The 576716-nt window shown below is 37.5% G+C and overlaps 1 long non-coding RNA gene, 1 other non-coding gene and 1 pseudogene across 2 annotated transcripts; 2 read left to right on the top strand and 1 right to left on the bottom strand.

The window, feature by feature from the left end:
- The first annotated feature begins 50324 nt into the window (after positions 1-50324).
- Positions 50325-50452, top strand: LOC123595585 (annotated as a pseudogene).
- Positions 50453-115435: 64983 nt separating this feature from the next.
- On the bottom strand, positions 115436-518092 carry LOC123594532. The gene is made up of 3 exons (XR_006710769.1): positions 517952-518092; positions 275958-276075; positions 115436-115931 (listed from the first exon to the last, which is right to left on the bottom strand). It is a non-coding gene; the product is annotated as an uncharacterized LOC123594532 (long non-coding RNA).
- Positions 518093-523498: 5406 nt separating this feature from the next.
- On the top strand, positions 523499-523583 carry TRNAL-UAG. The gene has a single exon. It is a non-coding gene; the product is annotated as a tRNA-Leu (tRNA).
- Positions 523584-576716: the final 53133 nt, after the last annotated feature.

The raw sequence follows: 576716 nt of genomic DNA, 5'->3' as shown, positions 1-576716 counted from the left end.
CTGTTCTGGATCTTTCTTTGAAGGTTCATTGAAGAGTGAGTTGAAGGGTTAAGAAGACCACTTGAGGGGAGCCTGGGTGGCGCAGTCGGTTAAGCGTCCGACTTCAGCCAGGTCACGATCTCGCGGTCCGTGAGTTCGAGCCCCGCGTCAGGCTCTGGGCTGATGGCTCAGAGCCTGGAGCCTGTTTCCGATTCTGTGTCTCCCTCTCTCTCTGCCCCTCCCCCGTTCATGCTCTGTCTCTCTCTGTCCCAAAAATAAATAAACGTTGAAAAAAAATTAAAAAAAAAAAAAAAAGAAGACCACTTGACGCCCTCTCTGAGGAGCAGAAAATCAGCTAGCCAGCTCACATACATCAAGCATTTATGCGACAAGCAGTGTGCTGGGTGCCTTGCATCCACTATCTCATTAAAAGTTCTCAGTAGTCTTGTGGAGATAGCTTTCTCATTGGACCTCTGCTGTCACATCCAAGGCATGGCCATTCAACTGCAGATTTATAGGCTCAACACGTGGTGAGAATCATTCTCAGGGGGTTGGCATTGCAAACTAGACCTAAGGAAGAATGGCACCTTTGCAATGTATGTTCAGGCTGAGGAACAGCGAGAGCGGAGGCCAGAAAGGTAAAATGGCACAGAATAGAGAGTTCCAGTTTGCCTGGGTTTCGGTTATTTCTGTTCGCTTTTCCCTGGTGTTCAGTAATGCACTGTGTATTTAACTGGGGATCGGTCAGCATGGTTGGCATATTAGGACTCTGGTCGTAATTCATTTATTTTTCTCAGGGAGGAGGAGAAAGATTTATTTCCCCGTATTGGATTCTGCACATTTGGGCAAAATTGGGGAGTGGAAGATGAGGCTAGGAAGCTCTTGAAGATCTTGATGAGAATGTTTATTAATAGTTTTGCCAATATTCATTCTTTTATTCATTTATTCTGTCACTTAAAAATTGTATTAGCTGAGCGCCTATCATGTGCTAGGCATTATGTAAGTTGCCAGGTTTGTGACAAAGTTCCAGACACAGTCCCTGACCCAAAGGATCTCTGAGATCAATAATACAGTAAGGTAAATACTTCGATGAGCAAAAGAAGGAATGGGAGACAGAAGGGTTCAACCCAGTTCTGAGCATCTCAACCTCACAAATAACAATCCTAATGAGAAAATATGAGCTCAATTTAATTTTCTGTCATACCCTATTTCCTTTCTCAGCACTCCATCTCCCCAGGCAATATGACCTGAAAGTCGAAGATATTTCAAGAGCAAGGGGATTTGCTGGCCCTTATGTGCCAGAGGGTCAGTCAGTAGCAGCAGAGGGAAGACCTTTAAGAAGGCTAAGTGCTCCATGTGCAAAGATAATGTTAAAAGAATTCTCAGCTCATCTTCAGAGATCAATGCCCAAGAGCAGCCAAAAAAGAATATTAAATCCTAGAGGTAACTTCCTATGGATGACGGATGTAGTGGCAGATTGCATCCCATTAGGAAAACCAGCATCAGCTAGTCAGAAGAGAGAGACTTTAAGATTTGGGATATCATTTTGGTGTATCGCATAAGGTAGACGATTCAGGCCTCAACTGCCTTCTCTGTATTGTAAGTCTCGTGCTCGTAATGGGCACAAGCCCTAACTCAAACATCGTGGTCAAGGAAAGGAAGGAAATCAACATGTACTGATTGCCTACCTGGAACCCAGCACTGTTGCTCTTGCATGCAAAGTCAGAACCATCCTGGGGGGGTGGGAAATCGACAGGCCAATTTTAAGAGACAAGAACATGAGCCTCAGGTTAAGTACCTCACTCAGGGTCACCTATCAGGCAGCAGAACCAAGATTCAAATTCAGCTCCAAATTCTAACTGGCAGCAATAAAGCCATATTCAAAGGCGAGCAAGTGTGTTTGGAGGGTGGACACATTTACATGCAGAAAATGTTTGATTCCATTCTTCTGCTTTCCTTGGCTCTGAAGAAGTTGTGCCCTGGGTAACAGCTTGTGGGTGCTTAGGGTTAATCACTGTATTACACAGCCGTAAATTCCCTTTACAAAGAGCTGTCTCCGTGCATTTGCCACTCTTGAAAATCCCTTCTAGGCACTAGCTAATCGGGTCAGGAACACAGTAGCCGACACCAGAGCCAAACAGAAACTTGTCAAACTGTTTTGACTGTCTTAACATGACTGAAGCACTTTCGCAGTGAGAACATTTGGAAAATATTCACAAGTGTTGAAGCAAAGGTTCAGTGTGGTTTCCATCCTTCCTTTCTCCCCAGACCCACCCCTATGCTTTCAATGCATTTGGCGGCTGCTGTAGAGAGGCCATGTTACCGAAGTAGAAAAGGTTTTAAAGAAAAGTCTGTGCATAAAAGTGACTCACTGACAGCCAATTAGGAGGCTTCCGCTGGGAGTCTACCTTGGAGTGACAGGAGAGTTACAAATCCAGAGTAACCTGGCCAGGGTGAAACATTCCCCGACATGGCCCTTGAAATGAGGTTTTGGATGGAAAAGCCCAAACTGTGATATGTAGAAAGGTCAGTTGGGAGTTTTTGCTTGCAGTAGAAAAGAAGGGGCAGTGAATAGAGGATTTCGTGATTTCTTGCTTCTGTTTCCATCATTCTCTTTCCAAATGGAATATTTATTTGCTCTTGTATAAAGAGAGACCACATCTCCAGGATGCCTCCATATACCTGTACAGCCATATTTAGGGCTCCTTCATACGGTGACAGATGAACGCTCAGTCCAAACACGTGCTTATTTTATGAGTGACAGCATCAAGAATTAGTCACAGCTATAATGGCTTCTGATTAAGATTGATTGTCTCCTCTATATTATAAATCGTATTCCCATGACATTCATCCTGGTCATGGGCAGGAGTAGGGCAAGATATTTGGGAGAAGACAAGTGACTCAGAACAAGAAATCCTTTCTATGCTTTAATTATATGCTTTAATAATAGAAATAGTACTGGGGGGGGGCAAGATGACCTAGTAGGAGGACCCTAAGCTCACCTTGTCCCACAGACACAACTACATAACACTCACATCCGTGTAAACAACCCAGAAAACAACCTGAAGCCTGGTAGAACAAACTCTACAACTGAGAGAAGACACCACCTTGAAGAGAGTAGGAAAGGGGGAGATGTGTCCAACGGGGTAGGGAGGGAGCTGCGGGTGCTGAGCAGGGCAAGAACCAGACTATCACATGGGGTGGGGGAAGGAGTGGAGTCGGGGTGTGTGGAGGGGAACCCACACAGGGAAGACAAATCCCCATAACATTTGGCTTTGAAAGCCAGAGGGGCCAAATTTCTTGAGTTCCTGCAACCAGTGAGACTTAAAGCCTAGAATTTTAAAAATCAGTGGGCTCAGCTCTGGGAGAGCCCAGAGGGTGTTAGGAAGCTGAGTTGCTGCCCTTAAAGACACAGCACGACAAGCAGCCCACGGAGATACAACATAGAAGCAGCAGTTTGGAAAATGCCTGGGGCTTACAGGCGGGAGAGTTAGTTACTAATCTCAGAGCAAATCCTGGAGGGGCAATGTTCGCAGACGGACTTCTCCAGAAACAAAGGAGCTGGCAGGCATCATTTCCCTCCCCTACCCCCCAGCATAAACACGTGCCACCTGCGGGAGTGGGGCCTTACCCACCCACACGACCTAACTTGCTCACACCAAGCTGGTCGCCCATGCTTTGGTGGATCAGCCTTTCCCAGTCACATTTGCCTCAGTCAGGGCACTGCCGGTCCCCGCCCCCAGAAGATGGGTACAACCCGTGCCAACACTGTGTCTGCCGATCTGTGGGTTTCACGTGGCCTCGGTCTGGTGGTGGCAGTGGCCCTGTGGAAGCCCAAGGCACTCCTTGTTAAAATTACTCACCGTGCCCACGTAACCCCAGTCCTGGCTGGGGCGGCAGCATGGCTCATTTCGCAAGATCAGCCCATATCTTGTTAAAACTGTGCACTCCACCCTGGCTGCAGACCAAACACTGCCCACAACAGGCAAAGGGAGCCTCTGCAGATGACCGGAGTAAAGGCAAAAGCGGCCAGGACACCACAGCTAGTGCACGCCACACACATAGGAGACACCCCTGACATGCCAGGTTCTCTTCTTCATAAGGTCATTATTTTCAAGAGCAGGACACATAGCTGACTTCCCTAATGCACAGACAGACACATAGAGTTAGACAAAATGATGAGACAGAGAAATTTATCTCAAATGAAAGAACAGGACAAGGCCACAGCCAGAGATCTAAATTAAACAGATGTAAGGAACATGTCTGATGGAGTATTTAAAACAATCATCATAAAGATATTCACTGGACTTGAGAAAAGAATGGAGGACATCAGTAAGACCCTTAATAAAGAGATTAAAAGAACCAATCAGAGATGAAGAGGGCAATAAACAAGATTAGGAACAGTAAAAATATATTTGATGCAATGAAAGAGAAAGGAACCCAAGTATATCACTAAAGAAACCCAGCAAACTGGGAGAGAAGAGAGCAAGAGAAGAAAGGAACAGAGGAGAACTACAAAAACAACCATAAGTCAAATAACAATATGGCAATAAGTACATATCTATCAATAGTTACCTCAAATGTAAATGGACTAAATGCTCCAATGAAAAGACATAAATGGATAAACAAACAACTGGTGACATAAATGGTGACAAAATGGATAAACAAAACCCATCTATATGCTGCCTACAAGAGACTCATTTTAACCTAAAGACACCTTTAGCAGATTGAAAGTGAGGGGATGAAGAAACATTTATCAGGCAAGTGGAAGCGAGAAGAAAGCCAGGGTAACAATGCTTATATAGAACAGAATAGACTTTAAAACAAAGACTGTAACAAGAGACAAAGAAGGACACTATATAAGGGTGCCTGGGTGGCTCAGTTCGTTGAGCATCTAACTCTTGATTTGGGCTCAAGTCATGACCCCAGGGTTGTAGGATCAAGCCTTGCATCAGGCCTACTTAATATTCTCCCTTTCTCTCCCTCTAACCCTGCCCCACTCATGCATGTGTTCTCTCTTTCTCTCTCTCAGAGATGCCCCACTTACAGCAATGGACACATTATTCAAGCAGAAAATCAAAAAGGAAACAATGACTTTGAATGACATACTAGACCAGATGGATTTAACATATATTTAGAACATTCCATCCTAAAATAGCAGAATACATATTCTTTTCAAATGCACATAAAACATTCTCTAGAATAGATCACATATTAGGTGACAAAACAAGTCTCAACAGATTCAAAAAGATTGCATTCGTACCATCTTTTCTGAACATGATGCTATGAAACCAGAAATCAACCACAAAAAAATAAATCTGGGTAGAGCACAAAGATGTGGAGTTTAAATAACATGATACTAAACAACAAATGGGTCAACCAAGAAATCAAAGAGGAAATGTAAAAAATGGGATAAAGGAAAATGAAAACACAATGGTACAAAATCTCTGGGATGCAGCAGAAGTGGTTCTGTGAGGGAAGCTTATAGCAATACAAGCCTACCTCAAGAAGCAAGAAAAATCTCAAATTAACAACCTAACCTAAAGGAGATTAGAGCAAAAGGAGCTAGAAAACGAACAAGCAAAAGCTAAAACCAGCAGAAAGAAGGAAATAATAAATATTAGAGCAGAAATAAATGATACAGAAACTGATAAAAAATCAAAAACCAAAAAAACAATAGAAAAGATCAATGAAACCAGGAGCTGGTCCTTTGAAAATATCAACAAAATTGATAAATCTCAAGCCAGACTCCTAAGGAGAAAGAGAAGCAGCAGCAGCAGGAGGAGGAGATGTGTGGAGAAAGGACTCAAAAAAAATCACAAATGAAAGAGAAAAGAAACCAAATCACAAATGAAAGAGGAGAAATAGCAACCAACACTAAAGAAATACATACAACTATAAGAGAATATTACAAAAAAATTACAAACCAATAAATTGGGCAACCTAGAAGAAATGGATAAATTCCTAGAAACATATAACCTCCACAAACTGAATCAGGAAGAAATAGAAAACTTGAACAGACTGATTACCAGCGACAAAATTGAATCAGTAACAAAAAAACTTCCAACAAACAAAAGTCCAGGACCAGGTCGCTTCACAGGTAAATTTTACCAAACATTTAAAGAAGAGTTAATATCTATTCTTAAACTATTCCAAAAAATACAAGAGGAATAAAAACTTCCATATTCATTCCATGAGGTCAGCATCACCCTAATACCAAAACCAGATAAAGATACCACTAAAAAGGAGAACTAAAGGGCAATATCTCTGATGAACATAGATCCAAAAATCCTCAACAAAATATTGGCAAACCAAATCCAACAATTCATTAGAAAAAATTGTTCACCACGATAAACTGGGATTTATTCTTGGGATGCAAAGTGGTTCAATATTCACCAACGAATCAACATGATACATCACATCAGTAAGAGAAAGGATAAAAACCATATGATCATTTCAATAGATGCAGAAAAAGCCTTTGACATAGTACAATATCCATTCATGATAAAAACCCTCAACAAAGTAGGTTTAGAGGGAACATACCTCAACATAATAAAGGCCATATAAAAAAAAAAAACCACCATCATCAATGGGGGGAAATGAGAGCTTCTCCCCTAAGGTCAGGAACAAGACAAGGATGTCCACTCTCACCACTTTTATTTAACATAGTACTGGAAGTCTTGGCCACAGCAATCAGAGAAGAAAAAGAAATAAAAGGCATTCAAATCAGTAAGGAAGGAGTCAAACTTCCATTATTTGCAGATGACACGATGCTATATATAGAAAACCCTAAAGCCTTTACAAAAAACTATATTAGAACTGATACATGAATTCAGTAAAGTCACTGGGTACAAAATCAATGAACAGAAATCCATAGCATTTCTCTACACTAACAATGAAGCAGCAGAAAGATAAATTAAGAAAACAATTCCATTTACAATTTCACCAAAAAATAAAATACCTAGGAATAAACTTAACCAAAGAGGTGAAAGACCTGTACTCTGAAAACTATAAAATATTGAATAAAGAAACTGAAGACGACAAAAGGAGATAGAAAGACATTCCATGCTCATGGATTAGAAAAACAAATACTGTTACAATGTCTACACTACCCAAAGCAGTCTACACATTTATATTTTTAAAATTTTTAAATGTTTATTTATTTTGAGAGAGAGACAAAGAGCATGAGTTGGGGAGGAGCAGAGAGAGGGGGAGACACAGAATTCTAAGCAGGCCCCAGGCTCTGAGCTGTCAGCACAGAGCCCATCACAGGGCTCTAACTCACAAACCATGAGATAATGGCCTGAGCCGAAGTCAGATGCTCAACCAACTGAGCCACCCAGGTGCCCCAGCAGTCTACACATTTAAAGCAATCCCTGTCAGAATACCAACAGCATTTTTCACAGAACTAGAACAATCTTAAAATATGTATAGAACCACAAAAGACTCCAAATACCCACAACAATATTGAAAAAAGAAAAACAAAACTGGAGGTATCACAATTCCAGACTTCAAGTTATATTACAAAGCTGTAGTAATAAAAATAGTATGGTACTGGTACAAAAATGGAGACATAGCTCAATGAAACAGAATAGAAAGCCCAGAAACAAACCCACAATTATATGGTCAATTAATCTTTGATAGAGGAGACAAAAATATCCAATGGGCAAAAGACTGTCTCTTGAAAAAATGGTGTTGGGAAAACTGGACAGCTACATGCAAAATAAAGAAACTGGACCACTTTCTTACACCATATACAAAAATAAACTCAAATTGGTTTAAGACCTAAATATGAGACCTGAAACCATAAAAATCCTAGAAGAGAGGAGGACATCAGTCTTCACAACATTTTTCTAGATATGTCTCCTGAAGCAAGAGAAACAAAAGCAAAAATAAACTATTGGGACTACATCAAAACAAAAAGCTTCTGCACAGCAAAGGAAACAACTGACAAAACTAAAAGACAACCTACTGAATAGGAGACATATTTGCAAATGACATATCTGATAATGGGTTAGTATCCAAACTATATAGAGAACTTATAAAATGCAACACTCACAAAACAAATAATCCAGTTAAAAATGGTCAGAAGACATGAACAAACATTTCTCCAAAGAAGAGACATCAAGATGGCCAATAGACACATGAAAAGATACTGAACATCACTCCTCATCAGAGAAATGCAAATCAAAACCACAATGAGATAACACCCCACACCCATCAGAATGGCTAAAATCAACAACACAAGAAACAACAAATGTTGGCAAGGATGTGGAGGAAAAGGAACACTTGTGCGTTGTTGGTGGGAATGCAAACTGGTGCAGCCACTGTGGAAAATAGCATGGAGGTTCCTCAGAAAGTTAAAAAATAAAACTACCTTAGATCCAGCAGTCACACTACTGGGTATTCACCCAAAGAATACAAAAACACTAATTCAAAGGGATACATGCACCCCTATGTTTATAAAAGCATTATTTACAATAGCCAAACTATGGAAGCATCCCAAGTGTCCACTGTTACATGAATGGATACAGAAGAAGTGGTATATATACACAAAGGAATAGTATTCAGCCATAAAAAGAATGAAATTTTGTCATTTGCAACAGCATGGATTGATCTAGAGAGTCTAAAGCTAAGAGAAGTAAGCCAGTTAGAAAAGACAAATACCATATGATTTCATTGATTTGTGGAATTTAAGAAATGAAACAGTGAACAAAGGGGAAAAAAGAGAGAGACAAAGCCAAAACCAGACTCAACTGTACAAAACAAATAGATGGTCAGAAGGGCAATGGATAAAATAGGTGAAGGGGATTAAAGAATACACTTATCTTTTTAAATTAGTTAATTAATTAATATTTTAGAGTGTGAGTAGGGGAGAGGGGCAAAGTAGAGAGAATCTTAAGCAGGCTCCACACTTAGTGTGGAGTCTGATGTTAAGACTCGATCCCGCAACCTTGGGGTCATGATTCAAGCCAAAATCAAGAGCTGGACTCTCAACTGACTGAGCCACCCAGGCACCCTAAGAGTACACTTATCTGGATGAGCATTGAGTAATATATGCAAGTGTCGAATCACTATATTGTACGCTTGAAAGTAATACAATACTGTATGTTAACTATACTGAAATTTAAATAAAACTTTAACTTAATTTAATTTTAAAAATAGAATTACTACTGATGACGGTGATGATGATAATGCCTTTAACTCTCTAGCCCCAATATAACTCAGGCTGACATTTCTTTAGAAAAGTTCATTTAGAGAAGAAACTCCACAGCAGTTTGTCAATTATTATCTTGTACATTGAAGACTGAATAATATTATTTTCACGTACAGTAAAAGGAAAGAACTTCTCACTGCCAGAGCTGAACAGTTCAGGGTTCTGGCTGCCCCATGCCCCTCCCGGTCTCCTGAATGTTAGGGGTGGTCTTAACGCACCTGTAACCCTTGTACACGGGTTAAAAATTCTCTCATCTAGATGAGAACTGACGAAGATCATCTTCCGGATTCAGACCCACATAGTAGTTTTCCTAGGCATCTCAAATTGTCATACACCTTAAAATCTCTTAGATCTAATTTTTAGTAAGTTGAAAATGTCTTCAGTTTACTAAGTTTAGCTGAAGTGACTTTGTCTTTTGTTCCCATTAAATGCTATGTTTATTGGTATCTTGAAGGTCTTTGAGAGCCCGATGGAAATGATTTGTTATCCTAATTACATAGAGATAATGCTGCAAACTCCCCCACTCTATCAGAAGGATAGATCTCTGAGTTATTCTCAGAGGGACAGGATGAGTTTTCTCTGATCCAGCTGTTCTCTCTCTCTATCTAAGGGACCCATGAGATACTGGTTGAGACTGGGACCCAGTCTATTAAAACAGAAAAATCAGCTAGTCTTTTCTCATGCTGTCTCCTCTGGGAAAAGCCTCTTTTCTCCATCCTAGAAATAGCTATTCTAAACTTAGGCCCAACCTCCTCCAAGAAACCTTCTCTAAGATCTACTGTACTATGTATGTTCTGTGGTAGCATTTATCACATCATGTAGCAGACATCTTTCACTAATGCCCTCTACACTATGATCTGAAAAGGGGCAGGGACCCCTAGGGCTGGCTCCCCAGTGCCTGGCTCAGGGGAAAAGTTTGTTGAATAAAATCATGAATATATGAACTGACCCATATGGAGATCAGAGTTCACAAGTTTGGGCTTATTTATACCATGTACCAACTCAAAGTGAGAAGACTAACAGCTGTAGAGTGAGTTCTTCTTGTGTTTCAGGTGCTTTATACATATTATCTCACATAATCTTTCCAACAAGATGAGTGTCATTAACTCCATCTTGCAAGAAGCTTAACAGAAGGTATGTTAAGTGACTTGCCAAAAGGAAGTGACCAAGCCAAGGGCTGAAACCCAGCTTTGACAGACTCCAAATCTATTGCTTTTTTCCACTGAATCTCAGTATTTTTTCCAAATTTTCTATTCCTAAATAATCCATTGGTACAGAGCAGACCCTTCTAACAACAACAATAAAGGAATTCCATACATTGTAGTTTGGTATTTGGGGGCCACTAACATTTTCTGAGGCTCTATGATTTTTAGAAACTATTTGGACTGTAGCCATTCTATGACTTCAGCATTACCAAGTGAGTTCAGTTCATGTCTGTACTTTTGAAAACGAGATTCCATAAGTGATGTTACTCAGAGGCTCAAAAAAGAAAAGATACACACAACCAACTTCAAGCTAGAGCTCTAAACTATTAATACTATGAATTGTTATTACTGGAATATTTCCATTTCCAACTCTACTCAAGAAACTGCCTTAAGCGCAATATTCAGGATGTGTTACTGAAATATGGGTAGTAGTTTTTAAACAGTACCTGCTGTTATCACTATTATTATGCTGGGAGTTATTAATGCTTATCATAATGGTATCACTTTAAATCTGAAGGGTGAATTAGTAAACCCATGATGGGAGGCTGCCCACCATATGCTTTACATACAGACAATGTTAATACATTTATGTAAGGCTTCAGTGAGATTCCTAAGATTTTCTCAGCTGGTGGCTTCTCCAAATTGTCAAATTATGTGGCCGAACTAGTTTCTGGTTACAGGCTGCTGATAGTGAGGTAGAGGCTTACGAGTTCAGTCCCCTACCCAGGCCATTTGCTTCACTGGGTTCTGGAGCTCAGGGAAGGCTTCTAAAGTCCATCCACCCAGGGAGCACACAGGACTCCATGGACTTCTTTGATGAGGATTGCAGAGATCATAACATAAAGCTCAGTTCCATGAAAACCTGCGCGCGCACGCACACACACACACACACACACCCCTCCTGAGTTCCTACCATATGTAAAGCCGTTTGTTTGATTCTGTGGGCAATTTATGAATAAAAACATATAGGGTCTTTCTTGTCCTCAAATAGCTTATAATCCAGTCCATGAGGAAGATCTAGATTTAAATAATTGTAACATAAGATGAACCATGGAAAGCTCTATAACAGAGGTAAAAAATTAGGTGCCATGGGATTGTAAGGGAAAGAGAGAGAAATTTGCACTGAGGCATTTTAAGATGGCTATGTGGTTGAGGTGGGATTTTATGTCAGCTTAAAGGATGAGTGTGCATTTGAAATGTGTCTTTGAAGAAAGGGAGACTTACTTACACAGGATAGACTAAACAGAAAGAACAACATAAACGTATGAAATCCTGTGGGAAAGGTTAGGTCAGCTTTCGAAAATACCAAGGGGAATGGTATAGTTTAGAAGGGGGTTGAATTGGTAAAGGACTTTGAAGGCAAGATTGCTGGGTGAGGGGGGTTGAAATTTTCAGTCTGGCACAGTTGAGTCTATGCATACTTCTAGACTGGGGAGGGGCTCTGTTAGGTCTATGGTGTTGTAACCAGGTAGAGGGCAGGATAGAGCAGGTGGAGGCTGGTCAGTGAGCCTTACTTGGTAACTACTAGTCTAGTTTGGACAAGAAATAATAAGGGCTACAGCTGAAAGGGATTAGTACAGTTTCAAGTTCTGCTGGCTTGGGAGGGTGGTGAGACCATAACTGAAAACAAGAAACATGGGAGGGCCTGCTGATTAAAAGAGAAGGGAAAGTGAGATCACCAAGCTTGACATCTAGCAACAAACAGAAATTCAAGACTCAGGCTCAGTTGAGGTTAAGGTCAGAGTCATAAATTTGGGGCTTATCCACACAGAGCGAGCTCTCGTGGCTGCAGTAGCAGATGTTGGTAAGTCTACAGCTGGATTCCTAGTGAAGGAAGAGAAACGGGGTGAAGAGGGAGGCAATGGGTAAGATGGCTTATTGGAGGCATACTTCCTCTGCCTCCTTCAGGGCTTGCAACAATCCCAGGAAATATGTAGTAGGATCCCAGTTTTTCAAAAAAGAAAACGAGGGGCACCTGGGTGGCTCAGTTGGTTCAGCGTCAGGTCATGATCTCATGGTTCGTGAGTTTGAGCCCCACATGGAGCTCACTGCTGTCAGTGCAGGGCCTGCTTGGGATCTTCTGCCCCGCCCCTCCCCCCCGCAAATAAGTAAATCTTTTAAAAAGAGAGAGAGAAAATGAATCTCACAGATAACACTTCCCAACGTTGGTTGACCATTCCCTCTGTGCCAGGCACTGCACTAAGCATTTTACCTAGTTTCTCACATTTGGTGTGCAGAGCATTCTTTGAGATAGATACTGTCACTATCTCTTTACAGAGTAGAAGCAAATTTAGAGAGTTTAAGTGTTTTAAGAACCCTCTGTTAGCAAATGTTAGAGCTAGTACTTAAACCCAGTTTTGCCTAGTGCCAGAGCCCAAGATAATTTACCCAGGGTACAATGATAGTCTGACCCAACTACAGGTCTCCTCGTGTAGAACTTAGCATGGCAGTTTTTCAGAACAACCAAAATGTATTAGGCCCAGGGTAGGGTTGTGTTACTCAAGGAGAACACAGTCTAGCCTAAGAGGGATTTTAGGGTCTAGACAGAGGAAACTACGGTGGCTCTTAAGTTCTCAGCATTTTATACTGGGACGAAAATCAATAAAGGGGTTTGTACTTTATGGTTTACCCAGGTGATCAGGAGCACAGACATTGAACCCACACCGTTTGGGTACAAATCCCAGCTCCAACACTTCCTGGCTGAATGATGTTGGGTTAGTCATTGAACCTCTCTCTTTCTATGCTTCAGTTTCCTTATGTGTTAAATGGGGATAATAATGACAGTTATCTCACTCAATTGTTGTGAGGGTTAAGTGAATCAATAAATATAAAATCACTTATGACAGTGCCTGGTACATAGCAAGTGCTAATTAAGTGCTATGGATGTTTTGTGGGTCAATGGAGTCCTAAATTTTAGCTTCTTGTAATGCTTCCGTCAGACTACTTCTGGATCTCTTCCTCTGAGGAGAAAGGGAGATGGATTTTTCAGCCCTAATTTCATTTGTACATTCACTAACTTCTTCAACAAATACCCACTGAGCACCTCATTTGTACTGGCCACTCTTTTAGACATTACAAATGTAAGAGTGAACACAAGTATGGTCCCTTCCTTCTCTTATGGAGCTTGCAGTCTTGATGGAAGAGACAGGCAGGTAACCAATTGCAAGGCAGCGGGGTCAGCACAGGGCTCTGAGGAAGCACACAAGATGGACACCAAGTTTGAGCTTGGTGGTGTGGAAAAACTTCCCCGAAGAGGTGACATCTAAACTGAGATCTGACCTCCAGGTTCTTCCCGGTGGCAATAAGATTGCTGACAGGTGCCATTCTTTAATCCTCTGGGATTGACTCCATAGTGTCATTTTTTTCTTTCACCCAGTTTGTCCTTGTAGTTGCTGAGTCCAGAGAAATCCTATGCATTCAAAAGAGACTTCAGAGACTGCCCATGGCCTCCCAGCAGTTCTGGCTTGGCCCTGTCCTTCATTAGGGGATGTTAGGGAAATTTTTTTTGTGGAAGTAGCCTGAAGCCAGAGATACAGTCCTTAGCTCTCACGACACGAAACCAGACTGGGCAGTGAATCAAGACTTGTGTACTGCGACCTTGTCCTAAAGGAGGCACCATCTATAATGGGCAATGGAACCTCAGCTCACTCACAGTGATTAAAGATTCCTTTGATGTTTTCTTGGCAAAAATCACATCAGCAAATTACATCCTGTCTGTCTGGCCTGCATATAGTGGCTTGGAATGGGAAACTGTGTTTTTCTTGTCTGGTTCATGATATTTAAAATTCCTACCATCAGTCGTAAGAGGCCTTGGACTAATGGGGACTAGGCTTTGAATCTTAGATCAAGATTTTACTATTAGACCTTGGGCAAGTCACTGATTTTCTCTGAGGATCAGTTTCCTCATCGCCAATTGCAAATAATAATATCCCTTATGTCACAGTACTGTTGTAGAATTGAAAGGAGATAACTTTGTGCCTGAAACACATTGATACTCAATAAATAATGGCTTACTTTCTACTTGCATTCCTTTGTGTCATTGATGGCCACATTCTTGTATATGTACGTTACATGTAAGAGTGAACATATGGTCGTTTTCAGCCACAGACACATTAGCTCAGAGTAGGTGCTCAATTAATACTTGTCCTTTTCTTATTCACCTTGATTTAATTGATCCAATTTTCTGACAAAGAGAAGAGCATTGGAACATAAGGTACCAGTCTTGTTCGCTCTGGCCCTTCCCTTCTATTTTTAACCCCATTTTACAGTGTCTGGCAAATTTTAAGTGCTCAGTACGTATTTGTTGAGTGAATGAATGAATGAATGAATGGGCCATCAACTGTCAGGCAAGCTATGATGAGAGTGGGAGCTGGCTGGAATGGGAATGGCATGGCTGTACTAGCGGTAAGACATCAAATCACTGGGAGCTGCAAATGCAGAGGGAGGGGTGGAACTTACCAAAGGTGGATGTCACGTGACTCCCCACTTTGCTCTGAGATTGGCTGAACTGATGAGTAGGAGCTTGATACGATCCATTTGGGTCTCCAAGTGTACCCCCCAGCCAATCGAACTGACTTCCTTGGGACCACATTTAAATTTTTTTTCAGTATTACAGGAACTGAAGGAATAAGTAATGTTGCTGTAACAAAGGTATAACTTTTTGAGAAAAAAGAAACACTTTTGGAAAATATGCAGTGGAAGCCCTCTTACACTGCTGGTGGGCATGTAAATCGGTACAATTGTTCTGGAAAACAACTTGGCATTATTTGGTAAAGCTAGAGATGTGTGTATACCCTGCAGCCCGGAAATTCTGTGCCCAGGTATATACCCTAGAGAAACTCTTGAACATGAATGTCAGGAAACATGCTCACAGTAGCATTATTTGTAATAGTAGAAAGGTAGAAGCAACCTGAATGTGTGTGTATGGTGAGAAGCTATAAATTTGTGGTGTAGGAATATGAGACAGTACATACAGAAATACAAATGCACATCCACATGGATGAATCTCAAAAACCCCAATGTTGACTGAGTAAAAGAATGTAATTTATGGAAAAATACATACAGTGTGACACCATAAAACACAAAACAATATTATGTGGTTGTTTATGGGTATGTATGTATAAAGAACAGTATAAAACACGCATGGAAATAGCAAATACCAAATTTACAACAGTGTTTACTTCTGGGGAGGGAGGAAGGGGATGGGAAAAGGAAGAGAAGCACATCTGTGATGTTTTATTTCATAAACTGAACGGTAAATAGGAGAGTGTTTGAATTATTTGCTTTGCCTCTGGCAGTTCTTAAATACGGAAACATCCATTTAAAAACTGTATACCCAGGGCATTCTCTGGCAATCCGGGAACTAGCATTTCTGTGCACGGCCTGTTTTCATTGTGTTGTGCTTGATTCCATGCCTTCAAAATACCAAGCAAAAGTGGGAGGTCCTACTGACCTTAGAATATTTTACAGTGCACAGAGCCAGGTGCTTTTGTGATGAAGTCTGAAGCAGAAAAATAGCTCTACTCTTCAGCAAGATTGTTTTGGACAGCAAGGACTCCAATTATCCAGCCCATTTTTAAATGGACCTTGCATGGTTCTAAGTACATTTCTATTGCATTTGATTTGTGGGCATCCGGAAATTGCCCTATTTTCTTTTCTCACTGACGGCAAATGTGAGAATAAATGAACGATTTGCAAAATTAAATTTTCATCTAACGGGTTTCCATCAAGCGTGGTACCACTTGTACCAAGATAAAATTGATTTCTGAGAAAAGCGAAGTTCACTTGGGGTATTTCAACATTGTCTTAGAACCTCAGTTCTTCTGAGAAGTAAGTGCATTATGGGAAAGACCAGGGTCCCATTCCTGGGGGCCTAGGGACTCCTACGTTTCTGTCTTAAGACAGCTTTGCCAGTGCTGAGAAGATCTTAATGCTCTTGGCTTGAAGGACTCATTCTTTGGTAGAACAAGATAAAGGGGACCCTTTTTAACTCCATAAGAAGTTCATATAAAGAATTTGCAACTATTTCTAAGCTTGGCTTTTGCTCTATTGATCACTTTGGCTGAACACCTAATGTTTGCAACCACTGTTATTAATTTATTATAATTAGTTCCACCAAAGCAGCTTTCCATCATTAGAAATAACTTGCACATGAACATGGCCTAAATAAATATCTAAATTGCCTTCCAATTAAAATGCACATTACGCATATTATGTCATTGGAGACTTTTTTTTTTCTTTCGAGCTATGCATACAATAAACCATTAGAAAAATTCCTATAGTGCCGAGGTGGAACCTGGTGATTAATTACCTATTGACAATGAAAGATGCAAACAAGAGGAAATGATGGAGTTTTTTGCTCTTGGAAAATTTGTCTGGTCATCCTACTTATTCTGGATTGGACTGGACATTCTGAATGGTTTGTGAGCTCGATTACAGAGGGGAGTTGCTGACTTGAAGGCTGGTCTGACATCCCACTCATTTTATTTTCCTGACTTACAGATTGTTGTCGAATATCTCACTCGATGAGCCCAATTAACTTGGTCATTAGTTCTTCCATTCTTAAATAGAACCAAATCTGTAGCTACTTTGACACTTCGGAGCACAGTTTTCAGTGAAATGAGAATAATTATTTTCCCTTAGTACTAATAACTTAGTGTGTGGGTGCTCATCACTTTTATTCCTGATGTTATTGGTAGCACAAAATTCACTTTCTTTGTGAGGGAATCACTGTGGAAGCCAGTAAATTAGTAATATATGATCTCTGAAATCATTTTTTAGAAGGATAGAAAGAACAGGCAAAGGCCTGGGAATCTTGCAGAAAGTTTTCTTGTTGAGCCCCAACCCTTGAGTGGAAGGTAAATTTCTCGAGGTTATAGATTTGTTTTATTCACCACTGTAACTCCTGTACCTAGTAGAGTACACACAGGAAGTGTTCAATAAATGTTTTTAAAAGAAGGAAAGAAGGAAGGGAAGGAGGAAGGAAGGAAGGAAGGGAGGAAGGAAGGAAGGAAGGAAGGGAAATGACCAAATGAGCAGACTTAGCTGAATGGTTTTGGGTCCAATAAACCCAGCATTTTCATTTACAAAATGTGTGGGATATACCTTACTGCATAGGGTGCTGGGATGAACACTGTTATAATCCTTACAAGCTGGGCTACAAAACCCACTAGGATTTTAGAAGGCCAGTGGGAGAGGAAAATAATCCAGGAGAGAACATGGTCAGGGCCGTGGAACTAAATCAGTTTAGCAATAGTTTTGAAAGGAGCAAGCTAGTGGTTAATGTCATGGTGTCCATAGCAGTAGAGCAAGTTCAGACCGAGGTGGCATAAATTCCCAAAGAAGAGGGGTGGTCTAACACGATGGGATGGAAAACAGAAGTTTCCGAAGAACACTTAGGTTTGTGTGCAGAAATATGGCAGCAGTGTGGTTCTATAAGGTCCATTTGATTGAAAGCAAGAAATGAGGGTAATGTTCCCATCAGTAGGGGTAATCACATAGTCAGAGATTCAGGCTCTAGAGCCACCAGAGAAACTGCAGTGCAATCTGAAAACAGAGGCAGAATCCCAGTTATATATATACCAGCTAAACCTACCAGGAAGCAGTAGGGAGGTTGAGACTAATGGAATATGCGGTAACATTGTGCAGGTATCAGGCTTAGGACAGATAAAATCATTCAAAATCCTGTCCACTGGCAGTGAGGCTCAAGGACTCAGTGGACTTAAGTCTGCAATTATAAAGGTTTCAGCTGGTACAGCAGGGAGGCATGGAGAAAGCAGAGGCTGAAGGGTCTTACAGGGACTAAATCAGTGAACATCAGTCTGTGGCTGCTGAAGCAATGTTCCAACATAAGCATTCATTTCCTAAAGGGGAAAATATAAATAATAACAACAGCAGTAATGGTAACAATAATAGTAACAACGTAGCAACCATAGTAATAGCAGGATCTGCTTCTATTTAATGAGTAATTACCATGCTCCAGGCCTGTACTCGGCACTTTATATAGATTTAGTATCTCATTTAATTCTTACACTAACCCTATGAGATAGATCCCAAGGTTAGCTTCATTTTAGGAGGTCAGAGAGATCAACCGACACGCCCAAATTCACGTAGCTAGGGAATGGCAGAGCTGGGATTGAATCCAGACAGTCTGATTCCTAAGCCCATGAATACATATAACGCACATATAATGATGCAATGCTGAATAATTTTGAGACAAACTTTATTATCAATTTTACTTACAAGAGAACCAAAGGAAGTGGATTTCAGCAAACATGTACTGTATGTACACTTCCTATGTGTCAGGCATTGTGTCATGTGCTGGGGACACAGCAATGAAGAAAGTATGCACAGCTGCTGTCCTCAAGGAGCTTACTTTCTAGTGTGGGGTCCTGGGGGTAGTTATAGGCTGCATTTGATCAACCAGAATTGAAGGAAGTCAGCTAGATTATTCCACTCTTAGATCCTTTGGAAAACTCCATGGAAGGAAACTCTTCTATGGACGCATAAATAGCTGGTGTTTAAGTGCATGGACTCTGGGACTAGACTGAATTCAAAGCTTTATCTGTTAGTGTCTTGCCAAGAAAATGGAAACTGCTAGATCTTTCAGCTAGAGGGAATTTAATACAGAGGAGGTGTTAAATGAGCAAGACTTATTGAGAAATCAAGCAAGGAATGATGAGGGCACCAAGAGATTACAGGAAGCTGCTTTCACTTCTAGGGCTGGATGGGCAATGGGAGGGAGGTGGTGTTAGCAAAACCTGGAAGCCAGGTGATGTGGTTGAAGCTAAAACCCAGGCAGGGGCTTCCCAGATAGACTGTGGGCTATGGTAGGAGAGGCATCTACCTGTAGTTGGTGGAGACGCAGCTTGTTCCAGAGATGCTATAGGAAGGAGAGAGAGAGAGAGAGAGAGAGAGAGAGAGAGGCCTTTCTCCAATTCTTATTCTACAATTTTCTTTTTACCAGTGCCTCCCATTGATAAAACCTACTCAAAGCCAGAGGACAGGGGAACCTGAGAACATAGTTGCTGTCATGAAGAGCAGAGCAGGGGAGGGGAAGAAAAAGGGTGACTATGAAGCTGTTAACAGCTACGAGAGCCAAGCTTGGTCATTTATTAACTGCCATTGTGGGTAAATATCCCTGTGCGACAGTTTCTCCATCTGTGAAGTTGGGCTTTCAAAACAGCACCCCCATAGGGCATTTGTGACAATTAAATGTCCATACATGTGAAGTGTTTGCAACAGTGTCTGGCAAATAGCAAGCACACTAGAACTTACTGAACTAAGATATAATATAATAAGGTACTAATAAGACCTACTGTTATTATTTCTATCATATACAATATTACCAGTTCACTGCGCTTAATAAAGGCCTCATAGTTACAGGAGCTCATAGTTCAAGTGTCTCGGCCAACGGTAACTGTAAATGAATGAATCTGACGATCGTGATCCATGCCATCCCTCTGTAAAAGCCATTCTCATAAACCTAAGCAGTGCTCAGGCTGGAATTTAGGGAAGCCCATGAATCACTTGATAAGCCTGGCCCCTGCCAGCACACTCAGCAAGAAGCACTCCACAATAACCTGCTGTGTTGAGGGAGAAAGGCTCCAACAGATTGAAAAGAAGAAACGTAAGAAAACATTATTTTGAATTGACCGCACAAACAAGTGCCCTGTGGCCTTTTGGACAAATATATACATTCGTCCTCAATCCTCCTGTACAAGTGCCGTCATCCAAGTTCTGGAATCAGAAACAAAAGCTGGTGGTAAAAGGGAGAATGCAAACAGGATGGAGATAGGAACAAACCCAGTAATTCATAGAAATGAGAGAGAGAGAGAGAGAGAGTTCACTAGGTTTATAGATATGTAAAAAATTATGGCAGATCATTTAAGGGTAAAAAGGACATAAAATGTTCAATCAGTGAAGACAGTCATTAGATTGATGTGTCCTTCTGTATAAAAATGAATAAACGTATCAGGTGGCATATGAATGACAAGAAGGAAGAAAAAAACCTCCAGGCGGCAGAGTACTGTTTAATGCTTTAATGCTGCGAGGGACTCAGTGCTTCTGTTGCTTTTTGGCACTGGCTGGGAGACAGATTGGTAGTAGTCTAGCAGGTATTTTATATCTCTAATTTCCTTATGGTGCACCCATTGGATTGCTAAACTTGGAGGAAATTCCAATATCTTTGAAATAAACAATTGTTCATCAGGACCTGGCAGGTAGATTTCTGTAAATACGTTTTTACATGTTTGCTCTTTACCATGAGTGAAGATAAAATTGTGGCACTGGTAAGGATGTTAGATGTTTTTGTTAGTCTTTGCAACTGTGTGGCATGGGTAAAAGCCGCCCTTTGCCGACAACGTAAACCAGAGCGCTGGGCCCATCGTCCCATCAGGTCAAGCCCATGGCTCTATTTTGGCATTACTGATTCAGATATTTCAGACGGAGACTTTTGGGGGCATGAATTATGCAGGTAAATATCCCCTGCTCTGGGTCATTCTGCATGTCCAGACTTGACTGAAATGTTTGTTAGATTGTATTTTGTATATCAATTTTTCCCAAACCAGGCTCGAGCATCATGACAGCAGGGACTGACCTGTCCTTTGGACTGTTATATTCCTGGTGTCCGGATAGTGCCTGGTAAATGCTAGGCTCTCCAGGATTATTTGTTGGATGAACGAATGGAAGTTTCTAGTGACTAGTAGACATTTCTGTATGCACTACTGAAAAACAACATAAAAAATCTGCCAGACATTTTCAAGGATATCTTTTGTCTCAAGAAGTTGGCGAATATTATATTCCCAGTGGGAGGTCGACTTTAGAGAACGCTGATTGTTTTAGGTCATATTTGTTGTATGACAAATGATGTCAGAATAGTACTGCTTTGGCCAATGTCACTATGTAGATGACTCTTTCCTTAGGTCTTGTTGAATGAAAGTTCTTGCTTCAACATTCTTAATAGCCAAATCGGATCAAGAGTTAAGCAATAGGATCTACCACTTAGTATTTCATCGCATGTGAACTTTGAAATTGACAGTTAACAAATTCGGAGTTGTGGTTCATTCATGCGTTTTGGAGGCTGATGACATTCTACCTTGGTATAGTGTAGTTTTCCAAAGTGTGTTATACAGAGCACTAGTTCCACAAGATACTTTATAAGAGAAAGAAAACGGTTCTACGATCAAACAACTTTGCGTAATGTTGTATGGTACAGTCCTATTTTGGAAATTCATGATGTACATTAATTAACATAGTAAAAGCTCTGAGAAGTTATACAGTTAAAGAAACCTATTTCTTTCTAACTCTGAGTTTCTCAAATTGAGTTAATTACAGAAGCTTCCCCCCCCCCCCATAACATTCCTACAAGATTATTATTCTATCGAACAGGCAGTGGAGAAGTTTAGTAGAATAAAAACTCCCTATTAAAAGAATCAATATCCTCTCTGAATCTCCTACTTAATAATATGTGACATGGTGTTAATCTACTAGGCCTCATTTTTCCGTTTCAAAAGGGGATCATACAACATGTCTTAAGGTCTAAGACAATAGTTTTGTTTTCAGGGGTTTCTGGCTGGCTCAGTCAGTAGAGCATGTGACTCTTGATCTCAGGGTCATGAGTTCAACCTCCACACTGGGCATGGAGCCTATTTTTTAAAAAAGTTTTGTTTTCATACTTTAAAGTTCTTGAAATTGGAATAAGTCTTATGATCCATTTACAAGACATTTATTTTTCTGAGAAAAGTTAAAATTAAATTGATAGTTCATCTTATAATTTATGGCATCTTAGAGACAAAGAAATATGATAGAACCTCCCTGACAGCTTCTCAGGATTATTGTGAAAATCAAATAAGTCAATGCATAAGAAAGCAGCATGTACAAATTCATAATAATGGATTACTTTTATTATGTCGTGTTTATTTGGCTTAAGCAGGAGGGGTAAGCTACCAGGCTGCCTTTTTTTCTTTTTAAGTTTTTTTCTTAATGTTTATTTATTATTGAGAGAGAGAGAGAGAGAGAGAGAGAGATACAGAGTGCAAGTTGGGAGAAGGGGCGGAGAGAGAGGGAGACACAGAATCCAAAGCAGGCTCCAGGCTCTGAGCTGTCAGCACAGATCCCAACACGGGGCTCAAATTCATGAAACATGAAATCATGACCTGAGCTGAAATCAGATGCTTAACCCATTGAGTCACCCAGGCGCCCCCCCCAGGCTGCCTTTTAATGCCTCAAGTGGACAGAAACACAGCAAATCCAGGTGTCCTAACTGATTTATTTCCATTTGTATTTGGTGGCTTGACTTGATAGTTTTGCTTTATGTACATAGTCACGGCCTCAATTACAAAAACAAAAATAAAATCATTTTTAACATTCAATAACAATTTCTGGCAAAAGAAATAATTTGAAAATGTGTGATAACTTTATTTGCTGTTGAAGGGAATTTGGAATGAAGTGGGTGCTTCTTGGAACCCATCAGGGGAATTAATTCGTCAGCAAGCATTTGCTGAACTTATGTGCCCACTTCTGCATTAAGAGCTGTGAAAAATACAGTTAGTAGGCACTAAGTGGATGTTTTTAGAATGACTTTTGGTTTGGCTCTTGATAGATACTGACTATAATAAGGATGAACGAAGGCAGATCACTGCCCTGGAGCAACTCATAGACTAATGAGGGATACAGACCGGTAACCAGATAAGTGCCATGATATATAAGTATTTACAAAACAGTTGAAGGGCCAAATAAATGGTTACTGTGACCTAACTCAGCTTTGTGGGGTTTGAATGAGACTTGAAGCTTCACAAGGTGAATGAATATGGTCTGGGTATTGAGGGAAGGATCAGTCAGAGCTGGGCAGAAAGCACAGGAAAACAGTGAAGCCATAGAAACGTCACATGTGTAGAAACTCAGATGAAATTGCATGTGTGCCTCATGATCTCTGCAGAATGCTGAGTTTATTGGGTATGAACATTTCGGGGAGTCATAGTGAAAGATGAGCCTGGAGGTGAGCCAGGTGACTGTGAAGGACCACTGCGTGCCCTGGCGACAGTTTTGGCCTGTGTAGTGAAATGAGCAGCCATTTAAAGGTTTCAAGTTGGTGAGAAATATGATCGGTTTTGCATTAAAAAATAATTACTCTGGTAGCAGTCTGGAGCATGGATTAAAAAGCAGAAAGACTGCTTAGGAGACTGTTGTAATAAGTAATAATCTGATCAAGAGATGATAGTGGGGATGGGAAGATAATAATATATTTGAGAGATAATTCTAAGGCAGAAGCTGCAGAATTTAGAGATTAGCAAACATGAGTGGGGTGGAAGGAGAGGGAAGAATCAAGGAGTAAAGTCTGTGTTTTTGACTTTGAGATATTGAGTAGATGTTGATGTCATCATTTATAACAGGGAATGGGAAGGAGGAATCTGCTTAGAGAAAAGATAATGACTTTAGTGCCAGTGGTATTTTCAACAGACAATAGGATGTATGGAAAAAAGATAATAGTTCTGCCTTTCTAGAGCTTATTCTTTGTTTCACATGACAGAATTACACATATCCTTCAAGTGGCTCCTTCTGTGGTCACGAAGTCTGTGCTGAGCCTGAGGAGAGAATTCCAGCAAGACTCTCCAGCATTTTCTGTGTCAGGGGAGGCTTAATAAAAGAGGTGACATTTAAGGTGGATCTGGAAGAATGAGTAAGGATTCATACGATTCGTAAGAAAGATTCATAAGAAAGCCAGTCCATGCAAGGGAAACAGCGTGAACAAAAGCAGGGAGCTGTGAAAGATCATAGAATGTCTGGGGATTGTAAGAAGCTCAAAATAAAGTGTGTGTGGTGAATTTGGTGGGAGAAGAGATCTAAAATTAAATTTTCACCAGGACCAAAGTCAGAGACTTTACACTTTACTCTGTAGGAACCAATGGGAGTGTCAAGCAGAGGAGTCGCATCCACAGATCTGTATATATCATTGGTGATGAGGCATGGAGTTCAAAAGAGATCAGAAGGGAAGTCTATGATTCCCTTTGTAGCACCAGGTTAAGCTGTGAACCTTAATGACTCCTCTTTAAGGGCACCCATTAATCCTGCATCCCAGGAGCATTGGCTCCATTCGGGATCTTCCCGCTATTATTTGAAGTTGGCCAGCCATTTCTTTTTGACACAGAAACAGCTTCTGCCACTGAAATATGGCATCAAGCAGTCTTGAATTGATTCTGCTTAGCTCAGCATACCACACATTGAGATTTCTCTTGGAAAAATGATCACTAAGAGTCCCACATTGTGTCTGATAGTGCCTTATATTTTATTAACGGAAATGGTTCTAAGAAACTCCAGTGAGTGCCTGGTAGATATCAAATATCTGGTTAAGAAGGCAATTGGGAATCTATCCAATCTATCTGGCTATTTGAAGGTATAAAAATTATGTTTGTTTTGTGTGTGTGTGTGTGTGTGTGTGTGTACAGAGTAATAGGCTATTTTTTTCTATACAGAGTCATATTTTTAAGACTATTTCCTTTAATTCAGTACTTCTACAGCAATGATCCTTGTTCAAAATGTGGATTCATGACACCCATTCCAAACCTACTGAGCCAAAATGTATAGGTTTACAGCCTGATGATATGCATTTTAAAAAGGTCTCCACATAGTTCCAATGCCGTTTAAAGTTTGAGAACCACCAAAATATGGATTCTACAGATTAATAAGATCACAAGGATATATTCAACTTACAGGTATCCCAGACTCTATGCTGCATGTTGTGATTTTTTAAGTACAACACAATAGGCTTCCTTCAAAATAACCCCTGGCACTCTCAGGCAGGAGAACAGGGCAGTGCATTAGAAAGAGGACTCTAGCTGTCAGATGTCAGGATGGTCAATTAGGACAATGAAACAAACTGAAAGCCATAATCAAGCCTTTATTTACTTACTGTGATACTGCAAGCAAGAAGCAAAATTGTGGCCAACTCTCTAGTGTTCCATTTTCCCCCATGGAATGGCACCGGGCAAAGGTCAGATGGACGCAGTGCCCATGGGGGTAGTCATCCTGCTACTGAGGAGAGCCTAACAAAAGGCTCCTTCCTTTTCATGGACCTATGGCCTGGAGATAAGAGGAGGGACAAGGGCCAGTAGTGGAAAGGTACTGAGACAAAGCAGACAAGAGCACTTCAGCTGAGGCCCCCTTACAAGGAGATCACGCTGGAAATTTGGGAAAGATGCCTCAGCTGAAGCTCCTGATAAGGAGGCCTCCAAATTTGGGTGCTTGGGCCGTGAATGCAGAGATACAAATGAGCATGGCCAGCCCGGAGTGTGGGCAGTCTGAGTCCGTGACTGCAACTCCCTCCAAAAAATTGCAATGTAATGGCTGTGTACCAAATCTAGTGTGGGGAGAGCAGTTTTGACTCATGAGGCCTGCCAAGGAAAACCTTGTAATTGCCTGTGGCCAGGCTGGAAAGATCAACGTGGGATTTTAGTCTGGAGCTGGACTCCTCAAGAACTTCACTAGGAACCAGGAGATCAGAGTTCTAGACCTGATTTTGCCAGTGATTCACTGGGTGAAGTCAACTTTTCTCTTTGGGCCTCTGTTTCCTCATTTGTCAGAATGAGGAAGTTCTAGTTTAATATCCTCGTGCTCAGCCTATAAGAGTTCTTTCATCTCTTCTGTTTTGTAGTTTCATTCCCGAAAGAAGAAGGAGGCTTGTGTCCAAAGGTGACTGTGCCTAGACTATACCTCCTGCCACAAGAGCAGCTCTCGTGTCAACTGGGGGAAATAGTTAATGACCACTGGGCAGCATCGTAGTGCTCAGCCTGAGTAGAGTAGCATCTTCCTCAACTTAGGAAACTGGAGAGGCTTTTGAGCAGCTTTTTGTTTTCTGAGGATTCTCTTTAGCAAATACTAGGTAAAGGTCAAAGACAGTAGCAGTTCTATTAAAGGTGACTCTCGGCAAGAGGCTTCTCTCTCCCATCTGGCTCCGCCATTTATGATCTGAAGGCATGAGGCCAATTTGTGATGGTGGGACGGGCCAGTAGAACACAACGAAACCATCTATAGACGAGGACTTACATTTAACAGGTCTTCACAGCAGCAAGTTTCAGATGGTTTTAGCAATCTGAGGTGAGAGCATATAGATGATTAACTGCTCCAGAGCGGGTCTGTGGCTTATCCTACCTTGGATCCCCAGCCCAGAGAAGGTAGTGTATAGGGAAATATCTTGTTATAAGTGGTATCAGCATTATCAATAGCCGGCGATCAGTGAGTGCTTACTCCATTTCAGGCACTTTGGTTTTTTAAAATATAATTACTTGTCAAGTTGGCTAACATACAGTGTGTACAGGGTGCTCTTGGTTTTGGGGGTAGGCTCCCGTGATTCATCGCTTACATACAACACCCAGTGCTCATCCCACCAAGTGCCTTCCTCGATGCCTATCTCCCATTTTCTCCCCTCCGTCGCCCCCCATCAACCCTCAGTTTGTTCTCTGTATTTAAGAGGCTTTTATGTTTTGCCTCCTTCCCTCTCTGTAACTGTTTTTTCCCCATCCCTTCCCGCAGGTCTTCTGTTAAGTTTCTCAAGTTCCACATATGAGTGAAAACATATGATATCTGCCCTTTTCTGACTGACTTATTTCACTTAGCATAATACCTTCCAGTTCCATCCACATTGCTGCAAATGGCAGGATTTCATTCTTTCTCATTGCCGAGTAGTATTCCATTGTATATATAAACCATATCTTTATCTATTCATCAGTTGGTGGGCATTTAGGCCCTCTCCATAATTTCGCTGTTGTTGAAAGCGCTGTTATAAACATCAGGGTATATGTGGCCCTATGCATCGGCACTCCTGTATCCTTTGGATAAATTTTTAGTAGTGCTATTGCTGGGGTCATAGGGTAGCTCTATTTTTAATTTTTTGAGGAACCTCCATACTGTTTTCCAGAGCAGCTGCACCAGTTTGCATTCCCACCAACAGTGCAGGAGGGTTCCCGTTTCTCCACATCTCTCAGGCACTTTAAATGCACTTGTTTAATTTAATCCTCACAAGCCACCTTCTGACGTGAACACTATTATTATTATCCCCATTTACAAGTGAGACGACTGACCTCAGAAAGACCACAAAGCCTACTCAGGGTTATATAGTTAGCAACTGGCTGAGCCAGGATTTGAATCTAAGTGTGCCTGTCTTTGGAAACTATATTCCCAGCCACTATTTTATGCTGCCTCTTTTTTTGTTAGGTTAATTCAACCAGGGCTAGCCACATCGTTGGGTAAAGTAGATAATTTACCTAGGTGCTATGATTCGAGGATTGCTAAAATAGTCAAGTCAACCATTAGCCTTCCTTTCTATGTTGGACTTCCAAGGTGGATTCGTAAATAGTGTGATAAACATAGGTAATTCTCCGGAGAGACAAATCACCAAGGCCAATGTGACTCCTTACTTTCTATGCCTTTCGCTTTAATGTAACTTTTCTCCAGCAAAGATCAATGCTACTGGACCGTCCAGGCTCAAAGAGACAATCTTAATAGGTCCAGAATGTAAGATTCAGAGAGGAATTTGGCATCTGACCATTGAAAGACCTAAATAATACCCAAGGGTGCCATACTAGAGGAGTCGGCTACCTTTGCTTCAGAAAGACATGAATGGTAATGTGTCTTACAAATGAATGTGACTGTCAGGGTCAGGGATCTGTATTCTCTGGCACTGTTACTGGGGCAGAGCAGCCAACCACGTGTGCACCATGGAACAGGAGCAGAGTAGATAAACTTGTACTTCCTCTGCTCCGTGTCTCTTGGTTTGTGTCTGTTCTCAGTCACAGAGGGGAAGCTCAGGTAGCTTAGAAAATTCTCCATCCTTGGGCTAAGACATGGTATCTTTGGAGGCTTATCGTTAAAATGTCAGTACTATTTGGGAGAGGCATTCGATGACAATCAGTTCCTTAACTGTAGTTTATTCACTAACGTGAGGTCTGAGGAAGTTGGGGGTTACTTAATGTTATTCAAGGGTTAGATGTGAAATGTGAGCTAGGAGAGTGAGAGAGTTAGTTATTTATTTATGTTTATTTATTTATTTTGAGAGAGAGTGAGCGAAACAGAGCAGGGGAGGGGCAGAGGGAGAGAGAGAGAGAACCCCAAGCAGGCCCTGCACTGTCAGCACGGAGCACCACATGGGGCTTGATCCCACAAACTGCGAGATCATGACCCGAGCTGAGATCAAGAGTCGGATGCTTAACCGACAACGCCCTGAGAGACCTTTTAGATGTGTGTTTTGGCCAGTGGTGAGATGGCAGAGGTGGGAGGCGAGGTAAACACGTGGGCTTTGGGTGACTGGGGTGATGGCACCTCCGTGTCCAGAGGCAGAGGCAGAGGCAGGCAAGAGGGCCAAAGACTGGCATTACTTCCCTTTTACCTCCCTTTGCTCCATGGCCCGACTCTGAGTACCTCCATCTCGACAGGGACAGAATTGCTGAGCAGCTAACTGGTGGTGTTTCTTTAGCATTGATTATTTGTGCCCCCAGCTCGCTGATGCTTGCACCGTAAGCAGTGAGACAAAGGGCCACAACCGACTGCTCAGCAGCCTGAACAAAGTCCCGAAAAAGTTCACTGAACACACCTAAAACCTTGTAGTGGAAAGACAGCACACTTCTGAGTGTCTTTCTAACTTGCGAAACACAGAATGGCACTTGGCTCACACTGGGAACTAATCGGTTGATGAATTCAGTTTACAAAAGTTCCATCCAGGTGTTCTCCAAGAAGCACTCTGGCCATGCAAAAATCTGAGTGCCTCCAGAAAATGGAAAGACACCGTGGTGCAGGGGAAAGAGCATGAGCTTCGGAAACAGTCCCGGGCGAGTTACTTAACCTCTCCATGACTTACTTTCAGTTTTGTCATCTGTAAAATGGGGAGAAGGACACTACTTGCCTGCCTCATAGAGGTCGCTTGAGGCTTCAGTATGATTCCATATGTGAGTACCTCGTACAGTTCCTGGCATATAGCAGATGCTGGAAAGTGCTAGCTCCATTCCTTCCCCTCAGTGGAAGAGCTACGCCGAGGTAGAAAAGGAAGACCGAAATGTAGAGGGACGGGAGCCACGGCTCATGCAAATCAGTCCTCATGAAGATGAAGCAGCACTGAAAGCATGATGTAAGTGTGGAGACAAAGATAATACAATCTCTAAATATGGTTTATGCTACGCTGTCTCGGGGAGCAAGCTGACTGCGGGGACTGGAAGAAAGAGATAGTCACCGAAAGACGATGGCAGCATGGGACACCTAATCCAGTTGGCACTGACATTCTGGTCACTAGCAAATATAGCAAGAGGCCCTCCAGCACATGCCTACTGTACCAGAGCCATCCCTGTGTACCAAGAAAGGAAGTGCTTACTTGGGCAAGATTTTCAATGTGGGTTGTCACTAGCAATCAGGGAAAAATTCCCATTCAAACACCACCATATCATTGTAGCTATTCAAACGGACAAAAATAAACAGTCTTTAGTGTGGAGAGGATGCAGGGAAAATGCACTCACATACGTTGCTGGTGGGAAGGAAAATAGGCACAGCCCTCTGGAAGACGGTTTGGTAGCCTCTCTAAAATATTAAAACGGGCCTTTACATCAGCCCAGCAGTTCCACATCTATGTATACATCCCAGAGAACTACCCCCATGTGCATTTGGAGATACATACAAAGGATGATTATTGTAGATTTCGTTGCAATAGCCTGACTGCTCATTAGTTGGAGTGGTTAAACATTAGGGCACATTCACGTAATGAAATATTAGGCAGCCATTTAAAAATGAGATGTACTAGATGCAGAGACATGGGAGTATTCTTATGCTTCATTGCTGGGATTTAAAAGCAAGTTTCAGCACAGTGTTTGTAGCACGATATCAAATTTATTTTGTAAGAATTTCAGGAAATGGTATATACTTGTATTTGCATAGAAAAAAGTCTGGAAGGATAAGAGTTACCCCTGGGGAATGGGGATGAGAGTGCTGTTGATGGGGGGGATCCTTTTCTCAAGTGTTTGTTTTGAGAAAGAAAGAGTACACCATTGTGTGCGTGTGTGTGTGTGTGTGCACGCGCGTGTGCGCGCACCTATGTGTGCACATGAGGAAGGAGGGGAAGGGTGAGAGAGAGGGAGAGAGAGAATTCCAAGCAGGCTGTGTGCTGTCAGCACAGAGCCCGATGCAAGGCTGGAGCCCATGAACTGTGAGATCATGACCTGAGCCGATATCAAGAGTCTGATGGCCAATCAGCTGAGTTACCCAGGCACCCCAGGCAGGGTGTGGGGAATCTTGAAGAGTCACTTTCCCTATTTACTTTGTAGATGTCTGCATTATTCGAAATTCTTTAGATGAACATGTTCTGCTGTTCCAATCCTTAAGTAAATAATGAAACACATGTATAGGATAGATGGGCCTAGTCACTTCTGGCCCCTGCTTGCTCTGCATTTTCTCAGTTTTCAGATAATCATAATCATGATAATAACAAACATTTATTGTTTCCTAATGTGCCAAGCGATGTTCCAAGCGCCTTGCATATATTAACTCATATAATCTTCACAAGATCCTCATGAGGTTGTCTTAGTCTGTTCAGGCTGCTGTAACAAAAATGTCATATACTGGGTGGCTTATAAAAAACAGAAATTTATTTCTCACTGTTCTGGAGGCTAAGAAGTCCAAGAGGCACCAGCAGATTTGGTGTCTAGTGAGGGCCCACTTCCTGGTTCACAGACTGCTGTTTTCTCGCTATGTCCTCACATGATGAAAGGGGTGAGGAAGCTCTCTGGGGTCTCTTTTAAAGGACACCAGCCCCAGTCCTGAGGGTTTCACTCTCATGACCTAATCGCTTCCCAAAGGCCCTACCTCCAAATACCACATTAGGGATTAAGATTTTAACATCTGAATTTCAGGGCGGACATAAACATTCAGTCCGTAGCAAAGTCAAAAATCATTAGCATCCCCATTCTACAGATCAGAAAACTGAGGCCCAGAGAGGTTGGAATACTTGTTAAATTTCACACCTCTTATAAGTGATGAGGCTGGGATTTGCAGCCAGAGATCCTTGCTCTTGAAGAGTTTAGAGACTGACTGGGGAGATGCATACTCTCTTTCTCTCTCTCTGTCTCTCTTCCTGTCCCCCCACCCCACATTCAGGAATGCGCATGGAAACATGCAGTATAGAAGAGTGCTACAGAGAATGAGTGCTACAGAAAGCATCTGGGAGAAAGAGGGCTCGTTGTAGGCTCAAGGACGCAGAGACCAATGCTTACAGTTGGACCCACAGCCCCCTTCTCCCCCGACTCTTCTGTGGCCAGGAATATGCTTAGTGGGGCATCTGGTAGGGATATCTTAACAGCTTATGGCTAAAGAATAAAACAAAGCCTACAAACCCGCCCAGACCTCTGCACGTACGTTGTTCTGAGTCAGGCTTGGGCACTGCAGCAGCGCTGAAGCCAGCTGTGGTAACGAACGCAGCTCTGGGCCCCGGCCTCATGTGTCACTAACACGGAGTAACTCCAATCTGAGGTCATATGAAATCACTGCTGGAAGGGCCTTTTGGTGCTCAATCTTTACTCTTTTTATGGATGAAGAAACTGAAGCTCAGAAAACGGAATTAACTTGATCAAGGTCACACTGCTATTTTGGTGGCCAAAATACTGCATATATGGCAGGATTCACTTTCCTTGGAAGTAAAATACATTACCTGGCTAAAGGACTTCCTCTGCCTTATGATTTAGGTAAAGGATTTAGGGGCTTTCATATACGGTTTGCTTTCTCCCTTCCATTCTCTCTCTCTTTACACACATACACAGACACAGACACACACACTCACGTACATGTTTGACAGTTTCACTTCCTGATGCTTTTGTTCGTGTTTTTCTCCATCAATTATCACTTACCCTCCATATATATAAAGTATTGGTGGAATTTGGTCAGCCTTTTTCCTCCCTGAATATGGGTGGAGAGGGAAAAATGTCTGATCTGCCCAGACACGACTTTTCAAAGGGCATCATTATTATGGCCAGAGGATGAATGATGGGCCTCCAAAGAGAATCTTGAGAACGGCCCCAGTTTTCAGGGATGACATTTCACGTGCTTGCTTGGAGGATGGTGAGTTAGTACGTCTGTGACATGATCAATTATATAGGGCCAGGGTTAGGGTTACATAACAGGCCTGCCTGCAGGAAAAATCTTCTAAAACAGAGGGGTGGAAAAAAATGTGCTGTGCAATTACATAATAATCTTGTGAAAAACAAAATGCCTTACTCATTTTAATAAAAACACCGGGAAAAAATGATGAGTCCTCACTCTGTCTAATCAATTGCAGGGCTTCATAATAAAAGCGAAGCTGCTTTTTTTCCCCACAAATAAGCACAAAATCAATCTTCAAAAGCAACATATTTTATTGCACCTCTTCTTGGCTCTTCAGCTCCTCAATTTGTAAATGGTTATTTATTTATTTTCTTTTCCGTACGTTGGGTGAAGATGGGCGGGGAAGAGCAGAGCAGGACTCATAGATGTCTCTAGTTTTCGGAACCATTTGTCATGGGGCTGTTTTCAAAGTCATTGGCATTTCAATAGGAGCAATCAGTTAATTTGAGGGATAATTTGGGGGCTGGGCATGCAGAGTAGAAGCACACAAAAAGGTGTGCAGAGAAGAGTCTTGATCTAGCTCTGCTCTTGAGAAGCTCAAGCATTAAACAGAGTGGTGAGATCCATGCCTTCTAGGCCCATCCAGACCCATTATTTCTTAATCGCCTCCCGGATTATTTCAGACCAGCCTGCACTCAAAAGTCTGGTGCTCAAACTCCCTTTCCCATCCCTATCCAAACATCCAAACAATACCCTGCCTCTTCTTTTTCTTTTATGCTGAAAGGGGCTCCTACCTTTGGCCTATTCCTCTGATTCTAAAGGTTTTAAAAGGCGATTCCTCCCAGGAAACATTTCTTCGCTCTCTCCCACACTCCCTGCCTTCCAATATAGATTTAGCTACTTCTCTTCTGTGTTACCTTAATACACCTTGCTTTCTCTGTCACTGTGTACAGGGCTTTCTTGCCCCATTCATAGAACGCTCAAGGATAGGGATCAGGTATGCTTTGGGTCTGTACTTGTATCAGGCAGGACCACGCTCAACGCAGAGAAAGGGCTCGGCCTCTTTTTCTGGAATCGAATGAAATGCTGAGGGGAACTTGATATCATGAGATGAGACAGGGGCAGTGATGGGTTTATCAAGTGAATGTCCCCATTAGAGTGGATTTTGAGAACTCGCAGTATTTAAAGAGCCTAAAAGCAGGAAATATGGAGGCTGTCAGCTGTAGCAGCACTGCAAACAGGGACATAGAGCTGGAATCTGTGGCTTGGACGTGTTTGCCTTCAGTCTGTGTCCTTGGAGTTACTGACTGCCAGGATTTGCTCCTCGGAGACATGTCTTCATTGAGTCATATTTATAATCTATTTCCCCAAGTTGAATTGGATTTCATGGGTGGTTTACCTAGTCCAGGGACTCTCAGTAACATTCAGGGAACACTCTGTGCCCATGGTGAGCACTAAGGTGCACCTGTCTCAATTGATACAGCTGCTCATTTGCTGAGCAGGGAGGCAGGTGGTTCCAGGCCAGCACGTACTGGCGTTATCACAGTGAAATAAATAGTTTTGTTTCGGTAGAAACTCCACTAGTCAAAGCGTTGTTAAAAAATAAGGGCATTCTAAGATAAAGGACACCAGGGCAAGTGGAGAAGAGGGATACGAATGTGTGTGTGTGTGAAAGAGAGAGACAGACAGACAGAGACAGAAGGGAGGAACTACTTGATTCCTATCATTTAGACTCATGTTTGAAAATAAAAGCATTTACAGTGCTTACTCTATGCCAAGCACTGGCCTCAGCACCTTACAATGAGTATCTTACTGAATTCTTACAATGTTTTTGAGGTAGTTCTATTGTGAACCTTGTTTTATATATGAAAATAGTAAGTCTTGGGCAAGTGAAATAAGTTGTCAAATGTCACAGAATTGATAGATGGCAGGGCTGGGAATTTCAACTTCATCTGTTTGATTCTAAAGCTCACACTCTTCCCTCTACTTAAAGGTGTAGTTTACATGCAGTAAATGACATAAATCTGAAAGATACAACTGAATAATATTTTACATAGTATATACCTACATGATCACCACCAGGTCATGATGTAGAACATTTGCATCCTCCCAGGAAGTTCTTTTGTGCCCCTTTCCAGTCGACGCCAACACCCCCCCCCCCCCCCCCCGCCACACACCACCACTACCCCAAGGTAGCCTCTGTTCTGATTTCTATCGCCTTATATCAGTGGTTTTCAAAGTGTGGACCTGGGACCGATAGCATCAGCATCACAGGGGAACTTGTTAGAGATGCAAATTCTCGGGCCCCACCCCAGCCTAACTGAATTCGAAACCCTGAGAGTGGGGCCTAGAAAACTATGTTTTAACAAGCTCTCCAGGTGATTCTGTTGTACAACCAAGTTAGAGAACAGCTGCACAGAGTTTTGTGTGCTTTAGAATCATATAGTATGTATTCTTTTGTGTCTGGCCTTTTTTTTTTTTCTCAGCAAAGTATCTTTGAAATGTATCCCTATTGTTGCATGTATCAGTAATTCCTTTACTTTAAATTGCTGATTAGTATTCCATTGTTTAAATACACAATGTTATCTCTTTGATAGGTTGTTAGCAGAGCTTTTATTAACACAAGTTTACTAAGGGAAATCTTACATTTGTCTAAGGCAAATACATTTGTAGAATCACAAAAATGAAGGAGCAACTTAAGCAAGAGTGAAGGAGGTTGTTGTATCATATGACACAATTTTTTAAAGTTCATTTATTTATTTATTTTGAGAGAGAGAGACCACAAGTGGGTGAGGGGCAGAGAGAGGGAGACAGAATACCAAGCAGGCTCTGCTCTGTCCATGCAGAGGTGATGTGGGGCTCGAGCTCATGAACCATGAGATCATGAACTGAGCTGAGATCAAGAGCTTACCCGACTGCACCACCCAGGCGCCCCTCATATGACACAATTTCATAAAGTCAGTGCTGTCCTCCCAACCAAGTATCTCCATTCCTTGCTTCCCAATGCTGGAAATTTACTTCATAGGAAGCTAAGACTTTTATTCCACAATAAATACTAAAACATAAAAGGCATGTGTGTACTCCAAAAATTAAAAAAAAAGGGAAGAAAATAGAGTAAAAGTCATACTGATGTGTTAATGATCTATCCTTTCTTGCCAGTGAAGAGCATGGATGCCAAATATATAGAATGCATGCTATCACTTACTAATCTAAGCCCTTAATAGGCATTACTAATCAATCATGCTACTTTTAAATGTTGATTCCCAATGCAATTTCAGGATCTTTCTCAACAAATTATCTCAGGTCATGCCAACTCTGGCCTAATGTGTGTGTGTGTGTGTGTGTGTGTGTGTGTGTGTGTGTGAGAGAGAGAGAGAGAGAGAGGGAGAGGGAGAGGGAGGGAGAGGGAGAGGGAGAGGGAGAGAGATTGTAATAATGTTTAGAACTGAAGAGGGGAAGAAGACACCATGGAGGAGATATGGCTCAGGAAGAGAACCAAAGTCATATTTTGTTTTCTGTGACCTGTTTTCTTTTGTGTTTACAGTGGAAAGCCCATTAAGTATGGGTGGCCGGGATATAGTAAATTCTTAGTTAACTGAATTTGGGGGAAATCAGCATAACAGCACCAAAACCAATAATAACAACAACAACTACTAGTTTTACTGAGAGCTATGTATTGGGCCTTATGGTAATTGATTTATGTGCATTGTCTCATTTCATTCTCGGAACCCTGGTAGGCTCGTATTATTATCTCCATTTTATTTTTTTTTTAATTTTTTTTTTGAACGTTTATTTATTTTTGGGACAGAGAGAGACAGAGCATGAACGGGGGAGGGTCAGAGAGACAGAGAGGGAGACACAGAATCGGAAACAGGCTCCAGGCTCTGAGCCATCATGAGCCATCAGCCCAGAGCCTGACGCGGGGCTCGAACTCACGGACCGTGAGATCGTGACCTGGCTGAAGTCGGACGCTTAACCGACTGTGCCACCCAGGCGCCCCATTATCTCCATTTTAAACATAAAGGCTTAGAGAAGTGCCCAAATGCACGTGACAGAGCTGAGATTTAAATATAGGCTCTCTCACTCTATATCCCATGTTCTTTGGAAACCACTATTTCACACTGATTCTGACATAATTGGATTTAAGATGACGTAGAACTCCCTGCTATTCCCAACTCTTGTTAGAACTGAGTCCACTTTCCTGCCTTAAGAAAAATATAGTGATCATCATTGAAGATCTCAGGGTTATCATCCCGAGAATGAATGCCGGGCACTGTACTGAGCTCCAGCATATGAACTTGACTTCTAATTTTGGTCATTTACCTCAAAGGGAGGAGTTCGTGTGGGGATTCTATTAGTTGGCTCAAAGTTATGTGCTTCTGACTCTTAGACTTCTGGAATTTGTCCATATACAAAGTGTATGGAAAATACAAAGTTTGGTCTTCTCAGGTTATATCTGCTATGTTTCCCCAATAACTTCATGGTTAAGATTTTATTTCCATAAAAAAGGTGAGATCTTGCCATAAGAGGGTATTATGCTAAGTGAAATAGGTCAGAATGAGAAAGACAAATATCATCTGATTTTACTCCCGTGTGGACTCTAAAAAAACAAAGCAAATAAACAGAATCAGACTTATAAATACAGAGAACAAACTGATGGTTTGAGGGAAGAGGGGAATGGGCAAAATGGGTGAAGGGGAGAGGAGGACACAGGCCTCTGGTTATGGAATGACTAAGTCACATAAATAAAAGGCAAGCATAGGGAATATAGCTGGTGATCTTGTATGGCGACAGATGGTAGCGACACTTGAAGTGACCACAGCATAATGTATAAGGATGTTGAAACACTATGTTGTGCACCTGAAACTAATGTGACATTGCGTGTCCACTGTACTCAAATAATAAAAAAAAAAAGTTAACTTGAAAAAAATGTTATTTCCAACAGACAGAAGCTGGCCTTTTTAAAAGATAAAGCTTAATGTATTGACACTGGCAGGAGAATGTAAACATCGTGTCCGTAGCGACTTTTACATTGGATGCTACATTTTAAAAAATGCAACATAATGAAAGAAGGAAGAGAACGCCTCACCATGCTTTTCACAGTTAAAATGCATTACGTGGTGAGGTAGTCTTTTTCAAAAACAAGTCAGTGTGGGTTCCGTATGGAGCAAAATGCTTCAGTGGCTTTTGTAAAATTGAAAGTAGCACATTCCTAATCTAGTGAAAGTGATCATTCCACAGGGTCTCATTTTCTTCTGAAATTATGCACACGACCTGTGGCAAGCAACTCAGCCAGGCACGTTTCCGCGAAGCTCAGATACCTTGCATATCTGTCTTACACCAAAGCTGTACGAACGGCATCCTTGCAGAGTTGAGGTGGTGCCCATATCGCCTCAGCATTAAATGCGATTGGATTCCGATGAGCAAGAACCAGGAGGCTCACACTGTCCATAAGAACAGTGCCAGCCAGTCACTCAGTTGGTGCCACCTCTTAGACACACGTGGGTAAAGCAGGCCACTTTTCCTTAGAGGGTAAAGAAACCCGATGACCACCTTTTTTTGCTATTTTTGCAGCCCCAGAATGAAAATCGTCCACGAGGAAGGTCAAAAATATCAATACAAACTTCTCTTTTGGGCCCATATAGCCATCAGACAACGTTCTAAGAGATGTTATGAGTGACAACAGTCAAGGGCTTGTATTCCAGAGTGGCACTATGTTATCTGGAAGAGGACTTCCGGCTTTGTTTTTGTTTTTGCTTTTTTATGGGCAACAGCCGCTATGGCGCCAAACTATGGAGATACTTGGTGATACCCGCCCTAAAGCTGACTTTTTGGAGGATGATGATAGGACACTTCATTGTCTTCACCAAATTCAGATATATTAGTTTCTTGTGGTTGCTGTAACAAATCACCACAAACTTAGTGGCTTCAAACAACACAAATGTATTCTGTTACATTCTGGAGTAAGAAGTCTTAAAATCAAGGTGTCTGTAGGGCTGCGTTCCTTTGGCAGGCTCTAGGGGAGAATCCATTTCCTTGCTTTTTCCAGCTTCTAGAAGCTGCACTCCTTGGCTTATGCCCCCTTCCCTACCTTCGACCTCAGCTTCCATTATTATTTCTCCTTTGTCTGCCTTTGACCCTCATGCATCCCTCTTAAAAGGACTCCTGTATTTAAATGTCTATTTATTTATTTTGAGAGAGAGAGAGAGAGAGAGAGGGAGAGCGAGAAAGCATACAAGCAGGGGAGGGGCAGAGAGAGAGGGAGAGAGAGAATCCCAAGCAGGCTCATCACTGTCAGCATAAGAGCCCAACCCAGGGCTCTGTCTCACGAAACTGCAAGATCATGACCTGCGCTGAAATCAAGAGTCAGATGCTTAAAACCAACTGAGCAATCCAGGCACCCCAGGACCCCTGTATTTACATTGAGCCCACCTAAATAATGTAGTATAATCTCCCCATCTCAAGATCTTTAACTTAGTCACGTCTGAAAAAAATCCCCTGTGCCACGTAAGGTAACATATTCAACGGTTCTAGATATTAGGACACGGACAGCCTTACGGAGCATTATTCTGTCTACCATACCAATCTGGCTGGAACGATAACAATGCTTTGCTTACTTGGTTAGGGTACCTAAGTTCATGAAGCCAATATTGCTGGTCTGATGCTCTTATATAAGTACCACACTGATGATGATGGACTATGTAATATAATCCTTATAACAACTATTATGAGGTAAGTATTATTACAATCTCATTTTGAAGATGCAGAAGTGGAGCTCATCGAAGTTAGTAAATGTGCCCAAGTTCACACAGCTAGGAAGTGGTAAAGCCAGAGCTGAAATCCAGGTATATCTTATTGTAATACCCTTGAAATTTCTAGTTCTCCACTCTGCCTCATTCATTTTGTCAGGTTTATTTACTTCATTTTTTGGCCACTGTGTGTACCTAAACCTTGACCAGAAATATCACAGCGGGGTTCCTTGGCCACATGTAGCTAGATATGGACAAATTCGTCACCACCAGGACACGAGTAATTCTGGTTAACTCCAGAAACATTTAGTAAGCATCAGTGTATGCCCCACCCTATGCAAAGTCCATGCCTCACTGATGGTGATGACTCATTTGGGCCATCAGAGATATTATCATAGAATTAGATTGTAGCCATATCATTTCACAGTTATCTCTCAGGATAAAAGAGAGCAGATACCTCTTGAGCACTTCAGTGACAAGGCCATGCCTTGCCACTGGGAAACTGCCTAGTTTCCTAAGATCTTTTAACTTGGAAACCCATCGGCCTCCAGTAGATAAGAGATAGTTTCATGCATTTTTTAACTGTTCGAAGATAGTCCATGAGATAGGCAGTGTCCCTGGGTCTATGGAGTGGGAAGGACAATTGTGGTCCCTAGAAGGCTTAGTCTACAAGTTAGCGTGATTACATTTGAAATGTCTCTTTCTCCGTTTCCTTTAATGATATGTAACTTGATCTTTTCAGGGACAATGGTAGGTCAAACCTAAAGCTGATAGTCATGGTGACATTAACCTGATTGTTTTCTTGGCTAGGAAATACTTTACTCATTTAGATCCCCCTGCTGCTTTTTAAGTATCCCATCTCAGGTTCCCTGACCCCTCCATTTCATACAGGTCACCAGATTCTCTGTTTTTATCTACATTCTAATCTCAAACTGGTTGCTCCTGTGTCCCATTCCCCAATGGGACTCTATTCCTTACCGTTTTTTATAATAACTGTGTACAAAGTTATTAAAATATATTGCTTTGTTATTCCTCCTAAGTAGTAACTTCCTATTGAGACAGGGCAGGAAGGAGAGAGGGAAGAAGAGGGAGAGGAAAAGGACAGAGAAGAGGATGGGGGGGGGAGGAGGGAGAGAGAGAGATTTTCAAAGCTCTCGCACCTGGAAATTTCCCTATCCTCCCACCCAGGTCTGATCCTCTTCCAGAATTCTTTTTGTCATATTGTCTTGGTCTTTTAAGTACCAAGTAGCCTCAAGTTACTTCTTTCCCCATTCATCAAAAGCTACCTAGTCCTATTGATTCTTCAGTTCAGTTTTACACTTTTAGAAACTTTAATATGTGTCAGGCACTGTGCTAGGTTCTAGAGAAACAAACAACATCACACAAACCTCATAACCTGGAGGAGGTTTTAAGTTAAGAAGAAATACATGTGTTAACAGAACATTTTAGCGTACTATAGTGTGGACAAATGCACACAAAGCTGTGGGAAAACACAGTTCTTGAAGAGCTAACTCTTCATTAAAATCTTTTTAATGTTTTTATTTTATTTTTGAGAGAAAGAGTATGAGCAGGGGAGGGGAAGAGAGAGAGAGAGAGAGAGAGAGAGAGAGACACAGAATCTGAAGTGGGTTCCAGGCTCTGAGCTGTCAACACAGAGCCCAATGTGGGGCTCAAACTCACGAGCTGTGAGATCATGACCTGAGCCGAAGTCAGACTCTTAGCCGACTGAGCCATCTAGGAGCCCCACTAACTCTTCCTTTTGATGGATGAATAGAAGTTATTTGGGCAAAATAATTGAGAGGCTTCATTTCTTTAATAATGTCTTTCGTTTACAGCCTTTTCTCTCTAGGTTCATGGCCCCACCTTGATCCAGACCTAGGTCAACTTAATCTCAGGCTGTTTATCAAAATAGTCTCTCAGCCAGTCTTCAAACTACCTTTCCGGTGTCTTAGCTTCCCTGCTATCCATTGGCCCCCGCCCATATTCCACCTTGTTAATAGATTAATCTTCATAAAATATTTCTTTGTATAAATCATTATTTCCCTACCACCTCCCCAGCTCTGGAATCTTCATTGACTTCCTATTGCTTTCAAGATAAAACCTTGAGTCCTTCATCTGGCATTCAGTGCTCTTCACAATCCAGTCCTCACCTATGGGCCTAGCTTCATCTCCTATAATTTCCAACACGTAACCTACTCCTTACTCATACTAGATGTGTGTGTAATTTCTCAAGCTTCCAGATATGTTCTTGCCTCCATAGATCTTGTTCAGAATGACTTCCTCTATCTAATCCCCAGCCAGATGTAAGTTCTACTCTTCCTTCAAGAACTACCTTGGGGCGCCTGGGTGGCGCAGTCGGTTAAGCGTCCGACTTCAGCCAGGTCACGATCTTGCGGTCCGTGAGTTCGAGCCCCGCGTCAGGCTCTGGGCTGATGGCTCGGAGCCTGGAGCCTGTTTCAGATTCTGTGTCTCCCTCTCTCTCTGCCCCACCCCCGTTCATGCTCTGTCTCTCTCTGTCCCAAAAATAAATAAACGTTGAAAAAAAAAAATTTAAAAAAAAAAAAAAAAAAAAAAAAAAAAGAACTACCTCAAGCCCCATACCCTCTATAGAACCTACCTGGTCTACCGTGGTCACTGCTTTCTCTAGTCATCTAGCATTTGTCATATGCAATCTTCTACTGCCTTATTTTTCACACAAAATCCCAGTCTCTCTCACTGGGCAGTAATCTCCTGAAGACAGAGACTGTATCTTGTGTCCCTTAGTGTCTCTAGTGTTTAAGGAGCTCAAAAGATTTTTATGATGATGGTAATGAATCAGTCATGTAGTACATATATGGGAGACATGTGGAAAAGAACTCTTGGGATCCCTCATTTCACACCCTGTAGGGAGGGACACCCAAATTGCTTACATGAAGGGCCAGGGTGAGAGCTTTCTTGAGGATAAAATTAAGCCAGAGGCATAAGCTTAAATGCTTACAGGGACCAAGGAGGGAACATAATTCGGCTAGAGGTAAGCTAATAGCTAATATTTTATTTAACAAATCTTTACACAGTGCTTACTGTGTGTTGGGCATTATTCTAAATGCTTTATAAGTATTAATTCCCCTAATTTTCACTATAACCCTACTATTACTATTCCCATTCTATAGATGAGACAAGGCACAAAGAGGTTAAATAATTTTCCAAAGATCACATGATTAGTAAGTGACAGATCTTGAGTTTCAACTCAAGTACTCTACTTGTGTCTCTATTCTTAATCATTGAGAGGTGTTGATTTTCCAAAAGGGACTGATGAGTCCAGTGGTGATCTGGAATGAGTATGATAAACCTAAGGACTCTTAAATTTATTGTTGTTATTTTTTAATTTATTTATTTTAAGAGAGAGAGAGGGGGGCAGGGACAGAGGGAGGGAGAGAATCCCAAGAAGGCTCTGAGCCGTCAGTGTGGAGTCTGACACGGGGCTTGATCTCACAAAGCATGAGATCATGACCTGAGCCAAAATCAAGAGTCAGACAATGGGGTGCCTGGGTGGGTCAGTCAGTTAAGCATCCGACTTTGGCTCAGGTCATGATCTCATCATCCCTGAGTTTGAGCCCCCATCAGGCTCAGTGCCAACAGTTCAGAGTCTAGAGCCTGCTTCGTATTCTGTGTCTCCCCCTCTCCCTGCCCCTTCCCCGCTCACACTCTGTCTGTTTCTCTCTCTCAAAAATAAAATAAAAAAATAAAAATGTTTACTCAAAAAAAAAAAAAAAAAAAGAGTCGGACACTTAACTGACTGAGCCACCCAGTCGCCCCTTAAATCTATTTTAAAGAAAATTGTGTGCTAGAATAAACATGTCTGTGGGCCGGGTCAGCCAGGGTGCTAAGCATTTGCAACCCCTGAACTGACTCTAACAACAGGGAAAATGTATCCTTTGTAAGACCACATATATTCCAAGCCAGCAAGAAGCATCCTCGATTATGTCCCCTCTACCTTAACATTAGCTCACATGCCTATTATGGGGATTTGTCAAAGAAAAGGAACTATCCGTGTTCACTGTCATCACTTTATATGTTTAGGTTTGCAGATTCAACTTGCAAGAGATTTATGAACCTCTCAAAGGAACTAATGACTCCCCTGCATTTGCTCCCATAGCACTTCGTTTATACCTTTACCAAGTTGTTTATCAAATGTCACTCTTTTTCCTATTTGAAATGAAGAATTTTTCACTTTCTCTTAGAACAAAAGACTCCAGACACTTACTTACGGATTTCAACAACTTCTAATGGTTTTAATGTGTGCTGACTTAAGAAACAAACAGATGAACATAGGGGAAGGGGGGAAAAAAAGAGAGGGAGGCAAACCATAAGAGACTCTTAACTGTAGAGAACAAACTGAGGGTTGCTGGAGGGGAAGTAGGTGGGGGGTGGGCTAGATGGGGGATGGGCATTAAGGAGGGCACTTGTTGGGATGAGCACTGGGGGTTATATGTAAGTGTTGAATCACTAAATTCTACTCCTGCAACCAGTATTACTCTATATGTTAACTAGAATTTAAATAAAAATTTGAAGAAAAAAAATAAAACATGTTCAGCAAGTCCCTATCAGCTTCTAACTTTTGCACTCTGCATGCTGACAGCAGGACACCCTCTAGATGTAAATTCAGACTTCTACCAGCCCAGAACTTTAAAAACTGACATAAAGTAATCTGCGTCTTTGAAAACGTTGATAGCTTTATGTTAATGTTTGTTTTGTTTAGGTTTGAAAGGAGAAGTGCAAATATGCAGTACATTTGGAAAATTCCAGAAAGTTTCAAGAAATATAGAAGCAGAAAACTTCAAAATCACAACTCAAATGTACAAGACAGCAACGTTCTTTATTTCCAGACAACTGAAATTCACCTAGCTTTTCAACTTGCATTTCAATTTTCTGCAGTAAACTTAGTTCTACAATATATCTTAGGGATTTCTGAGGTTGTTTTTTGAAGTTCATTTCTTTATTTTGGGAGAGACCGAGACAGCACAAGTAGGAGAGGGGTAGAGAGAGACAGGGAGACAGAGAATTCCAAGCAGGTTCCATGCTGTCAGCACAGAGCCCGACGCGGGGCTTGAACCCAGGATACCGCGAGATCATGACCTGAGCCAAAACCAAGAGTCGGACGCTTAACCAACTGAGCCACCCAGGAGCCCTAAGTACTTCTGATATTAAGCTCAGTCCTTTTTGAAGAATTCAACTGCTTCTTCCTTCTTTCTGGGTGTTCTAATCTCTTTTGGGTGTGAGAACATCAACCCTCTATGCTGACTGACCTCCACTGAGGTGTGCGTAGCTTGTTGAGCCCAGGCTTGTGTATCAGCTCCTCAGTATTCAATGCTGATGTGCTTACTTGTGTACTTCTCTTGGTGTGGGTAACGCACAGTAATGAATTGAGGGTAGGGTGAGTGGAGGAATGGGAAGCCTGGCAGCAATCTCAGGCTAATTGAACCCCCTTTTCAGCTCATACAGATAAACTGTGTTGTTGAGACTCAGTCAAGTTCACTGTGGCTGTCCAGTCTGTGTCTTCTGCTACTCTGTTCTTTGTCACTGGGCTATGATAACCCCCTGGCAGTCACACTATTTCTCAGTTCTTGGTAATTTTCCTTGCTCCCTTCAGACACATGGGGATTTTTCAGATGGTCTACAAAGTCCTTGAAAACCAGGGGAGATTCAGGAAAAGATGGCAATATATCATATTCCAGACATGCTACGCTGCCATTTTGACTCCAACACAGCTACTCCACTGTCACGGGGCACAATCTTAGAGGCCGCCTCCTCCAAAAGATGCAGTTGAGAAATGCGGCACATTGAGAATTCTCAAATCGATCTGATATTTGTTTTTAACTTTTCATCCCCGTGTCAGTGGCTTTTGACCTGGGTAGAGGGCATCTGTAGTCTCTCAAACCTCTCCAAACATCTAAGAGTACAGAAGGGATTCTTCTCTCTTTTTATGGCTGGAAAACCACTCCTATAGCATTACAAATTCTTCTCTACTAAATAAATGAGTTATGATATAAATCCTGGGTCCACCAGTCTTCGTGAACAGCAAGTTTTTAGAATTGCATAATGTTATTTTTCTCTCTTGGGTGCCTCACTCTAGCAAATCAAAGTTTCTTTGGCTTTCAGACTCTCATCCTAGCTAAGGACTTTACAGTTTTAGTTTGAAACTCAACTGTAAAAATTTTGACTCATTGTTTTGCTGGGTTATTTCTTGTTCTCCCTTCCCTGGGGCAATAAACTTCAGTGCTAGTGTCTAATTTTAATTGTGGGCTGTACTGCAGGGCAGCAAGGATTATCAAGAAAGAAAACAAGCATCAATTAATATTTTAAAATGCTGTGCTATAGAAGAAAATAAAAATCACTTGTAATTTCAAACCCTGGGAAAAACACTAATATTTTAGTTGTCTCTCCCTTTGCTCTTTTTCTATGCCTACAAATATGATATATTTTATGTGTATACAGGATGCAAGGTAGGCTTCTTATTTTTTGACCTATTGATTTATCTTTAGATATTCTTGGTGGAGCTGGTGATCAAGGGCAAATGTTTTGGCTCAGTTATCAACTTCTGGGCATATCTTCCTAAAGCCCTGTAGACCATTCTTTGCCCTTCTGTGGGAGTGGGAATGGATATTTTCCTCCTCATAGCAGTTACTATCTTATGACCCTCACAAATGAACGTCACAGAAATTTGCAAGAAAAGAGCTCAAACTACTCTTTCCTCGGGGCCTCTGGTGACCTGTTTCTTCTGGGTCTGTTATTTGCAAGTTCTAGGCTAATGCCAATCTCTCTCTCTCTCTCTCTCTCTCTCTCTCTCTCTCGCTCTCGCTCTCTCCTGGGAAAATGTTGGTCTCCAACATGGGTTGTCTGTTGCAGCTGTTCTGCCAGATAGAGGGACAGTGGTGAGGTGTGAATCCCATAAATGGAGGAGGGAATGGCAGAGGGAGGAAGAATGTCAGGGTGATCCTATGTTCCAGCTTGCAGTCTGCTTTTTGATATTTTTATGTTCTTGGGAAGAACAAAATAAAAAAAAAATTTAAAGGCACATCTCACAGGGAGAATTTCTTTCCTGCCCGAATCCTTCCCTGGGTCTACAAAGGAGATGGATGGCTCCCTCGTCAGCATAACTATGGTCTTATTATAACAAAGACCATTCATTTGTCCCCTTCTCAACTTGGATTACATTTCAAAGCTTTTTCATTAGCTTGACACCGAATGGCATCCCTGAGCTATCCTTTCTTTTTTCATACAGTCATACAGTAAGCATTTTCTTGCGTGATAATTTTTAAAAACATATTTTTAAACATCGGCATACCACCTCTTTATGTTTTTGCACAATAGTGCATTTAATTATTCCTCTAATGCTTAATATTTAGACTGTGTCTATGTTTCAGCATTGTAAAACTGACAAGGGTCATCTGGCATATTAAGTTTTGTGCACACATCTAATTATTTCCCTAGGATGGTGTCTTTAGAAGTGGAATTAGAGGCTAAAAGATACAACTTGTTGTTTTCTTACTGAAATGTTTTAAAGTAAAAAGTAATTATGAGTTTAAATTATAAAAGCAAAATATACCAGATGCTAAAAAAACAAAGAAGTATACAGCATAGGAAATGTAAGTCATTTCTGCTTTCTCACCCCTCAGAGATCATAATTTTTATTAGGTTAATGTCTATTTTTAATAAGAACAATTATAATGGTCCTTTTAGCGTTGTCCATTGCTGTCCCCAAAGATCGGTCCTTTTAATTCCCACTAGCAGTTGATAAAAGTGCCGATCTCACTGCATACTCATCAACCTTAAGTATTCTTGTTTATTAATATTCACATTTGATGAACAAATTGATATTGAGTGCCTTTTTACATTAATGCTGATTTTGTATATATGTATATATAATTTATACATATTATAAACATTTTATTCACTCTTGTAATTAAAACTTTTGAAGTGCTGGGGTGCCTGGGTGGCTCAGTCAGTTAAGCATCAGATTCTGGGTTTCAGCTCAGGTCATGACCTCACAGGTTTGTGGGTTGGAGCCCCATGTTGGGCTCTGCGTGGACAGTGAGGAGCCTGCTTGGGATTCTCTCTTTCTCTCCCTCTCTCTCTGCCCCTCCTGACGCTCATGCTGTCTCTGTCTCTCTCAAAATAAAGAAATAAAAAAAAACTTTTGAAGTGTTTTTACTCAGGGTTTTTACATTTTTATGTAGTCACATTTATCAACCTTTTCCTTTCTGATTTATTTTTTTTTATATTTAAAAGGCCTTCCCTTTTCCCATGAGCAGATAAATATTCACCCATATTTTCTCACGGTCATTTAAGGTTTAAAAGTTTTCTTAATGTAATTTAAATCATGATATATTTCAAGCATAAGAGAAGTATATAAATTTAATATAACAAGCACCCATTAATCAAACATTCCGATTTAACAGATGCTAACAGTTTGCCATATTTACTTAAGTTTTTTTTTCATAAAAAATACAGCTATAGCTGTAGCTAAAGACCTATCTCCATCCCTTTCCCTACCTATGCTAAAATTTGTGTATGTAATTTACCTGCATGTTTCTATATTATTTATATATGTTTACAACCATATGCATTATGAAGTATTGTTTTGCGAGCTTTAAAATTTTTACCTAAGTAGAATCCTTTCCAACTGACTTTTGTCATTCAATATTGTACTTTCAGGATTTATCCTGATAGACATCCATAATTTCGAGTTTATACATTTTTACTACTTTATCACATACAATTGGATGAATTGGAGTGCTCTTTGTGAATTGTCTGTTCACATCACTTGTTCATTTTTTATTGCGTTGTTGGCTTTCTGTGAATTCTGGATTGTTGGAATTATTTATTCTTGACTCAAATCCCTGTGTGCTATATATGTAGCAACATCACTCATCATCAGGGAAATACAAATCAAAACCACAATGAGATACCACCTCACATGGGTCAGAATGGCTAAAATTAACAGCTCAGGAAACAACAGATGTTGGTGAGGATATGGAGAAAGGGGAACCCTTTTACACTGCTGGTGGGAATGCCAACTGGTACAACCACTCTGCAAAACAGTGTGGAGGTTCCTCAAAAAATTCAAAATAAAACTACCTACGATCTAGCAATTGCACTACTAGGAATTTATCCAAAGGATACAAAAATGCTGATTCAAAGGGGCATAGCATGTGCTCCTGTTTATAGCAGTGCTATCAGCAATAGCCAAATTACGAAAAGAGCCCAAATACCCATTAACTGATGAACGGATAAAGAAGATATGGTATATGTATATAATGGAATACTACTTGAAGATGAAAAAGAAAGAAATCTTGCCATTTGCAACAACATGGATAAAACTAGAGGGTATTATGCTAAGCGAAATAAGTCAGTCAGAGAAAGACAGATATCATATGATTGCACTCATTTGTGGAATTTGAGAAACTCAACAGATGAACATCGGGGAAGGGAAGGAAAATAAGATAAAAACAGGGAGACAAACCAGAAGAGACTCTTACAGAGAACAAACAGAGGGTTTATGGAGGGTAGGTGTTTGGGAGATGTGCTAAAGGGGTGATGGGCATTAAGGAAGGCAGTTTTGGGGATGAGCACTGGGTATTATATGTATGACATGAATCACTGGGTTCTCCTGAAGACAAGACTACACTCTATGTTAACTAACTTGAATTTAAATAAAATATAAAATAAAATAAAATAAAATAAAATAAAATAAAACAAAATAAAATAAAATTCTATCCTCAAGTAAAAAAAAAAAAGCAAATACCTGTTCCAAGTCTATGACTTGTCTTTTTAGTTTATGATATTTTATGATATACACAAGTTTTTAATTTTAATGTCGTACATTTATCAACTATTGCCTTATGACTTATATTATTTTGTCTTATTAAAAAATTGTATCTTAATTCAATGATGTGAAAATATTCCATGCTCTAAAAATTTTTAAGTTTCTATTGTCAAATTTAGGTATTTGATTCACATGGAATTATTATTCTATGTGATGTGGGGTAGGGTTTTCATGTTCTTTTTCCAAATAAATAGCAAACTGCCACAGCACTATTTATTGAGTAGTACATTTTGCCCACACGGAGTAATCATGCTATCTCTATCATATATCAAGTTGCCATAAAATATCGGTCTTTTTCTGGGCTTTCTATTCTGTTCCATTGTTATATTTGTTGAGCCCTGATTCAACAGCCACTGTTAATTACTATAGCTTTATGATGAATCTCAATATCTGGTAGGGAAAGTTCTCCCTTTTTTTTTAAATAATTCTTTGACACTTTCTTGATTATTTTTTGATCTTTCATGTCTCCTAGTGAATTCCAGGGTCAGTTTGTCCCTTTCTGTGAAATGCCCATTTAGAACTTAAATTGGAATTCCCTCGAATTTATTGATTAACTTGGAAACAATTGTGACCTTTCAAATATTTTTTCCTGATCAACAAGCATGATACAAATCCCTATATTGGTCATCTCTTATAGCACTGTCATTTGTGAGTGATCACAGCTGTGGCTCTTTGTATTCAATTGTGCACTTTATTTTCCTGGTCTCTTTGCACCAGCTAGGAGCTCTACTATATGCTTAATAATAGTAACAATAGTGTCATTCTTGTCATTTTCTCAACTTTAAAAGAAATACTGTATTTTGAATACTTTCCCAGTAAGTAAGGTGTCTGCTGTTGGTTTGGGGGTTGATAGCTCTTTTTTTTTTTTAATGTTTATTTATTTTTGAGAGAATGTGCAACGGGTTGATGGGGGTGGGACAAAGGATCTGAAGTGGGCTCTGTTCTGAGAGCAGAGAGCCCAATGCCCATGCAGGGCTCAAACTCATGAACTGCGAGGTCATGATCTGAGTGCAAGGTGGACAGTTAACCAACTGAGCCACCCAGGCACCCCAGGCGTTGATAGCTTTTATCAGGTTAAGGAAGATCCCAAATCTTTGTAGTTTGCTAAAAGTTAATTCATTCTTGAGTAGGCTTTGGATTTTCTCCAAAAAAATTTGTAGCCACAATATGATAAGATTTCCCCCTTTAATCTGTTAAAACAATGATTTGTAGTAATAAATATGTTAATATTAAAAGACCTTTGTATTACGTCTCAGCTTTTTGGCTAAAATCAAGTGTAGTATCTGTTCTTATCAGCTTAAAAGATCTTTGCATTCCTAGGTTAAGCCACGCATGGTCATCATGTGTTTTTTTAATGCATGTTTGATTTTTCTACTATTTTATTCAGAATTTTGCAATTATATATAAATGAGATTAATCTATGATATTTTCCTTGTATTTTTTGAGTTGGGATTTTGTATTAAGTATTTGTATTTGCCTCAAAAAGTGAGCTTTACCTATTTATTATTTTATTCACTCGTTCACTGATTCCCAGATGAGCATTTGGATTACTTGGGGTAATTTTTGTTTTTTGATTTTTGTTTGTTTATAAAATAATGCTCAGGGTTTTTTGGCCCATACCAAATAAATCAGAATCTCTCGAGGTGGATCCAAGCATCAATATTTTAAAATGCTCCCCAGGTGACTATAATGTAAAGCCAGGTTAGAGAACCACTGCTCTAGAACAGTTTGTGTAGGATACAGCTTGTCTGTTCTTCAAGAGCATAAGAAAGAAAATATTTGTTCTGTGAAATTTGGGTAGAATTTGTCTGTGAAATTGTCTGGCCTGGTGATTTTGTATGTAGATTCTAAAATGTTTATTCAGTTTCTTTATTGGTTATATAGATATATTCAAGGTTTTTTTCTGTTATTTCTTAAGCCAGTTTTAGTAATTATTTCTTAGAAAATTCATTTCTTATGTTTTCAGATTTATTGGCATGAAGTTGGTCATGATATTTCCATATGAATTTTTAGTCTCCTCTGTATCTCTAATTATATCCCTGCTTTTCATTCCTTATATTTTTAACATGCTTTTTCTTTCTTTTTTTATAAATATATCCACTATGTGGTTTCCATATTTTACTAGTCTTTTCAAAAGACCAGGATTTGGTTTGTTGATGCTCTGTATTATTTTCTATCTCATTAATTTCCTTTGTATTATGATTTTATTTTTTCTAATTTTCTTAGGTTTGCTCTTCATTTTCTAACTTCTTCCAATTTTTAATGCTTAATATTTTCTAAGGCCTACTTATCAGCCTATAAATGTATTAGTTATGTACTGCTGTATCTGCATCTCTTGAGTTAACGATTCATGTTTTCATTGGTTTTAAATTTTAAATTTTTTCAAATTGCCATTACAATGTTTTCTTTGAACTATTCATATATATATATACACATATGAACTCATCTCTTTCTCTCTCCTATATATATATATATATATATATATGCCCTCTTTTTTTAATGCTTTCTATGGGTATTGCATTGTGGTCATAGAAACTGTTCTGTGTGATATCTGCTTTTTTGTATGTTTGGGTTTTTTTTGTTTTGTATTTTGGTATTTATAGAGATGAGGCTCAATCTAGTCATGTTCACTGTTTATATATTACCCAATAAACTTGAGAAGACTATATTTTCTGATGGCTTTGTGTGAGGTAATATATATGCCAGTTAGACCAAATTCTTGTTAATTGTGTAGTTCAATTTTTTTTGTAGCCTTACTATTTTTGTCTCCTTGATTGATCAGTTATTGAGAGAGCAATATTAAAATCTCCCATTATAATTGTGGATTTGTCCATTTTTCTTTCCACTTCCATCAATTTTTTCTTCTTATTTATTTGAGACTATGTTTTTTGGTTCATGAAACTTAATGATTATTTTATATTCTAGTCAACTGATCATTTTGCTATTATGTAACTAATACTTTTTATATCTTTTAATGCTATTTACTTTTTTGTAAGTTTTTCTTTTAATTCCAGTTAGTTAACAGTATTATATTAGTTTCAAGTATAAATATAGTGATTCAACGATTCCATACCCCACCTAGTACTCATCACAACAAGTGCATTCCTTAATCCCCATCACCTATTTAACCCATCCCTGCCTACCCCTCCACCCTGGTAACCATCAGTTTGTTCTCTATAGTTAAGAGTCTGTTTCTTGGTTTCTCTCTCTCTCTACCTCTTTTTCCCTTTATTCATTTGTTTTGCTTCTTAAATTACACATATGAATGAAATCATTTTGTATTTGTCTTTTTCTGATTGACTTATTTCACTTAGCATTGTACTCCCTGTGTCCTTCCATGTTGTTGTAAATGGCAAGATTTCATTCTTTTTTATAGCTGAATAATATTCCATTGCATATAATATGACTTCTTTTTTGTCCATTCATCAATCAATAGAAACATGTGCTGCTTCCATATCTTGGCTATTGTAAAAAAGGCTGCTGTGAACATAGGGGTGCATGTATCCCTTTGAATTAGTGTTTTTGTATTCCTTGGGTAAATACCCCATAGTGTGATTAGTGGGTCTAGGGTGATTCTATTTGAGGAACCTCCATACTGTTTTCCATAGAGGCGGCACCAGTTTGCATGCCTGCTGACAGTGCACAAGTGTCCCCTTTTCTCCACATATTTTCCAGCTCTTGTTGTTTCTTGTGTTGTTGATTTTAGTCATTCTGACAGGTGTGAGGTGATTTCTCATTGTAGTTTTGATTTGCATTTCCCTTAAGTGATGATGAACATCTTTTCATGTCTGTTGGCCATCTGGATGTCTTCTTTGGAGAAATGTCTGTTCATGTCTTCTGCCCATTTTTAATTGGATTATTTGGGTTTTGGGTATTGAGTTTTATCAGTTCTTTATATATGTTGGATACTAGCTCTTTATCAGATATGTCATTTGCAAATATCATCTCCAGTTCCATAGGTTGCTTATTAGTTTTGTTGATTGCTGGGATAAAGAGTCTGGTACTCTTTATCTCCCCTTCTGTTCTGAATGACAGCCTTGCTGGATAGAGTATTCTTGGCTGCAGATTTTTCCCATTCAGCACTTTGAATATATCATGCCACTGCCTCTGGCTTGCTAAGTTTCTGTTGAAAAGTCTCCTGTTAGACTTATGGGTTTTCCATTGTAAGTTACTGTCTTCTTCTGTCTTGCTGCTTTTAAGATTTTTTATCACTGTATTTTGCAAATTTAATGACAATATATCTTGCTGCTTGCCTGCTTTTGTTGATTTTGATGGGAGTTCTCTGTGGCTTCTAGATTTGGACATCTGTGTCCATCCCCAGACGAGGGATGTTTTCAGATATTATTTCTTCAAATAAATAACCTGCCCCCTTTTCTCTCTCTTCCTCTTATGGGACTCCTATAATATGAATGTTTTTATGGTTGATAGAGTCACTGAGTTTCCTAAGTCTATTCTTGTTCTGTGTAACTATTTTTTCTCTTTTGTTCAGCTTGATTACTCTCCATTACTCTGTTTTCTATGTCACTAATTTGTTCCTCTGCTTTTTCCAGCCTGCTGTTCATTTCATTTAGCTTTTTTCTCATTTTGTTCATTGAGCCCTTTATCTCTGCTATGTTATTCCTTACCTCTCTGTTAAGGGTCTCACTCAAGTCTTCCACTCTTTTTTTCAAGTCCAGTGAGTACCCTCATGATCACTGCTTTAAATATTCCATCAGACATGTTACTTATATCTGTTTTGCTCAGATCTCTGGTGATGGCCTTCTCCTGTTCTTTCATTTTGGATAAACTTCATTTTCTCCTCATTTTATCTGTCTCTGGGTGTCTGTTTCTGTGTGTTCACAAAGCAAGCTATGTCTTCAGCTCTTGAAAGTAGTGATTTTATCAAGAGGAGATCATGGAGTGCCCTGCAGGGCGGTGTCCCCTGTTCACCAGCACCTGGCACTTCAGAAGAGTATCCTATGTGTGCTGCTTATGCCTTGCTATTGTATCTGAGTCACTTTTCCTTTCAGTGCAGTTGTCTGCACTTACTCTCTGCGAGCTATGGGCTGTGCTTGCTCTGTGTGGTGTCAATGGGGCTCAGACAGGCCAGCTCTGAGTAGGCATGCCCCTAGGGAACTTGGGAGTGGGGCAGCAGTGTTAGCACAATTTGCACTGGGTGGCTAGTCCTATACCAGATCCACTGAAGCACTTCAGTGGCTGGGGGCTGCACACAGGAGTGGCCAGGGGCATGAGGCTGGGCCTGGTGCAAGATAGCAACTGGGTGGGATGTGCATAAGGCTTTAAAATAATTTGTCCTGAGTCCAGGACTGAGGCTAGCAGGCTTGGAGGGGGTGACTTCTCAGAAAAACTTGAGGACACAGTGCACTGCTAGCAGGTTAGAGAGCAAGTGTCTGTGTAGAGCTGCCTTCTCCAGGTGGCTCTGTGTTTATGCTGCGGCATGGGGGAGGAAAATGGCACCTGTCGGCTCCCTCATTTTCAGAGAAGTCCCACAACTTGTTCTGAAATCAGTATGAACAGATCTGTTTCCTGTTTGCCCCCCGGTGTTGTGTAAACTGCCTTTTTTATGTTGCCTCTCCATGTGGGGTGGCAACCCAGCTATCACTCATCTTCCTGGCTTGTCCAGTGGCGAGTCAGCTGATGTTGAAAGCTACAGGCCCCAAAGACCACTGGTTTTACAAACTCGCAGAATCCAGCCACTCTGGTTTTTAAAGCCAGACTTTATGGGGATAAGTCTTTCCTGTGTGAGCTCCCTGATATGAGGGCCCATTTCTCTGCCTTCACATGCAGCTCTCTCCCTCCTAGGGGCAACCTCCCTTCACCTTTCTGACCTTCCTAACCTTCTGGATGCAGCTTCTTCTTTATATTTAGTTGTGGAGTTTGTTCTGGTCTTCAGATTTCTCTCAAGTTTATCGACCTGGATAGGGATGATATCTATTGTAAACATGGACAGAGTGAGCTCAGCATCCTCCTACTCCATCATCTTCCCAAGCTCCTCCAATGCTGTTTACTTTCAAGTTAACTTTTCTGATATACACAGAGGTGACCCATGTTTGATTTTGTGAGTCATCTATTTTTATCCATCCTTGACATTCAGTCATTTTATTGCCCAAAGTTTTAGGCAGGCCTCTTGTAAATAACATATAGCTGACTTAAAAAAAATTCCTTTTTATGAGTATCTGTCTTTCAACCTGATAGTTTAGTCAATTAATATTTATTGTGATTACTGACATACTTGAATTTATGTTTGCCATCTTATTTTACCTTTTCTATTGACCACGTTTTAATTTGGTCTTTTCCATTTCATGTCTTCTATTGGATTGCTTAAATTTTCTTCATTCTCAAAGATTCTTGATAGTCAGCTTGTGAGCTTATTGCCTACTTCTCCTTGCTTCTGTCACCTACTACTTCCGCTTTCTTTGAGAGTACAAGCATGAATTCAAAAAAAAAATTCTTGTTTTTATTTTGTCACTGAAATTGGTGCATCATTTTGCTAGAAGTTGAAGTCTGTAATTAATATTTCGAATCCACTTGTAATTATTCTTGGTGGATGGTACAAACTAAGAAACCTATTTTTTTTAATTTTCCAAATTGCCAACCAACCGTTCCAGCATCAGCATTGAAAAGTTCCTTTTTCCTCATTGATTTGACATGGTGTTTTGTCATATACCCCATTTTTCTATAGATTAAGATCTATTTCTGAGACATTTATAATGTATAGGTATGTATGTCTATTCTTGTATTTATATCTTATTGTCCTAATTATTAGAGTTTTAGAATATACATTAATGCCAGGTGATTTAACAGCCTCTTCATTACTCACCCTTTGCAAAATTTTATTGACTATTTTTATGTTTATTTTTCCTGATGAATTTTGAAAACTCTTTGTAAATTTAAAAGAAAAATATATTTCAAGTTTTGCTGTGGGATAATTAATTTCTTTCTAAGTCATCTTATCATGTGTGAATATATTCTCGTATGTACTTCAGTAAGGTCACACATTTGTTATATATATTCTGAATTCATGTTTATTACTACTCATTTTTGATTACTATTTTCTAGGTTAAAAATAACTTAAGCAAAGTAAGATATTCACATAGCAAAGCACATTAACAGTACAGAAAAATGTACAATGGAAGTATATCTTCCTCATAATATCATATCTCTAGTCCCCCAGGATGATTTTAGAATGCATTTGTCTATGAATAATGGAATGTCCTACTAATAGTGGATTAAATAGACAGTGGCTTGTTCATTCTATACAGTAAGAACTCCAGTAGTAGGCAATCTGGAGCTAGTATGGCTCAGAGAAGCCATCAGGGACCCAGCCGTCTTTCATATCTTTTTACCCTGTTTCCTATAGCATGTAGCATGTAGCATTCACCTTCATGCTTGTCAACTCATGGTATTAAACCACCAGCCTCAAGTTTATGTTATAGGGAGGACCAAGGAGTAAAGGGCATGTTAGCCAACTGAGTCTGTCCCATTAAGCTTTCCTGGAACCATCATCTAGAAACATATCTAATTGACCAGAATTTGATCATATGTCCAGCCAAGATGGAAGGAAAGTCTGAGAAAGTGAATACTTTTAACTGGATGCACTGCTTTCCCAAATAAAAGTGGAGTTTTGCTAATAAGAAAGGAATGGAGAATAGATATTGATAGGCAACTAGCAGTGCTTGCTTCCTCCTATCATCTGTCACTGTTAACAGTTTCTGTCTTTTGTTTTTTATACTAATTTTTCTATATGTATATAAGCATATACTTTTGTGTGTTCTATAATTCCAATCATTGTTTAATAGTAGTTCTGTATTTAACAGATTTAAGGCTCACTATCAATCCCTTTACATTTTTTCCATCCTTCTCTAGTTTGCCTTGATTTTGACTTCAAATATTTTTCAGGATTGCTCATGTCTACTCTATTTCTTGTGTTTTTACATATTAGAGATGGTTCTCAATTACCTTTATGTTTGAAAGTTTGCATGGGCATACCATTCTTGAGTCACATTATCTTTCCCTGAAGATCTTCTTAACATTATTCTACAAAATTTTAGCAGGAAGCTTGAGACCTTATTTCCATTTATAAGTTCTTATTTCCATTATAAGTGATCATTTTGCATGAATGTCAATAGAATTCTTTGTTTGATTTTGAAGTTAGGTAATTTTACAAAGATTTGTTCTGTTAATATTTCTATATCAATCTTTCTTTGGAACACCATGGGCCCCTTCAATGTGTATACTCAGGTCTTCTTTTAATAACTTAATTATCAAATGGGCTGGACTTAACGAATATAATAATCAATTTTATTTATCTTTCACCACTGTCTTCAAGGATGCTTTATTGGACATTTATTTCTTGCCCCTGGGTGACATATTGGGTAGCTATAATAGCTTTTTGGTCACTCTAGGGTATTAATAAAAACATCTAATTTGTATATATCAGAGACTCAATATAATCTAAATAAAATTTCTTACATCCAACTTTAAACTTTTTTTCTTCAGCTCAGGCCCTGACTAGGCTTGGAAATTTGCATTAGGAAAGGGGTCACTCTACTGCTTCTGGTGGGGCAGAGAGAACGAATGAAAGGTTAATATATATATATATATATATATATATATATATATATTCACACTTACTAAATGCCAGCAACACCCCCACCTCAGTCATCGTGACACTCTGAAACACCCCCACACATTTACAAAAGTCCTCTGGCAGTGAGTATTTTCAACCCAGATGGTTTTGGTTTTGTTCTCTAAGAGACATTTGGCAGTATCTAGAAATGTTGTTTATTGTTCCAACTGGGGAGGTCAAGGATAATGCTAAACATCCTACAGTGCACAGGATACCACCCACAACAAGGAATTATGTGGTACAAAGATATCAGTAGCATCGAGATCAAGACACCTTGCCCTGGGGAGTGGAAGGTTGTACTACACTCAGTTGAGAATCCCTAGAGTACTGACTTGTTGGCAATAAAGCCTGTGTTACAGGTTTTCCGTGTAATTATATCAGAGCTGACTGCCAGTAACCTTTATTCCCCCATCTCACCTGTGTCTGTATATTCCCTCATTCAGCCGTTATTCCTCTGCCATTCCACAGGTTTAACAGAGCTCAGAACACATTGACTATTTTTAAGAGACTATTGGTTTGGACTGTAAGGAGGTGCATCCCTTTTTATAGAATCTTCCATGTTACCAGAGATCCACTGAGACTTGTGTTCTATTCTCGGTTTTCTCATTCAAACAGTTCAAATTTTCTCTGCATTGGACAACCTTATTCATAGATTGTGATTTGAGGTTTGTGTGTATCTTACTTTCAATGAGAATCTGATTTTTTCTCTATTTTTCACTTTCCTCATTGGTTTCAGCTGGTTTCAGAGAAGAGCATCTGACCAAGTTATCTTTGCTTTGACATCTGCAACCTGAAGTTATTTATACTTGATTGCTAAGTATTTTTTCTTACTATTTGAAATAAATATTTTCTATAGTCTACTTTATAACTGGTTATTTCTGGTGGAAAAATATTTGATTTATATATTTAGTGTGAACCTAGTTACCTTATTAAGCCATTTAAGGGTTCTATTAATTTTTCTGTGGGAACTCACTGTTTTTCTAAATAGGCAGTGAGTCAATAAAAATTTTTTCAGCTCTTTTGCCATCATTAAAGCCCTTGTTTCTTTTATTGTGTCTTCTTGAGTTGGCCAAAAATTTTAGAGGTATATTAAAATTTGTGGTAATACAGGACACCATTTTCTTAATATTGAGAATTCCATTAAAGTCCTATTATTAGTCATTCATTCCTTCATTAACTATTTTTAATTACCTACCATGTAATAGCACTGTACTAGGTGTTAGACATACAGTGATGAACAAAAAGTATTCCTTGCCCTCATGGAATGAGCAATTTCAAGGTTATGTGTATGTTAAATAAACAATTATGAAAATAAATTGATAGTAACAAATTCTGAGATGATCTAATTTAAACTAGATATCAGGAAAATCTACCCTGAATAACAAACATTTGAGTCTTAATATGCAGGAGTTATTTAGGAAAAAAGATTTCAAACATAAGAACAGTATGCACCAAAGTCTTAACATATATTGTTTGAAGAACAAAAAGGAAGCTAGTAGGGCTAGATCTTAGTGAGTAGGAAACAGTGCTGACCAGAGATGTGGCTGGAGAGGTTATCAGAGGTTGGTAATTCAGGGCCTTGTTTTCTTTTAAGTTAATGAGAGGCAGGTGGTATTATTTACAGAGACCAGGAACATTGGAAAAGGGGCAGATCTCTTTTGGTGGGATAAAAAGATTAAGTCCCATTTTAGACATGTCGAGTTTGATATGCCTGTAAGAAATCAAATGCCAAGTAAGCATATAAATATTCAGTACACATTTGGAGCTCAAAGCAGAGGTGGTAACAACAGGTAAAAAACCAACCAACCAACCAAACAAACAAAAAACCCAAAACCTGAGAAGGGAGAACCACAAAGAAGGAAAACTAGGGAGTTTCAAATGCACAGAGTGGTCAACTCAGTCAAATATCAATGTCAAAACATCGAGAAAGATGAGAAATGAAAAGCATCTACTAGATTTAGCAACATGGAAGTCAATAGGGACTGCTTAAGCAAGAGATATTTCAGGGCAGTGATGAGGATTGAAGCCATGGAAAACTGAATGGGAAGTGCGAAAGTGGAGTTAGTGTATAGATAGCTCTTTGGGGAAGCTTGACTTTGTTTAGAATAGACACAGATCAATAACAGGATGGAAGATGGGAGCAAAAGAAGTATTTTAGATGGGCGTTAATAAATATCTTTGAACACTTATAATAAAGGTCCTGTAAGAGGCGGGGTGAGGTGGGAAGCAGAGCACATGCAGAAGATCTGGGCTTTGTTAGCATGAGGGCTACTTTTCCATTGTAGTCAAAGGGGAGAGGAAGAAGATAATCACAGATGCAAGATGGGGTAATGCCTGTCTGAGGGCTATTTTTGATATATCAGGCAAGATCATCCTCAAGAGAAGGAAGTTAAGCAGTGAGGGAAGGTAAGTTTGGTGAGTTAGAAGAAAGGAAAAAAAAAATAAAACTAGTTCTTGCAGAAAGAGAGCAAACAACCAGAGAAACATAATAAGACTTTTGCAGTGTTTAATGCCAAGTTGATAATTTGTCATAAATGTATAAGCATTGCCCAACTTTTATGGCTCTGGAATTTTCTCTATCAACCTTTCAATTGCAATCACAGATGATGGGAGTGGTAGGTTTCATCCAGTGTTGTATTTTAGTGGTGTAAAAACGAAGGAAAATAAAAGAGCATTAACAGCATTTTCAGCATTTTCAAAAGGTCAGTAGTAATGATGAACCATCAGATATATTATGAGTAAGGAGAAAGTGAGGTAGGAGGGAACTGAGGGATAGAAAATGAAGATGTCAATGGAGATCTTTTTTAAAAAATTTTTTTTAAACGTTTATTCATTTTTGAGAGACAGAGAGAGACAGAGTATGAGTGGGGAAGGGGCAGAGAGAGAGGGAGACCCAGAATCCGAAGCAAGCTCCAGGCTCTGAGCTGTCAGCACAGAGCCCGACGCGGGGCTCGAACTCACGAACTGCGAGATCATGACCTGAGCAGAAGTCGGATGCTCAACCGACTGAGCCACGCAGGCGCCCCTCCTTTTTTTTTTTTTTTTTTTAACGTGTCAATGGAGATCTTAATGAAGACCTGTCTCAGCGAAACTATGTGAGCAAGTGAACTGGAAGAACAGGAAGTTGTGTTGGAGAGTGGGATATCTAAATTAGTGATTTCAAAGAGGATGCAGATTCTTATGACAACAAGGTGGTCCTAACATGTGACTGGGAATGGGTGGCTGAAATAGAATGGAGAGCAGTAGGTTTCTTGTTCTCTAGCAAGCGGAAAATCGGAGCCCCCAAAATGTCCCCTTCTGCGTAGTGAAAGATGCCCTTGGCAACTTACATTTTGCCTGCCAGTCATTTTACATTTGCTCTGGGTGGCAGCAAGTATCTTCGTTCCTAGGTGTCTGGGCCCGGTACCTTCTGCAGCATACTTCGGCTTATGCAGAAAATTGTTCCAATTCATAATTTCCTATGAAAACCCTAATATGATGAATCATCTGCCTGATTTCCTACTTTGGGTCCTTTGAAATCTGTGTTCCAAATCTTTCTGTTCCTTCATGACTGACTTGTTGCTCTTTCATTCCCCAAATTGACCTGTTTTGCAGAAATTGAAAAACGGTGGCACAAATTCCTGTTCTTTTTAAAAATTTATCACAACATGTAAAATTTCAGTATTAAAATGGTTCCTGCAGAATTTCCGGGAGTTCATTTTCTTCCTTTGCTTAGCATAAACCAAACCCACTGCAGACTGGTGGGCGTTCTGGCAATAAAGTATGGGATTCGGCATTCAGAGACATTTCTCTGAGCCAGCAGAGAAAGTCACAGAATTTGAACTCTTCCCGAAATCTTCTTGTTTCACAAGCCCACAAGTGCCAATGCCCTGGCTTACCATTTAATTAATTTTACTAATTTTCCCTTGACGCTAAAACTCGTTTCCCCATTTGAGGCCATAATAAAATCTTTCCCTATTTCTTCCTGAAAGTAGTCTTAAATATGTCAGTAGGATTCAGGGTGTCTGAGTGCCGTCGCTTCGGTAAGCCCCGAGTCAGGTCTCTACCTCAATCTACTTTCTTCTCTTGTGATTCTGCCCACATTCATGGATTCTCCTTTAGTCCCCTATCTGCTCTTTCTGATACTTAATTCCACTACTACATTTATGTATACATTCGGCATCTTGACGCAGTTGCTCTCATATAATCCTTAAGTGGCTAGTTTAGGTGGTTTCATGTCAGACCAATTTCTCTAGCTCAGCTGGAATTCTCCCCCAAGGCAGGGTCCATGTTGTCCATATTTTGCATCACCATACACAATGCAAACTGGAGTCAAACTGAATAGGACCTTTATTATCTCTCTTATAAATGTGCCCTCTGCCTTGAGGAAAAAGAATCATATTTACTAAAACTAGTTCACACTAGGGATTTAGACAAACTCACAAATGTGAAACCCTCCGTCTCTGTTTTAGGCTCAATTCATAGTAAACCCAATTTGACACCTTGTTCCTTTTCCTTTCCCGCATCAATAGTAATTAATAGAGAATGTAGTCGATTTCCTACTTGGGAAACTAACGCTTACTTTGGCTTCATTACTGGCCCTTTGTTTTACCCCTTTGTGCTGTCCAGTCACACTAGCCTGGGGCTTAAAAATGGAGAGGAAGCTTCTGGGTTTCATGAGGCAGAAGCTAGAAAATTCTGTGGCTGTACACAATATCCCTATCTGCTCTTGCAACTTTTTTGAAGACTATTATAATGCATAAATAATACCATCATCTTTAAGCTTGTCTAGATAGAGGAGAAGGACTGCTGGCCTCATCTTTCTATACCCTACAGACCACCTAGAAGGGCCTCAATAAATTCAAATTCACTTCAACCCATATTTATTGAATACCCACTAGATGTTAGGTACAGTTTTAAGGCTTAATTTTTTTTTGCAGTTTTAAGGCTTTAGACACAAGAATGAGTAATAGAAGTGTCTTGCCTTCACTAAGTTCACAGTCTAATGAGAGACGGGTAAGCAATATGGGAAGTACTCTGATAACGCAAACCACAGAGCGCCTTGGGAACACAGAAGACAGGCATCTGATCTAGTCAGGGAGAGGCGGTGGGTTACGGAAATCTTTCAGTAAGAAATGGTATAAAATCTATGACTCTGTACCAACCTAACTCAGGCTCCACCAATAAAATTGTGTGACCTTAAGGACATCATGTAACCTCTGTGGGTATCAGTTCTCTCATTGGTAAAATCAGGCCAATAATATTCTCTCTGAATGAATCAAGTGAAAGAAGGGATATGAAAATGCTTTGGAAAATTAATGCCAATTTATTTTCTGTTATTACTAAAGGTACTTACCTAAACTGGTAGGAACATAATGAATGCATCTCAGGATCAGTAGTCAGATATTTATGGATTCAAGGCCTAGTTCTGCCAATGGGCAGAATCTGGGCAAGTTACTTAATCTCTCTAAGCCTCATTTTCCTTTTTTTTTTTTTAAATTGTTAATGTTTATTTATTTTTGAGAGAGAGAGAGAGAGACAGAGCATGAGCAGGAGAGGGGCAGAGAGAGAGGGAGACACAGAATCCGAAGCAGGCTCCGGGCTCTGAGCTGTCAGCACAGAGCCTGACACGGGGCTTGAACTCACAAAACGTGAGATCATGACCTGAGCTGAAGTTGGATGCTTAGCCTACTGAGCCACCCAGGTGCCACTCATTTTCCTTATTTACAAAATAGGACCTTATAGGATTGTTGTGAGGATTAAATGAAATAATGTGTGCAAGTTGCCACATACTAATCATTCAATGACTGTTGGATAATATTGATGATGATGATGCTTACGATGGGGATGATTATAATGATAGAGTCATAAGTGTAGTGTTTGGCACATAGAAGTAATTATAATTATCAATGTTGGTGAGATGGGATCCTGGATATTACTCTGGTAGTTTTATTCTGCCTGTGGCCAGAGGCTGCATCCTTAACCCTAGCTGTCCATCGTTTAATATTTTCTCATAGCCAGTAAAGAGACAGGAATCTTCCAGAATTCTACCCTTTATTATTCTCTTAGTATACCTGCTAAGCAATTACCAACACTCTTATAGCTTCCATCATCATCTTTCTGTATATTAGTTGTGAGTTTTTATCTTGAACTATTTCTCTGCCTATCTCAGTGTTCCCCAAAGTTGGTACCCATTAAAATCACCTAGAGGTGTTATAAAACTTTCAATGCCAAGATTGCACACAATACTGGTTAAATAATAATAACCAAACATCATTATTTTAAAAGATGCCCCAAGTGATTCCAGCGTGGCAAATTTTGGGAACCACTGACTTAGGTCCAGGTACCTCCTTACAACTTTCTGTTAGAAATCTGGATATCTCTTCAAATTAAACTTTCCCAAGGTTCATCTCATTGCCTCTCCCCCAACAATCTGGTATTTCTCTCAAGTTCCATATTTCTATATGTTACCCAGGCCTCAAACTTAAAAGTTATCAATCAGCTGAACAACTACTATAGATAATATTTGTGATGTAGAAATCATTTCGATCTCTCTTTTTCTACTCCCTTTACCACCAGGTTCACCCAGGCTCCCATAACCCCATTACATATCATTTAGGTAATCACAAGATGCTGGAATCACAAAGTTTATAGAGTTTAGGGTATAAAAGTCAGTGCATAAGACAATCACTTGAAAACTATTTTAAGAACACATCACTTTGGAAACAGACATCATGTCACAAATGACCCAGTGCAGCCAATGGTTGCTTTAGGATTGGACTGGCTCACTCCTCTTTTGAGCACTAGATAAAGCAATTGTCTCAGCTGAGGAGCAATGTTACACCAAAACAAAATGCATATGTTTTAATTCTAGAATCATGCTCAGCATGGTGAGATACTCACAATACGAGGGTCCCAGAAGAACTGAGAGACCTGCCGAGGAAACATGCTCCCCTCTCACGCTCACTGCAGGGTATACATTTCTTGAGTCAAATGGCGTACAAAAAATATCACAATGTTTTCAAAATGTTATTTTCCTTTTTCTATTTTTACATAATTAAATATGTATAAGTTAAAGGTAGGCACACACACACACACACACACACACACACACACTAAAAAGTGCCTCCACTTTAGTTTGCAGTGATTTCTCCCCTCCCCCACATATTTCTGCTCAACTCTAATCCTTTATATACACTGCTGCCAGGTTAACCATCCAAAAGCAGTCACATCATATGACTTTCCAGTTCAAAAATCATCAGTGGCACACCATAACTTACTGTAGTGAGTCAAAATTCTTCAGTCTGTCACTCAGGAAATTCTGTGATCTGGTTTTGAGTCTGCCCTTGTAGTCTTACCAGCTACTACTCTTCTTCATGCATCATGGGCCCCAGCCAACCTGAAGTATTTACTTTCATTTGCCACCTTGATTCTTTCCTTTGTGCTATTTATTCCCTTTGCCTAAAATATTTCCCCACTGTCCTATCTAGACCAGAAGAAATACTATTTTTCCTTCAAGACTTAGTTTGAATGGAAATTTGGAAACTTTTCTGAATTCTTTCCTGTCATTTCAATACATGTGTATACCCCCACATTGTGTATATATATATGTATATATATATGTGTGTGTGTGTGTGTGTGTGTGTGTGTGTACACTCTTTTCCTGGAGAACTATGAGTGTACTTACTTCATATGACTCCATATCACTGACTATGCCTAGAACTGTGTCACACGTAATAGGCATCCAGTGAATAAATAAGAAATGAAAGCATTATAATTAACAAAAATAATTTCACGATTCCTCCTCCTCTTTTTCCCTGACCTCTGCCAGTTATTCATTATACAGTGTCTTTCAGTGTTATTTTAACAACCATGTTAGTAGTCCCTTTATGAGATGACTCATAGCAATTATATGAAGCATTGAGGATGGGGGTGGGGTAGAATAGAAACTAATTAAAGTTAATTTAATTATAGTATAAGAAAGAACACGACTTAAATACCACCATTAGGCCCAAATATGCTGAAATCATTTTGAAGGAAGTCTGAGCATTGAACACCCTTCCTTTGCTTTGCTTAAGGGGGATGGTCATGTTCATGTAGGTAAAGGGCTGTATAATAAATGGGCCAATTTACTCCTGAGAGTAAATGGGAGAAAAAAGAAATGCATGCTGGCACAGTCATCTTCCAGTTTGGGACTCTGAGAAACTTTTACATGACATTTGCAAATGTGTGTTGGAATTTCTTTACCAAAACTGCCTCGTGCACAAATACTGCTGGGACAGGGTCTAATATCCAGCTATCTGAGAAACCTCTAGATGCCCTGATGGAAGTAAAATGCTCAATGATTATCTTATCCGTGTCTCATTAGTAGAATTTGCTGCATTGATGTCAGTGCTGAGTAGAAGTAGAAAAGTAAAGAACAGGCCTGAGAGAGACAGAGAAACAAAAGCTGGCATATGAAGAAAAAGTAAATTCAGGGGTTTGGTCAGAATCATATACCTCAATAGGAACAGAAACCATCAAGGCTGAGTTGGCAAAGTCCATGTAAATACACAGGTGTTGCAAGGAGGTGAATCCAAACCAGACGTTTGAGAGATGTGTTTCTCTGCTCTGAGTACATCTCCAGAAAGCCTTGAAGGCATGCCTCTCGATCCTTGGAAGTGTGTTTTCTCTCAATAGAAGGAAAAAGGAGAATGATGTAAAGGAACTCAGTGGGGTAATAACTATAGCATCTCTGTAATCTGACTAACAGTGTCTTTGAACATCTTGAATCTTGACTAATAAAGATGTTCTAAATGTTCTCATGAGGGAAGTAGTCTTAAAAAGGCATAGCCTAGGGCCACCTGGGTGGCAGTCAGTTAAGTGTCCGACTCTTGATTTTGGCTCAGGTCATGATCTCGCCATTCATGAGATCAAGCCCCATGTTTGGCTCTGTGCTGATGGCATGGAACTTGCTTGGTATTTGTTCTCTCCCTCTCTCTTTGTCCCCCTCTCTCTCTCTGCCTCTACCCAACTTGCACTCTCTCTCAAAAAATACATAAATAAACATTTAAAAAGGCATAGACAATTACAACGCCAAAAAACCAGAGGTTTTTAATGGATAGACGAATGAACCAGTGATGGAGTTGTTTTCTTTATCACTGTATTGAAGTGCTGGCATTGGGTGCAACTATTGCAACCACAGCACAGCCGTTTTATCAGTCAGTCTACAGTTTGACTGAGGCTTATTATCTTAATTATTAGAGTATGATGATAATGAGATCAAGAATACATATCTCCACATATGATTTACTTTTTACTCTGGTTACAGATTTCAGCCCTAATCTTGACCAGTCTCTGGAAGAATATACTGACAATCATCATGGAGAATAGTTGAGATAACGTGAGATGTTTCACAATGGCACATTCTTACAATGTCAGAAATATCTTAAGATATATGACTTGCAGAGGGGAGTGCCTATATGAGTCAGGATAGGCTAAGTACGTTGCAGTGACAAACAAGATCGCAAATATCAGTGGCTTTAATACAACAAAAGTTTACTTCTTATTTAGACAGAGTCCACTACGGGTCCTAGATGACTCCTAAAGGTATTTGTCCCCCATATGATGACTCTGCAGTTCAGGTGATTTGGTCTTTTGGCCTTGCCTTCTCAAGGCCTCCTTCATGAGTGCTATGGCAGGGAAGAAGAGGTACTGGAGAATTACACATGATTTTTAACTGTTTCAGACCAGAAGTGATAGGGTATTACTGCTCATATTTTATTTTCACATGGCTCTACCTTATTACATAAAAGCTGAGAAGCGCAGTCTTTCCCTTCTCTATTCAGAAAGAGAAGATAATTGATAGTGGTGCGCAGTAAGATAGCAGACACTTGCATTGTCCCATGTAACATTCTCACAGCCCATATGATTTCAGCACAGCTATAATAGTTTATCTCACCCCCAAGCACTCTATAGAGCGTCTCTACTTGGCACCTCAGAGCTATCTCCAAAATGTTGGAAGGCTACTCAACTCACACAAAGGTATAGCCTGGGAAGGTGATGAAGTTAAAGTGCTTGAGGCTAACCCTTAGGAGGATAGCCTAAGGAGGCTAGGAGGTCAGTGGACAAAAGTTCCAACCATCCAATCCTTCAGAGTGAAATTTCTGAGGTGCTTTCTAAATGGTTTCTTTCAAGGTCTCCAAAGGGATTGATTCCATCTTGTTCAGAGGGGAACCAACTCAACAGCATACGCTTTATTGGCTTCTCTCATTTCTCTGTCTTATTTACTTACACTTCTTAGGATCACTTCTCACATGAAGTATCTGTATCCCTGCTCTTGCTTCAGGCTCTTCTATCAGGATAGCCCACATTAAGACAGTTAGTGATGTCTACCCCAGAGCTAGTGCCTCATGGAATGGACTGGGAGCCAGGAGGTTTGTGTTCCAACCTGAGTCCATCATTCACTAACTTCATGACCTTGGGGATGTTAATTCTCATGACATGTTTGTTTTTTTCCCCATCTTTATAATGAATTCTTCAGACTAGCAAATATGTAATACCATTTCCAAATCTGATACCCATAATTTTTTGATTAAATTCTGGCACTGTGAAAGATTATTAAAACAATCACGGAGATCAGTGATTCTTCATCATCAAAGAATAAAGAAGAGGAAATTATTTTAAATATTAGCCAGAGGGTTTCCAATTAGATCCAAGAAAGGGCTGCTTGAAAATAGAATTCTTTACTACTGATTTTTAAGATCAAGGTGACTACATATCTGAAAGTTTCTAACTAGGTGACTCTTAAGTGCTCTCTTATTTTGGTTCTATGAAGCTATTTGGGGCTGTGGTAAAAATCATTCACTGACAAATTTAATGATTTGGTTGCCTTGTAATGGCCTCTCCATCCCTCTGTTTTGAGGAAGTCAAAGAGGCAAATACCAATAAATAAGTTCATATCTAGGACTTGGTTGAAATGACATTCCAGGGGATATCCATGCTTAGCTCCTGTTCTTATATTAATAAAATTACCTGACATCCAGTAAACATTTACTGTATGGCAGATATTGGGCTAAGCACTTAATATCAATTATATTATTTAATGTTCACAAGGATAAATGAAATTAACACTAATATAAGATATATACTTTACTGGTGAGGAAACTAAGGCCCAGCAAGGTTAAGTTTATCTTCCCAGGATCCCATAGCTAGTGAATGGCATTGCAAGAACTCAAAACAATGTGTCTCTAATTTTATTGCTTGAGCATCTAACTATATTGCCACATCATCTTGCCACTATAATCACTGATGCTACCAGTATACAACTTAAGGTCTTATATGAGCATCAACAACAATAAAGAAAGAAAAAAAGAAAAAGCAATCGCTTCTTTTGATCTCTACTTATTGAGGCAGGAATGTGCAGCTATGAATTTGGAATTTTCTAAATTCCAAATGAGGAGAAATGAGGGTAATTTCTATTTTCTACTCACAGCCTTCTGACTATTTGTACGATCACTCTACTGATGTGAAACTACTTCAAAATTCTAAGGACTTGGAGTTGGGGTTAACTTTGGAAAAAAATTTCCAAAGCTTTCAAGAAAACATTCTTCAAGTTCATACAATTATTTAGTCTTTCGATACATTTACATTTATGTTCAAATTCTCAGACCTACTTATTAGATTTCACAAATATTGAAAAGTAAAAGGATTATTCTTTGTTTACTTAAGAGATCTAAAAATATAAATAAACAAAGAAAGAGAAATTCACTGAGTGTATTTGCTTTCAGGTTTTACATCATACAACTATAGCATGGGCTGATGCTCTTACCATCTTTGGATCCATATTCTGGAAAGAAGGCATCATGTGCTGATCAGGTTGTCTGAGGAAAGAGTGGTTGGATGAGGCTACTTAGAAGCCTACTTTTTCTGGTCTCACAGAGACCTATCTGCATAGAAAACCACCCTTTTATGAATTCTCTGTAAAGGAGTGTGAATGTCTTATTTCTAAACTAGAAGCAGGCTGGTTGTGCGTGTCCTTGGTTTGAAGACTGTTGAGAAGGCATTGCATTTTGAGCCTGTCTAGTGTCCACAAGAGAGAGTTGGTTGAGATGTTTGTGCAAATACTTTGAAAGTGTAAATTTACACGTATAAATGTTAGCCATGGTTATTCCTTCTTTTGGTAAGAACAATTTTCCCTCTCTTTTGACATATTATGAACATAAGAAAAGTCCCAGATTTTGGTGGAATGGTAAATGTCCCTTCAACTTTTAAAGAGCATCTTCTTTAGGAAAGTATTGAATCAGTAGCACTGTAGAAATAATTTTTTTTTAAAGGCATAGCAAAGACAGACATCTTTCATGGCCAGTAAAATTGGAGTCTTTTATCTTTTTATGGTCAATTTACATTTAAATAGAGAGACCCTTTAGTGCTGATGTAGGTGATGGGGGAAATGGTGTCTGCATCCTGAATAATAAACATCAGGGGGAAATGTCAGTTTTTCAGCCCACTGGCACATTTTGTTGCTATGACAACAGAATGCAAAGTGTTCTCTTAAAGGGAAACAGGACAATTTGTTGGAGATTAAAGCAAAACTCACCCAACATAATATATTTAAATATAATCTTAGCTTCATAAATACCAAGGATATACTGAAAAGGACTTATAGTTCTTTGATCATTGAGGAGATGTAATTATGAGAAGAGCCATACTGAGGGTAGTGAGGAGAAGCATTAAGAACTTCTCTGTCTCCATTTCCTCTTAGAACCCACAGAACCACAGCCATTAGTAGGCCCATCTGGTGTGGAACCAGAAATTGGCACCAAATGGAAGTAGACATTTAAGCAGGCTGTGTTTTAACATTCTCACTGCATACATCATTTTTTATCTGAGCCCATGTTAATTATTTTTTAAACCATTACACTCAACTAAACTGAAAATTAAAATTTCCATGTTACAAAGTGGCACCTGCTTACCTGTTTAAAGACATAATGCTGAATGACAGTTATGGAGATTCCCCATTTACAATTCTGTAAATGTAAAGGATAAGAATTTCCCAGTGGTGGAGAATATATTCTATTGATTTATTTTAGCTCAGGTGGGGTTCAGATGTTTGATCTTAACACTATCAGTTCAAAATTGTCCTTGGAGAGCTTTTGCTTCCATAACCAGATAAGATGTTTGTAGCCCATGGCAGATATCACTTAATTGATCCTGGCACTCTTTTATCCAAGCCTGGAAGCAGTTTCAGCATCCTCCTCAACACAGTGCTCTAGGCAGCAGCAGCCACTATCTATTTTGCGGAATTAGCACAAGATGAAACCAATTTGCTAACTCTGCTTGATCCTATGAAACAACTATAACTTCTGTATCTCATTCTGGGCTTGGAGACTCAAAAAGTCAGCTCAAGTCTTCCCTCTTCCAGTAAGTTTTCTTGATTGTTCCAGTCTACACTCATTTTTCTTCATTGGACAATCTTATTATCTTTATGGTTAGTATCACATATTTTAGCCCTTAGTTATACCATGGATTTAATTCTCTCCACAAATATATATTTGGGAGGCTTTCCAAATGACAACTAGGGCAGAGCTTTTATCAACAGTGTGACCTTCTACATTGGTCATGAAACTGGAATGTCAAGATTGCTGATTTTCTATCCACAGTCATAGAGGTCACTGGCTATTCGAGAAGGGGAAAAAGAAAGGGTTGAGGGAGGCAATTTTTGTTTGGCTTAGTGCCTGTGGTCAAATTAAGAAGTAGTTAAAGTTTTTCTTTCGTGTTCTACAACAACCCATTATCCCATTTCCATATATGGGACCCCATTCCTCTTATCACAGGAGAAAAGTATCTCATAAATAAATTGTGATACAGAATTTCATGTTACTCTTCTGGAGGTATTTTCATTTCTAAATGGATGTCTTGAGGAAGCAATACTTAACCCAAAGAATATATCTTCAGTGAAAGATTTCTAGGCACTATGATTTCTTGGGGGTATAGAGGAGACAATATTCGGGGGCAGGATGGCCCAAATGATGACATTTGAATAATCACCTACTCTAACTATATATAAAGCTAATACTGGCAAATGAATGGCAGCTCTACTCATTCAGTTTGGTCTAGGCTGGCATAATTCCATCAGCATGCTCTGTGGCTTGGCCACCTGCATTTGGTCAGCTGTTGTCATGTGCCGAACCAATGGAGAAAGTTGCTATTGAATTGTCACTGGTCACACTGAAGTGGCCATGGAAACAGATTCATGACCCCAGTTTGCAACTGGTCATCATATATTAGTCTAGAAAGATAAAACTATATGCTGGGTGATCAGACCTCAAAAGTACTGCTTCCTTGGTATGTCTCCAAGTACAGCCAACCCTATACAAAATTATAAAGTAGATGGTTTGTCAGAGAAAGCTCTAGATTCCCTAAACTCTTCCGCTTTTGGAGACATCTCCGTGGCTCTCAGGGGCTTGAGCACTTGCCCCTCTTTTCCTTAGCAAACCTGCTTCTCTTCCTTCACCCTAGGTGTCAAGTCACTGAAACAACACAGACGGGTATTTCTCAAGCTGGTGTTCTGTGGAACAAATTTGCTAAAGTTCCTGTGGAAAGATACATTTAGGAAACCTGTGTTTCCATAGTACCTCTTGGAACTTTGCCATGCATTTTAACACATTAAAAGCTTGGAAAAGTTCAACACAGAAGAAATCTGTTTAGCTTTGTTTCACCCAGCATCTTGCCAAACTAATTTAACCCTTCTGTCAGATAACAATCCTTTAAAAATTCCTTCAGTATTAATGTTCTATGGACTAAAATTTGGAGAATTTTGGCCCACCTAGTGTGTTATTCAGTGTTTCTTTTTTTTTCCTTTGTGACTGATTATAAAGCATTAAAAGAAAACAAATTCATAAGGGTAGATTTTTAGCAGTTCTCCGGGCATTGAAGTAATATTCTTATCTTTTATCCTTTTTAAAATGTATTCTTTTTTTAACCATCAAAACTTTCCCAATGGCCATTAATCTTCGATAATATAAGATTACAATGCTTGAGGAATAGCATGATATAATAGAAGTTATACAGGCTTTGGAATTAGACAAACTTACTTTAAGTACAGTTAATTCACTAATTGTGTTATCTTTTGCAACTAAATTAGTGTTTTTATCACCTCATTGTCTTTACCTGTGAAATGGGTTTTTGTTTGTTTTGAGGATTAAATGATAGAAGACACATAAACTTCTTAGCACAGTGAATATGTAAATTCCATCCCCCTCTCTTCCCATCTTCATCACATGAGTAAGTGTAACCCTTTCCACAAGCATGCTCTGCCAGAAAGGAGTATCCCGTAAACTGTGTATTTTCACTAACACATTGCTAATTTTTAAAATGAAGTTTTTACCTTTTTGCCAAACTAAAAGGGCAAAATTTGCCATGTGTTGTTATGTGTATGTAAAGAGCCATCCTTTTTGTGTTTGTACTATTAAATTCCAAGCCTCGAAAGCTAGTAAGTTGTGATGACCTTGCCAGCAATAGCTCAAGCTCTTGCTATTAAATGTGGGATGCCTCACATACCATCCCAAAATATTGGCTTTAGCAATGAATGAATTATTAAACGTCAAATTGTTATTTCCCGTGACAGTTTCCAAATGGACTGGGTCTGCACTAACAAGTAGTGAAATGTGCCTCCAGCCGCCTCGCAGCTGTGGAAGAAACGGATCGCAACTCCAGTGGACTCATTTTACCTGGCAGCAGAGCACTGGAAGGCTCGCCCATCTGTCAGCACACATTTCTCTTCCAATCTCCTCGAGCCCCTTCTTGAATTCTTTCTTGTTTAAAGAGAAAATCAAGAGCTACTCAAAGTAGTAGCTTTTTATAAGGACATTCCAAGTACAGTCGACTCCAGATAGTTTAGTTATAGGGTGTCCATGCTGTCAATTAAAATCATTTGATTCTATTCTCTTAACCTGCCAGCATTATTTTTCCTGTTTCACCATCCAAATGAGCATATTGAAAAATAACAGACTCATTACTTAAATTAGTTATAAGCCAAACAGCATCTAATATTTCCAAGCAAAGAACCAGCCAATTTCTGTTTGTATTTCAAATAAGAAGGAAAATAATTTCTTAGATCAAGTTAAATCCTTCTGATATGTGTTGATGAGAAAGTTTTACTGGGGTGTAGGCCCTCCCTCTGAAATGTGTGACATTATCACTTACTCATGGCTTTCAAATGGTATGAATAATGGCTGACGTTTTATTAAATACGAGCAAATGATTGCCCAGATTATTCTTGTTAATTAGGACCACCTGTGATGAAATTGTCAATTGTTAACCGTTATAAACATCAGCCCTGTAAAATTCCCTGTATCTGTAGGGCAGAAATATTTAATAGGTGATTACTGAAATATATCCTTATTAATGCAATCTTCCCACTGCTCTTTCTGAGTAGGGAGTGAACTAGGAGGTTTAATTCAAGCACCATTTGGTGGTAATATATCATTGTGGGCATTTTAAGATTACTTCCATTGGTGGGGTGGAGGTGTTTAGCTTATTCAATATCATTGCAGCTTCTCAGCTATCATCCAAGAACTTTGGAAAGACAGAAAGACCAGAAGGAAGGATGGATGGAAGGAAGGAAGGGAGGAAGGAAGGAAACAGGAAGGCAGGGAGGCAGAAAGAAAATGAGCGGCCAAGAGTATTGTATTGTGCATTTGCTTGCTAAGATTTCGAGTCCTTGAGTAGCTATAGATCACCTGCTAACAGCATGTTCAAAGTTATACCACTATGCAGAAGAAGCTCAGAGAAAGGAAGCACATGTGAATGCTGTTAATCATCTTGAATGTTCAAAGGGAGAGCTAGCAAAGTCATTTTTTAAAAATCTGAATATAGTTGACACACAATGTTACATTAGTTTCAGATGTACAGCATAGTGATATAACAAGTTTATACATTATGCTATGCTCACCACAAGTGTAGCCACCATCTGTCACCATACAATGCTATTACAATACCACTGACTATATTCTCTATCTTAGCAAAATTATTTTGTCAATAGATCTATCATTCTGTTACCAACAACGTCCACGTGGATTGTTTCTTACCTTCCTCTGGTAACTTTTATGATGGATGTCTTTTGGCAGTAAGTGCTTTGGGAAGCATTAAAATATACAGACGTCCAAACTTCTGTAGGATCAAGAGGTACTCAGCAATTTGTTACTTTACTTTCATCACCCATCTTTCTTTCTTTAGCTACATCTAGTTGCTGGCCTTTCAGTTAACAAAGCATACAATAAATAGTGAAGAAAGCAAGCTAGTACTTCTAGCTTTGCTAGCCGACATAGCCTGGAATACTTACAAAGACTACAGGACCTGAAGTCACAATAAATGCAAAAAAATGAGTGGGGCTTTATAAAAGCTGCATATATCTCCGTCAAGGATATAGGGGTTTCTAATATCTAAATCTTCACTGATGTCAGCAAGAGTAGTGGAGTGATGACCTCCAAAAATTCTCTCCTCTATAAAATCAATAAGAACACTGACAAACATTGTCAGAATCAACTTTTGCTGAACTCAGAATTAACCAAAGGCGTGCAGTAATCCAGGGGGCATTTACTCAGGAAAATGGCTTAATCTCCACCAGAACAATGCGCTTTGTGGCATTTTAATATGCCCTACTCCCATCCTATCCTCTCCAAGTCTGTGGTAGCCTTGAAGACAAATGGCAGCTTAGTTGCCACTTGAGGGAACAGAATAGGATTAGAGCTTCTCCAGAGCCTCATTTCCAAAAATTTAATATGATTTCAATTGTCTGGAGATTCCCTGGAAGATTACACTCACAAGGCTGACTTTATTTGACCCGACTCAGACCTTTCCCAATAAAAACAGTCTTTTTACCCCGGGCATGTTGGCGGAAAACAATCAGAAGCAATTAATGAACATCATGGTTTCCTGAAGCAGTGGTAACAGTTGGGTCAAACAATAGGCTAATCAAAAAGCTTAAAAGGAAAAGCTGGGAATGAGATGTTTATAAGAATCTTTAAAAATCCCTAACATATTCCTGGAAGTCTAGAAGGTCACAAGCATGTGTAGGGCTGTGAATATGCCTACGACAAAACCAAAAAGGCTCTAAGCTCTCACCTCTGGCTAATCATGTGGCTTTGTATAAACAGGAAGTGAAGAGAAAGGTGGAGATGGACACCGCCTGGGGGTGTGTTGAAAATAAGCTCAATTATGTGCATAGAGTCCCTCAGCAAAGACTGGGAGACATATTATTAGTTCCAGGCTTTTGAGGAAATTTTTGTATAATCATTATTTGATCACTTAGCTAACTAAGCAGAAGCATCAGCAACTACATATGACAAAGACTACAGAATTTACAGAATTAGTTCAGAAAAGTCAAAAGAAAACAAACAATGACAAAACAGCTACAAAACCAAAACCCTTGGGAGGGGACAATCTAACATCTAGAGTTGCCATATTACAATATTCAAAGTGTCTAGTTTTCAACAGAACATCACAAGACATGCAAAGAAACAAGAAAGAATGGTCTATACACAGGGGAAGAAACCAGTCAACAGAATTTGTTCCAGATCTTAGGATTATGACACAAACACTTTAAATCAACAATTTTAAATATGTTCAAAGAATTACAGGAAGTCATGTTTAAAGAACTAAAGGAAAATTTGAGCACAATGTCTCACCAAACAGAGAATACCAAAAGGCAGATGTAAATAAAGAAAAAATGACCTGATAGAATTTTCAGAGTTGAAAAGTAACAATAGCTGAAATAAAAAATTCACTAGAGAAGCTTAACAGCATATTTGAGAAGACAGAACCATCAGAAAAGCTGAGATAAATCAGCTGAGGTTGCCCTGTCCGAAAAACAGAAAGAAAAAAGAATGAATAAAGATGAATAGTGCCTAAGTGGCCTGTGAGACACTGTAAAGTATAACAACATAGCCATAATGTAAGTCCAAATGGAGATGAGAGAATGAAAGGGGAAAAAACATTTGAAGGAAAAATGGATGAAAACTTCCCAAATGTGCTTAATCTATACATCCAAGAAGCTCAATGAATTTACAAAAGAGTAAACTCAAAGAGATCCATACCTATACGCGTCACAATCATATTGTTAAAAGACAAATACAGAGAATCTTGATAGCATCAAGAGATAAAGAATTCGTTCCATAACAAGGACCCTCAATATATTCACAACTGATTTCTCATCATAAACCATGTAGGCCAAAAGACAGTGGGATGATATATTTTCAAAGGGCTCAAAGAAAAAGACTAACCAGGAGTTTTATGCTCAGCAACACTATCCTTCAAAAGTAAAAGAGAAATTAAGACATTCTCATGTGAACAAACCTGAGAGAGTTTGTGGCTACAAAACCTAACCTACCCTATGAGAAATACTAAATTCTTCAGGCTGAAATGAAAGAGCACTAGTGAGTAAAATCTACATGAAGAAATAAATATCACCAGTAGAGGTAACTACATGGGTAAATATAAATTATAGAATAATGCATTTTTGAGAACTCATTTTTCTTCGAATTTAAAACACAGCTACGTAAAGCAACAATTATAAATCTGTATTGATGGGCAAACAGTGCATAAAGATATAATTTGTATGACAATAACAGCACAAAGGATAGAAGTAAAGTTTTTTTCTTTCTTTTTTAAACTTTTAATTCCAGTGTAGCTAATACTGTGCTGTATTAGTTTCAGATGTATAATATAGGAATCCAATAATTCCATACATTACTCAGCATTCAAGACAAGTGCACTGCTAATTGCCTTCATCTATTTCACCCATTCTCCCACCTACTTCCCCTCTGCTAACCATCCGTTTATTCTCTATAGCTAAGAGTCTGTTTTTCAATTTAAAGTTTTTATATACAATTAATATTAATTGGTATTAATCTGAAGTAGGTTGGTATTATTGACATAGTAATTATAATCCCCAAGGTAACCACTAAGAAAGGAATTTATATATATAAACTTGTATATATAAACTTTTACAAAATGGTATTATAAACTTATATATATATATAGTATATAAGTTATACTCGTATATATAAGTATATATATATATATAGTATTGGTATATATTAACACACACACACATATATATATGTTATACTATATATAGTATATAAGTTATACTTGTATATATAAGTATATATATAGTATTGGTATATATAAACATATATATATATATATATATATAAGTTGTATATATATGTATAAGAAACAACATGGGAATTAAAATGGCACACTAGAAAATATCTATTTATCATAAAAGTGGCAATAATAGAAGAGAAATAAAAGAGTATATAAAACTAGCAGAAAACAAACAGCAAAATGGCAGATGTAAATCCTCACTCATCAATAATTACATTATATGAATATGAATTAAAACTCCAATTAAAAGGCAGACATTGGCATAATGGGCAAGAAACGTGATTCAACGATGTGTGGTCTATGAGAGGGAAGGAGGAAGAGAAAGAAGTAAAAGGGAAGGAGAGGCAGGGCAGGGCAGGGCAGGGCAGGGCAGGGCAGGGAAGGGAAGGGAAGGAAGGCAAAGCCAGGCAAGGCAAGGAAGGGAAAGAAATGCTCACATAGTCTTTGCATCAGGTTAGTTCTGTGTTGGGCCCTCCAAAGCTTATCCAGGTCATTTATATCAATGCTTTTAGCCTTCCCTTTCTGGTTTCACTGAGTTGAAAGCACAGGCTCTTATCAGGTCTTTTCCCAACTTCCATCTTGTCCTGGCTATGCATCTGGCTTTCTAGACGCCCTAGTATATGTAAAAGGTTTTCAAAAGTTATCCCCTAAAGCATCTCTCTCCAGGTTTCCTTCCCAGGTTGTGTGGGAAGAATTATTTTCTCCAACCGTAATATTTTGTCCCAGGCCTCCACAGAGTAAAAATGAAATAAAATTCCACAATAAAACATATTAGACGCTTCCTATTTCATTTGCTTATGTAGCCAAATGACCATTCTCAGGGGTCTCTGACAGTTTCTATAGTATTGGAAAACTGCAGGAAAGGGAGAAACCTGGGGAAAAGAAAAGTTGTGAAGAAGGTGATAACTCTTGAGGACTATTCTTTTAGGTGGGAAGTGGCAGTAGTTCATTCTTTTGCCCTTCAAAGTTTTCAAGGAATACCCTCTGCTTTGCCACTTTCCCCCCCGAGAAAGTTCTGAATCAGATAAAACAAAGGCAAATGCCTTGCGTCAGTCCTTCAGAGAGCCCTGAGACAGGTCAAAACAGAAATACACAATTATAGCAAGGTCTACTCTGTTCCCTCCAGAGACACACACTGGGAATTTGGGATGCTATCTTCAGGACCATCATCAAACTGGAAAAGGATGTGGGGTGAGGGTACGTTAAAAAGCCACAATGCTCTCCTACCATGTTTAAGTCATCTTTTTTTCTTGATTCAGGATTTGCTTGGTTTCTGTAACCTTTAACTACTTCCCAGAATTCCCAGAAAAGTTCATTTTGAGAGTTCTTTTGCTCATTTTCACTGTTTCTGTAGAAGGGTAGGCCCTTAGAGTTCCCTACTCTACATTTTCGCTGATACATGGAGTTGATTTTGTAAGTCTTTAGTAGATTAATTCTTCACAATCAGAAAAGGATAAATGGCTGTTGCCCACCAACCATGTAAAATTCTCCTTATCCATGTGGAGTAGTAAAGGAAGTGACACGGGAGAGGGGACAGAGGAATTACTCTTGTGGTGATCTCACCACATGGAAATAGGAAAAATGGAGAATAGTATCCTCTTCTAACATTGGGGAAATAGAACATATTTTGATGAAAACTTCATCACATAGGCTTCTAGATCTTCTCTTCTATCCTAAATGCCAACTTCTATTATTAGGTGTCTGGTAGAAAGGTGTTGATAGATCTCTGCTCTGAAGAAAAAGAATTCTGATGATCTTTATGATGCACAAATTAGAAACTTGTGAATCAGAGAGGTTTAGTGAGTCACTCAAGCTTACCAAGTTAAGAAACTATAGATCTATGAATTTAACTCAGGTTTCTGACCTTAAGAAATTTCACTGTCATATACTGCCTTAATGATATTTTGAAAAAGTTAAATACTTAGTCATGTATGGGCTTAAAGAAAAATAACTAAGTATTTCCTTTTGATTACAAAGAATGAGAAATTAATTGATGAATTTGCAAATTATATGACATTGTTGAAGACATCAGACAAATTCGAGCAAGAGCTGTAACCGTAGTAGGTGTTGATAATTGCCTACCTAGCATCTGCACTCATTTTCCCTTGTTTACTGTGTCTGCATTTTCATCCATCATCCTTTCTCTGTGATGTACTCTGGGGAGGAGTTGACCCCCGGCACTAGGAGTAGCTTAAGCCAATTGACACATTTCATTATCCTGACTTGGCCAAATCATTGGTTCTGGGTTTGGCATGTCTTCTAAGTGGGTCGTTCAGGATGAATTTCAACATTCTTCCTTGAAATTTTAAGTAGGAATACCTTTTTCACTTGAGTGGTGCTGTATGTGGATTTAAAGTCTCAGCTAGTACAGCAGTATTACACCCATGATAGAAACCAGATTTAGCATCATACTAAGACTATGGCAGGATGGAGAGGTGGAAAGAAACCAGATGCTTCACATTATTGAGACACTAAATCAGACAATCCTGTTGTCTCTGTCTTTCCTCTGGACTTACAAACCCATCATTAGCCAATAAATCATTTAAATGGTTTACACCACCTTGGGTTTTCAGTTACCTCTAACAGAATGCATAAACTGATGCATAAATTTCCAGAAAATAAATGGGGTAAACTGATGATTTTTGTACATAGGACTGAAAATTAGAAATATACTAGTTGATATGTGGCCTACTTGTGGCCTAAGGAACCTTATGATTTTTCATGCTACAGAACACATGTCTAATATCCAATACATCTTTACTGAATTCTCTGAGAACATTCTAAAGAGAGTTTCCATCATAACACCCAGTAAAACTTTAAAAAATCCTCCTCAGGCATCTATGCACAAAAACCCCATTTAGCAAAGCAGATGACCATAATCCTTCCACTTTTCTTCATAAATACCTTCAATTTTTTCTCAAAACCAGTAGCTGGCATTAGTCTTTTCCATAATATCTCACTCTGTGTTCCCCTTTTCCATTTATACTTTTCTCTTCCCTAAGAAACTCTCAGCTCATTGAACAATTTGGTAAGTTAATCAGCTTGGTTTTAGTCTTTTCTTTCATCAATTAACCTGCCCCGCACCACAATGGCTTAGGAATCTAGCTAGCAAAGAAATAATATTCTTTCTTTGTAAGAAGTCTCAAGTATTCCATTGTTATTCTTCTTCCCTGTTATATTCATATTTACGATATGCAAGTCTTAAAATTTTAGAACGTTAAATCTAACGGGGGCCTTAAAACTTGACAAAGTAATTCTGGCAGGTTTGTATTCATAGAGTAAAAGTGAAACAAGGGGCCATGATAAACAATTAAACTTTTTACTTGTTTAGGATACTAAATGACCATTTCCAGGAATGCCTTGGACATTTTCTGTAGTACTGGAAGGTTGTGGAAAAGGAGCAAAGCCGCTGAAAAGAAAAATTATGAAGTAGGTGATAACTCTTGATGACTCCACTCTATTCCTCTTCCAGTGATTTTTATGGACCCTACTCCTAATATCATCTGTCATCCCCCCTTCATATCATTTAGCACATCCCCCTACCCACCACCCCTCCAACAAACCTCTTTGTTCTATTAAGAGTCTTCTATGGTTTGCCTCCCTCTCTGTTTTTATCTTATTTTTCCTTTCCTTTCCCTATGTTCGTCTGTTGTGTTTCTTAAATTACACATATGAGTGAAATCATATGATATCTGTCTTTCTCTGACTCATTTTGCTTAGCATAATACGTTCTAGTTCCATCCATGTTGTTGCAAATGGCAAGATTTCATTCTATTTCATCGCTGAGTAATATTCCATTGTATACCACATCTTCTTTATCCATTCATCAGTCGATGGACATTTAGGCTCTTTCCATAATTTGACTATTGCTGTAAGCACTGCTGTAAACATTGGGGTGCATGTGCCCCTTCAGATCAGCATTTTTGTATCCTTTGCATAAATTCCTAGTAGAACAATTCCTGGGTGGTAAGGTAGCTCTATTTTTAATTTTTTGAGGAACCTCCATATTGTTTTCCAGAGTGACTGCAGTAGTTTGCATTCCCACCAATAGTGCAAAAGTTTCCCCTTTGTCCGCATCCTCTCCAACATCTGTTGTTTCCTGAGTTGTTAATTTTTGCCATTCTGACAGGTGTGACATGGTATCTTATTGTGGTTTTGATTTGTATTTCTCTGATGATGAGTATGTTGAGTATCTTTTCACGTGTCTGTTAGCCATTTGGATGTCTTCTTTGGAACAGTGTCTATTCCTGTCTTCTGCCCATTTCTTCACTGGATTGTTTTTTGGGTGTTGAGTTTGAAAATTTCTTTATAGATTTTGGATACTAATCCTTTATCTGATATGTCATTTGCAAATATCCTCTCCCATTCCATTGGTTCCTTTTCATTTTGCTGATTGTTTTCTTCTCTGTGCAGAAGCTTCTTATCTTGACGAGGCCCCAATAGTTCATTTTTACTTTTATTTCCCTTGCCCCCAGAGACATGTCTAGTAAGAAGTTGCTTTGGCTGAGGTCCAAGTGGTTGCTGCCTGTTTTCTCCTGTAGGATTTTGATGGTTTCCTGTCTCACATTTAGGTCTTTCATCCATTTTGAATTTATTTTTGTGTATGTTGTAAGAAAGTGGTCCAGTTTCATTCTTCTGCCTGTCATTGTCCATTTTTTTTTTTCTCTCCAGAGAGTCCCCCTTGAAATTTCTTGAAGGGCTGGTTTAGTGGTCATGAATTCCTTTAGTTTTTGTCTGGGAAAGTCTTTATCTCTCCTTCTATTCTGAATGACAGTTTTGCTGGATAAAGGATTCTTGGCTGCATATTTTTCCTATTCATCACATTGAATATTTCCTGCCATTCCCTTCTGGCCTGCCAAGTTTCTGTGGATAGGCCTGTTACTAACCTTATGTGTCTACCCTTGTACTTTAAGGACCCTTTGTGTCCCTAGCTGCTTTCAGAGTTCTCTTCTTATCTTTGTATTTTGCAAGTTTCACTATGATATGTCATGGTATTGACTTGTTTTTGTTGATTTTGAAGGGAGTTCTCTGTGCCTCTTGGACTTGGATGCCTGTTTCCTTCCCCAGATTAGTGGAATTCTCAGCTATAATTTGTTCAAATAAACCTTCTGCCTCATTTCCCCCTCTCTTTTTCTAAGACTCCTATGATATGGATATTGTTTGGTTTCGTGGTATCATTTAGTTCTCTAAGTCTTTCCTGGTGATCTAACAATTTCCTTTCCCTCTTTTTTTCAGCTTCATTATTTTCCATAATTTTATCTTCTATTTCACCTATTTTCTCCTCTGCTTATTCAATCTTTTTTGTCACTGTATCCACTTTGTTTTGCATCTCAGTTATAGTATTTTTTAATTCATCTTGACCAGTTTTGAGGAAGTCCCTGGCTGTGATTTCTTCTTGACCTTTCTTTTGGGGAAAATTCTCCATCTTGTCATTTTGGCTAAGTTTCTGTCCTTTGTATGTTTTAAAAGCTTCTTATGTTTCCTGCACCTGAAAGTACTACTATATTAAAAAAGGATCAAACACTGTCCGGGGCCTGGCACTTCAGGAAGTATTTCTGATGTATGCTGTGTGCACTCTGCTGTTGCACTTTGCACTTTCCCACTGGTCAGTCCTCTGCAGAGCTTTTTCTTACAGTGGTGGAGTGTTTGGACCTTTAATTAGGTGTGCTTTGATCTGTTTGTTGAAGCAACTCTGGAAAAAAAAGGAGGTGGGGGGAAAGCCAGATCCTAGAAAAAGGGAAAAGGAAAGGGAACAAAAAAAAACCCAAACAGTGAATCAAAAAACTATAAGGCCAATTCCAAAGAAAAAGAAAGGAAAAGAAAAGGGGAGGGGGGGGGGAAGCAGAGGAAAAGAAAAAAGGAAAAAGAAAATCATAAAAAAGCCCAATCACCCCCAAAGGAGAAAAGGAAATGAAAAAAATAAATAAAAGAAACTATGAGCCTGATTCCAAAAGAAAGAAAGAAGAGAGAAATAATAATAACAAAAAAAAAGAGCTGTCTGTTGGTGCCTGGGAGGTGGTGGCTGTGCTAGTCTGGAGGCAGGGCTGGCTCTTTTGGCTCAGAGTCAGTCTTGCCCTAGTAAATAAGCAGTTGACAGGCATGAAGGGACAGGATTTGGGTTACGTGGGTCCTGCCTCCATTGGGGTCCACTGTGTTGCTCTCTGAGGTCCCACTGTGTTAATGTTGGGGTGAAAATGGCACCACCCCAATCTCTCATCCCCAGACTAGGGATCTCATTCCCTGCTGTTCAGAATAGTGAGGGCAGTCAGCTTGTCCTGCAACACAACTCTCCCGCACTTTTTCTTTGGCACATGGCTGGGATTCAAAACCCAAAGTTTTAAAGCACCCGCAAAATGTGGATTCACTCCTCTCTTCCAGAGTAGATCCTCTCCACCCTGCTGATGAAAGGCCTTTGGCTGGCACCTGCAGGGTCTTTTGTCCTTGGCAGGGCAATAAAGCATCTTCCAAATGCTTTGGAAGAGACTGTTCTCTCCCAGTGCACTCTGGAGATTTCTACACCATGCTATGCACTCTGAGGCCAGCTCCCTCCTACCCAAGAGCACACACCACAGCTCCACTTCAGAGAAAACCTCAGAATTTGAGCTCCAAAATCTGCAAAAAAGAACTGAGACACTCAGTACTTCTCACTCCCAGTCGGTGATCCAGAGAAGTTTTCCTCTTGTGTGAACTTGATGACTCACTTTCTCGACCCCTCTCTCTTTCTTTCCCTTTTGTCTCTCCATGGAAAGGGTTTCATCCCCTCCATGGCACTGCCATTTTTCTCTCCCCCTATCCACTTCCACCATTTTGCATCTGCCAAACTGTCTCCCTCCCACTGTGGAGATCCTTCTGCCAGTCCTCAGACAGATTTCCTCAGTGTTACAAGTAATCAGACCTAAATACAGCTGTTTTTGAGGGACAAGGAAAGCCCAAGGTCCCCCTACTTCTGTGCCATCTTAACTCCTCCCAATAATGAACAACTTTAAAAGGAAATTAAAAAAATAACTCCATTTATAGCAGCATCAAAAGGAATAAAATACTTAAGAATAAACATCGCTGAGGAGGTAAAAAGCTTGTTCACTGACTACTATAAAACATTTGTTGGAAGAAATTAAAGAAGACATAAACACATGGAAAGACATCCCATGTTCATGGAATCAAAGAATATTGTTAAGATGTCAATAGTACCAAATACAATCTATAGTTTCAGTGCAATTCCTTTCAAAAATCATTTCAAAATCTACAATTTTTTTTTGTAGAAATAGAAAACCCCACCCTACAGTTAGTATACAATCTCGAGGGACTCCAAATAGTCAAAACAATCTTGAAAAAGAACCAAGTTTGAGGCCTCGCCTCTCCCTGATTTTAAAAGGTACTACAAAATATAGTAATTAAAACAGGGTGGTACTGATGTATTATATATACCAATATAATATAATGTAGACCCTAGAAATAAACCATCACATATATATTCAGATTATTTTCAACAGGAATGTTAAGACTATTCAATAGGAAAAGGATAGTCTTCAACAAATGCTGTTGGGAGAACTTGATATCAATATGCAAAAGAATGAAATTGGACCTTTACCTTAGACTGTATACAAAAATGAACTCAAATTGGATCAAAGACCCTAACATAAAAGCTAAAACTATAAAACTCTTGGGAAAAAAAAACACAGGAGGAAAGTTTCAAGCATTGGATTTGCAGTGATTTCTTGGATACGATACCAAAAGCACAGGCAACAAAAGAGAAATACATAAATTGTACTTAATCAAAATGTAAAAATTTGTGCATCAAAACACTGCCAACAGAGTGAAAAGGCAACACATAAGATGGAAGCAAATATCAGCAAATCCAACATCTGATAAGGGATTAATATCCCGAATATATAAAGAATTCCTACACCTGAAATAATAAACCTGATTTTAAAAATGGACGAAGGGCTTAAATAGATATTTATTGAAGGAGAATACACAAATGGCCAATAAACCTGTGAAAAGATGTTCAAAATCTCTAGCCATTAGGGAGATTCAAATCCAACCACAAGATACCAGCTCACGTCTGTTAGAACGGCTATTATTAAAAACCAAACAAAGGGTGCCTGGGTGGCTTACTTGGGTAAGCGTCTGACTTTGGCTCAGGTCATGATCTCATGGTCTGTGAGTTCAAGCCCCACATCAAGCTCTGTGCTAACAGCTCAGAGCCTAAAGCCTGCTTCAGATTCTGTGTCTACCTCTCTCTCTTTCTGCCCCTCCCCAACTTGTGCTGTCTCTCTCAAAAATAAACATTAAAAAATAAAAACAATAAAGAAACAAACAAAACAGAAACTATTAAGTGTTGGTGAGGATGTGAAAAAATTAGGACCCTGTGTATCGCTTCTGGAAATGTAAAGTGGTGCAGCTACTATGGAAAACAGTATGGTGATTCCTCAAAAATTAAACATAGAATTCCATATGATATATACTGCTGGATATATATCAAAAAGAATTGAGAGCAGGTTCTTGAACAGACATTTTTACACCCATATTCATAGCAGCATTATTCACAATGCCAAAAGGTGGAAGCAATCTGTTTGGTGATGGATGAATGGAACGGATGGTATATACCATGGGTATATACATATAATGGAATGTTATTTAGCATTAAAAGGGAAGGAAATTATGACACATGCTATAACATAGATGAAACTTGAAAATATTATGCTACGTGAAATAAGCCAGTCACAAAAGGGCAAACATTGTATGATTCCTTTTATATGAGGGACCTGGAGTAGTCAAATTCATAGATATAGAAAGTAGAATTGTTCTTGCTGGGGTGGGGGGAGACAGGAATAGGGGGATTATTTTTTAATAGGTATGAAGACTGGGGAGATGAAAAAATTCTGGAGAATGGTGTTGTTGATAGTTGCACAACATGTGAATACACTTAATGTCTCCAAATTGTACACTTACAATGATTAAAATGATTAAAAAGTTTTATTTTATATATATTTAGCATGATAAAAAGGAATAAATTCTAATATATGTTACAAAATGGATGAATCTTGAAAACATTTTGCTAAGTGAAATAAGCCAGACACAAAAGGGCAAATATTAGATAATTCCACTTATGTGTGGTACCTAGATTAGTAAAATTCATAAAGAGAGTAAGTAGACTAGTGGTTATTAGGGCCTGAGTGGAGGGAGGATGGAAAATTATTGTTTAATGGATATGGAGCTGCAGTTTGGAATGATGAAAAAGCTCTGGACATGGATTGTGGTGATAGTTTCAGAGCAATATAAATATACTTAATGTCACTAAATTGTACATTCAAAAAGGGTTGAAATGGTAAATTACATGTTATTTATATTTCACCACAATAAAATACTATCTAGGCAAGGTTAGTTCTATCTGTCATCTGAAATTTCTTAAAGGGAAGGCCTCTAACTGGCATTGTGTTGGCCACCCCTTGGACCAGAACCTATAGCCAAGGGAAAGGGAAATTGTGATTGGCCCAGCGTGGGTCACAGACTACCTCTGTGGCCATGTGGAATGGGGTGGATAATATGATTAGATCAAAAGTACCACAAGAAATTGGGGAAAGACAATTCCCCTAAGGAAGATGGTATTAGGCTACCAGAATCTGAGAAGGGATACTTAGAAAGAAAAAATGATCTTATCTTTTCTGTTGTTTTTTTTTTTTTTTTTTTTTCTGCCTCTGATTTCTGGCTTCTGTCAAGATTTTTTTTTTCTATATCTTGCATTTCTTTCTTAAGCCAGCTCCACTCTGGCTCAGATTTGAAGTTCAGTTCCTTTTCCTTGATGTCTCAACAGACAACATTCACATAAAGTCTTTGTAGCAAAATTTTCTGAAGGATTATAGGGATGAAAGAGTGTTATCATTTCAGTAGTGCAAGGGATGTTTTTTCTTTCTCCAAATCTTTAAATTCTAGTTAATTGACATACAGAGTAATATTACTTTCAGGTGTAAAATTTAGTGATTTATCACTTACATAAAACACCCAGTGCTCATCACAAGTGCCGTCCTTAATATCCATCACCTATTTAACCAATCCCCCTGCCCACCTCCCCTCCAGTAACCCTCAGTTTGTTCTCGTAACCCTTAGTTAAGAGTCTGCTTCCCGGTTTGCCTCTTTTTCTTTCTCCCCTAGGTTCATTTATTTTGTTTCTTAGATTCCACATATGAGTAGAATTATATGGTACTTGTCTTTCTCTGACTTGCTTAGCCTAATACTCTCTACCTCCATCCACATCATTGCAAATGGAAAGATTTCATTGTTTTTTTATGGCTGAGTAAATATTCCATTATATATATATATATATATATATATATATATATATATATATATATATATCTCCATTATATCACATCTTCTTTATGCATTCACCAGTTGATGGACATTTGGGCTTTTTCCATAATTTGGCTATTGTTGATAATGCTGCTATAAACATTGGGGTGCATGTATCCCTTCAAATAAGTATTTTTATATCCTTTGGGTAAATACCTAGTAATGAAATTGTTGGATTGTAGGGTAGTTCTATTTTTAACTCTTTGAGGAACCTCAATACTGTTTTCCAAAGTGGCTGTACCAGTTAGCAATGCAAGGGATTTTTAAATTGAGTAATTAAGAACCTTAAAAAAAAAAGTTTCTTGGGTTTTTCAAATCGCTCTGGCTTCAGCTTCCTACCTTGTTTGTTGTTTCTCCTACTTCCTCTGCTCTCGCAAGATTGTTCATTGTTTCCACTCAAGAGTAAATACACAGACAATATTTCCCATTGTCTCATTCAAAACAAATACTATCACTAGGTACAGGGCCTATTTCAGTCTTATCCTTTCAAACCCAAATGGACTTTTCAAGGTATTTTATCTCTGGCTTAGAATCATGTTTTTAAAAATCTGTTACTTATCAATATGGTGATTAGTAAACACTAACAATATGGTAATAAATGCTATTATTTGCTATGAAAACTATGAAAAAGGTTGTATCTATTATAGAAAAAGGATTATTGGGCAGAGTATTATAAAATGATCTGTCACACATTCATCTTTTCCCCAGCCATTGGGACACCTTATCCTTAGCTATCCATGGGAAGGCCATGAACTCCTCTGGTACCAATCTCTGCCTGGTAGCACTTTCCTAGACAATGTGCATGGTAGTTACAGAGAAATTCCCTCAGAAGTTCTAGATCTATAAATCCAAACCTGTAAAAGGAAAACAAATAAGAAATTCTGTGAGGGCCTCTGAAATTCTCTAAAACTGCATTGCTGTTATGTTGCTAACGTCCTGTGCTCTCACTTTGGGGATATACACCTCAGCATATATTCTTGGAACTGGCTAATGTCCAAATGCAATCAGAAGAGTAATTGAGCATACCTATCTTCATCGTTCTGTACTCAAATAAAATGGCTTGTCTGAATTAGTGCCTGTTAGCTCATCACGGAAGCACAGATTAGACTCACAGAATATTATAACTGACGAGGACATTAGAGATTATCAATACTACTGTCCTCAGTTTCATCTGGAGAGACTGAGGCCCAGAGAATTTTGATGACTCCTTACACATTATGTTCATACCGAATTGGATCTGAAATCAAGGTCTCCTGACTTTTAGTCTATTGCTTTTCTAGTTATATCAGCCAAGAGACTGCTTCCTCTAAAGCTAGGTTTGCCCAGAGTCTGAACTCAAATATGTTAGACACCTTAGGACATTGTTCTTCATTGTGGCAACCAACACATTTTCAAGGGCAATAAGATATTTTTTTATATCAGTAGAACCTGAATATACTATGAAAAGGTTAACAGTATTACAGTCTGTCATTTTGCTATTTTGTATTTAAGTAAGTAGGAGAGCCTGTGGGAGCAACTTGGGGTAATAAAGGTTAATCACTGGGAGCTTAAGGGTGCTTATTCTTAATTGGTGGGCGATTAAAGATGCTCAAGGTTAATAGCTGTGTTTTCAAAGCCAGTAATTCCCTTTACAGAAAGCTTCCCCTGTGGCTTTGGCATACCTATCAATCAGTTCCAGCCCCTAGCCAATAAGATAGCAAATTTAGGAGCATAACCCTAAGGGGATTTAGGGGTGAGGATGACTATCTTAACTATGGTTGTAACTTTGATTTTCTTTTAAAACAGTTTGGTCATCTTCAAAGTGCTCCACTCTTTTCCTCTTTTATACCCAAATGGTTTTCATTTTGTCATATAGATGCAACCCCAAATAGTACTTTTTCTAAGGCCCAAAAAGCTTGATAAAATAAATTAAGTTTATGACTTAGTTTCAAGGCTAGTTGCTAATTTTCAAAACTATTTGGTTTGGCATTTCAAAGATTAGTCAGTACAATCAAGACATGTTCAGATATAAGATATAAGATATGAGAATAGATAAGACCTTAAATAAATCTTCAAACTGGAAGGCACCTTAGGACTCTCACTCATTTTAAAGCTAGTGAACAGATAGGATCTGGAGACTGAATAACCTGGTCTTTTCATGTCTAGCAACTATTTACCTAAGGCTAACCCGTGGGTTTTTTTCTGAGCCAAATATTACAGTTTCAACGTAACACATGTGTTAAAAAAATTCATATAGGGGATGGCCAGTAAATCAGGCTTGTGTTTCATTTGGCAAGCTTGTGGGGAGCCTGGGTGGCACAGTCGGTCAAGCATTTGGCAAGCTTGTGTTTTGAAAGTCTACAAAGAAGAAAAAGACTTAAAACAAAAAAAAAATGCCATTAGTGTGAGGAGTGTAAAAAATCTACCCATGCACTAAAATTAGCTATCCTTGTTATCAAATCCCAATTGCTTTGTTATTCTTTACTAATGAATTAATCTCTGGCTAATCCTTCTATAGAAATCAGACATTAGTGACTTCATAGATTACCATACAGCTGAATATAGAAATTGTTTATATTACTCACTGACAAATTTTGAAAATTTTGTCACTGAAAGTAGTTTGGGGTGTGGGTGCAATTGTCATTTATTTCCTTTTGTCAATAATAACTTGTTCACACGGTAAATGAAAATTGAATCCAAAGACTGATTTATTTAAAATCACTCAGTGGAGAAATTCATTCTCATATGCCAATTCCCTCTGTTTAATTCTCTTACCTTGTTGTGTCTTGTAAAAGAAAGAGAGGGAAAATATATTGCATTCCTAATGCAACATTTAGGTAATATGTTTAATTAATGGAAACAGATTCGTCATTTTATTCTGATTATCCAGAAGGTTTAAGCAACATGAGATTTATGCAGAGCATGAAATTGGTGGCATGGCCCAAAGAGGTCTATTGGAAAATACTGTCAGCAGCTCTTGGCAGGATGCTTTGTGGGAAGCTCAGGGTTCTCAGTATATGGATGTATGTAAGCATTTCCAGTAGGCTGAAGCCATAACTCACAGGTATGCTTTCATAGTAATCCTTATTATTAAGTAGGAAATTACAGAAGAAAAACCCAAGTGCTACTTAAAAACCAAATCCATTAGTTTTTGGTTAATAAGGATGAAATAATAATCACTGTGAGCAATTTCCCATTTCCTAATCTCAGCAGTCTTGCTCAATCCTCAGATTTGTTCATGGAGGAATAATTATCACCACTTGTAACCCGGTGAAAAATCAGAAACTGTTAATAGCTTCAGATTTCAAACTACTGAATTTTTCCGTTTTGATTGTCTGATTATTTGATTTGCATTTGACTCAAACTCATTCTGCTCTCTAAGAAACTCATTGAGAAAAGCTATCTTTCTATACTTTGAAAATTAATCACAGAGAAACTCAAAATGGGAGAGGAGTACTCTGGTATAAATGTGATTCTGGCTACTACTTCTACTCAGGTTAATGTCATGCTTATGTAAAAATATGGGAGTGTAAACTCTCATATGAAAAATTTTTTAAAAATAAGGCTAGTTTTCTGTTTTCCCCAAATTTTGAAATTGAATGAGTGAATGTAACATAGAGACAGCTGTATTTTGGCTCAAGAAAGAGAAAATTACTTGATGATTAGAATTGAGAACAATGAAATGTGGGTACTTCTTGAAGCAGCAGGCTTTCTGCCCCTGGAGGTATTAAAGCAGAAGCTGGAGGCTTTATGGTCTCACGTTAGGTATGCTGTAGAGGACAATATACCTGCATTATGGGGCTAGCCTAGATGCCTTTTATGGTTTGTCTTGAGTGTAAGATTCTAGATTTAAATTCTTTATTTTTTTGGGGCACCTGGGTGGCACAGTCGGTTAAGCGTCTGACTTCAGCCAGGTCACGATCTCGCGGTCTGTGAGTTCGAGCCCCGCATCGGGCTCTGGGCTGATGGCTCGGAGCCTGAAGCCTGTTTCCGATTCTGTGTCTCCCTCTCTCTCTGCCCCTGCCCCGTTCATGCTCTGTCTCTCTCTGTCCCAAAAATAAATAAACGTTGAAAAAAAAATTAAAAAAAATAAAATCTTTATTTTTTTTAGCTTTTCCATAATTCATATAAAAATTGCTATCCAACAGGTCTTAGGGTCAATTTAGGATGTATGATTCTAAAAGGGTACCCATTGATTCCTAACCTCATTAGGTTTACATTTTGAATATAACTTCTATGTTTTAATCTAAAAGAAAAACTGTAATGCAGAATTATATTATAGCAGGCTGTTGGAAGTCATATTTTGGATAGGTCTTGTACTGGGGCTTCCCTGCAGCACCTGGAAAATTATATCCCTGGATCAGAAATCCAAGAATCTTAAATTTTTCCATTTTTTTTATATGAAACTTCCTTCTGTCCAAAACTTGATACAAAATGAAACAGTGACATATGGTGAATATATGTTTGGGTGTTAAGCAATGCATTAAATAAAGTTAAGTCATAAATCAGGTGTTTAAAGAACAATGAAAAGAATTTACCTTTTGTCCTTTTGAAATATCTCATAAAGTTGATGTATTCAATAATTAAATACATATTGGAAGAGGCCTTTATTTCATTAGTGCCCCATGGGATTTTCTGTTTGAACCAAAGATCCTAATTACATAAAAGAGGTAACCTTCGGCTTCTCTGATAACTCTCACTAAAAACAAAAAACAGCACTGGCTCTCCCAACCATTTTAGCTTACAGGTTCCTCCTATAATCTCAATGTGCAGGAAGAGAATAAAAACTCGTATGAAATTTCCTCATGAAATCTGAGAACCTTCATCTACAAGTGAAAGGGTAAAATAGATGTCCTCATGGTAGTAATGGGGACCAGGAAGATTGTATCATTAAACATAGCACAATGGTTTTAACCACTTTTCTATTTTTCTTGAAAAATGTAACCCTCCTGATCAATCTTTTATCTCCTACCTTTGTTATAAACTGGTGTAGGTAAATAATTCTCAGATATTAGAAAAATCAGCAGTGAAATTATAATGATAAATGGCATTTGACACTGGGCCTTATTAATAAAAATAGTAAGAAATGGTGGGGACTCAAGTAGAATGGAGAGCTCACATTCCATCTAAAGGTGGCAGCTAGCTAGTATTCAGCTAAGCAGGAATATGAGAACAGTGATATCAGATCTTCCATATTTTCAAGAGAACTGGAAACCCAGATTTTATATGACATCTCCTGATTTTAAAATATTGTTACTTTATTATTGTTGGTTAATAAAAAAATATTTTTTAAAGTTCATTTATTTATTTTTGAGAGACAGAGCACAAGCAGGGAAGGGGCAGAGAGAGAAGGAGAGAGAATCCCAAGCAGGCTCTGTGCAGTCAGCTTAGAGCCCGATATGGAGCTTGATCCAATGAACCACAAGATCGTGACCTGAGCTGAAATCAAGAGCCGAATGCTCAATCGATTGAGCCACCCAGGTGCCCCTGGCTCATAAAAAATATTAAAAAAAAACAACAACATTGTGTAGCCCCCCAAAAAACTCTTCTGTGTGTCAGTTTTGTTTTGTGTTTTCTTTAAGCATTCTGAATGAGTATACCACATTAAGTTTGAGGGCATGTATTAGGAGCACATAAGGATTGCAAGCAAACCATATCAGTTTTAATCCCTAGTGGCTGGTCTTGCTTCTATCCAGTGCCTGGGCCTGAGACTCTTTGAAATGTGTTCTTGAAAGAAAGGAAAGGGCACGTTTTTGAAAAGCAAAAAGAGGGCCTGGGGAGACTTCTATTCATTAACTCTAGTCACCATGGTAATTGCTATTTGTTGAGCATGTATTGTGGCCAGGACATTATTTGTTCCTCACAGAAACTTTTCAGTGTAAATATTATAATTTCTATTTGTTGTGGCACTTTACAGATAAAGGGTAGAACCTCATCCAAAATTCTGTCCAGAGGTAGACACACACACACACACACAGGCACACACCAAGAAGTTACGAAGAAGCTAATTAGTTACATAATGAGGATTCTAAGGACAGCAGGGAAGGTTTCTCAAGCTGGTCTGAAAATCACTTGAGAGACCGGAGAAAGGACATTGGTTTGAATTTTTATTGTGGTTAGGGGTGGGCTTGTGTCAGAGTTCCTATTCATGGTCAGGGAGCTTGCATAGTTTCACTCTCCCATGGCCACCAAAGGAGGGAGCACTTTTCTTATTAGCTTTCCCATATATGGGGCAGAAGGGGAAGAAAGAAGGATGAGATTTAAAGGTATCAGTGCCCAAACATCAAAAAAATGAAGTCAGACTCTTTATTAAAATATTTTATAGATGAGGATTCTGAAACTCAAAGTTATGGATTTGTCCAGGATTGTATGGTAGAGTAAGGATTCAAACTCAGGTACGAAGCCACTACTCCCTTTCAGTACAAAACTGGCAGACTGATTTAAAATGTAAAGAATTAGTTGCTTACAATTAAAGTTAATATTTTACACAAAGAAATATGATCTATATTCCCATATATATAACCAGCTGGTGCTGAACAGGACCTACTCTTCTAGACAACACATGTATTCTCCAGCTCACCACAGTCCCCACTACTTATTATTTCTTGACTCTGCAGAAGATCACTTGAAATTTATAATCACATCTGTGTCATTGTTTTTCAAAATTTTGTTTGAGATTTCATATAGCTTCTTGCACCTGAAAGCTTATGTATTTTGCCAAATTCAGGAAGTTTTCAGCTCATTATTTCTTTGAATACTGTTTTTAGCTCTACTCTTCCCTCTCCTTCTGGAACTCTGATAATAGGAACTTTAAATCTTCTCTCATTGTCTGTCAGACCCGGAGAATCTTTTTATTCCCCCCTGCTCCAGTTTATTTTCTCTGTTCAGATTTGACACATTTGACTACAAGTTCAATGACTGTATCCTGGGTCATCTTCACTCTATTATTGACCCACTCCGATGAGTTTTTTCTTCCAGTTATTGTATTTTTTTTTCAGTTTTGGTATAATTTCCATTTTGAAAAAGAAATTCCATCTGTTGGGTGAGATTTTCTATATAAACATTTGTTTCTTTTTTTTTTTTCATTTTAAAGATTTTTTGTTTAATGTTTATTTGTGAGAGATAGAGATAGCACACATGAGGGAGGGGCAGAGAGAGAGAGGGAGACACAGAATCTGAAACAGGCTCCAGGCTCTGAGCTGTCACCACAGAGCCCAATGTGGGGCTCAAACTCAGGAAAGGCGAAATCATGACCTAGGCCAAAGTCGGACACTCAACTGACTAAGCCACCCAGGTGCACCCATATTAAAATTTGTTTCAAGAGGATTTGTGATTGCTTTTGAAGCACTTTTATGATGGCTGCTTTAAAATCCTTGCCAGATAATTCCAGCATCTGGTTCATCTTGGGTGTGTTATCAGTTCATTTCCTTTTCTCACTCAATTTGTGACTTACCTGGTTTTGGGTATGATGGCTCATTTTCTATTGTATCCTAAGCATTTTGACTATTTATGTTAGAAGACTCAGGGAACCTTTTAAATCTTTTATTGTAGCAAGCAGCCACTCTGTTTATATTTAGCACACAGGTCCTGGCTTACTTTTGTGGTCTGTAGTTCTAATGATAATTTAATTTTTTGAGCCTTGGTAATGCTATTTTGGTTTGCTTGGTTTGTCTGAAGGGAATGTCCAGACTGCAGAGATAAAGACAACTTCCCTGCCAGTATCACTCAGAGTCTCTGGGTGGGGGAGGATAGTCTCAGGGCCAGCAGGTACAGGGACAGCTTCACGGATTGGACCACTTATTATTGTGGGATCCCCACTGCCAGTGTCACTCAGGTGTCCAGTGTTTTTCAGTAGAAGAAGGAATTCTCTGGTTTATTTAAAGACCACTGCCTACCTGGGTGCTGTTGTCACAGGTTTCCCCTAGCTAGTGCTATCCAGCTTCCAGGTGTCTCTGTGTAAGAGAGGGGGATATCTGGCCCAGTAGGGTAGGAGAGTGCTTCCCCTGGATGCTTCTTATCAGTGGGGTTCTTGATCTATCCTCTTTTCTGGTGCCAATGGGAGTGCCTGCTATTGTTAGGACCACTGTTCCATCATGCAGAGGAGGAATGTGCTTACTTGAACTACTTGTTGTTTCTAGGTTAAGGGTTGGAGGAGGCTGGACCTGGATTGCCCTGTTGTGTTGAGTGGTGTCTTAAGACACTTTGCTGCTATTTGTTTCTTCAATCTTGGTGTCCCCAACCAGTCCACCCTCCTCTTTCCACATTTCAGATTTCTCTTTGGGTTTTATCTTACATTGTTTCCAAGGTTTATAGCTATACTTAGTATAGATCCTGTCCAAGGTATATGGATGGAAAAACAGGGAGGGATGAGTCTATACACATGTTTTCTGGACTGCACACTGCTTTTCTTATATCTGATCCACTTTACTTATATATGTTAAGCTTCCCTGTGCGTTATGGTTATTCTAATTTTTATCTTATGTACTAAACTCTATCCAAAAGACAAAATCTGTACACTAAAGTGCTTCCTATGCTGAGAAGCATATCCCCCAACCCTCCCTTCTCCAGCCTTATCCCGATATTGGTTTTGTGATTTCCTTGAGAACAGAGTTCTTGAGAACAATGTCTTCTATCACTGGTGATATGGTATTGTGCCATGTAGCAAAGCACTTCCAAAGATTTAGAATTTATGTGTAAAACAATGTTTGGGATTTTTCCCTACTTTCTTTTCTTAGTCAATTGTATTAATAAATAACCTCAAGAAAACTCCCCAACACCTCACCTCAAAAAGCCTACAGCCAGATAATCTAAAAATCCTTATCTAGAAAATCTCCTAAAAATCCTTTGCCAGAAAACCATGGGCAAAAATACCACTAACTTTCCCTCACATCCTATGGGTTTTTACAAGCTTCCTCTCAAATATTTACTCCCCAGAATTCCCACTATAATCTGGATCCAGCCTACATTTCCAGCTTTGTTGCTCACCACTGACCTCTTTTGTATATTCAGTTACTCACATCCATCATACTCTTACTTGCCTCCAGGCCTTCATATATGCTGCTCTTTATAACATTTTCCACCCACTATACCACTTCATCTAAAAAAAAATGACTTACTCTTCATATCATAGCTTAGATGTCAGTTCTTCTGTTGAGTCTTCCCTGACCCTTTCTTCCATTCAAGACATTGGGTAAACCTGTTATATACATCTTGCTACAGCACCGTACTGTCCTCTTTATGTCTCATCCTATTTTTAAATTTTAAACCTAGAGAAAATTTGCAATGATTCACACTTTATCCATATTGGCCGATTAATTTCCATTTTGCCCTATTTATTTTACCATTCTCTCTCCTTCTACTATTTGAGACTAAGTTGTAGACATTATTCCCCTTTACCCATAAATACTTCAGTATATATTTCTAAAGAATGATACCTTATTTTACATAAATATAGTATAGTTATAAATGACAGGAAATTTAATTTTGATAAAGTTCTATTATCTAATTCATAGTCCATAATCAAATTTTGTCGATAATTTAAATAATGTCCTTATAGTTATTTTTACCAGTCCAGGATCCATTCCAAGATTACATATTGCATTGAGTTGTCATATCTCTTTAGACTGCTTTAATTTGGAACAGTTTCTAAGCCTTTGTCTTTACTGATCTAATATTTTTTAAGAGTGCAGGCCAGTTACATTGTATAATGGGCATCTATTTGGTTTTCTTGACGTTTTCTCACTATTAAAATCCAGTTATACATACATAATTGTTGCCACTTTCATGTCCCCCTACTATTCCTGGGAAGAATTTACTCATCACCTCTTGCAAGAACAAGCCATATCTCCTTTATTGTTGAAAGCCCTCCACCTCTTTCTTTAAAACAGTGGTCCATTAACAACATTAACAATTGAAAGAGTCAGTGCGAGGTTCTTGGAAATTCTCTCTGTCAAATCTTTTCTAACTCCTTTGTGCTATGCTAGAAGGTTGAATGTGTATATGAAGAAACTTTCATTTAGCATCTACTGTGAATCTTCACATCAGCCATGTGAGGTAAGAATGACTACCCCATTTTACATGCGAGAAAGTGAAGATTTCAGAGGTGGAATGGGTATTTAAAGTCAAGTCTTTATTTAAGCACTTATTCCTTTCAGCAGAGGTTGGATTCTTGTATATATCTCTTTTAATCTTGAGTCACTTAAGTGTAACTGAACTCATTCCAGCTCCCTCTGCTCTGCCTCCCCACAACCCAGTGGGATACCACTGCAAATTTAGGCCTTCATATGTGCACCTCAGAAAGGTTGTAAAAATGCTTTGTGCTCATGGCTCAATTTGCATAAGAATGTGTTTCTATATAGAGATCGTTGTTCCATTGCTCATTCTCAAAGAAGGTACTAGTTAGCCTGAGAAGATACTAGCTAGTTGGCATATTTTATACAAAGGATTCTGTCTCTGAACAATCAACTGTTCTCATGTTTTTTAAATTTTCAACACTACAGAGAAACTGAATATTAAGTTTAGTACTGGCTTTGGTCAAAGAAAGTTGAGCACTCAGAGTCAGGGAACTCCTCTGCTTCAGTGAAATGAATACCAGCTCACTTTAATAGGAGGTCACCATCTTTATGGTGGGGAGATGGTGGTGGAGTAGGAGGACCCTAGGCTTGCCTCACACGATGTATACAACTATCACGATGAAGATAACTATCAAATAATCCTAAATACTCCAGAAATTGACCTGAAGACTTGTAGAACAAACTCCATAATGAGAGGTAGAGAAGAGGCCACCTCAAAGAAAGTAGGTAGTGTGGAGACATGGTTTAGGAGGGAAATGGATCATGGCCTTTGTGGTGAGGAAGGAGCCATGATCACAAAGAAAGATGAGAGAAAGATTAGCACACAGGGGAGCACATGGGGGAAATGAATCACTATAGCAATTTTCTTGGAAAGCAAGAGGGTTCAAGCTTCATGAGTTCTTACAAACAGCCTGGAGATTTAAAGGTCAGTGGGCATGACTGGGATAGAACCCAGAGAGCATTGCATTACTCTTGGAGGGAGGGCAGGCCAACAACCCATGGACATACAGCGTGGAAACAGCTATCTGAGGACTGTCTGGGGCACACAGTGGGGAGATTATTCATTCATCTCAGAGCATATACCAGAAAGACAACATTCATGAAGAGACCCTCCAGGAACAAAGGAACTGGCCAGTGCCATTTGCCTCCCACACCCCTCAACATAAGCACAGGGCTACCTGCAAGAATCAGCTCAGCACCCATGTTTGCAACCTAACTTGCTTACACCAAGCCCCACCCCCTTATGATCTGGTAGAATTGCCCCTCCAGTCACTCTTGCCTCAGTCCCAGCAAGGCAGACCCCCACCCACAGAAGAATGGTCCAAACCCTTGCCCACACTGTGTCTCCCAAGTCAGGAGTTTTTGAGAGCATTGGCTCCAGCAGTGGTGGTGATAGGTCTTATTTCACAAGTAGACTAGAGTACACCTAGTGAAAATGTGCCACATTCAGGCCAGGGACTAAACACTGCCCACAGCAGGCAAGGAGAGCCTCTGCAGATGACTGGCCTGAAGGATAAAGCAGCCAGGACAAAACAGCAGAGCACAACACATTGCAGACATTCCTGGAAGGGCCAGGCTGTGGGGGAGAGGTGACAATATGGTAGGGCTCTACAGGAACTCTTTTTCATAAATCCATTACCCATAAACAACAGGAGTCATAGCTGACTTTCCTAACACACAGAAACAGGCACAAAGACTTAGACAAAATGATAACAGAGAAATGTATCCCAAAAGAAAGAACAGAACAAAGCCACAGCCAGAGATCTAAGCAAAAAAGTTATAAGTGACATCTCTGATAAAGAATTTAAAGTAATGATCATAAGGATACTCACTGAACATGAGAAAAGACTGGAAGACTGAGACCCATAACACAGAGATAAGGAATAACATAAAAGAGATAAAAACCTCAGTAAATGAAATGAGAAACATAACTGATAGAATAAACAGCAGCCTGGAAGATGCAGAGGAAGGAAATAATGACCTAGAGGGCTAGAAGGCAGAGTAATGGAAAACAATCAAGCTGAATAAAAGAGAGAAAAAAAGAATTATGTAAAATGAGAATAGACTTAGGGAACACAGTGGTTCCATCAAATGTAATAACATTCATATTATAGGAGTCCCAGAAGAAGAAGGGAGATAAAAGGGTGCAAGAAATTTATTTGAAGAAATAATAGCAAAAATGTACCTAATCTGGGGATGTAAATAGATATCCACATCCAGGAGGCATAGAGAACCCCCATAAAAATCAACAAAAGCAGATCCACACCAAGATATATTGTAACTAAATTGCAAAATATAGTGATAAAGAAAAAAAGGTTTTAAAGCAGCAAGACAAAATAAGACAGTAACTTACAATGGAAAACCCATAAAGCTAGCAGGAGATTTTTCAACAGAAACTTATCAAGCTAGAAGGAAGTGGCATGATATATTCAAAATGCTAAATGGGAAAAATCTGCAGCCAAGAATATTCTATCCAGCAAGGCTATCATTCAGAATAGGAGAGACAGTTTCCCAGACAAACAAAAACTAAAGGTGTTTGTGACCACTAAACCAGCCTGCAAGAAATGTTCAAGGGGACTCTTTGATTTGAAAAGAGACCAAAAGTGACAATATAAAGGTAGGAAATATAAAAGGTGGAAAAAGTGAATATTTCTGTAAAACATGAGTCAAGGAACTCACAATATAAAAGAATGTAAAATATGACAGCATATACGTAAATGTGAGGGGGAGAAAAGTAAAGAATGGGTACAAATGAAAATGACCATCAACTTAATACAGATTGTTATATGCTGTAGAGGTTATATACAAACCTAATGGTAACCATAAAAGGGAACTTTCTTGCACTGTTGGTGGGAATGTGAACTGATGCAGCCGATCTGGAAAACAGTGTGGAGGTTCCTCAAAAAATTCAAAATAGAACTACCCTACAACCGAGTAATAGCACTACTAGGAATTTATCCAAAGGATACAGGAGTGCTGATTCATAGGGCATATGTACCCCAATGTTTATAGCAGCACTTTCAACATTAGCCAAATTATGGGAAGAGCCTAAATATCCATCAACTGATGAATGGATAAAGAAGTTGTGGTTTATATATACAATGGAATACTACTTGGCAATGAGAAAGAATGAAATCATGCCATTTGCAGCAACATGGATGGAACTGGAAGGTATTATATTAAGTGAAATAAATCAGTCAGAGAAAGACAGATATCATATGTTTTCACTCACATGTGGATCTTGAGAAACTTAAAAACACCATGGGGGGAAGGGAAGGGGAAAAATAGTTATAAACAGAGAGGGATGGAGGCAAACCATAAGAGATTCTTAAATACAGAGAACAATCTAAGGGTTGATGGGGGGGTAGGGGAGAGGGGAAATGGGTGATGGGCATTGAGGAGGGTAGTTGGGATGAGCACTGGGTGTTGAATGGAAGCGATGAACCACAGGAATCTACCCCCAAACCAAGAGCACTCTTTACACACTGTATGTTAGCCAATTTGACAATACATTATATTAAAAACAAAACAAAATAAAATAACTTATTAAACAAATGGAAAAAAAACTTAAGAATAAAAAAGCCACTAATATATATGCAAAGAATAAAGGGAAAGAAATCCACATATATCACTAAAGAAAAGCAGCAAACTATGAAAGAGAGAAAGACAAGAAAGGATCAGAGAAAATCTTCAGGAACAACCACAAAACAAATAGTAAAATGACAAAAATATATATATCTATCAATAATTTGAATGTAAATGGACTAAAAACTCCAATCTAAAGACACAGGGTGACAGAATGGATAAAAAAACAAGACCCATCTCTATGCTGCACACAAGAGATTCATTTTAGACCTCAAGACTTGTGCAGATTGAAAGTGAGGGGATGCAGAAACATGTATGATACAAATGGATGACAAAAGTAAGCTTAAGTAGCAATACTTATATAGGATAAAATAGACTTTAACACAAAGACTGTAACGAGAAAAAGAAGGACACTATATAATAATAAGGGGAGCAATCCAACAAGAATACATAACAATTGTAAATATATATGCACTCGAGATGGGAGCACTCAATAAATAAAACAGTTAATAGCAAACATAAAGGAACTAATCAATAAAATACAATAATAGTAGAGGGTTTTAACACCCTGTCTACATCAATGGACACATCATCTAAACAGAACATCAAGGAAAGAATGGCTTTGAATGACACACTATAGCAGATAGACTTAACAGATATATTCAGAACATTCCATCCTAAAATAGCAGAATACACATTCTTTTCATGTGCAAATGGAACATTCTCTGGAATGGATCACATATTAGTCCACAAACCAACCTCAACAAATTCAAAAAGTTTGAAGTCTTACCATACATCTTTTCTGACCTCAATGCTATGAAACTGGAAGTCAACCAAAAGAAAAAATCCAGAAAGACCACAAATACATGGAGGCTAAATAACATGCTGTTAAACAATGAATTTGTCAACCAGGAAATTAAATTAAAAAGTACATGGAAACAAAAATGAAAACACAATTGTCCAAAACCTTCGGGATGTAGCAAATGCAGTTCTAAGACAGAAGTTTATAGCAATACAGGCCTACCTCAAGAAGCAAGAAAAAATTCAAATAAACAACCTAACCTTACACCTAAAGATGCTAGAAAAAGAACAACAAACAAAACCTAAAACCAGCAGAAGGAAAGAAATAAAGATTAGAGCAGAAATAAATAATATAGACACTAAAGAAACAGTAGAACAGATCAATGAAACCAGAAGCTGTTTTTTTGTATAAATCAATAAAATTGATAAACCTTTAGCCAGACTTATCAAGAAAAAAGAGAGATGACTCAAGTAACAAAATCACAAAGGAGAGAGGCGAAAATAACAACCAACACCACAGAAATACAATTATAAGAGAGTAGTATGAAAAACTATATGCCAAAAAATTGGATGACCTAGAAGAAAGGATAAATTTCTAGAAACAAAGAAACTACGAAAACAGAAAGAGGACAATATAGAAAATTTGAAAAGACTGATAACCAGCAAAGAAATTGCATCAGTAATCAAAAAATTCCCAACAAACAAAATCCCAGGTCAATTCTACCAAACATTTAAAGAAGAGTCAATACCTATTCTTCTCAAACTATTCCAAAAATTGAAAAGGAAGGAAAACCTCCAATTCATTCTATGAGGCCAGCATTGCTCTGATACCCAAACCAGATAAAGACACCACTAAAAAAGAGAACTACCGGCCAATACCCCTAATGAACAGAGATGCAAAAATCCTCACCAAAATACTAGCAAAATGAAACCAGCAATACATTAAATAATCATTCACTACAATCAAGTGGGATTTATTTCTGGGTTGCAAGTGTGGTTCAATATTTGCAAATGAATCAACGTGATACATCCCATCAATAAAAGAAAGAATAAAGACCATATGATTATTTCAATAGATGTAGACAAAGCACTTGGCAAAGTATAACATCTATTTATGATCAAAACCCTCAACAAAGTAGGTTTAGAGGGAACATACCTCAATATAATAAAGGCCATAGATGAAAAACCCACAGCTAACATCATCCTTCATGGGGAAAAACTGAGAGCATTCCCCCTAAGGTCAGGAACAAGACAAGAATGTCCACTCTCACCACTTCTATTCAACATAGTACTGGAAGTCCTAGGCACAGCTATCAGACAACAAAAGGAAATAAAAGGCATCCAAATCTGTAAGGAAAAAGTAAATCTTTCACTATTTACAGATTATGTGATACTTTATATAGAAAACTCAAAAGACTCCAGCAAGAAACTGCTAGAACTGGTAAACAAATTCAGTAAAGTCATAGGATACAAAATCAATGTACAGAAATCAGTTGCATTTCTATACACCAATAATGAAGCAACAGAAAGATAAATTAAGAAAACACTTCCATTTACAATTATACCAAGACTAGTAAGATGTCTAGGCATAAAACTAACCAAAGAGGTAAAAGACCTGTACTCTGAAAACTATAAACCACTGATAAAATAAATTGAAGAAGACACAAAGAAATGGAAGCACATTGCATGCTCATGGATTAGAAAAAAAATTGTTAAAATGTCTACATTATTCAAAGCAATTCATACTTAATGCAGTCCCTATCAAAATACTAACAGCTTTTTTCACAGAACTAGAACAAACAATCCTAAAATTTGCATGGAGCCACAAGTAAAGCTGGAGACATCACAATTCAGACTTCAAGTTATATTATTAAGCTGTAGTGATAAAAACAGTATGGCACTGGCACAAAAACAGACACATAGATCAGTAGAACAGCATAGAAAACCCAGAAGTATATGATCAGTTAAGCTTTGAGAAAGCAGGAAAGAATATCCAATGGGAAAAAGACAGTTTCTTCAACAAATGGTGTTAGGAAAACTGGACAGCAATATACAAAAGAAAGAAACTGGACCACTTGCTTTTACCATACACAAAGATAAATTCAAAATGGATTAAAAACCTAAATGTGGGACCTGAAACCATAGAAATCCTAGTAGAGAACACAGGCAGTAACTTCTTTGACATTGGTCATAGCACCGTTTTTCTAGATATGTCTCCTGAGGCAAGGGAAACAAAAACAAAAATAAACTATTGGGACAACATCAAAATAAAAAGCTTCTGCACAGCAAATGAAACAATCAACAAAACTAAAAGGCATCTTACAGGATGGGAGAAGATATTTCCAAATGACATATCTGATAAAGGGTTAGATTCCAAAATATATAAAGAACTTATAAAACTCAACACCCAAAAAGCAAATAATCCAATTTAAAAATGGGCAGGGGTGCCTGGGTGGCTCAGTCAGTTAGGCAAGAAACAGACACTTGCGGTGCCTGAGTGGCTCATTTGTTTAAGCGCCTCAGTCTTGATTTCAGCTCAGGTCAGGATCTCTGGTTCGTGAGTTGGAGTCCTGCATCAGAGTCTACTCTCTGTTTCAGTCTTCCCTCTTTCTGTTCCTCCCCTACTCATGCTGTCTCTCTTTCTCTCTCTCTCTTTCAAAATAAATGAACTTCAAAAAAAAAAAAGAAAGAAACAGGCTCTTAATTATAGAAAACAAATTGATGGCGATCAGAGGGGAGGGGTTGGGGGATGGGTTAAATAGGTGATGAGGATTAAGGAGTTCACTTGTGTTCATGAGCACTGAGTGATGCACAGAACTATTGAATCACTATATTGTACACATTAAACTAATATAACACTGTGTTAAATATACTGGAATTAAAATAAAACCTTAAGAAGCCAAAAAAAAAAAAAAGAGGAGGTCACCAGGCAATAGAATACCAATCAAGCAATTTAATGAAGACATTTCTCAATAGATTACAGTGGGCATTGTTACCAGCGCCACTCTTTGTTTGGCAGTCATTAATTGTTATTATTAATAATAATATTACTTATTACTGTATTTTTAAACTCAAACCAAGCAATGTATTCTCTTAATGAACTAAAACAAAATGTTTTGAAAGTCATTTTACAGACGAGAAAACTGAGAACCAGAGTAGCTGAATTACTTCCAAAGATTATTTAGGAAACTTAGAATTTATCCTTAACTAAGACTTAAACTTCTGGACTCTTCCCATTTAGAACCCTTTATATTGCCCTCCACATCAGATCACAATACTTTGGAAATGTCACCCTGGATCATGCTCTATCTCAGATGGAGAAAACATTATATATGCTGCCACTGATTTGACAAGTGCTGGATGTCCCTTGATCATTCCAGTCTCTTCCCTTAGTAGTAAAATACATGTTAAAATAATATGGTTCTGTCAACCAAGCATGATGCTATTTTTATTTTACCTGTCCTACCTCTAGAGAGAAGTATGCTTATTATACATTGTGAAATTTAGAATTCCTTGAGTTTTTCACCCATCTTTCTTGAAAACCTTGAAGATCATTTCCCACATATCCAAACTTGTGCTTAGCATTGCACATGGAAATGACACATAAGTATTCATCACTTTGAGTCATATCATATTTGACCCATAATCTCTGATGTTTGTTAACAGATATTCACTGGTGGACATTCCTTCCTTCTTTTCTTCTTTTCTACTGCCACTGCCGCTGTCTACCATGTTCAGGTATTTATGTATCTGCTATTTATGTACCTGGTTTAATTGGTGAGATTCTCAAAAGAGCAGCTTAAAATCCCAGCCAAATGCATCAACCCATTTATATTTATATTTATATTTATATTTATATTTATATTTATTTATATTTATTTTTCTTTACAGCTGCGTTGTTGTTAGCAGTGTTTTTTTTTTTATTTTTTAAGGTTTATTTATTTTTTGAGAGAAAGAGACAGAATGTGAGGGGGAGAGGGGCAGAGAGAGAGGGAAGACACTGAATCAGAAGCAGGCTCCAGGCTCTGAACTGTCAGAGAAGAGCCCGACATGAGGCTTGAACCCACGAACCACGAGATCATGACCTAAACTGAAGTCGGATGCTTAACTAACCCAGGTGCCCCTATGTTTAATTTAAATCTTCTGTTCTTGGTTTCAAAGAGTGAAGTTCCCTCTGCAAGAAGTGAAGCCCTGATTTTTTCACTTTACATATCCACAAATAATTCTGGTGAGTTTGATTGTTTTTAATTTCAATTTGTTTGAAAGAAAGATAGAATGTAAGAGTTTGAAGGAGCATCCAAAATTATATAACCTAGTCTCAAAATTTACAGATGATACAACTGAGACCCAGAGAAGTAGTGATTTTCCAAGGTCACAGTTAGTGCCAGAGATGCCTAAATAAATGTTAGCCCACTGTGCTCAACAACATTTTGTGGGACTTGCATGTGTAGCCCACTAACGGAAAAGAAGCAACATTACTACTAGATCATCATAAATACAAAATGGCAGCTGGACAACGGTGAATATTCCTTTTTTTATTTCCATCTGGTCAACTTCTAGCTCTATATGAGTCCTGAGAGCTACTTCTCTCTCTAGTCTCCCTTCTCCCTTTTTTTCTTCTGCCCCTCTGCCCTTCCCATCTAGGTCAAGAATAAGAAGTACATTATTGATGACTCCATTATGGAATGGCCCCTACTTAGTGTGGGAAGTGTTTGGATCTCTCAGATTATTCTGAGTGGATCATCTACAAGACAAGTAAGTCCTTATCTTGCTAATACAGCTTTCTTTCTACGTGGGAAAACCTGAATGCTTTATTATATTAAAAGGCTCTTTTAAATATCTCTGTATAGTATTGTGGAATTATTTCCATGATGCAATGTTAAATGAAAAACAGCAAAGTGGAGAAAGTATCTGAACACTGACAGAATATTTGATAAAATTTAAAATTTATGGCTTATTTCATTTTTTTAAAGTAGGCTCCACATCCAGTATGGAGCCCAATGCAGAGCTTGAACTCACAACCCTGAGATCAAGACCTGAGCTGAGATCAAGAGTCCCACACTTAGCCAACTGAATTATGGTTTATTTCTTTAGGCATGATAATAGTATTGTAGTTATTATTTTTTAATCTGTATTTTTGGACCTAAATACTAAATATTAACTAATCAAATTATCTGATGCCTATGGGGCACCTGGTGGCTCAGTCGGTTAAGTGTCCGACTTCAGCTCAGGTCATGATCTCACAGCTCATGAGTTTGAGCCCCGTGTCGGGCTCTGTGCTGACAGCTCAGAGCCTGGAGCTTGCTTCGGATTCTGTGACTTCCTCTCTCTCTCTCTCTATCCCTCCCCTGCTCATGCTCTGTCTCTCTCAGTCTCTCAAAAAATAAATAAACGTTTAAAAAAATTTAAAAAACCCAAATTATCTGATGCCTATGATATGCCACAAATAATCCAAGGTATGGGGTCAAGAATCAGGTGAGGTATAGTTTAAATGAGATTGTCCATGAATTGAGAATTGTTGAAAGTGGGTGATAAAAGAATGGAGGTTTGTTATAGTACTCTATTTTTGCAATGTTTGATATTTTCTATAATAAAAAGTTGAAGAACTCTTATTAAGACAGTTAATGGGAAAAGCAGAAACTCACATTTCTTGAGTACTCAGGGCTTAAAGAAGAAAAAGTAAAAGAATGAGGGGAATTCCATTCTGTGATATCATAAATATTTCTATGTATTTATTTACCTATTTATTTATGTTTTATTTAAATGTAATTGACATATAACATTACATTAGTTTCAAGTATACAACATAATGATTCGATATTTGTATATATTATGAAATGATCATCACAATGTCTAGTTAACATCCATTACCACATATAGTTCTATTGTTTTTCTTGTGATGAGAACTTTTAAATATACAATACACTATTGCTAAGTATGGTCACCATGTTTTACATTGCATACTTATAACTTATTTATTTTATAACTGGAAGTTTATACCTTTTGACCCCTTCACCAGTTTTGCCCACCCCCTACCCCTACCTCTGGCAACAGTCAATCTGTTCTCTGTATTTGTGACCTTGTTTTTGTTTTTCTTTTTAAGATTGCACATACAAGTGAGACCATATGGTATTGGTCTTTCTCTGTCTGACTTCCTTCACTTAGCATAATGCCCTCAAGATCCATCCATGTTGTCAAAAATTCCACCCTTTTTAATTCACAGGTTTTTTTTACCTTGACTTCTGCCTTCCTTTACCTTGATAAGGTGAGCCTCACCTTAAGGACAGCCCAAGTGCTCTCTTGTATTATTTCTCCTGGAATGAAAGTGAGACACAATCAGCCTTCCTACCCCCATATCATCTCTGGGGCCTACTCAGATATCACTTAACAAATGTCTCCAGAATTATTCATCCAAACATTACTGCTTATCATGCTGTCCACCAGTGTTTCCTCTCTGATACTCTCATGGTTCTCACCACCAGATATACTGATGTTCTTCCCAGAGTACAATGAGAACCTACATCTGCTTCCTTATCTGCCCTCAGGGTTGGGTATTGTTCCACTCCCCCATGATCATCTCTAGCCTATTTTATCCACATCGTCAAAATAATAATAGCTTATATTTAGTGGGTGCTTATTATGTACCCAAAAGTTTGTTGAGTGCTTTATAAACATTATCTGGCTTACCCTTTAGAATAACTCAAAATAGGCATTATGATTAGTTCCATGTTACATACACGGAAGCTGTCTCAGAGAAGTCAAGCAACTGGTTCGAGGCCATATAATTAGTATCACACCTAAGATTTGGACACTATATACTGCCTCCCCTTTACTTGCAGCCTTTCCTATCAGTGAGGCCCTAACCCTGAGATGCAGAGACCATGCATTACTATTTTCAATGTTTGAATGAGATGGTGATTTTCCCTGTTAGCTAAATAGAACAGTAGGCCAAATCAACAGTCCCTGTGTCAGAAGAGGTATTTTTAAGCTTTCAAAGTGCTTAGTGGAATTTATATAAAGTCCCTGTTACATTGAGTCTGCTCCACAAATGGCTATGATTGCTATTGCTTTTTAAAATAACAGTCATAAGGATAGAGAAGCACTAAATGCAATGGATGATTAAAAAAAATCAAAGGCATTATTTGATATGGCTTCCGGAAAGGTGAGCCAAGAGACCAAGGCCTGACTAAGATACGCAAGGGTTTTTTTTTTTTTTTTTTTTTAACAGTATTTTTTTGTTGATTTCCACTGAGAGCGAGGGGTGTAGCAAGATAGATAGTGTTGATGCCGCTCTGGGAGTCTCTCTAAACAGAAATGCTCAGCACTCAACAGTGAGAAGTCCCAGGTGTCAGGGTCACTTGGCCCTGGGCTACAGATGGCCGGCTCGATATAGTTTCACAAGTATACTTGATGGACCCATTCTGAAATGACAACGAATATGCTCTGGGGCATATACACTATTCACACCCATCACTTTGCCTGAATTTAGTCAACTCTTCCCCTCAATGGACTGGATTTTATAAAAAATAAAGAAATTGGGGGGCCTACATAGGACAAATAACTACCTTTTATGCTTTTCTCTTTTCTGTAGATTTTAGCAAACATGTAAGTGCTTCTTCTGTGCCAAACCTCATTTTGTGGAGCTACTAATAAGGCTCTGGAGTTATTGCTGCCATAAACAAGAAAAGCTCTTCACATGTCTCAAGCTGCTCCTCCCATGAGGATAGGATACCTACAACCAGAATTCCCACCATTAAGATTAACCGGTTGAGTTTAATGAACACTTATGGATTGTCGATCAGTATTAAAGACTCTGTGGTAAATGCTAAAGTAAAGACAAGAATATGACATTGCTCTGTCCTCCTGGAGTTCACGGCCTGATGGAAAAGGCATGCATGTCCAATTAAGGACATCACAACATACTCATTATGCACGGTGTGTACTAAGTGTGGCAGCACAAGAGGAGGAGCCCAAGCCACTCAGCCTGGGAAAGTTAAATGAAGGAAATGTTAAATGTCAAATGTCATTTGAGCAGGAGTAGGAAAGGTAAGTGAATATGTATTAGTAGGGTGGAAATAACAAAGAGGGAAGAGTAAAGGAAACAGAATGGAAAAGGCAAGTGAATGTTAATTCAATAAATAGCTCTGTCTGGGTGTGAAAGGCATTGCTTAGTATGCCAAGGAGTAGAGTGATTAGAAGGGAGGGATTGGGAACACTGGATTATTTATTGAGTGCTGCTTATGTGTGAGGCATTGTGCTAAATGTTTTCTACATGTTTTATCCTAATAGCTATACAAGAGAGAAATTATTGTTGCTTCATATGGCAATGGCTGAATTGCTCACCAAATATTAATATACTCCACTAGCCTCCCTTTCAGTGGAGTTGGGTTATAAGACTGAGTTTTGGCCAGTGGATATGGGCTAAAAATATGTAAGCTACTTCCTGTACTAATGGGATCCTTCAGGCTTCTCTTTCCCTCTGTGTCATCTTGGAGGCCACCTGTTCCATTGATAGTATGTACAAGATGGGGTAAGATATCCTCATCCATCATGTGTACAATATGAGCAAGAAATAAACTTTGTGTTCAATCCCTAAGATTAGAGAGTTAATTTGTTACCACAGGATAGGCTATGCCAGTGGTGCCAAATTACAGCCAGTGGGTCAAAAATGACCTGCCACCTGTTTTTGTAAACAAAGTTTGATTGGAACACAGCGCCACCCAAACATTCACATCATGTCCCTATGATTACTTTCATGCTACAATTGCAGAGTTAAATAGTTGCTACAGAGACGTCGTGGCCTGCAAAACCTGAAATATTTGTTACTTGGCCTTTTACCAAAACAAAACAAAAACTTTGCTGACCCCTTCCTACTTCATGAGTAAGGAAGGGGAAAAACGCTCATCGGTAGTGTTGCTGGGATTTGAATCCAGTTGTGTTTTTGACGTTATTCTTTGTTTCTTGCTTTTATTGCCACTGGTTCTTTGACCTCCATTTGATACTGTACTCCAGCTACTATAGTTCTCCTGTTCATTTACCCACACCACACACCATGTGGATGGACCACCCATTCTGGAATCATTTTTCTTCCTCAATATTGGCATGTCTTTGGGTAATAACTTATATTACTTGTCCCCTAATACCTAATTTCTCCAGCTAGTTTCACCTTAGCCCTAAGGGACTGGAAATGAGCAAAGGAAGAATCAAATATAACTTTAAAGACTTATTTTGTACTACTGGATGGATGCAGGGATGGGATAAGGATTGGAATGGGAGAGAGGTTTAATTCTAGGCATGTTGAGTTTAAGGTTTCCTTGGGAAAATCCAGGTGGAAGTTAAAGAGGCAGGTAGGGAGACAGGCATGAAGCTCAGAAAAGAGATCTGGATTAAAGATATAGTAGAATAAAACATACTGGATCATGCATCCTCTCTCTCATAAATCTTGCTGTGATTAGTGATAGAGCTGTAAGGTGACCGAGGCCAGGGCTCAGTCTGAAGGCCGGTTTGTATTCATTCTATGATTACATTAAAAAAGTGAGTGGACACACCTGGGATAATATCTGTGACCTTGATCCTGTAAGCAACAGACCTATTTTTCCCTCTAACACACTATGCTGTGTCTTCATGACAGGACCAGACTGCTTCATGTTTCCAGGTCATATGGGACTCTATTTGGGACTGGGGAGCTTCCTCTCAGAAAGATAACCAAAGTCTTTACCGTCTCTACCAAGATTTCACAGGAACCAGTAGCAGGCTTAGTATCTCAAGGCCTTTATTTTTTCCCTGAGAGAAACAATGGTATGAATTATTCAGTATGCCACAGGAAGGCCATAAATTATTTGAGCATTGCACAGTTTAACTGTAGTTGAATCTAGGATTGCTAATGCAGTACAGTGATTAATCCTCAAGATGTGCAAAACGGAGCTTGTCCCTCTTCCTCTCAGGAGGGGCCGTGGGCCATGTACCTGAGTTCAAGCTTAACTCCTGTCAGACATATTTGATTTTCTCACTACGGTCTTCATAAAAATCCCATCTAGGGAATGAAGAACAACAATAACAAAAAACCCAAATAAAATATTCAAAATCCAATGAGGACAACACGATGTGGGTTGTTTTGTTTGGTTGGTTGGTTTGGTTTTGTTTGCTTCATAGTTTGCTCCCTCTCACGGCCCTTCCACACTGTCATTCATGGCAAATAGATGATCTGAGGAAAAATACGTGCCCGATAGATGGACTTGTTTGGAGGCATCTCCTTTAGAACCCATAAGGTGCACCAGAATCTGCTTCATGGGCCTGGGTCTTACACTGTCCAACAGGGCTTTATGCTCAGAAGAATCCCACTGTTGGCTTAATGCTCTGCTGTCTTGAGATTCTTAATAACTTTTGAACCAGGGTCTCACATTTTAATTTGCCATGGGGACTCACAAATTACGTGGCTGTTTTGTCTTATGCTTGACTTTGGTTTCCTACTGTCTGACCTTGGCCATACCTGAGCTCTTTTAAGTGTATTCAGGCCCCAAATGCCATGAAGATACTTGAAGAAATGTTGTGCTTCAGTGTGTATTATAATAAGCGGAGTTCTGTTGTTAATAGGCTCATTGTAGATATCTGGCCTGTTTCTGAATTTTCCTATTTTGAACCATGGCAAGATGGTGCTTGGCTGATTTCTGAGACTTTGGTAGGGCATAGCAGCAAAGGGAAGGTTGCCCAAACCTGGATGGATATCCGTGTGTGCATAGGTGTTCAGTCCCTCTCAATAATATGGACCACAGAGAGGCCAGAGATTCTGTATAGATGGCTGGTTGCTGCTGAACTTATTTAAAGCCACACTGCTGAGTGTGTCTTCTTACCTTTAGTCTCTTTTGGACATTCCTGAGTGATTCCTCTCTCTCTCTCCCACCTGTAGGCACTATTACCTCCTTTGTAGGAAGGTTTGCAGTTAAGAATAAAAGATGCAAGGTGGAAGCCTTTGAAAGAATTCAAGCCCATGTGTTTTGCATCACTCTGGATTTGCATGCTGCATCCATGAAAGACCCTCCTGTATTATTTCAGCTTGCAGGTATCTGTGTAAATGTACGATTCCTACTTGACCATCCAAACCATATGCCCCAAAAGCCTAGTGCCACTAGGGCCCTAAAGGAACTCTGTTTGTCACTGAATTTTCGCTACCTTTGGCTCCTTTTCTGAATTCAATTTCCTTTTTCCCTCTTAGTGACCTTTTTGTAACCTTCTTTTGATGTCACAGATAGCCAAATTCTAGATATGGGACAAGCTAATGGTAGAGATATTCACTGTGACTTGGCAAACTTTCTCCTTGTCGGTTGGTGACTCAGGCAGGAGGGACAGGAAATGTGCTGTCAGTGGCAGAATCGCTCCCTGCAATAAGGCATTAGTTTGAATCCCAAATTAAAATGTAAAAGGGATGGGGAGGAGGAGGAGGCCCATCCATACCCTCAGTCTTTATTCACCTGGTTAATGACTCAGGCTGTTCATTAGGCACCAAAGAAGCAAGCTTTATCGTTTCCCCAGCTTCAAAAACTGAAACGCCTGCATTCAAATTACACCAACATGCTCCAAAGCCTCGTTAATTGAAAGTATGTGATGGGATCTAATGTAACATTTATCTTGCTGCAATTGACATGAGAGGCAGAGGTGAGGGGTTTAAGGAGTATTTTATTTAAAGACAGACTTGAACAGGCTGTGGGAGTGATTGCCAGCTTGTCAGGTGACTCACTGACACCTGGAGAGAACTTTGTGTCATTAGCCAGTCTGAATCCCAAATATGGCCCAGGACAATATACTGAAGACTTTGGGCCTCCTTTATCCCCACCTCCCTACCCTACACCCTTTCCTCCTGGCAGTTTTTATCTCCACTAATAAATAAAAATTAGTACTCGGCACATACTGGAAACATTGACTACAAAACTGATCCAATACAAGGCCTGCACGGGGGCTTGTATGTCAACAGACATGCCTTTCCATCCCACACACAAGTAATGCATTTGGGTTTTCAGGAATCGGTGGGCTTGGGGGTGCAAAGCATTGGAGTTAAAAAAGAAGCCACCAGGAATGTAGGGGAAGCATCCTGTTTAGCTGGATTTACCCATGCATAGTTCACTGTTTTGGGAAAAATAGTTTTGTACAGCAACCTCATCTTTAAATGGGAGAGGATATCCTACTTATTGCCAAGAGAGGCTCTAGGGGGTACTGGTGGGGTCATCTGCGGTACAGAAAGGATTTGGGGAAATCCTTTCAAGTTAACTCTACTTATGGGTAGGTGTATACACAGAAGTCTCTTCATACATCCCAGCTATCGTGAAAGGATATGGCATCATAATACACTAGAGCACAGTAATTTCTTAAGTGGGTTTGGCCATGGAGGGAAGGGAATGAGGGGCTAGTGCATGCATGGGAACAACCCATGTTCTGTTTCTGTCATGGGCCCCCAAAACAGATTTCTATCTTCTTCTTCTTTTTTTTTTTTTTGTTTTTTTGTTTTTTGAGAGAGAGTGTGTGTGCACGTGTGTGCACACATGCATACACGAGTAGGGGAAGGGCAGAAGGGGGGAGAGAGAGAGAGAGAGAGAGAGAGAGAGAGAATCTTAAGCAGGTTCCATGCCCAGCGTGCAGCCCGAGGCAAGGCTCAGTCTCCCAGCTATGAGAACATGACCTGAGCTGAAATCAAGAGTCAAACGCTTAACCCACTGAGCCACCCAGGTGTTCCCATCCTGTCTTATAAGTAAGCAGAAGTTTAGATAATAGTCAGTATCTATAAATAATCTCTGTGATTATCAGAAGTCCCCTACCACACTTACTTACTTCTTGAGCTAAGAATTGGAAAAAAAAAACCCTATTATGCCATTCATTTTCTGGATCATGTACAGTACTTCCCTCTTACCCACAGGGGATACATTCTGAGACCCCCAGTGGGATGCCTGATACTGTGGGTAGGACCGAACCCTATTATACTGTTTTTTCCTTACACATACATACCTTGGATGAAGTTTAATTTATAAATTAGGCACAGTAAAAGATTAAGAACAATAACTAGTAATGGATAGAATAATTATAACAATATACTGTAATAAAAGTTATGTGAATGTGGTCTCTTTCTCTCAAAATCTTATTGTACTGCACTCACCTTTCTTCTTGGGATGATGTGAAATAATAAAATGCCTACCTGATGAGGTGAAGTGAGGTGAATGATGTAAGCAGGATGATGTAGTTTTCGGGTACTATCGACTTTCCGACCATATGTCAGTAGGAGGATCATCTGCTTCCAGACTGTGGTTGACAGCCGGTAACTGAAACAGTATAAAGCAAAACCAAGGATAAGTGGGAGACTACTGTGCAGAGATTGAAAACAGTCCCAGTGTGGTCGATTTGTAAATTCTGTCACCGTCTAGGTTAGGATTTTCCTTCTTTCTCATTTCCCAAATCCTATAGGTTTCTTCAGGTTCGCTCACATTTGCTCACCATGGATTTTTTTTAAGTTTCTACTTTGAAATATTTATAGATTTGTAGGAATTTGCAAAAAAAAATGTACAGAGAGGTCACATGTACTTTTCATCCAGTTTCCCCCAAATGTAGATCAAGTTTGTCCTGATGTTAGTCATATTTATTTGATACAAGGCCTCTTGACTGCCTCATTCCCCTAACACACCCTGCACAGGGCATTTGGGAACACTTACATGACACAGGGCATCCCAAGATCTTAGTGTATAAGTAACTGGCTAATATTTCATTAATATTACCCACCATATATCTTTAAAGTATCTTATGACTTTGGTTCATGAAGAACAACACAGAAAAATGGAAGAGCTACCTTGAAAGGTGAGCATTTTCAAAGATGATTATGTTCCATGAAATCTTAACTTATACCTCATGTGAGTGGCTTACACATCATTGTGACTTATGTAAGGCATAACCGAAATAAGTTTTGAAACTCAGGGTGATACAGACTCTTAAGGTAGGAAATCCTATTAATGTACCCTCCCACTGTTATGTAATACAAAATTCCTTTCCTTGGTAACGGTCTTAGCCTTCTCCAATTTCTTATTTATGTTTGTGCATCTCCTCTAATTCCATATTGTGGAGTTTGACAGTCAAGGTCATTCTCCCTATCTCCTTTAATGAATATAGGACTATCTACCACTTCACTCTCTCAGTCCTTGTTTTTCTAGATTAGAGGGTTCACCTTATTAACCAGCCTTGGTGAATAGGCTCCTTCTTGGTCAACTTAGATATATTTCTCTAGGCCTACTCCAACCAATTTATAACCACCCCTGCTTCCAAAAAAGAAATAGATGTATTGTACATTTGCTCCTTGGCTCCAAATCTGTGAGTGAAGAAATGTTCTGAATATGAGCAGAAGTATGTGTGGTGTGTGTATGTGTGTGTGTGTGCACGCGCATGCACATGCACATGTATATGTATGTGGGAGGGAGTTAGGGTGGTGGGGGACTTAATTTAATGTCACCATTTAAATAAAACATTCTGGTGACTCAGGGGAAAATACAAAAAAGTAGAAAAATTGCTTTGGATTCTCTGCTATTCTGCTGAAAATAATACTATTTCATTGGAATTATTCAAATACCTTAAAAAATTTTCACTGTACATATTTAATTTTCACTCATGAATTTGAAGGTGTGCATACATTTGTATTCATGACAAATTAGGAGGCTTTGCATGAGTGCACACATGGGTGAGTCAGTCATTCAGTGGTAGGCATTACTTCCTGTGATTCCATAATATCAAATACTGAGGAGATAAGGTAGGAATATGCAAAACAATATTTTCTCTTGAAAGTTACCATAGATATGCCTGCAAGAAAAAAAAAAGAGGAAAAACACTATTTGCTATTTCATTGAGATTTCAGGCTTAATTAGACTTTGTTTAAAGCTTTTTAAAAAATGCTTATTTATTTTTGAGAGAGAGACAGAGTATAAGCGGGGGAGGGACAGAGAGAGAGAGAGGGAGACACAGAATCGGAAGCAGGCTCCAGGCTCCGAGCTGTCAGCACAGAGCTCCACGCGGGGGCTCGAACCCATGAACTGCAAGATCATGACCTGAGCTGAAGACAGATGCTTAACTGACTGAGCCACCCAGGTGCCCCCTTTTAAAGCTTTGAATAAAAATAAAAATAAAATAAGAAAGAAAAGAATTCATTAATGAAGCTGGTTAGGCAGCAAATATGAAGATCTCTCACCCCCTTTTAACTTCCCTTTATTAGCACGTGTTCCTGAACCATCTCCATCCACCTCTGTAGTTTTCAAGGTTGAGCGTTAGAGAGATTCCCTGCACACTCACCTGCAGCAGTGTTTCTCCTGTGAATAGCTGTCTTCTCATCAAGAATGAAAAATAATAAATTGGAGGCCTGGGCTTTAAATTTGGAACATGTTTTTTCTCCCACCAGGCAAACATTGGATAAATAAGAACTCCTAGGATGCTCTAGAGGTCTTAAAAATTTACCTTCCTGCTCCTTCACATCCAAACCTCCAGCCCTCAGACATAATCACTCTCGCCCCACCTTGGTTCTCTTTCTTTCCTCTTTCTTTCTCTCTTTTCCAGTCTCCTGACTATGGCTTATAAGAGAAATGACTACAAACATTTTTTTGATTCCTTTGGTGTCTCCAAAGAAGTAATTGTGTCTTGGCAAAAATCATGTCAGGAAGAATCTGGAGACTCCCTGAAAGAAAAGTTTAGGGCTCTGATTCAATATATGGCAGGTCGTTAACTTTCTGGAAAATTGGCTAATGAGTTTAACCATAATGCTATTGAGACTAACGGGATTGGAGATATTTTAAATTGTAAGAGACCCTAGACACTGATTAGTCACTGCATCATAGACTCCCAGAGCAGGAGTCTTAAATGTTACCTAGTCCATTTTGCCCAATGGATGTTTTGATCCCTCTATAACTTCCCAGCCAAGAGGTTACCAAGCTCTTGTGTAAATACCTTTAGTGATAAGGCACTCATTACTTAATGAAGTTGTCTATACCTTCTCTGGATTGCCCTTGCTTATTCTTATAAAATTTTGCTCATACTGATCCAAAATCTGTAGATTCTCTCTGTTATTTCTAGTTCTACCCTCTTGACGATACGCAGAACACACTGTTCTCTCATCTTCATGATGGCCCTTCAACAATTTGATGACAACTTCCATCTTTTTCTTGGGTCACATCTTCTTTAGACTTTATGTTTCTTATATGGCATTGGTTTATGTCTCTCTGATACTTGTGGTTATTCCCTTTTGAAAGCACAGGGCCTGGTATTCCATTCTATATAAAGTGGAAGGTAAAGGTACCACCCAAACTGTAAAGGTTAAGAAAATAAATTTAAGTACAGTAGACACAGTTATCTCTAAAAATAAAAATGTGAATAGCAGGGTTTGGGGGGATGATTAGGGAAGAAGTGGGAGAGGAGAATGAACTCACTCTTTATTGGCAGGAAGCTACTATGTTATTTTAAAAGTTTATAAATCCAGAAGATGTATAAGTACATGTTTTGTGCTGTGGTTACAACCAGCAGGAAACTTCTAAAGAGAAATAATGAAGAGTAGTTGACTGCTCTGAGACTGAGACGAGGGATGAAGAGGGAGAGCTCTTTTCTCCTTTTGTGCTCTTCTGGATTGTTTGAATCTTTATTATTAAGGGCATATACACTTCCACGATGCCTTATATGTAATTCAGAAGCCCAAAAAACTCTGAGAGAGAAAAGTTTTTTCATATCATTTGGCCATTAAGCTTCACTTAATCTGAATAACTTGGTAATTATTCAGAAAACCTGAACTGATGTAGAGCTGTTTATAATCTTCGTTATTGCAATATTGTATGTATATTCATTGATTTTTTTCCAAAAATATTAATGTGTTTGATTTGGGGGTGCTATTCCAGACCCTACTGGGCATGCTAAATCATATACAGCATATAGCACTGTATTATCTTTTTAAATCCTGAAAACTTTTGAGTTTTTGAAACATATCTGGCTGTAAGTATTTTAGATATGGTATTGTAAGCTTATAATACTTTATTGTAATAATAAAAAAGAATGACAAAATAAGCTTATAATACTTTATTGTAATAATAAAAAAGAATGGCAAAGCCCAGAAACCGTAGATAATACTTGAGCATGTTCTGATCACAGCACGGCCCAATTAGTCACCTCCCCCAGTCTAGATATTATACTTTTAGTAACACAACCTAAGAATAACCACTTTACTTGTTTCGGTGTTTGTATCACATTTACTGAATCATTCTGAGCTTACTGTCTATTAAATCCAAGTCTCCTTTACAAGAGCTATTCTTGCTAAGCCATGTTCCCAAAAGTAATATAGAAGATGAACATGTATTCACTACAGGGCTGTTATAAATAACAAGCTCCCTGATGCATTTAAAATATCATTCAATATACCAAGATATGATATCCATACAAGTTTTCAATAATATGGTTACTGCACTGTTACTACCTCAATATAGTGCATTATGCATAGTGCATTATCAAATTAAATATACTTGATTTTGAATCCTGAATCTGGTATTTCCTAGGTATGTGACTTTGGGAAAGTCATTAACTACTCTGAGCTCATTTTGCCTATAAGATAGGCTTTATAATTCTAAGCATAACATAAAGAGTTCTGTATTCTCAGCCAGAAATAGATGCACACAAAAAAATATGTATTACTATTATTCTAAATAATAATAGCAACATAAAACAGTGGTTCCCAAATTTTGTTTCCCATGAGAATCATAGGGGGAGCTTTTAAAATTCGTGATGCCCAAGTTGTATCCCAAATTAATTAATTTAATTAATTAGAATACCTCAGAATAGCCTGAGGTAGAAGCTAGGTGATTCCAATGTGTAGCAAAGTTTGGGAAGCACTGACCTAAAGTAAAAAATGTTTTTTTTTTTTTAAATTTAATGTTTATTTTTGAGAGAGGGAGAGAGAGAGAGAGACAGAGCATGAGCCGGGGAAGGGCAGAGAGAGAGGGAGACACAGAATCCGAAGCAGGCTCCAGGCTCTGTAGGCTCTGAGCTGTCAGCACAGAGCCCGATGCGGGGCTTGAACCCATGAAACGTGAGATCATGACCTGAGCTGAAGTTGGACCCTTAACCGACCCTTAACCCAGGTGCCCCTAAAGTAAAAAATCTTAATACTTGCCATCAGAAGATGGACTTGTTGTTGGCATATTAATTTACTTGCACCTGAAGCTACTAGACTCTCTTAATAGCTTTTCCCAATCCCAGTAGAGCAAGTTTTTGTTTGTTTGTTGTATAATTACATGTTTTTGGAAATTCATTTAGTCTCGGGAAGCTGATCCTTGCAAAAATGGTGAGCCCATTTTGATTATAAAGTGGGCCTCATATAAAATTTCTTCACGTGTGTTGTAATTTTTTGTGGAAATCTGAATATTTTAGGCAATATATCTAGCAACTCTGGCTGATGATTTTTTTCTCCTTACTTTTGGAGGCTTGTGTTTGCTGTTGCTTTATTCTTTGCTTAGTTACTTGGATATTTGAGTAAAGTCTAATTCCCCAGCAATGTGAAGCCTTTGATGTGGTTTCTCAGAAGGTGCAGCTTTGGGCATGCACACATTCACCTGTCTTTTACCCATGGCAACCACTAATATATTTTTCATTTCTATAATTTTGTCATATGAAGAATGTTATATAAATTAAATCATATGCAATATAGCTTTTTATGATCTCTCCCATCCCCCACATTACTCTCTTAAGAGTAATCCAGGTGTGAATAGACATTTTTACAAATAAGACACACAGATGGCCAATAGGCACACAAAATGATGCTCAACATCACTAGCCATGAAGGAAATGCAAATCAAAACCGCAATGAGATATCACCTCACAACTGTCAGATTGACTTTTATCAAAATGAAAAAAAAAAACCAACAGTGTTGGCGATGATGTGGGAGGAGGGGAATCCTTATGCACTGTTGCTGGGAATGTCAACTGGTGCAGCCATTATGTAAAACAGTATGGAGATTCCTCAAAAATTAAAAATAGAACCACCATACAGTCCAGCAATTCTACTTCTGGGTATTTATCTGAAGAAAATAAAAAACACCAATTAAAGAAGATATATGCACCACTACGTTCATTGCAGCATTATCTACAATAGCCAAGATATGAAAGCAACCTAAGTGTCAATCAATAGATGCAAGGATAAAGAAGACATGATATATATATATATATATATATATATACACACAACGGAATATTACTCAGCTATAAAAAGAATGGAATCTTGTCATTTGCAACAATATGGATGGATCTAAAGGGTATTATGCTAAGTACAATGAATCACAGAAAGGCAAATACTGTATGGTTTCATTTCTTTGTGAAATCTAAAAAACAAAACAAACAAAACAAAACAGAAACAGACTCACGGATACACAAAACAAACTGATGGTTACCAGTGGTGGGGGGATGAAGGCGAAATAGATGAAGGGGATTAAGAAGTACAGACTTCCAGTTATAAAATAAGTAAGTCATGGCGATACAATGTACAGCATAGGGAATATAGTCAATAATACTGTAATAACTTTGTATGGGGACAGTAGCTAGACTAACAATAGAGATCACTTCATAATATATAAAAATACTGAATCACTATGATATACGCCTGAAACTAATAGGATATTACATGTTAATGATACTTCAATAAAAAAGAATATTCCCTTTCAAATTGGGAATCAGGAAAAAAGAGAATAATCCAGGTTGTTGTGTGTGTCAATAGTTTATTCATTTTTACCATAGAGCAGTATTCTGAATGTACACAGTTTGTTTAACCATTCACCAACTGGATGTCATCTAGGTTATTTTCAGTTTGAGGCTATTATGAATAAAGATGCTATAAGCATCTGTGTGCAAGTTTCTGCATAAACATAAGTCTTCCTTTCTCTGGGATAAATGTCCAGGAGTGAAATTCATGGGTTGTATGTTAGTTGTGTATTTTGTTTTTTCAGAAACTGAAAGTTTTTTTCTAGAGTGACTGTGCCATTCTATGTTTCCACTGGAAATGAATCCAGTTTTTCTATACCCTTGCCAGTATTTTGTGTTGTAACTATTTTTTATTGTGTGTATTCTGTATATGCATGTTGTGATCTTCTTGTAGCTTTAATTTCCATTTCCCTGTTGGCTAATGATCCTGAACATCTTTCCATGTGCTTATTTGTCCTGTGTCTATCCATCCTCTGTGGTGAAATGTCCATGTATGTCTTTTCCCCATTTTCTAATTGTATTGTTTGCTTTTTTTTATTGTTGACTTTTGAGTGTTCTTTATATATTTTGGATACTAGTCCTTTATCTGATATGTGGTTTGATAATATACTCTCCACATTTGTGGCTTATATTTTCATCCTGTTAACAGGGTCTTTCACAGGGCAAAAGTTTTAAATTTTTATAAAACCCAATTTATCCATTTTTCCTTTAACGAATTATGCTTTAGGTGAAAAATCTAAGAACTTTTTGCCTAGCCCTAGATCCTTAAGATTTTCTTCTTCTACTGAGATTTTTATTTCAATTATTGTATTTTTTAGTTCTAAAATTTTCATTAGGTTCGTCTTTATATTTTGTATTTTTTTTACTGATACTTTCTTTACTAAAAGTCTTCATCTTTCATCTGTTTCAAACAAATTCATAATTGTTTGATGAAGCATTTTTATTAGGACTGCCTTAGAATCTTTGTCAGATAATTCTAACATTTCTGTCATTTCAATATTTGTATCTATTAATGATCTTTTTTCACTTATCTCAGTATTCCCAGTTCTTTTTATTATGGGTGACTTTTTATTGAAATCTGGATAGTTTGGGTATTATGTTTTGAGACTAACATTCTTTAATTTTTCTTTACTTATTTTACTTTTTTTTTTACAGTGCTCTGTCATGGGACAGGTGGGTACCACCTTATTATGGTCAGAAGAAGGTATAAATCTAGATTCCCCCACGTGGTTTCTGTTGACACTCAAGGGTGTGGGGTCTCCCTTGGTTTCTACTGATACCATGGGGGATGAAAGTCTAGGCTCTCTAGTTGACCTTCTTTGATATCACTCCAACAGGGGTGTTTGGGCACCTTATTACATCCCAGCAAAGGTAAAAATCTAGGCTTCCCACTCAAATTTTGCTGATGTCAGTAGAGGTGGGGCCACAGTGTTCTGTGTGGTACTGGCTGGATTAGAGTGGCTATTGTCTAATAATTTTCCATCTAGGTTGTTCCTTTCCTAGTCCTTTGTTTAGAGAAAGCAGGCTTTTGGTGGAGAGGGGAGATATTTTTTTAATTTGTACCTGCTGGTGTTAACATATTGCCAGTTTCTTTAGCTCCAATTCAGGATATATGAAGCAAAAAGAAAATCTAGGGAACTTACCACTATGTTATTCCTTGTGACCTGAGATAAGTAGCTAGTTTTTGTTCTTCTGTCTTCTTAAGCTTGTTTTATATATAATTAATGTCCAAAGTTTTTAGTTGTGCTTGGTGGGAAAAATAGGGGAAAGTATACCTATTCCATATTTCTGGACATGGAGTTGACCCAACAATTCTACTTCTAGGTATTTGCTTATGATAAAAGAAAACACGTCTACACAAAGACTTATGCATGAATCTTCATAGCAGCTTTATTCATAAGAGGCAAGAAGCTCCCTACAACCTACCAAATTCCCGTCAATGTGAAGGGCTAGTTATATATTAATAATGTTGAATATTGTTTAAAATTAAAAGATCTGCCCAGTAACATCAAATGTGAGAAAAAGTTGAGGGAAAAAAGAACATTTAGACACACTGGTAGGAATGTAAATTGTTATAATTGCTTGGGAAACAAATGGAATAAAGTTAAATTTGAGTAAAATTGAAAATGTGCATTTTTACTTCTAGATGCCCTAGAAAGTGTCTTGTAAATGTATACAAGGAGATGTGTACAAGGATGCTTAATATGGCACTGTTTGTAACAAACAGAAATTGGAAAAAAACTAAAATGTCCATCAATAAGGGATTAGATGAATCATAATATATTGGGTAATTACATCCAATTAGCCTATAAATTGAAATTGAAATAAAAAACTTGTTTACTGAAAAAAGGTTAGTCGCAAAGTTATATATGCAAATTATACTACTTTTATAAATTTTAAATCATACAAAAGAATTCTATAGCTAGTTTCATGGACACAAATGTACGCAATGTGTGTATAAAGTGGAGGATGAGAAAATATATCTATAATTTACATAAGTGACTGCCTGTGGTGTGAGAGGAACAGCTTAAGGAACTTAAACACAAGGGATCTCTTCTTTTTAACGTTTTTTTACAGGTTTTAGATTCATGGACATTTTCTGTGTTACTCTCTATAATCCGTTTTTATTTTTCATAATTAAAAAGGAAAGCAGTTAGGAAATTATAGCTAGACCTGGCTTTCCAAAAAGGGGAAAACACATGTGCAAAAATGATGAAACACACTTAGGAAACTGTAAGAACCTTGTTCAGACCTGGTGAAGGGCACATAAGCCTTGAGTCATAGATAAAGGGCAGATCATGAAGGGCCTTGTAATGTCACGTTGAGGGACATGTGGATTTTTCTTGGAAGGCAATGGAAATCCAATGAAGGCTTTGAAGAAAGAATGGTAGTTACAGGAATGCATGCATGAGATATGTGCATATTTAAGTCCAATGGTATTAGGGTTGTGGAAAGGAAAAGGAGTCACAGAGAAGTGGCAACACAACCTATGGTCACAAAAAACAGGAAGTGCTAAAAGTAAAGTTTTGTTGGCATGCAGGCTCTGTGAGGGCAGGAAGCATGTCAGCCCCTTGTGCTGCAGAGCAGACTAATGTGGATGCACAGACACACCGTAGTTACAGTGGCTGCCTACTGGGAGAATTCGCGATTGAGCTCTTATTGTGGGAAATTCTATTTCAGAGGCATGATTTTCTTGGTGGTAGGTTTAGATTTGTGGAGTGCAAGCTAGGCAGTAGATATGGATTTTTTATTTGCTGTCTGACAGCCCGAATGTCCACCCAGTTGACTGAATTTATTGTGATCGATTTAGTTAAAAAACAATTTCTTACATTAGAATAGCAGGCAGATCATTTGTTGGATTAAATGAATTTATATTTTGACAAATATTTGAGCCAAATTGACAATCACAAGCGTCCTGGTTGCATGAATTGAAACAAAGATCCACTGGGTAAACACTAAGAAACAATATTTTATTTTACTCATATCTAGAAAGATGTAGAAGTTCAACTCTGAGAGATTGGGGTCAAACAATTTGAAATCCTACTCTATTATCATTCCCATTCATATTACATTTGCTTCACATAATTCTACAATTTTAAAACTTATCCTTCAAAATAGAAGAAAATCTCACTCAGTGAAATTTATAATTGTTACAAGTATATGGAGTAGGTATAGGCTAGGTTACATTATTACAAGTTTCAAAGAACATTTGGAAATGGATTAGCTCATTTCTATCATCAGCTGTCAATGCATGTCCAATTTGGAGCTAGACTCTAAAAATTAGTATATGAAATCTGAGACTCAGTCCCTGTTCCTGTCATTTAACTTCTTGACATATGTAAAATTGGGATAATGGTTCTTGATTTGCAAGGTTATTATGTAATTTAATTTACATACATATGTGTGTATAAATATATATATATATATATATATACACAGATATCCACATGTGCATGTATATATATGTGTGTGTATATGTGTATATGTTATATATATATATATATATGCATATGTATATATATATATTTGCCTAATACATAGGAGGCATCTAATTAATGTTTATTCTTTTCTCTTTCCCACCCTCAATGAGAATTTGGCACACACTTGAAGAGACAGAGTGAAACAACCAGATGATTCCTCCATGCAGAGAAATTTTTTAAATACAGATTATAATTTTTTAAAGTTTGGGGCTCTTGAGTGGCTCGGTTGGTTAAGCATCGGACTCTTGATTTCGGCTCAGGTCATGATCTCATGGTCGTTAGACCAAGCCCCATGTGGGGCTCCATGCTGACTGTGGAGCCTGCTTAAGATCCTCTCTCTGTCCCTCTGCCCCTCTCAGACTTGTGAGTGTGCTCTCTCTCAAAAAAAAATTAAAACTAAAAAAAATTAAAAAAAAAATTTAAAGTCATAATCCACCCATTCAGATATAGTTATGCTAATGACTTTGTGTATCTCTTCCAAATTAAACACATTTTGTTTAAATGTGTGTGTTAGTCTGTGTATGTACATGTGGGAAAGATCACACTGTGCATACTATTTTATCGCCTGCTTTGTCTTACTTAATTACCCATTGTTCTTATCTTTTTATATCATTAAATATTCTTTCTCAATAGATAGATCATTTCCCATTCCTCCACAGACTTTTTGCATAATGCCTTGTATTCCATTGTTTGACAGTATGAATACACTTTTCCCACATTTTAACATTCCCTTTATGTAACTACCATTCATTTTGCTTTTGATTTGCTAAATGAACTTTCCCAAAGAAGTAAAAAAATTCTACTGCAACTATGTCCTTCTCTAATACTGAATCACAGTATTGGAGACATTTTATATAGACACGTTGCTTTTAATGTGTGCAGTGACTCTGGCCACATTCAGGAAGTTGGTATTTAATATTAACAACACTCAGACTATTTAACACTAATAAATAATATATATTGTTCATATTGTTGAGTACCTACTATGTGCCAGGTAGTGTGCTAAGTGTTTTACATAGATTTAATCCTTGTAACCTTACTACACATACTATGTGTATCCCTATTTTAAAGATGAGAAAACTGAGATCACGAAGTTAAATAACTTACCTGAGTTTACAATAGCTAGTAAGCAAGGTGTAAGTAAGGATTCCAATGTTGGCCACCTGTAGTCTTAACTACTACGCTATATCACAAGCTGCTTAGTGAAGAGGAAGTCAGAGAACAGGTATGCTACTGAGAGCCGACAGATTCCATAATTACTCCATGTTTCCCCTCCTGTCGAGCCACGCACACCCCATGTTTCAGCACTTGCCATGTTGCAGGCACGTTCTTAAATGGTAGTGAAATCTAAGTGAATTTCTAAGTCCGCTGTGACGTGTGCGTATTTGTGCGTCTGTGTGTGGTTCTGCTCCGCTCTGACATTCTTTAATTCTAAGAGGGCATCTACAGCAACTCCCGAAAAGGTGTCTACGAATGGAGGGTTTGTAAATCATTTCGCATTCCTCCACGTGCTCATAATTGCAGAGTTGCTTACTTTTTATTTACATCATTCTGTCATGACATAGTTCCTAAAGCTGCAACTTAAGTAATTTTGCTCTTTCCTCTCGGTTGGCTACCATCTCCCCAAGTCCTCTCTTTCAGTCAGTGATCTGTGAGTGAACACTTCAATTCACTGGGAGAGATTGCTATTAAACGTTATCTTATGGTTAATCTTTTTGTCAAGACAGAATCATGTAAAGGGAAGAATCACTCCAAAATTGATGTTTTGGAAGTTTGGATTTGTTTGGTATATTATTGTCTTAGAGTGGCCCCATCTGCAGCATGTGTTGAAGGCCCAGCTGTCAGCCATAGAAAAGACAAAGGCAAGCTGGAAATGGAGGTGAATGCATTCGGGCCCGAGTGCTTCCACCGGGGCAGAAGCAGTGCCTGCTCACATTCCTCCTAGCCACATCATTGGAAGAAAATGAATATTCTCCTGGCACTTGAGGAAGATAGAATTGTGTTGACTCCCAATGTGAGTCTGAAATCAGCTCTCCTGTAGTAAAAGCAATGGTTTGTTTTACTTGAGTATAAAATGTATTTTCTAAGATTTTTTTTTTTTTTTTTTTGCTTTGCAGATCTCCAAGAAAGGAAGGCATAAATCTTTCACACAGAACACGAGGGAAGGAAAATAATAGAGCTCAGCACCCATTCTCTCTAGGTCAATGTATTTGGCTAATTTTTATAGCAGCTGGCTAAAGTAGGCCTCATTATCATCAGGGAAGTTAGGCAAGTTGCCCAAGGTCACAGTACCATTAAGTGGCAAAGATAGAACAGTACATAGAAGAGAATCGGAATATGTAATAATAATAATACTAGCAAACAATCATTGAAAGCTAACCAGGTACTACATACTAGATACTGTGGCAGTTTTTCATAAAAAGATAGAAACCAGGTGATGAAAATGAGTTGAAAACGAAGCTCAACCAATAGAATATATGCAGTGGCTGAGAATGCCCCCCTACTCCAATAATAATGATAAAAGCTAAAATCAATTCAGCACTTACTAAGTGCCAGGCTCTGAATAAAGTATTTTATATTCATTATCTCATTCAATCTTCACAGCAATTCTTTGAAAGAACGTACAGTCTGGTGGGAGAAGCAGATAATAATCAAATAATCTCATAAATAAATTAAAATTGCAACTGTGAAAAGTCTTAAAAATGGCTACAAGAATGTATAATTAGGGGGATTGCCCTAGTCATAAAGATTGAGGAAGACTTCCCCAAGGGAGAGAGAGTGGGAAATAGCATGTGCAAAAGCTTGTAGGGGAGGGGGCGTGGGGCTTTTGGAAAACTGAAAGTAGAGGGGAGGGGGCACAGGGCTTTTGGAAAACTGAAAGTAGGCCAGTGTGGCAGGAGCAGAAAGAATAAGCCTGAGCTTGTTGTATATGGAGGCCGGAAAGTTAGGGAAGGGCCAGATCATGTGCCAAGTGTGTTGAGGATTTGAGGCCATAAGAGGCCAGTGAAATATTCTAGAGGAGAATGACCTGTTCAAATGCATGTTTTAAAGCAATCATTCTGGCTGAATGGAGAATACATTAGGGGAGGAAGAGAGTAGCTGCAGGAAGACCATTTAGGAGATGATTATATTCATTCAGGCCAAAGGTGACCATGAGAGTTTGGATGAACTGGTTGTGGCAGATGCGGAGTGGATTTGATTCAGGTACATTTAATTCATTATAAAGGACAGGCCTTGGTGATACATTAAATTCATGGAATAAATGTTAATAATTACTTGGTTATGAACTAAATTATGTCTCCCCAAATCCATAGGTTGAAGCCCTTACCCCCAGTGTGACTATATTTGCAGATGGGATCTTTGAAGAGGTAATTAAGGGTACATGAAGTCATAAGGGTGGGTTCTAATCCAACAGGGACTAGCGTCCTTCTAAGAAGAGGGATGTGTGTGCACAGAGTGACAACCACGTGAGGACACAGACAGAAGGCAATCATTTGGAAGGCAAGGAAAGAGGCCTCAGGAGGAACCAAAGCTGCCAGCACCTTGATCTCAGATTTGTAGCCTCCAGAACTGTGAAAAACAAATATTTCAACCACATGGTCTGTAACGTCTTGGTATGTTAACCTCAGAGAATACATACCATGGGTTTCTGGTTTCAGCAACTGATTAGTTACATGATGGTCCAGGTTCACAAGAAAAGATGAAGAAAATGAGGCAAAGAATTTTAAATAAGTTGTGCATGTTCTCCAAACCAAAGCCTGATTCCAAACCCCATGTTCTTAACCAACATTCTAGTATAGGGTAAGTAGGGCAGAAAATAATTCAGTCCACTCTGAACCCTAGAGCTAAATCATAATTTTAATTTTTAAAAGCACGTTCCCAGTTTAATTATATAATGGGAAAAAAAAAACGTCATCTGGACAAGTAAGTGATGCTGCCTTTGGTATCACTGCCCTAGAAACATGAACTCGGGCTTGTCTAGCTTTAGAGGATAGCCCAGAAGGTAAACTTGACTGTGTTTTTTACGGAACTGGGGGACTCTGCCTTCTGGTTAATCATGTTCTCAGTGCTGCTGCTAACCATTGTTAACGTGCTTGTGACTTCCTTTGAAGCTTCTAACCCCTGAAGTCTGTACTCCAAAAACACAGCTGCCAGATATTATGAACCAGATTGACCGTATGCCCAAGCAAGTGTGGGAGAAGCCATGGCTAATGCTGGATAATATAGATGAGCAGCTGTGTTAGTTTTGACCTCTGTCTACTTTTTCAACCAACTCCCTCTATCACACACACATCATACATAGAGCGTTATCTGTTTCAAAACTCACAACCTGTGGAGGAGAAAACATTTTGACATTGGGTGTCTGACTTTCCCTCTTTGTGTCCTCGTGTCTCTGATGCCTGGAACTCTCAAGGCAGCTCTTCCACACCAGGATCTGTATATCCCAGGCTGTGCCCCAAATTGTAACCCTTCTATTTTATTTTATTCTACAGCAAAATACCCTCTCCTCTCTATGGCCCAAAGTTGCCTACCAGTAGACAACAGGAGCCACTCTGATACTATCACCAATATCAACAGTAGTGGCTAAGGAGAACTTTCTATGTTCTGCCATGCATGGAACATAGTTACATCTTGTTATAAGATCTTCACTACCTTCATAAAAAAAAGTGACCGTAATGGTAGCAATTCCCAGGGCTTTTGGCTGCTGTTTCAAGCCATCTCCAAAACTGCTTAGGTGTAACATTTGCCCTACTGGAGTATATTGTTATAAATTCCAAAGTACCTGGAAACACAATTTTGGAGGGAAAGAAAGAAATAGGACATACGATCCATCGGTTGGTACCATCTCTCAGCTACAAAGTGTTCACATCTCTAATTATGCTTGTGCCTCACAACATAGAAAGATGGCAGGCTTTTTGAGATATCTCTGGTATAAAATGGAAAGAAAAAATACACAAAATACCTGAGACACAGGCTGCCACAACCCATTTTCACACCAGTGGTAGAAAATGCTTTATCAATCATGACATTCTGTACCACTGAACCTAGGCAGGGCCTCAGAACTCTAACTGCACCACAGACAGCCAGGATCGATAGAACGAAGTTGGCCCTTGGGATGAAACCTATACCATTTCTAGTCCAGATGGTCTCTGACAACTCTTCCAGCTGTTTCCTGATAACTGCTTTTCAATTTTTGGTTGAAACTAATGAACATAATTTTACAACTGAAGAACGCAAAGACCGGAAAAAAGAAGAGAACCTCTTCAGGGAGGTAGAGAAAATGAAGGAGAGGGCCCAGGAGTACTTACTCTTTGCATATAACAATCAGGCAATTTCCCGAGTTCTGTATTGTGCTTAACACAGGCACCTATAGTCACTGATTTGAGTTAAGACACAGAAGACCCTAGGAAAAGGGAAATATGTTTTGGAGATCGTGGATATGGAGGGATAGTTGGTATTGCCCATCAGATTAGCCCTATGAGACAAAGAAGAGAGGAGAAAAGTGAAGGAATGGTCTGGAATGTGGAGTAAGTGGGAAGGGAAGGCCTAGAGAAAAGTTCTCTCAATGGGCAGCCAAGGACAGTATTTGGTCATGCAACCTTTTTGAGAGGGTGGGGCAAAGGAGGCAGGGATGGACAAGGAGGTGTCCTCAATCAAAGATAAGCCTCTTTATTCACCTAACCATCCTATCTCCTCGTGCTGCTGCTGAATGACTGGGAAGGGGTCCTTTAGTGCATATATTCCCTCATTGGATAGGAAATAGGGAGCCTCAGAATGCGATTTACAAGGGTTGCATTGGCTGACATTGTATTTTATTGGCCCTAAGCCACAAGACCTTTTAGTTTACAACTTCACTAAATGCCAGCCCTTACCCCAAGGAGGCTGTGTCCATGTGAACTAGGGCAGAATGGGAAAGTAGCTGTGCTTGCACACTTTTCACAGAGAGAGCCAAACCTGGGTGTCAGAGTCCATTTACATTTCAAGAACATGTCACCAAAGGAAGTAAACGTAATCACCGTAATTTAGAGAGGGCCTAATTAACACATTTGTTAGATAACTATGGCAACTTTACAATTCCATCCTAATTAATGAATAATATCCTGTGTATTCATAGGGAGAATGTGACTGAAATTAAGTTGCTAATGAAAAAACAGGGCTCCAATTGCACCTGATACTTGCCAATAAACTAACAGCCTGCCCCATACACCAGGGGGTAAAGCTACTGTGGTTTTTTCAGCTCATATCTTCTTATTAAATGTCTTCCTCTTAGCCTAGAGAATAATATCTATTTTCATACTTACCCCATGCCAAAGCAACAATATTATGTGTGTTATTAACAATACTTACTATGGCAGTTTAAACAGCCATAACTACATTAAAATATAAGGAAGTCAGAAACTTTATACCCATAAAGGCCACAATTGGGTTTTCCTTAAAAACTAATATTGTCTGGTATCTGAACATACTTATTATTTGAGGATAGACTATTTTTATTATGATTGTCTACTGGGAAATGACCCATTTTTTTCAGCTAAAGTACAGAATGGAACTGGAATAAATGTATCAAGAGAATGCAATATATCTGGCTCAATTCATTTGAGGAGTACCATATTTAAATAGAAAGATCAAATGATTGCCTATTTGGGGAAGGAAGGAGAATCTAAAAGAAGGGTTAATGTTTTATAGAACCCGTAATAGTAACATGTTAAAAGTTTTTGTCTCTGAGGTGTCCAAATAAGTTTCAGAGCCTCTAAAATGTTTTACGGCATCTTAATGAGCACAATACCATGTCTATGTATTAGGCAGTGGAGAGGGAAAAGCAGAGAACCGTACTTTAATTCCCATTTTCTAGAAGAGGAAGCTGAGGAACAAAAAAAGCAAAGGGATTATTGTAGAAGCACAGGAAAGCAGCACAACAGGCCAAGATTTAATACTATATAATGTGTAAAGGGTTTCCCACAAGTCCCAGAACACCCACCATATTTCCCTATTCTCCTCCTTCAAAGATAGTTGTCGTGGAAATGTGATGTGATGGGGACTTGCCAAGAGGGGAGGACTCCCCAAGTAATCACAGATAATGGTGGAAGGAAACAAATGTGAAAAGGGAATTAACAAATTCAACCTATTTTTATCTGAGACTTTCATGAGGGCAGGGCACACCCGTGCATGTAGGCATCCACGCATGGGCACCTATGCCTGATTAGGTTGACCAATGGAGTCTGAGTGGCATTGTTCCCAAGCTGAAACACATAAGTGGTTTGAATTTCAAGGACAGCTTGCCAGGAGCCTGCAGGGTTCTTTAATGAGCTGCCCAGCCAGGGCCCATCCCATAGATTCAGCTGTCAGGGAGTGGCAGCTATGTCCATGTATTACGACTAGTCTGAAGTACTTCTTTGTTAGAAGTTGCAAACCGAGGGGCTCCTGGGTGGCTCAGTCTGTTAAGTCTGACTTTGGCTTAGGTCATGATCTCACAGTGCATGGGATCGAGCCCCACATTAGGCTCCACGCTGATGGTGTGGAGCCTGCCTGGGATTCTTTCTCCCTCTCTCTCTGCCCCTCCCCTTCTCTCTCTCTCTCTCTCTCTCTCTCTCTCTAAAATAAATAAACCATTTAAAAAGTTGCAGACTGAAACAGGTAACTAGCCTGACAGATCCAGCCTAGGAATGAAAAGGGTTATCGACATGATTTTGCAACTAGAGTGAGCCCGGCTCCTGGTCGACATATATTGGCTTATCTTATGACCTCCTATAGAAGGAGAGCTTAAGCCTCACAGTTTATCTTCCCTCTTTTCAACTACTGTAAACTATTTTAAGGATGAGATTGGGTCATTTGTTTTCATGTTTTCATGCCTCTGCTCCTGCTCTTCCCCTTTTCTCCTTTTTCCACCTGATAAATTTCTTATTTACCCTCTAAGATATGGCTAACATGAAACTTCTCTTTGAAGACTTACATGACTGTCCCATGCAATTAGTCACCCCTTTTCCTAAACCATGTTGTGTATTCCATGTTGTGTATTAACTTGACTGACTATAAGACAGTTATCTGTTCTTATGTGGCTTTCTCACTTATTAGGTAGTGAATTCCTGAAGGGCAAAGGTCATGCCTCGTTTACCTCTGCATCCCATTTGTCATAGTTCCGTTCACTTAGTGACTTCTTATGTCTATACACTGGGCATTTTCCTGGAGATTCAGCCAAGTCCCTGCCATCAAGTTTATATCCTAGCAGAGAAGGACAGATGATAAGTATGTAAAACAAACTGAAATTCAGAGAGTAATAAGTGTTAGAAAATAAACAAAACATGTTTGAAACTGTGGAAGTAGATGTGTTTCTAGGAAACCACATAGTATGTGAAGACTGCTAGGCCCAGGATAGAATCCTTGCTGATGCCAACCTGTCAAGGCCAGTCAACAAATGAGGAGTGATGATGGTTGGAGAAGCAAGGGAGGAACAGATAAGAGTGGGTAGTCCTTCCCTTTTTTCCTCTTTCCTCTTCCTCAAATCACTGCACTGACTCTTGCTCCTCTAAGGTTGGAGGTGTAGAGGAAAGCACACACAAAGGACCAGAAAGGACTTACTTGACCAGTACTGATGTCATCTGATATTAATGCCCTCCGCGTATGGCCAATATCCCAAATGCTAATTCTTTCTTTTCTTGGGTGCTTATTTATTTATTTATTTATTTATTTATTTTTAGAGAGTGAGAGCTAGCAGGGGAGGGACACAGAGAGGGGGAGAGAGAATCCGAAGTGGGCTCTGAGCTGTCAGCACAGAACTCGACACGGGGCTTGAATTCACAAACCACGACATCGTGACCTGAGTGGAAATCAAGAGTCAGATGCTTAACTGACTGAGCCACCCAGGCACCACATTTTCTTGGGTATATTTGATATTCTCCAGCTGGGGAGATCAAGTTAACAGTTTCCCGCAGGATACATCCAGCATCCTGTCTGAGGTCATCTGGCAGGAAGCCTTGTTTAGTAGTCTCCTTTATAGTATGGTTCACAACTGGTCACTTTTTGTGGGGTTCACATATGTCCCGTGAGAAAATGCAACTTTTCCCTGCCATTGGTGAAAATACAAATTGCCCTCAATGCAGTACTGTCACCAGCTAGACCCCAAGAGCTCACTTTTACTGCTCACCTGTTTGTACTCACCCAAACTTTGTCCCGCATTTTTCCTTAAGGCCTTCTTTCCAGCTTATCTCTTAACTCAGGCAAAAGACCTGGCCTGCCTATCATGCAGCGATGGAAACCAAAACTACCTCTCAAGCAATAACAACTGCCTGGACAAAGAGCTCTGGCAGCCCAGATGACCCAGACTAGTTTGAGCTTAGCCCCCCAACTCATGCCTGTGCAGATGGACCATGGAGTCACCTATGGAGCGACCAATAGTCACCTTAACCTCACTGTGACTCTAAAATCACCTAAGGAGGAATGCAAGCTTCATTTACATAACATATAATGTACGTATAGGCATGTTTTCTTAAGGTGCTAGTGTGCCCACCTCTACACATGATGACAGGACTCCCCTTTCTAAATATTCACCCTAACCCTAAATAAAAGGAACCCATTCACCTTTGCCTGGGGAGTCATGGCTTTGGAAATTATTTTTTGAGATCTCCTTATCTGCTGCAAATAAAGTTTCCTTTGTGTAACAACTCTACCTGGTAGAGTTTCTATTTGTGACTCACCAAGGAGTAACTCACGTTAGTTGGGTTCCAGGACTTTCTCTTTGTGTTCTACCAACACTAAGCCTCTCTAGCCACACAATATTTTGACTTTAGATATTTTTTAGGCACATGACCGGTAACAGTCCTTACGATGCTCAAATTCAAGGTGATATGTGTTAAGGGGAGATCACTGCTCTCTCCTCCATAATGTAAAAATTCTTGGGTTCTTACCTTTGGCTGAAAGCTTATGTTTAAATATAAAATTTATTTGGAAAGAGTAATAGATCACATTGTCAGCCATTAACACCCTAGTGAGAGTAAGAAAAATAGATGATTCTTGATCACCTATAAAGGTCTTAAATAAATGAGCCACAAATTAAGTACCTATTTGTTAGGGGAAAGTATAGAAAAAGGACATGGTCCCGAGTGTGGGAAGAAGGGCCTTGTGGAAGAGGACAGTACTGAAAGGATAGAGAGGATCAGAAACACGGAAAGAATTCTAATTCTCTGCATTTCCAGATTTGCCTGATATAATTTCCTAACAGACATTTCTCTCTTTCTCTTTTAAATATATAATTTCCTTTTTGAATACATATTACAAAGAGTGCTGCTAGAAATATACTTTTCCATAGTTAATTGTGTTCACATATGAGCATATCTGCAGGATAAATATTTAGAAATTGAATTGGTGAGTCAAAAATACATGTGTGGTGGTTAATTTTATATGTCAACTTGGCTGGGCAAAGGGATGCCCAGATATGTGGTTAACATTACTTCTGGGTGGGTCTGTGAGGGTGTTTACAGAATAGATTAGCATTTGAATTGGCAAACTAAAAAAAGTTGATCACCCTCCCCAGTGTGGGGTGGGCATCATCGAATCCATTGAGGGCCTGAACAGAACAAAAGATCGAGGGCTGAATTCTCAATCTCTGCAAGACTACTCTGCTCTTGGACTGGGATTTATACCATCAGCTTTCCTAGTTTCCTGGGTCTCCAGCTTACAGATGACAGATCATGGGAGTTCTCAACCTCCATAATAGCATGAACCAGTTTATCAGAATAAATCCCATTTTATATATATATATATATATATATACACATAATTATGCAATATAATCTCCTATTGGTTCTATTTCTCTAGAGAACCTTGACTAATGTATATTTGTAAGTTTTGTGGTTATATCCTACTTGCCCTTCTTAGACTTTGCACCAATTTATACTCCCACCAACAGTGTATAAGGGTGTTTTGCCAAACCCTCACTAGTATAATATATCTTAACACTTTTTAATCTCTGCCAGTCTTTGAAGTAAAACATATTATCTCATTGTAGTTTTAATTTACATATATTTTCAATTAAGAATGAGATTGAAAGACTTTCACATATTTAATAGCTATTTGTATTTTCATTTCTGTGCAATGCTTAGTCATATATTTTTTACCATTTTCCGTTGGGTTATCATTTATTTCCTTATTGATTTTGAGGATTTCTTTATTTAATAAGGGAATTAGTACTTTAATTGTGATATGAGTTGTAAATGTTTCCCTAGTTTATTATTGTCATTTGACTTTAATGTGTAGTTTTTAGATTTATTTAGTGGTAACTATCAGTTATTAAAATTTTGGCTTTTAAATTATGTCTTCTGGGTCTTGTAGCAACCTCAGAAAGGCCTTACTACTTTATGTTTAGAAAGAGTCCCCCCGTGTTTTTCCCTCGTAATTGTATTATTTAATTTCATAAATTTAAATATGTGATCCACCTGCAATTTATCATGTGGTGGTATATGAAGTAGGGATCCAAGTTTCACTTATTTCTAGATAGCTACCAGTTGCTTCAACGACATTTGTTGAATCTTTTCTCCGCTTGTTTGGAACAATTTTTAACAGATCTGTCCAACAGTCTTTCCATGTATATAGTAACAAGCATTTACTTAGCTGAGTCACTGCTACCACAGCCTCTTCTTCATCCTTAGCAGAATGTCACTTGTACGTAAAGTACTGCCTAGGGACTAGGAAGACCTCTGTAATAGCAAAGAACAACAGAGAAAGATGGGATCTTAGAGTTCATCTAGTCCAACTCCATTTACAGATAAGGAAACTGAGTTACAAATAAGAGAACTTAATTTTCCGTAGGTTAAAAAGAGTTGTTACTCATCTAATAATGGTGTTTGTCATTTGTCATCACTTATATTAAGATGATTCATTTTACATAAAGGTTCTAATCTCTAGAGAAACCCCAAACTAAAAACAAATTAGGCATAGAAGGGACAATTTGAATTTGAAATGGAATGGGTCTCCATATATACATGAAATCAACAATTCAAAGTGATCAGGGCAAAATGATGTTCTCACTGAACAGAGAAAATCTTTGAGAGAGTTTATAAAAACCAGATGCATTTAGAGTATACATAGTGTCTGTGTACATATGGACATCCTTGGCAATTGTTTACTGATTCCATACTCCAGATTTGATGGTAGATCCAGTAATCTAGGCTAGAGAGGAAAAAAAAAAACTTTCAAAAAATTAGTTTGACTGTCTCTGTGTGATTTGAAAAAAAAAAAAAGAAAGAAAGCAAAACAATACCAAACACAAATAAAATAAATAGTAGCGGCATTCAACTAAAGCAAAAATATGTATTTATTCAACAAATAGTTAAGTACCTACTATGTGTCCAACAATAGACTCTGGGCATATAGCAGCTAACCAGAAAGACAGTGCTCCTACTCTGTGGCATGTAGAAAAAAAAATAGGTTATAGGTTAATGGATCAAAAAGGAAAGAGAAAGGATCTACTTTAGATTGAATAAAAGAGGAAAGATCTACTTGAGACTGAGTGGCCAGAGTAAGTTTATACGGGAGGGTAACATTTAAGCTGAGACTGGAATGGCCACAAAGAACCATCTCTGTGTCCGTATGGGGCAGATGATTACAGGCAGAGGGAAACACAAGTGCAGAGGCTATGTGGTTGTAATATGCATGGCCATTTGAAAAAAATACAAAGAAGGCCATGGTAGTTGCAGTGCAGTGAATGAGGGGAGAGTGTTACAAAATGAGGTTGAAGAAGTAGGCAGTAATTCGATCTGTAGGGCCTTAAGTGATAGGAAGCTTGACTTTATTCTATGTACAGTGATAATTGGAAGTCATTGGTATGTTTTGAGTAGCAGAGTGCTATGTGAATTACGTTTTTAAAATATTACTATTTTACTCTAAAGAAATTAGAATAGAGGGAATAAAAAATAGAAGCAGAGAAAACATTTATGGTTCAGTTGCAGTACTCCAAGTGAGAAATGATGGTGGCTTGGATTGGATGGCAGACATCAAGATGAATGGTCAGACTCAATCCAACTTCTGGAGTAAGTAAGCAGGACTTGGTGAATTCAATAGTGAAATGTGTGAGGGGAGAGTAAAATCAGTAATAAAATCTAGGTTTTGCTTGAGCTAACGATACCATTTACTTATATGAAGAAGAATGGTGGAGGGTGCTTTTTTTGGAAAGGGGAAAAATCAAGTGTTCAGTTTTGGAAATGTTAAATTTTAAGTGCCTATTAGAAAAGTATATTAAATTTGAACACCAATTACTGTGCATATCCCCCTCACCCTGGAGGTACTTTGAAGCACTTTTGGACTGCTATGTAGGCATTACTTTTAGTATCATTCTTTTTAATATGTATATATTTTTTATTAAGTAAACTCTGCATCCAACATGGGGCTTGAACTCACAACTCTGGAATCAAGCGTCACATGCTCTACTGACCGAGCTAACCAGGTGCCCCAGTAACTAGCATTCTTGCATACTCAGAATCTTGGGTTTTCAAATGAAATGAAGTTCAGTACCTGGAAATTTAACATGTTTTCTGCTAACATGACTACGGTTTTATAAAGTCAAATTCAGATCTTTAAAGGGATGTGGATTTGTCAAATGGAAAAGAGATTTATCAGTGTAAATACAATAATAACTATTGTATTTATGTAAAGTTAACTTTTGTTGCTGGGATTGTTTTTGCTTGGTTAACTCTTCAGTGTTTTACTTTTTTTAAAGTTTTTATTTTAATTCCAGTTAGTTAACATACAGTGTTATATTAGTTTCAGATGTAACAATATAGGAATTTAACACTTCAATACATCACCCTATGGTCATTGCAAGCGCACTCCTTAATCCCCATCACCCATTTCACCCATCCCCCCACCCATGTCCCCTCTGGTAAGTATCAGTTTGCTCTCTATAGTTATGACTCTGTTTCTTGATTTGCTTCTCTCTCTCTCTTTTTCCTCCTTTGCTCATTTGTTTTGTTTCTTAAATTAAACATGAGTGAAATCATATGGTGTTTGTCTTTTTCTGACTGACTTATTTTGCTTAGCATAGTACTCTCTAGCTCCATCCATGTTGTTGCAAATGGCAAGAGGTAATTATTTTTGTGGCTAAATAATATTCCATTGTGTATATATGCCACTTCTTCTTTATCCATTATCAGTCAGTGGACACTTGGGCTGTTTCCACACTTTGGCTATTATAGATAATGCTGTTATAAATATTGGGGTGCATGTATCCCTTTGAATTAGTATTTTTGTATTTTGGGGGTAAATACCTAGTGGTGTGATTGCTGGATCATAGGGTAGTTCTATTTTTAACTTTTTGAGGAATCTCTTTTGAGATTTTCATTTCCACTTTGAGGAATACTCTTTTCCAGGGTGGCTGTACCAGTTTGCATTCCCACCAGCAGTGCAAGAGGGTTTTTGTTGTTTCTTGTGTTGTTGATTTTAGCCATTCTGACAGGTGTGAGGTGATTTCTCATTGTAGTTTTGATTTATATTTCCTTGATGATGAGTGATGTTGAGCATCTATTTATGTGTCTGTTGGCCATGTGTATATCTTCTTTGGAACAATGTATGTTCATTGTCTTCTGCCCATTTTTATTTGGATTATTCATTTTTTTCAGTGTTGAGTTGGATAAGTTCTTTATAGATTTTGGATACTAACCCTTTATCAGATATATCATTTGCAAATATCTTCTCCCATCCCGTAAGATGTCTTTTAGTTTTGTTGATTGTTTCCTTTGTTGTATAGAAGCTTTTTATTTTGATGTAGTCCCAATAGTTTGTTTTTTCTTTGCTTCCTTTGCCTCAACTCTTCAGTGTTTGGAAGTCTCTACTCACAAACTATTGATTAACCAAACAACATGTCCCTTTCCTTATCAAAAACCATCAATATACATTTTCAACTAAATACTCCTGAGTTGGTATTGCTTTAGCAAAAAGACTAATAATTTTTATAAATACCCAATGTGTCCACAAAGTAGGCCCAGTTGTCTTCTGTTATATATAGATAACATTGGCAATAGGCAATCTCTAAGGCCATACCTTTTATAATAATAAATACTTTTACTATCTTTGCTTACTGGTCATTTGGTCTGAAACCCACTGCTTTTTTTTTTCTCTTTATGATCTCTGTGGAACCATTCATAAAACCTTACATGTTCCCCAAGTACTATTTTCTGTAAGTCTTTTAAGAAGAATGCTGAAGGCCTTGGAGTATCAAATTATCAAAAATTCAAATTTTTTAGTTAAAATAGGATATAGGGTGGAGAAAAAATTAGGTCTTAGCCTCTGTGAGTGACTAAAGAAGAATAGGAAATAAATGAGGTAATACTGTAGATGAGTTTTAAGCATGCTTTTCCATTGGATGTTACATTGTAGGTTTTTATTTCTTTTTTTTTTTTTTTGTCTTTCATTAGTTTGAAGCCACATTAGAAAATGTTTAAAATCTATGTTGCATACTGCATACTGATAATCTTAGGAATAGACTGACAGTGCATCTTGATTCAACTTTCAGAGCTAAATCTCCTTCTTAGATTGTGTAGCTTTCTCAAAATCTCTTATGATTCTCCATAGAAGATCCAGAGAAGCCCATGGAAACACCCCATTCCCAACAAGGTTGGGGGTACCTCACTTGGTAAGCTTTGGGAAGTATTGTAGGCACACCCACCCTTTCAGTGAGAAATCTTTCAGGCTCATGTATTCCCCCAGACTACAGGCAAGGGGAAACTCTCAGAGAGCTATATCAAGAAAGGTACAAGAATGGAACTATTAACAAGCAGTTGACACGTGTCTGTAAATAAAAGTTGATCATTTTACATTTGGTCTTGGCTTGTGAAGGATGTAATTTGGGATTAAAAATAAACATACTGGAACATACATCCTGATCAGAAACATTCATATGCACAGCTGGAAACAGACACTGCAATTTGAAAGTGTAATTAAGATTTACCATCTCTATTTATAGAGTCCAAACATAGCAAATTCATTGTCTTTAAATGTGAAGGTTCAGAAAGTGTTAGGGGTAGAAGAAATATTAGCTATGAGCAAAATGGCATATAGCATATCAAACAGTCATTTCTGAATTTAGGGTTAAAGAAAACAACATAGGGGAACTGAAGTGCAAATGAAAATCACATACACAAAGGGAAAAAATGATATTCCCATGAAAGCCAAGAAAAGATTCCTTAATCCTTTAAGACAACTATTGTTTCCTTGAGTTAAGTAAACATGTCTGCTGAGATACAGAGCATTAATGGGTAGGTATTTAAGACAAAACAGCTGTGGAAATAGAGCAGACAATGTTTTCCTGCAAGTGAATGATTTGCAATGGTAATGAAGCCCCTCTTCCCTGACAAACCAAGTTACTTAGTAGTCATTAAATGAAGGGTTCTTCCAAATACACACAGACAGGCCAATCGGAGTTGTTGATAGGAAAAGCCTTGCAAATGAACACTTTGCCCCTCTCGAGGAGAGTTAAAAGAATTGTAATTTTTCATATTCTTAAGCCCTTTATTGCAATATTAATAATAATCAGTTAAAGTAAACTTAAATGATTCACCAAATCAATTTACATTTCAAAATGCAGAAATTGTATGACTGAGCTACGTGGATCAGATAGTGTCGGGATTAGTACTTTGGAACATCCCTGGAGAGGATGGTGCTGTGATTTCTTGTGTTTTGTGCATGGTTTATAAATTTTTTTACATTCTGTCAGTAGGCTAGCCTTGTAGTCAGGTTCTGTAGTCAGTTCATAAAAACTAGAGGAAAAAATCAATTACAGAGGTATTTCAGAAGGGATAGATTAGAGGCTTTCTTGGTTGTTTCTTCTTCGACAAATGGATTTACAAAGGGGCTTTTAGTGCCATCACTAGTCCTTTTCCAGGGTGGGCTCCTGAGCTTTGAATTTTTTTTTTTTATAAAGAAGGTAGTTATTTCTGTTCAGGTTCATGGGAAATGTCAAACAATGTGTATCTCCTTCCTACACTTTTGATGGGACAGGATTTCAGCTCCAAGACAGTTCCTTCTCTTATTAACAAGCTTAGTTTGCCGAGTACTATATACAGAGGCTTTATTTGAAAGTGTCTTTTTCTACACCCACATAAGCACTGTTTCAAGAGTTGTATGAAATAAGAAGCTACTGACATAGTCATTTACAGTTAAATACATTCTTAGAGCCCTTCATAATTTGAGTACTTTCAGATAATTTTATATTTAATCAATGTTCAATGTTTGCCTCGCAAATGCAGTGGCATTATGGGAAATGGAACTCGGCAGAGTTCTATCAGTTGCATTTACTCCTGATGCATAAAGATCATCGTGTGTGTGAAGAGTCAGTGAGCGCAAAGGGCATTAGATGCCGGCAGAGGCTGCACAGGACATGACTTTAGGATGCGCCCAACCCGAAAGCCTGCGGTAGATAGAATTGTCTCCAAGAAGATTCCACTCAATAATCCCCAGGACTGTGTATATACCTGACAGGCTATCCTATATGGCAAAATGAACTTTGCCACGGTTAGGTTATTAATCAGTCGATTTTTTTTAATAGTTTTTTTTTTTCAACGTTTATTTTTGGGACAGAGAGAGACAGAGCATGAACGGGGGAGGGGCAGAGAGAGAGGGAGACACAGAATCTGAAGCAGGCTCCAGGCTCTGAGCCATCAGCCCAGAGCCCGACGCGGGGCTCGAACTCACGGACCGCGAGATCGTGACCTGGCTGAAGTCGGACGCTTAACCGACTGTGCCACCCAGGTGCCCCTCAGTCGATTTTAAAATAGGGAGATTATCCTAGATTATCTGGAGTAGATGAGATGGAACAATGTGATCACATGAGCCTTTAAAAGCAGAAGATGAATGCATAAAGGGAAGTCAGAAATATCTGAAGCATAAGAAGTTTTCCAGACACCACACCATTGCTGGTTTTGAAGATGAAAGGAGCCATGAGCCAAGGAATATGGACAGACTCTAGAAGCTGAGAACAATCTCCAGCTGAGAACTTACAAAGAAACAGGAGGTCAGCCTGACAGCTGCATGGAACTGAATTCTGCCAACAATCTGAATGATCTCGGAAGCAGAGTCTCCTCCAGAGCTTACAGAGAAGCCATTGGCTGACACCTTGACTTTGGTCTTGTGAGACCCTAAGCACAATACTCAGCAAGCCCATCTGGCCTCTTGTCCTAGAACACCATCAGATAATAAATGATTGTCATTTTAAGCCACTATTTGTGGTACTTTGTTACAGTAGTAATAGAAAAGTAATTCAAAGCCATAAATAGATGCTAGTAACATACAGACTGCTTATCAGTAGCCATAGGATCTACCCCTGTGTCTGACTTCTTTTGTCTGATATCTGTCACACCTTCTCCATGAGTCCCAAATTATGGCATTCTTACTTGCTTTGATACTTGGTGACAATTTATATGGACAACTGTTATTTTACTATTCCTTACCATGTACTCTAACTACATACCAGGTCTGCTCCCAGACCGTTTCTGCTCACTAGTCTGGGCCATAGCAAATAAAATCATTTTCCCATACAATTTAGACTGACATCTAGAACTTAATAAAGAGAGCCTAGTCTATTTGTTTTCTTTTGGGTTTCCTCTTTTCATTCGGAAATATTAGTAGGTTTATAGAAATGTTGCAAAGATAGTATCATTCAAAGATTTTTTGAAATGGATTTTGAAAGCCAGTTAGGAGTTTGAGGATGGCAGGCAGATCTGTTATGCTCATATCACATAATCTGTGGACCAGGGGTATCAATAAGCTTTAAGTTGGCCTAGACATGGCTGGATGGAAGAGCATTGTTTCACTTCACTAAGTCAGGATATGTGGCAAGAGCAGTGGCAAACTCACTTGCACTCTGCCATCTAGTGAGAAAGAGCATGAAAGAATGGATCCTGGGAAGGGAAATAAAATATTCCTAAATTGCTTAAAATGCCAATGAAAAGGAAAAACATCTAAAGGACATAAACACACAGACTCAATTCTCTTTAAGTGTGTGGCAAATCTCTTTATGGAAGGGATAGAAACTGTTTGCTCATGTTTCTTTAATAGTTTTCGAGCTGCCATTTCATAATATACGAGTTTCCATCATCTTAGCACACTGACAAATTGCACTAAATTCCATCTGGTTAGATATGGAGATGCTAATGTCCAACAAAGGAAAACAGAGGCCACACTTAGGTACTTCTACACTAACAATGAACATTGGACACCCCCCCTTTCTTTTTTTAACTTCAAAAACACTCCTGCTGCCTCTGGAGCCTTCTTTGTAGGCAAAGCCAAAAAGGCATTGGTCGCAGCCCCTCAATGGGAACATTTCTTCTCATCTTCACGATTCAGAGTAGGGATGTAAAGTTGGCAGATAGATGGTTTTGGCTCTGGCATGAGGAAAAGAAAGCAAAAAAGTTGGGAGCGTGGATGTGGAAAGGTGATGGAGGGAGTGCAGTGGTAACAAGGGAAGAGATTAGCTGTGTCCTTAAAGGGAGTTGGCTGCCGAATGAGCCAGAAAGACCTGTTTGACTGTTTTTAATCTGGTGGTTTTCACTGAAAAGCTATCCTGGCTCAAAGATGAACTTGACTAATGCCCAAGAACAGGGGACAACTATTAGCAAATTTAGGGTCAATTAGGGTCTTGTTTATAGTACTTTTGTGTGGCATAGCCATCTCTATAAACTTTACTCATACTATATACCCTCTTATTAAGGCTTATTATACTGTGAAAATACTGACTGAAGTTCGATGTTCCTCAGGAAATGGAAGTATGCAATTCGCTTATGGTGGTAAAACCTACTCTTTTTAAACAGATGGTCATGACTGGCTGTAATAAAGGAAAAGGGGCATAAATTCAAGCAAACACATCATTACACTAGGTGATAGAAATGTAAACAGGACTCCAATGAATCCATCTCTTAATAGGTTTGTCTTCCTTATTGATTTTTCTCAAGTCCTACCTCGATCTAGGATAGCTCTGTATCTGGATACACCAGATTGCAAACTCTCAGTCTAACCCATTACTTTCCTGAAGATTTGAAAGCAGTTCCTTCACCTAGTCTCTTTAACCCCCTACTTGTTAACTCAGTTTCACCAAGTCAGATCCATGGGTGAGGGAGGAAGGAGAAATTTGCAGATCTAAGAGTATAGAGCACGCTTTTCTTTCTTTGTTTGAATTATACCTTAAATAGAAGTGCATTGAGAGATATTGGGGGGAAGCCTGTAAGGGTGGTTTAAGAAAAAAGATTTGTCTGTGTGACAAGAGCCACAGTTGCTTAAAAGTTGACTGTCTTGTTTACTTCTCTCCTGGAGGTGCTTTATTTACAATAGCATATCACTGGTGTGAATTTTCAGAGATTCTCAGACAGGCTACCTAAATACCTAACATGTGTGAGGTACTTCTTAAGTACCTCAGTGAGTCCACCGTCCAGTTTTTAGGGCTCTAGAATTTTCAGAAATATTTCAGTTTCTTGGATGCTGCATTCCTGAGTCACTTCCTTGCTCTGGCACCTTCTCCACTGTAAACCTATTTAGTATGGGTAACTTTGCAATTTTCTGTCTGGCTATAACCATGATGTCACAAATCAGCCTACACGTCTAGAATGTAAGAAGGGAGAAGCGGACCTTAACTCTAATGGACAGAAAAAGAAATGTAAATTAAATACCTTCCTCAGTGGTAAGGGAGCTGATGGCAAAGCAGATGAAACAGTGACAGAACAAAACAAAAACCAAGGCAGATTGTCCATATGCTGCATTTAAATAGTACCCTCTGCCCCTGTATGATGCTGTTTTTTTCCTAATGTCTACTTGATAGAGATGTACAGTTATCACCAGCAGTGTAGGCGTTGGGAGAGAATCAGGTCAATGGCAGAGCAGGGGAGGGACAGAACATGCTATGTAATAAAAAGGTGAAAAGAAGTTTTATACGGTTCAAAAAGAAAAAGAAATCAAGTCAACAAGCAAAGCAAAGAAACTCAGAACATTGCACATAGTGCTATGGATATTAAAATAATGAGATTTAGAATAAGCTTTCATAGGTTGGGAAATAAATATAAACCTAGGGCAAAAAGCACAAGCAAATTCAATGTACCTTGAGGCAACTAGACAAAGTGCCAGAGACTAGAGCCTTTGACAGGACTGGCCTGAGGCCAAGCCATGTTTGAGCTGTTTTCTTTTGTTCTCTTTCCTTCTTGAACTTTCTTGTCCTCTGTCTCATCCTCAGGGGCCCTCTCTCTTACTGATGATAGCTAGCTAATCTGGTAAACAAATTCATAACGAAGGATTAAAGATGTAGTGAAAAGAACAGAGGCTTTGGTGTCAGACAGACCTGGGCTCAGATCCCAATTCTGCCTCTTTCTTAATCTATTTCTTAGATGTGTGGTCTTCGGTGGCTTTCTTAAAATATTTTAGTTGATGTGTTTTTAAAATGGGAATAATCATGTCCACCACACCCCATTGCTGTGAAGATAAAAGTAATGTCTATGAGGCACCTAGAAGAATACCCTGGATATAGTAGATACTTAATAAATGGAGCAGCTCTTTCACACTCAATATATTCTTCTTCTCAAGAATATATTTATAATTTCATATGAATCTTCATTATATCAAAAGAATATTAAGAATATTATACTAGGGACGCCTGGGTGGCTCAGTAAGTTAAACATCCACCTCTTGATTTCAGCTCAGGTCATGATCTCAGGGTTGTGAGATCGAGCCATTAGTAGGGCTCTTGTGCAGGATGTGGAGCCTGCTTGGGTTTTTCTCTCTCTGTCTCTCTCTCTTCCTCTCCCTCTACCCCTCCCCTGCTCACATGCATGTGCTCTCTCTCTCTCTCTCTCAAAAAAAATCATACAAAAAGAATATTAGATTTCAAGGTCCAGGAATGAATCTTTTAGGCCATTATCATTGCTAACACTTGCTAAGTTTGTAGAATGTGCTGGTTCTCTGGTTAAGGGCTATAATAAACAATTTCATCTAATCTGCATAACAACCCTATGAACTAGATACCATTACTATTCCATTTTATGAAAGAGGAAACTAAGGCACAAAGAGGTTAGAGGTAACTTGACCAAGGTCATAGAGCTAGAAACTTAACAGCCAGGGCTCTACTAATGTTCTATTTAAATATGGTGACATAAAAGACTTTCTATGCTACCTATATGGAAAGACTGTGCTGCAAAATCTCACTAAGGTGCTAAGTGTTTACATTTGGCAAATGACTACAGTACTCTTGCTCAAGTGATCCAGCCAACAAATTGAAATGTCAAGGTTAAAGCCCACCATGATAAAAATAGCTACCTTTTGTTGAGTACCTACCATATGCCAGGCACCATGTTATGCACACTATATACATAATCATATTTCCATATCATTTACAAATAGCAATTGTGTAGTGTGATGTTCATCTTATTCCCATTTCACAGAGGAAAACACAGAGGGTTAGAGAATGCAAGTAACTTGCTCAGGTGTACAGGATTAAGAAGTTATAGCACTAGGATGAACCCCTGGCTGTCTTCTACTAGGCTGTGTCAAAGACTGTATATCTTTCCCATATATGACTGTTCAGGGGAGAACAGTTCTGCTCACTCCTCCCCTGAGCACTACTGGCTCAGCTGGGAAGTTCAAATCCAACCTTCAAAGCTACTTTCCATCAGGGCGAACTTGTACTAATCAGTGGGGGTATTCACTTGAAAGTAGCACTTTGGAAGTAATACCTTTAATGTTTTCAAAGGCAGAAAGGAATTTTGTGAGGCTTTCTTCCTTCCTTCCTTTCTTTCTTTCTTTCTTTCTTTCTTTCTTTCTGCCTTTTATTTTGGTATGAGTCATACTGCTGGCTAGTTTCACTGAGAACCAACTATAATCTGACTCCATCCCCAAAGATAATAAAATATCTAGTACAATGATTTACAAGAGCAGATTTGGGTTCTACATTTCTGTTTGATTTTAGAAATTTGTTTATTAAAGTTTTGAATATAATTTTCACTAACCGTAATAAACACATGTACAAAGTTAGAGTTCTTCGTCTCATGAGCCCATACAACTCATACAGATTAAAGAACTACATGGTGCCTGAACGTGTGCTAGGCTTTAAGAATTCAATTATGAGAGGGACGCCTGGGTGGCTCAGTTGGCTGTGCATCTGACTCTTGATTTCGGCTCAGGCCATGATCCCAGGGCTGTGGGGCTGAGCCCCACATTGTGCTCCACACTGAGCATGGAGCCTGCTTAAGATTCTTTCTCTCTCTCCCTCCCTCCCCCTCTGCCCCTCTTCCCTGCTTGTGCTGTCTCTCTCTTCTTCTCTCTCTAAAATAGAAAAAAAGAATTCAATTATGAGAAGGATAAGTTGTGTTCTTACCCTCACAGAGCTTACTGCTTAGCAATAAGACTTACCTGATTGTACTCCTTATTCACTCATTCATTCACTCATCTGACATTTACTGAGCATGTGCTATGTGTCAGACATCGTGTTTAGGCATTGTGTGTGGATAAAAACAAATAGCGACTAATATGGATTAAGCACTTAATGTGTGCCTAGCGCCGTTTTAAGTACATTACATGTGTTAACTCGTGTAATCCTCCTAGTAACCATATGAGATAGGTTCCATTATTATCTCACTTTGTAAATGAGAAAATGGAAACTGGCAGGTCAAATAATCTGCCCAGGGCCAATGTGATGGAGCCAGGAAGTTATTCCAGAGCCTGCACTCTTAGCTACTATGTTAAACTGTTTACAATAGTGAATGAGAAAGTCTCTGACTTAAAGGACTTCATAGCCCAGCAAAATAGACTAAAAATTTAAATCAAGCAGTTGTAATACACTGTGATCTATGATATGGGATTTATAGGATGTCATGAGAGTATGTTACAGGGCTACCTAACATGATCTAGAAAGTCTAGAAGTGAACATCTGAGCTGAGACTTGAAGGATGAGAGTGAGCTATCAAGACAAAGAGACAAATAGGAGGGGAGTGTGGGTGGAGAGAGAGTGGAAACTCACTAAGGAGTGTGTTTCAAGCAGAGGGAACAACATGTACAAACAGAAGTTAATTAATTATAACTGAGATATTTAGTATTGTTGGGGTGTATTGATTGAAGCTAGAGAATTAGTCAGGTTTTAGATCATGCAGGTTTATTTAGGTCATGTTAAGACATTTGGACTTTATCCAAAATTCAACATGAATCCACTGAATAGATCTAAACAAGAGAGTGACAGTAATTTACATATTTTCAAATTTGCATTTTAAAATGATTGCTCCAGTAATAGTGTGGAGAATTGAATGAAGGGGCAGGAGGGCCAGTTTTCACAAATCAATAGAAAAAAATTAGTTTCACAAATCAATAGCTGAATATGTGATGCATACCTGAAAAGTTCCAATTTCCTTCTTGGAAATTTTCTGTGATGATAGTTACCTAAACTTTCTGGTTTCTGTGGCCCTGACTTTTGCTATCATCCCAAAGTACAAGCAACCAGAATCATAGATACATTTTTGGCTAAAGATCTAATTCTACTCATTGCTTCCGAAGGGAAGAATAACCAGTCATTTCATCTTTGTGGTTATTTCTATTTATGTTTTCAGTGTAGAGAAAATAATTTGCCAATCGAATAAAATAACTTATGTTTGTTTCGGTATGATACAGTTAGGTACTTTTTTGGGGGCATTAGTTTCATTATACAGATGAAGTTCCTGAAGCATAACTGAGTATAAGACAGCTTACTATAAGACAGAGGTATTCAAGTTTTGTTATCTCTTTGATTTATCCCACTGCCTTTAGATAAGATGTGTGTTGATTACTTTTGTTCACAGATGAAAATGCTGAATAAGCCAAAGGCATTGTAGGGAAAGGCAAAATATAGAATTCATATAACTGTGAAAGATAATTGCTTGAACTTCATAGCTCATGCCAAATATTGTACCTTGAATAAATATATAATATAGCTCAACAATGGGATCTGTGATATGTCCCCGAAAGGTGTCTGAAACTTCTAGAATCTAGATAATAGGTGAAAAAAGGATAATTGTGCTGCATTAAATCCACTTGACTGAATAGAGGTCTATAGAGACCTTAACCACTGTTTACACTGTTCATGTCTTACCAAGTTATTGAAGGTTCTATGCTGAAAGAGTGTTTTGAACAACATACTGCTGGAAAGACTTTATACCTGAACTCAAACTCTACCAGAGTTTACCATCACTATTACAATACACACAGACATACAGACGTACTTTACATCTCAAATTTGCTGCCTCTTGTGTTAACAGTAAAATGTCTGAGAAAAAGAAGGAAAATGTAAGTGAGGGAATATGGTATATTCCTTCTGATCTTGGAATTAAGAGAGCAAAGCCTCACATGAAGCAGAGACAGCTAGTCTAACGCTTCTTACTTACCAACAGTGACCTACAAAACATGGCTTTGACCACTGCTTGTGCCTGGCAAATGGCAATGCTGAAACTGCATGGGGATAAGGTCTCCTTTAAGGACCAATGAACTCACCCTTGCTGTTTTGTGTCTAAACCAGTCTTTGTATCGTTTGTGCCCTCGGCAACTTATCAGCACCGCACTAGCTATCGGAAGAGTAGTGACAACATGTAGAAGTAGACTGTAATTCCAGAGGATAAGCAATTTCACTGTGAGTCACCTTGTTCCCTGCACAACCCTTCTTTCTCCCCCTTTGCGCCCCACAAACTTAACAACTTAGCACTTCTTTTTTTCTGAGGTATGTGTAGGAAGCAATGAGGCATAATGGAAAGAGCATAGGAGTCCTTCCTCTGCTGTGTGTATGACATTTGGAAGTCACTCAACCTTTCAGAGCCCCTGTGTCCAGGTTCCTTATATGTAAAATGAGGATAATAATTATTGTCCCACAGAGATATTAAAGCATGAAGATATTTGCGAAAGCACTTTGCAAATGCTAAGTAGCTACGGTCACTCAGATTCTCTGGACTCAGTTTCCCCTTCTAGAAAAATGAATGTGTTGGAAAAGGAGAATTCTAAATGTGCTTACAACTCTCACATGTAATCATCCAAAATATCAAAATTATTTTGTTTTATAAAAATATTTACTCAGATTATTTTATACTCAAAATTGAATACTCAAGAAAGTAATAATATGGTCCAATGCTCTAGGGGAAAGTAGAACACAGAAAATAGAGTGATCAAATGCCAAAAAAAAAAAAACCCACCCCAAAACCTGTAAGAAAAACCTGTAAGGAGATGCAGACAACTGACTTACCGATTTCAGCACAATAGGAACAGAGGTAATGAAACTGAAAATCAAGAAATGAAACAGAAATCTCCTTCCTTCCAAGAATTTGCTGTAAAAACTAATCAGGTGAATCTCAGGAAGGAAGAAAAACCTGCAATGTCAGGCAGATGATAGTTATTTATCAGCCCCTACTACAGCAACAGAGGCTTAAATAGGCTGGCAGGATATTGAATAGAAGTCAGTAGAGATGGATTCTGCCAGGCCAAGGGGCCCTGAGGACAGACCTTTCCGCCACAGCCTGAGTAGCACAACAGTGCAGCTGTGTGATGGACGGCAATTCCAGTGGCATGGGAATTAGCTGTTTTAAGCCACCTTGGTGAGTGGCTAGTTTTCCACACAGGTGACAGACAAAGAAGGGGATGGCTTCTTGCCTTGCCATTTGCTACAAGGATTTGTGGATAGTGGGAAAAGGTCTGCTTGATTCTGGTTGAAAGAATTTATGAGAGCAATGATTGAAAATGCATCCATCTAACTCATATTTATTGTAAACCCACTATGGGCTTGTGCTTGGTGTTGGGAGTATAGCACTGAACAAGAGTCCTGCTCTCATTCTAGTGTGTGGAACATAACAAAGTAAGTAGGAAGTAAAACATATAGTACATTAGTTGGTGATAAGTGATATGGAGGAAAATAAAGCAGAGAGGGGATAGAGTGTGTGGGGGACTGTTGGGGGAATTTACAATTTTCAAAGGGTGGTGGGGATTGGTTTAACTGAGGAGGCTGAATTTGAGTAAAGACCTAAAGAAGGTGGGGATATTAACTGTTCTAATATCTTGGGAACAAGAATTGTAGGCAACGGGAATAAGAAATACAATGGGACTTGCAGTAGGAGTGTAACTGAACTGATACATTCAGGGAATAATGAGGAGGTCAGTGTGGTTATAGAAGAGCAAGGAAGGCAGACAATAGTAGGAAAAAAGATCAAAGGTCAGATTAAATAGCCTCATAAGCCATTGAAAGGATGTTGGCTCTTAACATGGGAGAGATGGGAGGGTATTGAAGGTTTCTAAACAAAGAAGTGATATTATGTAATTCATATTTTAAGAGCTCACCCTGTTGTGTGATGAATAGAGTGGAGGGAAGTGAGAAAGAAAACTGTGAGAATAGTTAGGAGACTGCTGCAGTAACGCAAATAAGAGATGAGGATTTGGGGACTAAGGTAGTAATGATGGAGGTGGTGAGAAGTGACTGAATTCTGAATATATTTTGAAGGCAGAACCATCAGGAGTTTCAGACAAATGTGATGTGAAGATGTCAAAAAAGAAATGAGTCAACTCCAAGGATTTTGGCCTTATTAATAGAAGGAGGCAGTAGGCAAAAATTGGGCTGGGAAGGAGTGTGAGGAACAAATTTTAGGGGGATAATCATGGGTTCAGGTTTTGGGCATATTAAGTTTTAAATTTATTTAGAAGTATCAGGTAAACAATTGTTTATAAAGGTCTGATTTTATAGGAGAGGTCCAGGCTAGAGATGTAAATTTGTGAATCATTTGTATACAGTCTGGATGAGATCACCAAAGGAGGTAAGAGGTGCATGGACTAATGCCCGAAGCAATGTAACATTAAGGAGTCAGAAAAATAAAGCACACATTAGTTAAATAAATATTAGTTGTTGTAAAAAGCAATTGTTAAATGCTATTTTTTTAAAGTAGGCTCCACACCCAGCATGGGGCCTGAACTCAGGGCCCTGAGATCAAGAGTCACATGCTTTACCAACTGAGCCAGCCAGGTGCCCTTAGATGTGTTTTTTGTTTTTTTTTTTTTTAAAAAAGAAGTTCATTATCTGTCTTATGCAAATTCCAAAATGAGTGCTACTCATAGAGTGGGGGCTTTTCCCCAGTGACCTAACTTGTGTTTCTGCTATCCTTAATTACCAGGTTTCCCAGGTCAAAATCACAAATTTAAACTTCATCATAGTGCATCAGGCTGGTAGAAGAATGAATTTGGAGGATTGTGAGTGGGAGTACTTTATGGGCCAACCTTGAAATATGAGCACATAACTCATACTCATTTTCCATTAGTAAAAACTTGTTTATGTGGATACAGTGAACTTCAGGGAAACTGGGAAATGTAGTTGAAGTGTGTGCCAAGAAAGAAGAGGAAATGGGTTTAATGAACACCTAGCCAGTCTCTGCCACAAAGAAACACTAGCAAAGGAGATGAAGATGAGTGGTCTATGAAATAAGACAGCATGGTGTCAGAGATGAAGAAAAAAATTTTTCCTGGAAGGGGAGAGTGACATCATATATAAAAATTATTGAATTTAACAAGGCATGGGTCATGGAGAACCTTATCAAGAGCAGTTTTGGCAGGGGAGGGATGGAGAAAGTCCAACTGGAATAGATTCTAGAGAGAATGAAAAGAGAGTGATTGGAGACTGTATATGGACAATTATTTTGCAAAGTCTCTTAGGTACTTTCAACCAGCAGTGTTATTCTGCATCTTGGAATTGTACATAAAAAACTCTACAGAAGAAAATATGTTTCTGAGCTTTACATAGTGAAGATGAAGATTATGGACAATTTTACTGGCTTTACCTGGACAAGATGGTTCCAGCTAGACCTTCAAATATGAATTAAAACTAGTGCCAAGAGAGTGATGTTACCAACGTGATGGAGTAGGACACCCTAGCCTCCATCATTGGAGTTCAGGAAGGAGAAGAAAGGGAGAAAGAGAGAATACTTATTTAAATAAATAATTGCTGAGAACTCCTGAGGAAGATGGCAGAGTAGGAGGATCCTAAGCTCACCTCATCCCATGGATACAACTAGATAATACTGACATCAGTGTAAATAACCCAGAAAATAAACCGAAGACTGGCAGAATAGACACACCACAACTAAAATGTAGACAAGAGGCCACATTGAAGAGGGTAGGAGGGGTGGAGACAAAGTCAGGAGCCAAATGGACCCAAGAGACTTTCCATGGGAAGGAGGGATGTCATGGGCATAGAGAAGAGAGAGGAGCACATCCCCAAGCCAGACACCCCAGGCATGAGGGACCCACACAGGAAAGATGAATTCCCATAACATTTGGCTTTGTAAACCAGAGAGACTCAACACTCTGTGGGGCTTAACACGTGGAACTTTAAAAACCAGTAGGCTTGGTTCTGGGAGAGCCTGAGGGCAACAAGACATTGAGACCCGACCCTTAAAGAGACAGTACAACATACAACCCCGTAGAGATATAACATAGAAGCAGTAGTTTGAAAAAACACCTGGATATGTGGGGAAAAGATTTACTTAGTAATCTCAGAGAGTGTGCTGGAGGGGCAGGGATCTGTGGGAGACCTCTCCAAGAACAAAAGAGCTGATGGGCACCATTTCCCTCTAGGACCCCAAGCCTAGATGCAGGAATAGCTGTGGGAACCATCCAAGCACAACACTTTCCACCTAGCTTGCTAACAATGGGATCCACCCTGTGTCCTGTGGATCAGCCCCCACCAATACGCCTTTGGCCAGAGCCCATCCAAAGTGGTGCCACAAGCCTGGCAGCGTGCAACCAGCCCTGACAGGGGCCAGCACCACTCCAAAGTGACTCCAGACCCAAGGAGAGGGGAAGATAACCACACATGCCAGTCCAACCGTGTCCCCAGCAGTGGGCTTGTGGCAGATATCTGTTCTGACTACAGGTCCTGACCACCAATGAAAGCTTCTCAGGGGACAACATAGGGAAATTCCTGTGCAGCTTGATGCTAATGCATCTCTGGCAAATGCCTGGTCTGATTCAACTCAAGCCTAAGGGGGTCCCAGACCGGCCCACTAACAACACAGAGACCAAACTCTGCCCACAACCAACAAAAAGAGCCATTGCAGACATCTAGACTGAAGGCAAACTTGGCTCAGCCATAAACAGTAGGGCACACACAACACAGATAGGAGACACTCCTGAAATGCCAGGTTCTGGCAAACAGGGGACATTGCACTGCAGGGAACTATGCGACCTCTTCTTCATAAAGCCACTCCTTTCAAGAGTAGGAGATGTAGCTGACATTACCAACACATAGAAATAGACACAGAGAATTCGACAAAGGGGAGACAGGAATATGTCCCAAATGAAAGAACAGGACAAAATCATAGCAAGAGAGCTAAACAAAATGGAGATTAAGTTATATGCATAATAGAGAATTTAAAGTAAATGGTCATAAAATACTCACTGGACTTGAGAAAAGATGGAGGACCTCAATGAGACCCTCAACAAAGAGATAGAAAACACAAAAAAGAACCAATTAGAGATAAAGAACTCAATAACTGAAATTAAACATACACTAGAAGGAATAAATGGTAGACTACAGGAAGCAGAACAGATCAGTGACCTGAGGGTTGGAGTAATGAAAAGCAATCAAAGTGAACAGGAAACAGAAAAAAAAATAATAAATTAAAATAAACCAAGGGAATTCAATGAAAACGTCACAAGCATAATAGCATTTGCATTATAGGAATCCCAGAAGGAGAAGAGAGAAAAGGGGGGAAAAATGTATTTGAAGAAATAATACCTGAAAACTTCCCAAATCTGGGGAAGAAAACAGAAATACAGATGCAGGAGTCACAGACAGCCCCCAACAAAATCAACCCAAAGGAGGTCCACACCAATACACATAGTAATTAAATGGCAAAAATTAGTGATAGAGAATATTAAAAGCAACAATAGAAAAGAATACAGTTACATACAAGGGAAACCCCAAAAGGCTATCAGATGATTTTTCAATATGCATCCAACGTGGGAGCACCCAAATACATAAAGCAGCTAAAACAAACATAAAGGTAGTAGTCAGTAGTAATACAATAATAGTAGGGAACTTTAACACCCTATTTACATCAATGGATGTAAAATCAAACCAGAAAACCAACAAGAAAAAGGTGGCTTTGAATGACACATTGGACCAGATCGATTTAACAAATATATTCAGAACATTCCATCCTAAAATAGTTGAATTCACATTCTTTTCAAATGCACATGGAACATTCTCCAGAATACATCACATATTAGGCCCAGAATAAATCTCAACAAATTGAAAAATATTGAAGACATATCATGCATCTTTCCTAAACACAATGCTATGAAACTAGAAATCAGTCACAAGAAAAAATCTGGAAAGAACACAACCACATGGAGATAAAATAGCATGCTACTAAACAATGAATGGGTGAACCAAAACATCAAAGAGGAAATAAAAAATCTATGGAAACAAATGAAAATGAAAACACAACAGTGCAAAATATTTCGGATGCAGCAAAAGCTGTTCTAAGAGGGAGGTGTACAGTAATACAGGACTACCTCAAGAAGCAAGGAAATTCTCAAATAAACAACCTACCTTACACCTAAAGGAGCTGGAAAGAGACAAGAAACAAAATCCAAAACCAGTAGAAGAACATAATAAAGCTTAGAGCAGAAATAAGCAAAATAGAAACTAAAACAAACAAAAAACAACAGAAGAGATCAACGAAAACAGGAGCTGGTTCTTTGAAAAGAGTAACAAAATTAACAAACCTTTAGCCAGACTCATCAAAAAGAAAAAGAGAGAGAGAACTCAAACAAAATTACAAACGAAAGAAGAGAAATAACAATCAACATCACAGAAATACAAAAGACTGTAAGAGAATATTATGAAAAATTACATGCCAACAAATTGGACAACCTACAAGAAATGAATAAATTCCTAGAAACATAAACCTCCACAAACTGAATCAGGAAAAAGTTGAAAACTTAAACAGACGAATTACCAGCAATGAAGTTGAATCAGTAATCAAAAAACTTCCAAAAAACAAAAGTACAGGACAAGATGGGTTCACAAGTGAATTTTTGCAGACATTTAAAGAAGAGTTCATACCTATTCTTCTCAAACTATTCCAAAAAATAAAAGAGGAAGGAAAGCTTCCAAATTCATTCTATGAGGCCAGTATTACCCTAATACTAAAACCAAAGGCATTACACAAAAAGAGAACTACAGACCAATATCTGTGATGAACACATATGCACAAATCCTCAACAAAATTAGCAAACTGAATCCAACAACACATTAAAAAATATTTCACCACTGTCAAGTGAAATTTATTCCTGGGATGCAAACAAAGGTAGTATTTTATATTTGCAAATCAATCAATGAGATACATCACATCACTAAGACAAAGGATAAAAGCCATATAATCATTTCACAAGATGTAGAAAAAGCATTTGAAAATGTAGAACATCCATTCATGATAAAAACCCTCATTAAAGTAGACTTAGAACGTATCTCAAAAAAATAAAGGCCATATATGAAAAACCCACACCTAACATCATAGTCAATATGGGAAAACAGAGCATTTCCCTCTAAGATCAGAAATAAGACAAGGATGTCCACTCTCATCACTTTTTTCCAACATAGTGCTGGAAGTTCTAGGCACAGCAATTGGACAACAAAAAGAAATAAAGGGCATACAAATTGTCAAGGAAGAAGTAAAACTTTCACTGTTTGCAGATGCCATGACATGATATATAGAAAACCCTCAAGACTCCACCAAAAACCTACTAGAACTGATGAGTGAATTCAGTAAGGTTGTAGGATACAAAATCAATGTACAGAAACCCATTGCATTTCTATACACTAATATTGAAGTAGCAGAAAGAGAAGTGAAAAAAGCAATCACATGTATAATTGCTCCAAAAATAATAAAATACTTAGAAACAAACTTAACCAGGGAGGTGAAAGACCAGTACTCTAAAAACTATAAAACATTGATGACAGTAATTGAAGACAACACAAACAAATGGGAAGATATTCTATGCTCATGGATTAGGAGAACAAATATTGCTAAAATGTCCATACTATCCAAACCAATCTACAGATTTAAAGCAATCCCTATCAAAATACCAATACCATTTTTCACAGCACTGGAACAAGTAATCTTAAAATTTGTATGGAACCACAAAAGACCTCAAATAGCCAAAAAAATCTTGGAAAAGAAGAAAACTGAAGGTATCACAATCTCAGATATCAAGTTATACTACAAAGCTGTAGCAATCAAAACAGTATGGCACTGGTACAAAAATAGACACACAGATCACTAGAATAAAACAGAGAGCCCAGAAGTAAACCTATGGTTATATGGTCAATTAATCTTCAACAAAGGAGGCAAGAGTATGCAATGGGAAAAACAGTCTCTTCAACAAATGGTTTTGGGAAAACTATACATTTACATGGAAAAGAATGAAACTAGACCATTTTCTCACACTATACACAAAAATAAACTCAAAATGGATTAAAGACCTAAATGTGAGACCTGAAAGCATAAAAATCCTGGAAGAGAGCACAGGCAGTAATGTCTCTGACATTGGCCATAGCAACATTTTCTAGATATGTCTTTGAGGCAAGGAGAAAAAAATCAAAAATAAACTATTGTGACTATATGAGTATAAAAAGTTTCTGTGCAACAAAGGAAACAGTCAACAAAACTAAAAGACTACTGAAAGGGAGAAAATATTTGCAAATGACATATTCAAGAAAGGGTTAGTATCCAAAATATATAAAGAACTGATACAACTCAACACACAAAAAACAAATAATCCACTTAAAAATGGGCAGAAGACATGAGCAGACATTTCTTGAAAGAAGACATATAGATAGATGGTCAATGGAGACATGAAAAAATGCTTAACATCACTCCTCATCAGGGAAAATGAAAATCAAAAACACAATATCACCTCATACCTATCAGAATGACTAAAATCAAAAACTCAAGAAACAAGTGTTGGTGAAGATGTGAACAAGGAGCCCTTGTGAACTGTTGGTAGAAATGCAAACTGGTGCAGCCATTGTGGAAAACAGTATGCAGGTTCCTCAATAAAATTGAAGATAGAATTACCATATGATCCAGTAATTTTACTACTGGATATTTACCCAAAGAATATGAAAACAGTAATTCTAAAAGATATATGCACCCATATGTTTATTCAGTATTATTTATAATAGCCGAATGGATAAAGAAGATGTGTGTGTGTGTGTGTGTGTGTGTGTGTGTGTGTGTGTGAGATGGAATATTACTCAGCCATAAAAAAGAAATCTTGCCATTGCAGCATGGATAGATCTAGAGGGTATAATGCTAAGTGAAATAAGTCAGTCAGAGAAAGACAAATACTGTCTTTCTAAATTCACACGTGTAATTTAAGAAACAAAACAAATGAACAAAGAAAAAAGACAAACCAAGAAACAGTTTTTTTAATTTTAAGAAATAGACTCTTACCTATAGCTAACTGATGGTTAACAGAGGTGAGTAGGTGGAGGAATGGGTGAAATAGGTAAAAGGGATTAAGCATATACTTATTATGATGAGCACTGAATAATGTGTAGAATTTTTGAATGACTATATTTTATACCTGAAACTAAGATAACTCTGTATGTTAACTTAGTTAAAATCTAAAAATTAAAAAAAAAAAGAAATTGTGGCTGAGATCATCCCAAAACTGGGGGCAGATTTAATCACTTAAGTTTATATAGCCAATAGGTCACCCCAAATTTCTTTTTTTTAAAGTTTATTTATTTTTGAGAGAGAGGGAGAGAGAGAGCACATACTCAAGTGAGGGTGGGGTGAAGAGAGAGATGGAGAGAGAGAGAATCCCAAGCAGGCTCTGCAGCACAGAGCCCAACGTGGGGCTCAAACCTATGAACAATGAGATTATGGCTTGAGCGGAAACCAAGAATGAGATGCTTAACTGACTGAGCCACCCAGGCACCCCGGTCATCCCAAATTTCAATCCCAAAATATCTTCTCTAAGACACACTATAATAAAAGTATTTAAAATCAAAGATAAATAATTTTAAAATCAACAAAGGAAAAAAATTATTTTATACAAGGGAAGCCCCATAAGGTCATCAGTGGTTTTCTTAGTGAGATCTGCAGTACAGAGAAGAATGGGATGATCTATTCAAAGTGTTAAAAGAAAGAAACTGCCAACCAAGAATACTTTGCCCAGCAAAGTTGTCCTTCAGAAATGAAGGTCAGAAAAAGATTTTCCCACTCAAACAAAAGCCAAGGGAGTTTATCACCAGTAGATATGCCTTTAAAAAATGCTGAAAGGAATTCTTTAAGCTGAAACTAAAAAACACTAAGCTGAAACTAAAAAACATTAGTAACTGAAAATAAACTGAAAAACTGAAAATAAACAACACACTCTTAAAGTAAGTATATAGTCAGATTCAGAATAATCTAATACTGTAATATGGTGATATCTTAACCACCACTTAATTCTATTATAACCACCACTACTATAAAAATGGAAGGAAAAATATAAAAAATAGCTATATCTGTAATGTGTTAATAGATACACAATATAAAAAGATGTAAATTGTGACATCAAAAACATAAAATGTGGGGGTAGGGAATAAAGGGAAATTTTGTATGAAATTGAAGTTAAGTTTTCATCAGGTTAAAATAGACTTTATATCTATAAGATATTTCAGATCAGATTCTGTGTAACCACAAAACAAAAGTCTATAATAGATATGCACAAGATAAAGAAAACAAAATCAAAATGTACCACTACGGGTAATAATCAATTCACAAAGGAAGACAGCAGGAGAGACAGAAAGGAAGAAAGAACAAAACAGCCAGAAAACAATTAACAAGATCACAGTAGTAAATCCTTGCCTATTAATAATAACTTTAAATGTAAATGGATTATATTTACTATTTAAAAGCCATAGAATGGCTGAATGGATTAAAAAAAACAGGACCCTACTAAATGTTCCCTACAAGAGATGCACTTCAGCATCAAGGACACATATAGGCTCAAAGTAAAGGGATGGAAAAATATATTTCAATGGAAATAAAAAGAGAGCAGGAATATCTATACTTTTATCAGGCAAAATAGACTTTAGGTCAAAAAGTATAACATGAGACAAAGGAGCTCATTATATAATGATAAAGGGGTTAACTCATCAAGAGGATGTAACAATTGTAAATATATATGCACTCAACATTGAAGCACCTAAATATATGAAGCAAATACTAAAAGATTTGAAGGGAGTAATATATATCATTACTAGTAGGAAACTTTAATAACCCACTTTCAACAATGGATAGATCAAACAGAAAATTAATATGGAGACACTAGACTTTATACTTTTGAACAAATCTAGCTAATAGACACATACAGAATGTTTCATCAAATAGCAGCATAATACACATTCCTCTCAAGTTCACAGGAATATTCTCCAGTATAGGTTATATTTCAGGTCACAAAACAAGTCTCAGAAAATTTTTAAAAATTGAAATCATACCAAGTATCTTTTCTGACCTCAATGGTATAAAACTGGAAATCAATAACAGAAAGAAGACCAGAAAATCTGTAAGTATGTGGAAATTAAGCAACATGCTCCTGAACAGCCAGTGGGTCAAATATGAAATTAAAAAGGAAAATTTATAAGACACAAGAAAAATTTCAAATAAACAACGTAATTTTACACCTCGAGAAATTAGAAAAATAAGAACAAACTAGCCCAAAGTTAGCAGAAAGGAGATAACAAAGATCAAAGCAGAAATAAATGAAAGAAAGAATAGAAAACAATAGAAAAGGTCAATAAAGGGGCACCTGGGTGGATCAGTTAGTTAAGTGTCCCACTTAACCCATGCATATATTGTCAACTAATATTTAACAAGGGAGTCAAGAATGGGGAAAAGATAGTCTCTTTGGTAATTGGTGTTGAGAAAACTGGACATTCACATGCAAAAGAATGAAATTGAACCCTTATAGCACTTATAAAAATTAACTAAGATTAAATGCAAGATTTGAAATTGTAAAACTTCTAGAAGAAAACACATGGAGAAAGCTCTTTGACTTCAGTCTTGGCAATTTTTTTTTATTATGACACCAAAATCACAAGCAACAGTTGCACAAATCAAAAAGTGGGACTATATATAGCAAACTAAAAAGCTTCTGCACAGCAAAAGCAACAATTAACAAAATGAAAAGACAACTTATGTAATGGGAGAATATTTGCAAACCATATATCTGTTAAGGAGTTAATGTCCAAAAAATATAAGGTACTCATGCAACTCATAGCCAAAAAACAAACTACCCAATTAAAAAATGGACAGAGGACTTGAATAGACATTTTTCCAATGAAGACATACAAATGACCAACAAGTCCATGAAAAGATGCTCAATATCACTCATCATCAGGGAAATGCAAATGAAAAACACAATTAGATATCATACCAGACCTGTTTGAATGGCTAGTATCAAAAAGGCAAGAGATAACAAATGCTGGCAGGATTGTGGAGAGAAAAGGGAATCCTGGGGTACTGCTGGTAGGAATGTAGGTTGATACAGATAGTGACATTACAGGGGTTCCTCAAAAAATTAAAAATAGAACTATCATGTGATCTAGCAAAGACATGGAAACCATCTAAGTGTCCATCGATAGATGAATGGATAAAGAAAATGTGATATGTGTACATATATAATGAATATTTATCAGTGAATAAATTCAATGAATGAATATTATTCATTAAAAAGAATCCTGCCGTTTGTGGCAACATGGAGGAGACCTTGAGGATATTATGCTAAGTGAAAGAAAGACAAACACTGTATGATCTCACTTATGTGTGGAATCTAAAAACACCAAATTTAGAGAAACAGGAGCATGGTGGCTGCCAGGGACTAAGACTGAAATGGGCAGATGATAATGATGCCATTAACAATGAAATGGTGAATGTACTTGAAAACTGTTCCTTTAAGGATTAAAAACAATGAAAAATGGTAATTTTCCTTTAAGGGACGAGTTGGGAAGAACCATTGCAAAAAAGCATGTTTGGCTAAAAAAGAGGATTTTCTTTGTAGATGAAGCTCTCATTAAACAGGACAGGAGAATAAAGAAATTCTGGGACTGGGTTTGTTGAAGAAGAGTGGGTAGAAGTTAAACCATATCAGTAATTTAGTTACCTGGGTAACCAGAACCATGTTGGAGGGTGAGAGTGATAAGGTTGTGAGAAGCCTGAGGAGAAAGAGAATCATTGTGATGATTCCCCTTCTTTTTGTGTTCTCAGCCTAGAAAGGGGCAGACTAAAGAATGGAGGAAATAGGGGAAAACATTGTAAGATTTTACTGAAAGTTACCATAGTGAGAGGTATGTCTAAGTGAGAGGTACGTCTAAGGACAAGGTGAGGAGCCAAGCAAGCCAGAGGGTACCCAATTAATACTTGCAGTGGAAGACAGCGCGTGTGGAGTTTTAGCATCAAAATTTATACCGCTTGCTTTTGCTCCACAGAAGCGACTAGGCCCAGAAGCCTCTTTACAGAGCCTAGAAACACATTAAGAGAAATAATTTAGCACATTTTTTTTAGTCCAAACAAAAACTGAAGTTAAGGATATCAAAGTAGCTTATTTTAATAAGACTAATGAATTGCCTCGCACATAGATTTTCTATTTCTTTGAATCTTGCTCCAGTCATATTTTTCCTTAAGGGTTATGAAACCTAGATATCAAATTATGTTACGTTTTTATATAATGGAACAATGATTTCTCCTCCACACCTCTCACTTATACACCTCTGAGAAGAGTCCAAGAGTAGACTACATTAATTACTCCAACAGAAATTATCACTACCCACTGGCAGAAGACACCCAAATTTTAGTCATCAGGCTTAAGAAAATAAAAAAAGTCTCTAGAGATGAGATGGAAAATATTTGACACTTGTAATACCACTTCCCTTCTTCAGCCATGGACATGACAAAATTAATCATGGGATTCTTTCTGGCTGAGCCTGGAAACAGCCTTAGAATTCTTCTCAGCAGTACCCCAGGCAGCCGCCACGAATCAGCTGGAACTAGTATATGAAAAGAAACCTATGTGCCATCCCAGTTTTAGAAGATGTCCTCTGTGGAAAAACCATCAACCTCACTATATCATGAGAAACTTCATAGAAGTTATTTCTGTTTGAAACTAACAAAAAATGTCTTCGAAAAGTTCTAGTTTCAAAGACATTTGGATGTGATGAATAAGAGGGTCTTGTGATTAGTGCGATTAGTGATACCATTTCTCTTAACATACTCTCCTGATTCATTGGTAAATACATTTGATTTCAGAATAGAATTCCATAGGTATCACAAGAGCAGAGCTAAAAGATGACACAGGAAAAATGTGTTACTCAAGATGTTCTAAAAACGTTTCTTTAAAGGAATATCCGTGAACAGTTCTTGTTTCCTTTTTACTTCACTCACAGTAATTATTGACCAAATGATGGTTCCTACCATGGAACATTTAAAGAATTAAGATAACAACTGCCTGATAGATTCTTTTTATCATTTGTAACCGTAGAGGTTTTTAGTGCTTTCTTACAAACTCCTTACTATTTTCATATACATATATATGTATCTGTATCTTTTCAAAACACTTTAATTCAGGACTGAATTCTTTTCTGTGGTATTTACAAACAACATTTTGTCTTTGCATACTCATTTTAATTTGTCTTGCATCAGATTACAACTTGTTTTTCCATCAAAGCTAGCCCAAAGGAAAATCACTCAGTCATGGTTTGAACTCCTGGACCCTTTTCCTTTCTGCCGTACATGTTCCTCACTCCCCCGACACATTCTGCCTTTCCTACTCCAGGAATTGTGTGTTCCCATAGTGTCTTCTGGATACCTAGGCTATTTGTCTGGGATTCTTTATTCAAAGCTGTTCTGTCTCTCCCCCTTTCTCCCACTGAAATATATCCGTCTAGTGGCCTGTTCTTTAAGATATTGCTGCACTACTGAAGCCAACTGGTCATACTGATTTACTATATGGAGTTATTGTCTATTTCACATGGTTCTCCTCCAATGGCCTAACTGAATAAGGAAACATAAGGTCTCAGGTCAAACTGGTGGAAGCAAAAATTTGGGGCAGGGGGCAATGTAGTACTCTTCTTATCATTCCAGTTAACAGTGTTCCTATGTTGCTTCTGTTGAGCAAACTTTGGTAGCATTTTATGGCTATCAAACTTCAATGTGCCTCGAGCCAGTGTATAACTCATGCGAAGATTTTTTTCCACAGTTAGCTTTCTGCCCATCATGGGACTTGGATTCATGACTGAGATCAAGAGTCATTTGCTCTACTGACTGAGCCAGTCAGGCATTCCAAAGCCTTCCAGTTCCTTTTTTTAAAATTTTATTGTTTGTTTATTTGTTTATTTATTTATTAAAAAAAATTTTTTAATGTTTATTTTTGAGAGAGACAGAGACAGAATGCGAGCGGGTTAGGGGCAGAGAGAGAGGGAGACACAGAATCCGAAGCAGGCTCCAGTCTCTGAGCTGTCAGCACAGAGCCCGACGTGGGGCTCGAACTCACGTGCGGTGAGATCATGACCTGAGCCGAAGTCAGACGCTCAACCAACCGAGCCACCCAGGTACCCCTTTATTTATTTATTTTTAAGTAATCTCTGCACCCAACGTGAGGGTTGAAGAAAAAGGGGGGCGCCTGGCTGGCTCTGTTGGTAGAGCATGCGACTCTTGATCTCAGGGTTATAAGCTTGAGCCCCAACCTGGGTGTAGAGATTCGTTAAAAAACCACATCTTTAAAAAATAATCATTGCAAAGATCCCACAGAAGAATTACCAGGAATGTTGTATGGTACGGAGATAGGAACACTGGGCTGGGATTAGAAGACCTAGGTACTAGCTCGGGCTGTGCCGCTTACTAGTCATCACACTCGGGGACTTGGTTTCTTTGCTTGCATTCCTCAAACAGCTGTTAAAAGCTTAAACTAAGGTATTATAGATAAAAGCACTTTAAAAATTGTCAAGGGCAGGAGCAATAAACATACAATTATTATTAATGTGCGCAACGGTCATCCTATGACCCTCAATGCTTTTGATAAAGCTCCAGGCACCAATAAGTTCACATCTTCTCCCTAGAGTCTATGGGTGGCTTGTCTGGATTAGATAATTTCTCACCTGTTTTCTTTCTCAAGCAAATATTATTGTCAACAGGCACACGGACCGCTACAAGTGTTCTGTTCAGTGAGGTGACAGCTTGACACGAGGATTTGAAATTTATGGCCCAAACTCGGTGCTTTCTGGGGCTGTTTGTGTTCCAATTCCCAGGATATGCAAAAGCTCTCTGGTATGCCAAGCTTCAGATAAGCACTGAAATCACATGGGGCCAGTCGGCTGGTCAGGCCCCTACGCACTGCATGCTCCCAGCACTTGTGCCCTTTCCCCAGGCTAGCTTGTCAGCATTCAGCATCATTTGTTGAAACCGAAGAACGTCCTGCTTGGAATCCCATCACCTACTGGACTGGTAATCAGTAGACAGGGAGAGACTTTCCTGGATAGTGACATATATACAAAGTCAACTATTCCCATAAAACAGGGCAAGAAAGAAGAGAGAACGGACAAGCAAATTGAAGTTCAGATTAGAACTAAGAAGGCAGTATTTTATGGTAGCTAAGCGCATGGGCTTTGGGGTCAGGCATACTTGGATTTTAATGAATCCTAGGTGTGCTACCAGTAGCTCTGTGGCCTTGCACAAATTACTTAACCTCTCAAGTTTCTCCTCCAGGAGTAAGATAACTTCCTAGTGCCATTTTTGTATGTGTAAGAATTAAGTGAGATAACAAATGCAAAGTACTTAGCACAGTGCCTGTCACATAAACACAGGTGGCATTTTTTTTTTCAACGTTTATTTATTTTTGGGACAGAGAGAGACAGAGCATGAACGGGGGAGGGGCAGAGAGAGAGGGAGACACAGAATCGGAAACAGGCTCCAGGCTCTGAGCCATCAGCCCAGAGCCCGACGCGGGGCTCGAACTCACGGACCACGAGATCGTGACCTGGCTGCAGTCGGACGCTTAACCGACTGCGCCACCCAGGCGCCCCCACAGGTGGCATTTTTAAGTGCTCATTCAGCCAATGTGTTCAACGAATATTTCTTGCATGTCTAGTATATTCCAGACCTTGTTTTAGGCATTAAGATACATTAATGAAGGAAAGTCAAACCAAAACAGGACAAAAACACTCAAGTCCCTGACCTTATGGCACTTACATTCCAGTGGGCGGAGACAGAAAGATGGCAAAAGTGCAACGGAGACCAATACAGCAGGCTGAAGAAATGTAGGGATGGGAAGGGGTGGGTGGCTGTTGTATTTTTATAGAGACCAAGAAAGACCTCTCTAAGTGACACGTGAATAGAAATCCTTGCGAAGTAAGCACACTATCTGGAGAAAGGGCATTCCAGACACAGGAAACAACAAATGACAGGTCCCGAGGAGCCAAGACGGTTGGTGCAGTTCAAGTAACAGCACAGAAGCCGGTGGGCCTGGAGCGGCGACTGAGGTGGAGAAGCAGCAGGAGATGAGGCGGAGAGATAACAGGGAAGATTATGCAGTGGGTGCTGACAGCCCCTGGGATGAGTTCGGAGTGTTTGAAGTTGGAACGTGACATGATCTGACTCACACTTTAACAGAATCACTGGTCGTTTTCAAGAATAGATTATCGAAAGCAAGAGCGAAAGCAGGGAGACCCATTAAGAGGCCATTGTACTAACTCCAGTGGGAGGTGAGGTGGCTTCGAATAGGGTGGTAGCAGTGGAGGTGTTAGGAAGTGATCAAATTCTATAGACCAGGACACACCGTCTGATGTAGTCAAAAGCATTCTATGTGGTCTAGCCCAACTCAGAATTTTCTGCAGCGGGACTTGTGACCAAAGTCCCAGAAAATGCTACTTTGCTTTTCATTGTCACCATTCCCCGTTGCATGTGACTATTATAGGGAGGGGTTCAAAGTTCTGCTGTTCTTAGGTTCTTTCACTGCAATATCACTAAGTACTACACTGAGGGGCACCTGGGTGGCTCAGTCGGTTAGCGACCGACTTCGGCTCAGGTCATGATCTCACTGCTCTTGAGTTCAAGCCCCGTGTCAGGCTCTGTGCCGAGAGCTCGCAGCTTGAAGCCTGGAGGCTGCTTCAGATTCTGTCTCTGTCTCTCTGCCTCTCCCCTGCTCAAGCTCTCTCTCTCAAATATAAATAAACATTAATTTTTTAAAAAAAAAAGTTTAACGTTTATTCATTTTTGAGAGACACAGAGAGGCAGAGCATGAACGGGGTAAGGGCAGAGAGAGAGGGAGACCCAGAATCCAAAGCAGGCTCCAGGCTCCGAGCTGTCAGCACAGAGCCCAATGCGGAGCTCGAACTCACGGACTGTGAGGTCATGATCTGAGCGGGGCTCGAACTCACCAACCATGAGATGATGACCTGAGCTGATGTCGGATGCTTAACTGACTGAGCCACCCAAGCACCCCAACATTAATTTTTTTTTAAAAAAGTAGCACACTGAGTGTCAGCATGATCTCTAATTGCTAGCACTGTTTTCTGTTGTCCAGGCTCAGGAATGTTGTGCTCTTTACCTTACTCTTCTCCTGCCAAGTTTGTCTGACCTGTCCCTTTTCTAAATAACGTGAAGCCAAGTGGTCAGTAGGAGTGGGAGTCAAACTGAGTGGCAGGTGGTTCTCAGTGGAAAATTGACATTGGGCAAGTCATTTTCCCTCTATGGGCTCAAATTTTTCATCTCTACACTTGATCTTAGCCAAAAGGCCGAGAAGCGATTCAAATTTTTCATCTCTAAAAGGAGTGGGTTGAATTGATGAACATGAAGATCTCTTCCAGCTCTCAAGTTCTAGGATTCATTCAATGATTCATTCATACCCAGACCCTCATCAGCACGTTGTATAAATACATATTTAACATTTTAATATTTATCACCTCATCTTTAAATCATTTTAAAATTTCATACGTGAAGGAAAAGAGGTCGATCGAGATTTTGAGAAACTTCCCCAAGGTCACTTAATGAGGTACTGGAAGAACAGGTTCCAGGTACCAGTTTTGCCACGACATCTCAAAGTGGCACCAGTCCAGTAACTTTTAAGCACTTAATTTTCATTTACTGCTTGTTTGAAGCTCTCTGTTAGAAGATGGAGATTTGGGGCACCTGGTGGCCCAGTCGGTTGAGCAACCTGCTCTCGATATCAGCTCAGGTCATGATCTCATGGTTTGTGGGATTGAGCCCCACATGGGGCTCTGCGCTGACACAGTGGAGCCTGCTTGGGATTCATTCTCTCTCTCTCTCTCTCTCTCTCTCTCTCTCTCTCTCTGTCTCTCTGTCTCTCTCTCCAATGAATAAAGATCAAAAAAAGAAGATGGAGATCTTTTCCTTAAAATATATGTGAATGAATGGCAGCAAGCTATGGCAAGCAATATCATAAAATATATTTATGCCACAGTCTTCCTTAGCTAATTTAGATAGAAAACGCTCTCATTCAAATTATTAATCTGCAATTTCCCTGAACACTGGCACACATTTCTCCAAAATCAGGGGCACCATTAGTACATTTGAAAGCTGAGCTCTCTTCTTTATTCTTATAATTGGTAACCCTCTGAAGTTTTTATAGCTCTTACAGATGGAGATCAGAATTAAATATTAGTGCAGGCGGTATTATTTTCAGCCTGACTAGTGCCCAAAGTCTGTGTCAATGGCTGAGAGGGGGCTAGCAGAGGTTTGGTCCCTGATTATACCCTGCTGATTGCTAATTAGATGTAAAGGTTGGAGAATAAACACATACTTTAAACGCCTATGCCCTAACGGGGCTCTACTCTGTCTCATGGGATGTATTTCAACCCTGAATGGGAGAGACTACACTTTTGCTAAGAGTGGCTGGCTTTGTAGGTAACTAACCCAATGTGTAACTGAGAAAGCAGCTAATGGGGACAGTGTAACTCTAAAGCTGAGCCAAGCCGACATTATGAGTGGTCTTCTCTTTGATATCAAGCTGTATTCGTGTAGAGGCAATAAAGATGTCGGGTAAAGTTCTCACTTATGAGTCCTGCTTGATTGCTCACTATCAGGACTCAAAGTGGGGAAGGTGACACAGACAGAGGGGATATACCATTGAGAGGGATGAGTTCTACTGTAAAAATGTGAGCCCACGGGGGCGCCTGGTTGGCGCAGTCGGTTGGGCGTCCGACTTCAGCCAGGTCACGATCTCATGGTCCGTGAGTTCGAGCCCCGCATCGGGCTCTGGGCTGATGGCTCGGAGCCTGGAGCCTGTTTCCGATTCTGTGTCTCCCTCTCTCTCTGCCCCTCCCCCGTTCATGCTCTGTCTCTCTCTGTCTCAAAAATAAATAAACGTTTAAAAAAAAAAATGTGAGCCCACGTATTCCAAAGTCCCAAGATGAATAGAATTTGTCATTACCCAATTCTGGTTAGCATCCAGTGTACCTGACCTACACCTGCTGTCCCTAATACCGTTCCCACTCCTTTAGTGATTAGCTCCTGGCTAAAAATCACTCATGCTAATATGGAGGCCCTTTCAGATAATACAATGCTGTGAACCCGATTCTAATGCATTCTCCTATTTAAAATCCTTCAGTGACCATAGATCATTTTAGAGAGAGTCAAAACTCCTTAGCATGGTCCACAAGGCCCTCTATAACTTGACCTCTGTTTTCCTTTCTATCTTTATCTGTCTCTATTCCATTATATCATGCTTTCCATTAGCTGTGCTGAACTACTTTCAGCTCCTCAATGAACCGTGTGTGCTCTAATGTGTCTGATCCTTTACAAGTTTCTTCTGCAAAGGACGCCTCCCTCAACTTTCCCCATTTTACCTGCTTTAAAATATATATTAGATGTCACTTCCTCCAGGAAGCCTTCCTTGAGTATCCCCTGCTGACTTAGGTATCTTAACTGTGCATTCTCATGGGATCGATTTCTCTATTACAACTTTTGATGGTCTTTTTACTTGCTTTTCTTCACAGATGTTATATCAGCTCCTCAAGGGAAGAGCCAGGGTATGCTCATCTCTGAATCCCCATATCTTATGAGTACTTCCTATCATATGGTTTGCTCTTTTTTAAAAAAAAAAATTAATATTTATTTATTTTTGAGAGAAGACAGAGACAGAGTGTGAGTGGGGGAAGGGCAGAGAAAGGGGGAGAATCTGAAGCAGGCCCAGGCTCTGAGCTGTCAGCACAGAACCCGATGAGGGGCTCGAACTTGCAAACTGTGAGATCGTGGCCTGAGCTGAAGTCAGGCGCTTAACTGACTGAGCCACCCAGGTGCCCCTCATATGGTTTGTTCTTAACAAACTTCTTATAGATGATTGTTTGAATATTGCATCTGTGGCTCTATAGGTAGGGCAGGATGCAAGTTTCAGGCGCCGTGGCAGAATGATGAAGACGATCTTTGTAGTCAGGGTTTTGGGAGTGCGGGGGTACAATTCCACCAGCCGGAGCCACATGAGTTTTATATCTATTCCTAGGCTGGCTATCATACATGTTGCTGAAACAATCAGTTGAAGATTGAAAAATCCTTACGTATTGGTATTCAACTATTGCCTTTTAATTGTAGTTTGTTTGAAGTAGGTCAGATAATTTGGGTAGTTGGACACAGCCTTCCTGTCTGGGGTGTCCACATTAGACAATTAAAATATCTTGAACTCGGGGAGCCTGGTTGGCTCAGTGGTTTGAGTGGCTGACTCTTGGTTTTGGCTCAGGTCATGATCTCAGGTTCGTGGGTTTGAGCCTGGAGTCGGGCTCTGCACTGGTGGTGTGGAGCCTGCTTGGGATCCTCTCCCTCTGCCCCTCTCCCCAGCTTGTGCTCTCTCTCTCTCTCTCTCTCAAAATAAATAAATAAAACTTAAAACTAACTAACTAAATAAAAACTTGAACTAAATATATAAACAAGAGCAATAAAATCAGATCTGAAGTCACTCCAGACTCGGGCTTCTTTTCCAAACCTTGTTTCACTCTCAGTGCTGGAGCCGATGCCCTGCTCTCCTGTTGTATCCAGGCATCATTCCCCACAGCATCACTGACTTGGCTGCTCAGATTGTTCCTCTTGCTTGAAGAGGAAAGCAGAGGTCTAGAGCCATCTGGTAATTGGGAGGATTTGTGCCACCTCCAGTTACAGGGTCGGTGCCTCCCCTCACCATCTCCTTATCCCTTACCCTCCATGACACTAAATGGACATTTTTTTAGTGTTTTTTTTTTCCTGAGGGGGGGAGGGGTAGAGAGAGAGAGAGGGATAGAGGATCTGATGCTCTGCACTGACAGTGCAGTGAGTGAGGCTCGAACTCATGAAGGGCGAGATCATGACCTGAACCGAAATCAAGAGTCGGATGCTTAAGTGACTGAGCCACCCAGGCGCCCCTAAATGTCCATGTAAAGGATGGGGATGAATTAAGCAAAACCCCATACAAACCCTGAGAATCAGATCATGTCTAATTAATCAAACAAATACTCAAATGAATATCCTGGTTTGGCTAAGTCTTCCTAATGCCAAATCTGATTTGGAATCCAAAAGATGCCTTTAGCTTATGCTGCAACTCTGTCAGGCAGGTGATAATAATAATAATAATAATAATGATAATAATAATAAAGGTCTTTATATCACTGACATTTCTGGTTGAAAGTGCATCTTACCCAGGTCCTTGTGACAAATTACCAGCCAAATGCCCCCAAAGTAGTCTCAATAGACAGAGATGCTATGAGCTGCTTCAGGTAACAGGTGGTGCTGGTCAGGAAGAAACAATCAGGTGTCATTCGTGACTATAGCCCAGATGATTTCCCTCCTACTTCAGTTCCAGTTACATAAAGGAAAACTGCCGACTGCATCGTGTGCTCATCCCAAATCTCTCTGAAACTTTAAGGTAGCTTGCTAAGTGGGAAAAGCCAGTCAGGTTCAGGTTCTAGGACGTGTATGAGAAGCGGCATGGCAGAGGGGAAAGAGCACTGGGTCCAGAGTCAAGAGTCCAAGTCTGTGTTCGCAACTTTCTGTTTGTGGTGCCTCCAACTAATTACCAAATTTCTCTCCTCGTTTTTTTTTTTTTTTTCATCTTTTGTAATGAACATCAGAAAAGTTGCTTTCCACCTTTTCCAGTTGTAAGAACCAAAGTGAAATAACGTATAGGAAATGGACTTTAAAAATAATCTTTGTGAAGTACTGTACAAGTGTACCCTGAGTTATGGATTAATAAAACACTTCCTGTTGGTCTCAAACAATCCACAAGCCCAATTCCACTGGAGTCCATAGTCAATTGATTTAAAACAATCTGGCTATCAGCCCAGAGTAAAAACAAAATGATCACACCAGAGGTTTACTCCGGGCTTTCCCCTAGATCGTGTTTTAGGAGATTGATTTCTCTAAGGAGGACTTCATCCCAAAAAGGTGAGGATGATTAATGTTCCTGTGCCATTGCCCCCCTCACTCCCCTCACTGTGTCTGTTTCCCCACTAGGCACTTACCCTCAGTGTATCCACAAAAAAGGTTTCATAAGAACTGTGAATTCTTGAATTTATCCTGGATTATCTTTCCTATCCCCAAATTATCAATCAAGGCAGAGTTCTATTTTTGCTCAGTTAATGCCGCTGTGGGAATGGTCACTCTCAGATCCATCTTGCCTTCTATGGCATTTTAATTAGAAAGCTAACATTCTTTATTTCGGTTTGCAAAGCTCAAAGCACATTCTGTCAGATGTAGTCCCTTGCAAGGTGCCCTTCCCCTTCTACCAGTAACCACGTGATGTACTCCACATGGCCTTAAAGCCAGCTTCCTTTTCACATCTGGGTTGCTCTAGAAGTAGTCTGCTGAACTGCTGTGACTACTGTATTTACATACCCTGTCTCCCCCGACCTCTGCCTTAAAGTCACTGGATTCTGCTCCGGTCTCACCTCAGCAGTGGATTTGATTCATTTCCCCTGCCTCAGGTCTTCAGCAGTACCCACTCTGTAGTATCTAAACTCCCGCTGACCCTAGGGGAATCCAACAGAGTTTCTGCTTTTCGGTGATCGTGTTACATCAGAGGTAGCCTTCTGGAACCCAGCAAGCTGTTTGTTTTGTCCTCGCAGCTGAGCCCACAGTGTGTTTTTTAAATAAACTTTTTATTTTAGAATAGCTTTAGAGAAAAGTTGTAAAGATAGAACACAGAGTTTTCACATACCCCACACTCAGTCTCCCTTACAGTCAACATCTTACTGTTTGTGTAGTACTTTTCTCATAACTACTGAACTGATACTAATACATTATTATTAGCTAAAGTCCTTACTTCATTCAGGATTTCTTAGTATTTACCTATGTTCCTTTGTCTAATGCAGGCTCCTATCCAGGATTCCACACTACATGTAGTCATGTCTCCTTAGGCTCCTCTTGTTTGTGACAGTTTCTCTCAGACTTTCCTATTTTGATGACCTTGTCAGTTTTGAGAAAGGCTGGTCAGGTATTTTGCAGAATTGTAGCAACCAGGATCTGTCCAATGTTTTTCTTATGGTTATACTGGGATGATATAGTTTGGGGATAAAAACCAGAGAGGTAAAGTGCCATCACATCCTCTTAAGGGTACCTATTATCAACATTATTTACGATTCTTGATGTTGACCTTGATCAGCTGGCTGAGGTAGTATTTGTCAGGTTTCTCCATTGTAAAGTCCTTCCCTCCACCCCTTTTCATACTATGCTCTTTGGAAGGAAGTCACTATGTGTAGCACACCCTTGAGGAGCGGGGAATTATAGCTCCACCTCCTCGGGAGAGGGTATCTACATAAATCATAGAAGGGTTGTTTATTCTCCCCACTTATTAAATTGACTAAATATTCAATGATTGCTTTATATCAGTATAGACTCATGAGTATCTATTTGATACTCTGAGTTATAATCCAGTACTTGTTTTTTGAATCAAATATTTATTTTGTGGCTCAAGTTGTTTCAACTTTAACAACTGGAAGTTCCTACTGTTGGCTCCTCTGTCCCTTTGACATACTACCATCATTATGAGGTTGTTGTTGTTGTTATCATCCCCCACTCTCCAGCACTAAAATATGCTCCAGGATCATTTTGTATATTTCTTGTCCCACTCCTATAATCAGTCATTTGTGCACAAAGCTCTAGTTCTTTTTATTACAGAATGGTATTAAAAATGGCAGATTTCATATACAATGAGATGATAGCCAGACCACATATAAAAATGGAAATCTGCCCCACCGTCTGTAGCAACCAGCCCAGAAAACCAACTCATTGTCTATAGGAAGCATCCCAGGAAGGCAGCTTACTAAGAGTCAGACTTCTAGGAAGTCAGACCATTATTCCTGGCAATCAGCTTAGAAAGTCAAATAATAACCCCTGTAACAACTGGTCCCAAATGGCCAAGACTTAATTGTTGTCAGGACTGACAACTTCCCTACTTTTTGTCCCTGCTTCCAGCTTAGACCCATCCAGAGAAAGCTAATTATGACTAGGAACCCCTAACTAACCACACAAGATACCCCACTTAGTTAGCCTGCCTATGTGTAGCGTTCCCACGCCAACTGCCTCCAATCAGGACACAGCTGAAGCTTTCCATTTTTTCTTTTTTGTTTTTTTTTTAATTTTTAATGTTTATTTATTGTTGAGAGAGAGAGGGAGAGACAGAACTTGAGTGGGGGAGGGGCAGAGAGAGAGAAGGAGACACCGAATTCAAAGCAGGCTCCAGGCTCCGAGCTGTCAGCACAGGGCCCAATGCCGAGTTCAAACTCACGGACTGTGAGGTCATGACCTGAGCGGAAGTCAGCCGCTTAACTGACTGAGCCACCTAGGCACCGCTCCCTTTTTTCTACTGTAAAGCTTTCCTACTTCTCTGCCTGCCTGTGAATCAAAATGGGCGTGATGGAAGCTGACTCCCTAGCAAGCTTTGAACAAATAACCTTCCCCAGTTCTCATTTGGTTCATCTTTACTATTTCCACAGAAACCAAAGTCTTGATGCTAGGCATGCTCATTGCTACTGGAGTTAATTACTTATAGGTCCCCCTAGCTAACAGTGCAAAAAAAAAAAAATGTGTGTATACTATGTTGTATATATGTATACACATGACCATAAATATTTCTATGTGTAACCATATTTATATTAAACTAAACATGATTTCATATTGGTGTTTCCAACTCTAATCTATTACTACATGCATCATTCTAGCTTTCTCCTAGTGCTTACCTGTAAACTCACCACAACACTGAGAACCCGGCTCCCGCTATCCACCATCCATTCACTTAATTGTTCAATCCCAGCGCATACATATGGCACTATCAGAATTGCTAATCCTTACTCACATAGGACAAAATTTGACTAACTAGAGTACAGTTCCTTTGGGTTTCAGTCTTGGAGATTTCACTCATTTTCAAAGTTGCTTGGGTCAGCACTTTCCTCCCCACCCCTACTTCAGCGAAGTGGCCATATTTGTAATACAGCTAGATTTTCTTAACATAGCGTGCGCTTGTTCCTTATATCCCTTGACCTCTTCAAGTGTTTTTTAAACTTGTATACATTCAAGTTCACTCTGTGATGCAAAGTTGGATGGGTTTTGACAAATACATCATGTCATATAGCCATCATTACAGTGTCATACAGAATAGTTTTACCACTTTGAAAAGTCTCTTGTGCTTCAAGTATTTAACCCCCTCTTTGGTATAAACCCCTCATGACCACTGATCTGCTTATTTTCCAGAAGGTCATGTATGGGGACTTTTCTGACTGGCTTCTTTCACTTAGCGATATACATTTAGGATTCATCCATATTGTTGTGAGGATCCACAGTGCACTGCTTATCACTACGTAGTGTTCCATTGTATGGATATGCCACAGTTTGCTTATCCGTTCACCTATTGAAACACATCCTGGTTTCGTTCAGGTTTTGGTGATTATTATTAAATCTGCTATAAACATTCAAGTAGAGGTTTTCTGTGGACATAAGTTTTCAAATCAGTTGAGTAAACATCTAGGAGTGTGATTACTAAATCAGATGTTAAGTCTATGTTTAGCTTTGTGGAAAACTCCCAAGCTGTTTTCCAAAGTCACTGTATTATTTCCCATTCTCATCAGCAACGGATGAGAGTGTAAAGGTGCTACTCCCTCAGTTATGTCACATTACATGGCAAAAGGGAGCTGATCTGGACATGGCTATTCTAATCACATGATTCTTTCCCTTTAAAAGCAAAGTTCTCTCCGGCTGGTAGCCAAAGAACAAGTCAGAAACTTTCCAGGTACATGCTGCTGCTGGCTTCAAAGTGGAGGGGACCATGTTGAAGGATTGTAGAGAGCTGGGAGTGGACCCCAACCAACAGTCTTCAAGGAAATGGGAACCTCACTCCTACAACCACAAGGAACTGAATTCTGCGAATAAGCTAAATGACATTCAAAGTCAGTTTTTCCCCATATGCTCCAGATAAGAGCCCATTCTGACCAACACAACTTGATTACAGCCTTATGAGACCCAGAAGAGAACTCAGTCATGCCTGCCTGGATTTCTGAACTTTAGAACTGTAAGCTAATAAATGGATGTGGTTTTAAGCCTGTAAATTTGTAGGACTTTGTAACGCAGCAATAGAAAATGAATGCAGAAGATTGTCATTGGATGGCCCCGTTTAATAAAGAAGGAAATGAATCACAAGCAAGGAATGTATTGGTGCCGAGCTCTGAAGAAAAAAAGATGAGAGCAAGAGCAGCTGTGGCTAATTTGACTCCAGCCCTTGTCTCCTCTTCATCACGGAGTGAAATGTGGTTGCTTAAACCTTAAGTGCTGGCATTTGAGTCTCACACTAACCTACCTTCTTGTCCTTTCCTCCAGTCAGGCGTCATCAGTCTAAGACATTGGCTTATTCCCTAAGAGAGATACACTTACATGTCATATGTAGCTTGCTGTAGGTTTTGTTTTATCCTACAGTGATGACTTTGAGGAAGGAATCTAAAGCTATCCTGGTGAAAAAAATCATTGGGGAGAAGAAGAGACAAATGAGAAACCCCTGAAACATCACATCATGTGGATAGCCATCTATTCCATTTATTCTAGTCCTGCCGAGTTGGCAGAGTCAAAGAAACCCATTTCCCCTGGCTGGCATCACTAAACCAGTTTGAGCTCCTAAAATCAAACGAGAAGAAAGGCACAGAGAGAGCCAGAATGAGCCATTCAAACAAGCTAAGCTGATTTTGACAGGTTCCCTGGTAACAAACCCAACTATGGTTATAAATGGGTCACTATAGCCTCCAGCTGTATTTCTTGTTACGTAAGCTTCCTGGAAAAGAGGATTAAACCATATTTAAGATAAACATTGGCTTTTCTATAGTAAATTTAGCACTGTTGTTTAAAGTGCTGTGGAATTCAATTGTGCAGGTGCTAAAATTCTAATTGCCTGTTTTTCCGGACATTCATCTTAGAATTGCTCAAAGAAAGACATTCTCTTTGACTCTTTCACATAATACATAATGATCACAGTAAAAGGAACAGAATGGATAGGAAAGAACCCAAAGTAAAATAAAGTCCTTTAAAAAAAATAAAAGAAAGGCCTTTTAGAAGTCACAGACTCAAGCCATCTATTGGTGAGGATGATACATCATTTCTCAAAGTAATCCACTTTAAGTTGTTAATGATCTGGGGGGAAAACCTGTACTTGGTTTATAGTAAGAGGAAAAGAAGGCAAGAACATCTACTTTTGTGGAGTGTCCAAAATCCAGTGTTTCAGTTGAAGATGTCGATTTGGGGCCATCTATATAGCTGCAAAACCTGAATGTTTTTAGGGAAACAAAAGTTCCTAGAAGTCAACCACAACACTAAAAATGCTTGATTCTGACTTCGCATTTCTTTAGACGCTGAGAATGTTACAAAAGCTGTAGAAACAATGCGTGTGTGTGTTTCTTTTTTTATTTAATTTAAAACCTGCACAATTGCTTAATTAACCTGTGACCTGAGGCTAAGGAAAAGTACAAGCAAATACTCAAAAGGATTTGAGTGTCTTCATAATCCCCAAGGCTCTGCTCTTAGTTGGAATAATAGGAACATTGGTGAATTTCATCAAGGCTTTTAATTTAGCTGACAGGAGCTCTATACCATTGTTTGGATCATTAAAATATCCACTGATATGCCCCTTCTCTGATCGCATTCTCAAGCTGCCTGGGCTGTCGTGCACAAACATGACATGAATTACATAAATGACAGATTGATTTTGGCAAAGCAGAGGCCTGAGGTGATAAAAGTGCCGCTATTTACCTTGATAGTATTATTCATTTAACAACTACCTACATGAAGGGGGATGGGGAAAGGAGCAGAGGACTCTCCCTCCAGAACCTAATGGCAAAGATCACGCTTCCACTGGCATCCATCTCGAAGGGGGAGACTGAGTTTCAGAGTCTCTAGCACAAGCAGGACAGAGAAGAGGGCTACAGTCCAAAAGGAGCTTAACATATTGTTAGAAATGTGACATGAATTTAGAAGATAGAAATAAAGCACACGAATCTCCACACAGTTAAGTGCCACAGTGTGTGTACGTTAGAATGGTCTGGAACGACAAAGGATGACTAAGACCAAGGGTGGGAACACTTCATGACTGAGCTGAAGTAGAAGTCATGAAGGATTTGGGAGTTTCTATGTTCTGCAACATAATAGATATTGGCCTTTTGATTTGATTCCAGCTATTTAGAAGTGGTTCATGTTTCTGGGCAGGTTCCTGTATTATTGAGGATATTTCTGGCTACAAATAATAGCAAAACAGACTAACAGTGACTTAAACCATAAGAACATTTAGTGTTCTCTAAAGGAAAAATCTGGAGGTAGGATTAATTCAACAGAATGATGATGCCAGGGACCTGGATAGGCATCTCGGGAATTATTTTTGCCCTCTCTTGTGGTCACTAGGTGACTGAAATAGCTGCAAGCATCATGTCCTCATATGAGAATGTTCAAAGCAGGAAGGAACACAGGAAAACAAAAGCCTGGATTTTGTTAAAGCTAAAATATGCCCAGTACCAGGAGATGAATCATGATAGATATGAGCTTGCTGGGAGGTTCTAGGGGAAGAAAATCTTTTCCAGAAGCTCCCAGCAGACTTCTTTTTGAATTCTATTAGCCAGAATTGCATCATATATTTCTGACCAGCCCATTCACTGGGAAAGGGGGACTGGATTGCCATAATTGGCTTAGACCGACCATGATTTATTTCCTGGGCCTAGGCACATTTTAACAAACAGAATCTTTTAGGAAGGGAGTAGAGTAAGTGGCAATGGAGTAAATCAAAAAACAATATTTACCACAGTCCCCAAAGCTGAATACGATGTTGGACATGCTTTGCAATAGAACCTAATATATGGATGATAGTCTTTGCTTCCCTCTCTCTGTCTCTCTCCATCTCTCCGTCTGTGTCTCTCCATTTATTCACACACATAGACACACGATCATAAACATCTCACCCTTAAACACGTTGAAAAACTTGGATTTAAATGAGGAACCACGGGAGTGGGGCAGCCGAAGTCTACATTTCTTTGGCTCCCTTCCCATATGCCTTTGTATGTCAGATAGTATTCACATTATATGAAATTGCCCAATTAGAATCTTCTGTCATTTACAAATTTCAACCTGAGATCCTTTCAAATGAAAGGTATTGAGTAGTGGTAACTACTTCTAATCAATCATAAATCAAATGCAGACAGATGGAGTTATTCTTTCTATCCATGGAGCCCTAATCTTCATCTTATTCCCATCGGATATTAGGTCAGTGGTTAACAAAACATTGTGGCTTAATATTTTTACCACCGAGAAAGCAGTGTGATTTAGGTTTACTGTGGGTATGAAGCTACAAAAGAAGTCACGTTAAATCATACTTTAAGGCATCTGGCTATAAATCTGGCCATAAATTATTTTTTTCTTTCTGAAGAGCTTTGTCCCTAGAAGCTTAGAGTCTAAATGCTCAGACAAGATAAGTGTAGATAAACAGCCAAAATCAACACAGGGAGGTTTAGATGAAATGCTTTTCTTGAATCGAAAGGCTGAGGAAAGGTAAAAGACTAGAGTGCGCATTGCATTCGAATGTTTTATTCATGAAGAGTTCTCAGCTCAAACCTCTGAGACATGCAGAGATACTCTACTTTCTATACTATAACCTCATTTACTCAAGATGTAAGTGTGGATTCCTGATCACATTTCTGGCCTTTTTAACGGCTGGATTTGTTTTGGTGATATTATAACAAGATATTTTCTTCTTCGAGTTAGGAAAACTTAACCATTCACACTGATTCCTGTATTAACTTGCAAGACAAAATTGTCTGTGAGTGCTAAAACACTAAATTTAGCTTAACACATATATTTAAATCTATTGAGCCAGATTTTTCCTTTCGTTGGTTTAATTGCAGATCCTTAAGCAACTGTCTCTTTTATTTTGGGGTAATAATTTTGATATTCAATTCAGAGAATATCAGAGTTAAAAGGAACCTTAGAGATCACCTAGTCCAATTCCCTCATCTCTTAGATGAGACCAAAACAAAACAAAAAAACAAAAAACATCTGAGGCTAAAACAAGTTAAATGACTTGCCTACTGTCACATAGCTAATTAGTGGCAAAATTAGAGACTGTAAACCAGCTTGTCTGACTTCAAAGTCCCTAATTTTTATTCCATACAGTGATGCCTCACCTATAGTAAATTTTACCTGTAGTGTTAAATACATTGGAATCACATAACCCTGTTAAGATCCTGCTTTCCCGAGTTCTGATTAGATACAGGGAGTAAATCTGTCCACCTGAGCCCTCAGCCAGCCCAGAGAAACGCAAGACCACATAGCATGGCAATTATGAATATGGGCACTGGAATAAAGCCAGATCAGGGTTGAGATTCTGGCTCTGTGACTTACTACAACTTACTGCAACTGACAAGTTGCTTAACCTTGCTATGTTTCACTTTCCTTGTTTGTAAAATGGGAATAAAATTCCCTTAGTGGGATTGTTGCTTGAAGAAGTAAATCCAAACATTTGAAGTCTGGAAAGCTCTCAATAGATGCTAATTCATTACTTTTTTTAAAAGTTAATTTATCTATTTCAAGAGAGAGAGAGAGAGCACAAGCAGGGAAGGAACAGAGAGAGAGAGAGAGAGAGAGAATCCCAAGCAGGCTCCACACTGCAGTGCAGAGCCCGATGCGGGGCTCAAACTCACAAATCGTGAGATCATGACCTGAGCCGATATCAAGAGTCAGACGCTTAACCAACTATATATGTTTAAAGTGCTACAATCTGTGCAAAGTGCTACAGGACACTTGGGCTGCTTCTCTAACTTGGCTATTATAAATCACGCTGCAATAAACATTGGGGTGCATATATTTTTTCAAATTAGTGTTTTCATTTTCTCTGAGTAAATTCTTAGTAGTGGAATTACTGGATCATATAGTATTTCTGTTTAACTTTTGAGGCCCTAGAGGGCATTACATTAAGTAAAAGAAGCTAGACAAGAAAGACAAGTACCATACGATTTCACTTATATGTGGAATCTAAAAAAAAATAAAACAAATAAACACAGACTCTTGTTTTTTTTTTTTTTTTTTTTTTAAATTTTTTTTTCAACGTTTATTTATTTTTGGGACAGAGAGAGACAGAGCATGAACGGGGGAGGGGCAGAGAGAGAGGGAGACACAGAATCGGAAACAGGCTCCAGGCTCTGAGCCATCAGCCCAGAGCCTGACGCGGGGCTTGAACTCACGGACCGTGAGATCGTGACCTGGCTGAAGTCGGACGCTTAACCGACTGAGCCACCCAGGCGCCCCCAGACTCTTGTTTTTAAGTTTACTGATTTTTCTTGTTCAGTAGTCTCTACACCCAACATGGGGCTCAAACTCACGACCCCAAGATCAAGAGCTGCATGCTCTTCTGACTGAGCCAGCCAGGTGACTCTTAAATACAGAGAACAAATGGGTGGTTGCCAGAGGTGAGGTGGGTGGTGGGATGGGTGAAATAGATAACGGGGATTAAGAGGCACAAACTTCCAGTTATAAAATAAGTAAGTCACGGAGGTGAAAATTACAGCAAAGGGAACATAGTCAATAATATTGCAGTAACATTCTATGGTGACAGATGGTGACTACCCTGACTGAGGTGAGCACTGACTAATGTCTAGAATTGTCAAATCACTACACTGTACACCTGAAACTAATATAATATTGTATGTTAACTGTACTTCAATAATAAAGATAAGTACATAAATAAATAAATGAATAAAATGCTGTGGGAAATACTGAAGCATTGAATATAAAATTGCCCTCCAGGGGCGTCTGGGGGGCTCAGCTGGTTAAGCAACTCTTAACTTCGGCTCCGGTCATGATCTCACAGTTCATGGCTTTGATCCCTGCACTGGGTTCTGTGCTGACAGCACGGATCCTGCTTGGGATTCTACCTCCCTCTCTTTCTCTGCCCCACCCCAGCTTGCTCTCTCTCTCTCTCTCTCTCTCTCAAAATAATTAAAAATAAACTTAGAAAAAAATAAAATACAATTGCCCTCCAGAACCTATAATTCGCCAGGAAGACCAGAATTTTATATATAGAAAACATTACCACCGGTGACATATATACTTGGTTTTAAAAAAAAAAAAATTAAAAAAAAAAAAAAAACACTTGACTTAGTGACTCATTTACACTCATTTATTAGATCAACTCCGGGGAGATTAAGATCAATGTGCCAGAGTGTGCTAGAACCAGCAGAAGAGGCTTAATTAGTGAGTTAGAAGCTGAGCCGGGTGTTGAAAGCTGAGTAGAACTTGAAGAGGCAGGGAGGAGGAGGGAGTGCATCGCAGGGGGAGGAAATCGCCTAAGTAACATGATGGAGAAGGAATTTATAGTGTACATTGGCAGCAGTGAGGAAAGGAGTGGGAGGGAAGTAGGATGAGGATAAATTATTAATGGAACCGCAAGGCTCCCAGTGCCTGTACCTGGCGAGAGGTTAACAGAGACTGGTCTAGCCCATGTTACTAGGGCAGGAAGAGAGGCAAAGAGAAGATGCTCCACTTAGTGGAAGGGTGACAGAGTTGTCTAGAACTCTTCCTGGGCCATGATTCTGGAGGTGTAGCATAGACAGTGAGTGGCGGGATTACAGAGGTTTGCTGTACCGACGGAGAGGTTCAAGTTTCAGTGTTGTGGCTTCCAACATTTACAATGATATTTGATATATTTTCTTCCTGAGCAAGAAAGGGAGAAAATGTACCTTTCCAAATACCTGCTGAAAAGTAGGATCTGGTCCAGCCTCAAGGGAAAAGTAGCCCTGAAAGCTGAGAGCCTTGTTGACTACCTACAATACAGCTCTTTTTCCCTCTCAGCTTTACTGAGATATAATAGACATATATCGCTGTGTAAGCTGAAGTGTACTATGTGATGATTTGACACGTGTATATATTGTGAAATCGTTACCACAATAATGTTAGTTAACACATTCTTTTTTTTTTAAGTTTGTTTATTTTGAGAGAGAGAAGGAAAGAGAGAGAAAGAGAGAGCAGGGGAGGGGCAGACAGAGAGGGAGAGAGAATCTCAAGAAGGTTCTGTGCTGTCCACACAGAGCTGGACGCAGGGCTCGAACTCACAAACTCTGAGATCATGACCTGAGCCGAAATCAAGAGTCAAATGCAAAAAGGACTGAGCCACATAGGCCCCCATATTCTTCTTAATGATGCTTTCAAAGATGGAGGAGGGGCTGTCTGTGTTGTGGACAGCGTAAGGGTGCAATGGGAAGATTCATGGATGGCCAACATCATTTGCTGCCACCTCTACTCCTCTCAGCCTGTGTAGTAGAGCTGTTGTCAACAGAGATGCTGCATGATGGCACTGACTATGGACAGTGGTGGAGTCGATACAGTCCCTATGGTTCTACCAAAGAAGGGCACTATCCCTTTACTGTAGCCTTTTCTCCCCCTCCACATTCACACAGGGAGATCCAATTGGCCACTTAATGTACCAGTTTCCTACTTTGGGGGTAAAAAAAACCCCAAATCAAGTCAGTAAGTATTTTTTTTTTCTCAGTTAAGCACCAGCAATTCAGAATCTGTCACAACACATCTTGGGAAGGGAACGCTGACGTTAGACTGAAATCCTCAACTTCCCATCCAGCCCGGAGTAATCATTTACTGCTTTGGCCCGCAGGTCCTTGCTGAAAGTATGTAAGAACCTCACAGAAAAGCCAAACCCTCACTTCTCTATCAGGTTCCCTCTTCAGTGCTTGCACCGCTGCTGCCCCAGATTCAGTACCTGTTTCCCACTCCGACCTCTGTTGTCAGGACAGCCGGATGTGACTTCTTGGCGCCCAGGGTCCTGACACCAGCAAATTTCTCACAGCTATCCCACTGCCAATGCTAACACCACCTTTTCTAAACACTTGCAGAGCACTTATCATGTGTCAGGCACAGTGCTTTCTTTATGAGGATTATGAAATTTAATCCTCACAAAAGCTTTGTGGGATAGATACTGATATTACAACCCCCACTTTTTTTTTTTTAACAGAGAAACTGATGCATAGAGAAGAGAGAACCTTGCCCAGGGTTGGACAGTGAGTGTAGGAGCATGCATTCCACTTGAGACAGTCTGATTCCAGAGGCCACACTAATAACAACTAGAGTATAAGAATTGGCAGCTTAAGGGAGTTCTGTATATTCCATCACTTCAGAGCTTCTAGAAGAGAGTAGTAAAAGAACTTCTGTGGGTCAGTTGACCAGAGGCCTATCAAAGATAGGCTAGATTATTTTTTTAGGCCCATTTCTGTGAGTTTCTTCAATGGCTCACATTATACTAGTTTAAAGGAAATGTTAGCCAGAGGTTTGATTTGTGGACTATAGTCAGGAGGGGCTGGAGAAGGACGAATCTGACAGAGGGTGGAGGGAGCTGTACTTCACTCTTCCCAGAGGGAAGTGGTTGTTCCAGCAACAATGGGCAAATGGAGGTTGTTCAAAACAAGTGCATTCCATGGTCTTTTCCCTTAGGACTAATGTAGTATTGATTGGTTGCTTCAAATTCATCATTTGGTGAGTCAATAATATCGATTGATCTGTGGCTGGGTGCAACACATTATGCTAAGTAATGTGGGGATACATAAAGACATCAGGAGTACAGATTGGCTCTCCTTGGGCTGCTAATAAAGAGCATAAATTGGGGATAACACACAGGTGGAAAATAACAGAGCACATACAAGGACATAAGCACATGACCAGAAGACACCGGGTGTAAGGCAAAAGTTCTCAAGGTCATGCATCAAGAGGGCTCAGAATCACCACCAACACCTACCTTGTAGTGAGTTGTTTTGAATTTTAGTCAATATTTTCAGGAGAAGGTTTGAGGTACGCCCATTGAACTTTCACTGAGTGATATCTCTAAAGAAAAGGTTCTCAAATCTGACTCTGCACCAGATTAATGTGTTGAAATATTGTCAGGTACAAAAGACCAGGATCCTACTCAGATCTACCGAATTGAAAATCTTCAGGTATTTGGCGCCTAGAAATCTCTGTTCTTAACAAGAGTCATTTAGAAAAAAATTAATGCTAATACTGTTTATCTTAGTCCATTTGGAGTGCTATAACAAAACTACTGTAGACTAGGTGGTTTAAACAGCAAATATTTATTCCTCACAGGTCCAGAGCCTGGGAACTTCACGATCGAGTCACTGGTAGATTTGGTGTCTGGTGGGGACCTACTTCTTGATCCATATACACCATTTTCTTGCTGTGTCCTCACAGCAGAAGGGACAAGAAAGCTCTCTGGGGTCTCTGGGCATTAATCCCATTCATAAGGACTCTACTCTCATAACCGAATTACCTCCCAAAGGCCTTACCTCCTAATACTACCACATTGGGGTTAGGATTTCAAAGTATGAATTTTTTGATGACACATTCAGTCCATAAACACTGTTGATTTCATTTACACCAGGGTGACGGCATGGGGAATCAAATAAGACTAAAAATGTGAAATTGACAAACTATAGTTACATTCATTTAGGGTCTTTTGTGTGCCAGGCATCATTCTAGGTGTTTTTATTATATTATTCAATTACTTATATTCTGCTGTGTTCATGTAATTTTCAGCCTCGGCTTCTTCATTAAAGCTATATGGTTTTGAAGAGTATCTCCAAAATGTTAATAGTAACTACCTTCAGGTGATGGGTTATGGGTGATCTTTATTTTTTCTTCCTTATGCTTTCTGCATTCCGCCATGCTTTTTCATTTGCAAGGATCATGTGTTACTTCTGTAATCAGAAAAATCTCCAAGTCCACAAAAATTGCTGCAAATTTCTCAATGACACATGGGCGGTCCACATTCACAGTACTAGTGAATCTGTAAAACATTATTTGGGGAAAGTGTTCCAAGATTAAGAAATAGTTGAAGATGATCGGGCTAGATATTAAATATCCTTATCAAAATGTTGCCATAGCAACATTCCTCCATTTTCTTGGAGGATCCCAAGAGAATGAAATCTGGATGGCAATGTTTGTCAGGGAAGAAAGAGATGAGGAAAATTCAATAGTGTGTGAATACTTAGTTCTAAGATGGTACCGCAGAAAGAAGTCCCAGTTATTGTGAGGCCTTTTGCATACCACGAAAGAGGATGGATATATGGAAGCAAAGATGGCGGACTCTGCAATTATATGTTACTGATTTCACAATCTGGCTTTAGGCTGGCTGGATTCGGTCGGTCCCCAACTCCAAATTACTAATGTGAGATGGTCACTAGTTGGGTGTATATTCTAAATGTGGAAGATGCTCTAATTCCTGCCAGAAGCCTCTAATGCATCCACAATGCATCACACCTTTTGGAGACCTGGAACTTGTCCTACATTTGCCACTGTACCCCCTCAGGGCATAGTAATTCAATAGTGGCAACATTAGCAGAAGCAGAAGTGGCAGCCGGTACGGTGCCTTGCTTACCGTCAATATAATGGGTCACATAGCCTGAATGACACTTACAAGTCTACTTTCCTGCTTTCTGTCTTCACCTCTACTGTTGCTTAAGATGACAGATTTTTATCTGTTATTTTCTACTGCTTCCAAATCACCATGGAAATGAGTGAATGGTCAAAATCAAATGCAAACTAAGGTGGCTAATGATTCAGAAAAGGCATCTGAAAGGAAACCAGTTCAAGCCCTAGTTTACTTTTAAATTGTAGTTTAAGAAAATAATGACAGTCTGGAGGAGGAAAATATAGTTAAGAGGCAAAAATGAGCTTAGTATTTGTTTTATTTGTATTAAACAGTTCAACTCCTCAAATGAAAGCTGCAGCCTCTGTGCAATACCCTAAAAATTCAATGCCTGAAATTCTGAATCCCTTTTTCTTGAGAAGCCATGGAAATAGAGTGCACATTTGTTGTAGACACCCCTCAGCCACTTAGAACTCATTCATCCTTTTTATTTTTTTATTTTTATTTTTTTATGTTTATTTATTTTTGAGAGGGGGGGCAGGGGCAGAGAGAGAGGGAGACACAGAATCCGAAGCAGGCTTCGGGCTCTGTAATCAGGGGCAGTGAGATCATGACCTGAGCCCAAGTCGGACGCTTAACAAACTGAGCCACCCAGGCGCCCCCATTCATTCTTTTTAATAACAATTTGTTTTCCACTCGGAAAATGGCCTGCCTCTCATTGTATGTAATATGGCTCAAGTGGTCAATGAAATTATTGTGCCCACCATAGGATTCTGAGGAATGCTGGGGAAAGCAATGTCTAAGAGAACAAAAGAACCGATGGAAATTTGTGATATGAGATCCAGACTTGTATTGCTTTGAATATCAGAAGAGACGTGGCTTTAGTTTGTACTTCAAATCAGATGACACAGTGCATATTCGTAACTGGGAATAAAAAGAATGGAAGGAAATACATCAATTGTTAATAGTGCTCATCCCTGGATCACAAGATGATTAATGTCTAGCGTTTTCTTTGTTATAAAAGAAGAAAGGGTCATGCTCATTATATAATATTTAAAATCACGTAAAACAGCCTGATACATTTGTTAGAAAAATACCCCAGTACATGTGCTGTCCTAGTTTGGGAAGCCAGACAAGCCTTCATCTGGTGAGATGGCGCACTTCCTCCCACAGTCATCCCCAAGCAGCCAGAAGCCTTAGAGAATAGGTTCCTTTTCTTGTTTCAGGATCATAAACGAATCCGTTGTTCTTACCCACTAAGATTTGATGTTTTCAGCACACAGAATTCACGTGAATACACAATACAGCATAGATACCTCATGAGAAACCTGAATATATGTTGAGTCGGGTCACAAGAAAAATCTCATGATACTCAACTTTCTTAATGCAAGTGTGCAGCCTCTCCCATCATCATTGCCTTTGTCAGCCAAAGTCTGCGCCTAGGAATCTCTCTCTCTCTCTCTCTCTCTCTCTCTCTCTCATCTTTTCTGCCCTTGTCTTGGGTCTTTGCTTCGGGCTGAGGCCAAAAGAGAGGCAAAAATGGGCTTAATATTTTGTTTTCATTGTATTAAATAGTTCAGCTCTTCAAATGAAAGCTGCAGCCTCTGTCTTCTACCCCCACAATACAATGCCTGACATTCAGAGTCCCTTTTTCTTGATCAAAAACGGCTTATTCTATTGCTTCTATGGTCTTTCTTGCCTGATCAGATTTATAAAAAGTTCTCTTAGCTGTTTACAACTCTGTCTCCTGTTGTAAGCAGCCCACACAATCCAACTGATAACTCATTCCCTGTGCATACGCAGCATATGTCTTTTGCACAGACTGGTGCTAACCACAGGACTGGTTTGCATGTTAATGACAACATCATTTTCTCCCTGAAAGTTTCATGGCCCTTTCTCACAAATTAGAATATACTTAAGATCACATCTTAATTGTAACATATTGGAGCCTGACGTTATCCGGGGTCAGTCCCTAGTTCACAGGTGCTTCTGGGAGTCTGCTGGGAAGAAGAAAATTTACATTTCAAGCGGTTCTTTCTTGTGAATTGGTAAAGCTCAGAATACAAGTACCTAAGTTGTGATTTTTTTTCTGAAAACATAGAACGGCACTGAGTAGAAACATTATATGGCAAGAATCAAAAGTTGGGAGGTTTTAATTTGAGTTCTTTTTACAGAGTAAATTTTGTCCACATACAAAATAATGATTCCACACATGTATATTTCACTTTTTAACTTTCATATTTGTCTTGGCTCTCTGACAATGAAGACACTTAATCTACCTCCTCTGTAATATCTACCCTCAGGACTCCTGGCTATACTAATCTCAGTCTTTTCTGACATTATCACTTTCAGTACATTTTAAACAGTCAGTACCTAACTGAGGACTGTATTGCATGACTCTTAATGTGCTTCATGTCTCCCTAAATAGGTTTTAAAAGTCCTGAAGGAAGAATTGGACTGAGTCTTTGGGTCTAGGTTCGAATCCCAACTATACTATAAGGAATACCACAGTGGGCACAATAGAGAACATTCCTGCTTTCACGGACCTTACATCTAGTGGGGTGGGAGGAGGAAATAAACAGAAAGCAATTTGATAATCAAGAGAATTTCAGTAGGCGGTGAGTGCTACGAGGAAAATAAAAGGGATTATGATAGAGATTGATTTGTGGAGTAGAGAAGAGGAAACAAAGCGCATAGGCCCTGTAGTGGTGTATATAAGGAATCCATACGGAGCAGAGTGTGCAAGGGGGCGGGGTGAGAAACAAAGTTAGGAGGTAGGCAAGGGTAGATCGCGAGGGCTCTTCTTTTGTACATTGTTAAGAATTTGAACTTCATTCAAATTGTGACGGGAAGCCACTTAATCAGTATTATGCAAGGACGCAGTTTGATCTGTTTCGTGAATATTACTCTGACTGCTGTGTAAGAAAGAACATAAAGACACAGGAGTAGAATTGGGGAAGCTTGTTATGGGCTAGTGAGTGCCAGTATCTTAAGTGAGAAGGCTTGGATTAGAACTGTAGAAATTGAGACAGGGGAGAAAGGTCCGATTTTGGATATATTTTGCAGGGAGAATTTTCAGGACTTTCCGATGGATTTTATCTGGCAGTGATTATGGCCTGAGAAGTTCAAAGGAAGACATGATTGGAAGATGGATTTCTTTAAGTTTATATTATAAGATTCTGGATAATAAATCATACATGACCAGAAAACAAATTATTGCTTCACATTTTGCTGCATACTCTGGGCAAGCCTTGCATTTGTGGTCACCATCAACGGAGCACAGTAATGACTTAAAAGAGAGTCACCAGAAACAAGTATTCAAAAGAGGCAGGATGGATAATGTAGTGTCATGAGTGATGGCATGACCAGCATTAAATAAATGGTATTAGGGAACTGCAGAGGCAAGATCTACATTATTTCATAACCAACTGGTTGTAAAGAGCCATGGTATTATGAATAATACCAGTATTGCTATGTTTTTTTTTTAAGTTGAGAGATATGAAATTAGCCAGGAATGGCACATTTGACAATCAAATACACAAAGAGATGGCTTCTAGACCTGAACAGAAAGAAATAGTACCCAGACATGACTAAGATTCTTCACCTGTATTTTTTGTTTAATAAACAAATGTAAATGTACCTCCTCTCTATCCATTAGTCAAAATCTTCATCTATCTAGTATTCTAAATATTCATCCATAAATCACTATACTTCATATGGGCCCATTGATTTTCTAGTATGTTTTAAAATTAAGTTGTGTTTATAGTCAGAGATCCCACATAAATTACTTACCCAGGCTCCTCCACTCTACAACCTAGAAATGGCCCTACTTCCATTTATCCAAGCACCCAAGTTCTATTTCTTTCCCTGTACTATGGATTTGCATTTCCTCTCTCATACACATATACACATGGTAATTTTCTTTTAATCTAGCATCATCAATGGAGATATTCTAAAAAATGTTTTCAGAAAATACTTAAACTTGCCTCTTTAAGAACTGAAATGTTTAGAAAGGCAGCAAGAAATGGATTATATTTTATATAAATTCATATCCAAGATGATAAAAAATAGACTATGAAAACATTTCACGTGATGATTCAAGAAACAGATCAATATGACCATCAAATATCAGACCATGCAACACATTATCATGTCCTTGGTGTTTATTGAGATATGTTATCAATATCTTCAAATAGCCCCAAATTTCAGTGCTTTTAACTGCTTGAGCATAGTCTTAGAAGTTTTACCCTCTAGATTGCTACAAGAATGTCTGTCATTTTTCACTGTGGTATGTCAGCCTGAAATGACAACTTTTTTAATTTGCTTGTAGTTTATAATTTGCTGCTTCTAATCTTCTATAGATTGGAAAATGAAATAAGTAAGTTTATTTTGCTTGTGTACAAAGATATATAGATGTCTACGTATTGATAAAGATATATCAATATGTGAATCTGAGCAAGGAGTGAAATACATGTATGCAATACAATACAAAAATACTTGGGCTTTAGTTCATGGGAGTTTTGAGAACTCCCTCAGGTTGATTTTTTCGTTTGTCTGTTTTTAGGATCCAAGTGGAAGTTGCTGGAATTCTAATTAATACTGTTGTGTGTGTCTGTATTGTATGTGTGTGTTGAGATTACATTTTATATTTTGTATACACCTATCTTATTACATGATAAACACCAGATTTGACTTAATATCCTAAACCAGAGGGAATGCTTATTAAAATCATTATTTAAAGCCATGTTCATACCTCTGATGTTGACATTCTTGACATTTATTTGAACTGGTGGTCCTCTTAGTCCAGTAGTCTTTAGTGTTCATCAATAAAAGAAAAACAGTGCTTGCGGTGCCTGGGTGGCTCAGTTGGTCAAGCGGCTGACTTCGGCTCTGGTCATGGTCTTGCGGTCTGAGTTTGAGCCCCGCATCCGGCTCTGTGCTGGCAGCTCAGAGCTTGGCCTACTTCCGATTCTGTGTCTCCCTCTCTCTCTGCCCCTCCCCTGCTTGCTTCCTGTCTCTCTCTCAAAAATAATAAACATTAAAAAAATTAAAAAAAAAAAAAGCAAAACAGTGCTTAAATTTTGCTAATGTATATGAACTACATAGCCTAGCAGGGTCCGAATCCAAGCCAACAGTTTAATTGAGTGAAGGGTTCTCTGGAAGACTCGTGGTTTTATGTAAAAGCAGTAGAATTTTAAATATATTTATTGAACGTATTTACTAATAGCAATCATTCATTTTGCAATAAGCTCAGTCAATCTTGTGTAGTGCACACTTGTACCTTGACACCCTAGGGCTCCCTCCTTATTAAACCCCCAGAGTCACAAACAGTGTCTATTCTATTCTTTTGGCTTTCTCATTCTACTGGCACCATGCAACAGTAGCATAACAATCCTCTAATCTCCTTTAAAATAATAATGAAGCTTCCCTTTTTTGATTGAAAAATTTGAGGTCAGGAGAGCCTCACTCTTTCCTCTGGACTCTCACCTGTGTCCCCTGTTCCATGAGTTATTCACTGTGACAGATACAGACGAACTACAAATCTTTGAGAAATAGCAGCAATCTTACCTTTCTTTAATTACCTTTCTTTTATAAAAATGACCTTCGGTGCCTTTCTAGCCTATAGGAGAATACCTATCAAAGGAGGCCCTAGGAGTCTTTTAAGCTTTCAGGTCAGCATTATGCTTTTGAAGAAGGGAACTCTGCTAGGATTCAGAAGACCTGGATTATTCTTTGTGTTTCCTTGGTAACTCATTTCTTGACCTTGAGTAAGTCACTAAAGGCCTCCCTCGGCCTCAAATTCTTCACTTCAAAAAATGGGTATATCTCTTGATTAAGGTATGCTGTCTAATTTTATCTCTCCAATAATGTTGACATTTACTCATGGGAAGAATCTCTCCTTTGGCTCATGGCTTATGTATTATGTAGTGATTAGGTCATGAGAGTGGAGCCCTCAAGAATGGGATTAAAGCCCTGATAAAAAAAAGACCCCAGAGAGCTCCCCATTCCTTCTGCCTGGTGAGGATACAGTGAGGAGATGGGTATCTATGAACCAGGAAGCAGATTCTCACCAGACACAGAATCTACCAGTGCCCTGATCTTGGACTTCCCAGCCTCCAGTACTGTAAGAAATAAATTTTTGTTGTTTATAAGCCACCCAGTCTATAATATTTTTGTTATAGCAGCCCAAACAAAGATACCACAGATGCATACGTAGCAATCCCCTACCTTGCAAAGCTTGAGATACACAGTGGCCGCCATTGAACCCTCAGCTTATGAACATGATTACTACCCTGCTAAAGTTGGTGCTCAATCTCTTCCTTTATCTTTGTTTCTCCATCTCAGTCTCTGTGTTGGCAAGGGTAAATTGCCCTTGAGTTCAGGAAATGTTGGGGAGGACAGGATATGTGTTGATTCTACATTTAAGAGGCAGTGGTTCCCTTCTGGCTTTTCCCTGAGTCTGTCACTAGCTAAGTTTCTATTATGGACTAAATGTACGCCCCCACAAAATCCATATGTTGAAGCCCTCACCCCCAACATGATGGTATTTGGAGATGGGGCCTTTGGGAAGTAATTAGGCTTTAATGAAGTCATGAGGGTGGAGCCCCCATAATGGGATCAGTGTCCTCATAAGAGGAAGAGACACCAGAGCTCCCTCTTTCCAAATGCATGACCAAGGAAAGGCCATGTGAGCTCCTGTGAGAAGGTAGCTGTCTGTAAGTCAGGAAGAGGGCCCTCACCACTATCCAACCAATCTGGCACCCTAATGGCAGACTTTCAGCCTCCAGAACCGTGAGAAAATAAATGTCTGTCATTTAAGCTACCCAGTAATGGTATTTTATTATAGCAGTGGAAACTAAGATAGTTGGAGCAAAAATTCATAAAAATGGGTAAAACCGTCTATGTTATCTTGTTTCACCTATCACTGAAGATTTCCAAGTCTCACTATTTGATTTTCATTTGATAAAAAAATCCACTTTGGCCAGTCACATGAGCCTATGATCTGAAAGCCTCAGCACCACAGCCTTGTGCCCAAGAACATGTATGGCTGAAATCAATCCCTGTGATGGTCAAAAAGACAAGACTAGGGGAAATGCAATCATTTTAGAGAGGAAATGAGGACCTGCATACTACCCTGCGGATGTGCTGTGAACTTTTCAGTGAAATCCTCCTTCTTTTATGCATACTATTTAATCCCAGTAACATAGCTCCCTTCTTCCAAGCATCCCCTCCCCCTATATCCCCACGCTGCCTCACTCCCAAAAGCTTCCTGCAGCTTACAGAGCTGGTGTCATCTGCTTTAAAACATCTGAATAACGTGCCCTGCTGTTGAATAAATTTGTTCGCCATCTAGATCCCACACTCTCTACAACCTGAGTCATAGTGCTTACTTTGTTAGTAATCTTTATTAATATTTCATCAGTCATTTTCTTTCCAAAAGCATGAGGTTTGCACTTTTCCTGCCATGCTGAGAGGGCGCGATAGAGGCAGAAAAGCTTACCGATTTACATAAAGATTGCAAACTATTATTCTCCTAGTAATTTTAAAGTGCATACACTGCATACCACTTTCTGATGTAATCATATCCCTGCCTATTGAGTCTGACATGCATGAAATCCATCATTGGAGTTGGCTTTCTAAAGAGCGAAATCGCTTCTTACAGGAGAAGTAAGGAGTGCTATCTTTTAAGACTGCTTTTCAAGGGGAGCCAATGGGAGTCAATGGAGTCAGCCTTAAAAAATTCCTTTCAGATATCCATTCCACTAAAATAAGCATAGATTCAGGTCAGGCATACTTCCTCAGGCTCCCTCTCACATCCAATTCACATCTACCTTCCACTTTTAATTACAGATTTCTTGCAGCTTCTACCTCCTCTTTACCTTGATGTCTATGCCTAGTCAAAAGTTTTTCATCTGCCCAAACTGCAAACCTTACTTTCTCGATCATTACAGTTCATTCTCAGAACTTTTTTTTTTTTTCCAACTCCTGTCATTTCATGTTTGGTTGTATGCCACTTGGTACACTGAAAATTTTTGACGTGCCAACTCCATCAAGCTACATACAGACTGGACTTTTAAAAATCTAGAATACCCATACATCTCAGTTTTCTCAGGACAGTCCTTGTTTATTACTTATTGTTCCATTTTAACTTCATAGTGACCCTCTTTTTTCTCAAAAGCATTCTGGTTTCAACAATAAATTATAGGTCACTTTATCTAGTTCCCTTTTGGCTGTACCCCACAATCTATGCTAAACAAGAAGCAAAGTGCTCAAGATGTATCTGTTAAAGGTAATCAATCTGCTTCTTGCCTTGCAATTATATTACTCTTATTTACCGCCTATGCTGTCTTTGTCAGTGATGCGTCACGGCCTTTATATATATTACTAATTCAATTCTGCCATCCCTGGTGAGGAGCCTTATTGACATATGTCAAATGCAGAAATTGACTATGTGTGTGATAACTGACGTTGAGTTACATTTCAGCCTTATTTTCATTCCTGGATCGAAATGTAGGCAGCTGTCAGCTACTTATATTCATTAAGGGGAACAAACATGGATAACATGACAAAGCACATTATTCAAAACCATACAGTAAATCATTTCATTTGGCTGAAGATTTCCCTTTCTGCCTATAATATTTAATCTGATGTTGCTGTTCTTTTCTTCTCCCTGAGCTCAGACATCCTATGCCACTCAATAACCATTGTATGTAGCAATGTAAGTAAAAGTGAAATGGGGTCTGGAGAGAAAAGAACCAGATTTCTCCTCAGCACAGAGCTTCAGGTACACTCTGATTAGTTCCTGAGCTCCCTCAAAAATCAAGGCTATACTTGGACAGATGCTGCAGTCCAATTAGAAGTGCTTGGGAGCCGATGAAAGAGGAACATTTGCCCATCTCCCTCTCCTGTCAGGCATCCAGTGAAGCCATTTCCAGGAGTTGAGGCATCTTGGTGTCTTTAGTTTCCCAATCCCTAGAAGCTTCTCAGTACCAAGCAATTTCCAATTTGTTTAGCAACACACTCTAGGCTCCCTCCCCCAGTGTCTGCTCTCAACTTATCTTTCCAGTCTTATCTTTCAGTACATTGCTTACTGCCATTCCCTTCACGGTTACAGCACTACTTATGGTTAGGAAATATGCTTTCTACTTCTCAGCACTTGTGTGTGTGTGTGTGTGTGTGTGTGTGTGTGTGCCATCTTCCGTCTCCTAAAATATTCTCCTCAATTGTCCTCCTCTCTCCATGTCCAAATCCTAAATATCTTTTTTTAGGCTTAAGTCAAATACCATTTCTTCCATATTCCTCCTATTCAAAAGCAACATTTCTCTCCTCTGAATTAGCAAAACACTTTAATTTCCCCTTCTTTTATGGTTTGTATCACCTTGTACCCTGCATTATTTATTTGTGCATAAATCTTACAAGGTTGATTAAACTGTAAGGTACTTAATAGCACTACCATCTTTAAGGTCTAGATGGGAAATATTAAGAACTTAGTTAATGATTAATGAATCAATTAACGTGTCAAAATGAGCCCAGTCAGGACATCGGAGCTCCTGTTTTCACAATGGGCGACCTGGCTAGATCAACTACCCTGTGATTGCCCTGATATCCATTGGTATTCAGTAATGCTTAGAGGTAGTTCAAGCGAAGTGACTCCAAATGAACCTGTCATCTGGGCTATGCATTGACAAAACAGACACAGTTCTGATCTGAGCACAGAAGTTTTATGCCAAATTGATAAATAACTCAAGTTCTCATTGGTAGAACCCTTGTTTTGCCCTATATTCTCTAATGTCGTTAGATTGAATGCCTTTCAAAAAGTGTAATTACACATCTTTCATCATAATAAAAAGGTTTGAGTGACATTTAATTCTTAAATCATAATGATATTTTCTCCCTATGAATTATGAGAGCAATGATGGCCTTTGATACCATGATGATGCTATTGTACTAGAATTTTGTCTATAATTCATATTTTCTGTCATGTATAAAGCATTATTAGTATCATGTGAACAGTATCATAATAAATATCTCTTATACTAATTGAAATACCATTATTTGAATGACTCTTCAGAGCTTTTCATTATTAAATTTAGAAACTTAACTTTTGCTTTTGTTGGAAATTCTTTTGTAGCATCAGTATACACATTTTCATCATAAGGACATTACAATTCGTAGCCCCAAACAGATTTAAGTGCCCCGTGAATAAGTGAGTCAAAGTTGAATCTGTCATGTTCTGGATGATAGTAAATGGTATAGAAAAGTGTATTTTCTGAAGCAAAGGTGATCAGTAATCTAAGAGTCAGAGAATCTCAAGGTTGAAAGAAACATTTTGGTTCATCCAATATACCTTGCCACTTAAAGCAGGAATCTTTCTGTAGCGATCCTGACAGGTGATCAACTTGTTTCTGTCTGAACTACTATGTGAAATTCATTTCTCTAACTTTGGTTTCAGTTCTGTCTTTTTTTGTTTGTTTGGGGTGATAGAAAACTGCTTCTTGTGTAAGACAGTCTTCAAATATTTGAAAATCATTTCCTTCTTAGTCTTGTCCTGATTGGCATCCTTGGTTCTTTTAACCATTCTCCATACTAAAAAATAAAAAATAAAAAAATAATTGAATCTTAACTACTCCATTAAACCTTTTCTGGATGTTTTCCAGTTTGTCAATTCTCTTTAAAATACAAAACCTAGAACCGAATGCAGTATAATCTTTGTTGACTGGCCATCACAGAAATGTGTCAGACTATTGTTACCCATGACTTGGACACTATATTTCTGTTGATATAGATGTCTGGATAGCTAGTGAACAAGAATAATTCTTTTATATTAATCTTGTGTCAATTAAGACTCCAAGAATCTTTTTCACATGAGTCCCTGCCCAGTTTGAATTCCTTTCGGCTGTCACTAGAATATTGATTTTTCTAAATACCTAAAAGCAATGTAAATAATGCATACTATTAAATACAACTTGTAAAATGCATAACATATACAAAAGAAAATACATAATCCAATCATATATACACTATATATTAATATATAATATAATAATATATCATAATCATTGATACTTTGGTATATTTCCTTCCACTTTTGATATTTAGGTAACAGAAGCTATACTGTATTGCTATGGTTTGAATGTTTGTGTCTCCCCAAAATTCACATGTCTAAATCCTAACATCCAATGTGATGGTATTAAGAGATGGGGCCTTTGGAGGTGCTTAGGTCATGACAGTAGAGACCTCATGAATGGGTCTAATGTTCATACATAAGACATCCCAGAGAGATCCCTTGCCTTTTCTTCCAGGCGAGGATACAATGAGAAGTCTGCAACCTGAAAGCAGGCCTTAATCTGACCACATGGATACCCTGATCTTGGACTTCCAGCCTTCGGAACGGTAAGAAATAAATTTATGTTGTTTGTAAGCTATCCAGTTTGTATATTTTGTCATAGCAGCCTGAATGGACTATGACATGTATGAATATTTTTACGTTATGATTTTTTAAGTTTATTTCTTTATTTTGAGAGAGAGAGAGCAGGGGAGGGGCAGAGAGAGAGAATCCCAAGCAGGCTCTGCACTGATAGTGCAGAGAGAAGGAGGCACAGAATCCGAAGCAGGCTCCAGGCTCCGAGCTGTCAGCACAGAACCTGACGCGCAGCTCCCACTCACAAACCGTGAGATCATGACCTGAGCTGAAGACGGATGCTTAACCAACTGAGCCACCCAGGCACCCCTCAATTTTACTGTTTCAAAAGGTTAAATAATGTTGGCACTGTGACAGGTAATGCACTGAGGCAATGGATTATCTATTTGAAAAAAGTACAATTATACCTTTTTCTCACAGGACACAACAAAATAAATTTCATAAGAATTAAAGAGTTCTATAATAAGAAATGCCAGTGGGAAAGTTTTTACCTGATGGGAAAGAACTTATATAAGAAAGCATAAAAGGAAAAATCAATACATTTGATTATGTGAAAGTTAGAAATTCTAAATATCAAAAAACATCATATCTGAAAAGAAACAGTATATCGCATTTTGTGAAAAAAAAAAAAACATTTTAAATGATGATCTGGGGGTGCCTGGGTGGCTCAGTCGGTTAAGCATCTGACTTCGGCTTGGGTCATGATCTCGGTTTGCGAGTTCGAGCCCTGCGTCAGGCTCTGTGCTGACAGCTCAGAGCCTGGAACCTGCTTCAGATTCCGGGTGTCCTTCTCTCTGTGCCCCTCCCATGCTCATGCTCTGTCTCTCAATAATAAATAAATGTTAAAAAAATTTTTAAAATGATGATCTGAATTCATAAGGTATAAAACAACCATACAAATAAATATTAAAAACATTAAAGCCCTAGTGGTGTAATGTGTAAGAAACATTAAGGGTTAGTTTGCCAAAAAAATATGGTTCACTAGCAGCTATAATATAAACTGTCCTTTCTTACTAGTTATTGTGAAAGCAGTATTAAAACAAAAGTCAGATATTTTGTACTGTATATGAACTGGTACAACCTGTCTGGAGATTTATCTTGTAATATATATCAAATACCTTAAACAAGAGCACAATGCTTAATATAAGAATTTCTCCTCTAAGAGTATATCCTAAGATAATAAAGATATGGACATATATGCATGAATAAGAGTATTTGTTACCTAATCTAAATGCTTAACACTAAGGAAATATGGAAATACAATTACAGTATGCAATAAGGTTCTTCCAAACATAGTTTTAATAATTGTCTATTTAATGTAATGGGGAGACGCTAACAATGCCATTTGAGAAAAGCAGAATATACTATGTACGTGTAATTACAGTTTTGCAAGAAAAAAACTATAGTAATAAAAATGAAAGGCAATACATCAATGTGAACATTGGTGGTTTCTACATGGAATATTTGTGGATGGTATTTAATTGTTCCTCTGTACCTTTCAACATTCCTTAAATCTGTTGTTTAAAAATTAGGATAAAAATTATTTGCATATTTAAATAGTATTGTGATAAACATCTTTGTACATAAAACTTACTGACTATGTGCTTCTTAATTCTGATTATTTTCAAGAGAGAGTCTTAAAAGTCGAATGGAGTAGGATGTAATAATTTTATCAGTCTCTCTCAAATTGCGCTATTTTGGTTCTGGCTGAGCATTTTCACATGTTGGGGAAATTACAGATCTCATACATCATTCAGTGTATAGTAGGATTCTATCTATTCGATCTGTGAGTTTGATCAGCATGATAAACCAAAATCTCATGTAATCACTGTTTACAAAGCAGAAGTTTGACTAGGACAGTTGAGAGGATGGAATTTCATACACAGGGCCCTGTGGGAAGGACATGATGGCCCATGAATAGTCCTGGAAGTGGAGTGGTTTACGTCCAAAAAATGAGAGGATTTACTCTTGCCATGGAAATGAAATATCGTGAACAAATTAACTAGTTCTGATCATCAAGCACCCACTTATTAAGAGTCCTAGTATCTGATCAGTCTTGTGGTAGGCAGAGGAGACCTCGTTACAGTGCTTTAGGAAGGTAGAATCTAGCTGTGGAGTTATGATTCATGGCCAGGAAATATTAGAAGCAGTTTGTCCTAAACTTGGGTGATCACCCAAGTCATGCAGATAGATACTTAAAAATACAGATCTCAAGTTTCTATGTCTAATGATCATTGTTCAATACCTTTGGAGTGAAGTATTTTTTAAAAGTTCCTTCAATGACCCTGACAACCAGCCAGGTTTGACAATACCTTAGGTAGACAAATCAAGCTACTATGAAGAGGTATGGGCAAAAGCAGAATCAGGATGGGATGGGAATAGTCAAGTAAGGCTTATTATAGGAGATGAAACAGGCAAATTTGCCAAAGTGGTTTATTTACCATCTTCATTATGTATTAAGACCCAGACTCTTTCTCAAAAGGCATTTGAGTTTCCATATATATATATATATATATATATAATCTCCAACAGCCATATATGTTACATGCTTTACTTACTTAACAAGATAAACCAAGTTGCAATAAAAATTCTGGGCCATGAGCGGCTCCTGGATGGCTCAATCAGTTGAGTCTGACTCTTGGTTTCAGCTCAGGTCACGATCTCATGGTTTCATGACAGTTTCTAACAGTGCAGAGCCTGCTTGGGATTCTCTCCCTCTCTCTCTCTCTCTCTCTCTCTCTCTTTCTCTCCCCTGCCCCCCACTCATGTTATCTCTATGTCTATCAAAATAAATAAATAAACTTAACAAAAAAATTCCAGGCCATGAAAATGAGAAGAAGGCAATCATTCTCTTATAACTAGTACAATTATTTATTTTCATTTCTGTAACACTCATTCATTTAATAAATGCCTCAGCCTACTGTGCACTGAACTCCCACTCTCTTATGTGCTTGGGATAAACCACTAGACAAACCAGGCAAAGATCTCTGCCTTTGTGATGTTCACATTCTATCAGGGGAAGACACACAAGAATAAACAAAATGAGTAAATTACTGAGTATGTGAGAAGATGACAAGTGTCTGGAATATTTGGAAAGGAGGAGTCAGTATTAAACCGGGTGATCAGGGTAGGCCTCCTGGAGAAGGTGAGATTTGAGGCTGGAGAGGGATTAAACTAACCGGGTATCTTGGAAAAGAATATTCTAGGCATAGACTATAACCAGTGCAAAAGCCCTACAATGGCAGTGTGCCTAGTGTGTTTGAAGAAAAGCCAGGAATCCAGAGTGGCTGAGATGGAGTGAGTGATCAGAGAGGAACAGGAAATGAGGTCAGAGAGGTAATGGAGGTGTCAAATTGCATAGGCCTTTGTAGGCCACTGGAAGGCTTTGAAGTGAAACCAGGAGCCTCACTCCTGGTCCCTGGAAAACATTGATCTGATTTCTGTCTTTGTAATTCTGCCTTTTCCAGAATGGCATCATATGTATGGATATATATATATATATATATATATATATATTTGTATATGTAATTTTGTGTCTATCTCCTTATAATTAGAATAATATTTCTGAGACTCTTCTATGCTGTTGTGTATTAGTAGTTCATTCCTTTTTATTGCTAAATAATTATCATTGTGTAACTATATCAGTTTGTTTAGCCATTCACCAGTTGATGAGGATTTGGATTGTTTCCAGTTTGGGGCTATTATGAGGCTATTATGAAGCTGCTATGAACATTTGTGTAGAGGTCTTTGTGTGGACATATGTTTTCATTTCTCTTGGGCAAATTACTAGAATTGAAGCAATGGGGTCATATGATAAGTGTATGTTTAGTTTCAGATGAAACTAAACTCTTTTCTAAAATGCCTGCATAATTTCAATGTATGAGAGTCGATTTGTTCTTCATTCTTGCTAGAACATGATATTTACAGTTTTTAAAAATTAGATAATCTAGTAAATGTGTAGTGGTCATTTTAGTTTACATTTTCCTAACGGTTTATGATACTGACCAACCTTTCATGCGTTCATCTGCCATCTGTATCTAGTCTTTGATGAGTTATGTTTATTTTATTTATTTATTTATTTATTTATTTATATTATTATTTTTTAATATCAAATTTATTGTCAAATTGGTTTCCATACAACACCCAGTGCTCATCCCAAAAGGTGTCCTCCTCAATGCCCATCACCCACCCTCCCCGATGAGTTATGTTTAAATCTTTGCTCATTTTAAATTTTGGTGTTTGTCTTACTATTATTGAATTGTAGGTATTCTTTTTATATTCTGGATACAAGAGCTTTATCTGATAAGTATTTGGCAACTATTTTCTCTTTGTGGCCACCTTTTCACTTTTGTAAAGTTGTCTTTTGAGGAGTAGGAGTTTTTAATTTTTATTACGCCTAACTTACCAATTTTTTTCTTTCATGGTTTGTATTCTCATGCATGATCTGTGAAATATTTGTATTGTCAAAGTCAGAAATATTTTTTCCTAGGGTTTCTTTTAGACATTTTATAGTTTTATGTTTTATATTTAGACTATAATATATTTTATTTAATTTTTGTAGATACAGTGATATATGGGCCAAGCTTCTTCAAGGTATAGATGATTGATATATAGATAGTTAGATAGATAAATTTTCCAGCACCATTTTTGAAGGCTATTTTTCAAAGACTATATATATATTTGTATATATATAAACACATGCATTTCATACATATCTTTTCTATATAAAGTTTTTCATTAGAGGGGAATTGACATCTTCACATATTGTTTTCTAATCTTATGATAACAGTATGCCTGTCTCCACTTACTTAGGTCTTTCTAAATTTCTCACAAAAATGTTTTGTACCTTTTGTCACACAAACATTGCACTTATTTTGTTAATTTATTCCCATTATGAGTATTTCATATTTTGATGCTGTTATAAATGGTACTGTTTTCTTTGTTTTAATTTGCAACTTGTATTGCTGGTATAGGGGATTTCAACTAATTTTAGTATGCTGACCTTGTATCTTGAGTGTTCAAAATCTCGATTCTTGGGTATAATAGCTTTTTTGGGAAGACTCTTTGTAATTTTCTAAATAGACAATCATGTCATTTGAGAATAAAGACAGTTTAATTTCTTCTTTCAAATCTAGTTGCCTTTTATATCAGCTTTTGTGTACCTGATGGCATTGGTTAGGAGCTACAGTAAAATATTAAGTATAAGTGGTGAGCGTGAATATCTTTGTCTAATTCCTGATCTGAAGAGGAAAACATTCAGTGAAGGCCAATGTCGGCTGTTGATATTTCACACATGCCTTTCATGAGGTTGGGGAAATCTCCTTACATTCCTAGTTGCTGAGAATTTTTGAATAGATGTTCAAATTGTCAAATTCCTTTTCTACATCTATAGTGATACTCATATATACTTTTCATTTTTTGCTTGCTGATATCATGAATCACATTGATTGATTTTCCAGTGTTGCTTTGACCTGGTAGTCTTGTAATAAACTCTTACTTGGTCATTTACATATCATTATGACTACTTGGCCATATATGACAATATCCCTCTTATACATTGCTGGATTTGATTTGCTAATATATTGTTAAGGATTTTTGTGTCAAAGTTCATGAAGGATAATGGTCTTTAATTACCTTTTCTTAAAATATCTTTGTCCTATTTGGTCTCAGAGTAATTTTGACTTCATAAAATGACTTGGGAGTGTCCCTTCTTTTTTATTTTCCAGAAGATTTCTTGTAGCATCAGTGTTAGTTATGCCTTAAATGTCTAACAGACATCACCAATGAAGTAATTTAGGCCTGGACTTTTCTGTGTGCAAAAAATTGTAACTAAAAATTCCCTTGTACTATAAACCCATTTTTTTAGGTTATCAATTCTTTCTTCAATGACTTTTGGTAATTTGTGACTTTCAAGGATTTTGTACAGTTTAAGTTATGAAGGGCCTGGCTGGCTCAGTCGGAAGAGTATGCAACTCTTGATCTCGAGGGTGTGAATTTGAGCCCCATGTTGGGTATAGAGATTACTTAAAAATAAGTTATGAAATTCATTGGCATAGAATTTTTCTTAATATTTTCTTATTATGTTTTTGATTCCTGGAGCATGTATAGTGATGCCTGCTCTTTCATTTCTGATATTGGTAATTTATTTTTGCCCTTTCTTTGGTCTTCATTAATTTGTTTAGAGGTATACCTTTTTTTTTTTTTTTTTTTTTTACCATTCAGAACAATCGACATTTAGTTTCATTGATTTTATCCATTTTAAATTTTATTGATTTCTGCTCTTACCTTTATTATTGTCTTCATTCTACATTTCTTTTTTCTTTTTTTTTTTAATTTTTTTTTTCAACGTTTATTTATTTTTGGGACAGAGAGAGACAGAGCATGAACGGGGGAGGGGCAGAGAGAGAGGGAGACACAGAATCGGAAACAGGCTCCAGGCTCTGAGCCATCAGCCCAGAGCCTGACGCGGGGCTCGAACTCCTGGACCGGACCGCGAGATCGTGACCTGGCTGAAGTCGGACGCTTAACCGACTGCGCCACCCAGGCGCCCCTACATTTCTTTTTTCAAATATTTATTTATTTAAGTAATCTCTACACTCAGTGTGGGGCTCAAATTCACAATGCCGAGATCAAGAGTCTCACACTCTTGGGGCGCCAGGGTGGCTCAGTCAGTTAAGCATCCGACTTCAGCTTGGGTCATGATCTCAGGGTTCATGAGTTTGAGCCCCACATCAGGCTTCACGCTGGCAGTCTGAAGCCTGCTTGGGATTTTCTCTCTCTCTCTCAGATAAGTAAACTTAAAAAAAAAAAATGGTCTCACGCTCTTCTGATTTAGCCAGTCAGGTGCCCCTTCTTTTGCTAGTTTCCTCAGGGACAATTTTAACTTATTCATTTTATATCTTTCTTTTTTACTAATATAAACGTTTAATTTTATATGCTTCATTCTCAGCACTGCTTCAGATGTGTCCCACAAATTTTTATATATTGTGATTTTGTTTTCATTTAATTCCAAATATATTCTAGCATCTCTTTGACTATGAATTAGTTTTTCTCTGTCGTTCATACTACAGGTTTGTCAATTTTATTGATATTTTCAAAGAAAGAATGAGCTTTTTGTCTCATTGACTTTCTCTATTGCCTTTCTCTTTTAAATTTCATTGATTCTACTCTTTATCATTTCCTTCATTCTGATTGCTTTAATATTATTAATTATGCTCTCCCTTTTCTAGATTTTTCAGGTGGGATTATTATATTACTATAGTATTGATTTGAGATGTTTCCTTTCTCTAATGTACAAATTTGGTGCTATAAATTTTCCTGTCAGCCTCTCAGCCCACAAAATTTGCTATGTTGTGTATTATTTCCATTCAGTTCAATTTCTTTTAACTTCCCTTGAGACTTCTTTTTGACCCTTGGGCTATTTGGAAGTGTGTAGTTTAGTTTCCACATGTTTGGGAACTTTCCTGCTATCTTCCAAAATTTTTTATCTTCCCAAACGGGAAAACTCATTAAGCAGTAACTATTCCCCCCACCTTCCCCCAAGCTCCTGGTAAATTCGAATCTATTTTCTGTCTCTATGAATTTGCTAAACCTAGACATTTCATAAAAGTGCAGTCCTACAATATTTTTCCTTTTATGTCTGATATTTCACTAGCATAATGTTTTCAAGGTTCAACCATGGTATGTAGTCTGTGTTAGAACTTCATTTTTTTTTTAAAGACAAATAAAAAATATGGCCTTTTTTACATATACCATTGTATACATGTGTTTTTGTTTATCCATTCATCTGTTGCTGGACATTTGGATTCTTTCTACCTTTTTGCTATCGTGAATAATACTCCAGTGCACATTGGCATAAAAATATCAGTTTGATTCCCTGTTTGAATTCTTTTGGGTACATACTAAGGAATGGAAATGCTGGGTCATATGATAAGTTTGTATTTAACTTTTGGAGGAGCCACCAAACTATTTTTCACATTTTCTTTTTATATATACTCCAGTAGTATACAAGGGTTGAATTTCTCCACATCCTGACCAACACTTGTTATTTTGTTTTCTACTTGTTTTCTTTTATGTATATATTATTATATATACTTATATATATAATAATATATATATTTCTTTTATATATATATTATTATATATTATATATATATAACATATATATTTTGTTTTCTTTTATATATATAAATAAACTGGCAGGCTCCATGCCATCAGTGCAGAGACTGACACAGGGCTCAAATCCATGAACTGTGAGATCATGACCTGAGCCAAAAACCAAGAGTTGGACGCCAAACCAACTGAGCCACCCAGGCGCCTCTGTTTTCTTTTTATTATAGCCATCCTATTAGGTGTGTTGTGGTATCTCATTATGGTTTTTATTTTAATTTACTTGATGGCTAATGATGTTGTGCAGCTTTTCATGTACTTATTTTTCATTTGGATGCCTTTTCTGGAGAAATGTCTATTGAACTCCTTGACCATTTTTTTTTTTAATTGGGTTGTCAATTTGTTGTTGAGTTTCAGTAGCTCTTCATATACTCTGGATATTAAACAGTTAATAAATACAGGATTTGCAAATGTTTTATGCTATAGGTTATATTTTTACTTTCTTGATGATGTCCTTTGATATACAGAAGTATTCAATTTTTATTAAACCTAATCTATCTCTTTTGTTTGTTACTTGTGCTTTTAGTATCATGGTGAAGAATCCAAGGTCATGAAGATTTACTTCTGTGTTTTCTCTAAGAGTTTTATTTAGCACTTATATTTATGAATTTTAGTCCATTTTGAGTTAACTTTTCTTATTGTGTGAGATAAGGGCCCAAATTTACATTTTTGCTTGTGAAAGTCCAGTTGTCCCAAAACTATCTGTTGAAGAGACTATTCTTTCCTCACTGAATGAACTTGGCACCCTTATTAAAAATCAACTGGGGGGGCACCTGGGTGGCTCAGTCAGTTAAGCATCTGACTTCAGCTCAGGTCACGATCTCACAGTTCATGGATTTGAACTCCACATTGGTCTCTACACTCACGGTGTAGAGCCTGCCTGGGATTCTCTCTCTCCCTTTCTCTCTTCCCCTTCCTGATTCTCTCTAAACAAACAAACAAACAAACAAAAAATCAATTGGCCAGAGGTATATGGATTTATTTATTAACTCTCAACTCTATTCCATGTCTATCCTTATGTCAATATGACATCATTTTGATTGCTGAAGCTTTGCAATAAATGTTTAAATCAGGAAATGTGAGCCCTCCAATTTTGTTCTTTTTCCAGATTGTTCTGGTTATTAGGGCTCCTTGAAACTCCATATGAATTTTAGGATTACACTTTCCTTTTCTACAAAAAAATGCCTGTTAGAACTTTGATAGGGATAGTGTTTAGTCTGTAGATTAGTTTGGATATTATTGAAATCTTATCAACATTAAGTTTTCTAATCCATGAACACAGGATGTCTCTTCATTTAACTAGTTTCAATGGACATGTCTTTCACTTTCTTAAATATGTTTCTAGGCTTTTTCTTCTTTTAGATGCTATTTAAAATGTAATAGCCTTTTAAGATTGTTCAATGATAGTGTATAGAAACAAAACCGACTTGAGGGTGTTGATTTTGGAGACCGCAATTTTGCACAATGTTTATCAGCTCTTTTTTGTGTGTGTGGATTATCTAGGAATATAGTTTTACTCCTTTCCACTCTGGAAGACTTTTATTATTTTTTTCCACGGCTAATTGCTCTATTTTTTTTAAAAAAATTTTTTTTTTTCAACGTTTATTTATTTTTGGAACAGAAAGAGACAGAGCATGAACGGGGGAGGGGCAGAGAGAGAGGGAGACACAGAACCGGAAACAGGCTCCAGGCTCTGAGCCATCAGCCCAGAGCCTGACGCGGGGCTCGAACTACCGGACCGCGAGATCGTGACCTGGCTGAAGTCGGACGCTTAACCGACTGCGCCACCCAGGCACCCCAACGGCTAATTGCTCTAAAACTTCCAGTACAATGATGGATAGCAGTGATCAAAGTGGGCATCCATATCTTGTTCCTGATCTTAGAAAACTTTTAGTCTTTCACCATTGAATATGTTGCTATCTGTGGTTTTCCCACAAATGTCATTTATCGTGTTGAATAAATCCCATATTACTAGTTTTTTGAGTTCTATTACCATGAAAAACAATGTTGGATTTTGCCAAATGCCTTTGCTGTATCAACTAAGATGGTAAATTTTTACCCTTCAGTCTGTTATTTGGTGTATTATATTAATTGATTTCCTTCAGTTGAACCATTCTTGCATTCCTGGAATAAATCCTACTTGCTCATGGTTGGTTTGCTAGTATTTTGTTGAGGATTTTTTTCATCTATATTCATAAACGATTTTGGTCTGTAATTTTCTTTTCTTGTGATATCTTTATTTGGTTTTTGATAACAGGACAATAATGGCCTCATAGAAAGAATTAGGAAGCATTTCTTCCTCTTCTATCTTTTTAAAGAATTTGAGTAGGATTAGTAGTAGTGGCAGTAGTAGTAGATTCTCTAAAAGTTTGGTAGAATTCACCAGTGAAGCCATCTGGTCCAGGGCTTTCTTTATTGGGAGATTTTTTTTTAATGTTTATTTATTTCTGAGACAGAGACAGACAGAGCATGAGTGGGGGAGGGGTAATGTGAGTGTTTCTCAGGATTTGTCCATTTCATCTATATTACATAATTTGTGACATACATTTGTTCTTAGTATTCTTTTTTTCTTTTTTCTTTTTTTACTTAGGGGCAGCCAGAGGGAGATCTGCCCACAGCAAGGTCTGGGGAGGGGGTGCAGAGCTTCCATGCCACCCGAGGGCCCACTATCCCCAAATCTCTTCTTTTATATTCTTTTATAACTTTTTTTATTTCCATAAGGTTGGTACTAATGTTCCCAATTTCATTTTTTATTTTACTTATAGTTGAACCTTGTACAACATGGGTTTGAACTGTGCAGGCCCACTTATGTGTGATGTTTTTAAAAATAAGTATGGTACAGAACTGTAAATGTATTTTCCCTTCCTTGGGATTTTCTTAATAACATTTTCTTTTCTCTAGATTACATTATTGTAAGAATATAGTATATAATACATATAACATACAAGATATGTGTTAATCAACTGTTTTATGTTTTCAGTAAGGCTTCTGGTCAACAGCAAACTATAGTATTAAGTTTTTAGGAAGTCAAAAGTTGCAGGAGGTGGGGGTTGGCACCCTTAACTCCAGTGTTGTTCAAGGGCCACCTGTATATGTCTGTTCTAATTGGTTTGTAGTGTAGTACTGTTCAAGTTCTTTATTTCTTTGAGAATGGAGTGTTGAAATCTCCAACTGTCATTGTAGAACTGTATATTTTCCTTCAATTCTGTTAGTTTTTGGTGTCATTTTTTTAAATGTTTATTTATTTTGGGGGAGAGGAGCAGAGAGAGAGGGAGAGAGAATCCCAAGCAGGCTCTGTACTGTCAGCACACAGCCCCATGGGGGGCTTGAACTTAGGAACCATGAGCTCATGACTTGAGCAGAAATTGAGAGCAGAATGCTTAACCAACTACACCACCCAGGTGCCCCTGGTGTCATTTTTTAAATCCTTTCTTCTTTGATGCACATGTTTATAATTGCCATATTTTCTTGGTGAATTGAACCTTTTATCAACGTATAATATATTTTTTTGTCTCTTGTAACAGTTTGGTTTAAAATCTATTTTGTCTGATATTAATAAAGCCACCCCAGCTCTCTTTTGGTTATTTTTGTATGGTGTATCTTTTTTCCCTCCTTTCACTTTTAGTCTTCTTATGTCTTCAGGTCTAAAGTGAATCTCTTGTATCGAGCATATGGTTGGATCATCTTTTTCATTCATTCTGCCAATCTCTGCCTTTTAAGTGGAGTGTTTCATCCTTTTGCATTCAAAGTAATTACTAATAAGGAAAGACTTCTGCAGTTTTGCTATTTCTTTTCTATATGCCATACACCTTTATTGTGTTATTCAGTTCTTTCATTCCTGACTTACTTTGTGACTAACAATTTTTTTTAGTGGATTCTTGATTTCATCTAGCTTCTTTTTCTGTAATTATTTTTTCCTTAGTGGCTACCTCGTGTATTACAATTAACATCTTAAATTTATAACAGTGAAGTTTGAACTGATACCAACTTTGATTCAATAGTATACAATATCTGCTGCATTACACTCCCTTACCTTGTTTTGTAAAATTGTCACAAATTATATCTTTATACATTGCATGCTTATTACTATAGCTTTATAATTACTATTTTATGCTTTTGCCTTTTAAATCATGTAGGAAAATATAAAGAGCAATTACCAACTAAATATGTGATATTACTGGCTTTTATATTTAACTGCACAACTACCTTTACTATTGTTCTTTTTTTTTTTTTTTTCATGTGTCTTTGTGTTAATGTCTAGCGTCCTTTCATATAAGCCTAGAAGTCTCCTTTTAGCATTTATTTTAGGGCAGGGCTACTAGTGATAAACTCCTCACCTTTTCTTTATCTGACAATGTCTTAATTTCTATTTCATTTATGACAGTTTTTATTTATTGTTATTTTTTAATTTTGTTAGTTTATTTATTTATTTTGAGAGAGAGAGAGAGAGAACAAACAGGGGAAGAGCAGAGAGAGAGAGAGAGAGAGAGAATCCCAAGCAGGCTCTGCCCTGTCAGCACAGAGCCTGATACAGGGCTCGAACCCACAAACTGTTAGATCAAGACCTGAGCCGAAACCAAGACTTGGAGGCTTAACCAACTAAGCCACCAGGCACCCTGAAGACAGTTTTGAAAAAGTGAATTGTCCTGATGGCTCCAATTTTTGTGTCTAAATCACATTCTATTGGTTTGCATTATCTCAACCATAGGTTAGGGTTTTTTTCTTGATTTTTAATGTATCATATTTTTTTATTTAATTCTGGACATTGTATTTAGAAACAGTAAAAAGTGATATAAATAGCATTTATACCCAGAAATGAATATGTTTCTCTTCCTATTAGGCTGTTAGGGTGGGGTGTATAGGGAAAGAGCTGTGTGTCAGTGCCCTGATGACTTTCCACTTACTCACAGAGGCCACATAGCCAAGGCTTCACTGCAGTTGTTCTAGTTCTTTGCAGAATGCCCTATGATACTTCCAGAAAATGAGAGCATAAGATACTTGTGAGAATCTCCTAGTAGGCCATTTCTCACTTGCTTCCCTATCTTCCTAGGAGGCTGTCAGGAAATGGCTTCTTATTGCCTCCCAGGTTCTGATGAGGTATGAAAATTTTTTTATTGTTCTCTTTAGGGTAGAGCTACAGGATTTAAAACTAAGATTTTTTTAATGTTTATTTATTTTTGAGAGAAAGAGAGAGAGACAGAGACAGAGACAGAGACAGAGACACTGAGTGGAAGCAGGGGAGGGGCAGAGAGAGAAGGAGACACAGAATCTGAAGCAGGCTCCAGGCTCTGAGCTGTCAGCACAGAGCCTGACGTGGGGCTCGAACCCACAAACTGTGAGATCATGGCCTGAGCTGAAGTCGGATGCTTAACCGACTAAGACATTCAGACACCCCAAAACTAATTTAAATGCTATGGCACAGCCTGCTGCATCTCACCACTTTTGGTGCAGCCATCTGAACTTTTTTTCTGCCATTATTGTCCTATTGGACAAGGGAAACAGGGATTCCCTATATGGGAAACTCTTGGGTTTGGCTGCTCTTGTAGTTGCTATATGTAAGTAATACTATCTGTGTTTAATAAGGGTTCATTGTTTCTTTAAAAAAAATTTTCTTTAGAGAGAGAGAGAGTGCAAGTTGGGAGAGGGGCAAAGAAAGAGAGACACAATCTTAAGCAGACTCTATGCGGAGCTTGATCCCATAACCCTGGGATCATGACCTGAGCCCAAACCAAGAGTCAGATGCTCAACCAACTGAGCCATCCAGGTGCCCCAGGGCTCATTGTTTCTTTACTGGACAAATGATCAACTTTTCTGTTTTTTTTTTTAAGTTTATTTATTTATTTTGAAAGAGAGAGCTCGTGAGCAGGGGAGGGTCAGAGAAGGAAAGCGAGAGAACAAGCAGGCTCCGAGCTGTTAGCACAGAGCCCAGTATGGGGCTCAATCCCACGAACTGTGAGATCATGACCTAAGCCAAAGTCAAGAGTCAAATGCTTAACCAACTGAGCCACCCAGGTGCCCCAACATTTCTGGACAGAATGTTTGGTCAATCTAGTCAGGGATTGAGCTGGGTTTTGTTTACTTCTTTCTATCTTTACCTTCAGCAAACCACAGGCAGCAAACAGTAGTGTATTGCTTTTACTTTTTTTAGAAATGAGGACTGGACTTTTACTTTATTTAGAATGAGGACTGGACTTCTGGAAGGTTTTTCTCAATGTTTGTGCCCCACCTTCTGCTCTACAGAAGAGATCTCTCTCCAAGAAACAGGAAGACTTCTGCTGCTTGTCAGTCATTTCTACGCTTGTCATGGGGTTGAGGGTTTCTCTAAGTTCTCCTCGTCTAGCGTCAGTCTTTAGCATGACCTGCACATCTGGACTTTGGGGATCAGTCTTTCTCAGCAGCATTACTTCCCACTTCCGGTGTCAGCCAAACTCTCCCTCATATTTGTGGAAGGTTTTAGGTGGGAAAGGGTTTCTTCCCTTCTTCCATGTATTTGTATAGGATCCTGAACCCAAGAGGGTTTCCTGTCCCTCCTTCAGGAGCATAGAACTTTTGTTTCTTCTATTCTCCTGAAATAGCATATGATTTCTTGTCTTCTTTAAGTAGGGGTGTTTCCTATCCCTTTCTCAGAGAAAGAATTGTTAGCTCCTACCCTTCCTCCGACGCAGATGATCTTTGCTTAAATCCTGGGGACTGGAGTGTTTTCTGCCCGTCCCAAGTGGCTTAGAGACTTTGCTTCATATGAGAGAAGGCCCAAGAAAGGAGATGCTGTTTTATCTGTCTCCAGATGGAATCCAATTATCTTTTTATGCCTTTACCACAGAGGTGGTGTTCTCTCAAGTTTCCTGCATTGAAACCTCAACTTTCTGATGGGCTCAAGAAATATTATTTTGTAATTATTCAGTCTTTTCTCAGTATTAGGTGGGATTAACGTTACCTTGAGGGTTTTTTTTTTTTTTTTTTTTTTTGCACACTAAGCACAAGTGGAGCCTCCACTGGAGTGCTTTGAACAGAGAGGTGATGTGATCTGAGCTATATTTAAAAAACATAGCTCTGGGGTGCCTGGGTGGCTCAGTCGGTTAAGCCTCTGACTTGAATTCAGCTCAGGTCATGATCTCATGGTCTGTGGGACTGAGCTGCATGTCAGGCTCTGTGCTGACAGCTTGGAGCCTGCTTGGTATTCTCTCTCTCCTTCTCTCTCTGCCCCTCCCTCTGCTCACACTTTCTTTCTCTCAAAATAAGTAAATAAATCTTTAAAAAATATATATCTGGGGCGCCTGGGCGGCGCAGTCGGTTGAGCGTCCGACTTCAGCCAGGTCACGATCTCGCAGTCCGGGAGTTCGAGCCCCGCGTCGGGCTCTGGGCTGATGGCTCAGAGCCTGGAGCCTGTTTCCGATTCTGTGTCTCCCTCTCTCTCTGCCCCTCCCCCGTTCATGCTCTGTCTCTCTCTGTCCCAAAAATAAATAAACGTTGGAAAAAAAAAATTAAAAAAAATATATATATATCTAAAAAGATAGCTCTGACTGCTGTGTTGAGTATAAGTTAAAGTGGATCAAGATTGGAAGTAGAGAACCCTGTCAAGATGCTATAAAATTACTCGTATTTGGCTCAAATCTTCTTAATATTCACTACACAAAGAGAAATCTGTTGAATGACATAGTTCATATTATGAGACAAGAGATTACACAGTAATCCCTCAAGAAAGATATGGATTACTGTGCTGTTAAATTCTAAAAGAACCTTCTTCTGTGGTATCTAATATAAAGAAGACTGAAAATAAAATAAGCAATATCTTTGGGGGACATTTTTACAGCAAATATAGGAGGATCTTCATATTACAATTGAAAAAATAAAAACCCCTGATAAAAACTGTGCTCATAACATTAAAATTTATCTCAGTGAAGGTGACCATGTATGAGCAAAGCTTGTGTGGTTACTATGCTTCTGTTTTCAGTTTTTTCCATAATTCACCTTAGAGTACTGTTTCAGTTCATTTACTTTCAGTTGGAAGTCACAAGAATGGCATAGTTCTCATTGGTTTAAAAATAAAGGCACATTATTGGCACATATAACTTAAATTCTAGAGGTAGGTTATGCTTCAGGCAAGGATTGATCTAGTAGGTCAACAACAAAGGAATATCCCTTCTATTTCTGACTCTCTACTTTTCTTTCCATGATGTCAGCTTCATTCTAAAACTGACTCATTCTAAATCTAAAGATGGCTGCCTGTAGCTCCTGGGTTTATAAACTTCTTTGTTCATATTTAGTGTGTGTGAGAGAACATCTTTTTATGTATCTTCCATTGAAGTGAGAGGAAATTTTCTTCCTCAGGAACTCTCAGCAAGTGTTTCTCCAAATATAAATAGTTCAATTTTTTCATATATTCATCTCTGGGCCAAAAATAGTGTCTCCATAGGAAGAGGATACACCAATTAGCTTAAGCCAATTAAGGTCCTTTTGGAGATATAACTGGAAGTGGGTAGAGCCAATCCCACCCAAGTCTCATGCCTGAGAGATTCAAGTCCTGTTAGGATGGGGGAATGGAAGCTAGGGAGCAAATAGGAAATGACTACAGTGAGTAGAGGAGAAGAGAGAATGAACGGCACTTCTCTGTAACTTTCCTGAACATCACTTCTCTCACAAAATTTGGAGGTCATACTTTCTTTTTTCAAAAACAAAGACTGGCAGGCTATTATTCTATATTGTTGACTGGAAATAGATCTGTTTACTTTAGGGACAAAAGGATCAGGGGCACTTGGCTGGCTCAGTCAGCTGAGCGTCTGACTTTGGCTCAGGTCATGATCTCATGTTTCATGAGTTCGTGCCCCACATTGGACTCACCTTTGTCAGCACAGATCTCACTTCGGATAGTCGGTCCCCCTCTCTCTCCGCCCCTCCCCCACTGGTGCTCTTTTTCTCAAAAATAAACAATACATTTAAAACAAAACAAAACAAAAGGAACAGGTAAGAGCACTGACTTTGCATCATGACAAATAAAAGCATATATGGAATTTTCTCCTTCCAGGTGGAAGAGCACCCGATCTCTGTAGAGAAATTATCCTCCATAACCATACCATATCTAGGCTATCTGCTCCTTCTAGACAAGAAAATAAAGTTCCAAATATGTGCACTGTTTGCAAGATGTGGGTCAAGATGAGGAGAAGCAATGGGACAGATGGTAGCTGTACTTATGGTGAGCATAGCATCATGTAGACATTTGTCAAATCACTAAATTGTACACCTAAACCTAATGTAACATCGTGTGTCAACTTCACTTTAAACAATGTTCTATAAAAATATGAGAGGAGGAAGGAGGAGTAAAGAGTGCAGTGGGCAAGTAAAGAAATTATTGTTGATACACTTGGGAAATCTGGAAAAATGATGATTTAAAAGCAGGTTCACACCTGCGAACTTCCCTTTTTGTATTCACATTGCACTCCATCTTGTCATATCCTTTTTGAGTGGCAGGTTCCCCAAGATAGATAAATGGAAAGAATCAACTATGCTTAACTCAAACAACTGAACAGATGACATATCGTTACTACCTACACTAAAATTAACATGCTAGTGTTTTAGGGCAGAGAGAAGTTGACTTTTAAAATTATCTACATAATGCAACTAATGGACCTGTTTTTCATAGAAACTACAGCTATGTTCTTTCTTTTTCTTCTTCTTCTTCCTTTTTTTTTTTTTTTTCTAGAAGGGGGTTGAAGTTAAAAACCTCTGGAATCTATATCCTAGAGCTATTTGTTGCTGTCTAGGAATCAAAATAGAAAATTGAACAGGAGGAAAAGCAAAAGCATCTGGGATCCCTCCATTTTATAAATTCTATAGAAAAGAAATCAGGGAGAAATAGTGTATGTAGTGGAAAATCAATCAAAGGCTTAGTCCCATTATATACCCCAGTCCACACTCTATAATTCAGCTTGGCAAATAGAATTTATCATGGACTTGTCATTTTCAGAAACTATTTGGCCTGCAACAAAGCTGCTATTACATACAGGCAGAGTAAGAACTGAATATGAAGAGTGGCAGGAAATCTTTCCCCAACCCCCGCCCCCCAAGTCCACACATCAATATATGAAATACCACCTTTAGAGATTTACAACTGCACAATTTGTTTTGCAAATTCAAGCATAAAATAGTTATTTCAGATTAGTGAGTGATACCAAGTCCTTTTCTCTTTTGTACCTTAAACAAGAGCCTAGATGACAGGACAATTTTTATTTGGAGAGAGGAATGTATGTATGCTACAGTGGGGAGAAGAATGGGAGGAAAAAACAATATGAGAGTTTGAGGCAGTGTCCCATGGGACATGTCATGTGCAGCATAAAGGTATTGTCTGCTAGAAAGGGAAGGGGGAAGTGCTTTTGAAATCCCAAATACCAACATTCAAGCTGGCCAAAGAAACAATCTGAAGACATAGATTTGTTTTCATGTAATCGCATCACATGGAAATCTAGGATTTCTTCTAATAACTTCTTTGCTGCATTTAACAAAACATTAAGTGCTTGAGGTTGGGGCACAGAACAGCATGGAGATCCTTCAGAGATGATAAGAATAGCAGAATAAGCTGATAGGAGAAGAAAATTGAACCCAGCATTTCAAGGCAATGATATCCATTCATCAATAGGGTGTCTAATGGAAACTGACCCCAAAATAACCTGGGAAGAAAACAAAGAAGAAACCTCTCTTTTTTTTCTAGCCTGATGTCTTTTCCAGCCAGATTGCTTTCTAGGTTGTGGTCATTGGGACCCACGAATCCCTTCACCACCCAGGGGCCCCAAACTAAGATTTATTTTGTAAATGAGGCTTGTGTCTACGGTCTTTTGAATAGTATATGTTCTTTAACAGATGGATCTATTAAAGAGACATCAGTTTGTGCCCAAGACACGGAAGTTAAGCATTTGGTTACTTCCTATAATTATGAGCTGAAGAGAATTTGGTATCTGTTTCAAAGTACAGGGTATGGGAGACAAGCGCAAACACCTAAGAAGGGCTGCCCAGGGGTTCTTTCAAGGGCTCAGGCAAATGATTAGCATGTATCTGAAGTCCCTTCTCCGGGGGAGCTACAAGTTTTCATCTGAATATAGCAGGTCAATTTCATACTAATAAATGTACACCTACAAGCGGTAGTTTTGATAATCTTCCTTCCTGCCTAGACTCAAATAATGTCATTTTACGTTTTGGTCGATTTTCTATAGACCAGAAGAAAATTGAAATGCTTTGCCTCTTATTTTCAGAGCACTCCCATTTTCATACTGCAGTTTAAATCTTCTCTTTCTTTTCTCTCCCTCCAACAACCTTTCTTTGTTAAGGAACTCTTTCTTTGAGCTCTCCCTTCACCCCATCCCCCCTCCCTCTTCTTCAGTAGAAAGCTAAATGAAGATATTTAAAAATGGTCACTAAAGAGGCAGGAAATGGGTTATCGCTGAATGAGGGAATTAATCCAGAGTAGAGCAGACAGGCATTCGAAATGCATGCTGTAGTCCACAGCACGCAGTGTTACTTAAATAAAATGGTTATCTAAAATAACACGGAGGAAATACAATGCCAAAAAATGGACCGTGAAAAAATTTGAAATGGGCTTTCCAAAAACATAAGAACACTTCGTTTTCTGTAACGTAACCCTGATTGGCTACCATAGCAGCTCCGGAAGTTAAGCAATTAGGACACTCCCGGCTAATGTTCTTGGGGCTGGGTAACCAAAGTGGAGGAGAAACAATGTAGCGCTGTTTGAAAACAGCTTAGCTATCTGAGGTGCCTGAAATGTCAAAAGATTCTCGACCTACTACAAACTTCTGAAGACTGACTGCTAATATTTAGGCATTCTACAACCAAATGATTGAGTGCATATTGTCGCTGTTAGAGCCATTCCTGAAAAAATACGTTTAAAAGCCACATATGACTTTTTTAAACCATGCATTCAAAACTACTGATGTTTTACAGTGCCAGAATGAACCTGAATGCTGTCATTTAAATTCAAGGCAAATCTTCCCAACCTCCACAACAAGTGACTTCCTATTTCGATAGCTGAAAGTACCGGAGAGCAAAGCACTTCAAACTAGATTTTTTAATAGCTCTTGAAGAAGTCTGGCCACCAGGGTTCTCATCTTCATTGATAGATGACTTCCACTTTTCTCTTCCTTTTGAAAGACTCTCATCGAAAACAGTGCTCATGTGGCCCCACAGACCATTTTGCTGAGCGGAGATACTAGGGAAATATCCTCAAAAAGGCAGAAGTAATAGGTCTGGCAATCAGCCAGACCAGACAACCTTGGGGGATGAGGGACGGGGTGGGGCAGGGGTAACGGGTAGGGTTTTTCTTTCCCCTCCCATCCTCCTAACCGAAAGCGAAAAGGTAAAGCAACAGAGGTAGGCATCTGCCTCAGCATAGGATTAGGAATTGAATCTATGATAGTTCCAGGAGAAACTGAGACCATCATTTCCAGCCTCATCAATTTTCAGGCAGGAAAACTGAGATCTAGAGAGAGAAGGTAACTTGTCCAAGGTTGTCCGGCTAGCCAGCATCGGATCCAGGGGTAGGATTTATGTCCACACACCCCCTCCAAGGCTTAGCACCTGGTAGAGTCTGTGAAATGGGACTCAGTCCTTCCTAGGTAAAGATGTAGGTCCTGGGTGTGAAAAATCGCCCAGCCATTCCAAAATAGATATTGATTTCATTCTGTTGGGGTTGGCATTCTTTGTAGTTTTGCATTGGGTCACCAAAGCCATCTCTTGGGTCTCAAAGGCCACGCCATTAAAGTAAACCTGTTTTTCTATGGAAAGGCCAGCTCCAGTGTCAAGAACTCTGGGATGGCTGCAGGGATGAATCGGTTTGTCTGTTCAGATGGCAAAATGGGCATTCACCCTCATGAAGGACAATGTGATAAAGTGGCAAGTGGAAAAGTTGTCTTCCTAAGTTGCTGTCACAGTCCCTGCAGACTCAAAATGAGTAGTTTAAATACAGCAACAATATGGCACTATTGTACGGTAAAAATCATCTTAGTAGGAGATGCAAGCCCTATTTTAAAATACACCCTAAATAGTCCATTTACTCCAACAAATGGCAGCTGATTGGGCTGTACTGTAATTGGGTACAGCATTGAAGAGCTGCTTTGCCTATTATTTAAATTTCCAGTGAAGAAATAGCTAGTTCCTTCATCTTCACTCGACTCGTTTTCCTTTCAGGGCCACAGATGTGTTTTGGCCATAGCGCAGTTCCAGAGAAGGAAATAAGTGAGGGAGTTTAGGAGAGGCGGCTCTGCCGCAGCACAACACGCAGTCATGACAACCAAGCCGCCTCTGCAAATGGTGTAGGCCCACCTTCTCTCCAGGCATCTGCTGAGCAGCTCAAGGAATTGCGCTGACAGCAGGGATAATTTGCAGACTCCAGCCCTGCTCTGTCAGGCTAGATGAACACTCCCTTTCTTCCCATTCCCCTTGCCCAGGTGGCTGTTGCCGGTGGCTCGGGGTACGGTGTATGCAAATCAAATCCACAACTATATTTGAGCACCTGCAGAGACTCTAATCCTGTAATTCCATGGGGTAAAGTTAGAAGGGAAGAAGTGTAACTCACTTCAAATAGCATGTAACTGTTCTCGCTGTTCTATTTCACCAGCATCAGATTCAATATATCCCAGATGATCTTCCTATCCAAACCTGCTCTTCCACCTGCCTTCAGGGGAGGAGACAGGGCCCTGCCATCCACGTGCTTCCCAAATAAGAAACCTACAAAGGACCTATGACTTGTCCCCTTTTCTCATCTGCCACAGCCAACTTCCTTACATGGAGCTTCAGTTATTTCTCCGTCCTCAATATCACCTAAATCTATGCCTTCTCCTCCGTTCCTAATAGCACAGTTTCTGGTATTAATCATGTTCCAACAAGAATACGGCTGCAGCCTCCTAATTACCAATGCTGCGACTTGCTCTTTCTTCTCCGATCTATCCTTCTCACTGCTCCCAAACTGAGCTCTACGTGAAACATGATCTCCAATTTGATGTCATTTCTCTGCTAAAACTCCGTCAGTGATTATACTTTTCAGGAAGGGTATAAGCTCTGAGTATGGCATACAAGTCACACTGCGATCTGGCTTCTGCCCGCCTTATTCAAATACCAGTAATGTTTGATGTGTTAACAAAAATAATTCATATCTATCGAAAAACATATCTAATCAATGTACTGTAGACCCTAAAAGGAACAAAATATATATTTGAAAAGAGTCTGGACTCGCGGCACTTTACTGATACACATAGGCCTTCCTTTCTGAATTGCTGAATTCTTTGTAGCTCCTGAATTTGGGTAAACAGTGACCAGACTTGATTCAGTACTTAATGCTCACCAAGAAATCCATTGCCCTGTGCTTAAGGACCCTTGAGGCTGTCAAAATCTTATTTTAGAGAAACAGACCTCTATCCTCAGCTGTGTCTATGCTTTAGACCTGCTGTTTCTTGAGCTTTTGTTCTTGTTGAGAGTCACTGTGGCTGAGAAGAATAAGGGGCATTAGAGAATAAATAAATGTGTTATAAATATATTAATTAGATAGGTTTTAATCCTGTCTTCTCATAAAGACTTAGTTGTGTATCCTCAGCTTTATTTCCCTCAAAGTAACAGTATAGCAGGCCTAAAAGATCACTGGTACTAAAAGCAGTTGATGAGTAGGATGTGTCCTCTTGGAGGAGAGAATTCTAGAAGCTCAGATGGATGACTTCACAGAGGTTACCTGTCTGGACCTTCTATTCCCCTCTCCCTTGCCTCCAGCCTTACCACATTTTTCCTGTGGTAGAATGAACATACTGGCAGTGTATTTATTTCAAAAATATTTCTTGAAGACCTACCAGGTTCTAGGCCCTCAGATAAAAAACTGTGGATATAATGGTGAACCAGTGACTCATGTGTGTGGAGGGGAGGAGAGGGGCATTGATCAATTTACCACACAAGTAAGTATGAATTAAAAAATGTTCATTTATTTTGAGGGAGCGAGCTGCGGAAGGGTAGAGAGAGGGAGAGAGAGAATGCCAAGCAGGCTCCACGCCATCAGTGCAGAGCCTGATGCAGGGCTCGAGCTCATGAACCTTGAGATCATGACCTGAGCCGAAATCAAGAGTTGGACACTTAACCGATTGAACCACCCAGGCGCCCCAAATGTGAGTTTTTAATAGTGATAAGTGACATGTGCTTCAAAGGAAATTATCAATGGCAGAGAATGCTAAATAATCAAGGAAGTCTCCGAGAAGGTGATCTATAAACTGAGACCAGATAGATTACACGGAGCTAATAATGCCAAGAGTTGAGAGATGGACATGCCAGTCAGATAGAAGAGAATTACAACTCCCTAAAACACAATGGATGCTCGTCCTAAGAACGGCAGGGATGTTAATATGACCAGAGCATAGCAAGTGCCAGGATGAGAGGCTGAGCAGTTTAGTAAGTGGGAGAGGTGAGATGCGTGTGGAGAGGCATATAGGGCCCTGAAGATGAAGATGAGAGGTTTAGGTTTCATTATACTGATCACCAAATGATTTTAATCATGAGAAGAAAATGATGTAACCTCAAAAAACATCACCGACTACTACAGATCGTGCAGAGTGGTACAACTGGAACAATGAGACCTTTTAGGAGGCTATCATCATAGTTGCCATGGAACATCACAGTGATCCAGCCTAGGATGGTAGTGGTGGAGGTGGAGGGAAATGGCTGCATTCTGGATATATTTTGAAATAACATCTCCTTGACTGACTAACGGATTAGATGTTGGGGGGTAGTCTGTGACACCCAGATTTCTGGTATCGGCAACTGTACAGTGGTGGCATTACCTGCAATGGGGAAGACTGGGGAAGGGTCGGGTTGGAGGGAGGTAAAAATCAAGAGTGCTGGGGGCTCCTGGCTGGCTCAGTCCACACAGCATGCAACTCTTGATCTCTCAGTCGTGAGTTCAAAACCCGCTTTGGGGGTAGAGTTTACTTTAAAAAAAAATTGAGAGTACCGCTTTGAACTTGTTTCTACTAGAGATCCAGAGAGATGTCCTAACTGTGGTTAATGCTGTGAGAAGAATGGTCTGTAGGGACCAAGACAAATAACAGTGAGTTCAGGCAGGAAGCTGTGACAGTAGCTTCAGTGAGAGGGAAGGCTTGCCTTGGGTCCGTGTAATAGCAGCAGTGATGGATTTGAAAATAACTTTAAATGGAAAGTGAAAGTTGAAAGTAACTTTAATTTCCTATGTCTTCTATTGTTGCTACCATCCCTGGTGGCAATCAGATATTTGACTTGAGGCCTTTGAATTCCCTGGCCCTTTCTCTCCCGTTTGTACCTGGATAGGAAGCCTTGGTAATTTGACTTGGTGATGGGGCACTATCAGGGATCATTACTATGTGTCCACAATAGTATCTCAGTGTTGCAAAGTCCTTGCCCCTCTATCTAGTCAAATCTTCCATCAGACACCATCCTTTAGGAATCCCTGAATTCCTAGCTGAAAACAAAATCATGCGTATGTCTAGAGAAAAAAAATTTTCAAAATGAATCAAGCTGGTGAGAAAAGCAGCATCCAGGAAACAACAACAACAACACCTACACTTAACGGCAAGTTGTAAAGAAGTAGTTGAGTCAGAAATGTTTCCGCATTGACATTGGCGAGGCTTAAGCGAAAAGTACTTACTGAGTGTTACTGTGTGACTTGATGTCCCCTGCTTGAAGAGTGGATTGGAACCATTTCCCAGAACCAGGGAAATCGGGACTTCTCTAAGTTATTATAGCTTCAGACTCTGAGCTATAAACAGAAAACTAGAACCATCTAAGGAATTGGAAGAAATATTTAAAAGATCATAAATTTAAGCTCCAAGCAACCTGAAGAAATCATCAGGTCCAGCTTACTTCTGTTAGGTAGGCAGACGGGCACAGAAGCAGCCTCTGGTGATGTGAAAGGGTAAGGACTTTGGAGTCAAACACACAGGTGGAATCCTGAATCCATCACTTGCTAGCTAGGTATCCTTAGGCAAGTTATTTAATGTTTCTAGGCCTCAATCTCTTTGTCTGTGAAACTGGAGTTATAAACCCTACCCATAAATTGGTTATGACTCAACATATGCAAAGCACTTAGTATATGATAAATAATAAATAGTGGCCATAATGTTTACACAATAGATTTTTAAATAACAGCTTTATTGACAAAGAATTCATATGTCATAAAATTCACCTATTTGAATTGTACAATTCGGTGGTTTCTATAGGACGGAAGAGATTTTAAGACAGACTTTGGTAGTAATTAGATCCGGAAAAAACTGGACTAGTTTTCAAACGACTGATAAACTCTTTATTGGGTGCACAAAGTAGGTTACTCAAATACCAGTGGATAAAATTAGGTTGACCTGAACATGTCTGTGACCATGCAAGCACTTATCTATTTTTTGTTTTTTACTGAAAGTGTTGTCTGCATCTGTCCACACAAAAGCAATATATTCAAAAGGAATATAGGGAAGTAAATGACATTGTAGAATCAGTAGGTGGTTTTATGGCATTGCTTCTCTGAATCTATGTACGTATATATGAGACCTTGTGGCCTCCTTCACACACACACACACACACACACACACGCACGCACGCACACTCCATATATGAAAGTCTGGTTTTCTCCTTATGTTGTATATTTTTTCATTTTCTTACAATGACTTTGAGGCTTACTCAGGGCATGACCTGAAGAACAATAATACTGGATAATCTTTTCCCTAGATCTTTATGCAAACTACCACTTTTGAATAAAATAAAAGCAGTATAGGGAAAAAAAATTAAGGTGAAGGTAGAGGAAGAGAGAAATTTAGTACTAACATATATAATCAGTTGACAGCCTCTAAGAAAAATATGGTCCAGTGATTTTCCAAGAGAAACCAGACTATGTAGAGAGATGAGCTCTATATGATAATCTTCCAAGCCTACTTCTTAATCTTATGGAAGATTTTTTTTGATCATCATATGAGACTTTTTATGAGATTATTTTATAGGTGAACTGTGTGTGTTCATGTATGTGTACGTGTTTTATGAAAGACATCTTGCCTGATATTTTTGCCAAGTCACTTTTCCAGATGATATATCAGCTATTTTGTCACCAGCTAGACAGTAATTTGATGGTGTCTTGGAAAGACAAGTGAATTCATTTCAAGTTGATAATGTTGCCTTTCCACAATTTTCTCACTAGTTCAAATGCCAATTGTGAATTATCTCATCAAGCTTTTGGACTTTAACAACCCAATTTTACTGCTTGTTCACACTTCAATACCCAAGTGTCACCAGTTATATTATTATATTGAGTATTTATTAAATTATCTTTTACATCACATTGAATAATTCCCTTATGAACTTCCTCTGAACATTTTTTAATATTTATATATTTTTTTATTTTTAGACAGAGCATGAGCGGGGGAGAGGGGCAGAGGGAGAGAAAGAGTCTTAAGCAGGCTCCACACTCAGTGAAGAGCCCAACACGGGGCTCGATCCTGTGACCCTGGGATCATGACCTGAGCCAAAATCAAGGGCTGGACGCTCAACTGACTGAACCATCCAGGTGCCCTTCCTCTGAATATTTTTAACTCTTTTATTTGAGATTCATAATTTTTACCAATCAATGAACAATTTCGATAGATGAATCAATAGGTGATCAATATTGATCAGTGATCAATAAATGAATAATCTCTCTTTTCTATTTAGAAGAATTTAAATTAAAAAAGAATTTAAATGTATAGAAATGGAAGGATACATTAGCAAGCAGTAACCTTTATTCAGTAGTGACCATTCTATACATGAGAAAGGGAGACACAGAATCTGAAGCAGGTTCCAGGTACCAAGCTGTCAGCATAGAGCCTTACAAGGGGCTCAGACCCACAAACTGTGTGATCATGACCTGAGCCGAAGTCAGATGCTCAACCGACTGAGCCACCCAGGCGTCCCTCTTTTACCTTATTTCTTTTTTTTTTTTTTTTTCAACGTTTATTTATTTTTGGGACAGAGAGAGACAGAGCATGAACAGGGGAGGGGCAGAGAAAGAGGGAGACACAGAATCGGAAACAGGCTCCAGGCTCTGAGCCATCAGCCCAGAGCCTGATGCGGGGCTCGAACCCACGGACCGCGAGATCGTGACCTGGCTGAAGTCGGACGCTTAACTGACTGCGCCACCCAGGCGCCCCTATACCTTATTTCTGAAGGAAAATTATCAACTATGTTCTTCATTTAGCTAAATAATGGAAAATATTTAGAGAGGCAGATATTTTGCTTACCTGGCATCTAACATCTATCTATCTATCTATCTATCTATCTAGAAATGTCAGGATACAGGAAAATCTCAGTTAAACAGATTACATAAAAAGAGTGGTTCTGGTTAGCTGATTATTCTAGTGACCTGAGGGTTAAAAATAGCAACAAAAATGTGTTTGTTTTACTCTTTGGTTAGTGACTATTTTTCCAAATGGTCAAAGTATTTCATCCCCTTAGTAAAGTCTAGTAACAACTAAATCTTTGTTGACTAAGAATCTTGCAGAACAAGAGGCTAGTTTTCTAGAAATTTTTGTTTAAACAATGCCTACAACATGAGCTTTAATTTTACAATGTGTTCCTTTCTTGTAAAAGAAGAGACATTTACCTAAGGGCTTCAGTTGGTAGAGTTCTGATTAATTGTAATCTTACTACAATTAAATGTATTAGTCAACTCTAGGGGTTAAGAATGTGGATTCTTAACTAGGCTCAATCTTCATCTTTTTTTTTTTTTAATTTTTTTAACGTTTTATTTATTTTTGAGACAGAGAGAGACAGAGCATGAACGGGGGAGGGGCAGAGAGAGAGGGAGACACAGAATCGGAAGCAGGCTCCAGGCTCTGAGCCATCAGCCCAGAGCCCGACGCGGGGCTCGAACTCACGGACCGCAGATCGTGACCTGAGCCGAAGTCGGACGCTTAACCGACTGAGCCACCCAGGTGCCCCTCAGTCTTCATCTTAATAATGTGATGGATATGTATCTTCACCGTTGTGATCCTCAGTTTCCATTTTCTCTTCTGTTATTTTTTTAAATGTTTATTTATTTTTGAGAGACAGAGAAAGAACACGAACAATGGAAGGGCAGAGAGAGAGGGGGAGACACAAAACTCAAAGTAGCCTCTAGGCTCTGAGCTATCAGCACAGAACCCGATGCGGGCCTCGAACCCATGAACTGTGATATGACCTGAGCTGAAGTCGGACGCTTAACTGACTGAGTCACCCAAGCACCCCTCTCTTCTGTTAAATGAGAATGATAACAGTACCTAATGCAGAATGTTGTTGGGATCAAGTGGGTCATTACATGTAAAGTGCTTAGGACAGGTAAATAGTAAATGGTCAGATAATTTTAGTTATTATTGTTCCAGCTGTTTGTCATGGTATGGGTTTAAACATAGTTTTAGGATTGGGAGAATGGCTGAAGGATCCTTTTACCCACTCATTTTTTTCTAATTTTTAAAAAGAAGTCACTTTGGACTTTTCATACTACTCCAAATGTTATCTCTTGAATTTGTGGTGAACAGAAAAAATTCCTTCCCCCTTCCTTCCTTCCTCCCTTCCTCCCTTCCTCCCTTCCTTCCTTTTTTTCTTCTTCCAGATAAAGTGAAGGGATAAACTCTTAAGGACTAGAACACCTGTATGTGTCAGGAAATTCAACATTAGGCTTATGAAAAGTCATCATTTTGCAGTGGAAATAGCATAGCAAATACGTTTCTATTCAAGCATAATGATACTCAGGTTTGGGCTGTATGAATAGGAGAAAAGGAAGTGTTTGGGGGCGAAGGGTAATAGGGCAAGTGGCAGGACCTTGAGCATGAGACATTTGCAGATATCAAATCCAGCTTTAAGCATAGACAGAATGGACATCTGTCTACATGGAATAAGTTGAGTAGAAAAAAAAATGTTGCCATCTATGTCCCCACCCCTCTACCCCCATATATACAAAATCCTGCTATAATATTTCATTTTCCCACTCGATAATTCTGAACAAACATTCCATTCTTTGGGAAAAGTTATTGAAATATTAGGCACTTGTTGATTAATCTATATCACTCACAGTCTTATAAGAGGACCAAGTCCAGAAGAGACGAAACACTGGATGGGAAGATTTTCATGAGGAAGTTGTGTATAGTGGGACCCAGAGAGGAAGAAAATTAGCACTTGTTGGATGTTTACTACAGCTCAGGTATTACAAGCCTCAATTCATGAACTTCACACACAACCCTAGAAATAGGTATTATGAAGTCCACATTATAATGAAGAAACTGAGACTCAGAAAAGTCAAGTAAATTTCTCAAGACCACGTCAGTATTGTCAGAAAAGAGAGTCGAACCTATGATAATCTGGAATTTTTCTATGTCTAAATTTGGAAGTGAGTGAGAGCACTGCCGGTGGGAAAATGAGGCAAATAACAGAGCAGAAATAAACTGAGGGAAGAAAAGATGTCCTCCGGTTTTATATCCATAGCTTCACTACCATTAGAATGAGTTATGGATGTCATTCAATGTGACACATAAGAGGAGACAGAGTAGCAGAGCTTCTAGTCCATTCAACTAACATCATTGAATTTCTGCTGTGTGCTAGGCTCTGTGCTTGAAGCTAGGAGTCAAGATCTAAAACAAACCCAGTCCATGCCTTTGAGGAAGTCACTTTCTGATATGACAGGACAGTTTTGTGAGACGATGGATCTCAAATGGATATATGAGCAGCATTACGATGGGAACATAAAATCAAAGGCTAAATGCAGAAAAAGATTTTGAACATCAATTTTATGCAGTGGCAAACAGCTTAAAATAATATGTTAATTATTAGAATGAACTGACCTAAAATGGAATACTATGCACCATTTGTATGATGTTTTTCAAAGCTTTCTTGAAGTAAACTGCACATATTAAAAATGCATAATTCAGTAAGTTTGACACATTTATACACCTATGAAACTGTTGCCACAATCAAGATAATGAATATATCCATCACTCCAAAAGTTTTCATGTACCTCTTCTGTCCGCTGCTTCCCTGCCCAAGCAAAAAACAAAACTTTTTTCTGTTACTATAGATCAATTTTCATTTTCTAGAATTTTACATAAATGAGTATGAACTCTTTTTTGTCTGGGTTATTTTACTCTGCAAAATTATTGACATTTGTCCATGTTATTATGTGTACTAATGGTTCACTTCTTTTTATTGATGAGTAGTATTCCATTCTATGGAGATAACAAAAATTCATCCAATCACCTGTTGATGGACATGTGGGTTGTTTCTAGTCTTTGGCTGTCATACACATAGCTACTGTGAACGTTCATGAACAAGTGGTTTTGTGGACACATACTTTGATTTGTCTTGGGTAAACACCAAGGAGTAAAATGGTTAAATAATATGATATATATATATATATATATATATATATATATATATATATATATCTTTTTAGAATACTACCAAAGTGGTTGTGCCATTTTACACTTTCACCACCAGTATATGAGAGTTCTAGCTCCATCATATACTCACCAACCCTTGGAATGGGTACACTTTATAAATTTTTGCTACTCTAATTGGTGTGTATTAGAATCTCACTGTGGTTTTGATTTGCATACACTCAATGGCTTATATGTTGAGCATCTTTGTATGTTTTTTTTAAGTTAATTTATCTTGAAAGGAAGAGAGAGAGTGTAAGCAAGAGAGGGGCAGAGAAAGAGAGAGAATCCTAAGCAAGCTCCATGCGCAGCACGGAGCCCCACATGGTGTTCCATCTCAGGACAGTAAGAGCATGACCTGAGCCGAAATCAAGAGTCAGATGCTTAACTGACTGAGACACCCAGGTGCCCCTTTACAGTTTTAATTACATCTTCTTTGGTGTTGTATCTGTTCAAATCTTTTGTCTATTGCTTATTGCTTATTTATTTTCTTATTAGGTTTTGAGAATTCTTTACATATTTTAGATACATATTCTTTATCAGTTATATGAATTGAAAATGGTTTCTTCCAGTCAGTGGCTTGTCATTTATTTATTTGTCTTATCTGGGTCTTTCAAAGAACATAAATTCCTAATTCTGATGAAGCCTAATTTATCAATTTTATTTTATGGAGAGTGCTTTCGGTGTTGTGTTTAAGAAACCATTGCCTAATCCAAGGTCATGAAGGTTTACTTTTAAGAAGTTTATAGTTTTAGCACTTACATTAGGTCTATGATCATTTTGAGTTAATTTTTGCATACAGTGTATGGTATTGATTGAGGTTTGCCCCCCTCTTTCTCCTTTTATACAGATTATCTCATTGTTCCAAGCACAATTTTTTTGAAAAGACTATCCCTTCTCCTCTGACCTGTCTTTGAATCTTTGTCAAAATTCAATTGACCATAAATATGTAGGTCTATTTGTATACTTTATTTTGTTTCATTGATACAATAGTTCTATCTCCTTGCTGATATCACACAACCTTGATTGCTGCAGATTTATTAAAGGTCTTGAAATTGGGTAGTGTAATCTCTCCAATTTTGTTCTTTTTCAAATTGTTTTGGCTATTCTATATCTCTCACATTTTCCATATTAAGTTTAGAATCAGCTTGTCAGTTTCTACAAAAAAAAGCATTCTGGGATTTTGATTTGGACTGCATTAAATTTATACATCAACTTGAGGAGAATTGACATTTTAACAATATTAAGTCTTTCAAACCATAAACATGTGTATCTCTCCCACTCATTCAAGTCTCCTTTAATTTATCTTGACAATGTTTTGTACTTTTAAGTGTACAGGAATTATACATTTTCAAAGCTATGCCTACTTGCTTCATATGCATAATGTTACTATAAATAACATGTTTTAAATTCCAATTTCCTATTTTTTGTTGCAGGTATAAAGAAATACAGTTGATTTTTTAAACATCGATCTTGTATCCTACAAACATGCTAAATTCACTTATTAGTTCTAGAAGCTTTTTTGTAAGACACATAGGTTGTCTACCTCAATGATCATGTTATATGAGAATAAGGACAATTTTACTTCTTTCTTTCCAGTCTAAAAGCTTTTCATTTCTTTTTCTTGTCTCATTATACTGGCTACAACATTCAGTATAACGGTGAATACAAGTGTTGTAAGCAAACATAATTGCTTTATTCTTTTTAAAATTTATTTTTACTTAAAAAACTTTTTTATTTGAGTATAATCGACACAAAAGCTTACATTAGTTTCAAGTATACAATATAGTGATCCAACTTCTATATATGTTATGCTATGCTCACAAGTGTAGCTACCATCCGTCACCATACAGTGCTATTACAATATCATCGATTAGATTCCTTATGCTGTGCCTTTTATTTCTTTGACTTATTCATTATACAACTGGAAACCTGTGTCTCCCACTCCCCTAAGCCCATTTTACCCATCCCCTTACTCCCTTCCCTCTGGCAACAATCAGTTTGTTCTCTGTATTTATAATCTTAGATGAAAAGCATTTAGTCTTTCACCAGTAAGTATAATAGATGTTGGCTGCATGTTTTTCATAGGTGATTCTTTATCAGGTTGAGGAAATTCCCTTTTATTCCTAGCTCTGTTGAGAGTTTTTTTAACAGGAATAGATGTCGGTTTTGACAAATTCTCTTTATGCATATATTGAGATGATTTTTTTTAATCTGTTAATATAGTGAATTACATTGATTTTGAATGTTAAGCCAATCTGGCATTGCTGGACTAAACTCCATTGGACTATGATATATTATTATTTTAAAATATTATTTGATGCAATTTACTAAAATTTTTAAAGAATTATTTTTGCACCTATATTCATGAAAATTATTGGTTTGTAAAACTTTTCATGTAATGTTTTCACCTGGTTTTGGTCTTAGGGTAATGCTGCCATCATAGAATGGGTTCAGAGATAATTTACCTTCTTTGATTTCCTAGAAGAGTTTTTAGAGAACTGGTATTATATCTTTTAAAAATATTTCATAGAATCCACCAGCGAAGCCATATGGAGCTTGGAATTTTTTTGTCAGAAGATCTCTATAAATTCAATTTTGTTAATAGATATGAGGCTATTTAGGTTTTCTATTTTCTCATGAGTCATCTTTACTAGCTTAGGTTATTTCAAGGAATCCATTTATTTTATCTAAGTTTTAAAATTTATTGTCGGGGTGCCTGGGTGGCTCAATCAGTTGAGTGTCCAACTTTAGCTCAGGTCATGATCTCACCGTTTGTGAGTTCGAGCACTGTATTGGGCTTGCTGCTATCAGCACAGAGCCTGCTTTGGATCCTCTGTCCCCCTCTCTGTCAGCCCCTCCACTGCTCACATTCTCTCTTCCAAAAATAAATAGACCTTTAAAAAAATAAAACAATATTTGTTGTCATAAAGTTTTTCATATTTTTTTTATTTTAACATCAGTAAAATCTGTAGCCATGTCACCTCTCTCATTACTGATATTGATAATTTGTGTTCATTTTTTTCTGAATATTTTGGCTAAATGTTTATCAATTTTATTGATCTCAAAAAAACCCAGTTCAGTTTCATTGATTTTCTCCATTTCTGTTTTCTGTTTCATTGATTTCTTCTCTAATATTTATCATTTGTTTTCTTCTGTTTACTTTGGGTTTAATTTGTCCTTTTTTTTTTTAGTTTAAGGTGGAAGCTGATGTCACTGACGAGATCTTTTGTTTCTAATATATGTGTTTAATGCTGTAAATTTTCTTCTCAGTATTGTGTTGTCTTTTACAGAATATTTGTATTTTGTACAAATATTGTTTTGTGATTGGTTGATGATCCAAAAAGTTACTTCTCAAACTGAATGCATAAAGTAGTTTTATAAAGGGAACACAAAACCACAGACTGAATATTAAAAATACTTTTAAGTTTCAATTTCATTAATGACAATTTGAAATAACATTATAAATTTATAATAAACTGCTATTTAACAGAATAGCATAAAACATTTGCATATATTTTTATAAGATAAAACACTAGATTTCCAGAAATTTCATACTGGTGTGAAGTCACCTTGCTCTAATTCATCCAGATTCTTTGGAGGTTCAATTTTATTCTCATTTACTAACAAAAATCCTCTATTGTAAATTTGTGATAAGCACTGAGCTATATAATATAATATAACATAGGTATACACAGTTTTTTAGAGCCCAGCAGAGGAAGCAGGCATGCATGGAACAACCAGGGAAGACTTCACAGGGTGATAATATGAGAAGTGTATTGGAGAAATAATAGGAGTTAACTGTGGCTAAGTAGGGGAGGTGGCAGTAATATTACAGATGTGCTGGGGCACCTGAGTGGCTCGGTTGGTTAGGCGTCCAACTTCGGCTCAGGTCGTGATCTCACGGTTCGTGGGTTCAAGCCCTGCGTCAGGCTCTGTGCTAACATCTCAGAGCCTGGAGCCTGCTTCAGAGTCTGTGTCTTTCCCGCTCTCTGCCCCTCCCCCACTCATGCTCTGTGTGTGTCTCTCTCCACCCGCCTCTCAAAAATAAACATTAAAGGGGCGCCTGGGTGGCGCAGTCGGTTAAGCGTCCGACTTCAGCCAGGTCACGATCTCGCGGTCCGTGAGTTCGAGCCCCGCGTCGGGTTCTGGGCTGATGGCTCAGAGCCTGGAGCCTGTTTCCGATTCTGTGTCTCCCTCTCTCTCTGCCCCTCCCCCGTTCATGCTCTGTCTCTCTCTGTCCCAAAAATAAATAAACGTTGAAAAAAAAAAATAAAATAAACATTAAAAAAAATTCACAGATGTGCTTTGCTGGAAAAGCTTTCAGGAAGTTTTTATCACATTCAGGACATCACTGAAACCTGTGGGAGAATTTAGGTTTATCGGGTTAATGTAGATTAAGACTAATGAGGCAAAATAATCCTTGCTCTAAGCATGGGAATATGGACTGTAAGTCATTGTTGAAATCCTTTACTTAAACCTTGTACCTCAGTACTTATACATGGTTCCTTATTTGTGAAGCATTTCATTGTGTCTGATTCTTTTGGATAGTGCGGTGCTGAACTTGACTGAAATGGTGCTGGCTGTAAAAGATCAAGAGTAGAAAAGATGATAAAGAAAACAGTTGTAAAATGCTATATCGGCACTTTAACAAAAAACACTGATATCCACTCAAATGGGGCACATTGTATACTTTTTAAAAGACTGTGTGGATTCAAGCTTGGTTTATTGTGTATTTTTAAAAGATTGTCTAAATTTTTCCCTCACAAAATTGTGAAAAACTGCACGTATGTGTGGTAACACACAAATGCATTTGAAAAGGGAGGTGAGTGAGAAAAATTGGGGCTGACAGTACCATTTTCTTTAACCTTGAACTGGACTGAAAACTTGCAATAAAAGTAAAACCTTGTAATATATGATGATTTCTTTAAGAGACAGGGAAGGACTTAGGTAACCTTTTTAATCAGTTACAGAGGTAAGGCTAAGAATGTAAGAGGACACAGATCAGGAATAGTGAGTGATCCACCAGAATGTCTCGTGGATTCTTTTCTTTTCAGTTTTATAAATCAGCTTTATGGAAGATGGAAGAGATCCAATCCTTTTACCCCAAGGCTTTACTAGCAAGTTTAGCAACTGGAACTTGATGTAATAGGTGCTGTTTTAATGGATTATGGCCTGTGAAGTTTCTAAAGTTTGAGCAACTATATAAAATGAAAAGGTTCAGCAATGAAGCTTTTCTTTTATTTCTTTTTTTCGTAGTGGCTGAATATCGAAAGAGCTTCTGGGTTTTTTCAAAGTGCCTCAGTCCCTGCCCTGCTAGCATTAGCTACTGCTTTTTCAGAATAGCTTTGAGCTTCCTTCACAAGGTCTCCATTGGGACCTGTATTAAAATCATCTCCATGCATTGTAAATTACTCAGCAACGTCAAGAAGTGACACTGTTGTGATTCCTATTCTAGAATATGCACCATCCAAATTTATTGTGGCAGAGAATTCTATGTGAAAGATTTATTTTGATAGGTGATGGCTGTGAGATACTCAATAATAAATGTCATTGTTCCCCCAAATGACCTCCAACCAGCTGGATAACAACTTGCTTTCTATGTTGCTAGACCCTGAGGTCTATACTCTCACTGGGAAGAAGTCAAATAAAAAAATAAAATAGAGGGGGCATCTGGTTGGTTCAGATGGTGGAGCATCTGACTCTTGGTTTCATCTCAGTCATGATCTCACAGTTCATGAGTTCAAGACCCAAGACGGACTCTGCACTGACAGCACAGAGCCAACTTGGGATTCTCTCTCTTCCTCTCTCTCTCTGCCCCTCCCTCACTTAAGCTCTCTCACTCTTTCTCAAAATAAATAAATAAATAACCAAAAATTTTTTAAGGAAAAAATAAAATAGAATAAATAAAATAAAATAAAATACCACAGTTTTCTGAGGTAAGTTGGAAAGTTAACACAATACTCAATGTAGAAGATTTTTCTGGTTCTACATGGAATACTGTCTATCTGAGTATGTCACTCTTGGTTTTCTCTAGCTTTGTATCTCGGACTGTGAGGAAAGAGAATAGAAGTTGATGACAAATGATTTGTCTGTAGACTTCAAGCCATTCTGAGGAACTCTTTTCAAGTAAGTCATTTCTGAAGTTCAGTTTCAAAGATAACTGACTTCCTTTCTCTGTTAATATGCTTTGGCTTACTTTGTGTTCTGCTTTGTTATTTTTTTTTTTTAATTTTTTTTTCAACGTTTATTTATTTTTGGGACAGAGAGAGACAGAGCATGAATGGGGGAGGGGCAGAGAGAGAGGGAGACACAGAATCGGAAACAGGCTCCAGGCTCTGAGCCATCAGCCCAGAGCCTGACGCGGGGCTCGAACTCACGGACCGTGAGATCGTGACCTGGCTGAAGTCGGACGCTCAAACGACTGCGCCACCCAGGTGCCCCCTGCTTTGTTATTTTGAACGGAAAATGTCCTACTGGTGTAGAGTTCCTTTTACTGTGCTAGCTTCTGAAGTTTGAAGAAGGGTTTATTGCTTTTTCTAGAGCACAGTAAAATTCTACTATCTTGTTTCTACCTGCAAAAGAGCAGAAAAAAATCACTACACATACACATTCAGGCTATGAAAGTCAGCCAGCCTTTAACAAGAAATATATGCCCATCAGGACAACCCATTGGTTTTTCAAGACAAGGAGATTCACTCACTCTCAACCTCTTTTGAAGGGGGGAAAGAAAATAATTCACTTGGTCAGTTTTGCACACAAAGGAGAAAACTTTCTGCCAACCCAATCACTTTAGCATGAGAAATGACTCTTGCTGTCTATGGATGACAAATGTCAAATTCAGAAGAAAGTTAAGAGAACACTAAGGTCTCTGGGACTGGCATTTTAGGGGAATGCACAAGTCTAGGAATGGAAGGAAGGCGCAAAAAAGAAAAATACAGAAGAAACAATTGTTGAATGTATGTGAAAGTTCATGTAAACGTGTCTACTAAAAACAGGACACAAAATAGACTAATGGCTATTTGGGGGGCAAGATAGAGATTTGGGAAACTTGCATTACTATGGATGCACAGAAATTAGTATCATGATCTCTTAAAAATGGATTTTTGATTTAGCAAGTGGCCTTGTATTTGAATAATAACACGTATACATAATAAATAATAGAGTGAGGACTTAAGGGCCTCCCTTCTATGAGTATAGGTGATTTCCTCCCTTGTCATTTTTGCCATATTTGATTCAGGGAAAGAGAATTGAATTCAGTTGCACAATAAGAGATAATTTTGATGGGTACTTGGAAATTATTTTTCAACTATCTTAGAGACAGCCTTTGAGGAGAGTAACATCTAGCAGTGAAAATAGGAAAACAAATTCCAAATTATAATTTCCTTTTTACCACTAACTAGCTAACCCTTTCTTTGTCAACTTTCCAGGTATCATTTTTCCCATCTGTAAAAAAAGAAATTCCAAAATCTAATTTCACTTTCTATTGTTATGTTTCATTGCCCACTACAAACATTTATTGAACACTTGCTAATCCTTGGAGGCAGACTGTCTGAATTTGAATCCTGCTTGCCACAGATAAGTTGTGCGACCTCTGTGCCTTGGTTTTCTCATCTATAATAACAGTAACTACATGATAGAGTTACTATGAAGATTAGATGAGTTGATACATTTAAAGTGTTTGTAATAGTTTCCACCACGGTATATTTTATTAAAGGTTAGTTCTTAAGGGTCACCTGGGTGGCTCACTTTAGTGAGTGGCTGACTCTGTTTCAGCTCAGGTCATGATTTCATGGTTCATGGGTTCTGGCCCCGCATTGGGTTCTGTGCTGGTGATGCAGAGCCTGCTTGGGATTCTCTCTCTCTCTCTCTCTCTCTCTCTGCCCCTTCCCCACTCATTCTTTCTCTCTCTCTCTCTCTCTTTCTCTCTCTCTCAAAGTGAATAAATGAGCTTGAAAAAAAGGTTAGTTCTTAGTATTATTAATTTAACACTGTGTTAAGCATTGAGGAATAAGAATAGATAAGCGATCAACTCTGCCTTCAGGGAATTTGGAGACTTTGGGAAGAAGTTAGAAAGGCAAACAAAAAAGGATGGTACTAAACCTACCTGAGGGTTCATGAAAGGCTTCACAGAGCAGATAACATTTTGAAATAAGCTTTAAAGGTTTAGGATTTTACCAGAAGGGAAAAAGATTAAAAGGTGTTCAGGGGATAGAATGAGAAGAGACACAGGGGCATGTAGGTGAATGGTCAGAAGTTCTAAGATATATGCTCATATTCAAGTTACCCAAGAGAGGATTTGATTATCTGACTGATTCATTAGTCACTGTCCATTTTAGAATGCCTCTATCGAACAGTTCTTCTGCCCAGTAAGTTCCAGTAACTCTCCCTTTTGTTCAGGGACAAATTAATTTCTGATCTATTCTAAACAGTTGGTTCAGTGTGGTTGAGGTCAGTAGGACAAGAAGTCTGGAACTTTCTATGGAAAGTAGCACTTTTTATACTCTACCACTTTGGATATGGCAAGTACTTCGAGTGGCATGGCCTATCTATTTATACTGAGCCCTATAGCTAGAGCCCCTGACATCCTCCCCCGTATCCTGTTTCTTGTTTAGTCCAAGCTACGCAGTTCTGACTATAATGATAAGTACTTTGTTTAAAAAAAATTTTTAGTGTTCATTTATTTTTGAGAGAGAGAGACAGAGCATGGGCAGGGGAGGGGCAGAGAGAGAGGGAGACACAGAATCCAAAGCAGGCTCCAGGCTCTGAGCTGTCAGCACAGAGCCCAATGCAGGGCTCAAACTCATGAACCTTAAGATCATGACCTGAGCTAAAGTCTGACACTTAACCAACTGAGCCACCCAGGTGCCCTGAGAAGTACTTTGATCTTAATAGTCTTAACCCACCGGCTGCTAGGGGGCAGGATTTGTCTGTAATCTATATACCTTACTTTCCTTGTTTAGCACTACCATTTCTTTGAAGGAGTCATATTTACTCTATGCCCTCTAGTAACTAACTCAAGTACTGAGGATGAAATAATACACTAGAATTATGGCAGTGTTGTCTATTGTCTTTGTCTTATTTGTAATCTAGCTACTATAACTTGCTGTTTATATTAGACCTCCTCTAATAGTAAACCTCCTCTAATCTTGACCAAATCCTAGCCGGCTCTCCCATATTCTTATGCCTAATATGCACTTTAATGAACCAAGTTCCTTTCCCACAGGTCCTATACCTTTAGGCTGCAGATGCCTCCACCTTCTCCAATGACAAGATGCTATGAAGTTTCAGCTGGCTATGTGGCTTAGGTAGTTTGAATTATCATCGTAGAGGAGGTAGAGAGATTAATCTCTTTTCCTATGAAATGTTAAAGAAACAGACTTAAGTCATATTTAAAAAGGTGTGGAGAACAATAATCATTAGAGAGAAGTAAATGAAATAATTATTACTTGCATTGACAAATCCCAGAAGTTTTTCAATGTTTTTGCTCTATAGTATTTTTTAATGTTTTATTTTATTTTTGAGAGAGAGAGAGAAAGCGAGAGGCAGGGAGAGAGAGACAGAGGACCTGAAGCAGGCTGGGTGCTGACTGAAGGGAGTCCGTTGTGGGGCTTGAACTCATGAAGCCCAATATCATGACTTGAGTTGAAGTCGGACGCTTAACCAACTGAGCCACCCAGGCAACCTTCTGTAGTATTTTTTAATATGTCAAATGCCAAACTTATAGCGTAAAATATAGCATAGAGTTATCCAAGAGTCATAGGCTTGAATTATAATACTGACTCTTGCTAACACCAGTGATTTTGGGACTTCTAATTTTTGGTGCCTATGCGACAGTTTCCAGCTTAAAAAATGGAATTATTTCTCAAACTGGGCCCATTGTGGATTTCACCACCACTTATTATGTGAGAAATAACTCAGGCCCCAGTACTCTTGCTTACCCATCTTGGAAGCAAATAGATGCGTAAAACTTCTGCTATGAACATCCTGTCCCTCTTCCCACCATCAATTTGTTTTAGAACATGATGAGGTCTGTAGAATTTAGCTACATCTCTTTTAAGTCATTAAAAATATTTACTAAGTCAAATGTGCTCCTGAAATGTCTTTTGTCGGATGTACACAATAGCATCAGCATGTGGGAAACTTTACAGCTTAGCTTTCATTTCTTTGCCTAAATGGTCTCCAAACGTGAGTGATGGGATACATCACACCACGGATCTTAAAACACTGACATTTTATCCATTAAATCTTTACATTGTCTTGCATGACCATATTTGCACCCTGGGTCTGGAAATTTGGAAATGTTATGACTTGAAATAATAGTACTCATGTATTGACAAAACAATCTGGAAGATCCTGAAACAACTTAACTTTAAAAACAGATTGAAATCATGCTAAAATAATTTTTTTGCTGGTTTTCTTTTGTTTTCCTTTGTTTTGTTTCTTTTTTTTTTAATACGAAATTTATTGTCAAATTGGTTTCCATACAACACCCAGTGCTCATCCCAATAGGTGCCCTCCTCAATGCCCATCACCCACCCTACCCTCCCTCTCACCCCCCATCAACCCTCAGTTTGTTCTCAGTTTTTAAGAGTCTCTTATGTTTTGGCTCCCTCCCTCTCTAAACTTTCTTTTTTTTTTTCCTTCCCCTCCCCCATGGTCTTCTGATAAGTTTCTCAGGATCCACATAAGAGTGAAAACATATGGTCTGTCTTTCTCTGTATGACTTATTTCACTTAGCATAACACTCTCCAGTTCCATCCACGTTGCTACAAAAGGCCATATTTCATTCTTTCTCATTGCCACCTAGTATTCCATTATGTATATAAACCACAATTTCTTTATCCATTCATCAGTTGATGGACATTTAGGCTCTTTCCATAATTTGGCTGTTGCTGAAAGTGCTGCTATAAACATTGGGGTACAAGTGCCCCTATGCATCAGCACTCCTGTATCCCTTGGGTAAATTCCTAGCAGTGCTATTTGAAATCATGCTAAAATTGAAGTATCTATGGGGCGCCTGGGTGGCTCAGTTGGATAAGCATCCAACTTCAGCTCAGGTCATGATCTCACAGTTTGTGCGTTCAAGCCTGGCATTGGGCTCTGTGTTGACAGCTCAGAGCCTGGAGCCTGCTTCGGATTTGTGTCTCCCTCTCTCTCTCTCTGCTCCTCCCTCACTCATGCTCTGTCTCTCTCTATCAAGAATAAATAAACATTAAAAAAAATTTTTTTAAATTGAAGTATCTAAAAATCTAGAGATTAGTTAACGTCAGCAATTCCTTCCTAAAAATTCCTTTGATGCATCATTCATGGGTCCAGATTCTCTTGCATAAATAGCCTATTAGAACAAAACAGGAGGAGGGGGAAAGTCTTGCCATTTGCATTTAATTCCAGGTCACTGAATAAGAAAAGTTCCATTTAATCCCATTTTGCAGATTTGATATTAACTCTGAGATGTTATGTTAAATCCCACATGCTCTTCTCAGTTTAATTCATGTGCCTCTCTAGCCTCATTTTTTTTTTTTCTATTTCTACCTCAAATTCTTTGCTCCAACCTGACAGCTTTTCTGTCATAATGGACACATTATGCTCACTTGTGCCTCAGGGCCTTCAGCTCCTCAGGGAGGCATTCCCTGGCCTCAAAACTGGGTTGGAACCACCATAGCAACTGTAGTTCCTATTTGTAATATTTTTCACACCTATTTTATTTATTTAGCATCTATCTTTTCCACTAGACCAAGGCCTGTGAGAGTGGAACTTACATTTGTCTCGTTCACTACTGTATCCTCAGTGCTTAGCACATAGTTATGAAGTTTCTGGTAGGGCCTCCAGGAGGCCCTTCTAGATTAACCTCTCCAGACATTTAGCATCTGACGTAGTGCTTTCTCTAGGAGTTATATATGGTGGGCATTATATGAAATTGTATTTGCTTATCATTGGTCCTGTAGACACCAAATTTTTGCCACAGGAATTCTTTCTTTTTTTAATTTTTTATGTTTATTTATTTTTGAGAGAGAGAGACACAGAGTGTGAGTGGGGCAAGGGGCAGAGAGAGGGAGACACAAAGTTTAAAGCAGGCTTCAAGTTCTGAGCTGTCAGCACAGAACCTGACGTGGGGCTCAAAGTCACAGACCGCGAGATCATGACATGAGATGAAGTCAGAAGTTTCACCAGCACCCAGGTGCCTCTGCCATAAGAATTCTTTTATCTCTCCAACTAGACTGGAAAACCATTGATAGGTAGAGTAAAGTCTACTTCCATGATGTCATCCATCTTGGCTGGCATCATGCTCTGACTCAGTTGAAAATAATAGCTGTTGTATAAAAATATGCATAAACAGGGATACTCCCAAATATATTTTCTCATCCTTGCTGTGCTGAGTCTTTTTCTGGACTGAAATAGGTTTGATTTTTTTTTCCTGCACCCTGTACATCAGACATTCAAATGATAATTCAGAGTAAGTATGTTTAATTTCCCAACGCTAACTACAATTTCATTCATAACAGATATATGTAGGCACAAGTTAACTTCTTTCAAAATTATTTCCACTCATAAACACTTGAAATGATAAGAGGTAAATTGGTTTTACATCTGTTGCTGCACAACCATATAGAATATTGTAAGTACTGGAATTACTTGCTTCTGAACTATCAGAAATCAGACTTACGCAAACCCTGTAGAGTGATGTTTAAAAATGCATTTGGGGGGCGCCCGGGTGGCTCAGTTGGTTGAACGTCCGACTTTGGCTCAGGTCATGATCTCACAGTTCGTGGGTCTGAGCCCCGCATCAGGCTTGCTGCTGTCAGCACGGAGCCCGCTTCGGATCCTCTCTCTCCCTCCTCTCTCTCTGCCCCTCCTCCCTCTCTTATTCTCTCTCTCTTTCTCTCAAAAATAAAAAATAAAATAAAATAAATAAACTTAAAAAAATAAAAATGCAGATTCAGACATATGTTGACTTTACTTTGCCACACACACACACACACACACACACACACACACACTCAGGTATTCATCTTACCTGCCCTGGCCTTATTGGAACAACAGTTCCTGAAGGAAGTGGGAGAGTATAGAGCTAATAGACAAATGCTCAGGTTGACGATATTCTATTTTCAGGAAATATTACATGACCCATTTTTCACGAAGGCCTCCTTAGGACCCACTACTCAGCCTCAAACTATAGTGCCAAACTGTGTACTTTATACGTATTGGGTACCTGTAATGTCTTATTTAATTTATAAAGTTAGTGATGCTGATAAAAAAAAATGTCTACTATTACAGCATAGCATCCTGGGTCTGGAATTTTTATAATCATATATGTAGCAATAAATTAGATTAACTGTATAGAGATGTTATGTGTGTATTTTAGCCAAAAATGTTGTTTCAGATCTGCCACAATTTCTTTCACTCTCTTCTACTTATTTGGTTACTGCTGTAAATTAATTCAAATTTGAAAATAAGATAAGTATGAGTTATGCTCAGATGACTATAACTTCTCACCTATCTAAGGAATTATATTTTTGGATTGTCTTTTTCATTTGCCCTAGACCAAGAAGATTGCTCTGTGAAGGGTATGTTTTCATTAAAACAGTGGCTCTCAAACTTCACTGTGTGGATAATCTCTGCTTTACCTTTCACAACATTTTATTTAAAATTATTCTAGGGGTGGGGCACCTGGGTGGCGCAGTCGGTTGGGCGTCCGACTTCAGCCAGGTCACGATCTCGCGGTCCGTGAGTTCGAGCCCCGCGTCAGGCTCTGGGCTGATGGCTCAGAGCCTGGAGCCTGTTTCCGATTCTGTGTCTCCCTCTCTCTCTGCCCCTCCCCCATTCATGCTCTGTCTCTCTCTCTGTCCCAAAAATAAATAAATAAATAAAAGCTAGACTCTTAAAAAAAATAAAATAAAATAAAATTATTCTAGGGGTGCCTGAGTAGCTCAGTCAGTTAAGCATCCAACTCTTGATTTCAGCTCAGCTCATGATCTCATGGCTTGTGAGTTCGAACCCTGCGTCAGGCTCTGCGTGGACAGTGTGGAGACTGGTTGGGATTTTCTCTCTCCCTCTCTCTCTCTTTAAAAATAAATAAATAAACTTAAAAAAATAAAATTATTCTATATCAAGTATTGCTATAGATGCTCACAACAGTTCTGTGAGATAGATAAGATAGAGTCTACACCATAGAAAAGCGATATTGCAAGGAAAGGTAGAACAGTCTTAATCCGAGTTTTGCATTCAGACATGAATCTACATCATACCTACCATGGAACTTATACTATAATTTAGATTGTTGGCATGGGAATGGGTGAACTAGTCTTGGAGAGGAAAAGATCCTACTTAAGTTATTGTGATTACTCAGAGGTAACATTTGTAATTTTTGTCACCACAAAATGCATCAGAAAAAGATGTGTTCCTTCTTCAGAAACAATTTCTTGACATAAGACATGGAGGGTTATCTGGTCTGAATAAAAAAAAAATATTGCTATTAGCCTCTAGAGCTGCTCTATCCAGTATGGTAGCCACTAGCCACATGTGACTATTTAAATTTAATTAATTAAAATTAAATAAAAATTAAAATTCAGTCAATCAGTCACACTATAACCACATATGGTCAATAACTACCATATTGGATGGCACAGAAATAGAACATTTCTATAATCACAGAAAATTTTAATGGGCAGCACTGCTCTGCAGTAACCGCTAACCAGAAAAATGACTGGAAGAAAATGTTTATCTTAATAATTATTTTTATTTGAGGAATATGAACTCTCAAAGTTTATGCCTTTAAATATTCCTTCTCCTTTCCCCCATCCCATCAAGATAAGACTTCACCTTCCTCCTGTTATCACTGTGTCCTACACCTTAGATAGGATTAGCAAATGTTCTGGAAACAGAATAAATTTGTGAAAGGAAAGGAAACCCAAACCATTTATTACATTCCTTTAATCCCCAAAGAAAAATCTAATGGGAAGAAAATTGTTGTTTTGCCCCTTTTTTTAATCTAAAGAATTAATTAGAAGGCTGGAGGAGTGAATTTTCCTCTAGTGCTTTTTGTCTTCTCATCTAGCAAATGAATGTGTTAAATTAGATAACCTCGAAAAGTCCTTGCTGCTATGATTCTTAACATATAAGCTCAGTGACTGTTCTGTTGGGGGGGGCAGTAAAGAAGCATTCCTTATTGAATAACAGGTTGAACTAATGGTTTCCAAGAATTCTTCCAACCGTAAGATTCTAGGAGGGACCTCTATTTGGTCTCATTTTAATTCTGATTTGGGACCTATGTGTTCATTGAATCTAACCTTTTTTAATGTTTATTTATTACTTTGAGTAAGAAAGAGTATGATCAGGGGAGGGGCAGAGAGAGAGAGAGAATCCCAATCAGTCTCTGTGCCATCAGCATGGGGCTCGATCCCAGGAACCATGAGATCATGACTTGAGCCGAAATCATGAGTCAGATGCGTAACCAACTGGGCCACCCAGATGCCCCTGAATCTAACTTTTTTAATCCATAAATTAAAAACAAAAAACAAAAAACAATTCCAAGTTGCAATTTCGGGAATCTTGTTTGTCAAATCACTCTGAAGCTGTTCTTCAAAGAATGAATGGAAAAGGGTTTTATGGCTACATATTTCTAATTTGAACTATAAAAATATGAAAGGAACTATTAGAGAAAGAGAGGGAGAAAGAAGCCAAAGGCAGTTTATATGAGAATGATAATAAATGCATGTGAAAGCATTGAATCCATGTTAAGTCTGTCTTCATAAACACAATGGTTTGTTGGAGATGCTAGGGGCAGGGTAAAACCAATGACTGCAACTGTGAGGTTGAAAGCTTTAGAAGTGACCTCTGGCCAGAGCATCTACCTGAAAATAGGAAACATTTAGCTGCCACTTAACACAGAGAAGAACATGGCATAATTGCATCTTTCATGACAGGGAATAATAAAGATAATATAACATTTAAGAAATTCCAAAGTAGAGGTGTAGGGGCTGAATTCATGAGCATGGCAACTTATGAAGCCTGCTTGGAAAATCTGTGCTATTTCCACAGACATCTCCAATAGAGTGGAAATAATACTAACTATGGGGCAAGAAACCTAGATTACACAGACAGCTTTGTAACGAACTAAATGACCTTAGTCTGGTCACTTCCCTTCTTTAGGCTAATTTGCCCCATATGTAAAAGGATGGTTTTCAATTCATGCATCAGATGATCTCTAAGGTTCTTTCCACCATTGCCATTCTTTAAGTTGTTGAGGAACACAACGACAATAATGATAATGGCTGCCATTTATTACATGCTTACTATGTATTATGTACTGTGAATGACTTCTATGAATTTAGTGCTCATTTGGTGTTCACCACACAGTGAGGTAGGAACTATTATAACCACTATTTCTTTAAGCAAAAATCTGAGAGCTCAGAGATATTACATAATTTGTCCAATTTTACCAGCTGAAAGAGTGAGGATTTGCACTCCAATCTGTATGATTGCAGAGATCACGTGCTTAAGCACTACATTGGCTTTCCCATCTAATATGTGCCAGTAATATAAATTCTAGTACATGTTGAATCCATAAGGAAAATGCCATTTGTTTGTATTTTCTCCTCCCTTATGGATTCTCTCCAAAATCTTTCAAATTTCCAAAGATCTTTGATGTAAAATTACTATTTACTAATTGCTTTCTTTGTTGAAGGCACTGTATGAGGTGCCTTACATTAATGAACTTTATTCTCAGACAGCCCTATAAAATTGGGACTATTATCCCTCTTCTATAGATGGAAAAACTGAGACACCACATTTGGTAATTTAATTGAGGTTACAAAGATGAAAATTGGTAGGTAAATTTAAACCCAGCTTTGCCTTACTTCAAACAAAATCCCTTTCTACTGTTTTCAGATTCTCTATTCTTAGACTTGAATGTAGGGATTGACAGACGAGAACATTTCCAAGACCACACACATGCACGCATGCATGCACATGCACACATGCATGTACACACACCAACATATGCCTCAATTACTCATGCAGCTATTTGGATGATGTTAAGATGCTTGAAATCCCAAAATATCTGGTACTGAAGCCAACTGAAAATGAGGATGGATGGGAAAAACCACATTGTAGATCACTGAGTGGGATTATGTTGCCCCCACATCACTGTGTACTCTTTAATTTGGTTGACCATTTTTCTATTTGCAAAGCTATAAAACAGTTGGTGCATATTTGCCTAACTTTGGCTTCCCAGGAAGAATTGATAATTTTGCCAGTGTCTATCCATTGCAATGAAGTCTTTTTCCCACTGTGTGGAAGAACCTAGCACATCAAACACTTAGGGAACATACAAAAAAAAGGACAAGGAAATATTAAATACCTTTATGTTATACTGGGGGAAAAAATAGAATCCTGGTAAGAGATGAGGCACATTAGTCCATGGCAGAGGACTAAAAAGTCCCAGTAAGAACAGAGTCTTGAAAATAGAGTATTAGAAATGAGAGATTCCAACAACTTTCCCACAAGGGAACTATATATTCTATAAATGCATTTGAAATCTTGAGACATTTCTTTGAGATAAACTTATCTACTTTAGCCAGAATAGTACTCTGGTAAGGAGAGCTGCATTAAATAAATTTCTGCTAATTGAATCCAATTTTCTCACAAACATCTGTATTTGTTTATATGAAGCCAACATGGAATACATACATTTATATCTGTCAATAGACTGAGTCAAAATAAAGGAAGTAATGAGATTTTTCATCAGGATTTTGGTACTCCAGTAATTTTGTACTGCATTTTATCAATTATAATATTTGATCAATCTAAGCACCCTCATCTGCTTTTCCCCAGACTATTAAATTCCTTCATTGTCTGACTTCAAATTTAGCTTGCAGAGACTTCCTTCATCTAGAAGTTTACACAATGTCTCCTAAATCCAGTGACTACATTCACCTTTACAAATAGAGACTATTCACCTCTCTTACAACTCTGTCCTCTCATAGAGTCCATAATCATGTTTAATAACCAAGCCAAGGGGTGCAGCATGAGATACCCCAAAATGTGCCACTTTGGCAGAAAGATTATTTTAAGTTAAAAGTAATCAAAACCCACCTGATGCAAGAAAAGCTTTGTGACTCCCCCACAACTGCCTAAATTGCCTGCATTGGAAAGGAGACCCGGTACCAGGAAGACAGCTATTAACAGAGGCTGAGAGACTCCCCTTTTACCTAAGGAACTTATCTGCACAATAGGGAAACCTAGTTTTTCCAAACATCTCCTTTCACCTTCTTGCTAATGGGTTTTCTCCCCTTTGTATCCTCAGACCCCTCCCCTCTCCTTAGCTCACAGAAACTTCATGTTGCTTCATTATCTTTGGAATTACATGCCTATTAAACTTGATTTTCTCCTGTTAATCTGTCTCATGTCAATTTGATTCTAAGTCCAGCTAGACCATAGGGCAAAGGAAGGTCTTCCTTCCCAACACAAGTATACTCCTCTATCATGGTTGCAAGCCCAAATTAAGACTATGCTTGCCTTCAATGAAGGATCTCATTCTTTCCAGCTCTAAGAATTAGTTGGCATTTAGGCAAAACTATCATAAGATAAAGAAATGCAAATATGAGGTGCTCTGGAGGTTTTCTCCACTGTAGAGGGCCTTTGTGTGACCTAAGAGCATATCTGAAGGCAGTTACCTATTCCTTGGATATCTAAAGCTGGTCCTTCCTTATAGATCAGTAGCTAAATACTTTTGTAAAATTGTGTTTGATAGTTGAAATTTGGTGGGAGGAGGGAGGGCAGGCATTTTAAAACCATGTCTAAATCCTACCAGATAACTGTTTTATATAGTGAAAAATTAGTTGCATTCATAGACCCTTAGAGCTGGAAAGGACATTTAGAGCCAGTTTAATTTTTTATTTATAGGTGAAGAAAATAAAGGCTGTTAAAGAGAAATGACTTGACCAAGGCCATAAAGCTACTTAGTGGTAAAACCTTGGCTTAAATGAGGTTGGCATTATGCAGACCAGACATCTCACCAATGGACTAAATTTCAAACTACAATTTAAATACCAAGTATACTTGCTGATTGGGAAGATGTTCCAATCACAGAAACTTCACATTGTTGGCTGCATTTTAAGAAAAATTCCACGGGCCAGAGGGCACTGAGACTTATTCTGTACTATGTTCAGGGAGAACGAATTAGGTTGCAGTAGAAGTGATTTAAGTGGTAGGTTTTCATTTCACAGTTGATCACAGCAAAGACAGAGACCATTTGGTGCCTTTTTCAATGTCTGCCAAAAAGTTACTTCGTGTCTCAAATACTGATTCTTTCACTGATGTGAAGAAAGAACTTAGCCCCCAAGGAAGCCCGTGGAATTGGTTGAATGCCAGAGCTGGTTTCTTTCTTTGGTGAAATTGAGCTTTTCTTACACTTTTAAATATCATTTAATTTCATATTTTTTCCAAAACCAGTTTGTTCCTAATGAATGAACTGATAAAGCTTGAGTTTTATTTAATTTTGTTCCTATTCTCTATATAGTCCTTTAAAACATTATTTTGCATATAAATACTTAATTTCTAAATGCCAATTTAGAAAATAGATTTTAAATTGCCTAAAATTAGTGAGCTGAGAAGATTTCTAGATGGGATGGAATAGAAGAAAAATAGTGTTATAGAAAGAGCTGCCCTTTGATTTCTCTCTTTTCTAATCTCAAGCATGAAAACATCAGTGAAAAAGTCAGTCTGAAGAAAATCTCCATTAAAACCTTGGACCTCACTCAGCTCTCTCGTCTCTGATCCTCTCCAAAACACTGTAAATAGGTTCAATTGAAAGTACACTGGTGCGGAGAGGAAGAACTACAGAGATACAACAACTAGGGCTATAAAAAGAAATAGGTCATTCATCTTGAGTGTGTGACCATTCAGGTGCATTTTAGGCATTGAATTTTAGAGACCCCTTTGGATAAATGCCTCTTGAAGTCTGAATAATTCTCCAAATTCATTTTTAAATCTTCTCACAATTAGACTCTTGAATCAAATGAAATGGCAGCTCACTTCAGGAAATCCATGGATAGTTCAGTCTTATTTTGGTTCATGGAATATCAATAATATATAAGCTTTTGCTCTCATTTAAACAGCTTCCTCAGTTTTAAAATAAAGTAATTCACAATTTCATACTTCATTAAAAAAAAAACATAGATCAGGTTGGAAATACAGCAAATCATCCACACGGTTCATACTGGGTTGGGCTTTAGAGTTCAAAATCCCATAGTCTCATCAATTAGCTTGTCATGTTATGCAATTAAGGGTTCCAGAATAGAACAGTGCTCACACACATAAGGTAGATTTGGAATCCTTACCATCCCTGTGCAGTGGTTTAATAGCTGGTTCCCATTCCCAAGAAGTCAATGGGGAGCCCAGAAACTATCAAGTCTATATGTTAACAAATCACAAAAATGGCTTATGCAAAAACACAGAGACTGACTCCACACTGAAGAGGGCACAGAGCTGATTTACTCAGTCTAAAGGGAAAAAATAGGTTAGACAAAACTAAATAAGATTACCTTAAACTTATAAACCTAAAAACAGTGCCATCCATTATGGTTATTCTTGCCAATCCTTCTGTTTCATACTGTAGCATTTGGTTAACTATAGAACAGTATACTATTTGTGAATACAGCCTTGAGAACAATTTTGCTCTGTCCAGCCTTGTAAAGAGAACTCAGGCAATCATCTAGATTATTTATGACATAAAATAGACCTTTTCACCTTAAATATTGAAATAGTCAAGGTCAATGCCATTCACCTGATTTTTCTGAAGAAGTTGCTAGTATAGAAACACAGTCTTGTAGAGGGTTTATAAAACCATCAGTTTTAATCAAAAGCTTTTATGATCTATTCAAGTCGATTTTAAAGAATATCCTTCCTATAAAAACACCTGCAATGCACTTTGGGGATTTCTAATGTTAGACAGCAGAGATTTCAGGAAATCTCAGCTGCAATATGAGGTGATTCAATGTGCTTCAGCAAAACAAACGAGAAAATGTAGAAACATTTTAAAGAGGTATTGATGCCATAGATGACTACATTTAAGGCAAGACTGCACTTACGGCACCCATTCATTTAAAGATAATTTCAATTCAAAGGCCTCCCCCCAAATTGCCCGCATCCCCCTCTCTCTTGAAATTCTACTTATGAGTTTCAGACTTGTTGAATTTCAGACCAGTTTGCCTTTTATTTCCTAACATATAATAAGCATTCAAGAAATGTCTGTTGACCTGAAATGTAGTTTAAGGAAATTTTCAAACAATTTTGTATGTGAAACAAATGAGACTTTCAGAGTTTAGTGTTGTGTAAGTCAAATGTGTTGACACATTCGTATCTGCACAGCAATTGCAAATAACTAGCCAACCTAACAAATAAAAATTAACCAGCAGAGCCTTGACAGCTCCAAGGATGTGGACATCGATAATATGTTTCAGGATATTGACAGCATTAATCCATTTTAAAACCAGCCCAATATATATCGGCAGAAAACCAATTTAGGGTGTTGATAATTACTGTAAAAGGGTATCCTCTGACTTCAGATAAGCAGAAACAAAGACAGCATTTCAAGAAGAGTATATAGCTAAATATGATTGAAATAACCTATAGGACTATGTTTGCTCTCAGAGTAATGAGTAATTGCTCTCAGAAAAAGTTTTGATAGCAAATAGACATACATAAGGGTACTCAATGCCTGTAGGTTGAAATGGTTGAGAGTGAGAAATAGCACATAAACCTAGCTGTATTAGTATAGATTAAGTCTGGCTACATGTAGTAGAAACCTAAAACAAAGTAGCTTAACTCTGACAGAAAGTCATTTCTTCATCACGTAAAATAAGTTCCGAGATTGACAGTGAAGGGTTGCTATAGAAGTTCTATGGTTATCAGACTGAGACTTTCCCCGCTATATATTGTTTGATTCCTAGAATATGGCTTTCATTATTATGGTTCAAGATGGCTACTGGTGCCATTAATTTCAGGTTTCAAGCAGCAGGATGGAGGAAATAAGGAAGAAGGCCAAGTCCCCTGTCTCTTATAAAAAAACCTCTAGAAATCCCACATAACACTTCCACGTACTCCTCTGTGGTCAGAACTTAGTCATGTGCCACCCTCAAGTGCTAGGCAGGAGGAGAAATACAGTCTTTAAGTATGGGTGTGGCTCTCTAAAAATCAAGATTATGTTACTTTCAATGGAAGAGGATAATGCATAATTAATAGGTGGTTAATTAGCAATCTCTGTGATGCTTACTTTGAGGACAATGAAAAACTTAAGGAACAATGAGCAAGTTAAAGTTCTTGAGTGGAAAGCAATTAGTGGGTTTTGTTTGTTTGTTTTGTTTTTTTGTTTTGTGTTTTTGGTATCCCTCAGAGCAGCAAAAGGATGTCATAGTTGGGTATCTCTTACTGATCACAAGTACCACATATATACTATCGACAACACATCTATTGATGGTTTTCGTATTTTCAAGAGAGTGAAACATCACATTTCTTAGACAGAGTTGAACGTATGTCACTATTTCCTGTAGGAAAGTGTTCTGAATAAGGTGAGCAGGTGTCTTGACTCTTGATGTCATCATAAGTCTTTCTTCTATAATTTTACCTACCTGGCCACCCTAAAGCATGGCTCCTGAGGACAATGTCGTTTATTTCCAGAGTAGTTTCTATCAGATTGTTTATATTACTGGGAAAATATGCATCTTCTCTAGGTGACAGGAATGATTATCCTAGCTAGAGGAAGGGAAAGTTGAGAAAACAGCGCGGGCATAACAGAGAGCCCTTTTTCAAATAGCTGCTGTCTACTTCTTTTTACATTTTTCCTCATCTGCTTTCTTCTTGGTCACAGCCACTTTCTCCAAGCTTCCACAGGGTTTGGTCTTTTCTATTTTAATGCTAAAAGAAACAAGAGCAGTGGAGTGCAATACATGGCATATTTGGAAAGGTGGTAAATATTTAATAGATGATATGGTAAATAATGTATATAATTTAGCAAGAAACAATGTAAATATTTCATGGACTGCAGTGCAGCTGTTAGGTTGGAATTAAACCTGTGAGTCAGGAGAAAAGCTGCAGTTCAAAATGTCCTCTTCTGATAAGAGACTTGCTGCCCATATCTCTAGTCCACAACCTGGAAGGAGTGCTTAGCACTTAACGTATAGCCGTATCTTTGACACCCCCTAATTGTGACAAAGGAGGGTTGATGTGGATAATTCAAAATAGTGAACAATCCAAATGTCAATTAGACTTTGGAGTGGAAATTTGGATTTCTGAAAAGTGGTTTCCCTTCTTCATTACATTACTCTTAGGACGACGTTAAAAGTAACTTTTTATTCTCCTGTGTACGCATGCACTAAAGAAAGCTGTCCCAGAATGAAGCATTTACTATAGATAACCGACACTAAGAAAATGCAAGGGTGGCTATGTAGTCCTTCCTTCTCTCTGAGAAGAGCCTTGGGAATCAACCAATTCCTATAAAGGAATTCATATCATTCTCTGATCTGCTTGGAAAATGATGGAAGAAAAATCCAGAAGTAGGGCTATCACAAGGTCTAAGTTGAAAATATAGTTGCTTACATGTTTTCAGTCTTCTGCTGGGTATGTGTGATAGAAAATATAAATTCTATATAAGAAATATTTTCTTGCCTAAGAAAGTTACAATTGGAGAGACAAAGTTAATGCATAAGAAGAAAATCAATGAAGATTTCACAAAAAAATGTTAGAACTGATAATAAATTCAGTAAAGTGGTAGGATACAAAATCAATATATAGAAATCCACTGTGGTTCTATACATTAACAATAGCGAGAAATTAGGAAAACAATCCCACTTACAACTGCCTTGAAAAGAATAAAGTATCTAGGTATAAATTTAACCAAGGAAGTGGGAGACCTATATGCTAAAAACTATAAGGGACTGATGAAAGAAACTGAGGAAGACACAAATAAATGGAAGGATATTGCATACTCATGGACTGGAAGAATTAACATTGTTAAAATGTCCACACTAAAATGTCCAAGCAATCGATAGATACAATTCAATCCCTATCAAAATTCCAATGGCATTTTTCACAGAAATGGAACAAACAATCTTAAGATTTGTATGGAACCACAAAGGATGCTGAATAACGAAAGCAATCTTATAAAAGATGAATAAAGCTGGAGACATCATGCTCCAAGACTTGAAAGTATATTACAAAGCTGTAGTAATCAAAAGAGTGTGATATTGGCATAAAAACTGACATATAGATCAATAGAACAAAATAAAGGGCTCTGAAATAAAACCATGCATATGGTCAATTAATTTATATCGAAGGAGCCAAGAGTGTACAGTGGGGAAAGGACAGCCTCTGCAATAAATGATGTGGGTAAACTGGATAGATACACGCCAAAAGAATGAAACTGAGCCACTATTTTACACCACACACAAACATTAACTCAAAAATAAAGACTGTAAGACCTAAAGTCATAAAACTCCTAGAAGAAAACTTCGGTGGTAACCTCCCTGACATGAGTCCTGGTGATGATCTCTTTTGAATTTGACACCAAAGCAAATGCAGCAAGGCAAAAATAAACAAGTGGGACAACATTAAACTAAAAAGCTTCTGAACAGCAAAGAAAACCATCAGCAAAATGAAAAGGTAACCTACTTAATGGGAGAAAATATTTGCAAATCATGTATCTTATAAGGGGTTAATGTCCAAAATATATAAAGAATTTATACAACTCAATATCAGAAAACCCCAAATAATCCAATAAAAAGTGGACAGAAGATCTAAATAGATATTTTTCCAAAGAAGAGATGTGGATAGCCAACAGGTACCTGAAAAGATGTTCAACATCACTAATCATCAGGAAAATGCAAATCAAAGCCACAATGAGATATCACCTCACACTTGTCAAAATGGCCATTATCAAAAAGACAAGAAATAACAAGTGTTGGTGAGGTTGTGGAGAAAAGGGAAGCCTCGGGCACTGTTGGTGGGAATGTAAATTAGGTGAAGCCGCTATGGAAAACACAATGGAGGTTCCTCAAAAAATGAAAAATAGAGCTCCCCTATGATCCAATAATTTCACTTCTGGGTGTTTAAAGAAAATGAAAACACTAACTCAAAAAGTATATGCACCCTGTGTTCAGTGTAGCATTATTTATAATAGCCAAGATATGGAAACAACCTGAGTGTCCACTGAAAGATGAATGGATAAAGTATAGTATATATTATATAGGGGCTCCTGGGTGGCTCAGTCGGTTAAGCATCCAACTTTGGCTCAGGTCATGATCTCATGGCTCATGGGTTCAAGCCCCATGTCGGGCTCTGTGCTAACAGCTCAGAGCCTGGAGCCTGCTTCGGATTCTGTGTCTGCTTCTGTCTCTGCCCTTCCCCTGCTCTCTCTCTCTCTCTCTCAAAAATAAACATTAAAAAATTTTAATAAACACACACACACGTACATACACACACAATGGAATATTATTCAGTCATAAAAAGAATAAAATCTCGCCATTTGCAACAACATGGATGGACCTTGAGAGCATTGTGTTACCTGACATAAGTCAGAGAAAGACGTATAGTCTATGATCTCACGTATATGTGGAATCTTAAAAAAAGAAAAAAGAAAAGAAAACCAAATTCATAGATAGTGAAAACAAATTGGTGGTTGCCAGAAATGGAGGCAGGGGTAGGTAAACTGGGTGAAAGGAGTCAAAAGGTACAAACTTCCAGTTACAAAATAAGTAAGTCTTGATCATGTAGTGTACAACATAGTGACTATAGTTAATAAAACTCCATTGCATATTTGAAAGCTGTTAAGAAAGTAGATTTTAAAAGTTCTCATCATAAACACAAACATTCTGTAGCTATATATGATGATGGATATTAACTAGACTTATTGTAGTGGTCATTTTGTAATATATACAAATATTGAAGTATTATGTTATATACCTGAGACCAATATAATGTTGCATATCAATTATATCACAATTAAGAAAAAACATTGAGACCAATTAAATACTAAACAATGTTTTTGATAATAATTCTAATACTGCTAGGAAATTAAATCTACTACAAACTCATGTTACTTAAGGTAGGCACTCTGCTGCTCTGAACACCTTTATAGTTATATCTTGTCTGTATATCACATTTCTCCAGAAGAGTGATTCTAACATAGTCCAAATATTCCTAACTTTAATCTGGACCTTTATCCCTCTATATCCATTGTTCTCATTGGGTGATTTCACTTCATATTCTTCTGAAGAGATCAAAAGTATTTTCAATGTTAAAATGTGTATGTATGTCTTCAATCATTTCCTCCTCATCCCTCCTCTATGAGACGCAGACATAACTGTTTTCTTTTTCACAGTGAAAATTTCTCATTTAAAAAAAGCTTTCCTTTTCCACTCTGTCCAAAAGTTGGTATTTCAATTATCCCTTCATTGACCTTGTCTTCATTCTTTCACTATTTCCTTAATGTTTCTCTGTGCAGGCAATCAGCTTGCCTTATCATGATGCTAAAATAAATTGATGATACTTATCATTTATTAAACATTGAGGTCTAAGTACTATGCTAGACTCTAGGCTGAGCCTTGGCTCCCTTTTGTACTTAGTGTGTTCACTGGTACTGGGTATCCTTGTTTGTAGGCCCTCTTAGTGGACAGAGAAACATAAATATGTATATACATACACAGAGACACCTCTATTTCTATAGCTATCTGTTCATATGTTAAAAACACTGAGTTAATACTGATTCCAATCCTATGCCATGGGGGTCATTCTAGTCTGCCCTATTTCCTCATTTGTAATTCATTTGATGACAGTGAGAAAACTAGCTCTCATTATCTACAATATATTTACAAATGTGCCCAATCCTAAACATATAAAGTAGTTTTATAATTGCTAACTCTTAGTTCTATGAAAAGCCAACCTACTTATTAGAGAACAGAATTTGTTTATAGTGCTGTATGTCCTTGGGGTTATACTTGGGTAAGTTACCACCCCCATCTACCTGCAGTGTGATTGTGTTATGCATCCATTTGACAAACAGCTTCATTTGTTTTTGTTTTTATTTAATTTCTGATCCCCTTTCCATCTTTGTTAAATGTATATATGTATACATGTACATATTTTTGTTTATTTCTGAGTATGTAAATCAGGTGGTTACACAACTTAAAACTATTCAGAAAGATACACTCAGAGAAGTCTCACTCCTACTCCAATCCCTTCTAATTGATTCCCATCCACCATCCTTTCTATCTTGTTCCTATTCACTCCCCATAGGTAACCAATTCCTTTAGTTTCCTCTTTATCTTTCCTGTGTTTCTTTTTGCAAAAGTAACAGATATATGTACATTATTATTTCCCCATTTTCATTCCATAGAAGTAACATACCATACATAATCTTCATACTTTGAATTTTTTGTTTAACAGTATATCCTGGAAGTCACTCCATATCAGTTCAAAGATGCTTCTCATTCCTTTTCGTAGTTGCATAATACCCCATCATGTGGATCTACCATAGTTTATTCAACCATTCTCTTAAGTGCAAACATTTAGAGGATATTTCCAGTTTGTGCATTTTACAAAAAAAATGTTGAAGCAAATAACCTGGACTATACCTATTTTTATATTGTTGAAGATGTATTTTCAGGGTGAAATCCTAGAAGTTGGGTTGATGGTTTGAGTGATAAACAGATGTATAACTTTGATAGGTATTTTCTATTTCCCTTTTATGAGGGTTGCAGCAATTTGTATTCCCACTAGAATGTGGAGCCATATATATGAGTGCCTATTTCCCCACAGTGTTACTAACAATGAGCTTTAAATTTATAGAAAAATTATAATGATAGTACACAGAATTCCCATATACTACACATCCAGTTTCCTCTATTATTAACATTTCCCATTATGATCCATTTCTTACAATTAATGAACCAATATCAAAACATTATTATCAATTAATGTCCATATTTTATTCAAATATTATTACTTTTTAGCTACTGTCTTTTTTCTGTCCCAGGATCTCATCCATGATAACATTTAGCCATCATGCCTCCTTAGGCTCCTCTAGACTGTGGCAGCTTCTTCGACTCCACTTGTTTCAATGTCCTTCACAGTTCTGAAGAGTACTGGTCAGGTATTTTGTAGAATATCCCCTCAGTTGGGACTCGTCTCATGTTTTTCTCGTTGTTAGTTGGGGTTATAGGATTTTGAAGGAAGACCACGCAGGTAATGTGCCATTTTTGTCACATCATATCAATGAAACATACTATCAGCATGATTTATGACTGTTGACATTGAACTTGATCATTTGGCTGAAGTAGTGTTTGTTAGATTTCTCCACTTATAAAGTTACTGTTTTACCCCTTTTGCATACGTATTATTTTTAAGGCTGTCACCTCCACACAGAGCACACTTAAGAAGTGGGGAGCTATGCTTTACTCCCGTAAGGACAAAGTATCTACATAAATTACTTGGAATTCTGCACACGAGATTTCTCTGTTTCCCTCCATTTATTTACTTATTTACTCTATATTTATAATGGTATGGATTTATATTTATTTTGTACTTTGGGTTATAATACTACTGACTAAACTATATACTATATGTAGTGTATGGCACTATATTCTAGTTGCTCTAATACTAATTGATTTTTTTGCTCAAAATTTTCCAGTTTCGGCCATAGAGAACTCTTGGTTGGCTTCTGTGTCCTTTTGGCATAGTCTCATCATTGTAAGGTATGTATGGATGTATTTATGTATGGATGTATTTTTAACATTTCCTTATTTTCTTTTCCATACTCACCTATTATATTTACTGCCGTGGTTCTAGTTCAGCCATTTCTCCAAGGACCCATGCTTCCTTTTATTGGAGAATGGCATTAGAAACCAATATCTGGGTCCTGGGTGTGATCCTTGCTACTAGTCCCTTTTAGTGGACAGAGCTAGAAAACATATGTGTGTATACTAATAGACATGCATCTCTATTCATCTATATTTATATTAAGCTCAACAGGAGTTCATACTGATAGTTCTAAAACTTTTTTAAAAATTTGAGTGTAGTTGACACAAATGTTATATTAATTTCATGTGTATAACAGAGTGATTCAACATCTCTATACATTATGTCACCATCAGTTTGTTCTCTGTATTTATAGGTCTGTGCTTTTTGTTTGTTTTTTTACTCACGTGTTTTGTTTTCTGGATTCCACAGATGAGTGAAATCACATGGTATTTGTCTTTCTCAGTCTGACTTATTTCCACTGCCATAATACCCTCTAGGTCCATCTATGTTGTTGCAAATGGCAAGATCGCATTCCTTTATGTGGCTGCATAATATTGCATTGTATGTATATATCTCATCATCTTTACCCATTCATCTATTTTTTAAAAGTAAGCTCTATGCCCAGCATGGGGTTTGAACTCACAACCCTGAGATCAAGAGTCACATGCTTTACTGACTGAGCCAACCAGGCACCTCATTCATCTATTGATGAATACTCGGTTTGCTTCCAAATCTTGGGTATTCTAAATAATGCAATAAACAGCATATATCTTATGATATATATCTTATCTTATATGCATATATCTTATATGAACTGACTTAGTGTTCTCATTTTCTTTGGGTAAATATGCAGTAGTGGAATTATTGGATATGATATTTCTATTTTTAATTTGGTGAGGAACATCCATAATGTTTTCCACAATGAATGCACCAATTTGTATCCCCACCAAGACTGCACAATGGTTCTTTTTTCCCCCATATCCTTGCCAAAATTTGTTATTTCTTATCTTTTTGATTTTAGCCATTCTGACAGGTGTAAGGTGATATCTCATTGTGGTTTTGATTTGCTGCACATTCCTTTCTGACGTTCCTATTTCTGTGAGTAGCACTATCATCATCCCATTGATCATTGACTCATTCCATTCCTACCATGTCCTATGAGTCATTAAATACTACCCTTCCTTTCCAGTAACTCTTGCTCCTCTTCTTTAATTTAACACTCACTATTGCCACTTAAGTTCAAAACCTGACATACTACAAACGTTTCCCAAATAAATTCATTGTATTTGCTTCCCGTTCACTTTAGTCTTATGTTTGTGAGAAAGATTCATCAATCTCCTTCAAGCTTAGGGAGGTTATATAGTCATTAAGAGCTCCAGCTTTGGCAGATTGAGACCTAATAAATACAGAGAACAAACTAGTGGTTGCCAGCGGGGAGGAGGGTTGGGGGGATGGAAAAATGAGTAAAGCAAAGTGGTGGATACAGGCTTCCAGTTATGGAATGAATAAGTCAATGGAATAAAAAGTATAGCATTGGGAATATAGTAAATGATATTGTAATAGCATTGTGTGGGGACAGATGGTAGCCACACTTACAATGAGCATGGCATAATGTATAGACTTGTCAAATAATTATGTTGTACACCTGAAACTAATGTAACATTATATTAACTACACCAAACATATTTTTTAAAAAGCTTCAGCTTTGGAGGAAAACAGGCCTGTTTTCAGCTCAATCTTTGCCTGCCATTGCTGTGTGATACTATAGAAGTCGCTTTATCTCTCTTAGTTTTCATGTCTTTATATTGCAAATGGTAATAACAATATTTATGAACAGATTGTTCCATCGATTAACAACGGTGATATAATCAGCATAGTTAGTGTGACATTGACCCTGTATTAAGTCTTTCCCTCAAGAACATTCAATAAATAATATCCAAACTCTTTTATCCTGATACTTCAGATCCTTTTTCGTCATCATCTCTCATGCAACCACATTATGCTCTAGTCAAATTGAGCTATTTGCCATTTCCTAAAGGCCTGTGCTTTTCCATCTTTATATCACTTCTATCCTTTATCTTTTGTTCCCCCTTGGATATCCTTTACCTCTAATCTCTAGACATGGAAATCCTATCCATTTTTCAAAATCTGGGTCAAATGTCACATTAATACTACCCTGATCACACTGTTTGAAAATCATATTTTACCATCAAACATCTATAGTACATCTTTCTTTTTCCTGCTTTGGTTTAATAGGAGAGAATTTGATAGATGACATAAGAACCTAAATCCTTCATTTTTTTAAAGCTTTCATTTTTATATGTATAGTTACATGTAAGCAGTACAGGCTCAATAAACATCTGTCCTATGAATAGAATCAATGTCACCTAAAGATCCAATTATACCTCTTTGGATAATCTGTAGGGATCTGAAATTGTTGCCTTTATTGATTCTTTCAGCTTAAGGTACAGAATGTTAATGAACAACAAATTTTTCTAAGAAAAGCTCTAGGTAATAGCAAATTTGGGGTAGAAACGGGACACTTTTATAGAAAATGTGAAAGATCTGAAACATAAGAAACTGTGAGAGAAGGCTTTGAAAGATGGATTGTCATGTCCTAGACAGCCATGAGTTACCAGGCACCAAAAGTAAAGTCTTGAGTGCCCAGCAAAAAATAAAGAGTTAAACTAAAATATAAGTCTTGAAACTTCTGCTAGTGATCACTACTGGACAGAATAAAGGGTTTATAAGCTCTGTTTTTAGTGATAAGAGTGATATAACCAGTGAGATAGTGAGATTCCAAGTGGCATTAAGTCACACGGATGACCCATATATATGACATTTTCAGAAAATTTAAATATTATCCTTCTGATCACAGATAGTTTGGAAATGTTTATTAAGTCCTAGTTTCTTTCCTTCAATGAGTTTAAGGAGGTCTGGTCACATTCAATATCAGTCACAACTTCCATGTATAGATTTTTAATTTCCTAGTCCTTTCCCCCCTGTACATATGGCAAATGCTAATTTTTGGTCACAGGATGGACCATTTGAGAGACTATATGTGACTCAGTTAAGATTGTCTCTTCAATTGGGAAACTGAGCATAGTATAGATTGCACATTAGTAGCATTATTTTTAGCTGCATGGAAATTTGTCTTAAGTAGCTTGTTTCTAGCAGAAAAATGAGAGAAAAGAATTCATGAATAACATTGCTTCCAAATCACAGGCAGTTTGAATACATCTTATTATTCATATTTTGCCCCTATAGAATACACTAGTTTTAAAAGAACCGAACCTGATTTAGACCAGCTTGAAAACAAAATTCAGCAGCAGTTACATATCATACATTCTCAAGAGATCTCAGTGCTATGTTGATTACAAACAGCTGCAGCACTCAATTGCCATTGAAATGTTATTCAAAAGACTATTAAACACAAAGTGTCCATATGTAGATCTTTGTTTTATATTTCTTGCATAGCTTATAAAATGATACTGACTGACCTTAAAGCCCTTTGAGCCAGGTACTTTAATCATAGTAATCAAAATGTTAGCAAGTCATTGATTAAATCAAATACCATTAAGTTTTTGTTAGGACCTCTTAGAGTGAGAAAAGGAATTTGAGATTAGTTCTTAGAGATGTCAAGTGTGTGTGTGTGTGTGTGTATGTGTGTGTGTGTGTGTGATAACAGCACTTATATCAGCATAGACTTGATTCCAAATGACATTTTCCCACCAAAAAATTAGTAGATAATGTCGAATCCATGCATGCTGCTGTGTCTGTTAATGCAGACACTGATGTTCAATGGTTTGAATATTTTTAATGAGAATAGTCTTCTGTGTTGAACATAGTCTTTGAAAAAAGGAATGTAAAGGGAATATCCTCTTTTGTCTGTCTGTCCTCCTTTTCTGGGAAATCTCCCAGGAAATATGTCACAGAAAAGTGGAAATTCCTTTCCTCTGAGAATCTGAACATGGACTTGGAGAGTCATAGTGCTTTCCCACTGACTTCTCTTTTTGCATCTATCTGAAAGATATGTGGCAGGTCACTAACCATTTTGCTTTTGAAGTAGAGGAGGTGTTAGATATTTTACTGACCGATATGAACCCAATAATAACTAAGAACTAGCCTGTAATATTTTGTAATAAATAAATATGCAAACTCAAGAGTAATAGCCTTTAATAAGTGCTGGGAAGGAAACAAAGAACCTTATGACAGAGAATAATGTGGGGGCACTGTTCAAAATGATCATGAAAGGGCTCTATGTAAAAGTGGCATATAAATTGAGACCTTAATGATAAGAAGTAGTCCTGCAAGGAACTTGTTAAGAAGCTCTGAAGGAAGAGATATTGCCTTACACCTGTCAGGATGACTAAAATCAAAAAGACAAGACATAACAAGAGTTGGCAAGGATATGGAAAAAAGGATACCCTTGTATACTGTTGGTGGGAATGTAAATTGGTGCAACCACTGTGGAAAATAGCATGATGTTCACCAAAAAATTAAAAATAGAAATATATGATCTAGTAATTCCACTGCGGGGTATTTAACCAAGAAAAATAAAAACACTAATTCAAAATATGTGCATTGCTATGTTTATTGCAGTATTATTTACAATAACCAAGGTATGGAAGCAACAAAAATGTCCATCAGTAGACAAATGGATAAAGAAGATGTGGTATATTTACAATGGAATATTACTCAGACATTAAAAAGGATAAAATCTTGCCATTTGCAACAATATGGATGGACCTAAAGGTATCATGCTAAGTGAAATAAGTCAGACTGAGAAAGACAAATACCATGTGATTTCACCATATGTGGAATCTAAAAAACAAAACAAATGAAAACAACAACAACAACAACAACAACAACAAAACAGAAACAGACCCATAAATAGAGAGAACAAATTGGTGGCTGCCAGAAGAGTGGAGGAGTTGGGGGGTGGATGAAATGAGTGAAGGGGAATGGGAGATACAGTCTTCCAGTTATGGAATGAATAAGTCATGGAGAATAACGGTACAGCATAGGGAATATAGTCAATGATATTATAATTGTGTTGTAGGGTGACAGATGATAGTTACGCTTGTGGTGAACATGGCATAATGTATACAGTTGTCAAATCATTATGCTGTACACCTGAAACTAATGTAACATGGTATATCAATTATGCTTCAATGAAAAAAGAAAAAAATAATAAAATGAATGAAAAATGAAAGAAAAAAAAAAACTTCGAAGGAAGATTGTAGAGCAAGCACTGAGCAAACTAAAGCCCTGAGGTTGTTTTCTCTTGGGAACTAAGAGAAGGTCATTGTATTTAAGACATAATGAATGAGGGAGTGAAGTAAAACTGGTGAGTTGCTTAAGGGCTAAGTCATTCAGTGTTTATGGGCCCCAGTAAAGAGTTTCAATTTTATTCTTAGTGAATTTGAAAACCATTCAAGGTTTACACTGTTATATATTAAAAAGATCACCCTGGCTACTTTGTGTGTGGAATGGATTGTTACGGGCTGGTGGGAAAAGCAGAATAGAAACAGTAGACCAGTAGACCGATTTGAAGGCTATTATGGCAAGCCAGATGAGAGATGAGCCTGTGAAGTGTGACAGTGATAGATATGGAGAAAAGTAGATGAAATTCAGAGGTACCTGAGAGTCAGTATCACCAGGATTTTCTGATGGGTTAGAAGTATGTACATGTATGTGTATGGACTGTGAGGAAAGGAGAGGAACAAAGATGACTCTAACTTTCTGATTTGAGCAAGTAATTGGAGCTGTGGTTTTCTGAGATGAGTAAGACTAGGAAATGAACAAGTCTTAGGGAAAATAGAAAGTTTAGTGTTAACATCTCCTGATTGAAATATCTGTGGACACATAAAATATATTAAAATAAGGTATTTGATATAAGTGCCTTAAACCTAGGAGAAATGTCTAGGCTAGAGATATACATTTACGAACTGATCTCCACATAATTAGTAATTGATACTGTGGAAATTATTGAAAACTAGAGAGAGTGTAGATGGGGAAGAGAAGAAAACCCAGGATTTTCTTAAAGAATTCCAGCATGAGAGAGGCCTATCAGAGAAGGAGGAGTCAAAAATAGAGATAAAGGAGTAGAGAGTGAGATAGTAGAAAATCAGGTGTGTATATGGTGAGTATTTTAGGACAGAAGGATAGCAAAATCTGTCGAATTCTGCTGAGAGGTTGAGTAAGATGAAGACAGAACAATGTTGTTGCTTTGAGCAACATAAAAGCTTTCAGTTACCTTGATAAGGGCATTCTCAGTGAAATAATGAGGATTAAAATCAGCTGGAAATAAGTTGAAGCATAAATAAAGAACATCTGGTTTAAAAGTTTCCACAATTTTATTCTGTGATATAGCTTTTCTTCATCAAATAGCAAAGATAAAATGCAAGACTGAAATTTAGAAAACATGACTCAGCCTGACAGTAAACAGAATGGAGACACAATGTAGAGAGTGAAACTCAATTTGCACAGACCTATGAAGCTGAGCTCTTTCAAGATAATGAAAAAATAAGTCCTACAAATGAGAAATGGGTACCATAGACAGTCATACTGCCTGTAGCCAAGAGCTCAAGTGAGGCCTCTCACACTGAAAAGATGCTGAGAAGCCTATTGTTGACATTCAACTTGGGGGTATTGCTTTATAAGAAGCTGTGGCTCTAGGGACAGAGACCCAGAAAGTGAACTAAGCTCTCCACCGGTATATTTATGGAATTTGAAACATCTTCAATATCACCACAAGACTAGGAATTTCTAAAAATGATTCTAAGAGTGGCTCTTCATTGAGAGCCTGGTGGACACATAGAGGCAAGAGAGAGAGGGAAATATAAAGGGAAAAACATAAATAACCACTCACTCAAAACGAGTGTGTAAACAGAAATCACAATCACATGCAATAACCTAATAAAATCAATTTAATTAAATATAAGGAACAAAACAATAGATTGTATTGGTTGCATGCTCAAAAAGGTAAATACAGCCATGTCAACTGAAAAAGGAAAAGGAATTGAAGATCAAAAGTTAGAAATGAAACCAGAATAGGTAGTAATGAAAAATAAAAATATTGATAATAAAGAATACAATCATCGAAGCAAAACAAATCTAATTAGTTTTAGATTAGATTTGTGGACTTGGTACAGTGACTTGGAAGAGAACACTGAGGTATTAATTCATAATGCAAGAGGAAAAAATAAAAGAAATGTAGTTTAAAGACGTACACTTGATTGAGAGATTTCAAAATATGTGTAAGAGAGGTTCAGAAAAAATAAAGTGGAAAGTAGTATTTGAAAACAGAACAGTAAAAATTTTCCCAGAATTGAAGAAAGATATGAATTCTCAACGGTGTCCTATAAGTACTAAGCATCATAAATAAAGATGAAGTACTTAGACTATTGCTTTAGAACTAAAGACCATCAAGCAAAGTCATAAAAACTAACAGGAGGAAAATATTAATTACCTACAAAGATTGTAATTACTTACTAAAGACAGGCTATAGATCTCTCATCACAGCAACACATGGCTGAGAGAGAGCAAAAATAACTTTCAATGAAGAATTCCATACTCAGCCAAACTAATATGCAAGCATGAAGGCAAAATAAAGATATTTCCAGACATTCAACTGTATAGCACTTAAAATGACAACTGAAACAAAACCACTCATAAAAGGTGAATATTAATTCATGGATGAAAAATATAGCCGTGGGATATTAACTAAAATAAAGCTTATGAAGCAGTATGCCCATCCGTAAAAGTAGAGTGCTAGGAAATAAGCATTAATAGAAGAGATGCTATTTATATTAAAAGGAACAATCGCCCTTATATATCTTTATGACCTTACATCTTAGATTTGGCAAAGGATTTTAGAATCAACACCAAAGCACAAGCAACAAAAGTTAAAAAAAGAAAAAAAAAAAGAATGATAAACTTCATCAAAATGTAGAACTTCTGTGCATCAAAAGGAATTAAAAAGAAGGTGAAAAGGCAACATATACAATTGGGGAAAATATTTGAAAATCGTATATCAGATAAGAATCTAGCATCCAGAAGGAATTCTTGCAGTTCAATGACAAAAAGTAAAACAACGCCAATTTTAAAATGGCCAAAGGACTCAAATAGACATTTTTCTAAAAAAACTATACAAATGCCGAATATTCACATGAAAAGATGCCTAACATCATTAGATATTAGAAAAATGCAAATATAAACTAAAATGAAAACAAAAAATATTAAAATGAGATTCTATTTCACACACTCTTAGAATGGCCAAAACAGAAAATAGCAAGTGTTGGTGAAGATGTGAAGAAATTGGAGAACTCATACATTGCTGGTGGGGATGTGAAATGGTTCTCAGCCACTGTAGAAATGACAGTTCCTGTAGCAGTTAAACATACAGCTATGATCTGACCCAGGAATTCCATTCCTAGATGTGTACACAAAAGACCTGAAAACAGGTATTCAAACAAAAACTTATACATGAATGTATATAGCACCATTATTCACAATATTCAAAATGTGGAAATAACCCAAATGTTCATTAGCATGAATGGACAAACTAAATGGGGTACATGCATGCAAAGGACAATTACTCAGTCATAAAGATTGTATAAAGATGTGATATGTATATACAATGGAATACTACTCAGCCATAAAAAAGAACGAAATCTTGCCAATTGCAATGACATGGATGGAGCTAGAGAGTATAATGCAAGGTTAATTAAGTCAGAGAAAGACAAATACCATATGATTTCACTCATATGTGGAATTTAAGAAACAAAACAAATGAGCAAAGGGACAGAAAAAGAGAGGGGGGTAAACCAAGAAATAGACTGTTAACTAGAGAACAAACTGATGATTACCAGAGGGGAGGTGGGTGTGGAGATGGGGAAAATAGGTGATGGGGATTAAGGATGGAACTTGCTGTGATGAACACTGGGTGAATCATTAAATTAAGTTAAGTGTTGAATCACTAAATTGTACACCTGAAACTAATATTATACTGTATGTTAACTAACTGGAATTTAAATAAAAACTTAAAAAAAGAAAAGAAATAAAGAGTACTTAGAGCCCCCTCCCCCCAAAAGAAAGTACATTGTGTATTAATGTGTCCTTCAAGTAACATGTTTCATTAAGATACAAGTGTTTGTGAAAGTTATCTGCAGGAGGGGCTCCTGCGTGGCTCAGTCAGTTAGGTGTCCCAACTTTGGCTCGGGTCATGATCTTGTGGGCTCCTGGGTCTGCGCCCCATGTCTGGCTCAGTGCTGACAGCTCAGAGCCCAGAGCCTGCTTCAGATTCTGTGTCTCCCTCTCTCTCTCTCTATGCCCCTCCCCCGCTAGCGCACTGTCTCTGTCTCAAAAATAAATAAACATTTAAAAAAAAGTTATCTGTAGGAGGTTATGTGAATAGCTGTATGCTTAATTCACTGGGACTAAACTGGGTTTAATGCTCCTTTTACTAACAATCTCTCCATCTCTCATTAAAACAAAAATGTAGATGCAAAAACCAAAACAAAACAAAAAGGACTGAAATATTGATACATGCAACAATGTGGATGAACCTCTAAAACTTTATGCTTAGCGAAAGAAGACCAGACACAAAGACCACATATTGTATAATTCCATTTATATGAAACATCTAAAATAAGTAAATCCATTGACTCAGAAAGCAGACTAGTGTTTGCCAGTGGCTTGGGGGAGGAGAGTGACTGCTTAACAGGTTTCTTTTGGGTGATGAAAATGTTTTGGAACTAAATTGATAGTTTTATAACACTGAAATGTATTGAATACTACTGAATTGTATACTTTAAAATGATTAATTTTATGTTATGGAATTTTACCTAATTACCAAAGGAAAAAAAAAAAGAAAAAAAAAAGCAGATAGAACTTCCAGGAGAAATTGACCCACCAGCAGAGTAGGTTATTTTATTCTTTTTTAATTTTTTAAATGTTTATTTATTTCTGACAGAGAGAGAGAGAGACAGAGCATGAGTGTGGGAGGGGCAGAGAGAGAGGGAGACACAGAATCTGAAGCAGGCTCCAGGCTCCAAGCTCTCATCACAGAGTGCGATGCAGGGCTCAAACTCATGGACCATGAGATCATGACCTGAGCCAAAGTCAGACGCTCAACCGACTGAGCCACCCAGGCTCCCTGAGAGTAGGATATTTTAATATATTTTACCTTAAAACTGGTAGATCAAGGAGCCAAAATATTAATAAGGATATGGAATATTTGAACAATAAAATTAGACTTGAATTAATGGATATATATAGAACTATTCATCTAACAAAGGCATGCTTTTTGAGTACACTGGGAACATTTATAAAGATCAATGACTTATTAGGTTACAAAGGAGTTCCCAACTAGTTTCCAAAATCAATCAATACGAAGACCACCTGCCCTGAAAAAAAATACAATGGCAGTAGTTACTAACTATAAAAAGATAGTTAAAAACTCCTTATGTGTGGAAACTCAAAACTGTACTCCTATATAATCCAAGTGTTAGAAGAAAACACTTGGAAAGGACATAATATTGAGAATCAAATGACATTGAAAGTAATACCTACGAACATTTGTGAGTTTCAGAAAAAGGCACTTAGAGGTATATTTACAAATTTTGAGGTATTTAAAAAAAAATAGAGGATTGGGGCGCCTGGGTGGCGCAGTCGGTTAAGCGTCCGACTTCAGCCAGGTCACGATCTCGCGGTCCGTGGGTTCGAGCCCCGCGTCGGGCTCTGGGCTGATGGCTCAGGGCCTGGAGCCTGTTTCCGATTCTGTGTCTCCCTCTCTCTCTCTGCCCCTCCCCCGTTCATGCTCTGTCTCTCTCTGTCCCAAAAATAAAAAAAAAAATGTTGAAAAGAAAAAAAAAATTTTTTTAAAAAATAGAGGATGAAAATTAACAAGTTTTTAATTAAAAGATATCATTTCTTCATTTATTTCTTTGAACATCCTTAGTATATTTATTTTGAAAGATTCTTCCCAATTGTTCTATTAGTTTTATTTATTCTGTAGTGAATTAATATGTGTGTGTGTGTGTGTGTGTGTGTGTGTGTGTGTGTGTGTGGAGAGGCCTCACTTGATCATCTTCATGAATTTAAAAATTTTGGATTGCAGTCTCTCTTCCATGGTTCATTCTCATTCTCTCTCAAACACACATAAACACACATGCAAGCATGTGGGTGTCTCACACCCCTGCTTCCTCTATCCTCAACGCTCTTTATTTACAGATTTTCCAATTGCTTTAATGTGTTTTTATGCACTCCAATCTAGAGTCAGACCATATATTGGTGGTACAGGGTTCCTGCCCTATAATGATTTGGACAGATCACAGAGGGGAGTCATAAGGTTATATGTGTGTCTTTTTCATGCCTAAATCCTCAACATTTAATAAATTATAGTCCTAGGCCAATCCACAGGACTATTTTTCAACTTGTATTAACAAGCAGGAAAGCCCCAACAAGGCCCCCAGTTTCAAGCAGGGGGCTTATTTCCATGCTAATTTATGCAAAGACACTTGCTCTACAGTATTCACAGGAGCCAAAGAACTGTCTCTGCTTTTGAACCCAAAGCCCAGAAGTCCTGTAGCTTCAGTCTGACACCAATTTGAATTTCTATTTCATTTATCGCCCACAGAAAGATTTATCTTATCTTTGAGATCAACGACATAGTTGATTTTTTCTCCTTTAGTATTCTCTCATTGCTCTGGGTTCAACCAGAGAGGGAATGCTCAAAGTGTGGACTTTCTAGGGCTATCCTGACTGTAATTCAATCCATTTTCATATATATCAAATACACAATAAATGAGCAATGACGCAGAATTTAATTTGTCTCTTTGCAAGTGGGGAGACAGACAGGTAAAGCAATTACAAAAGCTCCACTACTGTTATCTCCATTCATATATGCAATGTATATTTATTGAACCCTTACTATGCATCAAATGCATTAGATGTTATAGGAAGCAGAGAAATATAACTGACATGACTCTGTCCTGAAAGAATTTACTGTTGAACAAAGGCTGCGACAGAAATAAATCTGTCACAATTTCTACCCTCTTGGTTACAAAGTTTACGGTTATTGTCCTAAGGTGGCCCAAGGAAGAAGGAATCTAATACATCTCTGTCATATCATTCAGCTATGGAAAAAAAGGAAAGCCCTGTTGGCAATTGCCTCTCTGAAGGTTTGATCAGAAGAAAGTAATTTCAATTATTCAAATGTTATTTAGTTGTCAGAAATAAGATGATCACAGCTTAAAGCATATTTTAGTCATGTGAAGGCAGAGAGGACAGTTTCCAAATCCATCAAATGTAAACATTTAGGACACATGTTGAGCACCTGTGTGAAGCCATCCGCCAGTCTTTTGTTAGTTGTAATCAGTAATTGAAACTTTGTAAGTTTGAGAGATAAAAATAGCATGATTGTCATAGAGCAAACTAAGTGGAATCTGAGACTGCAACTAAAGTTGTGAAGTTCCTTAGTTTTAATAACATTTTTGAGTTAGAAATGGATTTACCGTCTCATGTTTAAAACACACAAATACCAATTACCTTGCCGAGCAAAATCTAAGGATGTCACTTTATTGTTTCCAATAGTTAATGGACTAGTAATTTAATAGCAATATTCTATCTTAAAGAGAAGTTTTCTTGGATCCCCCAAACACATGCTTTGATTCTCTTTTCCAGAATCAGACTATAGAGGTTCAATTCCTTACTGGCTATGTGACCCTGTGAAAGTTGCTGAATCCATTTAGGTTTCCTTTTCCTCATCTGTAAAAGCAGAATAATAGAAGTACCTTTCTTGTATGGTTGTTTTGAAGATGATATGTTACATACTTGGTACAGTGTCTGGAACAGGCTGAGAACTCAATATACTATCAGTAATTATTATTATTGTTAACTTATGTGTACAAATCTATTATTTTCAAAAATTTAAGCTCTTTCAGGGAAACAATATTGCCTTCTACTCTGTTAGTTTCTCCTTCAGTACCAAATAACAGTATTATAACAATAGTCTTAAACAAGATTCAATGCTGTGAAACATATTATCTCTTTTGAAAACTACAGCAGTTCTATGAAGGCAGGTTTTAATATCCCTGTAATAAAGGGTAAAAACAGTGTGATGTTTTCCAGGAATTTGGAAATGAGTTTGCCCTCTGAGAGATCTGCTAAGAAAACAAAACAACACATAGTGGACCAGAGAATAAAGAGGAAAAGTCACCTTACAGAAGCTTTGTCTTCTAGGACAGAGCAAGACTTAACGGAAGGTATTAACAGAACCATTTGCCTTTTGTAGACAGAGCACATTTGGCTGTCTTACTTCAAAGCCACCCAATATTCAAATCATCCAAATAATGACATATTCTCAAACAGGTTTCTGATTCGTTTTTCACTCCCTTAGTAGTATGTCTCTAGAAACAATGTTCCCTGATTATGCTCAGGCTCATATAAGCAACTGGTTCCATTAACAATTTTAGGCATAAAATAATGATGCCAATTTGCTAAATTGCCATCAGGCTCTTGAGAACTTCATTGTATCAGTATGTCAAGGTCTTGGGCAATGAGCAGATTGAGTTTATCAGTTGTGTTCTGAGGTTTCCTCCTGGTGATTCCTTTGACTTGAATATGCTTTCCCTTCTAATTCCTATAATACTCATGGGATAAAATTGTGACCCAAAGAGTTCTCAATTTTTAAGAACCCACAGATAATTAATAGAACTCAAATTAGAACCCAGTTGGCTTTCAATGCTGGGTTATTTGAAGGATGAATCAAAGAAGAACAATAAAATATATCTTACTTGCTTTTCCATGCGTAGCTTGTATATAAAGTGTAGGATTTGTGTTTTAGATACTATTCTTACATATAAGAATAGTATATTTTAGTACCTAAAATATATATATTATATATATACATGAAAATATATATTATATATATATATATGTATGTTTTAGTATAACTTTTAAATACTATTCTAATGAATCTCAAATCCCTCCAACCTCCCAAATATATACTGCTCTTGATGAAGCCAACTGGAACTGATGAAGTGACTTGCCCAAGTACACACAGCATTAATAGCAGATTGGGAATTAGAATCCAGGCTACCAGACTCTCACCTTGAACACTTTCGTTTGTACCATGATGTATCATTTCAGAGTTTTCAGATGACACTCTCAGTAAATAGAATCACTTCACTTTGAAATAATCTGGCTTATATTGGGGGGCCATTTAGATGCACACTAGTCTAGTACAGGATATCATCGAACCATGAATACAATCGTGGAAGGGTGGACAACGAAAGCACTGCTTATAGAAGTCTACTGGAAGGTCTAGGGCAAAGGAAGCAAAGCATTAAAGGGGAATTATAAAAGGAAGGAACAATGGAAAGGAAGGTAAACAATAGACAAGAGAGCAAAAATTTGTAATAAAAATTATAATGAGGAATGGCCCACATTTATTAAGTATGATGTTCTGTCCATGCATTATCTCACATGTGCATAAATAAGCAAAGAGTGCTTATTTGTTTTGATAATTACAATAGTCCTGGGGCACCTGGGTGGCTCAGTTGGTTAAGTGTCCGACTCGTGGTTTTGGCTCATGTCACGATCTCACAGTTTTGCGAGTTCAAGCCCTGCATTGGGCTCTGTGCTGGCAGCCCAGTGCCTGCTTGGGATTCTCTGTCTCCCTCTCTCTCTGCTCCTCCCCCACTCGCGCTGTCTCTCTTTCCAAATAAACTTAAAAAAATAGAATATTCCTATTATTATGCAAACCATTCATAAAAAGAATTGCAGGAATTGTATGCAGGAAACACAAATGATGAGACTGCTTCAGTTTGAAAAGGTTGAGTGAGACTTAAATGCCTGATTAAAATCTGTTGAATCGAGACAAAAAGTGCTAGAACTGGAGGGTACTTTTGACTAGGCAAAGGTACACTTAGGACAAAACAGGAAATCTTACTTTACAGAAGATGCACATTTAGGGGAGCTTATATTTCAAAGTGATTAAAATTGAAATAAAATTGACATAATGCCGGAACTATGCACCTCATAGGTTATTATAGGTGATTACGTGCTTTTAGTACCACGCAAGCCTTAAACCTTCCTGCTGACACACACCCCTTCCTAGCAAGCTGAGGCCAAGCTTCACAGTTCTTATCTTGGCATTTCATGTAGCCCCTGTCATGGGATGGAACATGTGCTATAATTTACACAGTGAATTCCTCTAAGTCAAGGACCATGTCTTAGTTTTGTATCTTAGCACAATGCCTGAAACACGTGAAATCATTTTCTCAATGAAAACATTTGGGATAAATATCAGGAAGATGATTTGAACCTTAAAATAAACCTCTCGGGGCTCTTTATCTTCTTGCCCACCATTCTGTAGATGTTGCTTTTATTTCTTCATAAAAACATTGAGTTGAATGGCAATGAAGTTATACAATTTCCTACTCTTGTATCTATAAATTTATTTATAGTGGCACCAGCCATCAAAACATTCCCTCCAGTCTCAGAAGAAGAGGTGATCTTTCTGGTTATTGCCTCTGCCTTTGGCCTTATTTTTATTCCTTCCCATTGTCTCCATAATACAATAATCTCCCCCTGATCCCCGGGGGAATATGTTCCAAGACCCCCAGTGGTTGCCTGAAACTGCAGACCCTACTGAAACTTGTATATACTACTACCCCTACCCCCAATACAGAATGTGCATATGATAAAGTTTAACATAAATTAGGCACAGAGACGAACAACAATAACTAAAACTAAAATAGAGCAATTATAACATCATACTGTAATAAAAGTGGTGTGAATGTGGTCTCTCCTTCTCAAAATGTCTTCTTGTTCTGTACTCACCCTTCTTCTTGTGGTGGTGTGAGATGATGAAATGCCTACCTGATGAAGCGAAGTGAGGTGAATGACAGGCTTGTGACATAAAGTTAGGCTGACTTTATGATGATGTTATGTCAGGAGAAGGATCATCTGCTTCCAGACCGTAGTTGACCTCAGGTACCTGAAATGAGCAGAAGTGAAACCGTGGATAAGGGAGCATTGCTGTAGTGACCTTGATCCTTCTGTTATTTCCTCTGTCTCACGTGTTTACACATGTGTTACAACCTCATCCTTCTCTATTTCTGCACTTTCCAAAGTTTCTGACTATGCCCAAAGTCTCTTATTAAAAACAAAACACATTCAAACCACAAACCTTTCCCAACACTTTGCCTGCTCTAGGTACTGCGGGCTCACCTCCTCTTTGTGACCAAGATCTTCATAAGAATATCCTGCACTAAGTTTGCTTAAATTGGAATTGATAAATGGGCTTTAGGAGGTACATGGACCTCCTTGAAATGGAGTTCCTCTTGAAATGGAGGAAATTATTTTGTGTATGCATGCATATGTGTTCTGGCAAGAAGGGCCATAGCCTTCATACATCTCCCATATCTTCTCATTTGTTTATTTGTCATCCTACTACAATTGGGCTGTTGCTTACAATCAGGCTTCTTCCCCCTCATACCACTGGAAATTTCATCACCAAGGTCACCAGTGACAGACTCCTTTCAATGTTATCTTACTTGAGCTCATGTCAGCATTTTTACTCCTTTCAACGTTTTCTTGTTTTTGAAACACTACCTAGCTTTATTTTACATGTATGGTTTGGGGCACCTGGGTGTCTCAGCCAGTTGAGTGTTAGACTCTTGAGTTCGCCTCAGGTCATGATCTCACAGTTCGTGAATTTGAGCCCTGCATTGGGCTCTGCACTGACACTGTGGAGCCGGCTTGGGATTTTCTCTCTTCCTCTCTTTCTGCCCCTCTCCCCTCCAAATAAATAAATAAACATTTAAATAAAATAATAAATGCACTTTTCCCTCTTGTTTCTTCTGATACTACCACAATTCCTTCTCAATCTATTTTTCAGGTTCACATGCTTGCTTATTTGTAGCTGACAGTTCCTGGGTATGACCGCTGCCATTTTCCTAATTGTTGGATTCACTCACAGCCCCACCTACACCCCCTTGTGAAAGTGTGTCATCCCACAGCCCATGATAAATGAGGTGCAGGCTACATGAAGCCAACAGAGTGACCTCAGCTGACTAGATCAGGGTTGATACATGGGTAAATTTAAGCCAACTGAATCTCTTTTCTGGAGAATTAAGACATTTTAAAATCATAGTTAAAATATAGAGAGAAGAATTCATAACTCCATTATCTACTTGATAAATTTTCACATTCATGTAACAGGAAGAACATTAGCAACAACTCAGAAGCTATCGTTACATCCGTTGTCAGTCACTATTCCTTGACACCTCTCCAAAGATAAATGCCATTTTAACTTCTAACATAATAGATCGGTTTTGTCTAGTTTTGAATTTTCTATAGCTAAATAGATTTCACTATTTCACCCACAATTATGTTTGTGAGAGTCCACGTTGTTCTGTGCAACTGTACTTCTTTAATTTTCATTGATAAGTAGTATCCCATTGTGTGATGAGTATGCCAAAATGTGTCCATTCTACTGCTGACATTTGGGTTGCTTCCAGTATGCAGCTATTTTAAAGAACGCTTCTTTAGGTATTCTTCTACATGTTTATTTGTGCACACATATACACAGTTCAATTTTATACATATTTAGGAGTGTAATTTACAGGGCTATAGGATAAATATATGTTCCCTTTTCGCAGATATTACTGAAGAGTTTTCCACGGGGCTGTATCAGTTTGCATTCCCATCGGCAACAGAGGAGTTTTGGTTGCTCCACACCATTGCTAACAGTTTATGTTGTCAGATGTTTTCATTTTAAACATTCCTCTGTAAACTTAATAATATATACTTCTGGTTTTAAATTTCCTTCATTACAAAATAAACTAAGCTAGTTTTCATATGTTTATAATGTTTTGCACAAGTCGTTTGCTTATTCTTCTATTGTCTTATGATTTTCCTGATTTGCAGGATTCCTTTCAGTATTATGGATATAAGCTCATTATGTTTTTTTAAGGTTGTTTGTTTGTTCAAATGATCTCTACACCCAACATGGGGCTTGAACTCATGACTCTGAGGTTAAGAGTCGCATGCTTTTCCAACTGAGTCAGCCAGGGACCCCACATTTCTTACTTATATGTATTGCAACTATCTTGTCCCATTGGGTAGTTTGACTTTTCCCTTTCTTTATGGTGCATTAATGATGGTGCATTAATCAAGTTTTCATTTATTTTAGACGTACTTGTGTCCTCTTTATGGGGCCTTTCCTTATCTAAAAGTCATGAAAATATTCTCCTATGAAAACTTCTAAAAATACAACTACTTTAAAATTTTAAATCTTGGCAAACAGACACATGGAAAGATGCCCAATATCACTAATCATCAGGGAGATGCAAGTCAAAACCACAATGAGATATCACTTTAGACCTGTCAGAATGGCTAAATTCAAAAACACAGGAAATAACAAGTGTTGTCAAGAATGTGAAGAAAAAGGAACACTTGTGCACTGTTGGTGGGAATGTAAATTTGTGAAACCACTGTGCAAAACAGTATGGAGCTTCCTCACAAAATTAAAAATAGAACTACAATATGATCCAGTAATTCCACTACTGGGCATTTACCCAAAGAAAATAAAAACACTAATTCGAAAAGATATATGCACCCTTGTGTTTATTGCAGCATTATTTACATCAGCTAAGATATGGAAGCAACCCACGCCTATTGATAGAAGAATAGATAAAGAAGATGTGATACACACACACACACACACACACACACACACACACAGGAATATTATTCAGTCATAAAGAAGAATGAGCTCTTGCCATTTGCAACAATACGGATGGATCTAGAGGGTATTATGCTAAGTGAAATAAGTCAAACTGAGAAACACAAATACCATAATATTTCACTCATAACTGGAATCTAAAAAAAAAAAAATAAAACAAATAAGCAAAAAAACACAAAGCAGAAACAGACCCTTAAGTACAAAGAGCAAACTGATGATTGCTGGGGAGGAATGTGGGAGACAGGAAAAATGAGTGAAGGGGAGTAGGTGATACAGGCTTCCAGATATGGAATGAATAAGTCACAGGGATAAAAGGTACAGCGTAAGTAGAGGTGCCTGGGTGACTGAGTTAAGCATGGGACTCTTGATTTCAGCTCAGGTCATGAGCTCATGGTTTGTGAGTTCAAGCCCTCCTTTGGGCTCTGCACTGTCAGTGCAGAGACTGCTTGGGATTCTTTCTCCCTCTCTCTCTGCCCCTCCCCCACTCACATTTTTTTCCTCTCTCTCAAAATAAATACCCTTAAAAATTATTTAAAAAAAAAGTTACAGCATGGGGAATATAGTCAGTGATATTATAATAACACTGTATAGGGACAGACGGTAGCTGCACTTGTGGTGAGCACAGCACAACCGAAAGGTAAGTTGAATCACTACGTTGTACAACTGAAACTGATGTAACATGGTGTACCAACTATACTGAAACTTTTTAAAAAATTGGATTTTCAATCAACCTGGGGCTCCCTTTTGTATGTAATATGAGATAGGGGTCATTTCATTTTTTCCACATAGCTATCAAATTGACCCAGCACCATTTATTCCAAAAACCATCATTTCTCTATGGTCTGTTATGCCACCTTTGTCATAAACAAGTGCCTTTATGTGTGAGGGATTGTTTCTGGACTTGTTCTCTCTTGTTTCATTTGTCTATTTCAAACCCTGGTGCTAACACCACAGTGTCTAATTTACTATAAACTTACAATAACACTAACATCTGGTAATGTGATTCCATCATCTTTATTTTTCTTTATTATTTTCTTGCCTATTTTTGTGCTTTACATTTGTGTAAATAATTTAGAATGAGCATCAAATTCCATAAGAATACTACTGGAGGTTTTATGAGGAAAGCATTGAAGCTATACATGAATTTTGGGAGGATTAGCATCTTGACAACAATGAGTCTTCAAACCCATGAATGTGATTTGTCTCTCCATTTTCATTTGTACATTTTTCTCTCAATAATGTTTCAGAGTTTTCTGTGTAGAGGTTTTTCTAATTATGTATTGGACTCATTCCTAGTTATCTGGTACTTTTGATGCTACCATAAATGCCATTATTTCAAAATTATTATTTTCTAATTACCTGTTGTTATTATACAGAAATTCAATAGATTTTTCTTATATATATTGATATCATATCTTAAGACCTTGTCAAATTCACTTATTAAATTTAACACTTATCTGTAGATCTCTTTGGATTTTCTACGTATGTATTCATGTTTTCTTTTCTTTTTCTTTTTTTTAATAGGAAATTTAATGTGAAATTGGTTTCCATACAACACCCAGTGTTCATCCCAAAAGGTGCCCTCCTCAATACCCATCACCCACCCTCCCCTCCCTCCCACCCCCCATCAACTCTCAGTTTGTTCTCAGTTTTTAAGACTCTCTTATGCTTTGGCTCTCTCCCACTCTAACCTCTTTTTTTTTTTCTTCCCCTCCCCCATAGACTTCTGTTAAGTTTCTCAGGATCCACAAAAGAGTGAAAACATATGGTATCTGTCTTTGTATGACTTATTTCACTTAACATAACACTCTCCAGTTCCATCCATGTTGCTAAAAAGGGCCATACTTCATTCTTTCTCATTGCCACATAGTATTCCATTGTGTATATAAACCACAATTTCTTTATCCATTCATCAGTTGATGGACATTTAGGCTCTTTCCATAATTTGGCTATTGTTGAGAGTGCTGCTATAAACATTGCATCAGTACTATGCATCAGTACTCCTGTATCCCTTGGGTAAATTCCTAGCAGTGCTTCTGCTGGGTCATAGGGTAGGTCTATTTTTAATTTTTTGAGGACCCTCCACACTGTTTTCCAGAGCGGCTGCACCAGTTTGCATGCCCACCAACAGTGCAAGAGGGTTCCCGTTTCTCCACATCCTCTCCAGCATCTATAGTCTCCTGATTTGTTCATTTTAGCCACTCTGACTGGCGTGAGGTGATATCTGAGTGTGGTTTTGATTTGTATTTCCCTGATGAGGAGCGATGTTGAGCATCTTTTCATGTGCCTGTTGGCCATCTGGATGTCTTCTTTAGAGAAGTGTCTATTCATGTTTCTTGCCCATTTCTTCACTGGATTATTTGTTTTTTGGGTGTGGAGTTTGGTGAGCTCTTTATAGATTTTGGATACTAGCCCTTTGTCCGATATGTCATTTGCAAATATCTTTTCCCATTCCGTGGGTTGCCTTTTAATTTTGTTGGTTGTTTCCTTTGCTGTGCAGAAGCTTTTTATCTTCATGAGGTCCCAATAGTTCATTTTTGCTTTTAATTCCCTTGCCTTTGGGGATGTGTCAAGTAAAAAATTGCTGCAGCTGAGGTCAGAGAGGTTTTTTCCTGCTTTCTCCTCTAGGGTTTTGATGGTTTCCTGTCTCACATTTAGGTCCTTTATCCATTTTGAGTTTGTTTTTGTGAATGGTGTAAGACAGTGGTCTAGTTTCATTCTTCTGCATGTTGCTGTCCAGTTCTCCCAGCACCGTTTGTTAAAAAGACTGTCTTTTTTCCATTGGATATTCTTTCCTGCTTTGTCAAAGATTAGTTGGCCGTACTCTTGTGGGTCTATTTCTGGGGTTTCTATTCTATTCCATTGGTCTATGTGTCTGTTTTTGTGCCAATACCATGCTGTCTTGATGATTACAGCTTTGTAGTAGAGGCTAAAGTCTGGGATTGTGATGCCTCCTGCTTTGGTCTTCTTCAAAATTACTTTGGCTATTCGGGGCCTCTTGTGGTTCCATACAAATTTTAGGATTGCTCGTTCTAGCTTTGAGAAGAATGCTGGTGCAATTTTGATTGGGATTGCATTGAATGTGTAGATAGCTTTGGGTAGTATTGACATTTTGACAATATTTATTCTTCCAATCCATGAGCACAGAATTTTTTTCCATTTCTTTGTGTCTTCTTCAATTTCCTTCATAAGCTTTCTATAGTTTTCAGCATACAGATCTTTTACATCTTTGGTTAGATTTATTCTTAGGTATTTTATGCTTCTTGGTGCAATTGTGAATGGGATCAGTTTCTTTATTTGTCTTTCTGTTGCTTCATTGTTAGTGCATAAGAATGCAACTGATTTCTGTACATTGATTTTGTATCCTACGACTTTGCTGAATTCACGTATCAGCTCTAGCAGACTTTTGGTGGAGTCTATCGGATTTTCCATGGATAATATCATGTCATCTGCAAAAAGCGAAAGCTTAACTTCATCTTTGCCAATTTTGATGCCTTTGATTTCCTTTTGTTGTCTGATTGCTGATGCTAGAACTTCCAACACTATGTGAAACAACAACGGTGAGAGTGGACATCCCTGTTGTGTTCCTGATCTCAGGGGGGAAAGCTCTCAGTTTTTCCCCATTGAGGATGATATTAGCTGTGGGCTTTTCATAAATGGCTTTTATGATCTTTAAGTATGTTCCTTCTATCCCGACTTTCTTGAGGGTTTTTATTAAGAAAGGATGCTGGATTTTGTCAAATGCTTTTTCCGCATCGATTGACAGGATCATATGGTTCTTATTTTTTCTTTTATTAATGTGATGTATCACGTTGATTGATTTGCAAATGTTGAAGAAGCCCTGCATCCCAGGAATGAATCCACTTGATCATGGTGAGTAATTCTTTTTATATGCTGTTGAATTCGATTTGCTAGTATCTTGTTGAGAATTTTTGCATCCATATTCATCAGGGATATTGGCCTGTAGTTCTCTTTTTTTACTGGGTCTCTGCCTGGTTTAGGAATCAAAGTAATGCTGGCTGCATAAAATGAGTCTGGACGTTTTCCTTCCCTTTTTATTTTTTGGAATAGCTTGATAAGGATAGGTATTATCTCTGCTTTAAATGTCTGCTAGAATTCTCCAGAGAAGCCATCTGGTCCTGGACTCTTATTTGTTGGGAGATTTTTGATAACTGATTCAATTTCTTCACTGGTTATGGGTCTGTTCAAGTTTTCTATTTCTTCCTGTTCGAGTTTTGGGATTGTGTGGGTGTTTAGGAATTTGTCCATTTCTTCCAGGTTGTCCAGTTTGTTGGCATATAATTTTTCATAGTATTCCCTGATAATTGCTTGTATCTCTGAGGGATTGGTTGTAATAATTCCATTTTCATTCATGATTTTATCTATTTGGGTCATCTCCCTTTTCTTTTTGAGGAGCCTGGCTAGAGGTTTGTCAATTTTGTTTATTTTTTCAAAAAACCAACTCTTGGTTTCATTGATCTGCTCTACAGTTTTTTTAGACTCTATATTGTTTATTTCTGCTCTGATCTTTATTATTTCTCTTCTTCTGCTGGGTTTGGCGTGTCTTTGCTGTTCTGATTCTACTTCCTTTAGGTGTGCTGTTAGATTTTGTATTTGGGATTTTTCTTGTTTCTTGAGATAGGCCTGGATTGTAATGTATTTTCCTCTCAGGACTGCCTTCACTGCGTCCCAAAGCATTTGGATTGTTGTATTTTCATTTTCATTTGTTTCCACATATTTTTAAATTTCTTCTCTAATTGACTGGTTGACCCATTCATTCTTTAGTAGGGTGTTCTTTAACCTCCGTGCTTTCAGAGGTTTTCCAGACTTTTTCCTGTGGTTGATTTCAAGCTTCATAGCATTGTGGTCTGAAAGTATGCATGGTATGATCTCAAGTCTTGTATACTTATGAAGAGCTGTTTTGTGACCCAGTATGTGACCTATCTTGGAGAATGTCCCATGTGCACTCGAGAAGAAAGTATATTCTGTTGCTTTGGGATGCAGAGTTCTAAATATATCTGTCAAGTCCATCTGATCCAATGTATCATTCAAGGGCCCTTGTTTCTTTATTGATCCTGTGTCTAGATGATCTATCCATTGTTGTAAGTGGAGTATTAAAGTCCCCTGCAATTACCACATTCTTATCAATAAGGTTGCTTATGTTTGTGATTAATTGTTTTATATAATTGGGGGCCCCCTATTCGGCATGTACACATTTATAATTGTTAGCTCTTCCTGATGGATAGACCCTGTGATTATTATATAATGCCCTTCCTCATCTCTTGTTACAACCTTTAAAGTCTACTTTGTCTGATATAAGTATGGCCACTCCAGCTTTCTTTTGACTTCCAGTAGCATGATAGCTAGTTCTCCATCCCCTCACTTTCAATCTGAAGGTGTCCTCAGGTCTAAAACGAGTCTCTTGTAGACAGCAAATAGATGGGTCTTGTTTTTTTATCCATTCTGATACCTTATGTCTTTTGGTTGGAGCATTCAGTCCATTTACATTCAGTGTTATTATAGAAAGATATGGGTTTAGAGTCATTGTGATGTCTGTAGGTTTCATGCTTGTAGTGATGTCTCTGGTACCTTGTCTCACAGGATCCCCCTTAGGATCTCTTGTAGGGCTGGTTTAGTGATGACAAATTCCTTCAGTTTTTGTTTGGGAAGACCTTTATCTCTCCCTCTATTCTAAATGACAGACTTGCTGGATAAAGGATTCTTGGCTGCATATTTTTTCTGTTCATCACATTGAAGATTTCCTGCCATTCCTTTCTGGCCTGCCAAGTTTCAGTAGATAAATCCGTCACTAGTCTTATAGATATCCCTTTATATGTAGAGCATGTTTCTCCCTAGCTGCTTTCATAATTTTCTCTTTATCCTTGTATTTTGCCAGTTTCATTATGATATGTCGTGCAGAAGATCGATTCAAGTTACGTCTGAAGGGAGTTCTCTGTGCCTCTTGGATTTCAATGCCTTTTTCCTTCCCCAGTTCAGGGAAGTTCTCAGCTATTATTTCTTCAAGTACACCTTCAGCACCTTTCCCTCTCTCTTCCTCGTCTGGAATCCCAATTATGCGTATGATATTACGTTTAATTGTGTCACTTAGTTCTCTAATTCTCCCCTCATACTCCTGGATTTTTTTTATCTCTCTTTTTCTCAGCTTCCTCTTTTTCCATAATTTTATCTTCTAATTCACCAATTCTCTCCTCTGCCTCTTGAATCCCAGTTGTGGTCGCCTCCATTTTATTTTGCACCTTATTTAGAGCATTTTTTAGCTCCTCCTGACTGTTTCTTAATCCCTTGATCTCTGTAGCAATAGATTCTCTGCTGTCCTCTATACTTTTTTAAGCCCAGTGATTAATTTTATGACTATTATTTTAAATTCATTTTCTGTTACGTTGCTTAAATCGTTTTTGATCAGTTCATTAGCTGTCGCTACTTCCTGGAGTTTCTCTTGAGGAGAATTCCTCTGTTTCATCATTTTGGATAGTCCCTGGAGTGGGGGGAACTGCACGGCTCTTCCTCTGTGCTTTCTGGAGTAACTTGCGTTCGTGGGCAGGGCCGCAGTGAGACCTGATGTCTGCCCCTGGCCCACTGCTGGGGCCACAGTCAGACTGGTGTTTACCTTATCTTCCCCTCTCCCAGGGGCAGGACTCACTGTGGAGTGGTGTGGCCCCTGTCTGGGCTACTGGCACACTGCCAGGCTTGTGGTGCTGCTTCGATGGGATCCGGTGTGTTAGCTGGGGTGGATCCACAAGGTGCACAGGGGCAGGAGGGGCAGGTTCAGCTCACTTTGCCTTCAGTGGTCTGCTTCGGGAGGGGCTCTGTGGCACCAGGAGGGAGGCAGACCTGTCGGAGGGATGGATGTGCAGAAGCACAGCGTTGGGTGTTTGCACGGTGCAAGCAAGTTCCATGATGGGAACTGGTTCCCTTTGGGATTTTGGCTGGGGGATGGGTGAGGGAGATGGCGCTTCCCAGCACCTTTGTTCCCTGCCAAGCTGAGCTCTGTCCTCTGGGGCTCAACAACTCTCCCTCCCGCTCTCTGAGCAGAGCTGTTGACTTATTCCAGATGTTAAATCCTGCTGGATGTCAGAACACATTCCGTCTGGCCCCTCCGCTTTTGCAAGCCAGACTCGGGGGCTCTGCATTGCTGGGCAGGCTGCCCCTCCACCGCCCTGGCTCCCTCCTGCCAGTTCGTGTAGTGCACACCGCCTCTCCGCCCTTCCTACCCTCTTCCGTGGGCCTCTCGTCTACGCCTGGCTCCAGAGAATCCATTCTGCTAGTCTTCTAGCGGTTTTCTGGGTTATTTAAGCAGATGTGGGCGGAATCTAAGTGGTCAGCAGGACGCAGTGAGCCCAGCGTCCTCCTATGCTGCCATCTTCCTCTCCAAATCCTGTATTCATGTTTTCTGCAAATAATGTTAATTTTATTTCTTCCCATTTCAGTCTCTTATAGCTTTAATATTTCCATACCTTGCTGTGCTGACTAGGAACTCCAGCACAATTTTATTTTTTTTTTTTAAATTTTTTTTTTCAACGTTTATTTATTTTTGGGACAGAGAGAGACAGAGCATGAACGGGGGAGGGGCAGAGAGAGAGGGAGACACAGAATCGGAAACAGGCTCCAGGCTCTGAGCCATCAGCCCAGAGCCTGATGCGGGGCTCGAACTCACGGACCGCGAGATCGTGACCTGGCTGAAGTCGGACGCTCAACCAACTGCGCCACCCAGGCGCCCCCCCAGCACAATTTTAAACACAGGCACTTATGGTTGATTTTCTTGCATCATTCCTGATCTCAAGAGGAAAACTTTTAATATTTAACAATTACGTGTGATGTTTGACAAAAGTTTCTGTAAATATCCCTTGTTAGGTTATGGTAGTTCCCTTATATTCACATTTTGCCAATGGGGATTAATAGATACTGGTTTCTACTGATTGCACTTTTTATACCTTTTTTTGAGATACATTTTTTCTTCATTCTGTTTATGTGGGAAGTGACTAATTAATTTTGAATGTTAAACCAATCTTATATTCCTGTAATGGATCCAAAATTTCATGATATATTACCCCTTTTATGAATCACTAGATTCAGTTTTGTAATCTTTTGTGTGTCTACACAAGAAAGATGGGTCCATGGGGCGCCTGGGTGGCTCAGTCGGTTGGGCGGCCGACTTCGGCTCAGGTCATGATCTCGCGGTCCGTGAGTTCGAGCCCCGCGTCGGGCTCTGTGCTGACAGCTCAGATCCTGGAGCCTGTTTCAGATTCCGTGTCTCCCTCTCTCTGACCCTCCCCCGTTCGTGCTCTGTCTCTCTCTGTCTCAAAAATAAATAAACGTTAAAAAAAAATTAAAAAAAAAAAAGAAAGATGGGTCCATGTTTTGCTTCTTGTGATGTCATTTTCACATTGTAGTAGTCAAGTTAAAGTGGCCTAAAACAAAGTGGGTAGTATTCCCTTTTTCTCTTTTAAGAGTTTGTGTAATATTATAGGTTTTAATTTTATCCTTGAATGTTTAATAGAATTCACTGGTGAAATTCTATGGCCCTAGAATTGTTTTCATAAGAAGGCTTTAAATTCTGGATCCGATTTCTTCATTTTAGGTGTATTCTATTCAGAACATCTATTTATTCTTGTGTTGGCTTCTTTAAATGGTGTTTTCCCAGGAATTTGTCTCCTTCATTTACATTTACCAATTTTAGGTTTAATCTAGGACAGTGGCTTTAAGGAAAAATGGAAAACGAAGACAAGGAGACATGTAAAGTGATGCTATATAATGGGTTATGATGCTGACCATCACTTTGAAACAATAGGCACAGAAAAACTGTTCAACAAGCTTGTTCATTTATGCAGGACATTTCTAAAAATGTTTCAAGGAGAAAATGCAGCTTAAAGTAGTGTGTGGAAGGGGAGAAGAAAAATAGTTTATCTGTTAAGACCCTCCAAATTCCCCCTGTTCATGGGTTTTATATGGAGAGGTACATGCACTTCGAAATTACATCATCTGACCCCTGTGTAGTAAACCAAATCATCTGTTGAAAAGCAGATTTCATCCAGTGTATGGAAGTGGAAAGTGTTTCAACAAAGGCAGCACTCCAACCCAGAGGGACACAAAAAGATGTCATTGAGAGTTTCTGCTAAACACTTTAATTTATTGTGATAATATCTGTATTTTAATTAAGAGTATTTTGTTCATTTAAATTTAATGTAATTACTAATGTATTTGGGTTTATTTGCCTTCTTATTATTGGCTTTCCAATGATAAAAATAATTACTATGAATTAATAATTTATTGTTTCATTCTACCCTTATCTTCTTACTTGTTATAAATCTTTTCCTATTCTTTTAGTGGTACCCTGGAAATTACAGTATGCATCCTTAACTTATTTAAGTGTAATCTAAATTAGTATTTTTACCACTTTCTGGACAATGAAAGATTCTTAGAACACTTTAAATCAGTTCATCTCTTCCTCTTGTGCTAATTTTTTGTGTATATTTTAATTATATACATATTAATTATATATAATACACTATATATGATGTATATAACATATAGAACATACATATAACATATCATATATATCATACAATCCACATTCATTTATATTTACTCACACATTTACTCTTATCTTTTCTCTTCATTATTTCTTGCTTTTCAACACTTGCATCTAAGATTATTTTTTTCTATTTGAAGAACTCACTTTAATATTTTTTTTAGTGCATATCTGCTAATAAACTCTCTTAGTTTTATTAGTCTGACAATGTCTTTAATTTGTTTTTGTTCATGAAGGATGCTTTCCCAAGGTATAGAACTCTGAGTTGAAAGTTATTTTCTTTAGGGGCACCTGGGTGGCTCAGTTGGTTAAGCGTCCAACTTCAGCTCAGGTCATGATCTCATGGTTCATGAGTTTGAACCCCACAATAAGCTCTGTGCTGATGGCTTGGATTCTGTGTTTCCCTCTCTCTCTGACCCTCTCCCACTCACCTCTGTCTCTCTCTCTCTTAAAAATAAACATTAAAAAAGTTATTTTCTTTAGTAAATGTGAAGGTAACTTTCATCATTTCTGTTGAACATTGCTATTCTTTTAAAAAATATTTTTAAAAATTCCATTATTTACTTTGAATTTTTTCATTTTACTTTATTTCAATTTATTTTACTGCTTTTTCAGTTTACTTGAATGAAAATCTAAATATTTATTTTATATAGGCAATACATTTATATATTTATACATTTACCAAGAAAAGGGAATAGGGAAATCATAATCAATATAACAAAATACAGGAGAAGGAAAAAAGAAAACAAATCAGTATGCAAAAACAAAAAAAAAAACGTGTGTATCTACCTCTATATCTATTTATTTATCCATCTATTTGTCTATGTATCTATCAGTCATCTATATCAATAATTGCCTTTAGGAACCCTTTTGCACTGTTAGTGGGAATGCAAACTGGTGCAGACACTCTGGAAAAAAAATGGAGGTTCATCAAAAAATTAAAAACAGAACTACCCTATGACAAAGCAATTGCACTACTAGGTATTTATCCAAAGGATACAAAAATGCTGATTTGAAGGGGCATAAGCACTCCAATGTTTATAGCAATGCTATCAACAATAGCCAAATTATGGAAAAAGCCCAAATATCCATCAACTGATGAATGGATAAAGATGCGGTATATTTACATATATATATGTATATATATGTATATATATATGTATATATATGTGTGTGTGTATATATATATATATATATATATATATATATATATATATATAAAATGGGATACTACTCAGCGATCAAAAAGAATGAAATCTTGCCATCTGTAGCAATGTAGATGGAACTAGAGTGTATTATGGTAAGTGAAATAAGTCAGAGAAAGACAAATATATGATTTTACTCATATGTGGAATTTAAGAAATAAAACAGATGACCATGGGGGAAAGGGAAGTAAAAATAAGATAAAAACAGAGAGGGAAGCAAACCATAAGAGACTTAAATACAGAGAACAAACTGAGGGTTTATGGAGGGGCGGAGGTAGGGAGATGGGCTAAATGGGTGATGGACATTAAGGAAGGCAGTTGTTGGGAGTGAGTACTGGGTGTTATATGTAAGTGACGAATCAATCGCTGGGTTCTATTGAGACCAATACTACACTGTATGTTAACTAATTTGAATTTAAATAAATGAATTTAAAAAATTGTCCTTTAGGAGACTCAATGACTCATAGTGAATTTCAAAAAATAAAATTAGATACATGATAACGAAAAGAAACAATTAAATCCAAAAAGTGAAAATGACTGACAATTTAGAAATAAGAACACATATATCAAGAGAATAGTAACAATAAAATCAGATGTCACCATGTTAATATGAGGCCAACTAGAATTTAGAATATATGTGAGGAGAAAAGAGAGATACTTCGTATTGATAAATGATCTATCAGGTCAGTATACCAGTTATGATTTCTATATATCTTTTAAAAATCTTCAAAGTATAGAAAGGAAGAAATGATAGGAATACAAAAATAAATTTATGAATCCACACTCAAAATATAAGCCAGGATATAGAGTATTTGAATATTTTAACTAACAACCTTCTTTAAAAAAATATATAAACTGTATGCTCAACAGAAAAACAAATATTCTTGTCAAACACTTGATGCTTGATACATTGACACAACTTTTCCACATAATTTGGCCACAAATGACATTGCAACTTTTTTGTGCCTAAATAGAAATCAGGACACATTTGTGAATCATGAAACAATAAAATTAGAAAGGAGAACTAAAACCAATGTACAAACTAGGGATCTTGTTTCAAGTCCACATTTTCATTTCTAAATAAGTATTGTGTTAAGGAAATAAACAGAGTATATAGAAGAAAGCAACAATGAAAACATAACCCATCAAAACCTGAGAGGGAAATGTCCACTTGCCTGACTGCTCTCACCGGTGCACACCAACCAGGTTACCCTTTTGGATGACCCATGAACCCCTCCTATTTCTGGCATCTACCCCTTTTGGCCTTGGAGTAGCGCAGGACTTAGTCTCTCCTTATTCTGGAATTGGGCTCATGCCTACAATTTAGGTTACATTGGATGTTATTTTCTTTATTCAACTTAAAGATGACTTCCATGATTTCTGTTGAACATGCAGTTATCATTCTTATTGCTAATCTTTTGGATACAATATGACTGCATTTCCCAGCTGTTTTTAAGATTTTATCTTCATCTTTTTCTTTTGGGCAGTTTTACCATGATCCCCTTTAATGTGGTCTTCTAAATGTTTATCTTGTTCAGGGTTTTTTGTACTTGTGAATGTGTAGTTTGATATCTTAGCAGTTTGGGAAGTTTTTCAGTCATTATTTCTTCAAATAGTACTTGTACTTCATCTCTCTCTAATCTTTCTGTGATGCCAGTTATATGAATGATTTTTTTCACCGTTTCATATGTATTTTAAGCTCTTTCTTGTTTTCCACACTTTTGTTCTCCATGTTTCAGTCTCTATGTTTTCTTATTGCTGTCTTCAAGTTTAATTATCTCTTCAGCTGCACTGTATCTATTAAACCCATCCATGGAGATGTAATTTCAGTTACTGTAGTTTTTTAGTTGTAAATGTTCTATTCTAGTATTCTTCATGTTTGCAGCTCTCTGCCAATAATCTCAATCTTTTTATTTAATTTCATGGATATACTAATCAAATGTAAAGTAGTGGTTGGCAAACTTTACCATAAAAGGCTATATACTGAATATTTTCAGCTTTGAAGAACATATGGTTTCTGTTGCGATTGTTGCAATAACTTAACTCTGCCATTCTAGCATGAAAATGATTATAAACTCTATGTAAGCAACTAAGCATGGTTAATTTCTAATAAAATTTATTCACAGAATCAGGAAGCAGCCTGGATTTGTCCTATAGGCCACAGTTTGTGGAGACAATATTTTAAAGCCTGTCTCTGATAACTTCTATATCATATGTGGATAACCTATCAGTCTGTTTCTATTGTATGTTTTTTTCTATTGTATTTGGTTATTTATTGTCATTTTTAGACCTTGTTATTTTTGATGGACTATCTGACACTGTATATAATAGTTTGTGGAGATAATTTGGGGTTAAACTTGATACTATCTTCCACAAGAAATGATTTACTCTTGCTTCTGGCAGGCAATTGATGATAGATCAACTTAATTCAATCAGGGATGAAGGTGATTAAAAGTTAGATTCTAGTTTTTGTGAGCATTGGCTTTTGTTGTGGCTTATCCTTTTTACCTAAGGTGTAGTTTATTAGGGTTCCATTTGGAAGTCTGCAGTGTTTTCTATGATTCCTCCTCTTTAGTGATCCGTGGACTCCAATGCTTCTCCTGCAACCCCAAGTTACTCCTGAAATGTCTGGTCAGCTTCTCAATTGCGTAGCTGCCACTTTCAAATTAGCAAACCAGTAGCAAAGCATATGCAAGTTTTAGACTCTCCTCTATGGACTTTCTTTCTCTCTAAAATCTAGTTCCACAAGTTATGGCTGCCTTGGCATCTCTCCAGTGTGTTGAAACAAATACTTTTATTGTTTACATTTTATTTATTTAAGTGAAGTCTACACCTCGTGTGGGGCTCTAATTCATAATCCCTAGATCAAGAGTCACACACTCCTCCAGTTTAGCCAGCCAGGTGACCCCAAATACTTGTCTGTATAAATACATGTGTATGTGTGTTTTATTTATCAACTGCAGCAGGAGATTTGAACTGAAACAAGCCAATAAGCCACTGCTTTAAGTCTAAACTTGAGACTAAGTTAGTTTTTGTTGAATTGGGAAGTCGTCCAAATCCAGAATCGGGATATTGTACATATTCCATTTGTGTGTGAAGCCAAAAAGTTCAAGAGATAATAATGAAGCCAACATTCAGGGAGACAGCAGACTGCAGCCTTGGAGAGTACAGGAAGAAACCCCAGTACCTGAGATGTTTCCAGTTATCATCCCTTATGATGTTTAGCTAAAATTGTAGACCTTAGTTCTACATTATCACTGTTTCCTTAAAACAAAAGCTCTTCTATCTTGTTAACTTTGGGAAAGATCCTGCCCTTGCAGCCAAATTGCCACTAATATGTTTCCCCTTAAATGTTGGATTTTGGCAGAGTTTCATTCTTACCCCAATTTTTTCTTTATCCAAATGTTCCTCCTGAGCATCTATTCCCATGGCTTAAGTTACCACATATGCTTATGACTAAGTGTCTATATTCAGGCAAACGTATGCCTCAGCTTCAAATGCCTATTGGTTTTCTCCCCTTGGATGCTCTACAGTTACCTTAAACTCATATCTAAAGTCTCATCATTCTCTCCTTTCCTCTATCTATAATGAACAACTCACAGATGAGTGAACATAACATGCTCTTTCAATAGCCTCTGCCTTTGCTCATATTGCTTTCTCTACCTAGAGTATGTTACCTTTCACTTTTCTTCATGTTCTACTGAAATCATTCAACATGCATCTTCCAGATCACTTCCTCTGTGTTGACTTTTGTTATACCTAACCCCACCTCATAGAATTTATAGCACCTCCATTCCGTTTTATTTTCTATCAAGATATTTTCAGCATTTTATTATACTTATATGTTTATATTTACAGGAAGTACCCTGGAGCTGTGATATGGACATATCATGCATATATGGAATTTAATGACATATTCATGTTTTTATTTACATTCACTGAATTGCATGAACCATATGTGGCTGTTCAGACATATACAGGCATGTTAAGTTGAATGAGAACTTGAGAGGAGAGATAGGCAAAACTCAGGAAGAAAATTGACCCCAAATGATGGAATCTCACATGACTCAACAACAGATTCAGACTTTCAAAGGTGAGTAGTGGTTCTGGACACAGTTGAGGCCTTTTACTAGAACCTACCAGAAATAAACTATGGCTTTTACCCAAACATACCATGATCCTGACAACTGGTATGTGCAAGCCTTGGAAAGAAATGGGTGTTTAAAATTTGAAAAGCCAAAACACCTTGAACCCAAGAAATTATGCTGTCATGCCTACTATGAGAGTATAATCTTGAAGAAAGTTGGGTGAAGTTATCTTTTGGTGCAAGAGGGGCAGACCTATGCAAGATAGGGGCATTTGCTTGATAAACATATTAGCAAATGTTTAATACAATTTAAGGAACAGTGGTTCATACAGTAGGCCAAAAAAAAAAAAAAAGGCATTGTGACCATAGTTTAGAGCAAATTATCAGCTATGACATAGCCTGAGAAGAATACTGGGACTTATAATTTAAGATGGAATGGTGGCAGATACACAGGCATTGACCAGGACTGGCTTGGGCACACAAATAGACCCTCCCATGAATTCTTCTAAAATACAATAGAACAGAAGGAATTTAAGAGTGGTAAATAATGTCCTACCCTAAAATTAAACAGAGATGAAGTAGTAAGATAATGCGTTGCATTGATTTTGCTGACCTTAGTTTGTACTCATGTGCTGATGAAACATTGGCTATTTAAGGTTACAAATATAATATCCCTCCTCTAAATAGTCATTTTCTTGAAAATATGGATCATTTCTTATTCAATTTTGCATTACCCATGCCTGCTATGTTTTCTTACAGATAAAAGGTGCTAACAATGACAATGAAAACTGAATGAACTGATGTGGGAATGTTGAATGTATTCCAGGATAGCTAAAACGGCCGATACAAGAGGTATATAGATAGTCCCTGACATAGAATGGCTCAACTCATGATTTTTTGACCTTATGATTTTGCAAAAGCAATGTGCATTCAGTAGAAACTGTACTTCAAATTTTGAAATTTGATCTTTTCCCAGGATAGCAATATGTATTACAATACCCTCTCGTGATGCTTCACCACAGCAGTGAGCCAGAGCTCCCAAACAGCCACATAATCACGAGGATAAACAACTGACACATGTAGAACTATTGTGTACCCATACAGGCATTCTGTTTTTCACTTTCAGTCCAGTATTCCATAAATTACATGAGAGAGTCGACACTTTATTGTAAAATAGTCTTCGTGTTAGATGATTTTGTCCAACTGTTGGTTAATGTAAATGTTCTGAGCATGTTTAAGGTAGGCTAGGCTAAGCTATGATGTTCAGTAGGTAAAGTACATTAAATACATTTTCAATTCATGATAATTTTAATTTACAATGGGTTTATCAGGACATAAACCCCATTGTAAGTCAAAGATGTTTTCTTTTCGCTATGTGTGGGAATATAAACTCAGCCTGGTCCCACATCATAGGCTTCTCAAAAGATATCACAGAAACATGAAAGGTCTGAAAACAATTTCAGAGTGAAGAATAGAATTTATAATGAGAGCCACCTAGAACACGCCATCTCACACCCTTCTGTATGCCAGAGAAGGAGAGAAAACACAACACATGGATTGACTATATGCTCAGGCACTGGCAACTGTCAAAGAGACAACTTGAGCTGTTTGCACATTAAATCCTATAGTTACTGATGACAGTTGTTTGTCTTAGTTGGTTAAAAATACCATCTCAAAACCTAAAATGTCTTCATTGTGCCTCAGGGTGCCACACTGTTGATGACTGTGCTTTTCTCTTCTCCCTCCATAAATCATATCTCATTCTATAATTAAAAAAAAAACTAAAATAAAACAGATTTCAATCAAATACATCAACTTTTATGAAGCTACTTCAAGGACTTAACAGTGATATCAAATGGCATAGCTTGATTCTGCAATAAGTGTTTTACTTCAACCAGGAAGCATATTGCACGTCCCAAAGGAGGGTCAAGACACAATAAATATGTTTCTTTCATCAGGCTCATTTTCCTGTTTCCAGATTCCCAGAGAGGATTAACATCAAGTCCGTTCATTCCAAAATACTAGTATTTCAGTTGGCATTTTGGGTCACTTATTTTTGTACAGTTCATTCACAGCATATCCCTGCAGCTCTGCCTCTCAACCTCCAAGACACACATGAAGTTTTAATTAAAACCACTCTACCTGTGCATCTATTAAATTCCTATACTAGGCTGTGAGCAAAGCAAAGGCGAGGATAATTTTATTGGACTTTCACTATGATGCTGAGCATAGTGACTGCTGAAGTATGTTTACAGGATGTTGTTTTTTTAAGTGTTATAAGTCGGGAAGTGGTCGAAGGAGTTTGGGTTTTGAGCATCAAAGTCCTGGATCCTAATCCTAAATTTACCACTTTAAAATTTGATTTTACCTATGTCATTAAAAATTGTGGGGCCTTTGGGCACCTGGCTGGCTTAGTCAGTAGAGCATCCGACTCCTGATATTAGGGTCATGAGTTCAAGCCCCAGGTTGGGCATGGAGCCTACTTAAAAAAAAAATTGTTGGGGGCGCCTGGGTGGCGCAGTCGGTTAAGCGTCCGACTTCAGCCAGGTCACGATCTCGCGGTCCGTGAGTTCGAGCCCCGCGTCGGGCTCTGGGCTGATGGCTCAGAGCCTGGAGCCTGTTTCCGATTCTGTGTCTCCCTCTCTCTCTGCCCCTCCCCCGTTCATGCTCTGTCTCTCTCTGCCCCAAAAATAAATAAACGTTGAAAAAAAAATTTTTAAAAATTGTTGGGCCTCAGATTCTTCTTATTGAACTAGGGAAAGGCATTTCACATTTCCCCAATTCAACTGCAAAATATTTTATGAATGTAAAGCAACTACAATGCACTTTGGAAGAGATATTTCAATTATTAATTATCTACTATCCTTATTATGAACTAGGAGGTAAGAAAGATCATTGGGAACTTGAGTGGTCTAGCAATACTTCATTGAGAAGAGAACTGATTTTAGTATTGAATAAAGGAGCAAAAATTTATCAAGCTAAAATATCAGAAAAAACATTTTCACTTTAAGGAAAGACCTTCACCAGTCAGCACAACCCAGGACTCTGGAAGGGCAAGCCAGCTGGTAGCATCTGTGGGCAGGAAGGTCTTGCTCTTGGCAGTCTCTCATTGGGTAAGGCTCATGTCATGAGGTTGGGAGGGGCTGCTGGCTTGGCTCTTTGGTTGAGTGTTGCTGCTGATTATACTCCTGACTGGGGCTGCAGGTTGAGCTCCCTGGTCAAGTAGTGCGACTGGTTAGACTGCATTCAGGTGCAGCTGCAGAGTTGGCTCCATCACTGGAGGGGATCTCAAGCTATGTTCCACAGTTGGATGGAGTCTCCAAAGGGTTTCATGATTGGGTGTAGCCACAGGCTGTACCCACAGTTGGGTGAAACTGTAAGCTGGGTTCTGTGGGCTCTATGCTGCACAATTGGGCTAGATCGCTGACTGGGCTCCCTCTTCAGGTGAGGCCAGTGGCTATGCTCTGCATTCGGGCACTGGTGCTGGCTTGCTTGGGCAGGGCCATATTGTGGGATCTATGACTGGGCCAGACTGTTGGGTACCCAAGCCAGAAAGAAATGGTGACCGACCATGCTCCTTAGCTGGATAGGACCACTGGCTTGGCTCCATGAGTGAACATAGCAATTGGCTGGGCTCTCTGGGCAGGTGCTTCTACCAGATGGAACCCCATCTGCCAAGATCCCTGTACTGGTTGCTTGAGTCCTGCTCCTTTCTTTGCTTTTAGCTGACCCTCGGCAGTCTAGTCCTGCTCATCCTCCCAGTGTTCCCCATGAAGTGAGAGAGAAGTGGCCTCCCAGGAAGCTCCCCAGAATGCTAGAAAAAGTTGGATGCCTACTTCAGGATCTCTTTTCCCTACTGGAGAAACCATAGGCCCAGGGGAACCCTCTCAGTGTGGTGTTGTGCTGACCTAGGGGAGGGGTGATATGGTCAAAATGAAACTGCTCCTCTTACCCTTCTAATGCAGATTTTCTCATTTTTCTGTGGTCTGAGGGGGTGATTTAGGTTCACCCCTGGGTTCTGGAATTTTCACAAAGGTGTTGTTGTCTATGGATAGTTGCTAATTGCTCTTCCTGTGAAGGGGAATAAAAAGCCAAGGACCTCCTATTCTGCCATCTAGCTGATACTCCAGAAGGATTTTGGTAGAAATTGACAACTAGATACTAAAATTTATAGAGAAATCAAAAGGAACTTGAAACTACAAAAATAATTTTGAAAAATAATAAAATTAGGGGACTCCGTCTAATTTATTCAAAAAGTTCCTCTAAAGCAAAAGTAATTAAGATAGTGTGATATTGGTATGAGAATAGATATATGGAAAAAATAGAGTCCCAAAATATACCTACATGTATGGCCGATTGATTTGCAATAAATGTAATTCAGTGGGTGGAACGATAGACTTTTCAACAAATATTGCTGGAATATTTGGATACTCATTTCCATAATGATGAATCCTGATCCTTATGTCTTACCATATACAAAGATTAATACAAAATGGATCATGTGAGATATAAGGCTCATATAAGGCTTCTTGAAGAAAACAGAGGAGAAAATCATCATGAGTTGAGATTAAGCAAATATTTCTGAAGATACAAAAAGCAGATTATGAAAGAAAATAATTATAAATTAGAATTTATCAAAACTAAGAACTTCTGTTCCTTGAAAGATGTTAAGAAAATGCAAATACAAGCCACTAGGAGAAAATAGTTGCAAAACATTGGATAAAGGACTTGTATTTAGAAGATGTAAGGAAGTCTTATTTTATATGACACACATGCCAATTTAAAAACATGGCAAAATATTTGAACAGATACTTCACCAAAGAAGATATTGGGATATCAATAAGCACGTAAAAACATGCTTATTGTTGTTAGTCATTAGGAGAATCCAAATTGAAATGAGATATCTCTACATTTATTGTGCTTTCATATGTCTTCTTTGGTGGTGTCTGTTTAAGACTGTTGTCCATTTGTTAACTGTTTGCCTTTTTATTATTGAATTGTAGGACTTTTTATATATTCTGGACAAAGTCCTTTCTCAGATACATGCATGGCACACATTTTCTCACAGTTTGTATCACCACTCTTCATTTCCATGATATCCTTTTTATAAGCAAAATTTTTGTTGAAGTACAATTTATCATATCTTATGGTTAATCCTTTTTTGCTAACCACAAGGCAATAACTGCATTCTCCTATGTCACCTCCTAATAGCTTTATACTTTCGGATATTATATTTAGATTTATAAACGATCTTTGTTTAAATTTGGTATATAGTATGGAGAGAGGTCAATGCTTCACATATACAGTTGTTTCACTATTGTATATTATTCTGTTTTATTAATCTAGTTGTCCTTATACTCAATCTTGGTAACTATATTTTTATAAGTTTTGAATTTACAAGTGTAAGTAATCCAACCTTATTCTTTTCTTTATAGAATTCTGTGGACTTTTGTCTTTTTTTTTTTTTTGTATTTCTATATACATTCTAGAATCAGTTTATAAATTTTTAAGATAAAGTTATAAAGTTTGCTGGCATTACGATAGACATTTCATTTTGCACTTACAGGTTGATTTGTGGCAAATGACAGGTCAAAAATATTATATCTTCCAAAAAATAAAAAATAATATTCAATCTTCCAATCCATGAGTGTGATTTATCTCCGAATTTATGTCAGTCTCCTATAATTTGTTTCAGCAGTGTTTTCTACTTTTCAGTACAGAGATCTTGCATATCCTTCCCTTTATTTAGTTCTAAGTATTTTAGGCTTTTGAGCCTATTAAAATTTTTTATTTTTTATTATTCATTATATTTTATAATTTTCCAACTGTTTGGAACATTTACAATATTTCCCTTTTTTCTTAAATTATTTGTGCTCTTGTTACAAAAATACACTCACACTTCTTTTATAAATGTAAGTGAATAGTATGCTTTATGAGTAGTTAAATGTTTGAAAATGGCCTTATTCATTTCTCATAGTTGACTTACGATTCAGTATAATTTTGCTAACATTGTTGAAGGTATGCTGTATTATCTGCTGCAATCTATTTCTGCTCATAGAGGAATTGTATGCTAGTCTAATTATTGTTTCTTTGTAGTGGAACACCTCTTTTTCCTTAAGAAATTTTTAGGATCTCTTCTTTGTACTTAGTTTACTGTAATTTCTCAATATTGTGTTTAGGTATTTTTTTTTTTAATTTTTCAAGCATCCTTCTTGGCACTCAATGAACTTTTTCAATTTGAAGACACATGTCTTTCTTCAGGTCTAGTAAATTTTCTTGTGTATTTTTTTTAGAATTTCTTCTTTGATTAATCTTCTGTGACATCATTATTATATATTGGTTTCTAGGTATTTCCTGTCTTTATTCTCATATTTGAATACTTTCATTTTTATTCCAGGAAATTCCCTTGACTACATCTTTTGTACCTCCTTTTTAATATTTGGTATCATATATTTAATTTCAAAGTTTTTTGAGTTATTTCTTGATTCTTTCTCACCACACCATATTCTTTTTTAAAAACATGCTTATTTATTATTATTTATTTTGAGAGAGAGCACTAGCAGGGGAGGGGCAGAGAGAGGGAGAGAGAATCTCAAGCAGGCTTCATGCTGTCAGCACAGAACCTGATGTGGGGCCCAATCCCACGAACTGTGATATGACCTGAATCAAAATCAAGAGTTGGATGCTCGACTGAGCCACTAGGTGCCCCCACACCATATTTTTAAGTTGTGTGAGCAGTATCTTCTTGAAACTTTTACAGTACTTATCATAATATGTATGTGTGTGTGTATTTCTTTTGACAACTTCATATATCTTCATTTTTCCTATGGTCAATAATTTCATTTATTTACTTTGGTTCTCTTTTGTGACAGTAAATTTTTTTTTCAAACATCTAGCATTTCTTTGTTGTCAATTTGTATTTAAGAACGCAGGAATAATTTTCCTTATATAAGTAGCTGGAGTGGGTTTCCTTTGCTTTGCATTGTCTAATTTTCCCCAACAGGTTTCTCCAGTGGAGGAGCTGACACAGTTTTGGAATATCAGCAGATCATGTCAACATACAGCGTTCATTTTACTGTATATGTATGTATGAATCTTGCAGGCAGAATACACATCCCTCAAACACTAAAGCTAAGACTAAGAAAGTTGTTTATTCTAGGCTATCAACAGCAACACTTAGGAGTGCTAGTTTTCCACAGGTGGAAATTATTTATAGATTAAATCTCCAGTTATATTCTGAGGGTTATACATGATGTACAAAGGAAATTGTGGCATAAGCTAATTCACACTGATTTTCTGTAGGTAAGACTTCAATTATTTACCATTACTTATGGCTCTTAGCTACTTATAATCTTCACAATATTGAATCCAATTTTGGACCATCTTTGTGGTTTTGCCTCCAAGGAAAAAATGATCCCACCTCTACTTTTTTCTTATTTTTTGTTAGTTTCTGGGTTGAATACTCATCCTGATTTATCTAAAAATATGATATAAATGACTTAATTATGTTTTTAATTTTTTTTGAAATTCATTAAGATCTTATCTCCAAAGATACCCCCACATCTAAAAATATCAAGAGAGGTCATATATGTTTTCATTATATATGTTTTCTTTTTCCTCTAATTTCAATGAGTCTTCAACAGGAAAAAAAAATTATGAACCAGAAGCCTGCATAATTTTAAATGCCAATATATGAAAAGGTACACAGGTCAAATTGAAGAGCAAAAATGAATTGACAGACTTGAGAAATATATGCAGTTAGTCATGATCCACCTTTGACAAATTTTGCCCATTGCCCTTACCCACCCCCATCCCTGGTAACCATGAATCTACTCTCTGTTTCTATGAGTCCAACTTTTTTTAAGATTCCACACATAAGTGATATCATACAGTATTTGTCTTTCTCTGACTATTTTATTACACTTAGCATAATGTACTCCAGGGCACAAGTGGCAGGTATTTTGTCTTTGTAAAGGCTAAATAATATTCCAGTGTGTGTGTGTGTATGTGTGTGAGTGTGTACACACACTAAATTTTCTTAATCCATTAATCTGTCAACTGATATTTAGGTTATTTTCATATCTTGGCTATTCTGAATAATGCTGCAAGAACATAGGACTACAGACATCTCTTTGAGATCATGATTTTAGTGATTTTGTTTCCTTTGGATATATACTAAAAGTGGGATTGCTGAATTACATGGGAGTTCTAAAATGATTAGTGATGTTGAGCATTGGCCACTTGTATGTCAAAAAACCATTGTCTTTGGGAAAATGTCTATGCAGCTCCTTTGCCCATTTTTAAATTGGGTTTTTTGTTTCTTTGCTATTGAGTTGCGTTTCTTGTATATTTTGAATATTCACCCCTTATCAAATATGTGGCTTGCAAATGTTTTCTTTCATTCTATAAGTTGCCTTTTCATTTCGTTAGTTTGCTTTGTTGTACAGAAAGTTTTCAGTTTGATATAGTTCCACTTATTTATTTTTGTTTTTCTTCCCTTTGCTTGTGATCTCAAAAACCCCCCGCAAAAAAAAATTATTGCCAAGACAAATGTCAGGGAGTTTCCCCTATGATTTTTTCTAAGAGTTTTATGATTTCAAGTTTTATGCTTAAGTCTTTAATCTATTTTTAATTGACTTTTGTGTATGGTATAAGAGAGGCCAAAGGGCAATATTTTCTGTACTTACTATGAGCTAGGTAGTGTTCTAAGTTTCTTATTGTTGTTTTACCTGTAGTGACTCATTTAATTCTCATGACAACACTATTAGGTAGCTACTACTATTATCCCCATTTTACATATGGGTAAACTAAGTCACAGAGAGGTCAAATAGCTTGCCTAAGGACTCATAGCTAGTAAATTGTAGTGATGGAACTTGAAAATTGTACAGTCTGGCTATAAATGCTTGATTCTACAGATTTATGATCTAACTACTACAAAATGTATCATAAATATAATTAAATGGGCAAAGGGGGAGGAGCCAAGATGGCAGAACAGCATGGACATTTTTTGTGTGTCTCACGTCCACGAATTACAGCCAGACCAACACTAAACCATCCTACACACCTAGAAAACTGATTGGAGGATTAACACAACAATCTGCACAACCTGAACCACAGAATTCAGCAGGTACATGGTGTGGAGAGGTGAATTTGGGGAGTGAGAAGCCGCGAAAGTTAGGGAACCGCTTTTGCGGGCAGAGAGAGGATGGAGACTCAGGAGGGGTGGAGAATCCAGGAAAAGCACCCCTCCCCAAAAGCAGCTGGAGAGAAAGTGGAAAATTGGAAACAGTGGCAGGGACTAAACCAAAAATGGATAAAGGAAAATGGAGAAAGGAGAAAGGAGAGGGTTTAAAATTAAATGGTCAAAGGATATGAACAGCTAATTCAGAGAACTATGTTAAAAGTATGTAAAGCATAACTGTATTAAAACGTGTCCAATCTTTTTAGTAATCAAATAATTTTAAATTAAAACAGCAATGATACACCCTCTTTGCTTATTAAATGATCATGTATTAATAAATGGTAATAATACTAGTGGAGATGACCACTCATATATTTCTTATAAAGTAAAAATTATTACAACCTTTCTGAAGATAAATTTGTTAGCAAATTCTAGCTTCCAGATACATGTACCCTCTGACCCGAATTATTTTCCTAGGAATCTTGCCTCACTTATTAAAACAGGAAAATGTTTATATGAAAATAGTAATAGCAGCACAATGTTAATACTTGAAAATAATTCAAATTACCAAAATGTCATTCACTCATTTATTCATTCATAAATTCAATCACAATTATTTGTTCACCAGCTACAACATGGCAGACACTGAGACCCTGGGAATATAGTAATGGCACACAAAAAATCACTTCTCTCAAAAAGTTTACATTTTATTGGAGGAAGACAGGCAATAAACAAAGAAGAAAGAAAAACTCAAGTACTGACAAGCACCATAATGAAGAAAAACATGATGAGCTGATGGAGAGAAACTGGGGACTACTTTAGATAGTCAGATGATGGTATTTAAAGTGAGATTGAAGTAAAACTCCAAGACAGAAAAACATTTTGCATATCTGAGTGATAGACAGATGGCTGGTTCTGTGCAATCAATTAGACAGGGAAGATTTACATAGGACCTCGTAGGCCCAGTAAAGAATTTGAATTTTATTCTAAATGTGATGAGAAATTATTGAAAGATCTTGAAAAGAATATAACATAAATTGATTATATTTTAAAGGTTCACTTTGGTTGTTTTTTGGATGAAATATAGGAAACAAAATAAGAAACAGAAGAATTATTTTGAAAGCTATTACCATAGTCTAGATGAAAGTTAATGTGGCCTTAGACTAGGGCGTTAGTGTAGACTGAGGGAAGTGGATGGATTCCAGGTGTATTCTGGAGGTAAAAGTCAGGGAGTGAGTGTTAAACTTTGTTAAATAGTGCTTATGGGTTGAGAAAGTTGAGCCAGAGCAGTGACTAATGGATATAGTAATATTGGAAGTGACTGGAGATCTTGACAACAAGTTTTAGTAGCTTGTTAGGGGTGAAATGCTGATTGAGGAGAAAATGCTAGATGAGAGAGAATAATGGTTAAGTGCATTGTGGTACATTCACAGGCTGCAGATATTTAACTTGGTAAATATTTTCAAAGATTATTTAACATGGTGGACATTTTCAAAGAGTATTTAATATATTATGATCATGTTCAAAATAAAATTTAAAGAAAAAAGGAGGAGTCAAAATTATAAATAGAACTTAATCTTCATTTTGTGAGTAAAGAAGCATAATGGAACCATGTGATTTAGAAAAATATACACTGTAACACTATTATAACTTATCCATAAAATGTATATGTGATTATGAATAAATACCATAGCTATTTTGGGATAAAATACTGACTTTTGGCTAGATAGATCAAATAGATAGAATAATTTTTATGCCCCAACCAATTATATGCAATGGATATTCAAGGCTGCTTGGAAATGATTCAAACTGTGACTATTAAATTCGTGAATTTCAAAAATATACATTATAAGGGTGCCTGGGTGGCTGAATTTGTTAATTGTCCAACTGTTGGTTTTGGCTCATGTCATGAACTCACAGTTAGTGAGATCTCACAGTCTGCTGACAGCACAGAGCCTGCTTGGGATTCTCTCTCTCTCTCTCTCTCTCTCTCTCTCTCTCTCTCTCTTTGCCCCTGCCTTGCACATGCTCACATACTCTCTTTCTCAAAAATAAGTAAATAAATATTTTAAAAAGATATACATTATTATTTCTAAATTGTTCAAATTTGGGGGATATTTTTCTTTACAAATTTCTTCCATAATTCTTTGTATATGTACTTCATATTTTTGTTACTACTATGAATAAGAAAATTTTGGTTACATTATTTAATTGGGTATTACTGGCAATTTGGAAAGTTACTGATAATATTATCCAGGTGCCTTGATAATTTGTCTTATTGATTTTAAAGGTTTTCAGATGATTCTTTGGATCTCCTATGTTGATAATCATCTTGTCTCAAAAAGATCAATTTCTTTTTTCACTCTACACATTTTATTCATTTTTTCTTTTCATCTTGTATTTTATTTCTATTCTATAACTCACTCTTTTCTTGTATTAGTATTTCATCTATTAATTATCTTGTCATTGATATTTTTATAATAAACTTTATAGAGCAGTTCTAGGTTCACAGTAAAAATAAGCAGAAAATACAGAGATTTTCCATATACCCCTGCTCTCACACATGCATATCCTCACTGATTATCAACATCCCAATTAGCATGGTACATTTGTTACAATTGATGAACCTATATGGTGTACCAATTGATGAACCTATATGGTGTATCAATTGATGAACCTATATGGTGTATCATTAGTACCTAAAGTCCATTGTTTACATTAGGGTTCACTCTTGGTGTTGTACCTCCTATGGATTTGGACAAATTTATAATAACATGTATGCACCATTATAGTATTACAAAGAGTAGTTTCACTGCCCTAAATATCTTCTACACTCCACCTAGTCATTCTTCCCTCCCTCCTAACCCCTGGAAACCACTGAGCTTTTTATATCCATAGTTTTGCTTTTTCCAGAATGTCATAGTTGCAATTGTACAACATACAGCCTTTTCAGATTGGCTTCTTTCACTTAGTAATATGCATTTAAGTTTCCTCTATGTCTTTTCATGGCTTGATACCTCATTTCCTTTTAGTGTTGAATAACATTCCATTGTCTGGATGTACCAAAGTTTATTTATCCATTAGCATACCAAAAGACATCTCAGTTGCTTCCAAGTTTTGGCAATTATGAGTTAAGCTGCTGTAGACATTGTGTGCAGATTTTTGTGTAGATATAAGTTTCAACTCCTTTGGGTAAATACCAAGGAGTGTGACTTCTGGATCATATGATAAATAAGACTAGTTTTGTAAAAGCTGCCAGCTGTCTTCCATAGTGGCTGTACCATTTTGGACACCTACCAGCAATGAATGAGAGTTCCTGTTGCTCTACATCCTTGCAAGTATTTGGTGTCATTAGTGTTCTGGATTTGGACCTCCTAATAGGTGTATAGTACTATCTCATTGTTGTTTTAATTTGCATTTCCCTAATAACATATGATGTAGAGCATCTTTTCAAATGCTTAATTGTCATCTGCATATCTTCTTTGGTGAAGTGTCTGTTAAGGTCTTTGGCTCTTTTTAATCAGGTCGTTTATTTTCTTACTGTTGATTTTTAAAAGTTCTTTCTGTATTTTGGAGAAAAGTCCTTTATCAGATATATCTTTTGCAAATATTTTCTCCCAGTCCATGGATTGCCTTGTCATTCTCTTGACAGTGTCTTTTGCAGAGCAGAATGTTTACTTTTTAAATTTTTTTTTTATGTTTATTTATTTTGGAGAGAGAGAGAGAGACAGAATGTGAGCAGGGGAGGGGCAGAGAGAATCTTCGGACAGAATCCGAAGCAGGTTCCACTCTGAGCTATCAGCACAGAGCCTGATGTGGGGCTTGAACTCACAAAAAAGGAGATCATGACCTGAGCTGAAGTCAGATGCTTAACCAACTGAGCCACCCAGCCACTCCCAGAATGTTTACTTTTAATTAAGTCCAGCTTATTAAAATTTATTTCAAAGATCATATCTTTGGTATTATATCTAAAACGTCACTGCCAAGCCTAAGGACATCTAAGGTTTGCCTTATGTTGTCTTCTAGGAATTTTATAGTTTTCCATTTTACATTTATGTCTATGATGCATTTTGAGTTAATACTTGTGAAGGTAGTAATGCCTGGGTCTAGATTCCTTTTTGCAAATGGATGTCCAGCACCATTTGTTGAAAAGACTGTTTTTCCTCTATTGTAATTTCTTTGTTTCTTTGTGACAGATCAGTTGACTATATGTATGTGGGTCTACTTCTGAGTTTGATATTTTGTTCCATTAAACTATTTGTCTATCCTTTCACCAATACCACACTTTTTACTATAGCTTTATAGTAAGTCTTGATGTAAGGTAGTATCATTCTTCCAGCATCGTTCTTTTCCTTCAATATTGTATTGTCTATTCTGGTCTTTTGCTTCTCCATATCAACTTTAGAATCGATTTGTTGATATCCACAAAGCAATTGTTGGCATTTTCATTGGGATTGCATTGAATAAATACACGAATTGGGAAACACTGACATCTTGACAATATTGAGTCTTTCTATCCATGAACATGGAATAGCTCTGCATTTACTCAATTCTTTTATCTATTTTATCAGAGTTTTGTAGTTTTCCTCATACAGATCTCCTATATTTTTATGAGATTTATATTTAAGTATTTCATGTTTTAGGATGCTATGAAAATGGTATTTTTTTTTAATTTCAAATTCTATTTGCTCATTGCTGGTATTTAGGTAAACAATAGACTTTCATATATTCATCTTACATCCTGCAACTTGGCTATAATCACGTATTAGTTCTAGTTCTTTTTCTTGATTCTTTCAGACTTTGTACCTCGACAGTCATGTCATCTGTGAACAAAGACCGTTTTATTTCTTCCTACCAAATTTGTGTAACTTTTCTTGTCTTACTGTATTAGCTAGGGCTTCCAGTATGAAGTCAAAAACGAGTGGTGAAAGGGAATATCCTTTCTTTTTCCTGATCTTAGAGTTTTGAGTTTCGTACCATTAAGTATTATCTTAGCTGTAGGATTTTGTAGACATATTTATCAATTTGAGGAAGTTCCTCTCTATTCACACATTGTTTACTGAGAGTTTTTATTGTGAATGGCTACTGGATCTTGTCAAATGCTTTTTCTGCATCTATTGATAGAATCATGGAATTTTTCTTCCTTAGTCTGTTGATGTAATGGATTACATTAATTGGTTTTGTGATGCAAAACCAACCTCGCATGCCTGAGATAAATCCCACTTGGTCACGATGTATAATTTTTTATACATTGTTGGATTTGATTTGCTAATATTTTTTGATGATTTTTGCATCTATGTTCACGAGAGATACTGGTCTCTAGTTTTCTTTTCTGTAATGTCTTTGCCTGGTTTGGATATTAGGCTAATGCTGCCCTTATAGAATGATTTAAGAAGTATCCCTCTGCTTCCATCTTCTGAAAAATATTGTATAGGATTGGTATAATTTCTTCCCTAAATATTTGATAGAATTTACCAGTGAACTTGTCAAGGCCTGATGCTTTCTGCTTTATAAAGTTATTAATTATTGGTTCAACCTATTTAAAAAATATAGCCCTGATAAGAGTGTCTATTTCTTCTGTGTGAGTTTTGGCAAATTGTATCTTTCAAAAAATTGGTCCATTTCATCTAGGTCACCAATTTGTGGGCATAGACTTCCTCATAATATTCTTTTATTATCCTTTTAATGTCCATGCAATGTGTAGTGATATCTCCTCTTTCATTTCTTTTTTTAAGTTTTTAATTATTTTATTTTACTTTTTCATTTAAATTCAAATTAGTTAACAAGAGCGCAGTCTTGGCTTTAGGAGTAGAACTCAATGATTCATCTCTTACATGTGACACCCAGTGCTCATCCCAAAAAGTGCACTCTTTTTTTTTTTTTTAATTTTTTAACGTTTATTTATTTTTGAGACAGAGAGAGACAGAGCATGAACAGGGGAGGGGCAGAGAGAGAGGGAGACACAGAATCGGAAACAGGCTCCAGGCTCCGAGCCATCAGCCCAGAGCCTGACGCGGGGCTCGAACTCACGGACCGCGAGATCGTGACCTGGCTGAAGTCGGACGCTTAACCGACTGCGCCACCCAGGCGCCCCAAAAGTGCACTCTTAATGACCATCACCCATTTAACCCCCCTCCTCCAGCAATCCCCAGTTTGTTCTCTATTTTAAGAGTCTTATGGTTTGCCTCCTTCTCTGTTTTTATCTTATTTTTCCTTCCCTTCCTGTATGTTCATCTGTTGCATTTCTCAAATTCCACATGTGAGTGAAATCATATATTTGTCTTTCTCTGACTTATTTTGCTTACCGTGATACACTCTGGTTCCATCCACGTTGTTCCAAATGGCAAGGTTTCATTCTTTTTGATCACCGAGTAGTATTCCATGGTATATACCACATCTTCTTTATCCATTCATCTGTTGATGGACATTTGGACTCTTTCCATTATTTGGCTATTGTTGATAGTGCAGCTATAAAAATGGGGGTGAATGTGTCCCCCTGAGTCAACATTTTTGTATCCTTTGGATAAATTCCTAGTACTGCAATTGCTGGGTCGTAGGGTAGTTCTATTTTTAACTTTTTGAGGAAACTCCATACAGTTTTCCAGAGTGGCTGCAGCAATTTGCATTCCCACCAACAGTGCAAAAAGCTTCCCTTTCTCCACATTCTTGCCAACACCTGCTATTTCCTGAGTTGTTAATTTTGGCTATTCCAACAGGTGTGAGGTGGTATCCCAGTGTGGTTTTGATTTGTGTTTTTCTGATGATGAGTGATGTTGAGCATTTTTTCATGTATCTGTTAGCCATCTGTATGTCTTCTTTGGAAAAGTGTCTATTCATGACTTCTGCCTATTTCTTCACTGGATTATTTGTTTTTTGGATGTTGAGCTTGGTAAGGTCTTTATAGATTTTGGATACTAACCTTTTATCCAATGTCATTTGCAAATATTTCTCTCATTCTGTAAGTTGCCTTTTAGTCTTGTCAGCTGTTTCCTTTGCTGTGCAGAAGCTTTTTATCTTGATGAGGTCCCAATAGTTCATTTTTGCTTTTATTTCCCTTGCCTCTGGAGACACATCAAGTAAGAAGTTGCTGTGGCCTGGTGATATTAGTAATTTGTATTCTCTTTTTTTCTTATTTAGATTGGCTAGAAGATTATCGATTTTATTGATCTTTTCAAAGAACTAGGTTTATATTTCATTGATTTTTCTCTATTGACTTCCTGTGAAATCAATTTCATTGATTTCAGCTCTCATTTTTCATTATCTTTTCATTTGTTTTCTTTGAATTTAATTTGCTCTTCTTTTTCTAGTTTTCTAAGATAGAAACTCAGAATGTGTCGATTAAGGTGCCCAGAATGTGGTCTATCAAGGTGAATGCTCCTATGAGTTTGAGAAGAACATGTATTCTGCTGTTGTTAAATGAAGTAGTTTATAGATGACAATTATATCCAGTTGATTGGTGGTAATGTCGAATTCAGCTATGTCCTGACAGAAATTCTGCCTGCTGTGTCTTTCCATCTCTGATAGAGGATTGTGAAGTTTCCAACTAGAAAAGTGGATGTATCTACTTCTCATAGTTCTGTAAGTTGTTGATTTAAGTATTTTGTGCATACATGTTAAAGATTGTTTTATCATGTGCATACATGTTAAAGATTGTTATGTCTTCTTGAAGATGTGACTCCTTTATCATTATTTCATGCCCTTCTCTATCCTTAATAAATTTCTTTCCTCTGAAGTTTGATCTGTCTGAAATTAATATAGCTACTCCTGCTTTCTTTTAATTAGTGTTAGCATAGTAAATCTTTTTCTACCATTTACTATTAATCTATATGTGCTTTTATATTTAAAATTGGTTTCTTTTTTTAAATTTTGTTGAAGTTTTTATTTTTCTATTTGAGAGAGACAGAGACAGCATGAGTCGGGGAGGGGCAGGGAAAAAAGGAGAAAGAGAGAATCCCAAGCAAGCTCTGAGCTGTCAGCACAGAGCCCGACATGGTTCTCGAAGCCATGAAACTGTGAGATCATAATCTGAACCAAAATCAAGAGTCAGATGCTCAACCGATGGAGCATAGGGTTGGGTCTTATTTTTTATCTTTCCTGATAATATTTGTCTTATAATTGGTACATTTAGACTCTTGATGTTTAGAGTGGGGTAGTGTGAGTGCCTTATAATAACAAATTGTTCCTAATTCCTCTTTCCCATTATTTGCATCATTTCTGTCATTCATTTTGCTTACACATAAATATACACCATAAGCCTACATGACTTAACACACTGGTGCTGTTATTTTGAACAAACTGTTATCTGTTAAGTCAATTATGAGTAGGAAATACAAAAGCTTTATTTTACCTTCACTTATTTCCTTCTCTTAGACTCTTCCTTTCTTCATGTAGACCAAGTTTCTGACCTACATAGTTTTTTTTTTCCCTCCAAAGAACTTTTAACATTGCTTGTAAGGCAGTGTACTGGCAACAAGTTCTTTCAATTTTTGTTTGTTTCGGAATGGCTTGTTTTCTCTTTCCATTTTGAAGGATAATTTCACAAGGCACAGAATTCTTGGTCAGTGTTGTTTCTTCTCTCTCAACACTTTGAATATTTTACTCCAATATCTTACTTGCATGGTTTCTGAGAAGAAGTCATATATAATTCTTATCTTTGCTCTTTCATTAGGTTTTTCTCCCCCTTAGGCTTTTTAAGATTTTTTTTAAACTTGTGGTTTTCCGAAATTTGAATATGATATACCTTGGTATAGTTTTAAAAAACAAACAAACATTTTTCCTGCTTGATGTTCTCTGAGCTTCCTGGATCTATGATTGGATATCTGACATTAATTTCAGGAAATTCTCAGTCATTATTGTTTTGAATATTTCCTTTCTCTCTTTCTGTTCCTTTCTCTCTTCTCCTTATGGTGTTCTTATTACATATGTTATACCTTTTTTTAGTTGTCCCACAATTCTTAGATATTCCATTTTGTGTCTTTTAGTCTTTTTTCATCTTAATTTTCAGTTTAGGAGTTTTCTATTGAGATATCCTCACACTCAGAGATTCTTTCCTCAGCTATGTCCAGTCTACTAATAAGCCCAACAAACTCATTCTACATTTCTGTTATAGTAATTTTTGTCTCCATTCTTTTTTTTGGTTCTTTCTTAGAATTTCCAGCTTTCTGCTTACATTGTCCATTTGTTCTTGCACATTGTATATTTATTCATCATAGCCCTTAGCATATTAATCATAGTTGCTTCAAATCCCCAGTCTGATAATTCTAACATCCCTGCCATATCTGATTTTAGTCCCAATATTTTTCTGTTCTTTAAAACTGTGTTTTGTGCCTTCCTATCTGGACATAATGTACGAGGTAAAAGGAACTGCTGCATATAAGCCTTTAGTAATGTGGTTGTAAGATGTGGGGGGCAGGGAAACATTCTATAATCCTATGATTAGGTCTCAAACTTTTAGTGAGCTTGCTTCTCTATATTGTGAGCTTTGCTTGTGCTTCTCAGTTTTCTCTCTTTCCCTTAGTTGAGACAGATTGGCTAGAGGATGTTGGAGTTGAGTGTTTCCCTTCCCCCACAGGCTAGAACTGGCTGGAGTTGGATATTACCCTTCCCACCAGATCAATTAGGTTAGGTTAAATTCCAGCAAGTTAAGTTCTGGCTAGTTTCTCCTGAGGATAGAACCTGTTTGGAAGAACAGAATGCTGTGTTGTGGTTTAAAATGGTTCCTTTCCCCATCACCCTGAAAGAGACATGGGGATGTGTCACTGATATTCGCTGTTAGAATCCAGCCAAGCTCTTGGAGGTACAGTTCACAAGTGTACTCCTCTCCCAATTTCCCCCTGGAATTTACTGACCTGGATCCCCCTGGAATTTACTCATACTGGTCTACACTGGGTCTCTAACAATTTTTTAATCACAGTTCAGATTTTCCTACCCTAGCACTGATTCCCACAGGGTTTTACACTAGTAAGTTGTAATTCTCTGGGTTCACTTGTCTGCCATTTCAATTTTGGGTGCCTTGTTTGTCCTGTGACCTAACTTCTCTTATAGATCTAAGAAGAGTTGATTTTTCAATTTGTTCAGCTTTTTACTTGATAGGATGGAGTGACTACTTCCAAGCTCCTTGTGTGTCAAACTTGAAACCAGATATCTTATTCATTTTTCTTGTATTTCTATTTCAGTATTGAAAAACTGAATCATGGAAAAAAAATTTTAAGAGCAAAGAATAAAGAAAGGATTAGAATAATAAAGCAGCAAGGAAAAAATATAAAGAAAGGATGAAGGAATGAACAAAAGTTAGTAAAACAATGTGTTTCTTCCATGTCAACTCATAGTCATGTACATAGGATGCATATGTGGGGAAAATGCAAGAAATTGGTCATGTATTTACATTAAAGAAGAATGTATCATTAAAAAAACTCTTAAATTTTTTAAATAAATATTTTGGAAAGGATGAATTAAGAGTGAAATATCTTTTTAAAACTTAAGTTAAAGTATTAGTTGGCCTTGCAAAGGATAGTAATGGGACAGAAATTAGTAAGTTTCTGTTGTTGTTTCAATTCTATACTAGTGCTAAACAGATAAAAATGTAATTAAACCTTCATGGCAGTCCTGTCACAAATGTGAAAAATAAGCAGTTCATCTAAATTTAGAAATAAATTTTCTGGATGAAATTTTTCATATAGGAAAGGATACTATGACTCACTAAATATTTATTGGCTGACTGGCCTCCAGCTTTAAGCCTACCCCCTTACTAACTTGGAAGCTTCAAACAAGTTCGTTTATCTCTCTTGGATTAATTTTCTTCAACTTTAAAATAAGGGGATTCGTTTTTATCCTTTCCTTTTAATATTTATTGAGAATCAACCATGTGGCAAGTAGCTCACTTAGAAGCTATTGTACAAATCATTTCATTTAATCTTCTCTATAACTCAATGTGGTAAGAATTGTCATCCTCAGTTTACAAGTAAGGCAACAGATATTTTGTAGTTAAGTACGCTAACCTCTCCAAATTTTTATTTAAAAGCCTATTAGGGAAGAACTCAACACCTTGCTTTGAGTAGATAAATTTAAAAGGATGTCAGGGTTTGTGTCCAAACCAGTTCTATCACATCTACTAGAGTAGTTGGTTCCTACTATTATAACATGCTGCTCTAGGAAGTAGCTGATTTATCAATTTTACCATTTCAAAAAGGTAAATAATATTGATAAAAATGTCACCTAGATCTAATATTCAATGATTTTAACCTCATTGCTGAATAAACTTCCAGTTTTCTAGCATAAAATCTTTCTAGGCAAAGGTCACAGGAGCAAAGGATAGAATGTCCACTCAGTGAAAATATTTAATAATTCGTTTTGAAATAAATAATGGTTGGAAAATCAGGATACTTATGGAAGGTGACCCTTTGGAGAATTGAGATACTTTTTTTTTTTTTTTTTTTTTTTTTTTTGCAGAGGATCTGAAATTCACTAGGTGCTAAAAAAAGCCGGGGAGGGGGGAGTCTGAAGGCACATGTTTAAACCATGTTTAAAACAAGTTCCACTGTACCAACACAGTAGCCAGGTAAAAGAAGAAAATTCAAAGTCAGTTTCAGCTCCGGTAGATGACTAAAAGGAATGAATTGTAGAAGCAAGTCAGTCTTAGCAGGATAATTTTTGCCATAACTATTGAGGCTAGAGTTTTTCAGGTAAAAAACAATTGTAAAGAAAGTTTCTTATATCATGAGGAAACAAATAATATATTAATCGGTAGAGTAGTTATCATGTCTTAATTAGGAGCTTGTGGTGTAGGGGTCATCCACATAGAAGTTATTCATGAGAACATATGTTATAGAATGCAGAAGTCCATTTGCAACATAATTTCAGGTGATTATAGATCTTCACTATTTTCCTCAAAAGAGATTTGTGCTTTCACAGTCTCTTTATGTTGAAATTACAATTAAAATTTTTTTCATGTCTATTTATTTTTGAGATAGAGACTGAGCATGAGTGTGGGAAGAGGAGAGAGAGAGACAGAGAGAGAGAGAGAGAGAGAGAGAGAGAGAGAGAATCCAAAGCAGGCTCCAGGCTCCAAGCTGTCTGCACAGAGCCTGACGCAAGGCTCAAACCCATGAATCTCAAGATCATACCTGAGCTGATGACTAAAGCTTAACTGACTGAGCCACTCAGGTGCCCCTGAAATTACATTTTTTAATGTTTATTTACTTTGAGAGAGAGAGAGAGAGAGAGAAAGAGAGAGAGAGAGAGTAGGGGGAGGGGCAGAAAGAGAGGGAGAAAGAGAATCCCAAGCAGACTCCACACCATCAGTGCAAAGTCGGATGAGGGGCTTGATCTCACTGAGAGATCAAGACCTGAGCAAAAATCAAAAGTCAGGCACTTAACCTACTGAGCCACCCAGGAACCCTGAAATTACATTTTTCTAATCAAAGGGAATATATACCTGCAAATAATATTTTTCCTGAACTACAGCTTTGATTGTGGGAGAACAACTATAGTCGCAAAAACAGCAACTATTCAAGAGCAAGGTAAAGCCCATATTGCTGTAGACTGGTGCTTCTCAACTTTGGCTGCACATTGGAGTTACCTAGAACATTTAAAAAATTCCAATGCTCAGAATTCATATAAGAAAAATTAATTCAGAATCTCTGGGGGAGGTAGCCAGTCATCAATACTTTTTAAAACTCCCTATCTGCTTCCAGTATGTAGCCAAGGTCAAGAGCAACTGCTATAGATAGTTATGATCAGCTTTATTTATTTCCTCTAAGGCCTAATTCCCATCAGTATAACACATTAGTCACTTAAGAGAGGTGTTTTCACCATGCCTGAGAGCTGTGTTATCTCAGTTACAAGAGTCAGTTTTAATAAATAAATTGGGAGATATTTTTGAAGGCCTGTAAGTTTCCTACCAATTTTTACATTCTGAGTTGTACATAACAGAATTTGGGAGTATTTCCACCTTGTAATCTGATTTAAGAAGTGAGACTTGTACACACGGTAAAACTGAAGAATAAATTAAGGCATTTTCTGGGGATTTCACAATTGGGTAGCACTTATCTATATAAGTACACAGTAAAACCAGGTGATTCTTCTGGCGTTTTGCAGCTGGAGCTTTCACATACCAGGTGAAATTTGAATTAGATCTTCCTTGGTGGGTAGATGTGGAATATTAAGTAAAGTAATAATGAGGACAGCAAAAGTTTGCTTAGGCGATTTGTATATACATTCTAAGAGGTTTGCTTGATGCATCTCTGTTGCTAGAAGCATCTATAATACTTGAGATTTTAGAGTTTTCAAAATGACTTCAGTGCCACAAACATTATGGACTATACTTAATGCCTCCAGATGATTGTTAATAGGTTTTATCATGCTGATATCTAGATTCTATTATTTTTTTTAATGTTTATTTATTTTGAGAGAGAGAAAGAGAGAGTGAGCCTGAGAGTGTGCGCATGAGCAGGGGAGGGGCAGAGAGAGGACAGAGAGAATCCCAAGCAGGCTCCACACTGTCAGCACAGAGCCCAACGTGGGCCTTGGTTTCATGAACTGTGAGATCATGACCCATGCCAAAATTAAGAGTTAGATATTTAACTGACTGAGCCGCCCAGGTGCCCTAGATTCTACTATTATATTGGTGATTGAATAAGCAGTTCGATGCTACCTTGTCCAGTTGTGTTGGGTCTTCTGTAGGGGATAAATGATTCTTACATTGTTAAAAAGCAGTGGTGACTTTGATTTTAAGAGTTAGGCTTCCTTCTCAGGAAAATAAAAATGCTCCGCTCCCCAATTTGTTCCTTACATGTCAGTAGCTTCTATATGCCTCTTTCTTTTCTTCAGTAAATCTCAATAAAGCTACCATTTACTAATTCTTTGCAAAAATGACTTATATTAGAAGAATGCAATTAACATGTAAACACTCTGTGGCTTGTAATTATGAGTATCAATAAGTTATACAATGATATTCTTGGGACTTGTGTTCTTAAACTATCAATGGGAGACCAACTCACAATTCTGACATAATAGATGGTGTACTGGGAACTAAATTCTGAGAAAAAAAATCTAATAAGAGGGAGTCAATAAATAGGGCATGCACTTTTTTTTTTCATTTTTTTTTTTCAACGTTTATTTATTTTTGGGACAGAGAGAGACAGAGCATGAACGGGGGAGGGGCAGAGAGAGAGGGAGACACAGAATCGGAAACAGGCTCCAGGCTCTGAGCCATCAGCCCAGAGCCTGACGCGGGGCTCGAACTCACGGACTGCAAGATCGTGACCTGGCTGAAGTCGGATGCTTAACCGACTGCGCCACCCAGGCGCCCCGGGCATGCACTTTTATGTAAGAGACCATCTATCCAAAAACATGATAAGCTTCCCTCTCAGTGTCTGTTCCCACCACTACATATCCTCAGTATTTGATCTGATTAAAGATGAGAATTCCAGCATGGAAAGGCAGCATAGATGCCTACAAACTGTTGCCCCAAATGATACTCGAGGGCCCTGAAAGAATTGTGATAGATGATTTATGACCAGTCAGTAGCTGGAGATTTGGAAAGAATCAAGCTCATTTTGTACTGCCCCTCTCTTTCCTGTGTTCTTCTCTCTTCTATAATGCTGCCTCAAGCTGTGTATACTCAAAAACCAAAGTGATGACAGAATTGAATCACCAGTATCATTAGCACTTGTCATCAATCAGCCTAGAGAACAAAGTTAGCCCTGGTCTCTTTTGATAACAGCACAGTGATTTTGGAAAACATAAAACAGAGCATAGGAAGAGAGTTCACATAATTAACCATGAGGGGAGATGTAGTCATTGTCAAAGAAAAAAGGAGGAAAATCTGAAGGTAGACCTGCAGGTATGCATGAAAGTTGTAGAAAAGGAGCAGAAGAACAGATGATATTAATGAAGACGATATATTTTTTATTTCCATATACTTCACCTCTAAAATCTAGATAGATATATTGCTACTAAACATAAGAATAGCACTAATCAAACGAGGGATATAAATGATTTTGGGGCGGGTGCTGTCAAAAGGATAACTGGGAAAGGTCAGAAGTTGTTGTATGAGTATCTTTCAGAATAATCTGAAAATTTTTTTTCACATAGGGCTTAGGTATTTAGTTGGCTTCCTTGGGAATCCCAGCCATTTTATGTTAACAGATTAGTCATTCAAAAAAAAAAAAAAAAAGGAGATATCACTGATATTCGTGAGTTCGAGCCCCACATCGGGCTCGGTGCTGACAGCTTGGAGCGCGGAGCCTGCTTCCAGATTCTGTGTCTTCCTCTCTCTCTGCCCCTCCCCTTCTCATGCTCTGTCTCGCTCTGTCTCTCTCTCTGTCCCTCAAAAATAAGTAAATGTAAAAAAAAAAATTTTTAAATATCATTCAAAAATCATTCACCATGATCAATTGAGATTTATTCCTGGGCTTGAAGGGTGGTTCAATATTCACAAATCAATCAACGTGACACATCACATCAATAAGAGAAAGGAGAGGAAGATTTGATCATTTCAATAGATGCAAAAAAAATCATTTGACAAAGTACAACATCCATTCATGATAAAGCCTCTCTACACAGGAGGTTCAGAAGGAACATACCTCAACATAATAAAGGCCATGTATGAAAAACCCACAGCTAACATCACACTCAATGGGGAAAAACTAAGAGCTTTCCCCTAAAGTCATGAACAAGACAAGGATGTCCACTATACTGTTATTTAACATAGTACTGGAAGTCCTAGGCACAGGAATCAGACAAAAAATACGAAATAAGAATCTTGGGTTTCACCCTTGGCAAAGAGAATTTTTAGGCACAGAGAAGATTCAAATTCTGTCAGTTCTTTCTTCATGTAAATTTTCATAATTGTACTTTCAGATATCTTTTTTTGAATGGGGCTTTTGGGCATCAAGTGCAGAGGGTTAAATCAATCACATGTTTTAGACCATCGCACATTGATCACCATTGTTAGACCTTTCTTTGGTTTTATAACAGTTTTGTTTTTCCCTTTCTTCCTGCTTTCCTTGATTTCACCTTCCAGGCTTCTCTTTCTGCCTATAGGCACTTACTTTAATGCCACTCTTTCTCTGTAACTGGTTCATATTTGCATGTTTTACACTTCAATGTTATTTATAATAAATATCACTGTTTCACATTTTTTAAACCAATAGTATATTTTAATGATCGATTATGTTGCTATTTGACCTTTAGTTCAGTACTTCTGATTGATGCAAAGTATTCTATAGTACTTACTGACTAAATTTTACTTATTTCCTCAAATAATGGAAACCTAAGTAATGCTGTGATGTATATCTCCATATTAGACCTTTTATGGGTCTGTATATATGATATTGTTGGGTATTAAGTTTGATACACAAATATTTTCCCCCCATCTGGGGGCTGTTTTTAATTCTCTTACATGTGTATTTTCCAGAACAAAAGTTTTTAACTTTGATGAATTCCAATTTAACAATTTGTCTTTCATGGATTATGGCTTACATCTCATGTCTAGGAAATCTTTACCTAGCCCAAGAACACAAAGATTTTCTTCTACGGTTTTTCTAAAAGTCTTATAATTTTAATTTTTATATTTGGGTCTACAATCCATTAATGGTTAATTTTTGTACATGATATGAGTTATGGATAGAAGTTCATACATGTGTATTCATGAACATATACGTGTATGAGTCTATTTCTCTTCCTATTCTGTTCCAGTGTCAATATTTATTTTTTTTCCAATATATGAAATTTATTGTCAAATTGGTTTCCATACAACACCCAGTGCTCATCCCAAAAGGTGCCCTCCTCAAACCCATCACCCACCCTCCCCTCCCTCCCACCCCCCCTCAACCCTCAGTTTGTTCTCAGTTTTTAAGAGTCTCTTATGCTTTGGCTTTCTCCCACTCTAACCTCTTTTTTTTTTTTCCTTCCCCTCCCCCATGGGTTTCTGTTAAGTTTCTCAGGATCCACACAAGAGTGAAACCATATGGTATCTGTCTTTCTCTGTATGGCTTATTTCACTTAGCATCACACTCTCCAGTTCCATCCATGTTGCTACAAAGGGCCATATTTCGTTCTTTCTCATTGCCACGTAGTACTCCATTGTGTATATAAACCACAATTTCTTTATCCATTCATCAGTTGATGGACATTTAGGCTCTTTCCATAATTTGGCTATTGTTGAGAGTGCTGCTATGAACATTGGGGTACAAGTGCCCCTATGCATCAGTACTCCTGTATCCCTTGGGTAAATTCCTAGCAGTGCTATTGCTGGGTCATAGGGTAGGTCTATTTTTAATTTTCTGAGGAACCTCCACACTGTTTTCCAGAGTGGCTGCACCAGTTTGTATTCCCACCAACAGTGCAAAAGTGTTCCCGTTTCTCCACATCCTCGCCAGCATCTATAGTCTCCTGATTTGTTCATTTTGCCACTCTGACTGGCATGAGGTGATATCTGAGTGTGGTGTTGATTTGTATTTCCCTGATGAGGAGCGACATTGAACATCTTTTCATGTGCCTGTTGGCCATCCGGATGTCTTCTTTAGAGAAGTGTCTATTCATGTTTTCTGCCCATTTATTCACTGGGTTATTTGTTTTTCGGGTGTGGAGTTTGACGAGCTCTTTATAGATTTTGGATACTAGCCCTTTGTCCGATATGTCATTTGCAAATATCTTTTCCCATTCCGTTGGTTGCCTTTTAATTTTGTTGGTTGTTTCCTTTGCTGTGCAGAAGCTTTTTATCTTCATAAGGTCCCAGTAATTCATTTTTGCTTTTAATTCCCTTGCCTTTGGGGATGTGTCGAGTAAGAGATTGCTACGGCTGAGGTCAGAGAGGTCTTTTCCTGCTTTCTCCTCTAGGGTTTGGATGGTTTCCTGTCTCACATTCAGGTCCTTTATCCATTTTGAGTTTATTTTTGTGAATGGTGTCAGAAGTGGTCTAGTTTCAACCTTCTGCATGTTGCTGTCCAGTTCTCCCAGCACCATTTGTTAAAGAGACTTTCTTTTTTCCATTGGATGTTCTTTCCTGCTCTGTCAAAGATTAGTTGGCCATACGTTTGTGGGTCTAGTTCTGGGGTTTCTATTCTATTCTATTGGTCTATGTGTCTGTTTTTGTGCCAATACCATGCTGTCTTGATGATTACAGCTTTGTAGTAGAGGTTAAAGTCTGGGATTGTGATGCCTCCTGCTTTGGTCTTCTTCTTCAAAATTACGTTGGCTATTCGGGGCCTTTTGTGGTTCCATATGAATTTTAGAATTGCTTGTTCTAGCTTGGAGAAGAATGCTGGTGCAATTTTGATTGGGATTGCATTGAATGTGTAGATAGCTTTGGGTAGTATTGACATTTTGACAATATTTATTCTTCCAATCCATGAGCAGGGAATGTCTTTCCATTTCTTTACATCTTCTTCAATTACCTTCAGAAGCTTTCTATAGTTTTCAGCATACAGATCTTTTACATCTTTGGTTAGATTTATTCCTAGGTATCTTATGCTTCTTGGTGCAATTGTGAATGGGATCAGTTTCTTTATTTGTCCTTCTGTTGCTTCATTGTTAGTGTATAAGAATGCAACTGATTTCTCTACATTGATTTTGTATCCTGCAACTTTGCTGAATTCATGTATCAGTGCTAGCAGACTTTTGGTGGAGTCTATCGGATTTTCCATGTATAATATCATGTCATCTGCAAAAAGCGAAAGCTTGACTTCATCTTTGCCAATTTGGATGCCTTTGATTTCCTTTTGTTGTCTGATTGCTGATGCTAGAACTTCCAACACTATGTGAAACAACAGCAGCGAGAGTGGGCATCCCTGTCGTGTTCCTGATCTCAGGGAAAAAGCTCTCAGTTTTTCCCCATTGAGGATGATGTTAGCTGTGGGCTTTTCATAAATGGCTTTTATGATGTTTAAGTAGGTTCCTTCTATCCCGACTTTCTCAAGGGTTTTTATGAAGAAAGGGTGCTGGATTTTGTCAAAGGCCTTTTCTGCATCGATTGACAGGATCATATGGTTCTTCTCTTTTCTTTTATTAATGTGATGTATCACGTTGATTGATTTGGGAATGTTGAACCAGCCCTGCATCCCTGGAATGAATCCCACTTGATCATGGTGAATAATTCTTTTTATACGCTGTTGAATTTGATTTGCTAGTATCTTATTGAGAATTTTTGCATCCATATTCATCAGGGATATTGGCCTGTAGTTCTCTTTTTTTACTGGGTCTGTCTGGTTTAGGAATCAAAGTAATACTGGCTTCATAGAATGAGTCTGGAAGTTTTCCTTCCCTTTCTATTTCTTGGAATAGCTTGAGAAGGATAGGTATTATCTCTGCTTTAAACGTCTGGTAGAACTCCCCTGGGAAGCCATCTGGTCCTGGACTCTTATTTGTTGGGAGATTTTTGATAACCGATTCAATTTCTTCGCTGGTTATGGGTCTGTTCAAGCTTTCTATTTCCTCCTGATTGAGTTTTGGAAGAGTGTGGGTGTTTAGGAATTTGTCCATTTCTTCCAGGTTGTCCAATTTGTTGGCATATAATTTTTCATAGTATTCCCTGATAATTGTTTGTATCTCTGAGGGATTGGTTGTAATAATTCCATTTTCATTCATGATTTTACCTATTTGGGTCATCTCCTTTTTCTTTTTGAGGAGCCTGGCTAGAGGTTTGTCAATTTTGTTTATTTTTTCAAAAAACCAACTCTTGGTTTCGTTGATCTGCTCTACAGTTTTTTTAGATTCTATATTGTTTATTTCTGCTCTGATCTTTATTATTTCTCTTCTTCTGCTGGGTTTAGGCTGCCTTTGCTGTTCTGCTTCTATTTCCTTTAGGTTTGCTGTTAACATTTTGTATTTGAGATTTTTCTTGTTTCTTGAGTTAGGCCTGGATTGCAATGTATTTTCCTCTCAGGACTGCCTTCGCTGCGTCCCAAAGCATTTGGATTGTTGTATTTTCATTTTCGTTTGTTTCCATATATTTTTTAATTTCTTCTCTAATTGCCTGGTTGACCCACTCATTCTTTAGTAGGGTGTTCTTTAACCTCCATGCTTTTGGAGGTTTTCCAGACTTTTTCCTGTGGTTGATTTCAAGCTTCATGGCATTGTGGTCTGAAAGTATGCATGGTATAATTTCAATTCTTGTATACTTATGAAGGGCTATTTTGTGACCCGGTATATGATCTATCTTGGAGAATGCTCCATGTGCACTCGAGAAGAAAGTATATTCTGTTGCTTTGGGATGCACAGTTCTAAATATATCGGTCAAGTCCATCTGATCCAATGTCTCATTCAGGGCCCTTGTTTCTTTATTGACCGTGTGTCTAGATGATCTATCCATTTCTGTAAGTGGGGTGTTAAAGTCCCCTGCAATTACCACATTCTTATCAATAAGGTTGCTTATGTTTGTGAGTAATTGTTTTATATATTTGGGGGCTCCGGTATTTGGCGCATAGACATTTATAATTGTTAGCTCTTCCTGATGGATAGACCCTGTAATTATTATATAATGCCCTTATTCATCTCTTGTTACAGCCTTTAATTTAAAGTCTAGTTTGTCTGATATAAGTATGGCTACTCCAGCTTTCTTTTGGCTTCCAGTAGCATGATAAATAGTTCTCCATCCCCTCACTCTCAATCTAAAGGTGTCCTCAGGTCTAAAATGAGTCTCTTGTAGACAGCAAATAGATGGGTCTTGTTTTTTTATCCATTCTGATACCCTATGTCTTTTGGTTGGCGCATTTAATCCATTTACATTCAGTGTTATTATAGAAAGATACGGGTTTAGAGTCATTGTGATGTCTGTATGTTTTATGCTTGTAGCAATGTCTCTGGTACTTTGTCTCACAGGACCCCCCTTAGGATCTCTTGTAGGGCTGGTTTAGTGGTGATGAATTCCTTCAGTTTTTGTTTGTTTGGGAAGACCTTTATCTCTCCTTCTATTCTAAATGACAGACTTGCTGGATAAAGGATTCTCAGCTGCATATTTTTTCTGTTTAATACATTGAAGATCTCGGGCCAATCCTTTCTGGCCTGCCAAGTTTCAAAAGAGAGATCGGTCACGAGTCTTATAGGTCTCCCTTTATATGTGAGGGCACGTTTACCCCTTGCTGCTTTCAGAATTTTCTCTTTATCCTTGTATTTTGCCAGTTTCACTATGATATGTCGTGCAGAAGATCGATTCAAGTTACGTCTGAAGGGAGTTCTCTGTGCCTCTTGGATTTCAATGCCTTTTTCCTTCCCCAGTTCAGGGAAGTTCTCAGCTATTATTTCTTCAAGTACCCCTTCAGCACCTTTCCCTCTCTCTTCCTCCTCTGGGATACCAATTATGCGTATATTATTTCTTTTTAGTGTATCACTTAGTTCTCTAATTTTCCCCTCATACTCCTGGATTTTTTTATCTCTCTTTTTCTCAGCTTCCTCTTTTTCCATAACTTTATCTTCTAGTTCACCTATTCTCTCCTCTGCCTCTTCAATCCGAGCCGTCGTTGTGTCCATTTTGTTTTGCATTTCGTTTAAAGCGTTTTTCAGCTCCTCCTGACTGTTCCTGAGTCCCTTGATCTCTGTAGCAAGAGATTCTCTCCTGTCCTCTATACTGTTTTCAAGCCCAGCGATTAATTTTATGACTATTACTCTAAATTCACTTTCTGTTATATTATTTAAATCCTTTTTGATCAGTTCATTATCTGTTGTTATTTCCTGGAGATTCTTCTGAGGGGAATTCTTCCGTTTGGTCATTTTGGATAGTCCCTGGAGTGGTGTGGACCTGCAGGGCACTTCCCCTGTGCTGTGGTGTATAACTGGAGCTGGTGGGCGGAGTCTCAGTCAGACCTGACGTCTGCCCCCAGCCCACCGCTGGGGCCACAGTCAGACTGGTGTGTGCCTTCTCTTCCCCTCTCCTAGGGCCGGGATTCACTGTGGGGTGGCGTGGCCCGTCTGGGCTACTTGCACACTGCCAGGCTTGTGGTGCTGGGGATCTGGCGTATTAGCTGGGGTGGGTAGGCAAGGTGCAGGGGGGCAGGAGGGGCAGGCTTAGCTCGCTTCTCCTTTGGTGATCCACTTCAGGAGGGGCCCTATGGCAGCGGGAGGGAGTCAGACCCGCTGCTGGAGGGGTGGCTCCGCAGAAGCACCGCGTTGGGTGTTTGCACGGAGCTAGCAAGTTCCCTGGCAGGAACTGGTTCCCTTTGGGATTTTGGCTGGGGGATGGGCGGGGGAGATGGAGATGGCGCTGGCGAGCGCCTTTGTTCCCCACCAAACTGAGCTCTGTCGTCCGGGGGCTCAGCAGCTCTCCCTCCCTTTGTCCTCCAGCCTTCCCGCTTTCCGAGCAGAGCTGTTAACTTATGACCTCCCAGACGCTACGTTGCGCTTGCTGTCGGAACACAGTCCGTCAGGCCCCTCCGCTTTTGCCAGCCAGACTCCGGGGCTCTGCTTGGCCGGCAAGCCGCCCCTCCGCCCCGGCTCCCTCCCGCCAGTCCATGGAGCGTGCACCGCCTCGCCGCCCTTCCTACCCTCATCCGTGGGCCTCTCGTCTGCGCTTGGCTCTGGAGACTCCGTTCTGCTAGTTTCTGGTGGTTTTCTGGGTTAGTTAGGCAGGTGTAGGTAGAATCTAAGTGATCAGCAGGACGCGCGGTGAGCCCAGCGTCCTCCTAAGCTGCCATCTTCTGGTCCCCTCCAGTGTCAATATTTAGTTAAATATCACACTATAATGGTTACTGTAGCATTATAGTAAGCCTTTAAATAATCTAGTATTAGTTCTCAAACTTTGTTCTTTTCCATTTTGGGGAGGGGTGGGGGCTACTCTAGTTCCTTTATATATCTGGATACATTTTATTTTTTTAAAGACTTTTTTTAAGTTTATTTGAAAGAGACAGAGAGAGAGAAAGAGAGAGAGAGAGGCAAAGAGAGAAGGAGAAAGAGAATCCTAAGCAGGCTATACACTGTCAGCACAGAGTCTGATGTGGGGCTCAAACCCACCAACTGTGAGATCATGACTTGAGCCGAAACCAAGTGTCAGACCCTCAACCAACTAAGCCACTCAGGCACCCCTACATACATTTTAGAATCAGCTTGCCAATTTTTATGATAAAAACCTGTTGATATTTTGTTTGGTAGTGTGAGAAATCTATAGATGAATTTGGACAGAATTAACATCTTAACAATATTAAGTCTTCCAAACGATAAACAAGGTGTATTTCCATTTTATTTAGGCATTCTTTACTCAATGATGCTTATTTTTGGTGTTTGTTTTTTTTTGTTTTGTTTTGTTTTGCTTTTCAGCGTACAAGTACAAATCTTTGTCAGATTCATCGATAAATATTTAATTTTGATGCAACTGTAAATGTTCTATTTTTAATTTCGATAGCCACTTGTTCTTTGCTGTTATATAGAAAAACAAATGATTTTTGCATTTGACCTTTAATGCTTCAACCCTGCTAAGCTCACCTGCTTATCCTAATAGCTTTTCTGTAAATTCTATTAGATTTTCTACATAGGTGATCATGTAATCTGAAAATAGACATTTGATTTTCCTTCAAAGCTGTATGACTTTTAGTTCTTTTTCTTGCTTGAGTGGAGTGACTAGAACCTCCCGTACGATGTTAGAAGTGGTAACAGCAGATATCCTTGCCTTATTCCTGATCTTAGGGTGAAAGGATTCTGTCTTTCACCATTAAGTATGATGTTAGATGAAAGTTTTTCATAAAGGACCTTTGACAGGTTGAGGAAGTTCCTTTATATTCCTAGTTTGCTGTAAGTTTTTTTCTGGAATGGCTGTTTATATTCTGTCCAATGTTTTTTCTCCATCTATTGAGAATTATCCTATGGCTTTTCTTTTTTTTTATCAATGTATTTAATTGTCTTGATTTATATTTAAATGTTAAACCAACCCTACATTCTTGGAATAATCTCCCACTTGTTCAGGATGTATTACCCTTTTTATATATTACTGTGTAGATATTTTCATTGACAGTTTTATTCCTTTAGCCATTTGGATATGTCATTTTACTGCCTTCTGGCATTCATTGTTTCTAATGAGAAGTCAGGGTAAGTCATGAAACCCAGCGACCTTGTTCTCAGAGAGAGCTTTTGTAGAACTACTGAGCCAACTGAGCTATGGGTAGGAAGGGTATAGGAACAGGCATGGACAAGAATGCCACATATTCCACTCACTGTTCTCACTCAAGATTTGGTGTTTTTTCTTAAATAAACACTTCTAAATTTATTTTATGCTTATGTTGATTTACACAGCTCTGACACGGTTGTTCTTCATGATTTTGTCCAGTTTAATTGAAGGTTTGTTTTGCGGGGGGGGGGGGGGGGGGAGAACTTGACAAAGTTTTATCTACTGTATGGGAAATACTGCCTCCCTGTTGACTATTTTTCTTCCTCACAATGATGACAGGGAAGCTAATTGTCTGTCTAGGTATATGTGGGAGAGAAAAAAAGGGCAGGCATTGAAAAAACAAAACTAAGCAAAAACTCTCTTATCTACCTTGTCTCCTGCCTCTGGTTCCTTAATGAGCTACTTCTCCTCTCCTCATCCCCCTCAACCTAGGACACAGTCAACTTCTATCATGCTACAGAATCTTCACAGGTGGACTTAATTTAACAGATTCATCAAACCACGTCTGGTATTTGGGGATTTTGATTTTTGTTTTGGAGTTTCTATGTCATTTCACGGTAGGAAGTCAGCAGCTGATGGTAGTTTACCATTCTGTCACAGATCTGATTCTTTGCTTTTTCCTTAGCAGTCGTATTGCCTCTAGCTGAATACAACCTTCATTATCATCTTTCCAGACTATTATATCTATATCCTACTCAATTTTCCTGCTTTCTATTTCTGCTACTTCAATCTATATTAAATACTGCCAAGAAATTACTCATACTAAAATCCTTCCTTGCAGATGTCATTGTTGAGAAAAGTTTTGAAAGGAAGATGCTCAAATTTTTGGTGGCTTATTTTAGGTCGATTGTAAGTGATCACTACAGGAAAACTTACCTTGGCTGATTATTTCCCCTTGCTTTGTTCTACAGACGTGGCATTATTACAGCCGCTTAATATCTTAATTTCCATATCAAGGAATACAAGAATCAGGAAGAATTTTGTATTCTATTTTATAAGTTGGTAGATAAGATTTATGTACCTTGTTTTCCAAATTTTGCAAAGGAATGGGATATATGTGGCATTACTAAGGGGATGGTTAGCAAGACTGTAGATCAAAATATCCTTTCTTTCAGAGCTTTTGCCAAACACTAATATGAGACCCCTGAGGATAAATATATCCTAATTAGGAGAAAAGACTCGCTGTTAACACTGTTCTGGAAAACATTTTTTCCTCATTCTTTACACACTGACTTCTGCTTATTGCATAAAACACACTTCATCCTTTTCTAACCTAGGGACTTTGCAGATACTCCCTTGGCCTGGAATGAACTTCATCCTTCTTTATAGTGCAGAGAGTTGACAGTGATACTCTCTCATTTGTCTTCAGTGCAATGAGGTTACAGGATAATGACCAAAACCAAACAAAACAAAAAACTGCAGGCTAAAGAAAATAGTAATAATACAAGCATAATTGAAACACAGAAAAAGGCAACTTTCCTATTGCTAGTAGAACTTCTTCATCAGCCAATTAGGTGGTAAAAAGTAATGAAGTTCTAATCAGCTCTTATAAATTGGCCAAATTGTTCAAAATTGTCAACAAGATTTTTTATCAAATGAATGTATACCCACTACAATCTTGTTAATCATAATCTTGTCCTAAATGTAATGATGTAGATGTCCTAAATGTTTATTAGTTAATGTTAGTAAGAAGATAATACATTTAGAGACATTAAAAATAAGCAAACAGAAACAAATACATAACTCTATAGTATTTTGAGCTAAGTTGAAAGTCATGAGATATTGAATCTAGTAATTCTTAATATATTTCAAATGAACCAAAGTAAATTCTTTCAAACACTTAAAGAAATAGACAAAATGGTGGCAATATTGGCCAAAAATAAGTGAGACACTATAGTTAAATGATATTAACAATGAAATGATGTTTGTTTTTCTTAAAGTTTATTTATTTATTTTGAGAGAGAGAGACAGCATGAGCTGGGGAGGGGCAGAGAGAGAGAGACAGAGAGAGAGAGAGAGAGAGAGAGAGAGAGAATCCCAAGCAGGCTCCAAGCTGTCAGTGCAGAGCCCGATTCAGGGCTCAAACCCATGAAATTGTGAGACCATGGCCTAAGCCGAAACCAAGAGTCTGATGCTTAATCGACTGAGCCACCCAGGTGCCCCAATAGTGAAACAATGTTTTAACTACAAACAACTCTAAAGTCTTTATTTAAATTCCGGGTAGTTAACATACAGTGTAATACTCGTTTCAGGTGTACAACACAGTGACCCAACACCTCCAAACAACATCTGGTGCAAATCACAAGGGCACTCCTTAATTCCCATCACCTATTTAATCCATCACTCCACGCCCCACCTCCCTTCTGGCAACCACAAGTTTGTTCTCTGCAGTTGAGTCTCTCTCTCTCTCTCTCTTTCTCCCTCTCTTTTTTTGAAGAGAGAGAAAGAGAGACAGTGTGTGTGCATGTGTGAGCACAAGTAGGGAAGGGGCAGAGGCAGAAGGAGAGAGAGAATCTTAAGCAGGCCCCACACCCTGCATGGAGCCCTACACAGAGCTCTATCTCACAACTGGGAGATCATGACTTGAGCTGAAATCAAAAGTGGGACACAACTGACTAAGCCATCCAGGTGCCCCAAGAGGCTGTTTTTGGTTTGTCTCGCTCTCTCTTTTTGTCCCTTTGCTCATTTGTTTTGTTTCATAAATTCCACATATGAGTGAAATAATATAATATTTGTCTTTCTCTGACTGACTTATTTCACTTAGCATAATACTCTCTGGCTCCATCCACATCATTGCAAATAGCAAGATTTCATTCTTTTTTATAGCTTAATAATATTCAATTATATATTTAATGCATATACATATATATATGCATGTATATATATATGCATGCATATATATGCATGTATATATGCATATACATATATATTTATGTATATATGCATATATGTATATACATATATATATATGTATATATCACATCTCTTCATCTTCTTTATCCATTCGTCAGTTGATGGATACTTGAGCAGTTTCCATAATTTGGCTATTGTAGATAATGCTATTATAAACACCAGGGTGCATGTATCTCTTTGAATTCATATTTTTGTATCCTTTGGGTAAACACCTAGTAGTGTGACAGCTGGGTCATAGGGTAGTTCTACTGTTAACTTTTTTGAGGAACCTCCATACTATTTTACAGGGTGGCTGCACCAGTTTGCATTCCCACTACCAGCTCAAGAGTGTTCCCTTTTTTCTGCATCCTCACCAACTCTTGTTGTTTCTTCTGTTGTTGATTTTAGCCATTCTGAAAGGTTATTATAAGACTCAAAGTTCTTTTGTAAACACTAATTGCCAACATATTTGAAAAATACATTAACTTATATTGGAAGACTTACATTATCGAAAGTGATTTAAAATAGAAATTATAAAATGTAAGTAAAAATAAAATACCTTTTATAATAGTATCACAGAATATAAGTATCTGAAAAAAAACAACAAAAGGTGTGCATTATTTCTAAAGGAAACATTATTAAATAATGTTAAGATAGAGGACGTGTTCTAGCAAGAGGCCTAACACCATAGATAACTACATTATACTATGAACTAGGTATGCTACACAGGGAAGAACCTAGCAAGACCTGTTTGATCAAAGTCCTCTATATCCCATTGTTTCCCGGTAGTACAGCAAACACTTGTTTACCACACATTGACTCTTTTTCATCCTCCTGTGAATTGCATTCCTTCCCTTTGAAGTCCTAGACCCCTTTTCTTCCTTCTCCTTAGTTCAGAATGACAAATATACCTAATTTTGCCAATCTTTGGTATTTTCATGTCTGTGAAATTGAATTTTATTTTCTCTGTTTAAGCCATCTCATGTCAATATGATCCGTAGTCCAGCTAGAAAGACCTTGAAGGTGCGCGGGGGTATAGCTCAGTGGTAGAGCATTTGACTGTAGAAAGACCTTGAAGGGGACAGATAATACTTGCTCCTTGACAATTCTCAAATTGATAAGAACACTACTGTAATTAATAATGTGTGATATTTAGGGGCACCTAGGTGGCTCAGTCAGTTAGGCATCCGACTTTGGCTCAGGTCATGATCTCATGGTTTGTGAGCTTGAGCCCAGTGTCAGGGTCTGTGCTGACAGCTTGGAGCCTAGAGCCTACTTTGGATTCTATGTCTCCCTCTCTCTATCTCTCTCTCTCTCTGCTCCTTCCCCACTCATGCTCTGTCTATCTCTGTCTCTCAAAAATAAATAAACATTAAAATTTTTTTAAAAGAATGTGTGATATTTGGTATGAGGAATGACAGAATAGGGTAGAGAACTTGAAAACAGACTCATTTTATAAATTGTAACATATAACAGGTAAAAAAGGATAAATCTCACAGAATTTAATACAGTACAACATCTATTTATAAAATTTGAAACTGAAATTACATAATATTCCATATGGGTGTCTATAGCACTTTTATGGAACACACACACATAGGCAGCAAAGCAAAAGCTTTGCAAGGATCTGATATGCTTGCATTTGGTTACCCCTGGCTTAAATAACACCAGCCCCCAAATGACACAGTTCAAATTCATTACCAATGGGGAGATCCAACATGCCAGAGAAGTAGGGGGACCCAGAGTTCCCTCGTCCTACAAACACAGCAGTCTAGAGGCCATAGGACTTTGAATTGCAAGAGTCTGAGGTGCAGAGTGACAGAAACATTTCTAGGGTCCCACAGGGACAATCTAGGAGGCCATAGGTGTGTGTGATTTTTAACTGGGAGAGACAAAATGGGTGGCGTAGGCACAGAGGGAAGGAAACCCCTTCTGTGGAGAGAAAATGGGAAGGGAAAGGAAAGAGAGGCTGTAGAAGTGTAGGACTGTATTTGGACAAGAGAAAAACCAAAGACCCGGGATTGGAAAAAAAAAACGGAGAAAGATCTAATTAACTGGGGGGCTTTCTCCAGACTGGGGCGGCCGCCGCATTCATGCACCTGGGGAGGAGGGGAGCCAGGCCCCTGCTGGGTAACTAGTTCAGAGGTACAGTCCACAGTGGGAGAAAGCAATCCCCTCCCTTGAGTGCTGTGGGAAGAGGGTATATAGCCATTCAAAGGACAAAGGACCCTGTCTGCATCCACCAGCCAGAAGCCGCTTATCGGAGGGGTGTAGCAGCACTTCCCAGGAACTGGGGCGCATGAAGCAGGACCCATTAAGACATCAGGGCTTCAATCCCAGCAGAGTGCCAGGGAGGAGTGGGAGTTGGCAGAGCAGGACGAACTGCCTCGTTCTCACCCGCACAGGAATGGGAGGAGGCCCTCCATCGGTGGGGCAGAGTGGCACTACCCTGGAATCGGGTGCATGGAGTGGGACCCTTTGGGATATCTGGGTTTGAATCCCGGATAAGCCCCAGGGAGGTACAGGAAACTGTGGAGTGGGGGAGGGGGGGACGGTGGGAAACGGCCCACTCGTGCCCACACAGCACTGTGAGGACTGCCTGAACAGAGTGGGCAGAGACTAGCGGGGGAGAGACTGGAGTGTCACCATTTTTCTCCCTATCACCAACAAGGTGGGACTTCAGGGAACCAGTGGGCCCACAGTGGAGGCGGGCCTGCCTACACAAAACAACGCCCCTCCACGCCTGGTAATTGCATATATACTGGAGTGAGATTGATGGTGATGAACCAGATGGCCCCTCCTCCAGACCTGCACTGCAACTGGGTCCAAGGCACCCAGCAGTTTTGCATTTTCTGATTTAATTCTTGGGCAATTCTTATCATATATATATATATATATATATATATATATATATAATTTTTTTTCTTCCTTTTCTCCTTCTTTTTCTTCCTTCCTCTAGTCTGGTTATTTTGGTTGTTGGCTTGTTTAAGCAGACACATTTAATCTATTCTCTTTATACCTGTTCTATATCTCCTTCTTTATTTTCCTCTCTCTCTCTGGATTAAGCTGTATGATTTCTCTGCCTGGGCAATTTTACTTTATTTTCATTTTCCCCACCCCTGTCATTTCTCTGTTTGTATGGGATAAGGCCTCTCCCACCACCACACCCTGCACCAAATTTAAAAAAATTTTTTCCAGGGCTACTTCAACAAACAAATAAAATCACACCTGGTGGAGACTCCAAAACATCACTACGAGTAGGGAGATAAAGCAACCAGAGTCACAACAACAGAGAGCATGTAATACCCCAAAAAACACCTCCTGAAGGGCCTGGCTCTGGACAGTGTATGACCCCTCTTTAATATAGTAGTGCTTGCAGGTACAGGACACATAACAAGCTTTTAAAACACATTAAGGACAGAAAAATAGCCAAAATGACAAAACAGAAGAATTCTCCTCAAAAGAAATTCCAGGAAGAAATGACAGCTAAAGAATTGTGCAAAACAGATAAACAATATATCTGATCAAGAATTTAGAATAATAGTCACAAGATTAATCGCTGGGCTTGAAAAAAGCATAGAAGGCAGCAGAGAATCTATTGCTACAGAGATCAAGGAACTAAAAACTTGTCATGAAAAATTTTTTAAATGCTGTAAATGAGGTGCAAAATAAACTAGAGGCAGTGACAGTGAGGATTGAAGAGGCAGATGGGAGAATAAGTGAAATAGAAGATAAAATTATGGAAAAAGATGAAGCTGAGAAAAAGAGAGATAAAAAAAATTCTGGACCACAAGGGGAGAAATAGAGAACTAAGTGATTCAATGAAACGGAATAATATCCATATCATAGGAGTTTCTGAAGAAGAAGAGAGAGAGAAAGGGGCAGAAGATGTATTTGAGCAAACCATAGCAGAGAACTTCCCCAATCTGGGGAAGGAAACAGACATTGGAGTCCAGGAGGCACAGAGAACTCCCTTCAGATGTTACTTGAATCGATCTTCTGTATGACATATCATAGTGAAACTGGCAAAATACAAAGATAAAGAGAGAATTCTGAAAGCAGCTAGGGACAAATGGGCCTTAACCTACAAGGGTAGACACACAAGGGTCGTAGCAGACCTATCTACTGGAACTTGGCAGGCCTTAAGGGAGTATCAGGTAATATTCAATGTGCTTAATAGGAAAAATATGTGGCCAAGAAGCCTTTATCCAGCAAGGCTGTCATTCAGAATAGAAGGAGAGCTAAAAGTTATACCAAACAAACACTGAAGGAGTTCATCACCACTAAACCAGCCCTACAAGAGATCCTAAGGGGGACTCTGTGAGTGGAACGTTGCAAAGACTACAAAGGACCAGAGACAGCATTACAAGCATGAAACCTACAGATAACACAATGACACTAAATCCATATCTTTCAATAATAACACTGAATGTAAATGGACCAAATGCTCCAATAAAAAGACATCAGATATCAGAATGCATAAAAAAAAAACAAGACCCATCTATTTGCTGTCTACAAGAGACCCACGTAAGACCCAAGGACACCTTCAGATCGAAAGCAAGGGAATCGAGAACCATCTATCATGCTACTGAAGTCAAAAGAAAGCTGGAGTAGCCAAACCTATATCAGACACACTAGATTTTAAATTAAAGGCTGGAACAAGAGATGAAGAAGGGCATTGTATCATAATTACAGGATCTATCCTTCAAGAAGAGATAACAATTATAAATGTTTATGCACCCAATTCAGAAGAACTGAAATATATAAAACAATCACAAACATAAGCGATTTTACTGATAAGAATGAGGCAATTGCAGAGGACTTTAATACTTCACTTATAGCAATGGACAGATCATCTAGACAGAAAATCAGTAAAGAAACAATGGCCCTGAATGAGACACTGGACCAAATGGACTTGACAGATATATTCAGAACTTTTCATCGAAAAGCAGCAGAATACACACTCTTCTCAAGTGCACATGGAACATTCTCCAAGATAGATCACATACTGGGTCACAAAATAGCCTTGAATAAATAAAAAAGAATTCAGATCATTCCATGCATATTTTCCAAACACGATGCTATGAAACTTGAAATCAACCACAGGAAAAAGTTTGGAAAACCTCCAAATGCATGGAGGTTAAAGAACATCCTACTAAAGAATGAATGGGTCAACTAGGAAATTAAAGAAGAAATTTAAAAAATGTATGGAAACAAAAATGAAAACACAAAAGTCCGAAACCCTTTGGTATGCAGCAAAGGTAGTCCTAAGAGGAAAATACATTGCAATCCAAGCCTATCTCAAGAGACAAGAAAAATCCCAAATACAAAATCTAACAGCACACCCAAAGGAACTAGAAGCAGAACAGCAAAGAAACCCTAAGGCCAGCAGAAGAGAAATAGTAAAGACTAGAGCAGAATAAACAATATAGAATCCAAAAAAACAGTTGAACAGATCAATGAAACTAGGAGCTGATTTTTTTGAAAAAATAAACAAAAATGATAAACCCCTAGCCAGACTTCTCAAAAGGAAAAGACAGAGGACCCAAATAGATAAAATCACAAATGAAATTGGACCTATTATAACCAACTCCTCAGAAACACAAAAAAATTATCAGAGAATTCTATGAAAAATTATATGCCAACAAACTGGACAACCTGGAAGAAATGGATAAATTCCTAGACACGCACACACTACCAAAACTCAAATGGGAAGAAATAGAAAATTTTAACAGACCTACAACTAGTGAAGAAATTGAATCAGTTATCAAAAATCTCCCAACAAATAAGAGTCCTGGGCCAGATGGCCTCTCAGGGGAATTATACCAGGCATTTAAAGCAGAGTTAATACCTATCCTTCTAAAGCTGTTCCAAAAAATAGGAAGGAAAGCTTTTGGACTCACTCTGTGAAGCCAGCATTCCCTTAATTCCCAAACCAGACAGAGACCCCACAAAAAAGGAGAATTATAGGCCAATATCCCTGAAGAACATGGATACAAAAATTCTCAACAAGACACTAGCAAATCGAACTCAACAGCATATAAAAAGAATTATCCACCATGATCAAGTGGGATTTATTCCTGGGCTGCAGAGCTGGTTCAATATCTGCAAATCAATAAATGTGATACATCACATTAATAAAAGAAAGGATAAGAACCATATGATTCTGTCAATAGACGCAGAGAAAGCATTCAACAAAATACAGCATCCTTTCTTAATAAAAACCCTCAAGATAGTCGGGATAGAAGGAACAAACTTAAACATCATAAGAGCCATATATGAAAAGTCCATAACTAATATCATCCTCAATGGGGAAAAACTGAGAGCTTTACCCTTGAGATTGGGAACATGACAGGGATGTCCACTCTCACCACTGTTGTTTAACATAGTGTTGGAAGTCCTGGCATCAGTAATCAGACAATAAAATGAAATAAAAGGCATCAATATTGGCAAAGAAGAAGTTAAACTTTCACTTTTTGCAGACAATATGATACTCTACATGGAAAACTGGAAAGACTCCACCAAAAATCTGCTAGAATGCATACATGAATTCAGCAAACTCACAGGAATTCAGTTGCATTTCTATACACCAATAATGAAGCAACAGAAAGACAAATCAAGAACTCTATCCCTTTACAATTGCACTAAGAACCATAAAATACCTAGGAATAAACCTAACCAAAGATGTAAAAGATCTGTATGCTGAAAACTATAGAAAACTTATGAAGGAAATTGAAGAAGACATAAAGAAATGGAAAAACTTCCCATGCTGATGGATTGGAAGAATACATATTGTTAAAATGTCAATGTTACCTAAAGCAATCTACACATTCAATGCAATCCCAATCAAAATTGCACTGGAATTCTTCTCAAAGCTAGAACAAACAATCCTAAAATTTGTATGGAACTACAAAAGATTCCGAAGAGCCAAAGTAGTGTTGAAAAGGAAAACCAAAGCAGGAGGCATCACTATCCCAGACATTAGCCTCTACTACAAAGCTGTAATCATCGAGACAGTATGGTATTAGCACAAAAACAGACACATAGACCAATGGAATAGAATAGAGAACCCAGAAATGGACCCACAAATGTAAGGCCAACTAATCTTTGACAAAGCAGGAAAGAGTATCCAATGGAAAAAAGACAGTCTCTTTAGCAAATGGTGCTGGGAGAACTGGACAGCAACATGCAGAACAATGAAACTAGACCACTTTCTTACACCATAGACAAAAATAAACTCAAAATGGATGAAAAACCTAAATGGGAGACAGGAAACCATCAAAACCCTAGAGGAAAAAAAACAGGCAACAACCTCTTTGACCTCAGCTGCAGCAATTTCTTGCTCAACATATCTCCAAAGTCACGGGAATTAAAAGCAAAAAGGAATTATTGGGACCTCACCAAAATAAAAAGCTTCTGCACTGCAAAGGAAACAATCAATAAAACTAAAAGGCAAACAACGGAATGGGAAAAAAATATTTGCAAATGACATATTGGATAAAGGGTTAGTATACAAAATCTATCAAGAACTTACCAAACTCAACACCCAAAAAACAAATAATCCAGTGAAGAAATGGGCAGAAGGCATGAATAGACACTTTTCCAAAGAAGACATCCAGAAGACCAACAAACACATGAAAAGATGCTCAACATCACTCATCATCAGGGAAATACAAATCAAAACCACACTGAGATACCACCTCACACCAGTCAGAGTGGCTAAAATTAACTCAGGAAACAACAGATGCTGGTGCAAATGTGGAGAAATGGGAACCCTCTTGCACTGTTGGTGGGAATGCAAACTGGTACAGCTGCTGTGGAAAACAGTGTGGAGGTTCCTCAAAAAATTCAAAATAGAACTACCCCACAACCCTGCAATAGCACTACTAGGAATTTATCCAAAGGATACAGGAGTGCTAATGCATAGGGGCACATGTACCCCAATGTTATAGCAGCACTTTCAACAATAGCCAGATTATGGAAAGAGCCTAAATGTTCATCAACTGATGGATAGATAAAGAAGATGTGGTTTATATATACAATGGAATACTACTTGGCAATGAGAAAGAATGAAATTCTGCCATTTGCAGCAACATGGATGGAACTAAAGGATATTATGCTATGCGAAATAAGTCAGAGAAAGACAGATATCATATGTTTTCATTTATTTGTCGAACTTGAGAATCTTAACAGAAGTCCATGGGGGAAGGGAAGGGGAAAAATAGTGACAGAGAGGGAGGGAAGCAAACCATAAGAGACTCTTAAATACAGAAAACAAACTGAGGGCTAATGGGGGCAGTGGGAGAGAGGGGAAAGTGGGTGATGGGCATTGAGGAGGGCACTTGTTGGGATGAGCACTTGGTGTTGTATGTAAGCGATGAATCATGGGAATCTACCCCGAAAACCAAGAGCACACTGTACACACCATATGTGAGCCAACTTTAAAATAAATCATATTAAAAAACAATAATAAATAAATTCATTGCCAATGTATATTAACTAGAAATAATTGCATAAAGTACAAACTTTGCTGCTAGTTTTTCATCTCATAAAGTACTATGTAAATAACAGAAGCACATTATGATCAGTGATCAATCATACCATTTCTTTCAAAGACTTGAGTTGATTGGTCACTTCACATGTGTTATTCAGTTTATGCACAGATAGCAAATGTGTAGTTGTGTTACTTCTTGTCTCCCAATTAAAAATCCATGTAACATTTTATACAAATGGATAATCAAAAGAGAAAATCAGCCTAACAGAGCTAGCATCAAGGAAACAGCAAACAAAGAAACAAAAGGGATAAAATGGAATAATAAAAATGAAATTGAATGTGATTAGAAGATTTGAAAATGGTGACAGCAAAGACAAAAAGGAAGACATTCTAACCAAAACAAAGGGCAAGAAACAGGCATGCAGCTTGGCAGAAACTATTCTTTTATTCCACATAATAGCCGGAGAGGTTTCTCATGTATTCCTATGCTTTACAGAAACTAGAAAAATGTGGAATACATGGTAGATATTTAGCATAATAAATAGTTATTAACACTGTAGAGTATTCTAAAAATGCACATCGATCCTATCTACTCAATTCACACCACTCTTGAGAGTTTCATTCAACTTTCTACAAATATTTATTAAGCTCTTCTTATGCCAGATACCATTTTAGGAATTATTTTATGCCCAAAGATACAAAACAAAAACAAACCAAGAAAAAAAGGCTTTGCCCTCATGGAGCTCATATTCTAGTGGGAATACACAAATGATAAATGAGTGGAGTGAATGATATAGTATACCATAGGTGATAAATGCCATGGGGAAAAAAATAGAAGGAACAACAACAGTGTTGAAGGATGGAGTGAAATTTCAAATAGGATGGTTAGGGCTCATATTACTGACATGACCTTTGAATGAAGGAGGTGACAGAAAAGCTCACGCAGATATCTAGGAGAAGATTCCAGGCAGAGGGAACAGCAACTGCAAAGGCGTGGAAATGGGAATGTTTGTGGCATATTCTAGAAACAGCAAGGAGTCCAATGCATGTGGAGCAGAGAATAGGTTGGGGGTGTGTGACAGTGAATGTTAGGAAGCACGTCAGAGAATTCAGATTATTTAAAACTTCTCAATTCATTGTGAGGATTCTGACTTTTACTCTGAGTGAGATAGGAAGTCAGTGATTAGATTTGAGCAAAGGGTAATAGGATCTCAATAACATTTCAGCCCAATTGCTCTGAGTTCTACGTTAAGAACAAATCTGGTGGCAAGGTGGCCGTGCAAAGTGGAATCAGGGGCACAAATTAATAGCCTATTGAAATAATCTAAGTAATACATGATGGTGACTTGGTAGTAGTGATGGGGATTGAGAAGTGTTCAAGTTGTGTATATAATTTTAAGATAGAACTTAGAGGATTTCTTGACAGGATGTGGGGTCCTGTGATGCAAACATAACTTCAAGGATTCTACTCTGTGTAGCTGGAAGGATGGAGTTAACTGAGACAGAGGAAGACTGTAAGAAACAAATTTGGAGTAGGAGAAGATCAAGGACTTGGTTTGGGGATCTTTCTAAAACACAAATCTAATCATGTCACTTCACAGCAAAAACCGTTCTTTGATTCTGGAATAAAATTCAAACACCTCAGGATAGTGTACAGAGTTCTGAATGATGTAAATCTAGTCTGCATTTTTAGCCTCCATCAATTACTATTAGCTTATTAAATAATTTGCAGCTTCCCCAGTGACATGGTGCTTTACACACTATTTGCTCTCATTGGAGTGGATGTTCTCCCTTTTCTCATTAGCAACCTTCCAAACATTCTTTAGGATGTAGATAAAATATAATACCATCTTGTGAAACTTTCCCCACTTCCCTCAGGCAAAGCCAATCAATTTCTTTTCCCTGCCCCCATAACATTCTGATACTATGTCTATTATAGCACATGTTTCATTATTTGGGTCTCTCATTAAACTATGAGCTCCACAAGTACAGAACCATGATTTATTCACATCTGTATCCTCTAGCTCGTAGCATGAAAATGTAAGACAGCTGCCAAAAATTACTTGTTTAATGTTGAATGAGGATATAAACAAATGGTAAAGTACTCATGGAGATTATATGGAATCATGCCTGACACAAAAACTTTAATATGTTATGAAGTCAGGCAGGAGATGTAGTTGAAATAGATCATCCAGACTTGAACAATACATTTTAAAGGTATGTGAAAAAAAGATAAGAAGTGTTTCCAATAGCATTTCCCTCTTGGAAAATTTCTTGTTCTGGGGATACAACTTGTACCTATTAGGGATAGTAATATAAGAGAAGTACAGGTCCCAGATTCTGCTTCAAAGACAGATTTCTCCCTAAGCTCCCGAAATCATGGATCAAAATGTTGATCAACTAAAGAATAAATATCATTTTGCCTTCAGCTTTCCACAAGATGTTTATGAATTAGTCCTCATCTTTGCAAGTGAATGAACTGTTCCATGAAATCTAAAGGTCTGTGTGTTTGGATTCATGCCAGAGACATTCTGCAAGCTGATAGCTCATTGTGACAAAGATGCTAACATTTGTTGATGCCAGATATATTCAAGCTAAGATGCTTAAATATGCCAAGGCTTGAATCTGTGTGTCACATTTAATGGCTCAGTATAAATTTCTATATATGTTTCTTACTTGTAGCTTATTTAGGAATTTTATGGGCTGAATTGTGTTCCCTCCAAATTCATATCTTGAAGTTCTAACCCCTAGTACCTCAGAACGTGACTGTATGTGGAGATAGAGAGAGGTAATTAAGGATAAATGACATCATTAGGGAGGGCCCTAATTCAATATGATTGGTCTCCTTATAAGAAGGGGAAATTAGGACACAGACACACACAAAGTGAAGACCATGTGAAGACAAGGGGAAAAGATGGCCATCTACAAACCAAGAAGAGAGACCTCTGGATGAAACCAAGAGTGCTGACACATCAATCTTGGACTTTAGCCTCCAGAATTGTGAGAAAATAAATTTGTACTATTTAAGATACCCAGTCTATAGTACTTCATTATGGCAGCCCTAGCAAACTAATACAAGATTGATTCTAACTCAACTCTAAATGGGTGATAATGTAAATAGTTGAATGTTTTCATTAAGTCTTGATGCAGATAGACATTTTAGAGATATGGTAGTAACTCATATGTCTACTCTTTAGGAGGATTAGACCTCAGCAGCTTTGCTGTTTCAGCTTTCAATTGCACACACCTCCATGGTAATTAAATGGAAGTGAGCATTTAAGACAGTGAATAGCAAACTTGTATGTACATCAGAATCACTTGGAAGGATGTTAAAATTATGAAATCTAAGGCACAATTTTAAGTCTATGATGGGACATAGCCTTCTACATTTTAACAAACTTCCCAGTTAGCTGCTGGTGGTCCAACCAGCATCACAACAGTTAGAGAAACAGTGACCTAAGATTTTACTAAAGTTAAAAAAAAATAAACACCTTGAAAAGCACGTCATAATTTATGAAGTTGTCCCAAAGCAACAATGAAATATGGAGTCTGTTCATAGGGAAAGCCAACTGTTAGTACTTCTTTCCAAATTTTAGCAATGTCACACTGGTAGCTTGAAATTGGCCATAGCGGCTGTATTTACACAGTGGAAATAGAAAAATGCTATAATTCAGGGCTGTTTCTCCCTACAGACCTAGCTACCAGCACAATATTGGAAACAGGCATTGGCTGTCTTTTGAGTTCCCTGGCTTTTTCCCTACCTCCTAAGTGCCCAAGGTCATTGAAGTTATTTGGCCTCCTCCCTAAATTAATAAGAGAATGCAGTAGGTCCCTTGCAAGGGAGTAATGCATAAATTATTGGTACGCATTTTGTGAGGCTATGGAGAGAATTACTGGGGCCACCTGGTTAGTAGCAGCAAGGTAAGTAGCCTGGGGTCAACTTATCTAATGAAAGAGAGGAAAAATTAAGCCAAGATTTTAAAGCAGTGAAGCCAGTACAAGGGAACTTTTAAGATAGTGGGAGCCATCCCTATCAAAATAACACCGGAATTCTTCACAGAGCTAGAACAAATAATCCTAAAATTTTTATGGAACCAGAAAAGACCCCAAAGAGCCAAAGCAATCTTGAAAAAGAAAACCAAAGCAGGAGGCATCACAATCCCGGACTTCAAGCTATACTACAAAGCTGTAGTCATCAAGACAGTATGGTACTGGCACAAGAACAGACACTCAGATCAATGGAACAGAATAGAGAACCCAGAAATGGACCCACAAATTTAAGGCCAACTAATCTTTGACAAAGCAGGAAGAGTATCCAATGGAAAAAAGACAGTCTCTTTAGCAAATGGTGCTGGGAGAACTGGACAGCAACATGCAGAAGAATGAACCTGGACCACTTTATTACATCATACACAAAAATAAACTCAAAATGGATGAAAGACCTCAATGTAAGACAGGAAGCCATCAAAATCCTTGAGGAGAAAGCTGACAAAAACCTCTTTGAGCTTGGCCACAGCAACTTCTTATTAAACAGTCTCCAGAGGCAAAGGAAACAAAAACAAAAATGAACTACTGGGACCTCATCAAAATAAAAATCTTCTGCACAGCGAAGGAAACAATCAGCAAAACTAAAAGGCAAACGATGGAATGGGAGAAGATATTTGCAAATGACATATCAGATAAAGGGTTAGTATCCAAAACCTATAAAGAACTTATCAAACTCAAAATCCAAAAACAAATAATCCAGTGAAGAAATGGGCAGAAGACATGAATAGACACTTCTCCAAAGAAGACATCCAGAAGGCCAACCGACACATGAAAAAATGCTCCACATCACTCATCATCAGGGAAATACAAATCAAAACCACGATGAGATACCACCTTACACCTGTCAGAATGGCTAACATTAACAACTCAGGCGAAAACAGATGTTGGCAAGGATGCGGAGAAAGAGGATCTCTTTTGAATTGTTGGTGGGAATGCAAGCTGGTGAAGCCACTCTGGAAAACAGTATGGAGGTTCCTCAAAAAACTAAAAATAGAACTACCCTATGTCCCAGCAATTGCACTACTAGGTATTTATCCAAGGGACACAGGTGTGCTGTTTTGAAGGGACACATGCACCCAATGTTTATAGCAGCACTATCGACAATAGCCAAAGTATGGAAAGAGCCCAAATGTCCATCGATGGATGAATGGATAAAGAAGATGTGGTATATATATACAATAGAGTATTACTAGGCAATCAAAAAGAATGAAATCTTCCCATTTGCAACTACGTGGTTGGAACTAGAGGGTATTATGCTAAGTGAAATTAGTCAGTCAGAGAAAGACAAACATCATATGACTTCACTCATATGAGGACTTTAAGAGACAAAACAGATGAACATAAGGGAAGGGAAACAAAAATAATATAAAAACAGGGAGGAGGACAAAACAGAAGAGACTCATAAATATGGAGAACAAACAGAGGGTTACTAGAGGGGGTGTGGGAGGGGGGATGGGCTAAATGGGTAAGGGGCACTAAGGAATCTACTCCGGAAATCATTGTTGCACTATATGCTAACTAATTTGGATGTAAATTAAAAAAAAAATAAAATTAAAAAAATAAAAGATAGTGGGAGGCCAGTACAGATTCCATGAAAGAAAGCATGTGATGCTGCTGAAGATTTTTATCTAGCAGAAAAAGGAATGACATAAAGAAGGGTAGTTAAATAGTAAGTGACTATGTTACTTATACTTAGTAATTATGGTACCCTCCCCCATAGTGATCCATAGAAATCCGTCAAAGTCCAGACTTTTCTTCTTAGTTGTAGAAGATGGACTCACTAAAGACTTGGTTATATTCTGAGAGACAACAGATAATGATTTTAATAAAAATAAAATGAAACACCAACAGCCAAAACAGAACAAAAATAAATAACATTACTCATATATTAAAGAATATTTTACTTTTTCTAAGAAATATATTTGTGGATCCTGAGAAACTTAACAGAAGACCATGGGGGAGGGGAAGGAAAAAAAAGGCTAGAGAGGGAGGGAGCTAAAGCATAAGAGACTCTTAAAACCTGAGAACAAACTGAGGGTTGTTGGGGGGTGGGAGGGAGGGAGGGTGGGTGATGGGTATTGAGAGGGCACCTGTTGGGATGAACACTGGGTGTTGTATGGAAACCAATTTGACAATAAATTTCATATTAAAAAAAAGAAAGTTCTTAGATGATAAGCTAATAGTGGAAATTCTAGTCACTGTAAGTTGATGGGGTAGGGGCATATTTGAATGGCACTGTCTATTTCTAGGATTGGTCAAATAATCTGATTGGAAATTTGATACCTTTAAAGAGAAGTCTGCAAAAATATTTGAGAAAAATACTAATCTGCTATGCCCAATAATGGAAAACTAACTGTATTACATGAAGATTGCCAGCTATAAAGGCTCCAAACTACTTTCTCTAACTTAAATAAAATGTTAATTTTTTCCTGATTATAAAAGTAATTTATAATCATTATAGAAAAACTGAGAAATAGAGCAAGGTACACAGAAGGAAATTATAATTCCTTTTAATACAACAATCTAGATTTAATTGACGTGCATTTTGGTGTTTAGCTTTCTAGTCTTTTTTATTTTCTGTGCATTCTCACAAGTATATGTATGTGCATGCACACCCTACTGTAGTAATTTTGTGTATGTTACTAAACTAGAATCATACAATAAAAACTATTACATAATATTTTCTTTACTTACATACAGAAATATTTCCCCATGTTGCTGAATACCATTTTATAAAATAATTATGGATGGTATTCCATCATCTCAATATGCCATTCTTTACTTCATCACTTATTTAATTATTAATAAACTTTGAACCTCATGCCATAACACTATACCATGCTTTGCCTTTTATTGTTTGTGTCATGTACCAATTACTACATCACCTCTCACTCCCCTGACAGACAAATTTCTTAATGATTTTAGGACCAGCCTCACTGTCACTATCTCCAATACTATTCTTGCTTCAATTTTGGTAAATTCAATATACAAAATGTTCTTCTATCAAGTTCTTCAGTTCCTTGACCTTCTCTTCTTCAGTGATCTTGTTTTTCACTCTCTGTCCAACACTCACTGCCACGATCATATGATAGACTTATTACCAAGAACTGTAACCTTTTTATAACTGTAACTTAATTAATTCCATGTTCTGCCACCATATTCTATCTTTCCGGTTTCCTTTTCCTTACCTCAGCAAGACTTCAACATTTCAGGACTTCCAACTCCCTCATCATCTTGATTATCTCTTTTCACTAATTACCCAGGTTAAATTCAACATTTATTTACTACAAGCACTTCTTTTTTAAAAAAAAAATTTTTTTTCAACGTTTATTTATTTTTGGGACAGAGAGAGACAGAGCATGAACGGGGGAGGGGCAGAGAGAGAGGGAGACACAGAATCGGAAACAGGCTCCAGGCTCTGAGCCATCAGCCCAGAGCCCCAAGCGGGGCTCGAACTCACGGACCGCCAGATCGTGACCTGGCTGAAGTCGGACGCTTAACCGACTGCGCCACCCAGGCGCCCCAAGCACTTCTTTTTAATACACTTTAAACACTTTTGCTTAGAAAAATCATGGCTGACTCATGTGCAGTTTTTGCCATCAGTTACTAGTGAAGAAAACCATACAACAGGTTGACCACATATCTTAACTAGGCCTTCAAGGCTGTCCAGGAAGCATATTTTTCTTTCGTAGTCCAATGATCCTCAAACATTTTGGTATCAAGACATCCCTTTGCATTCTGAAACATTAAAGACCCTATACAGGTTTGGTTTATGTGGATTATGTCTATCTGAATATTTGAAATTAAAACTGAGAAATACTTAGAATATTAGTTTATTCATTAATAAAATTACATGTTAACATAAATATTTTTATTAAAAATTACTATATTTTCCAAAACAAAAAAATAGTGAAAAAGGGATATTGTTTTAAATTTTTGTAACCTCTATAATATCTAGTTTATGTGAAGACAGCCGGACTTGTATCTTTTTCTACTTTCCAACATGTGATTTATTTTGGTTGGAAAAGGGAGGAGAACTTTACTGCCTTTTTAGATCACTATAGATATTTTTGCTTGATATTATATTGAAACTCAATAAGTGGTAATTTCTTAAAGCTTAGTTGCAATGTCAAATCAGATTCTATACCAGTGAACTTTTGGTACTATGTTACATTAAAATCCATTGGCCTATCTTGCATTTTGAATGGTCCTTTACTCATGCATGATGTTATAAAATCATTTGTAAAATAATGGTTCATTGAGTTATCCAGCTCTTTTGAATGCTGGCACATTTCATTATACAACATCAAATAAGTCACATTGTGAACTTGTGGTTTCCTATTTTATTCTGTTACTACTATTATTTATTTTAATATTCAGACTGTCCCCAATTTGGCCAATGGAAACCCATTAAATCTAATTTTTATGTCCCTTGGACATCAACCCATTATTTTTTGAGCGCTTCCCTACTTTCTAGCACAAGAAGTAGTTCCAGGTCCATCTAATACCATCTCTTTTCTAGCTATGGAATCAGCTATTTCTCAAAAAAGACCTGAATTTATTTAGTAAAAATATTACATAGAAAGATGTGGGAACTCGATGTGCTCATTGCTATTAGGTGTTGCTGATCCCAGGCTCTCAGTGTTCAGAGCTGTGGAATACATAGATATACATATATGAAACACACACACACACACACATGCACACATACCTATACAAATACAAACATATAATTTATATGTATCTATATGGAAAACTCTAAATTCAAGTTGCAATCTTCAAATCCGACCCAACATCAGAGTTCAAATTCACATACTCTCCATATTTGTAAATCTTTCCTCCAATGGTGAGAAGCTTGGCTTCCATTATCCTTAAAATGGTTACTCATTTGATCTGTTGCACTGTAGGTAACCAATCTCTCTTTTCTTCTTCCATCACTGGTCTGACCAGATATCATCCTCACCTTGTTATGGTTGTCTCCTAAAGCCAGGCGGCTCCCCCACTTTCATTTTTCCTCATACTGCATGGGCTTTGACATCTTGAATTAAAACACTTTCCCCATGTAGATGCTTTTCTAACCTTGTGTGCCCACTCCCTCTCATAGACACTCTGCTCATTCTGCTAGGCTCTTATATGCCACCCCAATGTATGGACACTGTCCCTAGCTCTTTCTGACTCTAGCATCCCACATCAGGCTCCTCCTCCTCCTTGTGAAAACCCTTCTAAACCTCTTTAGACTCTAACTTTCCATGGATGCACACCACTGCCCCCCTACCTTCCTCCACCATTTTCCTCATGAATGCTGTCCTTGTTTTACTTGGGCTCTCACACTCAATGCCAACTTACTCCTCAGTTGGGATGTCTTCTTTATTTCATTCAGGATCTGATGCCGAGTACTGATCCACTGTGGGACCCCTCAACACAAACTATCAACTCCTATGCCTACCTTGCTATGCCACACCTAGGAAATTTAGGACTGAACTGTTAATGGAATGGAAGGGAAGGAAGTATAGGGAAAAGAAGGGAAGGGAAAGAAAGATATGAGAAAGGAAGGGAAGGGAAAGAAAAGAGGAAGAAGAACTCCAGTATTACTCAATGAGTTGGTAATTAAAATTTTGATTACTCTTTGATCCAAAAATTATTTATTAATTTTAGTTAGTAGATTGTGTTGTAGACATGGATTCAGATTTTATAGTGTTATTTAGAGATAGAGACTACAATTTCTGGTTTTGACATTTATGATCAATGTATAAATGTTCATTATGTGCTTGAAAAGAATGTTTATTCTCTTGGGGAAAATTTTACATACATGACGTGAATAATTAAATTTTTAACACCTCTATATTTAAAATTTTTAATGTTATATTTTAATTTTAAAATGTGTATTTAAATCATCCTCTATTATTGTTTCTTTTTTGACGCTTTATCTTTGGATTTTTTAAACAGTGTCCAGTCTATGTATTTTGATCCCTCATTAATAAACAACTACCCTCTGTCTTATTTAATATTTCTTATAATAAACTCTACTTTCTATGGCATTAACATTATGATGCTTGGTTCTGCTTTGTTTAGTTGTTGCAAATTTTAACAATTCTGAATCACTTCATTTTAGCTTTTGTTCTTGTAAAGTACATTTTTAAAATCCCTATTTGAATCTCTATATTTTAACAGAGAGATTCAATTATTTACATTCACTGTCACAAATTATATTTTCAAATTTCCTTTTAGCGATTTTGTTTTTGAATTTAGGTAAATATATTTTCTGCTCTTTCTTTGTTTTCTCTCTTAATATGCTGACAAAGGATTTGTTGTTTTTCTCATTGCCCATTTAATTATGTGAAAGATTTATATTCTGCTTTAATTGAGCATAAGGTGTTTGAACTCAATTATTCTATTTGTTCTTTTAAGAGAAATAGAAGTTCAAGTAAGTTTACAAAACCTTAATTACCAACATCAAGAATAAAACAGTATCTATATACTATATACATATATACTATATCCTATCTATATAGGAAAAGAAAATTAGCATTTCTCTTCTTTTCACACTTTTCATCTATTATTGTTAAATTATTTTTACAATGTCTTTCAAGAATTTTGGTCATGTAAATTTAGTTTACTAATCATACTTACAGCTATTGTTTTGACACAATTCTTCAGCTTTGCATTTTTTTACTACCAAAGTTTTCATAATGATTCTTGTTTCCAGCTTTACTGAGATATAATTGACATGTAACATTGCATAAGTTTAAAGTACACAGTGTGATGATTTGATACCCATATATATTGCAAAATGTTTACCACAATAAGATTAGTTAGCACATTCTTCATCTCACATAATTACCATGTGTTGTTGTTATGGTGAGAATATTAAAGCGCTACTTCCATAGCAACTTGAAGTATACAATACATTATTGTTACTATAGTCACCAAGCTGTACATTAAATTCCAGGAACTTATCCATTTTATAGCTGAAAATGTGTAGCTTTTGACCAACATCTCCCCATTTCCCCCACCCTTGAGGCTCTGGAAACCACCATTTTATTCCCTGTTTCTACCAATTTGATGTTTTTAGATTCCACATATAAGATCATACATATTTGGCTTTCTCTGTCTGATTTATTTCACTTGGAGTAATGCTCCCAAGGTCCATTGATGCTTGTTACAAAACAGGATTTCCTTATTTTTTTATTCCTTATTTTTTATGCCTGAATAATCATTATGTATGTGTGTACCTCTCTCTCTTTCCTCCACCCTCCCCCCAGATTTTATTTATTCATATTTTGGTTGACATCCAGATTGTTTCCATGTCTTGGCTATCATGAATAATGCTTCAATGAACATGGGAGAGTAGACATCTCTTTAAGATAACAATTTTAACTTCTTCAGATATATATTCAGAAGTGGAATGGCTGGAATATATGGTAGTTCTATTTTTAAAATTTTTGAAGAACCTCCATACTGTTTTCCATAGTGGATCTATCAATTTACATTGCCACCAACAGTAGACCAGGCTTCCCTCTTCTCCACATCTATGCCAGCATTTTTTATCTCTTGTCACTTTGGTAATAGCCATTCTAACAGGTATGAGGTGATATCTTGTGGTTTTGATTTGCAATTCCCTGATGACTAGTTATACCAGGCACCTTTTCATGTATTTGTTGGCCATTTTTATGTCTTTGGAATAATGTCTATTCAGTTCCTCGGCCAATTTTTGAATCAGATTTTTTAAACAGCTGTATGTGTTCCTTATATATTTGGGATATTAACTATCTGATACTAGATTTGCAAATATGTCTTCCCAGGCAATAGATTGCCCTTTCATTTTGTTCATTGTTTCTTTTCTGTGCAGGAGCTTTTTTGTTTGATGCACTTCCACTTGTTGATTTTTGGTTTTGTTCTTCATGCTTTTGGTGTCATATACAAAAAAAAATGATTGCCAAGACCAAGGTCAAGGAGCCTTTTTACTATGTTTCCTTCTAGAGTTTTAGGATTGCAACCCTTATATTTAAATCCTAACACAAGTTAATTTTTGTGAGTGGTATAAAATAAGGCTCCAATTTCATTCTTTTGCATGCGTATATCCAGTCTTCCCAATGCCATTTACTTAAGAGACTATACTTTTCCTAAAAGTATTTTTAGCTCCCTTGTCAAATATTAGTTAACCATATATGTGGGGGTTAATTTCTGGGCTCTCAATTCTGTTCCATTGGTCTATGTTTGTTTTTATGCCAGTACCGTACTGTTTTGATTATTATAGTCTGGTAATATATTTTGAAATCAGGAAATGTGAAATCTCCAGCTTTGTTCTTTCTCAAGATTGCTTTGGCTATTTGAGGTCTTTTGTGGTTCCATAAGAATTTAAGGATGCTTTTTTCTATTTCAGTGAAAAATGCCATTGCAATTTTATAGAGATTGCATTGAATCTATATAGATGGCTTTGGGAAATATGGACATTTTAACAATATTAACCCTTCCAATACATGAACACTGGATATCTTTCCATTTCTATGTGTCTTCTTTGGTTTATTTCCTCAATGTCTTATGGTTTTCAGTGTATAGATTTTTCAATTTCTTGCTTAAATTTATTCTTATTTTATTGTTTTTGATGCTATTGTAAATGGGATTGTTTTCTGTATTTTTTTTCAGATAGTTCATTGTTCCCGCATAGAAATGAAACTCAGTTTTGTATGTTTATTTTGTATCCTGTAACCTTACTGAATTAATATATTAGGTATCAGAATTTCTGGTAGAGTAGGGTTTTCTAAATGTAAGATCAATGCTATCAGAAAACAAAGACAATTTTACCTCTTCCTTTCAATTTGGATGACTTTTATTTCTTCTTGCCTAATTTCTCTGGCAGGGACTTCCAGTAATACATTGAGTAGGAGTGGTGAGAATGAGTGCCTTTGTCTTGTTCCTAATATTAGAGGGAAAGATTTCAACCTTTCACCATTGAGTATGATGTAGGCTATTGGCTTGTCACATATGGCCTTTATTATGTTGAGTTATGTTCATTCTATACCCAATTTATTATCAGTTTTTATCATGAAGGGATGCTGAATTTTGTCAAACACTTTATTTTATATATCATCTCTTGGTCTCTAGGGTATATCTTTGTTTTCAGGGAAGGGTTAAGTTGGAAAGTATATTTCATGCATGAAAGTAGTAGAAATATGAACTTTACTCACTTGATGGGGTGTATAATCCTTTATGTATAAACTTACTTTCTCAAAACTGTACCTTTTGCTTCATTCTATTGTTACATTTAATATTTCCAAAAATGTTTGAGATCAACCTAATTTCCTTCATTGTAAGTAATTTGATTCCTCCCTTGCCTGAATATTTACATATTTATTTCCTTCATCCCACATTTTTTACATAAATAGAGGTGTGCATCATTATTAATTTTGCTTGATCTTTAATGAGTACAACCAATTTTACAGGCAGATATTTCTCAATCCAGTATCATTTAAAATTTTTTTATCTTCTATCCTAAATTTTTTCTTCCTGTAAGTTGGATCTCTTTTCCCTATCTTCTATATTTACTGTTCTTTTAACATTTTCATTTATTTTCCTTTTACTTTGAGTTCTGAGAGAGGCTTATATTTGTCCTCTATCTCATTGATTCTTTCTTCTGTAATACTGATACTACATACTTATTTCAATATTGTATCAAAATTTGCGAAGGCATTATTATTGGTTTCTTATCTCCCTTGTGGTTTCTGAAGCCAAATTTTACAACTTTTATATTAGTCTTTAATAAGATAATATCTTATTAAACTACAATGGTATACTTGGAGTCCACTTTTTTCTGATGCTTTATTGATGGCAAGAAACTGACATTGCCAAAAGCATGCTTTTTTTTTTTTTCATTGCATTTTTTCCCCCTCGGGAATTCTCTTTGTTTGTTGAATGCTATGCCATTTGCCTTTTTTATGTTCCTGACTCATATAATTGTCTCCATGCTTTTTCAGTTAACCAGGCTTGTACACTTTCTTCCTTATTAAATAAATGATTATTCAAAAATATTTTGATTTTCCATAATGTCTGTCTAATGCTATTTTAATCCTTATTTCAGATCTTACTCCAAAGGCTTCGTGATATAAGTTAATCTCAACATTAAAATGATCAGAGGGGACTGATGTGGCTATGATTGAAAATGCAGAGTAACTGCACACTTCTTCATTGTGCTTTTTCTCAATAATTGAGACAACCTCTCTATGGGTCATGTTTACACACCTAAGCTTTTTTTTGGTCAAATCTTTATTCTATATACATGGTGTAAAGTATATCAGATCCCCTTCTTGGTGTTAAAATAAGCTATATCAGGAAAGAAACTTAACAGGTCTGTGAGAAGCCCTGATGGATTTTAGTTTGATGTGGCTACCCTGGGATTCTTGTTTTCAAATAGTATTGTGGTAAAAGGGAACTCAAAATGGAATGCCTACAGAATTTTCTCTGAAAAATGTTCAGGTGTTAGTGAGGTTGTTTTACAATAGACTCTACATACTTTAATTTCTCTCACATCACTTTCACAGCAAAGGTAAATGTGAGGTGGTCTTTTTTTTTTTTTTTTAATTTTTTTTTTTCAACGTTTATTTATTTTTGGGACAGAGAGAGACAGAGCATGAACGGGGGAGGGGCAGAGAGAGAGGGAGACACAGAATCCGAAACAGGCTCCAGGCTCTGAGCCATCAGCCCAGAGCCTGACGCGGGGCTCGAACTCACAGACCGCGAGATCGCGACCTGGCTGAAGTCAGACGCTTAACCGACTGCGCCACCCAGGTGCCCCTGTGAGGTGGTCTTAAGTAGATGATCTGCAAACCTTAGTGAATCTATATTTTCCATAAACAATCCATGACATTGCAAAATTTTAAGTGAATAAAAGTTTACTTAAAATGCAAGATAGATGAGTGCATTTTAATTTCACAGAGTAAAAAAGTTCATCAATATGACTTGAGATTCCACATTTCAACTCATCTTTAAGAAAATTATCACTTGTTGAATTTTAGTGTAGTATCAAATAGTATCATAATTATCTGAAAGGGTTCATAAGTTACTCTTCCTTTTTTCCAACTATATATCTGAATACAAACACATTCTCTTCAAATACTTCAACCAAGACAAAAAATTGTAAGAGATCAAATGAAGAAGCAGATATGAGAATTCAGCTGTCTTCTTTCAATCCAGACATAAAAGAGATTTGAAAAATGTTAAGCAGTGCCACACTTCTCATTATATCCTGCTTTTGGAAAAGTTATTTCTTACACTATGTTAATTATATAACACGAGTTCATTATTTTTTGAATTAATAAATAAGCATTTTTAAAATGTCTCAGTTTCAGTCAAATATGGCAAATAGCAATAGATATAACTCATATAAACAAAAGTTTTCAGGAGTCCTCAATAATTTTAAGACTGCAAAGGGAACCTAAAAACAAAATGTATGGGAACTGCTGCCCTAGCAGGAAGTGGAGGGACAGATTGCTTCAATATAATCACAGACTGAACTGACCCAGGGCTGGTTTGCAGGGTTTATAGTGCTTTGTCTACCCACAGTTTGGCCCTATTCTTAGGTGTAGCTTTCTAAACATCCCAATGGGCAACTCTTTCTTCCTCCCTAGGGTTCTTTCTTCTTAGTGTGTCTTGACTTTGAATTTTTTCTTTCTACCACAGGAAGACTTCAAAATCTTTGCTTTGCTTTCTCACAGCTTTTTGCTGATCTTCTACTCCTACCCCAATGCCTTAATTAGCCAATGTTTCAAAGGGAAAACTACTGCTGATCCGTGGTCTCACATATTATGTCCTCAAGAATCTTGGCTTCTCAAGCCCTGGTTTCCTTGTCAGTCCTGATTTCTAATATTTTCCTTCCCAGAACTATGAGATCTGGCTTCCCTGTCTCTTAGCCACCAACTCTACTCTGCTACTCAGTCTCCTTCCCCATGCAATGATTTGGTAAATGTCCTGAAAGGAAAAGCAGTGTGTACAAAGTTTTGTTCAACACATCAAAATTTCGTTCTTCGCATATGGCTCAAGTCTTTTTTGCCCCAAGAACTCTCTAGCATATTCAAACAAATAGTGCTTGTTTGTTTCTTATCCACATTTTGTTACTTTTGCTCAGCAAGAGTCTATTCCATATTGTGAAATGCTTGATCAAGTCTCTTGCCTAGTTTTCTGGCAGCTTGTTTGTATTTTTCTCATTAATTTCTAAGAGTTATTTCTACAGGTTCGGTATTAATATATGTATTTCAAATCTTGTCTTCCACTCTAGGGCTTTCTCTTTCATCTCATAATTCAATCATTTGATAAACTTAAGTTTTAATTTTAACATAATCAAATTCATTTGCCAAATTTAACTACCTGATTTGATTCAACATAGTTTTGAGATAGTCAAAAAAAAAAAAAAAAAAAAAAAAAAAGAAAGAAAGGGAATGAAAGAAAAAGAAAAAAGTGAAAGGAAAAAGGAAAAGCAGCAGGGCTAAGCTCCATAGGAAAAAAAAAAAGTATCAGCATTTCAGTTTTCACTTCTATATTTGTGTTGCTAAATACAGATCTTGGAAGGGAGAGATCACCATTTTCATATGCGAATCTGTTTAAAGGTATCTCATTATCCTTTCCTCTTACTATACATTTTTCAGGAAACAATTTTTTTGAGTGCTAAAGTTGTCTTTTATATTGCTTTGCAACCTCCAACAATGCTGGCCACAAAAGAAGTCATCAAAATCTTTGTTAGTTAATTTCGTTCCTGTTGCTTTGGAATCCTCTAATATGTAAGGAAAGCTAAGACCAGATAAGGCACCTCTAAATACATGCAAAGAACATTCAAGAGTGGAAATAAGTTTCAGTTTGTGTGTGACCTTCAAATGATTGAGAGCTGACTATCTGTAGTAATGTGTTAAGGATTCACACTTTGAGTTCAGCAGGAAAGAACAGCATGATCCATTAATGATGTTGTCATAGTGCTAGAAGGATCTGTTTTCCAACACAATTTTTTTCTTTTACATTTCTACAGAACATAGTTAAGATTTTTCATTACCAGTAAAGAGATATTTGAAAGCCAAATTGCCTCCATTTTCTATTTCTTCTGATTTCTACCTGGATTCTTAAACACAAAGTCTCATTGTGTTTTATCTTAACTGCTAAGAAGTGGAAGACTTAATTGAACGCCAAGAAGTGAAATAACTTCTCTCCCAAATCAAGAGTCTCTCCTCATATCAAACGTGAGCATTTTCATTACTGTCCTTTCACTTATTCATTTAGCAAATATTTGAGTGTCATATGTCAAAAGCCAGGCAAACTCCTAGGTAATGGGGATACAGTGTTGAAAAAAAATTGTGCCTTTGGGGAATATATTTTAGTGGGGGAAGAAAGACAATTTACAAGATAACAAGTAAAAAAAATAGTATTTTAGATAGTGGGAAGTGTTAAGCAGGAAAAATTAAGCCTATTTTCTGATAAAGATAATTAAATTGTCAAAGGGTTTTCAAATTTTAGATAGACTAACCACAGTAGTCCTCATGAGAAAATGATTTTAGAGTAAAAATCTGGAGGAAATATAGGAACTAGTCATGCACATATTTGGGGGAGGAACATTCTAATACAGAGGATAGCAAGTGTAATGGTTACCAGGTGAGAGTGTGCCTGGTGTATCTGTGGCACAGCAAGGATCCCAACGTGACTGAAAATGAGCAACAAGAAAGTATTAAAAAAACACAATCACAGAAGCTAATGGAGCCAGATTACATAGGGCTTCTATGAATCTTAGTAAGGACTTTGACTTTTACTCTGGGTAATATGAATGAGATGGAAATCCATTGGACAGTTCTGAGCAGAGCAGTAACATGATCTCACTTATGTTTTAACAAGATTACATTGGTTGTTGGCTTGAGAACAGATGGCAGGAGGCCAAGGTCAGAAGCAGGAAGACCAGTTAGAAGGCTATTATACTAACAAAAGCAAATGACAATGGTTGCTAGAATCAAGTTCATGGCTGTGTCAGTGGCAAGAAGTTATTTAATTCTAGATCTATTTTGAAGATGGAACTGACAGGATTTGCTGGCAGTTTGGATGCATAGTGTGAAATAAAGAGAAAAGAACACTAGCATTTTGATCTGAAAAGAACAACAACAAGAACAACAACAAAAACGTAACAAAATGGAATTACCATGGACGCATACAAGCTAAATTTTTGGACTGTTATATCAAAAGCACGAATATTTGTGACCTAGAGCTTAGAAAGACTGCAGAAGTAGCTGGTTTGGGATTGAGGGGGATTAACAGAGGGTCAATTTCAGACTCTTTGAAGTTTCTATTAGACACCCTTGAGCCCTTGTCAGGTAGGAGCAGAGATCAGACGTAAAATTCAGATCTGTCTTACCACTTCTGCTTTCAGATAAATCTCCACTAAATCTTCTTTTCACTAAACACAATATGAATTGAGTCCTGGGTGGTCTCAGTATGAATACACACGCATGCTTTGCATCACAATTCCCAATGAATATTGATAAATAAAGAAATGTGTATTTGTGTGTACTTTCTAAATTTATGGACTAGTACATCAAAAGCACAAATATATGCTACTTAGAGGCAGATGAATTGGTAACATATTAAGGACAGCAGCTTAAAGAATTGGTGCAGAAATGGAGCAATGCCCCACTGTATAAACGGAAATCATAGAAAAAGTAAGAAGGAAGGTGATACCCGTGAGATCCCATCATCAGATATTATTGCTTCCAAGATTTAACCTATAACCCATTTATGTGGGAATTAGCACATCATTGCCTTGATATAATTGAAGCCTCCATGAAAAAAGGTAAAAAAAAAGCAACAGAGGATAAAGGCCAAACCTGATAGCCACCCTAATTAATATTGCTGCCTTTTCTCTTCATCCTGTATTCTTTGGTGTTTCCAAAGAAACTCTTAACCTCAGGTGATTTCTCAGAACTACTCCTACAGAACTGTGGCCAGTCTCATTTCCCAAATGTACTAGATCTCAGGACCTCCATATATACTGGCATCCATATTCATTCACATTCCTGTCTTAAGCCCTCTTGATAATACAAGTTAGCATCAATATTTTCTTTAAGCAGAAAAACCTCACAAATATGAATCATTAGAACAATACAAGGCAGAATGTAATCAAATGTTAACAAGTTTGGTACAAATAATAAAAGCTGTGGGAGGTAGAAAAAAAGTGGAGAATTTAGTGTGGGTCAACATCATAACATTCTCAGGCAATGCAAAGGTTGTAGCAGATGCTATGGAAATAGGAAAGACAGGTATTGACAGATGGGAGAGATCACTTTATAAAGGTTTATGATTATTTTAACAGACTGGAACCAGAAACTGGATTAAAGCTTGACTACTCTTCATTTGGTATTGAGGGGAAAGGTGACAAATTTAGGTTTCCCCTATTTGAAATATTTCCTAACTTTCATATCTTACATGGATGTCCAAATGTAAAATCCTGTCTTATGTTTTTTGAAATTTATTTTTGTTATTTGAAAGTTATATTCAAACAAAAGTCAACCATTCAACTGCTCAGTCTAAGCTGAGATATCCCAGAACAAACCAGCTCAGGTCATAAGTCTTTTCTCACCATTTTAATCTATTCTTTTTGTGTCAAGGTGGTTTCAACTGTTGTTTGCCGTATCTTTACGAGACCAAGGGCTTCAATTGTGAAAATATATATTAAAGCTATATCCCCCAAATCATTAGGTTCTTGGTTCAAGTAATTTCAAATAGGCTTTTTCTTATATGACTAAGTGAATATAGTTGAAAATCCTGCAGAATGTAAAGCAGTTCTTTGCTGTGTGGATCAGTGGCACACATTGCAGAACTTCTAGATTTCCTAACCTCCATGCCCTAAATACAGCATGGAATCTCTATCATTGTAATAACCAAAATACATCCCTACACATTTCCCAAACATCCACTAAGTGGTCATATGGCCCTCATTGAGACCCACTATTGGAGGGGTGCCTAGGTGGCTCAGTTGGTTAAGTGTCTGGCTTCAGCTCAGGTCATGATCTCATGGTTTGTGAGTTTGAGCCCTGCGTTGGGATCCACACTGTCAGCGTGGGATTCTCTTGGGATTCTCTCTCAAAATAAATAAATAAACTTAAAAAAAAAAGAAGCATTTTTTGAGGACTGCTTTCTGTTCTTCACCTATATCGGCAGTCACAAAACTTGTAGGAAAATAGTCTTGCTTCACTACTTTGAAAGGGAGCCAGAACTCTTTTGTAATTATCAGATGTGTAGAACCATCATGTTTAAAAACATTTTAAGGGTCTCATAGTATATGACCCTAGGTGTCAATTAACAGTTTCTGATTTTAGAATTCTTGATCATTTTATATTTAAGCATAATTTCCTTTAGAATTCTTTATTCTTTTATATTAAGCACAATTACCTTTCTAGGGTGTTAACACACCTTTCACCAATAGTTGTGGCTTCATGCTTGTCATTTCCTGTTCTGTGAGGGGAGTTAGCAATAGTAACAATGATGTGTAACTGCAAATTACAATAGCAAATACGATGTACAACTGAGTGGCATAAATGTTTGGGAATTTTTTTAATATTTATTTATTTTTGAGAGAGAGAGAGAGAGAGAGAGAGAGAGAATGGGGAGGGGCAGAGAGAGAGGGAGACACAAAGTCTGAAGCAGGCTCCAGGCTCTGAGCTGTCAGCACAGAGCCTGAGGCAGGGCTTGAACTCACAAGCCATGAGATTGTGACCTGGGCTGAAGTCAGACACTTAACCGACTGAGCCACCCAGGCACCCCAATGTTTGGGAATTTTTATGTAAGGAGTAGCTTGTTGAGCTGACAACTAAAAAGGCAAAAGAAACCAAACAGAAGTATTTCTGTTTTTATATTTCTACATGAATAGGAAATATTTTGAAATACTAGAAAACATGGTAAAGAAAAGCAAGTTGTAAATAAGGTGTCAAGGATTTTCTTATTGGTAACTTGTAAGGCTACTAAGCCCCTAGACAAAAGCAAAGTAACAATACTAAAAATTCTGTGATTTTTTTCTTTGTAAACTGTGCAGAGAAGAAATAGGCAATGTCTTCGTGCAGGAGCTTAGATACAGTATGGCCCAGGACACAATTATTGGCAAAAGCGAAAGCTTTCAAGATTTCTAGGTTCTCTGTCATAGATAGATTAATCAGATTTAAACCAGATGGCTGCAGATGCAAAATTTAAACTTAAAGAATTTAAATAGAAAAAAATATTTCTAGAAGTGGCTGCCCTGACAGTATAAACTGTTGTCATGAAGGTTTAGACATATGCATTTAGATGTGCTAGATTAGACTCAGATGAGCCCTCCTATTACTATATTCAGTATCATACAGTTTGTCACAGACATGGTGAATAACAAACATACATCATACTGTGGCTAGGTGCTAATTATACCCTGAAATGGCTCCTATTGGCAAAAATGCACCCAGGCAAAAAAGTATGACAAGAAATCCCATCAATTTCTTGACTGGATATGATGTAAGGGAAAGGGTTTAGTTCACACAGTTCTGATGTCTTCATAGACAAGAGAAAATAGTCAATTTAACAGGAATACCTAGGCTGTGACCAGCACTCCAAGATCTTCATTTTTTTAATACATTTATTTATTCAGTAAATATTTACTAAGCATGTACTTTATATTAGACACTGTCTCAATTTGGGCTATATCGGTAAAGAATACAAAGATCTCTCTCCATGAAGAGTTTAAATTAAAGCAGAGGGAGAAATACAACTATAAAAATAGTGAAAAAGCCATATAATTATGGCTTTGCTGTGAGATTATACGAAATGTTGAAAAAAAGGCAAAATTTTAAAAAGGAATAGAGTTCTAGTATTTTTTTTGGTGGAGTCTTTCGGGTTTTCTTTGTAGAGTATCATGTCATCGGCAAATGGTGAAAGTTTTACTTCTTCCTTACCAATTTGGATGCCTTTTATTTCTTTTTGTTGTCTAATAGCTGTGGCTAGGACTTCCAGTACTATGTTGAATAAAAGTGGTGAGAGTGGACATCCTTGTCTTGTTCCTGACCTTAGGGGAAAGGCTCCTTTTTTCACATTTAGGATGATATTAGCTGTGGGTTTTACACATATGGCCCATATGATGTTGACGTATGTTCTCTTTAAACCTACTTTGTTGAGGGCTTTTATCATGAATGGATGTTGCACTTTGTCAAATGATTTTTCTGCATCTATTGAAAGGATCATATGCTCTTTATCATTTCTTTTATTAATGTGGTGTATCACTCTGATGGATTTGTGAATATTGAACCAACCGTTGCAACCCAGGAATGAATCTCACTTGATCATGGAAGATCAGAAGTGGTGGGAAGGAGGAAGTGTATTTCAATGTTAAAAATTTGTAAGTAGAACAAGTGAGGGGGATGAGAGAAGGATACATTTTGAAGATTCCTAGCATGCTCTGAGATAGGATTCATGTGAAAAGGACTTCTGTCCCAAATTTTAGGATTTAGATGTTTTTCCATTGAGGTATAGCACAGATATACAAATTGTCATACCATTTTAATCTCTTCTCTAAAGCAATTGTTGGCATAATATGCTTCTCTAGACAGGCCTAATTCTGGGCTGAGTAACCAAAGTCAGAAACTTTTTCAGTACTTTATTTGTTCCTATTACTGGGGATGCCATGACCAAACTCAGGAATTCATTAGCTCGTATTTACTTTTACTAAATTATAAGATTCACTCCCACATAAACCAAAGAGTCACACATGCAATCAGACAAACTGAAAACTCAAAAGTAACATATATGTGTAGGGGAGGAGGGAGAAAGTCACTCATGTAATAAAGTTAAGAAAATTTCTAGCAGTATAACTATAAAAATTGATGATGGAAGGAGTGACATTTTCTTTTCACAAATGGACTTTATAAATATGGGTCATAAGAGACTTGGGATATATGCCATTCAAGTCAAAATTACCTGAGTTTGTCCTTATATGGAAATAAAACTAGAAAATGTAGTCATCAAAGTGACTGTCTAAGGAAATGAATTCATTAGTAAGCACTTCTGAAAAGGCAAAGCAAAGACCCCCAAAAACTTGCTCCTCGATAAGAATAAAGAGAATAATGGCAAAAGTTGTCCAAATCAACTTTTCCAGAACTCTGTAAATTAAGCAAAGGCTTATAACATTCCAAGCAACTTTTATTCAAGAAAATTGGCTAAATCTCAGTAAGATGATCTTTGTGGCATTTGAACTTGCCTATTCCTATTCCCCACCTCAATCCGTAACAGTTCTGAAAACTAATAGCCTTACAACTCTCAAAGCTGTGAAAATCATAATTGTAGGAGCCACTGAAGAGGGCAGAATGGACTTATACCTCCCCAAAAGGCCCATTCTCAGAGAACAGTCATTATTTGATCTGTCTGGAAGATCCCTGAAAAATTCCATCCTCAAGGCTTGAGTGTATTTAAGCTGACTCGTATCTGACTCTGTGAATAGCCCTAACACATCTGCTAAAAACAATCAGTTGCAATTGTTTGACAACATAGGTGCTTGAGGTGTGATACCACTTGGTCTAATGAAAAGCTGATCACAAACTTAAATGGCGTGACTAGGGAATTAGATTTATAATAGGGACTTTGAAAAGCTGCAAAAGATGTCAGAGACTTTAGAAGGCCATGCACATGAGAAGGGCCATGCATCAGCCCAAGAAAAATCTGAGAAGGTTATAATCTCTCATCTCTGGCTGACCTTCAGTCTCTACACTAGCAGGAAGTAAATTCTAAAGGAGTCTTCCAGAGCAGACCATGTAAGGTGTGCCCCAACACACTCACAGAGCCCATTGGCAAAGACTGGGAAACATATTGGTTCAAGACACTTAAGGAAATCTCTTTCTGGTCATTAGCTAACCTCCTAAGAAACTTCAGTGGCTACACATCACAAGGAATAAAGGCTGTGCAGAATTAGTCAAGTAAAATCAGTAAATAATCAATAACTGACAATAACAAAAATTAGTAACAAAGAACCATGTAGGCAATTTAATTTCCATAGTTGCTATATGATAATATTTGAAATTTTCATTAAAAAATTGTGAGATGCACAAAGAAATAGGGAAGTATGGTTCATACACAGGAAAAAGGCAATAAATAGAAACTGTCCCTGAGGAAGCCCATTAGGCAAAGACATTAAATCAACTATTACTTATGCTTTCAAATAATGAAATGCAACCATGTTTACAGAATTACAAGAAAGTATGAAAAAATATGTTTCACCTAATAGACAATGTCAATAAAGAGATACACATCATAAGAATCAAATGGAAATTCTGAAATTGAAAACACAGATCACTAAAATTAAAAATGCATGAGAGGGGCTCCATAGCCGACTAAAGCAGGGAGAAGAATCAGTGAACTTGAACATATGTCAGCTGAGTTTATCCAGTTTGGGGAGCAGGAAAAAAATGAAAAACAAAGAACAAAGTTTTAGAAATGTGTGGGATGCAAATAAGCATACCACCATACATATAATGAGACTCTCTAAGATGATAGAGAAAGGGGCATATTACAGGATGAATTTTATTAACACCAAAAGAAAACTTGAAGTCATAGTCTTCAGTTCCTCAGAATGTGACCTTATATAATCTATATAGATGTAATCAAATTAAAATGAGGTCATTAGGCTGGGTCCTAATGGTATACATCTGGTGTCCTCATAAAACGAGGAAATTTGGACACAGAAGCATAGGGAAGATCATGTGAAGAGACACAGAGGGAATGCCATATGAAGATAGGGGCAGAGATTGGAATTATGGTGCCACAAGTTATGAAATGTCTGTGGCTATCAGAAGCTGGAAGAGGCATGGAACGATCCTTCCCCTGCAAGTTTTATAGTGAGTATGACCCTGCTGCCACATTGATTTCAGACTTTTAGCCGCCAGAACTGTGAGGAACAAAATATCTGTTGCTCTAAGCCACCCAATTTGTGGTATTTTATTACTATAGTCCTAAGAAACTAATACAGAGCACAAAGAATATTTGAAGAAATGTCTGAAACCTCTCAAATGTGATAAGGGACATGAATCTATGTATCAAAGAATCTCTATAAACTCCAAAAAGGAAACCTCAAAAGAGATCCACACCCAGACACATCGTAATCAAAATGTCAAAAGCCAAAACCAAAAAAAAACCCCACAATACTGAAAGCTGCAAAAAAAGAAATGATTAATTATATAGAGGAGATCCTCAGCAAAATTAACTGCCTTTTTATTAAAACCATAGAAGCCAGAAGAGAGTGGGATGGCATATTCAAACCACTGACAGAGAAAGAAAAATCAACTGAGAATTGTATATCCTAATAAGTATCATTCAAATATGGTTAAAAAACATGATAGTCTCAGATCAACAAAGACTGAGAGAATTTGTTTTTAGCAGACCAGCCCTACAAGAATTATTAAAAGGAGTCTTCAAAGTGAAAAGAAAGGAAACTAGAAATAACTTAAGTCCACTTAAAGAAATAAAGACCAACGGCAAAGATAACTGCATGAGTAAATATAAAATGTACTATTATTTGTCATTCTTTTTTTCTCCTACCTGATTTAAAAAAAAAACAACTACATAAAGCAAAAATTATACTACTGTTCAGATGGACTTATAAAAAGATGTCATTGGAATTACTATAATAGCACAAAGTTGGAGGAAGAAGAGTTGCTATATTGCAGCAAATTTTTTGTATACAATTGAAATAACATTGGTATTAATATTAATATGTTAATTGTTAATATTAATATGTTAATTGCAACTCTTAGGGCGACCACTAAAAAAGGACTTGGAAAACAATACAGTAAAATAAAAAAGAAGGGAATGAAAATGGTATAGAAGAAAATATATTTAACACAAAAAAAGATAGTAATGGAGTAATGGATGAATTTAAAAAAAACATAGGACATATATAAAAGAAATAACAAAGCTGGCACAGTAGTCACTGATTAAATCTTTCTTCTCTCTCTGCCCTTTTCTCAGACAAGCACATTTACATATATATATATATATATATATATATATATACATATATACACATATATACATATATATGTATATTGAGAGTGTATTGTTTGATTTATCAAAAAAGAAAGGTACAGGAAAGAACAATGCATGAAGCTAAGTTAGAAGGTTAAAATCAGAACATTATATTCTGATTGGTGAACTGGTGATACCAGTGGTAAATAGAAATTTCATTTGAGGTTGTGTTGCATTTTTCTTTTATCAGAGAGAATTTTAATTTGACCTGATTTGAGCCACATTGAAGTACCAAATCAATCTCATCTCCTTCAAGGAGACTCCATAGGAACAGCTTCTGAGTTATAGAAAATTTGCAATTTATTTAAAATGTGCTTTAAATCTCAAAATTCAGCTGCAAAGTACAGTCAGAGCATGATCAGTTTAATTTGGGGTGTGGATAAATTTTCTTTAGAGCCATTATGGACTCTCAGATTACTACCCATTCTAATGGATCTCCCATTTCAGTGCAAAGCATTGTCCTTCATGGTTAATGAGGTAGAAAGCTGAGTATCTGTGGCAGAATAGCATTTCCTAATTTGTTATCTCAGGGGGAAAAGTCATTATTTTTCTAATCCTGAAAATGTTTCCCCATGAAGTGACAGCAATCAGAGATATTTTTGGCCAATGCAATAAGCAAGCAAACTAATCCATAAAACTAGGCTATAGTGTGAGCATGTAGGTCAATCTTTCCACTTGATTTTGATTAACACTGTCATCAAAGACATGAAATCATACTTTCCATCAAAGTCATGGTTATTCTGTGCCACTCAAATTCCATTTCATGAAAGAGACCTTTTGTGTTATTTAATTGTGGATATAGAGAAAAACAAAAGGGTCACTTGTGAAATATTAAAAGAATTAACTAGATTTTGCTCTAGAATAGAATGCTTTGAGTCATCATAGGAATTAGATGACATGACTTACAGGCTTTCAGAACCTTTTTGTATGGCTAAGAAAAACTGATTTACTACTCTACTCCTGAACCAGTTGGTTTTAATATCCTGCCCTGTCTTCTCCAGGAACCTTAGGATCCTTAAACAAGCAGGTCACTTGACTAGTGTTCTGAGGCTCTGCTATAAGCTAACTCCTATGTACCGACATCAAGTTGAATATTACATGTTTCTAGGACATAAGTAAAAGTTGTGTTTTTTGTTTAATGACAATGGTGCTAATAACAATGTCATGAGAATAATTCAGACTATTTGATCTTTGGGTCTGAACACCTATGGACTCATTGATAAAGTTCCATATGACCAGACTGTCTACACCACAACTGAGAGAATATGCTTGTGTGATACTAAGTTCTGAGGTGACATAAATGTTCTATTCTAGAGTAAAATCTAGTTAATTGTGGTAATATTGTTGTCACTCACAAAAATGAGATGGACCTCCAACGCAAAAATTTGGTTCAGATGTCAAAACTGATGATAGCACAAATATACTCAAAGGATATGAAAAGGGGACACCTGGGTGGCTCAATTGTTTGAGCATCCAACTTTGATTTCAGCTCAGGTCATGATCCCACAGTTCATGAGTTCGAGCCCCCATCAGGCTTCACACTGACACTGTGGAGCCTGCTTGGCATTCTCTCTCTTCCTCTCTCTGTGATCCTCCCCCACTCACTGTGTCTCTGTCAAAATAAATAAACTTTTTAAAAAAGGATATAAAAAGTTTATTTCTTAGAGAATAAGGCTTTCTGGGGAGAAGAGAGTATGTTCCCAAGAAGAACTAATTGCTTGAGAGGAAGATAAAAGAGACCGGCCTGGGGTTTTATTGTAGTAAGAGGGTGGGGCTGGTGTAAGGTTTCCTGCACATGGACAGAGGTTTGCGTAGTTTGAATCTCCCACTGGCACAAAAAGAGGGAGCACATATGCTTTTTTTTTTTTTTTTAAATCAGCTTGACCAGATATAAAACAAAAAAGGAGATGGAAGAGTACAGATTAAAAGCTGTGTGTGGTTACATTCTGCAGAGGAGTCTTTTTTACTCTGGTCATATTTACAGTCATGAGTTTCTTCCTACCAAGAGTCTCAAATGAGTATTGTCAGGGTTAGGGCCTTCTCCAAAACCCCTCCTCCATTGCAACAGCTGCTTTAAATTATCTACTTATTATTTTAATAGACTTTATTTTTTAGGGAAGTTTTAGATTTATAGCAAAATTGAGCAGAAGGTACTGAGAATTCTCATATATCTCCTTCCCCCTCATATGCATAACCTCTCTCATTATCAACATACCTCACCAGAGTGGTAAATTTGTTAGAATTGATGAACCTACACTGATATATCATTATCACCCAGAATCCATATTTTACATTAGGGTTCACCTTTGGTGTTATACATTCTAGGGGTTGGACAAATGTATAATGGCATGTATTCTCTAGTATAGTATCAAATAGAACAGATTTATTGCCCTAAAAATCCTCTGCTAACTATTCATCCCTCACTGCCTGCCTTACCACTAGCAACCACTGATTTTTTTTTACTGTCTCCATAGATTTCCTTTACCAGAATGTCATATAGCTAGAATCATACAGTATGCAGCTTTTTCACATTGACTTTTTTCACTTATTAATATGTATTTAAGATTTGTCCATGTTTTTTATGGCTGAATAGCTCATTTATTTGTAGTGCTGAATAATATTCCATTGTCTAGATATATCACATTTTATTTATCCATTAATCTACTAAAGGACATCCAGGTTGCTTTCAAGTTATGGCAATTATGAATAAAGCTGCTATAAATATCCCTGTATGGACATATTTTCAACTCCTTTGGTTAAATGCAAAGGAGCATAAGTACTAGCTCATATAGTAAGAATATGTTTAATTTTCTATGAAACTACCCAACTGCCTTCCAAAGTGTGTACAATTTTTAATACCTGACAATAAGTAATGAGAGTTCCTATGGCTTCTGATGTTCACAAGCATTTGGTGTTGTCAGTTTTCTGGCATATTAGCCATTCTGATAGGAGTGTAGTGACAGCTCATTGTTTTAATTTGCATTTCCCTTATGGCATATGATGCAGAGCATCTTTTCATATGGTTATTTCCCACTTGTGTATTTTCTTTCATGTGGTGTCTATTAAGGCCTTTGGACCATCAATCAGATTATTTTGTTTTCTTACAGTTGAGTTTTAAGCCTTTCTATGTTTTTTGATAACAGTTCTTTATCATATATATCATTGCAAGTATTTCCTTCCCCCAGTCTGTGCACTAACTTTTCATTCTCTTAACTTTTGTAGAGCATAATTATTTTATGTTAATTAAGTGTAGTTTATCAATTATTTCCTTTGGTATTATATCTAAAAAGTCATCAATGGGGTGCCTGGGTGGCTCAGTCTGTTAAGCATCTGACTTCGGCTCAGGTCAGGATCTCACAGTTCATGGATTTGGGCCCTGAGTTGGGCTTTGTGATGACAGCTCAGAGCCTGGGGCCTGCTTCAGGTTGTGTGTCTTCCTCTCTCTCTGTCCCTCTCACACTTCCACTCTGTCTCTGTCACTCTCTCAAAAATAAATAAACATTAAAAAAATATCTGAATCTGAAGTAGGCTCCAGGCTCTGAGCTGTCAGCACAGAGCCTGATGTGGGGCTCGAACTCGCAAACTGCGAGATCATGACCTGAGTCGAAGTTGAACGCTTAACTAACTGACTGAGCCACCCTAGTACCCCTCCATCCTTTCTTTTTCAATCTGCATGTGTCTTTATGTCTGAAATAAGTCCCTTGTAAGCAGAATATAGATGGGTCTTGCATTTTTATCCATTCTGTCACCCTATGCCTTTCATTTGGAGCATTTGGCCCATTTACATTCAAAGTAGTTATTGATAGGTAGCTACTTATTGCCATTTTGTTGTTTGTTTTTGTACATTTTTGTTTTCTTCTCTTGCTCTCTCTCACAATTAGTTTACTTCCTTTAGTGATATACTTGGATTCCCTTCTCATTTTTTCATATCTATTATTGATTTTTGATTTGTGATTACCATTAGGTTTCTATACAACATCTTATTCATATAGCAGTCTATATTAAGTTGTTACTTAAGTTTGAAACTACTCTTTACTCCTCCCCCACCCCACCAAAATTTTAGGCATATGGTGTCATACCTTATATCATTTTATCTTGTGAATCCCTTTACTGATTTTTACAGATATACTTAATTTTACTGCTTTCGTTCTTCCTACTTTTCTTCTATTATGGTCTTTCCTTTCCACTCAAAGAATCCCCTTTAACATTTCTTATAGGGCCAGTTTAATGATAATGAATTCCTTTAACTTTTGTTTGTCTGGGAAACTCTCATCTCTCCTTCCATTATGAATGATAGCCTTGCTGGATAGAGTATTCTTGGTTTAAGGGTTTTTTTCCCAGCATTTTGAATATATCATGCCACTCCCATCTGGCCCACAAAGTTTTGTTGAAAATCAGCTGACAGCCTTATGGGATTTTTCTTGTATGTAACTACATTCTTTTCTGTTAATGCTTTTAAAATTCTGTCTTTAGGGGCACCTGGGTGGCTCAGTTGGTTGAGTGTCCAACTCTTGATTTCAGCTTAGGTCATGATTCCAGAGTTGTGTGATTGAGCCCCATGTCGCGCTCTATGTTGAGCATAGAGACTGCTTTGGATTCTCTCTCTCTCTCTCTCTCTCTCTCTCTCTCTCTGTCTCCCTCTGCTCCTCTCTCCTGCTGACATACAGTCTCTCTAAAACAAAAACAAAACTAAAATAAAACAAAACAAAACAAAATTAAATTAAATTAAATTCTTTGTCACTACTTTTTGCCATTTAATTACTTTGTATCTTGGCGTGGACCTCCTTGGGTTGATTTTGTTGGAGATTCTCTGTGCCTCCTGCATCTGGATTTCTGTTTCCTTCCCAAGATTGAGAATGTTACCAGATATTACTTCTTCACATACATTTTCTGGCCACTTTTCTCTGTCTTCTTTTTTTGGAATCCATATATATTGCAAATGTTATTACCCTTGATGTTGTCAACAACTTCTCCAAGTCTTTTTCATTTTTTAAATTATTTTTCTCTCTTCTGTTCAGCTTGATTGCTTTCCATTACTCTGTCCTCCAGGTCACTAACATGTTCTTCCTCTAGTCTATTTATTCCCTCTAGTGTATTTTTAATTTTTAATTTCGGGTATTGGGTTCTTCATCTCTAATTTGTTCATTTTCATGTTTTTTCTTTGTTGGGAGTCTTACTGAGGACCTCCACTCTTCTCAAGTCCAGTGAGTATCTTTATTATCATTACTTTAAATTCTCTATCAGACATATAACTTATCTCCATTTCATTTAACTCTCTTGCTGTGATTTTGTCCCATTCTTTCATTTGGGACATATACCTCTGTTTCCTCATTTTGTCTAACTCTGTGTCTATTTCCATGTATAGGGAATTCAGCTATGTCTTCTGTTCTTGAAAGTAGTGACTTTGTGAAGAAGACGTCCTGTTGTGCCCTGCAGTGCAATGTCCCCTATTTACCAGAAACTGGCACTTCAGTGGCATCTCCTATCTGTGTTGTGTGCACACTACTACTGTGTCTAAGTCACGTTTGCCTTCAGCCCAGTTGTCTGAAATAGCTCTCTTTGCCTGTTGTGGGCAGGGTTTGGTCCCTATGTTGTTAGTGGGCCAGTCTGGGGTCACCTTGGGCTTGAGTTGAGTCAGATCAGGTATTTACCAGGGATACAGTAACCAAACTGTAGGGCACTTTCTCTGTTGTTCCCTGAGGAACTTTGGTTGGTGGTCAGAGCCCGCAATCATACGAGATGTCTGCTCCAGCCCACCAGTGGGGCCATAGACTAACTGATTTGTGTGGTTATCTTCCCTTATACCTGGAACAGGAATCACTTTGGAGTAGTGTGGCCACTGTCAGGGCTGCTTGCACACTGTCAGTCTTATGTCACCACCTCGGATGGGCTCTGGCCAAGAGTGTATTGGAGGGGGCAGGGCACACAGTAGGAAGTGTTACTAAGTTTGAGTGGGTCTGCTGTGGGAGGAGACCTGGGACCAAGAAATGGATGGAGGGGGCATGTCTGCAGGAGAATGTGTGGGTGGGGTGCACTGTTAGCAAGTTAGGTAGTGTTGGTGCTGTGCTAGTTCCCCATAGGTGTCCTTGTATTTAGGCTGGGGACAGGGAAGGGAAATGGTACCTGCCATCTCCTTTGCTCCTAGAGAAGTCTCACAAGGATCCTTGTCTCTTCAGCTCATGCTCTGAGATTAGTAAATAAATCCCTGTCCCATATACCCCAGGGTTTTTTTCAAACTGCTGCTTCTATGTTGTATCTCCATAGGGCTGTTTGTTGTGCTATCTCTTTAAAGGCAAGGACTCAGTTTCCTTTCACTCTCTGGGATCTCCCATAGCAGAGTCCACTAATTTTTAAATTCCAGATTTTAAGCCTCAGTGATCGTAAGAATTTGCAAAATCCAGCCCCTCTGGGTTTCAAAGCCAAATGTCATAGGGGCTTGTCTTAACCATGTGGGATCCCTTGTGTGAGAGTCTCTTTCTTATCTCATCTCTGGCCCACAGCATGCCTCCCTCCCGCAGACTGTCCTGGAGATCCATGTAGCTGCCCACCATGGCTCCACCCTTCCTACCCTTATCAATGTGACCTCTTCTCTACATTTAGCTCTGGAGAGTTTTCTCTGCCAGTCTTCAGGTCTTTTTTTTTTGGGTTATTCACATTGATGTGGGTATCATCTAGTATTCATGAAACAAGGTGAGCTTAGGGTCTCCACTCTACTACTCCACTTCCCCAGAAGTCCTCTTTCTTTCTTTTTAGGTCTAGATGGTAAGTCATACATTGATTCATTGATATTCATCCTTTCTTTAAGCCTGCTCTACAGAAGAAGAATTGTCCTTCCTAGCTAAGGTCCAGGACTCTACTTCTCAGTGTAAAATTTTCATTTTCTAATTATTTTTCTGGGATATATAAAACAACTGATTTTCAAATATTGATTTTAAATCAATAAATGTTGATAAACCTTCTTGTTAACACAAATATTTTGTCTCTATATTCTTTTATAGTTTCTATATATACAATTATCAACAGCAAATAATGACAGTTTTCTTTTACCAATCCCTGCCATTTTATTTTTCTTGCCTTATTCTGCTGGCTAGGACTAACATTAAAATGCAAAATAGAAAAGGTAATTATTTGGACTTTATAGAAATATATCTAAAATAAAGGTGTGTGTGTTTGGCGGGGGTTGAGAAATTATGTATCATCTTAAGTCACAGGGAAAAAAAACATATACTTTTTCTTCTTGGCAAACCTAGCTTCATGTGACAGCTGTTACTGTCTGACCAGTGATAATAAAATCTGTCGTATATCCCTTCTTCTGCCATCTATTTTTGTGCTCCTATGGATATGTTAGGGAGGGAGAAAGCAGCTTTGCAGTAGGACATATGTTCACTAAACTGTGGCAAATCAATTTGGATAATCTCTAGTGTAAATTTTCACCTTAGGCAGACAAGTTTTCCACCACTAAGCAAGATCTGCTTTTTGTAGAAATAACCCAGTATGCTCAAAGTTCACAGAAGTCTAGTAGACATTTCTAATTTTTTACAAAAACTTTTTTACATTTATTTTTGATAGAGACAGAGCACAAGTGGGGGAGGGGCAGAGAGAGAAGGAGACCCAGAATCTGAGCAGGCTCTAGGCTCTGAGCTGTCAGCACAGAGCCTGATGCAGGGCTTGAACTCACAAACTGTGAGATCTTGACCTGAGCTGAAGTTGGACGCTTAACCAACTGAGCCACCCAGGCGTCCCTACATTTCTAATTTTTTAAACAGCACAAAATTAGTTTCCTTTTATATGGAGAAATACTACATAAGGAAAACTACTTGTTGTAAAGAGGTTACTGATAAGCTAGTTTTTAGCCTGACAATTAACTACTTTAAAAAAAAATACAAAATGTACTCAACTACTAAGCCTTTTATTCCCCTGAATGATAAAACATAGTTTTGTTTTTCCCAACTATTTTAACTTTTGAAAAGAATTTTTAAAAGTTGATGAAGTAGCTGGGAATAAGCAAAAATAACATTTCAGTTTTGAGGGGAATATGGGGAGTGAAGTTTTATGTTTTAAAACTGTTTTATTACTTTTCTTTTCCTTCTTCTTTTGACTGCTACCTTGTTTACCTTAATGGTGATCCTTCTCTCACAAGGGAACCTTTAAGTGGTAACATGTTTACTATTGAAAGATGGCTAATTACTTACATGGGAAAGTTTGCTACTCACTCCCGTATCCTTGTCAGATAAACTGATCATGATAGCCTTTCTTGATGAAGAGTGACATAGCTGGAGATTATTTTTCAGCTGGTACTCCAAGTAGTTGACTGAAATTGGCATTGGAGATGAAACCTGTGTATGATATGATGGCATAAAACAGAACATAACTCGGAGTTGAAGTACCCTTTTTCCATAAGGACTTGCTGTTTCTTCTATATAGGTCTGGCATGTTCCCTCTAGACAACTATGTCTAAAAGCACAGACTATTAATTTTGAACTGTGAGAATCCTAAGATCAGTAACTTGAAGTTGTATTAATGGTCATGTACCTAACTACATTACTATATGTGTTTGGAAAAGGTGGAATATAGAAGCTTTCTAAATTTTGAGGGAGAAGCTAATGTGATTCTGGTGTATATTGGTTTTTATCACACTGCTTTTCTAGATTGTTCAACAATTCTCAGTGAAACATTTCCAGGGGATATTAGAATAATAAGTCAAAAGAATTTTCTATGTGTTCATCTTCCATGCAGCTGGAAGCAGGTGTCTCACTGTCTGATTCAGTGCTAAGTGGGACAGAAAGAGGAATTGGAAAAATCTTTAGTCTTGGACCTCAAAGAAATTTCTAATGGCTGCAATGAGAAATATAGAAAGCCATAATTATTTCTGAATACTTTGCCTTTAAAATGATGTTTGGGTAAATAATTAGCTTGTAACGGCCTTGATAATTTCTGACATCTGTTACCTCAAATCTGCTGATTTTACTTTTAAAAATAGCAAAGAATATTCTTGAAACATTACAAAATTGAAAGCAGAGATATTCCAAGTACTGACTTGGAAGGAAACTTGTATATCTTTCCCTGGATTTTAAAATGCAATGATTTATCATAATCAGAAAAAGGAGCTAAAATGGAATATGCAGTGGTTAGCAATTGTCTATAAAATATCTTTTTTTTCATTGTATTTCATATTTGGGAGAAAATACATAACATGGTGCCTACCGGGGATTATGGAAATAAAAGTTATGACATCAGAGAGTTTCTCTATTGTAAGAACTTAGCTACCAAGTTAATTAATTAACAATTAAACCTATGCTTTTCAGTCACAGAAAGGAAATGTGAATTTTTTGACTTTTTAAATTAAAAGTTTTGAAAGATAACTTTAAAATGCATTATAAGGAACCAAGACATACCTATTATTATCTCTGATCAGTGAGGAAGAAGTCAGGGTATGGCACATCTAAGCAAAATAACTGATTCTCGCCTTTGGAACACAGACTGACACTTGGTTCAAAGTCTTTTTAAATTCACCGTACTCTACTGAGTAAAGCTCCAGGGTAAAACTTACATAGGTAGTAAGTATGATGAAGTTTAGAGCCTGGTTACCTACAGTTCTGAAAGCCAGCTTTTTCAAAAGATTGGCTGCTATGCATTTTAACGTGAACAAGTTTATTGCGCACAACGTTGGTTTAGTACTAACTTAATGCATTTTGTATTTACCATTTAGTGCACATATTTTGAAATAACTAAATGGAATAACTGTCATTCCTTGTGAATGTTGTAAGAAAACTTTTATGAATCATGGCTTTGGAATGTTCTTAGTTTTTATCATATACCCATCAAAAACATAAAGTAAAATACAGTACTACTTGGATTCAATGTGCAATTTACATTAGTAAAGTATTCTTTACATTACAAAGTACTCCTTTTTTGTCCCTTCAGGGTTGTACTTGTAGTGATAAATTAAGGTTGTTCTGAATCAGACATATAAGAATAGATTACCCTAAAACTAATAACTTTTAAACCATTATAATTGCCCACTACAATTGCATTCCAAATACAAAAAAGCAATTTTGTGAATGTTTGGAATGTTAAATGAATTGCATCAATCAGCTACATCAGGTTTTATGGAAAGCTTTCGATAAATGGCAATGTTGCAATAGCATAAAAAGAGAGCGCAAAAAGAAAAGTACAGTGTGTCCATCACATATATTTTTATTTTGAGGATTTTTGTTTGGCAAGAATAATGGCCATTATTGAGTTAAATTAAATTAAAAACAACATTTAAGAGTCTTAAATTAATTAATAAAATTAATGTTTCTTTCAAGATGATTTTGCTCCCAGACTCATACAAGTGTTCTTATGCACTTTTTTGTGACAACTGTTACCATAGAAATACTGAGACATTTTCAGGGGACCCATTTTTGGAAGGAGTTTCACTGCTCCTCTACAAAGTATCCTCCGCCAGGTAAACTGGATGCTCATATTACAGAATGTAAGTCAGATGATTAAGCTCTTTTCCAGAGAACTGATGGTTGACATTTAAATATGACTTTTTCCCTGAAAATTAGGACCAACGGCGATGACAACAATGATAATATAATGGAGTCAAATGACATCCGTGGTATTTTTACTAAACATTTTTTTTCTGTAAACCTAACATTTGAAGCAAGTTCTAAGAAATTTGACATGTTTGCCCTCTTACTATCTCATGGTTTAATTTTTTTCTCACTAGTTATCTCAAGCCTATGTTTACATTCAACTTTTTTCATTTGCAGTGTGCCCGAGCTATTTCCAGTTCTGCTGCTTCTAACAGGGTCTGAAAACCCTAAAGCGTCTTGTTTCAGCCACTTCCCAAACGTAGTGGTCTTTATCCCTACGTTTTATCAGAGACAAGAGTATTGAACTGCAGTCATTAAGTTGAATTTATGGCTTCCCACACAGTGACTGAACTTATAAAAATATTTCCTTATTTGTGATATTTTCAGTTTTTAAATTTGTGACACTTACAATTTTTCTCAGCTTTACTTAAGGATATTCCAGAACCTTCATGACTTCTGTTTTCATGATATAAACTGCTTTTAGATCAGCTGTCCTTATAAAACCTACTCTTTTACATTACAATAAAAATTTTTAAGGGGCATCTGGGTGGCTCAGTTGGTTAAGCGACTGACTCTTGATTTCGGTTCAGGTCATGATCTCACGGTTGGTGGGTTTGAGTCCCGCATCAAGCTTTGCGCTGAGAATGCGGAGCCTGCTTCAGATTCTCTCTCTCCCTCTCTCTCTGCTCCTCCCCTGCTCATGCTTGCTCTCCCTTCCTCTCTCTCTCTCTCTCTCTCACACACACACACACAAAATAAATAACCTTAAAAAAATTTTTTTAAGTTTTAAAATAAATTTTTTACCTGACAGAATTAAGTACTTTAGTATAAATATATGGTGGGCTTTTTTTTTTTTTTTTAATATTTTCCCTTTACCATGGTACTCATACTCTAAATTTGTGTTAAGGTAGAATTCATTTAGTTGGATGTAGAGCCACAAGGTATTTATGCTTTCCTATCCTATTGTCAGAAAGCTTACCTGCCAGGGCATTCACACATTTAGAAATATACTAAATGTTTATCAAGAAAATCCAGAAATTTCACAGCCATATTGGCAACATGCTATGAGAGTTTTTCATTTTTAATCACATAATATGAATAATACCCTGGCCAGAAAAATATGATCCAGGTTTAGGAAAAGTTTCCAAATTTATTTAAATAGCACCCTGGCACATTAGAAGGATCATAAGATTTGGAGTTAGATAAACTTATATCTTGGCTTTACCTCCTATAGCTAAGTACCAAACATGAGCAGATCAAAGAATTTTCTGAACCTTTATTTTCTTGTTTATAAAATAGGAATAATAGTGCTGACATAAATATTGTGATGATTCAACTTGAGAGAAATAATTCATGTAGAGTGCTTAGTATACTGTTGATACTAAATAAATGTTTCTTTCCATTTGCATCTTTCTGTTCAATTAAATAAACACTTACTAATCCTCATTACATTCCAGACATTATGTTAGTAGCTAAGAATGTATTACATTTATATCGCCTAGAACAATTTTGGTACAGAACACATCATTAACTACATTGAAGAGAGCTGAAATGCTTGGGCTAATAGATGGTAACTATGCTATGTGCTAAGCACTTGAAATTTCCTAGAGTTTAAATTTCTAAGCAATCCTAATAAGTATTATCATCCCCAATTTATAGATGAGGGAATGGAGGCTCAGATAAGATAAGAAACTTGTCAGGGGCACCTGGGTGGTTCAGTCGGTTGAGCGTCCAACTTCGGCTCAGGTCATGATCTCATTTTCCATGAGTTCAAGCCCCGTGTGTCGGGCTTTGTGCTGACAGCTCAGAGCCTGGAGCCTGCTTCAGATTCTAGGTCTCCTTCTCTCTCTGCCCCTCCCCCACTTGCACCCTGTCCCCCACCCCCTCAAAATATAAATAAACATCAAAAAAAAATTTTTTAAAACATAAGAAATTTGTCAGTGGTCACAACTACTAGTAAGGGCAGAGTAAGGATATGAACCTATGTTGTTTCTTTGATTCTTAAAATCCATGCTCTTTCATCTAAGAAATTTTATTTTCAAATATTGGGAAGAAAACTATTTCATATTTGCAGAATATTTTTGAGACTCTGAAGTTTTAAAATATTACTCCATGTGTTAGTTGGGAATTGGTACTACTATGGTCTCAATATGGGGATAAACCTTCTTGTAAAATTACGGTAGTCCTCAGAATGATCTCCTTATATCTTAGCTGACAATTCAATAGTTCTCTGTATTCAACAATGGGGTCTGGGGCTCAGTAATCATGGTGTGTCCTTAGTATTTGACATTTGGAAATCTAATTGGCATTTTTAAGTTTTTCCATAAATCCTTTTTGGCAGCTAGCATTTTAGCAACACTCTGGGGTACTCCAGATGTTCGTTATCTACTACGGATATATAGAGTTAGGTAATCATGCAGTTTACAGAAAATGCCATAGTTCCCAGATTAAACTGTCAACCAGGTATTGGAAAGAGCCTGGTGAGTTTTTTGGTTTAAAGCATAATATAAATAAAATAAAATAAAATAAAATAAAATAAAATAAAATAAATAAAGGGTAATATACTAAACCAGTGTTTTCCAAAGAGTATCTATTCTCAATAACACATGTCTTAAGAAATACTCAATGAAAACAAATTAAAAAGCAAATAAAAACATAGAACAAAAAGATTAATTAGTCACATACATTTTGGACAAGACGTATACTACACTATCCTTCTGGAGACTAAGAATTGCATATCAGCATATTAAGACTCTGAGGGAACCTATAGTTAAAAACAAACAAACAAAAAAAACCTCTAGGTTTTTTTGAAAGCCAGATTGTTCCAGACTGATTTGACCAAGGAACCCTGTGTGTGTGTGAAAAAAAAAAAATCTATAACAAGTTGTTCTTGTGTTCCTCATCTGTTTTTATTTTCAAAACTATAAAGAGACTTCTGAAATGTGTCAGTACTAGGAGCTCAGGGAAACTTCTCCCCAGAGAGACAACTATTAGACTGATCAAAATTAGCAAAGACAAACTTTCTAAATCTCTGGAATTTGATCAAAGGGCTTACAACCAACCGAGAAGCGTTTAAAACACATTTACAGAAAATCAGTAAGAGTGGGAGGCTGTGGCATTCAAGACAGGGACTACGCCCATGCCCACACGGCTCTGCATCCTGGAAAAACTGTTTCAGCAAGAATGTCAGCTGAATGGCAGTTCCCATCTCCCTTAAATCCCTGGAGTGCGAGAGCTATTCTCAGTTCTTTCAGCAGCTGGCGAACATCAGCGGATCCTATTTTCCACAGCTTTGTGCTACAGAAGGCACCTGTCTAGTGGATGGCAGCAGCCAAGCAGCCCTTACTACCCCACCCCCAACTCCCGCTCCACAGGGAGTGTCTGGAGAGGGCAGCCGGTGAAGCGTGCAGCCCTTCTTTCCCACACAGCACAGTGTTGTAGAAGACCTTCTCAAGTGGTCTTGGCATTAGAGGGAAGCTCTCATCTCCCCCGTGTTCCTGGAATGTATATTTAATCTCGGGGGATTCATTAGCTGGTGAACATCCTCCCTAGAACTGAGCTGAGAAACATCCATCTGGGAAGTGGCCGCGGCCACCTGGGGACACCGGTTCCTTTTCCCGTTCACCACAGCTCCTGCTCTGTAACCCAGAGTTCTGCCTGGAAGAGGGTGGAATCATGTCGCAAAAAACTGGAACAGCCCACCCCTGCCAAGGATCCAACTTTAATGAGATCAGACTATGGACCCATATAAGGCAGGCCACAGGGTCTTGCTGAAAACTATAAATAAATCAGCTTGCAATTCATGCAAATTTACAGCTGGGTGTGATACCAATACATGTAGGCCAACCATAAACTTAACAGAGACATGAGGGAACGAGACTGTCAAAGAGGGTCTGCCTAAAACCGTAGTCATCAATGGTGGTCAGGAAGACCTCACTGAAGTTTTCTATCCATTAAAAGTCATTAAAAAGTAAATAACTGAAAGGGAAAACAGTAAAAACAAGTCCCAGGAAGGAACAGTTATCATCTATGTTACTATAATATATTAACTAAAATGTACAGTTTTCAATGAAATATGATGAGCCACATAGAGATACAGGAAAGGGTGTGTCAGATAGTTTAAAAAAAAGGCAAAAAATCTGCCTTTCATGGGATTGCTGTGAAGTACAGCAAAGTCTTCAAAGCAGCTATTATAAATATGTTCAAATATCTACATTAAAACCCATTTAAAGAGTTAAAAGAAGGCGTGATGACAATGTAACATCAAAAAAAGTTTATAAATAAAGATATAGAAATTATAACAAAGAAAGATGGAAATTCTGGGGTTGAAAAGTATAATAAATATTTTAAAAATCACTGGGGTGTTCAATAGTAAATTAGAGCCTGTAGAGAGAGAATCAGGTAATTTGAAGATACAATGTTAGATATTAGGCATTCTGAAAAACAGGGAAATGCAAATCAAAACCATAAGCTATCACCTCATACCAGTCAGAATAGCCAGTATCAAAAAAAGACAAGATATAACAAGTGTTGGTGAAGATTTGGAGAAAAAAGAACCCTCCTGCAATGTTGGTGGGAACATAAATTGGTGCAGCCACTATGGAAAACAGTATAGAGTTTCCTCAAAAAGTTAACAGTAAAAATACCATACAACCCAGTAATTCCACTGCTGGGTATTTACTAAAAAAAAAGAAAAAAAAAACCAATTCAAAAAGATATATGCACCCCTATGTTTATTGCACATTATTTACAATAACCAAGATATGAAAGCAACCCAAGCGTCCATCAATAGATGAACAGATAAAGAAGATGTGGTATGTGTGTGCATGCGCGTGCACATGTGTGTGTGTGTGTATAATGAAATATTATTTACCCATAAAAAAGAATTAAATCTTGCAACAACATGCATGGACCTAGAGGACATTATGTTAAGTGAAATAAGTCAGAAAGAAAAAGACAGATACCATATAATTTCACTTATATGTGGAATAAAACAACAACAATGAAAATAGAAAGAGATACATAAATATAGGGAACAATCTGGTGATTGACAGGGGCGAGGGGTGGGGAGAAGATGGGTGAAATTCATGAAGGGAATTTAGAGTGGCAAACTTTCAATTATAAAATAAATAAGTCATGGGGATGAAAAGTACAACATAGGGAACACAGACAATAATATTGTAATAACTTTGTATCGTGACAGATGGTAACCACCCTTATTGTGGTGAACATTTATAATGTTTATAATTACTGAATCACTATGTTGTATATCTGAAACTAATATAATATTCTCATATACATACGCTAATATATATACTGATATATTTAAATTTTTAAAAACGAAGGATCTCACATTAATAATCTAAATTTTCACCTTAAGAAACTAAAACAAAGGAGAGCAAATAACTCCAAAATAGGTTGAAGGAAGAAAAGAATAAAGAGTAGAACCAAAATTAATGCAATATAGAATCTAAAAACAATAGGGAAATCAACAACCCAAAAGTTTGTCCTTTCCAAAGAATAACGAAACTGACAAACTTTTGCTGGACTCACCACCAACAAAAGAGGATGAAAGGATGAATGGAGAGGGGTGCCTGGGTGACTCATTTGGTTGAGCATCTGACTCTTGATCTTGGCTCAGGTCATGATCTCATGGTTCGTGAGATCAAGCCCCCGTGTTGGGGTCTGCACTGACAGTGCAGAGCCTGCTTGGGATTCTCTCTCTCTCTCTCTCTCTCTCTCTCTCTCCCCCTTCTCCACTTGTGCTCTCTTTCTCTCTAAATAAATAAATAAACTTAAAAAATACTTTCCTTAAAAAAAAAGAAAGGGTGAATGAAGAGACATCGCTATTGACATTACAGAAGTTAAAGGATTATACAGAAATACTATATACAATTGTATTCCAACAAATTAGATACAATGGGAAAATTCCTGGAGAAACACAAACTACTAACACTGACTCAAGAAAAAATAGAAAACCTTATTAGATGTATGATAACAACTAAAAGATATTTAGTGACTAAATACAGAACTTAGTATAAAGAAAAGCCCAGGTCCAGAAACATTTTTTAGTCTAAAACCAAATTTAAAAAGAATTAAAACCAATTCTTCACAAACTCTTCCAAATAATAGAAGAGGAAATAACTCCCAGCTCATTTTATGAGGCTATAAATTACTCTGGAAGCAAAACCACACATTACAAGCAAACATAAGAAAACATCACGAGAAAAGTAGAAACCAATATTCCTTAAAAATATTGATGCCAAAATTATCAACAAAGTAACTAGAAAACTCAGTCCAGAAAAATATAAAAAGGAATATATACCATGACTAAATAGGATTTATGTGAGGAATTAAAAATTGGTTAACATCTGAAAACATTAATGTAATAAATCACATCATTGGAACAAAGGACAAACACCACATGATTATCTCATTAGACAGATAAAGCATTTGACAAAATCCAACACCATTTTATGATAAAAACTACTCATTCAACTAGATATAAAAGGGAACTTACTCACTCTGGTAAAGGCCATCTACAAAAACACATCAGTTAATTTCACACTTAATTGTGAAAGACTGAATGCTTACTCCTATGATCAGGAAGAAGCTAAGGATGTCTGCTTTTACCAAATATATTCAATCTTGTGCTGGAGGTTCTAACCACTGCAGTTAGGCAGTAAATAAAAATAAAAGGTATTCTGATTGGAAAGTATGGAATAAAATCATATCTATTTGGAGATGACATAACCTAGTATGTGGAAAATCCTAAGGAATCCACTTAAAAAAAAAAAAACAAAAACATTAGAACTAGTGTGAGTTCAGCAAATTTGCATGATATAAGATCAATATACAAAAAAAAAAACAACTGTATTTCCATACATTAACAATGAACAGTCTGAAAATAAAATTAAGAAGATATTTACAATAGCATAATAAGTAATCAGTAGTAACTTTAATAATGTTCACTAAAAATCACAAAATTCTGAGGAAAAGATAAAAGACACAAAAAAATGGAAGGATATCCCATGCTCATGGTTTGGAAGACAGTGTTGTTAAGACAGCAATACTCCCCCAAATTGATCTACATATTTAACACAATTATTATAAGATATCAGCTCTATGTTTTTTGGCAGAAATTGACACCCTAATTTTAAATTCACGTTGAAATACAAAGGACTCAGATTAGTCAAAACATCTTAAGAGATCAAAAAGGAAAAAAAAAAGAAAATTTTGGAGACTTACACTTCCAGTTTCAAAACTTGTTACAAATATACAGTAATCAACAAAATGTGATAGTGGCATAAGTACAGATATGTAGATAAATGCCACAGAATTGAGAGTTCAGAAATAAACCCTTACACTTAAGGCAATTATTCCCAACATGGTGTCATGTCATTTCAAAGAGGAAATAATAATCTTTTTAACAAATGGTACTGGGAAAATTGTATATCCACATGCAAAAGAATGAAGTTGGGCCTTTCCTCATGAATAAGAAAATAACTCAAAATAATTATAAAATTAGATGTAAGTGGTAAAACTATAAAAGTCACAGAAGAAAATATAGGAGTAAATCTTCATGATCTTGGGTTAGGTAATAATTTCTCAGATATGACACAGAAAGCACAAGCCACAAAAAATAGATAAATTGTAATACATTAATTAAAAACATCTGCGCTATAAACAATACCACTAAGAAGATGAAAATACAAGTCACAGAATGGAAAAAAATTTTCATAGCACATATCTGATAAAGGATTTGTACCCAGAATATATACAAAATGCTTATCATTCAATAATGAAAAGATAAATAGCTTAATTTTCAAAAGGGCTAATGATCTGATAAACATTTCTCCAAAGAAGAGTAAAAAATGGCCAATGTGAACTTGAAAAACTACTTAATATCATTAATCATTACAGAAATGCAAATCAAAACCACAAAGAGTACCAGTTCACATTCACTAGGATGGTTGTAATAAAATAGAAACTAGGAAGTGTTGATGGGATGTGGAGAGATTGGAACCCTCATAAATTGTTAGTGAGACTGTAAAATGGTGCAACCACCTTGGAATACAGTCTGGCAGTTGCTCGGAATGTAAAACATGGAATTACCATATAACCCAGCAATTTAACTCCTTGGTAGATAAAAATATATCAACATAAAAACATGTATGCAAATATTCATACCATTATTACTTATAATAGCCAAAATGTGAAAATCACCTGAAATGTGATATAACTATATAATGAGATATTGATTGGTAATAAAAATTAATAAAGTACTCATACATGTTATAATATACATGAACATTGAAAACAATTTACTATATAAAAGAAATGAGTCACAAAAGATCAGTATTATTATTTCATTTGTATAGAATAGAATAAATGGATAGTTCTATGGAGAAATTAGGTATATCACTGTGCCTCAGGATGAGAGGGATGTGACGGTCGAATGGGGAATAGCTAATGTACGTGGGATTTCCTTCTGGGGTGATGAGAATGTTCTAAAGCTAGATGGTTGATGGTTAGATGATTAGATGATAATGGTTGTACAATTCTGTGTATCTACTTAAAATTTTTGGATTGTACAACTTAAATGAATGCATTTTATAAGTTATACCTCAATAAAGCTATTTTTAAAATATAGCCATTACCATAATCGATAGTTGAAATAACTTTACTGGTCCCCAGTTGATCAAATAGTGTAGTAATTTTGGGCATAAGATACACATCAAGTATTGTTATGGAATTCAATTATCTATGATACATACTGATTTAATGTGTTTTCTATTTAGAAACAAAATTAAGGGAGAAAATGAGAAATTGAGACATTTGGTTAATCCCTTATTTTACTTTCTCACCACTATTGTGATTTAATCTAAAACACTTCCATTCATTTAAGAAATTGGCAGCATAATTGGATTATCATCTCCTCTACATAGACAGCCAAACTGCTTCTACATGGTTTTCAGTGAAGTACAGCTATGATCTCTCTTAGCACAGACATAACTCTTTCTTACATGTTATAAAAAAAAAAAAAACAGGCAAACTGAACTACATCAAAATGGAAAATAAGGGGCGCCTGGGTGGCGCAGTCGGTTGAGCGTCCGACTTCAGCCAGGTCACGATCTCGCGGTCCGGGAGTTCGAGCCCCGCGTCGGGCTCTGGGCTGATGGCTCAGAGCCTGGAGCCTGCTTCCGATTCTGTGTCTCCCTCTCTCTCTGCCCCTCCCCCGTTCATGCTCTGTCTCTCTCTGTCTCAAAAATAAATAAACGTTAAAAAAAAATGGAAAATAAATATCTGTGCTGTAAACAATACAATTAGAATGTGTTCTCAGACTCTCTTCATTATTTTAGGACTTACTCTCTTTAGAGGATGTACAAGAATGCCATGATTTTCTTCAGCCTTTGATTTTGGGTTTTATCAGGCATCTGATTGATTTTGGGTTTCATCAGGCATCTGATTTGTTCTGGATCTAGAACTAGACTTTCTGAGGTTTCTAATGTGTCTGAAATTTTGTAGTTGGGAGCCCTTCATTATGATGACAAGTTTTGTTAAAAATATATATATAATCTTGGGCTCTACAAAGGACCCACTTCATCAGAATCTGTAGTGGTAGAATTCAATAATTATACATTTTTAAAATCCTTATGTAATTATGTTTATTAGTATTGAAAAATGGATTTAGCTTACGTATGCCCTTTGGGGTTTCTCTGGTGACTTATTCAAGAAAAATCATGTAAGATTTTTCATCTAGTTAGTTTGGGATCATAGATAGATCTCTCCAGTAATCTATCACTAACCTTTATATATGGTCAGAATACCATCCTTCCTCCTTTCAAGAATTATAATATGTGTTGTTTTCTAAATTTATGACCTCTAGTTTGCTAACGAAATTTCCACATTTTTGTTTTACTCCAAAAGACACGTTTTTTTCATTGGTTTATAATGTTTAAATAAATTACATTGTATTATTGGCACATTATATTCTGAAAGTTTCCCTTTCCTTTAGTAAATTGCACTTTTTTTGCGTGTTTCTCATCCTCTAGTTACTCATTTAATCAGCCATTTTCATTATATGAGAATGTGTTCCAATTGTTTTTAAATTTCTGGTTTTGTTTACATTTGTCCAATAGTGAGAAGCCTCCTTAAATCTGGTATCTGGAAACAAGTTGACATTTGGTAGGAATATAAATATAATAGTATATGTCATGGCAATATATGTATAAATAGAACTATATATATATATATATATATATATATATATATAATTGTGTATATTTTTATAGATTATATAGTGTTACTTTTTAGATAATATGTGTTAATTTTTTTAAAATTTTAATCCTTGTGTATAAATTACAGAGGATAGTTTAAATAATAAAACATATAAACAGTAAGTCGTGTCTGATGCCTCTAAGAGGTTATACAAATCATGAGACTATAATAAGCTCTACATTATTATCAAGTTGATATTTAAGTCACTTACCTTAAAAATGATGCCATATATATGTGTGTGTATGTATATGTATATGTATATGTATATGTATATGTATATGTATATATCTGACTTTACAATTTAGTAAATATGACATATTTATATATGACATATATATATGTGTGTATATGTATATGTATATGTATATGTATATGTATATGTATATATCTGACTTTACAATTTAGTGTACTGCTCTGGTAGGAATAACCTAGTTATGGATTTAAAAGGACTCACCTCTTTCTTCCTTCATTGTATAACTCTAAATTATAAAAAATAAAATAATTCCTATGAGACCTCTCTATATGTAAATGACAGAAGTGATAAAACTTCTCATCTAAATTATTAGCATGATTATCTACACACTTCTTAATTACTCCCTTCAGGGTTATATTAAATCTTCCCAGTAGTTTATTGTGGAAATTAAGCTACAGTCTTGAATTGCTCAATCTCAACTGCATCATATTTGAAAGAAAATTTTTGTCCTCGTTAAGATTACTGGTAACGTTCCCAGTAAAGGATTATGCCCAGTAAATCTTTGCCTAATACTGGAGTGTCAACAGAGGCATAGAAAAGGAACCTGGTATTTCGAGCCAGCCAATGAATGCTACTTATCTGGGTGGAGAGTTTACAAGGTCTTTTTTTTGGTGTCTGCTCTTTCTTATGTTATACCTGTCTAGAAATACAACAGTCATCAATTGCTATTATTTCCATACTAGCCAAAGCTTATCAATAGTCTTTGTTTGATCATGTTTTAGAAGACTTACACTAGCTCAGTGACAATCTTTAACCTTGGTGAATGGCACCAAGAACCCAGGTTTGGTGACTTCTGGACAATATCACTATGATTTATATGCTTGTCTCACAACAGGCCCTCTTCTACACAAAGTCATGGTTGTTCCTGGCACTCCTGATGATGTTTTTCTGGCAGTAGTTTAAAGCTTTTGTTGACCATGTTTCCCTGGAGTTTTTATAACTGTGTAATAGCAGGATTTTAGGAGGGCTTTTCTAGTTGTTGTAGTTGACTCTCCCAGACTAACTGGTAACCCTGGTGAAAGTTATTAACTTGTAGCTCTTGTCATGAAATCAATCAGTCCCCTAGGGAAGCATGATGGTGTAAGAGCGCAGCTGTTTTTCTGAACTACTCCAGGCAGTGGAAGGAATGTTCTCCTACTCCCTTCCCACATCTTTTCATAAGTTATAGTTATCAGGCCTCTCAGGATTATTTCTTGAGGTAGATCAGATAAGAGCTCCCTCACTGTACTTCTTATGGCAGGTAGCTTGGCAAAGTACCCAATTTTTTCTCAGAAATAACCCTGTCTTCCATAGTATAAATTAACACAGAGGCAAATTTTAATCCAGAAAAAAGATTAATTTTACAAAAATTTTAATTTAACTGTTCCATTCAGTAAAATAAGCAATGGCACTGCTGAGTGTCATTCATTATCTCTTGAAGAATTTTTCATATACTAAAGTATATGTTTAGTTTTCAAGTTCAGGCAACAGTAAGTATAGTAATAGTAACCCCTAATATGTTAAACCTCAATTATCTGGGATCAACCCAATGAGAATATTAATTTATCTGCGAATAGCTTTTGGATATTTACTTTAGTAGAGAAAAAAATATCCCTGATACAAACTTGTTTTCTTATTATTTGGTTGAGTTTAAAACAAAGAAAACAAAGAAACAAAAAAAAAAAACTTTCATATGATCCTCTGAGATCAGTACTTCTTTTGGGAATTCACATCTTCAAATCCAATCTTAGAATATTAGTGTTGATATAAATATGAGTGCCTCAATTATCAAGGCAGCATTAAATGTATTCATTAGCATCTACTCATTCAGAGGAAAATATGTTTAAGTGATTTAGAAACAAAGGGTGAAGTATAAATAATTGTGGTTAAACGCACAAATTTTGTTAGATAAAACAATCTAATCATTAACACATGCATTTCTTGAATATGATTCTCTCAAAAATCAATCATTTCATTCATCTTATTAGAGGGAAGCACTGGACTTTTCTTCACATTTTGTTGAGGTATCTAATTTCTGCAATGATAAATAGGAGGAAGCACACCATGAGTTGGGGGAGGGGTGACAAGGAAGGTATAGGCCAAAATAGCTTGAGAAGCACATCACTCTCTAAGAGCTCAGACAGCTACTTAGGTCTTAAATGAAGTAGCAAAATTTCATGATATCAGCTTTGTTGTATAGAGAGCATACTCCCCCTTTCTTTAGATTCCCCTGAAAAAAGTGAATATATTTCAGTAGAATAGACAGTTGAAATGCTCTATTTCTTTGACCTTTAAAATATTTTCAACAGTGAACAGCTGGCCACTCTGCCCCTTTCCCAGAGGCTGCTAGGCTGTAAACAGGAGGCAAAGTAGAACTGCAGCCAATCTAATTATGGAATATTGAAAAGGTCAAAGCATTGCCCTGGGCTACAAAATAGTAAGATCTTCATTTAAAAGAATGCCAAATGTCCTAGTCAGTAAATGCAAGAGTAACAGCTTGTATTTCTTATAGAATTAGTATTTGGAAGCTATCTCCCATACGTAAGTTTCTGACCTACCAAACACGTTACAATGCTATTAAAAATTGTCCAGAAAAGCAGAAGTAATATGGATTGTGGTGGCATCTTCTCACATTAAGGACACTATAACTTAGCTGTAACATAGTGTGTCAGTTAGGTTGCAATCAGAGATGCAGAATCACTGAGGGTTACAAAATAAGAGGTTTATCATACAGGTTAGTTCTTATGCAAATGGAGAAACTTATAAAAATGTCTATGGAAGGCTGTCTCTGTATCTGGTGGTATTCCTGAAGTTGCTGTAATCAGCAGGGCCAACACTTGGGAAGAAAGGCTGAATGTCATAAAGGAGAGGATATGAACAAACTGGAATCCATGAGATCAAATTGGAACTGATGAAAACAAACTAGAATTTACAAGGACAAATTGCAATCCATGTTTGTCCCTATCACTTCTGTCTTCAAAAACACAGGTGACCTGAAGAATGGGTTGATGTCCTTACCATGGAACTACATATGTGCCTGGATCAGGACTTGGAGAAGTTGAAGGTGGAGATCAAGTGGACATTGGAGAGTTGTCTGACCACCCACAGCCCTGTGCCAATTAGATGACCCACTCCTACTTTCCAAATTTTGTGCAAATTATTTTTGTGGTAAACTCAAATCCAAAAGTACACAGGGTTCAAGGTTAATTATATTGACACAATAACAAAACCACCATGTCCCATCAGCAGATGCATCTTCTAAGGGGGCTGAGAAGTGTAAGAGAACTAAGTGCTGTATCTTGTGATATGGAGATTTGGGAGTTCATAAGGATGTATCTGGTATTATCTAGATTCTGTCCTCTCTCATATGTAGGGCAATCAAGAGCTGGATACATTCTCTTTGGAAGGGGAATTTAAAAGGTTTTCTGGGGTGTCTGGGTGGCTCAGTCTGTTAGCATCTTGGTTTCAGCTCAGGTCATGATCCCATGGTTTCATGGGATCGAGCCCCACGTCGGGCTCCACAATGACAGCATTGAGGCTGCTTGGTATTCTTTCCCTCTCTGCCCCTCTCCTGCTCACATGTGCATGCTCTCTCTCTTTCAAAATCAATAAATAAACTTAAAAAAAATAAAAGGTTTTCTGCAGGGAAGTTATACAATTGAGCTTATGTAAAAAGATATCTCTCAATGTTGAAGATAGCTGAAAAAAACAAAATTGCAAAGTCAGGTTAAATCTACTCATTTTGCCTTCTGCATCCTATAAGAAACCCCATGATGAATTTCCTCCTAATAAATAACCATGGGGTTTGCATGTGATGAGAAATACACTTACCAGAGGAAACAGACATTTGGAGCAGATTCCCTAAGGGGAAAATCCGAGCTATCTGATTGGAAATCCCTAGTGACCAATCAACTTATCATTTTAGTTGAATTTCTGAATAGATTTTTTAGAATGAACCTGAAGTGGTCTTTCTAAATCTTTTTTTAAAATAATGTTTTAATTTCAGCAAATTGTTCACATTTCATATCCAACTGAGATTTTTTTAGGATTGACTTAGTTATCTTATTTCATAAATGGTATTTGTGTCCAGTTTAGTAATTAGCATGCACTTCTACTGATATCAGAGATGTCACAAAAAGCCCACATGACCTTAACCCACTATATTAGATAACTCCAGCAATAATATGTTCCCTTTGTGGTAAGTACCATGGGAATGGATCAGAAATGCATGGTCTGGATGGTTTCCCTTGAGTCATTTTCATGTGAATTTAAACTTTCCAGCCATGTTCTTAAAAAAAAAAAAGATCATTGCCCATAGCAACCCAGTAGGTGATCAGTTCATTAAAATTAATTACATTGGATTGCATAGGAATGCTTGAGAAAAGCAGGATACAGTTGCTTTGATTTCAATGCCCAGAGAAACTCTCTGACAACTATTGGAGAAGCTATAGTTTAGATTTCTTCAGCAAACTCCAGAGAGCCCTTCCCTGATGCATTAATTCTTCAGCCCCAGACTGACATTACCTAGAGACTTACTTCTCCTTGAAAAATTAATCCTCTTTGTCTGTTACTTGCTCTCTTTACTTCAAATATTTGACCCAGAAAAAAAGACATGTCACAGGCTTGTCCTTCATGCTCAGCATCTCATGACCAGGCCATATGACCTTTAGTTATAGTTATAGTTATTATTATTGTATAAAATAAGTAAAATCACTTTATTCTGATACAGGTCCTAGAGTTGTTCATAGCGTAAGCATATAGACATGCATTCTATAAAGAGATATGAGTAATCTTAACCATGATCTATAACAAGAGGTAATGAATAAAACCCACCCAAGACATGGGTTATTTTTAGAATACATATACATATCTATCTATCTATCCATCCATCTATCTATCTATCTATCTTCCTATTTTTCCTACCTTTTACTATATCTTGATTTAGATTTTCCCTGTGTACGACTTTCTCAAGACAGCCAGTTTGGATAACTTGCCTGAGAACATTGACAATTATTATGAATTTTTGAGAAGAATGAGCATTTCCTCTGAAAACCTCTATTTGTTCACCACCAAATACAGACTATCCAATAAAATTCAACATCTCCATCTTAGAACCATGAGGCCACAGTTAAGGAAGACTGTTCAACTCACCCAAGAACTATCTTGACACACACATGAAATTTTTAGGGTTTTAGCTTCCCACACTAAAATTGTGTGTGTACTTGAATTTTTGACACTCTGTGAATATACTTGAAAGATTTACTTATTCATGTTTATAGTTTTAACAAAGTAATTCTTGGAACAATTATACTTTTCATCATTTTGTGCAAAGTATTTTAATAATTTCTCTTGCCAGATACAAATGGCATTCCTTAGATAAGGCTACACTTTGTTTCATATTTACTGTCTGAAAACACAAAAGGAAAAAAAAATAAGAAAAAAGCAATGAAACAAGCATTAAAAAAATATAAGCTGACACCAACTTTTGTTAGTCTTACATTTTTAAACATCCCTTTCAGTATTTTTATTTCTACTTCTTTTCTTTCAGAGGTTCAATGCCTCTTTGCCTTTCTAGCCTCTACATTTCATTGCTTGGACTTGCTGGCCAGTATCTCTTTGGTGTTTATACTTCCATTTACTCACTAATTGAAAAGTATCTACTTTGTGGGTTTTTTAAAGTAATTTATTAGAAATGACCTTCCTATAACTCAAAAGACTAGTGATAATTTCAGGAACAGAAGTGGAAATTCTCTGGAGACTATCTATTGCAAGTTAATCTTTTTACTTAAGCCTAAGGAGATGCAGCCAACAGAATACTACTTCGTCATTTAGGCTTTGACCAAGTTAGTGATACAGTAGCTGTGCAAATCACTTGAGTATTTTTCAAGGAAACTTAGAAAAAATGGCAGACTTGAATTTCACAGCCCTTTTCCTCCATGGAAATATCAAAAACCAATCAGAAAGTGGCTGACTTAAACTTATAGCAGCTCTGGAAAAAGGTTAAAGGTCTATAGCAACCAAGTAGTTGCCCAACTGAGATAAAGTCACATTCAAAATGAAAGGAAAGTCTTTGGTATTTTTAAATGATCTTGTGCCAGCTCCCTCCAGGCCCAGGTGGTCTTTGTCTAAAAGAGGTAGCAGACCAGTTCCAAATTTCCTCCTTTGAACTTGAGGAAGCCAAAGAGACATTATTCACATGTTCTAAGCTGCCTGGAAGCTAACTAAAGGACTGGTTTCTATCTTGCCTAACTCAGATCTCAGGAAAAAGGGTGGCCACTGTTTGTAAAAATTGCAAGGGGACTAAAGAACCACAGATATCTGGGACAAGATTTTACCATGTACACATAAAATAGACCATCAAAGACCCCGAGGAAGAGTTGGAGTATAATTTAGGGAAATCATTCAAAGTAGCTGTGTATATAGAGGGATTGAGAAAGCTAAACGCAGGCCAAAGCAAGTCTACCTAATCAGTGAAGATCACTTCATCCCAAACCCTATGTGCAAAGACTAAAAGAGGTGGCTATTTGTTCAAATGCCCAATTTCCAACAACACAACAACAAAAAATCATAAGGCACACAAAGAAGCAGCAAATTGTGGTCCACTTAAAAGAAAGAAAATAATTGGCAGAAACTGTACCCGAGGAAGCACAGACATCAGATTTAATAGACAAATATTTTTAAAAAGCTAAATTAAATATGCTCAAATTGCTAAAGAAAAACAAGGAAAAAAATTAAAAGAAATCAGGAAAATGATATATGGAAAAATTAGATGACCTACAAAGTGATAGAAATTATAAAAAAGAACCAAACAGGAATTATGGAAATAAAAAATACAGTAATTGAATTGAAAAATTCAATATAGAGGTTTAACAGTAGATTTTAGTGAGCAGAAAACAGAGTCAGTGAATTTGAATGCAAGACATTCAAAATTATCATGTGAGGAGCAGAATGATAAAGAATGAAGAAAAAGGACAGAGCCTAAGGGACATTTGGTATACCATCATGAGGAGCAATATATACATTAAGGGAGTCCCAGAAAGAGCAGAGAGAGAAAAGGGACAGAGAGATTGTTTGAAAAAATATTGATTATAAACTTCCCAAATTTGAGGAAAGATGAATCTACAAATCCAAAAAGCTCAATGTACTTACAAGCAGAATACCAAAGAGATTCACACTAAGACATATTATAATGAAACTGTTAAAAGCCAAAAACAGAATCTTTAAAGCAGAAGAGAGAAAAGTTTTGTCACATACAAGGAATCCTCAATAAGACTATCAGCTGATTTACCAGCAAAACCCTTGGAGTCTAGAAGGCAGTGGAAGGATATATTGAAGTTGCTGAAAGAAAACAAACAGGGACTCCTGGTTGGTTCAGTCAGTTGAGCATCAGACCCTTGATTTCAGCTCAGGTCATGACCCGAGTCATGGGATCAAGTTCCATGTTGGAATCCACACTGGGAGTGGAATCTACTTAAGATTCTCTCTCTCTCCCTCTCTGCCCTCTCCCCTGCTTGTGTGCTCTCTCTCTCTAAAATAAAATTTTAAAAAATAGAAACCATCAAAAAAACTGGCAACACAGAATTCTATATCTAGCAAAACTCTTCAAAAATGAGAGAGAAATTAAGACATTCCCAGATAATCAAAAGCCAAGGGAATCCATTGCCACTAGACCTGCCTTACAAGAAGTGCTTAAAGGAGTCCTTCAAATTGACATGAACTGACACTAGATAGTAACTTAAAGCCATATGAAAATATAAATATCTCTAGGAAAGCTAAATCCACATAAGTAGGAAATATACAAAACTAGTGTTATTGTACATTTAGCTTGTAAGTTCACTTTTGATTTCTTACAGGATAAGAGACAAAGGTATAAAACGAATTACAAATCTATGATAATAAATACACAATGTATAAAGATGTGATTTGTGACATCAGTAACATAAAGTGAGAAGAGAACAATGTATAAGTAGAGGTTTTGTATGCAGTTAGTTAAGTTGGTATCAATTCAAATTAGGTTGTTAAAACTTTAAATTGTCATATGTAATCTCCATAGTAACCATAAAGAAATCATCTATAAAATGCACACAAAAGAAAATAAGAAGGGAAACTAAATGTCTCACTACAGAATCAATAAACACACAAAAAGGGAATAATAGAAGAAATCAGAGGTTGGGGCACCTGGGTGGCTCAGTGGATTAAGCATCAGACTCGATATTGGCTCAGGTTGTGGCCTCATAGTCATGAGATCGAGCCTCACATTGGGCTCCATGTTGAGCATGGAGCTTGCTTGGGATTCTCTCTCCCCGCCCCCCCGCTCCTTCCCTGCTCTCTCTTTCTCTCTAAATAAACATTTTAAAAAAAGAAATCAAAGGCATTTAAAAAACCTTAAAAAACCTATAAGACATATAGAAAACAAGTAAAAAATAACAACAGTAAATCCTTCCTTATCTGTATTTATTTATTTATTTATTTATTTATTTACTTATTTATTTTTAAGTAATCTCTACAACCAACATGGTCTCAAACTCACAACCCTGAGACCAAGAATCACCTGTTCCACTGACCAAGCCAGCCAGGTGCTCCATCAGTATTTAGTTTAAATGTAAGTATATTAAATGCAAACCCCCCAATAAAAAGACATAGATTGGCAAAATGGATAAAAGCCAAAAACAAAAACCATGGTCCAATGATATGCAGTCTAGATGAAATTACTTTAATGGTTGAAAGCGAATGGATGGAAAAAGATATCCCATGTAAATAGTAGCCAAAAGAGGGTGGGGAAGGAAATACTAAAGAAAATTGACTGCAAGTCAAAAATTAGCACAAGAGACAAAAAAAGACCTACTATATTGATAAAATGGTCAATTAGGCAAGAAGATATAACAATTATGAACATACATACACCAAAAAATCAGCACTCCAAAATATATGAGACACATACTGATAGAATTATAGTGATAAAAAGATATTTCTACAATAATAGTTGCAAACTTTATTACTTCACCTTCAATAAAGGATAAACCATCCAGAAAGATGATTAATAAGGAAATAGAAGACTTAAAAATATCATAAACGTCTTGGACCTAATTAGACATATATAAAACACTCCATACTGCAATAGCAGAATACACATTCTTCTCAAGTGAACATGGAACATTCTCCAGGATAGGCCATCCATATGTTAGACCAGAAAACAAGTCTTAATAAGTGTGAAAAGATTGAAATCATAAAAAAGTATCTTTTCCAGTCATGATGGAATAAAACTAGATATCAGTAACAGAAGGAAAACTGGAAAATTCAGAAATATGTGCAAATTAAACATATTTAATCACACTTAGACAACCAATGAGTCAAGGCAGAAATCACAAGGGAAATTAGAAAATATCTTAAGTGAAAACAAAATATGACCTACTAAAATTCATGTAATGCAGCATAAGTAATATTAAGAAGGAAATTTTAAAATACTTACATTAAAAAAGAAGAGAGACTTCCAATAAATAATCTATAGCTTAAGAAACTAGAAAAAGAAAAACATACTAAACCCAAAGCTAGGAGAAGAAAGAAAATAATGATTTCAGTGAAGATCGAGAATAGAAAAGCAATAGAGAATAATCAATGAAACCATAAGTTGTTCCTTTGTAAAAATCAAGAAAAGTGACTAATCTTTAGTTAGATTAACTAAAAAAAAGAATGCTGAAATTACTAAAGTTGGAAATGGAACTGGGAACATTATGACCTGTTTTAAAGAAATCAAAAGAAATAGAATGGCATTAGATAATCTAGATGAAATGGATAGATTTCTAGAAATACACAGCCTACCAAAACTGAATCATGAATAGAAACTCCTAATAGACTTATGATTAGTAAGAAATCCAATCAGTTATAACCTTCCTCCCAAGAGACACACAACAAAAATAATATTTGATCTGCATTGCTTCACTGGTGAATTCTATCAAATATTTAAAGAAGATATAACACTAGTTCTTCTCCAACTCTTCCAAAAATTAAGGGGAAGGGAACATTTCTGAACTTAGTGTATGAGACCAACATCACACTCATACCAATGCCAGGCAAATATACTACACTGCAAGAAAACTATAGATCAATATCCCTTATGAATATTGATGTAAAAATTCTCAACAAAATACTATCAAACCAAATTCAGCAGCATATTAAAAGGATTATACATTATACATTATAACCAAGAGGAATTATTCCTGTGTGATATATATTTCTGAAATATAGCCACATGAAGAGTTTCTTGGGCTAACTATTAATAATATAAGTTCCTATTAACAATAGTTGTGTCACTACTCAGTGGATGATGGGCCATTACAAGAGAGCAAATCATAATACCTCTAAACAGAGACAAAAACCAGTGCCTCTCATAAAACAGAAATTAATTCTCTAGCATAATTATCAACTTAGAACATAGACCATGGGTCTATGGTTACTTCTCAAATGTGAAATCAGTGTTAAGAATCTTATTAATGACCATTTTAACATTTATATTAAATATATTAAATACCCAGCTCTGGCTATATAATCAAAGGACAGGTTCGTTTAATAGTTTTAAATACCATTACAGTACTACATCTTATTTTTCATAAATGAAAATGTCTCATCAGGAATAGTCCTTTTCCCAAGGATCACCTTGAATTTTATAATGCCTACAAAACAACCTTTCATTTTTTTTCTCATTGTTCATTACTAACCATGCATTTCAAGCACCATGTGTTTACTATCACCAGATAGTAAAGTAGAATTTTTCTCTCCCATATTATTCACAAGGCAACTTAAGCAAGAGAGAATGTTACTGACTCTACCCTTAGACTCACTGAAATCAAGGAGAAAATGAAATTGGATGAAACAATTACTGTTGGTCTTTTATGTATCTACATTGTCTGAATAAATGTATTATCCAAATGATGTGTTAATTCTTAGTGCTATCTTTTAGAGACTCTCCTTTCCCCACTAGATGTTCCTGGCTCCTTTATCAATTATTAGTTGACTATGTAAATATTAACTTTAGCTTTTTCGGGGTTCAACTTGTATTGAAAACACTCTTAATCCACAGTACACAGATGTCAGATTAGTGGTTAATCAAATGTCATAATGCATATGTTAGTTAATATATACACATGTATATACAGATATTTTAGTTTAGTCGATCTTTATGGTCAGATATTTTATTCATCCAGGGATAAAATATCTCCAAGTGTCATCTTTCCAATGTGTATTGAGATTATATATATATATATATATATATATATATATATGTATATTCTGTATAATTTTGTTGACATTTGTTATTATTAATTGATTTATCAACTGGATCTCTTATTTCCCCTAAGATCACATCATCTATTTAAAGCAATGGATAGATTATCTATTGAAACTGCATTCTTTTAGCTAGTTCTTTTGGAAACTGACATTGTGTCCTACAAATATTACTATTACATGTGGAGGTAAGGAAAGAAAATTTACATTGTTTGGTCATAATTTACTTGTACCCACTTGGGCTTTCATCCCTCACAAAGATATATTTATTGAGCTCCTGCCACAAAAAAAAACACACACAAAACAAACAAAAAAATCTTAATGATGACAAGGGTTAACAAAACACGGAAAAGACATGACCTTGTGTCTCCTGGTTTTTCCAGTGCAGATTCTGTGAATACCACTCATGTAGAGCTAATGACAGACACGTACAAAAAAGTTGGCAGTGTTAACACAACTAGGTCACTTTTTTTCCATTCCACAATAAAAATAGCAAATGGATTATTAGGCAGAATTAATTATGCGTTGACTGGCCGATTAAATCCATTTAAATAGTTGTTCTAGTAAGCCTGGTGCACAAAATCATAGATAAAAGTGCATATACAGCACTAATAGGGACAGTAGAGTGACCAGAAATGAGAAGACACAGGTTCCTTGACTAATCACTTATTTTCTATAACTTTGATTCCTCCTCAGTTACATGAAGATAATATTTCCTATATATACTACACAATATGGTTAGATTCATGGAGAAAAATAGACGTGAAATAATTTTGTGTACTTCTGTTTTAAAGTACTTTATAAAAGTGCTGGCTTTCATTTTTATTTGTTTTGCTTTACATAGCGAATAGATGTATATACAACAATAATTTTGAATGAATTTTTTCCCTGAAATAATTTATGTAAGTAGTGTTGACATCCTGGAGGGGGTGATATTTTATTGATGCTGTGTTCAGTCATGTGTTAAATAAAAGGCAGAATATTCATGAATTTATTTGATAAATATTTGTTGAGCACCTACTAAGTGCCAGACATTATTCCAAGTGCAGGGGATACAGAAATGAATAAAAACATAAATATCTGTTCCTGTGGTCCTCATATTCTAGTAGAGAAAGACAGACAATGAACAAAATAAACAAGTAAATTATATAGTAGGTTAGTGGTTAGTGTTATAAAGAAAAAAATAAATCAGGTAAGGAATAAAGAGTATTGATGTGAGTTTGTTCAGTTTTGAATAGGATGGTCAGGGAAGATCTCAGTGAAAGCATTTGATATTAGAGCAATTACCTGCAGATGGTAATTGGGGAAATAAAGGTCTGGGTATAGGAAACAGAATGTGCAAAGGTCCTTGAGTAGGATGATTTCCCAGGATCAGCACCAAGATCAGGGTAATTGGAATAAGAGATCAAGGGGGAAAATAGCTAATTAGTAAGGTTGGAAAGGTAACAGAAAGCCATATTGTTCAGGAAGTCATAGGCCATTTTACAGCTTTGGCATTTACTTTGACCAACATGGGCTACCACTGAAATGCTTATGTTTTAAAAGGATTAGTCTGGCTAGTATGCTGTGTGAATGCAGTATGGATGAGGGGCCAAGGTGAAAGAAGGGAGAACAGAGTGATATTGTAATCACCCAGACCTGAGATGATGGTGATTTAGATGAGGCTGGCAGCAGTAGAGGTGGTGAGAATGGTCACAGTCAAGATGTTTTTTGAATGTAGAGCCAACAGGAGGATTTACTGATAGACTGGGTTATATACAGTGTGAGTACAAGAGAGGAGTTAAGTGTGTTTCAAGGGTTTCTTTTTGTAAGTAATTGGAGGCTGTAGATTCAATAACAGACAGGAAAGATAGTAGAGATAAATTATTATTTTTAGATGAGGAGATATCAGAAATTTTGTTTTAGGATCTTCATTTCAGATGTATATTAGATACACAATTACAGATAGCAATACAGCAGTTGCATATATGAGGCTGGAGTTCAGGAAAAAATTCCTAGCTGAACATATGGATTCAGGATTCAGCACTATATAGATATTGTTTAAAACCACAGGACAGGATGACATCACCAATAGAGTGTGTATAGGGCAAACAAGATGTCCAAGCTCTGAGCCCCACCAAAATTAAGAGGTTATGGGGATGAGGTGAATGAGAAAAGGAGACTGGGAAGGATCAGATCATAATAGAAGAGAAAATTCAAGAGTTTTGGGGGATCCACAAACCAAACGAAGGTGTTTATGGAGGATAAGTATTAAACCAGGTCAAATGGAATGTATATTCTATACCATATATATTCATAAATTACCAAAGAAGACAAATTCAGATGATGATGATAAACTATTTTTATGGGATACTTTCTATGTAACAGACAGCATAATTAGTGCTTTACATGCATGACCTACATGCATGTAATCCTAACAACATCACAATGGGCTAGATATGATTTTTACTTTGATTTTACAGATAATTAAAATTATCTCGACAGAAAGCAATATTCTCATACTTCAATCTTTATAGGAAAACAATTCCAATGAGCTTTCAGATCAAATGAACTTATTTTAATAACAAATGTGTCATCTCCTTTACTAGGCTAAAATTAAGCTCATAGTTAACATAATCTATGCATATACATAAAAACTCAATGTGGTGTATATAACCCAAGGAAGGATTTTAAAAGTATATGTACTAAAATGGTAAGTGTGTCAATATGTAGATACTTGGACTCAACTACAAAAGATGACACAATAAAGTAGTTCAATAATTGTACCTGTGTATAGCAGGACCACAAATGTCAGAGCTAAAATGCAAACCAGTTCAAGGAATTTTGAATTGCCAATTCAAATGCCATGTAATTTTCTGAATGATGGGCAGGTGTTGATAAGTTCTAAACAAACCAATGTACAATGTACAGTATTCCCTCAATTATTCTCTCAATTTACATGCTAGTTACATTCTTTAAAAATTGTGTTTACCCAAATTAATCAAAATGACTTTGTTTGTATGTATCGTGGAGTTTGGTTCTAGGTTCACATAGTTTTCCAGATATTCATTTAATTCAATATGACTTACATGAATGTCTAAAAGGGCTTTCAAAAGTTGTTCAAGACACAGGACCATTTTCTGTGGTTCCTGAGCCAGGGAGTCCCTGCTCACTAAATGCCATTAGAGCCCACTCCCCACAATTAGGATGGAAACTGTCCCCTGCAATTTCCAAAATGATCTCTAGGGGTTAGTGGCACTTCTTTTGAAAACCACTGGTCTGAAATGTGCTCTTTGTACTCTTTCCTGTAAATGAGTCAGAATATATTACAGCTAAAAAGACATTAACTCTCAGGGTGCTTGGGTGGCTCAGTTTGTTAAGTGTCTGACTCTTGATTTCAGCTCAGGTCATGATCTCACGGTTTATGCTCTGTACTGGCAGCACCAAACCTGCTTGAGATTCTCTTTCTCCGTCTCTCTCTGCCCCTCCCCCTTCAAAATAAATAAACTTTCAAAAAAAAAGGACACTAACTCTCAGCCAATGAAAAAGTGTTACAATAATAAATTCCATTAGAGTGGAAATAAAATAAATTCAAAATAAAGTTTTTAAATGACTGTTTCATGGCTTCTAGGTCAGCATGTGAGGAGTATACCTTTCTCCCTAGCTAAAGGCACCAAAACACCAGCCTCACCAGGGCATTCCACCAAAATATTTCTTTACCATCACACAGACCCATCTGAGGCTAAAAGCCAAAGAGACCACTAATGTAGAGCAAAATTACTTGCGTTTTTTCTAGAGAGTCATGGATAATTTTCTGAGCACAAAACATTAACAGAAACACCATATGTGACTGGTGCTAGCAATATTTTGATTGGTTAATATACTAGAACTAGGCAAATTAATCTTACTTTTAAAATCCTGAATTGGAGATGGGGGAAATGCTCTAACCTTATGGCCTGAATATCAGAGATAAAGTCCTAACGTCATAAAGATTAAAAAATTGAAGGGCCATGCCAAATTAAAATCTTTTAAGTTTGCTTTTACTACTAGTTGTGTGTGTGTGTGTGTGTGTGTGTGTGTGTGTGTGTGTGTGTGTTTTAATGAGTCAGTTAATGATATGGATAGTTTGGGGGTTTTTTATATGGACAGTTCTGCAAAGTGTCCATCTAAAATGCTGATTATGCCAAGATCCATGATAATCTAGAGGAAACAGTTATCCCAAATGAAAGCTTTCTCTTTTTAAGCAATCATTATCTCTTTTTTTCTTGGATCAACACACTCAAATGTTCTCCCTTATACAATAGTCAGGGTTTAGATGGTTTGCAATTTGAGATGTATTTATAAAAGGTGCCACTTTCAGTATACTAAATACTGACATCATCAACAGCAAAGCACAGGTGACATTTGATCTGGCCAACTTAGCCCTTCTTTTTCTGCCTTATGCTAGAAACTGCATGGCCCCCATCCTCAGTCCTGCCCTTACATCCTGACCTTGTTCCATGCAGTTTTGGAGGTATGATAAGTCATCATGTCTTCCAGGATGGCTCTGGATGACTTGGAGAATGAAATCTCCTTAATAGAACTATAGAAATGACAAAAAAGGCTTTCTTGGGCAAAAGAAAAGGCATTTTCTTTTAGATCCAATGAAGGACATTGGAATATCAGAATATTCAAGTAATGACATTGGAATATTCAAGCAATGATAGCCAGCACACAAGCAAAACTAATGCTTGTGAGGAAGATCAAATCTAGAAGCCAAAAGCCAGATATGATAGTTGAGACCACAGTCATAGTAAGCATGGAGAAGAGAGTTACAAGAATAGTTGGTGTCATTTTAGCTCATCACATCTTTAAGAAGATACAAATTGTCTGGAAATTATTTGGGAGTAGTAAAAGCTAATATTTAGATAATAGAATCAAATCCCCCTAAGGAAATTTAATATGGAAATAGAGTTGTTTTGTTGTGAAGAAGGGGTGACATTCCATTTCAATTAAATTAAAGAGCTATTATGAGCTACTTTGATAAAACATGGGAAACAAACCACAGAGTCCATGAAATCTGTTTCTTAGAGGGCATCAGAAAGAAAACAGATAACGCTATGTCCTGTGTGGTTGGAATCAGGTCCCCATAACTTATTATGGCCCTTTCTATCTCTAAGTTTCTAGCATTCTTTCTCCTTCCCCTCTCTAATTACCCCCTTCATTATTTTTGACAATGAGGGTACTTCTTTTTTGCTTTATTTTACACAGGAAAATAGTTACGTCTTCACATAAGTTTTTAACTAGCACACATATTATACTTCCACAGGATTCTGATATGGAACCCCAAATCTGTCTGCTTTATCATGATCCACGGAAATCCACAAGATGGGCTGAAAAGAAAACTGTGACTTTTTCATCTGCTAGCTATGCAAATGTTCAGTTAAGGAAGGGTAACTTTTTACATGTTTGAATGTACAAATGTTCACTTTTGAGGCATCAGAAGTGTTTTTCAGAATGGCTTATCAAAGTCTGATGCTTTAGCCCCAATACATTCAAATACATTTCCTGAATACTTTGAATTGAATATTCAGTTTAGATTAGCTGGTCGATTATCATATGTGAAATAGGGTACCAATAAAATAGAAATGTGTGCTAGAGACTTAGCTAAGGGTACAACAGTTGGAGTAACCATTTCCATATACAATTGCTATATTTAACAAAAAGTATAATAAAGCTGCAGGCATTGCCTAGTTCTACTTGGCCTGTGTATAACCTTTAAGTCACCTTTAAGTTACCCATAAGGCAACCCGAGTCCCCTTTTGCTATGTACAGATTTAATGGCAGGTAATATTGCGAACTTGTATTTTTGTTTTCAGATATGCAACAGAAATTTTCCTTGTGCCTTCTGCAGTGCTTTAATAAAGATTTAACACTAATTTGCTGCTTTTTCTCTACAATAAGGAAGACAAGACCACTTTCTTGGCTACCTTGTTTGTTTTCTTATATCACGAATTTCCAGCAATTAACGTGAATTAGTAAACAATTCTGGAGCTTACTAAAATATGTTCTTACCTCAACGAGATAATTAAATTCCAAGCTAGCACTAATCCTTATTGAAAAGTTAACTTGAAGCATGAAATACACTTCTTTTAAAAATGTCTTAAAACTGTCTTTGGGAAATGTACTGGGAATGCATGCAAAAGCTTTCTAAGATTTTTTTTCCCTAGGTGAACCAACATCTACTCAGTTTGAATGAAAAAGCTGACTTTCTCCTTGAAATGAGGTTTGCCATATGGATAGTCTAAGCTGCATCTTAAGACATATTAAAAATACTGTTTTCCTTTGGAAAAAAAAAAGATCTCTCTCAATACCTAGCCAACAATCATTAGAACCTTTGTGGTCTAGTCATAAACACAATGAATCCCAGAATATTTAACAATGTATATACATGAATAATAGACTGCTTATAAAGTACTTAATTGTACCACTCAGAGTAGCTTAAAGAAAAATAAACCCAACTGAAAATTCCACTTACTAAATGGAGACCTGCCTACAATCTGTAAAGGAATTACTGAGATTTACGGGAGGTGACATTTTATAGAAAGGTTGCATTTGGCAATATATTTGTGCTAAAGAATCCAGGGCTTAATCCTACTGAATTCATACATTTCAGTTAAATCAATGACATTGGATCTAGTTAGAAAGGTTATGAAATCACTCCCTCCAAACAGTAAGGCCAAATTCAACATAAATGATGTCATTTAATAGCTGCCAATAACAGAAAGTCTGAGAATGCAGGTATTGACAGTCTCATTTGATTGAAACTCCATTTTTTAGTGAGTCCCAAATATGCTGTAAAAATTAATCTATGCTAAGATGATAGTGATAGTAGTTATGTTCTGGTCCATACGTCCAGGGAGGCATAGTCCAATGAATTCATTGTTTGACAGTTCCAGTTATTCTATTTCTCAATATGGGTTGACCCCATAGCTGGCTATGAATATCTTAAAATTTTCCTCAACATAAGGATTATATAACTTACATGCGTCTAAAGTCCATGTCATTGTGTACAAGACATTTGGGTGATAAAACAATAATTTTACTATACTATCTCTGCCTTAGCATATAGTACAAACTCTATAGAGAAAATTTATATTGGTGCTAATAGCTATTAAAATTTTGGAAGAAAAAACAATAGGGCTTTAACTTTTGAAAATACTAGAGTGTGCAAGTGTTCAAAAGAGGGAACAGAGGTAAATAGTTTCAACCTGCAAAAAGGTGCAATGCAAAATGTAGTGGGAAAATTGATATGACAGGGATTCTTAGTGTGAGGTGTTTGGATCTCTAGGGAGACCAAGGATGATAAATGTATTCTTCTCAAAAATTTCCCACGTTGTACATGTACATTCATACATATTTATATATTTCAGGTATTGTTAATCAAAACAATGGGATTATACTATACACATTGTTACATAAACTGAACTTTTCAATGTTTTTCACATTGTTCTATGTTAATGTATATAAATAGACATTATATGTCTATTTCTCCTTATGTATCTTATTTCTCCACCTCCTCTTCTCCCTTAGGTATTATCATTCTTTTTATGTTTTTCCAAATCTGATTTGTAAAATAAATGTTTTAATTTGGAGTCTGTTGATTATTAGTGAATTGGAGGTCACTAGTGAATATGAACTCTGGAAATTCAGGCCATTCCCAATCCAGCTCTGTCTCCCTGTTACTTTGCAAACTATCTTTAACATTTTGCTGTTCTTTTCTGGAAAAAGTAGGATCAGTGGCTTAAGACATTTTGATTCTTTTGACTGGCCCCTGTGAATGTGTTTATCCTGCTTATAGAAGATTCGCAGCCTCCATCTTTAAGTATTAGTCCTGCCACATTTAGTGATAAGCCAGCTTTTGGCCTCAACATTTTGATTTCCAGCTAAATCTGAATATACTATTGGTTTCTATGTACGTTGGCTTGACATAAAGCCTGGTGTATAGTTACAATTTGTCCCCCAAAGAATTAATTTTATTGGAAAGGGATATTTATATCAGAGTCTGGGTAGGGCAGAGGATAATTATAATTCTCCTATGGAAATGAAATTCCTAAGATAATAGACTTCAAGGGCTGAAGTACTCATAGAAAAGATCATCGAGACACTCATGGGAAAATTCATGTCACTGAGTTTACGGAAAGCAGTGGAGTTTAATGGAATGAACTTCAAGGAGGAAGTAACTTTCTTCATTTTCACCTTGATTCTCCAAATTCACAATGTTGACACATTCCTCCTTCTCTTTCCCTACATGGAATCTCAGGCTGGCTAATGGTAACAAAACCTGTTTCACGATAAATTGGCACGGTATTTTGGTCTAGACTGTTAAGATAGCCTGTTACTTTAAGATGTGGGGATCCTTGGCACCCATTCAACTTTCCTCAGTCTGTGATCTGAAGAAACCTGAGGGTGAAAGCATTTCATTTTAATATGTCGCATGGGATTTGGGGGGACAAAGTATTTTCAACATGATCAAGGAAATACAAGTCTTGTGATTCAGTTACTGGTAAGCTTCGATAGGCATGGTTTCAAAACCTCATTTACCCTCTGTTGTAGAAGGGCTTGGGGATACAAATAATACAGTCTCGGCTCTGGATGAGTTGCAATTCACTTGGAGAGACAGGGCACACATAGAGGATACAATTGGAGGGCAATTCTGTGGGAGTTGGCTAAGTTTCTGTCATGATTGATTTTGGCAGATGCAATCCTGCTAAAACCCCTGTTGCTGGGACTTGTTTTTGGCCTTCTCCTGTCACTTGGGGCAGTCAAACATGGCAATACGTTCTAAACAAGGCCAAATAAGCCTCAGAAATCTTCAATGGGTACACTAATTAGAATGAGAAAAATATTATTTTCCAGAAGACATCAAGTGTGAAACCTGATTCTCACCGACCTTTGCCAAAATTCCATAATTTCTGAAAAGAAGTTACCTTCAGTAACCTACTAAAACGCACATCTTTCTTCTTTTCTTTTGAAATTTATTGTCAAATTGGTTTCCATACAACACCCAGTGCTCATCCCAAAAGGTGCCCTCCTCAATACCCATCACCCACCCTCCCCTCCCTCCCATCCCCCATCAACCCTCAGTTTGTTCTCAGTTTTTGAGTCTCTTATGCTTTGGCTCTCTCCCACTCTAACCTCTTTTTTTTCCTTCCCCTCCCCCATGGGTTTCTGTTAAGTTTCTCAGGATCCACATAAGAGTGAAAACATATGGTATCTGTCTTTCTCTGTATGGCTTATTTCACTTAGCATCACACTCTCCAGTTCCATCCATGTGGCTACAAAAGGCCATATTTCATCCTTTCTCATTGCCATGTAGTACTCCATTGTGTATATAAACCACAATTTCTTTAACCATTCATCAGTTGATGGACATTTAGGCTCTTTCCATAATTTGGCTATTGTTGAGAGTGCTGCTATAAACATTGGGGTACAAGTGCCCCTATGCATCAGTACTCCTGTATCCCTTGGGTAAATTCCTAGCAGTGCTTCTGCTGGGTCATAGGGTAGGTCTATTTTTAATATTTTGAGGAACCTCCACACTGTTTTCCAGAGTGGCTGCACCAATTTGCATTCCCACCAACAGAAAATGCACATCTTTCATAAAGGTCACCTCATAATCATTCCACCAATTTGCTACGTAGGCCTAGCTTGCCATCAAGAGAGAATGATTCCTCAAAATGCACAAGCACACTGTCCTTAGAGCCATCCCTGTGTAGTGAAAAATGGTTGCCTTTGGAATAAGACAGATTTGATTTTATGCCTCCCTTCTGCCTCTTCCTAACTAGGCAAGTTTGCATCGTGGTTAAAAGGAAAGAGCCTAGAGACAAGCAGCCTGATTTCAAACTTCAGCATTACCACTATTTAGATGATCCTGAGCAAGTTACTAAACTTCTCTGTGCCTCAGTTAGTTTATCTGTAAAGTATGAATAACCATAGCTTCTATTTCATATGTAGTTCTTAGAAGTAAATGACTTTACATATATAAAACACTTAGGAGAATGTCTAGCACAAAGTAACCACTACGTATGATTAGGTCATATTGATGAGAATGATGATCGTGATCATGATAATGGTGATGGTGGTAGTGGTGGTGGGACGAGAGATCATTTACATCTCAGAGTTATAGACCCCTAATCTGTAAAACTAGAGATAATGCTACCTATTTCCCAGGAGTAAACAGATAAGCATATGAAGGATTTGATATATGGCATCAACTACATAAATATGTTGTCCACCACCCTACCCTAGCCATTCTTTCTTTTGTCTATAGAATAAACGAAATGGTAGATTCAGGAATTGAGAGCTTAGTTTATTTGCTTTTCTTTTAACATCACTGACCCCACAGCTTAAACATGGTCCTTTAGCACTTATAGTAGGCTAACTCAATTCCTGACATATCCCGCAAAGTTTTTATGCAATCAGTCTCAAGTTCTTTTTGGTAATGTAACACTTATTTGAGATATTTCAAAACCATTATAATTGATGGAGCAATTTGGGGTGTGTCACAAACACTGAGTCACTCCTCTTATCTAGGAAAGGTTGTGTTCCTTAGAAAAGCCATCTGGCTATCAAATGGACGCACACAGCGAAATTGATGGACAAAACTTCCCCTGATTCATTATCCTGCAAGTTAGCACCACTGCAAAATCTTCTAGCATTCAATAAACATTCACTGAACTCCTTCTATATGTCTATAGAAACATATTGTCTAGATTCTCTCCTCAAAGAAGGATTTGTTTGTTGACCTAGCTGCTAAAAGTGCACTCAGTCCTTTCAGGAACTATCCAAAGTTATACCCTGTTAGGGGAAACCCATATAATGACCTTTCTGAGGTAGAGTTATCAAAGTCTAGCAATTTTGGCCAAATGAAGACTATTCTAGTTCTAGAGCTCCTTGTGGGGTTGGATGAGGCTATTGGAGCTGCATTGTAGCTTAACTTTTCCCTTTAATCAGTTCAGATTTTGGAAGGGTTTGAAAGTTGAGCAATGTTTCTTAGGCTGGATAAAGTATACATGCCTATAACTTTTACAATTTACCATTTGCAAGATACACTGTTTTATTCCTCAATTGTTTAAGCTGGTTTTCTCTGAACCATCCACTCTTTATTTATGTCTTCTGGTTACTTTGGGGAGAGGTTCAAGAATATCCTCCCTCTTCCAAAGAAAGGAAAGCTAGCCAATTCAATCTAGGTTCAAAATCATTATCTTAAATATCATCAGATATTGAAAAGTTAGCAAATCATGTTGGCCCTTTTATCCAACTATCCAAGATGCACACCTGGACAATGAAATAGAGGACTGATATTTAGGGCTCAGAGTTTGAGAATCTTTGCTTTGTGTATCATCCATTCTGAATCTAAAAAAAATTGATTAGAAGCATTCTCTAGGGGTCCCTGGGTGGCACAGTGGGTTGAGCATCTGACTATTGATTTTGGCTCAGGTCATGATCTCACAGTTCATGAGTTCGAGCCCCGTGTTGGGCTCCATGCTGATAGTGTGGAGTCTGGGATCCTCTCTCTCCCTCTCTCTCTGCACCTCCTTTCTTTCTCTCTCTCTCTCTCTCTGTCTCAAAATAAATAAACTTTAAAAAACAACAAAAAAAAGCATTGTTTAGATCACTGGTTGTCAACTAGGAGGAACAATTTTCCAACACCCCAAACCCCGAGGGGATATTTAGCATATTCTGGAGGCATTTTTTGGTTGTTACAACTGGAGAGAATCTTACTGACATCTAATGGGTGGAGGCCAGGGATACTGCTAAACATTCTATAATGCACAGGACAGCCTCCCACAACAATTTTCTGCCCCAAAATGTCAACAGTGTTAAAGTTGAGAAACCATGCTTTAGTTACATCTATCCTCATCTTACATGAATGCTCACATCCAGAGGCATGGAATTGTATTTTAATTCCTTTCCAAATGATAGTAGCCACTCAGTGTTTCCATGACCATACCTGAAACAGTTCTCAGTAAAAATTTAGGCTTTTCTGTCCAATAAAGCAGACGTTGGCCATATATGATACACTTGAAATATGGTTGTTCCAAACTGGTATGTGCTGTAAGTATAAAATACTCACCAGATTTCAAAAACTTAACTATTTTTAAAAAGTAAGATGTATCATTAATAGCTTTTGAATTATTATATATTAAAATTAAAATGTTTCAGTATCTTGGGCTAAATGAAATATATCATTAAATCCATCTTATCTGTTTTCACTTCTTAAATGTGTCTAGTTAAAAAATGTAAAATTACATATACAGCTTGTATTATATTTCTATTGGACAATGCTGATCTATATGACTGCTCATCTTTATCAATTTCCATATAGTCTCCTAAGAGATTCAGATCCTTCTGCCAATCGATCAGCACACCTAGGACCTACTGGGAATCCTATTCTGTTCAATCCCTTGGAGCTGTGGTTTCAAAAACTCAACATATGAAGAATATGACACAGTTACATAACTTTTCTTTTCTATCCAGAATTGTCCACATCCTATGCTAGTCATCAGAATAGACTCCCAGTGTCTCAATGATGAACTGCTGTTTCCAGAGTATTCTTACAAATACCATAAAAAATTGCCTGTAGGAGTTTCTCTATGAAGAAAGCTGTGATTCTACCTTGGCAGGAGAAGCATAAAACTCTGGATGTTGTTGATAGTGACAGAAGGCCATGATTGAAGAGACATAAGGAAATACGAAGATTAATGAGGAAAAGAGCAAAAAACTAAAGTCTTTCTAAAGAAAGGACTTCAAGGTGATGACCTTCTCACTTTTCTCTGAGAAAAGAGATGCTTGGCTTGGTAAAATGGAAGCAGCACAGGACCGAGAGTTAGATGCCTGAATTCTAGTGATGTTTCTGCCATGTGCTCACTGTGTGACTGTGGGTGAACCGCTTAACTTTCCTAAGCATCAAATGAACATGTCTGTAAAATGAGGGGGAAAAGCCTCAAAGACTGTTGTTCATATCATATGAGAAAGTGTATGTAAAATACTTCCGAAATGTAAAGTTAGGCACATATAAACAAATAAGTGTTATTAAATGACTACCTCTTTTAAATGCCTTGAATATACAGAGTGTATTTGAAAATGTGGCTTAGGGGTGCCTGGGTGGCTCAGTCAGTTGAGCATCTGACTTTGGCTCAGATCATGATCTCATAGTTCGTGAATTTGAGCCCCGCGTCAGGCTCTGTGCTGACAGCTCAGAGCCTGGAGGCTGCTTTGGATTCTCTGTGTGTCTCTCTCTGTTTCTCCCCTGCTCCTGCTCTTTCTCTTAAAAATAAATAAAAACTTTAAAAAATATTTTAAAAAAGAAATTATGTGTGCCAAAGGTAATAAAAGATAACAGTAGTTCCAAAAATTTACGACTGACATCACTCTGAGGTTGTAGGTCCAAAAATGAACCGACTTAAAAAGCAGTGCTCTGTTTTCAACAAAACAATGGTTATAAACTGGTTGTTTTCAAAATAACTAGTTGTTTGTTTTTAATGGTGTTTTTGAAATGATGGAAAAACACCATTTGTGCTTATATATTTGTCTCCCAACTACTATCAGCTCTAACCATGTTGCCAGTGTCACAATAGTAGCATTGTATTTGGAATAATGATGTTCCACGGTTGTGGTTAAAGGAGTCAGGCTTTTACACTCAAAATACTTCAAGGCAAAAAAGGACTCCTTGTTCAACAGTTGGGTGTATTTTTTGTTAAAGTATCATCAGTAAAGAGGAAATAAACTATAGCACAATCTAAAGACATTTATGGATTTGTATATTTTGGTAAGCCTCTGAGAAGAGTTAAAGATACATCACCACTTAAACTTTCCTCATTAAAAATCGGCTCATTTTCAGTATTTAAACTTAAAATTTCTCTGACTATATATGAAGCAGTGATGACAACTGGATATTAAGTGATCACATTGGACTTTTACATTTTTTTGGTGATGGCTTACCATTCTCATAAACAAAAGACTTATTTTATCTTTTTGGTTATCTACTTACCTAAATTGAGAGGGCATAACATTATCTCTGAGCCTTGTGCTGTTACCTTTTTTTTTTTAAGTAGGTTCTACACCCAGCATGGAGCCCAAAGCAGGTCTTGAACTCATGACACTGAGATCAAGACCTGACTGAGATCAAGGGTCAGACACTTAACCGACTGAGCCACCCAGGTGCCCTGCTACTACCTTCTTGACTCACCCAAGATTGTCTACAATTGTCTTAAAGGTATAAGTGGACTTACCAAGTAGAAGTTATAAGTGAACAACAAACACCTGCTCAATGAATGAATGAATCTACAACTACTCTGTTATTATTTCTTTCCCTTTGCTTTGCTTCTAAAATTTTTTTTCCCTAGGTTTTGGGTTCTTTTTCTTTGGGGCTCTACTTTTCCCATTCCTGTGTCTTGGTGGCATAAAGAAGAGATTGGTGATTATGGTCACCTGGTATATCTGTTTATCAGAAGCATGAATATTTGAGACCAACTTCTGCTCTGAGAGCAGTAATTTTCCTGTTTATCAGTGTTCTCCTGATAGGTGTTTACTGATTACATTGTATCAAATTGTTCTTAACATCTATGACTCAGAAAGCAAATTTGATACCCTGAAAACCACTGATAATTATTAAAGAATTTGCAGCTGTGAATTTGTGCCATACCAAGATATCATTTAAAAGCACATTTTAAAAAAATATGTGATTTTTCAAACAGTTATTTCTCAATGGTTGGTATTTGAAGTTGGCTTAGGCTGTCATAACAAAATATCACAGACTGGGCAGTTTAAACAACAGAAATTAATTTGCTCACAGTTCTGGAAGCTGGAAGTCCAAGGTCAGAGCACCAGCGTGGTTGTTTTCTGGTGAGGGCTCTCTTCCTGCCTTGTAGACTGCCATTTTTTCACCATGTCCTCACATGGCAGGGAGAAGATGGCTCTGATGCCTCTTTCTCCTCTTATAAGGGCACCAATCCCATCGTGAGGGTCCCATTCTCATTACTTCATCTAAACCTAATCACTTCCCAAAGGCCCCACTCCAAATACCATCACGTGGGTTTGGGGGGGAGCAGTGTTAGGGTCTCAACATATGAATTGGGGGAGGGAGTCGGTAAAAAAAAACTAAAGCTTCCCTTGATACTTTGAAATTATAGCAGAATATATACTGCAAACCCAGTGCTGTTTAGAAGAAATGTTACTTCAGTGACTCCCTGTTGTTTAGAGTTTCAATTTTTTATCCTCAACATGCATATCCCTAATCTGGTCATATTAGTCTCCTTCATAAACTCTGTCAAAAAAGGTAGAGGCTTCTTCTCACTGACCCCTAAATATACTTCATACTATTTTGGTAGCACTAGTTGTATGCATTTGTTAATTCAATTCCTTTGCTTAAAATGGTCTCCCTAATCCTTTCTCCTTATATAATCATTATCAAGAATTTTGATACTAAATAATTGCATGGAGTAAATAGTAAGCACACAGTTGATTTTAGTTAAGTTCTTAACATGGATTATCTCCTCTAATCCTTGCAACAACCCAATGAGGCAGATAAGATTATGATGCCTTTCACAGATAAGAAACTCCAGACAAAAAGGTTAAGTAATTTGTTCAAAGTCCCATGGGACACACTACATAAAGGCAAAGCTTGAACTCAAACCCAGTTTTATCTGACTACAAGATCCACGTTTTAACCTTTGTGTTAGGCTTCCTGGAGTCAGCATTCTGAACACAATTTCGTTTACAGAATGTAATTAATTAAAGATTGTGAATAGTTCCAAACAACAATTTCCACTGACGATGATTCAGTGACTTTATTATTTTTTAAGAGTTGGAAAACATTAATTATTAACTCCGTGGAAAAACACATATAAAGGGTAACATCTGCCAAAAACAAATATTATCCAACAAACATTTCATGACCAAATAGGCTCCTTTTTAGAAAATAGAATATCCTTGGAAGTTGATGGAAATGGCTTCTCAGACCTTCTTAAAGAAAGCTTAAAGTAGCAAACATTAGCTGACTTATTTTAAAGAAAGAAAGAAAGAAAGAAAAGAAAGAAAGAAAGAAAGAAAGAAAGAAAGAAAGAAAGAAAGAAAGGAAGAAAGAAACAATTACATTTCCCATAATCAATATGATATCATTTATTTTTAGGCAGTGCCAAGTAGATGGAAGTGAAATGTTTGCATTGCCACTGACTGCTCGGACTCACATATCTCTCGTTCTCAATCAAGATACTGAATGTACAGCATGGACCCAAGGGCAGAGTGGATATAATGTGCATAGATCTGTTTCAAGCATGATGTTATTTAAAGCCATACTACAACACCAAATGGAATGTTTTGCACCACAACACAATAGTCATTTCTACATAGGACAGACACAGACTCCTCACCAAATAATACATTTACTGAAATTAATGAATGAACATTGTGAATGCCTACTATACGCCCGTCACCACTGGGGACAAGGCAGTAAACAAGAGAGTCTTATTAGGGAGTTATCACTCTAGAGGAAAAGACAAAAGGTAAATATGTAATGAAAATATTATATACATGCACACAATTCTGTAAGTGTCTCAAATAGGAGGATCTGACAGTCTGGGGATTCATGGTTTCCTTCTTTACGCAGTGATACTTGAGCTGGGGCACCTGGTGACTCAGTTGGTTGAGCATCCGACTCAATTTCAACTCAAGTCATGAGATCAAGCCCCGTGTCTGGCTCTGCATGGGGCATGGAGCCTGCTTAAGATTCTCTCTCTCCCTCTCTCTCTTTCCCTCCCCCCCCCCCGCACCCTGCACACATGTGCTCTCCCACTCTCTAAAATTAAAAATTAAAAATAAAAAGTGATACTTGAGCTGAAACCTGAAGGATGAAGATTTGGTCAGATACAGGGATGAAGGGGACTCACAGAGGAGGGGAACACTCTAGGCAGAGGGAAAAGCAGGTGTTAAAGGTCCAGGAGAGGGATTAGCACATTCTAACTGAGAAGGCCAGGATGGCTAGAACATAAATAGCACAGAGTTGAGTCAAGTATGAGTGGAACTTGTAAAGATCTATTAGTGACAGTTTCTTCAGGGACCCGTAGATGAGGTATTTATATTGTAGGCTAAGACAAAGGGGAAGCCACTGAATTATTTCTTAACCCACGAGAGAAAACTATTTGGAAAGTTCAGGTCAAGCTATATTAGGAAGGATGGGGAAATATCACTTTCAGGCATCTATTGCATCCCATGGACTATGTCTGATTTTTACATATATTTGTCTCATGTAACTTTTGCTATATAACAGTCTATCTCAAAACCTGGTGACTTAAAAATGAGAAACATGTACAGTATAACCTTGAATTGTGAATAACTTGTTCTGTGAGTGTTCTGCAAGACAAGCCAACATTTCTAATAAATCTTAACTTGATAAATGAGCAATGTCTTGCAATATGAGTAGCTCATGACACTGAATATCACATGATCACAACTGAGCCGATGGGTCTTCTCTCTTTGTCTCTCTGTCTCTCTTACTGCAGGATAGTGGGTGATTGTCAAGGCAATGTCACATTTCTGCAAAATCCTCAAAAGGAGGCAAAAGCAAGTTGGATAGGTTTGAATAGGTTCCTTGTTAAATTTGCATGAAAAGAAAGAGACTCCATTGGAGCCAATAGATAGCAGTGATTCCATTAGTGATAGTGAAAGTCATCCTACACAATAACCCTCCTCTCTCATCTCCCTCACACCAGCCACAAAGGTTTTCAAAGGTTAAGTGCAGGTTAATTTGTTGATTTTTCCTTATAGTTTGTATTTTCTTTATTATTTTGTATTATATTACAGTATTGTAATCATTTTTATATGAATATTTTTGGGTGTGGAGCAAATCATCTGAGTTCCCATTATTTCTTATGGGGAAATTCACTTTGATATACAAGTGCTTTGGATTACAAGCATCTTTCTGGAATGAATTATGCTCGCAAACCAAGGTTTTACTGTATTTGGTTCATGATTTTGCAGGTTGGGAATTTGGGCTGGGCTCATCTGGACAGCTTTTTTGATTATCTTGGTTGGGCTCATTCATACTTCTGTAGTTAGCGTCTGGAAGTTGGCTTCTTGTCAACTGTAACAATATGGGTGGATGGGTCAGGTATTTCTTATCGTCCAGAAGGCTAGCTCAGGCTCCTTTTATTTGGTGGCTAGGTTCCAACAGAGGAAGGAGAGGGCAAGATTCAATGTTGAAGCATTTTTCAAGCCTCTGCTTGAAACATGTTTGCTAATGTTTAATTGAGCACAGTTTATCACATGGTCAATTTCAGATTTAAAAAGTGGAGAAATAGACTGCCTTTTGAGGGAAGGAGCTGCAAAGCCACACTGAAAAGTGACACGCATGAAGGAATGGGAAGAATGATTGAGGCTCTTTTAAAACAATCTACATCAACATTATCACCACTCTTCAAAATAACCAGGAAGGTAGATATGCATATTCACACTTTAGAGAGGCAAAAAAAGAAGTTCAGAAAGTTTGTTTTTTAATTTTTTTATTGTTTATTATTTCTGAGAGAGAGACAGAGAGACAGAGAGCAAGCAGGGCAGGGGCAGAGACAGAGGGAGCCACAGAATCGGAAACAGGTTCCAGGCTCTGAGCTGTTAGCACAGAGCCTGACACGGGACTTGAACCCACAGACTGCAAGATCATGACCTGAGCTATAGTCAGCCGTCCAACCAACTGAGCCACCCAGGCGCCCCAGAAGTTCAAAGTTTGAATGACTTGCAAATATTACACATTGGCAGAGCATGGATTAGAATGCAGCTTTGTCTAACTACAAATCTTATGTTATTTCTACCATATGAGGCATCTTCCTGGACAATCTTCTTGCCAATTATTGGGAGCTACTGAAGATCCTTAATTTTGATGAAACTTGGTAAAAGCTGTCCCATGAAGATGGTTCCATGTGTGTTGGATGGATGAGACAAGACTGCAGGGACATTTCTCTGTGTGGCAGAGATCAGAACCATGCATAGGATTTCAGGCATGGACACAAGCATCTTCTAGTAACCAGAGAACATAGCTAAATGTTCAGGACCCTACATGCAGCCATTTTCTACCATCATTCCAGAAAAAATCTTCATATATTTCCACAGCAAATATTTTTCTTCTTACAGCTGCTTGATGGGATCAGGTTCAGAAACTAAAGTTCACATAGTTCTCAAGTCCTTGTGTTGCCATAAAATAAAACCACCATAAATAATAAAAAGTAGCATTTCATTAAAAATCATTTGTTACAGTTATCCAGTCCATTCCAAAATACGCTGAATAAGAAATGTTCGCTGCACCTCCTATTTAAAATTGAACAAAATGTCAATTTCAGCGAATAAAGGTGTCCTATCACAGAATGCACTTTTATGGGAAGAATTAAGTTTAATATCCAATTGGCCCCTGAAGACCCTTTTTTCATTAATGAGCACACATTGCTTATTGCATCTCAGTACTTGGTTCTGAATAAATCATGAAGTGTAAATATCTCATAATTCCATAAAATGAATAGTTACTTCCCTAAGGGATGGAGCTTTCAAAAAGATTTGTGGAAAATAGCCATCGATCTTCATTTCCTGGTTCCCCTGTGTAGCCAACATTTCCTATTTCAGGAAATATTTTGTTCCTGATCATAGAACTTTTTGTTGTCAGTTTCTTTCTTACCCTGGTTCTTTGAGGTAATGGCTCAGCTCCTATCACTGTCTACCACACACACTCTAATTATGAAACACATGCATAAGTCATAGAGGTTTCCGTTCATTTTATTTTCAGAGGAGCTAATCTCAGTCTCCATCCAGTGTATCTCAAGAGAGTTATTCACAGTCAAGGGTAGAAAATGCAAAGCACTGTAAGAGTAGGAGCTGAAGTTTTGCTCCCTATTCCACAGCTTCTTAACTATGTGGCCTTGAGGAACATGCCACTGTTTAGGGACTTGTGTATCTAATTACGAAATGGGAATACTAAAAAATATTAACAAAAAGTAATGATAATCCCCGAAAAGGCTAACCTGGATATCTCAGAGACAGAGACAGGGAGAGATCCTCTGAGTCCTTTGAATCCATTAAGACCATAAATAGAACACCAAAGCAGTTTCCCAAGAAATAGTATTGCCATTAATACCAAACTTGGCTTGAGGAGGGACTGTTTCCCGAGTAAGAGTAATGGAGGCACAAAATTTCAGAGGTGAAGACACTGTAACCAGAAAATGCAATTTCTTCTGTCCCCTGGGGTCAGGACAGCCTAGGACTTTGAACAGATACATTTTAAAAGGATGGTATTAGCTTTCTGGCACTTGGTCTCATATTCTGCCAGCTGCAGAAACAATCAATGATAGGAAGATGCTCACGGCTGGGATTCCTAAGACCTGGCTTCTAGTCCTATTTCTCTACTTCCTGCCTAGATGATCTTGGGTGAATTTCGTCCTTCTCTGAGGCTCAGTTTTATCATCCGTAAAGTTAGAAGATACAATTTTACTGTATGAGTGGAATTTATTAAGCAGGATGGCATCTGCTATCACAAAAGAATTGGTAGCCTAATTATACCTTTTCAAGCTAAATGAGTTCTGAGCCTTCCTTTCTGGGGTGTTACATGATCAATATGCAGTTCAGATTTTTATAGTGTCAGCTCTCAGTAATATTGAGAAGAAGGGGTTGCTAAGTACAGTCATTTTCACCCTCTCTTTAAGTGTCCTACACAAACTACATAGCTTCACTCATGGTTCACTTCAGCTGCCATTTTCTCAAACGACATGTCCTCAAAACATGGGGAGAGATAAATGAGCTGCGGGTAGTGACGACTGTACCCTGGATGAAAAACTTAACTGCAATAAGCCCTCTCCCTAATCCCAAAAGTGAATGAAAAATTGTTGGGTAGAAAATAGATATGAAAATGCTAATGAATGAGTAATTAAAGAGTATGCATCTTTATTATGGTCTTGAGAGCAATAAACTATTATCACTTTTACAGTCAATAATTAACCCGAGTGATAAATAGTTATGATGACGAAGATGATGATGATGATGATCATGATCATGATGAGTATGATGAATTCTCATATTCAGAAAGAAAGTCCACCTGTGGCACTGGGTGCTTCAGGTTTTCGGAAACTCAAATGATTTATTTCCACTATAGAAAGGTTACTAAATCCATAAAATTTTGTTAAACAGCTTTGACTGATAAAACTTGACACAGCAAGATGATGATGTGTGCCTTGGTTTAAAATGCTCATTTTTATTCTTCCTTTTTACTCGTCAGCCACCAAACTGAATCTCCTGCCTTCAGAGCATAAGACTTCTGGTAAGCTCTGAGTCTTCTAGAAAATTGATTTTCCAGGGCACATTGCTGCTAGTGCCTCATGCTGATGAATGACCCTGCTAGTGAAACACAATTTCTACTAAATCAACAAATAGTTGTTATAAAGGCTCTAAGTCTTACTCTAGTCCTATAACAAAAGCTTCCATCTAGTGCTCATTAATCCTTGTACGTGAGATTCAAACAATGGGGAAAACTCCAGTAAACCCTCTTCTCTTCTTTTCTTAATTCTTTTCTAGTTATTTCCTAAAATTGTGAGGAGGAGACCTGATTCTGAGGAAAGAATGGTGAGATTTCATGTGGGTCAGCATATTTCAAAGGGGATGGGATTATCCAAATGTCAGTGGAAATGTCCTCCCATTAGGTTCATGTCATCCATAAGCTTGTCAAATTGTATTTGATGAAGGGAGGGAGAGAAGAAATGGGGAAGGGAAGGAGCAAGGGAAAAGGGGAAGAAAAGGAGGAAGATTAATACTCAGGGAGCACACCTCATGATTGTTGGACTTGGAGCTACACAATGATGAGTCATTTTTATAGGATCCAGAGGAGAAAAGTGTTTCTTTGTAATGTATTTTTCTCTTGGTTGTGATCATACCAGTGTTTCACTGAGTTGAGGTTATATTAAAGGAGAATCATCATGATCATCATCATATTTATTATTATTATATTATTACAACCAGTCCTAACAATTATACTTGGGTGTGTCTACCCAATATTTACTCCCAGCATTTTTGCAGCAGTCAACCTGGTTTTTCCCACTCATGCAGTACTACTTTTGTGTAGGCAAGAAATTCTTTGTAAGCAACGTGAGGGGTCTGCAGACAGCCTGATGTTAACAATGATGTAACACCATACTGACAGGCTTCAGGTATGAATTAGCAATACATTTATCATCTTTCTCCATGGGATGCTACTAAACCAGAATTATTATCTCCATTCGTTAGGACCACGAGCTTTTAATTATTTTTTTTAAAGTAAGCTCTCTGCCCAACATGGGGCTCAAACTCACCACCCTGAGATCAAGAGTCATATGCTCTACACACTAAGCCAGTCAGATGCCCCTTCTTTTTTCTAATGGTTATTAATTTTTGAGACTCAGAGACAGAGTATGGGTGGGGGAGGGGCAGAGAGAGGGAGACACAGAATCCAAAACAAGCTTCAAGCTCTGAGCTACCAGCACAGAGCCTGATGCGGGGTTCCAACTCACAAGCTATGAGATCATGACCTGAGCCGAAGTTGGATGCCCAACAACTGAGCCACCCAGGTGCCCCTAGGATCATAAGCTTTTTCATAGTAAGGCAGGATTGTTACCTGCCTAATGGTCTTTTTAATGAATGAATGAAGCTACCTTTCTTCCTAAAATAATTGAATACTGCTGATGGAGGCCACACATTTACTGAACTATAATTTTTACCTCTTTCCCCCAGAAGCTATTTTACAAATAGGCAGACCCAATTTCTCTACACTGTTGCATGTCTCCATAGTGTGTCAACATTTAGAAGTGACTGATGGCAGGGCCCACTGCTACTCTGTCTCCATTTATCCCAAAGGAAAATCCTAGGCCTCATTACTGAAAATTCCATGATACAGTTTCTTTTCTCTAGGACCTGGGCTACAATGCCTTCATTCATTATGTACACCTCTGCTATGTCCCAACAAGAGATCCATCTAGGGATCTTTCCTTTGGGCCCATCACTCAAGGAGGAGGATGCCCGAGGAGTCCTCAGGTGAGCAGTTGTTATTTGAATTATAAGAAGAAGAAGAATATGCTAGAGGACAGGAAACAATCAAGAGGACATAGAGTCTGTAGCTCTCCACTCTAATACTGCCTTCCTTGCAGTCTTAGGACAGAAGAGGAAACAGAAGACTTGTCCATCGTTAAGGTATGTGTTCTGTGATGCTCCTGCTTTTGAGAGGATACAGAAGGTAACTGGTAACCTCAATCTCCCTTCCTAGAGATGGCTGGTCAGAGCTAGGGCTTTTGTCTGGGGCTCTACAACACAGAAAACTAATTATGCCTAGTGAATATGAATCTCACTTATTTTGTGTTCTTATCCACAAAAATAACCAGGCAGAGATAAGGGACAATGGACCTCATTACCTAAAACATGAACTTCTGAATAATCTTTCTCTTAAATGGCTACAGTGCAGTGATAACGCCTCAGCATTTAGTAACCAACATCAACCACAGATTACTAAATTTCTTCTGAAACATCACATGTCAAGAAAAACATCTACACTGATCATCAAAAGTATATACACAGTGCAACCCTGAAATCCTGGCAAGCCTGGAACTTCATGTATAGTACATTTTGTTCAAGGAAATATTTTTTAAAACTTTATTTACAAATCTACCTTTCACTTAAGTACAGAGACAAATATTTTTCCTTCTGGCACTAAACTCATGAAATTATAGGTCCCAATGGAAATATATTTAACAGGTACATATACAAACACACAAACACACACAAAAAGATGTGGGGGAGACACACACACAAGCGTTGGCAAACAATAAAAGATTTTCTCAGTGGACTTGAAACTGGAAAGTAGACATTAAGTATCAGGGGAAAGACAGACTCTCAGAAGAAAGCTGCAAAGTGAAGTTTGAGAACTTTAGGCTACCAGAAAGAGAGAATCAGCACTAAAGATGTTCCATATCTGGAAACAGAAGAACCCGGAAGCAGGCAGGGACTTAAGAGAAACTAAGAAAGTAATTAGATGGCTCTCTCCGCACACTTTTCTAGGCTGTCCAATTCCTGTATTGTAGACACCCGCTTCCCCTTTTAAGGCCAAATGGCAGAAGCAATTAGAGATCATGGGGAAATTGCTGCAATGAGAAACCCCAAGACCAAGTGTTTCGGTCTATTCGGGCTGTTACAACAAAGTGCTATAGACTGAATGGCTTCAAAACACCGGAAACTTATTTCTCACGGTCCCGGAGGCTGGAAGTGTGAGATTCTCGTGCCAGCATCGTAGAATTCCGGTGCGGGTGCTTTTCCGAGTTGTAGACTGCTAACCCCTCACTGAATACTCTCATGGCTGAGAGCAGACTTGAGTAAACACTCTTCAACTCTTAAAAGGGTGATAATCGCACTCCTAAGAGCCCTTACGACCTCATTGAGTCAAAATTGCCTCCCAAAGGCCTTACCTCCTAAAATCATCATAATGGAGGATTGGAGGGGCTCCTGGGTGGCTCAGTCTGTTAAGCAACTGACTCTTGATTTCAGCTCAGGTCATGATCTCATGGTTCGTGCCTTGAAGCCTTGTGTCAGGCTCTATGCTGACAGCATGGAGCCTGCTTAGGATTCTGTCTCTCTCTCTTTCTGCCCCTTACCCTGCTTGCACTTTCTCTCACTCTCTCAATAAACAAACAAACAAACAAACATTTAAAAAAATGATGGGGGATCGGGAGTAAGATTTCACCATATAAATTTTGGGGGTATAGATACATGCAGTCCAGGAGCGCCTGGGTGACTCAGTCAGTTAAGTGTCTGACTTCAGCACATGTCACGATCTTGTGGTTCGTGTGTTCAAGGCCCACGTGGGGCTCTGTGCTGACAAGCTCAGAGCCTGGAGCCTGCTTCAGATTCTGTGTCTCCTTCTCTCTCTGCCCCTCCCTCACTCCCTCTCTCTCTCTCTCAAAAATAAACATTACCAAAATTAAAAAAAAAAAAAAAAGGAAAGAAACATTCAGTCCGTAACACCAAACCACCATCATTTCCTGCTGGAGTTAACATAGTTGTCTCCTAAATTGGTCTCCTTGCTCCCAAAATTGTCCCCCCCCCCACCCAAACGTGTTCTTAATAGGTACCATGAGAGATCCATTAATAATATAATATAAGGTTATGTCTCTCCCCTGTTCAAAACACTCCACCGGCTGATTGTCACACATGAATAAAATCAAAAGCCCTCCTGGGGCGCCTGGGTGGCGCAGTCGGTTAGGCGTCTGACTTCAGCCAGGTCACGATCTCGCGGTCCGTGAGTTCGAGCCCCGCGTCGGGCTCTGGGCTGATGGCTCAGAGCCTGGAGCCTGCTTCCAATTCTGTGTCTCTCTCTCTCCCTGCCCCTCCCCCGTTCATGCTGTGTCTCTCTCTGTCCCAAAAATAAATAAACGTTGAAAAAAAAAAATTAAAAAAAAAAAAATCAAAAGCCCTCCTGATGACCTTGAGTACTCTGTATAATCTGTCCAAGTTCAACTTTCACCCTCTTTTCTTTCTCTTCTTCCTCCATAGGATCCAGTCACAGTGACTTCCTTGTTGCATGTTCCCCTCAGTGCATTTGCATCTAATCTTGCGTCAAGTACACTGCATCCACACTCTCCCTTGATTGAAGCCTCTATTCAGGTGTCACTTCCTCCAAGAGGCCTGTCTAATCACTCCATCTAAAATAGTACCTCCCTCACTTTCCATTCTCTAGTGTACTTTTGTTTTTCTTTCAGCACTCATTAATATGTAACAGGCACATGTAATGTAATTACATAACAATATGCTTGATTCAATACATAGTTATTGAATATTGATCAAATGAATGGATAGTACAAAAACTAGTACAAAAAAATAAAGCAAAAGAGTGAATTAATGAACTGGATGGCCCACTTGCAAAATTTCACCAGAAGAGAGTATAAAGAGATAAACATATGCCATGTCAAGGACAAATGAAGGGAAATGTAAAATAAGTATATAAATTTCAACATCTTTAAAATCAAAGTTCCAGAGAGCAGGAATAGAGGGAGTGGAGTGAGACAATATTTAGGGGAAAATAATGAGCTAACTAGAATTGTCCACAAATGAAGAAAGACTTAAATGCTCTGAAGGATGTATTGAATATCCTTCAGGACATATACAAAAACATAAAAAATAATAAGCCCACATAGAGACACACTGTGGTGCCTTTTCAGAAATATTAAATACCTAGGAATAAACATAAGCAGAAGAATGACAAATATTTATAGAAAAAACTACAGAAATTTACTAAATAATATCAGTGGACACCTGCACAATTTGAGTGCTTTACCATGGTCTCAAATGGTATATTCACACTTTATTATTTCTTTTCTTCTCCTTAATGTGGATTATTTGATTTTCTCTTCTTTTTCAGTTTCCTAAGGTACAAGCTTAGATTATTGATTGTAGATTTTTCTTCTTATCTAATATATGCATTCAATGCTATAAATTTCCCACTAACCACTGCTTTGCTGTACCCCACACATTTTGAAAAGTTGTACCTTCAGTCTCATTTAATTCAAAATATTTGTTAATTTCTTGAGGCTTCTTCTTTGATACAAGTGTTATTTAGAAGCTTGGGTTTTTGGTTTTTTTTTTTTTTTTTGCAAATACTCTGGGATTTCACAAATTTAATTTTAATTCCATGTGTTCTTAGAGCATATATTGTATAGTTTCTATACTTTCAAATTTGCTAAGGTGCGTTTTATGTCTCAGAATGTGTTATGCAAATGGAAAAGGTTCCAGGTGAGTTAGAGAAGAATGTGTTTTCTGCTTTTGTTGGATGAAATAATCTATAGATATCAATTCAACCCAATTGATTGATGGGGCTGTTCAGTTTAACTATGCTCTTATCAATTTTCTCCTTGTTGGATCTATCAATTATTGATAGAGAGGTGTTGAAGCATCCAAGTATAATAGTGAATTCACTCATTTCTCCACATGGATCTCTTAGTTTTTGTCAAACCTATCTTGCCACTATATTTTTAGGTATATATGCATAAAGGATTGTTGTCTTCTTGGAGAATTGACTCCCTTATCATTATGCAATAACTGTCTTTATCCCTGATAATTTTCCTCCCAGCTTTATTGAGACATAATTGACATATAACATTGTGTAAGTTTAAGGTATACAATACGTTCATTTGATAAACACATATGTAATATGATTACCATCTTAACAGGGTAACACCTCAATCACATCACATGATTACCATTTCGTTTTTGTGATGAGAACATTTAAGATCTACTCTCTTTGCAACTTCCAAGTATACAATAGAGTATTATTAACAATAATCACATTGCTATGCATTAGAGTCCCAGAACTTATTCATCTTCTAACTGGAAGATTGTGCCCTTTGACCAACATGTCCTCAATTCCCAGCCCCTGATAATCACCACTATTCTCTTCTCTGTTTCTACAAGTTTGAATTTTATAGATTTCACATATAAAGAATATCATACAGTATTTGTCATTCTCTGACTTATTTCACTTTGTAAAATAGTACCCTCAAGGTCCATCCATGTTGTCACAAATGGCAGGATTTCCTTTCTCATGGCTGAATAATACTCCCGTGTGTGTGTGGGGGGGGGTATCTTTTTTATCCATTCATGCACTGACAGGCATTCAGGTTGTTTCCATGGCAAACAGGTTGACTGTTGTGAATAATGCTGCAATAAACATAGGAGTGCAGATCTCTCTTCGAAATTCTGATTTCATTTCCTCGGGAGCTATACCAGAAGTGAGATTGCTGGATCATATGGTATTTCTATTTTTAATTTTTTGAGGAATCGCTATACTGTTTTCTATAGTAGTTGTACCAATTTGTATCCCCACCAACAGTGCACAAAGTTTTCCTTTTCTCTACAGCCTCACCAATACTTGTTATCTCTTGTCTCTGATGAAAACCTTTAACAGGTGTGAGGCGATAGCTCTTCGTGGTTTTGATTTGCATTTCCCTGATGATTAGTGGTGTGGAACATCTTTTTATGTACCTGTTGGCCATCTGTATATATTTGGAAAAGTGACCATTCAGTTCTTCTATCCATTTTTTAATCAGATTTTTCTGTTTTTGCTGCTGTGTTGCATGAGTTTTTTATATAATTTGGATATTGATTCTTTATCATATATATGCTTTGAAATTATTTTCTTCCATTTTCTAGGTGGACTTTTCATTTTGTTAATTGTTTCTTTTGCTGTGAAGAAGGCTTTTTAGTTTGATGCAGTCCCAGTTATTTGTCGCTGCCTTTGTTGCTTGTGCATTTGGTGTCATATCCAAAAAAATCATTGCCAAGACCAATGTCAAGGAGTTTTCTCCTTATGTCTCCTTGTAGAAGTTTCACAGTTTCAGATCTTATGTTTGTGTTTGGAATCCATTTCAAATTAATTTTTGTGAGTGGTGTAAGATAAGGTTCTAATTTCATTTTTCTAAATGTGGTTATATGGTTTTCCAACAGCAATTATTGAAGAAACTATCTTCCTCATTGTTCTTAGCTCCTTGTCAAATATTAGTTGATGGTATATGCAGGGGTTTATTTCTGGACTCTTAATTTCGTTCCACTGGTCTATGTGTCTATTTTTATGCCAGTACCATACTGTTCTCACTACTATAGCTTTGTAGTATAGTTGAAAATCAGGATGTATAATTCCTTTAGGTTTATTCTTTTTCAGGACTGCTTTGGCTATTCAGGGTGTTAGGTGGTTCCATATAAATTTTAGGATTTTTTTCTATTTCTGTGAAAAATTCCAGTGCAATTTTTTAAATGTTTATTTATTTTTGAGAGAGCATGTGCAAGCAGAGGGGCAGAATGAGGGTGAGACAGAGGATCTGAAGTGGGCTCTGTGATGACAGCAAAGAGCCTGGTACAGGGCTCAAACTCACAAACTGAGATCATGACCTGAACCAAAGTTGGACACTCAACCAACTGAACCACCCAGGTGCCCCAATGTCAGTGTAATTTTGATAGAGATCACACTGAATCTATAGATGGCTTTGGGTAGTATGGACATATTAATAATATTAATTCTTCCAATATGAACATGGGACATTTTTCTGATTGTATCTTCTTCAATTTCTTTCACCAGAGTCACTCATAAGTTTATAATCAAGTTGCAATGAGCATGTAGTCATGTGGGGAAGAACTGGCTTCCAAATTCATTGACATGGTTGTTAGAAGGGCTTAGTTCCTTACCTTGTGGATCTCTCCACAGGCTTCTTGAGTGTCCTAATAGGCTGGCAACTGGCTTCCCTCAGAACATTCCTCAGTACTTAAGAGTACATGTTTTCTTTTTCTATAATAATATACGTGGCATGTATAAATTCCTTTGGGGAATGAATGATGGTAAAAACAAATAATAAATAAAGGAGTCTACCTCATAAAAATCAGTACAGCCCATGTTGTCAGGTATTAATTTTTTTTTTTTACTTAAAATCGATTGCATGCTAAGGCTTAGATGACAAATAGTGGGGAAATAGAGTTTGTTGCCTCCCCAACCCCTTTTTATTGCTCTCCTAACTGTGAAGCTTCCATGTAGTTTAGGCAAAATTTACTTTAGGTAGGATCCTTGGGTGAGTCCTAATTGGTCAAAGCCCACCAGTATATGATTACTTATGTCATAAGGATTGAGTCAGGGGAAGGCATAGAACATCATGGAAATTTGTTCAATAGTTGAAGAAGAGATGTTCCCACTCTCTGTAAATGGTGGAGAAAGTATATAGCCCTGGTTGATAATGGCAGTGATCATGCAAGCAGAAGAGGGCCATCTAAAGAATTAATTGGTCACCTCAAAAGCAGAGTGAACTGTCGAAAAGAAATCAGGTGCTAGGTGACACACTGGAACTACTAGATGAAATTCTGGAGCCATCTTACCTCTGGCAATAAATTTCTTACTATTTAAGCAGGCTTGAATTGAATCTTCTTTTATTTGTCATATAAATTGTACTAAGTGATAGATGTGGCAATAAGAAAAACCTCTCACCGGAGGACATTGCACCTTCCTGAAGAACCTATAGTCGCATCTATGGGGTGTAAGAAACTGTATGACTTAATGGGCTATACTGAGAGATTCAAATCCCAGCTCTATTACACTTTTACTCCTTTGTACATTACTCTATTCATTTAAAGGGGATGAATTTTGAGGTGCCAAGTACACATGGGCTGTGATGATAGAGGTGCACTTGTCATACCGTGAGATTTCATCCATTCAGGCACATACTTAATTGCCTTTCTGGAGTTTTGTAGTGCGGTCTGGAGTTTGATGTATATCAGTGTTTTTCAATCCTGTAAAACTGAATGTTCCTTTCCTTCTTAACATCAAATATATAATAGTTCCCTCCCTTACTATACTGAAATTAAATTCCCAGAAAACCTAAACCTAACTACACGCTTATTTTTTAAAACAAATATATTGCCTCAACTGTAATAAAAATAATAAATACAAGATAACTAATTTATAACGAGATAATACATACTTCAGTGTACATATACTTGGGCAAAACTATGCCAGAAGCTATGGCAAAGTTATCAGAGGCTCGTACCTAATGTCACACATCACTATGAATATGACAGCTATAAATACTGTCTGATCCAAGTGTGTCATACTATTGACTCAAATACCACAAGTGGCATTATTATTGGCAATATCATTTTCCAGAGTGATGAATAAGATTTGTAACTTTCTAAACAAAAGAAAGTACAGTCTTCCCTTAATTTACTTGGTAGTTTTATTCCTCAAAAATTCAGTGTCTATTAAACATGTGAAAAAAATGTCTTAGGTTTGTAAGCAAAACATTTGAAGTCTAGATTCAAGATTATTTTTTTTAAGTTTTTGTTTTTAAGTAATCTCTACACCTAACGTGGGGCTCAAACTCAGAACCCTGAGATCAAGAGTCGCATGCTCTACCGACTAAGCCAGCCAGGTGCTCCAGATTCAGATTATTATTACTAGCTTTTTCCCCCCTTTTATGCTACATGAATATCCAGGGAAAAAATTCAAAAGTCATATGGGGGACACAGGATTTATTGGTTGGAATTGTCCCACATTTGGTAGAGTATCCAGTATTCCTGAATTCTGTTCCTGAGTCACCAGGAGAAAACTGGCAATGAGACTCAGGGCAATTGAAAAGCTAACAGTTGGGGGCACCTGTGTGGCTCAGTGGGTTGAGCGACCAACTCTTGGTTTCAGCTCAGGTTATGATCTCACAGTTCATGGGTCTGAGCCCCACATCAGGCTCTGTGCTGACATGTCAGTACGGAACCTGTTTGGGATTCTCTCTCTCTCACCCTCTCTCCCTGACCCTCCCCTGCTCACGAGCACTGTAAATAAATAAATAAATAAATAAATAAATAAATAAATAAATAAATAAATACTTTTTTTAAAAAAAGGAAAGAAAAGCTAGCAGTTATTTAGAAGAGACTAGAGGAACACTCTGGAACTCTCCTACATCTAGAAACTCAGTATGATGTGGATACATTTGTGATAGGAAGGTGAGGAGCCAATATCTATACTTCAAGTTTGAATGAAACTTATTGGGAAATCAGCTTCTTATTGATGTCTTTACACATCTATGTTGCTCATGCACTATGACATTAGGAAACTCATCCTCCAAAACCAGGGAAAAACAAGCACTAATGGCCCTCTCAGTAGGCTAAAGGAGGAGGCTAAAAAGTGAGTGATCAGCCACCTACCAAAGTAATGAGTTCCTATCACTCTGGAGGCCTTTCTTATTTGGACATTTAGGAACATGAGCCTCCAATTTCCAGATTGAAGTTGGAGTTTTATGGTCAAATATTTTCCTGTTACTGTTGAGTAACTAAGAACTAACTGGCATCTAACCATCTGTTTTGGCTTTATTCTATCAGTATTATTCTTCTCATATCATCATTTATTAATGTTTCTACTGAATTATGAAAGCTTATTTGGCAAGTTATTACAGCAATAATTATGAACACTCTATCCCCTCCAAACAAGGACCCATAAGGATGAGGAAAATGTTGATTACAAACAAACAAAAAGCTTGATTTTCTGAAGATACAAGAATGTTATTTCCATTGACCACGCCACCTGCCTTAAAATGATAGCTTAATAAGTACCTACCAAGCTGATAAGCTATCAGAGAGAAACTGATAAAAATTCCATGATGGCACAACATATTTTGCTGTGCTTGTTTTTGTTGTATCAAGATCTGAAGGAGGCCTTAGAAAACACCCCTGAACCATGATTAACTTGCTGATAGTGAAACAATCATTGCACTGAACTACACGTTCTGTTGGTATTACTTCTTTCACCAATTCTGACTACTAGACTCAACCTTGACCTGGGAAATGAAGGTGTCTATGCCTAAGTAGCATCATCTACCCTGATTTCTTACTTTATATCATCTAGAAATAGCTGCTATACAGGAGAGCGCTAGAGAAATACTAAGGATTAACATGTTATCATAGGTCCTCCTAGAAATAGTCTGGTTACTACAAAGTATTCTCTGAACAAGTACACATTTTAAAGAAACTGTCTTGATAACTTCAGATAAAATTTTTCCTACCAGATATTAATTACCCTAGGATGAACACCTAAAGGGATCAGGGTTTAAAACCAAGAACGAGCTGGTAAACCACTGCAAGATTTCAGCTTCAAGGTGAAAATCTAGTTAGTTCGGTTAGTTACCATTGTGATGTGAACAATTTCTTTGTGTCATTCATTTCACAAACTGAACCATATAGTTCTAGAGGGGTCAGTCAGTGCAGCCTATCATCCCTGTGAAAAAAAAAATCCCATTAAGTGAGAAGAGAGACACACACTGAACAATGGTTTGTACTGGGAGAAAACTATCCAAACAGAAATAACACAGGACGACTTTATTTTTCTTTCACTCACTACCACAGAATAATTTGTCTGATCAAGGAAAAAAAATACACTGTGGAAATGGAAGAGAAAGCAGATATGTCTAGATAAAGGGAAAGTAGAAACATCATTTCAAATTAAGGAAGGGGATAACTATAATTTGTAGCATTTGCTGCTTTCCAATTTCATGCAGTGACCATGACCCAACTGAAGGAGGGGTTGGGAAGAGATACAGAGCATCACACCATTATAGGTATTTCCACCACCCACATGCAAGAGCATAGATAACAGTAAAACTTTTGCAGAATAATTAGGAAGTTGTGAGTTTTGAGTATTTATTTTCTTTTTATTATTTTTTATTTTCTTTAAAAAGTAGGCTCCATATCCAACGTAGGGCTTGAACTCATGACCCCGAGATCAAGAGTTACATGCCTTACAGACTGAGCCAACCAGGCACCCTTATTGTCTTTGTTTTTAATATAATTTATTTAGTTGTAAATTTACATAATTTATATTTTACAATAATGGCTGTTTCATACTTGGCTTGTGAAATTATTAAAAATTTAACCATAGCCTCTCCCAAACTCATACAAAAAAATACTAGCAAACCACTGGTTACAGTCAATAGAGCAGGGCTAGTGAAATTAAATAAACACAGTATTACATTTGGGTATGGAGGAGATAGGTAGTCTTCCTTAGCGAGACCATTTCCTTCACTCTCAATATTGAGCAGCCCATTCTCATTTTCAGAAGGAGAGCTTCAGGGGAAAAAGTAAAATATAAATTAGACTATCCAAATAGGAAGCCTGTTTTGATGTATCGTTTGGGAATTGGTAACTCAATGTATTCGTAGAGATTAATACTTAAAATAGTGATCTCATGGGGCACCGGGCTGGCTCCGTCAATAGAGCATGTGGATCAATCTCAGGGCTGTGAATTCGAGCCCCACATTGAGTGTAAAGCTTACTTAATAATAAATAAATAAATAAATAAATAAATAAATAAATAAAGTAATTTCATGAAAGGTTCTAGGGCATAATTCACAAAACATAATCAGAAAACAAACCAGAGTCTAAATCAATGATTTAAATATATTTTTTAAACAAATTCTGCTGCTAAAAGAACAACAATGTGCTCAGATGTTTCTCATTGAAGTTTCAAAGCACACATATTGGCATGGGTGAAGAGCCTGGAACCATACCTGTCAGCCCTTGCAGTAGCCCTTGAGACACTTTGGTAGATTCCCAGAGCTCCACAGAATTACTCAAATAGATGAGTAAGAAAGTTTGAAAACTTCTATGCAAGGAAGCCTTTTGAACCTTGCTTCGCATAGCCTGTGGCCGATGGGAGTCCCGCATACCAAGGAGTCTTAAAGATACAGCTATAGCTTATAATTCATCATCCACATGCACACAACCATATTGCTCTTGTAGCAGAGCATTTACCTGCAATAAGTCTAGAAGTGTAAAAGAGATAACGCTTATCAGTACGCTGATGTTGCTTTGGAGACATACGCTGCTCCAGAATTCTGACAAGTTTCACACTTATAATATGGTTCAGTGCATAACTTCCCCCATGTGAAGTACTTGCAATAACTAAAGATCATAGATTTGGAATCATTACACTAGCATTCCCCCACGACATGCACTTTAATCAAGGCAACCTTTCCCATCTATCTCAAGACCACGCTAGAATCTTGCCTAACACACTTTTTCAGGCAGCTACAATCAGAACTGGCACCCCAGTTAAAGCCATGTATCCTTCACGGGCCAGGAAATTCTTCAAGGTCACATTCAGCTATAACGTCTTAGGCACAGCACAAATGTCAACCTCTTCTCAATTCTTACTGCCACTACTTTACTTTCTCTTAGCCTGCATCACTTAAAGAAACAGGCAAGCAGACACAAATATTTGCATCTTTGAATACTTTCCGAGAAGAAGAGAAGTAAATTTATTGACTTCACCAGCAGAACATACTATACGGTGCAAAGATCTGCTCAAGATTAACAGTTGGAGAAAAACAGCAAGAATCCCTTCCTTTACCTGCTCTCCGCACCTCCACCCCCACCCCCCGGCTCCACCGTACAGTTTCACTCACGGTGGTAGAGTTCCTAAACTGAATCATCACAGAAGAACAGATGCCAAGGACTTACTGCATGCTTAAAGCAAAAATTATTAGGAATGCCCTCTGCATGGGTGATTATAAATTGGCTATGGGGTTTAATTAAGGGGTTTTCATTTCATGATCTAAACAACTGAGCTTTGGGATTAGCAGTTGCTGTCTGTTCACATCAGTAACTGGCAGTGACTCTTCTAATCATAGGAGGACATATTAGCATATTGTGCATTGCAAGATGGTGCTCCCAATAAAAAGTGACAAAAGGTTTCTGAACTCAGCATCTGTCATCCAGAATGCATGGATATCCAGGATGCATATCCAATTTATTTATAAAATATCTTCATTCCCAAGAGATCTTATTTATTTTTGTTTGAGAGGCTACTAAAATCAAAAACAAGCAACCAAACTTACTTTCTCAATATTCCCAGGGAGATTTGGAAAACAATCGTTCTTTGATGATTATATAGTACTTATATACTATATGTCCAGTTAACAAACAAAAAATGTTTAGGAGCAGAATAAAAATTACAGTCAGGATGCAGGATTCTCATCTATTAACTGTCTCTGAAAATTTACTATTGTCTCAATGTGGTATCTCGATACTTTCTGGCATCAGTGTAGATGCTACCAATATACATTTTACCAAAATGCTTTACAGATTGGATATAAAGTATAAGTGTGATAGAATTAACTAGCTGGTCTTTTAAAGAAAGATTTGCTTAATATATTTGAGTAATGTTTTTCTTGGAACATCAGCCTTTGAAATGGTTATTCATTCATTTTACAAATATTAAAAGTGCCTTCTAGGTGCCAGGTAAGGCACTGGATATAGGGATATAGCAATGAGCAATAGACATAATCTCTGGTCTTACACAAGGTTTAAAGTCATGTGGGGAACAGAGGATGTATAAAATAGACCTCTCTTGTAGATCCAGAATTCATATTGGCATATTGAAGCCCCTGAGAAGTTGTACAATAAGAAAGAAATGACAATAATGACAAAACCAGTTCCTTAACTGGGTATTTCCCAAGCTGATTCAAATGAATCAAATGTTCTGAAGAACTCACATTGAGGCAACTGAATGAAAAAAATGGGGCTAGGTAAACAGACCAAGAAATTTAATCTCCTTTTAGTGCCAAGTATACGTTATTCTTTGAAACTTGTAATATGAGACACCAAATTCTCTAGTAATCAAAATGTTTGAAATTACGGACAAGAGTTTTTCCCTGTGTGTGTATGGACGTAAGCTAGAAGAGGAAATCACTATCAGCTCTCAGCTGTGAGCTCCAGGAGTCCTTAGGGCCAACTATGTTGTGTATCAATACGAATTCTGTGTAAAGGCTGGACTGTCCTTGCCGGAGGGCTTGACAGATCCCCTCCCCTAACTGGTAGCCAAAACACACTCTTGGTGCCCCTTTTTCTCACTAGTTAATTGTATTTTTAACCTTCAAACACAAATAGGAAAGGGTAGTAAGGGATTTTTTTTTGTAACCCACAAATGCCCTAATGCCCTGGCTGGAAATCAACCTTATGTAAACTGGATGTCCCCAGGCCTCATGAGCATAATGGCACATGAAGTCACATTGACATTTATGCCCAAATTAGACTTACTCATCGCTTCCACTTGGATAGGTGGTTGATCCCATGGAGGATTTCATGAGGTTTCTGGGACGGCAGTGGGACTCAATATTTTTGGGGGCAAATCAGTCGGGGTCAACGTTCAGCCCACAAGTGCTGCCAACTCTGGCTGTCCCTGCTCACACAGCTACTTGTGCATGCTCGCACCTCACCGCCCTCTGCAGCCATACTGAACTTCTTTCAATTCCGAGAATGTGCCATACTTCTATCAACCTTAGGCTGTGTCAACTTGCTACTCCTATAATCTGAAACGTATTTGTTTAAATCGCATGGCAAGTATAGCTTATTCCAGCAAGCATTACTTGACTATAAAAGAGAGGCATCCCTTCCTCTATGTTCATGTAGGATACGGTGCATTGTTTTAATAGTCTATTAGGAAAAAAACAGGTAAATGGCAAAATCCTTATGGAGAGAGAGTATGTCTTTTTATCTCCGTGTCTTGAGCACTTGACATGGGGCCTGGTACATAATAGGACGTTACTATAGGAGGGTTTGCAATTGGCCTTCTACAATTTAACAGATAGTCTAGCTACAACTAGGCTATAGATGAGCCAATCTTGATGAGCAGTTTTCAAACTGAAGTCACACATAGCAACTCTCTTTCCTTATTTCTCATATTTAAAACATCACTATATAACCTACCTCAGGCAATTTTGTGATAGAGAATTATCTATTGACTTATTCTATTCCTTCAGGCACTCAGAGTCCTCATTCTGAGCTCTGACTGCCTGAAGCTTCCCACAATTTCACCGGGCCATCCTAGACATCGCTTTATGCTCTAGATTTTCCTTCTTTGTCATTTTTTTTTTTCTGTCCTGGGTCTTATTTTCTTAGAGCTCTGCTCTCTGCTAAGTTACTAGGGACTCAATCGAAGTTACTGTAAAAGCCCATTGTAATGAAGTTGTGGGAAGAGGAAATTTTCAAGATTCATGATTGAGGAAGATGTACGTCCAGCAACCCCCTCCCTTTTTTTTTTTTTTTTTTTTTACAGCTAATGATAAGAAGTGAGTAGACAGCATAGGATAATAGTCTGTCATAGGTCTTGCACTGGTCAACATATCACACTGCACGGTAGCTGGCTATGCCACTGTAATGTCAAATGACTCCGATTCTGGCCCTGGAGACAATGATAAGACCCTCAGCCTAAGGCAGATAGACGAAACACAGACATCCCTCCAGAAACCAAGCCTCCCTGCCCCTAACCCAGCCCTCAGTACTGTTCCTTATTTCTTCCATACAGAGCATCGCTAGGAATCAAAGAGCCGGGCACTCCACATCATTTAAAGAGAATGTGGCTTCTGACTGTAACATCCTCAGGTGTGGTTAGGGTGAGATGAACACTCCCCTGATTCGACGGCTGGCTCACTAAGCTATGCTTGATGAAGAATACAGAGTGAAAAAGGAAAGGCAATGGTGGAACATGGAAACTTTGATAAAAAACGAGCCAGTCCAGATGAATAAATAGCATGTCATAGTGCATGAGGAAGATAAGGCACCAGTTGAGAGTGAGATAGGCAGAAAGTGAGGAGAGAAGGAAGAGAGTGAGAGCAAGAGAGAAAGAAAGAGAGAGATTGAAAACCATGTAGTAATTATATATATATATATATATATATATATATATATATATATATATATAAACCCCTAGGGGCTAGCATTATGTCGAGATCACTAACTCTCTAAAGAAAAGCCAAGAGGTCTTCAAATTACAGCTTATAAACCAAATCTGGTCAGCTGACTGCTTTTTCAAATATCATTTTTATTTTTATTTTTTTTATTTTAAAGAGAGAGAGAGCATGCAAGCAGAGGGAGGGGCAGAGGGAGGGAGGGAGGGAGAGAGAGAGAGAGAGAGAGAGCATCTTAAGCAGGCTCCACTCTCAGCACAGAGCCTGACATGGGGCTTGATCCTAAAACCCTGGGATCATGACCTGAGCCAAAATCAAGAGGTGGACGCTCAACTGACTGAGCCACCCAGGCCCCCACAAATAACATTTATTAGGACACAGCCACACTCCTTTGTTTACATATTGTCTATGGCTGACTTATGGCAATGGTGGTAAAGTTGAATAGTAGTTACAATGGTCTTACGACCCACAGAGCTTAAACTATTTACTCTCTGGTACTTTAAGAAAAAGTATGCTGAGTTCAGAAGGAAGACAATTAGAAACATAATGTATTTTCTCCAGTCATGGGGATTGAGTCCCAGAGGCAGGACCATGGTCTCTACTTGGGGAACTTTACAACCTAGATGTAAGGAACATGCAATCCTCTTACTTGGAAAGTAGGGAAGAAGCCCCACAATTTGAAGAAGTGCTGCATCCTAAACCCTTTTAAGCCACTTAGCAGTCTAACCTAAGTAAATATTCTGCAAGTCTGTGCTAAATTGTTTATGGTGGCAGCTCAGATACTGGTGAGTCCTCTGTTGATGAAGCCCCCAGAGTGCATACTTTTATTTTATTTTTTAAATTAATTTTCTTTAATGTGTATTTACTGTTGAGAGGGGGGAAGGGACAGAGAGAGAGGGAGACAGAATCCAAAGCAGCTCCAGGCTCTGAACCATCAGCACAGAGCCCGATGCAGGGCTCGAACCCATGAACCGTGAGATCATGACCCGAGCCAAAGTCGGACGCTTAACTGAGCCACCCAGGTGCCCCCAGAGTGCATATTTTTTGGAAGAAAAACTCCAATTCAGCCTTCCTAGAAAGGTTATGCCATATATTCTGAACTCTTCCCACTGACAAGGCTTCTTTCATTCTTGATGACCTTAAAGAGACTGACCATGCGAGCTGCTTAAAAAAAGAGTTCATGGGCATTTGAGTTCATTTACATGTTAAAAAAGAAAAATCGCTAAATAGATCTCAGTCCTACAAACTTCTGAATTCCTGTAATTTTAAGTATTTTTCTTCTGGTAGATATGGCAGGGTGATGTGTATGTGTGTATTTGTGGGTATGTGTCCATAGACCCACAGCAGCATATTTTTATATGAAATGAAATGTATAAAAATATAGAATGCTGTTCTTACGGGTGGCTGCTTCTGTTGGACTTACTTAATAGTTAAGATAATAAAGTAGATTTAGATTTTGATAACCAAGACTGAATGAGGGAAACATTTTGGTCAGTTTAGAAGAGCCGGTTGTTTTGGGGGGGTTAGGGGGTTTAGTAGTTGAGATACAATTAGCTGCTGTACTCTGGAGAAATAGTGAACTCATATCATTTTAACCAACAGCTAAGAAAGACATTGGGAGTTTATTTCCCCATTTATCCCTGCCTGGAGCTTACTGATGAATTTAGATGTTTTGAATACCTTTTGTCTTCCTTGCTAGCTCAGAATTTTTTCTCCTTGTCTATTCAAATCTTATCCTTTTGGCCAAAACAAAATTCAAGCATTGTTAGAAGTCAGTCAAAGATGCCACAAATGGGGGTGCATGGATAGCTCAGTGGATAGAGCATGCAACTCTTGATTTCAGGTTTTAAGTTTGAGTCCCACATTGGATCTAGAGATTACTTAAGATTTTTAAGGGGAACCTGGGTGGCTCAGTTGGTTAAGCGTGCAACTTTGGCTCAGGTCATGATCTTGCAGTTCACAGGTTCAAGCTCTCCATTGGGCTCTGTGCTGACAGCTCAGATCCTGGAGCCTGCTTCACATTCTGTGTCTCCCTCTCTCTCTCTGCCCCTCCCCCACTCGTGCTCTGTTTCTCTTTCTCTCTCAAAAATAAACAATTTTTAAAAAATAAAATAAAATCCAAAAAAATGAAGATGCCACAAATGTACAAATGAAGAAATAGAAATTTAGAAAGTCAAAGAAAATCTTTAAATTTTAATTTAAATAACCATGTAACAATTGTTAATCAACTTGCCACAAAAAGAAATGATATTAATTGATATAACAACAACCCTTTCAGTAGCCAGTCAGGGCAGTAAGACTTGTGCTCAGATATAAAAGCAGAGCTTTACAGAAAACCAAAAAATAAACATAAAATTTAATTAGAATTAGCCATCTTCACAGGCTATTTGGAGCTATTCTCTTTTTTAGCACTTATGATATTTGGAAAGAACTGTGAGGTTCACGATAATAGACAGGAAACTGTTCACAGGTTTGTGACCTTTCCTGAGTACCAGAGACAAAATGCATTCATTACCCATGCTTTGGATCATTCCTCAATTGGGTAACCATAGCAATTTACTTTGGAAGACACTGAGAATTTCACAATGTGATACAGTACATGAAGAATCCAAAGCAATGTAACTTCACTAGAGACTGAAAATGTATGTAAATCCACTGAAATTTTAGCTGACAAGATGAGGGAGTGGATATTCTGGTACTTTATTATTATCCACACCAGTGATTTTCATGTTTTTTGGTCACAGAAATCTTTTGCAGAAGTCCAAAATATAAAATAGCAAAAGCAGGCCTGATTTGGTTAAAGCAGTGGCAGATATACAACTTTCTGTCCTTATCATCCAGCTTTCTCTAATCATCCCACTACCATACTGCATTTACCATAGTGCCTGGTCCATAGCAGACATTCAAGTAATAATTTTGAATGAGTAAGTGAATGAGACACATACAAGAAATCACTAGTTATCTATGAAGCAGTTTTAAATCTGCTGTATAACTCATTAGTTTTTAAAGATGAGAAACTTCTGGAAAATATGAAGAACACTAAATGTAGACCAAACAGCATTTCATGTTTGTGGGAGGACTCAGAAGACCCTCTCCTGCCTGCAGAACCTTAATATCAAGTATCACTATTTTGCTGCTGAAATACCCTGAAAGAGGTTTCTTATATTTTGATTGTACAAAAAAAATGCATTTTATTACAATGTTTTGTACAAACATATTTTCTTTTTAAATTTTTTTTTTCAACGTTTATTTATTTTTGGGATAGAGAGAGACAGAGCATGAACGGGGGAGGGGCAGAGAGAGAGGGAGACACAGAATCGGAAACAGGCTCCAGGCTCTGAGCCATCAGCCCAGAGCCCAACGCGGGGCTCGAACTCACGGACCGTGAGATCGTGACCTGGCTGAAGTCGGACGCTTAACCGACTGCGCCACCCAGGTGCCCCTGTACAAACATATTTTCTTACAAGACTCCTGAGTATGGACTACATTTCTAGAAATATGTATGATAAAGGTCATACCTCATGAAATCACACACCTAGGCAAAATAACACAATTCAAATAATAAATTCCATATTTATACATAGATATGGCCCCACATGATCAAAATGTAAGAGTTTTTGGAACTGATAGTCCTTTTCATTTAAAAGCAAAAATGCTTTTAAAATAAAGGATTATGGGGGCGCCTGGGTGGCTCAGTCGGTTGAGCGTCCGACTTCGGCTCAGGTCATGATCTCGCAGTCTGTGAGTTCGAGCCCCGCATCGGGCTCTGTGCTGATGGCTCAGAGCCTGGAGCCTGCTTCGGATTCTGTGTCTCCCTCTCTCTCTGACCCTCCCCTGCTCATGCTCTGTCTCTCTCTCTCTGTCAAAAATAAATAAAAACATTAAAAAAATTTTTAAATATAGGATTATGAGTAATTCTAGGAGTAATTCTTTCATTAAAATAAAATATTAAGAGTAATTATTTAAGAATAATTCTGAGTTATTTGTGCATGGCTATGATGGCTAATTTTATGTGTCAACTTGACTAGGCTGAGGGCTGGCCACAAATCTGGTTAACTATTATTTTGGGGTATATCTGTAAGCGTGTTTCCAGATGGCAGAGATTAACATTTAAATTGGCAGATGGGGTAAAACAGATTGCCCTCCCCAATGTGGGTAGGCATCATCCAATCCATTAAGGGCTTGAATAGAACAAAAAGGCTGAGGAAGGCTGAACTAATACTTTCTCTCTCTCTCCTTCTCTCTCCCTCTGCCTGACTGTATGAACTGACACTAGTCTCCTGCCCTTGACTGAAACCTACCACTGGCACTCCTTAGGACTAGGACTGGAATTTATAGCATTGGCATTCCTGGGTATCCAGCATATAGATGGTACACTGTGGAACCTAGCCTCTGCAATCACATGAGACAATAAATCTCATTTATAATAAATCTCATTTTATATATTATATTATGTATTGTATATATTATATATATTTTTATATACATCAGTATATTTTAATAGATTTTATACACACACACACACACACACACACACACACACATTTGGTTCTATTTCTCTGGAGAACCCTAGCTAGTACAGATTTGGGCACCAAGAGTGGCTCTACAGCAACAGAATTTTAAGGTTGAGTTTTCTGAATTGGTTCTAGGGTTTCTAGAATTGGCTCTCTAATCTGAGTAGATGTAAGGACTCTAATGATTTTATTGCCAAAGGTAAAGAGAGCACTGATGGTCCATGGCATGATCTGACAACAGAGATATGCAAAATATCTGCATTGGATATTGCTAATCAGCCACTCATAGGAAGCAAGGAGCTGAGTGACTGAATGTGTATATAATACTTTTAAACATATCTGAAAAATTATACAAATATAATGAGATTGGCAAGTTGCCCTTAATGTCACTGGACAAAGTGGTGAAAGAAAAGAAGAAGCTCAGAGATTCAAATTCCCAATTCAAGTATCACATAAATGACCTGAGGGCGTCTCCATGGGTCCTGAAGGAGAGCCTTATCTCCTATAGCCATGGGGCTGACATTGCAGAAAATCACATGCAGAATCTCGTGAGGAAATCAGCTGAATTACAACTTAAGCTGAACTCCCAGCCTCTCAGAGTGTCTATTGTTAAAGTGAGGTCATTGACAGAGAAAGAACAAGATCCTGTAAATTGAGATGGGGACACGTGCACTGAACCTCTAAATTCTAATGCAAGTGTAAGAGATCCCCCCACTCAAAGCAGAAACAGCCTCTCCACCCCTAGTGGCAACAACATCTCCATCCCCAGTGATACGAGCCTCTCTACCCTGCAGTCTTACTGGCCTTTCCACCAGTGGGAGGGAATTAATTGCACATTATAATCCCAAGGAAGGGATTCAAAGGCTTAGGACTATTGAAATATAGAGTGGACTTGTCATTTAAGACTTATTCACCCACACTGGGAGGGTTTGGAAGACATATGTGAGAAATCAATGTGTGAGAGTAACTGGCATCCTCAAAGAGCTCTGTGATTGCAGCCCTAATGGACCATGGGGAAGCTAAATCCTCTCAACTGGGCAGAACTTGAAACAGGGCACTTTGCTTTGCACTTTGCTTGGAAGGAGAAATGGCCATACGTGTGCTGTGGCCAGTGGTTTTGCTGGATGTTCAGGGACTTAGAAGGAACATGCTTGGAAATTGATGACAAAGAAATCTGGGGAAGGGGTATATGGAGACACATCTCTGAATGAGCAAAAAAACATGATGATATTTGTGTCCAGTGTTAATGCTCACCAAAGCATGACCTCAGCAGAGGAGAATTTTCATCATCAAATGGATAGAATGACCTATTCTGTACATGCCAGTCAGCCTCTTTCCCCAGTCACCCCTATGATTGTCTAGAGCCCTCATGAAAAAGTGTCAACGGTGACAGAGATGAAGGTTATACAGGGATGAAGGTGCATGATGATGAAGTTCATCAACATGCACCTTCATCCACCAAGGCTAACCTGGCTATGACCACCACTGAGCACCCCATCTGCCTACAGAAGTGACTAACAATGAGTTCCCGATATGATGCCATCCCCAAGAGAGATCTGTCAGCTATCTGGTGGCAGGCTGATTATATTGCACTGCTTCCATCTTGGAAGTGGTGGCATTTTGTTCTTACTGGAATAGACACTCTGGAGATAGATTTGCCTTTCTTCCATGACAAAACTACCATCCATGAACTTACAGAATGCCTTCTGCATTACCATGGTATTTTATACAGCACTGCTTCTTTGTTTCATTTAATTTTAATGTTTATCTATTTTTGAGAGAGAGAGACAGAGCATGAGCAGAGGAGGGGCAGAGAGAGAGGGAGACACAGAAACCGAACCAGGCTCCAAGCTGTCAGCACAGAGCCCGACGCGGGGCTCAAACCCATGAACTGTGAGATCATGATCTGAGCTGAAGTCTGGCGCTTAACCAACTGAGCCACCCAGATGCTCCTGTATAGCACCACTTCTAAGGAAAGAACTCACTTCATAGCCAAAGTGTGGCAATGGGCCTATACTCATAAAATTCATTGGTCTTACCCTGTTTTCCACCATCAGCTGGCTTGACAGAACTGTAGAATGGCCTTCCGAAAACTCAGTTATAGTGCCAGCTAGGTGGCAATACATTGGAGGCCTAGGGTGAAGTTTTCTAGAAGGTTATATATGCTCTGAATGCAAGGCCAATATGTGGTGCTGTTTCTCTGATAGGATTCACAGGTCTAGGAATCAAGGGGTAGAAATGGAGTGGCATCACTCACTATTACCTCTTGTGACCCACTAGCAATATTTTTGTTTCCTTTTTTTGCAACTATAAGAGCCAAGGTCAGGCCAACCCAAAATGTGCCACTTTGGCATATTGATTATTTTAAAGTTTATTTTTGAGAGGGCGTGGGAGCACATGTACACACAGAAGTGGGGTAGGGGCAGAGAGAGACATAGAGACAGAGAGACAGAGAAAGAGAGAGAGAGAGAGAGAGAGAGAGAGGGAGTGAGAATCTCAAGCAAGCTCTAAACTGTTAGTGTAGAGCCTATGTGGGGCTCAAACTCACAAACCGTGAGATCAAGATCTGAGCTGAAATCAAGAGTCAGATGCTTAACTGACTGAGCCACCCAGGGGCCCCATTGCATATTAATTATGTTAAATAAAAGTTACTTAAGAGACAGCCTGTACAAGAAAGAAACTCAGACCCTCCTCCGCCCCCATGAAAGCAAGAAATAAATCTCCCATGTAAAAGGTGGCCTATGTGTACCAGGAGGTAAAGAGACATCCTTATCACCAGAGATAGGAAATTTAAAGCCAAGAAGGCTATATAAACAAGCCTGGTTATTTTTACTAATTTACTACCTTAGCCCAAATTCTAAGGTATTTAGAAATTCATTCCTAATCAAAGCTCCCAAAGTTAAGTTTTCTTTGTCCTGTCAGTTCCTTACAGGTATATTGTCTCTTTGTCTCAAAAGTATAAAAACTACCTGCCTTGGTCATTTCTTTGGTTCTCAATTTCATTATTGGGACTCTGTGCACACATCATAAAACTTTGGAATTTTTTCTCCTGTTAATCTATTTCATGTAAATTTAGTTCTTAGTCCAGCTGGAAAATCTTGAACAGTAGAGGAAGAATTTTTCCTTCACAACCTTATGTTTTGCTGGCCTTGAGGTCTTAGTTCCACGGGGAGGAATACTTCCACCAGGAAACACAACAATGATTCTATTAAACTGGAAGGTTAAGACTGCTGCCCAACCACTTTGGGCTCTTCATGCCTCTGGATCACCAGGTGACTGACAGTGCTGGCGGCGGTAATCGATCCTGACTGCTAAGGGGAAGTCAGACTACTACTGCACAAAGGAGGTAAGAGTATGTCTGGAATACAGAAGATCCCTTCAGGTGTCTCTTAGTATTATCATGCCCTGTGACAAAAATCAGTGGAAAACTACAACCACTCAATTTAACCAGGATCACTAATGTCCAAGGCCCTTCAGGAATGAGACTTTGGATCACCCCATCATGTAAAGAACCACAATGAGATGAGGTACTTCCTGAAGGCAAAGGAAACACAGAACGGGTAGTGGAAAAAGGTAGTTATAAATACTAGCTATAACCACGTGACCAGTTCCAGAAACAAGAACTACAAATGCAATGAGTATTTCCTCCTTATTTTATTTTGTTATATATTTTATTTTTAAATATACTTTATTATGTATGTGTATATTAAATATCTTTGTTTTTTTCTTATTCCCTCGTCACATAACATAAGATGTATTATTGACTTTATATCACAGTATTTAAGTATTGTTAATTTTACATCACGGTATTTAAGTTATGGACATCAAAGAGAAGAGTAATCACTCGAGGACTTTACCTCCGGTTTTAGAAGGGGTTAGTGCATTTTTGGTTGTATGCAGGATAGTTATATCATGTTAAAATAATGGCCTTGTTATTGCCTTTCTTTGGAGATTAAGTATGATTTAAGGAGGTGTGCATTAACGCCAACTTGACAGGAGTGGAATTGTGATGGCTAATTTCTTTTATCAATTTGATTATGCCAGAGGATACTCACATATCTGATTAAACACTATTTCTGGGTCTGTCTGTAGGGTGTTTTTGGGAGCAATTACTATATTTGAATTGGTGGACTGAGCAAAGCACACTGCCCTCCCGAGTGCAGTGGGCATTATCTAATCCATGGAGGGAATGAATAGAACAAAAAGGCAAAGGAAGGTTGGATTATTTCTCTGCCTGACTAAAGAGCTAACATAGGTTTTCTGTCCTTGCACTAGGATTTAAATATCATTGGTACCGGGGCGCCTGGGTGGCGCAGTCGGTTAAGCGTCCGACTTCAGCCAGGTCACGATCTCACGGTCCGTGAGTTCGAGCCCCGCGTCAGGCTCTGGGCTGATGGCTCAGAGCCTGGAGCCTGTTTCCGATTCTGTGTCTCCCTCTCTCTCTGCCCCTCACCCGTTCATGCTCTGTCTCTCTCTGTCCCAAAAATAAAAATAAAACGTTGAAAAAAAAATATCATTGGTACCAATTCTGGTTCTCAGGCCTTAGGACTCAGACTGGACTTTATAGCACCCACTTCCCTGGGTCTCTGGCTTTTAGACAGCAGATCATGGGACGCTTTGCAGCCTCTATAGTCTCATGAGACAATTCCTTAAAAAAAAAAATCACATTGTACACACATACACACACACACACACACACACACACACACACACAGATCTTCCTCAACTTACGATAGAATTATGTCCCAATAAAAATAATACACCTAGCTGGGGTGCCAGTGTGGCTCAGTCAGTTAAGCATCCAACTCTTGATTTCGGCTCAGGCCATGATCTCACAGTTTGTGGGGTTCAAGTCCCATGTCCGGCTCTGCACTGACAGCATGGAGCCTGCTTGGGATTCTCTCTCTCTCCAACTCTCTCTGTCCCTCCCATCCTCTTGCTCTCTCTCTCAAAATAAATAAATAAACTTAAAAAAATACACCTAAGGTATCAAACATCATAGTTTACCCTAGCCTACCTTAAATGTGCTCAGAACACTTTCATTAGACTACAGTTGGGCAAAATCATGTAACACAAAGCTTATTTTACAATAAAGCATTGAATATCTCATGTAATTTATTTAATATTACACTAAAAGTGGAAAACAATGGTTGTATGGTACAGAATGGTTATAAGTGTATCAGCTGCATAGCCAGTGTTATGAGAGAGTATCATACCATACAAGGCTAACCCAGGAAAAGATCAAAATTCAAAATTTGAAGTATGGCTTCTTTTTTTTTAAAATGTTTTTTATTTATTTTTGAGGGAGAGAGCACAAGCAGGAGAAGGACAGAGAGAGAGGGGGACAGAGGATCTGAAGCAGGCTCCACACTGATAGCAGTGAGCCTGATATGGGGCTCCAAATCAAGAACCATGAGATCATGACTTGAGCTGAAGTTGGATGCTCAACCGACTAAGCCACCCAGGCGCCCCTGAAGTATGGTTTCTAATGAATGCGTACTGCTTTCATGCCATTGTAAAATCACAAAATCCTAAGTTGGAGACTGTGTGTATATACATAGAAAATTATAATATATAAAACACAATAATATATAATATATATAATTATACATCTAATATTTTACATATGGTATACAGTATAATATATATGAATTATTATAGTATTATATATATGTACATAAATATAAATAACGTTGAATCTGTTTCTTTGGAGACCCATGACTAATCTAATGTCTGCTTCTACATTTTTCCTTGTATTTAAGCAAAAAGAAGAGACGTATACACAGAGTGAAAGGAGCCAACACAATTTCAAGCTGGAAAATCCCTTAAAGACTATTCACATTACCTTCTACATTGGACAGATGAAAGAACTAAACTCTGTATAGGTAAAGGGACCAGCACAAAGAAGATAAGGCTGGGAGTAGAATTTATACATTCTGACATGAAATTCAGTGGTCTTTTATATTACATCATTCAAAAAGAAAAAGAATAATGCTAATGACGATGTTATAAGTTAGCATAAACCTGAGGTTTATTTAAAACAATACTTTTGCTTCTATTACCCTTTTTAAAGAAACAGAAGAAAATTGGATGCAAATTGTACATTTTTGCAAATTATCTCCAAGGTGCCTAACTGTACAGGTGCTGAAAAATAGGTTACATAATTAGGGTGATTAATAGGACTTAAGAATGTATGATTCCAACGCATGTTGAAGCCATGTGATCCGAATGAGTTTTAATTAGAGTTGGATGAATTTCTTATTTCCAAATCTGTTGGTGAAAAATTGGATTCTAACTCCAGCCAATTTAATTTGTTGCTTTATACTGCATGGCTACATGAATGACAGTAAAGAGCAGTGCCCTGGAGTCTCAATAAATTGGACTAATTTGAGGAGAAAAGCCTCTGATTTAGTGGAAGAGTATGTTCTTCCAAATAAATGTAATTTAGGGTACATATAATACTTCAAATTGCACTAACAACATAATGTCATGCCCCCAACCTCTAACCTAATTCTGTTTTAAAGAGGTATGTTTATATATCCAACTTTTTCTTGACCACTTTCTCTATTCATCTTTTTTTTTTCTTTTTTTATTTAACTGGAACCAGATTCTCCTTCATGGACACTGATTCCCCTATGACACTATCAACTGACATTTCCTTATTCTCCCACAGTAGACATATATTAGGTCCAGGAAAATGGGTTGGAATACCTCTGACTTCCCTTTACTAGCTTTCAGATATGGTTTCATCACCTTTGCTCAATATCCCATACTCACTTGAAACTTATAAAACTACATATTTCCTATCTGGTTTCATTTTCAAGTCACTCTTCTACAATCTTTGAAGATGTTGGCATCCGTTTTTTCATCATCACAGTAATCCTATGATATTTCAGCTAAAAAATAGATGGCATATCCATGACTCCCTTATGCTTCCTTGATCCTCTTCCACATTCTATTTCTGAGATGGGGAAACTGAAGGACTCCATAAAAATCTGCTTTTGCTCCTTTTCTTGCTTCTATTCTTGCTAGGACCTGTACCCCCACTTTATGCATGCCTCATAATGCAGATAGTGTATGTCCTCCTTGTATTTCTTTTTTATTATTATTATTTTTTAATGTTTATTTATTTTTGAGAAAGACAGAAAGAGTGCAAGCTGGGGAGGGACAGAGAGAGGGAGACACAGAATCTGAGGCAGGCTCCAGGCTTGTAGCTGTCAACACGGAGCCCCACGTGGGGCTCAAACTCATGAACTGTGAGATCATAACCTGAGCTGAAGTCGGAAGCTCAACCAACTAAGCCACCCAGGCACCCCATCTCCTTGTATTTCTTTAGAATAGATAATATCTAAGGAAGGACCAGGTGAGAATGACCAGATAAAGCTATCGTATGTGTATTCCAGACCACTGGCAATAGACATCTCAATGCCAAGACCCTCTGGCTCCAAGGAATAACACACCTGGATCCTTGTCTTTGTTTTAACCAGTTCCTAGATGCCTGAGAAGACATGTACACCAGACCATAATCCTCAAGAAAAACCCCAGGCCCTGAGCAAAGACACTCTCCCCTTTCTGAGTCTCTCAGGTACTCTGCACTTGCTCTCTCTCTCGCACGTGCTCTCTCTCTCTCTTGCGTGCGCTCTCTCTCTCTCTCTCTCTTTCTCTCCCTTCAGTAAACTCTGCTTTTACCTCCTGCTGGCTAGCAATTGACTTCTATCCTGCACGCAGCCAGGGATCCTACTGGCTGGTCCTGCAGGATACTCTCTGGGTCCTTGGACTTAGCCTGCCTGCATAAATTCTGCAATTAATTCACAATGATATTCCCTAGAAATTACCATCACTCAGAACTATTCCACTTCTATAATATTTAACTTTGAAATTTCTCCCATTGCATTCTTCTATCATTTAATTTCTCCTACTCTTGCATCCTAAATAGCCTAGTTTTTTATTTCATCAAAACCTACAATCCTCTGTTACCACTTCTCATAACTTCCTATATTACCTAAACACTCATGGATAGTGCACTCTTACCAGCAACTTGAATTTCTTTTTCCTCACACAGTATCTGCCTAGTCAATTAATTCTAAAACCCTAGTCTACATGTCTGGTTTCTCTCTGACTACTTCTAGGCTTCTGAGCATTGCCAGAGAATGTTATACAACACATGGTGATTGGCTCCAGTGAAAATGCATCATTTCCAATATTTCAGCTAGGACCTCTATACCATTAAACAATTGTGTCATTCATTCTTGGTATTCCCTTTTCTAAACAAGTTCTTTTGGTTTTTAGATAACTCAAATTAAGTTGAAAACATGGGGGATAAAGTATTGAAAAAGTACAGAGACCTCATGAATATTAATATATCCAGATTCAAAGTGACTCACAGTTGGTAACTGGATGCCATCATGTACTATGGTTCCAATTCTCTCTGTCTCTTTCAATCTCCCTGTCTCTGGCTCCCTCTCAGGCCACATGATCTTTCTTGGCTTTTCTTGGTTCATTTACATTATTTTCCTCTCAGATTCCCACAACTCCCTGGAACAGTCTCCCAGTGTCCCAAATCTAAATTCCTAGAGAAGAGGCAGCATATTTGATTAGTTTGATCAAGTAGCTAATCAGCAAATAATATGACAAACATGTGAATATAAGCTAACTGCTTCGACAGAGGATTTGGGTGGTTTCAGTTATGAGAAAAGAGAGGCGCTTGCAGGAAAGCATCATAAAAATATTTTCCCTACAGTTCTTCCAACTTCATGGCAATCCTCAAGTCCTCCCGTTGCACTATTTTCAACACTTTTAGCCTCTGTTTTAAGGCAAATAGAAGACAAATATTTTCTACAATCAGTGTGAGCTTGATTTATGCTCACCTACATCTCCACTCATCCTTAACTCTTTTATACCTGTTTCAGAAAATGAATACAACAAATTGTTTCGTAAACTAAACTACACAGAATTATTCATATGGACTAGTAGAAGAAACTTGTAGAAAAGAAAATGGGTGGAGTCAACAATAATTTCCTTTTCCTTTCATGTCTTCAATTTCTTCCTTAGCATTAATATTGTCCTCTCCACTAACCATGACGATCTTCCTCATTCTAAAGAACAGTGCTGCCCTCAAGATACTCTTATATCTTTTTTTTCCTTCCCTAGTCAAACATGGAAAAAGTACTCTAAAATGCATGCATGCATTTACCTCCTTTCTTCTTCTCAAAACTTTGCTATCTTTCAAGACACTGTTCATGTCCACATGGCTTAGCTGTAATGCATTTTCTTTAGTAAACAAATAAGACCAAGACCCAGTTACAGTTTGCTTTTGCATTATAATAATATATCTTGGATCTGGAATTAAGAGGAAATGCTTCTTCCTCATTCCCAATGTTTCTTTTTATGTGAAGAGACATCTATTAGCATAACACTCCTGGCCTCTTTCCATTTCTTTACTCATTTTGCCTTAGGGGATAAGGAATTATTTAATATGATTAGTAATTTTTGGAAAGAGAAAATTCTTAGGACCAACAGTTTTCTCCTTTTTGTCACTTGAGAATAAATTGTCTACAAGGAGCACATGTTCTCTTCTGTTCCTCCAGAGGCAGCCTATCACAACTGGCCTATCAGTAACAGGACATCAGAAATTGCTCCAGCTCTGTAATCTTTTTTAAAAATTTATATTTATTTTTGGGAGAGCACAAGCAGGGAAGGGGCAGAGAGAGAGAGGGAGACAGGATCTGAAGTGGGTTCCACGCTGACAGGCTGACAGCAGTGAGCCTAAAGTGGGGTTTGAACTCATGAACCTTGAGATCATGACCTGAGCCGAAGTCGGACACTCAACCCACTGAGCTACCCAGATGCCCCAGCTCTATAATCTTTAATATTGAAATTTCGCTCCCTGATCAGAATCATTTGCTCTTACATTTTAGTGGAATATAATATTTGGAACCTTAGAGATACAAGCCACATTCTACACCATCAATTTTCAGTAATAAAGGTTATATTTTAATCCCTATATTTATTTTTTGTCTTATTTCCACTTGGTTCAGTCAGAAATATTGATAAAGAGACCTCTGGGAGGTCTGGGAGGACAAAATAATTTCTGGAGGTTAAGGTGTATCATATGCCCTTTATAGATGACATTAAAGTTTGGTGGCATTATATTAAGTGCAGGACACATGGGTTTTTGACCTTGAAGTTGACAGTGGCCTGTATGGCACAAAATGGCTGTTTTTAACAGTTGTGAAGAATAGCTTTTAACTGCTGTGCCCTTAGGCTATGTTGTGCTTTGACCTAGGCAGGTGAATATAGCTTATGCAGTCTTTTCTTAAACAAATGTTTCTTTAGAGGCACTGCATATATAAGGCCTTCAGTAAGGCACAAACCTGGGGTTTCAGATCTCATCAATGCTGTAGGTGAAAATTTTTAGAACTTTGGACCTCGGCAAAGAAAGAGGTTACGGGGGCCACAGCCATGGTCTGGCCTCAGAAAACAATGACCATATGGGGCTTAGCAAGCAAATACTACCTACGCTGGGGTCAGCAAAGGTGTAGGCCTCAGAAAAATCTCACACTTAGTACTAACAGACTTTACCACATTGTGGGGAATTTAAGATACAGACTACAACTAAAATTTAAACTACAAAGGCACTGATCTTAGCACATGTGTGTGGAGTTGAAGATGCTTCAACAGACATGGCTGGGTCACTGAAGCCTCTGTAAGTGGGTACAATTGAGGCAAAGATTCAAACATAAATAAAGGAGAATCTTTCCACGTACATGCCTTTTAGCCACTGATAGAACAAAATTTATTGCTTTTAAATTGAAAGACAGCTGAATTCCTCAGACATTATAAAGTTCTAGAGTTTTCATGTAAAAATTGTGACAACCTTACAAAGGCAGCCCTATATATGCTGCCTTCGGTGCCTAAAGAGCAATGGTGAAGGAGACAAATTTAGATTCATGTAGATTGTCCACAGGCTCAAGAGTCACTCTCAAACATGTGGTCTCAGCATGAATCTAGATTCATTAACTATGCAGTTTAGTTCTGAGAACTAAACAAGCAACAGTACAAGTTACCACCGGGACCTAGGACAATAAATTCCTGCTTATAAAACCACGTGCACACTATTTTGCAAGAAAGAGTCCAAATCAGTGAAAAAAATACGGGCTCAAAATGTAATGGTGAATAAAGATGAATTGAAAAAGCAATAAAATAGCCTCAAATAATATCTGGTGAAAAGGATTGTCAGCTTTGCAGATATATACACTTTCTAAAAAGGTTATAATGTAAACATAAGGCTGGAGGTGCTAATTTAATATCAGACAAATCTTCAAGACAAAGAGATTAAGAGATAAAAAGTGAGCTACTTTGTAACAATAGAAGGATCAATTCATCAGGAAGATATAAATATCATTAATGTGCATGCATTTGATTGATGTGGAAAATGTCGGGGTTCGGAGCTGATGGTCAAGAAGGAATTCTAGAGATGTCTTCGGTGCAAAAAGGTGGTTTTATTAAAGCACGTGGACAGGACCCATGGGCAAGAAAGAGCTGCACTGGGGTTGTGACAGTTGAGTGATTATATACCTTCAAGTTGGGAGGGGGTTAGGGAGAGTGTAAGTCTCCAAGAAATTGTGGAAACAAGGTTTCCAGGACCTTGAGGGGCTAGTTGTTGTTAGGAAATATTCATTTAGTACTGTCTAGTAAAACCTCTCTCAGTCATGAGACCCTTCAGATGTGTATCAGTGGGCCATAAGCTTGGGGTATGACTGCCAACATATATCTGGGGTTGGGGTAGAGATAAAGGAAGTTTCAAAAGGAATTTTATATGTTAATGTAGATTTACAGGATCCTGGAAGGTTGGACTAAGACTGCCTTTTGCCCTTAGCAAAGTGTCATCATCAAGGTAGCTGAGCTCCTAGAGGAAGGTCACTCTGCCTGTTTCAAGGACTTCTCAATGGGCTGTAACTTGTAAGGAAATTTAATTTTTAAAAAATGTTTACTTATTTTGAGAGAGAGAGAACGTGCAAGTGGGGAAGGGGAAGAGAGAGAGGGAGAGAGAGAATCCCAAGCAGGCTCTGCACTGTCAGTATAGACCCTGATGTGGGGCCCAATCCCATGAGATCATGCAGTCATTAGATCATGACCTGGGCCGAAATCCAGAGCCAGAAGCTTAAACCCACTGAGCCACCCGGGCACCCCGGAAATTTAATTTATTTGTCTGTTCTTTTATCTTTGTTTCCCACATCACTGATAACACAGCTTCACAATACAGGAAGCAAAATTTGGCCAAAATAAAGGGGAAACCAGTCAATTCCATAACAACAATTGAGGATTTAACACTTATCTCTCAGCAAATGGTAGAACTAGCAAAAATCAATAAACATATAGATAATCTGAACAACACTATTGATTGACATGACCTAATTAATATTTATGGCACACTATCATCTAGTAGTGCTGAACATAATTATTTTCAAGTGGGTATGTGCATTTGCCAAAATGGGATAGACCCTGTGCTGGGCCACAGCAGTAATCTTAATAAATTTAATGGAACTAAAATACAGATTGTGTTCTTTTGCAACAATAAAATGAAATTAAAAATAAATAGCAATAAGATATGTAAAAAATACTACGTATTTTTAAATTAAAACACTTGTAGATAATTCACAGCTCAAAGAAGAAATCACGAGAGAAATTAGAAAATATTTAAAAATGAATTATAATGAAACTGAAACAACATAACAAAATTTATGAAATATAGTTAAGCAGTGCTTATAGGAAAATCTATACTTTAAATGTTTACATGAAAAAAAAAGTAGCCCTAAAATCTACAAGTGATTCAAGATTCCACCTTCTAAAGTTAGGAAAAAGAAGAGAAAGTGAAAGGAAAATGATAATAATGAGCAATAAATAAATAAAATTAAAGATAGTCAAACACACGGATTAAGCCAAAAGCTGGTCTTGGAAAAGAGACACAAAATTAATAGGCCCCTAGATAAGAAAATAGGAGCAAGAACTCAGATTACTAACTTCAGGAATGAAAGAATGTATACATCATTTTGTTGTAGAGAATTCAACAACTTCCATAGATAGATAAATTTCTAGAAAAAATACAATTTACCAAGATTAATACACAATAAAACATAAAGTCTAAACAGCCCTACATCAATAAAATGAATTGAATTTACTACCAAACTTTCCCACAACGAAAACTGTAAGCACAGATGGATTCACTGATGAAGTTGCAGGGGCCAGGGATAGACTGCCCCAAGATGAGCCACTTTGGCATGAAGATTATTTTGAGCTAAAAAGAAATCCAAATGCAATCAAAATCCAGCAGATACTGGAAAAGCTCTTCACCTCCTTCCTCAATGGCCTAAAAAGAATTTAGGTAGAGGAACTGCTCCAGGAAGAGCTATGATCACAGATAACTACATTATGACATGAACTAGGGATGGTAGAGGGAAACCTAGCAAGACCTGTTTGATCAGTCTTCTATGTCCCATTGTTTCCGAGTGGCCCAGCAAACATTTGTTAACCAAATATTTACTCTTTTTCATCTTCCTGTGAATTCTATTACCTCCCTTTGAAGCCCTTAGTTCAGCATGATGTATCTCATTTTACCTGACTGCCTCTGGAATTTCATGTCTGTGTGGATTCCTTGTATGTACAAAATTGAATTTGGTATTTTCCTATTATCTGTCTCGTGTCAATTTGACTCTTAGTCTGTCTAGAAGGACATTTAAGGGCAGAGAAAATTCCTCCTCTCTGAGAAAGTCTATCAAATATTTAAGGAAGAAATAATATCAGAAATACATAAATTCATTGGGGCACCTGGGTGGCTCAGTTGGTTAAGCATCCGACTTTGGCTCAGGTCATGATCTCACGGTCCATGTGTTCGAGCCCCATGTCAGGCTCTGTGCTGACAGCTCAGAGCCAGGATCCTGCTTCAGATTCTGTATCTCCCTCTCTCTCTTCCCCTCCCTCACCTCTCTCTCTCTCAAAAATAAGTAAATATTTTTTTTCAATTTAAAAAGAATAAATTCATTAAGCAAACAGAGTAGAAGAAAATACTTCTCACACTATTTTATAATCTAGTATACTCCTAACACCAAAATTTGACAGTAACATATGTAAAAATACAAATCAATATCTCTTATAAACATATATATAGAGAGAAAAATTCCTGAATAAAATATTAGAAAATAGACTTAAACAGTATTTAAAAAGGATAATATAGCATGACCAAGTACAGTTTATTCCAAAATTGCAAGTTGGCTTAATATTCAAACACTAATTAATGCTTTTCACAATATTAATAGAATAATGGAGAGAAACCATATAATAACTTTAAAAGAAGAAATATAGGGGCATCTGGGTCGCTTAGTTCAGCGTCCGACTTCAGTTCAGGTCATGATCTCACAGTTCATGGGTTCAAGCCCCGTGTCAGGCTCTGTGCTGATAGCTCACAGCCTGGAGCCTGCTTCAGATTCTGTGCCTCTCTCTCTCTCTGTCCCTTCCCTGCTTGTGCTCTCTCTCTCTCAAAAGTAAATAAACATTAAAAAAAAAATTTAAATAAAAGAAGAAAAATAAAGTCGACAATACTCCATATTCAATCATGATAAAAAGAAACTTATTAAACTTGGAATAAAAAGGCAACCTCTTGAATATAGTAAAGGGTATCTTAAAAAAAGTTACAATTATACTTAATGGTGAAACATTAAACAGTTTTCCTGTGAGATCAAGAACAAGGTAAGGCTGACCGTTCTTACCATTCCTATTCAACACTGTAATGATTGTTTCAGCCATTACAATGAGACAAGAAAAAATTAAAGGCATAAAAATCAAAAGTACAGGGGTGCCTGGGTGGCTCAGTCAGATAAGCATCTGACTTCAGCTCAGGTCATGATCTTGCAGTTTGTGGGTTCAAGCCCCATGTGGGGCTCTGTCCTGACAGCTCAGAGCCTGGAGGCTGCTTTGGATTCTGTGTCTCTCTCTATCTATACCCCTCCCCTGCTTGTGAGTGCTCTCTCTCTCTCTCTCTCTCTCTCAAAAATAAACAAACATTAACAAATTTTTTTTAAATCAAAAGTAAAAATCTGTCTATTAGAAGATGACATTTTTTTATGTAGAAAAGTCTAAGTAGTCTACAAAGCAACTACTATAACTAATAAGTCAATTTAGCAAGGTTTCTACAAGTAAAAGGCATTTCTTAAAGAACTTAAGGAAAATCTAAAGAAATAGATATATTTGCTCATGGGTTAAAAGAACCCATTTCATTAAGAGGTCAGTTTTTCCACAAAATTATCAACAGATTCAGTACAATCTCAATCAAAATCCCAGCAGCCCCTAGAGTCCCCCCAAATTTCAAAGTTATGCTAAATTTATATTGAAAAAATAAGGACACAGATTATCCAATACAATCTTAAAAAAGAAGAAAATCAGAGGAATAAAATTTTCTGATTTCAAGGTTGAGTATAAATCTAGACAAATGAAGACAGTGTTTCATTTGAATAATGTTTGAGAAATAGATTGTTTTATTTGAATAGTGTTTGAGAATAGATTAATGGAACAGAGTAGAGAGATTAGACCTACACCAACACATATAAGGTCATTTGGTTTTTGGTTTTTAGCAAAAGTGTCAAGGCAATCCAATGGAGAAAGGAATTTTTTTTAACAAAATGAGCTGAAATAAGTGTATATTGATGGAGAAAAATGGGCATAATAAACTCTACATCACAGCACACACACTCATTAATTCACCATTAATTACAGAAAAACATAAACTCAAAAATTATAAAGCTTTGAGAGGCACCTGGGTGGCTCAGTTCATGGTTCATGGGATCAAGTCCCATGGCTGGCTTTGTACTGATAGCACAGAGCCTGCTTGGGATTCTCTCTCTCTCCCTGTCTCTCTGCCCCTCCCTCATTCATGTTCTCTCTCCCCCCCCTTTCTCTCACTCTCTCTCAAAATAAATAAACATTTAAAAAATTATAAAGCTTTTAGAGAAAAAGAGGGGAATATTTTTGTGATTTCAGTTAGGCAAAGATTTTTAGATGAATTGGAGAAAGGCAATAACTATAAAAATATGATAAATTATACTTCACCAAAAATTTTAAATTTGGCTTATCAGAAGACACAGTTCAAATGAAAAGGAAAGTGACACACAGTGAAAAATATTCTCAAAACATATAAGAGAATTTTGTACAGGTTATATGAAAAACTCATATTTCAATAATAAAAAGAAAAAACATAATAAAAATGGTCAAAATATTTGAGCAGGAACTTTGCAAAATAAGGCACACTATTGACCAATAAGCAAATAAAAAATCTTCAATATCATTTGTCCTCAGGGAAATTCAATTTAAAGCCACAATGAATTAACACTATACACATACAGTCTAAAAATAAAATTACTAAAAGCACCAAATGTCGGTGAGGCTGCAAAGCAACTGAAACCCTCATATGTTGTAGGTGGGTGTATAAGATCCTTATCTTGGCAGTTTCTCATAAAACTAACCTACCCCTACCTTATGACATAACAATTCCACCCTAGGGTTTTTTTTTTTTTCCAAGAGAAATAATTATATATTTCACAAAAGAGCTTGTCCGTGAATGTTCATAGCAGCTTTATTCAAAATAGTCAAAACTGTAATCAGCTCATGTGTATATCAAAAGAAGAATGGATTAACAAATTGTGTTATCCATACGAAGGAACTAGATCCATCCTACTGAGAGCCCAGGTTGAAGTTGTCAAAGGGATGCTAACATGGCAGTAAAATGCAATGAATAACAGCTAGACAAATGCATTAGCTTTCAAAACATTATGCTGAATAAAAGAGAAGGAAGCAAGAGAGTACATATACTCTATGGTTCTATTTATATGATGTTCTAGAACAGGCAAAGATATATATGTTGGTTTCCTCTTAGGGTGGTAGGAATGGAGATAAACTCAGAAAGGTACAGGAAAATCTTCTGGGCTGGTATTAATATTCTATACTTTCACAAAGATTTGACTTATACAAATGAATGTACTTGTCAAAATGCAGTGATTGTACTCAATATCTGTGTCTTTACTTGCATGTACATTTTACATCAAAAGAAAAATTACTGTAAACAAATATTGATCATTCTTGTTAATGATTGCACACTTATATACTATAGTGATGTCTGCAATTTACTTTGATATTCTACAAATATAAAGTGAATTGATGGATAGAGGAATGAATAAATGGATAGATATGTTATAAATCAAGTATAGTAAAGTGTTAATGGTAGAATCTAGAGGGTGGTTATCTGGCTGCTCATTATAAAATTCTTTCATCTTCAATGTATAAAATTTGCATAATAAAACCTTGGAATAAAGGTAGGATATCTCAAATGCTTCTGAGAGAGGTCCCAACTCGCATAAGTGGATTACCCTACCCCAAATAGAAACTAAGTATTTTAGATAGTGCCAAAATTTGCTTTTTATGTGAAGATTTCTCCCAGTTAAGTTCAAGTCTATAGGTTGTAGATTTGGGACAACTGGCCTCCAACTAATGTGTTAGTAAAGCTAAAATTAGGAATGTTTTTTTCTATCCTTCTTCTCTCAGACACTACTGAGTCTTTGCTATAGGTTTTACACAATTAAGTACTACAGTCAAGGAATATGATTTTGCTTGGCATCACGGCTAATAGAATGGCCTTTTTAAAAAATTAAATTTGGCATGCTTGTGGCTGGCATTATGATAATTGTGTATCCTATGAACTCTTTGAATTATTTAAAAATCAAGGCTCATGAAAGACTTGGCAATGAAAGTACTGAGGATCTGAAGGAACTACACCCATTTCACCAAGTGACCAGGGTGAAGTTGCCAAAATAATGCTGATTCTATCCAGGTATTTATGAGCTCTATGTCTCAGATTTAGGGGGTAAGAAACTGGAGAAAATTTTAATTTGGACTTTTAACTAGCAAGAGCAAAGTAATTTAATCTAGGGTCTTAAGTATCTTGAACTTTAATATCCTTGGACATTAACTTTCTAGGAGAATTAATTCTTGAACTTTTATTTCTCCCTGGGAATTTGATAATGGGGCAACATATTCCAATGTGGGTGATCTTATGGCTGGCATTTTATTGTTAGAGTATTTTAATAATGCCTTTTATTCAAAGTGCAGAACCTCTGAGAGGATATGTTCCACATAATGGCTGGACATAACTTCAGGTGGAAAATAGAATAAGGCATAAATTTTGGCCTGGCTTCTGATTTATTTCAGAACTTTTTGCAGGTAAAATCTATACTGACTGACAGCAGGTTCAGAAAGATACCAAAAAATGAGTGGTTGGTATGGGAGAGTTAGCTTTGGAAAGGTGGGCACAGGACTGTCTTGAAAGACTGCCAATCTCTTCCACTGAGGTAAATAGCCAAATCATGGGGTAAACATAGATTTAATGGCCAAGGTTAATGAGCTAAAATTACAAAGGTCAGAAGACTAATTAAAGAACATGTTTCTTCCAGCACTGATACTTTCTTCTATATGGAAAGTAATTCATATCACAGGTTTGCCTTTCCTCCACTTCTTCATGGACTTGGAATAATTTACATATTTGGTAACTTTGGGAAGAATTAATTGGCCATACTTGGTCTGGTCCATTCAATTTCCCTTTGTTTTATGATTAGGCTGCTCACAGAGAATACAACATCTACTAATGGAGACAAGGGGCAGTCCTGTCTTGGAGCAGCACTGTTAAGTCAGGTAACTGTTTAACTCTGCCTTCATCTTTAGTTTTATTTCTTAATTTGCACAGAAATTACAGAGGATTGAGAAGTGATGTTTATTGGGTCCACTCTTAAATACTGAGAAATGGGGTGCTGTCAGACTTTACACATATTTGCCAATTTTAATATCATAATTTTGAATTGTAAGGGTGAACATCTCATATTCATTTCTTTTGTTGTGTGCTTTTCGTTCATATACTCTGCCCATTTTTCTATCTCTACTTCATATTTTCTCATTTATTTGATCCCCTTCTGTATTAGTGAAATTAATTGTTTATCAATACACTGTAAATATTTTTATTCAGTTTATTTTCTATCTTCTGACTTTATAGTATATTTGGAGACTTGATATACAAAAAAGTACTGAGGTTTTTTTTTTGGATTTATAGTTTCCATGTCTTGTTTTGAAAAGTCTTGTCTGAGATTATAAGAAATATTTTTTGGAATCATATGGAATCCTGTTTTATTTTAGAACTTTGTTATTATTATTTATCAAAATGGAATTTATCTCACTATAAAGTTTGAGACAAAAATCCAAGTTTATTAATTTTTCAAAAAAAGCTAGTCAATTGTCTCAACAAAATTTATTGACTAATCCATTTTATTCCTGCTTATTTAGAATATACTGAACCCCCATGAACTTGTTTCTGACTTTCTCTATTCTTTTCTATTATTTGATCTATTCTTGGACTATTACCTAACTGATATATAATAGACTTAGTCTTGCCTCATTATTTCTCTTTAAATTTCCTTGTTATTTTCACATATTTATTTTTATGACAATTTTAGACTCATTTTGTCATGACTAAAAGAAAATAAAAATGCAAAAATCTTAATAATATGGTAATAGAATCATATTTGATTTAATAACTAAATTAGAGAGGCTAAATATTTGGAATAGAGTATCTTCTTAGACAACAACAAAGTAGCCTTTCCATGTAATATAATAGAGGTTTTACATATTTTCTTATCAGTCATAGACATTCCATGTTAAATATACACATAAACTGTTGATGTACTATTGTAAATAAGATGTTTCCTTTCATAATCTTTTGAAACTAGTTTTTATTTATAGAAAAGATAATTGGCTTTTGTGTATTAATTTCACAACCAGTCACCATCCTAAATAATTTTGTTTCTAAGAATTCTTCAGTTGATTTTCTTGCATTTTCAAAACATACAATCCTATCATTTATAAATAATAATTTTGTTTCCACTGTTCATTTGCCAAAATGATTTATTTTAGTCTAATTACTTTGGCTAGTATTTCCAAAACCTATCAAATTGATACAGTGTGAGAAAATAGACTTCCTGCTTCTGATTTTAATGGGAAAGCTTCTAGGACATCACTGCTGATGATAAATAAATTTCTATAAGGTTTGTTTTTAAAAATCAGTGATGGATATTGAAGTATATTAAAATACTACTTTGTAATTCATTGGGATAACTATGTTTTTCTCCCTTTGGCTTATTGATGTGATAAGTAATGATGATTTCTTAATACAGAACCACCCTTACTTAAAAAAAAATTTTTTTTTAATGTTTATTTATTTTTGACAGAGAGAGAGACAGAGCATGAGCAGGGGAGGGGCAGAGAGAGAGGGAGACACAGAATCCCAAGCAGGCTCCAGGCTCTGAGCTGTCAGCACAGAGCCGGATGAGGGGCTCGAACTCACAGACCGCGAGATCATGACCTGAGCCTAAGTCAGACGCTCAACCGACTGAGCCACCCAGGCGCCCCCACCCTTACATTTTTAAATAAATGCTCTAGTTGTTCATGGTTTAATATATACTTAATTAACTGCCTGATTCTATTTGCTAATATTCTATTTAAGATATTTGCATCAAAATTATACAGAGAGAGTAATTTATAGGTTTTTTGGGTGCCCTTTTGTAAGGGGTCATTATCAGCATTATTATGATGTTGTAGATTATATTTTAAATTTTTCTAGTTTTGGTCTTGGAAAAGTTCATACAGTATTCATATTTTGTATTTATTAAAGTTTCACAAGAATTCATCTATTTAATAATTTTGGTTATATGCATTAAGGGGATGGGCATGACCTGGAATAGGTACATGGAATGATGACATTACTAATTATCAAGGAAATGCAAATCAAAACCACAATATCACCTCACACCTGTTAGGATAACTATCATCAAGAAGACAAGAGATAATAAGCACTGCAGAGGATGTGGACAAATGGGAAACTTTATGCACTGTAAATTGACACAGTCATTGTGGAAAACAAAATGGAGGTTACTAAAAAATTAAAAATAGAACTATGATATACTCCAGCAATCTCACTCTGGGTATATATCCAAAGGAAATGGAAACAGGATATTGAAGAGATATCTGCATTCCCACACTTATTGCAAGATCATTCAGAATCACCAAGATATGGAAACAACCTAAGTGTCCTTTGATCAATGAATGGATAAATAAGATGTGATATACATACACATACAAACACATATATATGGCATACACACACATTTATACTATGAAATATTATTTAGGCATGATAAAGAAGGAAATCCTACCTTTGTGACAACATGAATGATCCTGGAGAACATTATGTTAAGTAAAGTAAGTTAGACAAAGACAAATATTGTATGATTTCTCTTATGTGTGAAGTCTATGAGAGCTGAACTTGTACAAACAAAAAGGAAGGTGATGGTGGTGGTTACCAGGGGCAAGGGGTGGGAGTAATAGGGAAATGCTGGTCAGGGTACAATCTTCCAGTTAGAAGATGAGTATGTTTTTGGAATCTAATGTACAACACATACTGAACCATAAACCCGAAAGTTACTAAAAGAGTATATCTTAAATTTTCTCACCCCCAAAGAGAAAAGTTAATTATATGACATGATGAAGATCTTAGGGAACCCTGTGGAGGTAAATATATTGCAATCTATAAATGCATTAAATCCTACTGTGCACCTTAAAGTTACACAATGTTACATGTCAATTACATCTTGTTGAGGTTGAGGAAATAAAAAAGGGGATTACCTGGAATGGAGAACAGTGAGCAGCAGTGATTACTTCTATTTAAGATTTTTTCTTTATGTATTTTAATGCTAAGTTATTTCATTGCATAAAGATGCATGCTAGTATTGTGGAATATACTCTGTACATTATGGAAGGTGTTGTTAAAAATCACCTTTGCTAGTAATACAATTTCTGAACTTTCTTTTACATAACATTTGTGTGTACTTGATTTTTTTGCAAACTTATGATCATTTGAAAGGACTATATCCTTGAAAAGTGAAATACCTGTCAATCTCTAGTTATTGATTTGTCAGCTTTAGATGGTATTAATTGATACTCTGTTATTCATTCAATAACAATTTATTGAGTGCCTACTATATAGCAGGCACTATTTAAGTGCTGTTTAGGTATTGGTGAGAAAAAACAAAATACCTATCTTCAGAAAACTAACCTCTAGCTATAAAAAGTGAGGAAAATTGCAATTTCAAAGTTCATCTATCTTTTCCTCCTCAACCTCTTAATTTTTGTTAGATGCATTACACATTTACATTACCTATCACTAAAACTTTAGGTCCTGTTCCTTAATAAAATACCCACAAATCTTTGTACTTAATTCTATAATTATTTTCTTCAGTGATTCCTGCTGGTTTTTTGCTAGCCCCATCTCCACATTTGCAAGATCTGACCTTCTTTGATCCATTGACTAGTTCAAGAAAATATTTCAAAACATACTTGTGTATACTATGAATTTGCAGTCCTTTTTATGTTCACAGTATCTTTTGTCAAACATTTTATACTAGAACATTAACTTGGATAGGTATGAGATTCTTGAGTCATACATCATGACACTCCACCTTCTTCTTCTACTGCAGTTTTACTTTGACACCAGATGTTTCTATGAAGTTATGAAACCAGCCTGAATTTTTGTCCTTGTAGATGACTTTTTTACTGTGCCTGGATATATATGAAGATAGTTGCTTTATACTTAAAATTCAGTAGATTATGAAAAATATGTCTAAATTTAATCTTCACATTATCAAATAGACTTTCTATTTAAAAGTTTTATTTTTTAGTTTTCATTTATTTTTTTAGTTTAGAGAGAGAGAGAGCTTACACACGCGCAAGTGGGAGAGAGGGGCAGAGGGAGAGAAAAAGATAATGTTAAGCAGGCTCTGTTAAAAGATAATGTTAGGTGGAGCTCGATGTGGGGCTCAACTCTACGACCCGGGGATAGTAACCTGAGCCAAAATCAAGCGTTGGATGCTCAACTGACTGAGCTACCCAGGTGCCCCTAAAACAGTTTCAGATTACATAAAAATTGAGAAGATTGTACAAGGAGTAACCATGTACTCTACAGTTTCCCCTATTATTAACAACCTGCCTTATTATGGTACATTTGTAAAATGAATGAGCTACATTACTTGTGTTTATTTAATTGCTCTTATATATAAATACATTATGATTAACTAAAGTCCATACTTTATTCAGATTACCTTATCATTTGCCTATTGCTCTTTCTCTGTTTCAGGACCTTTTTCCGAATGCCACATGAAGTCTAGTCATCATGTACCCTTTGGATTCTCTTGGCTGTGACAAGTTTTCAGAATTTGTTTGTTTTGAATGACTTTGATAGTTTTGAGGAATATTGGTCAGGCATTTTGTAGAATGTCCCTCAACTGGAATTTATCTGATATTTTTCTCCTCATGAGACTGTGGTTGTGTCCTCTTGCAGGGAAGCCCACAGAGATGCAGTGCCATGTTCAATGCATCATATCAAGGGTACATACAATTAATGCTGTTGATGTTAATTTTGATAATCTGGCTGAGGTAATTTGTTAGAATCACCCAATGTAGGCATACTCTTTCTTCCTTCTTCCTACAGTGTACTTTCTGGAAGGAAGTCACTTTGCCTATACTTAAAAAGTGGGGAGTTATGTTTCACCTTCTTGAGGGAGGATTAGCTACATAAATTATTTGGAATTCTGCATGGAAGATCTATATATTCTATCACATTTATTTATTTACTCAATATTAACGTAAGAAGCATGGATTTGTGAATATTTATTTTATACTTTGGTTTACAATCCAATATGACTTATTTTATTACTCAAATATCTTCCAACTTTGGTCATTGGGAGCTATTTACATTGGTTCCTATGTCTCTTTGACATAATCTCATCAAAGTGGTCATTTCCCTTTTGAGAACCTGCTTATTTTATGACACGACAGAATGCCCTAGACTCATTTTGTATATTTCCTATAACGGTCTAGAATCAGTTATTTCTCCAAAAGTCTTGGAGAATGGAAATCAACACCCGGGCCCTAGATGTACTTGTTCCTACTTGCATATCATTTCTTCTAGGGTCTCTCAGAGGACAGAGCAAGAAAATATGTGTGTGTATTAAACTGTGTATCTATATATATCTATAAATGTTTGTGTGCAACTGTCTATATGTATATTAAGCTGAACATGAGTTCATATTGATGTCTCCAAGCCTAATTGATTACCATATGAATCATTCTAGCTTCCTACCCTTACTGATACGGAACTCCCACTCTAACAGTTAAAAACTTGGTTCACACCACCCATCCTTTATTAAATTATTCTAGGACAGTATAGTGTAAAGAAGTATGAAAATGGTTAACATGTACCCCCATGAGGAAGAATTTTACCAACTGGAGTGAAGTTCCTTTGTGTTTTCTTTTAGACCCCACTCATTTCTAAAGCTACTTATGGCAGTGCCCATCCTCAAAAACCCTTCAGTAAGGTTGTCTCAAACACTTACAATACATAGCTTGCATCCTCTCTTGGGATCTCCCAACTTTCTAAATATATTTTTCAATTTTCATATATTAGGGTTCACTCTTCATGCTATGGTATAAAGTTCTATAGGTTTTGACATATGTATAATGTCATATATACATAATTAAAGTGTCACACAGAATAGTTACACCATCATAAAAATCTCCTGTGCTTTGATCTATTTACTAACCCTTTCCCCCCCATTTTCCCCTGGCAACCACTGATCTTTTTACTGTCTCTGCACTTTTGCTTTTTCCAGAATATCATGTAATTGAAATCATACAGTATGTAGGCTTTCAGAATGGCTTCTTTTACTTAGCAATATGCATTGAAAATTTATCCATGTGTTTTCATGGCTTGGTAGGTTTTTTCTTTCTTTTCTTAGTTGAATTTCTTTATGTGTTGCTGCCACAGTTGTTAATTAAGTGTCCCTAAGTATATTAGCCTTTAAACTATTTTTTTTAAGTAGGCTTCACGCCCAGCATGGAGCCCAACTCAGGGCTTGAACTCACGACCCTGAGATCAAGACCTGAGCTGAAATCAAGAGTTGGCTGCTTAACTGACACTGAGCCACCCAGGTGCTCCAGCCTTTAAACTTTTCAAACACGGAAATAGGTTGATCTGTTTAAGTGAATGAAGCACCATAAAGTTTTATCTTTCAAGTAGTAAGGTCAATAAGCAGAAATAGTCAGACAGACCCAACAGAGGTGCTGATTCTTAATTACCAATACACTTGACTCTTGAACAATGCAGGTTTGAACTGCACAGGTCCACTTATACATGGATTGTTTTTGCTAAGTACAGTATTGTAAATACATTTTCTTTCCTATAATCTTAATAACATTTTCTCTAGTTTATTGTAAGAATACGATAAATAATATATATACCAAATATGTGTTAACCGACTATTTATATTATTTGTAAGTCTTCTGGTGTATAGTAGGCTATTAGTAGCTGTTGTGGGGGAGTCCAAAGCTATACACAGATTTTTGACTGTGCAGGAGTTGATGCTCCTGACCCTCGTGTTATTCAAGGGTCAACTGTACTTAACAAGGACTGACACGCAGTAAATGCACATTAAGTATTTGTTACATGAAGAAAAATTTGGGCACTTCTGACTGCTTTAATAATAATAATAATTGTTAATGTTTGTTGAGCATTTATAATATGCCACATTTTCCAGATGAAAAAAGCCAAAGTTCATTGAAGTTAAGTCACTTGCTCAAGGTCACATAAGCAATCAGTACCAAACAGCTTCTTTCTTTTTTTTTTTTTTTAATGCTTATTTATTTATTTTCGAGAGAGAGGACAAGCAGGGGAGGTGCTGAGAGAGTGATAGAAGGAGACAGAATCTAAAGCAGGCTCCAGGCTCTGAGCTGTCAGCACAGAGCCAACATAGGGCTCGAACTCACGGACCACGAGATCATGACTTGAGTCACACAGGTGCCCCACTTGTATCTTTTTAATGCTCAGTAGTATTTCATTGTGTGATGGTACCACAACTTATTTATCCATTCATCTATTTAAAGACATCTTGGTTATTTGTGGGTTTTGGTGATCATAAGTAAAATTGCTGTAAATATTCACATGTAAGTTTTTGTGGGCATAAATTTCCAAATTGGTTGATAAATATCTAGGAGCAGGATTGCAGGATCATATGATAGGACTATGTTCAGTACTGTAAGAAACTAATAAAGTATCTTGCCAAGTGAAAAGATAGTTTATTATTTTGTATTTCCACCAACAATGAATGAGTTTCTATGTAATACATCAGAGAGAGCATTAGGTATTATCAGACATTTTGAGCATTTTTAGTTGGGTTTTGTTTGTTTATTGCTGAGTTTTAAGTTTGCTTTGTACATTTTGGATACAAGTCCTTTATCAGATGTATGTTTTACAAATATTTTCTACTAGTCTGTGGCTTGTCTTTTCATTCACTTGATAGTCTCTTGGAGGGGACCTGGGTGACTCAGTTGGTTAAGTGTCTAACTCCCGATTTCAGCTCAATTCACGATCTCGCAGTCTGTGAGTTCGAGCCCTACATCAGGCTCGCTGCAGTCAGCTCAGAGCTTGCTTAGGATCCTCTATTTCCTCTCTCTCTCTGCCCCTCCCCTGCTCACATGCACACTCTCGCACATGCTCCTCTCAAAAATGAATAAAAACATTTACAAATATTAAAAAAATGGTCTCTTGGAGAGCAGAAGTTTTTAATTTGAATAAAGCCCAACTTATTAATTTTTCTTTCTTTCATGGACCATGCTTTTTAATTGAGATAAATTTTATATAAAATTAACCATTTAAAGGAAAAAAAACAGTGATATTTGGTACATTAAAAATGTTGCAAAACCATTACTTCTACCTAGCTCTAAGATATTTCATCACTTCTAAAAAGAAAATCTATAGCCATTAAGCAGATTCCCTCCTCCCCTCAGGCACTGGCAATGAATAATCTGCTTTCTGTCTCCAAAGATTTGTATAATTTGGATATTCTATGTACATGGAATTATACAATGTATTATCTTTTGTCTTTTTTAATTAGCATAATGTTTCCAAGGTTCATCAGTGTTATAGGATATACTTGTACCCCATTCCTTTTTATAGCTGAATAATAATCCATTTGTATGAGTATACCACACTGTGTTTATCCATTCACCAGTTGAAGGACATATGTGTTGTTTCCACCTTTTGGCTATTGTGAATGTTGCTGTCATGAATATGCATATACATGTGTTTGTTTGAATACCTGTTTTCAAATCTTTTGGGTGTATATCTAGAAGTGGAATTGCTGGGTCTTATGGTAATTCTATGTCTAACTTTTTGAGAAAACACCAACCAAACTGTTTTCCTCGGCTGCTGCACCATTTTACCTTTCCACTAGCAATATATAGGGGCTCCAATTTCTCCATTTCTTCAACATCATTGGTTATCTCCCTTTTTAAAAAAAATTATAGCCAAGTATGTCGGTATAAAGAGGCACCTCACTGTGGTTTTATGTGCATTTTCCTAATGACCAATGATGTTGAACATTATTTCATGTGCTTGTTGGCCATTTGTATGTCTTTAGAGAATGTCTATTCAAGTCTTTTACTAATCTTCAAATTGGGTTGTTTGACTTTCTTTGTTGTTTTAAGAGTTCTTTATATGTTCTAGAACTAGAATCTTAACAGATATTTGATTTGCAAGTATTTTCTCCCATTCTGTAAATTGTCTTTTCACATTCTTAATAGTGTTCTTCCATGCACAAAAGTTTAATTTCAGAGAAGTCTGTCTATTTCTTCCTTTGTTGTATGAGATTTTAGTTTCCCATTTAAGAATCCATTGCCAAGTAAAAGTTCATGAAAATTTACTTATATGTTTTTTTTTTTTTTCTCTAAGAGTTGAACTCTGGATGTAAGGTTTCATGTCTGACATTAATTTTGGAAAATGCTCAGCTATTATTACTTCAAATGTTTCTTCTGATCCATTCTTTCTTCCTTCTTTGTCCTTTTTTCCCCAAATTACTCATATATTGAACATTTTGAAGTTCTTCCACCATAACTGAATATTCTGCCATTGTTTTTCATTCTGTCTTCTCTTTCAGTTTGGGAAGTTTCTATTGAGAAATTTTTAGGCTTACTAAATAGTTTCTCAGTTGTCTATTCTACCCATGAGCTTAACAAAGAGTATTCCTTTTTCATAATTTCTAATTGTTTCCATATCTCTTCTTACATTATCCTTTGATCTTGCATATTGTTTCCATTAGAGTCCCTATCATGTTAACTATAATTATTTAAAATTACCTGATAATTAAAAAAATCATTTCATGTATGAGTCTGGTACTTAGGCTTGTTTTTGTCTCTTCAGACTGTGTTTTTTTCTTTGCATTTCCCATGTGTTATACTGTTGAAAGCCAGATATGATGCACTGGGTAATTAGAACTGAGATAAAAGAACCTTAGTGTGAAGCTCTATATTAATCTACCTATGAGTTGGGCTATATATAATGTTTTCTATAGCTTTAAGTTCCAGAGGGCTCAAATTCCTCAAGAGTCCTTATTTTTCTCTCTTTTCTAGTCTTTGGGTGTCCATAAGAACCCCTTCTTAAATAGAGTCTGTCTTTTACTCTTTTCACTATAACCCACAGTTATTATTCTGAAGCCCTGTTAATATGGTGGCAAGGTGTGAGGGTGGGGAATCATTCTTATTATCAAATCTCTTAGTGGGCCTGAGTCCTCAGAAGGTGGCATTTTGAAGTGTTTCTTAGCCATTATTCTCTGGCATTATGTGAAACAAGAAGTCTCCAGGGGGCTTGAGTTGGCTAGCTGCCCTTTCCATGGATCAGATAAAAATCTTTGTAAAGATTTATTTCCCTTGGAGAGTTGACCTTTGTTATGGAGAACAAAATCAGTGTATTTCAAAATGGTTACTTTTTTCCTCCACATGACTGAAATGAGATGGTATTTTTCTTGGGCTTCCACCATGAGAACCCCGTAGAATTCCTGAAGATAAAACCCCTAAAAAATGCAGGGACATCCTTAAGACTGGACCTCAAGAAATTTCTCACTCTCAAGCAAGATCATGGCCGTTGGCTATTTCTCAAAATTACCCCTTTAGTTTTCCTACCAGATTATGATTGCGGTGGCTTCTTCTTCTCCAGGTAGGCTGATCTCTGTATTTGCCTACTTCTACAGATTTGAGAGTGGCAGTTTACCCTGTTACTTCAATTCTCTGATGGGTCCAAGAAAAGTAGTTTATTTTTGGTTTGTTCAGCTTTTCTCTTGCTGTGAGGATTGAAATGATGACTTCTAAGTTCTTTATGTGTCTAAGCTAAGACTGACCATGACTTTTTAACTGCAAAACATCACCTTTTGATCTGGAAATTGAAGTCTAAGTTTTTCTTCTATCACATACATGAATGTTTTTATATTTTATCTTAGGAATATAACATGAATTTTGAACATTTCAAATTGCTTTGATCTTATTTTACTCACAAATCTGCTTGATTTTCTCAGGTCCTTTAATTGTATCAATGGTTCTTTTTGTAGCAGAATATATTCTAATTATTGATGTGTCTAAGATAGCTTTTATTTTTGATGGTTAATTTTTTCTCCATGTTTCCCATAAGAAATGAGTAATTACTTAACGTTCATGTATTTGTTTCTTTATATCACTACTGACCTCATATCTAGATTGATAGATAGATAGATAGAGATGATAGATGGTAGATAGATAGATATAATTTTATTCATTAGCCTCAATGTTCTATTTAATGACTTAAAATTTTTTTTTGTCAGGTATATTTTTCACATACTCTTGTTTACTATGCTCCTTCCCTTAACACCTCCCATTTCCTGCTCTGCTATTTGTTCAAGATAAAAATGGGGAAGAGTAATTAAAATTAAAATGAAATGAGGATGAACAAGAGGAGCAAACCCAGTCAGCCACAAATTCAATTGCAGTATGTTGTCTCAAAACAATAGATTCATAGCATCTGTAGGTAAATATCTTCTACTTGATTTTGTCATTTCCCTCTTTGGAATAAATAAGTTATTCCTGTAGCAGGGAAACACAACTCACAGTAAAGCTGCAGATATCACAGATTCTCCACAACACTTATCATAGACAAGAGCTTAAAGGAAATATATATGGTGTGTCTGTACAAATACTTGAGTCCTTCAGTCATTTTTATCCCACCACCATTCTGTGTAGACCTGAATTTTTATGGGGATAGACTCCATTTTCCTTGAGTGACATCCATTGTCATAGTCCTTGCCTAAGAAAGTAAAGAATCATTAATTACTTGTTTTAGGATCCATAACCTACTTTAGAGAAAACATTACTTTTGTGACACCTACAGAAATATATATGTATTGAATATTAGCCTCTCAGTTTGGTCCAGATTTTACTGTTACATTTCTTTCATATCTCTAGTTTCAGGTTTTAGCTGTTACATAATTTTATTACAGAGTTTTCTCTTCTACCTTCCATTATTTAATGGTTTTGGTGTGTTTTAGTGAGGATAAAAGAATGTGTATGTGTATGATATAATTTACATAAAATGTACAAATATAATGAGTGCACAGTTCATTGAGTTTTAATAAATTCATACACACATGTAAACACTACCACAATCAAGACAGATAATTTCCATCATCTCTAAAAGCTTTCATTGTGTCCTTCCCAGTTAGTTCTTATTCTCAGCTCCTGTCCCAGGCAAACTGATCTTCTACTGTAAGTAGATTATTCTACTTATAGTTTTATATAAGTAGAACCATACAGTTTGCATTCTTTTGTATCTGGTTTCTTTCATTTGTATACTCTGTTTGAGATTTAGTTGTATTATTACATTTATCAACAGTATGTTTCTTTTTTTCTGAGTAGCATTCCATTTTTTTAATACTTATTTATCTTTGAGAAAGAGAGAGAGTATGAGCACAAGCAGGGGAGGGGCTGAGAGAGAAAGAGAGGGAGACAAAATCTGAAGGAGGCTCCAGGCTCTGAGCTGTCAGTTCAGAGCCAGACACGGGGCTCGAACCCACCGATCATGAGATCATGATATGAGCTGAAGTTGTTGCTTAACCGACTGAGCCACCTAGGAGACCAAGTAGTATTCCATTTTAAAGATTTGTCACAATCTGTTTATCAAATCTGTTGATGATCATTTATTTTGTTTCCAGTTTTTGACTATTAGGAATAAATCTGCTATGAACATCTGTAGATAAGTCAGTCTGGACACACACTTTCATTTCTCTTAAGTAAGTACCTAAAAGTAGAATTCTGGGTCATATAGTAAGTATATGCCTAACTCTAAAAACACTGCCAAATTATTTTCAAAGATTGCTGTACCTTTTTACATTTCTACCAGTAATGCACGAGAGTTCCAGCTGTTCCACATCCTTGCCAACACTTGGTATTTTGAGTCTTCTAAATGTTAGCTGTTAGACTAAAAGTACACTGGTATCATATTGTGGCATTGATTTGGATTTCCTTCATTATGAATGATGGTGAGATTCTTTTAATGCGCTTACTTATCATTTATAGGACTACTTTGTGAAGTATGTGTTCAAATTGTTTGCCAGTTTTTAACTGGGCTGTTTATCTCCATATTGACTTATAAAAGTTCTTCATACACTCTTGATCTGAGTCTTCTGCCAAATATTTCTGAATTCCTGGAGTAACCCTTTTTCTGAAGTATATTTTTACACACTATTGTTTACTATGCTTTTTTTCGTACATCATTTAGTTTATTTCCTGCCCTGATCTTTCTTCATGATAAAAATGAGGAAAAGCAAGAACAGTAAACAAGGCTAGCAGAACTTCAATTTGAGTATATTGTCATAGATTTTCATACATTTTCCTATAGTCAATTGTGTATCCATCTCCTTCACTAAATTATGTTTTATGAGAGTAAGTATGATATATAGCATACTTGATCATACTTGATATATGATATATATCATGCTTACTCTCATATATAGATAGATATATAGATAGAATATATCATACTTACATGAATATATCATGCTTATATCATATATATATCATACTTACTCTTATATATAAATAGAATATATCATACTTATATATATAGAACATATCATACTTACTCTCATAGATAGAGAGATAGAGAGATAGATAGATAGATAGATAGATAGATAGATAGATAGATAGAATATATATATAATCTATCTATCTGCAGGTAGACCCCCTGGCATCCATTTCTTGCCAGTCGGTAGAATAAAGTAATTCAGTCAACAGTGGACATTAAACAATTAGGATTTGGACTTCACATCCCACAGCTTAAGATGAGTCCTGCCATAAAAGAAATTCTGCCTAATGAATTTATCATCGATAACTATTATACCTGAAGAAATGCTGGATAATAGAAATTGCCTTGAAAGTTCTATTTTCCTAGGAGATATTTGGACCACCTCTTAGGGGAATCTTCTTAACATAATGTGATTAAAAAGTAATTATTATAAAATTCTGCATATTATTAAAGAAGATATTTAGGAGTGCCTAGGTGACTCAGTTGATTAAGTGTCCAACTCGATTTAGGCTCAGGTCATGATCTCATTGTTTGTGAGTTCCATTCCTACATTGGGCTCTGTGCTGACAGTGGGGAGCCTGCTTGGGATTCTTTCTCTCTCTCTCTCTCTGCCCCTCCCCTGCTTGTGCTCTATCTCTCTCTCTAAATAAATAAATTAATTAACTTAAAAAAGAATATATCTAAATATTATATTATATTCAAAGAATAGACATTTCAATAAATAATGATGGTGATAATAACTATTACCAACTGAACTGTTTATATTTATTGCCATCTTATTAGGAGCAAGTAATTCTAGAACTCAGTTTGATATGTTAAACTCAACGGCAATGCAGACTATATTTATAGCATTTTTAACAACTCACATGTAGTCAGGTTGCTTCTTTGAAATGTCAAAGACAACTTTTTTCAATTAGCTATTAAATTTATATAAACAGAAGAAAGGAATTTGCTTTTGAACCCACATCTTTGCTAAAAATGTTCTGAAAATTGCTCTTCATTCCAATAATAACAATAATCCACCGCAAATTATGTCCCAATATCACACAAAGCTGCAAAGTTAGAGAACATAACACCATGGGAAGTGGGCCGAGATTTCTGTTTGCAACAAAAATAAATGCTTGAGCACCACAAAAGCAATTGGAACATTTCTTAAAGGCCAATAAGTATGACCTGGCTATTAATTTCTACAAAATGTCAACTAGCAAAATAACATGATCTCCAGGAGAAATAGGCTGGCAGAATTGAATAGGCTCCTTAGAGGCCATTGTAACTCTATTGTATTACAAGGATAATTATCATCTTGCCTTCCCAATATTGCTCATCTAAACAGTTACAAAGAAAGCCAATAATCTCTTCCACACCAATTTCAAGATGTACCAAGAGGGAAAATATTTAAGTTATCTCAGTGAGACTTTTCACACTCCTGTGATACTTTACCCATACCCCCTCTCTTCACACCAAATGTTAAATACGATCAAAAGCTAAATTTTAGGGTACTTGGCTGGCTCAGTTGTAAGAGTATACAATTCTTGCTTTCAGGGTTGTGTGTTCGAGTCCCATGTTGGGTGTAGAGATTACTTAAGAATAAAATTTAAAAAATATATTATTTTAGTGTAAAGGAGGCTGGATAAAACCACATAATTACAAGTAGTTATATGGAACTGTGTAGACCAAAGACCAAGCAGAATGATTGGATATTTAGCCCCTTTATTGAGCATATTGACATTGTAATGACACAGGCTCACTGCAAGGGTTTTCTTTGTTTTCTAACACCAGAGTCTAGGATAGGGTATGGAGTCAAAAGATTACAGCTAGTATTAAGACAAATTTCAAAGGTTTATGATCACTATCGGTGGGGGTGGGGGGAGTGGAAGCTTCTGGTCATTATGCTTGTAAATCCCAAATCCTCATTTATCCTGATCTCTAGCCCATATATTAGAAAAATTCCATTTAATCATTCAACAGAAACTTTCTTAATGCTTCATATGTGATAGAAAATGAGCTGGGCACTGGCGATGAAATAATGACATAATCTGTGTACTCAAAAGAATCGCAGGCTATTATCTCCCATCTACTTTTTAAGTAGAAGACTAGGGTTAAACGTATTATGTTATGGGGACAGTAGGTGGGAGAGTGAGGAGAAAAAGAGCATGTTTTCTAGAGGAGGCAATAGGCATATAATAAGGAGTTTTAAGTAGAAGAAAATGATCATATTTATGTTTTACAAAGGTCACTCCATTGGCAATATGAGGTACTAATTGCTGAGGGTTAGGCTACAGGTAGACATGGGTATTGCAAAGCTTCAATAAAGAGAAAGTATTGGCCCGGTCTAAGGAAGTAACTCTGGGAATGTATATAAAAGGATAGAGAAGAAAAAAACATTCAGGAGGCAGAATTAAAGGATTTAGTAGTTGACTGGATGCATAGAATTGGGGAGTGACTTCTAAGTTTCTTAAAGGGGGACTTCAGAAATCTTACCCAGCTAGTTTTATATTGCATTTATCCAAGATTATTTTTTGAACAAAGCACACTTGGGGGTCATGGTAAATATCAATGTTAATATGGGGAAAGCAACTGACTTCCTTTAATGACCATTTAAAGAACACCCATTCATAAATAAGTTCAAAGTAAATTGAGATTATTTCCCTTTTGGATATTCTACAATATAATATAACCTCTTCTATTTTGGTGTATTTATTATATTGGCCTCTGCTTATTTGGACTCGTTTTTATTCAGCTATAATTTACTATACTCTAGTTCCTAGGAGGATTCATTCTTCCAATATTTTGATATCTGATGAGTAAGCTTCTCTCCCTCCCCATACACCTCCATATAAAATTAAGAAATTTGAGATCAGAAGGATGTGTTGGTAATTTGTTAGGAAGGGGCCTTTCACCATCCTGCTTGTTAGCACCCACTTCATTTCACTTGTTTTATTCTTGGAATAATTCCAGCTCTAATGGAGTCATAACAGAGGGCAGCACGAAGAACTATGCATTGCAGTGGGGCAACTGGGTGGCTCAGTCAGTTAAGCATCCGACTCTTGATATCTGCTCAGGTCATGATCTCACAGTTGTGAGATCAAGCCCCACATCAGGCTCTGTGCTGAGGAGAGTCTGCTTGGGATCCTCTCTCTCCCTCTCTCTCTCTGCCCTTCCCCTGCTCTCAATCTCTCTCTCTCAAAATAAATACACTTAAAAAAAAAAGAAGTATGCCTTGCAGAGGAGACAAATTATATTTAATATGAGTTACTTCCCTAGTAAAGATGCCATTTAGTGCTATTGATGCAGCTTCAGGAAAATTTTTTAAAAAGTAGGATATTTTATAGCATTAAGTGTACATATACACTCCTCATAGCTCAATGAAAACTAATGTGGCCTCTTTGTATCACTAAAGGACAAGTTATGATTATAAGCTTAAATCAGTGCTTGTTAATTAGTGGCATTTCTAACATAAACAGTGAAAATGTTGAGGATAGGAAACATTGTCCACAGTAGCCTTGGATGAGACTCAGTTCATGACAGAATGATTATAGGAAAACAGAGCAACCCAGCTTCAATCTAGGGAAAAAATGGAATTCCCAGATGTGATAGAATGGTTATTGTGGTTCCTATTGGAATAACAGAAAAAAAAATTTCTACCCTTTCAAAGGTTCATTTCAGTCTGGACATTGTGTCTGAGTTCTAGAGCAGAGTAAGCTCTAGAAATAAAGACATTTCAGGCCTTATAACTACCCCATGCAGTGAGAATTATGTCTATCCTTATTTTACAGATGAGGAAACTACAATGAAAAAAGAGGTTAAATCTGAGGTCTTACACCTAGTAACTATTATAATAAAGATTTAAATGTTGGTTGTCTGACTTCCACGTCAGTGTTCTTAAACACTACACTATGTTGCATGTTAGGGAGCAGTCTTATATTTTACATTTATATTTCATATTCAAGAGTGATTCTCTCATTTTTTAAATGTGATACAAGGAAAAGGGGAGAGAGGTGATTTTGCTTTAAATTACATTTCAGTCACCTAACTGCGGCATTGGTACATTCATTCAATATGCAATTGTTGGATACCTATGCTGTGTCAGTTGCATATGGAGATTTGGGAAGATAAATTTTTAGAAAGCGTACCATTTATCAGGTAACATAAGATAGGATTTATCATTTTCTATATTCTGCTATAGTCTTTTCTATCTTTCTGATGTACATAAACTAAAGCACTGAGGAGGATCTGAACATGCGGAGAAGAGACTGTAGGTATTCTATTCCGGCAAGCACAGCCACACAAAACTTTCTAAAAGCCTGAAACAGTAAAATTGTATAGGATGCAGTGGAAGTATCAGTAATAGTAAGCATTTTGGTTTATATGTCATACGGGATTTATAAATGGGATCATTAAGAGAGGGCTCAAAATCATAGAGAGCGTTGAATTCTAGACTAAGGGATGTACACCATAACCTGGAGCCAATGCACAATAAACAGTTCTGAGAAAATGTGAAATATTGAGATGTTGGTGTTTAGTTGTTTTGTTTTATTATATCGTTTTGACTCTGTGTATAAGGCAGGAAGTAGGTGGAAAAAATAGGAAAATTATGAGACTATTGCAGGGGTGAAGTGATGTAAACCTGGAGCAGATGGTGGCAAAAATAGAAAGGTAAGCTTAGAGGTGAAACAATGGTAAAGATGTTAAAGCTCTTGTAAGATACTACCTATTCTGAGATAGCCTGTGTATTGGGAAACATGTTGGATACTGCAGTCTGGCAGACCCAGTTCTGTTCACCTACCTAACAATTATGTAACTTTGTACAAGTTATCTAAACTCTCATATGTCTAAAACTGAGAGGTAGGAAATTCTCAGTTCATGTTATTTTCCTTCTCTCTTCCCTCTGTCTTTTCATTCCAAAGATAACAACATGAGACAGTTGAGTATTAGTATTCTAATCTATGTTTATAACGTAAGTGTGATAGAAATTTAGAGATAAGAGAGTTCCGAGGGATAGGGTAATCATTCAATGAAGCAATATTCTATGCTGGGGTATAAACAGTATTGGACCAGGGGAGGGACAAGGGAATGGGAGATTAGAGCTAGAGGTTTCAAACATTTTATTTCATATTTTGGTAGGTACAATGAATACAGCAGGTCTTAGCAAAATATCATATAAGGCTATAAGAAGGGTCAACATTGACAAGAAATTTTCCAACTAGAATAACTGGATTTTCATTAGTTCTCCTTGTGGAACCAAGAAAGCTAAAAACAAAAGTCACCAGTTGGAAGGAAAATTGATGAATTTATTTTTGTATACATTAAAAATGAGGTATTTGAAAGTCCAAAGCAACTTGGTAACAGGTTATAAGTTTTTGGTAGGCTTTTTACTAAGTTCTCATCAAGATCGTCAAAACAATTCAAAAAGACAAAAACTGTTAACCAATACCTTTTACAAGCTAGACGTGGACCATATGGAGCCAAACAGTGGACTGGGAAGCTCTAAGCTCTCTTCTCAACAACACTAAAGCAAACAAACAAACACAACTGTCTGGATCTTTTTGGAAAACAAAGGTTTATTGTGTATATCTGTATTAAACTATATGAAGGATACCTGAAAGACTGATGTGCGGTGCTTGACTCTGAACCTACCTCAGAAGTCAGGCAGGAAAAGCAGTGGGCACTGTCAATAAAAGCTGCCGAGGACTTTGGGTCAGGTCATAATCTCACATTTCCATGAGTTCTGCCCCATATCAGGCTCTCTGCCATCAGCGTGGACCCTGCTTTGGATCCTCTGTCTCCCTCTCTTTGCCCTTCCCCTGCTCATGCGTGCGCATTCTCTCTCTCTCTCTCAAAAATAAATAAACGTTAAAAAAAAAAGCTGTTAGGTGAGTTATAGACCACTCTGCCCTGCCCCGTGATGCTTGGGACAAGAGATTATTGGTGAATACATGACACAGATCGTTTAAGGCATGAGGAAGATGCTGGAGTGAGACTCTGGGAAATTAGATCAAAAGCAACAGTGTATAGGAGGAAATTTAGAAAGTCACGTACATCTCCGACAATATACATGCTCAGAAAAGACCTGAGAAAGCCTTCAGCTTTCACCTTGGGCAGATCCCCAGATGAGCAATCCTAGGTAAGCGCTAAAAGAGTGTATCAGCACAGAGCCAATCTGAAAAGACTGGGAGAGGTTATTTTTCTTCTTTTTGTTTGTTGGCTTCTTTCTTCCTTTTTTTTCTTTCTATCTTTTTTTTTTTTTAATTTTGGTGTGTTGTTTGTTTTATCTCCTGCTATTCAAGGAAATCTCTGTCAAAAGATTAGCTGAACATGAGGTAAAGGAAGAGAGACTTTGAGGATCAAATACAACAAGGAATAGTTTTTCAAAATAATTTGGAAAACCATAAAGCAAATGGACTACTAATGCTTTCAATAGTCAAAAGCAATAAAGGGGGGGGGCACATGAGTGGCTCAGATGGTTGAGTGTCCGACACTTGATTCAGGCTCAGGTCATGGTCTCACTGTTTTGGGATCGAGTCCTGCATCAGGCTCTGTGCTGACAGGGTGGAGCCTGCTTGGGATTCTCTCTCTCCCTCTCTCTCAAAATAAATTAAAAAAACTAATAAATACATAAAAAGAAAGAATGGAAGAAAGCAAGCAAGAAAGAAGAAAAAGAAAACAGCAAACCCTGGGGAAGGGAGAGAATCTGATTTTCAGAATTATCCATTAAAATAGCCAAATTCTAATTTTCAACAAAAATCTTAAGATATACACAGAAAAAAAGTGACTATGGCTCAGTGAAAGGAACAAATTAAATTGACAGAAACCATCTCATTTCAATGAATCCTCAATATATATTTGTTGAAACAATAAACTACCAAAGAATGAATAAAGTAAGAAATTAAAATCCATGGTGAAGAACTAGCTATGATAAACATTATGGCATAAACAAGACAAATAGAAATTTGAAAAACAGAATAAAACAGATGGTTTTTATCGGAAAGTGTATTTTATCAAAAACTGTTGACTGAAGAAGGTTTCCAAATCTTCCCAATTGTATCTATACTAACTGGTCTTTTATGATTTTCTAAGGGCTAATATGTCCATCTCCCCACGTTTTAAAGTGCCAATGAATTTCATAAGCACATTCTGTCAAACTTTTCAAGGAACAGAAAATCCCAATATAATTAAATTTTAAGAGAGCAGAGAAAAATAGGGAAAGTAGCTAAATGATATCTTTATTTTTATCCATATCTGTAAAAAAACAGAATGGAGAGTCTAATTTGCACATAGAAGAAATCATGTATAAAATAAAAATACAATTCAAAAACTGTAGTAAAATAATAATTCACCAAAACCAAGTGATTTTGTTTGCATTATAGAAATGTAAAAATAGTTCAGTATTATAAAACATATTAATATAATTCACCATCTTAAGCGTAAAGCAGGAAAGAGCACTTATTTCAATAAATTCAAAAAAGCCATTCAATAATAGCTAAACCTCATGAGTAGAATGAAAAAAATAAAGGAAGGAAGCAGATGAGCAAGCAGATAAAAGGAAGAATATCTTTAGTAAACAGTAAAGTAGTAATAGGTATTTTTAATTGTATGTGTGTGTATATATATATATACACACACACACACACATATTATATATACACATATAAGTAACACATGCTTATATGCATATGTATATAATATCATGCTTAATGGTGGAGAACTACAATTGCTTTGTATTAAAGACCAGAAGTAGGCAGGAGGACTAAGCACCATTATTATCACTTAAATGTTTCCTGGAACTTTGGCTAATATAATTATTCAAGAAAAGAAAAAGCGACAGGGGTGCCTGGGTGGCTCAATCAGTTAAGCATCCAACACTTGATTTGGCTCAGGTCATGATCTCACAGTTCCTGAGATCAAGCCCCACATCGGGGATGTGGAGCTTGGGTTTCTCTCTTTCCCTCTCTGTCACTCACCTGCTCTCTCGCTCAAAAATAAATAAATAAACATAAAAAAAAGAGAAAAAGTGACATAAATATAATAAAAGAGTAGATCAGATAGGACAGTCAATAATTTTGTAATTGTGTTCTTGGACTACCCAAGTGTTAGGGACTGAATTGTGGCCCCTCAAAATTCATGTTTAAGCCCTAACCCCCAATGGGGCTGTATTAGGAGATATGGCCCTTAAAGAAGTAATTAATTTTAAATGAGGTCATAAGGGTGGGGCCTTAACCCAATCTGACTGGTGTCTTTATAATAAAAGAAAAAGAAACCAAAGTTAGGATGTGTAAATTTATGTATTGTACCAAATTATCAAACTTTTAAAAGATTTGGCCTATTATCTCATCAAAAATTCTTTCTGCCCCTTGCTCTCTCTCCTCCTCTCATTGGACTCACATAATTTGAACACTGGTAGGTTTGATAACATCTCACAGGTCTCATAGAAGGCTATACTTCTTACAATTCATGAACCTACACTGAAAAATGATAATCACCTGAAGTCCATAGTTTACCTTTGGGTTCGCTCTTGAGACTGTACTTTCTATAGGTTTAGACAAATATATAATGAACTTTCTACAGGTTTAGACAAATATATAATGACATATATCCACCATTATAGTATCATCCAGAGTAGTTTCACTGTCCTAGGAATTCCATGTGCTCCACCTATTCATCCTGCAGAACACCCTAAGCCATGCGACAAAGGATCTTTTTATTGCCTCCATAGTTGTGCCTTTTCTAGGTAGTTGGAATCATACAGTATGTAGAATTTTCAGATTTGTTTCTTGCACTTAGTAGTATGCAGTGAAACTTCCTCCATAACTTTTCATGACTTAATAGTTCCTTTCCTTTTAGTGATGGATAATATTCCATTGTTTAAATATATAACTATGAATTCACTTACTGAAGAATATTTTGGTTGCTTCCATGTTTGGGCAATTATCAAGGAAGCTGCTATAAACATTCATGTGCAGGTTTCCATGTGGACATATGTTTTCAACACCTGTGGGTAAATACCAATGAATATGACTATTGGATTGTATGGTAAAAGTATGTTTAGTTTGTAAGAGACCGCCGAATAGTCTTCTAAAGCGACTGTGCCATTTTGCATTCCCATTAGCAATGAATGAGAGTTTTCCTTGCTCTAGATCCTTGCCAGCATTTGGCAGTGCCAGTATTCTGGATCTGGGCCATTCTAATAGGTGTGTGTTTGCTGTTTTAATTTGTATTTCCCTGAAGACCTATGATGCGGAGCATCTCTTCATATGTTTATTTGCCATCTGGGTATCCTCTTTGGTGAAGTGTCTGATAAGATCTTTGGCCCATTTTTAAAGTGAGTTATTTGAGATTTTTGTCGTTGTTGTTGAGTTTTCAGAGTTCTCCATATATTTTGAGTAACAGTCCTTTATCAGATATGTCTTCTGCAAATATCTTCTTCCACTATGTGGCTTGTTTTCTTATTCTTTTTTTTTTTTTTTTAATTTTTTTTTTCAACGTTTATTTATTTTTGGGACAGAGAGAGACAGAGCATGAACCGGGGAGGGGCAGAGAGAGAGGGAGACACAGAATCGGAAACAGGCTCCAGGCTCTGAGCCATCAGCCCAGAGCCCGACGCGGGGCTCGAACTCACGGACCGCAAGATCGTGACCTGGCTGAAGTCGGACGCTTAACCGACTGCGCCACCCAGGCGCCCCTTGTTTTCTTATTCTTTTGACACTGTGTTTCACAGAGCAGACTTTGTACATTTTAATAAAGTCCAGTCTATCAATCATCTCTTTCATAGATCAAGCTTTTTGTGTTGTACCTAAAAAGTCATCACCATGCCCAAGGCCATCTAGGTTTTCTCCTAGGGTTTTGTCCAGGAATATTATAGTTTTTGTTCTACATTTAGGTGTAGGATCCATTTTGATTTAGTCTTTGTAAAGGGTGTAAGGTCTGTGTACAGATTCCTTTTTTGCATGTGGGTGTCCAGTTGTTCCAGCACCTTTGGTTGAAAAGGATATCTTCATTTATTGTACTGCCTTTGTTCCTTTATCAAAGATCAATTGAGTATGTAATGAGTCTATCTGTAGGTTGTCTATTCTGTTCTACTGATCTACTTGTCTATTATTTCACCAATACCACATTGTCTTGGTTACTATAGATTCATAGCAAGTGTTGAGGTCAGGTAGTGTCAGTCTTCCACCTTTCTTCTCCTTCAATACTGTGTTGAATATTCTGGGTGTTTCACCTTTCCATATATACTTTAGAAGCAATTTATTAGTATCTATAAACTATCTTCCTGGGATTTTCATTGGGCTTACATTGAATATATAGATCAAATTGGGATGAGTTGACATCTTGACCATATTGAATCTTCTTATCCTTGAAAATGGAGTACCTTTCCATTTATTTACTTCTTTGATTTTGTTCACCAGACTTTTTTAGTTTTCCTCATTACAGATATTACATGTACTTTTGTTTGATTTATACCGAAGCATTTCATTTTTGGAGTGCTAATGTAACTGGTATCATGTTTTTAAATTCAAATTCCACTTGTTCATTGCTAGTATATAGGAAAACTATTGACTAACTTTTCTATTTTACCCTTACATCCTACAACCATGCTATAATTGGTTATTAATTCTAGGAGTTTGTTCATGATTATTTTGAATTTTCTGTAGGCTCATGAGTTTTTCAAGGTTATTTTTTCTTCCATATTTTCTTCTCTTTGTCTGCCATGTATTCTAATTCCCCAGTACTAGTTTACCATTCATGAATTGTTTTTTCACCTTTGTTGAAAACAGAGCCAGTTCCATTTTTTAGTCTCTTTTTTCCATTTAAATGACTGTTTCCTTTATTGAGTTTCCAATTACTTATTTTTCATGTCCATCTGTTCATGATTCATAGTTGCATGCTTTTATTTCATAACTTAATATTCTTCTTCTTGGATTTTATTTCCTTCTTTATGTCTTAGATCTGGGATCACCAAACTTTTTCTGTAAAGAACCAAATTGTAAATACATGAGGCTTTTCAGGCTGTATGTTCTCTACTGCAAGTACTTAACTCTACCTTTATAATGTGAAAGCGATCATATATAATAGATAAAAATAATGGCTATGTTTCAAAAGAACTTTATTTACAGACACTGAAATTTGAATTTCATGTAATTTTCATGTGTCACAAAATATTATTATTTTGATTATTTTAGGTATTTCAAAATGTATAAATTGTTTTCAGTTTTCTGGCTGTATAAAAATATTTAGTGAGTTAGAGTTTAACCCATCTTAGAAGATATTAAACATATGATTTGTTGGTGTGATTTGAATTTGATCTATTATTTGTCCTTTGTTATGGGTAAATACATTTATTTCTCATCAGTTAAGTAATTGCATTTCTTAATGTTATCTGTTCTTTTATACTTTGAAATTTTACTAAGAAGGGTCATCTTGAGTGGAGTTTTCTTTTCACTCTATCCCAGAGTGACATCTTATATTAGTGACTTGGGACCCATGAAGCCATGGCAATATACAAAATATAACAATTCCAATGTGTCAAATGGCTTTCATGTGTTTTTTTTTTTTTTTTTTTTTTTTTTTAGATTCCTAAGCCTCATTTGTTGTCAGGGTCTTTGGCCATTGATTCTAGCACAAGCTGTCACTGAGTACCCAACTTCAAATTCGAACTATCTGAATAGACCTCACCTCAGTATGCATTAGGATCCTTCATTTTCTTTGCTAAGGCTTGACACTGAAGCTTATATTAGCACATGCTCCACCAAAGTGTTGGAATTAAAATTTCAGGGATAAACCTTTCACCAATGAAAGATAGGAGCTGTCATATAAATTCTTCTTATTTTCTCCCCACAGTGGACTTGGCCAAGAAACAATTATTTGGACTTCTGCAAGAGGATTCTATAAGATTGAGAAACTAGTTGAATTTAGTGGGGGCAGGTTGGGTATCTCAACCCGATATTGACTTTTCCTTTTTCTCTGCCTTAGTCTTCTTTTCTTTTCTTTCTTTCTTTCTTTCTTTCTTTCTTTCTTTCTTTCTTTCTTCTTTCTTCTTTCCTTCTTCTCTTTTCTTTCTTTCTTTTCTTTTCTTCCTTTCCACTCCTGAGATAGGACTCCATAATTAAAAAAAAAAAAATAGCACTCTGCCTCATGATCTGTTTTCTACAAATCCAGAGTAAGACAAAGTCACTAAGCATGTCATTTGGCTAGTCCAGGTCCTTTTTTTCTGTGACTTTTTCTGCTTCTACCCATCAGTCCAGTTATTAAACTTTATAGTATCTGTTGCACAGGACACCAGTAACAGAATTTTTTCAGGTTCTATTCATGGTAGGGAGAACACCACTTCAGGTCTTTGATTTCACTCATTGATCATTTGTCTAGTCCTAGGAGCAGTACTTTTGTCTTCCACAGTAATTGATCTCTGGGACATTTCAACATACTTCTAGTCCTTAAGTTCAGTGGGCCAGAATGTTAACCTTTGTTTACATCTGTGTATTCCTTTTCAATTTCTGATCTACAGGAATGGTTAGCTTATTTATGAGCATCATTTTTGTTTAAAGAAGCATTTTTCATTGCCACAGATATCCTACAGATAAGGAAGGAAGTCAAAAGTCAACCTACAAATGTGTCATTGACTGAAAATTCCTAAACAGAGACATTTGTGTGAATAAAATATTGAAAAAGTTTAGGTTTGTGATGGACAAGGTAAAATTTCTAACAAATTCATCGTTTTAAATAAATTTTTTAATGTTTGTTTTTTGAGAGACAGAGTGTGAGTGGAGGAGGGGCAGAGAGAGATGAAAACACAGAATCCAAAGCAGGCTCCAGGCTCTGAGCTGTCAGCACAGAGCCTGATGCAGGGCTTGAACCCACGAACTATGAGATCATGACCTGAGCCGAAGTCAGATGCTTAACCGACTAAGCCACCCAAGAGCCCCTTAAATAATTTTTAGGTTGCAAATTATCTGGACAAATGTGCCTCTGTAATTTTTTGCTGGGTAGCTACAGATAGCTGACTGTATCTTCCTGAATTCTGTACCATTTCTTTATTATGGACTTCTCTTTAAGTTGAAAAGTCTCGGCTGAATAAACATCCCCCAGTAATAACTTTACCTCCATGAATGGCTGGCCTGAGTGATGACACAATATGGCTGGCTAAATGATGGCTCACAAAGTTGTCTACATCCGAATCCCTAGAACCTGTAAATTATCTTACATGGCAAAAGGAATGTTATAGGTATGATGAAGTTAAGTATCTTGATATTGGGAAGTTACCCTGGATTTTCCTGAGGAGATGAATAATAATCACATGGGTATTTTTATAAAAGGGAGGTACGAGAATCAAAGTCAGAGAACAAAGTGTTACAATGGAAATAAGAGATTGGAGCAATGTCAGGCATAGACTACGAGCCAAGGAACACTGTGTAAAAGATGCAAAAGGCAAGGAAATGGATTCTTCCTCTGGAATCTTAAAGCCTAAGCCTGGTTTGGAGAAAGAATCAGCCCAGTATGCACCTTGGTTTTTACCTCTAAGGTTCATTTAAGATATCTGACATTTAGAACTGTAAGAGAATAAATTTGTGTTGTTATACATCAGTAAGTTTATACTAATGTGTTTGTTATAACAGCAATAGGAAACTAATACATATGGCTATATTGATGCCCTGTATTTTCTCTATCCAAAGATCCACAAATCTAGACATTTATTTTTTTGAAACTTGGATACACAATACATCAAAGGCACCTTAAAAGCATACCAAGGGTTTCATGCTCAAAGGCCATATTTAAGATGATAAATGGCAATGAACACCAAGCTTTATAGTCGAAGAGACAACAGAAAGTGATGAAGATAGTGGAAGAATGTAAACTGCATGCCTCTCCACAGGCCATCACTCAGTCCCAGCCAAACGTTGTTATGTAGGAATGCAGGCCCAATGTACCAGATCCTATATTTTTAATGTTCAAAAGAAGCAATTTATGCAGTTATTATGTGAAACTTCCTGATTTTAAATATCTGTAACTGGGGCGCCTGGGTGGCGCAGTCGGTTAAGCGTCTGACTTCAGCCAGGTCACGATCTCGCGGTCCGTGAGTTCGAGCCCCGTGTCGGGCTCTGGGCTGATGGCTCAGAGCCTGGAGCCTGTTTCTGATTCTGTGTCTCCCTCTCTCTCTGCCCCTCCCCCGTTCATGCTCTGTCTCTCTCTGTCCCAAAAAATAAAAAAATAAACGTTGAAAAATAAATAAATAAATAAATAAATATCTGTAACTAAATAAAAGTTAAAACGTCACATAGACCAACTCAGCAGTATGGACCATGCAAAACACACCTCAACCAGCTGTTTTGATTGTTTATGCTACAGCTAGTCCGCAATCTACAGATTAGACTTTGAGAACCCTGTATTGGGGAAAATATCCTGATACTCATCAAGGCCTGCTTTAGGGGAAATAAACTACTCTTTATATAGCTGCTTTCAAACCAGTTTTTTTTTTTTCACTAGACCAAGGTAAATTTCAATGTTTAATTATAAAGAATAATCTAATAATCAGTCACATATTTTACTATTTTAATAAACGACCTGTAAAGTCCTCAGTTAGATTTCTTTGAAAAAACAGCAACATCATTTTGGCTTCATAGACATTGCCACAGAAGACCACGTAGTCTCTGTATCCAAGGAGTCACAGACGTTTTAGAAAGACCATGTAGTATTGATTCACATAATTCCCCACAGAAAACAATCCTGTGAAACTTGAGAACAGAAGTAACTAAAGAGTGTGCCTCCTGGAGAGGGAGAGAGGGAGAAAGAGAAGAGCTAATTGGTGATGGCACCACAGCAGGTGTTCTCCCTCAAGGACAATGATGACACTGCTCATACATTCAGAGGGACTCATGTGCTCCTTGGCAAGCTGACACAGATTCCTTTTTGTAAACAAGTCAAGTGTCTACATCTGCTAGAAACAAATCCATGCTTTAAAGAGTGCTCCACAGCCTAAGGGCCCTAGTAACAAAGCCAGAATAAAAGTTTGTCAAGTTGCTAACACTCATTTTGTACCAAGTAGGCTTAAAAGCTCAGGTGTGGTCAGTTATCAAGAAAGATGGAAATGAATCAGAGGCATTAAAAGAGGAATCTTAACAGCTACTGAGTTTCATAAAAAGAAACAGAGATACCTTTGATGTTTGAATATTAATCATTGCATGGTTACTCTCTGGAAGGGTCAGAAAGTGTAAACTGCCAGCCTAGGGAATCACAGCATGTGCTCCAGCCATCTGCTGAAGGTGTCTGAGAGCATGGCAATGCTTCATATTGCCCTTCGTCTTCAAGGAAAATTATTTCAGTATTGACGGCTGAGGCATAGAAAGGACTAGTATTTAAAAGGGAAAGTATGAGGTTTTTTCTGTGTTTTGGTAAGGCAGCATTCACTCACAATTTCTTTTTCTCTCACAAATAACTTGAGCACACAGAAGTAAATCCTTTGAGTTCTCCTGGAACTACTTGCTGTGATATTGTTGGAGAGAGGCAAATCCTCAAGGTAAATGTTAGAGTGATGGAGTAAGTCATTTGTAACTTACTTCTGAGCGAAAGGCTACGGTTGTACCTAAAATATCTTCAAAATATAATAGAAGCACTCAACCAAAATTTACAGGATAAGGACACTGATTAGCGGATTAATCCAGTCCTTTGGCAAATGATAAAGAAATCCTGTACTAGGTGATTGGGGGTTAAAAAAACAGATATGGTTCCGAAGGTAGACTCTTAGAGTCTAGGAAAAACAATAACAACAGGTTTAATCATTTTTTATTATTTATAATGTTATAGTATTGATTAGGAGCATGACATACACAATCACATTTAATCACCGAAGTGATCCTGTAAGACATGTATCATCATGTTCCTTATACAAATATTGAATTTGACACTCACAATGAATTAGTGATTTACCCAAGGTCATATGGTTCTGAATTGCAGAACTAGATTCAAATCTACATATATCTGACCACAGGTCCCAATAGATAGCTGCCTAGTTGTTTTATGTAGGGTAATGAGTGTGAGGATCTCCTACTCCACCATCTTGCTGACATCACTCTGGAACTATTTTTTTAAAGGTATTCTTTCATATGCTAAAATGGAACAATGTACTCAAAGGGAAAGAAACCTCTTTAATCCTTTGTGGAACAATTTATTAAAACATTACCAAGACACATAGCTCTAAATCTAGAACATAGAAATCTTTTCATTTCCACCTTAGCTGGAAATCTTCTGCCTGATATAAAGAAGTAAACTGAAGATAATGTAGTTGGATGGGTGGTTCTGCTCTTTAATATTCTGGCTGCAGATCCAATTCTTTGGGGAATTAAACAACAACTGTCCTTTTCTAACAATCTTTACAAGAACAGAAATGTAGCTCTAGAAACAATTCAAAGACTACCTATCTTTCTTACCAACCCCAGACCTCCCCTATTAATCTCAAAATGCTTGCAGATATTGTAAAAGATCACCACATTTGAAACAGAACTGTCCTACGATTAAGAAAAAAATAAAAAGGATAAACTTAATTACCCCAGATCTGTGATAATAGGCAATTAGGACCCACAACTCCTTCTGGGAGAAAAGTTATATCCTTTCTTGTCACAGTTGAGATGTAAATTTTCTCCCCCGGTATTCTCTGGGACCCAAGAGGAATCCCTTTGTAATGTGAACTTCAGGGAGATGACTCACCAGAATGGGGAAAAGAAGAGATAATTGGAAACAAAATGTACACATAAAAAATCTTAAAGGTCTTCTCTAAAAATATTAGTGAAAAGTTTTAGTTATCTGGGTGGGGAAATTTAACTTATTCCTTCTGCAAGAAACACAATTTGGGTTTCACTTACTCTTTTATAAACTAGTGAGTTTTGTGTTATTATACCTGATACATGCCTAAAACTTTTAAATGAAAGCCATAAGACCTCTGTTTGTGCCTGTCTGTAGGGTTCATGTGTGTGTGTGTGTGTGTATACACACACACACACACACATAGGTGATATTTTTCAACCTCTTTTTGGTATTGCCAAAATTAATTTGTAAAAGAGCTCAAAAAGAAAAATAAACACTTAAATAAATTAAATATTCTCTTAGAAAAGTGGGAACTAATCTAAATGCTTTTCAAGTTCACATGGCTTTGGTAATCTTTGGGAAATGAGAACACTAATAGTTTAATAAAACAAAACAAAACCAAAAAACAACACACAAAAAATGAGTATACCTTCCTATCTGTTAGCATTAAACATATGCACACGTATGTCAAAGAGCAAGAATTTCTGTTCCCTAAAAGGTCCTTCTAGCTGGACTTAGAATCAAATTGATATGAGACCGATTAACAGGAGAAAATTAAATTTAATAGGTGTATGTCTGGGGAATCCATGTAGACGTGAAATTACAAAAACAATGAAGCAACATGAAGCTTATATGAGCCTAGGAGAGGGGTAGGCCCCTGAGGATTCAAAGGGGAGAAAGCTCTTTAGCAAGAAGGTGAAAGATGTTTGAAAAATAAATAAGTTTGCTCTATTATGCAAAGGAGTTCCTTAGGTAAAAGGGAATCTCTGTTAATAGCTCTCTTCCTGTTATAGGCTCTCTTTTCCTGTGTAAATTTAGGCAATTGAAGACCAAGAAGAGAGCTTTGGCTACATCTGTTGGGTTTTGATTACTTTTAACTCAAAATAACATTCTTGCCAAAGAGGCCCACTTTGGGGTAGCTTGTCCGTGGCCCCTACACAAATAACATTTAATCTACCGAAGTTTACTAGAGAAATGCTGTCTCTGTGTTACCAAATTTGTCAGCAAGGAAGTCAACTTAAGATGATAGCTAGCTGTTTAATGTTTCATGAAAGTATCATGATTAATACAAGCAAACTTGTTTAAAAAGCTGAATTAAAAAGATTTAAGTGGGATAAATTAGTTATAAATGAACTTTTCAACAATTATGTTTTATAAGATCTTTATAATATGTCTACATAAAAATAATTCTAGGGGCGCCTAGGTGGCTCAGTCGGTTAAGCGTCCAACTTCAGCTCAGGTCATGATCTCATGGTCTGTGAGTTCAAGCCCCACATCGGGCTCTGCACTGACAGCTCAGAGCCTGGAGCCTGCTTCAGATTCTGTGTCTCCCTCTCTCTCTGCCCTTCCCCTGCTCACGCTCTGTCTCTCTGTCTCAAAAATAAATAAAAAAATTAAAACATTTTTTAATAATTCTGAAATTTCTTTGGTAACATAAACCCTTAGAGTTTTGCTAAGTTAAAGTTAAATGGTGGATATTTATTGATTATCTAGATCTTTTTCAAATAAGATAAAATAGTGAAGCATTAATTGCTAAATATAAGTTTATATTTATCTACTTTTTGCTTCTAAATTTTTACAGAGAGACTAAAGATACTTAGGTTATTTATTAGTAGACCTTTGGGTCTGTTAGTAAACATGTCCTGTGCCACATTTAAAAATAATGCTATTGATGAAGTTTTGGGGTGATGCGGGTTTGTGGGGTCCAGAGCTGACGGCAAAGAAAGAATTCTTGAAGATGTCTTTGGTGCAAAAAAGGTGATTTTATTAAAGCATGGGGACAGGACCCATGGGCAGGAAGAGCTGCACTGGGGTTGTGAAAGGTAACTCATTATATACCCTCAGGTTGGGAAGGGGTCAGGGACAGAGTATGTCTCTAAGGAATTTTGGAATCAAGGTTTTCAGGACCTTGAGGGGTTAACTGTTGCTAGAGAAATGCCATTTATCACCGTTTAATAAAGCCACAGTCATGAAACCCTTCAGATGCATATTGGGGAGCCATAAGCTTGGAGTATGATTGCCAGCATATATCTTGGGGCAGTTGAGGTAAAAGAAGTAGACTTAAAGGATCCTTGAGGTTGGGAAAATGGTAGGCCAAGGTTCTCTTTTGCCCCTAGTAAAGTGTCATCATCGAGGCAGCTGAGCTCCTAGAGGGAGGTCGCTCTGCCAGTTTCAAGGACTTGTCAATGAGCTGTAGGCAGTAAGGGAATTTAATTTTTCATTTGCCTTAGTTTCCCACATTACCATGACAAGCACTTAAACCCTGTTCCTTTGTTCTTGGGTAGCCAGGAATGTCCAAGTAATAGGGAAAAATCTATTTATAAGATGGCTGACAGGACTGATAGGGACGTTCCTGTCCCCGATCGAAGACTCCCCTTCCGGGTTCTTCTTCCTACCCCGCTTGCCGCAGGCACCAAATTACTACTAATGTGGAAGTTGAATGCGGTAGTCACAGACTATAAATTGTTCCCTCTGCTTACCCTTGGAGCTCAGCCCTCTGGAGAGTGATCTCCTCTGAGCCTGAAATAATCCTTCTGCCTTCCAAGATCTAGGAGTGCCCCTTGGTTCTTCCACCAGGTGATCCAGACCAGGTTCCGTAACACAAGGAATATGACACATATTCCACCTTGAGGGGGTGGGGTGTGTGTGTGTGTGCCAGCCTGTTTTTTGTGCTCAGCTTGCCCCACGCTTCCTCATCACTATGAGGAAGCATACACTACAGAAATTAGGAAACAGTGCATTCATGTTTGCCAGTCTACAAAATGCTGGTGTGACAGTTCACCGTTGCTTACCTCCTATTTTTCTCTAGAAATTAAGATTACTAAGGGTTAAGAATTCCAATTAATGTGTGGGGTGCCTGGGTGGCTCAGTCAGTTGAGGGTCTCAGGTCATGAGCCCAGGGTCATGGGATAGGACCCCACATCGAGCTCTGCACTGAGTGTGGAGCCTGCTTAAGATTCATTCTCTCTATCTGCCCCTCTCCCCTGCTCTCTCTCTAAAATTAAAAAAAAAAAATTCTAAGTAATGTATGTAATTAAAATGACTAGAAATAATAAGGGACACAAATCTGTATGCAAAGTATACCAGGAAAGCCAGAAGTGTTTTTGGTAAGGAAAGCTATAAGGTATGGAAGGGTTTTTTTTTAAGCCATAAGGTATGAAAGATGTAGTTTTGTTAAGGGAAAAGAGAATAATTTTTCTTAGAGCAGAACAATTGAATGTTCCTAAATGAGAGAAAGGAGAATAGAGAAGAAGCACTAAATGTAAATAGAAAGCGGGATGGAGAGAGAGAAAGAGAGAAGTTTTCTTGGATTATTATACAAGATTTTTTTTAAATCTATTAAGTAATTAGCTTAGAAAACAAAGATTTTATGTCTTATCAAAATAATTTCCTGTGTTTCATATTGTCTTTATCAGGTCTTTGATTACTTAAGAAAACTGCGTTTTCCTATTTAAAAAAAGCTAAAGTTTCTTTGACTATGTAACTGTGTTTGTCTGTGAAAGCTTTTAATTGTCACTTTGATTACTCAGATAACTATGTTTTCATAGTAATTTGTGATCCTATTTAATCAAGTATTTTAAACCTTTTGACATTTTAAATAACTTCCTAAAACCAACTTCTATATTAATTTTTTTAGAGTTTGGACTAACATTTGGATTTCAAAGAGAGTCTTTGGGCAATCTCAAAGGAATCTGTTCTCTCTCCTTATAGAAAGAAGAGATGCTATGCTAAATTGCATAGGAAGTATTTTCAAATAAGGAGTGATGTTCAACCTTCTTTAGGTTATATTTGTATGGTCATATTTATATTAACATGTGTTGCAGAAATTGTATACAATTCCTAAGCTATCTGCCAACATCTTTATTGTTCATATAACCAGTCATAATTCCAAATATTTTCTTAAAATGTTGTATGTCACAGAAATAACCAAGTTTCCTTGTCAGTTACATTGTAATTAACTCTCATTAGATCCTTACTCAAGGTCATTTTTAAGTCTTTTGACATTCACAAACAGTTATTGTTTACTCTGATGCTTCCCTAAAAGCTATTGCTATCAACTACAAACAAAAGAGCTCATCCTCAAAGAGAGATGGATGGAAAAGACTTTGACAGGCATAGGATTCAGATCACTTTACGATGATACCATTGAGGGGCGCCTGGGTGGCTCAGGTTAAGCTTCCGACTTTGGCTCAGGTCTGATGTCTTGGTTGGTGAGTTCAAGCCCCGCATCGGGCTCTGTGCTGACAGCCTGGAGACTGTCTCAGATTCTCTCTGCCCTCCAGGCTTGTGCTCTCTCTCTCAAAAATAAATAAACATTAAAAACTTTTTTTAAAAAAGATGATACCATTGAACTGGGTAAGAATTTACAATAATAAAAAAATGCACTCAAAACTGCTAATCCAAGATCAAGGAAAACCAAATTTAATCAAATTGAAACTAAATGAATTGATGAGAGGATTATAATTGTTATGAAATGTTGTTTGAAAATTATTGGTTATTTAATATTTTGTGTTCCAAATATAAAGAAACCCTTTTTGTCAAGGTATTTATAACTTACAGCTATGTGGTAAATTACACCTTGGCAAACAGAAAGGAAACTTTCCTCACTGTACCAGTTCCTTCCACAATTTAGAAGCTGTTATTGACTATTCTTATTTTTATAGCAATGTCATTATTTGCATAATTTCAGTAAGAATGTGTTCACTTGTAATAGCTACACAATTGGGGACCTTCTTCTAGTTTCCTCAAATACCTGATTACAACCTCCGAACTGTAGAGGCAGCTTTTAGACAATAGGCTTGAGCAAGGGAAACCTGAGTAAGGTAGAAAGGCCCACAGGGACCACCTGGCTGAATACAAACCCACCGCAGAGTATCACAGGTCCTAACTAACCAATGGTCTACTTCCAACAGGCACAGTTTCCAAAAATGGGAAAATTCCCTATGTCCCCATACTTCCTCATCTTCCTCCTTTTAAATACAGCCCCCCACCCACTGCCTCAGTGCACAGTCTCCCTTTTGCTGTCCTGCCCACCACTCCCTTGTGGTGTATTCAATGAATTCCTATCTCCTTTGTTCTGCCTCGGATGAATTCTTTCACCACCTATGCTGCTGGCTGCCACCTGATCAGGTGGCCCCACATCTGGGGGCCCCCATCCAATAGAGGCAGACACCACACAAACTAGTAGCTCAGATTTTCTTGTGCTCCTTTCGGTTGGACTCACTAAAAACAAAAGTGCCTTTTCCCTAAAACTCTGCAAGCTGAAGCTGGGTGACTTGACATACACTTCAGAGAAATCACAACAGTCCACGTATGGACAACTCTCATCCCTGCTGCTGCAGGAGCCATGCATAAAATTCACTGAAACACCAGATGACACCATCAAAGCCATGCAAGCCACAAAAGATGCTTTGAGCCGAAATCTAGAAATCTCCACTGGCTGGCTCCACTAGGTTTCCAACTATTAACCTTTGTTTTTTTTCTTTTTTTTTTTTTTCCTTTTCATAGAAATGCCAGGTTACTTACAGCATACACATGCCTAACTTTGGGAGTGTACCAGCAACCTCCTCTCCAGAAATAAGAGACAACTGTTTAACTGAAGTGATCTATTCTTAGGACAAAGAGACTACTTCAATGAGATATGGAGCAGTCTACCAACTCACTTTCTGAACTATGAAACTTTTTAAGTAAGGTACAAAGCCAAGAAATAAAGGGTGGTAAAATATGCCACTCCAGAAGATGCCTCTTTAGCATAAAGATAATTTTGAGCCGAATATTTTAGGAAACAGTGACACAGAAGAAGCTATGAAAACAGAGTAGAATTTACACTTTCGTAAGGGGCATTTACAATTATAAAGAAAATCTCCATTTGTAAGAGGGTCACCCTCTCTGGAAGAGAACAAATAAATCACAAGGGATTCTTGTTAAGGGAGAAGGAATCAATTTATTTATTTAATGTTTACCTATCTTTGAGAGAGAGAGCACAAGCAGGGGAGGGGGCAGAGAGAGACAGAGACACAGGCACGGTCAGCTCAGAGCCTGATGCTGGGCTTGAACTCGCAAACCCATGAGATCATGACCTGAACTAAAGTCAGATGCTTACCTGACTGAGCCACCTAGGTGCCCTGAAAAGGAACCAGTTTAAATCCGTATAACAAGCTTTATTTTTATTTATTGTACTTTGTTTACTCCCATACTCTGCACCCTCAACATACCCTTTCTTCTTTGTTTTTAGCTTCAGATGATATCTAAACCTGAATTTTACTGAGGCCCCTGGGTGGCTCAGTCAGTTGAGGATCTGGCTTTTGATTTGGGCTCAGGTCATAATAGCGTGGTTTGTGAGTCTGAGCCCCACGTCGGGCTCTGAGCTGACAGTGCAGAGCCTGCTTGGGGTTCTCTCTCTCCCCGTCTCTCTCTACCCCTCCCCTCTCTCAAAATAAATAAATAAACTTAATTAAAAAACTGTTTTAAACCTGAATTCTATGTCTGCAGAATATCACTGAATAGGAAAGTATTTGTGTAAGCTTTCCATTACTTCCTTTAAAAGAATACAAATCGCTGATTTTTGTACTTGTAATTTCCCTTCTGAATTAGGGTATCTTAGATGAGGCCACAAAGTAACGTGTCATACGTTTTGTCCTTTATCTGCTTCTCGTCTTTTCCAAGGTCTTACCTTAAGCAGAATCATTGCGGCAAACGTAGCATCAAAAAGCCACTCATCTGAGAAAGCACGTACTGTACTTGCGTGTGCTGACCTCGTCCGCACAGATGGAGCCAAAAATTGCCACCAAGACTCAAATAAACAGCACAAGGAGAAATGAGACTGGGATTCACATTCTCCTAACATCCTGAAGAATCTCTTGTGATCCTGATCTTTGAAGAGCAAATTCTCCAGCTCTCCAGCTCTTATTTCTTAAGAAAATTATGTGGTAAACATTGTTTCTAAGAAGCAAAATTGCATGTTCACCTTTACCAAGGAAAATGATCTTGATTTATTAAAATTACTTTGGTTTTTGGTTTAATGTTTATTTTTGAGATAGAGAGAGAGAGAGAGAAAGAGAGACAGTACAAGCAGGGGAGGGACAGTGAGAGAGGGAGACACAGAATCCAAAGCAGGCTCCAGGCTCTGAGCTGTCAGTGCAAAGCCCAGTGTGGAGATCCATCTCATGAATCGAGATCATGACCTGAGCCGAAGTTGGAAACTCAACCGACTGAGCCATCCAGGTGTCCCTATTAAAATTACTTTGTATATCTAAAGAGAAGGAGACTTATGTGGGCGGGAGTGCGATGGTCCCGGTAGGATCTGAGCAATCCTTTCAAGTAAACCTGCTATCTGAACGTTCATGAAGGGAGAAAAGGTTCACATGCACCTATGGGTACAAGTATGTGTGTGCAAATGCACACCATGGGAGAGAAGATGTAGTACAGAGAGCAGGCAAAGGAGTTTAGTGGATAAAATTGTAAAAGGCTTCATGGGAGGGATGACTTTAATGCCAGGTTTTGTGAGATGTAAAATATGTGAATCGTTAAGGTGGTCCTTCCCGGATTCCCCTCCACTAGAGTGATCCATGAAATATTTGAGATACTTTTGACAAGATAATAGGAATCCCAGGTTAGATCTCTGTTAGCAGGGCATAAAGAAAATGAATAGGAATGGAGATAGTCTCATCTGTAGGAGGCAGGATTAAAACTTGAAATCTCAAATTGAAGAAGGTATGGACCAGGCTATTTAATTCAGGTAGTTGTCAATATCTGAAAAATCTGATATGAAAGAGATTGGGCTAGATTCATTAATTCGACAAATGTTTATTGAGCACTTTCTACATACCAGGTAGCCTTCTAGGTTCAGGGAATATGTCAGAGAAGCATAAAGGCAAAAATCTCTGTCCTTCCAAAGCTTATCTTCAAGTGTGGTGAGAGGGACAATAAGCATAATAGGCATATTATAATGTATGTTAGAAGTTAATAGAAGCTGTGTGGAAAGTAAGCAGGAAGTCAATACAGAGAAAAATAGCATTTTAGTAAAATCTTGAAAGAATTGTGGGCTAAAAGCAACATTAAGATTTCTGGCTGTGAGGGGCACCTGGCTGGCTCAGTCAGTAGAGCATGCAACTCAATCTTGGGGTTATGAATTCGAGCCCCATGTTGGGTGAAGAGATCACTTAAATTTATTTTTAATCTTTTAAGTAAAGACCTCTGGCAGTTATAGACCTAGCATCTGGTGAAAAATAGGTTGCTATACAAGGGCATTTGATTTAAGAAACTGACAACTGAGAAAAAGTTTCGGTCATCTCTAGGAGAGGTCTAGAGAATTGGGGATTCACTACGCAACAAGAATTGCCTTCTCACTTGAGGCAAACATAAAACCAGGCGTCAACACCCAAAAGCAAAACTGAAGTGAGAAATATAGCAGTCGCCATCTTCATCAAGGTATCAGATCAAATAAATGACATCGTGCCTCCCAGGGCTCTGTTTCCCTCAATGTCTTTGTCCTGTGGATGGTAGCCATGTGAGAACTATATCCATATCCTACTTGCTAGTTTGGAGGAAAACTCCTGAAGCAGTCTTGAGTAACAGACAAGCAGAGAAAAAAGTATGTGGTTTCTGTACCAGTATCCTGGGTTCCCAAGAGTTCTTCTGTAGAAGATTTTTTAAGAAGAGAACTGGTCTAAGCACATGCATGTCTTTAATACCAATCATCTGACAATACTTCTTCCTGGATCAAAGAAAACACTTTTAAGCCTCCTGTTTGTTTTCCTAACAAATGTTACTAGTTGCATTAAAAAAAAGTTATCTGAGATGAATTGCAAATGTCATGCTAATTCTTCCATTACCTTTTAAAGTAGTCAACAGCACAGACATATTTTAAGGCCTTAATGTGCATGTGTGCTGCACTTAATCAGATTATAAGTAATAATTTTGCACACATTACTAAAAATATTAAAGATATTAAATTAATTGTAAAATTAGTAAAACATTACTTAAAGACTTGAGATGTTTCAAACGGGGGGGACAACTATCTTTGCCAGATACTGTATTGCAAGCATTCAAATTAAACTACTCCACGAGTTTTGTAAAAGGTTTGCTATAGAATAGAATTAGCCAAGGGAAAACTAACTTGTACTCCTTTTTAAGTTACCAAAGAATCTCAGAGAATCATAGACTATGAAAAAGACATTGAGCATTAAAAGTCATCTTCCCCATTTATAAATTATGTAACCTAGATCTAAGGAGGAAATAACTGGCCTACGGTGACATAAATTAGTAGTGGACATAGGACTAGAACCCAGGCTGCTTGATATCCAGCTCACTTTGGTATATCATACAACTTCTGACCATTATAAGATAGCTATTTTAAGGTATTGGGGTGGGGTAGGTAAACATTGCTCTTACTATGATATAAAGTATAGACTGCGGCCACGAATGTTATTTAACAGTGCTTGCATATTCAAAGACTTTGGGTGGAGTCATGAGCAATCTGAAATAAGAGCTAATACATCATTACATTGTTTTGGGATGTGTTATTTGATTAGGTGGGTAGGTAGTAGATTCAACTGTTTAATATTTTTGTATTATGCACTTTTCCTGTAGTGGAGCGGACATACATGGCTTTCTGACTCTTAAGCTCAGCTTAAAAAAAAAGTCAGTATTAAATAGGACTTTTTTAAAAAGTAGCCTAAGTGGGGTCATTGTGAAATGAGAGCTATTGAAATAGAATATGGGGCACATGGGTGACTCAGTCGTTAAGCATCTGACTTTGGCTCTGGTCATGATCTCACAGTTCATGAGTTCGAGTCCCACATTGGGTGAGCTCAAGCCCCACATCAGGTGAGCCTTGCTTCTCTCTCTCTCCCTCCCTCCCTCTCATACTACCTCCCTCTCTCTCTCTTTCTAACTCTCTCTACCCCTCCTGGGATTCTCTCTCTCTCTGCCCCTCATTTACTTGTACCCCCCCCCAAAAAAAAGAACTAGAATATGGATAACCATGAAAACAAACAGACCAGCAAGGAAACAACTCCAATGTGTGTAACTGTGGAAAAGAGGTTTGGATAACAGGCTTCCCTTGTGCAGTCTATTAGTCTTTGTCTAAACTCCGTGATTTAGTGCAATTCTTCCTTAGGATTCACACCCTTCCTATATTCTTTGGTCATTCTCATTCCAGATGCATGGGAACCTAACAGAGCAGGGAAGACTATGGAGGAAGGCTGTGGGTGTATGTGTCTATATGGTGGGAGTAAGGAGGGTGATGAAGGAAAGTGGCAAGGCATCAGACAGACTTTCTTTGTCTAGATTGACAGCAAAAATACAGGTATTCGATATGAATATATTCTATTGTCTCCATTAATCCTTTGATTACAATTTTTTTATTTTTTTTTTAAATTTTCTTTTTCAACGTTTATTTATTTTTGGGACAGAGAGAGACAGAGCATGAACGGGGGAGGGGCAGAGAGAGAGGGAGACACAGAATCGGAAACAGGCTCCAGGCTCCGAGCCATCAGCCCAGAGCCTGACGCGGGGCTCGAACTCACGGACCGCGAGATCGTGACCTGGCTGAAGTCGGACGCTTAACCGACTGCGCCACCCAGGCGCCCCAGATTACAATTTTTAAAGACAGGCCATTCATCCTCCTCCTCATCATCAATAATATGATTGAATAAAAAGGTGAATAACGACTACCCATCATAAAGAAACCTGATGGTCTTGTTCAATTTAATTTACAAATTATTTCAACATATGGCAAAAGAGTACATTTCATGAGGAGAAGGAATTAAGAAGAGAATGAATCTTTGAAAACATGGCAGGGCAGGATTAATTGCCTTCTATCACGAAAGAAATGGTCCCCATAGAAGAGGAGTGGATGTTAAATATTAGAGAGGAGTAGCAATATTATGATTTACCCACAGCCAAAAAACAAGTTTGAAAAAAATTAGTTCCCTTTATGTTAATTCATACTCTAGCCCAGTGGATCTTTATGTGATAGGAGCCACCTGACACACTCACCTATTAAACAATTATATGCTGATCTCCTAGGCTATCAGAAAGTACTCATCTAGATGTTGTCATACAACAATAAACAATATAAACACAATTCTTGTTCTTATGAATTCTATCTTCTAACAAGGGAGATAAAAAAAGAAACAAGTTTTACACACACACACACACACACACACACACATTTTTACCAGACTTGAACGAAGGATACTGATAATAGTGACTAGCATGTTGTGAATCCTGTATGCCAGATACCGTAAGTGCTAAATGCTTAACATTTATTATCCCATTTCCTTAGTCCTCATAAATAACTCTCTGAAGGACACATTATTTATCCCTATTTTACAGATGAAGAAATTGATGTTCAGAGAGGCAAAGTAATCTGCCCAAAGTTTAACAACATGTGACAGAGTTAGGATTCTAATCTTGATCTTAGTAACACTGAAGTCTAAATTCTTAAGCATGATGCTAGGATTTGTTCAAATAACCTTCATGTCTCACAGAGAATGGGGGCAGGGTAAAGTTTTCCCTTGTTAGGCAAACTATGTCTTTGGATACTGGGTTATTCTACATGATTAAAATATATTGTTTAACAGCTTAGTTTATTTGGGCTCCAGGAAAGTTGTGGTGGCTTGTAGGTCAATGTTAACCCAATTTTAAAAGAGCAGATGGTAGCCGTTGTGTGCTGTAGTCCAGGTAAGGTTCCTTGGTCTTTAGCAAAAAGAAAACATCAATGCAGGGCGCCTAGGTGACTCAGTCAGTTGGGCGACTGTCTCTTGAAGAGCTGACAGCATGGAGCCTACTTGGGATTCTCTGTCTCTCTGCCCCTCCCCAGTTCACTCTCTCTCTTTCTCTCTCTCTCTCTCTCTCTCTCTCTCTCTCTCTCTCTCTCTCTCTCAAAATAAATAAATAAATAAACTTAAAATAACATCAATGCATGAGTGAGGTCTAATGAAAAGCCCTGGACTGGAATTCAAAGGACTTGAGTTATAAACCTAACTTTGTACTTATATATTATGGACATTAAGCAGGTCGCTGCATGTTGCTTGAGATTCATTTTCTACACATGCTCCATGTCTGTAAAGAATTATTACTCTGAAAAATGCAAAGAATAGACACCTTTTTTCCCTTATAATCTTCTGTCAATTTTATGAGAAGTTAGAAAGATTATACTTTTGTCTCTTGCTCCAGTTATGTTTCCTTTTTAATGAACAACTTGTTCTTTCCCTACCTTTTCCTTTTCTGCTGATTCTGGGTGTGCCAGGGGAGGGAGTGGCAGTGAGGTAAGGCAATATTCAACCATTTCTGCATGTTAATGAGCTGACAGATGGAATACATCCGGGCATTTCTTTTTTCAATTCTCATCCAGGGAAATCCTTCTCAAGTTATACTCCTGGAAATGGGGATTTGGTGACTCTCAGGGCAGTCCAAATATTGAGCCAATGGCACTTTGGTGGTACCCCAGAGCAAGGTGGGGATTTGGGGTCTGGCCCATTATGCACGTTTATTAGTGGACATCTGTTCAGCTGTCATTTCCTGATTGTTTCATTTTAATTCACTGACATTGTTGCTAGCCTCAACACAGGGACTCATTACAAATTAGGCAGATTCTCTGATGAAATGAATGGGAAAGAATTTAGATCACAAATTTCAGGAATAAGAAATAATTCTCATTATCTGTCATGTGTCTTATAAAAGAAAAACAAGCTGACATATGTCAAACAAAATGAGAGGCTGGGGAACAGAAAGGCCCCCACAGCTGGCAATTAAGTAATGAGGTTGCTTAATAAAGAGGAATAACTACCTCCTGAAACAAATGAACGGAGAAGTTACAATTTTACACCCTCTAGTTCACAGGATGGAAATCATTTTCTGTTTACACACCAAGAGAAAAAGGAGAATATTTTTTTCCAAGGAAAATTCTCAATACAAAAAAAAAAAAAGTTACTCTAGGTAGAGATTTTCACAAAAACTTCCATATGGAATAGCAAGGGATCCATGGATCACAGAATTGTCAATAGCTTAAGCTATAGATAGTGCGTCTGGTCAAATCTACCAACTACACTTCACATATAAGGACAATTATCTCTACAAGGTGAAGGGATTTCTGAATTGCATAGTTGCTAAGTGGTAAAGTCAGGCCTAAAATCTAGAGTGATTTCTAGTTTAGTAGCCTTTCCACTATACCACACGCTTTGTTTTCTCCACTGAAAGGTATGGAGAAGTGAAGGGGGAATTATGTCTCCCCATGTGTATGCTCCTATATCTGACTTTATTCCTCTTAAAACAAATGATCTAATTTAAGTCCACCATGTTGCAAAGACGGTAAAGGGAGATGACGAAACATTCAACTGCTGAATATGATTCATTTCATATGAAAGTATATATCTTATTCAGAGGACTGTGTGCTCCTTGGGGTGAGTCACAGTCATGTGTTCTTGCCATCACTGCCTTTATTACTACCATAGCATTGAGTACAGTAATAAGTGAGTGAATTACTTAGTATCTATGTATTGTTTGTAGATATACATTTTATAAATGTAAAATATAAGATACATGTGATTTTCAGAGAAATTTTTTTTGTTAAGTTTATTCATTTTGAGTGAGAAAGAGACAGCATGAGCAGAGGCGGGGTGAGAGAGAGAGGGTGAGAGAGAATCCCAAGCAGGTTCCACACTGTCAGCACACAGCCAGACATGGGGCTTGATCCCACAAGCCTGGGATCATGACCAGAGCCAAAATCAAGAGTCAGACACTTAACTGACTGAGTCACCCAGGCGCCCCACAGAGAAATCTTATTACAGTCTTAGAAATTCTTGCATTCTTAAAGGTTAGAAATGTGAGGGGTGCCCAGGTGGCTCAGTCAGTTGAATGTCTGACTCTTGATTTTTGGCTGGGGTCATGATCTCATGGTTTCTTGAACTGAGCCCCATGTGGGGCTCTGCACTAACATCACAAAGCCTGCTTAGGATTCTGTGTCTCCCTCCCTCTCTGCCCCTCCCCTGCTCACACTCTCTCTCTCTCTCTCAGAATAAATAAATTTTTTAAAAAGAGAAATGTGTTAGAATTATAACTACTTTTTTTGGCTAACATTTAACATGATTCATTTCATATACATTAATATGTATTCAAATAATTTATTACTATTTTCCTTTATTATATTTTCCTTTTGAATTCTTATTATTTTGTTAAATCCCCAAATGACAAAAGTGGATCAATGGTGCAAAATTTGTACATCAAAACATGAAAGTAATGGTAAAAATACTGATATAAATACTGTAGCTCAGAACAGTCATAAATGCAAATCATGGTTATATATATATATATATATATATATATATATATATATGATAGCACACATGACTTTGCATATATGATGATTTTAAGGAAACAGACAAAAATGATGAGGTGGGTTGAAGATGAATTTCTATGATTTCAAACAGTTTGCTCAATTGGCATACCTCAACAGTGATCCATTATCATGAATTTCCTATATATAGCCTATCATTTCAGAGATCAGATAGCTTGCTTACTTAGATGTTGAAAATAAAATAGCAGGACTGTATTAAAAAAACTCAACTATGATACAAAGAGCTTGATTACCAAGAGTTTGAATCTTTTGGAACATTTTGTAATATTCTTTACTCATCAGAGAAAGAAATCAATGACACTTCTTTGGCTATATTTAAAAACCATATCTAAATTTCGCAAAAGATTAAGACACATTTTGTAGAATTGAAAAAAACCAGAAAGCAGATTAGCAATCCATTTATATCTATCAGACAGTGTGAACATGTAACCATCCGACTTTTACATATGATATGTTCATCAATTTAGCTACTGACAAAGTGCTGAAAGCATTCTTAAATGAGAAATATCTTTTTAATAGTTTTGGGATCTAAGTTTGATACAAATATGTACCAGTATTTGATGGAGTCATGACACATAATTATATTTCATAGGGGAATACTGCAAGAAAATTAAAATTTTTTAAACTTCATAGAAATAAAGTCTAAGAAAAGATGACTCAATAGGTCAGGCTGTAACTGAACAGGCTATAGTCATATCTGTGAAAGTTTACAAGCAATAAATTAATTAAAAATATTATTTTGTTGTTATTTACAAATTGTGATTACTTTTTATACTTACCTGAAAGTGGCAGTACCATGTGTAGTAAAAGCCCTCTAAACTGTTGAGTATGCCTAAATGTTAACAAACACTGGGCTAGATGAATCTCCTAATTCAATCAAACTCACTGAGGTGATTCTTTTCTCTCAGTCTTTCTAGGCCTATCTCAGTAAGCTTTCTTTTGCCTGTACTTCTTCTGTTAAAATCTTGCTTCTCTTGAATCATTTTTCCTGAATCCTTCCCTTTTTACTCTAAACTAGGACACCTTAATCATCTAATGCCAAATTTCTATTCCAGTCTCAAACTTTCTTCAATTCATACTCATATATGTTTTGTGCATATGGACATATACCCTTGATGGACATGAGGTATCTAACAGAAAAGCACACACCAATGTATTCCCTAATATAGCTACAGCTTCCATACTTCTTTTTTTTAAAGCTCTCTACCCCTTTACCTTAGCTAATTTTGAGATCAACATAGTGTGTGCTTAAGGAATGGTGTTGACTGTCTCAGAACAAATACTTAGGGCTGGTCATCACATTTAGGTAACCCTGGATGGAAAAAAAAAGACAAATTCAACCTTCATGTGGGTTAATTACCAGAGAAAATCTATTCCTCTGTCTCATACTATGCCCTTAAGCTAGATCAGCTGTCTCAAAAGATCACAAACTTCATTCTGCCCTTAATCTTACTAGAAACACGAACTTATACCTCTATAAGAATAGCATCATATTAGGTAAAATGGAACTTGACCCAACTTTCTACTCATACACTTTTCCTCTTACTACTCTACATTTTCTCACTGCCTACAGTCTTTTCACTGGAATCTCTAGGACAACTGTTAGGTAATAAACAATCACAGCTTTAATCTCTTACTGAACATTCCCCATACTTTCTTATTAAATTTTTTTTTTCAACGTTTATTTATTTTTGGGACAGAGAGAGACAGAGCATGAATGGGGGAGGGGCAGAGAGAGAGGGAGACACAGAATCGGAAACAGGCTCCAGGCTCTGAGCCATCAGCTCAGAGTCTGACGCGGGGCTCGAACTCACGGACCGCGAGATCGTGACCTGGCTGAAGTCGGACGCTTAACCGACTGCGCCACCCAGGCGCCCCCCCCATACTTTCTTAAAGTAGAACCAAGTGCTCCCCTCAAACACCTAAGGTGTATTCCAATAATGTGTTTCCATCCCCATCTCTCTTTGACTTTGCATAGTGCTCACCAGTCCTTCTTAATATTGGTGCTCTCTTGGTTTCCATGATAACACTTCTTTTCTTGTAGGACACATAATATCTAACATAAAAGGACTTACCAAGGCAGTTCATGATCACAGCTATATCTTTTATTACTGTATTATTCCTCCTCCACCCTTATTATGCCTTGTATTATGTTAACATGCTGTTGGTTCATGAAGATGCCCACTGATTGACTAAAACACTCACACTGTAATGACAGATCATCCCCAGACTTCTCTCTTTGGCTCCCCCTAACCACCCTTCTCACTCCTCACTCTCTCCCCTCAGCCATCTCATTCATTCATTGCTAAGAATTCTATCATCACCTATGCACAATGACTCTGAGCTTCATTTCTAGTCCAACCCACTTCGTGAAACTAGATTTTTGCACCACACTGTTTAACAACATTTTCACTATGTCCCATACATAACTCAATCTCAACATTTTGAAAACTAAATTTATAATCATTTCCTCCACCCCCAGACAGTCTAAATCTACTCCTCTTGTATTTATAATCATGATTAATGTATCCCCATACGCTTGGGAATCCACATAAGAATCTAAATGTTTGTCCTACACTCTTTTCTTTCTTTTATAACCTATAGTCAGGTGATCACTAACTCTAGTCAGTTCAACATCATAAAAACCTGAGTTATTGGCCCCATACATTCCATCCTCACTGACCCCTATTTATTTCTCCCCATAAGTATTACACAGCCTTCTTCTCAATTATATGGCTATAGGAACTTCCATTTTATTTTACTTTTTTAAAAAATGTTTATTCATTTTTGAGAGAGAGAAAGAGCTAGAGCAAGCACGAGAAGGGGACAGAGGATCTGAAATAGGCTCCGTGCTGACAGCAGACAGCCCAATGAAGGGCTCGAACTCACAAACCATGAGATCATGACCTGAGTCGAAGTTGGACGCTTAACTCACTGAGCCATGCCGGCACCCCATGAACTTCCATTTTAAATTTATATCTGTCACTGCCATCAGAGACAGTGATCTTTTAGCACATATATCTGACCCAGTAACTGCTTTACTTATAATTGTTCAATGACTTCCTGTTATCTTCAGAATGATGTTCAAAATCTTTAGCATGGCAAAGAAAGAGGATATGCCACCTGCCTACATGTTCAGCCTCATCGACCACCACTTACCATACATATCCTATGCCCTGTATCTGCATTCTCATGGTCAGAAAGGTACGCTTTAGAGTTGTACACTGAAAAAATTAGTCTGGAACAAGCATTGCTATTGTCCTGGGGTAGAACCAAAGTTGCAGAAACTCATCATATTCTCTAACTTCTCGTATCCTGGAAAATTCTATTACCACTGAGGAGTCACTTGAGACTGCCTTTCATCCCACAGCAGTATACCTCTGACTGATGCTTTGGAAGTGACTTGAAAGACGGTTGATCTGGGCGCCTTAGTTTCATGGAAGCACTAGCTTATAGCTGAGCAAGATGATATTTTAGGGTGGAACCATTGGTCTGGAATCAGAAAAGGCTAGATTACAACCTTTCTTCTGTCACATGCCTTATTTGAATATCCACATCAGTAAAATGAGGATAACAACAGCTACTTTGTGAACTGTTTAGAGAATTAAATGAGATACCAAAGTTTCTCACCTAGTACCTGGAACATAAAAGGTGCATTTACTTATGGCCATTATATAATAGCGTGGACAAACTGGAGATGTTATGGTTTTAGAGGACAAGATAGACATGTAACTCCTTTTTCACATAAAAGGAAAGTATATTTTTAAATATTCTTTGAATATACCTTTATTTGTATCTAGCTCTAGACTGGGAAGGAGGTTACAAAACATATTCATGGTCTCTATCTTTCAGAGACCTATGTAATGGTTTGGGAACAAAGGTAAACACCTGAAGCAAAGCTCCCATGTCACTACCACATGCATAGAAGAAGCACCGATTTCAGGTTCCCAACTCAGCAATTCCTATTCTCAGTACTTGGATGTGCACCCAGTTCCAGGGTGGAGCCAACTGAAAGTAAAATATTTTTCTCAATTTCTGGCCACTGGCCCCAACCAATAAGGAGAAGAAAGGCTCTGGACATATGATGTGAATGATTCATATAGGCTGATCATAGAGGACAACCATCTTTATAATGAGTATCCTTTTGCTGAGCAACATGGGGAAATAAAGCTGACAGGAAAGAAAGTACAGGGGGTTCACACACACACACAAATTAATAAATTAAAAAAAAAAACAGAGGAATTCATTGTGAGAGTGTATTTCTCCTCTCTGGGATATCTTCAAAATTTCTGTAGACTCTTTCCAAACAGTGGAAGTAGTCACTGATGCTGAATGATCATAAAGTATTACTAATAATCTTCAGGAAATTGCCCTCACTTTTGAGCACAAAGCTTCCACATTCAGGAGAAAAGGGCCAAACACTTTGGGAAACTAAAAAAGTATCAAAGAAAAAAGCTCATGAGGTTGCTATTGCCCTCAGCCTCACAGAACATCCTCAGGAATTACATTTGACCATTTGTTCCCCTAACCAGCCCAGCTGCTCTCACCAGGACATTATTCTGTCCTAGGAAACTGCCTAGTGTGTATTCTATTTTGGAAGTACACTTATCATTGCTCCTGAAATGCCATTTTGCCTTTGGAAACATTCACAGAAACTAGCATTCAGAAGGCAGAAAGATTTTTGAAAGCTTGAAAATTTCTCAGTAGGAGCTCCAATTCTCAGAAAGCCATAAAAGAATGCAGGCTGGGCCATGGCTAATATAACAACAACAACAAAGCTGAAAATATCACTCAAACCATAATACTGTGGTAATATTATTATAAGATGACAAAGAATAATTATCAATATTAGCAGTCATGTTTTGTTTCCTATGTCTTGCTAGTACTTTACATTGATTACCTCAATTAATATTCACAGAAGCCTATATAAATGTAGACACTGAGGCTTAGAGAGGTTAGGTAATTTGCCTTTGGTTACCCAATTAACAAGATGGCCAAGAAGGAATTTGAACTCAAAGTGTCTGCTCTACCATCCCAGTGCATTTGAGTCCCATCCAGGAATGGAGCCTAACCCCTGAAACAGGTAGAAATGTGATGGACCCTTGAAATAAGTGAGCTGAGCTCTGCATTTATATGGTGAAGAAAGCAGTTTCTTCTGACATTTTGTATATGCTGTATTTTATCTACAGACATCTTTTGCTTTCAGGGTTTCAAGAGAAAATGGTGCAAAGTTATAGAATTCTGAGAAGATATTAATAATTGATTTGTGTCTGCTATATGTCAAGTACTTTACACATATTACTTCTTATTTTTAGGACAGCCCTTCAAGTTATATAGTACCATTGCCATTTAATAGATGGGAAAACTAAAGCTCAGAAAAATGGTTATAGAACTGGAATCCGAGTCCCTATATTTCAAAGAGTCTTAATGTCTACTTTGGTGGTTTAGCAACTGGAGGCATTTTGGTGCTGACATCCTTTTCCCCAACCATTTCCTTTTCTGAAGCAGCTTTTGTCATAATGATTTTCACTTTGTAAAGCCCTTTTCAAAATTATTAGAATAAAGGCAGAATTATGAAATCCTGCTTTTGTTTAGGCTTTGGGTGTGTCAAATTTAATTTTTGCTAAATTAACTGAATCAGTCATTGTAATAAAATCCAAGCCATAGTTTGCTCTATTTGTAAATAGCTGGATTATTGAAATATACTGATATAAGATGTAGTAGCTCAGAAACAGGAGGCTTCCTCATTATCTATGGGCATCAAATGACAAAAGATACAGATTATTCCCTCCATCCCTCCCTTGATTATACAGTAACTTGTTTTTATCAGTTATTTATTGTCATGATAATGCTGTGTAACAAACCACAGGGGCTTTAAAATAATAAGCTTTTATTTAGGTCAGGTGTCTGGCAATTTAAGCTGAACTCAGACAGATGGTTCTCCTGGTCTTAGATGGGTTTATTCATATGTCTAGTGGTTGGTGGTTGGTAGTTGCATGATAGGAGTGTCAAGGCCACATGTAGCAGCAGTCTAAACTATGCATCATATTCCACTCTTTTCACAATTAATTATTCACATCCTTCCTACATGCAAAACATGCTTCCCTCAAAAGATCTCAAACATCCCATTTAGTCACACCATCCGGTCGAAAATCCATTATCTTGTGATCTACAATCAGGTACTGATATGGCTCCTCAGATGAGGATTCAAAGCCCAATGAACTAAAATGATAATTTATTGGCCACTCACATACCCAACATTCAGTGATGACAGAGGGACCAGATAATTGCAAAAATGCTCTCTTTCAGAAAGGGAATAATATAGGAAGCACCTAGCCCTAGTATACATGTATAACAATTTCCACTGGACAAATGTGACCAGGACCCTACAAGGTAGGGGTAGGGGATGTTTCTTAACTATACCCCATCATGCTTCCTAAGAGTGGACCACCAGTCCATTGTTCTCCATGGCCCTTAACTTTATTCAAAATATTATTCTTTTTCCATTATGCTTGGTCACTTTTGAAGAGGGCATTTAAAAATATGCTTTCTGAGCAACTTTTTAGCCTGCTTCTTGCTCATAAAATACTGAAGGCCAAGCGCTTTTCTGAGTTTCATACAATTTCATTCTCCTTTAATCCAGTATGGTAGCACTTTTGCCCATACAACTCCCTTAAAACCTCTTGAGTGTCATAAAAATAAAGTTTAAGTCCACTCCATTGGCAAAAGCCACAACCATAATTCCTTTTGAAGTAAGGCTCTCTCTCGATTTTATCAGTGTTTCTTTGGGCTTCTTGGGGTACTATAAGATAATGCCCTTAAAACTTCTGGAAACACTTTTGTCTAGTTGAGAGGGCCTACTTAGCAACACCTTAATTTATTCAAAAGTCTTAACACAGTCTGACAAACCTCTTTTGGTCTTTAATACTAAGACCACATGTTTCTGGCAGCTCCTTGGATTTGATCTAGACTAAGAGGGTAGAAATAAGAAAAAAATACTTTTTTCTAGTCCATTAAGTTCTTGTATTCTCTAAATTTTACTCACAAACTGTTCAGTTCTTTCTTTAATGCATCTTTTTCTATTTGCACCTTATCACATGCAGCTAGTAAGAGCAGGTGATATTTTCAACATTCTGTCTAGAAATATCTTTACTAAAGTATAAAGGTTAAGTTGGTATATTTTCTGTATTCTAAGTTACCATATTTTACCAAATGCTTCACCAGTAGATAACATAGTTTGCCACTTATCTAGGCTGCTATAGCAGATTCCTCACTATTTTTCCAGCCTCCTCTCTTTCAATGCTGTTTTTCCAGTCTCTCCCCACTGCCTTTCACAAAGCAATTGACACATATTTATATTTTTATTATAATACTTTGTTTCTAAAAACAAATTTCTGTATTTGTTATCTACCACTATAATAATGCCATATAACAAAACAACTCCAACTCAGAGATTTAAGTCACTAAGCATTTATTTAGCATACAAGTCTGTGAGTTAATGATTTAGGATGGACTTATTTGGGTCATTCTTCTGGTCCTGGTTGAACTCACTCACAGGTTTGAAAGCTGGCTGACTGTCAACCAGGGTAAAAGACATGACTGGGCCATGTGTCTCACCTTATCCGGTAGGTTAGTCTGGGAGTTTTATCATGGTAAAGGCCAAGAAAAAAGAGAAGTGGAAACACCACATACTTTTTCAAGCCACTGATTATGTCAAATTTTCTAACATTTCATTGGCCAAAACAAGTTTCATGGTCAAACTCAGAGTTAATATGAGAAGGCGCTGCCAGATGATATTGACACAGGGAGACATGAAAAGTTGGGGCCATTAATTCAGTCTAAAATACTTGTTATATAATTGCCTCAAACGTGTTAACATACTTTATCCTGGCATTATGACAGACATCTCCAGGAAAAGAAATTCCTATGACTTTTTTGTTTTCACTAACAATGGCTAAAAGAAACCACAGGGGCACCTGGGTGGCTCAGTCAGTTGAGTGTCCGACTTCGGCTCAGGTCATGATCTCACAGTTCGTGAGTTCGAGCCACACATCGGACTCGCTGCTGTCAGCCTGTCAGCACAGAGCCCACTTCAGATCCTCTCTCCCCCTCTCTCTGCCCCTCCCCTGCTTGTGCTCTCTCAAAAATAAATATTTTTTAAAAAACACATGTTTTTTGGAGTGGAACATATGGAAAACCGAGAAATAGTTCAAAGGGATGAAAACTTAGATGGATTTTCAGTATCCAATGCCTTTAGAGGTCAAAAAGGCAATATAATGAATTAATGAAGCCAGTGTGGGTGAAGATACCTGGCTGCGCTAGGGATTGTCGGGAGTTGTAAGGCATCATATATATATATATATATATATATATATATATATATATATATATATATATAAAAGCAGCTACTCTCAGTTCCAGCAGATCATTATCATAAATACGGGCAAAGTGTTGCCAGATGTTCCAATTGTTTTAAAGAACCTGAAAATCCAGATTCTTATGTGAAATCTCTGGCTTTTTAATTATTTGAAAGCAACTCAATGAAAAATAAAACAAACAAAATGCTGAGAAGACCATTACTATCTGGATTCACACACACACACAAATGTCGACGAGCACAAGCTGGATCTGACCCATAGGCTGCCAGTTTGTGAGGTTTGCTTTAGACCTTTGTATACAGAGGATTTAAATTTTTTTCCATCTTTATTGAAGTATAACTGACAAATAAAATTGTGAGATGTTTAAAGTGGCCAATGCAATGTTTTGATGGTGAAAAGATTCTTGCCAATTGAGTTTGATAAAACATCTCATATCCATCACCTCCCATACTTACCTAGTTTTGAAAATTTGGGTAGGAACATATGAGTTCTACTCTTAAATTTTAATTATATAATACAATGTTGTCAACTATAGTCACCATGTTATACATTAGATTCTCGGTTCTTATTCATAACTGAAAGTTTATACTCCTTTTTTTTAACGTTTATTCATTTTTAAGAGACAGAGTGCAAGAGGGGAGGGGCAGAGAGAGAGGGAGACACAGAATCCGAAGCAGGCTCCAGGCTCTGAGCTGTCAGCACAGAGCCTGATGCAGGGCTGGAACCCATGAACCGTGAGATCATGACCTGAGCTGAAAGTTGGACGCTTAACCGACTGAGCTACCCAGGCGTCCCATTGACTTTTCTTTTTAAAAAAAGATTCTACATATAAGTGGTATCATGCGGTATTGGTTTTTCTTTGTCTGGCTTATGTCACTTAGCATAATGCTCTCCAGGCTCACAGTTTCTTTATCCACTGATTTGTCGAAGAAGCCTTATGTTGTTTCCATAACCTAGCCACTATGACTAATGCTGATATGAACATGGGAGTACACAGGATAGATGGTTTTTAATTTCAATTTCATTACATCACAAATAACTAACATGGCAGTGAGTTGGAAATTAACACATAATTCAAGAATTTTCATCTTTCAATTATACTATATTTGTATCTAGGTGTTTCTCTTGGTTTCATGATGACCATGCAAATACACAATTTAGGAAGGTTCAATCTGGCCAAAACCTAATTCAAATTACTATAGGCTTAATGAAAATCTGACATAAGACCTGATCTCTCCTTCTAGTAAGTATTTCCCATATATGTCGGTTTCCATGGAAATATAGGGTTTTCCCTAAATATGCATACATAAAATGCTGAAAAGAAGTCGTTAAAGAAAAGACTAAGCTTGATGCAGAAGACATAAATTAGGAAGTTCAGTCAAAGTAACCCTACATAGCAGCACCGACTATCTACCTAAAAATAGCTAGTGTTTTGGTAAACCACTTAGTTTGATCTTTCCCAGTACTGTAAGGAAATAAAGAGTGTGTGAAGATATAGAGACATAGGAAACTTAGTAAAAATGGTTTGGGAATGTACAATGCAGCTTAGGGAATATAGTCAATAATATTATAACAACTTTGTACGGCGACAGATGGTAACTACACTTACTGTGGTAAACATTTTATAATGCATATAAGTATCAAATCACTATGTTGTACACCTGAAATGAATTAGATAGTGTATGTCAATTATTCTACTGAAACAAATATAAATTCTGCTGCCTAGATAGATTTTAGTAGGTATCTCATACTCTGGTATGCTTAAAAAAGATAATTTATAACTCACCAGGTACCACTGGACTTGGATGAAAAAATAATGTTTCTTTAGGCAATGCATTGGATAAATGTCTCAGATAATACTGAATTTTGTTCAATGGTGAGTTGTACTGTATCTACTTCTGGGTATTACATTTGAAAAGAGTAGCACTACACTAGAGTATGTTCCAAACAGAGTGACCAAGATAGTGAGAAAACTAAAGTGACCTATTGCCAGTTTGCCGGGGATTAAGGGAGTTTCCAGGATACAGGACTTTTAGTACTAAAACCAAAAAATCAAACGAAAACAAGTTGGTAACCCTGGGGAGAACTTGAAGCCATGTTTTAGAAAGAAATGCTAAAGGGTTTCAGCACATTTATCCTGGAGAAGATTCTGGAGAAGGCATGATAAATTCTTCTGAGTATACTTAAAGACTTGCTTTCATTTTCTTCTGTATAGCCCCGGGAAGTCACAAGGATCAATAGGTAACATTACACGTTTAGGTTTAATATAAGAAAAAACTATTTAAAGTCATACCAGCCTAAAGATGGAATGGGATAAAACAAGAAGTAGACTTTGATGAAAATCCCCAAATAACGCAAAGCATTCTGTGTAAAGATATATCGTAAATGTCGTGGAGAGGATTCAAATTTTTGAAGTACGAGAAAGGGTTTGGATGATATGGCCTTTAGGGTCCCTTCCAATTCTGTTTTTAATGTCTATGATTCTGTAGGGTCATAAAATATTTTGATATGAGGAAGTTTGAAAATCTTACATTCATTATCAAAAAAGTAATAGAAGAATTTTAAAATAGCAAAATAAGGAGAGCCATATGGCAGGAGAGAAACCAAAATTAATCTGAGGTTAGTGTAACAAGTGATGTAAGCTGTCAAGTCACTTTTGAAGCAGCCTCGGATAAGAGATCAGCCATGGATGAAGAAAGACCATTTTAGAAGAGAATGAGAAACAGTCGCTGAGGATGGTAAAGTAATTCAAGCATTAAATTAATTCTTACATGTTTACCAAAAGGATGACAAAAAATATGCCTATTCCTCTGTGCCTCAAGAGAAGTGTTTAAGTCACCAGGGTGACTGAAATGCCAAGTATCCAGACAAGATCAGTGACAAGTATTAACCCTAAGTTTGCCTGCGCCAAATTTCTGTACCATCCAAGAGAGAAACTTTAAGCTTGTCCTTGACACATAGTATTTGGGTTACGTATCACCAGGAATGGGCAAAATGGAAGTCAGAGTCATGCCCAAAATAGTTCCATCTGTCTGGGACCAATCAGTTTTAGTGCCCACAGGGCAGAACAGCCCTTCACGAGATTGAATGAAAAAGAACTGGGTGAACTCCAGATCCTGAGGCACTGATACAAACCTAAATGTCATTTCAAAACCTTGTTTTCATAACAGTTTACATACGTTTGCTAATTTATAAAACTTTCCCACTCCTATTTCCTTATCTATATTAACATAAGTTTTATATTCAAAATAATCAAGGCATGAAAGCATATTACAGTCTGCTACAAATAAAGTTACAAAGACAGAAAAAGTTACACTTATTGGATACCCACTGAATGCACAGTTTTGTACTAATTATTATGGAGATATAAAGAAAAAAGTAGGTGCAACCTCTGATTTCAATGAACTTGCAGTTCCTGGACCAAGATAGCACACAATATTCCAATTTGTTGAGCACTCATTCACTAAGGGATTTGGAACATTCACACAGTGTAATTCACTCAATCAATCGATCAAGCATTTAACGTGGACATTGTCCACATTTTACAGGTGACGCAATGTGAACTGCCCATATGATAACAATATATACCTTTTGGCCCTGGACAGTCTGAACTTACACCTGTTCGTTTGATGTAGTTTTCAATGATATCCTTTTTCATTCTCCAAGATCCCCAATTTGGATTATAAATTATATAGTCACCTCAATTATCACAGTAGTAGATGGCAAACCTGAGATTAAAATTATGGTCTGCTCCAATGGAATAGAATAGAAACCCCAGAACTAGACCCACAAAAGGATGGCCAACTAATCTTTGACAAAGCAGGAAAGAATATCCAATGGAAAAAAGACAGTCTCTTTAACAAATGGTGCTGGGAGAACTGGACAGCAACATGCAGAAGGTTGAAACTAGACCACTTTCTCACACCATTCACAAAAATAAACTCAAAATGGATAAAGGACCTGAATGTGAGACAGGAAACCATCAAAACCCTAGAGGAGAAAGCAGGAAAAGACCTCTCTGACCTCAGCCGTAGCAATCTCTTACTTGACACATCCCCAAAGGCAAGGGAATTAAAAGCAAAAATGAACTACTGGGACCTTATGAAGATAAAAAAGCTTCTGCACAGCAAAGGAAACAACCAACAAAACTAAAAGGCAACCAACAGAATGGGAAAAGATATTTGCAAGTGACATATCAGACAAAGGGCTAGTATCCAAAATCTATAAAGAGCTCACCAAACTCCACACCTGAAAAACAAATAACCCAGTGAAGAAATAGGCAGAAAACATGAATAGACACTTCTCTAAAGAAGACATCCTGATGGCCAACAGGCACATGAAAAGATGCTCAACGTCGCTCCTCATCAGGGAAATACAAATCAAAACCACACTCAGATATCACCTCACGCCAGTCAGAGTGGCCAAAAGAACAAATCAGGAGACTATAGATGCTGGAGAAGATGTGGAGAAACGGGAACCCTCTTGCACTGTTGGTGGGAATGCAAACTGGTGCAGCCACTCTGGAAAACAATGTGGAGGTTCCTCAAAAAATTAAAAATAGACCTACCCTATGACCCAGCAATAGCACTGCTAGGAATTTACCCAAGGGATACAGGAGTACTGATGCATAGGGGCACTTGTACCCCAATGTTTATAGTAGCACTCTCAACAATAGCCAAATTATGGAAAGAGCCTAAATGTCCATCAACTGATGAATGGATAAAGAAATTGTGGTTTATATACACAATGGAATACTACGTAGCAATGAGAAAGAATGAAATATGGCCCTTTGTAGCAACATGGATGGAACTGGAGAGTGTGATGCTAAGTGAAATAAGCCATACAGAGAAAGACAGATACCATATGTTTTCAATCTTAGGTGGATCCTGAGAAACTTAACAGAAACCCATGAGGGAGGGGAAGGAAAAAAAAAACAGGTTAGAGTGGGAGAGAGCCAAAGCATAAGAGACTCTTAAAAACTGAGAACAAACTGAGGGTTGATGGGGGGGTAGGAGGGAGGGAAGGGTAGGTGATGGGCATTGAAGAGGGCATCTTTTGGGATGAGCACTGGGTGTTGTATGGAAACCATTTGACAATAAATTTCATACATTAAAAAAAAATTATGGTCTGCTGATTACTGGTGCTCTTTTGTACCTGATCTTAAATTAGATATACTATAATAAGAATATGACAGAAATCAATTGCTATCTTCTGAAAGTCTACTGCTAACATTGCCACTTACACACAATTACTCATACATCTTCACGTAAGCACTCCTGTCCCTGTGTGGCCTATGCTACCTGCTCGGTTATCCTCATCTGTTCTTTCCTACCTACCTGTATAATAGCTACGAGCACACAATTCAGCTTCGGACTATAGGAACTCAACATTTGTGTTGTTCACACATCCAAATCCCTGGCTTCGGCTTTCTTGACTCTTTAAACTCACAATCAACCCACATAAGACAATCATTCTTGTGACCCTTTATTGGATAGAAAATGATTATCAGGAAGTATTCCACCTGTTATACATATATATTTAATGTTTTTTTTATTTATTTTGAGAGAGAGAGAGAGCGAGCAAGCAAGCATGAGCCGGGGAAGAGCAGGGAGAGGGAGAGAGAACCCCAAGCAGGCTTCATGTTGTCAGCACAGAGCTCATCAAACCCACAAACCATGATGAGATTATGACTTGAACCGAAATCAAGAGTCAGATGCTCAAATGACTGAGCCACCCAGGTGCCCCTCAGGAAGGATTCCAGCTCTTAAAAAAAACTAAAGCTCCAATACCACTCATATACCAAAATTTCCTTCTACTGCAACTATCGTGCCATCATTCCTGCCTAAGTAACTTCAGTCTCATTCATAGTTACTTTTTGTTTCTTGACTTACATGTTTTCTTCCAGATAATCAAACTAATTCTGGCCTCACTTTCTTTTCTACTCCACCTAAACTCCATGAAAAATCTCATCTGTTTCTATGACTTTTATATACATATTTAAACAATATGAAAACAGAGTCATAGGTTTGTAGCCAAAGCACCTCACATAAAAATCTGGGTTATAAGGGGTACTCAATACATATATGTAGAATAAGGGAATTATGACAGGGTGATTACCTACTGTATGCTAAATTTTCTCCTTCCAGTTCTCATATTGGCGTTACGAATAGCATATCTGAAAAGGGCTAGCTGGTATAGCACTGGACTAATGAGGCTACAATAGTCAGTCAAATCCTCAGGAAAACAATCTTCCTTAGAACTACTACATGAAAATAAAATAATACCTAATCTTTGATCAGCTATGCCATTTACTATTACTTTTATGATTGGGTTTTTATAATAGTAGTTATACTTCTTTGTATTCTTTCCTAGGTATTAAGCAACTTATTTTAACTGTTGGCCAGTAGGTCTACAGTGGCTCCTGGCCTTTGGGCTCATGGTGTAAACAGCAGGATGTCCTATAGGAATAGTCAACTTATATAACAGTCAGCATTACATGTTCCATATAAGAGGTGCTCCATAATTCACTGATGGATAAGCATATTTTCTCACCCACACATGCACTGAAAAAAATGTCATTATATAAAAAAAGCCAAATGGAAATATTTTTAAAAAATTTGTTTTTAAAAAGTTTATAGCATTCATTCATCAGCCAGTATTTTCAAAATATAAACACCTTCATATAATGAAATATGTTATATATAAACATTTGACTAAAATAACTGTAATAAAGTAGGCCTTGTGAAATTGATTTTTCACTCACCTTGAAGTTTTCTTCAAGTCCAGATTTGTTGGTAGTTCTGCAGGCTCTCTCCAGCTTTACTTCATTAGTCTTCATAGACTTATGTTTCTAACATTGGCAGCCTAGTGACTTTCAGAACAATCCATCTACTGAGGACACCAAGAAAATCTAGATAAAACATAAAAATAACACTTTGATATAAAATAATATAATGTAATGTAAATTAAATACAGAATGTATATTTAATTTTTCCATAAAAACTACAAATTTTAGTTCAGGATGAATAAAAGAGGATTCCAGTAAACACCTAAGATTTTCAGTAGGGAATTCGGAGGGCTACATTCCAGGGCAAGGATGCACTAGACCAGACAAGCCCTCACAAGGGGACTCAAAGAAATCTGGGATTGTTAGTGCCTTCACTTAGCTATTTGCCAGAATGAAAATTAAGTCATTTTTGGAGGATGAGAACACTGTGCCAAACCTCAAATTTATCTAACATTTTATACACAATTCTTTGGCTTTAAGCAAAATATAAGCAACTATACACAAATAAAGAATTTGAGAAATTAAAGAAAAAATACACCCTGCCAATAGACAAATAGGAGATTTATATATTGGGATTATCAATTATGACTTCTATAGTTAAGGAATATAAAGAAAAAATTTAGAAATTGGCAGAAGGAAAAAAAACTGGCAGAAAGCTAAAACTAAAAACTAAGAATCATATGGAAATTCTGGAATTTAGAGATACACTAATTCAAGTAAGAACTCAAAAAATAGGTTTAAGGATACTATACATAGAAAATCCTAAAGACCACCAAAAAGCTAGTAGAAATAAAAAACGAACTCAGTAAAGTTGTAGCATACAAAACTAATACCCAGAAATCAGTAGTGTTTCTATACACTAATAACAAAGTAGCAGAAAGAGAAATTAGGAAAACAACACCATTTATAAGTGCACCAAAAAGAATAAAATATTTAGGAGTAAACTTAATCAATTAGGTCAAAGACCTGTCCTCTGTAAACTATAAAACATGAAAGAAATTGAAGATGACACAAATAAATGGAAAGATATTCCATGTTGATGAACTAGAAAAATTAATAATGTTAAAATGCTGATATTACCCAAAGCAATCTACAGAGTCAATGAAATCCCTATTAAAATATCAACAGCATTTTCACAAAGTTAGAATAATACTAAAATTTGTATGGAACTCCAAAATACCTCTAATAGCTAAAGCAATCTTGAAAAAAAAAAAAACAACAAGCTGGAGGCATCACAATTTTAGATTTCAAGATACATTACAAAGCTGTTGTAATTAAAACAGTATGGTACTGGCATAAAAGTAGACACATATATCAATATAAAAGAATAGAGAGTCCAGAAAGAAACTTACAATTATTTGGTCAATTAATATATGACAACAGAGGCAAGAATATACAATGGTGAAAAGATAATTTCTTCAATAAATGGTGCTGAAAAAACTGGACAGCTACATGTAAAACAATGAAACTGGACCACCTTTTAACACCATACACAAAAACAAACTCAAAATGGATTAAAGACCTAAATGTGAGCCCTGAAACCATAAAAATTGTACAAAAGAGCACAGGCAGTAATTTCTCTGACACTGGTTGTAGCAACATTTTCCTAGATGTGGCTCCTAAGGCAAGGGAAACAAAAGCAAAACTAAATTATTGAGACTACATCAAAATAAAAAGCTTTTGAAAAAAAATGTTTTAATAAAAATATATAGGAAAAATAAAAAGCTTTTTCACAGCAAAGGAAACAATCAACAACAGAAAAAGGCAACCTGTGGAATGGGTCAATATATTTAAATTATATATCTAATCAGGGGTTAGTTTCCAAAATATATAATGAAAAATAATTACACAACTCAACCCCCCAAAAAACCCAGACAATCCAACTAAAAAATGGGCAGAGGACCTGAACAGACATTTTTCCAAAGAAGACACACAGATGACCAACAGACACATGAAAAGATGTTCAACATTACTCATCATCATGGAATGTAAATCAAATCAACAATCAGATACCACCTTATGCATGTTAGAATGGCTAAAATCAAAAAGACAAGAAGTAACAAGTGTTGACAAAGATGTGGAGAAAAAGAAACCCCCGATTGGTGTACGAATGTAAATTGGTGCAGCCACTGTGGAAAACAGTATGGAGGTTCCTCAAAAAATTAAAAATAGAAATACCACCGGGTGCCTGGGTGGCTCGGTTGAGCATCCGACTTCAGCTCAGGTCATGATCTTGCGGTTTGTGAGTTTGAGCCTCACATCAGACTCGCTCACTGCTGTCAGCATGAAGCCAGCTTCAGATTCTCTGTCCCCCTCTCTTTGCCCCTCCCTTGTTCACACTCTCTCAAAATAAACATTAAAAAATAGAAATACCATGTGATCCAATAATTCCACTATTGTGTATTTACCTGAAGAAAATGAGAACAGGAACTCAAAAAGATATATGCACCCCTATGTTTATTAAAGCATTATGTATAATAGCCAAGATATAGAAGCAACTTGAATGTCCATCAATAGATAAATGTTTATGCAGCTATAGAAAAGATGAGATCATGTTATTTGAGACAACATAAATGGACACAGAAGGTACTATACTAAGTGAAATAAGTTAGATTGAGAAAGACAAATACCATATAATTTCACTCACAAGTGTAATCTAAATGAAACAAATGAATAAACAAAAAGCATATATATGTATATATATACACACACATGCATATAATCGTATAGATATATAAACAATGATATATAACAATATATAACATACATATACCCAATACCACAACAATACATAGATAGACATATAACAATCATAAATATGTATGATTGGAAAGGAGAAAGAAAAGTGGGCAAAAATAACAATGAAGATGTAACGTCTGAAAATATCCCAAACAGATAAAAGACATTAAGCCACAAATTCAAGAAGTACTATAAATCACAGGAATATGAATACAAATAAAATGATACATAGACACATCATAAGGAAACTAGTAACAATCAAAGACAAAGGGAATATATTAAATCTAGCCAGAGAAAAGACATTTTGGCTTCACAGGACTAACAAAATGACTATAGATAACTTATTAACTGAAACAGTGTAATAACATGTCCAATGTTCTAAAAGAAAATAGTTGTTAACCTTTATTTCTATAAGTAGCAAGAAGAGACTTTAAAATGTAGGTTTAAAAGTCTCCTTCTGACCTAGATGGAATAGCAGGTATCAAACAATCCCAAGAAAACATTATAATGCTATATTAAAAATTGCAGAGATTGGTTTGAAGGCAGAAAAGCACAGCCAAGGCTTAAAGAATCAAACTCATGAGAGAATGGAGACAAATTGGAGTATATAAAACACAAAGAACTGTTTGAATACATCAGAGTTCAGCAAAGGCAGCTAGTACTTGAGGCATCAAGCTCAAGGGAGAATGAAGACACATTGAAGGAAACTCTAAAATTATGGCTATTTTACTTCTTAGGACATTTGCCATTTCTTGCAAGGAACATGAAAGCTAACAGAATGCAGATTTCTTGAGCTTGCAGCAGTCTCTCTGGGCTTATAACACAAATATTTGCATTTAGGGCTACTAAAAAAGCCATAATCTAAGGGACAACAGTTCAGAGAAAAGGGAATTACAGAGAAGTAAGTCTAACATACTATGCATACTTTTCCCTTGAAACAATTTTATGAGTCATAAGCTGCACTTGTGAAGAGGGTTATTCTGAAAAACCAAACAAAAAGTACCTGTAAGAGGAGGTAAAATACAGAGTTCAGGGCCTACAAAGGAAAAAGTAGCATGGTAAATGACCAAGGCTTTTTGCTAATACTCTAAAAAGGATATATCCTAGAGAAAGATCAAAATGTAAACAGACCAGTCTCAATACGATCTAGGTAATTTGACCATACTCTATCTTCCTGCAAGAATAAAGGTGTATGTATCTTCTCTAAGGGAAGACAATAGGATCCAGAGCCTCTTAATTTTTACTTATAATAGTATAATAGTATAATGTCTACTATTCAACATAAAATTGACAGGCATGGCATGAAACAGGACCAATGACTGAAATCCAAGAGAAAAGATGGTCAATAGAAACACAACCACTGGTAAACCAGATACTGAAGCTATCAGATTCAGATTTATGAAGAACTATGATGAGCGTCTTCAAGTATATGGACAAAAAGATGGAAATTTTCACAAATAAATAATAAAAATAATCAGATGAAAATCTTAGAAATAAGCTTTAAAATGAATAAAAATTAAAATAACCCAATTAAGAATTTGATTGATTTAACAGCAGATCATACATAGCAGAATCGACAAACACTAAACTGGAATACAGGTTAGTAAAAAAGGTACAGAGTAAAGCATAGGAAGGAAAAAAAGAAAAATATAAAAGGTCTATTATATGTGTAAATGGAATCTAAGAAGAGAAGAGAGAGAATGGATCAAAAGAATATTTAGAATGATATCAGCCAACAGCTTTCTGATAGTTTTCCAAAGGTGATTAACACAATCAACCATAGATAAGAGGGTATCTATGAACACAAGCAGTATATATATCTATATACATGTACACACACACACACAGAGCACATAACAGTAAAACTTGTATAAATCAAAGACAATGTTTAAAATTAGCCAAAGGATTGTTTTTAAAGTTCCATTACATTCCAAAGAGCACCAATAAGACTAACAGCTGGTTTTTTTTATTATTTTTTATTTTCTAGGAAAGCCTAAAGGAAGAATAATATAGTTCTTTAAGGGACTGAAAGCAAATACCTACAAACTCACCATACAATTTACAATGAAAATATCTTCACACATGCAAGCAAAATAAAACATCTTCAGACAAACAAAAGCTCAAAGAATTACTAGCAAATCTGCACTAAAATACATACTAAAAAGGAAATATTTATGGGACAGAAACAATCTAAGATAGAAGTACAGCAATGCAGCAAAGAATGACAACTCCTGGGGCACCTGGGTGGTTCAGTTGGGTAAGCGTTTGACTTCAGCTCAGGTCATGATCTCACGGTTTGTAGGTTCAAGCCCCCAAGTCAGGCTCTGTGCTGACAGCTCAGAGTGTGGACCCTGTTAAGGATTCTGTGTCTCCCTCTTTCTCTGCCCCTCCCTTGTTCATGCTCTGTCTCCTTCTCTCTCAAAAATAAATAAACATTGAAAAAACTAAAAAAAAAAAAAAAAGAATGTCAACTCATGAAAAGGTAAACTTAAATGCATATTGACCATTTAAAGTAAGAGTAATTCTATATTATGTGGCTTTAAATATGCATAAAATCAAGATTCTTGGCAACAATGTCACAAAATATAAGAGGAAAATGAATAGAGGTAAAGTATTAAGAGGTCCTTGTATCTTTGGGAAGTAATAAAAGCAGTAATTTATATTACACTTTAATGAGACAAGGATGCATGTTGTAATCTCTAGGGTAACCACTAAACAATATGAATAATTTATTACTAACAAGATAATAAACGAAATAGAATAAAAAAAAAACACTTATGGGGTGCCTGGGTGGCTTAGTTGGTTAAGCATCTGACTTAGGCTCAGGTCATGATCTCAAGGTTTGTGGGTTCAAGCCCCACGTTGGGCTCTGTGCTGACAGCTCAAAGCCTGGAGCCTGCTTTGGATTCTGTGTCTCCCTCTCTCTCTGCCCCTCCCCCGCTCTCACTCTGTCTCTCTCTCTCTCTCTCTCTGTCTCAAAAATAAATAAACATTAAAACTTTTTTAAAAATAACACTTAATTCAGAAGAATCCAAGGCAAGGTAAAGAGAGGAACACAGCCAAGACATGCCCAAAAGAAAGTACATGGTAAATTGGTAGATAAAAAAACCCATACATCAATGATGACACTAAATAAAAATCACTAAAGACTCTAAATAAAAGACAAATATTGCCAGACTAACAATGAAAATAAAACCCAAACATGTTTTGCTTAGCAAAGACATACCTTAAATATAAGGCAAATATAAAAGTTGAAAATAAAGAGTATAAAAGATATCCCATTGGATACAATTAACTCAAAGGGAGCTAATGTAGCTGTATTAATATCAGACTTTAAAGTAAGAAAATAGACAGGAAAGGAGCCAAAGAGGCAAATTTCACAATGACAAAATGTCACCTCAACAGGAAGGAACAATTCTAAATCTGCATATAACCAATAACATAATTTGAAAATGTATTAATCGTATGTTGGCAAAAGGGAAAAAAATGTACAACTCCACAATCAGATTAGGAGATATTAACACATCTCTCTCCCTAAATGACACGGCAACCAGACCAAAACAAAACAAAACAAAATAGTGAGGATATAGAAGATATAAACAAGTTGTCTCAGTTGGGGCTTTCCCAGAAGCAGATCTGGATATAAGGATTTAAGTGCTAGCAACTGACTCATGAGGTTCAGGGAATACTGGTAGTGGACTGGGGAATTGTTAAAGGAAAGAAAAGCTGGTTACTGCTACATTGTACTGTGGGCAATGGGACTAATTGTTATGAGTCATCACTGAGAAGCTGTTAAAAAAAATATCCCTCAGCATTATCCCAACCGAGGGGTAGCAGACCTGGCATATTTATACACCTCCCAAGAGTAATCAGTTGAGGGCTGCTCTCCAGGGGTATCAATCTCTAGCACTTAGGGCCTACAACGTGCATGTGGGCAGCAAGACCTTCCACCATTTTGGAAAAAGCCGTTGGTCACAGAGCTGCAAGTCGCTGGCAATTCCAAGTAAGCCAGGACACATGGCAGTGTCCCAAGAATACGTGTGAGGTACTCATGGCATCTGCTACAATGAACAAAAATGACCTCATTGACATTTATAGGACACTGAACTGAAAAACTATCCCATACACATTGTTTCTAAGTACACATGAAACATTTATCAAAATAGACCATATGCTGCATCATAAAGCAAGTCTCAACAAATTTTAAATGATTAAAATCATACTTAATATGTTCACTGACCACCGTGGAATTAAACTGAAATTTAACAACACAATGATAGCCAGGGAAATCCACAAATGTTTGTAAGAATGTGTCTTAAAAAACCCAAACACTGATGTTGTCTGATGTGTCAAGAAAGGCTTCCTGAGGCAGAAAAATCCATGCCAGATGTGGGAATTAGACAAGAAGGGCAGTAAAAAACATGTTCCACATATAAGTAATAGTATGTGTGAAGGCTACAGAAGTCAGGAAAGGCTTCTTGAAGGAGGTGTCTTGAAATGGGCTTTCAAAGATTACCAAGATGGGGGACACCTGAGTGGCTCAGTCACCTGGGCGTCTGACTCTTGGTTTTGGCTCAGGTCATGATTTCACGGTTCATGAGATCGAGCCCTGCATCAAGTTCTGTGCTGACAGCACAGAACCTGCTTGGGACTCTCTCTCTCTCTCCCTCACTCTCTGCCCCTTCCCTGCTCACATGCTCTCTCTTTCAAAATAAATAAACAAACATTAAAAAAAATATTACCGATATTTGGCTGCACAGAGAAAAAGAAATGAAAGGACACTGCAGGCATAAAGAACAATAAGTAAAAATAGTAATAAACATAACATGCCAGTGTCAGTGAACCTTAATGAAATCTAGACTCTTTGTTGGGTAGCAATGGGGAATTAAACTGAAGAGGCAGACTGGATCAGATAATGGCGTGGAGGGCACAGGTTTTAGATACAGCCCAACACATAACAGCTGCCTGTGTATATACTTATGTAGCAGGCTTCCTTTATAAGGGAAGCTGCAATAGAACATTATTTAAAAACCTTAATTTTACCCACAGAGATATTAAAAGCCACTGAGTAAATATATCCTTTTAATAACACATGTAAAGGGGGTCCACCTTCTGTTCCTGAGAAGGCATTCTTCTATTTAGTATACAGTGTAACAGCAGGTTGCTATCAAGTCCAATGTTATTTAGTAACAGATTGTTACAGTAGAACAATCTAATTCAGCCCATTCTTGGTCTTCCAGCAGTCCAGCAGTAATGGACTGTTTCGGTTAATTGAATGTTCTGTACACTCGCCATGCAAACACAGAGGGTTTAGCAACAGTTACAAAATGTGAGCACAATCCAAGTCGTTGAATACAGATTAAGAGCTCAAAACTCGTGTGCTTAAATTCTTTCAATTCAATTCAGTTTACCTTTCTTTGATGAATCACAAAGCTCTTTAGGATCTTACAGGTAGGGTCCAAGGGTCATCTATAGAAACACTGATCCTTACTAGATTATATGTTCAGAAACGTTGAGCCTAGAAGTACCCAGTCAGGCATTGCCAAAGAAAACAATTTCTTATCAGGTGATACTCTAAGCTAGTACAGGAAAAAGTGTGATGGGGTTTTGGGAAATCCTTGGAGAATATCCTGCCAACAGTTGTACAGGTTTGGAAAAGGGAAGTATCTCCTGTACTGGGTCTGAGAAATATAGGGCTGTGTATTTCCCAGTAGAACCCCCAAGGAAGGGGCGCCTGGGTGGCTCCGTCAGGCATCCGACTCTTGATTTCAGTTCAAGTCAGGATCTCACGGTTCATGGGTTCAAGCTCTGCATAGGGCTCTGCACTGACAGCACAGAGCCTTCTGGGGATTCTCTCTCTCTCCCCCTCTCTCTGCCCCACCCACTTCTCAAAATAAATAAATAAACATTAAAAAAAAGAAACCCCAAGGAAGATATCGCTTTGGTACTGAGTCATAGTGGATGTAATCTATAGCTCTGTTCATTTACAGTGATTTTACTCTATGTCTATAGTCTAGCCTTCCATTCCAAGATGGGAGTGTATCACCATCCTTGGATTCTTATCACCTAGGGTCCAGGACCTGCAGAGTTCTGAAACCCAGAATACTGTAGATGGAGGAATTAAGGTAAGAAACTATAGTAAGAATCGACACGGACAAGGAGGGATTATAATACATGCAGGATTGTATGGAAAACACAGAAAATACACACAAAATATATTTTACTGTTTAAACTATTTTGAGGTGAGTGTTGGGGGAAGAATTAACATTTAATAAGATTAAATCTTCACAATTATTATCCTTATTACTATTATTATCATATTTATGAAATTATTCCCATTTTTACAGAGAAGGAAACTTAAGTTCAATGAGATTGACTAAGCTAATGTATGTAACCTATTCTTACTCACACAGTGAATAGGTTTTTGAATCAGTATTTAAACTGAGATTTGTCTGATTCCAAAACTGCTCCCTTTTCACTCTTCCACACACTCTCACATTCATTTTGGCAAAAGCTCAGAAAAGTAAAGAGGAAATAATAACAGCTAAAATGTTGAGTCTATGTGTTATGTAGTGAACCAAGCACTTCGCACACGTTATCTCTACTTAAAGTTACAGAAAACGAGGTCCGGAGAGCTTAGGTAACATGTCCAAGTCACATAGTAAATCGAGGAACCAGGATTTGAATGTAGACTCCTTAATTTCAGAGTGTACTTTCTAAAGTACTATGCTATATTTGATGAGAGGCATACCATATATCCTAACCTGATCTTGGGCACTCAAAGTCAGAATGTCCAGAGTTCTTCATCCAACTAGGATATAAATACCCATGTTGTATTCATATTTTAAATTTGTTGTATTGTGTTTAGTCTTAATACTCCATGAGAAGATACTGCAGTAACTAACGAAGAGAAGTAGACAGAATTTTGTTCCTGGATAATGCCACTTGGCAAAGAGCTATCTCCTGCAGCACACAGGGCCTGATTTGAAGGGGCAGTAGGTGGCCTGAGCCCAAGGTAATATTGTGGACTCTCCACCAATTTATGCCATGTGGTCCCAGATAAAGTCACCAGCTTCTTCTGAACTGGTTCATCTTCTGTAACCTTCCCTAGCATGCTTTTTCATTCCTCATGGAGCTCTCTCCTAAACAAACAATTCCATATCTTCCTCTCCTCCTGAATTCTTCACGAAATAAATGCAGTAATAAATTGCATATATTTGTTCTCAAGCTTGTGATATACCTGAGGAGTTTTAAGTACTGTTTGGTTCTCTAGAAATCCAATTCACAAAAAAAAAAAAAAAAAAAAAAAAAAAAGAAAGAAAGAGAGAGGGAGAGAGAGAAAAGAGAAAAGATCAAACCTCTTGCTGTATTAATGGAGCACCATGTTAATAATTAATTACACTAGCTGTAGAAAGGTCAGGGTTTGAAATGGTGCAAGTAGATTATCCACTCCTCTCACATACTACTCATTTATAATACTGGTATGAAAGGAGAAGAAAGGCCTGACATCTGTGTCCTAAGGAATTCTTAGGACTAAGGAATTCTTAGTTCCACAACTAAGGAATTCTTCCTCAGGGGATATCCTCTAATCTGAGGAGTGACCAACTCAAGTCTAAGGTGATGAGAAAAGGCACCCTGCCTCTGGCTAATAGCTCTCTAGACACAAGAGTGGGTAAACTATGGCCTGTGGGCCAAATCCAAAGCTTTATTGGAACACAGCCACACCTATTCATTTAGATATTGCCTATGACTGCTTTGCCACTACAGTAGCAGAATCGAGTTGTACCAGAGACCATATAGCCCACACAGACAAAACTGTTTACTATGTGGTTCTTCATAGAAAAAGTTTCTCAACCCTTGGCCTATGGTAGCATTTGACTTGTAAAATGTCAATAAACACAAAATTAACCCATGCAAATGTCCATCAGGTGCCTTATGCTCCCTTCCACCCTCTTGTTCTCCATCCATCTTCACTGGAGATCTCAGAAGGCAGATGCCCTACAAAAACTAAAGTGAAGTTCAATATCACTCATCATCAGAAAAATAAAAATCAAAACCACAATGAGGTACCACATCACATCTGTCAGAATGGTGAAAATTAACAACTCAGGAAACAACAGATGTTAGTGAGGATGCAGAGAAAGGGGAACACTTTTGCATTGATGGGAATGCAAACCAGTGTAGCCACTCTGGAGAACAGTATGGAGGTTCATCAAAAAATTAAAAATAGAATCACCCTATGACCCAGCAATTGCACTACTAACTATTTATCCAAAGGATACAAAAGTGCTGATTTGAATGGGCAAATGCACCCCAATGTTTACAGCGCTATCAACAATAGCCAAATGAGGGAAAGATCCCAAATGTCCATCAACTGATGAATGGATAAAGAAGATGGTATATATATATATATATATATATATATATATATATATATATATATACACAATGGAATAATACTCAGCTATCAAAAAGAATGAAATCCTGCCATTTGCAATGACATGGATGGAACTAGAGGGTATAATGCTAAGAGTAGTAAGTCAGTCAGAGAAAGACAAATAGTATATGATTTTACTTATATGTGGAATTTAAGAAACACAACAGATGAACATGGGGGAAGGGAAGGAAAAATAAGATAAAAACAGAGAAGGAGGCAAACCATAGGAGACTCTTAAATACAGAGAACAAACTGAGGGTTGCTGGCGGGCTGTTGGGTGGGGGATGGGCTAGATGGATGATGGGCATTAAGGAGGGCACTTGTTGGGATGAACACTGGGTGTCATATGTAAGTGATGAGTCACTAAATTCTACTCTTGAAATCATTAGTACCCTATATGTTAACTAAGTTGAATTTACATAAATTAATTAAAAAAAACTAAAGTGAAGCTTTTAAGGAACTTTCAGTAAATGGAAAAAAGGATAGAATAGAAAATTTTAAAAAACCCTCTAGAATATAGAAGACTTAAGTTGTAAGGTTGAATTGAAAAGAGGGAAAAGTTAGAAAAGTTCAAGTTAGTACGAGGACATTTAGGACCTTGGAAGAGAGGAGTTTTTGGAGCATGACAGGTTTCCTAATGCTTATTTATTCTGAAATCTTTACTAGAAACTTCCTGACTCATACACAGCAAATAGGAAGTAAATAACTCTTCTCTAGTCCCTATATTATTTAATTAATTAATTCATTCATTCATTTTACATTTTTGAGTCAGGTACTAGAATGGATGTTGAGAATGCAGTAGTGAATAATCAGAACTTGGTTTCTCTTCCCACGGAAACTATAGTTTAGTGGGGGAAAACAAGAATTAAAGATATACTCACAAGAAGTTATAATTCTGATAAGCAACAAAAAAGAAAACCACAGGATATTCTGCAAGTATATATCAAGAAATCCTAATCTAGAATGGAGTGGTGGGGTGTAGGGAATCAATACTGGCCACATAGATAAAGGACATTTAAACTAAGGCCTGAAGAGTGGATAGTTTGTACCAATCGCTCTTTTTCCAATTCCTATTCTTGCCTGGGGACAAGAACTTGGCATTTGCAAAGTATTCAAAGAAAAGTTGATTCCTTAGCAAAAGAAACATAGAATCATTAGATTGAATATATAGGTAGGGTCCAAATCAGACTAGACCTTGAATGCTCTAGGATTTTATTGCAATAATAATTATTTAGAAGCAAATTATAAGCAATGGGGCATCATGATTTCACTTACAGTTTTATTCTATCCCTCCAGAAAGAAAGTAGAGAATAGATGAAAGGGCGGGAGGCCATACTTTACATGGGCAGTCTTAGGGGGCCTTTGGAATAGCTTCTGTCTCCCCTCAATTTTATCCATCATTTTTCTTCTTCCATACTCCCTACTTTTCTGCCTACTTTCCCTTTTTCCTTGCCTTCCTCTACTCTAAATGGTCCACTGCCCTTGGATTTCAGCTCTCAAGCTTATGCTATTAGTTTTACTGCTTAGCAATCAAATCAGCTCTTGTGGACTGGCTGGGGAAGCCAGACATCACTTAAAGTGTCGGAACATAGGTTGCGTGCCAGGTTGAGGTTTGTCTGTAAGGGCAAATATCTTTTGTTTAGAAGTTGGAAAACATCTGTACTACAGGTACAGGCTCAGTGGGTGCTTGATCTTGTTTACTTAGAGATTACAGTGGACTCTGCCTTGGCATACAAATGGAACAACAACACATAGGTGTACCTCAAGGTCAGCAGATGAAGGGTGTGTGAGTGTGTTTGTACACGTGCACACTCTAGGCCTCCCTCTTATTTCCAACTGAACAGGAACACTAAATCCCTTGTCCATCATTGAACACCCACAACCTGGGCCGTCTGACTTTCTCCTCCTCTACTTATTTTCTTCCTTCCTTGTTTGTTATTTCATTTCACAGCATTTCTCTCATCAAGGAACAAGATGTTTTATCTTCGGCTAAAGATTGTGTCATCAGCAAAGCAGATGAGTACAGCATCTTTTGTTACAAGGGCCCTTCTAAGCATAGCTGTAAATTCATAATATTCTCTAACAAATACTTAGCCTACATGGAAGGCTGGCCTGCTGCGAACATTTACAAATACAGACTACAGACTACTGTGATTCAATGGTAGTTGCCCATATACCTCATACATCAGTACTCTTCATCACCGTAAAGTGTAGCCGTTAGAGCTCTTATGTCACAGTAACCATAGCTTAAATAATATTGTGATGGAAATTGTTGTTTAACAAATATTTCTAAGTCTTGAAAGATGGCCCACTTGTTTCAAGCAATATACATTTATATAACATTCATTTTCTAGTAGCCAGGGTAATCCTAATCTATTAGGATTAAGCTCTCCACATTTCTGGGGTTTCTTACATTATCAGACCTCCCTCCTCTTCTCTCCTCTGATGCCTGGTAATAAGTCCCATGGTCAGAGTGAAAAGGGAATAAATATACAACCACAAAACAGCCTCTGCCTTGCCCTGATGTTTCTGAGGGATATCCCGTCAAAGTCAATCAATATCCAGCTGAGATATCTAGGTGACCTACAAGGCAACAGAGCCCCCAGTTGATACATAGCAGTCCTTAACCTACCTGTGTTCTGGTCGAGCAAGGACCTAGAACTGCTTCTGATTCTACATCCATGTCCATGGTAAAGCCATCACCACACTGCAAAACGAAGCCTCAGCTACATTCTTCTCCGGTGTTGCCTCCCAATTGTGGTTTCACTTCAGCTGCTTTCTCCAACTACTAACTTCCTTCAGGTGTTGCATATTTTCACCAGCCTCTGGCCCTTTTACTATTCCACAGATTCAATTTATTCAATTAAAGACTGGTGTCTCCTTAAAGGGTGAAGCAGTGTATGATAATCATTAAAGGCAGTGTTTCCCACACTTCAATATGCATAAGTATCACCAGGGGATCTTCTTTTTTTGTTGTTGGTGGTGATGGGGTGAGGGGGAGATCTTAACATGCAGATTCTAATATAGAAAGCTGGGGTGGGGCCTGAGAGTCCCCATTTCTAATATGCTCCTACATAATGCTGATGATCCTGGTCCATGGGAAGATTAATATCTAATATGCAGATTTGTGTATTAAATAAGCCAACCAAATGAAAGTGAAAGGGATATGAAGGGAAATGAAGGGAAATCAACATATTTTTGTATCCTTACTTTGGGAACTGCTATGAGATTTCCATATATGATCTAATTTAAACCTCACAGTGACATTATTAGGAAGCTAATATTAGTCCCATTTTCATGATAACGACAAAGGGTTAATATACGATAGGTACTTTGTCCAAGGTTTGAAAGCTACAGATGTGTCTGATATAATGCTGTACGTATGTATGTATGTATTTATATTTCCTTTAAAAAATGTTTCCTTTTAATTCTAGTATAATTAACATAGTGTCGTGTTAGTTTCAAGTGCACAGTACAGTAATTCAACAATTCTATACATTACTCAGTGCTCATGATGATAAGTGCACTCTTAATCCCCTTCACATATTTCACCCATCCCCCATTCACCTCCCTTCTGGTAACCATCAGTTTGTTCTCTTTAGTTAACAGTCTATATTTTGGTTTGTCTCTTTTGTTCTTAATCGTTACATCATAGTACCTCTACACTTATTAAGAAAATAGGCCAGGGCACCCGGTTGGCTCAGTCAGTTAAGCGTCTGACTCTGGATTTCAGCTCAGGTCATGATGTCATGATTCGCGAGATGGAGCCCCACGTCCAACTCTGCACTGACAGCGGGGAGTCTGCTTGGGATTCTCTCTCTCTCTCTCTCTCTCTCTCTCTCTCTCTCTCTATCTCCCTCTCTCTCTGCCCCTCTACTGCTCTCCCTTTCTCTCTCTCTCTCTCAAAATAAACAAATAAACATTAAAAAAAAGAAAATAGGCCAAAGAAAAAAATGCTTGGCAAGGTAAAACTAGTCATTTTGACCCAAGTTTATAGCTGTATAATTGCAAGTGTTCAAAAGAGGTTACTTACTGACATTTCATGTACAGGCATTTGATTATCAAAAAACTGGCTGGACAAGATTACTCTCAATGACTAAAACTCTATAATGCTGTATTTGGTAATGGTGCAACTTCAGATAACAAATATTTATCATTCTGAAATGAAAATGGGCACAAGAAGTCAAATGGCATTCAAATAATCAGCTTTATTGATGGTCAAACTAGATTTGAAAACTGGATTTAGTTCTAAAGCTAAAACTGGGCTTCCTACATACTCAATACTCCCAATCTTAAGATAATGGTCCCCACTAAAGGGGAGGCATGATTTATCAATACAGATGGATAAGTTAGAGAAGAGAGAGCAGAACAGTAGTTGAAAGCCACTAGAACTGATCTGTTTATCCCATAAAGACTACAAGCATTTATGAAATTCACCTTGTTTGAGTAGAGGGAGTACAAGGGGAAGGAAAGAGAGAGATACAGAGACAGAGAGAGATTGAGATAAGCCTGCCTTGCCTTTTACATACATTTATTCTGTCTTCTGGTTAAAACTCTTGGGGAGTCCCTTGAGAAAGAGTATGTAGAGTTTAAAAGAGAAACCAGAAATACTCTCTCCAAAATAACTCTCCATATCTTCCCCACAAAAAGAAGAAGTCCCCTTATATAAAGTACTATGCAGTACAAGTCCCCTTATATAAAGTACTATGCATCAACCATGGGATAAGTGAAAAAGTCTCCCATCCCGAGATAATGATAAATATGTACTTTCTTAACTTGGCAGCAAAGACTTGAGGTTAAAGTGTATGGGCTCCACTTAAATTGCAAGTACTTGAATTCCAGCTTTGCTAATTATTCTGGAACATTGAAAAAGTCACTTATTCTCTGCATGTCAACTTGCCCTTATGTAAAATGGTAATAACAAGAACAGATTTGGGGAAGTTGTGGCAACAGCAAAAATAGCAAAATAGTCTTGAGTCTCTCTGAATCCTCTGATAAAAGCACACAGAAAAACTAGGTATCAAAGTTCAAACTTATGAGCAACAGGGGCACCTGGCTGGTTTAGTCAGTAAATCATGTGACTCTTAACCTCAAGGGTCATGAGTTCAAGCCCCATGCTGGGGGTAGAGATTACATTAAAAAGTAAACACATAAAAACTTTTAAAAACCCATGAGCAACATTTATAACAAGAGAAACTGACAAGATATCCTCGCAACCTCTAAATACCAGCAGATAAACAGGACAAATGTTAATATGGCAAGACCAGCATGATATTAGGAGATATGTAGAATAAAACAGAGGGAAGCAACAGATCTGATGGATCTTAGAACATAAGAGTCCCAAACTAGCCTGAAAGTGTTCAGTGGAAACAGAGCAGACTAAATTGAGAACACAACCTGAAACTGGATGGGGAATAGAAGAAAGGACATAAAGATGTAATATAAAAGAGGTTAAGTAAAAACCTTGGAGCAATGAATTGGAATTGGAAGTATACATACGAAATCAAGTTTTCTTTCTTTCTCCCTCCCTTCCTTCCTTCATCTTTATCTCTTCCTTCCTTCCTTCCTTCCTTCCTTCCTTCCTTCCTTCCTTCCTTCCCTTCTTCCTTCCTCCCTTCCTTTCCTCTTTCCTTCCTTCCTTCCTTCCTTCCTTCCTTCCTTCCTTCCTTTCTTTCCTACCTATCAATCATTTTTCTATCTTCACTAGCTTTATACATAGAAAAGGCCTAGAAACATTGGATAAACAAGTAGTAATAAGTTGTCTAACACCCAGATTGTGGATTTAAAATACAGTGTTCCATCAAAAGATAGTGCAGCATCTAAGATTCTAGATCAGCCACATCTGATCATACCAGATAGTGAAAATGCTATCAAAAAACTATTAGCATCATGTTAAAAGAACTCATGGGCCAATGTGAAAAAGATCTTACTGGCTGAACACGGGAAAGTTTGAGATTCAAAAAGGATTGTAATGGGGGGTAATGTCAGCAAAATGGCACAGTATATAGCTCCAAGCTGCCTCTACTAAAGAAACATCACAAAACAACCAGAAATTGTCAGAACCAACTTTGTTAGAACTGTGGAAAACAAAGATTTAGAGCAGCCAACTGACACAGACTGAAAGAAAAAGGGCAACTTTGAAAAACTAGGAAAGCTTTATGGAATTTTTACTAGTCCTTGACTCATTCCCTCCCCAGAACATTGTGGCAGTCTTCAAAACTGAAATCTGAATTCCTAGTGTAGGATTCTGCTCTCTGGATCCAAATGGAGCAGAATAGACCTTATTCACAAATTATTGTGTATGTCTGTTCTAACCTACCTGGAGGACACCTGAAAAATAAATATAAGGCAATTATCTCAGTTTCACCTAACTCAGAAGTCAGGCTAGGAAGTGGTAGGCTTTACTCAAAAATGTTGCAAACTAAGTATCAACCCACAGATGCCTGGAGACAAAATATACAATAGTCCACCTAAGGTCCAGTACACAAAACTGGGGAGTGTCTTTGGGAAATCAGTACATTTAAAAGGATCTGTATACACATGGAAATTTAGAAAGCCACACGCATATATAGTAGAGACCCAAGAAGACCAAGCATTCAACTAAGGCTGATCCCTAAGTTCAGTTCAACCCTGGCTAAGTGTAGAAGGAATGTTGCTACACAGAGAAAATCTTCAGACTGGGAGAAGTGTTTTGTGTTTGTGTGGGGGACTGTTTTTTTACGCCCCATATATTTTTAGGTCCTGGCATTCAAAGAAATTTATATGACAATATAAATTCATACAATGGAATATTAATCAACCATGAAAAAAGAATGAGAACTTGCCCTTTGTGAAAACATGGATGAGGGTATTATGCTAAGTGAAATAAGTCAGAAAGAGAAAGGCAAATACCATATGATTTCACTCATATGTGGAATCTAAAAACAACAACAAGAGCAATACAAATGAACAAATAATTCAGAAATAGATTCATAAATACAGAGAGCACATGGTGTTTCCAGAAGTAAGAATAGTAGGGGGATGAGCAAAATGGGTGAGGACGAGTGAGAGATACAAGCTTCCAATTATGGAATGAATAAGCTACAGGATAAAAGGAACAGCATAGGGAATATACTCAGTGATACTGTAATAGTGTCACATGGGGATACCCGGTAGCTACACTTGTGGTGAACATAGGATAATATATAGAAAAGACAAATCACTATGTTGTACACCTGAAACTAATGTAACATTGTATGTCAATTATACTTCAACAACAACAAAATACCACCTGAACGCATACTAAGGAAGAAAAAAATAGTGATTACATACAACAATGAATATAGTATCTACTATCTACGAAAAATAGTTGAAGAATGTCAGTAAAAAAAAGAACTACTATAGCCCTCAACAACCACAACAAAAGCAAACCCTGGGGTAAGGAAAGAATTTGATTTCCAGAGTTACTACATTATAATATTCAAGTTTCCCATTTGCAACAACAATAAAGTAAAAGGCATACAAACAAACAGGAAAGTATGTCCAATTCAAACAAACAACAAAGTAACACAAACCATATCTGAGGAAGTCCAGACGTTGGAGTTCCTAGAAAAAGCTTTTAAAACAACTACATTAAATATGCTCAAAGAGCTAAATAAAACATGAAAAAAGAACTAAAGGAAACAAGGAAGACAAAATATAAACAAAATGAGAACATCTGTAAAGGGATAGAAATTATAAAAATAAACCAAACAAAGATTCCAGAGTAGAAAAATAATACCTGAAACAATAACTGAAATGAAAAATTTAAAAGGGCTCAACAGAAGAATTGAGCAGACAGAAGAAACAATCAAAGAACTTGAAGATAGGACAATTGAAATTATAGAATCTGAAAAGGAGAATGATAAAATAAAGAAAAGTGAACCAAACTTAAAGGACCTATAGAATACCATCAAACAGAACAACACATACATCATGGGAGTCCCAGAGGGAGAATACAGGAAAAAAAAGGGGGGGAAGGAAAGAAAGAATATAGGAAGAAATAATGGACAAAAAGTTCCCAAATTTCATGAGAGATATGTCTCTACAAACCCAGGAATATCAATGAACTTCAAGTAGGATAAATCAAAGAGACCCCCACCAATATATTACAATGTAACTATTGAAGGCCAGAGAAAAAAAAAAGAGAATCTTGAAAGCAGCAAGAAAGAGGTGACTCATCACACACAAGGGATTCTCCATAAGAGAACAGTCTATTTCTCATGTGAAGCAATGGAGGCAGGAAGACAGGGATGACATACTTAATATGCAGAAAGAAAAAAATGTCAACCAAGAATTACACATCTGGCAAAACTGTTCTTCAAAAATGAAGGAGGAAATAGGGGTGCCTGGCTGGCTCAGTCACTAGAGCATGCAATTCTTGATCTCTGGGTCATGAGTTTGAGGCCCATGCTGGGGGTAGAGATTACTTAAATAAAAACAAAACTTAAAAAAATGAAGGAGAAAATAATAAGACATTCCAAGATACACAAAAGATGGAATTTCCTACCACTAGATGTGCTCTACAAGAAATACTAAAAAGATTCCTTTAGGATGAGAAAAAGGGACACTAGACAGTAAATCAAAGCTGCATGAAGAAATAGAACTATGGTAAAGGTAAATACATGGGTGAATATGGAAGTCAGCATTATTGTATTTTGAGGTTGTAACTCCATTATATCCTAGAGGATTTAAAAACATAAGCATAAAATAATTATGAATCTATGTTAGTGTGTACATTACATATAAAGATGTGGTTTGTAACATAAAGGGGGGAAAATGGAACTGTATAGGAGCAAAGTCTTTTCATTCTGCTGAAGCTATATTATTATTATTATTATTTTTAACGTTTATTTATTTTTGAGACAGAGAGAGACAGAGCATGAACGGGGGAGGGGCAGAGAGAGAGGGAGACACAGAATCAGAAGCAGGCTCCAGGCTCTGAGCCATCAGCCCAGAGCCAGACACGGGGCTCAAACCCACGGACCGCGAGATCGTGACCTGAGCTGAAGTCGGACACTTAACCGACTGAGCCACCCAGGTGCCCCAAAGCTATATTATTTTTAATTCAAACTAAATTGCTATAAATTTAGGATGTTCAATATAATCCCATTGGTAACCACAAAGAAAGTATGTTAAAAATATATACAAAAATACATATATACGAGGATAAACAACACAAAATATCAACTAAACACCAAGAAAGGCAGTAAGGAAGGATATGAGTAACAAAGATGACCGAGACATGCACAAAAGAAATAGTAAAATGGCAGAAGTATGTCTGTTCTTTCAGTAATTACTCAAAATGTAAATGGTTTAAACTCAAAAAACAAAGAGTAAGAGAATGAAAACAGGAACCATTATCCAACTATAGACTGCTACAAGAGATCTAAAGACATAAATATCTTAAAAGTGAAAGAATGTAAAAAGACTTTCCATGTAAATAGTAACCAAAAGGAAGAGTACAGGGGGCCTATACTAATATCAGACAAATAGACTTCAAGTCTAAAACTGTTATAAGAGACAAAGAAAGACATCATATATTTATAAAAGGCTCAATTAATTAAAAAGATATAACCATTATAAACAGATACGTACCAAAGAGCACCAACATATATGAAGCAAACATTGAGAGAACTGAAGTGAAAAATAGATAGCTGTACAATATCAGTAGGAGACCTTAATATACCACATACAATAACAGAATGACAAGGTACAGAAGAATAAGGAAATAGAGGTCTTGAAAAACACTATAAACCAATGACATGTATTAATCACATAAAAAACATGCTATCCCAGGGGTGCCTGGGTGGCTTAGTAGGTTAAGCATCTGACTCTTGATTTCAGCTCAGGTCATGATCTCTTGGTTCGTGGGTTCGAGCCCTGCATAGGGAGGGCTCTGTGCTGACAGCAGGGAGCTTGCTTGGGATTCTGTCTCCCTCTCTTTTTGCTCTGCCCTGCTCACTCTCTCTCACTCTCTCTTTCTCAAAATAGATAAAATTAAAAAAACATGCTATCCCAGCAACAGTAGAATACACATTCTTCTAAAGTTCACATGAAACATTCTACAGGATAGAACCTCTGTTAAGCCACAAGTCTCAATAAATTTAAGATTGAAATCATAAAAAGTATCTTTTCTGACCACAATGGAATGAAGCTAAATCAATAACAGATGGACAACTGGCACATTCACAGATATGTGAAGAATAAACAAAACATTCGTAAACAATCCATGTGTCAAAGGAGAAATCACAGGGATATTAGATAATACTTAGGGACAAACCAACATGAAAATACATGGAATACAGCAAAGGCAGTGTTCGGAGGGAAATTTATAGCCATAAATGCTGTTGTTAAAATAAAAGGATCTTAAACAGATGAACTGAGGAACTAGATAAACTTAAGGAAGTAAAAAACTGTAGAGCGATTTAAAACTAAAGTTAGCAGAAGAAAAGAATAATGAAAATTAGAGCAGAAATAAATAAAATAGAGAAAAGAAAAATATAGAGGTTTTAAATACAAAAGTTAATTCTTTGAAAAATCAGCAAAATTGACAAACTTTGAGCTAGACTGACAACGAAAAAAGAAAGATAACACACATAATTAAAATCAGAAATGAAAGTAGAAAAAATGTTATTTCCAACCATACAAATTAAAAAGGATTATATGAGAATACTGTAAACAATTGTAAACCAAAATTAGATCTTCTGCATAAAGTGGACCAATATCCGAAAACACAAAAATTACCTAAATTGATGCAAGAAGAAATACAAAAACAGAACAGTTCTTTAACAAGAATCAATAATTGAAAATCTCCCAGCAAAGAAAATAACTGCACCAGGTGGCTTCATAGGTAATTTCCACCAAAATTTTAAAAAGAAACGAGACCACTTAGTAATTCATTCTATGATACTAAAGCCAAAAAAAGACATCACACACACACACAAAGTTACAGAACAATATTCCCTATGAATAAAAATGCAAAAATCTTCAAAATACCAGCACACTGATTCTAACAGATTACACATTACCAAATAGGATTTCTCACAGGAATACAAGCGTGGTTCAACATAAGAAAATCAATGTAATACACTACATTATACAATAAAGAAAAAACCCACGATTTTCTCAATTGATAAAAAAAAACAAAAACAAAAACAAACATTTGACATAATCCAACACTGGCCTAATACAAAGAAAAAAAAACATAAGACTAGAAAGTACGTAATGATGATATGTAATGCCACTGAATTGAATTGTACACTTAAAAATGCTTAAAATTATAAATCTTATGTGATACATATATAATCTCAAAAATTTCAAAAAGAGGATTACAATGGGTTGAAATCTATTAAATATGTTAAATCTATGAGTACCAAATGATATTAAATAATAAGTAAATTGTTCACCTGTGGAAGTTCACCTTTCTTTTTTTTTTTTTTAATTTTTTTTTTAACGTTTATTTATTTTTTGAGACAGAGAGAGACAGAGCATGAACAGGGGAGGGGCAGAGAGAGAGGGAGACACAGAATCTGAAACAGGCTCCAGGCTCTGAGCTGTCAGCACAGAGCCCGACGCAGGGCTTGAACTCACGGACCGTGAGATCATGACCTGGGCTGAAGTCGGACGCATAACCGACCAAGCCACCCAGGCGCCCCAGCTCACCTTTCTTTTATCAAAATGGGTACGGGCGCCTGGGGAGCTCAGTGGGTTAAGCGTCAGACTCTTGATTTCCGCTCACGTCATGATCTCACGGTTCAGGAGACCGAGCCCTACTTCGGCCTCTGTGCTGATATTACAGAGCCTGCTTGGGATTCTCTCCCTTTCTCTCTCTCTGCCCCTCCCCTGCTTGTGCTCTCTCTTTCATAAATAAATAAATAAATAAATAAATAAATAAATAAAAAGTAAATTTTTAAGATGGGTAAATAAAAGGAAAGATAAAGTATTAATCCTGCCCCTTCTATGTGAATTTTACCCCTCACTAATTTATTGGAAGATGAGAGGATGCGTCCATTTATAAGTGAACTATGTATAAGTAAAAACTGAATTCAAATATTTACCATGTCCAATATCTAGTTAATTACTCAATCTAGACACTGAACAGTAACAGCTGCTAACATTATAAAAAGATATAGAACCAAACATTTGGTGCCTCGTGATTTATTTTTTACTTTTTTTTTTTTTTTTCAACGTTTATTTATTTTTGGGACAGAGAGAGACAGAGCATGAACGGGGGAGGGGCAGAGAGAGAGGGAGACACAGAATCGGAAACAGGCTCCAGGCTCTGAGCCATCAGCCCAGAGCCTGACGCGGGGCTCGAACTCCCGGACCGCGAGATCGTGACCTGGCTGAAGTTGGACGCTTAACCGACTGCGCCACCCAGGCGCCCCTATTTTTTACTTTTTATTTAATTTTAATTTTTCTTTGTTTATTTTAGAGAGAGCGAGCAAGTAGGAGGAGGGACAAAGAATGTTAAATGGAGATGGATCCCAGGACCCTGGGAACATGACCTGAGCCAAAATAAAAAATCAGATGCTCAACCAATTGAGTCACCCAGGTGCCCCGGTGCCTCATGAATATTGCCTAGAATTTTAGTAAAAAGACCAAAGTTGAGTCTGATGCAGGCTTCAGGTCCAGCTGCCAATTCACAGGAAATACTAAGGACAGAAGAACATAATTACACCAGGAATATGCAACATATTCCTTGGGTTCTTCATCCCATAATAAATTTATTTATTTTTATTTTTTTATTTATGTTTATTTATTTCTGAGAGAGAGAGAGCACGACCTGGGGAGGGGCAGAGAGAGAGGGAGACACAGAATCCGAAGCAGGCCCCAGCCTCTGAGCTGTCAGCACAGAGCCTGACGCGGGGCTCGAACCCAAAAACCACGAGATCTTGACCTGAGCCAAAGCTGGTCGCTCAACCGACTGAGCCACCTAGGCACCCCCCCATAATAAATTTTTAAAGTAAAGAGTAATAATGAAGGAAAATCTACAGATTAAAAAAAAACATTTAAAACATATGTTTTCTGAAACTAACATAACATTGTGTGTCAACTATACTTCAATAAAAAAAGTGTCATAAAAATGGATGAAACTGTAAATAAATACAAGGAAACGATTATTATAAAACAAACATAGAAATTACTTTAGAAGGGAATGAAAGAGGTTTTAATAGGAGGAAAAATGGAAGGGCTTCTGGGGTGGCTGGTGTAATTCTGTTTCCTGACCTGAGTTGGGTACATGTGAGTTTGCCTTATGGTAAATAACTCATTATGCCATGTATTTGTTCAGTGTGTTTTTATAATCTGTGTTTTTTATTTTACAGTACAAACATTAAAAAGTTAATTGATTAGAGAGAGGCATACATTCACAATATTTTTTTCAAGGTTTTAGTTTTAAGTAATCTCTACACCCAACGTGGGATCAAACCCACAACTTTGAGATCAAGACTCGCACGTTCTACCCACTGAGCCAGCCAGATGCCCTGCATTCATACTACTTTTTAAATAGCAATAATAGAAGAACTACCTTAACTGGGAGATTATAATAAAGTACTTAGGTATGCCTCACATAACTAGGGCTCTATTACTAACTAGGGCACATTTTATTCTGATCCAAAAAGTAATTTTTAAATCTACATAGTTATCATACCAACTTAAACACATTTGTTATCTCACCATTATCACAACCATACAGGCAATATATTCATTCTTTGTTTCAGGTATGTAAGTTGTCTTTGCCCTACAATATAGGGGTTAAATAATAGTTGGAAAATTAATTCAATCATGAGGCAACTGATTTTGAGTTAGGTACTTTGCCATTTACAAGCTGTGCGAGGTTTCATGTGTGAAAAATAAACTTCTGTTAAGTCCTGAGCTTTAGGGGAGACTAATATTATAGCCTTTAGAATTATCTTAACTGATACATTTGGGCAAATTATTTAACATCTTTGTGTTTTGGTTTACTCTTCTGTAAAATCGGTAATAGTATCTACCCCATAGGGTTATTGTGAGGATTAAAAGAGTTCATCTTTGGGTGCCTGGCTGTCTTAGTCAGTAGAGCATGTGACTCTGGATCTGAGGGTCAGGAGTTCAAGCCCCATGCTGGGCATAGAGATTAAGGAAAAGAAAGAGGGGCACCTGGGTGGCTCAGTGGGTTAAGCATCCGACTTTGCCTCAGGTCATGATGTCAGGGTTCAGGAGTTCCACCCCACATCTGGCTTGCTGCTGTCAGCCCAGAGCCCACTTCAGATCCTCTGTCCCCCTCTCTCTTTCTGCCCCTTCCCTGCTTATGCTCTCTATCTCAAAAATAAACTTTTTTTTTTTTTATTAAAAGAAAGGCTTCATCTTTAGAAGACTTTTGAACAATGCCTGGCACCAATCGCTCTCGCTATTATTAATGATGTTCTGGAGGCTTTTGTCAGAACTGCCTCAAGAACTGGGCACTGCCGATCCTGTGGTTGGTGGAACATTCTCAAGATTGCACCTGACAGGGCTTGGGGCAGGCAAAGACTGGGACGCAAGGGCTTTTGGTTATCTTTCTTTATTGCTTAACTTATCTGTGTGCTGACCACACATTCAAACTTCCTCAAGCCTTTTCTTTCCCTGCTCCACTCCTTAATCATGTGTGCGGCTTAGTAATTTATCGGCTTCTCTTTCCACTTAACCACAGGGGTCCTGTCATGCACAAAGTAGCTCCTCCTAGAAGCAATTCAGAAGTTAATAATTCCAATAATATTAACCTGAGAGAATGCGCTGTTTGACTGAGGCTGTGTGGCTATTCCCTTAAGTGTCACTTGCTCTTGCAATATGCTGGGAACGATGCCTTGTTTTAACTTGGCCTGCTTTCTACCCTGTCTTTGTGGTCCCTCAGGTGAAATAGGTAATACTCTCAAAGTAATTAATTATGGCTAAAATGAAGAGCTGTATTTTCCCAGCCTGAACTCCTAGGGAACCGGAATATGAGGACATTGTCCTCTCCGGATGAATTTGCTTATGTTTATACATTTTTAAAACTGCTTATCCCTGAAGAAAAGAAATTCAGTCTCACAGCTATGCATCAGAGAGTCATGAGGCCTTTCCATTTTGAAAACAAAGGTTACAAAGAGTGGCTAGAAGTAAATGCCCCAAATTCTCTTACCATGGCAGTTTTCAGAGGGTAGGGCTAATATCACCTTAATAGCCATCTAGGACTGAGCAGGCCCTTGCTCTATGGGGTAATGTTCCAGGAGTTCAAGATATGACTCTTACAATAGGTCCTGTCCTGTTGTAAGTGGTAGAAACACAAGCCACGGGCATAAAACGAGAGTTCTGATCCAGTCTTTTCCATTACTAGCTGTGTATTCTTGGGCTGGCCATTCACATTTCTCTGTATAAAACAGCTCCACAAACATGTATTGAATACCAACTGTGGAAGGCATTATGCCAGGTGTTAAGTGACAAAGATAAATAAGACATGATCCTTCTCTTTTATTACACAAGTAAGGACACTGAAGTCATTGGACTATGTGATCTTTAAGACTCTTTTCAATCCAGAAAATCTTTGATTTAACCATGCCTTATGTTTCACCTATGTTAATCATTATATGTTCAAAATTTAGTATTTTGTGGTTGCCCTATTATTCCCAATGATCCGTCACAATTGAAATGTAACAGGAAAGGCAGCAGTTAGCACTTTCCCAAATGTGGGCTCCTCTAGACACCTATACCTGTCTCAGCGGAGATATAGGATGAGTGGTTTCTCTGAGTTCCAAGTCTGAAAGGTCACCTTCTTTTTTTTTTTAATATATATATTTTTTTGTTTTAAGTAGGCTTCATGCCCAGCTTGGAGCCCAATGCAGGGTTTAAACTCATGACCCTGAGATCAAGACCTGAGCTGAGATCAAGAGTCCAGCTGAGCCCCCCAGGTGCCCATGAAAGGTCATCTTCTACCTGAATAAGAGCATTGTCTTGACAGTACGGTTTACTACCTTCTTAAAACCTATGGGGCTTCACAAAGCAAGGACTACTTGCTAAGATGATGGTTGGAGATGTGCCAGCTAGAAGAATAGGTTAACCTGTGGAGAACTATCCCTTAATTTAGGTGTTTCAGTGTGTAAAGATGTATACTACACCAACCTGCACACAAAAGAGAGCGTTTTTTATATGCTTTGGACTATGACAGAAGAAAGAGGAAAGATAAAAATAGACAGGTTCTACGTCACTAAAGCAGGAAGTGAACTCGACTTCCGCAAATATTTGATGGAAAGTCAACAGTACTTGTCAAAGGAAAGAAGACACAAGGTTAGCCAATGGCTAGGTTCACCCCATCCCTCTTGATTGAGTAGGCCTCTCTTCCAGGCAAGGCCCCAAAGAGCACCCTAAACATCCCGAGAGTTTATATCACAGTAAATGAAGTACGGGAGTGGCAGAAAAACACCTGAGAGATAAAGGTGGAGGTAGAATGATGTTTTGTTCATCTCTTAAATGGATCACGATATTCCCTTCGTAGGACTTTTGTGAGGATGAAATGAGTTCATATACGAAAGTGTGCCTGGTATACAATAAGCACAATACTGTTTTTGTGGAACAACACCACCAAAGACAACAACCACAAAAAAGGAAAAAGAATCCTGCCGACTGAAGATGAAATTAGACCTTTTTTGTTATGGTTTTCTTCTCAGAAGCGATTTCAAATATGTCTGTCACACTTGGATAAGCATGGACAAGGGCAGACTTTATACTACAGTTGAGTTGATGGCAGTATGGGGGCATGTATGTATACATGGGCAGGGAGGGGGCTAATGTACATATCCATTTGTAGGAGGGAAGGGTATGTATACTTGGTACACAGTCAGATCGCACTTGGACACAACTGAATATTGCATGGTTTTGCTTAATATTCCTGCTTCAATAAACTTATTTTTTTTTTTTTTTGCAGTATCTTTACCAGGACATCCACCTGCCACCTATTCCACCTACTTGATTCCTCTTTCTGGTACTCCTCATCCTTGTACTGTAACATCCTTGTCATTTTGTGTAACCCAAAAGCATTTGCTATAAAAGAGACTGCCTGCTCTCTTCACTATGTACTAAAATTTAAAATCTCCTAAAAGCGGCTGGCTTCCTAGTTGATTTTTCTCAACTAGCACAATGTCCTCAAGATACCTCTGTCTACTGTGCTGGCTGACATATAGCAAATAGGGGCTTTTAATATCGTCTCTTGCCTGCTAATCTGGTTCTCCACCAGACTTCCCAGTTACTTTCCCTATTCATCAGGATTTCAAATGGGAGCAAGGTATAAATCTAATAAGCATTTCCTCTGTGTTGGGATTTATACATGAAAATGTCCAAATGAAATTCAAAGCAGCCATGATAATTATGTAAGAATTACCTTCCTGCCCATAGCCCTCTCCATCTATACAAGATATGGCAAAGTTCCACCAACCCAGGGAAGCATTCCCATACTCCTTCAGATTATTTTTAGCTGTGATGAATTGTTAGGGTTTCTTACAACTCCCTCAGGTCATACCATTTCGGAATTGATGTGCTTAGGTAGAATAATGGTAGTAAGATTCAGTGATAAAACCCCAAAGGTAAGTTTGAGGAATTTCAAGAGATTATTTTAAAAGGAAGACCTGTCAAAGAAAATACATCCTTGAGTACAAAAGATCAAAATAAGTTTATATCAGAAACCCTATATGAATACTTCCACCAAATTCATATTTACATTTATACAATTATATATTATATATATTTGATATATAAATTGATATTCATTTAAATAGTAAATGATTAAAAATTAAATTATACAAACTATAAAATATGGAAATGCATATATTTATGATTATATATTAACACTTATATTTAATATGTGTTTAATATAAATATAATTGTATGAATAACCATGTTTATGACATTTAAGTATATATTTAAATATTACATTTAACTATTACATATTTAGGTATATTTATATAAATATGTAAAGTGTGTCAACCAAGTGTCAACACTCTGCACTCAATGATTCTGCTGAATTAAAAGTTAGAATTGGCAGATATATGAATACTCTCCTATATATTTTTTCCTTTTTTTCTCCTCCTTTCTTCCTCCATTTCTGCTTTCACTACACATTCACCGAGCACTTGCCATGTGCCAGGCACTGTGCTAGCTGCTACCTATGGGGGGAAACAACAAAGAGTAATTCATAATCTCTGCACTCAAGAGAATTCAGAGTCTACTGTCCATGCACCTCCTAACCAGCTCTATTAACTGAGTGTTAGGAAAGTTTATTACAGCAAGAAGCACTGGTTGGTAAGAGGAGACAGAGAAGCAACTCATAACCCAAATTAAAAACACAACCGAAGGGGCACCTGGGTGGCTCAGTTGGTTAAGCATCCAACTCTTGATTTCAGCTCAGGTCATGATCTCACGGTTCTGGAGTTCAAGCCCCACGTCGGGCTCTCTGCTGTCAGCGCAGAGCCTGCTTCAGATCCTCTATGTCCCTCTCTCTGTCCCTCCCCTGCTCATGCTCTCTCTCTCAAAAATAAAATAAACATTAAAAAATACAACCAAAAAAGCACAAAATACTTCTTAATATTTTTTCTCTATATAATGTCAAACTGTCACTCATAGTTCAAGCAGTGATTTCAGCTCAATGTAGTCCAGAACTTTCTCCTGCTCAGTTTTTGGAAAATAGAATGGGCTAACTTGGATAGCTGTGATTCCCTATCACTTTGAATAATCAAATATAGGTTTCTGCCTGCTTGCTTAGATCCTAAGCACTGTGGAGACTGGACTATATGCTGTCTAATGCCCCTGCAAACTCTATATAATGACTGAATTTAAATAAAATACCACAAAGCCACTCTATGTCTTCCTCCTTCCTCCTGTTCAAGCAGTGCATACTGTCTTGGGTCAGGGCCAGAGAACAAATAGCCATTAGACTATTTCTCCTCCAGTGTGCTCAGTCCCAAGCATAAAGTATATCAAAATCTGTCTGTGGGTGTTTTGGGGGAGGGCATGGGAGGAGTTGTTTATATACCCAGAATTTGGTATCTGCCAAGGATTCTGGGGATTTGAAATGGAATTAAACTATGATGAAAACAATAAGAGTTGCAGAAAATTCACTGTAAAATTTATTATTTTAGACCCTGATGAGAACCATTTAGGGAAAAGAAACTCCTTGATATAACATTACTACTACTGCATTTGCTTCACTTGAAATGCAGAAAAAAATTTCAGTGGAATCAAAACTACATTTTTCTGTTGATGCAAGCATCTACTTACATACTTTTATTTGTTGTGGTTTGTTGTTATTGTTTTTGTTTTTGGCAGCCTTTTCTTAATGTAACAGCCAGTCAAGGGAACGCTTTTCCTGCAGACTTTATACCATGGTTTCCAGTAGGATAATAAAAAGGAGAAAGAAATGAAGATTCTATATTCACTAAGAACACACAAATATAAGCTTTCATGTGCAGACATCACAAGATTCTCTCTCTCTCCCTCTCTCTCTCTCTCTCTCTCTCTCTCTCACACACACACACACACACACACACACACACACACAGAAAGAATTAATATCTGCTCTGAAACAGACATTTAATCTAGTTTTAAAATCTGGATATTGCTTCCAAGCTTTAGTTTTCATTATAACACTATTTGCTTTATACACTTCTCCCTTTGTGATCTCATCCACATACCATTTCAACCATTACTCCCAGTAACTGACCCTGTCATTTTTACCTCTATATCTGTCTTTTCTCCAAATCCTCTCTAGCTGGCTTCAATACATCGCCACCCTGACTTCTCAGTAGCATATGAAACAAATTCAAATGTATGGTTTCTCCTTTTCCTCTCAGTCTCCCTTATTTCTATTACTGTAAAGGAAAATTGTTTTCCTGTCACTCCAGTTGTAAACATCTGATCTGACAATTGCCCTTCATTTTGGCTGTACACATGTAGCCAATCATCATGTAAGCTGATGCTTCCTGCACAGTGGCTATCATCTTTCTTCTGTTGCCCATGGTTTTTACTCTATTTTATTTATTTATTTATTTATTTATTTGTTTGTTTGTTTGTTTTGAGAGAGAGAGAGAGAAAGAGAGCATGGATGGGAGGGCCAGAGAGAGAGGGGGAGAGAGAAAAACCCAAACAGGTTCCGCACAGTAAGTGCAGAGTCCAACACGGAGCAGGAACCCACGAAACATGAGATCATGACCTGAGCTGAAATCACAAGTCCGCCACTTAACTGACTGAGCCACTCAGGGGCCCCCCAGTTTTTACTCTATTTTAGATATTTATCATCTTTAGTCTTAAGTATGGCAGTAATCTCACAAATGGTCTCTTTCCAGTTTTTTTCCTTTCCAATCTACTTCACAAAGCACTGCCAGACAAAATACTATGAAAATAATACTCGTACACATATTTTCTCAAAACCTTCAATGGCACTGCCAATTATTTTAAGGACAATGTCTGAAATCTGTAGTCCAGAATTCCAGTTACTACATATTTCAGACTCAGCTATTAGTCTTTTTTTCTTCCACGTTAACCAATGAGGCATATTATTTACTGTCCCTTACCACATTATGAGACAAAACAGGAGAAATTAATAAACATAATAAAATAAATAATACAAGATTTTCAGGCTAGGTCTGTGCCTCTGTGCCTGTGACTTTGCATATATCATTCTCTCCACCTGGAAAAATATCACTGAACCTTCCTTTGCCCAGCATATGCCGACTCATCTCTAGTAAGTGCTCACGTCCAAGTGATTACTCTATTCGAACTTCTCTAGCTCTACAGTCCATGCGACTTACTTGCATGTAGCAGCCTCTGTCTTGTATTGAAATGTTCTCTCTCTGGGTATCATTTCACTTCCTACTTGGATTGTCAGCTAAGATCAGGACAAGGCCTGTTACGTCTTTTGTAGCCCTTGTGAACACTAGCCAAGTGCACAACAGATGCTGGTGTTTGACTATTGAGTATTTAATTAATTAATTAATTAATTAATTATTTTAGAGAGAAAAAGAGTGTGAGTGGGGGAGGGGTAGAGGGAGAGAGCACGAGAGAGAAGGAGAGAGGAGAGAGAGAGACAGAAAGAGAGAGAATGAATCTCAAGCAGGCTCCATGCTCAGTGGAGAGCCTGATGTGGGACTCAATCCCATGACCCCAGGATCATGACCTGAGCCAAAATCAAGAGTTGGGACACTGAACTGACTGAGCCACCCAAGGACCCTGGATTATTGAGTATTTACTAAAATTTGCCTTTGTCAGGTTTAGGGTAAAAATACTTGTTTGTATTCAATTCTTTCTTTTATTGATGCCAATTTATGTGTCTGTGTGTAGACCTAGCCCAAATTTCCCTGCTATTCCTATAAATTATAACCTGCAGGGCCATATACCTAGATTCTCTCTGCAGATTGAGTTTCAAACTGTGACTATTTCTTTTAAGCACATCAGTCAAAATCCTGGTTCAGAGTTATTTAAAGTGGTTTGTATTTTATGGTCCTATGAAGGCTTCACATTGCAACTGCTGAGCTTTAAAAACACAGAAACTAGAAAGAGGGTACAAGGAACTGCCATCTGTCCCTATAAACAATTATCGGCCAGCCATCTGCCCGTATACTGGGTAATGATTTTAATGCTGGTAATATCTGACTGAAATACTTTCTCTCCAAGGAACCAAAGAAAGGGAACCCATTAAAAAGTGCTGATCCTTCTAGTTGTTGTTTGTGAATGTTTTCTCCCATACAAGAGCCTATCATTTAATTTGTATCTCTATGCTTTTCACTATGTATTAAAAAGGTATTTCTCATGACCTGTCTGCAAAGACCTGCATCTATGCAAACAGGTGCTGCTATCTACAAATCACCAGGAAGAGTTAGCGCAACCATGGAACATCATTTAGACCCATCCAAAATGAACCACAGTGTCCAATGCTTTATAAAAGTGTGCTAATAGTCAATGGATTAACAATTAACCTGAGGCTCTAGCTAAGCAGAATGTAGACACAGCCAAATGAAAACCAGTTCTGGCTTTCAAAATCAACTCCGTAAAGTTCATATCCAATGTAATCCCTCTAATGGGTTCACTGCTTTATTTTCCTGTGATCAAATTTCAGATAAACTGGCATTAAAGTAATAGTGAATTATTCTTTGGATTTAAGCAGAATCCATCCAGTCATTTAAAGCAGGGCAAAGCTATCTCACAATGCATAGATTTCTACAGGTGTGACTTAACACATGAAATGAAGGTCTTGCTTGTGGTATTAAATCTGAGTCATGGTTCATTCAGCCCAGATAACTTTTTTGCACACAGTTGTTCTAAAAGATATGATGTGGTAGTTCATAGCCTTTGTCAATAAATCACAAGTTTAGGATTAATACCATAATGGGCAAAGTGGATTTTCAGCCAGTGCCATTTCTTTTTTTTTTTTTTTTAATTTTTTTTTTCAACGTTTATTTATTTTTGGAACAGAGAGAGACAGAGCATGAACGGGGGAGGGGCAGAGAGAGAGGGAGACACAGAATCGGAAACAGGCTCCAGGCTCTGAGCCATCAGCCCAGAGCCCGACGCGGGGCTCGAACTCACGGACGGCGAGATCGTGACCTGGCTGAAGTCGGACGCTTAACCGACTGCGCCACCCAGGCGCCCCAGCCAGTGCCATTTCTTAAGAGACATGCATTAACTAAGTTTCAACCCATGGTGTCCTATACTTACTTATTTGTCTTGAAATTACTTGTTATTCAAGTGTAGACTCAATATTTTATACAATAATTTTTTATAAATTTTCAATACATTTGTTGTTTTTTAAACTTCATGTGAGATAGAGATCTTGCCAACATGTTTCACATCTAAACTAGTTCCAACAACTTGTACTTAAAGAATTCAATTATGTTTATCAAAACTCTCCCCATCTTTAGTTGTCTGTATTCTTTGTTTCTTTAAAACAGCATGGCTTCTTAGAAATCTGGCTTAAGTAATGGCAATTAACTCCTACAATATTGGCTAGCCCACTGAAACTACCTTGGAAATTTTCAGATAATTGATAGAAGGTATGAAAAAAGTAATTCTCAGACCTTGCATAGTATGAGCTTTGGTTTCCAAACTATGGATCTGGATCTACAAATAAGCATTACCCACACAGAAACTTCAGAGGCCTGAGTTTTGTTTTGTTTTGTTTGTTTTGTTTATTCTCAAGTTAGTTAACATACAGTGTAGTCTTGGCTTCAGGAGTAGAATCCAGTGATTCATTCCTTACTTATAACACCCAGTGCTCATCCCAACAAGTGCGCTCCTTAATGCCCATCACCAATTTTCCCCACCCCCATCAACCCTCAGAGTCCAGAGTTTTAATGGCCATTAAAACCCTAAGGAAGGGGTGGCTGGGTGGCTCAGTTAAGTCATCCGACTTCGGCTTAAGTCATGATCTCATGGTTCGTGGGTTTGAGCCTCATGTCGGGCTCTATGCTGACATCCAGCTCAGAGCCTGGATTCTGCTTTAGATTCTGTGTCTCCCTCTCTCTCTGCCCCTCCCCCACTCACACTCTGTCTCTCTCTTTCAAAAATAAATAAACATTAAAAAAATTAAAACTCTAAGGAAAATGCATACTCATCCGTATAAAGGCCAGCTTCTTTGGCTTGCCAAATGAAGCAACACAATGTGTAAAATAAAACTCCAATTTGGAACTAATAATGATTAACAAAGTGAAGTTTCATCAATAATTTTAGTAAACAAATGAAAAAGAAACAAGATCAATGGCAAGTCTTACAGAAAAAAATTAAATGAGAGACATTTTTATTATTGTTGCCTTAAAATTTATGTAAGAATTTCTTTTTTCCCCAGCACCTGCCAATTTAAAATACATGGGTAGTGCCACTTATATTGTAGTCATTATGCAATGTTGTTTAAGAATAAGGGACACCTGGGTGGCTCAGTTTCTTAAGCGTCCGACTTCGGCTCAGGTCATGATATCATGGTTCGTGGGTTCACATCCTGCGTCAGGCTCTGTATTGACAGCTCACGGACTAGAGCCTGCTTCGGATTCTGTGTCTCTGTCTCTCTCTGCCTCTCCCCCACTCATGCTCTGTGTCTCTTTCTTTCTCTATCAAAAATAAACATGGGGCACCTGGGTGGCACAGTCGGTTAAGCGTCCGACTTCAGCTAGGTCACGATCTCGCGGTCCGTGAGTTCGAGCCCCGCATCGGGCTCTGGGCTGATGGCTCAGAGCCTGGAGCCTGTTTCTGATTCTGTGTCTCCCTCTCTCTCTGCCCCTCCCCCGTTCATGCTCTGTCTCTCTCTGTCCCAAAAATAAATAAACGTTGAAAAAAAAAATAAACATTAAAAAAAAACATTAAATGGGAATGCAAGCTGGTGCAGCCACTCTGGAAAACAGTATGGAGGTTCCTCAAAAAACTAAAAATAGAACTACCCTACGACCCAACAATTGCACTACTAGGTATTTATCCAAGGGATACAGGTGTGCTGTTTAGAAGGGACACATGCACCCCAGTGTTTATAGCAGCACTATCGACAATAGCCAAAGTATGGAAAGAGCCCAAATGTCCATCGATGGATGAATGGATAAAGAAGATGTGGTATATCTTACTCGGCAATCAAAAAGAATGAAATCTTGGGGCGCCTGGGTGGCTCAGTCAGTTAAGTGCCTGACTTCGGCTCAGGTCATGATCTCACGGTTTGTGGGTTCAAGCCCCATGTCGGGCTCTGTGCTGACAGCTCAGAGCCTGGAGCCTGCTTCGGATTCTGTGTCTCCCTCTCTTTTCCCCTCCCCCACTCATGCTCTGTCTCACTCTATCAAAAATAAATAAATGTAAAAAAAATTTTTTTTAAAAAGAATGAAATCTTGCCACTTGCAACTACGTGAATGGAACTGGAGGGTATTATGCTAAGTGAAATTAGTCAGGCAGAGAAAGACAAATATCATATAACTTCACTCATATGAGAACGTTAAGAGACAAAACAGATGAACATAAGGGAAGGGAAACAAAAATAATATAAAAACAGGAAAGGGGACAAAACAGAAGAGACTCATAAATATGGAGAACAAACTGAGGGTTGCTGGAGGGGGTGTGGGGGGGGATGGGCTAAATGGGTCAGGGGCATTAAGGAATCTACTGAAATCGTTGTTGCACTATACGCTAATTTGGATGTAAACTTAAAAATAAATTCAAAAAATTTAAAAAACTAAATAAATAAATAAATTACAAAGACATGAAAAAAATAAAAGGAAAGCATGAAATCTCCATGTCATTCAGACTTTCACTTAAGATTTTGCTTCCTAGTTTTTCTAAATCTTTTCTGGGAATGACAGAAACTTATTTGTGATGATCTTGACACTTCAGGTGTGAAAAAGACCTTAATAAGGCAGATATTGCTGTCACTACCTCACTATGTATATGAAAAGCGAGTGAATCTGCTAAAAGGGAAAGAAAATGGGGAAAGAGAAAAGAAAATCTATGGGTGCAACTACTTTATTCATCGATGTCAATCGATGACTCATTGTGCAGCCTGCCAAGAAGTTTGCTGGAGAAAGGACTCCTTCTGGGCTCAGTTGCTGCAGTGCGTTCTTGCTAGCTGGTGTCAGATTCCTGCAGCTGTCCTCTCCAGCAGAGGGGCTGCCTCTATAAAAGCTCAGAGGCTCCTGCAGTGGCAGTAGGTAGAGGGGACTCAGGAAGTCCTTTGTAAGACAGTGGGACTCAGGAAGTCCTTGGTAAGACAGTGAAGAAAGTGATGTAGAGAGAGAGTCAGGAAGACCTGAGTTCTTGTACCAGATCTTTTGCAAATGAGCCTTGTGAGCCTTGTTAAGCCATTTGCCCCTTTGAAGTATCACCCCTCCCACCCCGGCACACACATACCGTCTGTAAACTAAAAGATTTGGAGTCAACCACATCATTCCTATAACTTCTCTTACTTTTTTACTCCAGGATTCTCTTCTTTTTTTCTCTGGCTTGAATCCTTTCAATCTCCATCCCTTTTTGACTCATTTCTTTTCAGTTTTAGATCCTTTATCTTCTGAGGGAACAAAATGCAATAGACCTCTGTATAAAGAAGCCTCTAGTTGCAAAAAATTGAGACAAAAGGAGAAGTGTAGTGTCATTGAAGGCCTGTGAAGAAGAATATGGGGATTTATAGAGGTCACACATATACGAAGATGTTTACAATTTCTATGTGAGGCCATCCTTGATAGAGCTTGTGTTAACATTCTCAACAAAAGGGAAATTTCATTTTCTCCTCTCACAGCCTACATGTTTAACATTAGAAGTCAGTATTGAGCGGCTACACCACTGTTAAATAGGTAGTTTATTATTTTTTAAAAAAGATTTGGTAGTGGTGAGAACAAGAAAAGAGAATATAGGAATAAACAATGATACAGCACTTTTTGCCTTTTTTCTGTATTTCTATTTCAACTGCTTATGCACAAATCATGCTCTTGACCTGATGCCAAATCCACTGCTCACATTTAAAAATTTTAACATCACAGTGATTTCATTTATACTAAAAATACAATCAAGACTATTTTAATCCCATCAATAAATTGATCAATCTATCAAAAGAGAACGGTAAAAAAAAAAAAAAAAAAAAAGTTCTCCCGGGAATTGACAGACATCACCAAGGTTAAGTCATATAAACCATTGCATTTCGTCCTTCATCAATTCTAAATGCCAGCATCTGCATTCATTAAAATGGAGGATTCCTTTTAAGATATTTATAGAGGTCAGTTTTTTTCTTTGGCTTAGGTACTCTGCTTTAATAACTGATGAACTTGTGGCTTCAAAGTTTTTCAGGCATAACCACACAAATTTAAACGCTATGCTGGCCCCAGGTCTTCCTTTCATTAAAAAAAAATTTTTTTAATGTTTATTTATTTTTGACAGACAGAGACAGAGCATGAGTGGGGGAGGGGCAGAGAGTTGCGGAGACACAGAATCTGAAACAGGCTGTAGGCTCTGAGCTGTCAGCACAGAGCCTGACTCGGGGCTTGAACTCATGACAGTGAGATCATGACCTGAGCCAAAGTCAGACACTCAACCGACTGAGCCACCCAGGCGCCCCGCTTTAATTTTTTTTTTTTTTTTTTTACTGTTTCTTTATTTTTGAAAGAGAGAGACAGAGTGCAAGACGGGAGGGACAGAGAGAGAGAGAGAGAGAGAGAGAGAGATGCAGAATCTGAAGCACACTTCAGGCTCTGAGCTGTCAGCACAGAGCCCGACACGGGGCTCAAACTCAAGAACCATGAGATCATAACCTGAGACGAAGTTGGACACTTAACCAACTGAGCCACCCAAGTACCCCCCAGGTCTTTCTTTAAAAACAGAACCAAAGGCTACAAAAAAACATTCAAGTAACTAATATAATAGACAATCTCATGTACTACTAGTTATCCAATTGTCTGCCTACTCAGCAAACATTTACTCCTTATTCCTTGCGACTCGTATCCCAATTTTGTTTGGCTATTACATGGCCAAATATTCAGGGATTTGCTCTCTCCAGTCTGAGGAGAGAAATCATGATGAGTCTACACCAATCAAGGTAATCTCATTTCTCTTCCCAGAGAAATATGAGAGTATTTCTCTCACATTTCCAGGACAGATTTACTTGCTCACAAAAAAAAAAAAAAAAAAAAAAAAAAAAAAAAAAAAAAAAAAAAAGATTTATGAAATAGAATATGTGAGAATGTGATGGCTGGGTCACAAAATGCTACAATCATTTTGCAAACATGAATGGTCAAATTGCTAAGATTAGCAGAAGAGAAGGAATGAACCTGGATCTTTAATGACATTATAGAATCTCTTAACCAAAACTTGGTGTCTCAGAGTTTCACATGTTTTAAGAGAGACAGTAAAATGTTCCTATTATTTTAGCTACTTATTTTTTTTTTGTAATTGCAGCTATAAGCAACCTGATAAACATATTTCAGTAAAGGAAAAAATATACCAAAGAAACAAATTGAATATGTTGTAGAGTCTACCCTCAAAATGAAGTTTCTACTTAAAATTTTGGGAATCTTGTTTCCTTTCCTATTATAGCATGTAAAGGACACTAAAACTTTCTAATTTGCTTCTTGATAATGACAATTCCAAATAGAGATATCTGCATTATATTTGATGCTGAGTCACCTGTTAATTTTTAACCAAATTTTAATTAACTGCTTGAATGTTTTGTCTATACCACCCCACATAGTCAGCATTATTAAATTTCATATGCATTTTACTCAAATCACCAGCTATTTCGGAGTTTTATACCTTTTATCATAGAGACAAATCTCTGAAGTACTTGGTATCATCTTATATTGAATTCACAGAAACTAAAACAGTAACATATTATGTCACCAGATGAGAAGAACATCGTGAGTTTATGAACAGAGAGTGCCAGGTTCCACAAATGACAGCTCAACTAATCTACGTAAATTTTACATGGGGGTTAGGTGTGGGTGTTGCTCTCAACCCAGGGTGACAGATCATGCTCTATTCCCCAGTAGGAGTCATTCCCAGAAATGAGACCTAAACCATCAACTGAGTTAAAGTCATCCTGGCTCAGAACTCCGGAATCTCCCTTTGATCCTCTCTTCACCACAGGTCTCCAATGTAATCATTCTTCAAGTTGGTTTGCGCATAGATTATCTGCTGAACGCTGTGCTGGATGCTGGGCTTTTGGTAGTGAACAAGATATGCAAAATCCTGGTCTCCTGAAGTATCCTGTCCCTACAGTCATACTCTCTACCATCATTCTACTCTAGACGCTTCTGTGCCCTCCATGAGATCTCGCTTATCCCATATATTTGGGAGACACACGCAGTTATTCCCCCTGACTTACAGAAACAAAAATTGGAGAAGGTTTGCCACAGACATCCACAGGGTAGTGTTTGGACTTTTTAGATGAATTTACTAGCAAATATCTTGGTCTCAGCTTGGAGACTTGCCAAAATTTCACCCAATTCTATATGGCTAAATTTGTTTTCCCACCACTATCTTGTGCAAGCCATGGCACTTATCAGGCTGGACTACTTGTTATTTCAAGAGTTGACCACAAGCATTTGTGATATCCTAAATCGTAACTCAAACTGGCTTTAGCTATAGAAATAAATCACACTGGCAGTTAGGTATTACTGAAACACTGCTATTAGCAGACATTTCAAGTATATTGTTGGTTAAATCTTAAGGGCCTAAGCACCAAGCACTGAGAACATTAAAACTCAAAACTCATTTTGCCATAGAAACAAACCACTCTATTACAAATGAATTTTTGGAGCACAAGTCATTTGTAAGTTAGGTATTAAATGCTTGTTTATGCAAAATGTCACCACTCTGATTTTTGGAAAGGAAATTAAATATCACTATTTCTAATACGACTACATTTTTCCAAGAGCACACATTACCACTAAGCCTGGGCAAATGCTCAGTAGTGTTCTGTACAGTGTACCATGAGTTTGTTATATTATGCTTTGCCTCCTCCTTTCAAAGTATAAAAAATCCTCTCAAATTCACTTAACTAAAATGTCCTATTAATTGCACTCTGAGTAATTAAAATTTTGCTATCTTTGCAAGACCAAGATTAAACCAATTTATTCTGAATGAAGACTGTGCTGCTATCAACCATTACATTATAACCATTTCCCACCCAGATATTTTGATGAAATGTTTCCATACTGGTCCCTTTCCTATACTGCATTTCTTTAGCACAGCTTCATTTCTAAACAGAGAATGACTTTATGGTATTTGAAGAAAGAGGAAGTACTTACCCCTGGGTAACAAAGTGGAGAAATGGTTTGTGCTACAGGGAGGGCAATGAGGGCCCTTTTTTAAAAATGGGCCTGGGGGGGGGGGGGTGGTGCCGAGGTGGCTCAGTCGGTTAAACGTCCCACTTCAGCTCAGGTCATGATCTCAACAGTCCGTGAGTTCGAGCCCCGCGTCAGGCTCTGTGCTGACAGCTCAAAATCTGGAGCCTGCTTCGGATTCTGTGTCTCCCTCTCTCTCTGCCCCTCTGCTCATGCTCTGTGTCTCTCTGTCTCAAGAATAAATTTTTTTAAATACCATTAAAAAAATGGGCCTAGGGGCAGCTGGGTAGCTCAGTCGGTTAAGCATCTGACTTCGGCTCAGGTCACGATCTCACGGTTTGTGAATCCCAGCTCTGTGTCGGCTCTGTGCTGACAGCTCAGAACCTGGAGCCTGTTTCAGATTCTGTGTCTCCCTCTCTCTTTGCCCCTCCCCCCATTCGTGGTCTCTCTCTCTCTCTCTCTCTCTGTCTCTCTCTCTCTCTCTCCCAAAAATAAACAAACATAAAAAAGTGGGCCTAAAAGCTCTTTCTGACCTTAGTGAAGTTCAAAGACATGGAAAACTCAAGGATATCAAACATGACTCTATTTGAACATTTCAATGTAAAAGTTGTTAAATACAAAGTGGGAATCTTCCTAGTCATCTCTATTCACTAATCCCTCAGAAAGACATAAAATCCCCAACCTGGTTTTGCTTGATAAAGGCAGCAGATTCATTCATACCGAATAGTAGTCCCATCTGGAAACTACCTTTGCCTCCAGTCCCAATCCTTCTGCTAGCATCCTGCAGAAGTTTTTAGCTCTCATGCACTTGGAGTTTGTCCTGACATTCTTACCCCTCCCCCATGAAAGACTCAAATAAGCACCAGGAAGCACTTATGTAAATAGCAACTCATCAGATTCCATCTTGAAACAGAATTCTTATGATTCCAAATCTATTCTCCTGCCCACCTTCTAACATATGTCTTTAAATTCACTTATCTGAGAGCACCATGAATAAGCCTGCTGTTTCACAGATAAACTTGTGTAAGAGGATTAGGAAATCTTCACATTTTGTCTCAGAGCAGTTAAAAGTCATGGGGAAGATTCACCTCAAATTTTCAAATAAATTCATTCTTTTTGCCCTTTTATCAATTCATTTCAACAATGGCTAAATAATATTTATTTTATTCAGGTCATGTAGCTTTAACCCTTTTGGTACTTACAATATCCTTAATCTATAGCACACACTAAGGAAGTTTTAGTAAATCCTGTCTCATTCCTTAAGGGAGAACCTGATTATCAATTTCCAATTTCTTCGTGGACCAAGAACTTTCACTAAACTTAGAGATTAATTGTTGGCTATTTTCATGTGACACCACACTTCAACTGGCCAAAAATAGAGAAAAAAATCAGTACATTCACTGATTGCTTTATACACAATGCCAACCAGTCAGTTGATAGAAAATAATGAGTGACACAAATCTCTGTGCCTTGGAAATTTTACATGAGAAGTGTAAGATGAATGGAAGTAGGTGAGAGTTTAGAGGAATGGTTAAAAAAACAAAAGTAATACTTATATTTCCAACCAATCTGCTTAGTAACAGATTCTTTTCGTAAAACCTGTATTTTATTGTACTAAGAACACTCAATATGATGTCTACTCTCTTGACAGATTTTTCATTGTACAGTAGAGCACAGCATTATTATCTGAGATTCTTAATTGGAGAAACTTCCTATGTTAAACTAGGAAATCTGTGTCCACCTAAGTCACAAGGACAGTGTGGGTATGTGACTCTATGCAGAGACTTTTAAATTAGGTCTGGGGCGCCTGGGTGGCGCAGTCGGTTAAGCGTCCGACTTCAGCCAGGTGGCGATCTCGCGGTCCGTGAGTTCGAGCCCCGCGTCGGGCTCTGGGCTGATGGCTCAGAGCCTGGAGCCTGTTTCCGATTCTGTGTCTCCCTCTCTCTCTGCCCCTCCCCCGTTCATGCTCTGTCTCTCTCTGTCCCAAAAATAAAATAAACGTTGAAAAAAAAAAAAATTTAAAAAAAAAAATAAATTAGGTCTGGTGGTTCTGGTGGGGAGACATCTAAATAATGGAAATTCTTTTCTTATTATTTTATTTTTTATCTTTTTTACTGTTTATTTATTTTTGAGACAGAGAGAGAGAGAGAGACAGAGCGTGAGTGGGGGAGGGGCAGAGAGAGAGGGAGACACAGAATCCAAAGCAGGCTCCAGGCTCTGAGCTGTCAGCACAGAGCCCAAAGCGGGGCTCGAACTGATGAACTTCGAGTTCATTACCTGAGCCAAAGTCGGACGCTTAATCTACTGAGCACCTGAAATGATGGAAATTCTTAAGCCATAGTCTAAGTTTCTAACTGGAGTCAAAGTGACATTTGTTATGGATCTGCTACTAATAGAAAAAAAAATGTATTCCTTGTTAATGTATTAAGAAAATTATTTACTGGTAAATTCTATATTCATAATAAAAAGTGTTCATGGGAGAACATTATATTAATCTAGCCAACAACACAGCTTCATTGTATGTTCACCATAATTTTAATTCACCAATTAAATGTAAGTCAATAATGTAAGTTCCTCTTATGTACAAATATGTACTGAGTACTGAGAGTGGGTGAAAGAAAACTAACATAGATGATAAGACATCGTTTTGCCCTTCAGGGGCTCGTGGCCTATTGAAAGAGACAGCCAACTCACCATTACAGAAAATGCAGAATGAAAGAAATGCTATAAAAGAATAAGAAATAACATAGGATTAACTTCTCTTTTGAGGTAGTTATTTATGTACATCTCATTTACTCCATAAAGACTACAGTCACTTTATACCCTTTGAGGACAGAAGATGGGTATTCTACATGTTTTGGATTTCCAACAGTGCCTTTCACACTGTTAAAATTAGAGTGTAAACTGCACTCTAATCGTATGCTCTTAGGAGAAGTTCACAGGAGACTGTTTTCCTCTTTACAGCTTAATCTTCTGAATTGGTTTCTTTCAGTATGCAGAAAAATAAACAGGTAAACACATTAACTTTTAAATTTTAAGAAACAAGTAGGAAGAAAATCAATAGTAAATAATAGAGTTGGCTGCCACCATCCAATTTTGAGGTGGCTTGTCACTTTCCCTGACTCAACTTCAGTTTCTCTGTTTGGGTCCAGCCAGTTTCAGCACCCTGTGATACCTCTCTTTACTGCAGGTTCCTTTCCAGCTACTTCCTCATTCCTCTGCTTCCAAGCAAATTTTCTCAAAACTGGGCTACTACTCATTTATTTTCTTAAAATGGCAGCTAATATTTCTCACCTCCCCATCTTTTACCAACCCAAGGAAACTATTCCTCTCAATATTAACAATGACCTTCATTTAGTTAAATCCAGTGACTACCTTCCAGTTCTTATCTTCTCATTCTTCAGCAGCATTAAAGAGTTGATTATTATCCCACTCTCAAAATTCGGTCTTCATTTGCTCTCCATGACACCACACACTTCTGGCTTTCTTCCTAGTTCTCTAGCTTCTCCTCCAAATGTTTATTTTCCTTGCCCTGCCTCCTCTAATTGAGTGCCTCACACTTATTCCTGGAATGTCCATTCATTATGTCTATACTTTCATATTATGTGATTTCAACAAACGCAATGGCTCTAAATATAACTCTATGCCAAGGACTCTTCCTTACATATCTTCATCCCTGGATACCATACCTTTACATAAAACTCCATGCTTGGCATTTCTAGCCCAGTGATTACCTAGGCCACTTCAAATTAAAACTAAAGCTTAATTCAGAAGAGCTCTCTGAATCTTGCATTATATTTCTTCTCACTGTTCCCCTCCATAGTGTTGATGGCTAAATTACTACAATGTTGTTCTATAAACATTAAAAATTTTGAAAATGTAATTTACCATAAAATAGTTTTTTAAGCACATTGCCAAGAAACTCAAACCGTGGAATTTCCATTTTTTTCATAAGTTTGTAAGTCTCTACTGACAACTGTCCCCTTTCCATTCATTTGAAGAGTATTCACCTTTTTCTCATGAAGCATGGTTAAAATAGCTGCTTTGAAGGCTTTATTTTACAATTTTATCATCAAGGTCATTTTAGTGTTAGCGTATATTGATTTCCTTTTTCCCTTGAGAACTGGCCACATTTTCCTGGATTTTTATATGATGAGTAATTTGGGACTGTATCTTAGATTTTGAATATTATGTTGCTAAGAGTCTGGGTCCTATTAAAATTCTCTTGAGAATGTTGATTTTGGTCTTTTTTTTTTTTTTTTTTAGCAGGCAATCAATCTGGTTATGTGTAGATTGCAAGTTGTTTTTCATTTTATGAAGACAGTAGTTTAGATGTCTATTTGGTTTTCAAAGCCTTCACCATATTCTTCCTATCAATCCTGTACATGAACAGAACATCTCAGCCATTAGTTTGGGACTCGGGTGGCATTGTGTATTCCAGTTCCATTCTTAAAACCTTTGTTTTCTTTGGGTCTGTTCTATGTATCCATAGGTTGGGGATGAGCCTGGGACTTAAGTGATTCATACAAAGAATCTGGAGATCCCTTCTTTCATTCTTTCTTCCATCAGGATACCATTTCTCACCTCTTCAGACCACAGAGGTTCCTTTTCCAGATTCCTTCAGCCAGAGAGAAACAAGTTTTTTTCTCAGGACATTAGGTGTCCATTTTGCCTCCTCTAATGTCACTGAAACTGTGGAGCTTCGGTCTAGAATTTGCCTCAGGGCAAGACCATGGTAGAAATAAGGAAAAGAAAAGGGAAGAGAGAGGGACAGATAGGCAGACAGAAAGAGAAGAGAAGAGAAGAAAAAAGAAAAAAGAAAGGGAGGAAGGAAGGAAGGAAGGAAGGAAGGAAGGAAGGAAGGAAGGAGGAGGGAAGGAAAGAATCGCACAATTTTTCATATACTCTTTGACTTGCAGGGTTCCCTTTTCCTAGTCTTCTGGCTAGAAAAAGATGGCTTCTCGCAAGAATTTTGCTTTGTGAACTCAAAGTGCAGTTCTGGAATTTGGTTCACATTTGAGTTAAACCCAAGTGATAAAGAAGAGAAAAAAAAAAACAGCCTCTCTGCCATTATTTACTCTTTAGCATCTTCACGCAGTTGCTTTTTGTATTCCACACAGTAGTTTTAGTTGTAATTTAATTGGTGAAATAGACTGTGGTGACTTACTCCATCTTAGCTAGCACCAGAAGTCTCACTATCTTCTTTATTCATTCTGTTGTACTTATTATTTTGTCTCCGATTAAAATGGAATGTCTAGGTATGTTCTCATATACACTGCTGAATTCACACTGCCAAGAACAGTGCTCAGCAAATAATGAGTTCTCAATATGTATTTGTTGAATGTATTAATTAGCTAATTAATGTGTATTTTTCTTTTCTTCCATTGACTTTCTTCTAGAAAGTTGCAACTAAGGAAATACAGGTTTTAGAACCTCTCAAGATCTTAGCTCATTTAATGATGCTGTTTCCCTCCTCATGACACTAAAAAGTGGTCCTTTCGTGATGCTCAATTTAGAAGGAAGGAGGTTAGAGGTATTGGGTCACTTAAGAATTTTTTATGGAAGGGGTGCAAAAATAAAACTGAGCTGCTATGTTGTTTAGGCCCTAAATCAACCTCACCCTGCTTCGATGAGCATTATCATATATTGCAAATCTTTATGAAAGTAACTCAAGATCTCTAGAGAATTTCAAAAAAATCTAAAGAACATTTAAAAAAAATCAGTTCTCTGAAGGCAGCATCTTAATAAAATACTCCTTAACAACTTAAACATTATGTAAGTTGCTATTTACCAGTTCTGAACTTTCTTCCTTTCTGGAGATAAGGTATTAAAATGGCCTGTAATTTAAAGGAAAGAACACTGTGCCTGTCTTTCCCCTTGTTATGCACTGAGGCAATTGAAGTGACTTTCCATGGGCACACACTGATCATTAGGCTATCAGTAGAGCAAGAACAAAATGAACTAAATTTAATGAGTAGCTGGGCATTTGAGAAATGTAGCAGTTCTAATAGCAAGTATCATACAGACAGTATCAACAAATCTTCTCCAGTATCTGATGGATGAACGTACCATGCAAGCAGTGCTAAAAATGCTTGAGATTCCAGAGGCTGCCAGGATCCCAGAGTACCTACCTAAAAACACGGTACAGAACCCTTCTACCTCTACCTTCTTGGCTGTGTCTTTCAGGGTCTAATGTATATGAACAATTCTGGTATAAGAGAACTGTAAGATACAGAGCTAAAGTAGTGCTGCCCATACCATAAAGTAACCATATAATTTATAGTTGAAATTGGGACATATTCAAGAAAGAAAGAAAGAAAGAAAGAAAGAAAGAAAGAAAGAAAGAACAGAGGGAGGGAGGGAGAGAAGGAAGGAAGAAAGAAAGAAAAAGAAAGAAAGAAAGAAAGAAAGAAAGAAAGAAAGAAAGAAGGTGCTATTGATAATTATGATAGGAAAATTGGAATAAACTGGAATTGTCATGGACGAACCAGGATGTATAGTTTGTATGCTAGAGAAGAAGATTCAAGTTACCATCTATAATATCTAATTAGCTAAACACTTGAACTTACAGCAAGTACATAACTAAAACTCATGAACAGGAACAAATTCTATTAAATATATTGAAAACCACAATTGTATGGAAACCAACTTGACAATAAATTATATTAAAAAACAATAAAAAATAAATAAACGTTAAAAAATTTTAAATGTAAAATCTCAGTTTACAAAACAAGAAAATCTAATTCACGGTATTTCCAAGATATAAGCTAGAAACCAAAAGCAACAAAGACTATGAAAATAAAAAATGTATTATATTAATAAAAAAGAAAACCACAACCTTAACAATACTCAAAGAAAGAAAGCAAAAAAAAAATTAGTTATTATTGTAGGTAGGTATCCAATATTTTACTTTCAAGAGAGACAAAGAAAAAATTAAGAACTTATTCCTGAATTTTAACAGTACAAACTATCTTTCAGGTTAACTGCATAGTCCTCATGACTAAAAGTTCTTCCTCTCAGTAGATTCCTTGCTCATACATGTAGAAGAAATGCTAGATTTAAAAAAATAATTATGTTATAATCCTTTATGGATTAATTTATTTAAATGGTATTCATCAATGTATAAAACCATTAGATGAAAGATTTGGGGGGGAATGCCATAATAAAGGGATTATACTGATATCTGAATGCACTGAATACTTTATATAAGTAAGTATAAGAAAACAAAGCATTACCTACCTCATGATGTGATACAATATGATTTGTAAACTACCACCTATGATGTATTCTTATCAAAAAAAAATTGAATCTACAGCAAGTCAAGTCTTAATTTCTTATTTACAGGAAATAAAGGTATAGAGGAACAAGCTAAAAAACATCATGGGGAAGTAAACACATCTTGATTATGAGTTATAAAACAAGTAAGCTTGATTCTTCAATAAGTCAGTAGAATAAAGAAGGGGGGAGCAAAGGAGGAATGTTCTGGATTAAAATGTAAAAGACATTTAAAAAAAATTTAAAGGCTTACCTAGCCAGCTTCCTTGGTAGAGCATGCAACTCTTGGTCTCAGGGTCATGAGTATGAGCCCCACGTGAGAAAGAGAGTTTACTTACAGAGATTTTTTAAAAGCTTTGAAAGAAATTAAACTAAATACCATGTTTTGGATTCTTATTCTACAAAACAAATTCAGGTAGATATGTTGGGCAATCAGGTATTTGAGGAATGGGCGATATAAGGTGAATACAACTGTGCTTATCTCTCCTAATCCACTCTCCACTCATTTTCTGCACATGGAGACAGACCTGAGGGACCTACATAAAAGGGTGCTGCTGCTCTCAGTTTCTAGTTTGGTTTATCCACTGGGATGTGCTAAACGACCAGAGGATTGGCATGTTGGTTGCATCTCTCTACCAAAGGTAACACCTGTCTAGTGGACCTAGGGGGCAAAGCTATCCCAGTTTTCCTAGGACTGACCCATTTTTAGCACCCCGAATCCCACATTTCAAGAAATTTCTCAATCCTAGGAAAATAGGGATGGTTGGTCACATTTTGAACCTCTCCATTTAGCTAGATTCTTAAGATCGCCAATTGTTTCTCTCTCCTTGGTCTTTTAGGTGTAGTAGTAATGGGTCCCTGGTGCCACCAGCAGCAGAGTACCATCCTATCCCTTGTTGTTTTTCCTAACATTTCCCATGACTTTATAAATAATCCCTCTATTAAAGTTCATTTTATCCCTTTTGGAAAAGTGTTACTTGTTTTCTGCCACTACCTTTGGTATAAAACAAGAAAATTCTGTCAACTTTCAAATGTGTGGTAATGACATTTTGCTTATCTAAATAAATATTCATGGTTTTGAAAATGCACACTGAAGTGTTTTGGAGTGGAATTACAAGATGTCTGGAATTTTCTTTGAAGTCCCTCACTAAAATAATGGGGCAACTAGATGAAGCAATTATCAAAACTTGATAATTCTAGAATGTGGATGTTGGTATCCATATTTGTATATGTTTGTTTGTCTTTTTTTTTTTTTTTAAGTTATCTCTATCTCTACCTCCAAAGTGGGGCTCAATCTCACAACTCCAAGATCAAGAGTTGCATGCTGTACTGACTGAACCAGCCAGGTGCCCCTGTGCATGTTTGAATTTTTTTAAAAAATTAAAAAGAAGTAATTCATGCAGTTTGATCTGCATGAGGAAATTTACTAGATAAATACACAGTCACATGTTGAGGAAGATATAAGCCTAAAATGATCATCAACATATGAAGCTATTTCTAGCCTCAGAACAAAATTATACTGAATTAATCCAATTTTCCCCAAGTCTCTCTTCTGATCAAAGAAAACTATGTGCAGAAATGTTGGGGAGAAATAAAGACATAGACCTGAGTAGAATGAAGGTCTATAGACAGTGTATCAATGCCAGCGAAAGAGTCTGATTGAGCCTGCTGGAGTAATGTTCTCACTTCTTAAACCAATCAGTCTTCCTTGGCCTCTGTTCTTAACCATAGAAATAACTGATATTCAGCCATAGTTATGTTTCATATACATCAGGGGAAAAAGGTAACAGATGTTCATTGTTGAAAATTTGGATTATTCCAAAGTACTTAAAAAAATAAAATTCCCTCATAAGTATATTGCCATGTAACATTAACCATTAATTTGTCAGTGTATTGCCATCTAGTCTTTTTTTTTAAAGTTTTTTATGTGTGTACGTACAACACACATAGTAAACTCACATAAGTTATCACAGTCTAGTTATAGTTTTACTGCTTAAATCCAAGTTTTCATGTAATATGAATAAATTAGAAATTATTAAATGCAAATAGTATTTAATGGCCCATTATATTGTATTATGTTTTTTATATTTATTCCATATATTATTTAAACATTGTCTTAATCTTGGACATTAAGATTGATTTCAATTTTCCTTTGTTATATTATACTGTACTAAACATTCTTTTATATATAAATATTTCTTTTCTTTTTTTAAGCTTTTCATTTATTTATTTTGAGAGAGAGAGAGAGAGAGACACACACACAGCTCGACCAGGGGAGGGGCAGAGATCAGGGGAGGGGCAGAGAGCGAGGGAGAGAAAGAATCCTAAGCAGGCTCCACACTGTCAGCATGGAATCAGATGCAAGGCTCCAACTCATGAACGGTAAGATCGTGACCTGAGCCGAAGTTGGAGACTTAACTGACTGAGCCACCCAGGCGCCCCTTTTATATATTTGTATGTCTGTCTATTTCCTTAAGATGAGCTCCAAGAAATGGAATTTATAGGTGATAAATATAAACTTTTTAAAGTTACTGATACATATTGGAGAGTTCCTATCAAAGAATATTACAACCTAATTATCCTCCAGTAATAGATGAGCATATAATCTTACTCTGACATAGTACAGTTGGAGAACTATATTTTGCTTTGTTGTATTGTCTACTCACTACTATTTCCTATCCTGTCTCTTCTGATTAGACCAGGTCAATCATAACAGTTCTTCCGAGCAACAATGATGAACTCAAATAATAGTTACATGATTTCAGAAGGCAAATCAGAATCATTCCTGTGGTTGATATAAATACATTGGGTGAAATAAGCTTTCTAGGTTAAGTGGAGTTGCTAAGCTGGAGGCTCTGGTATTCAAAATCAGTACACTGTCAATAGGTCTATGTACAGTAGGAAAAAATGTGGGTGGGGGGTACACAAAGCAAAGCAGAGATATGACATGCAGTTGTGAAGACAATGAGAAATAAAGAGCCCAATAAAAAAGAAAAAGAATCTGTGCCATCAGGACAGAGGCCTTGGTTGAATCTGTATGCAAGTAAGTTGACATTTCTCCCCCCAGAATTTCAAATGACATTTACAGAAATGCAATAATATTCAGCATGCAAAAAGGTAACGTTTGGCATCCACTTACCAGATATTCAAAGATGCAGGAAAATATGACAGAATGAGAGGAAAAGATTAATCAACTGAAATCAACACAGAAATGATAAAGATGATGATAGAATTAGTAAATACAGACATTAAACCAGTTACTATAATTATATTTCTATATTTAAGAAGGCATAAAGAAACAAAAATGTTACAAAAAGTCATAGAAATTATATTAAAAAGACCTCAATTGAACTTACACATGAAAAATACAAATTCTGAGAAGAAAAGTTCTTAAAATGGAATTAATAGTAGATTAGACATTTCAGAATAAAAAAAAATAAGTAAACTTTTTGTAAATCTGAAGGTAAAGCAATAGAAATGATACAAAATGAAACAAGTGAGAAAATACATGGAAAAAATGAACAGAGTATCAATGACCTATCATAATTTCCAGTGACATGATATACATGTCATTGAAGTCATTGAAGGAGAAGAAAGAAATAAGAGAAAATTTTATTTTTTTGTTTTTGTTTTTTGGTTTTTTTTGGGGGGGGGGTGCAAGTGAATGAGTGGCAGAAAGAGAGAGAGAGAAAGAAGCGGGGCTCATTTGAAGCAGGGCCTGTGTTCAACCGGAGTGGGGCTTGAGCTCACCAATGTGGGGCTCGAACTCACAAACCATGAGATCATGACCTGAGCTGAAGCCAGATGCATCATGACTGAGCCACCCAGGCTCCCAAGAGATTTTTTAAATAAATAATAAAACTTTAATAAGTAATGAATTTATAAAATTTAACAAAAATTGCAAACTCATAGAGAAACAAGACCAAGGAACACAAAGGAAAGGAATTCTGAACAGTATTATATTAAATCACATAATAAAAAAATTGTTTTTAAATGTTATTTAAAACACCCTTAAAAGCAGCCAGTGAAAAAACACATGAGTACAAAACAACAAAGATATGAATGACATTACACTTAAAATTATTAAATAACTCAAAGTCTGTTATCTGAACACAATGGATTTACATTAGAAATCTATATACAAATACCCAGAAAATCCCTTAATATTTAGAAACTGAGGGACTACTTCTGAATAACACTTCCATGAGCCTAAGTAGTAACGAAAGAGAGGTTTAGAATTAATTTTGAATAAAATGAAAATAAAAACACAGCATAGCACAATTTTTGTAATGCAGCTAATGCAATGTTAGGAGGGAAATAATAGTACTATGTATCTACATTAGTAAAGAAGAAAGCTTTCAAAACTAGAAAAAAAGACTAAAAGCAAAAAGCAAACTAAATCAAAAAGGAAAGCAAAGATAAGAATTTGAAAAATGAAATAGAAAACATAATATCAAGATTAAATATCAATGGATTAAATAAATGAAACCAAAAACTGATTATTTGAGAAGGTCAGTAACCTTTAGAAAACTCTAGCCCAATCAACCAGTTAAAAAAAAGAAAATCCCAAATTATCAATATTAAGAATATGAGAGGGGACATCACTATAGACACCAAAGAGAAAGATAATAAATGAGAATTATAATTTTATGCAAATACAGTTGACTACATAGGTGAAACAAATTTCTTAAAAGGCACAAAATACCAAGGATCACTCAAAAAGAAACAAATAACATACATTGCATTGTATGCATAAAAAATCAATTTGTGTTTTAAAACTATCACATGCACACACACACACACACACACACACACACACACGCACCACCTCCTCAAACCCCAGATGATTTTTCTATGGAATTCTATCATTCATTTAAAGAAAAAATAATATCAGTTATACAAAAAACTCTTTCTGAGATCTGAAGAAGAAACTAGAGTTCAAAACTCATTCTATGAGGGCAGTATTAATAGATAATTTCATTACAAGAAAATATGACTACAGGGGCACCAGGCTGGCTCAGTCGGTGGAGCACACAACCCTTGATCTTGGGGTCATGAGTCAAAGGCTCACATTGGGCATAGAGCTTACTTAGAAAATGATGATAAAAAAATTAAAGAAACTATAACTACAGATCATTATTCCTTCATGAACATAGATCTAAATATTCTTAAAAATGTTTTAGCACCTAGCTGGCTCAGTTGGAAGAGCTAGTGACTCTTGACCTCTAGGTTGTAAATTCAAGCCTCGCATTGGGGGTACAGATTGCTAAAAAAATAAATTAACTTAAAAAAATATTTCAGCCTATGCAATCCTATATATATAAAGTAAATAATCTATCATGATCAATAGGGGGCTTTTCTAGGTATGCAAGGATCATTCAACACTCACAAATTAAACAATGTAATTCATCATATCAATAGACTACAAAAGAAAAAGTACCCGGTAGTCTTAATAAATGGAAAAAAACCATTTGACAAAATTCAGCATTCATTCATGGTAAAAATGCTCAGCAAATTAGAAAGGAAAGGAGAGGAGAGGAGAGAAGAGCAGAGGAGAGGAGAGGAGAGGAGAGGAGAGGAGAGGAGAGGAAAGGAAAGGAAAGGAAAGGAAAGGAAAGGAAAGGAAAGGAAAGGAAAGGAAAGGAAAGGAAGGGAAAGGAATGGAACTTTAAGTTAATAAAGTTCATCTTCAATAAATCACCTTCAATCACACTGAATGGTGAGAGGCTGAATGCCTTTCTTCTAAGGTTGTAAAACAGACACTATCTGCTCTCTCCACTCAACTCAATATCCTACTGGAGGTTCTAGTCAGTGCCATAATGCAATAAATAAATAAATAAATAAATAAATAAATAAATAATAAATGGCATACAGATTAGAAGGGAATAAATAAACTCTATTCATACAGACAAGGAGAAAATTTCAAAGAATCAACAAAAACAAAAACACACTACTAGGATTATTATGGTCAAAGATACAGGTTCATATAGAAGAGAATCCATTGTATCTATCTATAAGATCTAGTAATGAAAAGTTAGAAATCCGTTTTATTTATTTGTGTGTTTATTCATTTTGAGAGAGAGAGAGAGTGTGTGTGTGTGTGAGCTGGGGAGGGACAGAGAGAGAGAGAGAGAGAGGAAATCCTAAGCAGGCTCCACACTGCCAGAGTGGAGCCTGATGTGGGGCTCAAAGTACGAACCATAATATCATGACCTGATCCAAAATCCAGAGTCAGACGCTTAACTGACTGAGTCACCCAGGCGCCTATAGAAATCTATTTTTTTAAGTATAGTTTATAATATCACACAAAAAACCCCCAAATACTCAGGTAATAATCTAACAAAATATGTGTACCATCTGTAGGCAAAAACATACAAAATAATAATTAATGAAATCCAGAGGACCTAAATTAATAAAGATATGGTCTGGTTATGAATTTCAAGAATCAGTGTTGTTAAAATGGCCCACTCTATCCAAATGCATTTATACATTGAATAAAATCTTAAAGAGAATTCCAAAAGAACTACTGCAGAAAACAGCAAGATAATTCTAAAATGCATATGAAAATGCAAAGGAACTAGAATTGCTAAAACAACTTTGAAAAAAAAACCCTTAGGATTTGTACTACCCAATTTCTAGACCCACTATAAAACATATTCCATCCAGTGTTATAGCAAAAGGATAGATATATATTTCAGTGGGAAAAACAGTACTGAAATAGACCAACAGATTCATAGTCAATTGATTTTCTTTATTTTCAATTACACAATACATGAATTCATTTTTGTACACATTCAAACAACATGGATATATCAACAGTCCTTCTCAGAATCTGGCCCTTAATACCACTGACTTCAGAAGATATTTCATCTGTGAGTCAGCAGTATACCAGGTCGAAAGACCCAGACCCTACTCCTGGTTCTGGTATAAATCTGATGTTCTATTTTGAGCCTGTGTTCAGAGAAAAGAGGCACACACAGATTATTAAGATTCATATTATGAATACTGCAAGGTGTACAAAAGGACAGGAAAGAATCTGAATGTTACAACCGGTCTCATAGAAAACTGGACTATCATCTGGAACACAGCTTGTCAATAGAAATTCAGTCCTACTTCAGGGTCCCTAACAGTGGAGATCCATTACTCCCAACCCCAGCTCTCCACTATAAGGACCCAATGTTTTGTTCCTGCTTTCAGTTCTCCAAATACTTTCTTAATTCCTGACGCTCTGCTTATATATTCTGCCTACTATCCTTTGTACCTCTTCACTCTCCCCTTCCTGATTTCCCCATAGTGCCTGCCCTTTCTATTAGAACTTTCATTTCCTTTAAAGAAAGTTTCTGATTGGCAATTATCTAGTATGAAGCATTTTTTTTTTTTTTTTTTTTTTTTTGGCAAAGCCCTCAGCCTTACAGTCTCATAGGCTTCTGGTGAGCTCAAAGGTAGCTATTGTGGTCAACCGAGTTCGGACCAAGGCATAAAAGTAATTAAATAGATTGGATATTCTTTCCAACAAATTTTGTTAGATTAATTAGATACCCAGACTCAAAAGAAAAGAAAAACAAACAGTAAAAAATGATCAGCAATCCCACTTCTGGGTATACATCCAAAGGAAATGAAATCACTATCTTGAACGGATATCTACAATATTGTGTTTGTTGCAGAATTATTCACAATACTGAAGATATGGGAACAGCCTAAGTGTCCACTGCTGGGTGAACGGATAAAGAAAATGTGGTATATTTACAATGCAATATTACTAAGCCATAAAAAAATAAGGAAATCCTATTATTTCTTACAACATGGATGAATTTGGAGGGCATTATGGTAAGTGAAATAAGGCAGATACAGAAAAAGCAAATACTGTATGGTAAAACTTATATGTGGAATCTAAAAAAAAAAGTCAAACTCACAGAAGAAAAAAGAAACCTTAATCTACTCATCACCCCATACACCAAAAAATAACAAAATGTATCACAGGCTTAAATGTAAAATCTAAAACAATAATATTTCTAGAAGAAAGCATAGTACAAAATTTTTGTGAATTTAGGTTAGGCAAAATTCCTTTAACATGGCACAAAATCATGAAATAGATTCTTATAAATTGAACTTCATGAAATTTAAGAACATTTGCCCTTCAAAAGACAGAGAATGAAAAGAAAAGCAAAAATTGGGAGAATATATTTTCAATTTACATGTCAAAGGATTTGTATCTAAAAAATGTATTTAAAAACTCTCAAAACTCAATAATAAAAATAAGCAGCCCAACAAAAAAATGGCCACAGATGTATCAGTTAAGAAAATATACAAATTTCACATAACACATGAAATGATGCTCAACATTATTAGTCATTAGGGAAATGAAAATAAAACTGTGAGATATCACTAAACACCTATGAGATGGGTTAAAAACAAAGTCACTGGCAATACAAAAGGCTTAGCAAGGATGTAGTACAACTAACTCTTCTACATTTCATTGTAAATGCAAAATGCTGCAGTCACTTAGAAAAACTGACAGTTTCTTATACAAGTAAACATTCACAAACCATTTAACCCAGCCATCCCATTCCTAGGTATTTATATAAATTAATTATATATTATATTACATCAATTATATATCATGTCATATTATATTATATCATATCATATCATATTAATTACATTGACTAATACTCTTAGGTATTTATAGAAACAAACCAAAAACTTACATTCACACAAAATCAGGACGCACATGTTTACAGCAGCTTTATTCCTCCTCATTCACAAATTGGAAACCACCAAAATATCCTTCAATTGGTGAGCATATATCCATATAATGGGATACTATGCAGCAAAACAAAGGAGCAAACTACTAATACAGGTCATAACAAGGATAAATCTCAAAGGCATTATGCTGGGTGAAAAAAGCAAGATTCAAAAGGAAACACAGTGTTTCATTTCTTTCATATGACAATTCTGGGAAAAGGACAAACTAAAGAGATCACAAGCAGGTCAGTGATTGCCAAGGCTGGGGCAGAGAACCAAGTAGAAAAAGACGTAGGGGAGCTCACAAGGGTGACGCAAATGCTCTAGATCTTGATTATGTGGTTGGGGTGTTTTTTGACCGTGCAGTTGTCAAAATCTGTAGAACTGTATACGAAAAAAGTGAAAATTTTATTGTTTTAAGGCATATATTAACTAAAAATGGTAGTAAACAGGTACTGTCTGCTTGGGCAATGTAGAGAAAGGCAATCTCGAAGTAAAGATTTATAAGGCTAAGAAGAAGCAAATTAAAATTATTTCAATAAACTTTCAAAATTTCAGTTTTAGTTTTGCTAGTTTTATAATCTATTTTGTACCACTTTCTGTATTGTTACACACATCTTTTCCTTTAGAAGATAGCAAGCCACTGACTACAAGTATCTAACGTTTCATCACATGTGGTGTTATAGTGGTAGAAGGAGGTAATTCTTGGGGGCTCAGCCTTATTTAATTTTACATAATAATTGAACAATGAGCACTTTAGGACCTACCACACACTGTGAGTTGCTCAATTATTCAAAATTTTATATCTCAGTTTTCATTCACTAGCATCTCACTATCTTGTTCGGAAGAAGAATAGAGAGTGCTGAACTGTTTTCAATTCATACCTGGACCCCAGTGACCAATTTGCTCTCAACAGGGAAACTGGAGGACTCTATAAAAACCTGCTTCGCTCAGTTTTCTGCTTCTACTCTTGCTTGGACCTGCACCCCCACTTTACACATCCCTCACAATGCAAATGGTGTATGTCCTCCTTGTAAGGAACAAGGAATTCATGATTTATTTATAAGGACGGACCAGATGATAATGACCAGAGGAAATTGTTATATGCGTATTCCAGACCACAGGTGCTAAACATCTCAATGACAAGACCCCCCTCCCATCCTTCCTCCCCTCTCTTCTGGCTCCTAGAAATAATGCCCCCGGGGGTGCCTGGGTGGCTCAGTCGATTGAGTGTCCAACTTTGGTTCAGGTCATAATCTCTCAGTTCGTGGGTTCGAGCCCTGCATGGGGCTCTGAGCTGGCTGTGCTGAGCCTGCTTGGGATTCTGTCTCTCTGCCCCTCCCCCGCTTGTGTGTGAGTGCTCTCTCTCTCAAAATAAATAAACTTAAAAAAAAAAAGAAAAGAAATAACACCTAGGTCTTCATCTTTGTCCTAATTGGTTCCTGGATGCCTGAGAGGACACATACACCAGGCCATGATCCTCAATAAAAACCTCCAGATGCCAAGCAAAGAGTAGACGCCCCCTTTTCCTTTCTGAATCTCCCAGACACTGCCTATACCTGTACTCTCTCTATACTTTCAATAAACTCTGCTTTCAGGGCGCCTGGGTAGCTCAGTTGGTTAAGCTTCTGACTTTTGACTTCAGCTCAGGTCATGAGCTCACGATTCATGAGTCTGAGCCCCGCATCAGGCTCTGTGCTGACAGTGCAGAGCCTGCTTGGGATCTCTCTCTCCCTCTCTCTCTCTGCCCCTC

This window comes from Leopardus geoffroyi, chromosome X (assembly GCF_018350155.1).
Source record: "Leopardus geoffroyi isolate Oge1 chromosome X, O.geoffroyi_Oge1_pat1.0, whole genome shotgun sequence".
Lineage (NCBI taxonomy): Eukaryota > Metazoa > Chordata > Mammalia > Carnivora > Felidae > Leopardus > Leopardus geoffroyi.
This window is presented reverse-complemented; position numbering and strand designations above follow the sequence as displayed.